This window comes from Felis catus, chromosome A3 (genome assembly GCF_018350175.1).
Source record: "Felis catus isolate Fca126 chromosome A3, F.catus_Fca126_mat1.0, whole genome shotgun sequence".
Lineage (NCBI taxonomy): Eukaryota > Metazoa > Chordata > Mammalia > Carnivora > Felidae > Felis > Felis catus.
This window is the reverse complement of record NC_058370.1, coordinates 3,365,167-3,935,679: the sequence shown is the minus strand read 5'-3', so window position 1 is coordinate 3,935,679 and position 570,513 is coordinate 3,365,167. Positions and strand designations below refer to the sequence as shown.

Genomic DNA, 570,513 nt, shown 5'->3' with positions numbered 1-570,513 from the left:
GCCTGGTCTTCATAAAAATGTCATTCTGTTCGGGCTGAAACACTCCCCAAAGACCCATCATCTGAACCCTGAACTCTGACACCGAGGGAAATGAAGTCAGCTCATGTGTGCAGCTCATAACGCAGCGCTGTTATTTTTAGAACACGTAGTCATGAAAACAGTAATACTTACAATAAAAGTAATAGATGCGATTAAAGTCTATCTTCAGAGATATAACAGGAGTCAAACTGTGTATGAGCATCGTATTTTAAAAGTCCAATTAAGAGCCTGCCTTTAAAGGGGGGTCGGAAAAGAAAGCCAGGGCAGAGCCCGTGCCGGCTCGGAATGCCGCGTCCGAAAGTCAGACTTTCATTAACTCTTGAGGCTCTTATCTTAGTGATCTACGGTGCTTTTTCCTTTAATGCCTTCCAGCCAGTTGGGCAACAACACTTTACTGAATGGGAGTCTGATGCGTGTTGAATGGTGGACTAGTGGCTTTTGAAAACGGCTTACCAAAGTCCAAGGCCAGCAACATTCTCCAGATGAAATCGCCGAAGCGTCACACATCGTGCACGGCTTCCTTTAGGTGAGACAGGTCGCGTGCGAAGTGCTCGTTTAAGTCACGCGCACGCGCGCGCACACACACACACACACACACACACACACACACCGCTGCGCCACCGTGCCCCACAGCGAGGCTCCGGGCACTGAGCGAGCTTGCTGATGTGTCGGGATGGAGGTGAAGAAGCGAAAGGACGGTGTTCGAGTCCCACTCTGCCACCAGCCAGCCGTTCGATCTTGGCCACGACCCACGGTGCTTCTCTGAGACCCCATGTCTTCAGCTGTAAGACGGGGACGCCCGGCCCTGCTCTGCCTGCTTCCCGACTTGCGGAGGAATTCAGAGGGGGGATGTGGAAGCAGAGGGTAAAGTGTAAAGCAGATTGTGGAGTCCTGCTCCCGTGGGGGCCCCGGATTCCTTATCTGCACGATGCAGACAACAGTAACATCAGCCTCGGACGCTCATCGTATTCAGCGAACTGTTACGAGGTGCACAGAACAGCGCTTCTCATCATGACTATTAACGCGTGTGCTCTGTTGAAAAGGCAAGTGAAAAAGAGGTTGCCCTCTTCCCTCTGAGAGGGACCTGGCTTATGTCTATCAAGTCATGGGAGCTTTAGAGCTTCCTCCTGGGAGGCCCCTGAAATAAACCCTGAAGGACAACAAGGCCGTTAAAAATGGTTGTCAGCGCTGTAATTTTAAACACAACATGTAGCTCCCACAAATATGGGAACAAATGAATTTTAAATCTCGAATACACCGGTGGCTACCGTCTGTCTATGTACACAACGGAGAGACGCGCAGGGAGCTCCCGTTCCTTCATTCAGAAGCTTCGTTGGTCGAGCTCCTGCGGAGTGTGAAGTTTGTGCTAAACGCTGGGGGACATTGGGGAAGAGATACCCTGGTTCTTCACGGGGCCCACAGCTTGGCGAGGGAGAGGGACTGTGTGTCCAGAGAGGAATACGAGGGCTGGGGAAGACCGAGAGCTGGACGAGGGGTCGGCCATCGTGGACAAGCAAGGGACAGAGGCATGGCGACATGGTGGCGGGAGGGTGGAGGCAGCCAACGCCTGTGCATACCACGGTGTGGTGGCAGAGAGCGGTTGAGTTGGGGCAAACTCACGAGGAGCCTTGGAAACCATGCTAAGGACTTTGGCTTTCACGTAGAGGCAGCGGGCAGTCAACAGAGGCTCTAAAAGGAGCAGGGTGTGAGCTGATCTCCGCTGTTGAGTGCTCACCCCAGGTAGTGGGAACCCTGGACCAGAAGCGGTGGGGGGGGGGGGGGGTGGCGCAGACCAAGACAGGTGTCAGAGGTTTGGCACAAGACCGTTGGATTGGCTGCCCTTGACCCGGGTGAAACTCCTCCGTTGCCAGCACAGCGTCTCTCGCCCTTGGATGCCAGAACGCGGAAGGGCAATTCGGGGAAGGGGCGTCTCCTCGCCGTCGACGTTCCTGAGAACGTGCCGTGCTGGGAAATCCCAGGAGAGGCGTGATGTCCCCGGGATGAGATGCAGGAGGAAATGGCATTCTGTGCGGGACCAGCCTTGAGAGTCCTGGGAGGATCACTTCATCGCCCGAGACCGCGTGGCTCTGGCTCTGCGTAATAAACACCGCGCTACGCGATTCACGCCGAATAAACCCATTGGCAGGGGAGCATATGGAGGGATGCACAAAATCCCCCTGATAGGCGTCACTGGAAAGAAGGAACTGATACGGGGCAAGACCGCGTGAGCATCTTCGGCGACCCCGCGGTGGCCGGAACCCTGACACGCACCCCCCCCCCCCACCCAGGTAGCCTTGGGAAACGTCCCTTTTCCCCTCTGCCCCCCCCCCCCCCCCCCGTCCTCTTCCCACTGCTTCTACTTTAATTTAAAAAGCTGTTGATGGCCTGGCTCAAACATCTCCGTTTTTCTATTCCAACAGCCTTCTGGAAGTTTGGAAAATAGAAACCATTCCTCTGGGTATAAAGAACACACATTTCAAGAATGAGTAACCTGGCAAAGGGAAATTAAAAAGTTGGCTGTAGATAACACAGCTGTCAGGCACAAGTGTTTTATTATCGAGGTTCTTAAAACTAAGCGCTAAGTAAAGGTTTCTCCCACCACAATGTACCGGGGGGACCATTAGTCCGCTCTCAGATTCGGGCTTCCTGCGCTGCTCCCCAAACATCGCCTCCGACACCTGTGAAGCCTCATGTCTGATACTGTTTCTCTCTCGTCCTCCCCCCACCCCCTTTCTCCCTCTTTTTGAGCAAGCAAAGCCCAAACACAGACTTGCATTTGTACTCTGAAATAGCTAAGACTTAAAGTGTCAACAACGTCTGAAATAGAAAACAAATCAACTGCTTCCAAAGCGGCAACAGCAAGGAAGGTGCTGGTAGTTACAAGGGCCCCCATCGGTCACCGTTTTTGGGACGCCGACGCATTCAGATGGCGGGCGCGGGCCCCCGAGGGCCTGAGGGGGGCCAGGAGTCGCCCCACGATGTATGCTGCCAGTGGATAGAATGACACTTGGAAGTTGAGTGTTTTTCAAATTTCATAGGAAACGATGATTACTCTTGGCACGGAGACATTTGGATCTCCTTTCTCTCCCGAGGACACAGTTGTGCTCAGACCGAGCTGGAATAAACACGCAGCTGGGGAGGGAAGGAATGAATTTATGACTTTAGCTCCTATGTGAGGTGATGCACTTGCACGGGGGCAGTGAGCACTGGGTTCCTCAGGCGGGTGTGGGGTCTCACCCCCTGGTTGTCGAAAGGTTTTCAAAAGGCAGCGGAATGTGGACACAGAGGACCCCAGGTGGGGAAAGGCGCCGCTACTCACTGGCTTTGTTTGTCAGAGGGCACGAGTTTCCTCGCTTGTAGAATGGATGCATATGCTCACGCGTGGAGCGGTCACACGAGAGGACGTGGGTGCAGAGTGCTGGCGTCCTGTCCAGCCTGCCTGTCTATGCCCAGCTCTCCGTCCTCTCTTCCTTGTTTGTTCACTCACTCGTTCATTCACTCCCTCGCTCCCTCACTCACTTGCTGACCCACCCGTCCATCCATCGTGAGCCCCTATCACAGAGCAGGCGCCACGCTGACCCTGGACACAGAGCGGCGACCAAGCCAGAGAAGTCCTACCCGTGGGCTGCGCCCCCTCCTGGTGGTGCCGGGTGGGTCCGAGCGATCCCTCTACCAGGTGCTGTGCAGGGGTCTGGTGCATCATTGTAGGAGAAGAACACCCGTGGAAGCCCCTGTGAAGTTGGCCGTCCAGGGGGATGGAGGGCTGGCCGCCAAAGAATCACAAAAACAAATACAGAATGACAAGATCGGCGAGGGCAAGAGAGGGGCACGGTGCCAGGCCGGCACGTGGTCAGGGCGGTCTGGGCAGGCTGTCCCAAAGCAGTGATGTTGGCTTTCTGTCCTGGAAGCAGGGCCGCTGAAGACCAGAGGGAACATGCAAGGTCCTCTTCCAGCCCGTGTGGGACAGGCGGGCCCTGAAGCAGGGGAGCGAGAGGGAGGAGGTGAGGCGGAGGGTGGCCGGGGGGCGGGGTGGGGGGGCCTCGAGGGGCCAAGCCAGGTCTCCTGGGCCTGAGCGGGACCGACAGCCGGACAGCCGGCAGAGTTACTCAGGGAGGAGTCGCATCTGCCCGCACGATGTGGGCGGTCCAGTCCTCCTGGTCCATCTGGCTCCTCTTTCCGATCCTTCTCAACCTCCCTGGGTCGGGAAGGACCAAAGGACCTCCTTCTCGTATCATGTTGCACAGGTACCTTGTGAATAGAGATGTGTGTTCTTGCTTTCTTCTTGCTGCCCAGCTAGCACTGCACTACATTCTCTGTTCGTTCCGCTGACCCGCGGCAGAGTAACCTGGCTGTAAAGTAGTCTTGTGAACCATAAACGTTGCCACAACGTTTATGATTTGGACCTTATGTCTGTCCATCTCTAGGGAATGGGTTGAGTAGCGTATGGCGGGGTTTCTCAACCTCAGCACTACTGACGTTTGGGACTGAATAATTCTCTGGGGTAGGGCTGTGCTGCGTATCGTGGGATGTTCACCAGCACCCCTGGCCTCCACGTACTTGATGCCAGGAGGCCCCCTCCCCGGCTGTGACCACCAAACATGTCCCAGACATTGTCAAATATGCCCCTGGAAGGCAGAATTGGCCCCCCAGTTAAGAACCCCTGGATTCTAGTGCATGTATGCATACAGAAGCATGTATGCTTCTCCCACAGAAGGGAGAAGACCTTACTGATCTGAAGTCCAAGCAGGCCCAGAGAGAACCCCTCCCTCGAAGGCAGCAGCTCCGTGGGGAGAGCTCCCAGGCGGCCCCAGCGGGGTCCGGAGGTGAGGACTTGGGCTATCACCAGCGGGGGACAGAGGCGGAGGCCACTGCGGACGGCGTTCCCGTGCTGCTTGCCTCTGCAGCTGCAGTGGGAAGAAGCATCAAGAAAGGCTGATGACGTGAGGAGAAGGATCCAGAACACATGTGTTTCCTGTATGCATTTCAGATGTGCTAAGCAGAGCCTGCGGAGGCCCGCCGGGACCCCCAAGAGGCCGCTGTGCAGAGACCCTCTCGGCTGCCGCCTCATCCACCTTCTTGGGACCCAGGGTGTGGGCCCAGACTCCCGAGCGAGCACCCCTGGACAGATGTCAAGTCATTTAGAACCCCCGTCCTGAGAGTCATCTTGAGGCCTCCAGGATTTCGGTAAGGCCGGTTAATTCCAGTTGGCATGAAATTAGCAAGTTTTGCCTAAGAATGTTCATTTTTACAAGTGGTCCTCATCGGTTTTATTTACAAAAACGACGAGAGGCCCCAGGATAAGGACCAGATTAGCTGGCAGAGCAGTCCACGGTGGGAAAAAAAGTCCGTTTTTGTTAACATTGACTCGACGTACGCTTTTCCCCAAACCCAGACACGGGAGGAGCCACGCTAATGGCCGCCTGGCCCACTTTCCATCTCGTTCTTCTTAATGCATAAATGTGAAAAGAAAACACACCGCCCCGCTCCTATCTCCCCTGCCTGACTCATGGGCTTGAACACTGCTTATTGCTGGCTCAGCTGAAGCCGGGGGCCCGGACCTTGGCCTCCTTTAGAACACTGCCATGTAAACCAGGCGGCCTGAGCCGCGTTTTCTCACTTATGCTCCTTTTCTTCCAGAAAAATGAGGAAGGGGGTCCCTCCTAGGTCATAAAACAATGTGGCTTAAAAACTGAGAACATCTGGTCAGAACTGATGGTTTAATGGAAACTTCTCCAGGGGTTCTGGGCACGCCAGACCCCTCCAGGGCAGCGCGGGCATTAAGAGGCCCTCGTGGCCCAGCCGGGAGAGGCAGCCCAGGCCACATCTCCACGCAGGCCGTCAGACACACACTCCTCTTAACAGAACGAGGCACGCGGCTGGGCCGTAGCAATGCCACTCTGGACCTTAAGGCCCAACTGCCACACGGGCCCCAAAGAGTAGAGCGGTTGGGGTCCTTTGTCCTGGAGCCACAGAGACACGGGTGACGATGGTGTCTGTCTCGCTGACGGGGTGCCTGTGAGCTCAGGCAGGTGCTGGGCCATTTCTGCGATCGTATCCACCCCGCTGGGGTGGTCTGGGGGTTACAGGGTCAGGCTTTGCTACGTTGGGACGCAGCGTAGCTCCTTAGTTGCCCCCTACAAGCTGGGGACTCTAGTAGTGGTGGGTGGGTAGCACCTTGTGAGCTGTGCTGCAGTGTTCCCTCCCTCCGATAGCCTCTTCCTCTCCCCGAAACCCGTGGGAGCACAGAGGGAGCCTTCCCTGGGAAAGAGATTCCGGAAGGAGGAAGGCTCAGGGTCCATCAGGGTTCGGGCCCCCTTCCAAAGCTGTCTGCAGATGGAAACTTCGAGAGTCTTTGGACTGCAGGGAGAAATTTTTTTTCCATCAGCCGTTTTTTTTGGGGGCAGCTCATTTGTGAGGCAACAGCACCCCCTGTGGTCAGAAAGCAGTATTTCCTCTAGAACGTTCCCTGGGGTTTCAGAGCACCTGCATGCAAAGAGAAAGAGGGTGTATGGTGAGGGTGGACAAGGGCAGGGCTCGCCCAGGGCCTCCGCTGGCCCCTCCTATGTGTGCCAACACGATCCCTTTCAGCTCTGGTACCCAGCGGTCGTTCCTTCTGAACGCGGATGTTGGGGACGCGGAGGGTAGAGAAACCCACAACGCTCCCCACTCCTCCCCGACTCCCCTCCGTGGCCAGTTTCCTCGGGGCCAGCCCTCACTGAACACCATCCGGGTTTTATTTTTTCTGGTCTTTTGCAAGACCCAGGGGCTGACTGGAGCCCATCTCGCACCGACATCTCCCCCCACCCCCACCCCCCAAGCAGGGAAACCTGTGTGCGGCTTGGTTTGAAAAATTCCAGAAAGCCAGGCCCTCCTGGGGGCCCGTTTGTTTGTCGAAGACTCCCCCGCACGATGTCTGAAGGGAAGGGCGAGTTCTTCCCTCTCGTGGACCCCTGCCTCGCCACCCTCAGGAGACAGCAGAGCATTTCCAGGGGTTTCCTTGGATGGTCACTAAAGGAGGGCAGCAGAGAGGGGTGGCATGACCCCTGCGATCTTGGACAGGCCGGGTCACCGTGCTGGGACTCCTGCTTCTCTACTGGGCCCCCTGCCTCCGTCTCCCTGGGGCCCGGAGATGCCAGTCAGCCAGGAGAGCGGGGTGGCCGGTCCCGGGCTTGCTCCCCAGGTCTCGGCCCCGCGGCCCCCCAGGGCGGCTCAATGACCGTGCTGTTCCAACCCTGCTCCCTCAAGCTCCCTGCGATGCCCTCAGAGAACTGCTTGCCTCTCTGAGCACGATTAAGTGACACCTTGGGTAATTATCCCAGGGTGAGTGGCAAACGGAGTCTCCTGAAAGCCATAACCTGAATTTTGCGAGTGAACGTGCCGGCCACCCAGTCTCTCCTACGCCACACAGGCCCCGTTACACGTGCGTGATGATAGAGCTACGAATCACCCACCAGGGGAGCTGCCTCCGCTCCCCACGTCCAGGTCCAACGCTCACAACAACCCGAGGTAGGTGGTGGCATGGCCTCCGTTTCACAGTTTGGAAGTTCAGAGAGGACGGACCATTTGTCACAGTCACACGGCAACTAGGATTCGAACCCATGAAGCGGGTTCCGGGGCCCAGCTCTGAGCCTCTACGCTTTAGTGATGATAATCGCTTTCTCAATTAAGTGGCTCATTATGTTTCTAAACGACTATGTGAGAGGGTTTATGTGCGTGATCGTCCCGAATGACGGCTCCGAGAGGGTTATAGAATACCCATTTTGCAGATACAGAAACCGAGGCACAGGGAGGTCTACCCAGCTAGACAGGGCAGACACGGTTTCCAAACCAAAGGCTTGGCTGACCCTTGATCTTGTACTTAGCAACCCCTTGATTGCTCTCAGGGAGGAGCTCCTCTCAGACTCTCCATCCACGCGGCTCGGGTGGGGTTTACCCTCCCCCTCCCTGACCCGAGCGGTGAGCCCCTGGCTCAGCCCGGCCAAGTGGAGTCACGATAATTTGGTCAGCGACGGGCATGGCATGGGAAAGTGGTGTTCCGCTGGAGTCACAGCCTCAAATAGCTTTTCTGCGGGACTGAGAAGGAAGCCGAGGTCACCAGCCTTCCAGACGCCCCCCCGATGAGTCTCACCTCCGGGTATCCACGCCGTACGTAGTCCCCGCTCGCCTGGGTGAAGCTGACTGGTGCCACCAAGAGAGGATTGTAGAAATGAGCAAATGTGACTTCTGGGTCACCGAAGACATCGCAGCCCCCTCCTTGGTCACTAGCCCTGTGGCCGTGTTGTGAGGACACGCGAGCAGCTGCGTGGAGAGGTCCGCAGGGGAGGACGCTGCAGCCCCCTGCCCACAGCCACGGGGTGCGCCATCTTGGAAGCAACTCTTCCGGCCCTCAACCCCTCAGATGACACAGCCGGGCTGGAGTCTCGATTTTCACCTCGTGAGAGACCTCAAACCATGACACTATTTCTGAATTCCTGATCCACAAAAACTGTGTGAGATAACAGACGTGTATTGTTTTAGGCAGCTATGTGTTGGGGTAATTCGTTACATAGTGATAGGTAGTAAATATAGAAGCAAACTTGGGTGGCTCAGTCGGGTGAGTGTCCGACTTCGGCTCAGGTCACGGTCCTGCGGTTTGTGGGTTCGAGCCCCGCGTCAGGGCCTGTGCTGCCAGCTGGGAGCCTGGAGCCCGCTCCGGATTTTGGGTCCCCCTCTCTCTCTGCCCCTCCCCCGCTCGTGCTGTTTCTTACTCTCTCTCTCAAAAATATGTAAACATTAAACTATTTCTTTGTAACTATATAGAAGCAAACACAGAGGAGTGCAGCACTGAGAGAAGGAGGATGCCACATTCCTCGTAACATATTTGGACACCTAGATCCAGCCGTGCCTGAAGCTGGAACCACTGGCTTTCTCAGTTAACAAGCCAACCAATCCTCCTGTTGCTGAAGCCAGTGTGAGTTGGATCTCCTTGAAACCGAAGAGCCCTCATCAATACAGGGTCTTTAACAAAAATATATGTACCAAGAACCCCACTCTGGTCTTCTGGGCTAAGGGGCTGCCTGGGTCCATCTTTTTAAAAAGATTTTCTTTTTAAGCAGTCTCTATACCCAACACGGGGCTCAAACTCACAACCCCAAGGTCACGAGTCACATACTCTGCTGACGGAGCCGGCCGGGCACCCCTGCTTGGGCCTATCTTACGCGAAAGGAGAGAAACCGTCAACAGATACCCAGCAAGCCGGCCAGAGAGCTGTATCCTCCCCTCCATCACTGAAGAGCCTTGCCCACGCGCATGGCGCTGGTCTGTGCCAATGGGCTGTCACTCAGAGTCCTGGCTTCAGGGCCCATGTGGCTGGGGATGCAGAGGCGGGAGGGGGTCCTGGAGTCAGCCCTGCCCTTCAGGCCCCCGGGGACCCCCCAGAACCAGCTGGAGCAGAGAGAGTGAGGGGGCGTTTGTGACATCGCCAGATGAGACGATGACTAATGACCTTGCCAGGCCCTGGGGATGAGGCGCAGGCTCGGCACAGCAGATGTTCCGTGATTGCAGGAAGCCGAGGTGGGGGGGGGCTCAGGGCCGTGGCTCTGTACCTATGGGGGGGGGGGCCCAGCCTTGTTAAGTACGGAGCCCTCCACGCGGGAGCTGGAGAGCGAACAGGAAGAACCTTGCACGCACACGCCGTCCACAGAGGCTGCCATCTGCTTCCAGCTAATGACACAGATTTGCTCTGCTGTTCTTTTTTTCTAAACGCAACAAAAAGCCATCTTTTCTTTTTCTCTTAAATGAAGTTAATCGTTTTTTAAGTCGCCATATGTTGACTTCTGTTCGATTCCTTTGCAGCAGTTTGCGTAGAGCCCACGCTGGAGGGCCGGGTCCCCGAAGGGCCCGCGTTCACCCCCGAGGTGCATGTGTCTGCGGGAGGGGGCCCCAAAAGACGACAGAGGCGCTGTTCCCCGGAGACGGGGAAGGCGGGCCCGGTGGGCCGGGATCCGGGCTACCAGCCCGTGGGCCCCCCAGCTTGGCTGCACTTTGGGGTCCTGGGCGGTGTAGCCACCCGACGTTCTCTTGGTCCCCGTGTGGGCCCGGGAATCTGGATTGTGGAATCTCCCCAGGTGATTCTAACGAGCCACCGAGTTGGCACGCGGCTGAACTGCGTCCGAGAGTGCCGGGAGGATGAAGCCCTTACAAATTCTCTTGTCCCAATCATCGTAGTAGTAATTATTACTGTTATCTCAGCTGAGAAAATTGAGGCCCAGACAAGTCGGCTGGTCCAGTCGATCTGGGCCGAGCGCGGGGCTTCTGTGATTCCGCAGCCCCGGGCCAAGATGGCAGCTATTTCAACTTAGCCAAAGTCAGAAAATTGGTTTTATTTCAGTTCTAGGTCAAGCAGCAGGCAGCTTGTAGGCTTTGAAGAATTGGGAGGTGGGTTGAGAAGCTTTCTCCCAGCAGTGCGCCCCAACTCCAGATTCTGGAGAATTCAGGGGAGTCCCAGGGCAGCCAAGCACAGCTGGGGCCGGAAGTGCTCGCCGTAGTCGGGGTGGGGGGGACCCCTACCCTGGGCACAGCTGCAGAGTCATCCGCCCGGAGAGGGGGAGTGAGTTTTTCTGAGTCTTGAGGCCACTGGCAAGAGCCCGCATAGAGAGCAACCTTGAACTTGTGCAGGGGCAGGGGCAGGGCCACATGGGAGCTCCTGGTGGGTGGTGAGAGGGAGCCCCCCGATTCATGATTCGGTGGTGGGAGCTGATTTCTCCTCACGTACCCATCTTTCCACAGCTTCCCCTTAACACGTGTCACCTGCGCCTGTGGTTGGGCGGGAAGCTGGATCCCCTGGAGTGCTCGTTCAAAGGCGGGATGTGGGCCCCAGCCTCAGGTTGCTAATTTAGGAGACTCTGCATGCCTCCCGTGGTCCCAGGTGCTGCTGATGCTGCTGGTCCGGGGAGCTTCGAGAACTGCTGTGTTGACTGGCATTCACAACGGCCTCGTGAGAGAAGGAAGAGGAACTTGGAGCCCGGAGAGCACTGCCCGAGGCCACGCAGCTAGAAAATGGCAGACGCGGGACTGGAACCCAGGCCCAGCGGCTCCCGGAAGCCACGAACCACAGCCAGGTACCCTGCTTCTCATTCGAGGCTTCTTCTCAGACAGGTGTCTGAGAGGGGGCACTCAGGGCAGCCCCCGAGGGGAGGTCTCCGACCTGACTACAAATCCCTCGGGCAGCTTTGAGAGTTTTTTGATGCCCCCAGACCAATTCAGTCCAAAGCCCAGAGGAGGCACCAGGGTGGAACCAGGTCCCTAGGCTCCTGGGGATTTCACCGCACAGCCACGTCGGGGACCCTGGGCTTCAGGGGACCCCGGGCCACATCAGCAGCGAGGTTGGGCGGGAAGATGGGAGCACCACCCAGCAGATGGCTGTTCCTGTGATCAGCTCTCCCCTGCAGGGGGCCCTGGGGCAGGCCAGGTCCCACAGAGACCGAGTAACTAAGGAAAGTGACTTTCCAGTTGGTGACAATGTAAAATACCAAGTGCCCAGGTAGATTTGACTTTCATTTTTCCCCCCAATATATGAAGTTTATTGTCAAACTGGTTTCCATACAACACCCAGTGCTCATCCCAAAAGGTGCCTCCTCAATACCCATCACCCACCCCCCTCCCTCCCACCCCCCATCAACCTTCAGTTTGTTCTCAGTTTTTAAGAGTCTCTTATGCTTTGGCTCTCTCCCACTTTAACCTCCTTTTTTTTATTTTTTCCTTCCCCTCCCCCATGGGTTTCTGTTAAGTTTCTCAGGATCCACATAAGAGTGAAAACATACGGTATCTGTCTTTCTCTGTATGGCTTATTTCACTTGATCTGACTTTCAATTAACAGCACATACTTAGTTTTACTCTCCGTATGCCCCAAATATGGAGCATGTATTTTACACGTCACATGGGGGCACCCTGTATTTTTATTTGCTCCACGTGGTGGCTCTCCACAGGACCCTACTCAGAAGGGGGACCCCAGCCCAAGCGGGTAGCTCTGCCGGGGTCTCAGCCCCCAGCACAGCACTTGTGCTAAGTAGACACGTCCTCCCATCTGGGGACAGAAGTCAGGATGGAGGGAATGGAGGAGTGAATGGATGTGTATTCATTCATTTGGCTAAGCCCTCGGGGCAATGAAGTGTGGCAGGGAGGTTGACTCCCTCGCTCGAAAACCCAGGGGCTGCTCAGCAGGGCCAGGACGAGGGTGAGGTTTGCTGAGTCCCCAGGAGGCACCCGGTAGGCACTCACTCCTCAACCTCTGTGCCTGAGGTTTGCACCTCGCTGTTTCTGGCCCTGCTGGATAGATGCATTTATTTCCAGCTTTTGTTGAGGGGTGCAACCTTGGGTTTCTGTGGAAAGAAACTTTGGGGAGAGGGGAAGGAGATTCTGGGCACTGCGAGAGTGGAGACCCTCCCCTCCCCCCAGCCTCCAGCACAGAACATCTGGTCGACGTCTTGATTTCGGCCTCCAGAGCCCCTAAGAAGAGCCCACCTGGACTTCTGATCTCCAGAAACAGTAAAACAGTAAGGTTGCATTGTTTGAAGCTGCTACGTTTGTGGTGATTTGTTGCAGCGACCATTGAAAATGAATACGGGCTTCAAAACTCCCCAGCCAGGGAAGGTGTGTTTCTTGAAGGGCTCAGGAGAGTACACTGGGCCCCGTCAGATAATCCAGGATAACGCCCCTATTTTAAAGTCTAGAAGCTAAACACATCTGCAAAGTCCCTTCTGCCAAGTCACATAACGTTCACAGGTGCCAGAGAGGAGGGAATGGCTGTCTTTGGGGCCGTTGGGCTGACCGCAGACTCACAGAGCCCAGCGCAGGAATCTTAGTGCACAGGGCCGTCGGTGACTGTCTTCATGCCTACGCGCCCACCATCACCCAGAGCGGCACACAGAACATTCCGGGGCCCCAGCAGCCTCCCTGTGCCCTCCCCCACTCCTCCACTCCCCCATCCCCAAAGGTACCCATTTTCTTTTTTTTTTTTTTTTTTTAATGTTTATTCATTTTTTTGAGAGAGAGACAGACTGTGAGCGGGGGAGGGGCAGAGAGAGAGGGAGACACAGAATCGGAAGCAGGCTCCAGGCTCTGGGCTGTCAGCACAGAGCCCGATGTGGGACTTGAACTCATGAACCGTGAGATCATGACCTGAGCCAAGGTCGGATGCTTAACTGACTGAGCCACCTAGGCGCCCCTCATTCATATATTTTCTATGGTGTGGTTAACTATTCAAATCTTATGCCCTCTTATTATTATTTTAAAAAATGTTTATGTTTATTTATTTTTGAGAGAGAGAGAGAGAGAGAGAGAGAGCGAGCATGGGGGAGGGGCAGGGAGAGAGGGAGACACAGAAACCGAAGCAGGCTCCAGGCTCTGAGCTGTCAGCACAGAGCCTGATATGGGGCTCGAACTCCCGAACCACGAGATTATGACCTGAGCTGAAGTCGGTTGCTTCACCGACGGAGCCACCCAGGCGCCCCTAAAAGTACCCCTTTTCTGAACTACATTCGCTATTTCTGAAACTTTCTAAGAGGCATCATATACAGTATGTGTGTTTCTTTATCTCTGGTTTCTTCACTTAACATTACGTCTGTGAGATCACTTTGTTGTTGGTGCAACGTGATAATCCATCGCACGAACAAAGCCTGGTCTCGGCAGGCTACAGTCGGGGGACACTGGGGTGGTTGTGGGTTCGGGGCTCTTGTGAAGGCTGCCGACATGCCATTCCCTGTCACAAAGAGCTCGAGGTGGCTTCTACTGACACGTTACACGAGCCGTACCGCACACGTGTGTGTGAGTGGTGAATGGCCCAGCCGTTCGGAGCGCTTTTGTCTGATTGCTGGCATTCTAGTCTCTGTTTTGCTGGTCACTCACTGTGTGGCCTTGGGCTGTCGCATGGCTCTCTTGCCTCGGTTTCCTCTCTTTACACAGGATATTACCAGTCGCCACCTCAAGGTGTTCATAAGTCATAAGCGGATGATAAGTAGATAGTCGTAAGTACATGATAAATATTGGCTGTAATTGTTATAAACACGGCAGCATAACAGAATTGAAACTCCAGGGAGAATTGAAAACCGGGAAGAAAAACAAGAGTAAGGACATGGGGTGGGCCCACGAATGAGCCCTGTGCGTGGAATACCCACCCTGGGGTCCACACACGCCCAACAAGAGGGCAGGGAAGCCACGCCGCCAGCTCGCGGCCTCAGGGCCCAGGGAAGCTTGCTGGAGTCCAAGGTGGGGCGAGGTGGAGAAAAGTGGGCCCTCCGGAACCGTGGCCAAGCGCAAAGAGTTGAAGGGAAATACGGTCTTTGTTTTTATTTTAGTTCCAGTGTAATTAACATACAGCCTACAACATAGGGACTCAACAATCCTACACGTGAGTCCGTGCTCATCAGGGTTAGGTGCTTCTTCATCCCCGTCACCTGTTTCCCCCATGCTCCCACCCGCCTCCCCTCCGGGGCCCACCAGTGTGTTCTCTCTATTTAAGAGTCTGGTTTTTTATTTGTCTTTTTTTTTCTTTGCTCATTTGTCTTGTTTCTTAAATTCCACATATGAGTGAAATCCTGTGATATTTGTCTTTGAGTTATTTCACTTAGCGTAATACCCTCTAGATGCATCCATGTTGTTGCAAATGGCAGGATTTCATTATTTTTATGGCTGAGTAGTAGTCCAGTGTGTGTGTGTGTGTGTGTGTGTGTGTGTGTGTGTCCATTCATCTTTATCCATTCATCTATCGATGGACACTTGGGATTCTTGCATATCTTGGCTGTTGTAAACAATGCTGCTGTAAACATCGGGGTGCATGTATCTTTTAGAATCAGTGTGTTCGTATTCTTTGGGTAATGTTCCACAGCGGCCGCACCAGTCTGCATTCCTACCAACGGTGCACGAGGGTTCCTTTTTCTCCGCATCCTCACCGACACCTGTGGTTTCTCGGGTTTTGGGTTTCACCATTCTGACAGCTGTGAGGTGATCTCTCACGGTGGGTTTGATTTGCATTTCCCCGACTATGAGTGGTGTTGAGCATCTTTTCAATGTGTGTGTTGGCCATCCGGATGTCTCCTTTGGAGAAATGTCTGTTCGTGACTTCTGCCCATCTTTCAATTGGATTATTTGTTTTTTTCGGATGTTGAGTTGTAGAAGTTCTTTACATACTTTGGATACTAACCCTTTATCAGAGATGTCATTTGCGGATATCTTCCCCCGTTCAGGGGGTTGTCTTGTTGTTTTGTTGATTGTTTCCTTTGCTGTGCAGAAGGTTTTTATTTTGATGAAGTCCCAACAGTTTGTTTTTGCTTTTGTTTCCTTTCCCTCAGGAGACGTATCTAGAAAGATGTTGCTACAGCCGACATTAGAGAAATTACTATCTGTGCTCTCTCCTAGGATTTTTATGGTTTCAGGTCTCACGGTTAGCTCCTTAATCCATTTTGAGTTTATTTTTGTGTGTGTTGTAAGAAAGGGGCCCAGTTTCTTTCTTCTTCTGTGTGTGGCTATCCAGTGTTCCCAGCACCATTTCTTGAAGACACTATCTTTCCGCACTGTATATTCTTGCGTCCTTTATCGGACACTATCGGACCGCATAATCATGGGTTATCTCTGGGCTCTCTATTCTATTCCATCGACATTTTTGTGCCAGTACCATACTGTTTTGGTTACCGCAGCTTTGTAATACATCTTGAGATGTGGGGTTACGATACCTCCAGTTTTGTCCTTATTTTTCAAGCTTTCTTTGGCTCTTTGGGGTCTTTTGTGGTTCCATGCAAATTTTAGGATTATCTGTGTTAGTTCTGTGAAGAGTACTGTTGGTATTTTTATAGGGAGTGTTTTAAATATGATTTTTATTTCTAAGGTTTTTTAAATGTTTATTTTTGAGAGAGAGAGAGAGAGAGAGAGAGAGGGTGTGAACGGGGGAGGGACAGAGAGAGAGGGAGACACAATCCAAAGGATGCTCCAGGCTCCAAGCTGTCAGCACAGAGCCCAACGTGGGGCTCGAACCCACGAACCGCGAGATCGTGACCTGAGCTGAAGTCAGACACTTAACTGAGTCACCCAGCGCCCCTCATTTTTATTTTTAAACCAAAACGTACAAAGCTTGAAGGAGACTGAAAAATCACTTGCATTCCTAAGATAAAACAAGGAACCTCAGAAACCTCTAGCATTTGCTCACCAACCTTCACACTGGGGGGAAGTGGGCAATACCATGGGTTCCAAGATTCCCAAGGCCCCAAAGAAAAAAGCCCAAGAAGTGTCACTCAGGCCACTTTTCCTGATTTTGACTAAAGCTGCTATTGTCAGCTTTACTGTGTCAGGCTGCACAGGCTGTATGGGTCCCTGCTATGCTTCTCTTACTGATTTGCCTCCCTTCTGACCCCCAGCCTACTTGGTGGCACCACGCCCCCCAGAGAGCCCCCCAGAGAGCCCCCCAGAGACGCCGGCTTGTGCTTTGCCTCTCCCTGCACTCCCGTGCCTGTCCCAGGGGCGGGGGTGGGGGGCAGCGGGGAACGATGCGGGTGGGAAAGTGTCTCGCTGCTGCGGGGGCAGCTCCAGGATGCCCACCCGCACACATTGTACCCCCAGGGCCAGTGTAGGCTACAGAGACAGAGAAGGGAGCTGGGAAGGAGAGGGGGGTCGGAGTAGGGGCTTCAGATACCGGTCCGTGTCCTGACAGGTGTTAGGGTCACGCTGGGGTCTGGAAAGCACTGGGCAAGTGCACTCTGGGAAAGGAACGCTGTGGAGTGCGTGTGTGTGCGCGTGCGTGTGTGTGCGCGCGTGTGGAGTGTCCACGAGGACTTAGCAGCAGTGGCTGGAAGGAGGGCTCGGCCCCAGCACCGTGATGGTGGTGTTGGCTGCCCAGGAGGTGAGCAGGACCAGCCGTGGGATCTTGCATTAAGAGCCATCTCTTGGGGCCTCTGTCTCCTCTGTGAAGACAAACAGCCCCCTGCGGCGTTAGGAGGAGGGGGTGCGAGCCGGCGCCTGGCACATAAGAGGTACTCTCTAAATGGGAGCTAATTCTAATCAGACGGTCTTTGTCAGGTACGCGTGCACACTCTGCTTCTCTCAGAGAGAGCTCACGTGGGCCAGAGCAGCGGGCAGTGTGGCGTGGACGGGAGAGCGGAAGTGAACTCCAAGCTGGCCCAGGAGCAGGTCCAGCGGGGTGCATGGGCCACGTGTGGGGCTCCAAGACCCAGGGGTCCTGGCTCAGTGCATGGCTCTACGTGAAGACGAACCCGGGGCATCTTTTCAGCTAAATGCTCAAAAATGAGAAACACGGTTAACTTTTATATTTAACAAAATTGCACCGTATTAGAAAGCAAAAGATAAAATTCTCCTGAGTTTTAATAGATAGACAAAGCACACGAAATCCGAGGAGTGCAGGCACTGCCTCCCATCCCTGGGCGGCGACGGGCAGCACCCACAGCCCTGCAGGGCGCCCAGGGACCCTCCAGCCTGGGGAGTCTGGACTCAGGGCTACAACGTTCCCAGCAGCCGCTAGTGGGACACACGTTACTTCCGGTGCCCCTGGGACAAAAGTAAAGCCTTTGCTCAGGTGTGGTCCATACGGTTTCTTTCTTATTGTAAATAATTCTTCTCTTAGCTCTCCTTCCCTCAGTCTGACCGGTTTGGGTACCATTTCTGGCTGTTCGTCCCTGTCGAGACCCTGCTCTGTTACAGTACCCCACTTTCCAGAATACCGTGTCAGAGAATCAAGCAACCCCTGGGTGTACTCCCAGCCTAAACGTCGGCCTCCTGAGACCCATGCTCCAAGAGACTCTAGTTATGGCCCTTGAGGGAGCATGGCCCCCAGGTGGCCTTGTTTGGGGCAACTGGACACAGCAATTCCAGGCTTTGGGGGATTGAGACCCAGGTTGAGGGCAAAGGCTGATTTTCATTGGAAACAGCCAGAGCTCTTAGCAGATCCCCGCCTCCCCCGCCCTGCCCACGGAAAGGGTCCCTCTCGTCCCGTAAGTACCTTATGGGGACATTTTTGCCTTTGCTTCCTGTCCATCCTTCCTCTCCACTCACCCACACACCATTCAGATTACACCTGTTCTTACGCAGAAGCTCTTCCCAGCTCTACCTTTTAGATTCTACACCATGGAAACCATCCATTTAAAGTATAGAGTTCAGCGAATTTTAGCAGAGGTACACACGTGTGTGACCACAACATACAGATAATGAACATTTCCATCTCTTTCCAAACATCCGCTCCTGCCCCCTTTTGTCACTATAGATAATTTTGCATTTTCTTCATTTCCACATAAATGAACTCGTACAGCCATTTCCGCGCCTGGCTTCTTTCGTCGTGCAAATGTTTTTGAGAGCCATTCATGTTTTGAGTGTATCTGTAATTTGTTATTGCTGACTAGCATTCAATTGCATGGATGTGTAACTATCTATTCATCTGTGGAGGGACATTTGGGTTGTTTCCAAGTTTGGTCACCATGGATAAAGCTCCTGTGAGCGTTCGTATGCTTTCCGTTGACCTGGTGTTCATTTTTCTTAGGTGAACGCTTCCATTAGACCTCGTTTTTAAAATTAAAGATACATCAACTTTTTATTTATAGCCCATGTTTTTTTGTATCAGCTCTAAGGTCTCTGCTAAGATGGTAAAGATTTTCTCCTTTGGTTTTTTTTTTTTTTTTTAGACACATGGTAATATTGACTTTTATATTTAGGTTTCTGATCGACTTTGAGTTCATTTTTGTATTTTTATTGTATTTTATTTGAGAGAGAGAGTGTGTGTGTGAGTTGTGGGGGAGGAGCAAAGAGCGAGGAAAAGAGTGAATCCCAAATGGGCCCCGTGCCTAGTGTAGAGCCTGACGCGGGGTTCGATCTCACAACCCTGAGGTCATGACCTGAGCTGAGATCAAGAGTTAGATTCTTAACAGACTGAGCCACCCAGACACCCTCATTTTTGTATATATTATATGTTGACAGTATCAAGAATCCCCCCCCCCCATATGGATATTCAATTTTTCCAGCACCACTCTGAAAATTCTCCGTTGTCATGGCAGACGCTTGGTACCTTACTGAGAATCACTTGATCATCCACGGGAGGATCCATTGTTGAACTCACTCGTCTATTCCATCGACCTATTTGTCTGTCATAAAGCAACGCCATACTGTCTTGATGACTGCTTTACCAAAAGCCATAAGTCAGGCAGTATAAGCCCACCAGCTTTGTCTTTCTGTTTCGGAGTCATTTGGGCGATTCTAGGTCCTTCGTATGTCCATGTGCACTTCACGGCCAGATTGTTAAATTTACAAGAAAAAGCCTGCTGAGAGTTTGATTGCGGTCGCCCTAAATCTACAGACTAATACCAAGTCTCCCAATCGTGAATGGGATGTTTCTATTTGTTGCGGTCCTTTTTAGCGGCGCCCGGCAAGGTTTTGTAGTTGAGGATATATTGATCTTGAATCTGTGTGGTTAAATTTGTCACTGTTTCATGTGTTGTGATGGTATTTTACAATTTCCTTTTCCAGTTGTTTGCTAGTGTATGTAGAAACACAATTGGTCTTGTATATTGATCAAAGCAATCCCTCTCCAGATTCTAGTCACCCTTCTTTTGTAAAAATTAGCAAAGATGATAAAATTCATTTATTAGTTACTACAACGAATATGAAACTTTTAAAAATAGGGCTTTTTTTGATTCCTTGGAATTTGCTAACATTCATTATCATGTTATCTTTGTGGAATGGTTTTCAATTGTGAATTCAGTTTCTGTAAATTTTTTTTAATGTTTGTTTATTTTTTTGGAGAGAGAGAGAGACAGAGCACGAGCAGGGGAGGGGCAGAGAGAGAGAGGGAGACACAGAATTGGAAGCAGGTTTCAGGCTCTGAGCTGTCCGCACAGAGCCCGACGAGGGGCTCAAACCCACAGACTGTGAGGTCATGACCTGAACAGAAGTTGTACGCTTAACCGACTAAGCCACCCAGGCACCCCATAGTTTCTTGATTGATATAGACGTATTTAGTTTTCCTACTTCCTTTTAAGTCTGTTTTGGAACTTTTTGTCCTTCAAGGAATTCATTCATTTCATCTAATTTATGAAATGTATCTACATAATGCTATTTAGTATCAATGGTGTACCCTCTTTTTAACGCCTTTATTGAGTTATAATTCATATACAAAGAATGCACATCTCATGTGTATAGTTTGATGAGTTTGGATATATACAAATACCCATGATGCCATCCTCATAGCCAAGGCCATGGACACATCTATCCCCACAGTCAAGGTCGTGGACACATCCATCCCCACAGTCAAGGTCGTGGACACATCCATCCCTACAGTCAAGATCATGGACACGTCATCCCAAAGTCAAGGTCATGGACACATCCCTCCCCACAGTCAAGGTCATGGACATATCCACCACCTTCCAGAGTTTCCTCATGTCTCTTTGTTTTTTTGTGTTTTCTGTTTGTTTTTGGTGTATGAGAACACTGAGCATGAGATCTACCTTCCTAACACATTCACAAGGCACTTCAAAACAAAAAATGGTGCTTAAGTTAACTACTTTAAGCTACCTTCTCTAGCTTTGTACAAGGAATGGCTCAGCAGAGCCGGTGGTGAAATTTTTAGGAATTTTTTAAGCTGTTTGGTAACCATAGCCATTATTAAAAATAAAAAATTTCAGTCTTAAAATTAAAAAAATGATATAAGAAACCAAAGCAAATAATTATTCAAAAGCTCAAAAATCACTTCCTAATTTTTAAACTCCATTTTGCTATTATCTGTGTCCTTGGGGTCATTTATACCCATTGTGTCTGAGCAACAGAAATACCGAGCGCTGGCCTGCGTCTCTTCCCAGTCACCAGCCACTTCACGTCAGTACCTTAAAATCGTCTCTGATGGGAGTATTTACACCACAGAAGTCAGTCCTTCTTATATTGTTTTGTTGATTATCTAGACTTAATGAAGTGATAGAACCAGGTTAATAACGCAAATTAACCTTGAATTTGTCCCGTCTGTAGCTGTTCCATTGTGAAGGGCACAAAACCATCGAGGAAATATTCCTTCAGTATTTGAAAACGATTATCTAATTCAGCAAGGAAGGCACTCGCATCATTGTCAGATGACTGAAGTTTTGACACGTGTCTTTGTAATCTTACTTCCATCTTCCTAGTTAACATAAATGAAAATATCAACTCGCATTCAGGTCGGAACTGTAATTGTTTGTCAACGCTGGGAGCCGAATTCTATGCCAACTCCCATATCAGTCAAGTGCTCATTCATAGCCTGCTAATGCGATTCCATTGTTGGCAATAGAATTTCAAAAGTTGACAATGGATTTTGCAAGAAATACAATGTCGGCTGAAGTCACAGCTGTGACGAATTTACAATAGAGCGTTGTAACTTAGGATTTGTGGGTTGTTCCCTACATACCCTTTATGTCAGTAAGCTTTGTAACAAACACAAACATGTGCCTGTACCTGTGTGCATGTTTTGGTTTTCTGGAAAGCCAATCTTTAGGGGTTTGCTGGTGTGTAATTGCCCCTGCCCGCTCCAGAGCTGACAGGCACCCCATCCCCTTACGATGGCCCTAGACGGTGCAGAGACAGCTCTGAGGTCCGTGGGATCTGCAGAGGCTTGAGAAGCTGCCTGTGTTTCTCGGACCTGTGTTTGAATTTGTTTCTCAAATTCAAAGGATTAGGAAGTGCACACCTTGGGGGGCCCTTACTCAGTCAACTCCCCCCCGAAAACGCCCCAGTCTTGGGCAAACCATTTTCGTTGGTCATCTGTTAGGGTCCCATCCCTCCCTTGCCCCTGGCCAGCATCGTTACTGCATTACAGACTTCTTCCCCATGGGCCTGGACTCCGGCGCGGTCGATTTACCACCCAAACCTGGGTGATGCTTGTGTCCTTCCGCCCCGATATGGCCCCAAAGATTCATTTCAACCCAGCCGTGTGACCTTCTGAAAATTAATTAACCTTTTTGGACGATAATGGCTTCTATCAAATGAGAGTAATAAACCTTCATCTTTCCCATTGGTGTGGGATGGAGTGGGAGAGGTGTGTGAAACCCCTCACGAGGGGCCTGAAGGGCCCTCGATGGCGGGAGCTAGCGTTTTAATCAAATCCCCATTGTTAGGGGTTTACTCCTTTCCTTTCAAAGAGGGCCCCTTGGGCTCACAATGGCTCATAAGCTAGAGCGGCAGAACCAAGCCTATGGTTGGGAGCAGGGGAAAGAGGGGCTGCCCGGGGAATGAGCACAGGGCCGGGATGGCAGATGGGCCCGGGGTGGGTGCCCAGGCTGTGCCCAGGGGCACGGGCTCATGCTGGGCTAACTCCCAGGGGACCCCATCAGTGTGTTGGGGGTTATGTAAGGCTGTAGGACAAAGCCAGGGCATCTTTTCATTAGGAGTTTGATGTGATGGTCTTGATTTCAGCTCAGGTCGTGATGCCAGTGTTGTGGGATCGAGCCCTGTGTAGGGCTCCATGCTGAGCCTAGAGCCTACTTGAGATTCTCTCTCTCTGCCCCTCTCTTCCCCCTCATGCTCTCTTTCTCTCTCTCTCTAAAAGAAAAATTTTTGAGGGGCTCAGTCGGTGAAAAAACTGATTTCAGCTCATGTCCTGATCTCAAGGTTTGTGGGTTCGAGCCCCGCATTGGGCTCTGTGCTGACAGCTTAGAGCCTGGAGCCTGCTTCAGATTCTGTGTATCCCTCCCTCTCTCTGTTCCTCCCCCGCTCACACTCTGTCTCTTTCTCTGCCTCTCAGAAATAAACATTAAAAACATTAAAAAGAATTTGATGTGGAAAAAGTATATTTATGTTGAAAAATGCAACCTTGTGGACATGATACAAAGGGAAGTGAGCCAGCCACAGACACCGTAGGATCCTACTTGCAGAAGGTCCAGAGTCGTCGCATTCACAGAAATGGAAAGTCGTTGGTGGTTGCCAAGGACTCGTGACCTTATAAGAAGAGGAAAAGAGACACGGGCACCCAGGGAGAAGGCCGCGTGACCACAGAGACAGGGGTGAGGCAGCTGTAAGCCACCGAGCGCAGGCCACCTCCAGAAGGGGGGGAAGTGGCAAGGACAGGTCCAACCCACGGTCTCAGAAGGAGCGCAGCTCAGCCGTCGCCTTGGTTTCGGATTTCTGGCCTCCAGACAACCGGACCACACGTTCCTGTTGCGTTAAGCCGCCCAGGTCGTGGACCTTTCGATGCGCAGGAAACACAGACCTGAATCTTGGGGCTGGGACCCAGGTATTGGAGTTTAAAAGCCCTCCCTGCCCCCTTTCACGATTCCAACACGAGGCCAGAGCTAAGAGACGCTGCCCAGAGGAGACCCCAGGACCTCAGTGTGAGAGAGGAAAGCGTCCATCTCGTGACACTTCCGTGTTCTTTTCTTTAAATGTTTATTTTGAGACCGAGCGAGCAAGCAAGCTGGGGAAAGGGTGGAGAGAGAGGGAGAGAGAGAATCCCAAGCAGGCTCCGCACGGTCAGCACAGAGCCCAACGTGGGGCTTGAGCTCAGGAACTGTGAGATCGTGACCTGAGTTGAAACCAAGAGTCGGAGGCTTAACCGACTGAGTCCCCCGGGCGCCCCTGTCATTGTTATTTTCTCTGGTTCTCTGTCCTCTCTGCTCTCACCAGCTAGGGTAACAACCACCCAGTCTGCCCGGGACTGGAGCTTCCTGGTACATGACTTCCCCTGCAAAAGGCAGGAAAGCCCTAGGCACGTGGGCATGAGCTGGGCACCCTAGGACCGTCCTGTGCTCCCACCCCTGTCGCGTCTCCACCAGGCTGTAGATGGGGGTGACCAGCTGCCTGGTCTGTACCGGACCCCTAGTTTTGGCCTGAAAGTCCCTGCGAGCCTGGAGAGCCGGTCAACCTCGCTGCAAGGCCTGTGAGGTACATGGTTTTGTATATGACCTAGGGCTGCCCGCCGGCCCCAGGTTGTCAGCCCCGGCTGCACCTGACAGTCACCAGGAAGAGTCTGGAAACCCTGGTGCTTCGGCCACACATCCAGAGAGTCTGATGTAACCACTCCTGGGAAGAGCCAGGGCTGCTTATTCGGATTTTTATTCTTCTTGTGTCAGTTTTAATAATCTGGCTTAAAACAAATTGTCCATTATCAGAACGTTCAAGCTTCTGGGCACCAATTTCCTCATCATATTCTCTTATCTGTGCAGTGTCTATGGCCACAGTGTTCTCTTTTCGCTCCTGACGTGGGCTGCTGGCGGTCTCGGGCTCTTGCCCCCTGACTCGCGTCCTGATGCTTTGTTTTGTTGTGACTCAATGACCCAACGGGTTGTCCCCCCTCTGCTTTTCGCCGCTGGTAGCTCCAGGGATATGTTCGAGGGTAGATGATGTAAACTTTCGGGGCACGTGACCATAGAATATGGGCCATAATTTCTCCCTGAGACTCTTGTCTTGAGGATGTGACGCCGTGAACGGGATCGCCCAGCGCGGTGCCCGGAAGACCTTCCATAAAGGTAAGACGTCGCTGCTTGAAGCTGGCTGGAGATGGGGCACAGAGAAATGCAGAATATAGCAACAAGACAGAAATTAGGCACAGACGGCAAAGAAAGTCAGAAATGAGGCAAAGGGGGAAAAATGGAGAGTGCTGTCGACTGAAACCAGGAACGAGAACTGTCTACCGGCTAGGAGGGACTGCTGACTTATTTCTAAACTCATTCTTGTCAGCCTGGGCTTGGTCCCACAAGGAGCCCGGGGCTGCATGCCAAGGACCGGGCAAGGTGTGGATGATGTGACGCGTGTGAGAGCCTGGGACTCACTGACGGTGATACGCAGAGCCCATTCGGTCCAGGCAGGATCCCATGTATGTTATGTGGACTATGGCTTTTCATCCTAACCGTCCTGCTATTTGCAATGTGGGTAGACTGAGGCACAATAAGCAACCTCTCTCATGGCTTTCAAAGTAGAACACGTGGAAAGCACTCAGGGGAGTCGAGCCCCTGAGGCACATCTCCTAGATCAGAGTTCTTCATGCCTTGGTTTCACGGGGAACTTTATTTTGTGTGAAGTCTTTGATCAAACAAACAAATTTTCCATGTACGTGAATGCAGTTGTGTTGTGCCTGGAATACAGACTTTGAATGCATTTCGAAGAAATAACTAAAACGCGTGACTTGGTTTCTTCCCGTGTCGGGCCCCCATCCAGACCTCCGAGAGGGAACCTCCAGGTTTTCACGTGATGGCGGCTCCTGGGTCAGTCAAACCACCACTGTGAGGCATTTGACTGTGTCCTCTCTCCAACCCGAGAGGGGTTCAGGAGCCCAAAGCTGAGGTAAATTCGAAAGGTGGGGCAACCGGTGTGCCTGGGTGGCGCAATCGGTTAAGCGTCCGACTTCAGCCAGGTCATGATCTCGCGGTCCAGGAGTTCGAGCCCCGCGTCGGGCTCTGGGCTGATGGTTCAGAGCCTGGAGCCTGTTTCCGATTCTGTGTCTCCCTCTCTCTCTGCCCCTCCCCCGTTCATGCTCTGTCTCTCTCTGTCCCAAAAATAAATTTAAAAAAAAATGTTGAAAAAAAAATTAAAAAAAAAAAAAAAAGAAAGGTGGGGCGACCAAGAAAGTCGGCCGCAGATGGACGGCAGGGGGTGGACCGAGTGTCCCTCCCCTTACTGTCCAGACCTGCCCAAGGCAGGTGGCCACGTGCTGGGTTCTGAGCCTGTGGGTCACTTGGCCTCCAGGGGGGTGACGGAAAGCCTGAGGACAGACCTGGTACGTCTTTTAACTTGCAACTTGCAAGGTATTTTTGTAAATGCCACCATTTTATACCCAAAGAAACATGGCCATATTAGGCAGTAAACACGAAATTTCCATTAATTGTAAAGCTCAAGGGGGGAAATGAAGACAATTGAATGCGTTCATGCCCTCACCCCGTAACTTGGCAGGGGAGGTGGTGAGTTCTATTTGTTCGACTCCGGAGGGTTTTGATGGGAAAATCCGTGACGCTTCCTGCGATCTCTGGAGTAGCCTTTTCACTCATCACCTCCACCCCCGGGGCAGAGCAGTGACAGCTGACTGTTGTGGATGCTTTTGGATATTAGAATTATTGCTTGTTTTCTTCTTCTTCTTTTAATGTTTATTTTTGAGAGACAGAGAGAGACAGAGCGTGAGCAGGGGAGGGACAGAGAGAGAGGGAGACGCAGAATCGGAAGCAGGCTCCAGGCTCTGAGCTGTCAGTACAGAGCCCGACGCGGGGCTCGAACCCACGGACCGCGAGATCATGACCTGAGCCGAAGTCGGACGCTCAACCTTGACTGAGCCACCCAGGTGCCCTCACTTGTTTTCAAGTCACGTCGGGGCCCCTGCCCGCTTCCCGCCTCCCTCTGATGCTTCTGTGGGTCCTGGTTTCCTGGCGGGGGCCACCTCCCTACCAGAGTCCTGCAGCCTGACTGCGTGTCCCCCTCCCGTGGGATGGTCCTGAGAACGTGCTCAGCGACTCAAGTGGACAGAGGGGCCCGAGCATGGCTGTTTCACAGTCTCCGGCAGTCGTAACAACGCACAGCCCTTGTCCGGAGCGTGTGTGGGAGCTGTTGGCACACCCTTCCTCCTGGGCCAGACGCCCAGCACTGTGCTTCCCACTGAGCCCAGAAGGAAGCCCCTTGCCGTCCACACGGTGCCCCGGCCGCCAGCCGTCCCCATTCCCCCGTCGCCACCGCAGCAGCTGAACCGGCTGCCCGTCCAGACGGGGTCGTCCACGAAGGGCAGGACGGGGACCATTTCTGAGGTCCGAGGGCAGGGCCGTCTCCGCTTCCCACTTTCCCTCTCACATCCGCCCCTTCCTCTGGCCGCCTCCGGCCCAACGCCCGGCCCCGGTCACTGGACACCCAGCCCCGAACGTTGCCTCTGAATGACAACACGTTCTCTGCCTCCCTTGCAGACCCGCACGTTCACACGTGGGCCTCTCCTCCGCCTGGGCCCCGGCCTCGGGGTGGGGATGTCTCAGCCAATGGGCCAACCAGCCGTCCAGCTAACAGGCCTGGTGACCGCATGGTCCGGCTCGTGGCCCCATCCTTGACTCCTGTCATTCCTGCCTTAACTAACGGGCGGGCGCTCTGTCCCCACACCACCTTCTCCTCGGTGCGTCTCACACGGAGGCAGGTGCTACATTAGGGCCCACCTGCTGATCCAGGGTAACCTCCCCATCTAAGATCCTCAATTTCGCCGTATCCGCACAGATGCCTTGTCCACGTGAGGCTGCCCTCGTAGGCTCCCAGCATGAGGACGCGGGCATATTTGGAGGGGACGTTATTCAGCCGATCACAGAAATGTTAACGGATTTAATCCACACAAACACACCGAGTGATAAACTATCAATAGCCCCATTTTGCAGATAGAATAACGGAGGCATAGAAAGATCGGGTGACCCACTCAGGCCAGGCCACTGGCCCCAGAAGCCATGTCCTCGCCTGGCACCTGCCCCAGGGGAAGCCCATGGAGAGGCACCTGTATACCTCAAGCCCAAGAAACTTCACTTCCGAGTGAAAATCATCCTTAAAACCTTCAGGACAGATCTGAAGACCCCAGTGCTAAAAACCTCCACTTAAGAATATAACTTACTCAGGGCACCTGGGGGGCTCAGTCGGTTAGGCATCCTACTTTTGTTTTGGGCTCAGGTCATGACCTCGTGGTTCATGAGTTCAAGCCCCGAGTCAGGTTCTGCACTGACAATATGGAGCCTGCTTGGGGTTTTCGCTCTCTCCCTCTCTGGCCCTCCCTGACTTATGCTGTCTCTGTTGTCTCTCTCAAAATAAATAAATAAACTTAAAAAAAAAAAAAATACAGCGTACCAGGTTGTGAAAATGCATTCCTAGTGGATTTTTCAGGGTAATTTTGTTTTTATACTTGGAAAGAGAATTTACTTTGGGGGGGTTAATTAATTTTTTAATCTAATTTATTGTCAAGTTAGCTAACACACAGCATATACAGTGTGCCCTTGGTTTCAGGAGTAGATTGCCGTGATTCATGGCTTACCTACAACACCCAGTGCTCATCCCAGCAAGTGCCCTCCTCAGTGCCCATCCCCCATTTCCCCCTCTCCCCTTCCCCCCCATCAACCCTATTTATTCTCTGTATTTAAGAGTCTCTTACGGTTTGCCTCCCTCTCTGTTTGAAACTATTTTTTCCCCTTCCTTTCCCTCATGGTCTTCTGTTAAGTTTCTCAAGTTTCACATATGAGTGAGAGCATATGATATCTGTCTTTCTCTGCCTGACTTATTTCACTCAGCATAATACCCTCCAGTTCCATCCACGTTGCTACAAATGGCCGGATTTCATTCTTTGTCATTGCCAAGTAGTATTCCATTGTGTATATAAACCACATCTTCTTTATTCATTCGTCAGTTGATGGACATGTGGGCTCTTTCCATGATTTGGCTCTTGTTGAAAGCACGTATCCCTGATGGGAAGTTGTTTTTACTATGCGATGTGCTGGGACTTTCCCTCCGGGATACTTTGCACACTGCCGTGGGTCTGGAGACGTGTTGGTCTGCTGGGGCTGCCTCTGCCGAGCAGGTGGCTTAGGGCGATGGGAATGTATTGTTCACAGGCTGGAGTCCGGAAGTCTGAGGTCAAGGTACCTGCAGGGCCCTGGGGGAGAATCCGGTCCAGGCCTCCCTCCCAGCTTCTGGCGGCCTCAGGCGTGGATGGCCATCTTCCTTTACGTGGCGTTCTCCCCATATCTTCCCTCTTCCCGTCATGCTTCTCTGTCTCATGTCCAATTTTTTAAAGGACATTAATCTTAGCAGGGCCGCGGCCTCTACGGTGCTCAGCTCAGGACTGAGGGTCACCGTTTAGAGCAGGCCACAGAAGTCCGTGTCTGTGTCCTCCAGCCAAAGACCCCAGGAACATACCTGTCGTCGAACAATGTGGGTTTATTTCTCCTTGCAGTTGGGTGGCTAGTAAGAGGGTGATGATAGCTTGGTTACTGGCCTAGGACGGGGCTGGTGGGGGGGGGGGGGGGCGTGGCGGTCGGCACACGAGATGGGAATAATCACCCTCCAAGCCTCTGCCCCAAGTACGATGTGACTCGGGCTCAGAACCGGGAAGGATGAATGAATGATGTGGGGGCAGCTGCGTGACCGCTTGTGAATTAATTAGACTTCTGGCTACAATGTCCTCTGTCAAATGACAGTCGGCGTCTGCCTTGTAGGACCGAGCGGGAGAGAGTGTGAGGGGTGCCTCACGTAGGCCCTGGCACATACGGCCACCCTGTACGTGAGGGCTCCTACTTTATCAAATCACTGTGGCTGCCTGCTGGAGGGGCTCAGAGGGTCACGTACGTGGGAGCAGGACAGAGATGCGGGGTGAGTCAGGACACGAAGTGGACCAGGTGAGGTGTAGCCCAGCCACCTGCCTCCCGGGCCCGGGCACGGGGGCTGCGCGTGAGGCGGGGGGTGCCCAGCCTCTCAGGTGGGAGCTGCTCCCCCTCAGGGGCCCTTGTCCACGGGCTGGAACTAGGTGACGTCAGGGCCACACTGAGGCCCCTTATACCCTCCAATTAGAAGATTCAAAATCGGATCACTTTACTCAACACAAACACATCCGGCTTACAGAAGTGAGCGTGTGAAGTTTCCATGGATTCTGCACACGCTCTCACGGCCCCTGTGGTTTTGCTGAGTGGTTGTTCGTTCAAATCAGTCCCCAAATAAGGAGCTTTCATCCCAATTAGTTATGTGTCTCTTCGGTCTCGGAATCTGCAACCCGTAACCTCTTGCAATCTGTTCACACAATCAGGTCATTTGTCTGGAGAGTTTCCTACAACTTGGATTTTGCTGATGGCATCCCTGTGTGGTCTTTTAGCACACCCCTCTTCCTTTGTATTTCTTTCCTTTCTTTGAATTTTTTTTTTTTTATTTTAGAGAGCAAGAGCAAGCTGGGGAAGGACACAAAGGGGGAGAGAGAGAGAGAGAGAGAGAGAGAGAGAGAGAGAGAGAGAGAATCTCAGACAGGCTCCGTGCTCAGTGTGGAGCCCAACATGGGGCTTGATCCCACGACCCTGGGATCATGACCTGAGCCAAAACCAAGAGTTAGACGCTCAACCAACTGAGCCACCCAGGCGCCCTGTCCTCCGGATTTCTGCCCCTCCTATAAATTGATAGCTGGAGCTAGAGGCTTATTCGTCTCAGGCGATGCAGGGGACAAGAGTGTTTCCTAGGAGAACTTGTCTGCAGCCATCAGGGGCCCATGATGTCTGTCCCTCATTTTATGAGCCATTTACAACTATTGCCTGAATCCGTTGCCGTTAGGGGCTGCAACAGCATCATATTCCCAATCCATTGTTCCTTCTTCATTGATTACATGGAGCTGAAATACTCCATAAAGTCAGGTTTCCTTCACCAACCCTTCCGTCACCCCGTGGTGTAGTTTGTGTAGGAAGGACAAGAAAAGGGTTGATCTTATTTTCTCTTCTTTTAAACCAGTATTCAAAATATTGGTTGGCTTCCTAGCATCCTTAACACATGACCAATTAGGCTTTGCTTAGCCTTGTCATGATTTTGTAGATTTAAACATTGTGCGTATGCATTTTTAAGTTTATTTACTTATTTATTTTGAGAGAGAGAGAGAGAGAGAGAAGGAGGGGTGGGGGGAGACGGAAAGAGAGGGAGAGGGAGAATCCCAAGCAGGCTCTGTTGTGTCTGCACAGAGCCCGATGCAGGGCTCAAACCCACGAACCGTGAGATCATAACCTGAGCCGAAATCGAGAGTCAGACACGTCACCGACTGAGCCACCCAGCTGCTCCAACGTTGTTTGTATATTTTAATTCATTGCAATCATTAGTTCCAATTAGCCCATTTTTGGGTAGACCTCATTCAGGCTGGCGGCTGAACCTTTCTTATTTGTGCTTAGCACGCTCGGAGAGCGTAAGTATTCTGGGATCGTGTGCGACATGTCCTGCCCCAGACCTGGAATCACTTATTTCTCCAGGGAGTTCTGGCTGGTTTTCCAGGTCGGGGACGTAGAGACCACCATCTGCGGGCTGTGGGTGCCCAGCACTTCTGTCATGTCAAGGCCATTGTTTTCAAATCTCGTCAGTGGACAGAACTAGGAAATATGCATATTTTAAAGATAAAATGCAGGGCACGTGGGTGGCTCAGGCAGTTAAGTGTCGGACTTTAGTTCAGGTCATGATTTCGCAGTTTGTGGGTTCCATTCCCACATCGGGCTCCGTGCTGACAGCTCAGAGCCTGGAGCCTGCTTCCGATTCTGTGTCTCTCTCCCTCTCCGCCCCTCCCCTGCTTGTGCTCTGCCTCTCTCTCTCTCTCTCTCAAAAATAAAGAAACATTAAAAAAAATTTTTTTAAAGATAAAATGCATCCTGAGTCACAATGGTACTTTCAAATCAACTTCAGGCTTGCAGAAATTTCACTGACCTCATGGATCCTATATGTGTATCTTCTTTCTCCCAGCCTAAAATTCCTGCTCCCAATGTCAAAGTCACCACAACTGCTTTCTCCTACAGCAGACAGCAAACACTCTCAGAATAAAAATACATCACTACCAGCAAAATTCAGGTTACTAAAATCAGCGTAAGAATTGTTTCCAATACATTTTGTTTTTCTTTTTTGGTATCATATCCTAAGGATATACACTGTCAACTGTTTTAAAGTCAGCAACAAGAGTTCCTCTGTGTCACTGTTCTAACCAACTTGATATACAAAGAGGTTTCCTTGCTTCCTCTTCGTTGTGGGTAGTCAGGATTGATTTTTTAAAAAAGAATCATCCCTACTTAATTACATAATTTTAGTGTATAATTATATCATTCTACTGCTACTTACTAATTGTTCATTTTATGTAGGTGAAATTAATTTTGTATAATTATACAAAAATATTTGCCTGGCTCCAGAATCTTATCTACAGACAGGATTTTTCATAACAAGTCTAGCTCATACCCCTGTCTCCTCCATGCTGGTCCCTTCTCTTTCTATAAGTGGACTTACATTTTTAACACTTTCCTGCTCTTTAGTATATTCAAGCATACACACACATCTGTGCCCCCCTTTCTTGGGTAAATGGCAGCAGACTGTATACAATTTTCTCCACTTGCATTTTCAATGAATACTTCATCCTGGGAGCCCTCCAGAGCCATATGTGAAAACACTCCTTCATCGGCAGAATGATGCTCCGTCGCCCCACGCCGTATCCAACCAGGCCCCTCTTGGTGGACATTTGAATCGTTTCCAGATGTTTGACATTGCAAAAAGAGCTGCCACGATTAGCCTTATGCATATGCCTTCTTGTGTTTTCTGCCCATGAATCCTTACCATGAATTCCTGGAGGTCGGAATCCTGGGTTCGAGGGGAAATGCACGTACTGCTGTTTTCTTAAACCAAGAAACGTCAAATTCCCCTTCTCAGGGGCCCAACTGTTTTTTCTTCAGATCAGCAGCTAACAGGGATGCCTAGTTCACAGTCTTGCCAACAGAGAAGGTGTCAAACTTTTGGATCTGGGGCAAACTGACCAAAGGGAAGTACCATCTCGATGAATTTTAATCAGCACTTCTTTGGTGATAAGCAAAGCTCAGCATCGATTGATTGATTGCCATTTGCCTTTGCATTTTGGTGTGCTTTTCCTAACTCCCTTGTGCTGTGCGACCAGCCGCTGCCCCCCTCCCCTGCGTGGGCCCCACCCCACTCCACTCCAGCACAGACCCTGCCACACCGTTGTTGGAATGACTCCTATTCTGGATTTGGCTGATGGCTCCTTTGTGTGGCACTTAAAACTCTTCCTCTGTTTCTTGTAGTTCGTGCAAATCGATGTCTAATCCAGAAGTATCATTAGATTCATCTTCAGCGTATGAGGCAAGAATCTTTCACAGGCGAGCGCCGTGTGGCGCATGTTTCGTTGTCTCACTTTCGTGAAGGTGAACTTGAACAACAGTTGGCTCGAGCGTTGTCAGCTGGCTGAGCCAGTATGACGGTACCAGCGACGTTGCACGTCATGGTTTCAGCGTCCAGGAATAATCATTGCCTACATCCGCTGTCATTGGGGGATCAAAAAAGGTAATTTTTAAAAATCTGTCATTCCCCCTGCATTTCTTAGCTGGAGAAGTGTCGTAGAATCCGGGCCTGGAGTTCTCTCTCGTCCGGCAAGAGAGCAGACGCAGGATTAAAATGCGAGAGAGGCTAACGTCCAGGAGGAGACAAGAGCCCCGAGTAAGGGCCCTTGCTCCGTTTTTATTAGGATCAGAAGACTTACAAGCGTGATGGCCGTGCACAAAGAGCCAATGAAACCACGAACGTTAACTCATGGGTGTGAGAGAAAGGGGGTTTTGAAGATACGTGGTGTTAGGGGTTTGGGTCAATACAAAACAAAGTCCTGGCACCGGGCAGATGGTTGTTTACGGCAGGCGTGAGGCACCACATCTGTTTATCTTAGCTAGCTTGGGAGACAAGATGGAGACTGCTACCTCAGGGTCAACAAGGCACCTTTCTTTTGCTAATTAGCTCCTCTCTGGGCAACTTCGCCCTGCCAGGGCCCATAGCCCTATTTTCCTGTTTACCTATTTTGATCCTTCCTTCCTTTGAAAGCAGCTTTCTGCTATTGTAGTAAGTTGGGGGGCGCTTCTGCCCTGAATACCTGATCTTGTTCACCTCATCTTGGATGCTCTCATCCTGTGACTTCCTATTTCTTTACGCCTTGCTAACCCATCGTGCAAGCTCAGGGAATTCCTAAGCTTATTCCCCGCAGAGAAGACTCTTTCTTTCGCCACAGCCGGTAACTCTGGACTCGAGTCCACACGGGACAGTCGAGATAGTTTTTCGACCAGTTTTTCAGGATAATATGATGGAGTTGGTATTTAGATCTGCATGCGAGGGGTGCTCGTTTTTAAATATACTGGGTCGTATTCTTCTAAATATTTTTATTAAACAGAGAAAAATTATTTCAAAGAAAACTGATAAGTTTATGCTGGTATATATCTTTTTATTTGAGAGAGGAAGAGAATGTAAGCAGGGGGATGGGCAGAGGGAGAGGGAGGGAGAGAGAGAATCTTAAGCAGGCTTCACGTTCAGCGTGGAGTCCTACTCGGGGCTCAATCCCTTGACCCTTGGATCATGACCCGAGCTGAAGTCGGATGCTCAACCGACTGAGCCACCCAGGCGCCCCTCACAAATGTGTTTTTAAAGTCCACTGAACCAAGGATTTTCTCTATGTTATGACGCTACCAGTCTGATAGAATTTGGGTTTGCGTGTTTCCTTTTGTTTTAAAATTTTAGGGATTGCTTTTTTTCCTTTTAAACGAAATCTTTTGTAAATCATACAAAAACATTTACAGAATTGCAAACGCAAAATCACTTAAAGATGGCACCCAGAGAAGTGATGCGTCAGCCCTACGATTTCTGTTCCAGTGTTTTCCTCCCCAAACGGCCACCGAGTTTATTAGATTTCTGTCTGCATTTCCATTATTTCATTGTGGGTATACTTATACGTCCCTTTTGCATGCTGCTTTTGATATTTTTCCTCTGTTTCTCTGGGGAGAGTCCTGGAAGTAGAATGGGCAGCTCAGAGGGTGGCCTTCCAAGGAGTTGCCTCTTGGAAGCCAAAGCTCCCCGCTGCTGGGGACGAGCCGCCCCAGGGGCGGCGAGAGAGAGTGACTGTTTCTCCACAGCGTTACCGGCAGGGCGTGCTACAAACTTTTGGATTTTTTTCCGATTTGTTAAGTGATGATTACATCTTGATACGCTCTTAATTTGTATTTCTCATAAAAGAGGCACAGTATCTTTTCACGTGGTTAGGGAATATTTGTACTTATTTTTCTGTGACTCCTTCGTTTACGTCTTCAGCTTGTTTCTTAAACTTTGAGCTTTCCTTGACCTCTTCTCAGATTTTAGGACTCTTCCATATGTTCGAGATAGGAGTTTTTGAGGCCCATCCATGTTGGTATCTGTATTAATATTTTGTTCATTTTTTTATTGTTTGCATGTGCCAACAGTGTCTTTATCCATTCAGCAATCGCTGGAGATTTGGGTCTCTCCAATTGTGGTTACTGTGAATTATGCTGTATATGAATATGCTCCTGTATTGTGCGTAGATGACTGTGTCCTCGTTTCTCTGGGATAAACGCCCAGCAGTGGAGTTGCTGGGCCTGTGATCAACATACGCTTAACGGTACGAGGGGCTGCCGTCCAGTTTCCAGAGTGGCCTCACTGTTGACATTCTCCCCAGCAACATATTGGCTCAATTTTTTTTAATTTTAATTAATGCATAAACATTTTTAAAATTTCAGATTTTTGTATCAAACACCGTAAATCCCTCTACCTGTCTACTCTGCAGAAACCAAAAGCTCTTTGGAATCCTCCACATTTAAAAAAAGCCTTTTTTATGTTCATTTATTTTTGAGAGACAGAGAGCAAGCAGGGGAGGGGCAGAGAGAGAGGGAGACACAGAATCCACAGCAGGCTCCGGGCTATGAGCCGTCCGCACAGAGCCCGACACAGGGCTCAAACTCACAAACCACAAGATCATGGCCTGAGCCAAAGATGGGCGCTCAATGACTGAGCCACTCAGGCACCCCAGGATCCTCAACATTTGTTAAGAGTGCTAAGGAGTCACATGAGCAAACCGATTGAGAACTGCGGTTTCGGAGAAAAACGGTGGTTTCAGGGAAAAATGGAGGAAGTGGAAGGCGTCTTTTCTCCCAGCAGCCACAAGGGGGAGCTCCGATCCCCTGCTGCCGTGTTCTCGGACTTGAGCCCAGTTCACTTTCAATGGGAAGTTTCTCAGAGCCTCCCAGACCGTGTCTGAGGACATGAGGTTCCAAAACACTGATTTAGGAGAATGAAACTCAGGACTATGATGTCTCAGTCAGGTATCGGCACTGCAACGGCGGGTTTTGTCACCAGGCTGCTAAAGCCAGTTTTTGCTATTGTTGCTGATTTACATTTTTCCTTGCAAAAAAAAAAAAAAAAAAAAAGCCAACCCCTCCCCCCAAAAAACAACAAACAACAAACTTGCCATACGAGAACTTTCTCGGGAAGGGCCCCACGCTTTTCTCATCCCAAACACACCTGGCATTGTTATGCCCAGAATTCGTGATCCCCAAAGACCACTAGGGAGCCGAGTCCGATGCAAAAGCAAAGAGCCTTTATTCGAGCTAGCTCGAGCTCAATCCCCTACCTGCACCGACGCAGCGGTGAGATACCAGGGAAAGAGCGCGAGTTTCAAAAGGACAAAGGTTTTATTGGGGCCTGGGGGCAGTTGGTGAGGTAATGGCTATGGCCTCAGCCGATTGGCTGGGGAGGGGTCCTGGGGAAGGGTCCGGCAGGTGAGGGAGGGTTTACTCGAGGGGAGGAGGTGTGGTCAAGGTGAAGGACACAGAACAAGATGGAGTCAAGGGGAGGAGGTGTGGTCAAGGTGAAGGACACAGAACAAGATGGAGTCAAGGGGAAGAGATGTGGTCAAGGTGAAGGACACAGAACAAGATGGAGTCAAGGGGAAGAGGTGTGGTCAAGGTGAAGGACACAGAACAAGATGGAGTCGGCTGGCGTAGGCCCGCCCTTTCATTCCCCCCTTGTCATGTAGCTTACGGACCCAATCATGGGACCGGCTGCATTTATGGTGACAAGGAGAACAGAGTCTGGAGGTTTACACAAAGTTCTGGGAACCAAGTGTCCCTGGGATGGCTCTGGGAGGTCTGATTAAGTATTGTCCCCGAGCTGGTGTCTATGATCTGCCAGGTGATGTTTTGGGGGGCGTGGGGACTCCCGGCAGCATGAGCAATGACAAGCAGAGTTAACAGAGTTACCAATATTAGGTAGGTCGAATGCGCTGTAGCTTGAGCTTGAGCGGGTTGTGTTGGTCCCAACTGATGGCCCATCGCGTGACGAAGTCCTTCCGGATCGAGGAGGGGTCCGCTGGCTGAGCGTGGGTGTGATGGACCCAGGTCGCGATGCCGTCTACCTTGAGAGCGGTGGGGGTTGTCAACACCTCGATGTAGGGTCCCTTCCAGCGCGGCTCGAGAGTCTCTCGGTGGTGCCTCTTGACGTAGACCCAGTCTCCCGGCCTGTACTGATGAGGTGTCGGGATCGGGCCAGCCTCGTAGATGGCACGGAGGCGCGGCCAAATGTCCTCGTGCGCCCTCTGGAGCCCGCTCAAGGAAAGAAAAAGTTCTTGATCTTTAAACTCAGCAATAAGTTCAGCTCAAAGGCTGGGAATAACAGGGGGTGGCCTGCCAAACATGATCTCATAGGGAGTAAAACCCAGAGTGTAAGGAGTGTTTCTAACCCAATAAAGGGCGTACGGTAGGAGAGTACCCAGTCCCCGCCAGTCTCCATGGTTAATTTGGTAAGGGTCTCTTTTAGGGTTCTATTCATTCTTTCTACCTGTCCTGAGCTCTGGGGCCTATAAGCACAATGTAATTTCCAGTTTGCCCCCACCGCCTTGGCTACTGCCTGTGTTACCTGTGAGATAAAAGCTGGTCCATTGTCTGATCCTACCAGGGCAGGAAAACCATACCTGGGTAAGATGTCTTCTAGTAGCTTCTTAGCCACCGTCTGAGCCGTTTCATGCTTGGTTGGGTATGCCTCCACCCAGCCAGAGAAGGTGTCTGTAAATACTAAAAGATATTTAAAACCATACTTTCCTGGTTTGACTTCAATGAAGTCGACTTCCCATTGGGCTCCCGGTCTGGTGCCTCTGAGCCTGGTTCCTTTTTTTTATTTGATGTGGCTCTCGCGTTGGTGAGTTGGCAGGTCTTGCAGGCAGATACAACTTGCTCTATTTTGGTGTCCTGTTGGTGAATCCTCTCCCTGCATATCTGAGCCTTCTTCGCGGATGCCCGGTATCCTAAGGCCCCCAGGGTAGCCAGCAGGTCCTGGGTCCCTCGCTCACAGTCTTTGGCAGTGTCGGCAGCAATCAGGATGTCATCTACATACTGTAGAAGGGTGAGGCCACGGTGCTCCCTTCTGTACTCACCCAGGTCCTCGTGTAGTGCCTCGTCGAAGATGGTGGGTGAATTTTTGAATCCCTGAGGTAGCCGTGTCCAGGTGAGTTGTCCACTGTAGCCCTCCTCCGGATCATGCCACTCGAAGGCGAACAAGGGTTGGCTCTGGGGTGCCAGCGGCAGACTGAAGAAGGCGTCCTTTAAATCTAGTACAGTATACCAGACCCTGGAGGGCGCTAAGGAGCTCAAGAGAGTATATGGGTTGGGAACAGTTGGGTGTATGTCCACGACCCTCTTATTTACTTCCCGGAGGTCTTGTACCGGTTGGTAGTCATTTGTGTGAGGCTTTTTGACCGGCAGTAGGGGGGTGTTCCAGGCAGACTGGCAAGGAACTAGTACCCCTAGGCTTCGTAGTCTCCGGATGTGTGGCTGGATCCCCTTCCAGGCCTCCTGAGACATGGGGTATTGTTTGATCCTTACCGGACTCTCTCCTGGCTTGAGCTCTACCAGGACTGGGGTCCTATGAGCGGCTAGTCCCATCCCCCCTGTCTCTGCCCAAACCGAGGGGAATTCTTGTAGCCATCTGTCTATATTATCCTCTCTCGGGAGCGCCTCCTGGTGGAGGAGGTATTCATCCTCCAGTTTCATGGTCAGGACCTGGATGGGGTGGCCCTTGCCATCGGTGACCTGAGGCCCCCCTTGTCTGAAAGTTATCTGAGCTCCAATCTTGGTCAGTAAGTCCCGTCCTAACAGCGGGTAGGGGCATTCTGGTATTACCATAAAGGAGTGGGATACCCGGCCCGTTCCCAAATCTACTGTTCTTCGGGTAGTCCATGAATACTGGCTCATACCAGTTGCCCCTTGTACCCAGGACTTCTTGCTAGCTAGTTTTCCTTGTGGGGTGCGGAGGACCGAATGTTGTGCTCCGGTGTCGACAAGGAAGTCAATAGGGGTCCCCTCCACTTTAAGAGTTACCCTGGGTTCGGGGAGAGGGTCTGAACCCTGACTCCCCTAATCACTTAGTTCATCCAGCTCTAGGACTTTTACTCGATCAGTCTTGCTTCCCTTCCAGCCGGCCCATTTTGGACAATCTCGGGCCCAATGCCCTATCTCCTTGCAGTATGTGCACTGATCCTTCTGCAGCCTCTGCTTCCCCCCCTTGGTGGTGCTTTTACCTTTTCTTGCGTCATCTGCCAGCTGCTGGAGACGGCGGTCTCGTTCCTCGGGGAAGTCAGCAGTGGTAGCTAGCAGTATTCTGGCCAGGTCTCGAGTCTGCTTACTGCTGGCAGCCGCCATGGCGCGAGCCTGCTTGTCCTCAGGAGGCTCCCGGTTATTATATACCTTTTCGGCTACCACCAGTAAGTCCTGCAGACTTTTTTCTCCTAGTCTATCTATTTTCTGTAATTTTCTCCTAATGTCTATGGCCGATTGGTTTACAAAGGCCATGATAACAGCTGCCTTGCTTTCCAGAGCCTCTGGATCCATGGGGGTATAGGTACGGAATGCCTCCATGATCCTTTCTAAAAAGGCAGCCGGAGATTCATCTTTTCCCTGTTGTACATTTCCTACCTTGGCCAAATTGGTTGGCTTTCTAGCAGCCATTCGGAGACCCCCCATTAGAGTCTGGCGGTAGACCCGGAGCCTCTCCTTACCTTCTGCCGTGTTGAAATCCCACTGGGGCCGAGTTAAGGGGAAGGAGGCCTCTATCTGAGCCTGGTTGGTGGTGGGATTCCCGTCTGCGCCCGGAACTAGTTTTCGGGCCTCATTGAGGATTCTTTCTCTTTCTTCAGTCGTGAACAGGACCTGTAAAAGCTGCTGGCAATCGTCCCACGTGGGCTGATGGGTAAAAAGAACAGAGTCTAATAAATCAATAAGCCCTGCTGGTTTCTCAGAAAACTTAGGATTCTGAGCTTTCCAATTGTAGAGGTCACTAGTGGCGAAAGGCCAATAGTGATGGGGCTGATTCCCCTCCGCGTCTGGGGGTCCGGTGGCTCGCAGGGGCGGAATAGTGGAGTCAGCGGCAGAGGCGGATTGCTCCCTCTGAGCCCTTTGTCTGGTAAATGGCGGGCTTCCCCCTGGGGTGTTTCCGCCTCCCGCTCTCGGAACAGCATCTGCCTCCCCCGGAGGGGGAGGATGGTGTTCTTCCGGCATCCTAGAGGGGTTATACGGGGGAGGAAAAATTAATTCTTCTTCAGTACCCCCCTGTAGGACAGGGTAGAGGGGTGCTGAAGGCTGGGTAAGACGTTTCCTCTTCTCTGTCTCCTGCAAAGCAAGAATGGGTTTTGGCTCCGGAGGGAGCAGGGTTAGGAAGGGCTTAAGCCAAGAGGGTGGGTCTTCTACAAGGTCCTGCCAAGTGATAATGTAAGGGAGCTGATCAAGATGGCCCATCTTAGGCTGAGAGATGATACTCCTGACTCGGTGGATGGTAGGGAGGTCGAAGGTCCCCTCTGGTGGCCATCCGACATTGAAAGTTGGCCACTCGCTAGAACAAAAAAACTGCAACCGACTCTTTCGGACTTCCACACTGAGGTTGTTAGCTCTTCCCCTCACATCCTTAAAGTGATCAATCATAATACTTAGAGGAGTAGTCTGAGTCTGTCCCATAACGTCCGTCCAGTAAGTCCACAGAGCAAAACAGAGAAACACAAAAACAGACAAACAGAGGGCCCCTAGAAAGTCTTCCAACTCCATGGAAGCAAAACTGAGAGCTAGCTTAGACATTTGAGGGGATTCCATGTCCCTCCAAAACCGATGAGGGGATTCCACGTCCCTCCAAAACCGATGAGGGGATTCCACGTCCCTCCAAAGACGACGGCCTCACGCCGACCAGCGGGAGCGACCCGCCTCGTCTCAGACCTTTGAGGGGATTCCACGTCCCTCCAGAAGGGAGAATCGGAACGTCTTCCGAAACTCCCGGCCCGTGGTCCTCCAGTGCGTCCACCTAGACCGCGTCGGGCACTACCAGAATTCCAGAAATGAGCTCACACAGAAAAGACAGAACAAACAGACACTAACCGTGGCCAGTCAGGCTCTCCGGGTCGGGGGTCCCTCGGGGTCTTGGGGATCCCGGGCCGAGCCCCCAAATGTTATGCCCAGAATTCGTGATCCCCAAAGACCACTAGGGAGCCGAGTCCGATGCAAAAGCAAAGAGCCTTTATTCGAGCTAGCTCGAGCTCAATCCCCTACCTGCACCGACGCAGCGGTGAGATACCAGGGAAAGAGCGCGAGTTTCAAAAGGACAAAGGTTTTATTGGGGCCTGGGGGCAGTTGGTGAGGTAATGGCTATGGCCTCAGCCGATTGGCTGGGGAGGGGTCCTGGGGAAGGGTCCGGCAGGTGAGGGAGGGTTTACTCGAGGGGAGGAGGTGTGGTCAAGGTGAAGGACACAGAACAAGATGGAGTCAAGGGGAGGAGGTGTGGTCAAGGTGAAGGACACAGAACAAGATGGAGTCAAGGGGAAGAGATGTGGTCAAGGTGAAGGACACAGAACAAGATGGAGTCAAGGGGAAGAGGTGTGGTCAAGGTGAAGGACACAGAACAAGATGGAGTCGGCTGGCGTAGGCCCGCCCTTTCAGCATGTCCCCCCTGGGTCCGCAAATGCTCGTTTGAGACCGACCGAGTTACACGACTCCGTGACCGTGAGATCCAAGCAAACGGATTGCTCTAGAGAAAGCCCTCTTTTCCATATTTGATGACGACGGTTTCATTATGCTCTCGTCTACCTCCTGGGCCCTTGCACCACTGGTGGCTCGTAACTGTTCTCCCCGGTCCCTGAGAGCTGCAGGCGGTTACTCCGTGGGACCGAGTGGGTGCCCCAGGACGGGCCCGGGGTACCTGGGCTGCAGCTGTGCCGTCCCTCCATCCCCAGGTGGTGGACCCCAGGGCACACTGTACCCGGATCCGGTGCAGCCATGTGACTTCCCCGAACACCTGTGTCCTCCTGCAAACGGACGGCGTGGCCCCCACCTTCCGTGTGCCCGGCATCGGTGACGGGAGCCTGCACAGCACACGGGATCTTCCATAAATAGAAGCTAATTTAAAATCATATCACCGATGTCAGGTGTTGGCTCATGCCCCTTTCCTCTCACAGACCACTACGGGGGCTCAGAACAGCTCACCAACAAGAGAGCAGGACAGTGAGGAGAGGAGGGAATACAAACCAGGGTCAGGGCACGAAACAGACCTGGGCGAGGCTTGGGTCGCCCACCCGGTCCCGGGACTGGCTCCACGCGGTGACCCATGTGGGCTCCGAGCTCCTGGCTCTCAGTGTGATGGCTACTCACTAACCTGGGGGGTCTTCAGCCTGAGCCGGAAGTTATGTGAATCGGGGGTACAAGCCTGCAAGATTGTTTACCTTGAACATTTGAGAACGAAAAATTCCATTTTAATTCTTTTTTAAGAAAACATCCCCACGTAAGCAGTTAATTTGGAAGCACTGTGTAGCAATTGGTACGTAAAATTCTCTGGCTTTGAACCCTCCTCCGCCCCCTGGCCCAGCCCACGCCCTCTGCGGGGCACCTGGCGCATTTCTTCCACAAGATTCTGACCCAGGCTTGCAGGACTCAGCCGCTGTCTTCCCAGCCACCACTAGAGGGGATCGTGAACCTATCCCAGAGGGGCAGCGTCTCCAAGAGAAAGGCACAGGAGTATCAATATTCCTGTTCGTTCTGGAAAAGCCCAAGCCTCTTAGAAGTAAAGAGAATAGATGGGGCGCCTGGGTGGCTCAGTCCGTTAAGCGTCCGACTTCAGCTCAGGTCACGATCTCACGGTCCTTGAGTTCGAGCCCCGCGGGCTGATGGCTCAGAGCCTGGAGCCTGCTTCCGATTCTGTGTCTTCCTCTCTCTCTCTGCCCCTCCCCCATTCATGCTCTGTCTCTCTCAAAAATAAATAAACGTTAAAAAAAAAAAAGAAGTAAAGAGAATAGAATAATAAATCTCCACATGCCCTCCTCCAAGCCCCAGGATTGTCCAACATTTGGCCAATTTTATTATAAGCATCCCACCTATAAACCCCTGTTTTCTTAAAGTATCTTAAAGCAATAGCTCCTGGCACCGCCCCCCTTCACAAGGCACATCACCGAGCAGCCTCAAACCTCCCTACCTTCTCAGGGAGCTTCCCTAACCGCAGTGTTCCCTGCGATGGATTGGAGGTGGGTCTGAAATGAAACTTTGTGTTATCTTGCATCTAGACACCGAGAACTATGTTTACACCGCAGACCAGCTCTGCAGGGACAGCCCGGTGTGACTGAGGCAGGACCCTTGGGCTCAGGGTCAGCCGGGCTCAGAAACTCAGACGGTGTTTCTGCTGCTCGGTTCTGGCGTGTGTCCCTCTAGTGGTTGACAGGAGAATTGCACAGGCCCTCAACTTCACCTCTGCAGGGAGCAGTCCTGCTGGGCTCTGGAGGGAGGAGAGGGCCGGGCGGTGGGGTGCTGATGATGCAAGCGCCTTGGTTAATGGTGATGCCCCTCGTAGGCCCTTAAAAATCGTAGATCATTCGCCCTCTGCCTTCTCGATTCTCAGCTTTTGTGTTCACACCAAAGTGATCAATTCATCGGGAAAAAAAATCTGAGTAAAACAGATATCCTAGGAAAATGCATGATGTTTATACAAGGGCCTCCCTGAGGCCTGATGCGGGGCTGAGAGGCGCCCCAGTCTGAAGGGATAAATGGGGCAGGGGAGCCTGCGAGTGGGACGGGAGCCCTGCGCCCCTCCCTCCCTCCCGGCCTGTCTTTCTGATCTCTCTGCTCCAAAGGCCTCTTTTGCTGCTGCCTTTTCGGTGCCAGTGTGGCCCGTTTGAAGCTGGCGTCAGAGTCACATGGGCCATAAAATGGGAAAATCTGAGGAGGAAAGAGCTTCCGCGGGCTGAAGGCTTCCCACCATGTGCTGGACGCCGGGCCGGGTGAGCCGACATCCCATCATACCCACCGGACAGCAAAACCAGCCGGCGGGGGAGGGCGCCTGGCCTCCCGGTGGCAGTGGGTGCCCTGAGGGGCTCTAGCCGGCGCTCCCGGCCCCTCCACCCTCCCGCTCTGTCCCCGTCAGAAGTGCTCGCAAGCATCGGGGACAATGTTTGCTAAAGAGCATGGAGATTGCAGTGGCCAAGGACTTTAAGCCCCCCCCACTCCCGTCCCCACCGATGGCCTTCAGGAATTGTCATTCACGACCATTGCAAAACCCTGTGCCGCCCAAAACACTCAGCTAAGTTAGGTGTCGTCTCCCCCGCGCTTGGCTGCACATCGAGCTCACTGCTCCCACGGGGCTGTCACACTGTCACCACCATGGGTCACTCTGCTGGTGTGCCTGCTCTGTGTCTGGCACCTGTTGCTAGCCCAGGGCCCGTGCAGACACGTGCCCAGGAAGCACCGGGTGCCTAATGCTGAGCACTGAAGGGGGGAGCTGAGCACCGAAGGGGGGAGGTCAGCACCGAACGGGGGAGGTCAGCACCAAACGGGGGAGGATCAGCACTGAACGGGGGAGGTCAGCACCGAATGGGGGGGAGGTCAGCACAGAACGGGGGAGGTCAGCACCGAACGGGGGAGATCAGCACCGAACGGGAGAGGTCAGCACCGAACGGGGGAGGTCAGCACCGAACGGGGGAGGTCAGCACCGAACGGGGGAGGTCAGCACCGAATGGGGGGGAGGTCAGCACCGAATGGGGGGGAGGTCAGCACAGAACGGGGGAGGTCAACCCCGAACGGGGGAGGTCAGCACCGAATGGGGGAGATCAGCACCGAACGGGAGAGGTCAGCACCGAACGGGGGAGGTCAGCACCGAACAGGGGAGGTCAGCACCGAACGGGGGAGGTCAGCACCAAATGGGGGAGGTCAGCACTGAATGGGGGAGGTCAGCACCGAATGGGAGGGAGGTCAGCACCAGATGGGGGAGGTCAGCACGGAACGGGGGAGGTCAGCATCAAATGGGGGAGGTCAGCACCGAATGGGGGAGGTCAGCACTGAATGGGGGAGGTCAGCACGCAATGAGGGAGGTCAACACTGAACAGGGGAGGTCAGCACTGAACGGGGGAGGTCAACACAACACCAAATGGGGGGATCAGCACCGAATGGGGGAGGTCAGCACCGAATGGGGGAGGTCAGCACCAAATGGGGGAGGTCAGCACCGAACGGGGGAAGTCAACACCAAATGGGGGAGGTCAGCACCAAATGGGGGAGGTCAGCACCGAATGGGGGAGGTCAGCGTCAAATGGGGGAGGTCAGCACCGAACGGGGGAGGTCAGCACCGAACAGGGGAGGTCAGCACCGAACGGGGGAGGTCAGCACCGAACGGGGGAGGTCAGCACCGAATTGGGGAGGTCAGCACCGAACGGGGGAGGTCAGCACCGAACGGGGGAGGTCAGCACCGAATGGGGGAGGTCAGCACCGAACGGTGGAGGTCAGCGTCAAATGGGGGAGGTCAGCACCGAATGGGGGAGGTCAGCACCGAACGGGGGAGGTCAGCACCGAATGGGGGAGGTCAGCACCGAATGGGGGAGGTCAGCACCGAACGGTGGAGGTCAGCGTCAAATGGGGGAGGTCAGCACCGAATGGGGGAGGTCAGCACCGAACGGGAGAGGTCAGCACCGAATGGGGGAGGTCAGCACCGAACAGGGGAGGTCAGCACTGAACGGGGGAGGTCAACACCGAATGGGGGAGGTCAGCACCGAACGGGGGAGGTCAGCACCAAATTGGGGAGGTCAGCACTGAATGGGGGAGGTTAGCACAGAACGGGGGAGGTCAGCACCAAATGGGGGGGAGGTCAGCACTGAACGGGGGAGGTCAGCACCAAATGGGGGGGAGGTCAGCACCAAATGGGGGCGAGGTCAGCACCAAATGGGGGAGGTCAACACAACACCGAATGGGGGGGACCAGCACTGAATGGGGGAGGTCAGCACCGAATGGGGGAGGTCAGCACCCAATGAGGGAGGTCAACACTGAACAGGGGAGGTCAGCACTGAATGGGGGAGGTCAACACTGAACGGGGGGAATCAGCACTGAGCAGGGGAGGTCAGCAGCATTCAAGAGAGGCAGGAATGGCAGTGACAAGGCCTGAGACGTGGGTGGGTGACCGGGAGCACCTGAGGAAGTGAGCACAGTAGGTCGAGCAGGTGTGGGGCGTCTGTGCCACCAGAAGACCCGGGTACCCTCTCCCGGCTGCAGAGGGGGCATGAGGTTCCGGGAGTCTCCGATGGCAACATGGGTTTGCCCCACATCAGGGAACCCCGTCCGTGAAGGCCAGGAACCGCCGAGCCCAGCTGCCACCAGAGCAGGGCTACTCGAGGGGCAGGTGCACTCTGGAACCTTCTCCAGATTCCCAATGTAAAAATCATACCTTTCCCGAGAGGGCCGAGCTGTGGATAATTACTTTTATACTGAAACAGGAACAGAGATGTGGGGTAGATGGCACAATTCAAATGTTCTTAAAGAATAGACAAGGGAGGGGCCCCTGGGTGGCTCAGTCTGACTCTTGATTTTCAGCTTGGGTCACGATCTCACCGTTCATGAGTTCGAGCCCCATGTGGGGCTTTGTGCTGATAGCTCAGAGCCTCCTTGGGATTCTCTCTCTCTCTCTCTCTCTCTGCCCACTCACTCTCATTCTGTCTCAAAGTAAATAAATAAACATTAAAAAATAATATACAAGGGACACACCATAAATATTATTGCTTGCATTGTTAATATGTGGCTATCACACTGCATACACCATGTTTAACTGTCTCGTCCCTGCTGGGAGCCAATGAAAGGTCATCTCTCCTTACAGAAGCCTCAGCATAAATGTCAGAGGAATCCTTGCAGGGACGTCTCTCAACGACCACAGGAGACACCGGCTTCGCGGAGATGCACCTGTTTCTGCCACGCCGGCCCCCTTGCCTGGTGTGGGATTTCCTCTGAAGGAAGAGTTCTCCCTCAACCTGAAGAGAGCCCTCCGTCCCCCAAGTGAATGTGTGGCCCCAGACTGTGAAATCCCGGTGGAAAAATCCAAGGCCTTTTAGGAATATGTTCTCAACTGCAAATAACACTGAGTGAGGAGCTTTTTGTTTTGTTTTGTTTTAATAACTGGCGATAGATTTTTAAAAACTACTTTGGAAATGAAAACACAGAAATTTGAAAAATCCTCTGAGGACACTGAGACCTTCTGGACTACTTTTGCAACATCCGCAGACACCACATGAGACACCCTGCGCTTCAGAATCCACAGAAGTGATATAATAAAATCAGAACGGATTCCGGACGCCCTACGACCCGCTCTGACTTGGCACTCTGTATTATTTGTATTCGGGAGGTGGCATAGCCAGAGGTGAAGCCTCTAGGATCCGGGAGATTTCCGTGGGGCAGCTGCCCTGGGCTGTCGCTGCCTGAGAACATCAGGAAAAAGCAAGGAGGGTCTGGGAGACGCGCGGAGAGCTGTCGGGTGGCCAGGACGTTCGGGGCTAAGGTCTCCAAGCAAAGGGAAGAAAGAGCTGTGGGAGCCCACATTCTGCTCTCCCTTCAGGCGTCTGCTGACTCCTAACACGAGGGAGACACCGAGAACCCCAGGTCCCCGCAAAGAGGCAGTGAGGCCACCAGGGTTTCTGGAAATCCCACAGGCCTGGGGAGACGGCAGCTGGGATTCAGGAGTGCCAAGTCAGTGAGGTCTGCAGGGCCAGATCCGGAGAAAAGCCACAGGGAGTTGGCCACACGTTTATGACGTGGGGTCGGGAGGCAGAAAAATGAGACGGAAAGTCGCCAAAAAGCAAAGGGGAATCTTAGGCAGTGTATCGAGTTTTTTCTTTTTCTTGTTTTCTTTCATTTAAATTCAAGCCAGTTAACAGATAGTGTAGTATTGGTTTCAGAAGCAGAGCCCAGTGACTCGTCACTTGCATATGACGCCCAGTGCCCGTCCCAACACGAGCCCTCCTTCGTGCCCATCCCCCATCTAGCCCCATCATGGGGTTAGATGCTCCCCTCCAGCAACCCTCAGGTTGTTCTCTGTATTTAAGAGTCTCTTATGGTTTGCCTTCCTCTCTGTTTTTTATCTTTTTTTCCTTCCCTTCCCCTATGTTCGTCTATTTTGTTTCTTAAATTCCACATGTGTGTAATCATATGATATTTGTCTTTCTCTGACTGACTTATTTCGCTTAGCATAATACCCTCCAGTTCCGTCCACGTAGTTGCAAATGGCAAGATTTCATTCTTTTTGATTGCCGAGTAATATTCCATTGGGTGTCTATACCACATCTTCTTTATCCACTCATCAGTGGATGGACATTTGGGCTCTTTCCATAATCTGGCTACTGTTTATAGCACTGCTATAAACATCGGGGTGCATGTGCCCCTCCGTATGAGCATTTTTGTATCCTTTGGATAAATACCTAGTAGTGCAATTGCTGGGTTGTACAGTAGTGATTTTTAATGTGTAAAACAAATGGTCACAAACATAACGGCCTTCAAATGTGCAAGCACACGTGTGTCACACCACAGGGACAAAGATGCTCTGGTTGACCAAACCCTACCCAACTAGCTCTGACTTCTGGAATCCTTGTTCACCTCTGCGCTGTCCAATTTAACAAGAATCCTGCTAAGTCAGGATCTCCAGAGAAACAGAACCAAGAGATGATGATGATAGATAGATAGATAGATAGATAATAGAGAGATAGATAGATGAAAGATTGACAGATGATAGAAAGAGATAGATAGAAAGGCAGGCAGAAAGGAAGGGAGGGGGGAGGGGAGAGAGAGGGAGGGAGGAGAGAATTTATTATAGGATTGGCTCATGCAGTTATGTGGCTGAGAAGTCCAAGCATGTGCTGTCTGCACGCTGGAGACCCAGGAAAGTTGGTGATGTGATTCAGTGGCATAGATGGGCCGGGAATCTGAGGGTGGGGGGGCGATGCTGAGTCCCAGTCTGAGTCCAAATGCCCTAGAACCAGGAGCACAGATGTCCTAGGGCAGAAGACAGATGTCTCAGCTCAAGCAGAGAGAACAAATTCTCCCTTCCTCTGGTTTTTTGTTACATTCAAGCTCCCAGTGACTTGGATGGTGTCCACCTGCACTGGTGAGGGCATCTTCTTTTTTTTTTTTTTTTTTTAATTTTTTTTTAACGTTTATTTATTTTTGAGACAGCGAGAGACAGAGCATGAACGGGGGAGGGGCAGAGAGAGAGAGGGAGACACAGAATCAGAAGCAGGCTCCAGGCTCTGAGCCATCAGCCCAGAGCCCGACGCGGGGCTCGAACTTACGGACCGTGAGATCGTGACCTGAGCTGAAGTCGGACGCTTAACCGACTGCGCCACCCAGGCGCCCCGGTGAGGGCATCTTCTTAATTCAGTCTACTGATTCACATGCTAATCTCCGCTGGAAACACCATCATAGACACACCCCCAGAAATAATGTTTCGCCAGCTAAGCACCCCTTAGCCCAGTCAAGGTGACACAAAATTAATCACCGCACTTCCCCTGCTTGTCACCTGGGCACCCATATCCATCCCCTTAAACCAAACCTACTCTCCAAATAAAGACAAGAATGAGGTAATAATTTCTCCCAACATGATACAACCACCATCCTGCGTACATCAGAAATGCACTCATTCCTTCCGCAGAGGAGGAAGGCTAGTCCTTGAGTGACGTTTACTCTCCTCCTGATAAGTTATAACTCACATATACTATTATGGAAAATTAACGCTACATAATCACTTACATAAAGTGAATAAAGCTTACATTACATGATAAGGAAATACGAGAGGAAAGAAGGCAAGGATATTTGCCCGATACAGATCTGTATATACATAAAGGTATTCACGACAAAATGAGAGGAAATGCTCATGACAATTGCAGCCCTCACTTCCTACAACGGGTCACGTGGTCACAGCGGCGATTTAGAATCCGCTCCTCCCACTCCCCATTCAGTGCTCCCATTGCCCCAGCTGCTTGTGGTGCTTTCCTGGCAGGTGACCCAAACTCTCATTCCTGGAGAGTCTGAGCCATTAGTAGCCCTCCTGGATGTCCTGTATCCCAACATGGTCTTCCTCAGCTCCTCTGGGGAGTAGCAGTCCAAATTCCCCTCGGTAGTCAGGATCAATCACTGTAGCCAACACTGTAACTCCCTTCTTTGCCTGTTGATTCAGAGGCACGGGGAGCCCCAAGTGCCCAGGGAATGGTGCCATATTGGGGATTCAGTGTTGGTCTCTGCTGTGGGCAGATCGGAACTCAGCAGTGGCTGTCGCCTGGTCAGTCTTCATGAATGGAGTCAAAGAATGAGAAGAGCCACAGACTGTGGGAAAAATTTTCTCAAAAGACACATCTGATGAAGGACTACCACCAAGCCATACAGATAACTCTTAAAATTCAACCATAAGCTACCACCAAACCATGCAGAGAACTCTTAAAACTCAACCATAAGCTACCACCAAACCATGCAGAGAACTCTTAAAACTCAACCATAAGAAAACACACAACCTGGTTGAAGAATGGGCCAAGCATCCCAACCTCCCCAAAGAAGATATAGAGATGCAAATAGTCATATGAAAAGATGCTTCACGTCCTATTCATCGGGGAAATGGGAATTGAAACAACAACGAGATGCCACTACACACGTCTGAGAATGGCCACACAAAAACCTGCACACACATATTTTATGGTGGCTTTATTCATAATTGCCAAAACTCGGAAGCAACCAAGATGTCTCTTAGTAGCTGAGTAAATAAACTGTGCTGTCAGCACAGAGCCCAACGTGGCCCTCAAATTCATGAACCGTGAGATCATGACCTAAGCCGAAGTCTTAAGCTTAGCCTACTGAGCCACCAGGTGCCCCAATAATTAACATTTTCAATTTTTCTCCCATGCTTCTGACATATTATTAACATCTAAAATTGCCTTTTTATTTGTATCTGTTTTTAACAAATTTTGAATTCAATCTTAAATAAAGTTGCCTTTTTCCCCAAAGCCCTACAAGCTAAAGCTGAATGACTTCATATAAACTTTAGAGAAATCACCACAACGGATCATGTTTGGACAACTTTCACACCTACGGCAGTGTGGGGTTGAAACTTGTTTTTCAGAGAATTGTTTCCCCCAAAGCGGCTACTGTGTCTTTTCAGACCCCACTAACGAACCCACAGGCTGTCTCTGCAGAAGCTAGACTCAAGGTCACCTGATATAGTCTTAGCCTTTGAACAAGCAAGGCCGTGCATTCCTTACCCAAGATGACGAGCCCAAGACCCCATCCAGTTTATACCACCTCTTGGAGCATATGCCCATGACCCCTTCTCCTTGTCCTAAGGTCACCTCCTGGCATTAGGGGCTGAATTTTGCCTCATCCTGATGTTAAGTCTCCACCCCAAAGTGAACATGGGATGTATCTTACATAGGTATTTGCACAATGCTCAGGGTCCACCATTCCTCATCGATAGTCATGTCTCCCCACCCTTTACACCAATATGTAATCTCAACTCTTATGATTATAAAAAAAACTTGTTCTTTCCCCCTGTTGGGAGGTCCATCTCCTCATTTGGCTGCCTCTCGAATAAACTCTTTCCTTGCTGTGTACCTGATGTCCCAGTGATTGGCTTTTCTGTGCATCAGGCAGATAGCCTTGGGTTCCGTTACAAGAATATCAACTGCTATCACAAGAATCATTCAAACTACAGACCAGAAAATTTATCAAAATTGCCACTGCCATTTATCCTCTCTCTGCCATCAAAAGATGCTTTGAGATTGATATCTTCTAGGCTGACTGCCTTCTGGACTCCAGAATGGGCTTATAATTTGTTCTACAGGGGTTGTTTATCTTGGCTTCAAGTATAGTAAAAACATTTATAGCCACCACACTATTAGAGGGGCAAAATGGAATATATAACATACTTGATTAATTTTTTAAAGGCAAGAATGAAGAGAATAAATGGAGATAATAAATGTAGGGCAAAAGCAAAACCAATAGTAAGAGGATAAGAAATAAATCCAAAGAATTGTGAACTTTATGTAATATAAATGGATTAAATAATCCAATTAAAAGACAAAGATTTCCAGACTGGATAAAAAGAAACCACACATACTTGTTGCTGTTTTCAAGGTATGCTACCTAACCTAGGGCAGAGAAAATGTGAAGTGGACTGTTGGAAACGATAAATGGAAGAACTAACCAGAAGCAAGTTGGCTTATCTATACTGACACTAAGCTCCAGATGAAGTAGACTTTAAGTTAAGACACATTACTGGAGATAAAGAGAGTCATTTCACTATGATGAATGGGTTAACCCACCAGGAAGTTATAGAACAACATAAACGCATATGCACCTAATAATCTAGGTGAAAAATGCATAAAACAAAAAGCTCCTTCCAGTTTCCACAGGGAGATTATTCTCAAACTACCAATGTGGAGTGTTGGGAAGGGCTGGTGTCTATTTAAAATCATATTACACTGTGGCTACATAGAGAGTGTTGGTAAATATCCAACTTCACAGATGATGTAAAGTTCTTCCAGGTGGCAGAATGCATGCAAATTCCTCCATGCACTGTAAACCAATTAAAATATGGCAGATGAGCCTCAGTTACATATTTACATTTAGGGACCCAAACTCTGCATTCACAATAACTATGAGGAATCAGTTACAAAGGCAATAAAGAGCCATTGTATGTCATTCCCACAGACGTTGGCTTTATCACTGCTCCTAAACTAACACAGCTCACAGCATCTGGGTAAGCACCCAAATGGAGTCAATTTTGGAAACAAAGCAAAAATCATTATGACCTCATGCAAAGCCATTGTACAACCGAATCCTGAATTCTGTGGGTAGTTCCCCTCACTGTGTCCATGGGCAAGGAAGAGAAGGAAGACCGAGGAAAAGAGATGTATAACAATTGGGGGCTATTATGAAAGATCTTGAAAACAACTGGACTCGTACTGCAAGTTCTAAAGAGGTTAAGAGAATATGCTAGAATCTAAAACCACAGATGTTAGGCTGAGGAAAAGCCCGGATTTTTTCATTCAAGCTTGGTATAGGTGTTAGTTTTTTATTGCTGCCACAACAAATTAACACAAAATCGGTGGTTTAAAACAACACAAATCTATTACCTCACGGTTCTGTGGCAGGGGGGTCTGACACGGGTGTCGGACTCTAGGGGAGAAGTGATCTCCTCGCTCTCTCCCGTTGCTAGCTGCACCCCCTCCCCCTGCTTCTTCTGTCTTCAAAGCCAGCGCCCGCCAGCTCAGCCTCTGCAGAATGGAGGGCTTTGACCACAGACACATACTGCCTCACAGCTCTGGATGTGAGAAGTCCCAGATGTAGATATGGTCCGGTTGGTTTCTAGTGGTTTCTGGTATGTTCTCACACCCTGGCTGGAGACAGAGGCTCTCCTCTTGTCCCCGCGTGGTGGAGAGAGTGGGAGCCACAGTCCTATGGGATCGGGGCACCCCACCCGATGGCCGAGTCTGACCTTAATCGCCCCCTGAAGCCCCTAGATCCAGTTCCGGTCACACCAGGACCTAGGGCTTTAGCTTATGCATTTTGGGGACACACGATTCCATCCACAGCACAGGATGACACCCCCTCATGTCACAGCCCTCTGACCTCCTTGGCCTCCTCATTCCTCTTTTAAGGATCTTTGTGATTACGTCAGGCTCACCCTGGTAATCCGGGACGATCCCCCCATTCAAAGCTAGGCTGATGGGCCACCTTAATTCTGCAGCCTTCATTCCCCCTTGGCCGTGTAACCTACTGTCCTCACCAGTTTGGAGGACGAGAGCCTCTTTGGGAGGCCAGCGTCCTGGGACTCAGTACGCAGGTCACGAGACCCACCCAGAGGTCTGCACACAGCAGTTTTAGGACAATAAACAGATGTTCTTTATTGATGGTCACAAAAACACATCCTTACCATTTTCCAGCGTGTGGCTTGGCAATGTTAAGTCTGTGCACCTTGTTGTGTAGCAGACCCGAGAAACTGGAAGTCTGTCCCCACTGAACAGCTGCACCCCAGCCCCCCGCGGCCCTGCTGTGCTTTCGGAGTGGGAATGTTCTCGTCATGCGGCGGGGGGGGGGGGGGGGGGGGGAGGCACCCTGTTAGCCTAACGCCCTTGCGGTTCAGCCACGAAGCATAGCGGTTTCCTTCCTTCTTAGGCTGAATAACCTCCCACGGCACATCTACACATTTGCCTGCACGGCCACCCGTCGATGGATGTCTGGGCGGCTTCCAACTTTTGTCTGTTGTGAGTAACGCTGTTGTGAACGCGGGTGTGCGAATATCTCTCCGAGACCCTGTTCTCACTTCTTTTGGGTTTGTTCTCGGAAGTGGGGTTGCCGGATCGTGGTGATTATTGGGAGAGGCCATCTCGCTTGCCGACTTTCGACCCCCGCGCGGCTACGTGGAGATGGGGACAGGGCCCTGGAGCTCCTCCTCGCCGGGAGGCAGAGTCCTCATGTCCCCTGGTGCAGAGCATCTGTCCCCCTGTCAGGCCCCACGCGTGCTCCTCTGTTCTGCTGACGCGTGTGCGTCCCGTGGCACCTGGCCCAGCGCTGCTCCGTCTGTCCCCCGTGGGGAGGGCACGGGGTCCTTCTGGTGCAGCGCGAGAGGGGTGCGTGCAGGCCGATGGCCCCGTGTCTGCTCCTGGGAGGGACTCGGGGCCCCGGGGGCGTGATGCCCACTGCGGAAGCCGATCCCTCTGCCTCTTCTCCCACGAGGAAAGCCGTTCTGTCCAGCACCTCACGGTGCCGCGTCTGCCTTGGCCACTTTGCTACCGAGACGCGGCAGAGCAGGCAGAAGGGTTCAGGTGACAGAATGGATGCCACGTGCTGGCACCTTGGTGCGGTGAGTGACGTCACCAGTGCCACGCACCGAGGCGGGTGGGAGCACACGGGCTCCTCGGCCCCGCTGCCCCGGGGCGGTGCCGGCTCCCAGGGGTGATGGCTGACAAGGTGCTCCCTGGCCCCGGGGGTTCTGCCGCGGCATCCCGGGGGTCCCGGGCGGTGTCCGCGGGGACTCAGGCGCCTCATGAGAGACATCCCCGGTCCCGTTGCAACAGCCGGCCACACACAACGACAAGCTGAACGTGCCGGCCAGGTGGTGACGGACCCCTCGCCAGCCCTCGATTATCCGCGGGACAACCAGCGGCCTTAGTGTCACTGCCGGCACCTCCCGCTGTCAGGGAAGGTGGAAACTGCCGGGAGATGGGCCGGCTCGGGTGGAGGCTGTCAGCTGCACCCCTGCAGCCCCTCCAGACCCGCTTTTATTCCCATCTGGCTGAGCTTGGGCGCTTGGGGATCCTCCAGAGAGGCTGCTCGTCCTCCTGAGCCCACTGCTCCCGACGAGCCTGGCAAAGCACCTCTAAAACTGACCGGATCTGGGGCACCCGGGGGCTCAGTTAAGTGTCTGACTCTTTCTTTTTTTATGATTATTTTTGTAATGTTTATTTATTTTTGACACAGAGAGAGAGCGCATGAGCAGAGGAGAGGCAGAGAGAGAGGGAGAGAGAATTCAAAGCAGGCTCCAGGCTCCCAGCCGTCAGCACAGAGCCCGACGCGGGGCTTGAACCCACAAACTGCGAGATCATGACCTGAGCTGAAGTCGACTGAGCCACCCAGGCACTCCCTTTTTATTATTATTTTTTTTTTTAATTAATGTTTCTTTCTTTATTTTTGAGAGAGACACAGAGAGAATAAGTGTCTGACTCTTCATCTCAGCTCAGGTCCTGATCCCATGGTTCATGGGATCGAGCCCCGCATCTGTCAGTGCAGAGCCTGCTTGGGCTTCTCTCTCCTCCTCTCTCTCTGCCCCTCCTCTGCATGTGCTCTCACTCTCTCAAAATAAAGAAAAGTAAAATTAAAATAATAAAATAAAATAAAATAAAAATAAAAACTGACAGGATCTGTAAGAAAACGGCATCTGGGGGGCTCAGCGCCCACTGGAGCAGCCTCCCCACCAAGCTGGGGTCGGACGATGGTTCTGCAGAATTTGGTATGCTTTGCCTCTGTGTTCATCCCATGTGAGATCTGGGACATAGGCTGAAAAATTATTTCGTGTTTATCTGCAGCTCAAATTTGACTGACGGCTGTGTTTCGTCTACCACCCCTCCGTACTGATGTCCTTCCTCTCTGTTTCCTGCAGAAGGGCCAGGACTTGAGCTCTGAGAGCCTCCCGGTCACACAGCAGAGCACACACCCAAAGGGACCTTTAGGGACCGCAGGGCAGCACGGAGTTTTACCCACAGCGCTTGACCCACTACAGTTACATCCACCTGTTCATTTCTATTTGCATACAAAAAAATTATCCTTTAGCCAAATCAATAATGCTCGAGTGTGGCGTCGACTGGAAGATTTACGGGAGCTTTTAGAAACTGGCCAGCAACGTCCCTGGGGGGGTGGGGGGCTGCCCAGGGGATGGGGGTCTCTCAGCCTCCATCTTTAAAAATGATCGATGAAACATTGCAGTCTCAACGCTACGAATTGTCTACGGCCCCTGGAAGGAATTAGATGTGGGTGTCGTGAAATGTCCAGAGTCGGGACAGGCTTGCGTTCCTACGAGCAGTTTGCCCTCCCTTCTGGAGGCTGCAGGCCCGGGCTGGGCCCTGGCAAGACTGCCACGGGCTGGGGCCTTGGTTCCACCAGGTGACAAGAGACCCTCTTCCCTCCCCTGCTGAGTCCCCAGGCTCTGACCCTCCACTCCCCCATGCAGATGCATCTGACATCCAAACACCCCAGGCAGAGACGGAGAACAAGGCCTCACCTGCCGGGCCCTGACCTGGACCCGTGACAGGGTGGAGGGGGTTACGTGAGAACAGGGCTTTTGTATCATCACATCAGCAGAGAGAAAGAGGGCGCGTAGGGAGGGAGAGGCAGCCAGACCCGGAGGATTATAGAGCAAAATCAGATGTGCAGGGAGAGACAGAGACAGAGAGGGACATAGATCAAAATCCAGAGACACAGAGACACGGAGAGACAGAGAGTCTCTCACACAAGGTGGGCTGGTCCCACAGCCCAGCACATGCCTGCCCCACACCCACACCTAGGCCGTGGGCCGGCCTCCCTGCTTCTTCACTGGATCCGTTCTTGGCAATGGATGCCTTCCCTGTACCGATAGGCACGCCTCCTCCCCCCACCCCCCCCCCCCCGTAACCCTCCCCCCACCGGTACGCACCCCTCCTCGAGGCTGGATGAATCTTTGCATTTGGTTTCAGTAGTTTCAGCCCTGAGGCTGCAGGAAGTGAGGTTCTCCTTCGGGGCAGACCTGGAAGCTGTCGGTCACAGAATCGGTGCCCCCAGCCAGGGCCTCACCTGTCTCTCCCGCCACTTTGCCCAGTGACATTAACAGCGACCAACGAACCTCGCTCTATTCCCTCTGCTTTGCCCCCAAATGCTCAAAAGAACCACACACAGAGTCACTGAGCCTCCCTGCTTCTTAGAGGGCTTGGTGGGACCTTAGAGGGGTTGAGAGGTGCATTGGTATCCGACGCAGGTATTTTGTGCATCTCTGTAAACGCCTCAGGTCGTGACCTTCGTGTTCTTTACTTCAGGGAAAACAGCCCTTGGCGTCTTTAGATGGAATCAGACCAGAGAGCCAGTTCCAGAAACCCAGAGCCAATTCAGAAAGCTCGTCCTTAATATTCTGTTGCTTTAGAACAATTGCCAGTGCCCAAGTCTGTATGAGTCAAGGCTCCCCAGACAGACAGAACTGAGAGGGTGTGTGTGTGTGTGTGTGTGTGTGTATGGGGAGATTTATTACAGAAATTGGATCCACATAATTGCGGAGACCAAGAAGTCGTATGATCTGCTACTGGAGACCCAGGAAGGCCGGTGATGTAATTCGGTCCAAAGGCCTGATGACAGGGAGGGGGGGAACGATGGTAGAATCCCAGTTTGAGTCCCAAACCCCAAGAGCCAAGGACGCCGATGTCCAAGGACAGGACAAGATGGACGTCTCAGCTCAAGCACGGAGAACGAACTCATCTCCCTCCACCTTCTTGTTCTTTCCAGGACGTCAGCAGACGGTTCGATGCCCACCCTCACTGGTGATCTTTACAGAGTCCTCTGAGTCAAACCCTCATCTGTCCCCGAGACACCCTCGCAGACACACCCGGAAATCGTGTTCTACCTGGCATCTGGGCAGCCCATGACCCAGCCCAGGCGGGTCACACCAGGGAGACTTTATCACCCAAACGGGGATACTTCAAGAGGGAAAGGGAGCGCTGTTGATAATTCTTCCAGGACAACAAACACAGGAAGGTAAGTCCCATGTCAACTGGGGCGCGTGGTCACAGAGCCGACAACCGTCCCTGGTCCAAAGGCCGAGGTGCAGACCTCTGGCAAATCCAGCGGCAGAGGAGAGAGGGGAGGCTGGGGGCCCCAGTCGGTCACACTGGCCGCGCATGGCCCTCCTCCCTCCAGCGGACAGGTGTTCAGCAAGGGAGCGCCCCAGGCATACCTGTTGGTTTTACATTAACCCAAAGAGGGCAGAGCGCAAAACTCACATGCTTTTACAAGCAGAAAGAAGACATTTCAGACGCTGGGTCCTTGCTCTCTGTTGCTCCAGCTGCAGACCCTTCCCCCTCCCTCTCCTTCCTCTGCCAGAAATGTTGGGACTCTGCTCCCGCCTTCCTGCCGCCACTAGAGGGACACCTCAGTGCCCTGACCCACAGACTCCACCAAGAGGCAACTGGCTGTTGAGAAGGACGAAGGTTCCCCAGTCTAGTGCCTTCAGCATCAAGAGTGAGCCTGAAGGCGTCTTTGCCACCATGGGGCCTGGGAGGGGGAACCATCTGCCACCAGGTGGTCTCTTATGACAGGCGGGTTCAGCGAGGGGCCCAATCACAGAGGCCTGCAGGCCAGGCCAGAGGGGACGCAGAACATGCTCCCTAAACTGTGCGTGTTTCTGGCCGTGAAGGGCTGGGCTCTGGGGTGCCCTCTCCTCCCTGTGCCGCAGAGATCCAGCCTGGAGCGCACCTGTCCCTGCTGCGTGTCTCGGAGCCCCCGCAGCTGGAGGGGCCTCCCTGCAGACACTGAGAATTGCTGTGGGGCCTGGCTCTGAGCCCGGATGCAGGGCGTCCAAGGGAGCAAATCTTTAAGCTGGGGACACAGGCGGCGGTGGCAGATCCTTTTCTTCCCCTGCCCGCAGAGGGACCAGGCCCCTCCCTCTCAGCGTGGGAGGGGGAGGAGGCAGGAGACTTCCAGATGTTAGGAAGGGGAGGCCAGGGTGCAGCGGGGCGCAGACCCAGCAGGCGCAAAGCCCTGAGGACACGCATGCGCAGCAGAGGGACAGAAAGGGCGCACCCACGGGCTGGAGGACTTTCTAAGAAAGGGGCACTGGGGGGATAAGGAGAAACGGGTTCTAGGAAGCGCTGGGGGCACTCCAGACGCGTGTGAAGGGGCCTGGGGTGGAAATTGCCAAATTCCAAGTTTGGGGAGAAGCCTAGAAGGGGTGCCCCCCCAGTTTCCAGTTCCCCCCTAAATCTCAGCCTGGGGTATCTTGCTGTCAGGGTAAAGTAGGAGCAATCAGAGGGGAGGAAAGGGCCGGGTGGAGGGACGTGGGAAGGAGCTCCCAGACCACGTGAGCGGGGCAAGAGAGAGGCAGACTAGAGAGAGGGGTCCAGGGTGGGGGAGGGGAAGGCTGGAACAGAGACGGGGAGAGACAGAGAGGCAAGAGGAGAGAATCCGAGAGACCAAAGCTGAAGGAGACCCAGAGGTAGCAGCAAAGGGAAAGGGAGAGAGACAGACTAGGAAAGAGGAACAAAGGTATGGAAGGGTGGGTGGGTGGGCAGATGGGCGGGCAGATGGGTGCTGGAGTGGTTGGATGAATTCCAATGAGTGCCTTTCTCGCTGTAGCAGCTCCAGGGGCCTGACTGTTCACAAAGTCTGCTTCCGGGGGACCCCCCCCTCCTCCCCGCACCAATGGTAGACCTGGAGCCTGGTCCCACAATCCCAACGCCGTGCCTTTCTTGGTTCACTGTTCTTGCCGTAAAAGAGGTTCGTTTTTCCACCTGCCGGGGGTGTGGAGTGGAGGGGGGATTAACTGAATGCCTCTGAACATTGGCTGCGTCGTAGGCCCTCAGTCAGGTGGCTGCATGGAAAACTGTATTTTTAATTGAGATGTGGTTTTATGTACCCTAAATTCACCATGTGAAAGTGCACAACTCAGTAGTTTTTAGTATCCTCACAAGATCGTGCAGCCATTACCACTATCCAGTTCCAGAACATTTTTATCACCAAAGAAACCTCATACCCATTAGTGGCCACCCCCCTCTTCCCCGCTCCCCAGGCCCTGGCAGTCCCTATTCTGCCTCCTGTCTCTCTTCTGCTCATGTCTTTCTTTCTTTGTTATTTAGTGCTTATTTATTTTGAGAGAGAGAGACACACACACGTGGAGGGGCAGAGAGAGGGGAGGGGAGAGAGAATCCCAAGCGGGCTCCAAGCTGTCGGGGCAGACCCCTACTCAGGGCTCAGTCCCACAGAATGTAAGATCATGACCCGAGCCCAAGTCAGACGCTTAGCCGACTGAGCCCCTCTGCTCATTTGTTTGTGAATGGAACCACACACGCAGTGGCACTTTGGGTCTGGCTTCTTTGACTCTGCAGTGTTCTCAAGGTTCATCATGTAGCATAAGTATGTCCTTCCCTTTTACTGTCAACTCAGAGTCCATTATATGGATGCGTTACATTTTATTTATCCATTCATCGGTCCGTGGATATTTGGGTGGTTCCCACTTTTTGACCGTTGTGGTGGTGACGCTGCCGTGAAAAGCCATGGCAAGTTTTTTGGTGAGACGCGTTTCCACTTCCCTTGGGTATGAGCCCAGCTGTGGGCTTTTTGAGGAATTGCTAGACCGTTTTCCGAGGTGGCTGCACCATTTTGCATTATGAGGATTTGTTTTTTACTATTTATTGATATCCCTGCGATGCTCTGCAAAGGTCTTGAGGAAGCTTACCCTTATACCTAAAACAGCAGAAAATGGAAGAAGGAAGGAAATGTTGGTTATATATGGAAAGAAATATGGACACGTTGGCGAGAATGGCAAATGGAGTGGGTTTTAGCAAAGGGATCAGCTGCCTGCATGCTGCCCTGTGGGCTCTTCCCACCCCCACCCTCCCAGACATCAGATACTCCATCCAAGTCAGGCACCTTCATTGCCCCCACCGCCACACCACCTCCCCCGCCCGGCCTTACCCCACCCAACCCCCGTCTTGGGGAACCTTGGACAAGCTCTGCTGTACGCATCCTAGTGGCCACTAGAGGGCGCGCCCGCCATTCTCCGAGACGCACCTTCCTGGACGCACTTGGTTTGAGTTCCTCTGTTTCCAATGTCGCCAGCAGAGCTGATCTCTAGTGCTCACCCCAAAACTCCCCAGGGGGACAGTGACAGCCTCAGACTCTTAACCTCAGTTAGCACGTGGACAAACGAGAGGGCGGGTGAGAATCTAACAGCTGGAGGCAAAGCTCGCCCCAGAGCAGCCTGGCCTTGGAACCCATCTGTGGCCGCGCCGATGACCTTGAGCCTATGTGTCCATCCACCTCTAGAAGATGCTGAGAAGCAGGGCATGAAATGGGGCCCGGCACTGTTCTCGGAGAAGTCGTCTCCGGTTTGGTCACAGCGCTGGGCTCCTGGCCTCCCGGATGCACCTCCCTCCGGGACCACCCACCGGGCTGAGTGCCTGCCCCCCAGGAGTCAGTTCCACCGGGCCCTTTGGAGGGAAATTTTACGCGTGTGAAGAGACTGTGAAAGTCTCAGGGATTTTGACGATAAAAGACTTCCTGGAATTTGATCATTTCAGTCCTAGACCCCTGCAGAGTACTCACTGATTTTCTTCTGACTTGGCTTTGGAGGTTGAGAATGTCTGTCGTCAGCTTTCGGGAGGGAAGGCAGATTCTCAGGGGCCAGGCGACAAACACACACGCACACAGTTGCTCAGTGTATCCGCTTGAGATTGCATCGTCTTTGTCAGCCAAGCCCCACGCGGCGACTCTTTTTAAGGGGTGCTACTTCGCTCTTAAAAATTTACCAAGTAGGGGCGCCCGGGTGGCTCAGTCGGTTAAGCGTCCGACTTCAGCCCGGGTCACAATCTCACGGTCCGTGAGTTCGAGCCCCGCGTCGGGCTCTGGGCTGATGGCTCAGAGCCTGGAGCCTGCTTCCCATGCTGTGTCTCCCTCTCTCTCTGCCCCTCCCCCATTCATGCTCTGTCTCTCTCTGTCTCAAAAATAAATAAAATGTTAAAAAAAAAATTTACCAAGTAAAATCCATGTAATATAAAAGTAATCATTTTGCTTACTTCTACTTTTAGAACATTCGATTTTTTAATTTTTTAAAATTTTAATGTTTATTTATTTTTGAGAGAGAGAGAGAGAGACAGAGCACGAGCAGGGGAAGGGCAGAGGGAGAGAAAGATGCAGAATCCGAAGCAGGCTCCGAGCTGTCGGCCCAGAGCCCAACGTGGGGCTTGAACCTGTGAACCGTGAGATCATGACCTGAGCCGAAGTCGGAGGCTTAACTGACTGAGCCACGCAGGCGCCCCTATTTTTAGAACATTCTTTACTCAGTGTTCATCTTAAAAGAACACCTGTCACCAAAACTCCTTTGTATTTTCTGTTTTCTTTCAGTTGTATTGAGATACAATTGACCTACAGCCCTAAATAACTTTAAAGCACACAGCATAGTGACTTGACCTACATATATATTGTGAATTGATCACCGGAGTAAGTTTAGCATCCATTGTTTCACAGAGATACGGAGAAGAGACAGAAAATGTTTTTTCCCTGTGACGAGAACTTTTAGGATCTACTCTCTTAGCGAACCTTCAAATACGTCGTACAGCTGCATCAGCCTGGTCCTCACGTTGCGTATCACACGCCCAGGACTTACTTATCTTCAGGCTGGGTGCTCCCACCTTCGACCACCTTCCTCCAATCTCCCCACCCCCCACCCCCCGCCTCTGGTAACCACACATTTGATCCCTGTTTCAGGAGTCTGGCTTTTTGTCTTAGATCCACACATAAGTGAGATCACACGGTATTTATCTTTTCCAGCCTGACGCATTTCACTCAGCATGATGCCCTCAAGGTCCGTCCGTGTTGTCACAGATGACAGGATTTCCTTCTTTTCCGTGGCCGAAGAGTATTCGACTGTATACCCACCACACGTCCTGTATCCACTCATCCGTCGGTGGACGTTTAGTTTGCTTCCATGGTTTGGCTACTGTGGATAAGGCTGCTATGAACGTGGGGGGGACGCAGATACCTCCTTGACATTGTGATTTCTTTTCCTTCAGATACACGCTGCATATATATTCGGATACGTGCTAGATCATGTGGTGGTTCTCATCCACTCAGTGCTGGAGGCTGAAAGCCCTCCTCTGAGACTGGCAACCAGACAAGGCATCCAATGCAGCCTCACTGCCCCTATTCGACACGGTCCTGCAACTCCTCATCAGAGCAATCACGCAAGAAAAAATATAAAAGCACCAGCATTGGAAAGGAAGAAATAAGATTATCTCTGTTTGCAAGGGACATGGTTTTATGGGTAGAAAATCCTAAGGAGGCCACCCAAACTTGCGAGGTCGAACCAACTAAATCAGCAAAGCCGCAAACACAGAATTAACCATCTTTAAACGTGCAGTTCGGCAAATTACATACACTCGTAACCTCCTGCTGTCAACTCCGCCCTCCATCTCCAGAACTGTCTCATCCTCCCAAGTGGAAACTGTCTCCGTGAAACAGTAACTCCCTCTTCCCCCTCCCCCCAGCCCCTGGCATCCGCGCTTCTATTGTTGCCCTATGAGTCTGACCCTTCGGGGGACCTCACCGAAGCCGGACTCAGACAGTGTTTGCGAGGCTTCTGTTTTTACCTCTGTTGTGTTCTTGTTGCTTATTTCATATCACGTCCTCAAGGTTCCTCCTTGTTCTGGCAAGTTCAAAATGTCCTTCCTTTTTAAGGTGGGAAATTTCCCGCTGTTTGGCTAAACCACGTTTTTCTGATCTTCTTGTCTGTTGACGGAGGCCTGGGCTGCTTCTGCGTTTTAGCTGTTGTGACTAATGCTGCAACGGACGTGGGTGTGCAGGTATCTTTGAGACCCCCCCCCCTTCAAGTCTTTTCTCTCTCGATATATATCCAGAAGTACAAATGCTGGCTCAAAGGGTAATTGTATTTTTAAGTGGTTTGAGGAACCCGCATACTGTTTCCCACGAGTGTGACAATTTACACTTTATACAGTAGACTTACATTTTGCATTGTACGTTTTATGTTCGCCCCGACAGTGCACGAGGGTTCCAATTTCTCCACATCCTTGCCAGCACTTATTTTCTGGTTTTTGTTTTTGTTTGTATTTTCAAAATGCAGTGGGTGCGAGGTTGTATCCTCTTGTGGTTTTGGCTTGGATTTCCCTACTGATGAGTGACATCATGCATGGATTCTTTTGAGAAATGTCCGTTCAAGTCCCTTACCCATGTTTGAACCGGGTTGTTTGTTTTTCTACCATTGAGTTTTAGGGGTTCTTTAAATATTCTGGATATGAATCTCCTATCAGATATACGAGTTTCAGATATTTTCTCCACTTCTGTGGGTTGCCCATCAAACACCTTTGATTGTGATTATGCTAATTTGTCTGCCTCTTACTCTCTTTTTCCCACTGGGGCTCAAGGGAAAGGAAGTGGCAGGAAGGGTGGGATTGAAAATTCCAATCCTCCGGCACTTGGATGGCTTAGTCTGTTAAGTGTCAGACTCTATCCAGATCTTGGCTCAGGTCGTGATCGCACTGTGTGTGATTTCAAGCCCTGGGTCAGGCTCTGCACTGAGAGCTCAGAGCCTGCTTGGGATTCTCTCTCTTCCCCTCTCTCTGTCCTTCCCCTGTTGCACTCTCTCTCACTCTCAAAATAAATAAATAAACATTAAAAAAAAAAAAAAAAGAAAAATCCAACCCTCCATATGGCTGCCTTCAGGCACAGCTGGAACTAGGTGCTCAGACAATGCCAGCAGTCCCAATATACCTTCGTCTCTGGGACCCTTTCTCTTCCATGTTGCTTGAACTCTGAAGTATGTGATGACTTCCAGAATCCCAGCCCATCCTTGTCAAGGCCAGTGGATTAAAAGGGCTTGTCTCTCCTAGTCCAGTCAAAGTCCCAAGTGTGGTGCCTCCCTGGACCAACTTTCCTGAACCAACCACCGAGGCCAGCTGAATGGACTATGTTGACCCGTCAGACTGGGTCATGCGCCCGCCCCTGGCATCAGGGAGGAGTCTTGGCTCCACTGGTGTTGAGGAGGGTAGCTGCTCTGAGGAAATTAGAACTTCTGTTACCAGCAGAGGGGGACAGAGGCTGCAAAACAGATGTTCATGCTTGTAAGTGGGCCTGGGAAGGCAGTGACCAGGGCCAACACCTGTCCTCTAAAACCCTAGCCCGGGGCGGGGGGTGGGGGGGGGGCGGGCATGCAGGCAGGTGTGTGGGTACATGACGGCACCGTGATGGGGTGCACGCCCAGCAAGAAGGGGCACACAGTGCGTGGGAGTGGAAGGGTGCACAAGCAGGAACCAAATGCATGGGGAGGAGAAGCAAGGGAGGCTTCAGAGAAGAGGCAATACCTAAGCTGGGTCTTGAAGGATGAGTAGGAGTTCACCAGGCCACGCCCAGTGGACTGGGCAGAGAACAAAGGCACTGACACAGCAGCTGGGGATTTGAATCCAGGCTCCTTCCCATCCTAACGTCTTAGGACAAGTTACTTCGTCTCTCTGAGTCTCAGTTCTTTCCTCTAAAAAGGGGGGTGATCACAGGGGCTCCTTGCGGGAGCTGATGGAGAAGCACATGGGAGGAAGCCGGGGACGAAGTTCTCATCTGTACGGTGAAGATGATAACTGCCGCCTCCTGGAGCAGTTGTCCTAACAGTGGTAGGAATATGTGCTTAGCACTGGCGCCTAGCATTAGCTGCTAATTGTTGTTGCTATTGTTACAAAGTTCTGAAGATGAGGAGAGGTCAGGACAGGAGATGCCAGAGGCCAGCAGCCATGTACCCCGAGGAGGAAGAAGGTGGGTGGGATGGCCCACAGCACCCAAGGCCAGCCACGTGGCCCGGGTCAGTTCCTCCCTCTCTGCCGCCGGCACCTCTGCATGTGTGAAATGGACATGACTGCACCTGGTCATGGAGTTGCTAGGGTTTGACCGGGACGGCCCTGGGGGAGCTGCTCAGGGGAAAACACTGGGTGGTGGGGCTGGAGGGATGTTGTCCCCTTGCGGCTCTGAGGAGCTCTGCCTGTTCCACTGGGCCGGGGGGGGGGGGGGGGGGTCCGATGGTTGCAAGGACTTCTCCAGATGACTCTGGTGCTGAGGAGGGTCCTGAGCCCATCACAGACCGGAGACTCTGTGGCTTCAAAGGCAAAAGCAGCGACTGTGGGAGCCCTTTGAAGACCGGGGCGGGGGGGGGGTCGTGACCGGCGGGGGCTCTCAGGGGGCACTTCTAGTTCTTGAGCTAGATGGTGGCCTCAAGGGTGTCCCACATCCAGTATGCGTTAAACTGAACAGTCACGTTTCTTATTTTTCACGAAGGTAGACCATACGTACCACGGTGTGTGAGGGCAGCAATGACTTCTGCATCATTAGCAGGTGCGCGGAAGGCGGCCACGGCGTCTCCCGCCCTGGGGAGAGGGGCGCTGGCACAGGTCTACGCTCGCCGTCCTCTCATTTCCCCTGGGGTCGGGTCCATTTCACGCCGCAGCACGCCGGCGCTCAGAGGGTCCCACGGCGGCTCTAAGTCAGCAGCCTCCTCGCACGGTGATTAACTGGCGGCTCCGCCTCCCGCCCGCAGTCCCTTTAACGCTTCCAGGGCGCCCCCGGCCCTGAGGGCCCCCCCCTCCCCCGCCCCCGCCCCGGGCTGTGGCGCGGGGCGGGTCCCGGGAGATCAAGGTCAAGGCCGCGCCCCCAGGCGCCCCCCCGCCCGGCGGAGGGGCGTGCCCGCGCGGTGCCCCGCCCGCGCCCGGCCCCCGCAGCCCCGCCCCCGCGCGCACCCCCGCCCAGTCTCCCGCACCCCAGGGCTCTGCGCGGCGCTCGGCGGCCCCCGCGGACGCGGCCCGGAGCGGCCCTCCGGCGCGATGCGCGGCCGGGGCGGGGGGCGCGCCCGCTGGCCGGCGCCCGTGCGCTCGCTGCTGCGCGCCTTCGGGGCCCGGGACGCCGCCGCCGCCGCCCGAGGCCCCGCGCAAGGTAAGCGCGCGCCGCGGGGAGGGGGCGCGGAGCCGGGGGCCGCGCCGGGAGCCCGCGCCCTGCCCTCCGCCGCTGCGGGGCGGCCAGCATGCCCGCCGCGCCCCCCGGCCCAGAGGTGGGCGCCTCCTGGCTCGGGCTGTCCCTGCAGCCGAGGCGGGCGACCCCGTCCCCAAACAAGGGCTGTGGGCGCAGTGGTCCGACGCTGGCCTTGGGGTCTTGGGGTCCGCCGTCGGGGTTTGGAACCCACCTCGGCTGGCTGCGTGTCCTGCGCGCGTGGCATTCGCCTCCGTGGCCGCATCTGTAGAATGGGGGCGAGCCAATGCTGGAGTCTTGGGGCAGTAGTTGGGATCACGTGAGCAGCGCCCCCCACCCAGTAAGAGTTCCACACGTGTTCCATTGCTCCCCTCCCCCTCCCCAAGGAGGACAGCGGGGGGCGGGGGGGGCACCACCTGTGTCCGGCAGGAGAGGCCAGGGCCCCCGCAGGCAGACACCTGGTCCTGGAGCGGGTTCAGTTGAAGTTAAAGGGACAGGATCTCCGGAGAGGGGCTGAGGAAGCTGGAAAATGGTGAGGGCACCACCTGTCTGGGAAGAGGCTCTGGGACTGGGCTGGGGCTCAGCTGTCCAGGTGAGGAGGCCAGAGAGTGTGGCCCGACCGCAGTGGCCGTTGATACATTTGGTGATCAGAAGGCTGAACGCTGTTGGGGCAGAGGAGACTCAGGCCACTGTTTCCAGACTGGCCGCTTGGTGAGAAACTGGAAACATTTATTGGGGGCTCTCTGCCCCCTCCCCGCTCCCCCCCCCCCCATTTTTCGTTGTTGCAACTCTCCCCTAATTACTACTAGCATCCAGTGGGGAGGAGCCCGGGACCCTGCTAAATGTCCTATGATGCCCAGGACCCCACAAAAGAGAAAAAAGAATGATGTAGTACACAGTGTTAGTAGGGCAGAGGCTGGGAACTAAGATACACAGAGTCAGGGGGTCTAGGAGGGAACAACAGGGATTTGGGACCAGCAGGTGTCCCATGACAGCCTGCTTCGCCAAGCCCTCTTGGTGCCCTGAGGGTGAGAAGCCTGAGACTGAAGCTTTGGGGCACTTAGGTGTGGTTCATGGAGCATCTGGAGTCCTAGCTTGGGGTGGGGGGGAAGGGAGGGGCTGTTGAATCCATCCGGCCTGAATACCAAGCACCCACTACTCGTAGACCTTGTGTCGAGCCCTGGGGGTTCAGGCGGTGACCACCAGTGAGATGCCCCACCCAGGGCACTCGACCTCTAATAGGGACAGAAATTTCTGCACCCCGTGCCTGCACATAGGAGGTGCACAGTGCTGGCCTCCTCCCAGAAAGCAGCGTCCCCCGCCCCCACCTTTGGGTGCTGAGTTTACAGCAAGGTGTATATGGGGTTGGATTTTGAAAAAGGACAATTCAAATCCTGACCTCTGGCAGCTCGGCTGTGTATTCAGAGCTCTCACCATGTATGAGCTGCCTGTGGACATTACGAACTCATCCCAGTTGTTGGACGTGTTTTAAATAGTTCTGTGGCTTCCGTGTAGGCCTTGAAAGATGGCAGGGCTCAGCCTGTGCTAACCCACTTTCACCAGGGAGAAAGCCAACTGCTTAGGGAGCGGGTCAGCAAATGTTTGCTTATCACTGAAAATGGCTCAGGCGCTGCCCTAGATGCTGGGTCTGCAGCGGAGGGCAAGGTCAGCTTCCTGCCCTCAGGGAGCTTTTATTCTAGCTGGCGGGAGACAGATAACAGGCCGAGGAGCAAAGAAGACAGTACAAGAGAATCCCTGTGCAGAGAAGGGCTGAGAAGAAGGGCTGAGACCAAGGGCGGGTGACTGAGGATTGGGGCTGCCTGAGCCGGGCGGGCAGGGAAGATTCTTGGAAGAGGGATATTTGGCTGCGGGCTTGACTGGGGAGAAGCATGGAGCCCTGTGCCTGTGAGGAAGGGGGTGCGGGCATTGCTGGCAGGAGGAAAAGTGCCCTGAGATGGGGATTAGGGAATGGGGAACATGAGGGTCACCGGGGCTGCAGACCCATGGGCGAGGGGAGGGGAGGCAGGCAGGAGGACCCCGGACCCCCTCACGAGCTGTAGGGCCTTCCCAAGTGCAGCCTGAGGCCCTGGGGGAAACTGCCTCACCTGCTGTGTCTGGAAGTCACGGGGCTGTCCTGTGGCAGAAGGCTCTTGGTGGGGAGGGGAGACACCTGCTGTCCAGAGGACAGAGACGGGGGAGGTGAGCAGCATTGTGGCCTTGTGTGCTTGAAACTGAATCTGGCGTGAGTGGGGGGTGGTGGGGGCTCCGTTTCCGGCCCTCAAAGGCATTGAGGAGAGAGGCTGAGGGGGGAGAGGCTGGTGGGGGAGCCATCCCAGTTGGACGATGACGACGTGTGGTGTGGGCTGTGGAATATCTGTGTCTGGAGCTTGGGGCATGGGTTGGCCTGGAGCCCCCAGTCTGAGATTCATCAGGGTGGGGCTGGCACCTAAAGGAAGTCACCGGGGAGGTGGAAAGGGCCTGGGGCAGAAGGGGCTGAATTTCTGGGTTTCAGCATCGCATCAGATAGGACCCGGTCCAAATGCCAAATTTTGGTTTAGAGCAAGGGTCCAGGGAGCCAGGGTAGAGCCTGGCTGTGTGTCCACAGCTGTGCATTTTTTTTTTAATGTTTGTTTAATTGTTTATGAGAGAGAGAGAGAGAGAGAGGCAGAGAGGGAGACAGAGAATCCCAGGCAGGCTCTGCCCTGTCAATGCAGAGCCTGATTCAGGGCTCAGACTCACAAACCGTGAGATCGTGACTTGAGCCCAAAGCAAGAGTTGGACACATAACCGACTGAGCCACCCAGGCGCCCCCACAACTGTGTGTTCTGATGACCAAACCTTGGGACCTAAGGAGCCAGGAGCCGGAGGACTCCTCCCACTGCAGCTTGGAGCTCAGTTCCCCGAGGCTACCCCCTGGAGCCTGCTTTGGGTGTATCCTAATTCCCAACCTTAAAGGGATAATGTGCTATTTCTGTGGCCAGAGCCACTTTAATTTAGGAATGAATTAGCCACTCGTTCTTCCAGACTTCGAAGTCTGATTTGGAAGCACTGACTGGTAATGGGATATTTCTGCACCAAATGGGGTTCTGTTTTTTTGTTTGTTTTGTTTCGTTTTGAAGGCAAAGGCATGATCGATGAGACCTTGACACGCCCCAGCTGATGGTCCTTAAAAGTTGTGGCTTTAGGGGCTGGGAAAGGCAGCTGGGAATGTATGCCTTGTTTCCCTGGCTCAGCTCAGGACTCAGAGTTAGGGCTGGACCAGGCTCCCCCAAAGCAGTAACCCTGAAGACCGGGTTAGGGTGAGAGCTGCCCAATTCTGTTGAAGTCAGGATGACAGCCAGCTGTCCAGAGCAGGCCGTGGGGCTAGCTAGTGACTGGATCTCAGAAGCGAGAGGAGTGTTTGTCCGTGCAGGACATTGGAAGTCCACAGCTGGGTGGCTCAGTAGTCCAGGGCTTGGGCTGGGTCGCGTCGCCAGCCCTTGAACCTGTCAGGGTGGCCTGGGACCGGGCTGGAGCTGGATGGGGGAGGCCAGGTACGGAGTGCACAACTCTCCGTAGCCAGGCCCGAGACCCCCGGAAGAAATCAGGACGATGCCCGCAGGAGAAGGAGGGTTGGTGCCGGACAGCACAAACACCAGCGTGTTTCCAGCTGCCCCCCACCCCCCAGCAGTGCGGGACCCCACCCCTGTGCTCCCCTGACCTCCATGGGTGTGGAGCCCTCCCGCGGGCCCCGGCCCTCTCTCCTGGGACAGGCGTGTGCTTGGAGGCAAAGGCAGTTGTGACCTTCAGGCAGCAGAGGCCCTGCCAGGGTTCACCATCCAGCTTACGACTTCCCCTCTCCTGCTGTCACCTGCCCAAGGGGCCCAGGGCCCTTTTCCCTCTGCTTGTCTCTCGTCCCATGGGTATCTGCCACGCTGTTACTTTAAATGATAGCTGTCTGCTGATGAACTTGGCCGGAGGACCTCGTTGTTCACTCCATTTCTGGTTTTTTATTTAATGTTTATTTAGTTTTGAGAGAGAGAGAGACACAGAGCACGGGCAGGGGAGGGGCAGAGAGAGAGGGAGACAGAATCGAAAGCAGGCTCCAGGCTCTGAGCTGTCAGCACAGAGCCCAACACGGGGCTCGAACCCATGAACGACCTGAGCTGAACTTGGATGCTTAACCGACTGAGCCACCCAGGTGCCCCACTCCATTTCTGGTTTTTTTTTTTTTTTTTTTAATTTTTTTTAATGTTTATTTTTTTTTGAGAGAGAGAGAGTGCCAGCAGGGGAGGGGTAGAGAGAGAGGGAGACGCAGAATCCGAAGCAGGCTCCAGGCTCCACGCTGTCAGCACAGAGCCCGATGTGGGGCTCAAACCCACGAACTGTGAGATCATGACCTGAGCCGAAGTCGGATGCCCAACTGACTGAGCCACCCAGGCGCCCCTCCATTTCTGTCTTAAGGGCAAAGAGTGACCCTCAGGCTTTGGAACAGGTCTGGCCTATGGTTGGCACTCAGTGAATATTTGTTGGATGAAGCATACATAGTGTATCCTCCTGTGTAGGCAACAGGCTTCTCTGGGGGAAAATATAATTACACTGGTATTTCAAGACTGCCTTCTCCAAGGGAGGAGTGAAAACAGTACAGATAAGGAAGCACTGCTCTGTTTCTCCCTTACCCCCCAGAGGTAACCCCTCTATGACCATTTCCTGTGTTTCCCAGCAGACCGTCTTGACTTGTGTATGTGGGTCTCAGAAAACGAACACCATCGTTTCCTGTAAGTATTTTAAAGAAATGGCATCTGAAGACAGTACATCTTGTTCTGAAATGTATTGTTTTTGCTCACCAAGGTGTCTTGGAGATTTATCTGGGTTAATAGATTCTTTCTAATTGCTTTAGAATATTCCACTGCTGTTTCGGTCTTTCCGCTGCTGCTGGCCTCGGAGATCGTTCCCGGATCTTCTGTGTTTTAGGCGGGGCCACGGTGAGCGTCCCGTGTGCACACGCTTCTCTGTAGGGCACGTTTTAAGAAGTGGAGTTTCTGGGGCATAGAATGCACACATTTTACGTCGTGTTTGGTGTGGCTAAATTGTTTCCCAAAGGGGCTGTGTTGTTCCCAAAAGCAGGTGCCTGTGTCTGCAGCTATCTTGAACTGTTCAGATCCTCACGTTTTGTCAGTTCTACAGAAAAAGTGTGGAACTTCCTTGGTTTAATTAGTATTCCCTAGATTGTTAGGGTTTTTTTTTTTTTCTTTGCGCAAGAGAGAACACACATGCGCATAGGGGCACGGGGCACAGGGAGGGAGAGAGAGAAAATCTTAGGCAGGCTTCACGCTCAGTGGGGAGCCTGACTCAGGGCTTGATCCCATGACCCTGGGATCATGACCCGAGCTGAAACCAAGAGTTGAATGCTTAATGGGCTGAGCCACACAGGCGCCCTGAGAGAGGGCTTTTTTTTTTTTTTTTTAATGTCAGTCAACCATTTTGTCAATTTCTGTGAGTTACCTCTCAGTCTGTCTTGCCTGTCTTTTTATGGGGTTGTTAGTCTTTTTCTGATTGGTTTGTAAGAACCGTGTGTTGTTTCTAACCCTCTATTTGCTGAAGATACTTTTGCTGTCTCTGTGGCTCAGCTTTTAACTTTGTTTATAGTGCCTTTAGTGGAGCAGAAATTTTTAGGGTTTTTGTTTTTTCAGATATGATTGACATATAACATTATATTAGTTTCAGGGGTACAGCGTGGGGATTGGATACATGTAGACATTGCAGATCCTGTAAGTCTAGTGACCATGCGTCACCTCACATAGTGACAAGTGTTTTCTTGTGATGGGAACTTTTAACATCTACTTTCCTCTCCTTCTTTTAAAATTTTATTTATATTAGAGAGAGAGAGAGAGAGAGAGACAGAGCACGAGCAGGGGAGGGGCAGAGAGAGAGGGAGGCACAGAATCCAAAGCAGGCTCCAGGCTCCCAGCTATCAGCACGGAGCCCGACGCGGGGCTTGAACTCCTGAACCGTGAGATCATGGCCTGAGCCGAAGTCAGAAGCTTAACCCGCTCACTGAGCCGCCCAGGTGCCCCATCATCTACCTTCTTAGCAACTTTCAAATCTGCAGCCTGGTGCTGGTAACTACCCTCACTGCGCTGTATGTTACATCCCCAAGTTTTTAGTTTTGATGGAGTAAAACTTATCAAGCTGCTTCTTTAAGTCTTTGCTTTTTGTTTCTTAAGAAATCTCTTTCTGCCTCCAGCTTAGAGTGAATACCCTTCCTAGTTTATCTGGGATGGTCCTGGTTTTAGGACCAAAAGTCCTGTGTCCCTAGAATCCCTTGATTCCCTAGCCAGGGTGGCTGGTCATAAACGTGTTTCCTTTCAATGGCTGAATAGCTGTTTCCTTCACAGTTATGTTTCTAATTCCCTGTAATTTACTTTTGTGAAGAGTTTGAGGTGGAATCCAGATTTTTAATAGGGATTTCCAGAGTCAGAGAGTTTAATCCAGGGAGCTACTGACTCTGGTGAAAGTCTCCTACGTTAGCACAGGAGGAGAGGTGGTCTTGAGGGGTGGTGGGGGGCTTTGGACACAGATCACAAAGCAGATCATGTCTTCAGTATCACCAATGGAAGTGGGTTTTGGGCAAGAGTTCTCTGACTTCATATCGTATGTGACTTACCGATATGGTTACCTTTTGGTCGTGCGTTTAATAAATCCCTGTTACTGAGGACCAGCAACCCAAAGGGGCCAGCTGTTCAGAGAATCCCAGATGTGCCTCCTCGCTGCTTTTGAAGGCCCGGCCCCCCCCCCCCCCCCGGACGGAGACCCTCCCCACGTGCCCACCAAGATAAGCGTCCTTGAGACTTGACTCCTGGTAAACCCAGGGCACTGGGGTCCCTGGATCCCTCTTTTGTTTGAGCTCCGTTAAGGCAACCTGCTGCATCTGGGATTTCTACCAAAATTGTTGCAGGAAATTCAGTTTTAAGGGAACAGTAACAGCAACGGCGCATACCCCTCGCCTCAGACTGCTTTGAGCCGGACTGGGGGCCTGGCTGGGATTATATGATGGGGCCCGCGGGGCCCTGGCAGGCTCAGGTCTACACCACACGCTCTGCAGTTGTGGGGGGTGTGTGGGCCTTTGTAGGCCGGTGGCCTGGAGCACCTTGGAAGGTGTTGATTTTGTGTCGCTGCGGTATTTCCAGGGAAGGTGACTGGTTCCACCTGCCCCTGGGTACGCTCAAATACGTGTGTCTTCATGAGGCCTTCCTCCGGGCGGAATCCAGCCACCCTGGGTCCTCAGCGCTGGGACATCGGCTCTGAGTCTCCCCGTGTGGGCTGAAGCTGGGCCCCGGCGTGCGGGTGGCAGATGGCGGGAGATGGTCGGACGTCTCAGCCTCCACGATCCGCGTGAGCCAGTCCCTACAAGTCTCTTCGAATATGTCTACGGATCTCCTGTCCGTTCCGTTTCTCTGGAGGACGCTGACGCACGCAAATGGGCCGCTAGTTTGCTGGGAGTCACCCTAACAAAATACCGCAGACTGGGGGGCTCACACACCGGAAAATAGATTTCTTTTATTTATTTATTTATTTATTTATTTATTTATTTATTTATTTATTTATTTTTTAATTTTTTTTTTTCAACGTTTGTTTATTTTTGGGACAGAGAGAGACAGAGCATGAACGGGGGAGGGGCAGAGAGAGAGGGAGACACAGAATCGGAAACAGGCTCCAGGCTCCGAGCCATCAGCCCAGAGCCTGACGCGGGGCTCGAACTCACGGACCGCGAGATCGTGACCTGGCTGAAGTCGGACACTTAACCGACTGCGCCACCCAGGCGCCCCTAAGGAAAATAGATTTCTTAACGGTTCTGGAGGCTGGAGGTCCAAGATCAAGGTGTTGCAGGCTTGGTGTCTTTTGAGGCCTCTCTCCTTGGCTTGCACTTGGCCGCCTCCTCACGTGGCCTTTGTCCTCTGGGCATGCCCCTGGTGTCTCTCCACATGTCCAGATTTCCTCTGCTTCTCAGGACACCAGACAGACAGACTGGTGATCAGGCCCCGCCCCAAGGGCCTCATTGTAGCTTAATTACAGCCTTAAAGGTCCTGTCTCCAGAAATAGTCACGCGCTTAAGTCCATGAATTTTGCAGGGACACAGTTCAGACGGCCGGGGCTGTGGGCTTCAGATCCTTGCCACACGGGCTTTGCACGGGAACGTGGGTCCCCAGAGGCGGCGTCCCGAGAGAAACAGACTCACGTTCTGTCATCCTCGATGCTCTGGCCTTGGAAGTCCCCCAGATTCAGGGGTAGGTGCTGACGCCCATCCCCCAGTGGGGGAGGTGCACGTGAGGTGGCCGTGTTTGGAACTTACCATCTGCCACGCTGTCCAAACGACCCCTTCCTCTCGCTGCACCCGTCCTAACATACTGTCTTCAAAAATTAATTCTAGTTAGTTAGCATACAGTGCAATATTGATTTCAGGAGTCGAATTCAGTGACTCATAGCTTACATCCGACACTCAGTGCCCGTCCCAATGAGTGCCCTCCTCAGTGCCCACCCCCCATCTAACCCATCCCCCCACCCCCTTCCCCTCCAGCAACCCTCAGTTTGTTCTCTGTATTTAAGAGTCTCTTGTGGTTTGTTTCCCTCTCTTCTCTTTCCCCCCTTCCCATATGTGTATCTGTTTTATTTCTTAAATCACAAATGAGTGAAATCGTACGGTATTTGTCTTTCTCTGACTTACTTTGCTGAGCATAGTACATTCTAGCTCCATCCACGTTGCAGATGGCAAGATTTCATTCTTTTTGATGGCTGAGTAGTATTCCACCGTGTATATATAAACCACATCTTCTTTATCCATTCATCAGCCGAAGGACACTTGGGCTCTCTCCATATATTGTTGATAGTGCTGCTATAAACATCGGGGTGTATGTGCCCCTTCGAATTTGTGTTTTTGTGTCTTTTGGGTAGATACTAGGGTGGCTGTATTCTTAGTTTTCTGAGCAACCTCCACAGCAGCTGGTCCGGTTTGCGTTCCCACCAACAGTGCCCGAGGGTCCCCCTTTCTCCGCATCCTCGCCAGCACCTGTTGTTTCTTGTGTTGTGAATTTTAGCCATTCCGACGGGGAACACGCACCCTTCTTAAGTCCGGCACAGCCCTCACCCCTGTGTGTAACTGGGCGAGAAAGGGCTGACTGACCCAGCCTGTCTGCTTTCCTTTAAAGGCCTGCTTGCAAGGCTGGCCTTCAGCTGGCCCTGAACAGTCCCCACCGTCCTCTAACTGACCAGAGCGGCTCAACTGTCTGCACAGGCAACGCGGTCTGTGCCGAACCCCTGCTTTCCTTCTGGGGCTCTGGCAGGTAGGCAGAGGGGGCGTGTGGAGCCAGCCGCCAGTGCTGGCCCTGGGCGCTGGGTCTCTAAGGGGCCTCCCTGGGAGACAGCGGTTCACGGGTGTTGTCAGAACTTGTCGCTGGAGGAGGTGGGTGCGGTTGGTCAGCATGCCTCCGTGGGGAGAGGATTCTGGAAGCTTGTGCCCGGTCTCCCCTGGGCTTCACCCCGCATACCTTTTCCTCTGCGCATTGTGCTCTGTATCCTTTTACGGTAATAGGTCATGGCAGTGAGTGTGGCTGTATCTAAGCGTTCTCCTGGTGAACCCCACCCTGGAGGTGGTCTCGGAGACCCGTACTCTGTTTGCTGTCTTGTTAATGACCCGTCTTCCCCGCCCAGCGTCTGCCTGTTTTAGCAGTGACGTGCATAGCACGCAGAACGGTGCCTGGCGCATAGTAGGTGCGTTATAAATTCTGTGGCCCTACCGAGTACACGGGCAGCAGTCAGTGGTGGGAAACCTCTTCTTTCCTGGCCCCGTGGAGAGAGCCGTCCTCGAGTTTTCCTTCAGGTGGCATCTGTTTTGACACAGAGCCTCTGGCTTCTCCCCAGAGGGGACCCGTTTGGCCCACGAATCCCCAAATTCAGTAGCAATGAACCTTCACCGGTGGGAGGCAGGCTTACGGCCTCTTCATATGCATCACCGCGTGGCTCCCGTGTTCTCCTGAAAGCACATCGCATTCTTAGACTGTGTTGAATTATTTACGTACCATTTCTACAGGAAAACTTGCACTGGGGGTGTGTAGACCTACAGGGGCCCTACTCTCCGGGACGGTCCCCATGCCCTGTATATGAGTTACCTAATCAAAGCGTCCCTGCCTTTCCTCGTCGCACCCTGTGCACCCCGACCCATTCCTTCCGCCCCAGGCCTGGTCTCTCGGAAGGTGGACAGGTGTCCTGCTGGCTGAGGACTGTGCATCCATCACAGGTTTTCATGGTAGTTCTCTGCCGCTTCCCCAAAGAGCAAGAACTAAAAATAGGCTGCTTAGACAGGATAAGAACTGTATCTCCCGCTTGTGAGCGTCCAGAACCGCTGTGTGAGCTGGGCGGGATCCGTCGTCCGTGAATCTCTTTAACTGCTGGAATTCACGCTCACTCAGCTAATGAAGATGTCCGAGGCTTGCTGCAAATTTACATTCTATTTTTGTTTTAGTGACTTTGCTGTCTGTGCTTTTTTCCCGCTATAATCCACAAAAAATCACGGCAGATTTTTACCTCTCGGTTAAACATCAGGATGATAAAAAAAAAATAAGAAGAAATATCTCTCCTAAGTGTAGATTCAAGTGATGTCAACGTGGAGAATTATGGCCGCGGGTGAAACTGCAAAAGCTTCACCCTTAATGCTTGCACTGGGTTTTCGCGGGAGTCCCCAGAGCGTGGGACCAGAGGGAAGTCACCCTGAAGTCACCCTGCAGGGACAGCGGTCATCACGCCGGCCAGGGCCAGACTCCAGGCTGAGTGCTGACCTGGTTCATCTGTGTGGGAGCTGTGACCTCACGCCACAGAGGAGGAAAACAGGGTCTTGGGGGGACCGAGGAACTTGCCCAAGACCTCACCGCTGGTGGTGCTGCCCTTGAACCTGGGCAGTCGGCTTCGGCAAACTCTGGGTGCCCAGCCGTTTGCTAGCCCACTCTCGAAATTTACGCTCTCTTCCTTCTGTTCTGGAAGACAGGACTAGTTCTTAGTGCCTCATTCGGGAGTCCTTAACGGATGACCCACTTCCCGCTGCCCCTTGGAGGTGCCTGCTTTGGAAACGAGGAGGCTGGTGGCAGGAAAGAGCCGTGCTCCACACCGGGACGCTGTGTGCCCCGCAGGTGGGGTGTCACAGGGGTCCTCTATGCCTGTCCTCCTCTGTGGTGTATTCCCTTTGTCCGGGTCTCGAGTGGACCTCGGACGTGAACGTAAGTCTCTTCTGGGCATCGTGTCTGCAGGGTGGAGGGGTACAGCAGGGGAAGGAGCCTTGGGCTCAGGCGGGTGGCTGGTTCCCGCTCTACCCCTGACCTCGCGTGCGGGACCTCCCCCGCCCGAGCCTTGCTGTCCTGGTCAGTGCAGTGTGACACAGAGGCAGCGTCCTCAGCCACTCGGGAGGATGAAAGAGAAGATGTGTGTATTTGTTTTCTACGGCTGCTGAAACAAATCACCGTGAACTTCGCAGCCTAGAACAACACCTGTTTATTTTCACCACCTTTTGTGGGTCTGAGTCCGGTGGGCTCGACCGAGCCCCTACCCTGGGTCCCAACAGGGCAAAATCAGGTATCTGCAGGCGTGTGCTGGTTCCTGGAGCTCTGGGGGAGAATCTGCTTCCTGCTTATGCGGGTTCCTGGCAGATTTCACTTCCGTGGGTTGTAGGACCGAGGTCCCTGCTTTCTTGCTGGCTGTTGGCTTCTGGAGGCCTCTGCGTTGCTCCCCAGCTTGTGGCTCCTTGAGGCCAGCAGGCCGGGGTGGGGTGGGGGGGTGGTGGGCGAGACCCTCTCACAGACTCCACGTCCCTCTTCCCTCCCCTCTGCCCCTCTCTCTTCCTCTCCTGCCTTCCCCTCTGCTTTGAAGGGTTCCTGTGATTGCCCTGGGCCATCCGGATGATCCAGGATAATCTCCCTGTCTTCACGTCTGTCGATTGTAGCCCTGATTCCGTCTGCTAAAGCCTCCAGAGCAGTGCCTAGAGGAGTGTGTGATTGAGTAGCCAAGGGTCAGGAGCCCCGGGGGATTAGCATTCTGCCGTCCACACTCTGGGTAAGTGGATTAGCCCAGGGTCTGGCCCACAGTGAGCTGCTCAGTACGGATGGGTGAATGGGGTGAGGCGAGCATGTGGGACCAGGCTGCCCCAGCGGCACGAGTTTACGGGGTGTGGCGGCTGAGTCCTGCAGCGAGGAATCCTAACATGGAGACGAGACCTCCCTCTAACTTACAGAGCACACACATCGGTTATTAATGATCTGTTTTAATAGTAATGGCGCATAGGATTTTTTTCTTTTTTACAGTTTTAGCTGCAAGGTGCCTCTGAATAAGGAGTTGCCTGGATATGGTTACAGTGCATCTGGTTCTGCCCACCTCTCTTTAGTTCCCTGACCTCCAGCTTGGCTGCAGCGTCTCCATGCACCCCCTTTGTCCCCTGGCCCCTTCTTGCCTCCCTCCACTTCCGTCTTCCACCCGGTGGCCCCACAGCCTCTTGAGAGAAGGTAAATCCTGTCTGTCTCCTGTCTGGAGACCCTCCTGGATTTTCCATTCCTCCCAGGATAAAATCCATGCTTGACCCCACAGGCCATGAGGCCCTTTGTTCTGGGGCCTCTCCTGGACCCCCACCACTGCCTGCCACCTGGCCCTTTCTCAGCTGCTGAGAGTGCGCAGCCTCAGGGCCTTTGCACATGCCGGTGTCAGGAGCACCGTCCCCTCCCTCACCTCCCACCCCTGCCCCCTGCACAATGCCTGGCACTTACTATGTAATGACTAGCAAGGAAGCGAATCTGTGAATGAGCGAATCATTGGATCAGACCCAACCCGGGCCTTATGTTCTCAAGGGTGTTTCTCATAGACCAAGCCTGGTGGGTCTGTGTGGTCTTCAGGCCCCTGCCTTTCTAAGTGAAGGACCAGCTTCTTGTCTTCACCATGTGTTACAGGCGGTGGTGGGAGCAGGGGCCAGCCCCACTGGAGATCCCTGCACTCTTACCCTCTCCTGCTGACTGTCTCCTGGGGCCCACTGCCCTAAACCCCTGAGGCTCCGTTTCTTTCTTTCTTTCTTTCTTTCTTTCTTTCTTTCTTTCTTTCTTTCTTTCTTTCTTTCTTTCTTTCTTTCTATAAACCCAGTTAGGAGTTTATTTTTTATTTTTTAAATTTATTTTTGACAGAGACAGAGCATGAGTGGGGGAGGGGCAGAGAGAGAGGGAGACGCAGAATCGGAAGCAGGCTGCAGGCTCTGAGCGCTCAGCACAGAGCCCGACACGGGGCTCGAACTCCCAAATCGTGAGATCGTGACCTGAGCCGAAGTCAGACGCTCAACCGACTGAGCCACCCAGGCGCCCCTCTGAGGCTCCCTTTTATGCCGTGGTCTGAATGGACGCACGGGTCCCCTGAGGAGCCCTTGTAAAGAAGCAAGAGGGTCAGAACGCCCCAAAACTGCGTTGTGAATCACCAGGAGCGGTCTCTGTCGCACCCCAGAGGCTGGCTGACTCAAGTGTCCCCTGCTGAGGCAGAAACGAATGCTGACTCCCCACAGGCTGCCGAAATCCCTGGGGCTGGCACTACCATTCCAGACTGGAGCCTGCCGGGGGCTCCCGAATCTGGTTGCCTGAACAATGGCTCCCCCAAATACGGGGTCCCGTAGACCCACCAGCTTTACGGCACACGTCCGTTGTGACGAACGGCGGGTTCTGAGAGAGATCACGGCTTCTCTGAAAATACAGACGGAGCCAGCGTTATTGATGGGTTTGTACAAGTGGATTCTTGGGATTCTCACTGCAGCTACAGGACTTATGATGTATTTTTAAAGCACTGCCCATAAACCTAGTGCTATAGATTTTCTGTAATTTATAGATCAGGCTCGATGCCGTGTTTGAACTGTTACACTGTAAAGCACTTGGTCTGCTGTTGCTGCGACAGGCTGTTGGTGACATAAATCCGTGCTCTGGTTTCGGTCAATGAACCCGGCTCTGCCGTCTCCTGTGGGAAGACAAACATGTCTCTTTAGCATATAAATCTGGTAAACATATTAAAATGTACACATTCTGTTGGAGGAAGGATGGAGTGTTTGGGTGACAAAGACCATTCTTTAAACATGAATTACCTTTTCTTAAAAGGAAAAGGGTGAGACGGGCTGACAGCTCAGGCTACGGGCATGATCGCAGGACAGAAGTACAGACTCACCGTCTTCTTTAACGTTATAAATCCTGCAGACGTTCCACGATCTCCTGCTCCTGAAACAAATGAAAGCGTCTCTCGTGGGGGGTGTGGGGGACCCCCCTCTCCTAGCGGCAGCCGCTTCGGCAACGGAGGACGGAGCAGCCCAGAATCCCGTGTCCGTGCGTTCATGGTGATAGGAGCCTGTGGACGACGTATGGTGCCTGGGCGTATGTGTGTTGGCGTGAGTGATTCGGGCATCCTTGCATCATTCCGCAATGTAGCCACCTGCCTGGAAAGTAATAGAGTTCCAGGGATGTTAGAATACCTAGATTTCTTTCACTTTAAAAAAGCCGCCGTGTACCATTCCCCAGTTCGGACATGTCCTGGGTCAGCCATTCGGCTTCGAGAGACATTGGGTTGTTTTCAGTATAGGTGCCTCGTTCACACCTTCCTGTGTACTTGGGTCCCCGTAGAGAAGTTGACGGGGGATCTGGGTGGCTGGGGTGTGGCATTTTTCGTCCCGGCAGAGGCAGCCAGCCCCCTTGCCCCCAGCGTTTGCTGTCCCCCTTAGCAAGTCCGACACGGCCAGGAGGGGGGTCACGTTCTGTGTGTGCTTCTGCAAGCACATGGCTTCGTTGTAAGCTCGCGTTGCTGGTGGGTGATTGGGTGGGATGGGGGGGCATCAGGCATGGGCTAGTACAGTGGAAAGATGGTAGGGGTCCTTTCCTGTCCTGTTGCTGTCACTTGTTCGCTCTGGGACCCTTAGTAAGTCGCACACCCCCTTTGTGGTTTGTAAAAAAAAGGACAGTTATGCCAGCCTCACAGGATTGTGAAGCATGCATGTCAGGTTCTCGCGAAGCCGTATGGTTGCAAAAATGCTGTCGTTAAATCTTCCGTCATCAGCATCAGCACCAGGTCGGTGGCTTTCGGGGGATCCAGAAAGCAGGAAGTCCCTGCCTGTCCCTCCCAGGCTATGTTTGATGTGGTAACAGCCTGAGCTCCGGAGCGGAGGACCTGGGCTCAGATCCTGCCTCTGTTATCCGGGCCAAGTACTAAGCGCTTTGCATCCCACTTGCAAAATGGGGATGTGCTGGGATCTCCCCTATGTGGTCATTTTTAGCACCGGCCATGTTAATAATCATAAAGCCCTTAGACTGCTCTCTGGCACATACTGAGGGTATGAAGTAAGGGAACACCCAGTAGCAATGGCAGAAACTGTAGGATGTTTGCTTCCTCCACGAGAGATCTGGGGGGGAGGCGGTCCGAGGTCTCCGTCTGCAGTGGCGGGCGTTCCGCGGCACGTGTGGTCCTGCGGGGTCGCGGGTCGGCCGCTGCGGTGCAGACCCCACGGGACGCACCGAGGCAGGAAGCAGAAGCCCAGCTCTCAGCAGTGGCCACGACAACAAACGCCTTTTCTGTAAGTGGCCCCGGTTGTGTACCAGTATTTCCCGGAGGCCTCAGACGCCAGCCCCTGTGCGTTCATTAGCCGCAGAGAAGGGCCGCGCCCCCCAAACACACGCACCGAGGGAACTACGTCGGAGTCGGACGTACAGAGGAGGATGGGGGAAGAGGTCACCTGAGGTTTATGGCTTTGAGCTGACCACACACCCCTGACCCAGGTTAGCCAGAGCCCACGGCGGCTGGTGTCTCTTTCCTGCGGGGAGGGCTCTCTTCTCTCCCCTGGTTGTGCTTCCGGCCCCAGATCCATCACCACCAGCTTTTATGCCCTTCCCTGACCCACTGCGTGTACAAATTGTCTGGCACCGGAAGACACTTTGTGCTGATCGCCGCTGGCACGTGTAGATGCGTCCTGTGTGCTCGGCGCTGGGCCGAAAGCCCAGACCCTCAGGCGAGGCTGTCCGTTCCCTCACTTGGACACCGGGCACAGAGGGCCACACAGAGGGAGCAATCGAACCCTGTCTCACGCCCAGGTCTTCAGCTCCTGCCCAGAAGCGCTTCACTAGAGAGCCTGCGGGTGGACGGCACTCCGAGGAGGGCTGGGGGCATCACAGGAGGTCGGGGTCTCCCACAGCACGTTTTTCAGGCCAGCTCTGGCTGCCGGTGCCTTTCCGTATGGAGAGCACGGTTGGTGAAACAGAGTTTTGCTTGAAGAGAGTTTGCTTGTGTTTTACAAAGAGCCCTACCTGGCATCGCCTGAAGTACCACCCTGGGCAGCCTTACGGGTACGGCCGTAGGTAGAGACCCCATCAAGGACGTGGCCCAAGGGCAGAAGAAACCAAAGTGCAAGGCTGGGTCCCCAAGCCAGGTCCAGGAAGCTCCCAGGGTGACGGGTTGGACGCAGTTTCTGCAGAGACCAGCAGAGGGCGCGGCTCCCCTCCTCACCGCCAGGCTCTGCTGGGGAGAGGCTGTGTTCCTCTGGTCCCTCGGTCCCCTTGGCCCTCCAGTCCCCACCCTGGGGTTTGCCCTCTTGTCCCTCTTCTGTTTGTTCCCTAAGAGTTTGGACAGAGATGGCAGCTTGAGCAGGGATTTGCAAGAGATTGAGTTTGCTGGTGTAATTCTGTTCCTGTTCCAGTGTCTTTAACATCCAGCGTTACGTTAGTTTCAGGCGTAGATACAGTGATTGGACAATTCTGTACCACAGCCGGTGCTCCTCATGACAAGTATGCTCCTCCCTCCCCATCACCTGTTTCCCCCGCACCCCACCCACCTCCCCTCTGCTGACCATTAGTTCCTTCTCAGTAGTTAAGAGTCTGTTTCTTGGTTTGTCTCTTTTTTTTTTTCTTTTGATCGTTTGTTTCTTAAATTCCCCACGTGAGTGAAATCTTGCCATTTGCAATGACGGATGAATCTGTAGAGTCTTATGCTGAGCGAAATATGCCAGTCAGAGAGAGAGAGAATTCTGTTCCTGTTGACCTGGGCCACGGGGGAGGTGAGCCCTCTGCCCCGGGGTAGGGACCTCACACCCACGTGTGCATCCGTGAGTTGGTTCAACCAACACGTATTTGTTTCCTGGGCACCCACGGTGTGCCAGGCGCGTTCTCGGGTGAGCAGATTTGACAAAGGTCCTCGAACTCATGGCGCTGAAATCCTAGCAGCCCAGTTTCCAGGGCCATCAGCTCTCCGGCGGTCCTCGAACCACGAGGGACCTGGGGAAGAAGTTTGTGGGCTCTCGCAGAAGGAAACCACACCCCGGAATGACCGTCTAAGTGCCTGCAGCCTTGTGTTGGTGGCCGGCTGTAAGTCACGATCCCGCTGTTGTGCTCTCCGGGTGGCTTCTCAGCGTGTTTGGTCGTCGGGGAGTGAGGTCTGCAGAAGCGGAGCGGCCAGAGCTGAAGCCTTGACGGAGGGGGTCTTGTGAGACGCTTGGCTCAGCACTTGTCACTTGGTCCCTGGAGTGAGCGTCACAGGATGGCCGGGCAGGAGTGACCACCATGCTCCTTCTAAGATGAACTAAGATGCCGGAGCTCATGTCCTTTCATTGTCCCCACGTAAGGGGACAGACGGTATCCGGGAGTCCCGTGGGTATTCAGCCAAGGCTGTAGGCTCTTCCGATGTCGTGTCTAATGCAGTGTGTCCAAATGGGGTTCCTTGTCCTTCTGTCCCATCCTGCCCCTTCTGCGTCCCTCCCTGCCCAGGAAAGAGCATAATGCCCACCTCGTTGTCAGGATCAGACTTGACGTCCCTGCAGCCCCATAACCAGTTAGTCGCCAGAAAGCAACAATCTGGCCGTGACCTGTGGCTCCCCTCGTCCCATCCTTCCACAGCCCCTCCTTTGCCAACTCGCTGGGGCCAGTCGTGTAGCACGCTGGACCCAGACTCAGCGCCCTCAGGCCCGCCTGGATGGTTGCCGGTCTCCCGGTCCATCCCCGGGTGCTGAGGTCCCTTCTCCATCAGCAGCTGGGGGGATCTTCTGGGGACTCACTTCTGCCACCAGCCGCTTGTCACCGTCCTTGGAACAAAATCCAGACTCGGGAGGAGCCGCACGAAACACTGCATGCGTGGTCTGTGTCCCGCCCGTGTCTGCAGCCTGGCTCACGCCCTGGCCCCTCACAAGGCCTCCTGCGGGGACTTCAGAGCCCCATGCTGCTCCCTCCTCCCGGCCTCTGCCCAGACAGGTCCCTGGGCCTGCGTCCCGCTGCCTCCTGACTCGTCTGCTTCATCTGTACTGAGTCTTTAGCTTCAGGAAGAGCGTCGCTTTCTCAGCCCAGGCTCCTCCCTGCCCCGGCGAGGCACCCCCGGCGCGGGGCCCGTGGACATCAGCGGATTGACCTGACCTGTTGGTTGTTGTCCTGTGTTCTCGAGACCACGAGCTCCACGAAGCCGAGGACGTATCCTATTTTGTTCACTGCGGTGTTCTGGGAAAGTCATGTCTTTTGGCACAAAATAGACGTTGCCCTGCACACTGTGCGAGAATAGAACCAACTCTAGAGACGCGTGTGGGTGGGATTGCGCGGCGAGGGCTCCAGCCTGATTTGAAGCCCCGGGCAGGGACAGGAGGGGTTTTAAGTAGGATCCCACTCTGCAGACGTGAGAGGCGAACCCAGTCTGCCTTCACATCCAAAGCTCTGCCTGGGTCCCTTCGTGTGCTGTGTTGCTGTTTTTGTCGCGTTCTATTTTTTTAAGCAGCTTTATTGCAATACCGAACATGCCAAAAAGCTCACCGGTTTTTGAAATTTCCAGTTGTGAAACCCTCACCATAACCTAAATTTAGAACATGTGAAGTGTTTCTATCACCCCCAAAAGAAACGTCAAACTCCTTAGCAGCTCTTCCCTACCCCCGCCCCAAGCTTCCAGCCTGAGGCATCACTACTCTGCCTCTTTGTCTGGAGACGCGTCACATACATGGAATCATACAATACGTAGCCCATCGTGTCGGAATTCTGTTCTTTTTCCACTTGGGATACTGTTTCAGGGTCCATTCGTATTACAGCGGGTTCGGTATTTTATTCCTTTTCACGGCTGAATAATGTTACAGTGGATGGATATGCCACATTTTATGTATCCATATGTCAGTTGATGGATATTTGGGTTGTTTATCTGTTATGCAGCCTTGCCGGTTCCTGTAAGGCTTCCAGAGTGGGCTTACGGGGATCGTGCTGCAGGGAGGGATGGTTGGTAACTTTCACAAAGACCCCTTGAGGACATTCTCGAGGCTGGGACCTTGTGCCGACAGCTGCCCTCTGCCACCCGTGGGCGGGATCCTCCTGCCAGCCTGTCCTGCTCTGGGGCTGAATGCCTTGGAAGGCCAAGGTCTCCCCCGAAGGCATGTACCCAGCAGTCTAGTCTCTATTGACCGGTAGCAGGGGTCACATTTCTGTTTTTTTAATTTAAAGCTTTTTTTTTTTTTTTTAGCATGGAACGTTGCAAAGCCAGACAAAAATATAATGACAAGCTGCGTGTCTACCCAGCTCTGACAAATCACAATATTTTGCTAAAGCATATTTTTTAAGAAACTGAATCTTGGTTGTCAGTCTTGTCTTCTCCCTCTCTACTCCTGGAGCAAATGCCAAGCTGCTTCCTTTCATACGCTTTTTTTTTTTTTCAACTAAAATTTTTAAAAAGTTTATTTATTTTGAGAGAGAGAGAGAGAGAGAGCGAGCGAGCAGGGGCGGGGCAAAGAGAGAAGGAGAGAAATAGATTCCCCAGCAGGCTCCACACTGTCCGCGCAGAGCCCGACGCGGGGCCCGAACCCATGAACTGTGAGATCATGACCTGAGCCGAAAGCAAGAGCCGACGCTCACCCAACGAGCCACCCAGGTGCCCTCATAGGCTTTGAAGTCCTGCCCTTACGGTTTGGTAGGGCAGCTGGGTGGCACTGCAGTAAAGAGTGTCTGAAGGGGTCAGAAATTATTGTAGGCGGTGCACGGACAGACATTGGCTTCCGTAGAAAATTCTTTCCATTCTTTGTCCTTCTGGTAACATTAAGAACATCTCTGGGGCCCGAGTGTCTGAATGCCTCTCCTACCATTGCTCCTCCCCCTTTTCAGCGAAGCTGGAGTCCGCAGGGGACCTGGCTGTCACGGCCCAGTCGCCACCATAGTCCTTCCTGCGGACAACAGAGGGGCCACCTCTGTCGCTGTGGCGACGGTTTCCCTTAAAATGCATGTAAGTGCAAAGAGTTGATTTAAGGAAAAATCTGAAGTCAGTAGCAGCACAGGTTCTGAGCAGGCCAGTCCGAAAAGTGGGAGGGTGGACGGCACGTAGCTGGAACAGCCCTTTCTTCTCTTCTCCGGGACACGCCCCTGGGCTGCCATCCTCCCCGGCCCCGGGCTGGTCCATCTCTGCACCTGCTGCCGGCTGGACCAGCTACAGGCTTCCTCGTCTCCATGAGGGAGGAGCTGAAGGTGTGCCCGGTAGGGGTTTCGCAAGCCTGCCCCTGGGGCCAGGACTCAGCCCGGCTCTCCAGGGGGCTGCCTGAGGACCCACTCGTAGAGACCTTGGACCAGAAGCCCTGGCCCTGCCAGTCCTGGCTTCCTGGCAGGCCACTCACCCCTGTGACTTGCCCGCATGTCTAAGGTGGGGACAATAGTTGCTCTCACCTCCTCGGGCGTCGTGAGGAAGAGGCGATGCCTTGGAGTAAAGCGCTCAGCCCGGAGCTGGGCGCATCACCATCTGCACGTTTCTATGTGGATAAAAAGTATTTGGTAAGATGTCCTACCAGTTTCCTCTTTGTTTCATGGTAACATCAGGCGTAACTGTTTTGGGGGTCATCTCTTGGCTTATCGGTGACGGTTCTCAGCTCTACCCTCCCCTGCAATCCTGGAAGACCCATGGTGGGGGTGTTTCTGCATTTGTCCACTGTTGGACCCCTAACGCCGATGTGGTACCCAGCGTGCACTAGACTCTGGAATATTTGAATGATGAATGAATGAATGAATGAGTGAATGAATGTTTTCTCTGGAGGCACCTGCTGCTGACAGCCCAAAGCTGTGCGTGAAGTGAGTGTCCATGTTATTTCCCCACATCACCGTTCGGTTCTGTCCTTGGCTCTTTGTTGGGGTTCATCCAGCATTGCCAGTGTGCTCCCCCTACGCCCCAGCCCTGCTTTAGGTGCTGGCCAAATCCAGAGGAACAGCCCTCCAGAAGGTCCCCGTCCCTGTGCTGCTGTCACTGGCTGTGGAACCCCTCTGACCTCCTCCTCTGACCTCAGTTTCATCCCCTGGAGTGGGGAAGCCCCTGGAGCTGTCTAGGGGCTGAGACTGGACCTCTGCCCTGCAGCAAGTCTTGGGTGGGAACAGTGTCCCCCAGTCCCCCCTGTGGCCCTGCCATCCGGGCATCTGGTGAAATGCCCTCTCCTCTGGGCACCTTCCCAGACCTGGTGATGGGCCACACCCCATGCTTCTCTGTGCCTTTACTGGGCTTTCCTTTTTTTTCATTACCCTCATGCCTTAGAGGAGAGCTGGAGTCGCCCGCTCCCCCTCCCCCCCCCCCACTATCTGGGATTGGTGAGAATTGCTCATTAGCACTTTGGAGGACACCTCTGTAAGTGGGAGCCCTTGTGGGGGGGTGTCACCTCCATTGTCTGGCCCATCAACTCCATCAAGGCATCTGGGGGAAGCCTCCCGGAAGGCACCAGGTACCCCCTCCTGCCTGTCTCCTCCCAGGCAAGGGAGGCTGAGGGCCTGGAGGAAGCAGGGCTGGCAGGGGTAAAACTCCGGAGGGCACCCCCTCCACCCCCCCAGCCCACCATGGCGGGGAAGCAGGACCTACTGGCCTTCCATATCCCTAAGGGAGGGCGGGCTAGGGAAACCAGCTGCCTGGAGCTGCGGGGGAGATTAGGCCCTGCCTCCAAGGGAGGCACCCTCAGGGTCTCCTCCCCTCCTGCTGGGGAGGGGAGGAAGTAGGACTGGGAGCATTCTTGTTTCTAGAGCCCTGCTGGGGTGGGGGTGGGGGTGGGTGGGCAGTGCATAACTCAGGATCGGGGCCCCCACCTCCCCTGGGCAGGAGGCAGGCGGCAGGAGGCAGGCGCCCAGGTATTGAGACCCCTCCCCATCACCACGCTGGCTCTCAGCCCCTTCTCTCGTGACGTCATGCTCCTCTCGCGTGGCATGATGGGAGAATCCTAATGTTTTCCAACAGATGCTCCAAGAACAGCTTTCAGATTAAAGCAATTGCAAGAGCAAAGATTTTCCTTTTTTCCCCTTTTTTTCCGGGGGGGGTGGGGGGTGGGGTGGGGGGAGGGAGCGCCCCCAGAAATTCCTGGACATCACCCCCTGCCCCAAGCACGCAATAAACACTGACAAGAAAAAGTTTTTATTTCCTGGTTCAACTTTTTTTTTTCCCCTGGAATATAGACTGAAGAATGGGAATAAACACGAATAAATAGCAGAGCGAGGCCGCGCGCGCCGGGATGCGCCTGGCTGCAGCCGCCAGGCTATTGTCTAACCGCCCTGAAGCCAGCCTGGCGTTGTCCCCCCGCTCCTTCCCTCTCCCTGTCCCTTTTGATTTTCCTTTTTAAAAAGACGCCCCCTCCAGCCCCCTCGCCTGTGACCTTGGCCGCCTCGGATGCTCTGATTGCACGCGCCTTCCTCCAACTTGCCCCCGCGCCGGCCAGGCCCATGGCCGCGTCCGAGGACGGGAGCGGCTGCCTCGTGTCGCGGGGCCGCTCGCAGAGTGACCCCAGCGTCCTCACCGACTCCTCGGCCACCTCCTCCGCGGACGCCGGGGAAAACCCAGGTAACGGGGGCCGGGCGAGGGCGGCCGGGCAGGTGGGCAGGCCGGGGCCAGGTGGCGCTGGGCTCGTCCGCGGCGCCGCTCCGCGCCGCGCTCTGCAATCGGGGAGCCGCGCCAGGACCCGGGCGCTCGGGCGCCGCAGTTCGCGTCCCCGGGAACGCGGCCGGGGCGCCGCGGAGCCCTTTGTCCGGGCAAGAACCGAGCTCCCCGGGCAGAGCCGGGCGCCCCGCATCGGCCCTCCCTGCAGGCTTGGGGGGGCGCTGCCCGCCCCTCCGAGGGGCTTCCCTGCCTTGCGTGGCTGACCAGCTGGGGAAGGAGAGTCAGACCTGTGGCCGCCTCCGCCGGCGCCGGCTCGGGGCTCTGGCCCCCTCCCCGCGGCCCCAGCTCCCGCGGCCGGGGCTTGGGCGTCCCCCCCGGCCCGGCCCGGGCCGGGCAGCGCTCCCGCGGCCACCGCGCCGAGGGGCTTCCGCTGGGCGCCCGGCTCCGGCGGGGCCTGGCCGCCTCTCGGGACAGGTGTGCCCGGCGGAGCCGCGGGCGGGGAGATGAAGGGAGTGCGCCGGGCTGGAGCCCGCTTGCTTGCGTTCAATTATTCGGACTTTGCCCACTCCCCCGCCCCCGCCGCAGCCTCGATTGTTTAGGTGATAAATCCGGCCACAAAGGCGTCTATATGGCTTGATTGATTACTTTCCAGAGAGGAAGAAAGGCCTAATAAAGCAGGAGGGGGGTGGGCTGTGCGGGGCCTGTCGCCATGGAGACGCAGGAAGCAAAGTGATCATTAAAACCTTTCTCCACCAGAAGGCAATTTTCACTTCACAGAGAGAAGTCTGAGCTTCTGAAACGTAGGGTTCAAAAAAAGAATCGAGGCTGGTGTTTTGGTATCCAGCCACTGGACGCGATTTCCTATGGGAGAAGCACAGCGTCCCCTCACAGATTAGGTTTTGACGAGAAGTTGCCGTTGCCTTTGGCAGAAGACTTGTTTTCTCTGAACGCGCCCCCCCCCCCCCAGATGGGGACCCGGACACGTTAAATGGTGGGCATCAAAATCCAGATGATCCCTGGGGCTGGGGCGGAAGGCAGGCTTTGTGGGGAGGGATTCCTTCACTTGCCTGCAACGCATAGGAGCTTCGCTCTCTAACTACAGAGAAAGACCTCGTAAAGGCAGCTCTGTGGGCACCAGGGCCCAATTGGACATTTTAAACAATAAAGCCATGCAAGGCTTGTAAGATTTCTTTGTTAGGACTGTTGACACTGTGTCATTTGGTCAAACTAAGGTACCAGCCGAGGAAATCCCTTCGCTTCTACATTTGGGAGGGTAAGTTGATTTCCTCGGAGTTTCCAGCGGAGCCGGCCATGAGCAGACCCTTAAGGCTTTAATTAATCCTTTTATTAGGAATCGGGGATTAAGCCTTCGGCACTCCATGATGGATTGGTTCTCTCTGTGTCGGAGATGTACATCCATGACTGTTCCAATTATGGAAGTTGAGTGGCTCGTCACGAGAGAGTCCTTTCCAGCCTCTTTTGTCTCCCTGGCAGTAAAAGGAAGCAAACTTGAAACGGAAATTATGGAGGATTTAGCTTTTTGGCTGTCTGTGAGTTGATGCCTCCGTGGGTGGGAACAGAGGGCTCGGCAGGTGGCTGGTGCTGGCCCACCAGGGAGAGGTGGCAGGCTTGGATGATTAAATGTTGCCGTGGGAGGGCGAACGCTGGAGTTGGTCTCTGGTTCAGATGGTCAGAATGGGACCCCGAGAGCAGATGTCTGAGGCGAAAAGTCTAGAGCATGTACCGTTCTGTGAGCGGTGGAACCTTGCTGAAGATATCAGGCAATTAAGTATTTATGGATTGCGTTAAGCAGAGGAGTTCTGGCAGAAAGAGAATCAGGATCTTCGAGTTGGAAGCAGCCCGGGAGCTGGAAGCAGGCAGGGTGGACCAGGGGAGCATTTTCTATAGCTGCCTTGCCTGGTTGCCTTGGCAGGCGCTTGCATACCTCTTTTGATGGGGGACTCACTTCTTTATGGGGCAGTGCATGGTTCTCTTGGGGCAGATGTGTCTAAAAATTCTTCAGGTGGCTCATAGGAGTGTACAAGCCATCAGTCCTGATGGGGTCCTCTCATGGTGTGTGTCACTCGGGGTTTCAGAGAGTCTGCTCTTCGAGGGCAGTTACCACACCGTTCTGACTCGTTTCTTCACCGGGTTGAAAAGTCCCAGCCCTCATCTTGTCCTCCCTTCAGGACCTCTTCGTTTGTCTTCCTGCCGCTCTAAAGATCTACTCCTGAAAACCGAAGCCGGTGAACCAGCTGTGGAATAACCCAGTACAAAGTCAAGGAGAAGGGTCACCTCCTTTGGTCTAGATTTTGTATTTTTAGAAAACAGCCCAAGGTTGCACTTACTCTCCCTCCCCCCCCCGCCCTGCCCCAAATGCATTTTTTTTTTTTATTTTTTTTTTCAACGTTTATTTATTTTTGGGACAGAGAGAGACACAGCATGAACGGGGGAGGGGCAGAGAGAGAGGGAGACACAGAATCCGAAACAGGCTCCAGGCTCCGAGCCATCAGCCCAGAGCCCGACGCGGGGCTCGAACCCACGGACCGCGAGATCGTGACCTGGCTGAAGTCGGACGCTTAACCGACTGCGCCACCCAGGCGCCCCCCCAAATGCATTTTTAACGCATCACTATGCTCTTAGTAAAAACTCAGGAACATTCTCGGAAAGGTAAAATATCCTCTCTCTCTCTCTCTCCAGAGGTTACTTCTGCGAGGAGCGTAGAGAATCCTCTCTAGATCTTTCCTGAAGGGTTTTAAGAAAACACTGTATGTCATGTCTTTCAGCTTGTGTTTCTGCTGCACACTGGGTCTTGGGAGGTCTTGTCCGATGGAACGTTTTCATCTCCCTCTCTTCTAATAGGCACATAGTATACCAAGAATACATTTTTCATTGGACATTAGGCATTGGTGTTCTTTCCAAAGTTTACCCATCGGAGTCAACCTGGCTGCGGATGCCCAGGCAAAGCCTCCTCGTGCTTGTGTGTAAATTTCCCCTAGGGCGTGTCCCATCTGGTGGGATGCCAGGGCCACAGGGCACCCACATTTTCTTGTCGTGATATCGCACCCTGGAAAATGTGCCGACTGACATTCTTTCCAGAATCCCCGAGAGTGCCCTTCCTCTGCAGGCTTGCCAACATCTGAGGTCATCAATCTCCTTTTCCCCCCGCACGAAGAGTGACAAATGGTGGCTCATTGTGTTAATTTGTGGATCCTTGATCGCTGGTGAGCGCGAGCAGCTTTTTGTGGCCTTATTAGTGCATTAAATCTCTCAGTGGCCACGTCTGTGGCCACGGACTGTGTGGCGGGCATGAACGGCTTTCCCCGAGGGCCCATGCTTCCACTCTCTCCGCATCATTGCTGCGTTAACAATAATGTTGCATCTTCGCAAGACTCTTCTCTGTGAATCCCTGCTCGGTGCCCACAGGCACGGCCAGGCCTTCTCCCCCAGTTGAGCTGGAGACAAGGTGAGACAGCACCCCGTGACCTTTCATCCTTCCAAGGAGTTCCTACTCATGGGGAGTTTTGCTAGGCTTTTTTCTGCCCCCCGCACCGAGAAGGTGGTCTGTGACCTCCTCCCTGTCCTCCTCCTTCCCTCACTGTCCCTATCCTGTCCCCTCGCTGGCCTTGCCTGGTGCCCCTTCCTGACCCTCTCTTCCCTCGGATTCTGCTGCGTTTCGCTCTCCTGGCTCCCCGGTCAGCCGTCTCATCCTCCTCCTTGCAGCGGGCACACTGGGGGTTCCTGTAGGGCCCTCTGCTGACTTCTTTCTCCACTCCACACCCCTCCCCCTTTCCCAGATGCAGGACCAGAGTCCCCTGGGACTGCCGTTTGCACCCTTTCTGTGGGGCCTGGCTGTTTCCCTTTGTGAAGCTTCTGCTCCGGGGGCCAACCAGTGGGGGACCTGTGCTTTTGGGCAGGTTCCTCAGGCTTGACCCCCTTCACGTTGGTGCCTACTCACTCTCTGCGGTGGGGGCCGCCCTGGGCCCTTAAGATGCTAAGCGGCATCCCTGGCCTCTACCCGCTAGACACAGGAGCTCCCCACCCCCTAGTTGTGACAACCAAAAATGTCTTCAGACATCTCCTGGTGTCCCCTGGGGGCAACGTCTCCCCGGAGAGCTGCTGATGTGGACCGTTGTTTCCCAGTGTGTATCAGTCACCTGGAGTCCTGTTAAACCCAGCGTTTCTGCTTCGGCATGTCCGGGAGGGGCCCTGGTAACGTGCATTTCTAACAAGTGACAGGGTGGGGCTCAGGTGACCTCCCCTGGGGGACCGCTGAGTCCAGTGCTCAGCCATAGCCTCGGTCTCTGTGCTGACAACTTCTGCGTGTGTGTGTCCCCATCCACGTGTCTGTGCCCGTGTGTGTGACCACGTGGGCCCCGCCCTGTGTGACTCCTGAGCTCCAGCCCTCGGTGTCCCGCGGTCCCCTTCCCATCCTTCAGGTCTCGGGCTGATGTTGCCTCCTGTCCCTCCTTTCTGATTCGCTTGTGGCGCTCTTCACCTCCTGGGATCCCGGTGTGTGTCATCCATGAGGACTGTCCCCCTCTAGGCCCGGAGCCCCGCACAGAGCTCCCACGCAGGAGGCTCCAGTGAGCGTGTGTGGAACGCATGGGTGCAAGCACCAGACCGCAGGCGTAGCTGACGAGGCTTGGGGCTGGCCAGCTGGACCGGCCTCTGTGCAGATCAGCTCGGGCACAGCCAGAGGGTGGCTGGGAGACCAGCAACGGCTCCCTTCTGCAGTCCTACTTCTGCCTTATTGCCTGGAGGGGGAGAAGCCTTTCGGAGCGTCCTGTGCCCTCCCGAGCTGCGGGCTGCCACACACGGACACGTGCCAGGCCACACTCTCGCTGGGAGTCCCGCGCCGGCCCCTCGCTGGTTGCGTCCTCCGTGCTGCAGCGGGCCCCCTTCCCCTCCTCCCAGGAGGAGTGCTCTTGCTGCTTCCAGTTTCCCTGCCATCGGCCACCGGGAGCCCCTGCCGCCTTCTGGCCGGACTGCTCGGTACCGAGTCCTGGTTTTCTCTTCCCTCTGCCTGGTTCCGCCGTCGGTGGGACGGAGAGTTTTCCAAAGCGTAAATGTGGTCTGGTCTCTCCTTCGCCTCAGCCCTACGGCCTGGTGGCGACAGGGCAACGTGCCCCCTTTCTCCCTGGTGGTTCTGCCACGGTCCCCCCCCCGCCCCCCGCCTTGCTCCAGTGCCCTCCTCCCCGAGTCCTGAGTCCCAGGGGTCTCCCTCTGGCCCCTCGCAGTGTCTGCTTGGCCTAATTAGGAGCGAAACTACGCGGTAATAACCTTGCCAGCTTCTTCGGGCTTATTAAAACTAAAAGCTAGATGCGTTAAAAAAATATATGGGGTTTAAGAACTTAAGAGTTTTTGTCTGATGATGAAAGCACTGCACATTCCTTACCGGAAAAGGTTGGATGCTTCTGAAATTTCTGTTCCCCGGCCCTTCTCACTTGAGTGCAGCACAGAAGGCCACGACCGTGGACGGCTTTGTCGCTGGGGCCTTCCCAGGTGCCCGCACGAGGAGGTCAGCCGCCACAGTTTAGGGTCCCGGCTTTCCCCCTCCCCACCCTGCACCCCTTTTGATCACGTTAGCCAATTTCCCTGCTGTCTTGTCACTCTTTGAAATGATCTCACTGATGTATTTGACAGCCTAGTTTATTTTCTGTCTCTCCCTCAGTCACTAGCTACCTGTAGCAATTGAAATCTAAGTTAAATAAATGAAAACGAAAATTTCCTGGCCCCAGCTGCACCGACCACATTTCAAGAGCTCAGTAGCCACGTGTGGCTGGTGGCTGCCATACTGGAAAATGCGGATCTAGACCATCCCGTCCCCAGAACGTTGGGCCAGCACTGTTCTGAATGGGAAGCCCCCTGAGGGCAGGGCCTTGCCCATTATCCTCTTGGTTATGCCGCACTTGGCTGTTTCCCAGTGAATGTTTGTTGATGGCATTGAGTCCACCCGAGCTGGTCATGGTCCGGAGCTCTGCTTCTGGAGGGACCCTTGGCCTCCCTCAGTCTGATCTTCTCATGTTCCTAAGGGAGGACATCCAAACAGAGATCATTTCTTGTCCGCACAAGATTCATTTATTTCGACTCAGTGAGCTTCCCCAGAGAAGCTAAAATGTGCGATGTTGGGTCCTTGCTGGATGGCTGTCTTCCACGAAGACAGCAATGCCATCCAGACAGATACTTTGCCTGGAGCTGGACGGGTGGGTCCAGGTGTTGGCTTTGCCACACGCAAGCTCAGGGACTTTGGACAAGTCACCTCACCTGTCTGAACCTCCATTTCCTGTATGTCACATAGTGGTAGTTATTGTTCCTGACTCCCGGCGGGTGAGGCTTACTGAGCTGTTGTCTGTACCGGTGAATGCATTTTGAGACATTGCTCGTTGGTGCCTCAGCTCTGAGGAGACAAGCGTCTCCCGACATCCTCGGAGATGGTTCCGTCTTCGGTGGATAAGGTCAGGAGGCAGTGGACCCTGCGAGGAGGGCAGGAGGCAAAGGAGGGGCAGCTCCCGGGGCTGTTTGCAGCCCCTCCTATGACTGGGTCCACATCAGGGCCGAGCTGTCAGCCTCTCTGTGCTTCATTGTCTGCAGCTGTGACTGTGGGTCAGCCCGTACTGACCCGGCGGGGGCTGGTCAGGACCCGGAGCCCCACAGTGTCTCAGGAAATGGCGATCAGAAGGAGGAGGAAGGTTCTGGTTCAGGTTCAGGTTCTGGTCTCCCTGGGCGCTTGCAGTAGCTTGCTGTGTGGATGGGCTGGCTCTACCTGTCTCTTCCCACCCAGCCGTTGGCTCCAGACCTCACCTGCCCTTTCCCATAACCACTGTTTTCCTAGGGCCGTTTCTGCCTCCGTGGCTTCCTCCCTGTCCAGCCCCCGGGTCCCCTTCCTCAGACGCTGCTCCCCAGCTGCCCGCCAGCCCCCTCCCCAGACTGCGGTCCATCCAGAGTCCCCTTGCCTCCAGGTCGCTGCCTCTGGTCCTATAATTCTGGGACAGCATTTGGGTGGTCTCGGAAGGAGATGTGAATACGTATTCTGGGGGAGAGAATGGTTCATTTTTGTGAGTTTGCCTGGCAGGCTCTTTTGGGAAAAGGGCACCCAGGGCTACCACAACACCCCGTTTTAAGACCTATGCTGGAAATCCAGATTTTGATGTGAAATGTGATTTTTAAATGTTGTCAAGTTTATCAGTTAGGGATCGGTTTGGCTTCACGTAACAGGAAAGCCAAGTAGAGCCCCGGCTGGATTAGGATCGGAGTTTTGGTGTAGGGAAGCGCAGATAGCCCACCGGCTTCCTGGTCGCGGGTTGAGGGCTCTGTGATTTCCTGGTAGCAGCTGGTTACAGGGTGGTTGCACCTCTCGCAGTAGGTACACTTTCTGGGCAGGACGAAGGGGCTGGGGACAGGTTGAGGAGTGTCCGGCTGCTGAGTCTTGACCCTCCTTTCCTGGGAGCCGTACCCAGTGACGTCTGCTTACGCGTCATTGGCCAGAAGGGTTCAAATTGCCACCAGCAGCTGCAGGGGGCTGGGGAACACGGGGCTTTGGGTGGTTGGTTTTGTTTGTTTTAGGTGCATGGCTACCCTTAACAAGAACCGGTGAAGAAGGGGGTAAGAAGAGTGGCTGCGGGTCATCAGCTGCGGTCCCTGCCAGGGCAGCCTAGAAACAAACAAAGCCCCAAGCCAAACCACGCACATCTGGGGATGCATGTGGCCCGCAGGCTGCCCTTTGAAAATTACATAGAAGGCATCTCGGGAAGGCTGAAGCAATTATTAGGTTTCATGACATTTCTTTACCGAGAAATTAAAGGTTGGGAGTAAGATGTGTGATCTAAGCCTGAACATTATGTCCATCCAAATTTTATTTGATAATATTTGTTCGGGGTACAAGACTGACAAGGTCACTGGCCTTCACGGAGCTGACAGTCTGGTGAATTATTGATAGCTGGAGTGAAAATGTGCTCGTCGTCAACTCTGTTTTCTACACGGGGCCATCACACTTGTGTTTCACTTTCCTCTAAACCCTGGAGGAAGCACCAGAGGGCTGGGGAGGCTGAGGACCCCACCCTGGGGGCACACTTGGCGGGAGGGAGGGAGGTGGTGGAAGCTTGAATCCTGTGAGTTTGATGCCCCACCCACACACCTGCCACGCCCACTGCCTGCCTGACCCACCCCTGTCCGCTGGGCTCACTCCCTGCCCCACCCACGCAGTCCCCCCCACTCACCCTGCCCCCCTCACCCCTGTCCATCCCAGCCACTGCCTGCCCCGCCCACTGTGCCCTGCCCACCCTGCCTGAGCTGCCCACTCTCTGCCTGACCTGACCCACCCGTGTCCACTCCGCCCCTTCCCTGCTCCACCCACCCTGCCCCTCTCACCCCTGTCCATCCCAGCCACTGCCTGCCCCGCCCACCTGCCTGCCCCGCCCATTCTCTGCTGGCCTCTTCATACACCTTCCCTGAAGGGCCTCAGTCTTTGAGATGGAACAGGTGCCTCTGCTTCGTCCCTTTCCTGGCTCAGGCAATCCATCTGACAGATGTATATGTATCTGTAGTCACATAAACACACAGACAGACATACTCCTCCATTTCCAGTCCATTTAACCAGAATGGCCACCAGGACGAGATTTATTTATTGAAAGTCAGGCAAGGTGATGGCAGAGACTCAGCCGATGGCTGAGTCGTGGAAGGTTTTATCTTTAATGGGCTGGGGCGGTGTCCCTGTTTGTTAAAGCAAGTCATTGGATGGGCAGCTTGGCGTGTCCCTTATCCAGTGGGCACCGCATTAAGTACACTTTGACATTGATGAGTGGGCAGTCACAAAATGAATCTGCCAAGACCCCAGGGGAGGACGGGAGCTGTGGCTACATGGCTTAATAAATATATTTATTACACGTTGTATGCAGCTGTTTTAAGTGTAACACTTTGTTAAAGTCACAATCTTTCTCAATACTGTTACTGATGAGTTGTGTTATTACTTTATTTTGGGGGGCCGTTACTTCTTGGAAGTTTGTGTCTATGTGCAGAAAAATTTTTGCCGTGTTGTAATCACTAGCTCAGGGGATTTAAATAAAGTCAGAGAGATGTGCCAGAAATGATCTTTTTTGCTTCCCTTTGGCAGGAAAACATCGTCCCGGGCAGTGTTAATTCTGGGATGACTGTGTTTCTGCAGCCACATGAGTCAGGTTGTCGCTGACCTTGGCATGTTGGTCAGGGTCTTTTGTGCAAAGCTCCTGAGCGTGTGCGAGCATCAGGAGTGTCTCAGCACCTGGGCGCCGCTCTGCTGGGGTCGCCTGGCCCTGCCCCACGTTCTTTATTTTTTCACTGGACTGTAGGTATGACCGTGGAAGTGGGCTCTCCAGAGAGAGTGGTGGTGTGTGATCTTCCTTTAAATCAAATTTATTTACGTACAGAAGAAGACGGCCTCAAAACGTTATAAAGTAGCTGCGGTCATGCCCGGAAACACGAGGAGACACAGGCACGGCAGAGGTCACAAAGGGGGCGTAGGTTTCGGAGGAAGGGGGAGATGCTGTATGTTATCGTCCTGGGCTTGTGACCCTGGTTGGCATTTCTCCGTCTGCTGCCGTATCGAGCACTGCTGTGTGCAGGGGGGACGGCGTGGGGGGCGATGGAAACACGCACTGCCTGTCCTGGAGGCTCACGGTCTGGCTAGCGACGTAGCACGTCAACCAGTGCGGAGCGACAGGTTACCTGCGTAATAAGCCCAGACCCCTCACGTTTGTCTCCTTCTGTGCTGTTTCGAGTTCGTTCCCTCCCAGCGATCGGGGGTCTGCAGCACGGAGCGCTCACCGGCGAGCAGGTGTCTGCAGGGTGGCAGGTCCAGGATGGGCGCTGGATGCAGAGCCAGCACCTCTTTCCCGCACGCGCCGCATCCTCCGTGGGCCCAGCAGTGGTGTTTCGTGGCAGGTGGAGACGCACGGGGGGCCTCTTCGGTCTCGCGCCTTCACTTCCGGCTCCGTCTGTGAGGACAGGCACGTGGGCGGCGTGCTGAGCAAGGGATGTACCCTCGGCCCCCGGTGGGCGGAGCGGGCGGGGCACACGTGGACGCAGGAGGGGTGGGGAGTGGGGACCGTAGCGCAGACCCCACGGTGGGCTCGCTTCCCCTCGTAGACCGCCAGCGCCCAGCGACGACGGGCTCGGCCGGCTCGATGTCACCATCCCCTGGCGCGTCTGACATGGCGGGGCTGACATGGGGACGCTGGCCGACAAGGTGTGGGGGGAACTGGCGGGTCCGTGGGCTCTGGCGTCAGGCGGCCTGGGTCCACGTGCCTCCTTACGTCTCTCGGCCTCGGTTTCCCCGTCTGTAAAATGAAGATCGCTTGTAGTGCTGCCTACAGTGAAGGGTGGCCGTGGGGACCCGGTGGGTTGGTTTCTGTAAGGCGTTGAGCAGGGTGCCCGTCACTATGGACAGGCTTCCCCTCAAGGCGTCTTGGTGGCCCCTGAGCATTTTGGCCAGGGACACTGGGGAGCCCTGGTCCTTTGCAGCACTGAGGCTCTGACACCCACGTGTCCCGCTGGTGCCCTCATGACGTTGCAGGAAGAGTCCCTCCTGGCCTGAGGTCACCACCGCCTGGCGAAATCAGCCGTTCCTTCCCGCCTTCTCACCCTGGCCCCTGCTCGTCCCTGGGGCTGGTTCACAGGGTCACTGGTATGGGAGGGACACTCCTCCGGAGGCCCTGTGCACATCTTCCTAGTTGGGGAGCTGAGCTGGGGGAGTCAGGATGTAACAGGGCCAGGTCAAAAGGCAAGGTCGCAGGCTGGGTCACAGCCACAGCTGGGGTGCCGGGCTGAGAGCCCCGGGGCTGATGCTCAGTGCTGGCCTTGGGCTCAGGAGGGGGCATGTGGACAGAGGGGACCCTCCTGTCCCTCTTTCCCCCCCCCCCGCCCCCCCACCCTCATGGGTAGCTGGTTCTGCCTCAATAGGAAGCAATGAAAGACTTAGGGATAATTTACTATTTTGTCTCCTTTTTTAGTGGGATTTAATATCTCCAACATGGAACAAACGAGGGGCCTGGCCTGGTGCTTCGGTCCATCCGGGCAGCCCCTCTGGTGGGGGCACAGGCCCTCTCCCGTTAGTGTTCCCCGGCAATCTCGTCTTTTCCTTAAGGTCATTACTGCAGACACTGGTGGCATCTTCGCGTGACAACTTGCCTCTGATGTCTCTTTGTGCCTTCTGTCTGTTAGGACTGGTGTTACCCGCCGTTGTGTTCTCCGCTCCAGGACAGTCCTGCCCGGAGTAGGCGTTCAGGGAACGTGGCTTTTATCTTGAGTGTATGGTAATGACACCCATGTCACCAATGGTGTGGCTGCCATTCGCGGGTAGCCACGCGCAGAGGTGAAATTGAGGGGCAAACGTCCTCCACATAGCAGCAACAAAAGGCCATGACGGCTTTGGGGTGTCGGGGTGAATGGTCTTGCCCCTTCCGGAAATCCCCAGAGCAGATGACCGAGTGTGAAGGGCGGCCGCTCAGAGCGCGACTTATCGGTGGTGCGCGTTGCTACAAAGAAGCCTACAGATTTGTTAATAATTAGTCTCTGTGTGCTTTTTAAAATTAACTAACGACAGTTTATTCCAGGGGGATATTAGCACAGAGCAGCTGTTCTCTCAGGAAAATGCAGGTTCCAATCAGTCGTTTTGTTTGTGGTTCGTTTTTCTGACCCTGGGCGGAGCCGCTCTTGGCTCTTGCTTGGTGAGCCCGTTAGCCAGGGGGCAGAGGTCGTTTCTCCCACGGGCACCCAGGAGCCCAGCCACCAAACATTTCACGGGGTGGGACATCGCTGGTGGCGGAGAGGCTGTTGGGTGGCTCCTTTCCCCAGCCCAGGCTGTCACTGGAGAGGACAGGCACAGAACACGTGCGTGACAACACCGGGTGGCTCGTTGCAAGTGGGTGCTCCCCTCCACGTCCCCTCCGTCCTCCCTCCCATCCAACAAACCAGGTGCTCTCTCTTAGGCCAGGTGTGATGGCAGCATGGGGACGGCGTGGACAGCCGAGGCGGAGGCACCTCCCCATGCCCCTGGGGTAGTCTAGCGGGGGCCTCGAGCTGGGACTGGAATATCCCATAGGCGAATACTAGTCACGCCGAGGTGAGATTGCCCTGGTGCTATGAGGGGGCCTGCAGGCTGGGGCGGCTCAGGGAAGGTGTCACTTGAGTCGAGAACTGAAAAGTGGGTATGAGTGATGGGAAAGGCAAGGTTTCCTGGGTGGAGAAAATGGCCCGTGCAAAGGCCCAGAGGTAGGATGCTCAACGGGTAAAGTGAGCCAGTGGCTGGAGGAGGGGGGGGTGCATGTCACCATGTGTGTGCGTGTGTGTACCCGCGTGCAAGGGAGGGGGAGGTGGTGGAGAGCTCCAGGCGTCCAGCCTGCTTTTCTTGTGCTTGCGGACCCCTGTGAGGGTTTTTGTAGGTGAGGGACCTGGCCGCACGTGGATGGGACTTCTCTGGGGAAGGAAGCCTGGAATCAGGCCTCACTGCAAGGATTGGGAGGGCCACCTCCGCGTCGTCCCTGTCCCCCTTGGGAAGCTTGGGGACTGTCTCAGCATCGGGGCTGGGACCGTGGTCAGGGCACATGCCACCTGTCCTCCCCCCCGACCCAGTCTCTCTGGACTGCGGTGAGGGGTCTGTGAGCCCATATTCACCCCCGTCTTCCCTCTGTGGGTGCTCCAGAAACCCTTCCCGTGTCCCTCATGGTGGCTTTTCTCCCACGTGCCCGTGCACAGGATGCTGAGCACAGGCTCCGGCGGGTGCCTGTACTGTGCCAAGCGGGAGGAAGGGAGCAGGCCCCGGGGACAGAGGAATGGGGTCTCCTCCACAGAGTCTCTGGGGGTTTAAGTCAGGCTTCCTCCTCCCCCTTCTCTCCCTCCCTGCCTCCCTTTCTTTGTTTTCCTCCTTCCTTCAGCCTTCCTTCCTTGTCCCCTCCCCCTCCTCTCTGCACTCCCTGCTCCGCACTCCTCCCTGTTCTCTGTGCTCCTCCCTCCTGCTTGTGCTCCCCCTTCTTGCCTGTGCTCCTCCCTCTCCCTCATCTGTGCTCCTCCCTCCTTCGAGTGCTCCTCCTTCCTGCCTGCGCTCCTCCCTCCTCCTTGTAGTCCTCCCTCCTTGTGCTCCTCCCGCCTCCCTGTGCTCCTCCCTATGCTCTTTCCTCCTCTCCATGCTCCTCCCTCCTCCCTGTGCTCCTCCCTCCTCCCTGTGCTCCTCCCGCCTCCCCGCGCTCCTCCTTCTTGCCTGTGTTCCTCCCTCCTCCTTGTGATCTTCCCTCCTCCTGCTCCTCCCTATGCTCTTTCCTCCTCTCTGTGCTCCTCCCTCCTCCCCGTGCTTCTCCCTCCACCCTTCCTGAGAGGCAGAGGCAGCAGTGGGGGAGGTCACACAGAGACTCACCAGCAGCCCTTTCAAGGTCAACCTGCCACCTGTCTTTCAACGTTCACGTAGTTGTTTGTCCTTGCTTTGTCAAAAGTCATTGGAGGAGTCCTAGCACGCGTGTGAGCACATGCGTGTGTATTTGTGTACGTGTGTGTGCACACGTCCATGCACTGCTGTAACCTCTCATGGTTTTCGAAGGCCCGGGTGGGAAAGGAGCTGGGCCAGGCCCCACGTCTGTCCTTCCTGCAGACAGCTGGAGCCAGCGGCCGGTGCCCAGGAGGTGGCCTTCCAGGCAGGCTCGGACCCCCGCCCTGCCGGTTGCCGCTGGCTGGCCTCCGCACGTGCCTTCATCAGGCAGTGCCTCAGTTTCGTGCTCCGCGGAATGGACACAGTGGCGGTCCCACCTCCTGGAGTGGTATCGAGGCTCGGATGAGGCGGGCGGCCTCGGGCCAGTAGGTCAGCTGTGAGTGGCCTCCAGGCGCGTGCCCCGTGGATGTCAGCAGGTGGAGGCGAAAGCGAGCCCCCCCGCCCCCCCACTGGGGTAGCAGCCTTCTCCTGGTGCCCACTGGGCGGCGAGGCTGGTGACAGGCCGCCCCGGCTGGGGAGGGTGCTGCTCGGTGCCTGCCGGGCCCAGGTGCCGCGGCACGGGTCACCGTGTCACTGGGCACGGAAAGGCCTCGCACGCTTCTCGCCTCTCCAGCGGCAGGACAGGCGGGGTCGGAGCCGTCTTGTGCGCTGAGCGGGGCGCGGGTCCCACGGGGAGCAGGGTGTGCACAGCCAGAGCCAGCTCCGGTCAGGCTGTCCCTGCATCCCTGGACACGTGTGCCCCTCCTGAAAGCCGCGGCTGATATGCAATCCCAGTGTTGCATTTATTTTGAGGAGGGCTTCTGCGTGTGTTCTTTTTTTTTTTTTTTAATTTTTTTAAATTTTTAACGTTTACTTATTATTGAGAGACAGAGAGGCACAGAGTGTGAGCAGGGGAGGGGACAGAGAGAGGGGGAGACGCAGAATCCGAGACAGGCTCCAGGCTCTGAGCTGTCAGCACAGAGCCCGACGCGGGGCTTGAACTCACGGACCGTGAGATCGTGACCTGAGCCGAAGTCGGACGCTTAGCTGGCTGAGCCACCCGGGTGCCCCTTCCGCGTGTGTTCTAATTTTTATCAACTTGGATCACAAAAATCTTCAGCAAACTCTCAGAACCACGTGTGAGGTGTAAACCTTGAAAAGTAATCCACACCCCCCCTTGGAAATATAGGCAGAGGAGGAAAAGTAAATGTTTCCCCTGGGAGGTGGCAGGTACCGTTCTTTTTAGAAAATAAGCAGGTTTTTAAAACTGGAAAAGTCGTACCTGCACATGTTGAGAAAAATCCGTGCCGGCCCGAGACAGGATGGGGGAGGGTCGGCGGCGCCCTGGGCTGTGGTCTGTTCTTCTCTTCTCTGCGGTCTGTTTCTCCTCTCCGGGCCTCGGGTTCCCCACCTGTAAAATGGGAACGCTGTAGCCGTAGCCACACCTGGTGGCTGAGTCGGTGAGTCTGTCGGGTGTCTGTCGCACTCTGTGCCTTCAGGTGGCATTGGCTCTCTCTCCTTGTACTGAAAATGGGGTCTCGGCCTGTGTCCCAGAGACTCAGCCACGCTGAGTTTTTCTGTGTGCTTCCAGAAAATTTCTCTGCATTATTTTCTTGCTCTCTTTTCCCCCTTCTCCACCTTGCTTTTTCCTCTCGACACTGTGTCTTGCGAGATATAGGTGTGAAATGTGAAAGATGAGTAGGAACGAACCAGCATTCGAAGGGGACTGTTCCAGGCAGAGGGAACAGCATGTGTGGTGGCCCCGTGGCAGAAGGGGCATCCTATGTGAGTGCGGGCCAGACTGCTGGTGCATGGAGGTGGGTGGAAAGACCTCACTGAGGATTTTGGTCTTCATTCTGTTAGCCACGTGGAGCCATTGAAGGTTGTGTGAGAGGGTGACCGGTTGGTCCGAGGTTGGGAAGGGTCACGCTGCCCCTGCTTTGGGGGTAAATGGGCTGAGTGTGTGTGGGGGGGAGGTTGTTGCCTGAGAGAGAAGATGCCTGAGGCAGGGCAGAAAATGACAGGGACGCCTGGACGGGTGACCTGTGCTGTCGCATGGGGGAGACTGAGGCGAGCCTGGGGTGGGGAGGAGAAGAGCTCGACTCTAGGAGGCAGGCCAGGGCAGATGCCAAGAAGGAACGGGCAGTATAAGCTGGGCACCTGGGCTGCAGAGAGGTAGGACCCACGGACATACGAGTTCGAGGCTCTGTGCTTCCCTTGCACAGTCGGGGTGTGGGACTCTGGGAGTGACTTTAAATGTCGCCCGGACTCTTTCCTGTGTAGTGTCACACGGGGGGGGACGCTGACCAGCCGGCCAGCCTTCTGTCCACCCACGGTGCACGCAGAGTGCTGGCTGCTGAGGACAGTCCAGCACATTCCCTGTCCTCATGGAGCTGGGCTGAGTGGCCTGTGCTGGCCACCCAGGTGGCTTGTGTCACAGTCAGAATACGAAGTCCAGGAAGGGTGGGTCAGTGGGGGGGATGCTGGGTTAGATCATGTGGCTTCGAGTCCTGAGTCTGTGTGACCTCTGGTGAGTTACTTGCCCTCTCTGGGCCCTCCTCCACCTGCAAAAGGGGACAACAGTGTGATTCACTTTGTTTCCAAAGGTGGCCACAGCCATTACCTCCGACCCCACCCTCCCCTTTGCCATGTCTCCCATCAGGCGGGGTGCTCCTGCCCCCTTGGGTCCCCTGTCACTTGCTTTGACCTATAGGACACAGCAGAAGTGACACAGTGTGACTTGTGGGCCTAGAACTTAGGGCCCCTTGTGGCCTCTACCGAAGCCCTCTTGACTGCCATGTAGAGTCGTCTGGGCCATCCTGCCAGAGGGGAACTGAGGTGGCCCCGTGACACCCATGCTTGCGAGTGGAGCCTTCCCCGAGGACCCCAGCCCAGGCCGGGCCTCCAGCTGAACACCGCTACGCGAATGAGCCCAGCCCCCCCCCCCCCACACCCCCCCACGTCGAGCAGATGAGCCCCTGCCCCTGTTTCTGGCCCACAGCAAGTGAACAGTGAAATCCTAAAATAGGCCCCTGGGTGGTGGGGTGGTTTGTTACGTGCCCGTCGTAGATAGCCGGCACAAACTCTCACTGGTATCTTTGCGTAGCCTGGCATGATTTCCCCCGGTGAGTTACAGGGCGGTCCTTTGTTTCAAGCTGCCGGGCAGGTGCCGACTTTTAAATAAGGTTTCTCTGTCTCTGCCGGCCTCTGGGTCGGCCCTGAATTTGGAGGGTGCACCTGTTACGTCTCTGTGTGCACCTGGCCTGTGTTGACGGCGATGAAGCTTTCTATCCTGAGAGCCAGCAGCTCGGGGATCTTAGTGCTGGGAAGAGGCCGGCCCGTCGGAGGGCCACAGGGCCGGGCTGGATTTTGAAGGGCATTCAACGCAGGTATTCTGAGCCAGGAATGTTCTTTGTGGTCCCCTATGGGGAGCTTAAAAATGAAATCAATCTGAACTTTCTCCCTGGAATTTGTGATGACCAGCTGTTAACAAGTATTTACTGGGCACCCGTTCTGTCCCTGTCACTGTTTTGGGTGCTGGGGATATAGCAGTAAAGACTATGTTGTCCTCCCTTCACAGAATGAATCATCTAGTGGGATGAGAGGAAACAGATTGGAAAGAAATAGATGCACGGTGCGACACTGGGCAGTTAAAAATGCCCCCAAGCCAGGCTGGAGAAGAGTGGCAGGGAGGAAAGGCCAGCTATTTGACGTAGCATGGCCAGAGAGACAAGGCAGAAATGAGGGAATTAGTCATGTAAATGCCTTGGAGAATAGCCCTCCAGGCAGAGCAATAGCAAGTGCAAAGGTCCTGAGGTAGGTGTGTGCTTGGGCTGCAGTGGGGGACTCAGACCAAATGGAGTAGAGTAGAAGGTCACGTAGTCAGAGCTCGTGGTGGGTGGGGGTGCGCTGCTTGTGGCAAACGTCTCTGTACCTGCGTCCTGTTCCCTAGGGCCACCTCTGCCTCTGTTGTGGTTCCAACTCCAGAACCCTCCAGGCTTGCACCAGCCCCGCAAGTGCCGTGGTTGCTGGTGGCCGTCATGTTGGTGGCTTGATATCGGCCACCGTGGGAGTATTTACCCCGTTGACACTGGCAGGTGCTAAGTACGCACTCCCCCACCCCCTCGGTCGTGGTCAAAACTCACCAGCACCCAGTGCCGGGTCACACCTCAGGCCTGCACTGGGTGCCCGGGGCCTTCTCCCCAGGAGCGGAAGTGTGGCCAGAGCAACCGGGGGAGGGGGTGCCTCAGGGCCACCCGTCAGCTGATGGGACAGGGCGTGTCTCCTGGCCTCCCGTCCTTCAGGGGGGCGGTTCCTGGAGCTCGTGCAGAATACCCCCCCTCCCCGCGTCTACAGCAGTGACCTCGAGATTCCACCCGAATGGATCGTCCTGCTCCCCGACTCCCACTTTCTCAGACCATCTTCCAAGCAGACTGTCTACTCCAAAGCCGCCTCCCGCTCTGCTTCCGGGGAAATCAGAGCCAGACGGTGGGGGAGCCAGATGTGGTGAAACGTGGCCAATTTGGAATGTGGTGTTTTGGAAGGGATGACCCTGAGGGCTTTGGTCTGAGCACCTGGAAGAAGGAGGTCGTCCTGGGCAGCGGCGGGGGGCGCGGAGTGAGCAGGTTGGCAGTCTGGGCAAATCCGTGTGCCCTTCGGTTCTAGACAGTCCTCTGATCCAACGGCCTATCAGATGCCTGAGTAGAAACAGTGCGGAGTTGGGAGCGGCGTAGACGCTCGCCTGGGGTGAGACAGCATTGAGCGGTCGGGACCCTGGCATCTGACACTCAGCTGCGCCCTCCCCTCCGTCCCTCCTCCCCCCCTCCCTTCCGGGCATCTGCTTTCTTATATCTGCATATCACCCGTCTGTGTGTCTGTCATGCTCCCCTCCATCCGTCCATCGCTCGCTTCCCTCCGACCCTTCTTTAGCACTTCCGCCCAGCTGGAGCCTCGCCCCTGCTTGCATGCCCCCAGTGACAGGCAAGTCCCTACTTCTTAAGGATCCTGCTTGGAGGTTTCCAACTCCTGTGACCACTCGAGCGCACTGTCCTCTGGGCACTGCACTTCTCTCCCGTTTCCTCGCCCCAAGATTTATTTACACTCTCCACTTGCCAGGAGAGAGGCACTTGGGAGTTCAGAGCCGTGCGTCCCCTGGCAGGGCAGCCCTCGCCGTGCTGGGGAAGAATGGGGCCAGTCACTGGGGGGGGGGGGCACCCCCCACCTCAGCTGCAGCTTTAGCTTCCCTCCTCTTGGCTCTCCAGGCAAAGGCAGCTTTGTGCTCCTCGTGGACAAGGCCCGCCATTGAGGCAGGCTGGGGGACACTGTGCAGGAGTGAATGATGGCTAGAAACTAAAATTAGGCATTTCACAGAGAGCGAGCCCTGCGCCCGGGCTCCGCGGCGGGCTTCTGCGTGCCTGCGCGTGAATGAGCCCTTTGCTCTCGGCCGCGGCTCTGAGCTGAGCAGGCTCCTCTTGATCCCGGGGAGAAAGCCGGTGCTGTTCCCTCCTGGGGCTCTGTGTGACAAAATGAACAAAAACACAAAGAAATGCAAAGCGGCCAGAGGATTGGTTCATTTTCTCCGGGCTACCCGTGGGCCTCCGGACCTGCCTGTGGGGGAGACGAGTGTTCTGGAAGGTTCCAACGAGTGTTCTGGAAGCTTCCCCCCAGTGCATTTTCAGATGGGCCGAGAGGAGGCTGGCTCCGAGGAGGACCCGCGGGCATGTTAATAAGACCAAGGGAAGCGGCAGCCGCGTGCTGCTGGAAAGACGCAGGGGTTGGCCTGTTACCTTTTGTGTTACGTCTTCCAAGCTTTTCATTTTGGCGTAATTTTAAACTCCCACGGAAGTTACCGAAAAGCAGTAACGCCTTAGCTCGCGTAGGACACCGAATGGACACCGGGAGACTGGCCGTGTGCTGTAACCAGACCTGAGGCCGCAGCCAGTGTCACCAGGCTTTCCTTGCACATTTTTGGTGTGAGTTGTGTGAAATGTTGGTGCATTTGCAGATTAACCCCCATCAGGTGCGTCCCAGAGACTGAAAGCATTTGGCTCCTAGGTCGGCCTTGGTGCCTCGGGGCTGATGCTGGCGCTGGGCGGTGGTGGGGGCGGGGGGCAGGCAACCTCCTCTCCCCGCCAGGCCCCTGCTCCCCTGGTTCCCACCGGCGCTCAGGACCCCTGCCCCCTTCTGCACCGGCTGCTGGAGGAGGCTGACTTTTCCTCTGTGTCGCCGCCCTCCTGGGGCCGTGGTGGTTCCCAGGGTGGCTGTGACAGGGCACTACGCCCTGGCAGCCTACGGAACAGAAACTTGATCTCTCGCGGGTCTGGAGACCGGAAGTCCGAGATCAAGGGGGGCGGAGGGCCGGTTCTTGAGCGCGGCGAGGGCGCGTCCTGTCCAGGCCTCTGTCCCGCATCTCCCCCCCACCCCCCACATCTCTGGACATCGCCTTCCCTCTGTGCACATCTGTCTCTGCGTGCGGGTGGGGTGGTTGGGGCCCACCCATTAAGTGAGGTTAGGAGGACCTCATTCCGACTGGATCACCTCTGTAAAGACCCCATCTCCAGATAAGGCCAGAGACCGGGGATCTGGGTGGGGGCGGGGTGGTACTTCAGCATAGGGAGTCCAGAGAATTTAAAGGGGACAGTTCAACCCATAAGAGCAGCCCTCACTCCCTTCCGTCCGAGGGGAGAAGGCAGCCCATCTCTGTCCACACCATCTCTGCTAGGACCCGTTGCGTCCCAGGCTTCCTTTCTCCTTCCTCCTCTGGGTGCAGACGCGCTCAGGGATGCCTCGCTTTGGCAGAAGTGACCCACGAACCCCGCCATCACCTGCGCCTTCACAGCACTTCCGCCCGAAGCCGGACCCGCCAGGGTTCAGTCACAAGTGTCAAACAGTCCAATTTCCAACTGGCTTGCCCTGGGAAGGGAATTTGCTGGTTCAAGTGGGAAACGAGCCTGGCTTCGTGTTCCCGGACTTCAAGCGCAGCGGGAGCCAAGTGTTCAAGGCTTGGCATTGGGAATCTTTCTCTCCCTCACTCCTCCCTGCTTTCCTCTGTGTTGGATTCCTGTCTTCTGGAAGGCGTCTCCATAGGATGGCTCTTGGCAGTTCCAGACTCACTGCTTACGGCTTCGCGGTCTCTGCGGAGAGGGGGTCCCCCAGCAAGGTGGGCAAAGCGCTTGGGGCTGGTGCTGATTCAACTTGCCTGGGTCACGTGTGCAGTCCCGACCAGTCGTTGATGGGAGGGCAGGGGAGTTCGATGGGCCCACTGGGTTGCGTGCCTGCCTTCTAGCACCCGAGGTGGGGCAGGTGCGTTGAAGTCCACGCGCTGAGAAGGGGCGGGGTGGTCCTCAGGAAACCGCGACGCTGCAGGATGCAGGGAGAGTGGGGATGTGGCGGCCACTCGGCCGATAGTGGGGTGAGCCTCCAAGGACAGGCACCCAGGACAACTCCTGGGCTCTCTTCTTCTATTGTCTGTCTCTCGCTCTCAAAGGTCGAGTGTTTTGTGCCACCGCCCTGTTCTTTTCTTTCCAGCGATCTTTTCACGTCTGTAACTCTTACTTGTTCCCACATCTCCCTCTCCCTCCTGATCATGAGCTCCAGGAAGGAAGAGATCCCGTCTGAGTGGTTCCCCCGCCTCGGCCAGCACCTGGACAGCGACTAATATGTTCCGGAATGGCTGTGTTGCCTGGGACAAGTTTCTTGACCTCTCTGGCCTTGCGTTTCTTACCTGTGGTAATGGTTCTCACCTCACTGGCTGGTGGTGACAATGTCACGAGACACCCTTTGGGAAAGCGTTTAGGGCTCGGCACTTGGGAAGAGCTGAGCAGACCCGTCCTGCTCTGGCGTGACCGTGACGGGGGTGGGGCGTGGCGGTGAGGTTCAGGGGGCAACTGCCTGGGTTCAAATGCAGCTTCACCACTTACTGGCTGGGTGAGCTGGGGCAGGTTGGCTCATCGTTCTGTGCCTCCGTTTTCTCATCTGTAAAGTGAGAGGAGGGATAACATCAGCCTATGGGGATTACCTATTTCTAAGCCCTTTCAACCGTGTCTGGCTCCGAACAGCCCATGGACGTGTTAGGTATTGTTGTCCTTGGCGTTGGTTACTGTCAGACCACAAGGCAGATGGCACTGCTCTGGAGTGAGCCACCTCGAAGCAAGTGCAAAACGTCCTTCAGGAAACGAACGAAGTGCCTGGGATCTGGATTCCGTGACTGTAGGTCATGCTGTGTGCTTTATCATTGATCCTAAGGACTCGGCTGTCACCCTCCCGGTCAGCCACATCCCTGTTCACGTAAACACGCTTCATCCTTCAGCCAGAGCAATGTTTCCTTCCTGAGCACATGTCCTGCCTCTGTGCTCTTTGCCAAGAGAGGCCTCATGGGCTGTGAGCTACACGCGGGCCCCAAACAGACCCCTGAGCCTTCAGGCCGCTGCCGGGAGCTCTGGAGGTACACCTGCGACAGGCACCTTCTGTCCCACATCAGGACGTGGGGCCAAATGAACACAGTTTCTTCGTCTCTGGAACGGGAGATTAGTTCTTGTGGTTCTGGGGGAGCTCTTCAAAAAAGAAAAAGAGAAAAAAAGACAACCCCCTCCAGCCCCTAACGGTCCTCTCAGTAATCCCAGTGGGTGACCCTGGATGAGCATCCCACTCTGGAAGACGGGTGCCTCGGACTTCTGTTCACACCTGTGACTGATGGGAAGTCATCTGGAGGAAGCGTCCCAGCTCCTGATAACAGCGGTGATCGCACCCGTGGGTGTGGCTCTGGACCCAGCCGTCCATGCGGCCCGAGGAGAGAAGAAATGGCCACGCAGGATTGAAGACCCCTCAGCGGTGATCTGTGTGCCGGTTCCCTATGAGAAGGTTCCAGTGGCCGCCCATTTGCCAGTCGGCCCGTTAGGGTCCTGATCCGGGAGTCTGTACGTGATTTTAGGAGGTGATGACCTATTCTGTGAAGAGTGTGTATGTTTGTCTAATCTTTTTATTGGAAAAAATACCGTGTTTCCATGAAAGGACTGCCAAATTTCCCTTTCATTCTTTCCCCCCCGCTTTTTTTTAAATATGAAATTTATTGTCAGATTGGTTTCCATGCAACACCCAGGGCTCATCCCAACAGGTGCCCTCCTCGATGCCCATCAGCCACCCTCCCCTCCCTCCTCCCCCATCAACCCTCAGTTTATTCTCAGTTTAAAAAAAAAAAAAGAGAGAGGGAGGGAGCCAAACCATAAGAGACTCTTTCCCTTTTATTCTTTTTTTTTTTTAATTTTTTTTTTTCAACGTTTATTTATTTTTGGGACAGAGAGAGACAGAGCATGAACGGGGGAGGGGCAGAGAGAGAGGGAGACACAGAATCGGAAACAGGCTCCAGGCTCCGAGCTGTCAGCCCAGAGCCCGACGCGGGGCTCGAACTCACGGACCGTGAGATCGTGACCTGGCTGAAGTCGGACGCTTAACCGACTGCGCCACCCAGGCGCCCCTCCCTTTTATTCTTAAGAAAACATTAAGAATATGTGAATTACAGGCCAGGTGGTTTTATTATGGCAAAATCCTTGAGAGCGGTGGCCGAGTTGATGAAATCTGGGAGGTGTGTGGTACAAAGGTCCAAAGCCCCTGTCTGGGCAGACATACTGTTGAAGGTTCTGGGGGCACCGGGACACGGTCCCGGCACGCATTCAGGGAGCTTGCAGGGTGGAGGAGGGACGGGATGGCATGGGAGGTGTGGACCCTGAGGCAGGAACTTGATAAGCCTGCCGCAGAAGCTCCTTGGCATTGGGGGGATTCGGGGAGGAAGGTTGTGCTCACGGGTAGGTGGGGGTGTGGAGGCATTTGGCAACAGGCTCATGATGGACCAGAGATGGGTGTGTGGGGATTCTGGAGGTGAAGTGACCGCCACGGTGCAGGCTGGGAGACTGTCATCCTTGAATGGAAGTCAAGGTGTGGGCTTCTGGGAGCCAGTGGAGTGGTGTAGCCCCCCAACCCCAGGAGAGAATCACTTCTCTGAGAAGCAGGGCCTTGAGCTAAGAATCCTGGGCAAGCGCCCATGCTCGTGGGGCCCCCTCGTGGCAGAATTAGCGAGAAGAGGTCCTAGGTAGTCGGGTCCTGTGCTTCCCAGACTTCCGTGTGCGCTCGGATGCCCTGGAGATCCTGCTACAACGTGGGTTCTGACTCGTCAGCTCCGGGGTGCGGCCTGGGACTCTGCATTTCCAGCAGGCATCCAGCCAGCCCCCGACCCCCATGGAAGCTTGCTGACCCCCGGCCCCAGTGACACAGGTTTGCTCCACTCACTCCGCGAGCCCAGAGTCCTGGGAGCGCTGGGGTGGGCGGGAGGGGACGGGAGCACTTTGTCAGGAGGTAAGCCTTTGTCAGTCGTGAAGCGTGACTCAGCCGAGAGGGAAGGGTGGGCACAGGTTGCCGGCTGTATACTTTTGGCCGAATGGGGATGTTTTAAAACAAAAAGACAACAATGAAGAAAAATTGGAACCTCCAGCCCTGACCAAACAGGGTTTCCCTAAAAGGAATGGAAGTGCCAGTCCGAAGAGCAGGAAGGCTGTCCCCACCAGTGGAGGGCCGTGTTTTAAAGTCCACGCAGCCAGCCCCAGGGGCGCCCTGCTGCGTCGTCCTGTCTGGGGGTCTCGGGAAGCGTCCCCACAGGCTGGCGTGGATGGACAGGCCGCGGGTGGGGGCTGTAGCTGTGAGACGGGGGGGGGGGGGGACTTCCGTGGTCCTCGGTGTGAGGGGTGCTCCCGGAAGGCCCCGGGTGGCACCTTTGGGGCCGCTCTGACCCGTCCTGGGAGGAAAGCCTGGGCCGGGTGAGACCAAGAGCCAGAGGGCCCTTCCTTCCGTGCTGCCCTCCGCTGAGGTCACTGTCCGTGTGCTGCACTCAGAGGAGGGAAGGGCCCTCGCCCCGACCCCAGCGCCCGTGTAAGTGGCAGGGCCAGAGTCCCAGTGCTAGGCCTGTCCTCTGACACTGAGCTCTCTGTCCTCCCGAGTACTTCTACGGGCCCCGCAGAGGGAGACCTGTCTTCCCCATCGGCCTTCAGGGTGTCTGCCCCGCTGAAGGTTCCTGAGCTTTCTCTGGGATTCTCATACCGGAGTGTCTGAAAGAGTGAGAGAGCTGACGGGGGTGTGACAGGAGGCATCTGTCGTGGCCTCTGCCGTTGGAAGGACCTTACGACTCCCGACGACTAAGCAGGTGCTGGGGGTTCAGGCTTTCTTCACGAAAGTCGGGTTTTGCTTGGACACTTTTATCTTGTCTGGGTCCGCGTGTCACGGAGGGCTCTGTAAGTCACTGGAAAGGGCATACTCGGGAGGTGCTAATGACATATTTAATTTTAATAATGAGACACTCATGCTCACCGGTTATTACCTCCTGTGGCTTTCTGCTCTGACTCTTTGAACGGCGTAAGAGTTCGCGGTTAATGGATAATGCGATGAATTATTTAGAGCGCGGAGACAGGAGGTTCTTATAAAACCAAAGACTTTGTCAACAGAGGAACTAATCGGTTCCGGACTTTAATTATTATTGTGAATTTCCTGAACAGTATTTTATCTACGATCACCCAACTGCATAAAGTTACCAGAGAATGTCTCATGTCTCTGGCTTTTCTTTACTAGGTTTACCTGTCGGTGTTCTTTTTATCGTGTAGCTCTTCAGCTCGAAGCTTTTGGCCTTCATTTTAGTGCCTGTGAAATACAGACAATAGATTCAGACGTCGTGAAGCCTTTGGAAGGCTTGACCACACAGAGCGATATTTTAATTCCCCCAGAGCGAGAAATGCAATCCCGAGGCTCGGCCCTCTCCCGACGGCTTGTGTTCTGTGCAAGTGACAAAGGACAAGTCCTTTGTTACAAGTACAGCGGCCTCTAGGGTCAGGGTGGCCTGGGTGAGGCTCCCAGCCCCTCCCTGCAGGTGGGTTGACTACTCACATCTCTGGCTCAGGTTCTGCCTTTGTACAATGGGGACGCCATAGCAGCATCAGGCTGGGGGGGCTCCCGCCAAGGGTAACTGGGAAAATGCAGGTGTGGCCCGGCACAGGGTGCGCAGGGTGCGCAGGGTGATGGGTTAAGAGCGTCAGCTATTGTGGTGACGGTAATACTCGCTAGAGCAAACATCAGCAAACTGTGTCCCCGTGGGCCCCCCCCCTTTGTGTTTGCAAATAAAGTTTTATTAGAACACAGCCGCACACACTCGTTTACGCCCTATGGCCGTTTGCACGCGACTGTGGCCTAATCGAGTCATCATGCGGAGATGTCTTAATTACATTTTATTTCGTTTTAGTTAATTAACATTGAGAGTGTAAGAGATCCCTTTGGTAGTGCTTGCGCTCCGGGCACGCGGTGAAATGCTCCTTCTCCCGTGTCAGAGTGTCAGACAGGTGGCACTCTGGGCGGCCCCTTCTGGAGTCCCGGGTGGAGGGCGCTGGCTTTGGCTAACACAAGGAGGGAAGGGAGGCTGCCTGCTTTGTTAGTTACAAAAAATAAAGCCTTTTGTGACATATTTGCTAAAGGTAGAAAAGTGTGAAGGGAAAAATTGAGACATCTAACCCCTTGCTTTAGAGAGAAAGCCACGTAAACGTTTTGGTCTGTACGTTGGCGAGATCGGGCGTGCTCAGGGTGGCGTGGCCGTAGGCTGGCCTGTGCATTTGGTGTCACTTTCATATGTTTGTGTGCCTGTGGAAGAGGGGGTGAAAACGTCCCCGTGGGTGACGACATCGTCACCCACTTTGCCCACGGGTCAGGTGCACACGTGAAGCCCCGTGGAGTCATGACCCACGTCTGCAAGGGTCCCGGTGGGGTGGTCCCTGCTCGGGCTGGTCACAGTCAGGGGCTCTGTACGCAGTGCAGTGATCTGTTCGAAAGCGTCTTTGTGGTTTCGTTTTTCGTGTTTATATGGAGTTGCCATGTGCCTGCCTGAGGGATTTTTATCAATTTTTGTTGCTGTAAAAGGTGTTAGAAGCTTCTGCTCCTCCCACGTAAGTTAGCGCTCAATCGTGCCCACCTTCCTGACCTTTGTCAGTTTGGCAGTGAGAAATTACCCATCTTTTTTTTTTTTTTTTTTTTCAACGTTTTTATTTATTTTTGGGACAGAGAGAGACAGAGCATGAACGGGGGAGGGGCAGAGAGAGAGGGAGACGCAGAATCGGAAACAGGCTCCAGGCTCCGAGCCATCAGCCCAGAGCCCGACGCGGGGCTCGAACTCCCGGACCGCGAGATCGTGACCTGGCTGAAGTCGGACGCTTAACCGACTGCGCCATCCAGGCGCCCCAGAAATTATCCATCTTGTATCTGCATTGCTTTGGCTTTGAATTAGATGTGTCCCCAGAAATCAGTGCTGGGAAATATCTCTGGTCATTTCTCTTGCTCCTTGTAATCTCTGGGTTGGGTCAGTGGTTATGAACCAGTTACTGAATCTTTGGGTAGTTTGGTGGGGGCGTGGGCTGGGTGTGCAGGTAGCCGACTTTTATAGTAGCTCGGATTTTTTTTTCTTTTTTTAGTAGGCTTCATGCCCAGCGTTAGGGGCCCAGGAGCCCCAGCAGCTCGTATTTAACGAGGGCTTTACTCTGCTGCTGGCAGCTTTTAGCTCCCCCATTCCTGATGAGGCAGGCATTATTATCCCCATTTTATGGATGAGACTGTGAGAACTCCCTCAAGCCTTTGGCGACTCAGCCACAGTCTGGATGGAAACAGATTGCCACCGGGGCTCACACACCTCCAGCCCCCAGTGGGAGGCGCGGTGGGGAGGGGGGAAGGTGGGGGAGATGCCGCAGGGCAGACCCAGCGGGGGCAGGGCTCACTTACTGGCTCTCCACCGGACGAAGTGAGGTGGCCTCTCTCAGAGCCTTAGTTTCCCAGCTCCAAAAAGGGCTACCAGGATGTTTACCTTGTGGGATCGTTTTAAGGATGGTTTTGTCTTAAGGAGAAGCGAGTAAGGGCCCTGGTTCCGTCCCTGGCACCCCATCCGTGATAAATGGTGGCTGTTATCTCTGTTATCAGCAACGATTATTGGCACGACGATGTGTGCTAGTGAAGATGATGACTAGGAAGCATCTAGAACTTTGTAGCTCCCTGGGTATTAGCTAGTATTTATTTTGTTAATATGTCGCATGGTGTGTTTCCACATTCTGTAACATAATTAACAGTGAAAACTCTGCCCGCCCAAGGTTACTTACTTAGAAAGCTCTTGATGGCCCTAGGTAGTCTCGCAAATCCAGATCTCTGATCCACAGCGGCCACAGTCCACTGTGGCCGGTAGCATTTTAGATCAATTGAAGCAAGAATGTCACCGTGCTTCCAAAGCAGCCCGCTCTCCCAGCCTCAGTGGTGGCTGTCGCTGTCCTCCCTGGCCTGTCACACCTTTGCAGGCTGGTGGATATGTTTCTGCGTGTGGGATCTAATGATGAGAAACCTAGTGCCTGTCGGAGGTGGGACCCGGGCCTTCCAGAACTGGTGCTTCTGGGTCCCCGGTATTGTCCCGCAGCACCTGACTGGCTGTGTCCAGGGGTGGCTCCGGACTTTTCTGCTGCAGGCTAGCTCCCTCTCGGTGTGGACCGATGGCCTGGTCTGTGGGCGCCTCCTCGAGTGACGCTCATTTTCAATGCAGGGGCGCCTTCCACCTTCCCCTGGGGTTATGGAGTTGGCCATGACAGCTGCCACTTGTCCGAGTTTACTGCTGGTGAAAAGTCTATGGATTAAACTCTCCCTGGAAATTTGGGTCCATGACATATACATCTCCCCTGGGAGAGACATCTTCTTAAAGGCGACAGCCTCATCATTGACACCTGACTGTCCCTGTCCTCATCCCAGCCAACCATTATGCTCAACTTGAACAGATTGGAAATGAGCCTTAAAACCAACGGACATGCCACATGGAAAAAAAGAAAAAAGGAAGAAAACATCAAGCAACAGGGAAAAAAGTCATTCTTTGGCAGAGCTGTCCCCCTTATTGCGGTTGGCTTGGATGCATTTTCTTTTCGTGCAGACGTTGCTGGAAGGTAGGGTCAGTGATGGGTCCATGACGGCAGCTAAATCTTCACTGCTCTTACCTGCCAGGTACCACACTTACCTTGCTGAAGTCCCACTGCCATTATCCTTATTTGGAATGTGAGGAAACTGAGGCCCAGGGAAGGGAGGCTGTGTATCCATAGAGCCAGGATCTGAGTCCTGGCCGTCTTGCCTCAGACCCCAAGGTCTAGGTTAGATGTCGCCTGGGTTCCTAGACACCTGGTGGGGTGGAGTCCTCTGGTATGAGCCCTGTTAGCCTTTGGAAAGTGCCTTTGTAGCACTCACCAAAGCCGTGCTGTACCTGATTTTTGAGCGCTTGGTAGTCAGAAGTCTGTCGTAGAGGCCGAGCCATAGACTCGTGAAGATGGGGGCAGTGCCCAGCCTGTTCTCCACCCTAGAGCCTTTGCAGTGCTACACACATAGTTGGTCTTAGTAACAGCTGGATGGATGAATGAAGGGATGGATGGACAGATGATGGGTAGATGATGGATGGATGGATGGATGGATGGATGGACGGACGGATGAATGATGGATGATGGATGGATGAGTGGATGGTGGGTGGAAGGACTGATGGACACTGATGGAAGGAGGGGCAGCTGCAAGGACAGATGTTTAAAGAAGCAGACATATTGTCTGGGGGGGATCTCCCCAGACAAATTAGGGGGATTCCCCTCAGGGTCTCCCAATTCTGTTGCCCTCAGCTTCTGGAGAAAGAAACACTTGGAGGAAGAGCTTTGCAGGTATGTCTTTTCCTTCCTCTTGGCCGAGACACCCTCACAGCAGTGCCCTGGTCACAGTCAGGAGAAGGTTCTACGGGCCACACAAAACTCCGAGGGGAGAGCAGCCATATTTCAGGCCTCCGGCCGACTCGAATCTCTGATTTCGAACCTCATCCTCCCCCTTCCTGCCTCGGGCCTTTTCTGGGCTGGCTGATTGAAACGAGAATATTCGCACAGGTGACTTTGAAGTATCTTTGGAGGCAGCCACAAAGACGACTGGCACTAGAAAGACTTCTGTTTGAGGAACAGCCCCACCGCTTAGCCACTGTGTGGTTGGGGCCAGTCACCTCACCTCTCTGCACCTCAGTTGCCGCATCAGAATGCCAGCCTGTGGGTCCGCTAAGGAGGGAAGGGGCACACATACACGCGGAGAAAAGTCGGAGCAAAATTGGCGTCTAGGAGGTGTGAATTGCCTTTAGCTCCCTCCCCTTGTTTCCTTCTCCCCTTGTTTCCTTCTCAGAAAACTCTCGGAAGAGATGTACCGTGCTGGAATTAACTTTCTAGAATTCTCGTCTCTTCTGTCCCCCATGTTCTCCATTCGAATGCAACAGAAAGGACTCGCCAGGCCTGGGCTGGCGGAGCCTTCTTGGGTCCAGCACTGGCCCTGGTTGAGGGCCTCCTGTGGAAGAGGGCAAAGCGGGTGTCCTCGGTCCTGTGCACACGGGTTTGAGTCCATGGTGTGTGCAGTGGGAGAGGGGAGCGAGGCAGGTGGGTCGATAGTGTGGGTCTCGATTCAGACCCGCCTGGGTCAGCCACTCAGCGGCTGAGCAATCTCGGCAGAGGCCTTACCTCCTCCGGTGCCAGCCTTGGAGGGTGAGGAGGGCCAGGCTCAGGGAGGGTAGGAAGCCTGAGCACATCGTACGAGTCAGTCCCAGAGACTTCCCCGGAGAATGTGGGCTGGGCTCAGAGCACAAGCAGATGATGCCGATATCCCGGGGCCAGGCGGGCAACCCCAGGCGTGGGGAGACGCTGCAGCCGGCCCCAGCGCCGGGTGGGGAGACCCCGGGAGCAGGGAGGACCGCAGCCCCCCAGCACCCCTGCCCTGCCTGCTGTGGTGATCACATGGGAATCCGAGCTCAAGGTTGCCAGGCTCGTGGCTGTTAAGAGAACTTGATCGTCTAGATTTTCATAGGAAATGTCTTGACTCTTTAAAAATGTTTGCTGTCGGTTCACGTTTTTTAAAAACGGGGTGCACGCCCAACAGCCTAGTTCTTGACCTGGCCCTGTAGAAGGCAGAGATGAGAATAGAGGTGAGAAGTCAAATGACAGAAGGAAACGGAAAATAGGAGTGGCCTCAGCGATGAGTCCATCAGTCCGCGGGAGCGAAGGCAGCAATACGTTTTGTTTCTAGTGAGAGATCACACGGCACACTGGCTTGGAGTCCTGGAGAGACGATCTTGTGGACTGTTAGCTTGCACCTCGGAGAAATGTGGTGCAACCTTGGATGAGCAGCTTGCAAATGTGACGAGCTGTATGGAGAAGAGGGACAGGTACATCTGTCGTGGCAAAAGCGTCATAAATGTGTCTTTGGAAATTCAGCCCTTGACTTCCAAGTTATAAAAATGTGCCAAAAAGGGACCGGCAGGGCAGGGACACATGATCGAGCATATGGCACTATTGTTACCCGCCCCCCTTCTTTTCCTCCTCCCTCTGTTTCTGTCTCTCTTTGTCTTTCTTTCAGTGGATGGATGGATAGACAGAGGCATGCACACACGTAGATATCTGTAGATGTGTGTGTATATATGTATACAATACGCAATTATCTCGTATTATACGAGGTATGACTCACAGCCTTGAGGGAGCGATTACCTCTGACCTGGTGGTTTCTAACGTCTCTTTATGTACAAATAAATTATGCAGCATTGAGGCCCTAGTCCTGTCTTATTAAGTACTCTTCTGTTAGTCTGTTTAAAGTCAATTAAACTTCATGGAATCCCAGTTCCTCCTGCGAAAATCAGGTCCCTGTCACTTAGGAAACCCAAGCAGATGACGGATGGCAATTCTAGCTCTCAGGGAGACTGTGACACCTTCCCTGAGGACGAACCCCCTGGGTCTGGGGGGTCTGGTTGTCCTGTGATGGGCAGGGGGCGTAGGGCTGCTGTGCCTGGCTGTCTGTGGGGAGCCAGTCTCTGGAAACATGGGGTCTGGATCAAAGGGAAAAAAACTGAGACACAGGCAAGCATGTCACCCCAGATTCTTCTCTCCCTGGCTTCCCGGACTTGTGGGAGTGTTGGGTTATCTCAGTGTTCACTTCCTGGCTTCCTGCTCTAATGTCTGTCTATACCTTTCTTTTAGACTTTTTTTTTTTCTGATCACAAAGGCGATTATATTCATTATTGAAAATTCAGAAAACACAGAAAAATACTGAGAAGGAAATAAAAACCCTTCATAAGCTCCCCACCCCACCCGGAGATAACTCTTACAGCTACTTTTTTGTGTTTCCTTCCTTTTTTGTGTTTTCTACGTAACTTTTTTTTTTTAAACTGTGTTGGGATTACTCAGTGTATTCTTTATTAAGAGCATATCATAAGCAGTGCTGTGTCTCCACATACTTGAAACCACGGTCTGTGGGGCGCCTGGGTGGCTCAGTCGGTTAAGCGTCCGACCTCAGCTCAGGTCACGATCTCGCGGTCCGTGAGTTCGAGCCCCGCGTCAGGCTCTGGGCTGATGGCTCAGAGCCTGGAGCCTGCTTCTGATTCTGTGTCTCCCTCTCTCTCTGCCCCTCCCCCGTTCATGCTCTGTCTCTCTCTGTCTCAAAAATAAATAAAACATTTAAAAAAATTAAAAAAAAAAAAAAGAAACCACGGTCTGTGGTGGTTTTGTGATGCTCCCGATATGCATGTGCCAAAATTTATTTATTTATTCATTGCCCATCCCCTTTCACTGGAGGCTTGGTCTGGCTTGACCCTGTTGTTTGCTCTTTGTTTCTTGCTATAATAAATAACTCCGTGGTGGACTTCAGACTGGGTGTCATTTTGGGTACATCTTTGATGATTTCTTTAGGCTGGAAGCACGGTTCCTGAGTCAAAATAAAAGGATGAAGGCTGGAGGCATTTAGATGCCCTCCTGCTGAAGGTGGGGTGTTTGTGGAGAGAAAGTCTATCTAGCTGAACCAAATAGCCTCAAGTAGAAATTTAATTCTACCCCTGAAAGTTGGGGATGAGTGATGGGGTGGGGGTGGGGGGCGCATCTTGGCACAGCGCCCCAGCACACGGTGTGCACGAGATGAATGTGACTCCTTTCTTCATTTATAGTGATTTTCTCCATCTCTGAGAATTCAGCTTATAACTGATTTCTTCGTCGCTTTAAATGGGTGTTATCCCACAAAGCACTGGGGGAAATTCACACACACACACACACACACACACACACACACACACACACACAGAGCAATCTGTTTTTATTATTTTCAGAATCATGCTTTGCACTCTTCCGAATTTTGCTAACTTTTGTCTATCTCTTGAGTTCTGCATGAAACTGTGTCCTACTCCAAAAGGAAGGTGGACATCTGCCTCGATCTTCACAGGGTAATTAGACGCTAAAATTAGAAGGGGAACGGTGCATGTTAAAGATGCACGTAAGTAAAATCCCGGCGGGAGAACTCGTCTTTCTTGGTGACGCGTGCTCGCCGACCCCGGGGAGCACGCACACACGTGCGTGGGTGCTGCTGAGGCGGTCCCTTCACTTGGTCTAAAAGGATTCACTTGCACATGAAGAGGAGGAGCGGTGTGCACCCTTCCAGTCACATCTTCGTAGTCACGGTTTGCAGATCCGCGAGGGCAGCCCTGAGGGGGCATGCAGTCGCACGCGGTGTTGCTCTGTGCACCTGTCAGAGAATATTCGTGGCTGCGCTGGAGGAAGCAGGTAGATCAGACACCCTGGGGCTTGAGCAGCTTTTCTTCCAATGACATCAGTCGACCCAGAACGTTCTGTAGGAGTGCCTCCATCCACCCTGCAAACATTTAGCGCGTGACTACTAAAGGTCATGGATGCAAGGTGGGGCTTGAGGTCTAGTGGGGCAGAAGAGGCTCCTTTGACGAGTCAAGGCTCCTCAGATGCCTACTGTGTGCTGGCACAGAGTTAGGGGCCGGCGCCCTGATGGGCAAAAGGGACACGGCATCCTCCTTCCTTCTCAGAACTGCCATCCGATGGAGGAGGCAGAGGGAGCCAGGCGTGCTGTGTATCTGGACACATACTGTGTGTGCTGTGTTTTGAGGTGAAAACCGTTTTGAATTAACTTCTGCTGTTGTGATAGCAAAGGACGTCAAGAATGTGGAATTCAGACGCTAAAAATCCCAAAGGGCGGGACTGCGTCTCCTTTGTTCCCAGGCTGGACTCCAGGGTCCGGCCCAGAGCTGGTACCACGTAGCACTGGTGCATGTCGGATGGGCGGATGTGCGTGTTGACTCTGGGAGGCACAGCTCGTCCCGTGCTGCGGTGTGGCCTGGGCACGTGGGGGTGGGGCTTCGGGCAGAGGCACATTTGTCTAGGTGTCCCCAGAGCGGATCACAGCCAGGCTGTCCCCACACCCTCTCGGGAGCTCTCCTGAGGGTTCCCAGCCTGTCCCTTCCCTTTTACTGCCTCTGCACCTGCGCCCCCTACTCATATCACCCACCCCACCGGGCCGGTACTGATGTGCTGGGAGGTCTTTACCAGGGCTGGGCTCCCCTCCATGTGCCCAGATAAGAGGTGCTCAGTATTTTCAGAACCAACGCCCGTCCTGTTGTAGATTCAAGAGGGAAGGAGGGAGGAGGGGGGAGGGAAGCAAGGAGGAAAGACCTTCCATCAGATCTTAGTGCCCCAGGCTCCTTCTCATCATTTATGTCTCCACTCCAGACGACTCTCTGTGGCCACTGTCACTCAGACGCTGTCCCCTCCGATCACCACCATCACTATCCTTTCTCGTCCCGCTGTGTTTTCTCCTGAGCACACTTTGCACCGTCTAGAAATATATTATTTATGCACGATTGACTGCCGCTTCTATTAATTATATATAAGATACAAGCATTTGTACATGTGATATATATTCGTGTGTGCACACGTCCCTGTCTGCACTACCCGAATATAATTTAAAATGAAGACAGTCTTCTCCGCCACCCGACGCCTAGCATGCTGAAGGCTTAGACAGAACTTGAATGAGTGAATGAAGGAGTCCCCTTTCCCTCCCCTGGGCCATGGAGCCCTGGACCCTTGGCCACCGCCAGCCAGCTCTAGCGCTTGGGCTCGGCGAGGAGGACCCGCCGTCCGGAGCTCACTAGCTGATGTGACTCCAGGATCTTAGCGCCCCCAATTCCTGAGAAGGCCCCGTGGCTCGTGTCTCCGACAGAAACCCTGACCCAGAGGCAACGTCAGGCTTGGGTCCCTTTCCACCGTTTTGCCCCTCTCTTCCCCTCGCCCACCAATCCCTGTATCCCTTTGACAAACAGGCCCAGCAGTTCCAGAAGGAAAGGGGTGTTAGCGCACGCTTCCCTGTGTGGACACGCACACCCTGTAGAAAGTCGTCTCCTGCAACGTGCACATTTAGGAATGTTTCCTGGTTTCCTGGATGTCCTAAGCATTGGGGTCCCCGAATCCAGGTCTCGGTCCCACCGCCGATGTGCTTATGGCCCTCGGTGGCCTTTCTTGGCCCAGTTTCCTCGTTTGTGGGATCCGGGGCTGGGATTATTCCATTTCTCCGTTTCCTTCCGGCTCAGAAACGTTCCACGTGCTTCTGGTCCGTGTAGACGGCTGGGGTCAGAACACTTGCAGGCAAGGTGCCTCCCCTTTGGAAGGTACGTCGTCTTACCAGACCAGATTCTTTTAGTTGTCAGTGGCTTTAGTTGCCCTTGAGAAACTCAACCAACCACCCTGGCTTCACCGTAAAAGGCATTGAGTGACCTACAGACAGAGTTAGCGTGGGGGCAGTTTGGCCTCACGCCCCCCGATGCAGAGGATATGAGCACACCAACATTTGCTGTCCCTCCGTCTCGTGTCGCGATTCTCTGTGTTCACCTGTTCTTGGGCCAGCTCTTCCTCCTCTGGGGACCGTCATAGGCCAACTGATGAAAAGAGGAGAATTTCCGTTTCCTACTAGTTAAGAACAAAACTCTAGGAAATTGTCTTACTGGCCTGGAGATGGGCAGCCTCTACGAAGCCATACGGACCGAAGGGCAAGGGGTGGGTCCCCCAAGGGAAATCCAGGGACCGCCACCAGCAAAGGGCGTAATGGCTGTTGGGTAGCGGGGAGAAAGCCCGTTTCCGTGTCTAAAAATCTCTCCTCTAAAATTTCCCAATGATTGCTTAACAGGAGAGAGGATGGCTTGACTCTCGTTATCCCAGGGTGGGGGTGCAGGGAAGCAGTTGGAAGGCCTGACCTTTGGGGGCTGGTGATACCATTTATTTTCCCATCTGGTAACAGGCTCGCACTGACCTTGCTGCTTAACGTGGGCCCCGTCCTTTCCTTAGCTCACCAACATCCATCACTGTCATGTCCTCTGGGCGCTAATTAAAGAGGACATGTTGGATTAGTAAAATGATAGATTGGGTGGATGTGAGTCAGTGTTGGGGCGAGTGAGAGAGAGAAGCTCACTCTTAGAGAAAAACCCCTGAGCAGTGCAGACAGCCTGCTTCAGGCGGTGACTCTGTAACCACCTCCTCCAAGAGACTTGCTTGAGTTAGGGACCCCTCACCTCCTCTGTCTGGAGACACCTGTGTGGAGATGATGAGCCACGAAGTGTGGACATGGAAACTTCATTCTCCTGGCTCTGTCCAACGCCGTGTTGTCGACTCAGGAGTGTGATAAGGAACCAAACGTCTTTCCCCCAGAGCTTATGTGCTGGGTAATGGATTACTGAGTTGAGTTAGTTTCTGAGTTTTCTTTCTATGACTTGGCCTCACATTAAAAAAAAAACAAAAACAAAAAACAAAAACGAATGAGAGCAAAATTTTATGGCAACTATGTGGAAAAGCAAATAGCAAATAACCCATCTATGAAATTGTTACAAGAAAAGTTATTATGGTAATAGTTAGAACACAACAACTCTATTTAATGCTTGATGGTTATAGGGAGATTCCAACCAAGATCTAGAAATGTCCTTTTCTTAAAAGATTTTTCGAGGCACACACCTTAATGTGCTTCCTACCATACATAGTCCCATGTCTTAAGGAGGTAAATTCCATAGAGTGACCCACCTGCAGAAGCCCCATGCTTGCTGGCTTTTCTTTTTGTTCTGTTAGGTTGTTGTTGTTGTTGTTTTGATGTATAGTTGGCATATAATATATTAGCTTTGGGCGTACAATATAGCAATTGACTCGACAATTACATACATTATGAACTCACACAGGAAGTGCAGTCACCATTTGTCACCATACAAAATGATTACGGCATTACTATTTTCCCTATGCTGTACTTTTTGTCCCCTTGACTTATTTATTTGATATTAGAAGTTTGTACCTCTTAACCCCCTTCACCCATTACGCCCATTCCCCCCCCCCCACCCATGATTTCTTTCTTCCAGTGCGGTATGGATTTTGTGTTGTAAATTAGGGTCTGCATTATACAGGATGGATTTTTTGGTAATGCAATGGATATGTGGGGATTTGTTGAGTTTCTGTGTATTTTCTTTTTTTTTAAATTTTTTTTTTCAACGTTTATTTATTTTTGGGACAGAGAGAGACAGAGCATGAACGGGGGAGGGGCAGAGAGAGAGGGAGACACAGAATCGGAAACAGGCTCCAGGCTCTGAGCCATCAGCCCAGAGCCTGACGCGGGGCTCGAACTCCCGGACTGCGAGATCGTGACCCGGGCTGAAGTCGGACGCTTAACCGACGGCGCCACCCAGGCGCCCCTCTGTGTATTTTCATTTGGGTTTAAAGAACTTCTCTGTACCTCAACCTATTAAAAAAAAAAAAGGATCATCCTGTTAGAATCCCCGTCAGGAATGCTTTTTCCTGTTAGGAGCTCAGATGCCGGTACAGACTGGTTATTTTGAAGACTTTTTGCCAGTTCACGACTCAGTAATATTCAGTGCTGTGGTTCCTATAGTAGAAAGTACCGCTGATAAATTAGAGCGCCTTCCGTATTAGATACAAATTGTCCCATAAGTACTCGCTTAATGTTTACCTTCACATGTTAAAAATAAGAAGAAAGACTTCACACTGTGGCGTTCCACATCATCTTTGTTTGCAGTGGGGACATACTTCTGTAAATTAGCTTTTGTCTGACTCACTTGAGTTATATTAGAGGTTGTATAGCACAGTAGATAATTGATAAGTTTCCAGTTTTTTCATTGTTAAAAGTGAAGTGGTATTTTCCTATGTACGTCCCCCCCTTGAAGGTCAAAGGGTAAATCTGGCCCATCGGTCAAAATATCGATGAATAATTTATAGACGTGCACGTATTTAATTTTTATGGGTATACAAATAGATAAAAAAGGGACCTGGGAAGGATTTCCTTTTGGCAAATGAGCATAAAGCAAATCAAACTATAAAGAGTGAAATACTAAGGATGCCTGGGTGGCTCAGTTGGTTAAGCGTCTGACTTCGGCTCAGGTCATGATCTCACAGTTCGTGAGTTCGAGCCCCGCATCGGGCTCTGTGCTGATGGCTCAGAGCCTGGAGCCTGCTTCCGATTCTGTGTCTCCCTCTCTCTCTGCCCCTCCCCTGCCCACCCCCCCCGTCTCTCAAAAATAAATATTAAAAAAAAAAAAAAAGAATGAAATACTAGGCTCTGGGTACAGAATAATAATCATGATACAAAATGTGAGAGTTTTTTGTTCGTATTTTCTAAGACAGAGTTCTTAGAAATCTGTTTCTGCTGTGAAACAGAAAACAAAGAAATACTTAAACATCAGGAGAACAATCAATTAAAAAACAAATCAGGGGGATTTCCAAATGGATCTGCATGCTTTTATGCTTACATTTTCTCTAAAATTAATAAAGTATATGCCTTATGTATCTGCACATATCTAAGATAAGCTCTAATGATGCTAAGTTCTTAGCGATGAGAATAAATATGAAAAGCTGTCTCTTTTGCATTATGCCTATTGTTCCTGTGGGGATAAAAATTAATTTTAAAAAGCCAACTGAAAGTAAGTTTTGCCATTAAAGAAAGATACTGTTGTTTTAAAACGCTACCTCATTCAATGCAAATTAAAACAAGATACAATTTCCCCTCATCCGACTGGCAAAAGTAAAAACATGTAACGATGGGAAATGTTGGCGAAATTTGGAGAGACAGCTGTACGCACTGCGGATGTTAGCCTGAGTGGATACGACCACTTTGGAGAGCAAGCGATACGCCATGTCTCCTTGATTTCACGGTACTACCCCAGCCATGCCCTGGGCCTTTGCCTCGGAGAAAGTGACATCCCTGAGTCGCAGGAGAGTTATCCAGGGATGTTTCCCGCAGAATGGATGCAGTAGCAAAACATGGGAGGGGCCATAGCAGAGGAATGGGCGATCGTGGCAGAAAGGACCCACACCTCTGTGACTACCGTCATAGCCTCTGCAGTGGTGGCCGGGTCCGCGGTGTGATTGGGCTCCCGGGGTTACTTCAGGGGCCTAAATTCCACCTGCGGTGTTTGCTTCTTCTAATGAAAAGAAACCCTCTTTTAAGCACTTACGTCAAGATGTGAATCTTCGCTAATTCTGGCTACTGGACACACACATGCATGTTTATTTTCTGTGCTGGTGTCTTTTTAAAAGCCATCGACACATTCAGATTGCATTTTTTAAAGTAGTGGGATGTTTTTTAAGTTTAGTTATTTATTTTGAGAGAGAGAGAGAGAGAGAGAGAGAGAGAGAGAGAGAGAGAGAGAGAGAAGGCTCGAGGAGGGGCACGGAGAGGGGGAGAGAGAGAATCTCAAGCAGGCTCCACACGGTCAGCACAGAGCCCAACTTGTAGCTTGACCTCACGAACCATGAGATCGTGACTCGAGCCGAGACATAACCGACTGAGCCACCCAGGTGCCCCTGTAGTGGAATTTTTTTTTTTTTATAGCAGAAACTAGAGTAAACCAAGCCACTGAAGTTATGTAGTAAATTATGAACTATTGTCTCTAGTTTGGTTGCCAGAATATCCTGCCAGTGTGTATTAACTGATAAAAAAGAGAAACGTTGGAATCCGAAAAACTAAAATACCACGTTATATTGTCTTTACAAACTAGCCATATAAACCGTATGGAAGGAAATTTGGCTGTATTTAGCAGGATGACATAGACAGTTATCCTTTGAACCATTAATCCCACTTCTAGGAATCTATCCCAGAATATCTTGGCAAAAAATAGCACATATGCAAGGCTTTTCATTTTGTCATTATTTGTTACAGCAAAATGTTGGAAACAACCCACATCTTAGCAAATAGTGGACTGGTTGGCCAAGCAATGTATATCCACATGGATATTGGGAGTCAGAGTATTGGGTGGCTCTCAAGAGAAGTGAGGATTGCTTTATACTAGAAAGGAGGGAGGCTCAGGGTCCTTGAGTGGAGAAGAATCAAGGTATAGAAGAGTGTTTATAGAATACTACCTTTTGCGTAAGAGGGAGATGCGTGTGGACGTGTGGATGTACATGCGTGTGCGCACGTGGGTGTGCCTAGAGTCTCTGAAAGAATCCCTGGGGGCATAAAGCAACAACTACGAACCGTGGCTGCGTGTAGGGGAGGAAGCCCACGGTATGAAGAGCACAAAACAGAACTGAGGCCTCTGTGAGTGTCCTTTGTGGTATAACTTGGAGCTTTGAAGCGTGTAAATAGGTTACATATTCAAAAAATTCCAGTTGGAAGGTACGTAATCATTGAGCCTAACTGTGTATCAAGTCGGTGGCTCAACCTCAGACACAGGTATTTCTTCGAGTGACGTTAACACGCGATATTTTAACCGCCCATCCCTGGTGAGTTACAGCTTAAAGATACACATGCACGCGGGGCGCCTGGGTGGCTCAGTCGGCTGAGCGTCCGACTTCGGCTCAGGCGGTGATCTCGTTGTTCGTGGGTTCGAGCCCCGCGTCGGGCTCTGTGCTGATGGCTCGGAGCCTGGAGCCCGCTTCGGATCCTGGGTCTCCGTCTCTCTCTGCCCCTCCCCCACTCGTGCTCTGTCTCTCCCTCTGTCAAAAATAAATAAACGTTAAAAAAAAGATACACATGCACGTGTACATGGAAAGAAACCATAAGCACCATTCATTGGCCTCATTAGCAATAATGTTGATATTGTGACTTTGAAATGATTATAGGAATAGTGTTAGAGGAAGCAAATGAGCGACGTGTTAATGCTGGGAATCGAGAGCCTTGGCGTGATAGCACAGGGATGAGGTAGAGTGTTGTTCGAAGTTGCCTAAAGTCCTATAATCTTAACTTTGAATTGAAATTCCGTCCTTTGCTCTTCAAACTATCTATGTCATATAGTCCGCATGCTGAAGGTGCCTGGAAGCAGGGATGACCCTACGGCAGGTGGAGACCTCCTCCTGCCCAGCATTTGCTCACTAAGTACCGTTTCCATGGAAAGGAAGCAGAGCTCCTGGGCCAGATGATTGCTTCCAAGTCTGGGGTTCTTTGTTACACCAGAAAGCAAGAAAGCTATCAAAAATTAAGGGGATTATGTCAGAAGACTGTAGGAATTAGAATGAAGGAGTCGAGATATTTGCAGATCAAACAAAATGTTGACTCAAATTTATTGAAACATTTAAAAAAAAATGCATGCCTTCGGATTGATACTTCAAAAAATACTTGGTCAGCATTGGATGTTGTGAGGGCACCAGCTGCTTATGCTGCCGGCCACCAGAGAAGGGGAAAGTGTCACACTTTGCCGCCTCCTTGTTTGGCTTACATTTCAGGGTAACCAAGTAGCAGGTGATGGAAAGTTTGCCTTTAGAGAAAAATTCTAATCAAGACCTGCAGCAGGAAAGATACAATTTGAAAACTACCATTTGACACCTCGAGTGAAATAACAGGTCCAGGCAATTGTCATCGCCGAGTGTTGACATCATCATGGGCACATACGCGGGCAGTTGCATCATGGATGCATCTTGCAGGTGTAACTTGCATCAACTGATCTCATCTCACCCCTCTACAAGTACGACAGTCGCACATGACACGCCTCCCGATACAATTAGAAATACACGTCACCATCTGGACAGGGCTCTTGCCTAGAAAAATGAACCCTGAATATCATCCGGCTTCTAGATCTTACTACCAGCTTGCAGGAAAAATGGGGGCTGAAGGAACATGTTGGCACGTTAACCACCTTCTGAAGGAAGATGGGGAGGAGCTCCGTCACTTCAGAAATTTTGCTAGCTTCTTCCTCCACCCGATTCCACCTTTGCGCACAGAAACAATTATTTTCCGTAGATCTCGCCAGAGATTATCACATAAACGGAGCATCCAGGGTGCATCTGTGCCTGTCTCTGGCTTCCTTCTCTAGACATAATGTTCTAGAAATTCTTCCATATTGTGTGTGTGTTTATATATATAATTGGTTTGTTCCTTTTTTATTGTTGAGTAGTACTTCCTTACATAAATATCCCCTAATTTGTCTATTCTTCTGTTGATGGACATTTGTGTTGTTTCCGGTTTCTGGCTGATGTACATAAAGCCGTGTGTGAACATTCTTGTACAATTCTTTTTATGGATATATGTTTTTATCTCTCTTGGGTAAGTTTTCAAGAAGTGAAATTGCTATATCACGGAGTAGGTATAGGATTGACATTGTAAGGAACTTAAAATAGTTCTGAGTGATGTGGATTCTAGTTGCTTCGCACCCTTTCCAGAAGTGGGTGTTTGTCATTTTAATTTTGCCTTTTGGGTTAATAGGAAATGGCACCCATTACGATTTTTTTTAATTTATTTTTTTACCAAACAGCTTTATTGAGATTCACATACCATGCGATTCACGCATTGAAAACGATGTGGGTTTTTTGTATCATCGCGCAGTTGATCGTTTGTGACTTTCTAGGAGTTTGTCTGTTTCACCCAAGTTGTCTGGTTTATTGATACGCGATTATTCAGTGTTCTCTTCTCATTCTTTTTATTCCTGCATTGTTGGTAGTGAAGGCTACTCTTACAGTCCTTATTTTAGTCATTTGAGTCTTCTCTCTTTTTTTAGTTTTTCTTCATCAGTCCGGTTACGGATTTGTAAACCTTTTTTGATGCTTCGAACATCCAAGTCTTGGTTTCACTGATTTTTCCTGTTGTTTTCTGTTCTTTATTTCACTGGTTTCTGCTCAAATCTTTATCCATTCCTTCCTTCCTAGGTTTAGTTTACTCTTCTTTTTTCTACTGTCTTCAGCTAGAGCATTAGGTTATTATTTTGAGATTTTTCTCCTCTTCTAATATAGGCATTTTGTAGCAGTAAACTTCCCTTCATGCTGTGTCCCATGCATTTTGGTCTGCTGTTTCCTCGTTTTTATTCACTTCCAAGTACTTTCTGATTCCCCCTGTGGTTTCTTCCTTGATTCGCGGGTTACTTGGGAGCATGTCTTTTCATTTCCACGTTTTTGTGAATTCTTCAAATTTCTCTTCAGGATTTCTAACTTAATTCCATGTGATCAGAAGTCATGCTTTTTATAATTTACATCCCTTTAAGTTGACTGAGGCTTGTTTTATGACTTAGCTCACAGCCTGTCCTAGAGAATGTTCTGTGTGCGCTTGAGAACGGTGTGTGTTCTGCGGCTGCCGGGTGAACGTGATCCATGGATGTCTGTCAAGTCGTAGATGGCACAGTTGGTCTGTCGTGATGCTTAGTTCTTCTGTTCCTTCTGAACCGCTTCCTGCTTATTCTGTTCATGACTGAAAGTGGGCTATTGACCTCTCCAACTATTATTATTAAGTTGTATATTTCCCCTTGAACTTCATTAATTTGTACTTCATGTATTCGGGCTATCGATCATTAGGTACGTATGCCTGTAATTATTATACATTCCTGATGGATTGACCCCATTTATAAAATGACTCTCTTTGTCTCTACTAACATTGTTTTAAAGTTACTTTACCTGATATTAGTGTAATGTCTCCAGCTTTTTAGTGGATGCTGTTTGCACGATACATCTTTTTTTCCATCCTTTTCTGTTCAACCTGTTGTATCTCTGAATCTAAAGTGTGTTCTTGTGGACAGTGTGTGGCGAGATCTGATTTCTTATCGCCTGGCAATCTCTACCTCGAGTTGTTGAATCCGTTCGCATCTAGTGTTACGGACACCGTGGATTCGCATCGGCCGTTTTACGCTTCGTTTTCTACATCTCGTATCTCTTTTGTTCTCCCGTTCCTCCTTTGCTGCTTTATTTTGCATTAGTGAATACTTTTTCGGGTAACATTTTTAGTTCCTTGATGGCTTTTCAAACTTATTTTCTTAGTGGTTGCTCTAGGGTCTACTGTATTCAGGGTAACTTTTCAGAACACTTCAGATTTATACTAACTTAATTTCAGTCAGATAGAGACACGTTACTCTTGTATAGCTCTGTTCCTTTCTACCCGTGTTATAATGATTATACATATTACATGTTATAACTCCTGTGATACATTGTTATGTAATTATTACATCATATGTATTTATGTCTTTTAAAGAAGCTAAGAGAATATGATTTGTTATATTAACTTTTCTGTTTACTCTTTCTTGTTTTCTTCATTGTTCCTGTGGATTCAAGTTACCATCTGGTGTGATTTCCTTACCCCCATGCAGCTTTGTTTCCACACACTTCCTTTGTGTTATTATTGTCAAACACATTACATTGCTGTGAGTTGCAGCCCCAATAAGAGTGTGTGTGTGTGTGTGTGTGTGCGCGCGTGTGTGATTTTTTGTGGCCGTTTTTTTAAATCAGTTAACAGAAGAAAGCAGAAGAAATATGCATTCATGCTGTCTTTTGTAAATTTTGTTTATGTTTATTTATTTTGGAGAGAGAGGGAGAGACAGAGCATGAGCAGGGGAGGGGCAGAGGGAGAGGGAGACACAGAATCCGAAGCAGGCTCCAGGCTCTGAGCTGTCAGCACAGAGCCCGACGCGGGGCTCGAACCCACAAACTGTTAGATCATGACCTGAGCTGAAGTCAGATGCTCAACCCACTGAGCCATCCAGGTGCCCCTATCGTAGTTATTTTAAAGTCCCTATCTGATTATTTATTTTTAATTTTTTTTAATGTTTTTATTTACTTTTGAGAGACAGAGACAGAGCACCAGTGGAGGAGGGGCAGAGAGAGAGAGGGAGACAGAATCCGAAGCAGGCTCCAGGCTCCGAGCTGTCAGCACAGAGCCCGACGCGGGGCTCGAACTCACGGACCGTGAGATCGTGACCTGAGCCGAAGTCCGATGCCCAACCCACTGAGCCCCCCAGGCGCCCCATCTGATTCTTTCAACGGCTCAACTATTTTAGGGTCTTCTTCTGTTGCCTGTTCCCTCTCATGATCACAGATTACATTTTCTTCCTCACACATCTTATTTTTTTACCACACGTCAGACATTTTGTATCAATAACACTATATTCCTCTCCTTTCGGGCTGTCGGAGTTGGAGCCCTGAGTCAAGCTTGTTCGTAGTCGAGCTGAGTCTGGGCTTTCCCGTAGCTTTATTTAGATTTGGTTCAGCACCGTCTGGGAGTTTCCCGCAGCTCTGCTCGGGCTCTGTGTGCAGGTCCTCTAGTTCTTTTCCTCCGAGCCACCAGCCTTCTTCTGACCTTGTCACAGACCAGGTAGCAGACGTGGTCTGTGGGGGGCACAGCGTGTCCTTGCTCTCCAGTCCCACCGGGAGCCCTCCGTGGCCTTCTCTGCTACTTCCCGACGTTGGAGACTCTAGCTGTCCCACGCTTGGTGCCTTGGTGGGGTTTCCTGCCCCACGCTTGCCTCTGCCCCCAGCCTTCAATGGCTGATGCCTGGCGTTTCCAGGATGGGTTTCTCCTGACTTTCTTCCCTCACTTTCAGGGGACTGCCTCCTTTCACTGCGGGGAGACACCACACATCTGAGGGGGTCTTTCAGTTTTCTTGCTTTACCTGTGGGAAAGAGTTTCCTGTGGGTGAAAACTCACTCAGGGGCCGGGCTGTTTCATGTTCTGATGTTATGTGGCCGTCAGAAATTCACTGAGATATCGTTCTCTGCTTCCTCCTGTCCTGTCACCGTTCTCTCAGGGGTGGGAGCAGTCGGCTGCCAAACCCCTAAAAAATATCGTCTATCACTCATTGCCATTCTCTGGATTTCATACTCATGTTAGTCATACGTAAACACTGCATCGACACAGAAAGGACATCGTTCTCTTAGAGAGCCAGAAAGTGAAGTGTTTTAGGAAACATCTCTAATTTAGTCAATAAAAAAAAAAAAAAAGAATGCAACCAGAAATGCTACAATAGTCATTGCTTTGCCCGAGAAAATTAGAGAGAAGGGATTCGGGGAATCATGACTTCATCTCCGGAGGATACTTTTTATTTGCCTTAAGATGTCCTTTACTTTTCCAAAATCTGATGGACGAGGACGAGAAGGTGGTGGCCTCAGGGTCTGTTTGACCTTGTCTCTTCACACTGGGATTCTCGTTTTCCCAGTATCAAATTCCAGAATTTTCAAGCAGACAGTGGATTGTCCAGATTTTTCCAAAGCCTCTTATGCCCTGGTCGTGAGGGAAAGTTGGGCTCGGGGCCAAGGACACAATGGGCTGAAGTCCTCACCCAGGTGCCGTGACTTTGCTCGGAATTAAGCACGTTTGAGCGAGAGAAATTGGTCATTTCCAGCTGGGCTGCTGTCTTGTTGCCGTGCGAGGTGTGTGATTCCAAAGTCATCCCCTGTGTAAGGACAAGGGCAAGTGGTCGGTTCCATTGCAACGCTCCCTGGGCAATTGCCAGCATCGTTGTTTTAGGATTTGACTCTTCGGCCCCCACGCCGGCAGCCTGAGTCAGTGAATGTGTTTGGCCAGATCTTCTGAACTGTGTTGGAAACGTGTCCGGCTTGGCTTTCCATAGGGTGTTCTTTCTGCCGCCATAGGAGCCCGTACATGTTATTTCCTATGCTTGCGGCCTCGGCTCCCTGAGACTTCGGGCTGGCGGTGCAGTGACAGACCTGCCTCTCGGTGGGAGTTTACGGGATGTCTAATCAGATGGAAATCTGACCTGTGTGCATGACTGGCTTCCGCAGTGAGATGGGGCAAGGACCAAATCTGCCTTGGCTTCCCTCTTCAAGGGAAGAGGGGACCAAGAGCGGCACCCGGCTTGCTGTGGGCCCGTCGCCTTCTGGGTGGATTGCCTCGCGTTGGATTGTTTTTTCTTGACCCCTTCAAAAGGGAATCATGGTGGCATATCATACTCAGTGCTGCGTGGGACACCATTTGGAGACATAACCTTGTACTCCAGGGGCTTTCTTTGTGCATCTGTGGTCATTCATTCATTCATTCATTCTCTCAGCCCCTATCTGTTGTACCCCTAGATCCGTTAGACTCTGTGCAAGGTCTAGCCCCTAGGGTCATGGGAGGTAAATAGGAGAGCTTGCAGCCTAGAAGAGAGAGAGAGAGTGAACAGGCAATTACACAGGGGGATGTATGAAGAAGCCCAGGATACGGTGGGGCCCCCAGCAGGGAGACTTGACCGAGTCTGGGGTGGGGTGGGGACAGAGGCGGTCTCCCCAGGAAGCAGCCTTTCCTCTGAGACCCCCCCCCCCCCAGGAGAAGCAACATTCCCCAGGTGAGGAGTGACAGGTGAGACAGGGATCAGGACAGCGGTGAGGCGGGAGAGCTGGAGGCCCTGCGGGGCCGGGGGAGGGGGGTTGAGCTGGATGTCTCATTCCGAGGTTCTGGGTAGACATGACTTTGGGGGACTGCTGGAGGAGGGGCTGTTAAGGAAGGCTCCGGCTTTCTGGCTGAGTGGCTGGACACGTAGCATAGACAGAGAGCAGCACAGAGACGGCAGGGCCACCGGGCCACGTGGGTGCGGGCAAATGACCAGGCGGACGGAGAGTCTCCCTTCACCTCGGGCTGACCTTTTGTTTTGTTTATCCTACGCCGAAACCCGCTCGGCTCACCCGCACTCAGTAAAGGCGTCCGTAAACTGATGCGTAGACCTAAGCTCAATTCAGTGAAGGTTGTACGCTTTCGATAGTGTGACGGCCACCGAGAGCCACCCCGTGCCAGGTTCCAGGCTGTGCGGTAGGGAGGGCCCGGCCCTGGGGCCCGGCCCACCTGCCTGCAGTGCCGACCAGCCCTGCCTCTCTCTAGCTGTGTGGACCTGAGCTCCTCTGAGCTCAACCTGCTTCCTTTGTGCGGTGGGGACAGAAACAGTTGGGGACGGGGCCATGGCAGGGACCATATAATGCTGGAAAGTGCCAAGCAGAGAACCAGCCTGGTCTCTGTTTTGTTTTTACTTTTCATGGAGGCATTAGGTATGAAGGTTATATTTTGTATTTTACCAAATGCCTGAACGGGAGGGTGTCTGTGATCATATGATGCTCGTTCGAACTCCCGTCTCGCTATTTAGCATCACTTATCGACAAGTGCTTGTTTTCTTGTGATTCTTCTTCCTTTCCTGAACACTCAGGAGAGAAAAAAATGAAACTTGTTTGTAGATTCTTATCTATTAAGGGTATACTTTATTTAGTAGCCTGGGGAAATGGTGCTTGAGGGATAAGTAGTAAGCACACGAATAAGAAAAGCAATCAGGGGCTCCTGGGTGCCTCAGTCAGTTGAGTGTCCAACTTGAGCTCAGGTCATGGTCTTGCGGTCTGTGAGTTCGAGCCCCACATCGGGCTCTGTGCTGACACCTCGGAGCCTGGAGCCTATTTCAGATTCTGTGTCTCCCTCTCTCTCTGCCCCTCCCCCGCTCACGCTCTGTCTCTCTGTCAAAAATAAATAAACATTAAAAAAAAAAAAAAAAGAAAAACAATCAGCTTCCCCTATGGGGAGAGGGCAAGGAAGTGAAAAAAATCCACAAAAGGAGCAGTGACAAAGAACGTTTAATTTTGGTTGATCTGAGAGGTCCAGTTGTTAGCCGGCTTCCTTCCGCAACCCACCTGCATGGACCCTGACCTTGATCCTTACATCACGCAGAATGGCTGTTCCTCCAGAGGTAAACTCCCCCAGCCAGCTGCCTTGCCCTCCGTCTCCTTATGACCCTGCCCTCGGCCCTCCTCCTCCCTCTCATGTTGTAGGCCTTTCCTGGCCCAGTGTCCTCACTGAGCTAGTCCGGATCCTAGGACCAGACAGCCTTGCTCTCCATTGGACCTCCGCCTTGACCCGCAGCCTTCATCCTCAACCTCCAAACGTCCCTCCTGTGGTTCAGGGAGCCGGCTTCTTGTTGATGGCAGAAATCACATTGACCGTGCTTTTATCCATTCCCCAGCCAAGGCCCAAGGGCTGCTTACCTATCTTGTACGTCCCATCCCGGGATTGCAAAGCTGCTAAGACCTTGGTTCAGGTCTTAGCTCCAGCCCTCACTGGAAGTACCACACGTCCTCTGCCAACCACGTGGATGCCACCTTCCCCCCGTCAGGTCCCAGAATCTGACCCTGTCTGTGAAGCCTCTGCCCGGATTCGTGAGAGGAGAGCGAATGTCCTGCTAACCTAACCTCCGTCTGGACGTGGGTTCTCCCGGCCCCCTTCGCGTTCTCTGCCCTTGCGTGTGCATCACGCGCTGGTTCTCTCCTCAGCCCTGAGACTGCAGTACGCTCCCTTTGCACCCGGCTCCCTTTGTTTCATTTGGTAATGAAATAAAAGGATTTATTTCACGGGGTCTAAGTTGCAGTTTCGTTTCCAAAATGCAGACGTAGGCAGTGTTTCAGTACTCACTCCAGTAGAAGTTACTTAACCGGCACTCCTCCTGTTGGATATTTGCAGTGCTTCGGAATCTTCGGTGTGATTACTAATAAAACGGTAAAGGCTTCGTGCATGTGGTGTTCTCCGTATTTAGGATTTCTTCTTCTTCAAGATAGATTCTGAGACACAGATTTGAGAAGTTAAATGTTCTATGCCTCTTGAAAAATAATGTGGAATTGCCATCCCGTAGGGATGTGCTGACTTACAGTGTCCTCAGCAATGCACAAAGGGGTTTGATTTCACTGCACCCCATGAGGACTGGAAAATGGGATAGAAAATCATCTGGGAACGAGTAGAGAGCCTGAAGGTTCTCAGTGCCCAGCTCAAGTCAAATAAAAAGAATTTGTCGTGGAGCACGGTAGTGCGATTTTTCTCCAGCCGTTTTTAAACTATGTGCTTGGGAGCAGAAATGAGAAAAAGCAGATGGCAGGGGCAGCAAGGCTGTGGCAGGGGGGTATCGAGCCTCAGGTGCTGGTCGGACACGCTGCCCGTGGGGGATCACGTTGCGCTGGATGGAAGTAGCCCCGGGGAGGAGCTGGCTGAGGGGCTGAATGCAGGAGAGAGAGCCCACATGGCCCCCAGGGCTCCGTGAACGGAAGGGCGGGAGGTCTGGGGGGAGTTGAGACACAGGGGCTTCAGGTTTTCAGCTGGGGGAAAGATCTGGGGGAAGCCCTGTCCATGTTGGTCATGGTGGTTGGAGGTGGGTTGGTGTGATGGACTCATGATTCCAGGGACCGGACTGGACATTGGAGCTGCCTGGGTGACGGTCGGGAGGAGCCAGAGGACAGTGGCTGGGCTCCCGTGGCCCTGGGGGCATGGCCAGGACAGGCTGATGGCAGAGATGGGAACTAGAACTGCAGGTCCTGAGCTTCGGGGGTGGGTGGGGGTGTTGAACAAAGATGGTGGGGATGTGGGGTGATATAGGCAGAGGATCACCAAGATGAATCCAGTCCGCTGTGGCTCCAGCACCAGGGCCTGAGGGAGGGGGAGGAGGACCTTCACGGGGGGGGGGGGGGGGGGGGAGAAGGAAATTGGTTGCAGCTGGCATGCAGAGGTAGAGACCATGGAGCTGCTACGGGGGTGTCTGTGACCTCAGCCTGGCGCCTCAACCTCTCTGAGCCTCTGGAAAATGAGGACACAGACTGTCTCCCGTGGGGCTGCAGGGAGAGCTCTCGGTAGGCACTTGCACGGAGGAGGTGTTCTGTAAAAGCCAATGAAGACACCATGGGCAGCTCTGAGATTTACCAGCGTTCCACGTCTCAGACATTTGGTTATTTTTTTTAGCAACTGAAGGTGGGGTTAATTACTGATCACCTGGGGATGGAGAGTAATTAGGGCTGCTTTCCTTGTTGCCTAATTTATACTCAGGATGTAGCTTCCACATTGAGAGCATCTGACCCATGGATGAGCTGCCTGGAAAATTTTCTTGTAATGTTTTGTTTTGGTAACAGCTTTATTGAAATGTAGTCTACCCATCATACAATTGACCCATTGAGAGCATCCTGTTTGGTAGCTTCCGGAATTCACAGACATGTGCAACCATCAGCATGATCAGTCTTAGAACGACCCCTTCCACCCGGGAAAAGGAACCCCGGCCCATTAGGACTAGCTACCCCCCTCCAGCCCCGCCCCCAGCCCCGCCCTCGCCCCACTGCCGCTCCGCCCCCCCCTCAGCCCCGCCCCTTGATGCCTCCCCGCCCTGGCTGCCGCTCCCACTCCCCGCCCCAGCCCCGCCCCTGGATGCCGCCCCGCCCCCGCCCTGGCTGCCGCTCCTCCCCCTCCCCGCCCCAGCCCCGCCCCTGGATGCCGCCCCGCCCCCATCCCCGCCCTCGCCCCACTGCCGCTCCGCCCCCTCCCCGCCCCTGGATGTCGCCCCGCCCCCATCCTCGTCCCCGCCCAGGCTGCCGCCCCGCCCCCCAGCCCCGCCCCTGCCCCCCAGTGCCACCTGGCTGCTTTCTGTCTCTGCAGATCACCTTCCCTGCAAGTTTCGTGTCAGTGGCTTCATGCGATATTGGCCATTGTGACTGGCTCCTTATGTTTGGCCGAATGACTCTGAGGCTCATCCACGCTGTAGTGTGTGTCAGAGCTTCGTTCTTTCGTGGCGAATAACGGTCCACGGTATGGATGGACCACGTTTTGTTCATTCATTCATTCATCAGCTGACGGATGTTTGAGTTGTTCCTCTTCACTTTTTCAACCTGAAAACCTTTCACAGCGTTCTCGTTTTGCCACCTGTCTCCGTTGTAAGGTCCATCTCTGTGTCCGCCCAACAGATTCATACTGAGCACCTAGTATGTTCTGAGTGCTCTGTGAGGCACTATGAGATAGAGGAGCCCCTTGGCGTCACGGGAGGCCACGCTCTAATGACCCGTGTGCAAACAGCTAGGTGATATGTCGGGGGGGTGAGTGCTGGGCGGCGAATCAAGCCGGGGGCAGATGAGGGAGGTGCCCGGGTCTGTTTCTCATGTGCTTGTCAGGGAAGGCCCCCTCTAAGGAGGGGTGTGAGCAAAGCGTGATCCCGCCGGTCTGGGTCAAGTTCGGAGATGCGTGGGTTATGATGAGCCTTCAGAGGGCTGGAGGTTGGGGCGAATTTTGAGGCCAAAGGCTCTTTTTACTTCCTGTGAAAAGCCTCATGTTTGGTCTAGCACCCCATACCCTCAACACTCTGGAGTCGAAAGAGCAGCCATGTAGGGGCACCTGGGTGGCTCAGTCGGTTAAGCGTCCGACTTCGGCTCAGGTCATGATCTCACAGTTTGTGAGTTTGAGCCCCGCATCGGGCTCTGTGCTGATAGCTCAGGGCCTCGATCCCTCTTTGGATTCTGTGTCTCTGTCTCTCTCTCTCTCTGCCTCTCCCTTGCTCACGCCCTCTCTCAAAAATTAATAAACATTACAAATTCTTTTTTAAAGAGCAACAATGTAGACACAGCTTCTGCAATGCTTCCATGATTTCTCTGCATTGGGCCTTCTCAGGAGAGTGGGGTGAGAATAGGCACTTGCCATGTCTCCGTCCTGGAAGGCTGGCGGTCACCATACCGACCTTCAACCACACAGGGCACCTTGTCCCTATAGCCTACAGCGCACGCCATCTTCCACTGTAATTAGTTGCTTATAGGTCTGTAGCCCGGGATGGTCTTGTGGTTTCTATCTCCAGAATATCTCCCAAATATGCCTGGGTATTCCCACCCTCACTGCCACCACCCTGGCCTGGCTTACCGGCTCCTTGTGCCTGGACAGGTCCCGTGGCCTCCCCCACTTTTCTTCCTGCTTCTTTGCAATCTCGCGTGTTTGCTCCCAGCTAGAGGTGTGCTGTGTGCACTCGTGTGGCCTTGCTTTCTGAGTGACCTTGAGGGGCTGCCCCACTACCCGTCGGCTCCTCCCCTGCTCCAGGGGGAGAGAACATTTGGTCCATGAAGTGCCACGTGGTTCTCCTTCTGCTTATTCTGAGCTTTCTCCTTCTTTTAGCTTTACTTCCCAGCATGGGAAATCATGGGAGCCAACTGGAAGAGATTTCCAGAATATCTGGCCTTCCTTAAATGGCCTCTTTGGCCCAGGCAAGTGGGAGCCGTGGCCATCCATATGCCTCGTGATCAGGGCTGAGGCGTAGCATCTTGCTGGGCAAACCTCCCCTCTCCTGGCCAGGGAAAGTCAAATGTGGGATCACAGTTTCCCCCAAGCTATCATGCTTTCTCGTCTCTCTCCCTTAAGTCTGGGTTGGAAGTCATCAAGTCTACAAGCAGCCCAGGGAGGTGGCTTGGCTCTGTTCTTCTCTAAATCTGGTGGAAAGGAAGGGAGAAACCTAAGGTTCAAAATAGGAAGCCCGTGGGCCAAGGTTAGCCTGTTGACTTCGTTGATTTGATGTGTGTGTGTGTGTGTGTGTTTTAATTGAATGAACATTTAAAAGTTGAGGGATTTCCAGTATATAGAAATCCATTACATTTCTATACACTAATAATGAAGTAGCAGGAAGAGAAATTAAGAAAACAATCCCATTTACAAAATATAACAAGTTTTGCAAACAAATATTGTTAACCAAAAGTAATAAAGTACCTAGGAATAAACTTAACCAAGGAGGTGAGAACACCCGTACTCTGAAAATATAAAACACTGATGAAAGAAATCGGAGATGACACAAACAAATGGAAAAATATTCCCTGCTCATGGGTTGTAAGAACAAATATTGTTAAAATGTCCACATTACCCAAAGCAGTCTACAGACTTAATCCTTATCAAAATACCAACAGCATTTTTCACAGAACTAGAACACATAATCCCAAAACTCGTATGGATCCAGAAAAGACCCCAAGTAGCCAAAGGAATCTTGAAAAAGAACTCTCAAAATAAATAAACGTGAAAAAAAAAAAGAGAGAGAAATATTTGTTTTAAAAAAAGAGAGACGAACAAAGCGAGAGGCATCACAATCCCAGATTTCAAGATATACTACAAAGCTGTAGTGGTCAAAACAGTATGGCACTGGCACAAAAATAGACACATAGATCAATGGAACAGAATAGAAAGCCCAGAAATAAACCTGTGATTAATTATATGGTCAATTAATCTACGACAAAGGAGACAAGAACGTGCAATGGGTGAGTCTCTTCAACAAACGGTTCTGGGAAAACGGGGCAGCTACATGCAAACGAATGAAACTGGACCACTTTCTTACACCAGACACAAAAATAAACTCCAAATGGATTAAGGACCTAAATGTGAAACCCGAAACCATAAAAATCCTAGAAGAGAGCACAGGCATGAATTTCTCTGACATCAGCGATAGCAACGTTTTTCTAGATGTGTCTCCTCAGGCAAGGGAAACAAAAACAAAAATAAAACAGCTCATCAAAATAAAAACTGCACAGTGAAAGGAACCCCGTCAACAAAACTAAAAGACAACCTCCTCAGTGGGAGAAGATATTTGCAAATGACGTCTCTGATAAAGGGTTGGCGTCCAAAATATATGAAGAAGTTATATAACTCAATCCCAAGAAACCTCGAATAATCCAATTAAAAACGGGTGGACGACATGAACAGACATTTCTCCAAAGACACCCAGGTGGTCCACAGACACACGGAAAGATGCCCAATAGCACTCATCATCAAGGAAATACAAATCACGGCCGCAGTGAGATACCACCCGACACCTGTCAGGATGGCTAAAATCAGGACCCCGAGAAACAACAGGTGTTGGCGGCAATGTGGAGAAAAGGGAACCCTCGTGCATGGTTGATGGGAATGCAAACTGGTGCAGCCACCGTGGAAAACAGGATGGAGGTTCTTCAACAAAGTAAAAATGGTAATTCTGTGTGATCAAGTAATTCCGCTACTGGGTATTTATCCAAAGAATACGAAAACAACTAATTGGAAAAGATCAACCCCTCCCTATGTTTACTGCAGCATTATTTACAATAGCCGAATTATAGAAACAGTCCATGTGTCCACTGAATGGATGAATGGATAAAGAAGATGTGGTGTGCATGTGTGTGTGTGTGTGTGTGTGTGTGTGTGTGTGTGTAGATAGATAGATAGATAGATAGATAGATTGACAGATAGATAGGCAGACAGACAGATAGATAGGTATAGGAATATTATTCAGATATAAAAAGAATGAAATCTTGCCATTTGCAACAACATGGATGATCGAGAGACTATAATGCTAAGCGAAATAGATCAGAGAGAGACAAATACCATGTAATTGCACTCATGTGGAATTTAAGAAGCAAAACAAATGAACAAAGAAAAGAGAGAGACAACCAACAAGCAGGCTTTTAACTGTAGAGAACACACTGAAGGTCACCAGAGGGGCGGTGGGCGGGGGATGGGGGGAGTAGGTGATGGGGATTAGGCAGCGGACCTGTGATGAGCACAGGGTGTTGTGTGGAAATGCTGACTCACCCTATTGTACACCTGAAACTAACACAACACTATGTTAACTCGATGGGGATTAAAATTAAAAAGAGGGAAGGAAGGAAAAGTTAAAAGAAACCCTCGGGGCTTCCGGCAGGGCTGGGCTGCCAGACCACACGTTTCACGAAGACAAGGTTTCTGTCTGTTTTGTTCACTGCTTTGTTTTCTTTGCCTCACATCATGCCTGGAGGTGCTGGTCAGTGAACACGAACGGAAAACCAGCTGAGTGGTGGCTGCCCGCTCTGATCAAGACCCACCCCGTCCAGTTTGGCAAAGTCCCTGCCACCTGTATGGAGAACCCACCCCCGGCCACCTCCCCTTCCCCGTGTACCCAGCCCGGCCTCTCGGGAACAGCCCTGTGCCTCTGATTCTACAGTGTGGTCCATCCAGACCACAGCTCCCCGTGCTTCCTGAAATTCCACCTGAGCAAGCCTGGATGCCGAGGCTGTGGGCGCAGCCTTCGTGAGCGACCACGTTCCGGAGAGGGGTCAGGCGGACGGCATTTGTTGCTGTTTGCCAGGCAGTGCCCGCGGAGTGAAGTGGCTTTGTTGCAGGAGCAGAAAGATGAGATGTGTTCAGAGATGCTCCTGTTGTCATTCAGCGTCCAGGGAGAGTAAGTCTCAGACCCCAGCTGGAGGCAAAGGGCCACACACACCCGCTTCCTAACACCCTGGTGTTCTAACCTCTAGAGCCGGGCTTCTCCACTGGGAGCGGCTTTGGCAACGTCTGGAGGCGTTTGGGGTTGTCACAACTGGGAGGGACGTTCTGTTGGCATTGAGGAGGCAGAGACTAGGATTTCAATAACCTTGGAGCTCTTGGGCGTCTTTCTGAGACAACCCTAATCCGTTTGTCTTCTCCTGATTTATGTGTTGGAGTGGCAGGAATGTGCTCAGACTGGGTTCCAGGACCGCCTCCACCTGCTGCCTTGCTGAGCCTCTTTGGGTCTCAGTTTCCCCATCTGTAGAACGGGGATAGAATCCTTCCCTCCATGGCTTCTTGTGAGGATTCAGCAGACCTGATGTTGGGAGTCCCTGGCAGAGAGACGGGCTCCTGAAATACAGATGGGAGGAATCCGATAATGGCTCATCATCATGAAAGCCAGCCCCAGCGGTGCTGAAGGCCTCCCGGGAGCCTGGTACCGTGCTGAGCGGTTTCTGTGGTTAACCTCGTGTGGCCCAGTGACCGGGCTGGGGAAGACGTCCTTGGGTTCTCTTGTACCTGCTCATGGCCATTTCTGGGGCTCAGCGTGAGGCAAAGGCTCAGTTGGTTCGGGGGCTCCTGGGGAGGAAAGGCATCTGAGATGGTGCCCCCAAATTCTCCCCACGAGGGGCCTCGGGCTCAGGACTTGCTCCAGGCTTTGTTTGGTGCTCCCCTGGAACCGGCTCTGAACTGGGACGGTGACTCAAGTGCCCTGGGTGCTGGCGCCCTTGAGCCACAGAGGGTCACATCTGGGCCCAGAGTCAGACAGAGGTAGTTTCTGTCGCCCTCCCCAGCCACCTCCTAATGAGTGGCCTTGGGCAGCTCCCTCTACCTCTCTGGGCCTCAGTTTCCCCTCTGGACGTGCTGGCCCTTGGGACCGTCGTAAGTGGGGGTGAGGCCGCAGCACAGTGCCTGGCAGAGAGACCCCCACGTTGCCAAAGGCCTGGCAGCCCAGCCATGCCTCTAGAGCTACCTCGAACTGGGGTCCAGGGGACGTGACCTGTTTAAACTTCCATCCTCTGCTCTCACCTGACGCTCCCCTCTGCTGTCCTCACACTGAAAAGGGCAGAAATGGGCCACCAACCTCAGCACTAAGTGTGTACCCCGCTCCCCCCAGCTCCCAGGCGGGGGAGCATAGAGGTGTCATTAGCAAGCCAAGGCATCTTTTCTGAAAGGCAGAAGAAACCTATCATTGGCTGCTGGAATTAGAGGTTCCCAGAGAGACCCCAAGTGTGCAATGGCTTGTGAAAAATGTTCAGGAATAGTGTGCTTACCCCAGGGACTGTTCTGGGGGGGACCTGGCTCTCCTCTGAGCCCTGCCCTCGGGTTGGCTCTCCTCCCGCTTCTAGTCCTCCTCCCGCTTCTAGTCCCCCTCCCCCTCCCTCCTACGTCTCCTTCCCCTCCCCCAGCTCCTGGCGCCCTGCACACCTTATTACAGCTCATGTCACCCAGCCTGTGGAGGGCTGTGCCCTTGTACAGCTGGGCGAGCAGAAGGGCAGACCGGGGTGTGATCCCCACTGCAGTGTGCGGAGGCCGAGCCCAGCCCCTCTCCTGAGCGGGAAGGGTCTGAGCCCCTCCGGGGCCCCTGTGAAGCTGACTCTTACACTGAGAGCTCCATTAGCCAGCTCCTGGCCCGGGCTCAGTTCTTTATGGCCGTGTTACCCGCTTTGCAGATGAGAACGCTGAGGCTCAGACAGATGAACTCCCAAGTTCCCGCACGAAGTCATCAAGTTCCTGATTCAGACCCACAGCTGCCTTTCTGCAGCACAGAGGTTCTCAACAGGGCACCTCTGGCCCCAGGGGGCATCGTCTGGAGACGCTTTGGTTGCCACCCTGGAGGGGTGCTTCTGGCATCTAGTGGGGAGAGACTGGGGAGTCTGCCCAACATCCTATGACGGTGCGTAGAACGGCCCGTAAGAGAGAGATGTGTGGCCCCAGTCGGCAGCAGTGTGAAGCTCAGAAACCCTGCTCTGGACCCCTCCTCACCGGGCACCTGCCTTCAGCGTCTTTGTCCTGAGGCCGCAGCGCAGGATTCCTTTCTCCGCTGTGGTCCCTGGGGCTCCAGGCAATCTCCCTGGTCTGAGACTGCAGCAGCCAGATCACCACTGTGCATGGCCGAGGTGCCCTCTCCCCAAGGTCAGCGAGGCAGTGCTGGGGCAGGGGGAGGAGAAGGGAGAGCACCCCCATCGTGAATGGCCAGGAGAGGCTGCTGGCACGGTGGGTTTTATGGGTGGGATTTCAGACCTGGGTCCTGGCGATTCCTGTCAGCTGCTGGCCCGAGCGATGTCCTGACAGTGCTGTGTGACAAATCCCAGGCACCGAGCAGAGCAGGGGGCTTGGTGGGGGCTTGAGCCTGGTGCTTGGTCCACAGAGCTGGCTCTTTGGCCCTGGGCGGCCCTCCTCACCCCCACCCCAAGCCTGTACTCCTGCAACATCTATATTTAAAAATGTTTACAGATAATAATGGTGTTCAGCCCCAAAAGGCAGACAGGAGCTTCCTGACAATTGCAGTGTTGTGCCGGGTTGGGGGTTGGTTCTGCGGGAGCTAAGCTAGTCCTGAGTGCTGGGGGAGGGGACACTTTGCCAAGCGTTACCTCCAAGGGAGGTTTGGGGAGACGGGATCCGGGAGCCTGCAGGGAGACAGAGTTTCCCGGGAGGATGAGGACCGTAATTCACAACACTTTGCCCCTGAGGTGAGCCGAATTCCCCCAGACGCTGCTTGGGGTGCAGTGGAGGGGAGAAGTGGGCATCTTCTGGGGGGAGGCCTCTTGAAAGCAAAGGCTTTGTAGACATTAACAGCAGCAAGACCGGCCAGAGAAGAAATGGCACCGTTTGCCCCCTTGAATCCAATGGCCACGTGTGGAGTCCGGGCTTGGAGCTGGGTGCTGCCCGCCTCCTGGCGGATGGGTCTTTTTCACGCCTCTGGTGCGTCAGGCCGGCGTTTGCCAGCAGCCCAGGACCAGCCACAGAGCCCGGCTCTTTCGTGCCCACGTGAATGTTATTTTGACCCTAGTACCTCTGGGCTAAAAATAAAAATTCCACCTGGATGCGTTTTCATCTCCAGCCTGTAAGGAAATTTCCAGGAAATAATAGATTGTCCTCGATGTACGTTTTGACAGCACAGGGTTCTGTTCTAAGGCCAGGTTTTGAACAAATTTAAAGTACGGAAGGTTTCCGACAGTAGAGATTTTCAACCTTCATTCCGTGTTTGGAATAAACACTGCTCTAGTGGAGTCTTTGTCCCTGGAGAATCTCCATCCCGGAATCCTGCCTGGGAGGGGGGAGGTGGGGAGGAGCACACATTTCGCTTTCCTGTGATTTTTGCACTTAGTTATTTATTTAATGTTTATTTATTTTTGAGAGAGAGTGAGAGAGGCAGAGTGTGAGCAGGGGAGGGGCAGAGAGAGAGGGAGACACAGAATATGAAGCAGGCTCCAGGCTCCGAGCTGTCCGCACAGAGCCCGATGCGGGGCTCGAACTCACAAACCGTGAGATCATGACCTGAGCTGAAGCCGGACGCTTAACTGACTGAGCCACCCAGGTGCCCCTGATGTTTGCATTTAAGTATCCGTCTGCGGGTTTTGGGTTCTAAAAAATGGTTCACAAGTGAGGTTGGATATCAGGAGCTGGGGCCAAAGAAGGAGATGGGGAAGCGAATCCGAGTGTTAATATGGGTCACGTGAGGTTCCTGGAGGCCAAATCGGTCCCCCATGGCGCCCGGCTCTGCTTCTAAGCTGCAAGTTTTTGGACTCGGAGGGAAGTGGTGATCCTGGATCCCAAGGACTTCAGGAGAGGGCAGTTGTCTGCACATCAACCCCCTCTCCCCCCTCCCTCCCCCCCCCACCGAATGCTGGCTTTCCTCTGGGGTGGGGAGAGGGCGGGGAGGAGAGATGGGAATTTAGCACTTGTGCTGCGCGGTGCCCTTGGGATGTTGCTCCGCCAAGATGAATTGCAGAATTCTGCGCGTGCATAATGATGGTAACCACTTCCAAAGTCTAAGAATAACCAGTCATAAAAAAACACCATGCTTGAAGTTCATTCAGAAATAATCAAGGGTGCACCGTTTGATTAAGGAGAGGAGCAGGGGAACGTTGCCCTGGCACCATCTCCGTTGTCACTTCGGGGTGACTCTCGGCAGAAGCCAACACCGCCAGGGAGGCGTTCTGCACGTCGGCTGCTGTTTAATTTCCCGGCTTTTACCAGGCGGACTAAAATAAGCCTGTGTGAAAATGCACCGTTTCTGTAACCACCCGTCATCTCCCCTCCCTGAGCCACACCTATCGGGGGAGTCTGGCAGTTGGCACCCCCGTCTGCAGGCAAGAGATGGAGACCTTGTTTCTCTATTTTTGTTCCATAGTGACTCTTTAGCTGCGGAGCGGCTGACCTGCCTTGTTGACCCGCAACCCGTGTCTCACAGCGTTTTTCATCGGTTTTAATCACATCGTTGTTACAATAACGCAATAGCTTTGCTTCGTGGGGTGACTGTTCATATCGTGTGCGCTCAGAACATTCTATTTTTAAAACTATAAAGTATCCTTCTCAGGAGCAACCTGCTCGTTCCTGCCTCCCTCGGAGCCCTACGTTTTGCACCCCAGCGGTGTGGTGGGCATGAGGGCACCTGACTTGGGGACAGAGCGGCCTCTCCTGCCTGGAGCCTCTGGGGGCCTGAGGAGTGGCCCGGCGCTGTTTCTGTCGGAGCCCTGAGAGCTCAGCCTCGTGGTGCTATTTTTAGCTCCCTTTCTTCCTGGCTTCTTGACATAATCTGACATGTCACAGCTGAATCCCATCTTTTTTACAGAGGTTCCCGTGTTCCCGAAATCTGTGTTTTGTGGGGCAGAAAAAGTCTTTGCCTGAGCTCAGTGAACTGCCTTACTCAGGCGGGAAGTGGAGATGTTGCCGATTAACGTCAAAAGGGACAAACAAAATAAAACCTGGCCGTTTATTTCTGTGCTGATTTCACTGGCCAGGAGCACCTGAGGGGAGGCCCATTCTTCCAGCTGCTAGCCCAGAGGACAGAGAGCCGCGGCCCTCAGGGTGTGAGACCCTGCCTGTGAATCGGAGGGGGGTGAGGGGTGGGGGTGGGGGTGGGGGGTTTGTCACACCATGAGTGCAGGCCCCACCTGCAGAGTTTCTGGCTGTGCGAGCCTGGGGTGGGTGTGAGGATTTGCATTTCTAGCGTGTTCCAAGTTGATGCTGCTGGCCAGGCTCTGCTCGGAATCACTGATGCAGATCACGGTGCAGAGTCAGTAAATATTTAGGGGCTGGAGGATGCCTACGCCTGGAGAGCCCATGTAAGAAATGTTCAGACAGAAGAGCTGGAGATTTCTGCTGGTTGCGTATCCTGTCCATGTGGTTGGAGATGAACGTGATTGGGAAATAAATCAAAGTTTCGATAAAAACTTTATTTACTAAGGGAGCTGGGATTCGGGGAGCGACGGAGGAATTCTTAGTGGCGTTAGATGCCATCATATTAGGGGGCGCCTGGGTGGCTCAGTCGGTTAAGCGTCTGACTCTCGATTTCGACTCAGGTCATGATCTCGCAGTTCGTGAGCTCGAGCTCCAGTCGGGCTCTGCGTTGACAGCATGGAGCCTGCTTGGGGTTCCGTCTCTCCTTCTCTCTCTGCCCCTCCCCTGTGCACATGCGTGCCGTCTCTCAAAATAAATGAGCGTTAAAAAAGAGACGTCATCATATTACTTTAGGGGGACGAACTGTTTAGAGGTGGAGTACCTCTGCTTTAGCGTCCTTGGCTCCGCCGTGCCCATGACCTGTAACAGGTGCACGTATGGTAACATATGAAGTACATGTAGCAAAATACTAATCGCTCAACCTGGCCTGTTTGTTATGCTATTCTTAATTCTTTTCTGCAAGTTCCAAGATCATATTAACGTGTTAACAATAATAGGGCTTAGGACTCAGATTTGCTCTGCTGTGTATGCGTGAAATGGATTAAGTCAAGATAACGTGTTTAGAGTTCAGTTGCTGTGGGTGCTGTGGACGCATGGGTGGCGCCCTCGCAGCTCTGACCTGCTGTGGGTCACTGGGTCAGTTAGCCCTTGGGATGTGACCGTGCACCGGGCTGACGTCTGCTTGCGGTTGTCTTTCTCAAACTGGTATAAAGTTCTCTCCCGGAGCTGGGGTTAAACATGTGCCAATTCTGGGGACGTCTGGGTGACTCGGTTGATTTTGGCTCAGGTCACGATCTCATGGTTCGTGGGTTCGAGCCCTGCATTGAGCTCCGTGCTGGCAGCATGGAACCTGCTTGGGATTCTCTCTCTCTCTCTCTCTCTCTCTCTCTCTCTCTCTCTCTGCCTCTCTCTCTCTTTCTCTCTCTCCCTCTGCCCCAACCCCACTTGCACTCTCTCTCTCTCAAAAAAAAAAAAAAAAACTTAAAAAAATATCTTAGAAAAAAAATGTGCCAATTCTTACCCAACTTGTATAATTCCCTATTTCAGTTGTTTCCCTGGGAATTAACCCTCCCAGTCGTTAACAGAAGAATTCCTTAAATGCACAGCCTGAGGCACCAGGAAGAGAACCTTCCAGAACCTGCCTGGGGACAAGGACCTGGACAGAATGAGTACCAGCTAGAGTTACCGCCCCAGGAAGCTGGCTGGAGTCAAGACTGCAGGGCTCCCATTTAGCAGAAAGGCCCCCCTGGGTGTGTGTGAGACGGCCGCCAGGGGCCCAGGGTGTCACTGTCACCAGGCGACTTATGAAGAAGCTCTCATGCCTCCCTCCCTCCTGCCTCCTTCTGTCCTCAAGTCTTCCCTTCTTTTTCCCACCTGGCTTCTTTCTGACACAAGCAAATGGCACAGTAGGAATCTGGTGGTGTTGAACTTCGCGGTCGGAAATAAAGCGTATGGTCCGTTCCTTCCCAGCAGTGCGTGGCGGGGCAGTAGGCCCTTCTCCCCTCGTCCTCCCCGGGGCCTGGGAGGCAGGTCCTGCCACTGCCACCATCTTACAGACGGGCAAAGTGAGGCTGAGGCGTTCAACTTGCTCTTAATCCCAGTCTGGAGCCCAGTGACTCCAAGCCCAGTCTCTTCCCCTGCGGCCGTGAAGGGAGGGGGACGGGCTGGGGAGTCTTCTAGTCTGTTCCCTCCACTGAGCCTCTCCGGGCTGAGCACTCAGCGTCTGAGCTTGGGGACAGACCCGTGGGCATCCGCCTCTCAGTGGGGAGTTCCCAACTGAGTCTGTGAGTTCCCAGCTCACTGCCCCTTGCTTCACATCATGTGTCCCATGGGCTGTCGATGCCTCCTGGCCCCCGCGGCACGGCTGTGATCCAGGACTTGCGTGAGTGCGTGTGCGGGGTGGGGGTGGGGGGGGGCTGGATCTGCTCAGAGGAAGTTTCATCAGGGGCGAGTTGTCGTGTTTCCCGGGGTTGTGGGCTGCTGCCTGGTTTTGTAAATAAAGTTTTATTGGAACACAACCATATCCATTATGTATTTTTTATGACTGGATTGTTGCAGAGAAAGTCTGCCGACCCCTGAATTTTCCTATAGGGTATCTGTCTAGGTGGAGATTACACACACAGACACACACAGACACACACAGACACAGACACACACACACACACACACGCACACACACAAAGGAAATGCAAAGTGTTAATGGAAGAGTCTGGATATTGTGTATATGACTGTTCGTTGTACTTATTTTCCTACTTTTCTGTATGCTTGAAAATTTCGTAGGTAGTTTGACCACCCCAGGATCTCTAAAGGAATGCCACAAGGCTCCCTTCTAGGTCCTGACCCGTCAACATTTGCCTTAACAGCTTGACAGGTTAGTCAACTGATTAGTTGATTGACGATAGAAACCGACGAGAGCATTAATAGTCTGGCCGACGTACTCCGGAGTCAGACATGTACTTTGATAGACGGCCTGGGCGGCCGAGCCAACGGGAAGGAGTTTAATGCTGAGGAGCGTGAGGTCCGCACTGAGGTTCACCAAGCTCACTGCCAGGCCCTGCAAGGAGTAGCCTTGGGTGGGAATCAGGCCTGTTCCCTGGGCTGGACCCGAGTCTTTCAGAGTGTTCCAGCACCCTCTGGCAGCTGGGACACCACTGAGCAAAGCAGACAGGACTGCCGACCCCCCGGGGCCTGCATCCCGGTGGGAGAGACAAACAATAACCAGTACCCACAGCCAGTAGAGAGTCATCCGCATGCTGGGAATGAGTGTTGGGCGGGAACGCACAGGAGAAGTGGGCAGGTGCGGGAATCGTAAGCGCAGCGGGCGGTGGACCGTTGGGTGTTGAATAGGGTGTCAGGGTCCCCGAGGAGGTGACGCTTGAGCCAGGACTGGAAGGCAGTGAGGAAGGAGCCTGTGGTTGGGGCTGGAGGGGCCCTAGGGGGAAAGGAGCTGCCAGTGTGAAGACCACAGCGGGGTCTGCCAGAGGGTCCGGGAACAGCTAGGAGCCGTGGTGGCGGGAGAGAGCCAGGGAGGTGGGGGAGGGGCATACCACCAGGGTCGGAGCCCTGGGAGGGTTTGAAACTCAGAGCCTCACCGTCCGACTCAGGATGAAGGGACCAGGGCCACCGCTCGGGAGCAGGCAAGTGCAGAAGCAAGGGGCCGACCAGTTAGCGGTCGCTGGTGCGGGCCAGGTGAGAGCTGGCGACCGGTCGCTGGGAGGGTGGCCTGTGCGGGTACAGGTGTGAGGTGGGGCCACTGTGACTGGTCGCCGTAGGGAAGGGAAAGGAAAGAAGGGATGGGTGAACCGAGGATGCCCCCCCCACCCCCGCAGGATTTGCTCTGCGTGCCAGGGGGACAGAGCTCCCCGCCTGTCCTGTAGGGAGGTGTGCGGAGAGAGGTGGGGTCTGGGTGCAGGTGCACAGGGCTGGCGCTCTGCACCCCGAGACTCAGGGGGACGAGGGCTGAATACATGCCTGCGAGCCCTCTCCCGCCTGTGTCTTAGCGTAGTTTGGTGAATATTGTCTTTTAATTCAAGTTTATTTTTACCTAAACTCATTTTAAAAGGCAATCTTTTGTTAAGACTTCAAGCGGCAGACCGGGATCACTTGCATGACTGTAAAGCAGCATTTAGTTCAAAGTAGACGTGACCTCCCGCCAAGGTTAAAACACCGAGAGCTACGAATGTCGGCAGGTGTCAGAATCATGGTAGCACCAGCTAAGGCTGTTTCCGTGTTCTCTGCAAGGTTAGAGGGAAATTGAAAAGGGATGAACTTCTGTGGCCCTGTGTGCTAGGTCCCTGAACCCCCTAAAATCGCCTCATCACCCGCAGGTCTATGCCCAGACCTTGGGGAGGTGCTGGGGAGTGTACAGGGTCAGGGAGCTTGGGGTCCAGCCTGACCCTCTGCCAGAAGTTGGGTTCACTTCAGGACCCTGTGTTTTCCCAAGTACTTAGGCAAACCGGCATTTGCAAGAACACTGCGGGGGCTGTGGTTATTTATTCTAGAACAGACTTGGGGGATGACAGCCTTGGAAAGAAAGGGTGGGATTTGTCCCGTGTGGTTCCGGAGGGTGGCCCCGGGACCTGCGGGGAGGAGCAGGCAGCCAGCTTTCCGTGGCCTCTGAGCACACACTTCCTCTCTGAGAATTCTCACTGGAGTTTGTGCTTTTAAATGAATGCGTCCTGACTCGTCTTCTTCTTCTGGGGAGTTTCTTTCTCCTGTCTGTTTATCGTGGTCTCTTTTGCACGTGACAGGCTTTCCTCAAGTGCCTCGTCAGCCATGGCTGACCTTTTCTGCTGGAGAAGAAAGCGGTAGGGAGCTGGGTACACACGCCACAGGCGTGTGCCCGGGGGCAGGTTCGCTTCAGGGCATCCTGGCCCGGCGCTGGCCTGGGGACAGGCACAGGTGGCCCAGTATGGTGTGCCTGGCTATGGGAGCCGGCCGTGTTAAGCACCGCCCACCGACGGCTGGGGTGAGAGAGGAAGCTCACCGTCACCAGGAGTACGTAAACAGGATCCCGTCCCTCCTGCGATGGAAGGGGTCTAGGGGGCCTCTGGGGTCCTTCCTGCCGTCCATTTGTACATATTGTCCCTGCGACATCTCCCGAGGGAGCCGCCGGGCTTCCGACACCCCTCTGGGCTCGGGGCTGCCGGCGACTCTGGGCGGTGCTGGTTGTGGTCCCGTCACACCCGGCCCTGCTCGTGCATCTGGGGGACTCACCGAAATGTGGAATGAATGGAAGGGAGAGCGAAAGAATCTGCCACTGAGGGCGAAGGGCCCCCGGGCCCAGCCTGGCCCCCACGTCTTTGCTGCAAGGTCCCTTCTGCCCTTCCCTAGCCCCCCGGATCCCGCCTGTGCGTCCCCCTGCTTTGTGAAATCTTGACTGCCCACCTCCGCCTCCTCCCCCAGCTCGTGGTGAGCTTTCTGGTTTCTCCGCCGCCGGTTTCACGCGGCTGTTGGACAGCGTCACCAGCCTCGTGGCCGGCCTCCTGCGCCCTCTCCTGTCCTCTGTGGGCCCCCCTCCGCCCAGAGCCAGGAGCGGCTCTCAGAGTGCAAATCAGAGCTCATCCTGCCCCGCTTCCCACTGCCCTCGAGCGGAACGAATCCAGGCTTCCTTGCCGATGTCGCCTTCCATCCCTGTGGCGCGGCGGCCACGTGGCCGGGGGTCGGGGGCGTGGTCCTGGAGCCCCAGGCCGTGTGGGATGGAAGCCTGGCTTCCGGCTGCTTGCCTCGTGACTTTGCTCCTCATTTTCCTTACTGGTGACGGTGACGGGGAAATTAGCCACCTCACAGGTGGTTCTGAGGATGGGCGGGTCGAGGAGGCAGAGCCGGGCACCCCTCCTGGCACGCGGTCTGCTGTTTCTCTCCCCGCTGCCCACAGCGCTCCGGCCACTGTGACCTTTTCCATGCCCTTTGACCTTGTCAGCCTCTTTCCCTGGCTGCTCCTGTCTCTCCTTCACTAGGGACCCTTGTCCCTGGCTTGTCACCTGCTCAGCTCATTATTCTTTGGGCCTCGGGTTAAATGGCACCCCATTTAAAGTGGGCCCCCTGTCCCCGCTCTCTGCCACAATCCCTGATGCCTTTGCCGGCTGCTGTGTGATGTCTGCACCGACCAGGACGGGCCCGTCACGGGATGGGGGCCTTGCCTGCCGTGTCCACCGCTGGTCGTGCGTGGACTGGAGCCAGTGACTCTGGAGGGAGGAAGAAATGAAAGAACGGATGCCGGCACGAATGCAGACACGAGCGACGGTGTGAGGGCCGGGGACGTGGGCTGGGCCCCGTGCCCGCCTCTTCCGTACGAGGGCTGTTCCTCTGAATTCATGAGGTGCCGGCCTCAAGGGTAGGCACACCTCACGCCGCGTGGCGGCCGCCCTGCCAGGTTCAGTGAGACGGCACGGTGTCAGGAATCAGGCAGGAAGGCGTCGAGAAGGAGGGTCGGGATCCTGGCTGCCGCGCGTGACGCGGACTCCTGCCGCTCATCGGCCAGCTTGGTGTCGTCCCTCGTTAACTCGGTCCCCTTGTCCGCAAGAGGGAAGCAACGATCGGACCTGTCCCGAGGGCTGCTGGGTGGACTAAATGGGTCGGTGGTCCGTACAGGTCCGGGAGCAGGGTCAGTGCGGGGCAAATGGTAGCTGCTGTGTGGGTGGGGGCTGCTGTGATTATGGCAGCGGTGGTGGTGGTGGTGGTGGGAATGGCGGTGGTCCTGTTTTATAATAAAGTTCAGAAGGTGGGCTCGAGCAGATTTCCAGAAAGGACTCCGGGGCTGATGAGCGGAAAGCTGGGGCACAGCGGGTGCCGGCCGGGGAATGAATACGACCAGTCACGGTATCAGGTGAATTCCGACTCGTGAACTGACATTTCCCGAGGCTGATGGCAGGACCCCTGTTTCTTAGAAGGTGGACACAGCCCCAGCAGGAACCAGAGATTTCCCGCCAGCGCATCTCACGGCTCGGCGGGGTAGGACCTATTTAAAACTTTCCAGTCTGTTGTAAACTGATACTTTGTTTCCTGGGAAGAGAAGCCCTGTGGCACTTGACCCTTAAGGGAAGGGGGGAGGTGGGCATTGGTACCCGGGACAGAGCCTTGCCTGGTTGCCGTGGCGACACTCACTTTCCAGGTGGGTGGTGGTCCGGATGCCCTTTGAGCACCACTGTCTTCTGTGTAACTCAGGTGGGGCTTTGATGTCAGAATCCTGCGGTCAGATGGCTGTCCCCTTTGAATTCTCCTTCAGGCTTCTGGTTGTGAGTATCAAGGAGAAGCTTTTAGTGTGTGGCTGGTGTGTCTGACCCCAAATGCTAACTGATTTGCCGTTTCTACCAAGTGGAGAACAGCCCCAGGCATGGAGCCCTGGGAGGGTACGGCGCCCGAACAGAATTCCATTGACTTGTTTCCACTGTATTTATTTTGTGGCCGCTTAACATTTCTGGAAATGGATTCGGATTTCCTTTGTCAGAGCAGAGGTGCAAAGCTTCCTTAGTAGATAACTTTGGTTAGGTGCAAAAGCGAGAGGTCTTAAAATATAAAGTAAACCGTCTTGTAACTGAGTGGGCATATGTGACAGAAACCTCATGAAAGTGATAGGAGAAAGAATCTTGATAAGTTTTCAGAGAACCCTGGGGGGAGGTGGGGGGAGGGGAGTGGAAATAGATAGGATGGAAGTCTGAGGGTCACTTGGGGCTGGGTCCGCTCCTCCCCCAGCTCCCTGCACCTTCTTTGTGAGAAACCACAGGAAGACATTATTCTTGGTGCCAGGGAAGGCTGGTTTGCTTTATTTTGGGCGTGTGGAGAGTGTCGCAGCTGATCTTGTTTCTTTCTTCACCGGGGCTGCTAGGAAGCCCGGCATCTAACTTCAATTCAAACTTCCAGTCTCTGCACAGAATCCTCTATGTGTTTTGTATATTTAAACCATGGAATCATGGATTTTCTTTCCTTCATGTGTTTTATCTTTTTTTTTTTAAGTTTTATTTATTTTTAAGGGAGAGGGAGAGAGAGAGGGAGAGAGAGAGAGAGAGCGAGAGCGAGCACATTGGGTAGGAGTGGGGAGACAGAGAGAGACAGAGAGACAGAGAGAGAGAGAGGATCCCAAGCAGGCTTCGCATTGTTAGTGCAGAGCCTGATGCAGGGCTCAAACTCACGAACCGTGAGATCATGACCTGAGCTGAAGCCAGACGCTTAACCAACTGAGCCACCCAGGCGCCCCAATCGTTTTTTTAATTTTAAACTGGTATTTTTGTCAGGTAGCTTATGTCCTTTTTGGAACATGGTGGAGGTAATGGAAAAATGCCGACTATGCCGGTAAATAAGTAACGATGCAAGTCTTTTCTCACACTGGGGGGCAGCTGTGTTCCTGGGGATACTTGCAGGGGGTCAGGACCAGGGAGCCGGCAGAGCACTGGGATGTGAGCCCTTGTTCTCCGAGGCTTGGCCCGGGTGCCGTCACGCTGCTCCGAACACTCATTTCTGTTATTCGGTGGCGCTCCTATCTCGGGCCTCTATTTAAGATACAACACAAGATTTCTTCCAGGCGCACATTTGCATTCTGTGTGGGCTGAGGTGCCTGGCTCCGTTCTCTCTATATATACCCGCACCATCCCGTGGGTATTTTTAAATGCACGTCTTAAGAGCCAACTTCTTTGCAGGGTACAGGCTTATCATTGTGCCACGGGAGCTGCTGTGTGGGTTTGCGAGGGCTGAGGGCAAAGTCATTAACTTCTGGGTGGAGAACCGCCGTCCTTGCACGGGCCACGGCTCGGCCCCCGGTGCTCCTGTGCCGGGTGCCGGAAGGGCCAGGAGGCCCCGTGGACCGGGGGACAGGAGGGCGGCCAGGCAGGGAGGGTGAGTCAGACGCACTCCGGTGGCGGAGACGGACGGAGGCAGTGGGGGCTGGCCAAACTGTGGAGTGTGCCGTTTTACCGACGCTTACTGGGGAGAGTTTTCAGAGTTTGGAGGCGGTGCCCCACGGGCCCACCTAGAATTGGGGGGCACGCCAGGCTCCGTGCCCCGTGCCCTCTCATCCGATTGGCTTGTATCCTCGGGGGATTGGCGGGAGCCCATGCTTGGCAGGTGAGACAAGACAGAAAGCCCTGAGTTAGTCCAGCCTGGTCACTTGACACTGAGGGAAACTGAGGCGCTGGAAGGGTCCCGAGCTGCGGTCCCTTTTCCTTTTGCAGTGTTCCCAAGGGAAGGCACTGCTTTCTACCTGGCTGCTGCACCGGAAACCCGGGAGCCAGCCGGCCTCGGCCATTTCCCTCTCGCTCCGCATCACCCCCAGTAGCCCCGCGTCCTGCACTCTTCCCGAGAGCCTCTCCAATCCGCCTGCTTCTTGCCACCTCCGGCCACCAGTGGGGTCCAGGCCTCCTCGTGTCTCCTCTGGGGGAGACAGCTGCATCCTGACCCACCCCCTGCTTCCTCTGATAGGCCCATCTAATTGGGTTTCTGCTGGGTAATTGGAATGATCTTTTTAAACCTCAAATCTCATTATGCCAGTATTTCCAGCCTGTCTCCTATGTGCCCATCTTGCTCAGAATTCCCCGGGGACCGCGCATGACTTGTCAGATTGAAAACACCCAAGCCCCTCACCGGGCCCGTCTGGCCTGCCTGCTCCGGCCCCTCCCTGTACTTCTGGCCTCGTGATGGCACAGCAGTCCTTCCAACCTCAGGACCTTGGCACGTGCTATGACCGGCACCAGAGCTGTCAAGGTGTGAGCTCCCCCCCAGATGTGCAGACCTGGGACTTTGCCTCGCTGAGTGCTGCTCTCCCTTCCCATCCTCGTCCAAGAACAACTTCTTCACCAGGATCCATCACACCTCCTTGGTCCCTGGGGACACCCAGAACCTACCATCACTTCTGAGTTGGGGTGCCGTCTGGTTCTGTCACCCACTGGACTGTTGGCTCCGTGAGAGCCGAGCCCCCCTGCCTCACGCCCCGCGTCCCAGGTCTTTAGCTCCGCGTCTGTCAGGGTACGGTCATCCATGCAGAATGGATACGGCCCTTCAGTGTCGGGTGGAGGCCGTGTGCGTACGTCGAAGTGTGACGTCCCAGCGGGAGATGTCTTCTCTCTCCTCACTGTCCTCCTAGCAAACGTTCCTTCCCTGGGGTCGCCGAAGCATCGTGTTGAAATGGTTGTAGATTCGGGGTCCCCAGGCCAAGGGACCATCTTCCGTTCACTGTCCCCAGAGAGTGAATCCTAGAAGGATTCTAGATCCTAGAATCCTAGGATCCTTTTGGCTCCTGGAAGGGTCTCTGGTGCGGCTGCTAATCAATGTTTAACTAGTTCTTTCTGTCCGTCAGGCTCCCAAAGATTAGCCCTCAGACACCAGCGGCAACACTCGTGGGAGTCCAATAAAGTTAGTTTTATTGAACTTGCTGCAGCGTGGGAGGACTTAGCTTCCGGGGGCCTTGGCAGCCTCCCAGTGAGAAGGGCGGGGAGGGGCTGCTTGTGCGGTTTGGGGCATGAGCCGGATGATTCTAGAAGGAATGCAGGAAGCAAGGGCCAGCGCGGTGGGATGTTGTCAAGAAAGGGGGCCCTTCCACTGTGGGGTCCCGGTGGTGCAGAAGGGGGTAGCACAGGAGGGGTCAGGAGGTCACGGGGTCAGGAGGTCACGGGGTCAGGAGGTCATGGGTAAGAAGGCGGGACTCAGCCACTGAAGGGGTCGCTGCGGCCACCACGCGGTTTTCTGCATGTCCTGGCGGCAACATCTCTGGCCGCCGGGACGTCGTCTGGTTGTGGCAGGGGCCACTTTCTCCCCGCTCACTTCTCTACTGTTTGCTTGTTTTTTCTGTCTTCTGTTTCTGAATTCTCGTACATTAGGGAGTTTAGCCCTTTGTCTGAGATGCGAGCTGGAAGGACTTTTTGATGCTGGTGTTTCAACTGCTTATCCAGTTTTTGTCGTACAGAAAGTCTGGTTTTTATGTAGGTGAGTTTATCGAGATGTTCTTTCGTTTATGGCTTCGGGGTTTCGTATCATGGTTAGAGAGGCCTCCTCCACTCGGAGATTATTTTTTTAAATGTTTACCCTTCTTACGCTTTCATTTTTCCTGTGCTCACAGCTCCGAGAAATCTGGAATTCACTTTCGTGTAAAACGTGAGGGACAGAGCAAACCTACTTTTCTTCCCACGTGCCACCGATTGTCCTAACTCCACGCGCTGAGTGATCCCATTTCTCCCTGATTTTCGTCTTCGTTCTCTACAAAGATATTAAGTTCCCGCGTGAATTGAGGTCTGCGTTTGGACTTTTCATTTTGTCTCATTGACAACTATTCTCGCCACAAAACCACGTTGTTCTGATTAGCATTGTGTTTTTTTAAGTTTATTTATTTTCAGAGAGAGAGAGAGAGAAAGAGAGCGAGCGAGCCTGAGTGGGGGAGGGGCAGAGAGAGAGGGAGAGAATCCCAAGCAGGCTCCATGCTGGGCACGGAGCCCAACATGGGGCTCAAACCCATGAACTGCGAGACCATGACCTGAGCGGAAATCAAGAGTCAGATGCTTGACTGACTGAGCCACCCAGTCGCCCCTAATTATCACTGGATTGTATGTCTTCATAGCAGAGCGATCTGTTCCCCGTACTTTATTCCTCTTTCAGCTTTTTCCTGGTTTCTTGTTTATTTTATTTTTTTAACTTAAACTGTAGCTTATCTCCCATAGGTCTTTTGCATCTCTGATAAGCGTGGGAGTTTGGACGCACGGGACTTGCTGGGTTCGAACCCCTGGGAGGATGCTTGCACGGCCTTTGGTGTGGCTCTCCTTTGCTAGAGGGAGCACGGATTTCGCCGAAGCGATGCCGAGTGAGTGTTGATGATAAACCAGGGAGGCCCCACATTCGCCCCGGACCCCGCTCCCCAGCCTGAGCCTCCAGCTCCGAAGCTGGTCTTGCCCACTGCCAAGGAAGCGCTCAACCGGGAGGTGACCTGCGTCCTGCCTTTGATTAACATTTGCTCTGTTAGGTCAGGGCACCACCTTCTGCCGTGTTGATGTTAGAGGAGACCATGGAGCTAAGGAATTCAACCTTGATTTTCGTTTTGCTGTTCGCGTTCTGAGCAAAGCTGCGACGTAGCCAGCACCCCTTCTTTGTGTTAATGTCGGCAGCGAGTTCTGTTAGAGGGCTTGGCTGCACTCTGCTTGTGGGAAAGATCTCCCAAGTGCCCAAGCAAGGGAGGGAGGGGTGTGAAATCGAGCCTGGGCCACAAAGGTCTGGCGGGCGTTTTACCCAGCGGGGCCACGGGACTGGAATCGTAATAAACAGAAGTGGGTGAGAGTCCAGAAGGTCACACATAGTTGGGCTCCAAAGGTGTCCTTGTTTGTGCCTTCGCTCAGCATCGGCTTATAAATAGCATCTGGCCAACTGCCCATGATGATCTTGACTGTCCCTTGCCGGAGGCCCGGACTGGTGGCTCGGTCGTGATTCTGTCGTGGGTGTCTGTGACCTCGAGGAGGGGGACGTCAGGCAATGGTGGATTCTGCTGATATTAGCAACTAACGTTTTTGGACAGCACGTCTGATACCGTTCTCTGCACTCTCCGTGAATTAACCCTTCAGTCTTCAAACAGCCCTTTGAAGCAGGTGCTGTTTTTATCTCCACGTTACCGATGGGGAAACTGAGCCCCAGAGGGGGGATGGCACAGCCACCTCCTGGCCACAGCTCCCTCCCCCCGCCATCTTTTACGTGAAGATAAAGACCACACCAGACGTAGCCCCACTTCCCAGAGGTGAACGCCGATGGCGTCTTGGGCGAGCTCCTTGTGTTTTTCCCTATTCCTGTGTGCAGATATAGGTTCTGTAAACAAAATGGAATCATGCTGTTGGCTGTATCTGTGGGTTAACCTCACATTATTCTGCGAACATTTTCACATGAATATCTTATTGACTGAGGATTTGGGGGTCACGTATTTTTCATTTTACCTCTTTTTTGAATGTTTATTTTTTTTATTTATTTTGAGAGAGGTAGTGGAGGGCAGAGAGGGAGAGAGAGAGAGGGGGAGAGAGAGAGAGAGGGAGAAAGAGAGAGAGGGAGAGAGAGAGAGAGAGAGAGAGAGAGAGAGAGAGAGAGAGAGAGAAAAATCCCAAGCAGGTCCCACACTGTCAGTGTAGTGCCTGACGTGGGATGTAATCTCACAGTGGTGAGATCATGACCCGAGTGGAAATCAAGAGTTGGACACTTAACCGACTGAGCCATCCAGGCACCCCTCATTTTGCCTCTTAAACTCCATGTCTTTCTAGAAAATGAGGATTTAACAGTATCTACCTCATAGAGGGTGTTTATTTTGCTTTGCTTTGGGGAGGCTTTTAGGAGCTGATGCCTTAGCCCTGTCCTGTAACCATCAACCATACACGTTCGACGGAGGTTTCGTTTATTTGGGATCAGAGCAGACAATGTGCTAGGTTCCAGGTATCCCCGCCCCCTCCAAAAGCTGGTGTTAGGCCACATCACTTTTATGAAAGACCCGCTCAGTACCTGTTTTTGCTAACTGCTAACCAGAAGTAATCCAAAGCAGATTTTCGTAAATGCATTCAGTGTTGGTTTTTCAGTGAACTGTCATAGTGGGAGCACACCCTAGGTTGCACGGGTAGCGCCCCCCCCCCACACCCTCCCCCCAGCTCCTTCCCCGGGAGCCACACTCAGAATCTCAGCATCCGACCGCCAGAGTCTAAACTGTGTCTGTGATCATCTGTGCCTCATCTCGATTTATTTTGTGCATCTCTTATTGAGTTGGGTGCTCAGATTTCAGAGAAGTCCAAGAGAGGTTCGTTTTGGGGTCTGGGAATGCTAAGAAAATTCTCCGTATAAATTCGTGGCGATTGCTTCTCTGCTTCATGTTCTTTCGGCTTCTGAAAGGTTTCCTGAGGAACATTCTACTTTCAGATAGCGGGGGAAACCTGTATTTGGAAGGTCCCATGTAGAGAGAGATGCTTTATATGCTTTGGTATGAGCACAAAATAAACTGGAATAGAGGTCAGAGCAGAGAGCACGTACGGATTCCCGAAGTGTTCAGAACCACGGTGACTGGCTGTAAATTACGGCCACGGTCCAGCGATGCTGCCTCTGTGACTGTAAACACAGCATCATTTAGCGGCAGACGGACAGCCAGCCTCTCCCAGGGCTTTCCCGAGAGCCTCTAGAAAGCGGCAACGGCAGAGTGGGATTGGAGTGATGGCCTGAACCGCCTCCCACGTACGCGGGTTGACCCCACAGAGGGTGTGACCTGTCCCTTCTTCCTAAGCGGCCAGGCGTGCTGGAGTCTGCTCTGGCAGGTACGTTTGGCTCCCCCGCTTGCTGGGATGCTCCGCCTGCCTCAGTGGGGCTTGTGCGTTCCGATGTGGGGCATCTGTATTCCAGCCCGCTCTGCCGAGGAGGCCGGAGCAGCTTGGTGAATACTAAGGAGGCTCGGCCATGCCAGGCGCCCTGGGCAGCTGCCCACGAAGAATGCAAGCCGGCGGCCTTGAAGAGGGGCCAGCCAGCAGTGGGCCCCTCGGGGTTGACAGGGCCCAGAGCGGCCTCTCAGCTTAACCCTGACCTGCTTTGGGGAGATCTTAAAGGCCGGTGAACTTGCTCCCACCTCATTCTTGCCCCAGTCAACACTGGGACACTAGAAGGTGTCAAGCTTTCCTGCTGGGTGGTCTCTGGCTGGACGAGTGGAGGGACACTGAACCTATCAGCAGCAGTCCAGAGAAGAGTGTTGGAGTGGAGCAGAGGGTGACGGGCTTCGTGCAGACGTCTGGGCAGAGAGGGGAGAGGCCTGGGGGTAGCTCACTGGTGATGTGACGCTGATCGCTCAGGAGCATGGTTTGCTTCGGTTCTACCAGGGCCCTGGGGGAGCAGTACGGCCCCACTTATCGGGCTGCCAGGCCGAGGCTCGGAGGGCTGAGGGGAGTTGCCCTAGGCTTGGACGGGAGCCCAGGAGCCTTCTCTAGAGCCTTCTCCTAAGGTGGCAGGCATGTGCATGTCCCAGCGGGCGCCTCCTTCCCTCCCTTCTCGGTGTGTGATAGCATCATATTTCACCGGTTGCTTCAGGGAGACTGAATTCCGATGCTCCACGGATTCACGTCGGGACTTTGTAGAAATAGGGAGAAGATACTTACTTTTCACGGCGGCCCCGACCTGCTTCTCCACCCCTGTCTTTGCACACATAGGCCCCTGATGGGACCACAGGAGACTTGCCTGCAGACTCACAGCCCTCTCTCAGCCACGGGACCACTGGTGAGTCACACCCCCTTCCGTGGCCTCACGCAGCAGCACTTGCCGTCAGTGACCCAGGAGGACCGGGGAAACAGTCGTGTATGATGTTCTAGGCAGTGCCCCAGCCAAGAAAGGAACAGAGACAATTAGAAGAAGACAGAAGAAGAAGGAAGGGGCAGGGCTTTGTTTCACCCAAGGGACTGAGAAAAAAATGTAAGCCTTTGACGATGTCAAGCGTTGGCAAAAATGCGGGGAAACAGCTCTCTTACGTCTCAGGTGCAGGTGGCGTGGTCATTTTGGAGTGGCGCTTCGGCAGAATCCAGTGAAATTAGAAATGTGCATGCCCCCCACGTCTATTTCTAGGCAAGGAGACGTGAGCAAGGAGGCCCGTGCCCGGGGGTCCTTACAGCGAGGGCACTGCAGGTAATAATAACTGAAAACAACCCACGTAGCCACACAGATCAAATGTGATGTGTTCTCACCCGGGATGCTGGGCAGTTAGTGAAAAGCAACGGACCAAATTTCTACGATAAGGTCAAGTTGCACGACAAAATGTACAGTGATAACATGTTTGTAAACCTGACCTCCCCGCCTCCCCCCAGGTCATATCAGACATATGTAAATAGGTGTGGGAAGGGGGCTAGGAGAGAAGGAGAAAGCGTGTGTGAGCAAGCATGCGTGCAAGGCAGGCGTGCACTTGAAGCGTTGGCCTGGAAAGGCATGGACCAAATCCACGTGGCCCATTCCTTCCGGGAGAGTCGAGAGGAGCAGGGGAGCGTTTTGGCTTTGCCAGCGGTTCCTTGCTGCATGTAGAACACATACGTGTGTCCACACACACACACACACACACACACACACACACCCCTGTGGTACCTCAACGTATATATTATATATATGTCATCACGCGCACATCAGTGCTGCCTCACCGCGTATACTATACGTGTTACATCGTCACCACACGCGCACACGAGCGCTGCCTCGCTGTGTGTATCATACGCGTACGTATATTTCAGCAGACATTAATTGCGTATCGTGCATGCAGTCCCCAGAACTGTCTGTGGTGACAGTTCTTCTAAGTTCTTGGCACACAAATAAATCCTCCGGTCGAGTTGATCTTTGATGACTTTTTTCTCTCCGTTTGATGAGAACTCAAGTTGCCATGCTCTGGGCCACCTAAGCCACGGAAGGCTGAACGCCCATCAGCAGTGCCTGGGATGTACGCTCGGAAACACGACTGCTTCCAGATGTCCCAGACCTCAGATTCCCAAGGCCGCAATAAGTCTGAAGGTCACGTCTGAGCTGTAAAAACTCGTGCAAGTTGCTTGAGTATTAAGTGGAAAGGGATGTTGCTTCTTATTTTTTAATGGGCTCAGAGGACTGCGTGAGCAGGGAAATATCCCACACCGAGTCGGGAAAGGTCAGATATGCAAGCCATTAGCCACTGTGCTTTTCTGCTGCCAGGCATGGAGAAGGGGCGTGGTTCGCAAGGAGACAGCACCGCGTCCTTATGTTAAGTCTTGGGCTGTGTCCAATGTGCCGTCCTCTAGAGTCAGGGCCAAGAGCTACAGGAAACATGTCCTGAACCAACAGCTTCAAAACCAGAAGTCACTGATTCCCAAGGAACGCATTGACCGCGCCCCCCCCCCCCCCCCCCCCCACATTATCCCTGTGACCTGTGAAGTCTTGATGTTCCTTTTTATGCTATTAGTTTTCTTGACTCTGGTCTCCTATGTGTATGGTTCCTTTCAAATCCCCACGGGGGCTGGCTCTTATCCTTGGTCTGGCAAATGGTTTTCTTTCTTTCTTGTTCCTCCTTACATTTATTTTTAAAATATTTGAATAGATAATACACACATACCGTCATCATCACCAGCATCCCCATCATCCCCATCATCACCATCACCATCACCATCATCAGTTATTTGACCGGGAAGCCCCTCCCTCCTCTTCTTCACCGGCTGCCCAGTTCTCCTCCCCCAAGGCCACCTCTGTTAAGAGCCTCCTCTTTGACTCCCTGAAGATATACTCAAGTCGTGCGGCATATAAGCACACACGTGCGTGTGTCCCTGCTTTCTGACACTCGTAATAGCATTCCGTACACCGTATTTGGTATCTTTTCTTACTCGGCCACATTCCCTGTAGATCATTCCGTATCGGTCCATGTCGGTCTGTCTCATTCTCTCTGTGTGCTGCCCCCTGTTCTCAGGAGGGCCCCTCGTCCTCCCCCAGGGCCCTCCCCAGCAGGATACTGAGGCTGCTTCCAAACAGTCGTCAATCAAGTCGGCTCTAGCACGAACACTCACCTGTGTCAGCATCTTTGTTCTCGGGTTCAGGTTTATTTGTGACCCGTGTTCTGGTGATTGTTGGCCGCTCGGTCAAGAAGTTTCATTTGGGTGGAATGGAAAATCCTGACCTGCGAAGACACCATACCAATTTATAACCACACGGAAATGGGCAGGGGCTCTGTTTCTTGTCACCAAGCCAGGCGAATTGAATATTCTAAAAGACGGGTCCACAAGAGGAGTGTTTAAAATAAGAAGTCGTTTTCAGTTGAAATTCAAGCCGCACTTACCGCTGAAAAGGAGGATGGCTTGCATTGGCTTCAACACCACGCAGTGGGCTGGGGGGGGGGGGGGGCAGGGGTCGAGGGGAGACCGTGTGCCTGTCTCTATACTTTTTTATAACAGAAATTTTCAAGTCAGGTGTGAAACAGTGTCACTGTCTGACCCACACAATACAAGTTTGGATGATAAGCTATCCTGGATTTTTAATTTTTCTGCCTGCCTTTAGGAAAAACTCGCCATGTGCCAGGCAGGCCGAGTGCCCTCCTTGATCATCTCATTTGCCCCTCCTGGCACCCCCCCCCCACCCCCTGAGTGGTGATAGTTTTGTTTTGGTTTTACAGAAGAGAAAACAGTGGTCTGAGAGACTAAGTATTAGGTGGCTGAACCAGGAGCCAGACATCTCACAAAGCGACAGGCTGCTGTGATCGGCCGTCCTTTGCCCGGCACCTGTCCCTGGTCACTGCCTGTCTGCCGGGCTCCGTGGACACTAGTCGCTCTGAGGGTCTAGTTAGTAGGCAGGGTCCAGTTGGTTGGAAAAGGCCAGGATGGACACCCTGCTCTGCAGCGGTCCAGCCTTCCTGCTGGTCCTCCCAGTGCTGCGCTGGGTCCCGCACCAGCACCTCCCGCTTCTTCTGTCCCTCTGTCCTTATGGCGGGCCAGGTCCACGCAGCTCAAATGACACCTCCTCTGAGAAGCCCTCCCTGACCCCCCTGTGGAAGGAATCTATACAGCCCAGGAATCCTTCACAGGATTCACAAAACACCCCTGTTTTGGTTTCCTTTGTTGCACTTTTCACTCCCCAAAATGATCCCGTCTGTTTGCTTGTCTATTATCCGTGTCCCCGCAGAGGGAGGGGCCCCTTCTGGCCCACCCCAGGCCCTTGAGTGGTGCCGGGGGGTGGGGAGCGGAGGCTGGAAGGATATCTGTGGGATGAGTAAATGGCGGTAATCAGTCCGACCGCTCCAGTGTCCCTCCAGTCGGTAGCCTGACCTCTACGCTGGTTGCGTTCATCCGCTAAGGAGGAGATGGGCAAGTGGTGTGGGTTGCGTCTCGGGGAGCTTTGGTGGGGAGCATGACAACTTTTCGTGCAGCTTCTGCTAGAGTTTTGTCCACATCCCCCTCCCTCCGGAACAGAAGGGCTAGAGCCCGCCGTGGTGTAGCATTCTAAACAAACATGTTGCAAGAATCAATTTCAAAGGGATGCTCCTAAAATGAGACTTCTCCCCTTTTCCTTCCCATCTTTTTGGCCTTTGAAAAAGTTTTATGTTGATTCTGCCATTCTCCGTTCCTGGCGTGCCGAGAAGCACCATAGATATGTTACTTTCAAACAGGTCCTGAAATTTACTGACATAATTTCCATTTTCTTGTTAATATTTGTGAGCATGGATGTGGCCCTTTTTTTGGGGGGGGGGTGGGGAATTGTCTATAGTTGGGGACAGTTTGAAGGTATTTTTGTGAGGACGTTGAGTCATTGGGGATCACTCGTTCCTGAGTCATGCATTTATTTTAAGCCGAAGTCTTTTGAAAGGTCATTTAGATTTTTCAAATATAGTAGGCAAATCATTGTCTCAAATTCTTTCTCCTCGCTCATTCTTGATGGTTACAAAGGAAATTATTGTCAGAGAAGGGAGGATTGAGACGGTGCACAGTCAGCCTTGGAAGAACATAGCTTTGCACACACACTGGTGACACCTATCTTTTCATGGGGGGAGGGGTTGTGTCCTAGGTTGGACGTGGTGAGGACTTTACCCAAGGTCTCATTGCTGATTATGAAAGCGACACATGTGCATGATGGAAATGTTTTCGGGTAAGTGTCAGAAAGAAAATTATTACCCACGTTTCACCAAATATCATGGACATTTTTGATATTTGCTGTGTGTGTGTGTGTGTGTGTGTGTGTGTGTGTGTGTGTGTGATCTTACAGATTGGACTACAGACTCCCACCAGGCAGCCCCCTTGTCTGTCTTGTCATTCTCTAGAATGTCTGTCTACCCCTGAGATGCCCACGGCCAGTTTGCTGGCTGAAATCAAGTTAAGTGTATATGGCTGTCCCATCTTTCAAAGCAAAATTTGGAGAGTTCTCTGTATTTAGTTTTGCATCCTGCTTGTGTTTCATTTAATGCCGGTGATTCCTTATTTTTAAGATTTCTTTGAAAACACGATTTTTAATAGGAGAATGCTTCATTGCATGAAAAGTCATGTTCGAAACCCCTTTCTACCTCAGTCTCCAAGACCACCTTCATTCACTGGCTTGACATCAGTCCTTAGAAGCAGAATTCTTGGCTTCAAGGGCCTGAACATTTTTAGGGCTTTTGTGCATTTTTGTTAAGTAACTTTCCAGAGAGAAGACGGCAAGGGTCACTGTCCTCAGCAAAGCGTCAAGTGGCTCCCCTGTTTATACCCCCTGAAAAGTGGCTTTGGGGGCACTCTCACGGGATGGATGGATTCCTGCTGTGTATTCTAAACATATTTGCGCTAGCGAGCAGAGTATTCGTTCTGCTGTGTTGTTGTTATTGTTAGTGTTTAATGGTGTGTTTTCGTAAGGTCGTTCCCACTGACAGGTCAGATGAATAGCGACTGATTATTTTCTCCTGGTTCTTTTCTGCATTCCTTCTCTTTATATTTGATCTTTAGCTCGTAGAAAATGCATCTAGGTGCGAAGGGTGTGAACCCCATCATTTAAACTCCCCGTTTTTGCCACTGAGGTGAAATGCATGTTTTATAATAGATCCACTTTTATTTATACTAAGTTCTTCGTCTGGACTTTTAATTTTCTTTTATTTGCCTGAGCCTGTCCTTTTAATGACTGTAGTTATATATTTTAATATACAACCTCCCTGATTACATATTTATATGCTATATACTAATTATAATTATATATTAATCAAAGTATATTCATTATGTTTTTTAGTATGAGACCTGTCCATTCTGTCAAACGTATCCTACACGAAGAATATTATGATTTATATCCCGTGAGATTACAATAGAATTGCGTGAGACTTTTTAAATCATTTTGGGGAATGACCATCTTTACCAAATTGAGGATCCTGTTCAGGAACCCGGTACATCTCTCTATTTTAAAAATCAATGTATTCTCAAGTTTAAATTTTATTGCTTCTTCCCGAGGAGTTCAATACTGTCTTAGGCCTTCTGTGTGTGTTCAATGCGGTAGGTCAGTTATTGCCAATGGGATTGTTAGTTCCCTGTTAAATTATCTGGGTGACTGTGGCTGACTAATTAGGGAAAAATACTGATTTGGATCCGTTCATTTTGTAGCGAGTTACCTTAGAAACTCTCTTAGTATTTAAAGTAGCTCGCCAGGTGGTTTGGCTCAGTCCTCTGAGTGTGGATGAGATCGACCAGCAGCCCACAGAGCCAGTACCAAAAGGGGTGAGCGCATCCCGTACATGTCCGGGGCCTGCCCGGGGATGGCCCTCGTGCAGGTGCAGGGAACAGCCCTCTGGCCGGCTTTAAGCTGTCCTTGCCCGCCTGCAGGCAGTGATCGCAGAATAAGTAAAGGTCAGCACTCGGTCGGGAAGTGGCCACGGGGGACTGGACCCCAGCTTTCTGATGGCTGGGCCCATCCTGCCTCCTCCTCCGGCCTTTTCAGGATGCCGTGCTCCTGTGCTGTGCTGGTTCCCTGTACTGGCGCCCGCTCTGACCCAGCGAAATCTCCTCCCTCACGCCTCTTCTGCCACCCTGTCTGCCAGGACAAGGCCCCTTCCTCCTTCCCCATCTTGCTCACCGCTGTGCATTCAGAACCGCCTCCTTCAGGAAGTCTTCCTGGACCTTGCCACGAAGCCGGTCTCCCCGGTCCCTGCTTCCACGAGGGCGCTTTCCTTTCTCCCCTGAGGCAGGGGCCTGGGGTCTTGTCCGCTGATGAGGCCCGGCCTATAGTGAGCAGTCTGCCCATCTAGCTGGCAGGTGTCAGGAGAATAGTGGGGTGCCGTAAGAGAATTTAGGAAGCCACCCGGGTCTCTTTGGTATCGGAGTCTGGGTCCCCCCACCCCAACAGTCAGGCCGCTGAAGGTGCCAGGCTGCAGCGTTTGGACGCCCGTGAAGGACAGTACAGTTCACTCGGGGGGTTCAGACTATGGGCTCATGTCCCGGGAAATGGAAAGAATCCGTGTGATAGGCTGACAACACCCTTCGGAAGCTAAGTGCCAACGAGGATACGGCGCAGAGAGGTTCCCAAACCGTGGCACGTTCTAGATCCGTCTGCGCCCTGTGCCTCTCCGGTCGGGCATGCAGACTTTCCTGGGGGCTTTTGCAAACATGGGAATAGTGACAAATGGCACTGTGCCCCCCCCCCCCCAGGTGGCTGGGCCCGACGGACGCTCGTCCTCGCCCCTCCCACAGCAGAGACCAGGCGTCTGTGGCTCCCAGAAGTCAGTGTCCCTCAGGCTCCTGCCTGGATCCCATTAGCGTTAATGGACGTTACGCATGGGCCTGGAAAGATAATGGACCCATTTCCCCAAGAGCTGTTAATTGGGAAAAGAAGTGTTTGTTCTGCTTTGCTCGTTCTAATCTTGCGATTTCGCGTCGCATGTGAGCACGCACGGTCACACGCGAGTGTGAAAGGCCGGACAACCAAGGGCCATCTGGCGTGCGAAACCCACGCCCGGCCGACAGAGGGGGCGCCGTCCCCAGCCCGGGTCCCTGGCTCCCTGAGTGCACGGCCCGTGGCCTTTGTCTCCTGGGCAGAAAACATCCGCACGTGCCCAGCTCCCCCAGACTGTCCGTGGGCCTTTTCCTCGGTGCTTCTCTTGGAGCATCTTATGTTTTCTTCCCAAACAGAATGCAGACTCTGTTTGTGTGTAGTAACAGGTGCAGGGGGAGCGTCGGTGAGAAAGGGCGGTGGGGGGTTCGCGGGACCAAACCGTCCAGGGTGGGGATCAGGCAGCTGCGTCCCGGGCACGGACCTTGGGGGCCGGAATCGGCTCTCGGGTCTTCTCTGCCTCCACCTGGTTTGGCTGCCCCCCGCCCCCCTCCGGCAGGCACTCCCCACGAGGGAGCAAAGAGCTGTCCAGAGCGGCGGGCTCGAATTCTCCGAGTTCAGCAGCCCTTACTTGGGAAGACAGATGTTGGTCTCTGCGGTTCTGTCAAAAGTCCTGGGGTTGATTCTCATCGGTCCGGGCCAGTCGCGTGCCGGCCCGGAGCCAGTCACTGTGGCCGGTGAGGCGAGACACTCTGAACGGATGCGCAGGCCCGAGCCATGTGTCTGTGCGGCTGGAGGGGGTGTAGGGGGTGCAGAGGGTGGGAGGGAGGGGCGTTAGGGTCAGCGGGGCTCGTGCTGCGGTTACAACACGAGCGTCTGAGGGGCTCACAGCCGTGACGTGTATCCCTCTCCGATCGTCCACGCGGATCGAGGGGCAGCAAAGGGGACTCTGCTCATCCGAGTGCTCTGGGGCCCAGCTTGACAGAGGCTCTACGTCAACGTGGGTCCCCATGACCACAGCGGCGGGAAACGTGGCCCGCGAAGCATCCGCCCAGAGTGGCACCCGAGATAACTTCCCCGCAGCGTCCGGTGAGAGCCAGTCACGTGTGCAGGCCGAGTTCAGCGAGATGGGGGCGTGGAGTTCTCTCCCAGGAGAGGCACAGGCATCTGCGAACGATGATGGAGTCCACTACAGGCTGCCCTGCTGGTCCCCAAATGCTTAGTTCCTGTCCCCGTCCCAACGGACATGACCTCAGAGTCCCAGCCGCTTGCCACAGCCCTGGGTCCAGGACCTTTGGGGGATGAATCCCCATCTTCCGCCGTGTTCGGATGGGGCTCTTGGTTCAGAGACAGGACAAGTTATCCGCCCCCCCGCCCCCCACTGTGGGTGCAGTGGACAGGGTGCTACAACTAAATACTTGAGAAGGGGACGGAAGGGAGGTCGGCACGGCTGCTGAGCTGTGGCTGCAGACGTGGTGACATTCCCCTCCCTGGGGGAAGGGAAGTTCCTCGGTCGGGCCCCGGTTTAGCCCTTGGGACGGGCTCCCAGGGCACGGTTCTTTTCTTTTTAATTTTTTTTTTAATGTTCATTTATTCTTGAGACACAGACAGAGCGTGAACGGGGGAGGGGCAGAGAGAGAGGGAGACACAGAATCCCAAACAGGCTCCAGGCTCCGAGCCGTCAGCACAGAGCCCGACTCGGGGCTCGAACCCACGAACCGTGAGATCATGACCTGAGCCAAAGTCAGACGCTTAACCAACTGAGCCCCCCAGGCGCCCCCCCCCCCAGGGCACAGTTCTTAACCCACCTAGCTGCCCCTCTTAGGATGCCCTCTTCTCTTATGGTTCTTATGTTAAGGAAGATGGTGAAGGACAGGGTTGTCCTGGCTACAAGCAGCCTGGAGGCTGAGGCCCAAGGATCGTTTCACGCGGCTCTCGGTAGCTGCTTTCGTCGTCTGCTGAGAGTTGGGGCAGGTATGAACCTCTCAAATCTTACCTGATGGGTTCTAGTTGGCCTCGTCTGCCAGCATCCGCGCCCTGTAATTCTGTTTGAGGTGTGCCCTCCCTGCGAGTCTGATTTGGGGTGCTCTGACGTTGTCAGGCTCCCACAAAACAGCCATAGCCACGGACCGTTTGCTGAGCAATTTTGGCCGTTGATAGTATTTACTAGACAGCAAATAAATCCGTTCGGGATTTTAATGGGGGGTGTGCCAGCAGATGGGGCGAGCCACCCTTCGTCACTCAAAGCCTTCTTGGGTTTGTGTTTGTGTTTGTGTTTTTCTTGTTGGTGCTCACGAAGCAGGGGGCTTTTCCCCATTTTGCAGATCTTTGAATTTCTGAATTCTCTCTCACTGCTGCTGAGCAGGGGGGGCATTTTCCCATATATTGGTTACATTGTTGAGGTTAGCATCCACTTGGGACTTGAGTTTCCTTAACACGTCTTTTTTGTTGTTGTTGTTACTGTTTATTTTTGAGAGAGAGAGAATGAGAGAGAGAGAGAGACAGCGAGGGAGGGGCAGAGAGAGAGGGAGACACAGAACCCGAAGCAGACTCCAGGCTCCGAGCTGTCAGCACAGAGCTCGACGAGGGGCTCGAACTCACGAACCGCGAGATCATGGCCCAAGCCGAAGTCGGACGCTTAATCGCCTGAGCCACCCAGGCGCCCCTCTCCTTAACATGCTCTAATGAGCAATTGGATGCTTCGTATCTCATGCCTCCCTTTGTCCCCGATGCATTTAGAAGCCAGTGGAAATTCTGGATGAGGTGGGGGGAGCTGGCATGCATGGGACACTGGGTTGTGGACACTGACTCAGCAGTGTCCCCTGAGTCAAGGTCCCGGAGCCCGCATGACTCTGCGTCTCTGAAGGGCAGGTTACGGGTACTCACAGTCACCGGGACCTCGTCTTGTTGGGGTCCTGTCACATGTATCGTACCGTCTGGTCCTCTGCGGAACCCACAGAGTTCTAATTTTCTCCACACTGGGTTTCAGGGAAGGCACTGGTAGGTGGCGAGGTCCAGGCGGATGATCAAGTCTTTCCGGCTTGGAGCTATTTCCTCTCTTTACTTTTTCAGGTTGGTTTCTGGAGAGATTTCTTTAAATCTTCCAGGGTTTACTGTCTGATTCAGTAGCTGTATCCTGTAATAAGCCCAGAGAACCCTATTTATTTGGGTATTGCGGACAAGAAAGGCACAGATAGAAGTGGCCCCATGGATTCACTGCGTTCTCTCGTTTTTGGTCCCAAGCTGGACGCTCCCAGGGTCTGAGTGGACCTCGGAAGGGATGAGTCTGTGAGGCAGCAGGTGGTGAACGTGAACACACACTTTTTACCCCCCACCCCCTCCACCCCCCGGGCTCCAGCTAGCCTCTTGATTCTTTTTCACTTCTGGCTCCTGGAAATACCTGACCCCTTGCAGTAGAGTCTTCTGTTCCACCGCCTTAACCAATGGCTGCATCAGTGACATCCTCGTTTCCAGTTCTGTCTTTTTCACACTCCACAGCCCTTAGCTCAGCATCCACGTCCCTTCAGGGTCTGCACACCCTCCCTTCCTTTCTTACCTCTCTTACCGTTTCTTCCCCTCAGCCCCCGAACCCACACCTGTCCTTCCTGCAACGCGGCTTTCCGGAGAGCCGTTCCCCACCCTCGAGGTCGAGGTCAAGGGCTGTACCTTCAGGAAGACTTCGAGAAGAACAGCGTTTGTCTGCATCTGAGAGCATCGCATGCTTATTATAGAATATTTACAAATAAAATGAAAATCACCTGAAGCCATATCACCCAGTGAATCACTGCAAATATTTACACATTTTACATTCATCCTCTTTAATGCAAGCGTACACAGAAAATATTTTATGATACCGATGCCATATTGTAGATCTAATTACATATCCTGCTTTTATTTAAAAAAAAATTTTTTTTAACATTTATTTATTTTTGAGACAGAGAGAGACAAAACATGAATGGGGGAGGGTCAGAGAGAGGGAAACACAGAATCTGAAACAGGCTCCAGGCTCTGAGCCGTCAGCACAGAGCCCGATGCGGGGCTCGAACTCACGGACTGCGAGATCGTGACCTGGCTGAAGTCGGCCGCTTAACCGACTGAGCCACCCAGGCACCCCATATCCTGCTTTTAAATACAGCTCTTGGACTATTTAGATTGTATACTTGTACATAAATGTTTGTCCGTATCTTCAGAAATATGATTATGCCCAAGGTATATAAACTATTTTAAAGCCTTTGGCACACATTGCCAAAGTGCCTCTCGGGAAGGTGGTGTTACTCTAGCCTCACATCTGTAAGGTATGTTTGTCTTGCCAAATCTTTCCAGACCCTGATGAGTTGATTTTTAAAGAATCAGCTACCAATTTGGCAAAAATGGGAAACAGTATGTAATTAGCTTCTTTGGGGTAACTTGTAGAACTGAATTTTCTTTAATTTTTTTTTTTTTTTTACTGTTTACTTATTTTTTTTTTTTTTTCAGAAGACTGTTTAAGTCTTCCATACACTTTCCAGGGGGAGTCTTTTGTTTTTCTTGTTGGTTTTAAAGAGGTCTTTGTATATTAAAGATTTTATGCTTTGTCATTTCTTGTGAATCTGTTCCAGAATTCATTTGACTGTTTTTCACGTGGATTTTGAATGAAAAGTTTAAAAATTCTTACATAATTTGGACGATCCACTCTTTCATTCTTTATTACTTACATACGTTTTTAAATGTTTATTTATTTTTGAGAGAGAGAGTGAGAGAGAGAGTGAGCAGGAGGTGCAGAGAGAGAAGGAGACAGAGGATCCAAGGCGGGCTCTGCGGGTGACAGCAGAGAGCCCGACGCGGGGCTCGAACTCACAGACTGCGGGATCGTGACTTGAGCCGAAGTCCGATGCTCCACCATCGGAGCCACCCAGGCCCCCCATGATTACTTCTCATTTTAAGTTCACAAAGTTCATCTTAATTCTGAACCCGTTTCATTTTTTTTCCAGACTTTCTACCATTGTACTTAAATGACTTAAACTGGAGTTTATCTTACTGTAACTATGCGGTGATGGTCCACTGTGACCTTCTCCCAAACGTCTGGTTAGGAGTCTGCCACGTGCCGTATCGTGGAGGTGTGCGAGGCTCCCCATCACTTTTTGAGGCCGCCTTCCCGGCGATGTATGCGAGCTGACTGGAGGTGGTCCAGGTGGCCACGTCCTGGGGTCTGGATTTGCAATGTGTCTCCAGGTCTGGGAAGGACCCCTGTTGTCATTCCTTTTCACCTCGGTCCCCTCTCGGAGGGACTTCCACATTCCGGGGGTTCTGCTGATTTTCTGCCGTGCTTTTGTTTCGTCAGCTGACGCCTTGAGAGCAGGGACTGTGTCTTCAGTCCCAGCGTGTCCCCCACCCCCAGCGCTGGCGGAATAGAACTCCGGGATACGTATTTGTCACATCACGTATGCAATTTCTTTCAGGTCATTTTCTGGTTTCCTTGTATTTTTCGGCAACCTGCAATTCAGGAAGCAAACGTATGCCGTTTTTATTATTAGGCTTTTGTCTCCAAGCGACAACCCCAGCTAATTGAACTCCCAGCGCTGTTAGTAATTACCAGACACTCAGTACATTAGTGATGGCTTTTTCCAGCAGTCGTTTATAGTCGCTCTGAAAAAATTATTTACTTTTGATTTCAAACCAAAACATTATCGTTTTAATTTTTTTTTTTATTTCCTTATTCGTATTCCAAACCGAAAGATCACGCTGGGATATGAAATGATGTTGAAACAGCCAGAAAGGAGACCTTGGGTGAGCGACACAAGGTGCGGCTTCCTTTTCTCACGTCAGGGTCTGGGTGTGAGTCCCTGTTTGAACCATGATGGATGCGGGGAGACCGAATGACCTTCGAGGCTCTTCTAAGCGCTCTTTGAACACATGCCATCTGGGGCATCTGTTCACATTCAGGGAGGTGGGCAGACGCCCGGAGAAAATTTAATCATTCCTGTGTTTGCTTGTGTTTCTGTTTTCATTTTAACGCTTACATAGATTTCTGGAGGTGTCCAGTCTTTTTTTTTGCACAGAATAGATCTTCAAAAGACGGGGTTTTTTTTTAACCTCAAAAAGTTTTAGAAGCCTTTTATTGACAGGTCACACTCACATAAAAGTGCAAAACTCTTAAGTGTGCAAACCACCTAGAGAACCACTGTCATGACGGAACAGCACAGATGAGATTTTCTGGGTTCCGTGCCTTACACAGGTGGAACCGTTATGATACACACTAGTTTGTATCGGAGCGCCCCCTGCTGTTGGATGTGGCGATAGGTCAGTCATTTCTTTGCTGTATAGTATTCCTGTGGGTCACTACTGTGTCCGCTCTACTGTCGATAACCTTCGCTTCTTTCCAGCATCTGGCTGCTATGGAGAGTGCCCCTCGGAACATTCTTTGTTTTTGTTTATTGGCTGGCTTCTTTTCCTTTTTTAGTTTATTTTGTGTGTGTGTGGATTTGCTAGGTCACATGGTCTGTATATGTTCGGCAGAAGGAGATCCTATCAAACAGGCTTCCAAAGTGGGTGAACCACTGTCCGCTCCAGCATCCCTCACCACCAGCAGCACAGGCGTCCGATGGTCCATCTCACCGCCCTTGATACAGTCGGCTATTTAAAACACTTAGCCGTTGTAGCGTGTGTATGGGAATACTACATTGTGGCTTAATTGGAATTTCCTTGGAAACTCGTAAGTTTGAGCATCTTTTCGTTTTCTTTAGGTTCTTCGTGTGTCTTCGTTTTGAAATGCCTTTCACATTCACTAATAGCGTGAAGAGAGCGGTACCAATCTGGAATAATTTCTAGGATTAAAAAAAATAAAGGTATATTCTAGATTGAGCATTTAAATGGAGATACAGATCTCAAATTTTTTCCCTTGACGTGACTTGCCTTTTCATTCGCCTAATGGTATTGTTTTTGATGAAAAGAAATATTTAATTTTAATGTGGGTCAATTTAAGTTTTTCGCCCTTGTATCTTGTTTGAGGAATATTAGCTCATCCCCAAGCCATGAAGGATTTCTGCTAGAAGTGTTATCGTTTTATCTCTGACATTTAGAATCAGAGCCGACTTTGGTTTGGTGTGAGGGAGGGATCAGGAATCCGCGTTCCCCTATGGCTGTCCCATAGATACAGCACTCTTCTTCCTGGAGAGGCAGATCTCTTTCCCACTGCACGGCTGTGTTCCCTTCCCCCGGGATCCCGCACCCTGTCGGTGTGGGTCTGTTTACGCCATTCCGTGTTCCGTCGGTCTCTTTGTCACTGTACAGCAGCACATTGTCACAGTAGTTGTGGATTTATAGTCGATTGGGATGTTCTGATAGTGTAAATCCTACCACTTTATTTATCTTCTTCGAGATTGCCTCGGCCATTCTGGGTCCTATGCATTTCTGTGTAAAATTATTAAATTGTGAATCAATTCTCTCTCGCTTTCTCTCTCTTACAAGCGCACACGCACACACGCAACACAATCTGTTGTGATTTTGACAGGGATTGCACTGACCCTGGGAACCAGTCTGGGAAGAAATGAGATCCTTAAAACATTCAGATTTTCGGTCTGTGAACACGGTGGGCCTCACTTAATATTGACATTATGTACTTTTTCTCTCAGTAACGCTTTCTCTGTAGATGCCTCATGCACATCTTTCACTAGGTTTATTCTGGTGTATTTTATATTTTGTGATGACTTTTAAATCTCATTATTTAAATATCATTTTCTGAATCTTCGGTTCTGGCATGGAGAAATATAATTTATTTTTGAAAAGGGACCTTCTCTGTAATAACCTTGCTAAATTAACTTATTCTAATTTTAGAGGCTCTTTTGGATTTTCTAAAAACATTACTCTGGGAAAAAAAAAGATAGCTTCATTTCTTCCTATCGTGTACTTAAACTTTTTGTTCCTATCATGCTGGTTAATGTCTCTTAGTGCAGTTTTAGACGAGGACACTTTTGTCTCATTCCCAATCTCAGAGGCAAAGTTTTTAATATTTCATCACTAGGTATGAGTTTGCAGCAGATACTTTATTCTTCATGACGTCAAGGAAGTTCCCTCCTATTCCTAATTTGCTGATGGTTTTTCAATTATGAATGCACGTGGAGTTTTATCAAATGCTATTTCTGTATTTATCGAAATGATCATGTGACTTTCCCCCTGTATTTGGGTAATGTGGTGATTTCCACGGATCGGTTTTCGAATGTTGAACGAATCCAGGGGAAAAGTCATATGGTCATTTCCGGAACGAGCCCAGCGGTGTGTGATGTCTTCCTGCCTCTGTCTCTGATTTCCCAGCTTTGTGTGTAGGATTTCTGTATGTATGTTCCCGAGAGAGACTGGCCTGCCCTTTCTGCTTCTAGGCATGCCTTTTTTCGAGTCTGGTATTAAGGCTGTGCTGGCCTCATAGAATAAGTTCTCTCTCTTTTTATTCTCTCTGAGGCTGATGTTATTTCTCCCCGAAGAGCGTGGAGGGATTCCCTGTCAATCCAACTGATGCTTCAACAGATACTTAACTATTTAGAAAAGGCGACATCCTTGTCAGATGGTTGCAAACTAAGAAAAATCAAAAAAGGTAGAGGCAGAGGTACGAGTCCAGATTCCCCTTAGTGAGAAGGGTTCGTTCAGCAAAAACACCGTGACCGTCTGAGCGCACCAGGCACTGATGGGTGTTAAGGGCGCGGTGGGAGCCAAACCAGAGGCCCTGTGCCTGGGAGTTTGCCTTTAGGACAAAGGAGTGTTTTCAACGTGAGGTTGAGAGTGCGTGTCCCTGCACCCAGCACCCCACATTCCACGCGTGCTGGCCCTGACCCCTTCTCCGGCTCCGCCCTGCTCCCTTCCTCCCGGGCTCCTCCGTGTTTCCAGGTCTCGGGTGCACTGCGCCCCACATGCCTCGGGGGCCCTTGACGATCTGCTCTGACCTTCACTCTTCCTCCGCGAGCCCTGCACATTCTTAAAGGTCACTTCTCCAGCGAGGGCTTCGCTCGCTGCTGTTTTAAACGTAGTAAACGCATAGAGAATTAGAGAAATGTAATAAGGCCCACGATTGCCATCGGAAAGATAGTTTGTTACCGGTCCCAAGAGAAGGGGACAGCCACACCATGCCACGGGAGGGAAGCCCTGGGGTCGGTCGGGAGGCCCAGGGAGCGAGGGGAAAGTGGGGACAAGAGCCTTTATTGTGTGTCCCGGAGAAGCAACCCAGTCCCAGTGAGCAGGTAGCATAATGCCAGTGGGCTCTGGGGCACGGGGGCCGCCCCTTGTTGTCTGGCACCTGGCCTTGGGGCGATTAGGGCAAGCGGGCGGTTGTCCAGAGAATGAGACCCCATGAGGAAGCGCACTGAGGGTTGGTTGGTTTGTATTTGCCAACCACGCTCGTGGGCAAGCTGTTCACGGACTCTAAGATTTGGCTAGTGTGGGGAAGGACAGTCCCTCCAGGGCCAGCAAGGCTCTGGATGTCAGAGCATCAGAATACGGAAAATAAAAGCCACGGCAATACGGCCACTGAGGCTAAATCTTCAGGCCACAGCCTCAGAGACGCATTCTCTTCCTGCCTAGCACTTTACAAACATGCAGTTTAATCGCGCAATTATTGTTTTTTAATGTTACCTGTTCTCACCAAATTGTGGCGCTCTCCAGGGACACAGACTGTCCTCGTTCTGCTTAGCAGTGAAGTCCTTGTGCCCCATGCACGGCCAGGCACACACTAGGTGCTCATTAAATGTGCACTTCTTCCCTTCCTTCCCAAAGGGTTGTGGAAGGACATTAGTAGGTAAAAAAACAAAGCAAACAAACACACAAAAGAAAAAAAATAACCAAAAACCAACCCTAAATGCAGATTAAGACCAAACCCAGCTTGGTCCCGGTGGGTCCCTGAGCCCGGCACACGTTGCCGTCAGCGTTGGTGGAATGAGTGAAGGAAAGGTAATTGACGTTTACTTCCCTCCAAGAGGAAGACAGAACAGTCATCACAGTGAGATTATTTTGGAAGTCACTTTGTTCTTACGCTCCTCTTGTTTCTGCCACAAACAGTACCTAGAGACAGTTAGTTTTTGTTTTCATGAAAAATTGAAAGAACCCTTGAGTGTTCATTCACTGTATCCTCTGGGGCAGGATTAATGATCTTAATAATGAAAACAGCCTGCTAACTTCGTAAAATTGAAACTTGTGGGGGCGCCTGGGGGGCTCAGTCGGTTAAGCCTCCAACTTCAGCTCAGGTCATGATCTCACAGTTCACGGGTTCGAGCCCCGCGTAGCGCTCTGTGCTGACAGCTCGGAGCCTGGAGCCTGTGTCTCCCACTCTGTCTTCCCCTCCCCCGCGTGCGCTCTGTCCCTCTCTTTCTCTCTCAAAAATAAACACTAAAAAATTTTTTTAAGCTGAAACTTGTGTGGTGATGGTTTTAGACCTGAGTGCAGCCTAAGACATAGTTCAGAGCGATCTGTGTGGCCTTTCCCAGTGCTCCCCCCGCCCCAACCTGTGCGGAACTAGAGCGTTTAGTTTACGTGTCAGTATCCAACCAGGATATTGACATGGTCGCAAGCCCCTGAATTTATCACGCTCAGTTAGCTTTTAATTCCCATTTGGGGTGCTGTGCAGATTGCTTTTTCTCATGTCATTGTTACAACGGCCCTGCAAGGGAGACAGTGTCACTGCTTGTGTCCTAGAGCCCGGGGCACTAAGGAGGTGAGGGCACTTGCCCCACCGGGCACATTGCACGCGGTGTTGCTGATTCACCCCAGGAAGCTCTTAACCGCGTTGATGTGAATGACAACACACGGCTCTGTCGCTCCTTACAGTTCGTTGAGGAAGAGAATGACATAAGTAACAAAAAGAATTTTTTTTTTGTCTGTGTTTTCAAGTGTTCTTCCAGAATCATACTTTCCGTAAGTCTCAAGTGTCAGAAAAACTGCAAAAATCCAGGGCGCCCGAGTCTTTGAAGGAACTCTGAATGGATGCATGCATCATCCATGTTCCTTTAATTCAGCGGTGGACCGAGTCCCATCCTCCATGCTGTGTCCTCGTGTCCTGGAATGGCTCTCCCGTCCAGGTCTGCAGATGTCCCGTGAGGCTCGGGAAAAGGTCCCAGGGGGTAAGAACTCTGGGTTTGTGATGTTCTCACAGGCTCTTAGCAGCCAGCTGGCTGACGCAGCCTAGCCGTTAGGTGGCCAAGAGCAAAAAGATTCCCCCTTTCCTGCCTTTCTTCCCAAGACTTTCTCCCTTGGAAGATTGGAAACGGCTTCCCCAAGGCCTGGGAGCCGGACATCTGTGGCAGTAAGTTCCCTCCTCCTCCGTGAGTGCCGCCCAAGGCCACCCGCTTGCTTTCCTGCTCGCCGTGTGGCTCTGGGTGACCTCAGGTCAAGGCAGTTGTTGCTGCCCAGACCGACCTTTCCCTCTAGGCCCATCGCAGAGCAGTGAAGCTGTGGGGGCTGTGCCTGTGACTGAGCTCCAGCAGGACCCAGCCCCGGGGCCAGCGGGGCCACCTGCCTGGGCCATGGGCCAGGCTGGCTCCCTGTGTGCATGTGCCTGAGGGCAGAGGAGCAGGGCGATCATTTGCAGCAGGAAGGCTCATCCCACAAACTTCGGTCTGGCCCCTATTGATGACGTAGGAGAACGCTCCCCGAACCATTGCGGTCATATTCCTATCTCTGTGTATTTCGTTCTAGAATGGGATCTGGTTTCATCTTGCGTTAGGCTGCTCTGTGTGAACCTACCATTTCTGTAAGGCAGTGACAGCTGAACATTGGCAGTTTCGAATGGTTCAATCCAATACAAGTTAAATTAAACTTTGAGGAGTAGGCCGATTAGCCCTTTGCGTGGCTCTGGGTTTTAAAAAGGACGTCTACGGATTTCAGCATATTTCTGTCATGTGTGGTGAGCAGTGGTTGGCCTACGTGTAGCCTGTTGTCACCAGAAAGCCCTAGACCTCCCCAAAAGACAGGGATTTAATCGTAAGGTCCTTTCCTTCCCTAGAGAAGAACCCATCGCATCTCATGAAAACTGAATGTGTCAAAGTGTATTGCATGAGGTTTTGTTTTTTTTTTCCCTACTAAATTAGTTTGTATCCCTCGGTAACGCAGATGAATAAATTAATCATGCCCCCCCGCCCCCACTGGGTTGTGGGGCCCACAGGCTGCCCTCAGTGTGAAATTCACTTTCTCTTGTCGCTGATCCTTCAAGGGAATTTTCTGCCTTTGACTTTTCTATCTGAGGTGATTTCAAGTTGGCCGGATTCTGTGGGGGTTTTAGCTGGACTTGGCACTTTTGCAGCAAGAGTAGGCCTTTTGCTCTCCTTCTTCCAGAGCAATGGTCAGATCAAACTGTGGTCCCCAACTGAGCCTCTGTTCTGGGGGGTTTGAACACTGTTGGGGAATTCGTTTGGCTTGCTGAAGCATGGGTTTTCATGGCTGGTTCCTCCCCTGGTTCTGTCATGGGCATGACCAATGTGGTGAGGGCCACAGGGCCACTGGAAAGGTCTGTGGCCTGAGCACCACCACGGGGCCACTGAAGAGGTCTGTGGCCTGAGCACAGCCATGGGGCCACTGGAGAAGTCTGTGGCCCGATCATAGCCACTGAGGGCCACTGGAGAGGTCTGTGGCCCAATCACGGCCACGGGGCCACTCGGAGAGGTCTGTGGCCTGAGCACCACCACGGGGCCACTGAAGAGGTCTGTGGCCCGAGCACAGCCATGGGGCCACTGGAGAGGTCTGTGGCCCGATCACGGCCACGGGGCCACTCGGAGAGGTCTGTGGCCTGAGCACCACCACGGGGCCACTGGAGAGGTCTGTGGTCCGGCCACGGGGCCACTGGAGATGTCTGTGGCTGGACCACAACCATGGGGCCAGCATAGGGTACAGCCAGCCCAAATGTCCTGGCTCTGAAGCCCTGGCTCTTTCCAGGTCGTTGAATGAGATAGTTGTGAGCTCCTTGAAAGCAGGCCCTGTGCTCATTTTGTTGGTGTCCCTGCGGCTCTGGCTCATCATAGGTGTGTGACGGGCACAGAGGAAGGCCGTTTGGTGCCGGGTGGCTTCTGGAGTGAGGAAGAGGCATCGCCACACTACCGTTGGAGGGCACTGTGTCCAAGAGCAAACAGCTCCTCCCAGGAGGCCCAAACTCCCCACTTTATTGGGTGAGCCCCGCCCCCAGCGGCCCCCACCCCAAACAGGGCTCCCGCAGGCCGGTACGGTGCACACATGCACATCAGTAGACGTTATAAGCACCCACGAGGAGGCCACAGGCTCACGTGGACAGGCCGGTGGAGCCTGAAACAGGCAGAGGCCACGGCCCCTTCCACAAGGTCTCTCCATTGCCATCCCCTTTGCTTCCTGAGGGCGGCGGCCGTGTCTTCAGGCCCCCAAGGACATACGGCTGAAAATCAAAAACTGAATCACAGCGCTGCTTTCCTGTGATTCCCTTGAAAACTGTGGGACTTTGCCCAGGACCTCTGTGGTGTCTTTATGCGTTCGGCAGGAGTTTATTGAGTGCCTGCCGTGTGCCAGAGACTGGGATGCAGGAAGGCCACCCAGGGAGCCCAGAGAGACCGAGGACGAGCTGGCGGGGGCGCTCGTGGTGGGGGTGTGACAGGTGGCCGCGTGCAGTCACCGTGCTGCACTCCCACTCGCGTGAGGTCGCGTAGCCCTCCCGGCGGCCGGTGGCATGCTGGCGTCATGCCCCCTGCGCACACGGAGGCCCGGAGAGGCCCAGGGACTTGGCCTCGCTTCGGCAGCTGACGAGAGCGCAGCCACGGGCCGTCCGTCTGGCTGTGGAGCCGAGCTCAGGGTGGGCCTGCGGCGGCCTTTCCTGGGGGGACTGAGCTTGTGCGGGGGGTCGGTGGGGGGGGCTCCGTCCTGACTGGTCGTGTGAGCAGCACCCACCCGTGTCTACGCCCGACAGAGGCACCGTGGCCAGAAATCCAGCGAAGCCAGAGATTCCCATGCTCCGTGAGACACGGTGGAGGGGAGCGGCGACGGGGGGCCGGGGCGCACAGAGCAGGGCCCCCAGCCCTGACCCTGGGAAGGTCTTTGGGGAGGAAGCGAGGTGTAAGCTGCGAGCCAGGATAGGAGCTGGCCAGGCTAAGATGCAGGGCGAAAGGGTTTTATTGGGAAGGCACCTGCAGGGTTCCTGAAGCAAAAGAAAAGAGGCGCTCAGGAACCAAGAAGTGGCCAGTCTGGTTGGGTGATCGGTGAGGAGGCCAAGAGCAGGCAAGGCCAGATCCCGGAGGGGGGATACTGTGGACCTCCTGGGCTCCCTCCCATCCAGAGGGCATCTGACCTTGAGCAGGGCGGTTACTGGTATCCAACAGAAACTTATGGAGTTCCTGCTGCCCTTGCTGTATCATGCTGGGTCCACAGAGTCCTTGCCTTCAAGAAGCTTCTGTGCCAATGTGAACGTAAACAGATACATGACACGTCAGAGAGCGACACGTGCCAAAGAAGGCGAAACAAAGTGACGTCTTCGAGTGAGCTGTGAAAGGTACTGGAAAGCCACATGGAGAAGGTGGGTGGGGAGGGGTGGCACGTGGGGACAGTTGAGATTTGGGGATGAGGAGTCAGCCCTGTGGCGATGTCGGGGGAATGCATTCCCGGCAGAGGGGATAGCTGGTGCAAAGGCCCTGAGGCAGAAGCCCACCGGGCATGCTCAGGGAACGCAGAGTACGGTCAGCGTGGCTGGAATGGATCAGATGGGGTGGAAACGGTACTGAGGGAAGCCAGAGTGTCCTCAAGGAGTTTGGGTGTGATCCCAAACTGAGCGGGGAGCCACTAGGGAGTTTAAGCAGGGGGTGGCGGGCCTGATTTGTAACTCTGACCATCACTGTGCTTCTGTGCAACCAGTGGCTTGTGGAACAGCAAGTGCGGAGGTTGGGTGGAGGGGGTTAGCTCTTGCTACAGAGGACGGTGAATGGGGGTTTCACGCTCCCAGGGTGTGCCGCCACCCCCAAAATGCAGACAAATGGAATCCCGTACCGTGTGGGCTTCCGTGACTTAGTATGTTTTCCCGGGGCTCAGGCATGTGCAGCAGGTGTGACGTTCCTTTATATGGCCGAGTAAGAGTCCCCTGTAGGGACAGACCGCGTTCTATCCGTTCGTCGGTTGTTGGAAGTTTGGGTTATTTCTTCCCACTCTCTGGCTACTGTGAGCCACGCTGCTGCAAATATTCACGTACGGGTTTTCGCGTGGACGTATATTTTTAGTTCTTCGGGGTAAACACCTGGGAGCGAAATTGTCAGATGGCGATGCTGTGTAACCGCTCGGGAACCTGCCCAACCGTCTCCCACGGCGGCTGCCCCGCCTTACGTTCCCGTCAGTGGTGTGTTGAGGGTGACACTTCCTCACATCCTCACCCACACTCGTGAGGGTCCTTGAGCATCTCTGACCCCCGCCGTCACACTCGTCCTCAAAGGTTGCCTGGCGATCTACAAACCAGGCACCTGGCGATAGCACCCACCAGCTCTCGGCTACATGAGAGGCGGCACATCCACAGGCTCCCGAGGGTCAGGACGCCTTCGGGGGCAGGGCCCTTGCATTCTCTCCTGCCCGTGTTCATTTCCACCCCCCGCTCCCGCCGGAAGGACTGGGGATCTCAGGCCTCACTTCATTTACTTAATGGATGAGGAAGGAAATGATTTCTGAGGCCGAATGATTTCTGAGACCAGAACAGTCCCCATGGACTCCGTTTCAACAATGCACTTAAACTTCCACTTGGGGATTCACTCATTAGGCTGGGAACTGTGACCAAGGACCTTTCAACGTATGATGTTTATAAAGGGAGTTTGAGAATGATGACTTTCAAAAAGGCATTTAAGCGGGAAGGATTGGGGTCATTTTGGGGTCCCCAGTGTGTTTGGAGCTTGTAAAAGCAGCTGGACGCGGGGCGCACTTTGTGCTACCCTGGTCTGGTCTCGGGGGCGGGTGAGCAGCAGAGATGTGCCGCAGTCTCCCTCACCCGGTGAGATGTGCAGCCCCGTGTTTGTGTCCAGGGCCGTCACCGGTGCTGTGTGATCCCAGGCCAGTCGCTCAGCCCTGCGGGGCTACGTTTGTCTCTCTGGCGCCTGGCTCCCGACGGAAATGCACGTAAGATCAACAGGCGGTGAAGATTTTTTCTGGAGCAAGGTGGGAATGTGGATGTTCCAAGCTGCCGTTTTCCAGGTGGCTTCGCACATTGTTTTTTTCTGAATTGGACGTGCTCACCCCAACTCATTCTCATCGAGTCAGATGTATTCTAGGGCGTTTGTCCAGACCTCCATCATCGCCCTCAGGAGCCTTTCTCCCTCCAAGCACTTACTTGGGCTGTCACAGTACAGCTGTGAATTCAATTCTTTGATGTCCCTGTGTCCGTGAGCCCGGGTAGACAGTGAGCCCAGGTAGGCTATGAGCCCAGTGAGGGCAGGCACCATGTCACCCCAGTTTTGCTTGTCAGTGTCACCCTAGCACGTGGCACAGAGCAGATGGGGGTCTTCGTTTGGCTTTATTGCAAGGCGACCCTGGGACGTGGGTCTGAGAGCAAGTAACTCCTAAGAAAGTGGTCCGAGGAGGGACCGAAAGGGGAAGTCACGTCGGGAAGAGGAAGAGGCCGAGTCGGGGTGGTCTCGGGCAGGGCTGTGCAGAGAGCCACTGCCCCCGATCCCACAGGGGACCCTGGAGCGCGAGCAGCTCCTCAGATTTGTCTCTAACGGAGGCGAGGGGACGGCGCTTGACTCGTGTCAAGTCACCGGCTCAGGCCAGCCAGGCCGTGTCGACCCCCAGCACTGCTCGCTCTTTCACAGGGACACTGGGGGGGCCCGAGGTCGTGGCCTCGGGACGGTGGGGACCCGGGGAGAGCCTGCCCTGGGCTCAGGACACACCCAGGGTCCTGCCCACGTCCTCCTGGTCGTGCTTGGATGAATGGGGCTGCCACCTAGTTCCGAATTTGCGGTTTCTGGGGTGCTCTGACGCGGGAGAAGGTCTGCGATGGTCGGCGGACGTGGAGTTTCGGATTCCCACGGCCGGAGCGCTTTGAAATTCGTGATCCTTCACAGTTTTTAATTTAGGGTCATTGCCAGGTTTGCGTGAGACTTTATGCTTTTATGGCTCTTTCACATCTGCGTGAGTCGCGGTCCTGACGCACGTGTGGGTTATCGTTTGGCACCCCGGCCTCCTTCCTTCTGGACCCCAGAGTCCTGATGCTGCGAAGGGCGGGGTTGACAGGCAGAGGTCAGGCCGGGAGGCGCGGCGGCATTAAGCGCACAGGGAGCCTGCTCGGCTTGGTGTTGACCTGCCGCGGCCGGAACAATCGCGCGCTTCGTTCTCCGGGACATCGGTTTCGTCAGCGCTGGGTCAGGCCACCGCTCGAGGTGCAGGTGCATGGAAGAATGGAGGGCTGTCTGCTCTTTGTTCTACTGGAAGCCACCGCTCTTTTTGGTGGGTTTTATGGCTCTGACTCTGGCTTTATGACACGACAGAGGGCTCCACTGGGTCAGGACATAGTGTCTGTTCAAACTGAGGTAAAATTACCTAAATTTAACACTTGAAATCCCGAAATTTAACATTTTGACTCCTTAAAGGGTATGCTGGTGTGGCCTGAAGTACATTCACATTGTGGCGCAACCCCTAATTCTAGAACTTTCTTGTCACCGAAACGGAAACTCTGCCCGTCAGCAGCCGCTCCCATCCTCCCACCCCTCCCCCGCCCGTGGCCCAGTCATGGCGACCACTAATCCACGTTTGTCCGTTCTGGCCTTTTCGTGTAAGTGGACAGACACGTCTTTGTGCCTGCTTCTCTCTCTCAGCATCACGTCCTGGGGGCCCATCCACGTCGTGGCTCGTGTCAGTGCGTCATTCTTTCGGGCGTGTGATACGGCGCAGCCGTGTGGGAAACGGGCTGGCCCGTGAAACAGGGCACAGGGGCGCCTGGGTGGCTCAGTCGGTTAAGCATCTGACTTCAGCTCAGGTCAGGATCTCCCAGTTCATGGGTTCGAGCCCCGCATTGGTCTGCACTGACAGTATGCAGCCTGCTTGGCGTTCTGTCTCCCTCCCTGCCCCACAGGCACTCTTTCTTTCTCTCTCTTCCAGAATAAAAAAAAAAAAAACACACACAAAACAAAACCTGGAACAGAAGACCAGAAATCCCCCTCCTAGGTGTATACCCCAAAAGCACTAGAAATAGGTCTTCAAGCGAGCACTGGTCCACGAGTATTCCCACAGCGCTATGGTGGACCGACAAGCAAAATATACAACGAGATAGTCCTTTTCTTTAGTGTTTATCGCATCAGGTGTTGTCACTTTGGTAGGAATCTTATTGCGTCCGGAGACAGTCCTCTCCTTGGCACAGGGCCGCCAGCCTCACTCTCCGTCACGGCGCCCCTTCCGCTCATCGGCTCCTTGCCTGATTCCTTCCAGAATGTCTCTCGGGAACCTGCTGGGGCCGAGCCTGCAAGGCCCGTCCCAGTGGGGAGAGTCTGAGGGAGAACACACCAGAGGAGCAGGGCCCACGGAGCCAAGGACAGAGGACACGCTGGCACTGGGAACCCAGGGGCAAGAAGAGGTGGCCTGCGGAGGAGGGAGGAGGGAGGAGGGAGGAGGGAGGGATGGGCCCCTCCAGGAGCTGCCAAGTGTGGGGCTGCGGGGGTGGGAAGAGCCCCCGGCGGCCGGAGCTGCTGGTGAGGGAGAGGCCAGGGCTGAGGAACAAAGTGGGATTTTATTCTGACGCCCGTGGAAGCCCCTGGAGCGGGTTAAGCAGGGTGAGGTGGGGGGAAGGGATCGTGGCATGACATGACCGGGGTCAGACGTTGTAGGCGACTGGGAGCCGCGAGGGGGGCCGGGCCCGGGGTGCAGGAGCAGAAGACAGTGCAGGTCAACGTCTAGTTGTCCGTTCTGCTGTTGCCACCCATTTCCCCTAGACCTTGGGTCTGGGAGGGCAGGGCCGGGTCTCGGGCCCAGAGCGGTGCTCCGGAAGGAGCACTTGAGTGTGAGTCCGTCAGTCCGGTGTGCAGTGAGGCGGGGGGTGGACAGAGCTGACTGCCACGTGAGAGCGGCTCCCAGGGGCCCCGCAGCGGTGGAGAGCAGTGACTGGGGCCAGGGTTAGCCCTGCGGCCATCAGCTGGGGCTGGCCCTGCCTGGGGGACCCCCGGGGGGCTGTCTCCCAGCAGCCAGAGACTCTGGGCATGCTCTGAGCAGGCAGGTGTCACCGGCTCTTGCCTATTCCCAGAAGGTGTGCATTGTGCAGACTTGCTGGGTCGCTGAGCCGTCTCGGCCCCGCTGTCACTTCTGTGATGGCACCAGGGGAGCCGGGGCCGGGACAGGGCCTGTGGTGAAGCTAGGAGCCAGGGGGACAGCAAAGTGCAGGTGCTCAGGCAGGGCGGCCTTTGCTCTCAGGGGAGGGTCTCGGGGGCAGCGTCACATCCACCCCTGAGGGGCCAGAAGGAGGCGGCGTGGGGCCAGAAAGTGTGGCTAAAAAGCATCAAGTTCAGAAAGAGCTCAACTTGGTAAAGCCTGAGAAACGTCTGATTGTGTAGGATTATAAACTTCAGCTACGCCTGCACTAGGACCCTGGGTAGGGACAGTTGGTTCTCAAATGCTTGCTGAGCCCTCACTGAACCCTCCTGAGCTCTATGTTTGGGCCTGAGCAGGGGGCGGTTACATGGGACACACTTGGTCCCTGCTCTCCTGGTCACATAGCCGAGAAGGACATTCAGTTCACGGATAGGCAAATCAAGAGCTAATTCTAAATTATACTGAAGTCTATGGTGAAAAACCCATAACAGGTGGGTACGGAGGATGGGACCGTGAGGTACGCGTAGGAGTTCATCAGGGAAGAGTGTTGCCTCCAGAAGGATTGGCATGGGGGCAGCCCTGTGTCAGGAGGAATTGAGCGGGAAGCAGAAGGGAGATAGTGGAGGGAAGCAGGGGGCGTGGGTGGAGAACAGCTTAAAGAAGCAGTCACCTGGGGGCGCCTGGGTGGCTCAAAGGACTCTCGATTTCGGCTCAGGTCATGACCTCACGGTTTCATGAATTCAAGCCCCGCCTCGGGCTCTGTGCTGACTGCGCGTGGAACCTGCTTGGGATTCTCTCTCTGTGCCCCTCCCCCGCTCTCTTTCTCACTCTCTAAATAAATAAATAAATAAATAAATAAATAAAAGTAGAAGGATTGGGGTCACAGTTGGGGTCTTGGGTTTCACCAGAAAAGTCACAGTGACATTAAGCAGGAAAGTAATGCGAGACCCTGCTGGGGGGGGGGGGGGGGGGGGGGGGGGGGGCGGGGGCTTAAGCGGATGCTGGGAAACCAGTCTGAGGCTAGAGTTGGAGGTGGGTAGTGACACTGGCTGGACCCTAGGGGTCAGCAGCGAGAGTGAAGGTAAGGGATCCTGAGCCAAAGCCATTCCTTCCCGCCTTCTTTCTCCTCCCGGGGTCCAGTGGGACTTTTCCCCGAAGACGTTTCCGAAGGGACCACCTAAGGCAGGGGTCAGCTCCCAGAGCACGTGTGCCTTCCACTGGTGTTTATAAATCAAGCTTGATTAAAGCGTCTCCGCGCCTATTATTTAGGTATCGTGGATGGCTCTCATGCAGCGGCCCGGTTAGTTGCCACAGAGATTGTCTGGCCCTTTACAGAAAGCATTGGCCCATCCCTGACCCGAGCGGCATGAACGTGGGACCCATTTTCAAGATGCAAATCTGTTGGCTCAGACTCTTCCCAGCCTTTACGTGTGTGTAATTCCTCTCAGAAATGCTAAAAGCACGCGTATTTCTAAAAATTAACATTTGTCCATAAGCTCTGACTGGCATGTAAGAGCCTCATGTCACACTTCAGCGTGGAAAGTCTGGGCTGGGGCTTGGGCTTTGAAGGCAGTGGGGAATATTACTTATCTCCGTTTATAGTGCGATGCTGACGTCTCTCGGTGCGCTGTTTTACGGTTTATCCTTTCTCTGAAATACGCGTTTTTCTCCCCTCTGTAGAAGAAGATCTTTAGGCGGCTGTCTTTAAAAGCAGCTTTTCGTCTTTGCAAAGCCCGTGGGCTTCTTGCTGAGCAATTTCTGCAGGAGTTTGCCGACGTGCAAGTGCAGACCAACCTACTAAGCGCGACGCCGACAACACCGGTGTCCGAGACGCCAAAGGTGGCTTCCGGGTCCCCCCTTTCACCGTCCCCAACGCCACGGCCCTCGTGGTCTAATTCCTCGTTGCAAACCCCACGCAGCCTTTTCAGACCCACCTGATTTGCAGATTTGAGCTGATTTTCACTTGGAGAACCGGCCATATGTCTGGCAGACGTCAGCGACCATTGGCAGGATCACGGGGTTGATGCTGAACAGATGGTTTCTCTCGTCCCGTGCGCTGGTTTTCCCACCAGACGTGCGAGGCAGAAAGAAACCACTTTGAGGAGGCCTTGGTTTCTGCACTGGCGTCGGGGCGTAGATGGTACCCACTGTCCCGTCTGTTTTCTCCTCACCATTGCTGTGCGGGGGCCCCGGGCAGCTACATGGCTCAGAGCCGTGGGAAGTTTCAAAGCCCAGCTTCTGCAAAGGTCTTAGAGAATCCCGTTATCTTTGGAACCCAGATATTAGGGATGAGACTTTTATATTCTAAAAATAAATTGTCGTGAACACTTCTTAGCAGGAATACATTAAAAAATTTTTTTAATGTTTCTTTTTGAGAGAGAAAGCGAGAGAGAGAGAGAGAGTGCATGAACGGGGGAGGGTCAGAGAGAGAGGGAGACACAGAATCCGAAGCAGGCTCCAGGCTCCGAGCCGTCGGCACAGAGCCCGACGCGGGGCTCGAACTCACAGACCGCGAGATCATGACCTGAGCCAAAGTCGGACGCTCAACCGACTGAGCCCCCCGGGCGCCCCCTGCAGGAATATGTTTAAACTGCTTCATCTCACGTCTCCTGCTCGAAGTCTGTTGCTGCCCCAGCCTGTGTGTGGTTATGGTTATGGCTGTCTGGGCAACGAGGTGTAAATAGGGGTTGCCTGATCTGTCTGTTTAGGAAGAGCTGGTGAAACGGCCGTATACGGTTGCCTACTGCAGGACTTCTCAGAGCGTTCACTGTGATCATTCGCGGCAGCCCTTCAGGGAGGGCTTCTAGTGTAGGCAGCGTTTTCCCATCGGTCTTTACCCACAGAACATCTCCCAAGCTAGGGTTCCATGGAACATGCTTTGGGAAACGCTGGTGTCGCCCCAGTGCGAGCTCTACATCCAAAAGCCTGGGCTCCTGTGCCAGCCCTGCCACTTACCGGCTGTGTGACTCCCCATACGTGGGTCCTGTCCCCTCAGCCTCCTCTTCCCAAATGGCAAATGGAGCTGGAAACGTAGCCCCTGCCTCCTGGGGTCGTTTGCTTGGAATGAACGTGCCAATGAATTTGGCGGCTGCCCTCGGCCTTCTAAACCGTGTTCTCCTACGACGAAGCGTCCGTTCGATCCGCAGGGTCCCGGGGCTCGTGTTCACTCCGACGCCTCGCCAGGGTCTCCTGTTGCCTTCCCTGTGTTTCTTGGGCGCCTCGGCTGACGGGCAGGGCCGAGAAAGCCTCCGTCTGTGTCAAGGGCCGCTCGTGGTGGCCGCCGGGGGAGCGGATGGGCCAGCCTGAAGCCTGGAAGTTGCTTAGGGATTGTAATTATCTCCTGCCGTCCAGGGGCGCAGAGGTGACTCCGGGTCGCTGTTAATAACCAGTGACCTGCATTTGGATTCCACCTCAGTTTTTCTACCGCAAGATCAATGTCTCTCATTCATTCATTTATTCACTCAGTCCATCATTCATTTACCCCACACACCGGGTGCCGTGCTGGGCGCCCGAGGAGGAGTGGGAGCCTGCTCTTGGGGTCCTCGTGGCCTTTACTGGTGAGGCCGCGGTTATCCGCACGGGGGCTGTAAGGGACCACAGGTTCTGATGGACAGGCTCGCAGAGCAGCAGGAAAATCCCGCAGAGGTCCTGGGATAGAGCCATCGGCCCTTAGAAGTTCTTCTCCCCTTTAAGTAAATTCACCCTTCTTCCTGCATCCCTGCCCTCTCCCTCCCCACCCCGGCGACCTGTCCCCGCCTCCACTCCCGGCCACGGTTACGTGGAGTGGACTCACGTAGGTGTTCGGCTCTGGGCCCTGGTTCTGTCCGTATTGATCAGTGCTCCCCAGATATCCTGCTCTAAGGTCGTCACTCAAGAATTTTCCAGGAATGGGGACAGTCAAACCACAGTCCTTGTACATCTGGGAGACTTAAAATCCATTTTGAAAATCTGGGTTTGGAGGTTCAGACGCGTCCTGGTGGTGGTTCAATTAAAACACCGAGAACTTCCTTCGTAGACAGCTGTCAGGACACATCTTTCGTGGCCTGGCCACAAGCCGTGGGTCTTTCGATGCTAAGTGCCACGGTTTTGCTCCACGCTGCTTTGATGCTTAGGTCTGCTCCAGCCCTGGCTTTCGCCCCTCATCCCCGACAGTGCCGTCTTCGCCCGCTCCGTGTGATCTAGCGAGGGGGTTAGGATGAGGGCTTTTGGAGCGGACTTCCTGACTTGTAAGCATCCTGTCACCTTAGCTGTGTGACCTGGGAAAGTTATCTCACACCTTTGTGCCTCCGGCTTCCTCGTTGTCACATATGGGGGATGAAAAGACTGACCTGCCTGCTGAGGTCTTTTTTTTTTTTTTTTTTTAAGTTTATTTATTTATTTGGAGAGAGAGAAACAGAGAGAATGAGAGAGCCCATGAGCAGGGGAGGGCAGAGGGAGAGGGAGAGAGAGAATCCTGAGCCGACTCCCCACTGTCAGCACAGAGCCCAGCATGGGACTCAAACTCACAAACTGCGAGATCACGACCTGAGCTGAAGTCAAGACTCAGACACTCAACCAGCTGAGCCACCCAAGCGCCTCCGCCTTCTAGGGTCTTGATGGGAACGAAAGGAGCTGATTCGTGTTCGGTGCTCAGGACGGGGCTTGTCGCACAACACAGCAAGTGCTCCGTAGATGTGCTGTTGCTGGAACAGACCTGGGTGTTCCTGATCCTTCCCTGTGCACCAATGCCCCAGGTGGAGGGCTCTCCCGGCTCTGATGAGGGCTCTCACTCAGCAACATCTCTGGATCCCTCCCTCCTTTCTGCGCCGGCCTGCGACCCTCATGCTGCCTGTCCCCTCTCAGAGAGCCTCCCTGCCTGCAGCCTGGCTCCCTGCAGCCGTCATCCACACGGCACTCGGTGAGGCCCCTTCACAGCGCTGGTCCTCTGTGCCTCCCCTGCCCTCCCCATTCCAGAAACCCCGAGCTCCAGGATGAAGGCTCTCAGATTTGAGTGCCCAGACCCACGCTGGCAAATTGGTAACACCAAGGACGACACAGTTTTATTCATTTATGTATGTTTTTAAATGTTTGTTTTTGAGAGAGAGAGAGCAAGCAGGGGAGGGGCAGAGAGGGGGGGGGGGGTAGACAGAGGACCTGAAGCGGGTTCCACACTGTCAGCCCAGAGCCTGACGCAGGGCTGGAACCCACCAACCGTGAGATCATGACCTGAGCCGAAGTGGGACGCTCAACCGACTGGGCCACCCAGGCGCCCCCGCGTCGTTTCTTATTCACTTATCAATATACTTTTAATTAAAAGAGTCCTCTCTTACCGTGAGGTTATTTTCTGCCTATTATTTATGGTCAGTGGTGGTGATAATACATGACAGTCTCGTGCAGGTGTATTTGCGTGTGTGTGCGTGTGTGTGTTGGTCGTTAATCGGCAGTGTAGGAAGTTGGCATCTCTGAGCACGTCCGTCTCCCACGTGGAAGTTTTACGGGGCTTCTGGACCTCCAAGATGAGGACGCCAGACCTTGCTTTTCTGCCTCATCTCCCATCGCCCAAATACCACGTCCTGTCGTGCTTTGATGGATTCGCACCCTTTATTCAGCTACTCAACCTCCAAGGCCGCAATCAAGTATCACCCGCCCCCCCCAGCAGCCTTCTCAGAGCCCGCCTCCCTCCATGCAGAGCAGCTCTGGCCCCGGGCGGGCCTCACCTGATGCCTGCTGCCTGAGTTTGGGAATGAATGAATGTATGAAGCAAGCAGAAAGCGGTCTTCCGATTTGGGCTGATAGAGAGGGCGCCTGTCTGTCTTCCCTGCGAGGCCAGCCACTCAGCTTGTGGGGGTCATCAGCGAGTGGGGTCCCCTCCGTGGTGTGTTTTGGGGAGAGGCCAAGTGCTAGAAGAGGGAGACAGGTCAGTCGATGGAAGATGGGGAAGCAGAAATGCCCGGGGTCACTAAGGAGTGGACTCTGGAGTCCGATGGACGGGGGTCGGATCCAGGCGCCAGAGTCACAGGCCAAGCAGGTGTTCGTTTGAGTACCTCCCGTGTAAAGATGCGAGGGGCCCACGGTGAACGAGACAGCCACAGCTCCTGTTCTCACGGACAGGACTTCGTTTGTCCAGGTGAGAAAGACAGATGGCAATTGTAAACAGTACGTCCCTGGAGGATGTCCGAGAGCTATCGGAGCGAGGGTGGAGGGGATGTCATGAAGGAAGGGGCTGGCCCTGGGCCAGGCATGAAAATGAACCCGTAAGCTCAGTCATGGTGGCCTTCCCGGCCTTGTCCTAGAGCGGTACCTCAACGTAGGTCTGTGGGATCCATCGGTGGGGGAGGGAGGCAGGGTTGGGGACCAGGAGAGGGCTGGAGTGTGGGGGGGCGGAGCCGTCTCGTGTCAGCAGGCCGGGCCACCTGCCCCATCCATCATTTGGGAACCCGGGACGCCTCCCGCCTGCCCTGTGGCTGCCAGTTTCACTTCCTCACGCAGATGTGGGGAAACATGTTTCATTAATTAACTGCTAATGCTTCACAGGTGGCAGAGGTGGCCCGGGAACAGCCCTGCTGTGTCATTCGGAGGCTGGAGGGATGTGCTAATGTGTCTGCACCCCCGGGAATGCCCCCGGTGGGGGAAGGGGGCTCCCCAGCAGCCCGAGAGAGACACTGGGTGAACTCACGGGCTGGAGGTAGAGGGAGGAGGGCAGGGGCGCCAACCGCCCTCCCCCCACCCCCCCGGGACACACACATGCGGGAACACAGCCACTCCTGCGTACACACGTGTCCCCGTGCACACCCACCCTTGGTGTGCCCAGGAGGACACACACCTGCCTCTTGCTCACACAGACCCCGGGCACACAGTCGGGGAGAGTGGTGCCCTCTCTGTCCTCGAGGTGCTTGTGATCCCTCGCTGGAGGGTACAGCGTCTGTTCTGACGTTTCTGTCCTTGCGCCTGGTCCTGGGCTGAGCCCCGCAGTGGGGGAGGCGGAGGAGGGAGGGGGTGCTGGGGGTGCAGCCCTCAGCCTTCTGGAGCCTGCTGCCCTGGGCTTTTGCTCCCCGATGACAGCAGGTCCCCGAGGCGTTGCTCAGACGAACGTGTCTGTCCTGGTCGAGCGAGGCGGATATTTGCTAAATGGACAAATCAGATCTTTTTTTTTTTTTAATATGAAATTTATTGTCAAATTGGCTTCCATACAACTCCCAGTGCTCATCGCAACAGGTGCCCTCCTCAGTGCCCAGCACCCACCTTCCCCTCCCCCCCACCCCCCATCAGCCCTCAGTTTATTCTGTTTTTAATGAGATGAAGATCCCTCAATGGCTCCCTGATGAATTTCGAGTCAAGTTCGAGCCCTTGGGGCCCCTGCCCTTTCTGTGCTCCAGGCCGTGCGTGAGGACCCTGTGTGTCAGAGGGGCGTTGGGAACCCCGGTACCTGCTCCAGCCGCTAGGGGCAGAGGTGGGGGGGCAGGGAGTCCAGGGACTCACACGATGATGGTGGGGAGGACGGAGAGGGTGGGGAGGAAGGCGATGGCGAAGAGGGAGACTCTGCCGCTCGGCCCACCTTCCATGGGTTCAAGCAAGCCACGTTCAAGCAAGCCGAGCCCCGGGCAGGGATTTGGGAAGTCCCGTGCCCTCGGTTCCCCAGCGAGGCCAGGGCAGGCGTGAGGGTGCAGGGAGGGGTGGTGCCAGCACGCCCTCCCCCGTTAGTGAGTGACAGAGCCAGCATGTGAACCCCAGATGCCTGGTTGTAGCACCTGCTTTCTTAACAACTGCACCCTACTGCCTCCCATAGCATGCTGCGTGCCGTGAATGTCGCCGCGCAGGGAGGACGACTGTGAATAGGGGGCGGAGATGAGTGGGTGGCCACCAGGAGCAGCTCTGGGGAGCTACACAGACGTGGTGATCAATCTGCACTTTGTGCTACAGGAGAAGGGGAAGGGCAGGGAGCGTGCGGAACGGCGATGTGATCAGTTGTATTTGTAAGGGTGGGGATCGCGGGGAGACCGGCTGGAAGGCCTTGTGGGGCATGCGGGGGAGCCGGCGGCGGCCGGTGGCCTGGACCAGGGTCACGGGTTCTACTTTGTGCTGCTCTGTTTTTGCTTTGGCTGCTAGGAAACTCGGAGCCGCGTGTGTGCCCTCCTCTGGATTTCCACACTCCTCGTGTGGGGCATGTGTGTTTCTGTGACGCCACCTTTTGTGGAGTGGTGACAATGGTCCATTGTCCCTCTGCACATCTCTGGGGATCTTCATTTTCACACCAGCCCAAGGCCTGGGGAGACCTGGCCAGTTCTCTTCCGCAGGACAGCGGCTCTCCTTGTGCCGTGTGGCTCTGACCCACACGCTTGAACCTGGCGCCCGTAGGCAGGAGAGGATGGTAAGACACAGTAAGCTGCTTCTGGGAGGAGAAGGGCCTGTCTGCATCCCGCGGCTGGAGCACGGTGCTGGGGAGATGGTGGGGGGGGATCCGCGACAGGTGCCCTGGGGCTTCCTTGGCTCCCCCCCCCCACCGGGCCCCTGCTGGGTGCCGGGTACTGGGGACAAGCTCGAGCAAGCTCGTCTCTCAACAAGACACCCCTAAGCTTGTTCTTCCACGCGGGTTGCTTTGTAGACCACCGGGGACAGTCTCCTGTATGTAGTTAGCGCTCAATTAATAACAGCCAGAGAGAGCGGCCGCACAACCTGGGTGGCTGGGACAGTCCTGCTTTGTGCCTTCTGTTGGTGTCTTACCCATTTGTGTCCTGCTCTGGGAGATAAATTCACACAGTCACCGTAGAGGCAGCTTCCAGATACGAGAGGGGTCCGGGCTCAGGCCCGCAAGGTCATGCCCGACCTCCGGCGTTTTCTCGCTCTGTGGGTCCACAAGATGACTCACTGCTCTGAGCCTCAGTGTGCTCATCTGTAAAATGGATATGATAGGAGTCCTGTATCTCATAGATTTACTGTGAGGGTAAAGTTAGTTGGTACCTGGCCAGGAACAAGCAGTGACTTTTACTCCAGGATAATTCTTTTGTTCCTCATATAATAGAAATTACTGTGAAAATTTCTACCAGAACTGGCATGGTCTTAGACACCAGAGTGTCTGTATGGTCTTAAAACGTAGTTAATATCATTCTACATGGATTGTAACATACTCTCAATCAACTGTGTGTTATATATGTTTACCTAAGTTTCCAGCCTCTGGGGCCACCCTGCATTTTCCTTTGAATGCTGGATGTCAGGGACGATCATTATCTTTATTTTACACGTGTGGAAACTGAGGCTCGGAGGGGCTGGGTGCCGTGAGCCCTGGCTGGCTGCTCCTAGCCCAGGTGGCTCGTCTCTGGGGCGTCTATCATCTGGGGCACCGGGCCAGGTCTGGCCCCTCTGGTGGCCTCTCACTGAGGACCCTCCCGATACCCCCTCACTCCAGCCCTGCTCATCCAGCATATTTGGGCCCCTCTGGGGCTTCTTTTTTTTTTTTTTTTTATTAAAAATTTTTTTTTCAACGTTTATTTATTTTTGGGACAGAGAGAGACAGAGCATGAACGGGGGAGGGGAAGAGAGAGAGGGAGACACAGAATCGGAAACAGGCTCCAGGCTCCGAGCCATCAGCCCAGAGCCTGACGCGGGGCTCGAACTCCCGGACCGCGAGATCGTGACCTGGCTGAAGTCGGACGCTTAACCGACTGCGCCACCCAGGCGCCCCCCCTCTGGGGCTTCTTACCTCTTTATAAACTCAGGCTCCCAGCCCCTGCTTGTGCATCGCAGTGAGGTGAATTAACCCACTGCCTGTGGGACTAAATGTGTTCTGGGTGGCACGTGTGTGTGCGTGTGTGTGTGCACGTGGGGTGTCCTGGCCGGGGTCTGGGCACCGGTGCCGGCAGCCATGCTGGGTGGGGAGCACTGGCGGGTCTGTGAACCCCCACCCGAGTGACACTGAGAGGTTAAAACTCAGCACACCCAGGGCCTCGTCACTGCCCTGTCCCAGGAGGGGTTTGGGGCATCTTGAGCTTTCCCCCCATCCTCCCGGGCGCCGGCTCGAGCTCTGGTCTGAGCTGTGCCCGTGGGACAGGGGTTCCGGGCGGGCAGTGGAGACAGCAGCCGTCTGGCTCACGTGACTCTGCACTTTGACCGTCTTGTCCGCTGCACTGTTTTCCGTTCTCACCGATCTTTTTCCTTAAACAATGAACACATCGCGAGCTACAGAGCGGCCTGTGGAGAAGCATGTGTCTTTCTCTTCCCGGGCCCCACAGTAGCAAGTGTCCCCCGTTGCTCCAGGGCCCCACGGACGTTTTCTCTGCCCCGGGCTTTGGAGAATCACCGGTGGCCCCGTGGGTGAGGGGAGCCACGCGGGATTGGTGATCACCCGGCCCCTCCTTGGTGTGCTCGCCTTGCAGATGAGATGGACCCAGCCCCCCCAGCGCGCTCCGAGTATCTGGTCTCAGGGACCCGAACCCCCCCCGTGAGGAGGAACAGCAAACTGGCCACCCTGGGCAGGATCTTCAAGCCCTGGAAATGGAGGAAGAAGAAAAACGAAAAACTGAAGCAGACCACATCCGGTGAGCATGGGGGACAGGGAGCCGGTGCCACTGTCCCCGAGCTTCTCGATGCTGACGTTGTCTCCCCCTCCCCCACGGGGGGGCGGGCTCCCACAGCAGGGGCGGCTCGGCCTTTGGGTCCCTTCCTTCCTCTGGCACAGGCCCCACCCACCCGGCTGGGGGCGGGGCCAGCACCGGGCACACCTGCAGCCCACTGCCCGCCCAGACCCACGGGGCACACGGGTGGATGGGACCTTGTTCATGCGCACCTGGGGGTCCCTGCGGGGCAGGGAGGCCAGCTGGTGACGGCAGTCCTTGCCGACCACACTGCAGTAGCACGCGCCCAGCCCCCACACCCGGACCCGCACTTCGGGGGCCTGCCGTCCCTAGGAGCCCCCCAGGTGATTCAGAGGGCCAGGACCCTCATCTCGGCCCCAATTCCCGCAGGCTCCTCCTCTTGCCGGAAGCCAGGGCCGCCGGCTCCAGGGCTCCTAAGCTCTTCCCGAGGAGGGTGCCCACAGGCAGTGCCCCCCCAACGCCCTCCCACCACCGGGTCCAGAAGCCCCCTTCCGTCACTCACCTGCGGCCCCATCCTTACATCCTGCCGGTCCCAGCTCTGTGGGAAGTTGGGTTGCGGCGGGTTGTACCGTTGCCCCTGCCCCCTCGAAATCCACCCCTGAAGCTACGGCCACGAGACAACCACGCGGACACATGTGGTGACAGCCATACAGCAGGCCGTGATAGCGAGCAGTGACCAACCAGACACTCAGAGCACCCCCGTCACCCACGTTACCGTGACCCCGCCCATCTCAGGGAGGGCAAGCCGGTCCCGCGGCCAAGGTCTGGTTCTCGAGTGAGAGGGTGTCCTTGGTGAAGGGGAGGGGGGCCGGTGCCGTGAGAAGCAAACCCCACGGGCCTCGCCGCTGAGCTGTGCACCTGTTAGCTACGGCTGGAAACAATTAGTGAGGGAGACGCGCATGTGGAATTAGTCTAGGCCTTGGGGACCAGCCTGGTAAGTGCCCGTCTCGGGCTGCTGTCTCTGACGGTCCCCAGGGCCCCTGTCTCCTTCCCAGCCCTGAAGCCGTGCGGCGTGCAGAGACAGGGCTACCCCAACAGGTCTTTCCCTCACACCTGTTACACGTTTTACAAATTTTTTTTAACCCCCTGAGAAGCTGATTGACCCGTTCTCCTTGTCCACAAGGGCAGCGCATCAGTGTTACTGCAGGAATCTCAAACACCTGTGAGCCAGGGACAGCGTAGACGGGGGACCCAGGCCCCGCGCACTTAGGGCTCTCCGCCCAGCGGGGAGTGGGGCGACAGACCAGTGAGCATGCGTGCAAGCATGCGAGACGTCACGGCTCCGGTGGGGCCCCAGGGGAGCTGAGCAGGTGCTGGGGAGGAGTGCGGAGGGGTGGGGTGGGTGGGCAGATCTGAGAAGGCTCGGGTGAGGAGGCACCGTTGAACTGAGATGTGATTGGCCCCTTGAGAAAAGCAGGGCAAAGCATTGCAGCAGAGGGAACAGTTCACTCCAAGGCACGGAGTTGGGGAAGGCACCAGGGCCCAGAGCAGGGTGGCCTCCGTGACCTGGGGAGCCCCTGATGCTCTCTGGGCCGTGGGATTGGAGGGTCGAGCCGTGCAGGCCCCCTCGGCACTGTGCTGCCACTGAGTGGCCTGGAGGTTCGTCAGGATGCTGTGGGGTCCCTGTAGATGCATGGAAGGTCTCCAGGTTAACACCTGCAGGATCCCCACCTGGAGGCCCTTTATCAGGCATCTGGCCATCTCAGGAGCAGGACTGCATTTCGTTTACTTATTCCAGACCATTCTTCCCCGCAAAGTGTGGGATGGTAGTTATTTCAGCTTTTCAAAAACGCCATTTCACAAGCACTATTGGTTAGCGTGAGAGGAAGTCAATCTGATGGTGATTTCAAGACACTAACGAAGCCGGCAGTGGTCTGGGCGGGGCGGGAGGGGCAGCGTCATGGGGACGGCTCCCAGAGGCTGCAGTTGGGGAAGTGGCCCCGAGCCGGCACCTGCTGTGGGGGGCTGGCTCGGTGATAGGGGCGGCCCCCTGAGACGGGACAGCAGACGCTCGCAGCTGCCTCTTTGGGGTGTTGGGAGGGCTCAGGAGTCAGAGCAGACAATGTCCTGTGTGTGAGCCGGGCCCCCGTGAGCGTGACCCGAGCTGGCTGGCTGATCACGCGGCTCTTTGGACCTCCACCCCCGTTCTGCGCACCCCTGTCTGTGAGGCTGGACAGCAGCCCCTCTACTCACACCTCCCAAAGTCAGAGTTCAGTGTCTCAGTTTCGTGCATACTTCTGGCCCCCGGACATTGGATTGGAAATTGGGCTAAAAAAGGAAATTATGCTCCCTTTGCCGGAAAACGTCTTCCTGCTGGTATGTTTGGCTTTTCCCTGTCCGTCTTCAGCTGTCGGTGTGAGCGCCCTGAGGGAGGCCGGCCCGGACATTCCAGCACAGCCTGGGCTTCCCAGACCCCTACCTCCCAGTCCCTCTGGTTCTGGGTCATTCCACGGCCCCAGGTGTAGACGCTTCTCATCCCTTCTGGGTCATTCCACGGCCCCAGGTGTAGATGCTTCTCATCCAGCTTCCCCAGCGCTGCCTCCAGGCAGAGGCCATGCCTGTCTGGCTCCCCCATGCCTTTACAACGTAGGTGCTCAGTTAATGCTTTATTAGTTCTAAGCATTTGAGCAGCTCTGTTATCCCTGCCGGCTGGCTCCCACTCGAGCCCTGGAGGGAGGGGGGCTGAATTGTTTCTGCTTCCCAGGGACACCCCGGCGCGTGCTCAGTAGATATTTTTGGCTAAGTGACTTCCTCGTCCTTACCTGTTTGTCCTCTGGTGCCAGTCTTTAAGCTCCGAGGGGAGAGGCCGGCTCCGGTCTGTGCTCCCCGCTGCAGCCCCCACCGGGCAGAACGCTGGTACACACGGGTGACCCATAGGCCCTCTGGGATCAGGCTTAGTAGCCAGCAATTTGCATCTTTCAAAGAAGGGGGTCCAAGGAATTGCATGGGGTCGTATTTGGAAATTGAGTTCTAACTGTAGGCAGATAGTTTTCTGGACAGATGAAGAAAAGAAGACCAGCAAGCAGAGTGAGCCCCCAGCCTCGCGAGTAGGGGTGAGTGGGAGCTGGCACCCTGGCCGGGCCCCGCCCCCGTCCTCCCTCCCTGTCTGGCAACTTCTCTGAAAGCTTTAAAGCCCGGGGTTTTCTCGGAGGAACTTCTGGGAAGGCAGTGGTCACAAAAGACCATGCTCTGACCAGAGCTCTAGAGCCACCAGGGTGTCTGGGAACATAACAGGACCCACAGAAAAGCGCCCCCGGGTATTGGGGGTGGAGGGAAGGTGCGGTCCTGGGCCGGTAAGTTGGGAAGCCTTTGGCGGAGGGTAGGCATGTGCAGGAGTCAGCGTAGGGAAGCGTTAGCCGAGGCGTTGCTTTGCAGATGAATCACAGAAATCGTTGCCTTGAACAGTGCGCTCAATGTGCTCCCCTCCGCCGTGCGTACGTGCAACGCTCATCAGGCTGTGTAGTAAGAAAGCTTGGAAGTCCCCAACGGCGCTCCCCGCCCGGTGGCCCCCAGCCCCGTGGTCTTGCCCGTGACTCACCGGCCTATTTGTATGTTGTGCAGCACTGGAGAAGAAGATGGCCGGCAGGCAAGGTCGGGAGGAGCTCATCAAGAAGGGTCTCCTGGAGATGATGGAGCGGGGTAAGTGGGGCCACCACGGTGGCAGGTGCTGGGCCAGGGCGCCCGGCAAAGGTCAAGGGCGGAACGGTGATCCGGGAAGCCGGGTATCGGGATACAGGGGCTGGACCCGAAGGAGGCCATTCACCGTCGGGTCCCTCTGTGAGGTTACGGGGCCACCTCTGCAAGCGGCCCGGAGCTAACGCCTGTGGGGCCACGTCCGGCGGCTTCCTGCCCTAGCTGGGCCCGGGCCAGGCCACTGCCGGGCCCTGGTTCCCCACGAAGTGGCAGGATTGGCTTTTGGTTTTTTCCTGTTGACGTCATTGTTCCCGATGCGGGCGAGTTGTTTTTACTCGCACGGCCGTCTAGTACCCTTGCTGGTCCTTGTGACGTGTGGACGGCTTTCTGGGTGCTGAGCGTCCTCACCCTCACCCCTTCACAGCACCCTCAGCCCCCCGGGAGCGCTCGGATGCTGCTCACACTGTGCCCTGGAGGCCTCGCCACGGTGACATCCGCGTGGCCACCTCTGCGTCTTTGAGAAACACCACCTGTTGTGGCTCGCGGGTCATTCGTAACGTTCGTGGCCTCCCCGCCTCGTCCTGCTCTCTGGGTGATGACGAGGCACGGGACTCAGGGCCCGACGCACACCTTTTGTGGGTCCTCCTCCTCTGGGACTCTGGTGTCCCCTCCACCTCACCGCCGCTGGGAGCTCTCTCTCGAGCTGGACCAAGCTCTTGCCTCCTGACTGAAGGGTCCTGGCCTCCCGGAGCCAGTTCCCAGAGGGTGTGAGGGCACATGGCGCCCCTACCCCCTTCCTGTCCTAGATCTCACTAGCGTGTTTGTCGTTTGGCCCAGGAATCAGGGCCTGGAAGGGACCCCGCGAAGCCAGGGCATCCGGATGTATACCAGGCTCCGCCCCCGTCCTGCCGGTCTGCTCTCAAACCCCCTGTGGTCTTTGTCCTCATGTCTCTTCTTCAGCTTCAAAGAGTGAAGTGTTTTTGGTTTTAATTTTATTTATTTATTTTGAGAGAGAGAGAGGGAGAGAGAGAATCCCAAGCAGGCTCTGTGCTGTCAGCTCAGAGCCCGATGCGGGGCTCGGTCCGACAAACCGAGAGATCATGACCTGAGCTGAGATCGAGAGTCGGACGCTGAACCGACCGAGCCACCCAGGTGCCCACAGAGTGAAGTATTTTGAGGACGCCGTCTTCCTGGGAAACCAACACAGCAGATGGCTCACGACTGATGATCTGACTTGCGTGTAAGAGGAGAGCTCGGTACCCAGTCCTTCAGGGTTCGGATGCCGAACGTTCCGACTCTCGGGTTTGGGGGGATGTCATTGCTGATAGGAACTTGGACTGTGTTAGTCTGGATGGGACAAAACAGCTCCAAATCCTGCATTTTGAGCATGTTTCCAGCCAACCTTCCTTTGGATCTTGGGGAAGGGGGATGGGAAATGAAAACAGACTTGAGGCCTGTGTATCATCTATCATAGAAAATACTATCGCTGGTGCATGAAAAGTAAGTGGACGGATTTGATTGCTGTCAGGAAAACAGAGGGGTGGGTGCAGAACCGAAGGGGAGTCTTCCAGAAGAGCAGTCTGCCTTATCCTCAGCTCTGAACCTTTGTTAAACGGTTTTGTCTGATGACTGATGGGCCATATGGAGCAGGCGGGGTCTGGCTTTGGCCCCCAGAGTGTCATCTGCCACCCCCCCCTTTAGATCACACTTTGTCTCGCCGAGTGATTATGAACCGGGAACCAGGTGGGTCCGACACACGGTCTCCTTCCTCAGGGGTTGAAACCGTGCTCATTAAGTGATGCCACAGGAGATGGTCCCACGATGCAGGATCACCACGGAGGGGGTAGGGTGAGCACCTGGAGAACAAGACCCCGGGACCCGACCTGGGCAGGGGGCCATGGGGTCATGTCTGCGGGGGATCCCAGGGCCCTGGGAGAGCAGGCTCGTTCTCAGAGCGAGCAGCGCTGTGCGTTAGCTTCGCCAGGCGCGCTCTTGGATTAAATGCCCTGGGGGCGGGACCCACGCGGCTGGACTTCACGGTACCTCCCCAGCTGCCTCTGGCTTTGGTGCCACCGAGGCTGAGAAACAGAGAGAGCGGGGAACTGGGACGTATCTTCCAGCCCTGGAGGGCCCGCGGTGGAAGGGAGAAGGTGGGTGAGGGGCAGGCAGGTAGGAAGCGTGGAGGGGGCCCTGGGTCTGACAGAGCCTTGTATCTTCCCTGCACCCCGCCCCCCCGGAAGCTACCGGGTGACAAAGGCACTTCCAAGTGGCCGCAGGAGCCCGGGGCAGCACAGGGGCACGGGCTGAGCGGGTCTGCGGTGAGCCTGCCCAGCGTGTCGCTGAGGCGGGCATGCTAGGGAAGCAGGGTGCCTCTGGGAGGCGGCCTGGGGCCGGGGGGAGGAGGGGGACGTGCTCGTGTCATGCACTTTCCTCCATGTGCTCCAGCTCCTGAGGCTGCAGGGACAGCAGGATCTAGGACGGTGCTTGGCATCAGGCTCCTGGGGCACCTCCTGCCCCACACTGGGGTTTGTGCCAAGCACTTGCTTAGAAAATGCCTTTTCCCACTGGGGGTGGGGTCAAGTCCTGGTCAGGCCGTGTGCGCCCGGATTTGTTCTGGTATTGGGATGGCCGGCTGGGTGCTGGGAATCCTTGGTGGGGGTGCCGAGTGCCCCCTTCCGGGTCTGGGCTCGGAGCTGAGCCTCCTCCCCTCCACTGGCCTCCGTGTAGCCTCGGTGTGGGGGTGAGCCCCCGCTCCGGGGTTCGGAGGAAGGACTCCGTGGCCAGCACCTGCTGCCAGCCAGGCTGCTTGTCTGCAGCCGGAGCACCTCCCTGTGGCCAAGTGGTACCCAGGGCTTCATGCCCAGCGGGCGCCTGGGTGGTGGGTGTGGGTGACAGTGACCAAGGGGCCCAGAGAGGCCGCCACGGGCTCGGGTCACAGACCCTGCAGAGCTGCCCCAGACCTCACCCGTGCCCTTCTTTGGCCAGGACAAAGCCACACACGTGCACGGTCTCCGTGTGTGTCACCTGGGGGTTTGCCCACCCCTAGAGCAGTCAGCAGCCTAATGATGTGAGCTGGTCCCCGGGAGGGGACTGCAGGGAAGAGCCCCGGGGTCCCCGGGAGATGAGCCCGTGTCCCTCCCGGGCGTGTGGTTTTATGAGGCCGTCTGACCCCCCACCCCCCTTGTTCCTGCAAGTCTGCTGATGTGCCGGGTGTGCGCGGGGAGGGGGCAGGTGACCCTTCCCTGCTTTGGCCAGGCTCCGCCGACTCCTGGGTGACTGGCGAGGGCCAGCAGCGTCCCAGCCCCTCCGCCGCGTCCTAGCCCACGGGACAGGAGCCTGCACATTTCCCCCCAGTGACTTTGCTCCGTCTTCCCGCGTGCGTCCACTCGGCATTTGCTTCAGTAACTGGAGGAATCTCCCGTTCCAGCACCGGGTGTAAAAAAGATACTTGTGTTCGGTGACCCGAGAGACGCGTGGTTTCCTTCCTCGGGGAGGGGGGGTTGGGCGGCGACGAGTCAGGTGCATCTGGCTGCTACGTGGCAGGAAGGCCGGGCGCGGTGCGTGTGTTTGCGGCACGTTCCTGTCGCCGTGGCCGCTCTGTGTGACACCGGTGGTCCACCGTGTGCCCCTCCACAGCCCCCGGGGGGAGGACGGACATTCGATGGAGGGCAGGCCGGGAGGGAGGGCTGGCTGAACGGTGAGGCACAGGGGACAAGCCACCCACATCTCCTCGCCACCCCCCCCAATGGCGTTTCTAGGCAACGGCCCTGCCAGCAGGGCTATTTTGGGAACTGCCAACTTTTCATTGAACGTGATTATGAACCGGGGCTCTGAGCGCAGCCCAGAAAGGTCCTACAAGTGCTCTGAGCGGGGACGCAGGGGAGGGCCCCTAAGTCCGCGTGTTCGGGGAGGATGAAGCCTTGGCTGAGCTGGCCACGGGCTGCAGGCCTCTGGGCCCCACACGGGCGAGTTCTGGTCACGTGATTGTCGTTGGTGATGACTAGGGGAGGGTCGTGGGTTCAAACAGTGGTCGTCCCTGGCTGCCAGCGGCCTGTCCTTTCGAAGGAGGGGTGTGCCTCTGTAAGCGGCGGGCGGCAGCCTCCCCTCGCGGAGGTGTGCGGTCTGGCCGAGACGGTGCTGTGTCCCCGGCAGGCAGGCCCCTCGGTGCCAGCTGTGCTCTGCGCCCTGCCACCGAGGACCAAGTAAGCTGGTGGCAGAGACCGTCACGACTGCATGTCGAGTCCGTGTAAATCAGCCCTGAGCGACGTCCGGGAAAGTGTAGTTTTGAGCTTTGTGACGTTCAGCTATGCCCACTGGGTCCGCGCCCTTGGCTGGCATCTGGGTCTTTGCCTGCGCCAGGGCGGGTTGGCAGACCATCGCTGCAAGTCTGCAGCAGGTCTGGTCCGGGAGCAGGTTTTGCAAGGCCCTCGGGCTGGGCACGGTTTTTAAACTTAAAGGGTTTTGTGAAAATTAAAAAAGAACGCAGTACCTGCCGTGTGGGCCACAAAGTCTAAAATACCAGCTGTCTCCTTTTTTGGAAGAGGCTTCTGGCTCCTCGTCTAGGACCTTTGGTCAGCTGACCTGGCTGCATAGCCGAGCCCTTCCCAGCCCCAAATCTCCAGACTTCCGGCTGGCCGGCCTCTCTGCCCTTCCCTGGGGAGAGGGCTGTGCAGCCGGGGGGGGGGGGGGGGTCTTGGTGGGCATCAGCTGCGACTCCCGTCCCTTTGGGGTCCCACGCCGGGCACCAGGCCCCAGTCCCGGGTGCGGCGAGGATCCTGCTGAGGGAGCCTGTCACCCTCACGTGGGCGCGCGGGCTCAGCCCAGGGGCCGGGCCCTCAGGCTTCCTTGTCAGGCCTCATCAAGGGCAGTAACGATAATTGCAAGCACATGTCGCGTGCCTGCTCTTGGCCAGGTGCGTGGTGTAGCGGAACTGATTTAATTCCCACGTGGAGGCCGTGAAGCAAGTAGCGATGTTGTTACCCCCGTCTCGGAGGCCGGGAAGCGGATGCCCAGAGGTGTCTGCCGTGGGATGGGAGGCATGGGTAGGGTGACCTACTTCTTGTCCAACTTTGGGGGTGAAAGGGACGTTGTTGGGGGACACGAGGGCAGCAGGTAGGGAGGGAGACAGGCGGAGGCGGAAGGGGCCTGACTCTGAGACCGACCCCCGCACCCCCCGCCACGGGGATGGGAAGCAGCTCTCCCGAGCCAGGCTGACCTCCCCGCCGTGCCGTCTCCCCACGGAGGGACGTGTGTGGGTCACACTGCTGCTCTGTGCCGTGGTGACCTCCCTGAACTGGCCGTGACACCTGAGGGGGCCGTGCAGGTGCCCCGTGCATGGGTCGGTGCTCTGTGTCTCAGAAGGGGTGATGGTTATCAGCTGGCTGTGTCCCAGCCCGGACCCGCCCTCTGGTGGCCATGCGACTGGGCCGGTTATGCACCTGGGCACAAAGCCCCCCCTTCATTTTCAGTCAAAGGCCACACCCTCCCAAGTTCCAGCAGCCGAGCCCCCAAGCAAGGGGAGACACTGGATCCTTGTTTCAGCCCTACTAGGAACCTGGGGTCATTTTTTGAAGCAATATTTTTAAGTTTATTTATTTATTTTGAGAGAGAGAAGGAGCATGAGTGGGAGAGCGGCAGACAGAGGGAGAGAGAGAATCCCAAGCAAGCTCAGCACTGTCAGCATGGAGCCCGACGTGGGGCTTGAACCCATGAACTACCAGATCATGACCTGAGCCAAAACCAAGAGTCGGATGCTTAACGGACTGAGCCACTCGGGCACCGTGAGCCTGGGGTTATTTTTTCCTGAGAAGGCCACCTGTCTAGACCGAGGGACTCCCCGCTCTGTGCCCCTAGTCCTGGGCTTGCGGTGCCTCGGAGTGTGAGCCCCCTGCCGGCAAGGACTGACTTGTTCATCCCCGCCTCCCTGGGTGGGCCCAGTCCCAGACTCACAGTGGGGGACTGAGAAGGTTTGCGTACCAGGGACCTGATTGTGGAATGGTGGGTGCAAACGTGGATTGGTTACCGGTAGCCGTGACAATGTCCTGTGGCAGATGCCTGCAGCACCTCAGGGCATACGGCAGCCAGGGTCTGTTGTCCCGTCTGGGTTGACCTCTGCTGCCAGGACAGGAGCAGCTCAGGTTTGCACCGTCTGCCTCTCGCCCCGGCCCGCTGGCCCCGCGTGTCCCAGCAGCGAGGGCAGCGGTGGCTTGACTGCAGGAGCCTGCGAGCACTTTTAAAGGCACAGCTGCGTCCAACCTGCGGATGCGCTGTTGGTCGAGCGAGCCGCAGGGCGGAGACCAGCGTGGGAGTGGGGGGCGTGCACTACGGAGGTGGGTGGAGGCTTTCCTAGGCTCCCATAGGCAGGCGGTGCACAGAGGCCCCGGGGACGGCGGGGGACAGGGGGGTGAGGCAGTGCTGGGACTCCCTTAAGAAGACCGGATGTGGAGGGGGACTCCGGGGGGTGGCGTGGGGAAGAACTGAAGGGGCACCACAGCAGGGCCTGGGATGGCACGTCTCCCAGGAAGGCACCCCGCGTGAGTGCAAGCGTGTCGGAAGGGAGGCGCGGGCTCCGCTGACCGCCGCGTTTCCTTACAGATGCTGAGAGCAAAGTGTGCAATCCTGACGGGGGCCCCCGAGCGGCACAGAGCGAACCGTCCACCCCCAAGCAGGAGATGCTGACTTCAGAAGAAGCCCAGCCAGGAAGCCCTTTGGCCACCGGGACAGACCAGCCTTCCCTGGACGCACCACTGCCCTCGGACTCCCATTCTGACGATGCAGGTACGGCTGTAACCGTGCGGGGCTGAGCCACTGCCGGGATGGCCGTTGGCTGGGTGGCAGCCGAGGTCCCTGGCCACGGCCTGGACAATAGCTCTGGTAGAATCCTGTCCTTGGAGGCACAGCCATGCTCTGGGCTCCGAGCCCTGCCATACTTTGCCGTGTGCAGTTTAAACTCTGCCGGGGCATTTTTCTCTGGCTCTTCCCGGGACAGTGTCTTGCCACTGGGAACGTCTGAGCAGGAAAATTCTCTCCAGGGGAGCGAGCCGGTGTCCGTACGGGCATCCTCGTTGACCCCAAGACAGGAGGGCGGGATGGGGTCGAGGGACCTTCCGAGTGGCCCAGATCCTCAGCAGGTGGCTGTGTCCTCCACAGAGCATGACCCCAGTGCCCGGCGCACAGCGCCCGGAGCCGTGTGGTGCATGTAGGGCGTCGGATGCCATGTTCCTCGTGCAGGGCTGTCCTCGCCACCTTGCCGAAGGGCGTGCTGCATGTGTTGCTTGAAACCTCTTTTCCCAGCTCTCTTAAGCGGGAAGAACAGTAGTTCTCATTCGGTGCCGTTTGAAGGTAGTGTGCACCGCTCTGAGCCTCCGTGGGGACGGCGGGGGCCGTGGCCGTGGTGGTTTTCACTGACTGGACCAGACGGGCCAGCTGTGGGTGAGGTGGGGAGGAAGGGAAGGCAGAGAGGAGGCAAAACACGAGCCCCCCGAAGGAGCCCGTGGTGCTTTGAAGCACCCGCATCTCCTCTGACCCATTAGCTTTTTTGCAGAAATACTCGGGGGGACCTCACCGTCAAGCTGGGAACTTCTCCCCTCGTAAAAATTACAAGCTATAAGTACGCCAGGCACAGGGTGGGGGTTGGAAGTTGAACCGTCTGCACAAGCGTGGCAGGTTGGAAATCCAGGCCGTGTGGACAGGCCTGCTGGGGCTTCTGTGGCTTTGGAGCCAGGTGGGCATCTGTTCTCTGCTGCCTTCTTCTGCCAAACAAGGCTCACACCGACGCTTTCCACTGGCCGCCCCGGCCGGCACTAGTGGGCACCTGCTGAGAGCCGTGCCCCGCCCTCCCTGGGGGTGGCTGTGCCTCCCCAGTCTTACCCCAGCTTGAAGATGTGATAGGAGTTTGCGGTCTGAAGAGCTGTGACCCTTGGGACAGTCCTGGCCTCTCCTACAGAGACCCTCTCAGCATATGCCTGTGCCCCGGTGGCCCCAAGCATCAGGCTTGCGTCAAAGTGGTGGTCGGCCTGACCCCGCCTGAGCCCTGCCCCTTGGCCGCCCAGCCTCCCGTGTGCTAGCCTGCTGCACCCAGCCCCCTACTGGCGCCTGGCACTTCTCCTTGGCAGGTTCCTTCTGCTGCTCAGCTCTGCCTGCTCCGTCGGCGCCCCTGCTAACCTCCGGCGCTCTCTTTCCCTGTGTGCTTGGTTTGGGGATGGGGTCTCGAGAGTACAGTTGGCTTGTTGAGGCCACAGATTCGTGTGAAGGACTTTCTCCTGGACGAGATGTGCTGTCGGGTCGGGGGTCCTAGTGGCGAATGTGTCCGGGTCTCGTCCTCCCAGAGTGATGGGGGAAGGCGGACAAACCTGCGGATCTCCTTGAGCTGAGTCCACGACAGCGGGCGTGCACACTGGGGCCCCTCCCTGAGTCTGGGGGCTGGGGCAGCCTAGCGATGAACAAGCATTGGCCAGGCAGAGAGTGAGGAAAAGAGCATCCCCGTTGGGAGAAGGACCTCTGCAAAGACAGAGCACAGGGTCCACAAACTTTTTCTGCACGGAGCCAGTTAACTACGGTTGCCTTTGTGGGTCAGAAGGTTCCCGGTGAAACCGCCCACCGCTTCTGAGTAGCCCAGAAGCAGCCACAGAAGATGTGCTGGGTGCCAGCAAAACTTATTTATGAAAGCAGCCCACAGGCTGGATTTGGGGGCTGTGGTTGGCCAGGGAGCAGGACAGACCAGGGGACTTGTGCAGAGCTAAAGGTCTGTACGTGTGGCCAGAGCCAGGGTAAGATAGAGAGGGGCTGAAGGCAGCTGGAGCCCTGGGGCACAGGACGGAGGTGGGGCCACAGAGGGTTTGTGCTGCGGGCGAAGCACCGGGCTGCAGGGCGGGCCAGGGCCCGGGGAGCGAGACCATTGTCCCTGGTCGGTGTGGGGCCCCAGAGATGCAGCCTCACCCCTCAGCTGGACTCTTCGTTCCTGCCCTCGGTGTGTGTCCTGTGCCCCCAGGGTGTGGGAGAGGAGTTTGCAGAGGTGGCTTGTGGCAAATAGCTAGAGAACGTTTTAACAGCGAAGTTTATTTCCATTAGCACAGGTGGAACGGGTTTCTCACTCCGGGTGCTGATTCGGGTTTTCTTCTAATAAACAAGTTGAAACGAAAAGTGTGAGTTCACGTGAAAGAGAACGTAGCAAACCAAAGTATAGGAACACAGAGAAAAGGCCCGATTTTCTGAAGGATGCCGGTTGTGTGCAGGATGCTGTTCTGAGCACATGCATTAGCTCGTTTTATGCTGGAAATGCCTCTGGGGTTTTATCACTAGTGTCGTTGCCTTTTCTGTCAAGGTGAAACGGAGGTACAGGGGTCTGTAGCTCGCCCAGGGGTGTAGAATTAGGGAATTCAGGGCAATGTGTTTGCTGGGCCAACCTGGGTCTGAGACATGCCTCAACTCCTCACTAAGCTGTGTGACTGTGAATAAGTCACTCAACCTCTCTGAGCCTGTGTCCTCAATTACACGTGAGGATAATGCCTCACCATAGCCCGGGGTTGCTGCATTTAGGTAATCCGCAGGAATCCCCAACTCTGTCCGGACACATCCTGAGCCCTCCGGAAGTGTCTGCTCCTGGTGATTGTTGTCGACGTCACTACAGAAAAGCAACTTTTGGGGAGCGAGGCATTAACACGCAGGATCCGGCTGCCTGCAGACGCCCCAGAGCCCCTGCCTCGTTCAGCACGTGTGTTTTGGGAGGCGTGTCCACCTGCGCTGTGCTATTGAGCGAGGCCACTGCCGCTGCCGGGAGCACCAGGTCTGTAGGGAGAAGCCTGGCCTTGAGCAGAGCCCTGCAGTGAGGGAGCGGATTACAGTCTAACAGGCTTTAAACTCCCCGCTTAAATCATTGCAAGTCAGCATTTAAAAATACGGCGCTTTCGCGAAAACCTTCCACGTTGGGGGCCCCCCTGGGCTGCTGTTGCCACGCAGCCAGGGTCACTGGGGGCTGCGAAGGGGCCACTCCCTTCAAGGGGCTCGCCTGTCCGCTCCTGCCCGGCCCCTTCTGGGAAGGTAAGGAGCCTGGTCCCTGTGCTGCTGCGGGGGCTGATCCGCTCTGGGCCTCGTTCTCACGTGGTGGATACGGTGGTCTCCCCGATCTGCGGTTTCAGTCACCTGCCGTGAGCCACTGGTCTGGACGCGGACGCCCCTCCTCCTGACACGTCGTCAGAAGGTCGACGGTAACCTAGTGTTCCCTCCCGGGCCTGCACCCTTCCCTCGGTTCACCTCCTCCCCTAGGCTTCTATCAGCTCCCATCACAAGAAGTGCGAGGTATCCCGAGAGAGAGCGAGAGACCACATGACCTTTATCACAGATTACAGTTGTTGTTACACTTGCGTTTCACGGGTTCTCGTTAACCTCTTACTGTGCCTAATCCGTAAATTGCACGTCATCCTTGGTGCGCGCGTAGAGGAAGAAACCTCGTACCTCCTGGGTTCGGCGCTCTGCATGCTTTTAGGCATCCGCGGGGGGCCTGGACCGTCTTCTCTGCAGATACGGGGGTGGGGCTGCTGTAGTGAAAGCATGAGGTGGCCGTGGGGGCACAATGGGACCCAGGTCTGCAGGGACTACGCAGAGCTGGAGGAGACCGGCTATTATCAGACTCTGTTCGGCCGTCGTCCTTGTCCCCGCGCCCTGCACCTCCACACCCGAGGGAGGCCTGTCCCTCTGTGCTGGGAACGATGTGTGGCAGACAAAGCTGCATTCTGGGCAGCCATGGTGTCTGGGGAGTGCTCAAGCCTGCACCTGGGGTCTCTTCTTGACCCCAGGAAGTTCATGGAAACGTCCAGGGGCCCAGAATGGGATCCCCTGGGGACTCGTGTGGTGTTCACGGTGTCCTGGAAGGTTAGCTGCTTTCTCTTAGAAAGCAGACGTCCTGCGAACTTTGCTGGGGGAGGGGGCGCGGGAGGGGCCACATGTCCATGTGCGTGGAGAAGCTCCTGGCGTCAGGGGACGTCACTCCTTGGCCAGGTGGTAACACCTGGGCTGGGGCTGTCACTTCCAAGTGTCACTAACTGCTGTGTGCGTTTGGAGGGGAGGGGTGGGGGTTATGTCCAGAATCACAGGTCTCTTAGGAAAAGGATGTTGTCAAAGATCCTGACCATTGTTTTTGGTTTTTGACCCTCACTTTGAGTTTGGTGATTTGGGTTTGAGTTGACTTTGGACCCTTGTATTTGGGGTGGTTTTGTTTTTCTGGTTTTATTTGGATGGTGGTATACCGGTGGCCTAACATTCCCTAAAAAGCCCAGAAAGATCTGTTTTAACTTTAAATGGGACAGGTGTCTGTCCCGTGTTTCTGTTGCCAGGCAGGGCTGTGCTCTGACATTCTCAAGAACGCACGAATTAAAAAAGGAAAGTGGCATTCAGTAAACCTGTACTATGGTCACTGTATTTTCTTAACAACCCTGTTTGTTCAGATGAGAAAGCAAAGGCCCAGAGAGATTGTTGCTTATCTAAGGCCAGGGAGCCCATAAGTGGCAAGCTGGGGTTTGATCCCCGGACATGCTTTTAACCATAATACTCTACAGGGCGCCTGGGAGGCTCGGTTGGCTAAGCACCCGACTCTTGATTTCGGCTCAGGTCATGATCTCACAGTCTGTGAGTTTGAGCCCCACATCGGGCTCTCTGCTGACGGCACAGAGTCTGCTTGGGATTCTCTCTCTCTCTGCCCCTCCCCTGCTTAGGCTGTCTCTCTCTCAACATAAAATAAACTTAAAAAAACAACAACACAATACTCTACAATCCAAACTAGAGGTGCTTCTGGAATGCTCTGGAATATGGGTTGTTTGTGAAGTAAGGAGGGGATGGTGAATGGCAGGCTATAGGTGAGACCCAGCTGCCACCTGTCTGGATGGCACACTCAGTGTGCTGGCTCTGTAAACCCAGACACCAAGCCGAGTCTGCCCCTCCCTGACTGGTGGGTGCACTTCAGCACTGCTCAGACCCTGGGCTCGTCCCGCCTGCATCTGGGACTCAGCCAGATGCCTTGCCCTTGGCCAGCTGTCCCAGTTGAGACATGCCAGGTGTTTGGGGCGCCATGAAACTACTCACAGCAGCTGTCCCCAGCCCACCGGGACCTTCCTGTCTCACCAGTCACTCTTGGTCTTGGAAGGTCGCCAGTGAGTGGTAACTGGGCTCAAAGCATGCCCACCGCCCGGGAGGTACTTCCCAGACCAAAGGGCAGGGTAGAGCCTTTTCTCTTGTTACATAAGCACCTACATAATATTCTCGAGTTGGCCTCTTGTCCTGCAAAGCCTAAAATATTTACTATCTGTCCCTGTACATGAAAAAGCTTATCAGCCCCTGCTCAGGAAGGTGAGTGGAGGCCACACGGAAGCGTGTCACTGGAACGTTTCCTAAAGTATGCTGGTAAGTCCTGGATGTGCACACTTGGTTGAGCTTTGGTTGTGTCTGTTCCTCAACTGAGCCCTACGTTGTGGTTTGTGCAGCGACATGGGAGCCTTGGCTTAGAGTTTGGTTGGTGAGAAGCGACCTCCGCTGGTCAGGGGAGCAAAGGAACAGTGCCCCCCCGCCCCCACCCCATGTCCCAGACAGGATCTCAAATGTGGGAAACCTGTGAAACTGACCTTGTCTTCTACACCTTTTTTCTGATATAGCATTAAGACTTTAATGGGTGTTCATGTCAAGATTCCAAACTGTAACGGTAGCTACACATTCACATGAGCTGCAGAGGACAGAGGCTAAAAGATCTCAGAGCCCCACTTTCTCAGCCTGCGGAGCCCCCGACAGGTCAGGGACATAGAGGTCAGTGTGTGACCGGCATGGATGAGTTTTGTGGGAAGATGTTGGAGGCGATTTTGGTGAGACCTGCCGGTGTGTTGAGTCCCAGGGCGCTCGGAGCAGAGGTGGGGGACCCGCATTCCACCTTGGGCTGGTGGGAAGAGGAGACCTCTGTGGGGCTGGAAGAAGCTTGCCCTGCGATCTCTGGTTGAGGGGTGGGGGCTGGGACCACTGACTCCCAGAAGTCCAGAGCTGTCCTCACCAGTACTCACTAGCTGCATGGCTATTTAGACTAATTAAAACTAAATGAAATAAAAAAAATCAGCTTCACACTGGCCACTTGTCAGTTGCTCATTGACCACCCATGGCTGGTGGCTACTGAAATGGACAGGGAGGAAACATTTCTAGCATCTCAGACGTTTCTGTTGGGCAGCACTGGGCATGCGTGCGTCCACTTCTGGCACAGGCAGGGAAGTTTTGCTGTTTGAACTGCCAGCCCTCTGGAGGTTGCTGCACCAACAGATACTCTGACCTGCAAAAAACCCTTTGTGGACAAAGTTTGCAAAACCCCTCGGGTAGAGAGTGGATTTGGGGCAGGAAGGGAAGGAGCCAGGAGGCCATTGCTGAGGTCCAGGTAGAGGCCAGGGAAGCTTGCATAGGGAGGACAAGTGAACGTTGCTGAGAAATATTTTGGAAGGAGAGCACACAGGATTTATGTGTGAATGACATATGGGAGGCAAGGTAGTGGGTGTCCAGTCTGGCTGCACGGCTGATGAGCTGTGCAGGAAGCCTGGTGGGGGTGGGGATCTGTCTGGCTGGGTGCCATGTCTGCGGCTCCTAGAAGGGTGCCCGAACCCCATAATTGTTGAAGGACCTTTGCAAGATGGGTTGATGGGTGAATGCATCTGAAGGAAGGGGAAGGCTGGAGAGGGCTTTCCCTTGGGAAATCAAGAGATGGGTTTGAGAATGTTTCATTTTGCCTTTCTGACCTCCAGATGGAGATGTCACAGTGGCTGATAATGTATGAGTCTGGAGCTAGGAGGGAAGGTCAGGGGTCGAGAGAGAGATGGGTTGGATTCTGAAGCCAGAGGACTGGATGGGAAAATTAGATGAGAGAATTGGAGCTGTGGACTGAGGAATGGGTCCTAGGCTGAAGGCTGAGGGCTGGGTCCTCCTGGGCAGCCCCGATGGAGCCTGCAGGGGGCTGAGCATGTGCAGACAGCGTGACAGGAGGGAACTGGGGAACAGGTGTCTGGGAGCCAAAGAGGAACGTGATGGAGACTGAGGACAACTGAGATCAAGCGGCCCTGCCCCGCCTGACGTAGGCATGGGGACCCTGACCTGGGCTGCCTAGTCTCCCAGTTAACCCATCTCTTGGCAGCCTGGCTAAGGGAACCTGTGGAGTCCAGATCATACATTGCTCACCTTGTCCAGACCCCCGGGACTCAGAGGAAGAAACTGTCCCGTCCATGTTTGCACACGGCAGGACCCAGGTTTGTGCCACAAGAGTGTCACGGCCATGGAGTTGGCCGCGGACAATAAAGGCACAGAAATGGTAATAACCTGGGATCCATGGGATGCACAGTGTCTGCTTCCAGAGTTTCCGTGGAAATTCTCCAAGGGCAGGTATCAGGCCAGCGCCGTGTTTTCAGTACCACGGCCAGCGCTCTGCCCCTTAGGGCCTCCAGAACCTTTCCCGAAGGATGGAGGAGCCCCAGGCGGTGACTGTGGGCCCAGCTCTGCCAAGCTGTTCTGGGGAGTGTTTGTATCTTCCTCCTCGGCCGGTTGTAAAAAATGAGACGAGGCCATGTGCAGCAGGCATCTTACACCAGGCTGGGCACCTGCTGTGAGAGGGCAGGGCGTGCTGGGGTCCCCACGTGGGGATGGGGCTGGGGGTCCACCTCTCTAGTATCAGGGAGGAAGGAAGGAAGATGGGGTTTCAGGGACAGTTGTGTTGGAGTCCGGCATCTAAGAACAGCACCCCCACCCCTGTCTGAAGGCCTCAGTTTCTCCTGGAGGTGAGGCCACACGGGAGTGGGGAGGTGAGGAGCTGGAGGCAGGTTTGAGGCCGTGACTGCAGGGTGGAGGCAGAGCTGAGGGCCCTGACTGTGGCAGTCCTGAGGTGGCCGCCACTGGGGTTTCTGTCTCACCATCTTCTGCAGCACTCAGCAGGGTGAGCCCAAATGAAAGGAAGGCAGAGGACTTGGGGGTGTGGGTGGGATGGGTGGTGCGTGATGGTCAGTAGGACTTGAGTCAGATGAAGGGAGAAGGGAAAAGACAGTGCTCGTGGATGGGGAGAAAGCAGAGGAGGGATGGACAGTCTTGGGGGGTGGTGCTCAAGGGGCAGCAGGAGGGAGAGGGGACAGGGGCGCTGGGCGGGCTGACCCTTCCTCTGAGCTGGACCTCCTTGCCTCCTGAACCACTCCCTGGGACCTACACGCACCAGGGGCCAGGGCTGCTGAAAACCACACATGTGAAGTCAATGGCTGCTGAATTTGAGGGTCTGCAGGTGCCAGACCCACACGACATTGTTCCCTCCTGTTTAAACCTTGCAGCAACCCTGGGAGGGACTCTGGTGTTTGTCAGATCTCCCATGTGGGGCAATGGAGACACTGGAGCTTGAGTCACTTCCCAGGATGACAGTGCAGGGGCCGACTGGAGCCTGGGTGTGTCTCATTCCCAAACTTCTGATCGTGACCAGCCCCAGGTCAGGTGGGGACAGGAGCTTTGGCGCCACCTGTTGACCGAGAAAAGGAACAGAATTACTCCTGCTCCTGAATTCTTTCCTCTTCTCCCTCCCCCCCTCCCCCAACAGTTCTATTGACTTCTAAACTCACAGGAAGTCAGGTCTGTACGTTGAGCGGCCCCTCTGTACCCTGCTCCTGTTACCAGTCCCACCCCACCCAAGCCACTTTACTGTCCTTGCTCATGTCCAACCCCATCAGAAGCAGCATGGCTTGTGAACTCTCTGTTTTGCCTTTGAACCCAGCCAAGATGCCGTCAGCATCCAGAGGTGAAGAAGCAGACGCCTCCGGCAGCCTCCCGCCTACCGCGGATGAACCCTCTCAAGCCTTAGCCGGGTCTGACTCCCTGGACAGCCCTCCCAGACCCCTGGAGAGATCCGTGGGCCAGCTCCCCAGCCCCCCGCTGTTGCCCACGCCACCACCCAAGGCAGGCTGCAAAACCACGAAAAATGTCACAGGTGGGTCCGCATGCATGCATCCTTCCATCCGTTCACCCATCCGTGCCTTCAACCAGTCTTGATGGGCTCCCGCTGCGGGCTGGTTCTCACCCTTTGCTTTTGCCATCCGGGCTCTAGGCAGTCCCAGGGGAGACGAACTGGAGGCAGGAGGCCTGGCTGCTCTTAGCAATGAGCTGTGGTTGTCAGGAGCAGACCCCTGGGCTCCCTTAAGCAAATGAGGCAGTCTATTGGCAGGAGTCCAAGGAGTCTTCCAGAACCTGAATGCAAAAGGTGTAGCCATCCCCCAGGAGGGGGACTTTGTATGTTCAGGTGTCTTCTCTGTCTCATGTTCTCTCGCCCTCCCCGCTCCTCCCCTTCCTTCCCCAGTCTCTCTCCACTTCTCCCTGATGGCTGTATCTCTTGTGGTCTCTGCTTGCTCTGTCTCATGACCTCGTTCCAGTGAGCTCCATCCTGAAAGGCAGAGAGAGGCAGGGATAAACACTGGACTGTAGGGTGGGGATCAGAGAGGGGAACACGGCTGGGCAGAGGCCCCCAAAGGCATCCGCTCCTATAGCTTTGGCCACACTGGCTGAATAGTCCCTGGAAATTGAGACATTTGCTTTCGGAGTTTGGGTATTTCTTGTCCCCTCACTGCTGAAAATAGGAGACGCTGCTGGTCTCAGGGAAAAAGCAGACCCTTCAGTACGAGGTGACTGTTTTGAAGAGTCGATCCTTACCTGCTGCCTGAAGGCGGCAGGCATGAAGACAACGTGGATGGTGGACCTGAGCGGTCTTGCTGTCCGTGAGCCCCTGACCACCACTCACAGTACCACTCCTTCCCTCTTGTTGGGCCACAAGGAGGCCCAGCTACACACCGCCCGTTCCTAACGCACGGGCCAGCACCTCGAAGAGACCGAGGCTCAGGGGCTCCAGCAACGTCTCCCAGGTCCCACGGCTAACGGAGACTGGAACCCAGTTCTGGGCCTGAGGCTGGTAACCCCCATACCGCCCTTACTGCTAAAACCTTCTTCCCCAGCATCACGCGGTCAGTGCCTATGCGTCTCTGTCCCTCCTTCAGGGCCGCTGTCCCTGACCTTACCCCATAGCAGCATGCGCCTGGCCTTGGGGCACTTACCACATGCTCTGCCTCACCCGGTGGGCTGAGTAATGTGCCCTTAAAACTCACGTCTACCTGGAAGCTCAGAACTGCGGTCTTCTTTGGAAGAGGGTCTTCGCAGACATGATTAGATCGGGATCAACATGAAATCGTCCTGGCGAGGGAGGGGCCCTAAATCCAATGAGCGTGTCCTTATAAGAGACACAAAAGCACCCACCAGACGACCTGGACGTAGAGACAGAGATTGGAGCGAGCTGTCTGCAAGTCACCCCATGCCGGCGGAGCTGGGGACGCCTGGCGTCTTTCTCTCTCCGCCGTCGGAAGGATCCAGCTGCTGACACCTTGATTCCAGACTTCTGGCCTCTACGACTACGAGAGGATAACGTCCTGTTGTTCTGAGCTACCCAGTTTGTGGGATTTTGTGACCACAACCCGGGACCCTACCACGTCCTAGTGCTGGCATACAGCAGGTGCTTAGCGAGTGCGCGCAACTGTGACTGAAGGAACAAGCGGACGATCTGAGCCCCACCTGCTTGTTCCTACCTCTCTGGGATGAGTCTAAGCCTATAGTCTTCCGGGGCCGTGGCCACACGGATAGGAGTCAAAGTTTCGAGGCAGGATCACACTGTTGCAACTTGTTGCTATCTTGTGAGAGTTTTCTTTTCCATCCGTTGAGACTTGAAACAATTGGAAATCCATCCCATCAGGCACTATCCACCATGTTTTATTCTGGCTCACATACAGTTTGTTCTGGACCCTCGATAACTCACAGACGTCCTGCCTCCTCTGTGCTTTGGACAGATCAGACCTAAGGCCGCACGGTGAGGTTCCTCTGCCGTGAGTCCTCTGTTTGTTTGCACAGCGGAAATTCTGGATTTCGAGGGCCTCGTGCTCTGGGACCCTCCCCTCCCTTTTGAGGAGCTCCAGAACATCGGGGGGATTAATCTGGGGAACTAGACTAGGAGCTGGAGGGCATGGGAGGGCGGTTTCAGCCTGGATCTCTTTTTGACAGCTGAGACCACCTTTTGGCCACTCTGTCTTATTTCCTCTGTTCTCTTTTTTCTTCTCTTTGGGGGGAAGTGTTTGCTTCAGCATATGGGCGCTAGGTGGCAGCAGAGGGGGAGAGAGGCCCCTTAGCTGGGCTTAACTGGGACCAGGGTGGGGGACAGCATACACAAGCTGAGTCCCCACGGGGGTCTTTGCCTGCAGGCCTCCTCACTGACCCTCCACCAGAGGTCAGGGCATTGTCTTCCCCCTCCCCCCAACCCGGACCCACTCACAGACTTGCTTTGCCGGGTCAGCATGGTGTCGAATTTTTTTTTTAATTTTTTTTTTCAACGTTTATTTATTTTTGGGACAGAGAGAGACAGAGCATGAACGGGGGAGGGGCAGAGAGAGAGGGAGACACAGAATCGGAAACAGGCTCCAGGCTCCGAGCCATCAGCCCAGAGCCCGACGCGGGGCTCGAACTCATGGACCGCGAGATCGTGACCTGGCTGAAGTCGGACGCTTAACCAACTGCGCCACCCAGGCGCCCCTCGAATTTTTTTTTAACGGGTTGCCAACATTTTAAACATTAAAATCTATTTAAGCATTAAATATTAACATGTGTAAAACATGTCAGTTTTACCCGGAATCCAGATTTCTGGCTTTTCTTGAAAAGTCTTCATATCTGGCCACCCCTGAGTCACAGCAGCCCCATTAAGGCGAGCAGGTGCTCTGGTATTTACCGAAACCCTCGCCCCTGTTCCTATGAATTGCGTGAGGTCCCTTGACTCACCTGCGTCTCACTTGCCTGGACCCCGGACCCGTGTGAGTTCACCCCCTCAGGACGAAGCTTTTCCCGTCCAGCTGGATGACGGTCGCTTCCACGTATGGGGGTCCCACGGCCTCTGCCAACCACACTTGGAATCCCGCCACCGAGTTCCAATCCCAGCCCCTGTCATACCCTGGAAGCACGACTTGGGGTTGGCTTCTGAGCCTCGGTTTCCTTGTCTGAGAAAGGGGAGTGCTAACTGGTGCCCTGGGCGGCTGGACGAGGCGGGCCAGGTACAGCGCTCAGCAGAGCAGGAAATGGGGGGCGCTCGTTCAGTGTATTCGTGATTGCCAGCGTGTGGCGACCCTGCGAGGGTCCTGGCTGAGGGAGCACAGACCAGCCACGCCACCTCAGTTTCCCCACCTGCACGCTGGGACCGGGGATGCCTTCCTAGCAGGTGTGGGCGAGGATTCCAGGCGGCAGAGCAACACCCGCCGGGGAGGCGGTCCCTGTGAGGAGCAGGGGCCGCCCCAGGAGGGGTGGAGGTTGGTGGGGGATGAGCTGGTGGAGGGTGGAGAATTGGGGACGGCCCTGGGGGCCACTCTCCGGTGGAGCCCGCCCCCCGCCCTGCCCGTGTCTGGCCACATTGTGAATGGCTGGCACCGTCTCATCCTTGGGCGTCAGCTCAGATGTCCCCTTCTGCCGAGAGGCCTCGCCTGACCTCCGTAGCCCGGCCCACGTGCTCCCGACCCCAGGTGCTCTCAGCCCCCCTGCCTGGCACAGCTCTTTCTCCAGTTGGCTTTCTGTCTGCCTTTCCTCTCTTGGCCCCACCTGGCCGGCCTAGAGGCCCATCGAGGGCAAGGCCTGGGCCGTGCGTGTTTCCTGGCCGTGCCCACCAAGACGGGTGTTTGTAAAGACCGCTAAATGATGTGTCCCGATGAGACCTACAGTCTTCCTTCTGTCTTCCTGTTAGTGACATCCACGTTCCAGGATTGCATCAGAAAGTCTTTGTTTTTTATGGAGGGGTCTCGATCTCTGTGTCTCTGTGTCTGTCTCTCTGTTTCTCTCTCTCTTCCTGCTGAGGCTAAGAAGGGGTTGGTCTGTTTGTATCAGTCTAGTGGGAGCCCGCCTCAGCCTCTCTGGGAACGAGTCTGTGTATGAAGATGTAACAGGTGCCAGGGAACCTGTCGGCCAGGGAACCGTCGGCCCATTTTACAGATAAGAAGGCTGAGCCTTCTCGAGTTTTGGGGACTTGCCTTGGAGGTCTTACAGCTGATAAGTAGCAGATTGAGACTGGAGGCCAGATCTGTGTAACGACCAAACCCACGCCTTCTGCTGCCCCCAGCGCCTGACGCCATGTGGGACTTGGAGTGCACATTCAGGGAGCATCTGTTAGAGGAGCAAGAGAAGCCTCACCTTCTCAGGCAGGGTTTGAGCAAGCCTATCCTGGGTCTTCAAAATCATTTCATACAAACGGATGTCTATTGCACATGTATTAAGTGCCAGGCCTGGGGATACAGCAGTAAGAAAGGTAGACTTGGGCCCTGCCCAGAGTCACAAAGTCGGGTGAGAAGGGCAGACCCAGTGAAGTCATTGATTCCAAGTGGGAGGAGAGGGGCGTCCGGTTTTCTGTGCCTGAGACCTTGCAGGGGGCTCGTTGGCACTGATGTCTGTGGAGCTCATCCCCCAGGCTTGGGGGCGGGGGGTCTCGTGGATGGAACCGGACAGAGGTGAGCCCTGTCTCTGGCTCTGGGGGCAGGGGACCTGGCACAACTTCTGGAACAGGGCGTCAAGGTCACCTGGCCGGGTGGTGGGGGGAGCTGTGTCCTCTGCCCTTGGGCTCATGTCTTTCTGCAGAGTCCCTCCTCCCTGCTCCCGGGGGCTCACGTTCCTCTCGGTCCCTCTCGTGTTCCAGGCCAGCCTGCGCTCTTCCAAGGCTCTGGCGGGAAAAACACTGACCCTCCCCTCCGAGGACAGCTTTCCACGCCCACGGGGTCTCCACATCTTGCCACTGTCCACCGGCCACTGCCCCCTAGCCGCGTCATTGAGGAGCTGCACAGGGCGCTGGCCACCAAGCATCGCCAGGACAGGTGAGCCGCCCTGGTAGGGAGACCTGTGTGCCCAGATTTCCATCCAGGCCAGTCTCGTGTCATGCGCCCGGACTGAGTTCCATGCACTGCTGTCACTGTCTTGAAACTCTTAAGGTTGGGACAAGAGCCCCGCCTTTTCCCTTTGCCCCGGGCTCTGGTCTTGGGTACCACACTCCAGGAGAGGACATTCGGGGGCTGGACACCGTGGGAGCCTGACCACAAAGCCCCTGCATTTCCCCGGGAGGATCCAGGTTAGGGAGTGCCGTGGAGGAGAAGTAGCCGTCCCGGCCTCTGCAGGCTTTGAGGTTTCGTTAGGCAAGAGTACAAGTAAGCCTGTTCCTGGAGCTTGCACGTTGAGTTTTCATTTCCTGTGTCTGTAGGCAGGCTGTGAAGGAGAAGTGGACGGAGGGCAAAGCAGACAGGGAATGGGACGCACGTGTGGTTTGGCAGAAACGCTGCACACGTCCGTTCTCGGGAAGTCCTGGCCCCATACTAAGCATGGCAGGCTTCATCATAGGCGTGCGTATGCTGTTCAGGACAGCCATGTGCCTGGACGCAAAGCCTGTGTGCCACCTGGGGCTGCGTGCCCTGTGCATTCAGATCAGAAGCTGGACGCTGCACGTACTTGGGGAATTTGCAATATTATCGGAAGCCCCCGAGTCGATAGGCTGGGTCCTCGGACGAAGCGGACAGCGTATAACCCAAACTGTCTTCCTCTTCAGTTTTCCAGGACGGGACAGTAAAGCGTCCCCGAAGAAGCGGGTGGACGTCCGCCTGTCGAGAACGTCCAGCGTGGAGCGGGGCAAGGAGAGGGAGGAGGCCTGGAGCTTTGACGGCGTCTCGGAGAGCAAGCGGACGGCAGCCAAGGGCTCGGAGGAGAACAAGGAGAACTTGATCGTGAATTCCGAACTCAAGGACGACCTGCTGGTGTATCAGGATGAAGAGGCTCTGAACGACTCCATCATCTCTGGTGAGGGGAGGGCGGGGTCGGCGGGGCCATGCTGACCAGGCGCTTCTGCCCCTGGCGCGGAGGAGGAGGGGTGGGGGCGAAGGAAGGGAGACACGCCTCCGAGGATGAGCAGGGGTGGGTGCGGACAGGCCCTGGGCTGGGAGTAGGAGACGCAGACCGAGCCTCTGTTATTTTGGTAACTGCGTATTGATTTTCGTGTTTTTGTAAACACATAAAAGAGGCTCAGCAAGTAGCTTTGAGAGCGTCGCTGCTTGGGAACACACGGCAGAAAGTCGTACAGGCGGTGCTCGGAGGTCCGGTGCTTGGAAATATAGTAAAAAATGCTACCAGGAAAGCGAAATGAGGTGGAAGGGGGAGGGGGAAGGGGATGGGGCCCAGCGGCCATCCCGGACGTGGCACACGTGTGACCACACCTGCTTGTGTGGGAACGCAGGTTCACAGGCCTTGAGATGACAGGCATCAGGTCTGTCCTCACAGCGTGCTCTGGAGCCAGAGTGACTGCTGTGTCTTACCCTGAGGACACAGGCTCAGGGAGGCAGCGCATCGCGGCCGCCCCGATGGGGCAGAGGATGTGCAGGCCGGGACCAGGAAGCTCAGGGAGGGTCACCTGCGGGCCCCGGGGGCCGTGCTGAGTGCCCGCTACTTGGAGGAGGGTCAGTATCACACAGTGGTACGCCTGGTCATAAGGAGTGAGAGAGCAGCTGATAGATGAATGGCTTTATATACTGTCTGCAAGGCCGTTGGGTCCCCTGAGGTCCGAGATATTGCTGTGTCGACTCCGTGTGTCCACCAGAGGGTCTCGTGGGCGTCTCCAGCCTTAGATCTCCAGGTCTGAGCTCTTGATCTTGGCCCCCAAACCTGGCCTGTTGCCCGTCCCTGAAAACAGCGCCTCTGCCCTCCCTGTGGCCCGGACCCACCCTGACACTCTCTTGAAGTGGCACCTGCCAAGCAGGCAGGTGGTCATGGGTCCTCTGGACTCCTCCTTGGAGCAGACCCCAGGTCTGGCCGTGTCCTCCCCGGGCCCTGTGTCCCTGCCTGTCCCTGTCACCCCTGGGTTCTTCCTCTCCCTGAACTCCCTTGGACGCGGCCACGGGCCCTCGCTGTTCTTCACACGCACCGGCCGTCTGCCGACCACAGCATCCTCCTGGCCTCTGCACGGGGGTTGTGTGTGTGTGGCTCCTCTGGGTTCAAAACCCCACCTCCTCCTGGAAGCTGGCCCTGGGTACACAAGTGAGCCTCTCCCCACCACAGCTCTGCCAGCCCCTCGCTCCACCTGACCTTCCCCGCGGCTCCGTGTCCCCTTGACTTGGCTTACGTGCCCCCCCTCCCAGAGCATAGACCCCATGAAGTCAAGGGCTTCGTCCAGTAGCTCGTGCTGTGTCTGCAGTCTGGGGATGCCAAGTGCACACTAGATGTCAGTGGAGCCAGGCCATCAGGGGGCTCAAGGGGAGGGTGCCTGTCACGTATTAACAGGTGCCAGCCTGGGGAGCCCTCGTCCTCAGCTGCGCTGTCGCATGGACAGTTAGCTGTTTCTCCCGGGGTTTCTCCTGGGGCATGGGCCAAACTTGCACCTCTTGTCACGTGTGCCTCAAAATGTGTCCTCAAGCGAGCAGCGCTTGACTGTGGTCTGACGGGAGCAGGGTGGGTAGAATTCACTCCAGAAACCCTGCCGTTGCTAACGCGCGCAGGCTTGCTGCCCAGCTGCCTGGGGAACGTGATGCGCGTACTGCATTTGCAGACCCTGAGCAGAGCAACCCTGTCCTCCGTCCCCTCCTCCGCGGGCACCCGTGTTCCCGCCTCATGGTCGAGGCCTCACGTTCAACCCCAAGAACATCCTGTTGTGGGCTGGGCTTGTTGCGTGCGCCATCAGGCATATCTGGAGACCCCGGTCTTCTGCAAATTCAGCCTCTGGGTGCTCATCTCCAGGAGAGTCCGGGGCTCCTGAAGCCTGGGAACCAGTCTGGAGAATGGGTTCTTTGCTTTTTCACATTCTTACGTGTGTCTGTAATTCCCTCAAAGTTATGAACCTCTCAGCCGAAGTACTTGGAGGGGGGGAAAAAAAACCTATTTCGGTTCTAGACAAAGCCTAGAAATGTTACTTTTAGGGAGAATGTTACCATAGGAAAGACCCATGAAAGTATTTTGCTTTGCTCGATAGGACAGCAGTGGCTGTTACTTGCTTCTCCCGGGTTCAAGCCCTGCGCCCAAGGCTGGTGGGTTATTTGTCAGTCCCTGTGGTGCTGAGGCAGAAAAACAGCAAAGCAGTAGATTCACCAATTATTGGCCACAAAAACCCCGCAATGTTACCTATCTATTTAGCGTACTGTTGACGGAACCTTGGAGGCATCGTCCCGTCTCACGTGAACAGTCAGGATGGGTCAACCCGAATTCTCTAATAAGGTGGCACCAGAGTTTCGTTTCCAGAGCTGGTGGCGACCCCACCCAAGGCAGGTTGCCTCGTGAATCAGCTGGGAGACGGAAAGACCGTCCTGCTTGGCTGAGCTGTAGAGAAAAACGTCTCTTGTCCTGAGTCTGACGGTTGGACTTGCGCGCAGGGCAACTTCATTGCCGTGGTCAGCACAGAAAGGGGCGCAACAGACCGTGTGTTTCTACCTCGTGCCTCCTTCCAGACCGCGGTGTGCACACAGGGGCACCCTCACAGCTGTGCGCAATCGGTGCTGGGTGAAAACGGGGCACCGAGAACATTCTCCGGTTTGTCCGAGGTGAATTCTTAAGATTTAATTTTTTAAGAGCAGCTTCAGGGTCACAAGAAAATTAGGAGAAAGTTACAGAGACTTCCATGTGCCTCCTCCAACCCCCCTCCCCCACCACCACCCCCGCCCCGCCTCCCCGTGACCAGCCTCACTCACCAGACTGGTACGTTCGTTACAACAGATAAACCGACGTTGACCCCTCGTCACCCTAAGTGTTCACTCCCGATGTCGTGCGCTCTGGGCATTTAGACAAATGTGCAGTGACTGGTGTCTGTCATGATACTGTCATTCAGAGAATTTTCGCTACTCCCCAAATCCCCTGTGTTCCACTCTCCCCACAGCTCCCTCCCCCGCAACCACTGATCGTTTTATCATCTCCATGGTTGAACCTTTCAAGAATGTCGTAGAGTTGGAATCCTGTGGTGTGTGGCTTCTTCAGGCTGGCTTCTTTCTCGTAGTACCGTGCATCCAAGTTTCCTCCGTGTCTCTTCATGGCTTGATAGCTCATTTCTTTTCAGTGCTAAGTAATATTCCATTGTCTGGGTGGGCCCCAGTTGACCCGCTCACCTACTGAAGGACATCTTGGTTCCTTCCAAGTTTGGGCAATTATGAATTAAGCCGCTATAAAAGTCCACGTGCGATTTTGTGTGTGTGGACATAAGCTTTCACCTCCTTTGGGTGAATACCCACGAGTGAGGTTGCTAGATCAGTATGGTAAGACTGTGTTTCGATTTGTAAGAACCCGCCAAACTGTGTTCCCAAGGCGCCTCGCCATGTTGCGTTGCATTGCCAGCAGCAATGAATGAGAGGTCCGGCTGCATCACGTCTTCACCACAGCATCGGGTGCCACCAGGGTTCCAGATCTGGGCCGCTCTAAGAGGTTGTCGTGCTGTCTCGTTGTTTTGACTTGTGTCTCCCTGATGACCGACGCTGCGGAGCAACTTTCCATACACTCACTTGCTCTCTGTGCATCTCCTTGGGTGAGGTGGCAAGGTTTGGGACCCGTCATTTCTTAATCGGGTTGTTTCTTTTCTTACTATTGGGTTTTAAGGGTTTCTTTATATTTTGGATGGCAGTCCTTTCTCAGATGAAACCTTTGAAAATATTTTCTCGGGGCGCCTGGGTGGCTCAGTCGGTTAAGCGTCCGACTTCAGCTCAGGTCACGATCTCGCGGTCCGCAAGTTCGAGCCCCGCGTCGGGCTCTGGGCTGATGGCTCAGAGCCTGGAGCCTACTTCCGATTCTGTGTCTCCCTCTCTCTCTGCCCCTCCCCCGTTCATGCTGTGTCTCTCTCTGTCTCAAAAATAAATAAATGTTAAAAAAAAAATTAAAAAAGAAAATATTTTCTCCCAGTCTGTGGCTTGTCTTATTCTCTTGACATTGTCTTTCATCAAGCACAAGTTTTTAATTTTAATGGAGTCTAGCTTGTCCATTAACTGTCATGGATCATGCGTTGGGCAGCGTATCTGAAAAGACCTCGTCATACTCAAGCTCACTTAGGTTTTCGCACATTATCCTCCAAGTTTTATACTTTGGAGTTCTACGTTTAGGTCTGTGATTCATTTAGTGAATGTCGCACGGTATGTATCGAGATTCATTTTTCTGCGTGGGCTGTCTAATTCTAGCTAATTTGCTATTTAAGATGAACATAGAATTCTAATGTTTCATTTAAATTTAACATATTTAATAGCTAACAATTTAAATAATTGTTCCTAATATGTTGTTGAGGATTTGTACACCTGTGTTCATGAGACGTCTTGGTCCATCGTGGTTTTTCTCTTGTAATATCTTTGTCTGGTTTTGGTTTTAGGGTAATGCTGGCCTCCTAGAATGAGTTAGCCTCCTGTCCTCTGCTTCTGTTCTCCGCAAGAGATTATAGGGAATTGGCATAATACCTTCTTTATAAGTCCAGTAGAATTCACCAGTGAACCCATCTCGGCCTGGCGCTCTCTGTTTGGAAGGTTATTAATTATTGACTCAATTTCTTTAATAAATATAGCCTGTGCAGGGGCACCTGGGTGGCTCAGTCGGTTAAGTGTCTGACTCTTGATGTCAGCTCAGGTCACGATCTCCCGGTTCGTGAGTTCAAGCCCCGCATCGGGCTGACAGCATAGAGCCTGCCTGAGATTCTGTCTCCTCCTCTGCACCTCCTCGGCTTGCTCTCTGTCTCTTTCTCAAAATAATTAAACATGAACTTTAAAAAAATAAAAATAAGCCTGTTCAGATCATCTATTTGTTCTTGTGATTTTGAACAGATTGTGTCTTTCCGGGAATTGGTCCGTTTCATGTAGGTCATGCAGTTAGTGGGGATGGAGCTGTCCATAGTATTTCTTTATTCTTTTAATGTCCAGGGGGTCCGTACAGCTACCCCTTATTTCATTTCTGATATTAGCAATTTTGTGGCCTCTGTCTTTTTTTCTTCGGTATCTTGGCTGGAGGCCAATCAATTTTATTGACCTTTTCAAGGAACCAGCTTTTGGTTTCATTGATTTTTCTCTATTGATTTGCTGTTTGACTCTCACTGGTTTCTGCTCTAATTCTTATTTCTATCCATCTGCTTACTCTGGATTTAATTTGCTCATCTTTTTCTAGTTTCCTAACGTGGACATTAGGGTATCGATTTTAGCTCTTTCTTCATTTCCAATCCATGCATTCAGTGCTATAAATTTTCCTCTAAGCGCTGCTTTTACTCCATCTGACAAATTTTGAAAAGCTGTGTTTTCATTTTCACTTAGTTCAAAATATTTTAAAATTACTCTTGACATTCCTTCTTTGGCCCATGCGTTGTTTCAAAGGGTGCTCTCAAACCTCCATGGGAACTGAGGTTTTCCGGTTGCCTTTCTGTAACCGATTACTGGTTTAACTGCGTTGTGGTCTGAGAGCAGACATTATAGGATTTGTATTCTTTTGTATTTGTTGAGGGTGTGTTTTATGGGCCAGAATGTGGTGTTGTCTTGGTGAATGTCCCTCATGAGCTGGAGAACAACGTATATCCTGTTCTTGTTGGGTGAGGTAGTCTATGGGTGTCACTTATACGCAGTTGGTCGACTGTGCTGTGGAGTTCAACCACGTCCTTGCTGATTTTCCGCTCCTGGATCTGCCGGCTTCCGAGAGGGGTGTTGGAGTCTCAGTTATGATCATATGTTCGTCTGTGCCTCCTTACGGTTCTGTTTTTTGTCTCACAAAGTTTGACATGCTGTTGTTGGGCGTGTAGTTGTTAAGAACTGTTACGTGTTGAGCATTGACCCCTTTTGGGGCGCCTGTGTGACTCAGTTGGTTAAGTGTCAGACTTCATTCCGCTCAGCTCATGATCTTGCAGTTCGTGAGTTCGAGCCCCAAGTCGGGCTCTGTGCTGACAGCTCGGAGCCTGGAGCCTGCTTCGGATTCTGTGTCTCCCTCTCTCTCTGCTCCTCCCCTACTCACTCTCTGTTTCTCTCTCTCTCTCTCTTAAAAATAAATAAACGTTAACAAATTTCAAAAAAAGAGTATTAAAAGAAATGACCCGTTTATCATATGGAATGCCCTTCCTATCCCTGACAGCCTTTCTTGCTTTGACGTCTGCTCTGTCTGAAACGCCTGCTTCCTCTAGGTTAGGGTTAGCATGGCATATTTCTCTCCATCCATTATTCTTAACCTCGATGTGTCTTTATATCCAAAGTAGTTTCTTTAGACAACATAGAGCCGGGTCTTATTTTTTGATCCACTCTAACAATCTCTGTCTTTTAATTGGAATATTTAGGCCATGACAGTCAAAGTGATAATTGATAAAGTTGGGTTAATATCTACCATACATGTTTCTGTTTTCTATTTATTGCCCTTGTTCTTTGTTCTTCTATACTACCTTTTGTGCTTTCATTTCATTGTAATTCCAGTATAGTTAACGCACAGTGTTACATGTTAGTTTCAGTGGTACAACATAGTGGTTCCACGCTTCCATGCATCACCCGGTGCTCATCACAAGTGCCCTCTGTGATTCCCATCACTTACTTCCCCCACCCCCCATCCACCTCCCCTCTGGTAACCGTCAGTTTGTTCTCTATTGTTAAGAGTCTGTTTCTTGGTTTGTCTCTTTTTTTCCTTTGTTCATGTATTTTGTTTCTTAAATTCCACCTATGAGGGAAATCATATGGTATTGGGCTTCCTCTGACTTATTTCACTTAGCATTATACCCTTTAGATCCATCCATATTGTTGCAAGTGGCAAGATTTCATTCTCTATGATGGCTGAAAAATAGTCATTGTGTGTGTATACACACGCATAAACACACACACACACCACATCATCTTTATCCATTCATCTATCAATGGACACTTGGGCTGCTTCCATCATTTGGCGATTGTCAGTAATGCTGCTATAAACGTATTGGTGCATTATCCTTTTGAATATGAGGTTTTTGTATTCTTTGGGTAAATGCCCAGTAGTGCAATTGCTGGGTCGTAGGGTAGTTCTATTTTTAATTTTTTGAGGAACCTCCATACTGCTTTCCGCAGAGGCTGCACCAGTTTGCATTCCCACCAAGAGTGCCCAAGGGTTCCTTTTTCTCTACATCCTCGCCAACAATTGCCACTTTTGTGTTTTTTTTATTTTAGCCATTCTGACAGTTACGAAGTGATATCTCATTGTCATTTTGATTTGCATTTCCCTGATGATGACTGGTATTGAGCATCTCTTCATGTGTCCATTTGCCATCTGTATTTTTTTTTTTTTTGGAGAAATATCTTGTCATGTGTTCTATCTATTTTTTTTTAATTGAATTGGTTGGCTTTTTTTTTTTTCAGTGTTGGGTTGTATAAGTATATAATACATTTTGGATACTAATCCTTTATATGTCATTTGCAAATATCTTCTCCCATTTGGTAGCATCTTTTACTTTTGTTGATTGTTTCCTTTGCTGTGCAGAAGGTTTTATTTTGATGAAGTTCCAATAGTTTATTTTTGCTTTTGTTTCCCTTGCCTCAGGAGACCTATCTCGTAAGAAGTTGCTATGGCTGATGTCAAAGAAGTTACTGCCTGTGTCCTTTTCTAGGATTTTTATGGTTTCAGTCTCACGTTTAGGTCTTTAATCCATTTTTTTTAATTTTTACTTTTTAACATTTGTTCATTTTTGAGAGACAGAGACAGAACATGAGTGGGGGAAGGGCAGAGAGGGAGACACTGAATCCGAAGAAGGCTCCAGGCGCTGAGCTGTCAGCACAGCTGGAACTCACGAACCATGAGACCATGACCTGAACTGAAGCTGGACGCTCAACCAACTGAGCCAGCCAGGTGCCCCATAGGTCTTTAATCCATTTTAAGTTCCTTTTTGTGTATGGTGTAGGAAAGTGGTCCGGTTTCATTCTTTTGCCTGTCGCTGCCCAATTTTCCCAGCATTCGAAGAGACTCTTTTTTTTGCATTGTATGTTCCTTCCTCCTACCATATAATCACGGGTTCATTTCCAGGTTTTCTATTCTGTTCTACTGATTCGTGTGTCTGTCTTTGTGCTAGTACCGTACTCCTTTGATTCCTACAGCTTTGTCACATATCTTGCAATCTGGAGTCGTGGTAACTCCAGCTTTGTTTTTCTTTTTCAAGATAGCTTTGGCGATTCGGAGTCTTGTGGTTCCATACACGTTTTAGGACCGTTTGTTCTAGTTCTGTGAAAAATCCTGCTGGCATTTGGATAGGGATTGCATTAAGTTTGTATTGCTTTGGGTAGTATGGACATATTAACACTACGTCTTCCGGTCCATGAGCATGGAATATGTTTCCATTTGTGTGATCCTCAATTTCTTTCATCAGTGCTTTATGGTTTTCAGAGCACAGGTCTTTCACCTCCTTGGTTAAGTTCATTTCTAGGTGCTTGGTTATCTTTGGTGCAACTGTAAATGGGATTGTTTTCTTAATACTTCTTTCTGCCGCTTCATTATCAGTGTATAGAAATTCAGTGGATTTCTCCACATTGATTTGTGTATCCTACAATCTTAACTGAATTCTCGTATCAGTTCTAGTAGGTTTTTTTGTAGAGTCTTTAGGGTTTCCTCTAAATAGTATCATGTTATCTGCAAGTAGTGAAAGTTTTCCTTCTTCCTTACCAACTTGGATGCTTTTTACTTTTGTTGTCTGATTGCTGTGGGTGGACTTCCAGTACTATGTTGAATGAAAGTGGTGAGAGTGGAACATCCTTGTCTTCTGACCTTAGGGACAAATCTCCCAGGTTCCCCCCATTGAGTATGATGTTCATTGTGGTTTTCCATATGAGGCCTTTATTACGTTGAGGTATGTTCCCTCAGGATGTTGTACTTTGTCAAATGCTTTTTCTGCATCTATTGAAATGATCATGTCATTTTTATCATTTATTGATGTGATGTACCCTATTTGTTGATTTGTGAATAGTGAACCACCGCTACAACCCTGGAATAAATCCTACTTGACGTAGTGAATGATTTTTTAAAGTATTGTTGGCTTCTGTTTGGTAATATTTTGTTGAGGATTTTTAGAATTATTTTAGTGTTTATTTATTTTTGAGAGAGAGAGGGACAGAGTGTAAGTGGGGAAGGGGCAGAGAAAGAGGAAGACACAGAATCTGAAGCATCCTCCAGGCTCTGAGCTGTCAGCACAGGGCCCGACGCAGGGCTCGAACCCACAAACTGTGAGATCATGACCTAAGTTGAAGTCGGACACTTAACCCACTGAGCCACCCAAGCGCCCCGAGAATTTTTACATCCATGTCCATCAGAGATGTTGGCCTATAGTGCCAATATCTCTTTTTTGGTAGTGTCTTTTTCTGGTTTTGGTATCAGGGTAATGCTGGCCTCGTAGAATGAATTTGGAAGTTTTCCTTCCTCTTCTATTTCTGGAATAGTTTGAGAAAAATAGGTATTAACTCTTCTTTAAACATTTGGAATTCACCTGTGAAGCCATCTGGTCCTGGACTTTTGTTTGTTGGGGGTTTTTTGATTACTGATTCAATTTCATTGCTGATAATTGGTCTGTTCAAATTTTCTTTTTCTTCCTGCTTCAGTTTTGGGAGCTTATATGCTTCTAGGAATTTATCCATTTCTTCTAGATTGTCCAACTTGAATATTCTCTTCTAGTCTTTTTTTTTTATGAGTCTCGTTAGACGTTTATCAATTTCACTGATCTTTTCATAGAACCAGCTCCTGGTTTCACTGATTGGTTCTATAGTGTGTGTGTGTGTGTGTGTGTGTGTGTGTGTGTGTGTGTGTGTGTGTTTTAATTTCTATATCATTTATTTCTGTTATAATCTTTATTATTTTTTTCCTTTTACTGGTTTGGGGTTTTGTTCTTCCTAGCTCTGATAGGTGTAAGATTATGTTGTTTGAGATTTTTGTTGCTTCTTGAGGTAGCCCTGTATTGCTATATACTTTCCTCTTAGAACAGCTTTTGCTCCATCCCAAAGATTTTGGAACATTGTGTTTTCATTTTCATTTGTCTCCATGTATTTTTTGATTTCCTCTTTGCTTTCTTGGTTGACCTATTTGTCACTTAGCAGCATGTTATTTAACCTTCCATGCATTTGTGCCCTTTCCAGAGTTTTTCTTGTGGTTGATTTCTAGTTTCATAGTGTTGTGGTCAGAAAAGATGTGTGGTATGACTTTGATCATTTTGAATTTATTGAGACTTTGTTGTGAATTTGTTTGGCCTAATATATGATCTATCTGGAGAACGACCCATGCGCACTTGAAAATAATGTGTATCCCATGGTTTTAGGATGGAATGTTCTGAATGTATCTGTTAAATCCAACTGATCCAGAGTGTTATTCAATGCCATTATTTCCTTATTGATTTTCTGTTTGGATTATCTGTCCATTTATGTCAGTGGGGTAGTAAAGTCCCATACTATTATTGTGTTACTATCAATTACTTCCTTTGTGTTTGTTATTAACTGTTTTATGTATCTGGGTGCTTCTATGCTGGGCGCATAAATATTTACAATTGTTATGTCTTCTTGTGTTGTTCCCTTTTTTTTTTAATTTCTTTTTAAATGTTTGTTTATTTTTGAGAGAGACAGAGCATAAGCGGGGGAGGAACAGAGAGAGAGGGAGACACAGAATCTGAAACAGGCTCCAGGCTCTGAGCTGTCAGCACAGAGCCTGACGAGGGGCTCGAACTCAGAAACCACACGAGATCACGATCTGAGCCGGAGCCTGATGCTCAACTGACTGAGAGTGAGCCACCCAGGCACCGCGCCCCCCCCCCCCCCCCCCCCGCCGCCATGTTGTTCTCTTTTTGATTAGATAGTGTCTGTCTCTTGTTACAGTCTTTGTTTTAAAGTCTGTTTTGTCTGATGTAAGTATTGCTATCCCAGCTTTCTTAACACATCCATTTGCATGATAAATGTTTCTCCATCTCTTTACTGGCAATATGCATATGTTTTAAGTCTGAAATGAGTGTCTTGTAGGCACCATATCCATGGGTCTTATTTATTTTTTTTAATCCATTCTGTCACTCAATATCTTTTGATTGGAGCATTTAGTTCATTTACATTCAATGTAATTATTGATAGGATGTATTTATTGCCATTTTGTTACTTGTTTTATCAGTGTTTTTATAGTTGTTCTCTGTTCCTTTCTTGCTGTCTTCTCTCGTGATTATTTTGCTCTCTTTAGTGATGTACTTGGATTCCTTTCTCTTTATTCTTTGCATATCAGTTACTGGTTTTTGATTTGCGGTTACCCTTAGGTTTGTATATAATATCTTATGCATATAGCAGTCTGTACTAAGCTGATGGTCACTTACATGTGTACCCATTCTTTACTCCTTTCCCTGCCGTGACTTAAGTATATGGTATCATACTTTACATCCTTTTATTTTATGAGTCCCTTGACTGATTTGTAGACATTTTTACTACTATTGTGCTTCCTACTTTACGTACTCTTACTTATGGTCTTTCTTTTCTACTCCAAGAGTCCCCTTTAACATTTCTCATAGGGCTGGCTTAGTAGTGATGAATTCCTTAAACCTTTGTTTTTTACTTTACCTCTCCTATTCTGAATGATAGCCTTGCTGGACATTCATGGCTGCAAATTATTCCCTTTCTGCATTTTTTAATGCTTATTTATTATTGAGAGAGAGAGAGAGAGAGCATGAGCATGGGAGGGGTAGAGACAGGAGGAGACCCAGAATCCGAAGCAGGCTCCAGGCTCTGACCCATCAGCACAGAGTCCAATGCGGGGCTTGAACTCACAGACCGTGAGATCATGACCTGAGCCAAAGTCAGATGCTTAACCGACTGAGTCACCCAGGTGCCCCCCCTTTCTGCATTTTGAATAGAGCATGCCACTCCCTTCTGGCCTGCAAAGTTTCTGCTGAAAAATCCGCTGTTAGCCTTGTGGAGTTTCCCCTTGTATGTAATTGTCTTCTTTTCTCTTGTTGCTTAAAAATTCTCTCTCATTACTTTTTGTCATTTTAATTGCTGTGTGTCTTGGCATAGTCCTCCTTGGGTTGAATTTTCGGGGGGATCTCTTTGCCTCCTAGATCCAGATGTCTGTTTCCTTCCCCAGAGTCTGGAAGTTTTCAGCTATTATTCCTCAAATAGATTTTCTGCCCCCTTTTCTCTCTCCTCTTCAGAAATCTCTGTAATGTGAATGTTATTATTACTGATAGTGTTCTTGAGTTTCCAGAGTCTGTTCTCATTTGGCATATTTTTTTTCTTTCACCTACTCAACTTGATTACTTTCCATTACTCTGTCTTCCAGGCCACTGAGTCATTCTTCTGCTTCCCTTAGCCTGTTATTTATTCCATCTAATGTATTTTTAATTTTATTTATTGTGTTCTTCATCTCTGATTGGTCCTTTTTTTAAAAAATCTCTTTGTTAAGGGTCTCATATCCTCTACTCTTTTCTCAAGGTCAGTGTGTATCTTGATGATCATTACTTTAAATAATCTATCAGGCGTATCCCTTATCTCCATTTTGCGTAGGTCTCTTGCTGTGGTTTTGTCTTGTTTTTTCATTTGGGAGAATTCCTCTGTGTCTTCATTTTGGCTAACTCCATTTCTCCTTTTAATGAGGTGCACATCGTCTCCTTCTCTTGAACGTTGTGGCCTTAGGAAGCAGAGGCCCAGGCCTTAGGAAGCACGGCCTGCAGTGCCGTGTCCCCTGTTCGCCAGAACCTGACGCTTCAGGGTGTCTCCCATGTGTGTTGCAGGCACCCTACTGTTGTGGCCCAGCCACTTTTTCCTTCAGTCCTGTTGTCTGCAATGATTCTCTTTGCATGTTGTGGGCGGTGTTCGGTCGCCATGTTGTTAGTGGGCCTGGGGCCTCCTTGAGCTTGACTTGAGTCAGATCAGGGGTTTGCCAGAGATGCAGTAGCATCTGTGTTGTCCCCCGAGATGCTTCCGTTAGTGGGCAGGGCCTGCAATCAGAACGGATGTCTGCCCACTGCTGGGGCTGCAGTCCGACCGGTGTCCCTCTTCCTGAGGACAGCAAGTGGCCCTGGTCCCTGTCGGGGGCTGTTTGCACACTGCTGAGCTTGTGGCACCCCTTTTGATGGGCTCCAGCCAGGAGCCTGTTGGAGGGGACGATCCACAAAGCAAGTGGGGTGAGATGTAGTGTTAGCAAGGTTTGCTTTGGTCCTCTGGAGGAGCGGACTTGCAGTACTGGGACTGAGGCAGGCCTGGCTAGAGGGGGCAGATCCGCTGAAGCATGGCAGGGGCAGGGCAGGGCTAAATAAGTTAGGAAGTGGGTGTTAGTGCTGTGCTGGTTCCCGCTGGTGGCCGTGTGTTTATGCTGGGGGATGGGGAAGGAGACAGCTCCTGGCAGCTCCTTGGCTCCTAGAGGAGTCTCCCTACAATCTCTGTCCTTCCAGAACATGCTCTGAAATGAGTAACACTCCCTCCATTGTGACCCAGGAGCTTTTCAAACTGCTGCTTCTACCTCTACAGTCCACTGTATCTCTGCAGACTGTTTGTGGTGCTCTTTAAGGGCTGGGACTCAGTTTCCTCTTGCCTGCTGATTTTCAAAATCCCAGGTTTTAAGTCCTGCTGGTTTTAAGAACTCAAGAAATCCGATCCTTCTGGTTTTCAAAGCCAAATATCATGGGGAATCGTCTTCCCTACACAGGCTCCCTGGCGTGATTGTCTGTTTCCCTTCTCCGCACTTGTGGGTTCCTCCCTCCCACATACAGTCCTGTGGTGCATTTAGTTCCTAGCTCCATTGATGCGGCCTCTTCTCCACATTTAGTGGTGGAGTTTGTTCTGCCAGAGTCTTCGGGCTTTCTGGATTACTTATGCCGACCCGAGTATTATCTAGTCGTATCCATGGGACAAGGTAAACTTAGCGTCCTCCTACTCTGCCATCTTCCCAGTGATCCTCACCTTTTGTGGGTTTTATTTTATTCGGCATTTGATATAATTTCATTGTCTCTCCTTTCTTTATGTATCATTTATACTTTTTTTTTCCTGGTTGTCCTTGAGTTTATAGATTGTATATAATACACATGTAAGCCAAGTTCACTTTTAAATAACGCCAGATGACTTCACAGGTAACATGAGTACCTCATAGTGATGAGATCATCCTGATTCATTCCTCTATCCTTTGTGTCATTGCTGTCATTCGTTTCATCACATATAAGCCCACATGTACACATAAGATATGCACAAGTGTACGAATATATTTTGTATGATATTTACATAAACGTAAGTAATTAAATACATTGTCTATCACTTTGAACAAGCTGTTATCTGTTAGATAGATTAAGGATAAGAAAAATAAAAGCTTTTCTTTCATCTTTACTTATTTCCTCTTTGATGCGCTCCCTTTATGCAGATCCAAGTTTCTACTCTACATTGTTTTCCTTCTCTAAAAAAAACCTTCTTTTAACATCTCTTGCAAGGCAGGTCAGCAGGCAACAAATTCCCTCCATTTTTTTGATCTTAGTAAGTGTGTGTTTCTCCATTTTTGAAGAATAATTTCTCAGGGTACAGAATTCTAGGATGGTGGGGTTTTTTCTCTAAACACGTTAAATATTTCATTTTGCTTTCTTCTTACTTGCGTGGCTTCTGGGGAGTTAGATGTAATTCTTTTCTTTGTGTTTCTGGAGATGTTTTTTCTTCTGGCTTCCTACAGAATGCTTTTTCTTTATTTTTGATTTTCTGTGGTTTGAGGATGTTATGCCAAAGTGTAGTTGTTGGGTTTTTTCTTTTTCTTTTTCTTCTTGGCTTGTATCCTGCTTGCCATTCTCTGAGATTCCTGGATCTGTGGTATGGTGTCTGACATTAATTTGAAGAAATTCTCTGACATTATCGTTTCAAGTATTTCTTCTGTTCTTTTCCTTCTGATATTCCCATTACGTGAATGCTACATCCTTCGTAGTTGTTCCTCAATCCTTCGACATTCTGTTCTCTCGTTCTCTTTTAGGGTTTTTTTTTTTCTCTGCTTTTCAGTTTTTAAAGTTTCGGTCGAGATGTCCTCAAGCTCAGTGATTATTTCCTTCGCTGGGTCCACTCTACTAATGAGCTCGTCAAAGGCGTTCTTCGTTTCTGTCACGGTGTTTGTGATCTCTAGAATTTCTTCTGGGTTCTTTCTTGGGATTTCCATCTCTGCTCTTGTTGTTCATCTGTTCTTGAAAACTGTCTACTTTTTCTGTCGTCGTCCTCAGCATGTTAATCAGGGTTGTTTTAAATTCCTGGTCTAACGATGCTAACATCCCTGCCGTGCCTGGTTTTGCTGTTCTGTCTCTCCAAATTGTGATTTTTGCCTTTCGGTATGCCTTGTAAGACTTTCCTGATATCTGGACGTGATGTCCTGGGTGGAAGGAACTGCCTTAAATTGGGCTTCAATAGTGTGGGGCTGAGGCAGGTGTCTGTAGCCTGTGACAGGGTCTCTCAGTATTTCAGGGAGCCATGCCTCTGGGCTGTGACCCTCACAAGTGTTTCTCAGTTTTATTCTCCACCTCAGGTGGGACAGGATGGCTCTTGGGGCTGGAGTTGGGGGTTTCCCTTCCACCAGGTCTGTTAGGCTCTGATGATACCCCAGCAGGTTAGACTGCAGTTAACTGGTTTCCCTGGAGGGAGACCTTGTGAAGGAGAACAGAGTGGTCTGGGGTATTTTGGAACGGTTGCTCCCCCCTCCCCTGCTGGAAGGAAGCAGAAGGGGATTCCTTTGCAGACATTCAGTGTGGGAACCTGGTCGAACTCCCGGTGGTAAAATGCACAGCGTCGCGGGGGCCTCTAGGACTGGATCTGTAGCTTTTAATCTCCGACTCGTCCACCTGAGCCCCCAGCAAGTCCCCAGTCATCGTTAGGGTTCCCCGCGCCCCCCCCCCCCGCATCTCCCCGCCCCTGGCGCTGGTTCCCGTGGAGGCTGATGCTGGGGAGTCTCTGCTCTGTGTTCACCCCTCTCCAGTCTTGGGGCAGAGACCTCCCCGCGTCTTCCTTCTCTTGTGGATCCAAGAGCAAGTAACAATTTCCAGTCTGTTCAGCTTTTTACTCAGTGTTAGAACAGGGTGGTGACTTCCGGGCTCCTTCTATGCAGACCTGGAAAGCAGATTTTCCTTGCTTGGAGGTGAATTCTACAAGCAACAGTTTTTACGCTGTTGCCACCCCAAGATTCACGTTTCAAACCGGCCAAGAAGTTTGCTTTTTCTCTTCTCTCCTGGCCTGAACTCAGGGACCCCATCTGTCTAGTTTGTGCCACTCTCCCTGCACCAGCCCAGTGGATGACACACACACACGACAGGTGCTCGGTGAGTGGGGGGAGGGGCAGCAAGGGGCAGAGGGGCTTCCCAGCAAGCAGGGCTGCGGGAGACGGGGTCACCGGTGTGGGAGGGCAGAGGGTCCCAGACCTTTGTCCGCGGCCTGACCCACGTGTCCTCTGGTGCACACGGTCTCTGCCCCGGATACTCACCGCAGCCAGCCTACAGAGACAGGACACACAGGTGCATCCTGGCCGTGGTCCGCGTTCTGATGGAGCGGGTCCCCCCACTTCACCCGTGTGGGGTGTCGTAGTCCAGGCTGCTGTGACGAGATACCGTAGGCTGAGGGGCCGAAGCAGCAGGACCTGTGTTTCTCACCCTTCTGGAGGCTGGGAGTCTGAGGTCAAGGTGTCAGCAGATGTAAAGTCCAGTGAGGGCCCACTTCCTGCTTAGCAGGTGGCCATCTTCTTGCTGTGTCCTCACATGCTGGAGGGACAGGGGGGAACAGTCTAGTGTCTTTTATTTTTAAGATTTTTTTTAATGCTTATTTTTGAGAGAGAGAGAGAGACAGAGAATTAGGGAAGGGGCAGAGAGAGAGGGAGAGACAGAATCTGAAGCAGGTTCCAGGCTCCGAGCTGTCAGCACAGAGCCCGACACGGGGCTCGAACTCACGAACTTTGAGATCCTGACCTGAGCTGAAGTCGGATGCTTAACCGACCGAGTCCCCCAGGTGCGCCTAGTGTCTCTTTTATAAGGAGCTGTACCCTCATGATCTAAGCACCTCCCAAAGGCCCCACTCCCTACACCATCACAAACATTCGATCTGAAGGATCGGGAATTTTGTGATTGACGGCTGTGTGTTCAGATGCGCCTTTGTCTCGGGGTTTACTGAGTGCACAGACAGATTTCTGCAATCACTCCACCTGTCTCAATGTATCCCTTTCTAGCTGCGTGACCTTGGTTAATTTCCTTAACCTCTCTGTGCCTCAGCTACACCATCTGTAAAGTGGGGTTGATGAGAGGGTTATTCTGACGGTTAAAAGGATCAGTTCACCCAGTGGAGTCCTGGCTCATCATGCTGGGTGAGTGGTGTTGCAGTAATAACCATCCGTGTTCCCGTCGTCGCCCGTTGAGCGGAGAGGAACAGGGGAGGGCCCGAGTGCCACTGTGCCCAGGATCTGAATGAATTTCGCTTCCGATTTTGTGGATATTCCATAGTTGATTTGTTCCTCGTCCCCTCAACCAGTTCGTTAGTTTAAAAAGAGTGTCAAAGTCCCTGCAGCCAAGCAGGCATGTCTGTTCTCCGTTGGGAAGTGAAATTGAACATTTGTGTCATCGGACGTGGTTGTAGTCTGGAACGAGGACACGGAGAATAGACAGTTGCCAGGTGGGCCCCTGGCGGGACAGGCCGAGGGCTGTTTGCACCGGGCAGAAAAGCCACAAGAAGGCCTCCGGTGGCACCTGTCCCTGGGGGGAGGACCCCCAGGCCGTAGCCTCCTTCACGGAGACGGCTGGGCCTCCCTGGTCAGGTTGCCGGGAGGCTGACGAGCCGTCACCTGTGACCGCCTGCAGGGCTCCCGTGGTGGCTGCCATCACGTGTCCTCCTTGCTCCTCCTCGCTTGAGAACAAGGAACGTTTGTCTGAGCCCCAGATCCTGATGCCCATGTACCTGTAACAGCAGGCGTCCTGGATCCCTTTATTTAACGTCCCTGACACATAGCAGGTGCCAACCAGGCACCAGATCTGCCCCAAACACGATGGCAGTGGGTGGGGCCTCTGGGGGGCGGGGAGAGGTGGAGGGAGGCATGGCCCATGGGCTTCGCTTAGGACGGGAGCAGTCCTGGGAGCAGCTTGTCCGCTTAGCTTGGCCCTTGTACTACCTGCCGGTGTGTGTCTTCCCCACTCCGAACCCCACGTTCACGTCTGCTTGTGTTCTAAGGGACCCACATCCTGCTGCCTGTGTCGCTGACCGTATCAGCAGCGAGCACTGACGAGCACTTATCGGGTCGTCAGTGAGGACAGTAACCACAGACAAGGGGTGACTGTTCCTGGCTGTACTGAGGCTGGTGAAGTAATCTGTGAGGCGTGAGTGCCCCGAATGCTATTCTGTGGGCAGTAAAGGTCAGAAGAGAAGCCCAAGGTGGCAGAGGGGGCGGTCTGCATGCACCCCTATGCCCTCGGACCCCCGAGCGACACAGGACAGCGTGCCGAGACCCAGGGACGGGAAGTCCGCACTCGTGCCCTTCGGTGTAGCCGCAAATGGACGTGACCTCCCGAAAGAGCGGTTGGAATTTTCAGTGCCCGCGCTCTCTCTTCTGGCAACTTGGCTTCCAGGAATTTATCCCCCGGTAACCCAGCCCTCACGCCTAATGGGTCATATGCACGAGCGTTTCACCGCCGTGGAACTGTCACATCGGGGGCCAGCTAGTCACCTGCTGGGGGGCGGGGGGGTCCTATGTGCTGTAGGATATTTAGCAGCGTCCCTGGCCTGTACAGCCTCGGAGCCAGAAGCAGCCCGCCCCCCAGTCGTGATGTCCAGAAATGTCTCCAGATGCTGGCGAATGTCCACAGAGGAGGGCGGCTACCTGTGGGGGAGAGACACCGGTGCATCTGGACGTCCCCTGTGTCCTCACTGCCATAGGAGCGCTGAAACCCTCCCACTGGGCATCAGTCAGGGACCAGTTCAACAGGTTTTCCCCCATATCTGCAGCGGACACAGGTACTTCACAGAATGTTCCAGCTCTGGAACACGAAGTGCATCCCAAGCGTGTTGTCAGGTGACAGAAAGGATTGGAAGATTGTTGTTTTGTTACCCGTGTAAAATAACCCCCCCCCCCCCACACACACACACAGCCATACTCTATATTATAAGGAAGAGTAAACCAGAGAAAGCAGGCATTTTCTTACCGAGTGTGTCAGCCAATTATGTTTTAGGCGAAATAGCTGCTGAAAGTTGGAAATATAAAAATGACGTGTACCTGTGCTTAACAAATCATTTCAACGTAAAGCAGGAAGGCCAAAAACCCTACACACACAAACGCGCGTTTCTTTGCCCCTCTTTGTCATGGGCCGGGGCCCCGTTGGGAGCCTTGGGACCGGAGCCCCGGGTCCCTGCAGAAAGCACGCCCACTGCGCGCCTTCTGTGGCGTCTAGTTCAAGTTCTAGAAGGCAGAGTAGGAGGTGAGGTGCTTCCCAAAGCAATGTGGGAGCTCACTCCTTCCCCATGTTGTTTCTTTCGGTTCTTTGAGTAGTAAAAACTACATTAGTCCTTGTTATCTTAAACGTTGTAGAAAGTGCCAAGGGAAGTAATCTTTGAAAGTGTTGGGGTGCCCGAGTTTCTCCTGGATCCGTAGAGGTTGCACCTACTTTGTACTTGTTACAAAGTTCAGGAGAACAGTGCTACTGTAGTTCTTCCCTGTTTGCTTCTTTCCTAAGCAGATCTGGAAAGAAACAGCTGTTTGCCAGGGTCCAGGACTAACCGGGAGGGCAGAGCCTCCCCCCTGCGAGCTCAGGGCCGGGGAGCGAGGGCAGCCGTGGCCACCTGGCCCAGCACAGGTGGGTGAGAGCATCTCCCGCAGGTGCCCAGGCCCGCAGAGGGAGGGCTTGTGTGTTTGCGTGTGTGTGAGAGAGACCGAGAGAGAGAGAATTCTGTGTGCGTCTGGATCCCTGTCCCCGGGCTTGAAGCACCACGTCTGGTCTGTTTCCTGTTTCAGGCAGTGTGGTGAGCGCATCTCTAGAAGGAAGTCCTGGAAGGAAATGCCAGGTCGATACGCCTGTGCCTTTTGCACGTCGACCGGGGGTGGGAAGCCTGGGTGAGGGCTGTGTGAACTCCCCTCTCCAGGCAGAGCAGGGAGCCCCCAGTCCCCCCACTGCCTTCAGCACCCTTTCCTGGGGAGGGAGGGGAGAGGAGGGCTGGGAAACCGCCCAATCGGAAGGGATTGAGGAAGTTGTTACAGTTTCTTACTGTTCTGCTTTTCAGAATGGGCCTGTTTGCTTTTATCATTTGCGAACAGACAAAGGCTGTTTTTGAAAAGGTCCCCTGCCTGCCTTGAGGACTCAGTCACACTGAGCAGGTGCCAACTGAGCCTGACAGAGCCCAAACCAGGGAGCAGACCCTAGGGCTAGGAGCAGGATGGGTGGGGGGCGGATGTCACGGGGTTGGCAGAGGAGTTTGCTGTGGGTTTGAAGAACGAAGAAGAACTTGCCAGGTGTGCAGTGTTTCTGAGACTCGGCAGAGGTGGGCACATTCTGGAAGCTGGTGGGGCTGCCTGGGGCCCAGGTGTGCGCATGAGGGAGGGTCTTACTCTCTATCACTTCTCCCAGTCCCCGGGGTAACCCGACAAGGCTAAGGACACCAGCCATGGGGTCACTAGCCAATATTGCTAATGGCAAAAAAAAAAAAAAAAAAAAAAAGGACCCTATTTGTCAAATTGCATCTGTTTTGGAAAGTCAGTAAATAAGCAGCAGCACCTCGACCCCAAGTGGAGTGACTCTTGAGGGGACCCTGGCAACTCACCCCAGGGAGCTGGGATTGGAGGAAGTGATCCCTGAGGGGCTGTGGGGCGGCTCTCACACCTGCCAGATCCTTCTCCCTCCCGAGCTGCATCACCTAGGGGGGTGGGGACAGTTCTGGGAGCTCTGTGACCTGCTACCAGCACTGGCCCCTTGAACTCCTTTGTCCTGAGCAGATGAGGGAGACACAGGGTCCGTGACGGTCTTGTGAATCCAGATGATAATTCGAACCGAGACAGGACCGCTGTGGTGGGCTGACAGGTGGTGACGGTCAGGGGCCAGGCTTCCCCCTGAGGATGGGGCACCTATCAGACACCGCTCAGTGGGAGCGTGACCAGATTGGCATTTGGAACCTACAGTGTAAAGAGAAGTTCATAAAGTTTTCTGATGGTGCACCCCAGTAGCAGAGGGCAAAACAGTCCACCCCGGATATATGTATGTTATTTGTAAACTATATGAGTGGTATGATGTGAGTATATTGTAAACGTCATAAAACGTACACAGAAATGGTAAGGAAGGGGCGCCTGGGGGGCTCAGTCGGTTGGGCGTCCGACTTCGGCTCAGGTTGTGACCTCGCGGTTCGTGGGTTCGAGCCCCGCGTCGGGCTCTGTGCTGACAGCTCGGAGCCTGGAGCCCGCTTCGGATTCCGTGTCTCCCTCTCTCTCTGCCCCTCCCCTGCTCACACTCTGTCTCTTCCCGCAGCCTGACCTACGGAATCCTGGGAGGGAGGCCCAGAAGCTGGCAGGTCCCTGAGCGCACAAGTGTGCGTGTTGGGGGAGGGCTGGGGGGTGACTGTGATGCACTTGATCCAGAGTTCATCCTTGATGTGAAATAGTGTAAGAACTAGAATTTTTTTTTTTAAGCTTTTACAAATGCTTTTGTTGTTTATTCAACAAGTACTATACGTCCCAGCTCTGGGCCAAGCGTTTTCAGGATAAACCAGACTGTCCCGGGGGCTCCTGGCTAAAGTTGAAAAGCTGCCTATCAGCAGAAAGGAAGGAGTCAGAGAAGGGGGAGTGTCTGGGTGGGAAATCCCTGGGCCCTGGGCGGGGCTTGGGTGGACTTGGGTGTGGGGAGAGGGGAGGGTGAGCACTTCCTGCTCTGGCAGAGCTGGAAGAAGGGGTGATGCCCTGCGGGCTCCAGGACCCTCTCCTGGGGGTCACGTTTAGTGAGAAGCAAAAGCTGAGAGGTAGTGTGTTCGTTGAATCCTGTTTTAAATGTAGCAGAGGGCGTGTGAAAAGCTGCTCGCGATGGATCCTGTGAAGTCACCTGTGCGGAGTTAGGACTCCCCTGTCCTCCCCAGGGGCCAGGCCCGTTCACAGAGCCTGAATGGCACCGGCCATTTCCCTCCCGTGGACACCAGGTGGCGCTGCAGATGGCAACTCGGGCAGGTGCTCTGGAGGCCAGGCCTTTGGGACAACCTGGGGGCCTCTGTGGTGGAGGGTCAGCTGTGGGTGAACCTTGCTGGGCACAGAGCAGCGCTGCGGGGGAGGGGCTCACAGACCCAGTGATGGCCCACAGCAGCCGAGCCGTACTTTCTCGGAGCCGTCACTTCCTGCCGGGTGGCTTGCCAAGCTGTCACCACCTGGTCCCCATGGCAGCCTCACGAGGGTATTGTCCCGTTTTGACGGAGGCAAAGAGGGGAAGGAAGGAGCCACTTGGGGCACCGCTCTCTCTCGTGTCTTGCTGGGAGCGTCACTCTGTCATCCATCGGCAAACTCCCGCTGTGCCGTGAGCAAGGAGGTACGGCCAGGCCCCGCCTACAGCCAGCCCACAGCAGGCGGGGGAGGGAGGACCCCCTCGATGCAATTTCAGGATTGAGGGATGAGTCCCGGGATGTGCACAAGCCAAGGACGTATGCGATTTCTCCTCCCTGAAGCCTCCACTCTCGGGCCGGCCTGTGCCCTAAAATGCTCTGACGCGCGTCCCATCCTGGAGGAAATGTGTCAAAACTGTGGACCCACTGGTCCTGACCCTGCTTCAGACAGGCGTCCAGGCTGTGTCAGGATGCGGGCAATGGGAGGAAGGTGGGAGAGGGGCCTCGCCCCCTGGTCCGGCGAGGGGGAGCCTGCAGAGGGAGGCTAACAGGGTATACCAGTTGGCTCGGGCTGCGGTAACGGGTTGCCAGAGACGGGGCGGCTTAGACATCACGTATTTCTCTCTTCACAGCTCTGGAGGCTGGAGGTCTGAGATGTGGTTTATGCTGAGGGCCCCCTCCTGGCTTGCAGATAGCCACCTCCTCACCGTGTCCTCCCGTGACCTTTCCTCTGTGTGCACAAGGGGAGGCCTGGAAACTTCTGTGTCTCCTCTAAGGACACCAGTCTGATCAGATCGGGGCCCCGCCTTTACACTCTCTTAACTTTAATCCCCTCCAGAGGCCCTGTCTGCTGACACAGGCACATATCCGGGCAGGGCTTCAGCCGTGAATTTTGAGGGGGGCTCCATTCAGTCCATAGCGCTGGGATGGGGGGGCGGGCAGGGGGCGCTAAGTCAGGAGAGGTTGGCCAGAGCGGGGGGGTGGGGGGAGGCCACTAGCTCAGAATTCAGGGGAGAGGAGGGGTCCCCTGCACTAGGAACTCACAAGAGGAGGAGACTTTGCCAGCTCATCATCAACCAGGGACCTCACAGTCCCTCAAGAGCATTTATTAAGCACCCTCTGCATGCGTGGTGAGCGAAGCCAAGTGCCACTGGGGGGGACACAAGTGAGCGTGTGCACCTGGGTGATCCTTGGGGCCACGTGGTCTTGTTTTCCTCACTCCCTCTTCATCCCCTCCTTCCGGTGAAACCCAAGTGGCACATGACCTTCCTGTTCGCTCATATGGGTTTCCAAGCATCATGCAGTCTAAGTCCCAAACTCCATTTGGTTCAGAAATCCAAATATCCTTCCCATGTGATGATCAAGGCTTCTAGGTGATTCCCTGTCTCGCCTGCCCCTCCCCCACAGCCCTCGTCCCCATCCCCCAGCGGGGGCTGGTCCACTGCAGCAGGCTGGCCCTGGGCTCTCAGCTGTCATTGGCCGCTCAGACCCCGGCGTGCATGGCCTCAGGGGTCACATTAGAGCCTCAGTTTCCCTCAGAAGGACGTGGTATCTCGCTTGGACAGTTAGAGAACCCGAGACCCTTCGGGGCCCAGACGAGGATGGAACTGCAGAGACATGGAAAGGATACAGGTCAGAGATGAGAGTTTTGGGGACCTGTTAGTCTCCTCTCCCTGCCGCCGTAACACATCGCCGTACTTGATGTTTTTGAATAAGAGGAATTTACTATCTCGCAATCCTGAGGGTCTCACTTGGTTAAAATCATAAGGTCGGCCGGCTCTGTCTCCTAAAGACACCAGGGGAAGATCTGCTTCCTTGCCCTTCCCAGCTTCTGATGCGGCCACGTTCCGGGTCTTGCGGTCCCGCCTCCCTCTTCAAAGCCAGCAGCGGCTAGTGGTGACTTTCTCACGTCTCGTCACTCTGATGCTGACTCTTCTGCTCCCTTCTTCCACCAAGAAGGACCCTGTTGATTACATTGGCTGCCGCTGCCTAATCCAGAGTTCTCTCCCCATCTAAGGGTCCTTTGTCACATCTGCAAAGTCGCTTTGCTGGGTAGCATCACGTATTCGTAGTTTCTGGGGTCAGGAAGTGGACAGCTAGATAAGGCAGGCACCCTCGAGCTCCTCGTTGTGACCGGCACCCGTGCTCCTCCCTGAGACCAGGCTTGGCCCTGGGGACGTGGAAATACGGGATCCACACGACTGCAGCACTAGCTCACGTGTGAAGCATACACCGGAAAACGTGTTCTTCCCGGGGAAGGTCGTCAGCCCAGGATGCCGGTCTCTGGGTTCCCCCATCAGGCTGAGAAATCTTAGGAAGTGCCGTCTCCTTTTGAACAGGATAGAGGAGAAGGAGGAGGAGGAAGTAGTTCTAGAAGGCAGGCTGCTCCACCGCGTGCTTTCTGGGAAGGCACGGCAGGAATTCAGGGGCCCCGTGGACGAGAGTGGCGGACTTCCTAACCTGCGGCCCCGAGGCGGGAGGAGAGGGGCATCCAGACAGCCCCCTCTGTGTGTGGTCCCCGTGCTCACCGGTCTCCAGACTGGCTCTGCGTGACCCTGGGGCCCCCCCCCCACCAGCTCCCTCCCTGCTTCCTTGGCTCTCTGCTCCCTTGGTTCCTGGATGTTGACGCTGGAGGTCAGGGGGTGCAGGGGGACCCAGCCCGGTCCACGGAGAGCCCTGGATGTTGACGCTGGAGGTCGAGGGGTGCAGGGGGACCCAGCCCAGTCCACGGAGAGCCCTGGATGTTGACGCTGGAGGTTGGGGGGTGCAGGGGGACCCAGCCCAGTCCACGGAAAGCCCTGGATGTTGACGCTGGAGGTCGGGGGGTGCAGGGGGACCCAGCCCAGTCCACGGAGAGCCTTGGATGAATACAACGGATGGTCTCTTGAAAGTCCAGAGAGACCGAGTCTTAGGAGCAGGGAGCGTGTCATGAAGGACCACGTTCAAAACGAAAATAGATTCGCAGCTGCTAGAAGTGTGTTCAGGGTCTTGAAGGGCAAGATGGAGGAACAGATGGAGAATCGTAGCAGAGAAGCAGAAACTATAAGGGAGCTGAATGCAAATTGTAGACAGAAAAGATACAGTGGCTGAAGTGGAAATTTCACAGCCAATTGAAAAGGGCCCCACAGTGTCAGCTTCTCGTGCGAGACAGGCTGGGGGGCCGTTCTCACGCAGGGGCTCGTGAACCAGGACCTGGGGCGGGCGGGGGACCCCTGGCATCCTCGTTTCTCTCCTGGCACCCAGCCCTCCTTGCTCCCCCTTTTCCGCCCCCTGCCACTCAAATGCCAACGCTTCCCGCACGCGAGCTCCTGCGGGCCGAGCCCGGCGGGCTCCGGGATGGCCGGTTCCGGCTGGGAAGCGGCTGCATTAGCGGCAGGAGGCGGTGCATCCTCAGAGCTCAGACTTGTGCATCCCCGTAATTACAGCCTTAGGATCAGTTCCAACGTGGGACTGATTGAGAAAAAGCTTTCTCATGGCTGGCTTGTCTGTCTGTCGCCGCGGAGCCTCTCAGCCATATGTTCGTATGTATCCACGGCCCCATTTATGTGTCGTCCTCCTTCCCAGGAAGGCACGGAGACGGTGGCTCTGGTGGCAGCAGCAGGCCAGGCAAGCAGGGCGGGTGGGGGGACGAAAACCTGTCAGAGATACAATCAGCCCCACTTTGGCTCAGGAATCCCCCTCCCAAGGACTAGGGGGATGGGAGCGTTGACCCCTGTGCTGGGGGGACAGAGGGAGGACAGTCCCTGCAGCTGTGGCCAGAGGACCAAAAGGAACACCTGTGTGTCCGTTCCGGGGGGTTACGTGACCGTCACTCTCTGGGATAGCTGGTGGCCCTTAAAGGCCAGGAGCCGGACTGAATCACCCTGATCTGGAACCGGAGCCCAATGTGTGAGCGAGGCAGGTGCGGTGTGATTCCACTGCTGTAAGACGGAAGAGCGAAGTCGGAGTAAGTGGTTGGTTGTAGAGAAGTAGGCGTGGAAGTAAGGCTCCTAGAACATAGTAGTGGTTTCTTCTGGAGGGGAGACGTGGACGGAAAGGGCGTCTTCTCCCTCCCTACCGCTGCTTTAGGCTTAAACTGTCTGCAGGTACCTGTTCTTTTTGGAGCTGAGGGAACAGACTTGTGGGACCCAGAAGGCAGCCAGCTGGCTCTCTGCTCTCCGCTGTGACCTGGGACATCTCCTGTGTCTGTGAGCCTCGTGGTCCCTCTGGTGCCTCCCCTCGTGGGTGGCTGGGGCCTGGTGGGCCCCCTCCGGCTCCGACAGTCGGGGCAAGCTCCCTGTAGGTGCAGGGTGGTCCCCTGAGGTCATCGGATGGGTGTTCTTTAAGTGTGTCGATGTCGTGAATTATCTGGATTGCTTTCCAAATGTTAAGCCACCTTGCACCCCTGTCAGTCATGGTATTGTTGTCGTTTTTACAAATCCTCGGATTTGATTCGCAAAAATTGTTTATAATTTTACACCCATGTTCATGGGGTTGTCAGTCTTTAATTTTTCTTTGATTCAAATATCTTTTCTGGTTTGAACATCACTGTGAATTCTAGTTTCGTAGCAGGGGTTTTAAAGTCCCCCCCTTCCTCCTCCGTCTTTCAACTTCCTGAAATAACTTACGCAGAATTGGATTACTTACTGCATGCTTCATTGTCAATGTATGCCTCTGGGCCTGCAGGTGTTTTTGTCTGGCAGGAGGGGGGAAGAGTTTTAACTACAAATTTTATTTCTTTAATAGATAAAGGTCTATTCTGGTTTTGTATTTTTTTTTTCTTGAGTGAGCCTTGGTAGATGGTATAGAATCAGATGGAGAGCCCACTCGTCTTCCTGATGTTGGTAATTTCTCGGTCTCCCTCTTTCTCTCCCCCCCCCCCCGCCCCCCATCAGTTTGGCTAAAGTTCTATCAATTCTGTTGCTCCTCTCAAAGAACCAGCTTTTGGTTTCAAGGATTTCCTTCATCGTGTTTGTATTTTCAGTTTTCACTGCTTTCTTTTTTTTAATTTTTTTTTTTTTAACATTTATTTTTGAAAGAGAGAGAGACAGAGTGTGAGTGGGTTAGGGGCAGAGAGAGAGGGAGACACAGAATCCGAAGCAGGCTCCAGGCTCCGAGCTGTTAGCACAGAGCCCGACGCGGGGCTTGAACCCATGAACTGTGAGATCATGACCTGGGCCAAAGTCGGACGCTTAACCGACTGGGCCACCCAGGAGCCCCCAGTTTTCACTGCTTTCTGCTCTGATCTTTATTATTCCTTCTGCTTCTTTGGGTTTAATTTGCTTGTCTCTCTCTAGTGTCTTAAGATGGAACATGAGGGCACTGATTTGAAGGCTTTCTTCTTTTTGGAGATAGGTATTCAATGATGTAAAATCTCCCCCAACACCATTTTGATATATTGTATTTTTTTTTTTTAATTTTTTTTCAACGTTTTTTATTTTTATTTTTGGGACAGAGAGAGACAGAGCATGAACGGGGGAGGGGCAGAGAGAGAGGGAGACACAGAATCGGAAACAGGCTCCAGGCTCCGAGCCATCAGCCCAGAGCCTGACGCGGGGCTCGAACTCAGGGACCGCGAGATCATGACCTGGCTGAAGTCGGACGCTTAACCGACTGGGCCACCCAGGAGCCCCCAGTTTTCACTGCTTTCTGCTCTGATCTTTATTATTCCTTCTGCTTCTTTGGGTTTAATTTGCTTGTCTCTCTCTAGTGTCTTAAGATGGAACATGAGGGCACTGATTTGAAGGCTTTCTTCTTTTTGGAGATAGGTATTCAATGATGTAAAATCTCCCCCAACACCATTTTGATATATTGTATTTTTTTTTTTTTTATTTTTTTTCAACGTTTTTTATTTTTATTTTTGGGACAGAGAGAGACAGAGCATGAACGGGGGAGGGGCAGAGAGAGAGGGAGACACAGAATCGGAAACAGGCTCCAGGCTCCGAGCCATCAGCCCAGAGCCTGACGCGGGGCTCAAACTCACGGACCGCGAGATCATGACCTGGCTGAAGTCGGACGCTTAACCAACTGCGCCACCCAGGCGCCCCTATATTGTATTTTTTATTTACTTCACAATACTTTCTAATTTCCCTTTTGATTTCTTCTTGGGACTATGGGTTAGTCAGAAGATTTTTTTTTATTTAGTTTCCAAAGATGGGGGTACTTTTCTAGAGAGCTTTTTGTCACCAATTCCCAGTTTTATTTCACTCTAATCAGAGAGTGTGTTTTCTGAGACTGGAGGGAGCACTTTCACACGTATGAGGACCTGCCTCTAAGCGTGCGTGTGGTTTTCTGGCAGCCGCCGTGCACACACGTGGGAAGAGAGCGTTTGTCCTGGGCAGGGTTTTTCTAAATGTCAAGCAGCTCCCGTGGCCGGTTAGTGGCTCTCGTGTCTTCCACTCCCTTCCACTTCGCCTTCCTTGTTCTATCACTTCCCCAGGAGAGGTCTTGAGATCTTCAACAGCGCCTTGAGGTTTCTCTGTTTCCGCTCTCAGTCTGTCAGGTGTTGCGTTTTGCTTTTGAACCTCTCAACAGGTTCACAAATCTTTAGCACTTGTCCGTCCTCCGGATGAAGCCGTCCCTTTATCACTCTGAGATCGTCCTTGATCCCTGAGAAGGTTCTTGGCTCAGAAATCTACCTTGCGTGATGTTCACGAGTGCCTTTGGCTTTCCTTCGATGGGTTCAGAGCTGTGCGTCTTTCCCCTCGTATCTGTTTGTGTCTTTATAGTCAAAGTATGTGTTTTGTGGGCAGCATAGGGTTGGGTCTTGCTTTGTTATCCATCGGAGAGTTTTTGCCTTCCAGGAGGGTATTCAGACTATTTGTGCTGAATGCAACTCTTAGGTTTAAATTGTTTTTTTAACTTTATTTATTTATTTTGAGAGCGAGAGAGAGAGAGCAAGCGAGGGAGGGGCAGAGAGAGAGAGAGAGAGAGAGAGAGAGAGAGAGAGAGAAATCCCAAGCAGGCTCCTCACTGTCAGTGCAGAGCCTGACATGGGGCTTGAACTCACAAACCATGAGCTCGTGACCTGAGCCGAAGTTTGAGGTGCCTGATAGGGACTGGGGGAGGGGGGTGGGGGACGTCCTGAAGGAAGCCTGGAAAGCAAGCCTGGAGTACAGGAGAGGAGGTGAGACCGCGTACGGAAATCCCGAGCCGTTAGCAGTCGGGCCTTAGTGTCTCATGGGACAGAGGAGGTCATGTGGGGAGCAGGTGTGGACAGAGGGTCCTGGGACACACGGACATGTAGAGGTGGGGAGACATCAAGGAGCCAGCAAAAGAGACTGAGGCGTGGCCATCAAGGTGGGAGGACAGCCGACCGGAGTGGTGGCTTATGGGGAAAGGGAAGGGAGCCTTTCACAAAGAAGGGAGTGCTGACCACCTCTGGGTCTCCAAAGGCACCCTCTGCCCCACTGGCGTAGGTAATGGGAGCTGACGAGACAGGGGCCTGGGGCACATTGGCAGTTCCATACCTGCTGGTGTGCCCATGAGCAGGTGCGTGCAAGGCTGCCCCCTGCCTGCTGAGCCGGGGCCCTCACAGTGCCACCCAGTGCTGTCCCGGCCACTGTGGCACCGGGGGACAGGCAGCATCACCCCACCCTACCTCCTCTGCCCCGCCTGTCTGCTGCACATTGGAAAGGCACCCCCAACGTTCACCGGAGTCGAACTAGATCTGGTACCATCAGACTTCTAATTTACTTAAGTTTTTGGCTTCTACGTTGATTTTTTTTTTTTTATTATTATTAGCTTTTGCCAATAAAGAACTCCATAGGGTGTTAGGCGGGACCGGTCCGAAGGTAGATGAGAGTCTTGCCCTTGGAAAGACAGTGTTGGTTCCCACAGATGCACCCAGGGAAAAGACATTTTGTGGCAGGTGAGCTCTGACCACATCCAGAAGCCAGCCTTGCCCGTGGGGACTTCGGGGGAGGCAACAGACAAGTCAGATGGTGGCAGTTCTCCGGGAGCGAGAAAACGAGTGTTTTCCCTCCGCTGACCGCCAGGCGGCCTGTCTCCGCCAAGATCTGCACACTCTTAGAGTTCAAGACCACCGCAGGGCTGGTGGGGAGGAGCATGTTACTGTAGACCGAGTGAGACCCTCTCACAGAGACTCAGCCTCCTCCTCTTGGATGAACTTGACCTGTGTGGCTGCGGCCATGGGTTATGTACAGAGTTCTGGAAAAGGTGACCCTGACCATTTTTTCCAGTTGTTGCTTTTATGGAGGAGACAGTTTCTCTACCATCTATCCTGATGTTGCTCAACAGTGTTCTTTCTCTTTAAATAATTGTCCATTTTCATTTAAGGAAATTATGATAAAAAAAAACACAATACCAAAAAGCAAAATTAGTACAGAAAATGAGGAATTCTTGACCTCCCTACGCCAATTATAATGTCATATGTACTTAAAATTTCGGCACCTACACATCTACAGACATGTTTCTGGGGATGGCACACACACGTCCATACACCCTGCTGTCGTCAGCAGCATCCTGTGAATGTCTTTCTGACACTCAGTGACCTACAGGCCACCATTGTCGATGGGTCTGCAGAGGCTCACGGTACATACGATGTGCCATCATCTGACAGGTGTCACCCTGGGCATCTTGGTTTATTTAATTTCTTGCTTTCATAAATGGCGCTGGACGAGCACCCTTGTATCTGGTTTTCTGTGCTTGGCCCACTTTTCTGTGTCAAAACAGGGAAACCGGTGCGTCTGGGGGCATCTGGGGAGGGAGGACTGCTTGCCTCCCACGGTCGGGACAGAAAGGTTTCCTGACCTCGGATCCTCAGCCTCACATCTTCTCCGAGTCAGACCGCTCTGGGATGTGTGCTCGTTCAGAGTGATTCTGGGGGCGCCTGGGTGGCCCAGTCAGTTGAGTGTCTGATTCTTGATTTCACCTCAGGTCACGATCTCACGGTTGGTGGGATCGAGCCCCACGTGGGGCTCTGCGCTGACAGGGTGGAGCCTGCTTGGGATTCTCTCTCTCCCTCTCTCTTTGCCCCTCCCCTGCTTGTGTTCTTTGTGTCTTTGTCTCTCTCTCAAAATAAATAAACATTAGGGGCGCCTGGGTGGCCCAGTTGGTTAAGCGTCCGACTCTGGCTCAGGTCATGATCTCACAGTTTGTGGGTTCAAGCCCCGTGTCGGGCTCTGTGCTGACAGCTCGGAGCCTGCTTGGGATTCTGTCTCCTTCTCTCTTTGCCCTTCTCCCACTTGCTCTCCCTATCTTTTGCAAAATAAATAATAAAAAAATACTAAAAGTAAATAAATAAATGAGCATTAAAACAATAACAAAAAACCCAAATTGACCCAATTGAAGGTTGGGTGGGAGTGCTGGCTGGATTCGTGGAAAGCCTCATTTGTAAGCTATTTGGAAATTTCCTTTGTTGACTTCTCAGTAACAAAACCTAGTAACCTCCTGACACGCTAGAGAAGACCTGATACCAGGCTCTGAGTTTTCGTCGTGGCCCTACTGTGTGCCCATGCCGTGCCCAGAGAGGCTGGGAGAACGGCTTGCTTGTTCCCGGCACCGGGACTTTATGTGGAGTGAATTCTCATTTCCATCTGGAAATCTCTGACGAAGGTTCTTTTTCTCAGTTAAGAACAAATACGATTAAAGTTTGTAATAAGCCCAAGACATTTGCCATGGGCTTAAAAAGACTTTCGTTATCAAAAGCTTAAAAGATTGAACCACACTCAGTGTGGTTTCATAGTTGAGCATACTCTGGGTCTCTGAAAATGGCAATCCCTCCTTGCTGCGTATTAGACCCTTGACATTCATGAAGGATTTGTCCCGAGACCTTTGAGATGCCCTTAATTCGTGAATGCCACCAAAGCTGTCAGTTGCCCCCGGGAACACACAGTAAAGACTAACCGAAAAATGCACGTGACTCCTTCAGGCTCTTTGTGATCCTATAAATGTAGGACTCTAGCCATTTATAAAGCTATTAAAACAAATTCAGGCTAGAGCCCTCGCTGGAATGGTTTGGGGAGTCATTATGTCCCTCTTTCTCTATAAAGCATAGCAAACGAGCTCATATTAGAAATTCAAACCTCAGCGGAGCCCCCAAGTTTTGTGTCTTACTTTGTCCCCAACTTCTGTGAAATGTCACGTTCTGAGACTCATTTCTGGCTTTGCACCCCCGTCTTCGACGCTAGGCGTCGGCTTTCTCGGGGAGCCATTTTTCTTTGCCTCCACCCAGGGGGTGTTGGGGGATGGTCTGAACCCCCGGGTTGAAATCCACGTCCTGGTAAAGCTGCAGAGCCGCCACCTGCAGTTACCTGCCAGGGGCGGGGGGCAGGGGGGTGTCTCATTCAGAAACTCACCGACTCCGCACATCACCGTTCCCTGGCACACCATCCTTCTCTGCCCGTGAACACGGCCAAGCCCACTTCTCTTAATTTAGACATCCCATCCTCTAAGATCTTACTCGCACCCGGATGTTGGCTGATCCCGGGCGTGTGTGGAAATAAAGATCAGCCTCAGCCTGGGGACCCGGAGTCAGCCCACCCTTTCCTTCGCTCCGTGTTCGCTGGTAACATGCTGCGTCAGCGCTGTTCCGGGGCCCGCGGAGGGCACACTGCTGTTGACCTCAAAGTCTGGTGAAGGAGACGATAAATTGACGGACGGGGAAGAGCTCAGATCCAGGGGGAGTTCACGGTGTGGTGTCATGGTGATTGGAGTCCCCGCGGGCCCCTTTGAGAAGGACGGAGGCTGGCTGTGGGGACAGGGCCGGCTGTGGACGGTCCAGCAGAGCCGGGTGGCCTGTGGGGGGCAGACCTGCTCCGACGGCCCCGGGGTGGGCTGCTCTCCGGACTGGGGAAGCGGGGAGAGTGGACCCTGAGGGGAAAGGGGAGGGGAGGGGACCGCCATGGGAAGTAACTGCAGGTTATGGCCCAGACTCAGAAGGAAGCCTGAGTGCCATTCATAGTCACCCTGGGGGAACAGGTGTCAGGCAGGACCGCCCCTGGAGGTCCTCCGTGATCGATCGCCCACCCGTGGAACGCATGACCCACAGGCGGTGACATCACTCTCTCCCGGTATCGCCCCCCTGCCCGTCCGAAGGCGCCACAAGCTGGCAGACACATCCCCGCTGCCCCGGTGCAGATTCCTTCGAGCAGCAGGGGGGCGGCTAGGTCGGCAAGCCAGCGCCCGACTAATACCCGTGTCCTTGTCCCTTCCCTCCCGTCCCTCCGGCGGCTCTCAGGAACGCTGCCGAGAAAATGCAAGAAGGAGCTCCTGGCGGTGAAGCTACGGAATCGGCCCAGCAAGCAGGAGTTGGAAGACCGGAACATTTTCCCCAGGAGGACTGACGAAGAGAGACAGGAAATCCGGCAGCAGATTGAGATGAAACTCTCCAAGTAAGTAGTGGCTTGTCGCCTCAGGCAGAGGCGGGGCCCCCCCTCGCAGCCCGCACCCCGCTGAGGCCCTGTCTTCCCTGCCCTGCGCCGTCTCAGGGCTCCCGGACGGGGCTCTGACCGCGACTTCTCGCCTCACCACCGTCCACGCTGGGGACCGGACAGTCCTTTGTCCTGGGGGCCGTCCTTGTCTTCACGCCTGACATCCTCCTGTGGCAGTCAGACCTGTCCCCGCACATCTCCACCTGCCTGTGGGGGGGGGGGGCACATCGCCCCCAGCAGAGAGCACCGGTCTGTAGAGGGCAAGCGAGCCCCCTGAAGGAGTGAAGGGGCCACGGCTGGGGGGGGGGGGCTGTGACAGCGTGGGCAGGACATGCCTTGTGGGCGTCCCGGACCTGGGGGAGAGGCTCTGTTTTGACCTCCACCAGGCCACCTTCCTGCAGGAATGTGCATCCCGTGTTGCCAGATCGCCTAAGTTTTTCAAGGAAAGCTGGAATCTATTGGGGGGACAGTGCGTGCACCAAGTTGAGCCCGTCTGCTGTCTGGCTGTGACCCAGAGCCACGAGTGAGCGCCCTCTGCTTTACAGCCCCCAGGCGTCCCCTAGGGCGGTCACTAGGGTTGGCTGTGTGATGGGCCCGGACAGCGTGGAGCTGTGGGTCTTTGTGGCTGGGATCTGCCGGGGTCCAGGGATGCGCCGTGGGACAGGATGCTTTGTTACCAGTAGGGGGACGGGCTGTGGCCGCGTGGTGGGCCCAGCATTGGAGGACTTTCTGGGTTGCTCCCCAAAAACCGGGGGCCAGAGCACACGGGGCAGTCCCACTCTCACCGGCGGCCCCTGCCACGAAGCGGGCCCAGAGCAGCTGAACATGAACCACAGGGCTTTTGTGGGAATCAGGCCCTTCGAGCCTTCTGGATCGTAGCCCCAGGATTGGGTGCGGGTGTCAGAAAGGACGTAGTAATGGGGCTCGGGCACACACCTGTTGCCATCTCCCTGACCTCCCTGCTGCACCTTCTGGAGTATGGCCTGGGCGGGGTGGGCTTGGAGGGACAGGGTCCCGGACTCCCTCAGCCTACCCGTTCCCCCTTTAACCCTCAGAAGCTGGTCCTGCAGAGCAGGAAGGGATGGCATCCCGATGGCGGACCAGCTGTCCCCGTGCCTCACCCTCGATTTGCCCTTGACTGGCGCTTCTCACTGACCCCTGCACCCAGGTCACCTGCAGGGACCACGGGAACATACAGGTTCCGATGAAGCAGGTCTGCAGCGGCCCTGGGGTTCCGTGTTTAGACAAGCCAGGGGACGCCAGTGCTGCTGGTCTGTGGGCCACCCTCAGCGTCTTCCAGCCTCGGTAGCCTTGACATTTGGGGCCGGGTGAGTTTGTGGTGGGGTGTCCTGGGCAGGCTAGGACGTTTAGCAGCAACACTGGCTTCCGCCCGGTGGGGGGGAGGGGTCACTCCTATCTTGCTCCCACCCACCCAACTGTGACAAGCAGAAATGCCTCGAGACATTGAGTGTCCCCTGGGGGACAGAATCGTCCCGGTCAAGAAGCACTGATCTGAAGGTCAACTTGGACTTCTTCTTCCGGGGGTCTTTCCTCTGCCTGAGGCACGGGGCTCTTTGGGTGGCTCAGCCCTTGTTCCGCTCTCCACCAGGGAGCGTGGGCCCCGGTGGGCCCATCTTCCGCTGAAATCCCTCACTGAATGTTGTCGGGGGGGAGGGCGGGGAATGTGCAGACCCCAGGTGCTAGGATTCTCTGTGCCTCGGTTTTCTCACCTGTAAAATGGGGTGATAACAGCTGCCAGGCCCATGGCAGAGGAGGGACCGGCTCAGCAGGGCACAGGACCCCCAAGCTGGGGTCCTAGACACTTGGAGTCACACACACAGACCTGGGTTCAAATTCCACTCTGCACTGATGTCCGGGGTGACCTTACCCCTGTCCGGGTCTTATTTTCTCATCTTTAAGGTGGGATGCTGACCTTCCAAGGTCATCGTCTGTTTCTGGGAGATCCCGTAAGGAAGGCGTGTTACACAGCACCTGCCCCTCGGCACGTTGGGCTGCTGACCTCTGCGAGCTGGGGCCTCTTCCTGCGTCATCTCCTTGTGGCCAACAGTGCCTGTGACACAGACTGCCGTCAAGGTGTCTGGTGGCTACTTGGGGCTCAGGAACCCCACGGGGAAGCTTCTTAAAATACAGATTGATGGGGCTCCTGGGGGGCTCAGTCGGTTGAGCCTCCGACTTGGGCTCGGGTCACGATCTCTCGGTCTTTGGGTTTCAGGCCCGCGTCGGGCTCTGTGCCGACGGCTCGGAGCCTGGAGCCTGTTCGGATTCTGTGTCTCCCTCTCTCTCTGCCCCTCCCCTGCTCGCACGCTGTCTCTCTCTCTCCGTCAAAAGTAAATAAACATGAAAAAATTAAAAAAAAAAAATACAGATTGGTGAGCCCCATCCAGACCTGAGACCGGAACATTCGAACAAGCTGCCTGGTAGGGGTGGGCTGAGGCAAGCCACCAGTGTGAGCCCGTATTAGCGGATCGAATGAGGCTGTGATGCCCCTCAAGCCCTTATCGTTGCATCTGGGTCACGCGTCAAAGACTTAATTTACTCGTGTGAGGGGCCCTGGGCAGCGGAGATCGCTCCTGTCAGCTCGCGCCTTCCTGCAGAGCCACGGCCTCAGACCTCTTCCTGTGTGGCTGAACCGCCCCCCCTCCCCCTGCCCCTGTGCTTGGTCCCCCTGCTTGGTGTGGGGCAGATGCCGGAGGAACACGTGCGGGAGGGAGCGGGGAGGGAAGCCGAGGAAGCAAACGCATGAACCCCTCGGGAGGGGTCCAGCTATCACAGACAGGGAGGAGGCCTGGGCCGGCGGAGGGGACCCCTGTGGACACAGGGCCCCAGACCAAGGTCTGCCCCTGCTGCCGGGGGGTGTCCCAGAGGCCCCCTGAGGAGAGGGGTCTGGACCAGCATTTCCGAGAGAGATGGCAGGTGTCGGGTGTGAGCGGTTGTCCGAGGTGCAGCTTGGGCCCGGCTGTGGGGCCCCGAGGCCTTTCCTCCTGGGTGTCACAAGGCCCCTTTCGGGATCGCGGCTGTAGTCACCATGCTGTGCCAGAGGCCTCTTGAGTGAGGGGGACCTGAGGGCACGGGCACAGCCACGTCCACGGCCACGTGGGGTGTCGCCATGCCTGGCCTCAGCTGTGCTGCAGGTGCCGTGGGCGGGCCGTGGGGTGTCCAGACCTCACCCCCGGCAGGCAGGGAGGTTCTTGTACCCCTCTGGGGAGCTGCTGGTACAGTGGAAAAAAATGTCAGACTGTGGGCCAGGGAGGCAGTGGGGACAGTCTCCACGTCCTGGGATGATTTGGGGACTTGGTGCCACCACCCGGGGACTTTGATGGCCGTTGCCTCAGCGGAGCCCCGACTGCCTGTGCCTGTGGGCCGGGCTCCCGGCCCCGCAGTGGGGCCGCAGGCTGCTGGGGTCCGGCTCCCGGGCGCCGGGGCTATAGTCCCAGCACTGACTGACCCCGGGCCGCCGTGGACATCTAGCTCCAGCGTTTCACATGAATGAGAGAGTCTGTGCTTCCCGAACGGCAGGCACCGTTGAGGGGGCTTCTCAGTCTGTGGCCCCCTGAGTGCCTGACGACCTTCAGTTTCCTTGCACTCACCCTGGCCTCGGCCTCATCAGTGATAGCCTTGAGTCCCGTGTTCTCGTTACGTGTTTTTTTCTTTTTTAAATAAAGGAGAAGAGAGTTCCTAACTCTTCACCTGGGTGGGGGTGGTTCTGAGCCTCAAATGAGAAGCCACAGGGAGGGGGGTGTGCGTCCTGAATAAAGTCTCCTGCAGGTGTGCTGGAATGATCTTTTTTTTCCCCCCCGTTTATGTATTTATTTTGAGAGGAGAAGGTGGGGGCAAAGGAGGGGCAGAGAGAGAGGGGAAGAGAGAGAATCCCAAGCAGGCTCCAAGCCGTCAATGCGGAGTCCAACATAGCACTCGATCTCACAAACCGTGAGATCATCACCTGGGCCGAAATGAAGAGTTGGCTGCTTAACCGGCTGAGCCACCCAGGTGCCCCTGGAATGGCCTGTCTTGACCCTCTCTCCGCCACATCTTTGCGGACTTCCCCTTTCCGTTGGTGCACCGGCCACATTCACGCAGTCATGCACCCAGCAGGTATTTGCCGAATAGCTGCGACGTGCCAGACACGCTGCTGGGTGTGAGGTGTCCTAGCAGACAAGACGGAGGTACTCTCGGCCCTGTGGGGCTTCCTGTACCTGAGTATGCTGCAGGCATGGCTGGATCCAGATGCTCCTACGGCATTGGTAAGAGTTGGTCTGCTTCTGTTTCTTGACTTGGTTGTGCTCCGTGTGGCTTCAGTCTCTGGCTATTCTGCTCCACATCCTGGTCCAGGAAGCTCCAGGCTTACCTCTGTATGGGAGCCCATTCCTGAAGCCATCACCTTGACCAAAGGGATGGAAGGCGCTCCCTGGACACGTTTAGATCCCATGCTCATCGCTGAACCGATCACCGTGGCCGAGGGAATATGTCATTAATCAAGCTTGGCTGGCGTAGCTGCTGGTTTCCTCAATGGGATGTGCACTTGCGTGAGGGTTGGTCTTCTGTTTCTCTTATTTCTGGTGAGATTGAACACGTTTTCAGTGTTTGTTGGCTCCTTGGTTGTTTCTTCTTCTCATGAACTTCACCGGCAGGTTCCTTTGTGTTAATGATTTTAGGAGTTTCCTTTGGAAATTGTGGCTTCGACTCCTTCCTCAGTTTGGTGAGTTACACAGCCGTTCTCTGGGGCTCGTGTTTTCATTTAGGTCATACTTTCCTGTGTGCAGAAGTATTTCATTGTAAGGTCGTTGGATTACCAATCGTACTTTTTTTTTTTTTTTCGACGTTTATTTATTTTTGGGACAGAGAGAGACAGACCATGAACGGGGGAGGGGCAGAGAGAGCGGGAGACACAGAATCAGAAACAGGCTCCAGGCTCTGAGCCATCAGCCCAGAGCCCGACGCGGGGCTCGAACTCCCGGACCGCGAGATCGTGACCTGGCTGAAGTCGGACGCTTAACCGACTGCGCCACCCAGGCGCCCCCCAATCGTACTCTTTAGGCGTCAGCGGGCTTTTCTGTCAGGGGCCAGCAAGTCAATGCTTCCCGCTTTGGGGACCCTACAGTGTCTGTTACAACAACACGACTCTGATACTGTAGCACTAATGTGGGCTTAGCCCATGTGGAATGAGTGCGTGTGGCGTTGTGCCGAGAAAACTGTATTTACAAATGTAGATAGCGGCCCGTGGGACAGAGTTTGCCGACCTCCGATACACTTTATGGTTCATGCTGTTTGTGTCATGTTTAAAAAAATCCCTCCCTACCCAGAGGAACAGAATAAATTTACTTTTTTTAAAAAAATGTTTATTTATTTTTTTGAGAGAGAGACAGAGAGAAAGGGGGAGACACAGAACCCGAAGCAGGCTCCAGGCTCCGAGCTGTCAGCGCAGGGCCCGACGCGGGGCTCGAACGCACACACCGCGAGATCGTGACCTGAGCCGAAGTCAATGCTTAACCGACAGCCCCCCAGGTGCCTCAAGAATAGAGTCACTTATTGCACTATTTTTGCACCTGCCTTCTAGTTCTGCCAAATGATAATGGTTTTCTATGTAATAAACAGACCAGGTTCTCTTTCAAAATAGAGTGTTACGTGAGTTGATCTAAAGGAAAAATAGTAAACAGTGGTGGTATATACGTGGTTCAAAACCAGGACAAAATCATCACGAGGACACTTGGTGTAAGAGAAGTCCAGGCCGCCCCCCCCCCCCGCCCCACCCCACCCCTGCCTGTGGGTGCAGGAGGGGAGGTGGGAGGAGGCGGGTGCCAGAAACCAGCCTGAGGGCCTGGAAGGCCCCCAGTTTCGAGGAACCCGAAACACATGTCCTGGACCGGGTTTCCTCCGTTACTCACTGAGTCTGTCGCGCATCTTAAACCTTGGACTAGAACGGAGGAGGTCCTGTGACTTTTGTCACCAGGTTTACAAACAGAAAAGCAACCCAGGACCCGGAGAGGGAGGCAGCTGAGAAGTCGCATCCGCATCCGGGAGGAGGGTCAGCTGCTGTCTCCCCACAGACACGGTTTAATTGGATCCCTTTGTCTTTGTTTTGCCTCCTTGCAGGGTCTTGCGCTATCACTTGCTGAATAATTCAGCCCTGGTTGCCATGGCAACGTGCCCTCCACCGAAGCAGCCTGAAGCGCGATGGGTGTTTTTGTTTTGTTTTATTTTCTTTAATTTCCAGACCTTTCATGGTTTCTCTTCCGGGCGCTCCCAGGGCCGTCGCGGGTGAAGTGGCCGCTGTCCCCGGCTCCCCGGCACAGGCACCTGCTGGGTGCCGGGTGTGGGGGGCTCCGCGAAGTGGGGGGCATCTCTCCAGACAGGAGCCCAGCTCACATCTGTGAGTGACCCTGTCAGTGACTCCGCCACATTTAAGGACCCCCAGCCCTCGCGTGTCACACAGTAGGCGTGTTCTGGAAATGATGCCCACGGGCGCAGACTGTCGTGCACACAGTGTAAGGGGAGCGACGGTTAAGGACGCCCGCGCGCTTTCAGTTTTAAGTGCTGGCCCCGGGCAGTAAGTGTCACTTACTTTCCCTCTTTTGATTCAATCTCGCAGGAACCCGGGAAGATGGGTCTTCTCTCCATTTTACAGAGGAGAAAACTAAGCCTTTCCAAGAAGTTAGGGGACTCGGGAGGCAGGGTAGGCGCCCTGGAACCACACCCGGGCTCAGGGGAGGCCTCCTGCCAAGGCGCCACCTCACCCGCTTCGGGCTTTGCACTGGTTAATGTTGGCTTGGCTCCCATCACCGTGAGTTCTGGCCTCCGGCCAACACGTCAGGCCTCTGGGTTCCCAGTCCTTCCTGCCTGTGTCCGGGAGGGGGGGCGCAGAGATGATGCAAAGTGTCCCCTGGTGCGGAGCAGTGGGGGTGAGTGAAGGTGTCCAGAAAGGGCCCCTTAGCCACACATAGGCTTTGGGGAACCGGGGCCAGGCGGGCTCGATCCCTGCCTCGCTGTCACAGCGGTGGGAGTCGGGCAAGGGCCACCTCTGGGTCTCCCTCCTGCCTGCATATGGAGACCGCGGCAGCACCCCTGGGGCTCCTGGGAAGGTTCTAGGTTAGTCCTTAAAAGAACGTAATAGTGTATCCCTGGCAGGAGGCGCTCAGGGAGACAGAGCTGCTGCTGGCAGGAGCTTGGCTGGGACACACCTGGGTTATTTGTCACCTGTCACCTCCATAGAGGAGGAGGCTACCCGGCGGGCCGCACTGAGGCTTGAGTGGAGGCCATAGAAGCCTCTACAGGTCGGGGAACAGCCCTACATCCTTGTTAATGATGATGTGATCATTGTTCTCGTCTGTTCTTATTTGTGACTGTCGTGTGACCCGCCTGGAGACAGAGGGGCCTGAGTGCTGCACGAACTTTCTATTAAGTGTCCCGTGGGGGCGGGGGGGGGGGGTGGTTCTCTGCTCTGGGGCTGTGTTGTGAGCAGCTGATTAAGGCTCAGTGATGTCCTTCGGGACTTGATCCTTAGCATGCCACCACCGGAGTTTAGTGCTCCTCGTCGTGTCCCTTTGTACATTTCGTTCTGCATCCGGAACAGGCTGCCACCACTCAGCCTCCATGGAAACAAGTTCGCAGGAAAAAAAGAGTGTCGTGCACAGCTGCCCCCACCCACCGTGGTGGCCTCGAAACCTGCAGAATTTTAGGGAAGACACTGGATGCTGTTTTGTTTTTTTTAATTTTTTTAATGTTTGTTTATTTTTGAGAGAGAGAGAGACAGAGCATGAGCAGGGGAGGGGTAGAGAGAGAGGGAGACAGAATCTGAAGCAGGCTCCAGGCTCCCAGCTGTCAACACAGAGCCCGACACGGGGCTCAAACCCGTGAACTGTGAGATCATGACCTGCGCTGAAGTTGGAGGCTTAACTGACTGAGCCCCCCAGGCGCCCCCCTTGGCTGGAGGCCTTTAAGGACAGGGGTGGAGGCTGGCACGGCTTTATGGGACCGGAGTATCAGCCTTGGTCCTGTTGTCCACTGAGGCCTCACAGGCAGCGGGGACCCCGTGCAGGGTCTCAGTTCTGTGGACACAGAATTTGGAAAACACAGAAATCTTTCTTTTTTGTGGGCTTATCAGGAAGGAAAAAATGGCTTTTAATTTCTGGAAAGGAAGCCACTCATTTGGGCAGAGTTGAAGCTTCATTGCAGGGGCGGGGGTTTATGATAGCAGCGGGGCACTGATAAACATTTGCCGATTGAGGACCCGTCGCTCTGTGCTCCCCCCACCCCCAACCTGCAGCGTGGGAACCTGGCTCATCCTGGGCGAGCAGCGTGGTTATTAATATGGTTGTTATTTATTTATTCAGCGTCTTTTCTGTACCAGCCTCCTGCTGAGTGCTTCATACACATTATCTCCTTGAAGCCTCACAGGGACTCTCTGGGGGTAGCTACTCCTAATGGTCCTATTTTTCAGATGAGGAGAAGTGCCTCAGAACAGCGCAGTCACCTGCCCCGGCACGCACAGCAGGAAACGTGGGCGGGTAGCTGGTCACCTGGTCACGTCAGCGTGCACATCTGATCACCAGGGGGCTTTGGGAGCACACAGATTCCCGGACCCTGCTCCAGACCTCCTTAGTAGGAATCTGTATTGCAACGGGCCCTTCCTCCCCAAGCGTCCCCACTGCCTGACGATGCTCTGTATCCCTGCCTCGGGACTCTTGGAAGACTGTTCTCTGAGGTTTCAGGATCACACTGTGCTGTGTTTCTGCACCACAGCTGCCTGGTGGTATCTTAAGGAGAATGCACACTTTGTAATCAGTTGCGTTTCCCTTTTTGCTTTGGCCGCCGGGACTCTCAGAGTCAAGTGCGCAGGTTCCCATGGCAATACTGTAAAAAAAAAATATTTTTTTATGGAGGCCCTCTTAGGGTGTATGAGATTTTACCATGTAGTGTCACGTCAGAAGTGTTTCCATACCGTGACACAGTACTCAGATGTTCATTTTTTAAAATTTACTTATTTTGAGAGAGAGAGCATGTGCATGTGTGAGCAGGAGAGGGGTAGAGAGAGTGGGGGAGAGAGAATCCCAAGCAGGCTCCTTGCTGACAGCACAGAGCCTGATGCGGGGCTCAAACTCATGAAGTGCGAGATCACGACCTGAGCCGAAACAAGAGTCCGATGCTTAACTGACTGAGCCACCCAGGCGCCCTACAAATACTCATCTTTAATAGTGTCTCGTATCCCAGGACCAGATAAGTCTGCCGGCTTCGCTCTTCCCTCCCAACAATCCACAGACTGGGGATCTTTGCTTTTAAGGTAGAACTACAAGGCTCATTTTCACACGTCAATGTCTTCCTCTTTATGGATTATTTTCATGAGCTACACTTCAAGAAACGGGAAGAAGAGAAGAAACATAAGAGCAGGAGGAGGAAAAGAACATTGAATTAGACTAGGTCATTGCTCCAGAATAAGGCCCACTTGTCAGCTGGAGCCCAACAGATCGGGTGGGGAAAAGCCTGGACCGCTGGGCTCAGGAGAAAGGGCGCAAAGCTTGTAAACAAATGCATGGGAAGCTCTCAGCTTCACTAGGAAATGCAGATGCAAAAATTCATGGTAACAAAGAGCCTTTCATCCTCAATTAAAATGACCATAAAACCAAAAAAATTTTTTTAAATGTTTATTTTTGAGACACAGAGAGATAAAGCATGGCCAGGGGTGAGGCAGAGAGAGAACGAGACACAGAATCCGAAGCAGGCTCCAGGCCCCGAGCCGTCAGCACAGAGCTCGATGTGGGGCTCGAACTCGTCAACCGCGAGATCATGACCTGAGCCGAAGTCAGAGGCTCAACCGTCTGAGCCACCCAGGCGCCCCCACAATAAAACTTTGAAATCGTACCTTTTACTATCCGTATTAATAGAAGTAATAATAATGAAACTATAGAACGCTACTCAGCCCTAGTGGGGTGGTGATTTATACACACACACCCCGCTGGCAGCCGTGTGGCCCAGAAATAACTGAGCAGGGCACGCGGAGAGCTCCGTGACAGTTGGCCCGTTGTAACCGAACATACCACTTCTGGGAGTTTATTTATTTATTTTTTTAAATTTTTTTTTTAACGTTTATTTATTTTTGAGACAGAGAGAGACAGAGCATGAACGGGGGAGGGGCAGAGAGAGAGGGAGACACAGAACTGGAAGCAGGCTCCAGCCTCTGAGCCGGCAGCCCAGAGCCTGACGCGGGGCTCGAACTCACGGACCGTGAGATCGTGACCTGAGCCGAAGTTGGACACTCAACCGACTGAGCCACCCAGGTGCCCCTCCACTTCTGGGAGTTTAAAGGAGGAGAAGAAGGATGCTGTGATGGTTACCCGTCACCTTCAGCAGGTTCTGCTCCCCTGGGGAGCGGGTGATGCAGACCATGGGCCGGTTGACTTTCCAGGTCTCCCCAGCCCCTTGGCTTTCGGGACCGTTGCTGAGACGTGAGCAACCGTGGCAGCTCCAGCCGACGCCCCGGGTGCTTTGGTGGGGCGACACTGTTCCGACCCGTCACGAGCATCAAGGCAAGGAGGTCAGCCCGATCTGAGCAGATGTTGGTGACTTGGGTCGGGTTACCCACTGCTACGTGGGGGTCTGGATCCAGCCCTGCCCCGGGGCAGGGACCCCACAGTCAGGCTGGTCCGCGTTGGACTGGGCTGTGCAGCCCTAGGTAGGTCGTTAAACCTCCGGCCTGTCGCCCTCACCGCCCGGGGGCCCTAACCGTACATCTGCGCAGGGGACACGGATTCAGGGTGTCCCCAGCGCATGTGGCCTGAGAGCCTGGTTGCTGTCTTCACACTTGCCCATTGTCTGCACACCTGCTGTGATTCAAAGCCTCACGGGGACAAGGCATCGCCACAGGTGTGGTCTCCTCCCTGCAGAGCATAGTGTGACAGCTGAGTCGGGAGAATCTCTGGCCTCCAGATGCAGGTGATGCAGGTCTGCGTTAGGTGCTGGGACAGAACGTGCTAACACGCAGACGTGGTGCCCACAGGAGCCCTCGCTCAGGCTGGCCGGGGGGAGAATCACCCTGGGCCAGCGGAGGGTGGGGGTGAGCTTGGTCTTGCTGGGCCTTTGTTTCTTTGTTGCACCTGAACCCTCGAAGCCCACGATTCTCACGTCCACAGAAGTGTCCTTTGGCAAATTTCAGATGTCATGACCACAGCAGCAGCATCCTGGACAGACTGGCCCCTGACTGCTGGTGGGGCGCTGAGCTGACCGCTTTCCAAGCCTGACCACAGTCCCAGGCAGAGCTTCTGGTAGGTGTCGTACTAATGAAGCTGTTAACAGCCATCTCGGCCGGGCTGAGTGGGCCTGCTCCAGTGTCAGCAGCCCTGGGACTTCACTCTGTGTCCCGTGTGGCCTGAGACGTTGTGCACGTGCCTCTGCATTGGTCCTTAGAACATCACGCCCGGTCCCACCTTGCAGCCGTCACTGAGCATGTGTGTGGACATCATGCCCCCAGACCAGGGCCTGGCCACGGCCAGCGAGGTATGTTGCCCTCATAATAAGTTATGCTGTGTCCTTACGAATTCTCAGAAAATTTGCAGTTGATCCGTGGTTGCTGAGGTTAGAAGGTGAGGGTTTAAATCACTTACAGGGGGAAGTTGGGACCGCAGGAAGACGGGCCTTGTCTTTCCAGCTACACCAAATGCCTTGGGACATGTGCGGGGCGCCTACCCCCGGGTACAGAAACGCCAGGTTCCTGCGGCGTGCAGAACCGCCTGGGGCCCCTAACTATGGCTGGGGCGCCTGGGTGGTTCAGTCGGGTAAGCGTCGGACTTCGCTCAGGTCATGATCTCCGGGTTTGTGAGTTTGAGCCCCGCGTCGGGCTCCGTGCTGTCAGCTCGGAGCCTGGAGTTTGTTTCAGATTCCGTGTCTCCCTCTCGCTGCCCCTCCCCCACTTGTGCTCTGTCTCTATCAAAAATAAATAAATGTAAAAAAAAAATTTTTTTTGAAAAGACACACTCAAAGGCAGATGTCTACACCAGCCACAGAGGCACAGGGCCTGGGAGGGAGAGGAGAAGGCAGGGATGGTTGAGGGTGTCAGAGCGTGGTTTGTTCCCAGCGCAGAGCTGAAGGATCGGTAGGTGTCCGTTAGCGTGCGGGCAGGAGTGTCACGTGTCCTAGGCTGCGAGCAGAAGTAAAAAAAAAAAGTACCAAATACTGAATGGGCGTGGCTGTGGGGAGCTTGGGGCGGGGCTGTAAGGGGTAGGGGGCGGGGCTGTGGCCAACGTGGGGTGGGGCTGTGCGGGGCATGACGGGCGCAAGGCCAGAGGGCCCAGCGGTGCCGGGTGTGGGCCTTCCGTGCTCCCGATCCACACGTGATTGCCTCTGCTCCTCCCGGCCCCAGCTTCTCACCTGGGAGGTTACCTGCTGTGACCACCACCCCCCCCTCCCCCGACTCCCCCATGACATCGTTCTGTGGTTTTTTCTTCATTGCAGTGCTGCCCGAAATTAGCTCTTATCTTGGTTTGCCTCTTCAGGGTCAGTCTTCCCACAGGACGCTGGATTCTGTCTCGTCACTGATGTGTCCCCGATGCATTCAGTAGGCGCTCGATAAGTTGGTGCTCAGTGGTGAACAGGGATGCCTGAAGGATCACAAGGAGGGACATGGCGGGATGAGGGGTGTCTTGAGAAAGACCACTCTGCTAACACGAGGGGGGCTGGGGAGCAGGATGGGGCAGTGCCTCTGGCCGGGGAGGTGGGCACTGTCATGTGGGCGATGGGGCTGGGGGTTTGGACTTGGGGGGGTACAGGACTGGGGTAGGCCGTGAGAGCTTGAGGAGCTCCCCTGCCGGGTGGGTTGGGATGCTCTACCCCGGGGGAGGGGACACAGGAAGGAGGAAGGGGGATGTGTGAGGGAGGTTCTGTGTCCGGGTTTGGGCAGAGAGTGGGGGGTGGTCCCTTTCACATTTAGCTGCAGTTAATCCGTGAGTGCGGGGGGCTTGCAGAAGGGGTGTGTGGTTGGGGCGCCTGGGTGACTCAGTCGGTTGAGTGTCCTACTCTTGACTTTGGCTCAGGTCATGATGTCACAGTTCGTGGGTTCAAGTCCCACGTCAGGTTCTGTGCCGATAGCATGGAGCCTGTTTGGGATTCTCTCTCCCTCCCCCATCTGCTCTCTGTCTCTGTCTCTCTCTCTCTCTCAAATAAATAAATAAATAAAAAAGGAGTGTGCAGACCACGTGGGAGGCTCTGCTGGCGGTTTTTGAACTGATGGACCAAGGGCACTGGGAGACAGGTGTGGTGTTTCACAGGGTGTTTCCTGTTAATGTCGGTTCATTTCCTACCACCTGTCGTCCCTCTGACTTCACACTCCTTTCACAGAGATCGAGTGGTCAGTGGCTTTTCAGTGGCCTCCAGGGACAGAACACGTCCCTGTGCTCAGGGTTGATAAGCCTCTCCATCTCCTGGAAATGGGGCAGCATTAAAAGCAATCAAAGGAAAACAGGATTTGGAATCCCCTTTTCTTTGTTCCAAGTGCTTTCGGGGCTCCAGCTCTTGGCCCTTGTTGAATAATTTGGGATTTGGGGTTGGGCATATTAGGAGCCGAGTGTTTCTGTTTGGATAAGATGGGCCGGGGGAAGGCTTCAGTCATCCTCAGATGCCGAGGAGCGTGGGGCCTGGGCTCTCCTGACCCATCAGGGGTGACCTGGGACTCAGAGCCAGGAGAGGTGTCGGTTTGAGGACCGCTCCAGAGTGGCAGCAGCCTTCCACGAGGAGAGCGTAGAATGCTCTCCGGCACCAGCTTGACTGCTTGGTGAGACTCCTCACAGGGTGAGCTCAGCTCCCTGATGCACGAGAGCACGTTCGTGGGCTCGGTCCCAGAAGCTGCCGGTGGGTCGGTTTCCAAAGGGGTTTTCAGAGAATGGCGGGAAGAAGGTGGATGAATAGAATCACAAAGAACTCATTGTGCCCAAGATAACTCACGAGCAAAAAATGAACAGCTGGGCATCTTCAAAAAGAAATGCAGCTGTGGTGTGGAGCATGAATTTGGACCCATCATGGGCTTTCCTTTTCACCGTGAATCCCCAATTTGCAAAATGGGGGATCATGCCCGTGATGATTAACCTTTGAGGTCATGGGTTTAAAATTTGATGAAAGCTTTATGCATAAAAAGGAAACACTTATGTTTAAAGTTTATAAACATTTCTGGAATTTTACTTTCGTAGCCACTGCCTGTCTGGCGCAGTCCACATGGGCTTGGGACCTTGTGACGTCATGGCAGCTAATCCCCAGGTGATAGATGTCACAAGCTGCATTTTGCATGTGAGGACACCAAGGCTCAAAGTTGTTAGTAGTCAGTGAGTGGTGAGTGAGGGCCTGAGCTTAGCCTGCCCAGCTGAGTCCTCTCCCTCAGCACCCACGGCCTGTAGCCCCATGACAGCACCCTGAAAGATGCCCACCAGCCATCCCTGGTTCAGAACCGCTGAATTGCTCATGATTCTCCACCGAGGCAGGGAAAGGGAGGACCCTACTTCTTCGATGCCTTGACCTCAGTGCCTACCATAGTGCCTGGAACATAACAGGCTCTCAGATGGCAGCTGTTGAGTGGATGGGTAGCTGGATGGCTAGATGAGGGATTTGGATAGTCACGTAGTTACATGGGTGGGTGGGTAGACAGAGAGATGGAGAGATGGCTGGACAGTTAAGTGGTTGCATAGTTATGTGGGTGGGTAGATGATGGATGGTTGGGGTGGATGGTTGGGGTGGATGGATGGTTGGGTACATGGATGGATGGTTGGGATGGACGGATGGTTGGGGTGGACGGATGGTTGGGGTGGACGGATGGTTGGGGTGGATGGATGGTTGGGGTGGATGGATGGTTGGGGTGGATGGATGGTTGGGGTGGATGGATGGTTGGGTACATGGATAGATGGTTGGGATGGATGGATGGTTGGGGTGGATGGATGGATGGTTGGGATGGATGGATGGTTGGGGTGGATGGGTGGTTGGGTGGATGGATGGTTGGGGTGGATGGGTGGTTGGGATGGATGGATGGTTGGGTGGATGGGTGGTTGTGTACATGGATGGTTGGGTGAATGGACATCAAGGTGGACCCGGCTCCGTGGATAGAATGCAAGTCAGTACAATTCAATTCCACAAAGTAAATATGTATTGAATGAATGATTTGCTTTAAGTAGTAGGGTCTTCAGGTAACTTGAAGCAATGATTCCTTTCACCAGCTTGATATATAACCAACATATTGCGAAGTGCATCTGTGAGTGGTGTGAACCTTCGGGTCCACAGAGGGCGTTCCTCAACGTGGAGTTTGGTTCTGTCCTGGGGGTGTGTCCTGGCCAGGGACTCACATCCTGTTGCACAGCCGCTCTGTGGCCAGCTGGCCAGGCCGGGCCTCACCTGGGCTGCAGGGCCTCAGGCCCTGTGGTGGGAGTACCCCAAGGTCCCCCCTCACCATCACCAGAAAGCTGGTGGACAGCAGGGCTGCTCCAAAAGCTTCCTGAGCATTTTCAGGAGGAAGTGGAGTTTCCCTGCAGGGACAAAGACTCACCTTAACCTGTGACTCTCCAGAGGGGGAGTCAGACTGTCTCCACAGCTGATTTCACGGAGTAGAAGTCACATCCCAGGGGCTCCGTAGGGACTTGGGCCAGGCCGGACCTGTGGCGGGCGGGAAGTGTGTGTCCTTGCCGAGGGGGCAGCCGCTGTCCAGCCAAGCGTGCGTGTCCCCTCTGGAACGCCAGACCAGTGCGGTGGGATCTCTCAAGAGAAACCGGAAACGTTTATGCGAAATTTCCGTCTGTTAAATGTTGGGAGTCTATTCAACATTTTAAAAACAGGAAAGTGTGGACCCCATGAAACACATTTGCGGGCCATATTTGGCCTGGGGGCCACCTATTTGCACCTCTGATACAAAGTCCCTTATTGGGGCACCTGGGTGGCGCAGTCGGTTAAGCGTCCGACTTCAGCCAGGTCACGATCTCGCGGTCCGTGGGTTCGAGCCCCGTGTCAGGCTCTGGGCTGATGGCTCAGAGCCTGGAGCCTGTTTCCGATTCTGTGTCTCCCTCTCTCTCTGCCCCTCCCCCGTTCATGCTCTGTCTCTCTCTGTCCCAAAAAAAAAAAAAAAAAAAAATTTAAAAAATAAAGTCCCTTATGTGCTCGTTTTATGAGAAGCTCATTCTTGTTCTGAGATTAGAGGATCAAAGAAAATTTTTTAAATGTTTGTTTATTTTTGAGAGAGAGAGACAGAACATGAATGGGGGAGGGGCAGAGAGAGCGAGAGCGAGCGAGAGAGACAGAATCCAAAGCAGGCTCCAGGCTCTGAGCTGTCAGCACAGGGCCCGACGCAGGGCTTGAACTTGTGAACCATGAGATCATGACCCGAGCCAAAGTCGGACACTTAACTGACCGAGGCCCCCAGGCGCCCCTGAGATTAGGGGATTTTTGACTGCGTAGGGAAATAATGCACCAGGATCTAAACTGGCTGTCAGCGGCAGAAGCATCAAAACCCCCAGGTGTAACCGCCGATGCCCCGTGCAAGGTCTATGGAATTCGCTTCTTCTGCAAAGAGCAGCGACTCAAAGACCTGGGGTCTGACCCTCGGCTCACCTCCATCGAGGGCAGCATCCCCTTGCGATGTGAAGGCATGAGCTGTGGCCAGAACTCCTTGGTTCCTGTCCCGGCCCTGTTTTCCAGCTGTGCGACCGCGGGCGGCCGCCCCCCTGACACGCGCCTCCCTTTGCTCTTCTGTAAAATGGGGGTGATGACAGAGGAGTCCGTCTCGCGGGACCGCAGAACGGATGCCGTAAGACGGGACCCCTAAAATGCTGACGAGTGCCTGGTGGGGAGGGAGCACCCAGGGAAAAACAGAGTTCCGTGAGAATGGGGGGTTGGCGTTTTGTCTCAACAGTTTATTGAGTTATAATCTCTGTACCGATCAACGCATGCTTTCCAAGTGTGCAATGCGGTGGTTTTTGTGTGTTCATAGTTGTGTGTTCCCCAGCCTCAACGTCAGACCATTTCCATTACCTCCCAGAAACAGCCCTGCCGTTAGCCCGCTCCCCAGGACTGTCCCTGCACCACGGGGGCACTGAATGCACAGAGATTATGGTCACAAGGCTGGAGGGTGGCTGCTTGTAAAGGCCCGGCCTGGACGTCACCAAGTGTTAGTGTCACGGTCTCCTTCAGCTTTGTCTTCACTGGACTCGATCTTTCTCACTGTCTTCATCATGGTCACTGACGTGTCCTGTCTGCCGCCTAGAAAGCACTTAGGGAACGTTGGCTCTCAGCCCCTTGGCGTCCAGGGGCTCCACCTTTCGGGGGACGGAAGTGCACATCTGAGGCCGGGTCAGGAGCCTCACGCTGACCCCTGCCTGCCGCGAAAGGGAGGCCGGGAAGCGGTGGGGCGGGGCCGGGACATCACAGACCCTGCGTGCCTGGCTCAGGTCACTTTCGCGGGCAGCGCCCCTGGCTGGATGATGCTCTCTGCTCCCCTCGGCTGGGGTGTGTGGGGCCAGCTCTCTGACTTGCTTCCCAGCCCCACCCCCGCCGGGGGCTCCGGCGCATTCCGGGCACTTTCCTTCTCTCTCTGTTTCGAAACTCAAGATGCGATGAGGTCAGGTCTACTCTGTCCTGCTAAACCCTCTCGGGTGCCATCCTGACAGCACCTGCCGGCCCCTCCCGCTGTGGTTAGGGACCTGCTGCCGGTATTACATGGCCCCCAAAGTCAGGAGAAATGCCTGCATCTATGAGGGCACTTTCTTGGGTCTGTTGCAAAAATGGAAAAGGAACTGGAGAGGCAGGGCTGTGAGCAGGCTCTGTGGGATGTTGACCCTCTGCCCTGGGCGGGGGGGGGGGGGGGGGGGGCGGAGGGTGTCGGGTGGTCCTGCCAGGCCTGGGGAGCAGGCAAGGCCGGTATGATCCAGTCAAAGCCGTGCCTGTAAAGCGTGGGACTTGACATTCTGCTTTTAGACCGAGATGCTGCGCTTCCAAATCGGGGAAAGTTGGGCCCCTCTGATCCTCAGGGAACATAACTATCAGTCTTAGTCTTTGGGAGGAGCTCATGGTCTGCAGGGGTCACGGGTGTGTGGGGCTCAGGGGTCCCTGCAGGCGGGGCCCAGGCTCCCTTGTTTGGACCACGGTGTGGTGAGCCCATGGCCTTGAGTCAGCCCCGGGGCCAGCTGCTTGTTGTTTTCCTGGGTTGCCTGGGAATCTGTCAAGGAAAGTACAGCAGGTTTTGTAAGCAAATGCAAAACGACTCCACCCCCCGCCCACCCTCCCCTCAGGATGAATAAAACACGAATCCCAAACCAGGAGAGCAGGTGGTCTGGTGGTTGAAAGGTCCCCTGGCTGGGACTTGCAGACTGAGCACAGGCGAATCACACTACTGGCCTGCGCCTGTGAAATGGGTGTGTAAGGCATTCACGGAGACTGCAAAACTCTGCCCTGCTTTGCCTAGAATCGGGTGGCTTGTAACATTCATTAACTTGTGTTACGTGCCGCGGACTGTGCTTTGCCTGTATTCACTGAAGCCCAAGACATAAGTACTTTGTCAGTTGTATTTTATGGCTAAGGGAATGGTGGCTCAGAGAGGGTAGGGAGATGTTCAGAGTGACACCAGTAGGATGCCGTGGAGCTAAGATCTGACCCAGGCAGGCTGGCTCTGAACACCGGGCCTGGAGGCTCTCTGCTTCGTGGAGTAATTGCAGACCATCAGGTCTGTCATGCTTGTTCCACGGTCACTTGTTCCACTGGCAACAGACCCAGCAGGAGACCAATAAGGGATTTATTGCAGGTGCTCAGTTATGCTCACACTGGCATTTATCCTCTGTGTTCTAAGATGGCTGCAGGAGCACCGGACATCATATTTAAGCCCCAGAGGTACACATATCCAAGCTGAAAAGGCTCCCAGAGGCTCCTCAGCACACTTTTAAAGGTTGGAACCCCTCCATGTGGTGATGTTGAGCTGAAAAAGAGGTTGTCTTCAGCAGAATCCGCTTTGTGATGCTTCATCGGAAGGGAGAATGGAGATTGGGCAGGAAACTAGCAGCCTGTGCTCCTGTGGGTGTTCAAGTTAATTTTGTTGTGTGGACAGACCGAAGAGAGGGGGGAAGGAACGAGCAAACAAACGGACGAGTGAATGAAAACAGTCTGCCTTAGGGACCAGCGGTTTCCAATGCGGTCTGGTCCAAGGAGTCTGCGAGGAGCCCCTGGGCTCAGGAGATTGACACCTGTTAGTTTATCGGCGCCCTGCGCACAGTCCAGCACCGGGCTGAGGCGATCTGGGGGGCTGGCGGGAAGCTGGGGTGACATGGACAGATACTGTCGTCCTTCCCCAGGGAGACCCCCTCCCACGACATCTCAGCTCAAGGACAGACGCTTCCTGACCGACCTCTGTGTGCCGCCCTCTGCGCTGAGCGCTGGGGACAGAGGAAGGGTGGAGGCACTGCCTTGGGGACGAGGGACAGCGGGGGAGGGAGGTGAGCCGAGCCGGTGTGTGACAGCTGCAGGGACACAGCGTGTGGTTGTGGGACACAGGAAGTGCCCCTCGCAGGCCAGGTGCAGGGGCGCTGCTGCGCGGGTCCTCCTGTGTCCCCCTCCCCTGCCCCGCGGTTACCAGCTTCCCCCGCTCTGGGCTGCGAGGGCCAGCCGCTCCACGCGGTCGTGACGAAGTTCCGTGTCCCGTAGAAGTCATCCGGCGCGTAGGGTGGTAGCGTCCCATCCAGGACGGCTTCGAGTGGAGCTCTCGTTTCAGTCCGCCTTGGTGTTCTGGTCTCAGGGATGGGCCCGTTTCCTGCGGCCCCGCCGGGCCCCTGCCCTGGGCCAGCCCCGCCTTCAGCCCCCAGGCCCACGAAGGAGACTGGACAGAGAGAGACGCGATGAACCAAAAAGCCGCTTAGAAGAAGAAAGGGACCGACACGATCTGGTGTTGCTCCAAATGCTTTACTGTCCCCTGAGTCACACAGGTGCACACTTACTTGGCCATCTTTCTGAGGCGGAGTCGAGAACGTTCCGCTGAGGAAGGACCGACATTGGAGTTCTTCTGTGACACAAGCGTGGGGCGCACCTTGTACGATTTCTAGGGTCGATTTCCCAGAGGAGCGCTGAGGATTCAGAGGTGCTTGGAAGGATCTGAGTGCAGGATCCTTCCTGAGTGTTTGATTCCGTCCCCATCTTCGCACTCTCTCCCACGCTAGCCAACAGCAGGATTTTTAGCATCCCGCCTTTGCTGACTCCACGCGTTCAACCCCGTTCTCCTGGAAATAACATTTTCCTTTTATACCCGTAGTAAGTCATTTAATCGATGTGCATAAAATTTGATTAAGTTACCTAATTATAAAACTAAGTACACCTGGCACATAGGTTTGGGGACAGAGGAGCCAGTTTCTGACGGGCACAGAGCTCGCTGTTGAGGACAGACGGCGATGGCAGGGGCTACGGGCTGAGTGTGGTCGTCGGGTCCTGGTTTTCCAGGATGCGGACGGTGATTCACCCGGAGTCGGGGAGTGGGGATACTGGACAGAGCCTCCCCCGTAGTACTGTCATCCTCAGATAGACAAGGACCCAGCAGGATCTGGGATTTATTGCAATAAAGGGATTTATTGCAATCCCTTATCTGCAAGAAAGGATTTTTTTTTTAATTTTTTTTCAACGTTTATTTATTTTTGGGACAGAGAGAGACAGAGCATGAACGGGGGAGGGGCAGAGAGAGAGGGAGACACAGAATCGGAAACAGGCTCCAGGCTCTGAGCCATCAGCCCAGAGCCCGACGCGGGGCTCGAACTCATGGACCGCGAGATCGTGACCTGGCTGAAGTCGGACGCTTAACCGACTGCGCCACCCAGGCGCCCCTCTGCAAGAAGGGATTTATTGCAGGTGCGGCCGTTGGCGAGGCAGGTCTGGAATCTGTGACACGGCTGTTGGGAAGGGCCGGAACCTTCAGGCATAGGCAGAGACCGCTCTCCACAGGCAGAATTGCTTCTTCACCAGCCTGAGCCCAGCTCCTAAAACCTTTCAACTGATTGGGCCAGGCCCACCCAGAGCACCTAGGACAGTCTCCCTTACGTAAAGTCACCTGATAGTGCACATCATTCGCATCTCCTAAGTACCTCCACCGCAGCACCTGGATGAGTGAACGAACACCTGGGCCTGTCACCCTGTCAGATGGACACCTCTGACTGTCACAGAGCCAAAGGCAGTGAGACGTTGGTGAGCAGGTGGGAGGTCGCGCAGCTGATCGGTGGAGAAGTTAGAATCCCGGCCGGGGCCGGGGCCGGGTCTGGAACCCAGATTCTTCAACCACAACGCGATTTTGTGTTTTTTTGCGTCTGCTTTTCTGTCCTTTCCGGAGTCCGGCTGGGCGACCCTTCCAAGAAGGGCCAGGTTAGACGCGGCCCGTGCTTTCCCATGTCTGCACAGGGTTGTTGCCGGCCGGCTGCTGTCTTTGTCCAGGCCCTAAGTGGGCATAAGGGCTCTCCCTGCATTTTGCTCTAATGCGTCTGTGCCCCTAAGGGCACTTCTGAACACATCAGCCTTGAACTGGGACCGTTGGGTCAAAGCATACGGGCATTTATAATCTTGGCACACGGCACCGGTGGTCCCACCAATGGGGGGCGACTCTTCGTCTACGCTCCGGCCAACACCGAATTTCCTCCCTTTTGGCTCTCCGCCCTTCTGCGGTAACCCAGCGACCGGTGGTCCCTCGGTGTTACTGCAGCAGGATGTGGGTGAGGGATGATGGATTTCCCCACAGCCCAGCGCCCCCCGGGGAGGCTTAGGGTGTCCCGGGACCCCTGGCTGAGTGGCTGGCACTGTGCCGGGTGCTGGGGATGTGGCAGCAGCCGCAGGAAATAAGGGGGAGGGAAGAGGCCAGATGGACGAAGCACCCCCCCCCCCGCCTCCCCCGGGAGTCTCGGGTCCCTAAAAGGCCACTCCACGCGTTGTCCTGGGTTTGCGCGCACGGCCTCCGTATCCCCAGCGTGTGCGGCAGGTGGGGGAGCCATGGGCGTGTCCTTTACAGGCTTGGCCAGTAGCTGACCCCGGGCCACCCCGCTGCTGTGTCAGAACCGGGCCTCGGGTTCCTGTCTCCTGGTATAGGAGACAGCCGTGGATGGGCCCAGTTCTCGGCACAGACAGTGAGGGATAGAACCAATGTGGGGTGACTGCGAGGATAAAGGGGGCTCAAGTTTGGGGGGCTGCTCTTCCCCAACGTGGAAGGCCCCTCCTCAGACCCTGCAGCCTGTCCCTGCTCTTTCTGTGGCCTGGTCTTAGGGTCATCCCCGAGAGAGGCCTCCCCGCCCCCCTCTCAGGCCGGCCCACAAGGCCCTGGGGTTCTGCTGCCCCAACAGCACTGCCGTGGGGCTCCCCAGCGCCGGCCTGCGTGTGGCAGGAGGAATCCCCGCTGAATGGCGGTGGAGACGCGCCGGGGGGGGGGGGGGGGAATCCCAGCCCAGGCGGGGACACAGCGTGGCTTGCTCACTGGAGGCTGGCGCAGCAGCGGGATCGGTGTTCCCGGGAAGGAGCGCGGGGAACAGCCCGGCGGCCCGTGGGCGTGGGGATGTCGGCTGTGCAGCTGTGCTTCTGTCTCTTGGAAGGAATCTGCACTCCATTCTCGCCTGACGCCCGGGTGACTTCAGTCATTCGTCAGGACCTCAGCCGTGGGTGTAGTGGGGGTTTGGGGCTCGGGCACAGAGGGGGCCGCTGGAGCACCTGCTTCTGACCCCTGCCCCCCCTCCCCCGCCCAGCCGGGCGTCCCTTTGCCGGTCCGGTTCCCTGCAGCCCGAGAGCAGTGCGGGGACAGTTCAGCGGCCGCCACAGCCCTGGGCCTGCTGTGTGCCGGGCACCAGGCAGCGGCCCCGGGGGGGCGGGTGTCACCATCCTCCTATTTTGGGGGGAGATGAAGGCCTGGGCACCTGCCCGCGTCACACAGTGGCCAGGTGGCAGCTCGGGACTGAAGGTCTGGAATGGCTTTTGGGCCGGGATGCGTGCCCTTCACCTTGATAGCAGATGCCGCATCCCGAGAACACTTTTCTAGGCAGGACTGAGTCAACCCGGATGTACCGTCAGGGGCTGAGAGTCTTGGAAGGGAAGCGGGGACGCTGGGGTGAGCCCTGGTGAAGGCAGGGACGTCACCACCTGGCAGAAGGTGCCCCAGGTGTGCAAGTCCTAGACCTAAGGTGACACGGGGCACGGGGGGCCATCGCAGGCGAGGGCAAGCTGGGCCGGGCCGAGAAGTGCAGGCTAAGCCCAGTGTGTGGCTGGGGCCCCGACGTGAAGCCACAGGGCAGGCGAGGAAAGGGAGGCCCGGGCTCAAGGGACTGAGCAGGTCGCGCAGTGAGACACGAGGGCTCGGGCTCTGAGCCCCGGCAGTGCCCCTTTCCGGTGCTCCTTCCCGGTGCTCCTTGCTCTGCAGGAAAGGAGCCACTGACTCGGTGAATCAGGCACACGGTGTGAGGGACGGCTTGGTGCCACGGAACACGGTTTCGGAGGCTCCCCTAGCTTCTCGTTAGCAGTTTCATGAGGACCTCGGTTTGGGGGTTCTGTGGTTTAGAAAAACCCTTGCTAGAAAGCAAGGGGTACTCAGAAGTGGGTGACGGCGTCTAGGGCCAGGGAGGGGCTGGGGGAGTCCCGGGCCTCGGGGACGGGCAGGGCCATGGCGGCCAAGTCTCCACGTCTGCCCAAGGGCCCGGTCGGCGGCTGGCCTCGAGGGGAGGCTGCAGGTGAAAAGACCTATAGGGAGCGGTGATGGTGACACTATGGTCGGGGGTCAGGGTGACCTGGAGTTTGCCACTCTTGTGACTCAGTTTCCCTGGAAGATCCCGTGGCTCAGTTTCCCTGCAGATGAGAGGTGGTGAGGTGAGCACAGGTCGCTGAGTCGGGGTTCCCGGGCACCGGGTGGGCACTATGACCGGACCCTCGCACGAATCCCCCACCAGCAGCCGGCCGGGTGGCCTGTGCACAGAACCGCCTGGAGCACGGCCTGGGGGTGGGCACGCAGGCGGCACCTGTACCCTCACCAGCCTCCCTCCCGGCCGCCGAGCGGGCTCTGGTCCCCATCGTGACCGACCCCTTCTCCTGGGGCCCTGGGCTCGGGGTCTGGGCAGGACCGCTGACCGGTCCGGAAGGAGGAGAGGCCTGGTGGCCACAGCTTTGGTCCCTCCAGGAGACGATGGCCGTTTTCCTGGAGTCGCCCGGGCGGGGAGGCTCAGAGCCTGCGAGCACTCAAGCCAGCCAGCCCAGCCCCTCGCCCACCAGGACCCCCAGTGCCCAGTGTCTGGAAGAAGAGGCCGTGTTGTCCCCGGCCTGGGACTGGAAGGTGCCCCTGCTCTGCTGGCTGGGGCCTGGGGTCCACACCCTGCCGTGTCTGGCCCCATGGCGGGCAGCCTGGTCTTCAGCTGGATCCTCCTTCCCGCGGGGCCACGGAGTCTGTGACTGGCACACACGGCAGGCCAGCCGGGGGGTGGCTGCAGCCTGTTTATCGTGTGACCTTTTATTGTTTAAAAGTGGAACGTCATGATGCCGTCCGAGGGGGGCTTTATGCACAGAAGAGCTCAGCCCTCACCCTGTGCTCCGCAACCCCGTTCCTTCTGGTCCCTGAGTTTTAGCACAAAGCACGCCGTCACCTGGTCCCTCTCCCCTTCCCAAGGCGTCGGGAGCTCGCCTCCGCGTGCCCCTAGTTGAGAGGGTCCCCCGGAGAGCAACCGTGGAGAAACGGGTGTCAAATGGCAGACCCACGGCCACAGCGATGCTCCCGTGTCCGATCCCAGGTCCTCCGGAATCGAGCTGGCGTGCGGAGAGGCCCGTCCGTGCGGAGTAGCTCCTGGGCGGCTAGATGCTCCCACGGGCTGCTCGCCAGGTGGCCCGTCCACTCCTGGCCTCAGCTCAGGTCTGCACCTGCTGTCTGGGCCTCCGAGCTGAGAAGTCACCCTCCCCCCAGGTGCGTCTGGGAGGCAGGAAGGGCGTCCTCGGGACAGGGAGCGGGTGGTGGTACCCAGGGCCCAGCTCGCTCTGGAGCCGGGCCCTGCAGGCAGGGCGAACGGACAGCCCAGGAGATGGGGGTGAGGCCACGGGGAGGCGAGCCGTGGGGTCTACCAGCCACCGGGGTGCCTGCTCTGCCTGGGGGTGGGGGGCACGCATCCAAGTAGCCGATTCCTGTGCATTTTCAAGGAAAGCCAGAAAATGGATTTTTAAAAGTGAAACGTCCAGTCGATTAATGTCACAGCTGCTTGCTGTATTTGGACATGAAGCACTGATGGGCCTGGGGGCCAGGCCGTCCCCCCACCCCGACGGGGTCAGGCAGAGGAGTGCCTGCCCACCTCGGACCCGCCTGGGCTCCAGGGCTCCCTGCCTCCGGCCGGGTGCTGGAGGAGGCTCCGGGCCGGTCCGGCTGCAGGCAGAGGTGGGAGGAGGTGCCCCGGGGTGGGGGGTGGGCAGGGCCAGCGTCACGGCCAGCCACGGCCCGTGTCCGAGCCGTGCCTCCCGTGTATGAGGGTGGGCGAGGCGGGACGGTGTTGCGGTCACGCCCTGAACCTCAGCGGCCTCGCCCAGCACGGCGTATGTCTCGCACACATGGCCCACCGTGGTCAGGGCGAGCCTCCGGGCAGTTGTCCTCTCACCGAGGCTGGCCCGTGCGGCTCAGGTTGGAGGCTCCACCGCCTGGGGCGAGGCCCAGGTTGCCGTGGAGGGGAAGGGAGCCTATGGAAGGTCCCGTGGCTTTTCTAGGGCTCAGCCCAGACACAGCCTCTGTCCTGCTCCCGGTCACGTCTCTGGACCGGCCATGCGGCCCTGCCTGGCTGCAGGGGGCTGGCGAATGCAGGGAGACCCCAGACCTTGGAGAGCAGTGGACATGTCCACGCTGCTGGCCCAGGTCGGCTTCCGGAGCCCACGGTCACGGGGCAGTGGGATGGGGCGGGGGCCGTGTGATGGGGTACCAGGAATCCGACCGAGGAGGGGGTGAGTGTCTGATGGAGGCGACTGAGCGAGTGATGGAGGGAGGCCTTGAGTGTCTGATGGCGGGAGGCCTGTGTGAGTGTCTGACGGAGGAAGGAGTGAGTGTCTGACAGGAGGCTGAGTGATGGAAGGAGGTCTGTGTGAGTGTCTGATGGGGGAGGGAGGGAGGGAGTGTTTGATGGAGGAGGGGCTGAGTGTCTGATGGAGGGAGGCCTGTGTGAGTGTCTGATGGAGGGAGGCGTGAGTGAGTGTCTGATGGAGGAAGGAGTGAGTGAGGGTCTGACTGGAGACTGAGGGAAGGAAGTCTATGTGAGTGTCTGATGGGGGAGGGATTGAGTGTCTGATGGAGGAAGGAGTCAGTGAAGGTCCGACAGGAGACTGAGTGATGGGAAGGAGGTCTGTGTGAGTGTCTGATGGGGGAGGGAGGGAGGGAGTGTCTGATGGAGGAAGGCCTGTGTGAGTGTCTGATGGAGGAAGGAATGAGTGTCCGATGGAGGAAGCAGTGAGTGAGTGAGTGATGGAGGAAGGAGCGAGTGAGTGTCCGACTGGAGACTGAGGGAAGGAGGTCTGTGTGAGTGTCTGATGGGGGAGGGATTGAGTGTCTGATGGCAGGAGCCCTGTGTGAGTGTCTGATGGAGGAAGGAGTGAGTGAGGGTCCGACAGGAGACTGAGTGAGGGAAGGAGGTCTGTGTGAGTGTCTGATGGGGGAGGGAGGGGTGAGTGTCTGAGGGAGAGAGGTCTGTGAGTATGTGATGGAGCGAGTGAGCGTCTGGTGGAGGAAGGGGTCAGTGAGTGTCTGATGGACGAGTGTTTCCTGGGGACCCTGGCCGGCACGGAGGCTGCTGGCAGGACAGAGATTGCAGCTCCTTGGCTGAGGCCGGGAGGGACCAGGTGAACTATACGGATGCCAGTAATAACAACACACCCCGTGTGTGTGCCAGCCCCCTTGCCTTCTGTGTTCTCACCCCTCAGTACCCCGTGGGTCACAGGGGCAGGTGGGGCCGGGGACAGGAGGCCCAGGCGGGAGAGGGCGTTAGCAGGTGGCAGAACTGAGGCTCCCCTTGAGACTCGGTGCCGGTTCTGGGGGGATGGAAACAGGACCGCCTCCCGCAGAGCCTGAGGAGCGGGGACAGTGCTGCTGCGTCCTTGATTCTCGTACGACCCACACGGGCGTCGCGGTCGGCCAGCTGCCCGCGTCCGCTCCCCGCCACGCACCCGTCCTCTCCGCCTGTCGTCTGCTCGGCGGTCTCGTCCCTGCTCCGCCGTTTGCCGTGTTCTCGGCACAGGGTCCGGTGCGGAGCAGAAGTTCACGGATCCATTCAGCGGACGGGCGGGCGGGCCCTGGGGACCAGGAGCACAAGCTGGTGCCGGGGGAGTGGGGGGCCCCCCCGAGGACGCAGACCCACAGGTGCGCACAGTTCCCCCGGGCGCCCCGCCCCTGGCCGGGTGCTCCGTTCAAGTCCCCAAGGCCCGTCCAGCACATCCCTGGGCCTGGCCCAGCGCTGGCATCCGCACCTCTCCTGTGTGCCCAGGTGGGGACCAGGCGGGGAGACGGGCGGGAGCCTCTCTCTACCCCGGCGTTTCTTTTCCTGGTGCTGCCCCACGCCCCAGCTTAGCGGGAAGAGTCTCCCCACACCCCAGCTTTCTCAGCGGGAAGAGTCAGAAATAGACCGTGGCTTCCCCAGCGGCCCCTGCGCACCACTCCTCCCGGCAGGGCTGTGTTTCCGGATCAGGAGAGGGAGCAGCCTCCAGGAGGAGCTGGGGAAACCCTTCGGGAGCTGGACCCCACCGCACCCCTCCCCGAGGCCTCGCCCCCCCCCCCCCAGGGCTGGGTCTGCGGGTCCTCCAAGAGCCCCTCGCGGCTGAGGCTCCCGAGTGAAGATGGTCCGGCCTCATCCCACCCCCCACCCCCCACCCCCAGGCTCTGCCGGAACACGCCTCAGAGGGAGAGGGGTCTCCGTGCGCTCCTTTGCCCCTCGGTCTCGCTGCTTTTGCCCACCTGTGCCGGGCCCCGGGGTCTACGTGGGCCGTCAGACCTGATCACGTTTGCCTCTCTGAGCCTTCGTGGTCGTCTCTGCCAAGTGGGCATAGTCCGGCCTCCTGCCGTCGGAAGGCACGTGGGACTGTTGTCGCTGCTGGACAGCGGAAGCCCCATCCTGCCCAGGCAGGAAGTGGACGGAATGGTGAGGCTTATGTGTTTAGTCTAACGGGTGTTAGACTAAATAACTTGGAGTAGCACCGCCCCTCCTCCAGGGTCAACATCTTCCGCACGTCTTGAACGTTTTACGGGGCCCTCGGCCACGTGTGGGTCCACAGCACCTGCCCTGAGCGTCTGAAGGGGGTCCTGGCCCCGGGAAGGCCTGCGTCTCCTGGTGCTTGGTTCCGCCCTGTCCTTTCTCAGACAGCAAACTGGAGGGGTCCAGAGAGTGCTTCTGAAGCCTGATCCAGTCTTGGCATCCCTTCACCCCCGCCCCACCCCTGCCTGCCTCAAACCGCCTTCTCGGACTCCTCACCGCAGACGCCAGGCTGTGCCCCACCCAGCTCCCTGCCCCACAGAGGCTCACACGCCTCCACTCAGTCTAAAGGGCACTTGCCGAATTCCTCCCGATCTCAGGACCTTTGCACCTGCTCTTTCCTCCCCTCTTCGCTTAGCAATCCCCACTTACACTTTGGCTCTCATCTCAGGGGTCACCTTCCAGGGAGCCGGCCCTGCCCAGATCAGCCCGCCTACACTCGGCTTTCATATCACTTTCGGTTCTTCCTCCTAGTACTGTGTGATGGCAGAGGGTCTGTCCCCCAAGGGAGCCTGCAGGCCCCGGGGGCAGGGCTGGGTCTCACTTCTCACCAGGGGCCAGGCATGTTATGAGTGTGCACAGAACATCTGATGAAGGCAGAAGTTCACGGTCTCATGAAGAGGGATCCCGGGTGCCCGCTGGCCTTCCTGGGTAGGGCTGGGTCTGGATTGGAACTCTGGACACGCAGCGCTGCCCCCAGGGGCACCTGTCCTCGGTGATTGGGCTCCTGCCTCCTGGAAAGAACCACACAGGGAAGGGGCTCGGGTCCTCTGCTCCAGCCCTGGGCTGACTCTGCGGGGGAGGGTCGGTTAGTGCCCACGACTGTACCCACGGAGTTGTGTCCACCCAAAGGGCTGTCCCCTGCTCGCTGAGAGGTACCCCGGGGGCCAGCTGTGTGCTCAGCCTGGTGACCTCTGGGAGGAGCCCTGCAGTGTGTGCAGGACCCGACCTGCCTCACCCCTCAGGCCAATGGCTTAGATTTCGGTGATGAGCTGTCCACCCTTTTTAGAGAACTAGGAATCAGATGAAATGCCTTTCTGGGAACTCATTCCATGACTGAGGACTCACAGGCTGGGTTTTCGTGAGAGATTACTATGTACCAAGCAGGCATTTAATACACACTCGGTGCATTGGCTCATTCTGTTCTCACACCTCTGGGAAAGTCTGTTTTGGTTGTCATTTTGGAAGAGCGGACGGTCCCCCAGCAAGAAAAGGCTCGGGGGCTGGGGGGACGTTGCCAGTGTAGATCTGAGATACTTTTCAGGTTTGAGGAAATCTTCAGCCTCAGCGCTCGGGTGTCCCTGTGGGCATCCTGGCTAAGCAGCCGGCAGTCACTAGGCACCAGGCTCTGCCCCCTGTAGATTCTCCATGGCTCTGCCAAAAGTTTCCTCTTCCATGAAGCCTGCCATGATCACTTCCCCCCCTCCCTCCCCACTGTCTTCAAGCCCAGTGTGTGAGCAGTTAGGGGACACTGAGGCTGGAGGGTGTGATCTTCCCAGGGCCGGCACCTCTTCAGGTGAGCCTCGGAGGAGATGGGTCTCCCCAAACTCCTCCTCCCCCTGCCTGGTCACTCATTTGTCACAGCCCCTTTTTATTTGCTCCGGGGCACTAGCGCTCTCTGCAATGGTTTTTGTTCTTTTTTTTTTTTTTTTTTTTACTGTTTGTCTGCCTTCCCCGTTTAGACTGTGAGATTTCCAGGACAGGGGAGGCTTGTTTGCCACTGTGTCTGGGGGCTGGAACTGCCTGGCACAGAGCAGATACTCCACAGTCCTTTGCTGACCAACGAATGGCATTTGGGAGGTTTCGGGGGGACGGTGAGGGAGCCCCGCCTGAGAGCCAGGTTTCCCTTCCCCGGGGCAGATGGGGAGCTGTTGGGGGGGAGGGGCGGGCTCGGTCCCCACCAGACATCAGGACAAGATGTCAAAGCAGCCGCCCCCGGAAGGGCGCACACAAAGCCCGCGCCTGTGGTGTTCCCAGGAGGCGGGAGCAGCTGAGCCCTGGGGACGCCCTCGGCTTTGTGCCGGGACAGGGAGTGTGAATAGGAGACCGATATTTCTGGAGGCAGCATCCTCTCTGGGGCAAAGTATCGTGGCCCCAGATTCTGGGCGCTCGCAGGCTCAGCCCTGTCGTCGCCCTGGGGTGGCGCGAGGGTCCGGAAGCGGGGCGGCTCCTGGCTGGGACCCAAGCACAGCGTCGCCGGAGTTCCAGGGAGAACCGGAGCTTGGCGCTCATTCCGGCTAATTATGACTCCCGCTCCTGACAAGCCTTTTATTTGCCGTACGTATTTGGTTTTCGCTGTACCGCCGACTCCTTCGACGCGAATCCCCCTGAAAGGCCGGTCCTGCGCCCCGTGGGTGGGGACGGCTGGGCAGGGGGAGGCCGCCGGGGGCCTCCGGGGGGTGCCCCTCCCCGGGCTGCGGCTGGCTCCGCGCGGCTCAGGAGGCGGCGCTCGCTGTCACTCCCCCTGCGCGGGCTGCTGGCGAGGCTGCTTGGGGCCGAAGCAGGTGCCACCGCTGCTCGGCTGGGCAGGAGGGGCCTCCTCCCTTCCGGGGGAGCGTCCCGCCGGCCGGCAGCGCTCTCAGGTCCCAAGGTGGCACGGGGGGTCGGCCCCGGAGCTCGGGGACAGGCGGTGACCCCCCTCCTGTGCGGGGATCCGACTCCAGCGCCAGCAAGAGGCGGCTGCCAGAGGTCCCCTCCCTCCCTCCAGCTTTTGGGTTCACCATCTTCGGGGGCGCGCCGGCCACCCCTGCCCCCGGCAGAGCCCGGGAGGAATCTGCAGCCGGCCACCATGGTGCAAAATGTAATTCTAGTGTTTTTCCGCAGACGGCTGAGCCAAAGACCTGCCGTGGAGGAACTGGAGAGAAGAAATATCTTGAAACGTGAGTAGCTGTGACCCCTGGCTCCTCTTGGGGGCGAGTCCGTGGCAGGTGCACCCAGCTCTGCAGGCTGTCGCTCCCCGTGGCCCTGTGAGGTCCCACCGGGCTGCGAAAGGAAACCCTAGAGGAAAGTTGATTTGCTCGGAAACATATCCTTTTAAAATTAAGAGGAAAAAAAAAAAAAAAAGCTTGCCTCCCAGCATAATTAAAGCTATTCCTGTTTTCAGGGTTATTTAATTAGCCCTGTAGATCTCAGGGAAATGGCTCGATTCTCTCTTTGCGTTGTGGGTTTCAAGCAGGTCTCCCTGGCACTTTGGGGTGGGAGTTCTGACGGCCGCAGAGGTCACGGGCAGGGTGTGGACAGTGTCAGAAAGTGTAGGGAGGGGAACGTGGCACCAGGGCGAGACAGGAGGGGAAAGGAAGCCCACACCTCCGAGGAGCGCAGTCATGGGAAGCCTGCCCTGGGGGTCACAACTCTGTCTCGGGGATCCCCTGCCCCCCCTCCCCCGCTCCACCCGCATGGGGGTCCCCAGGTGTGTGATCATCGGTGTCCACCAACTGCCTCGGCAGCAGAGGGAATGCTGTTCAGGCTCCTTAGAGTCCACGGTGGTTCTGGGCAGTCAAACCCCTTCGGAAGTGTTTCTCAGATGGCGTTTCTCAGATAGTTCACTGGTCCACAGACTTTAGTTTTCAAAACATTTTCTGCAAAAAAGTGTCTTCTTAGGGCCTGGATTCCTTAAAGTACTTTCATTGTTTTTCGTCTTGACATGATGCACACTACAGATATCCTCTGAGTTTGGTTTTTTATTCTGCGAACATCTTGTCACAAAGTTAGGGCAGTGCCCACGCTGACTCTGTGCCAGGAGACGGGCGGTGGACCCTCCTGACGGTCTGGGCTCCGAGTCCCTGCTGATCCCTGTCTCCTGTCCCCGCCTGGGCACCTTCACCTGCCAGGGGGTCCCCTCCTTCGTAGACGGTTGGAAATATTTCACCCTATGCCGAGGGATTGCACGTTTCTGTTGTCAAATTTAAGATAGGGGACCTAGTCTTCTGTGTTGTATCAACTTGGTCACGTCTGGGAATTTAAAGAACTTGTCATTGATTACCTGCCTAATCACACAGACAGATGAGAAAGTCAAGCTATTTAAGTTATCACGTATTTGAATTTTTTAAAAAGCTTATTTATATTGAGAGGGTGGGGGAGGGTCAGAGAGAGAGAATCCCAAGCAGGCTCCATGCCCTTGGCCCAAGGCCCGATGCGGGGCTCGGTCCCACAAACCACGATCATGACCTGAGCCAAAATCAAGAGTCAGATGTTTGAGCCACCCAGGTGCCCACCCCGCCCCCCAAGTATCTGGTTTGTTAAAAATCCCATCACTTATAAGGGTGCTAAGTCACAGGTGTCCTTAAAGCAGCTCGGAGCTGGTGACTCCGCTGAGCCGCCCTGGGAGGGGTCTGCTGCCACCACGGGGGGCGGGGGGCGGGGCTTCCCAGTAAGCTGAGGGGGCTCTGCCTCCGTGTGGACCTCTCCCCTGCTGCTGGGGACACCAGGTCCTCTGGCCAGTAAGCACCTCGGATCGTAGCAGTCTTCACAATGAAACGTCAGAGCCTTAAAAACAGAACCGGTGCTTGAATAGAGGGGGTGAGTGGCTACGTGGAACTTTCTGCACTCACCTTCTGTGAGAGGAAGGGAGAGATGGGCTTCCTCCGCCGTGGCCATGGCGATCCCTGCTTCGCCGTCGAGCCGGCCACAGTGCGGAAGCTTTTCAAGGCCCCTGAGTGGGAGTATCTGCGGATGTCACTGCTCGTTCATGGCGGGTGTCGGCTTTGTTTTGTTCTGGGGAGCTGAGAGTAGGGTGACCATATATGGTCCAGCACACAACATATAATCACAGGCCCCCGACACCGGCTCCAAACGTTCCTGCTACAGTGCATTTCCTACCCATGATCCCTTCTTAGCATGTTGCCACGTCGGATCTGCTCCCCTCCCAAGCGGCGAGCTCGTGACTGACTGCGATCGGGTCTCAGGGACACTTAGAGCTCGGCCTGGGTTGTTATTCCTGGATGAGACACGGTGGCCCCTTTCCAGGTGAAGGCACCAAACCTGATACGCCCGCGTTAGGCCCCCCGCTGTGGCCGCCCGGTGCTCGGGGCTTGTTGCTGTTCCACTTTACTCGTTACCACGGAGTCCTGTGGTTTGCACCGCTGTCCCATTTCCTTGGCAAAGAGGTAGAGCCGAAGGCTGCCTGGCTCCACGGGCCGGTTCTGGCCCCTGCCTTAGAAGCAGCAATGCATCTCTGATTATTTGTGGAAGACTCGAATGTGGCTGTCCAAGCCGCTGGCACTCTTTCCGGAACGTGTGGGTGTGGAGACCATGGTCATGGATCCCTTGTTGTATATAAGGCCCGGGGGGCTTTCTGGGTCTCGGAACAAAAGGCCCACAAAGCCATCGCTAGGTGGAGCTCAGAGACAACCCGGGGGCTCGGGCTTTGAGGAAGGCCTTGTTGGGGTCAGTGCCCAGTAGAGCACCTGGCGCAGAGGGGACCCTGCTGGGGAGGGGACCCCGCCTTCCAAGACCAGCGCTCCAAAGCACCGTGACCTTGGTGATGACGTCGCTGATGATGAAAAACAAAGGTCTGGTTTTCTGTCCCTGTCCCTGCACTGCTTGGACTTTGCCCGTGGCCTGTTTTTCAAGAAATCTGAAAAATTCGCTTCACATCACCCCTTAAATCCCTCACGGTTGGCCTTGAATGGATACTTTCACGATTTTTTTCTTGACCGTATCATCAGCTTCCTGATGAGCCCTTGCAGCTGTGATTTTCTTCTGGTTTATCACTTGGATTAAAAACCAAGAACATAACAGGGTTTCATTTCCTTTTCTAAAACATTCAAACAGGAGATAAATCTCCCTTTTCAAAAAGTTACTGAAATGTACAGTACATCCCGCACCCAGTCCCGCAAGTGCACACACGTGCAGAATGTCTTAAGTAAAGGCAGGCGATGTGGGGTTGCGTCACCTGCGGGCAGCGGCCTCCCTCCCCTCCCTCCCCTCCCTCCCAGCAGCCGGGTTTCTAGGAGTGAGTGCTGGCAGGTGAGCGTCCCTTCCCAGAATGGGTCCTGAGGCTTTCTTTAGCAACAGAGAGTGCCAGAAATAGGACATCCATTATCTCGTATCCCAGGGCAAAGCCTGCATTTTACACCGCAGCTCCCAATTCTCTATTTTTAGCTCCCAGGTGTAGGTACGAGGACAGCTTGAATGTTAATAGTAACAACTCAGCAGCAGAGCCGAGCTCCGTGAGGCACGGAGGCTCCTTTAAAAGGCACGGCGTGTAAAGTGTGCTAAGCGTGCTCGTTTCTGCCACGGGGAGTCGGCTGGGTTCGTGCTATGTTTAGATTTGAAACACACCCTGGAAGTATAAATTCCAGGCAAGCCCGTGTTGCCCAGAGTCTGGAGAGGTTGTTCCTTGTCGGATGTTGGCTGGCGAAAAGTCCGCATACCTCGGGAGGAGGAGTAGAGAACAGGAAGCAGGGACAGTTCTGTTAGTATCCGTGTATAATCATAGATGATATACGTGAGTAGAGCTGTTGTGCACACTCACTTGTCCTACTAAAACTGTGCATGCCGTCTATGTTCCTGGACGTAAAGAGATGAGATATTGGATGAGGGAAGAACTCCCTGTTTCTCCTGCAAATAAATGCACAGCCGAGGGGGGGCAGCGACCGATGACCCCAAGGAAGGGCAGGAGGGAGGCTGGGATGGGGGCAGAACAAACCCCCGCGCACGCGTCTCTGTGTGTCAGTGAGCCCACGGTCTGAGCCGTGGCTGGCGGAGTGGAGGAGAGCCAGCTGTGACGTGGAAAAAAGTGTCCCCCGCGAGGCGTCCTTGACATCCGCCTCAGCCACAAGAAAGTGGAGGCCGTGAGCTCACTTCTCCACCAAAAAGAAGAAAGTCTAAACCCATTTTTCTTTTTCTTTTTTTTTTTTTTTTTTTCTGTGTTAACCTTTCACAGAAAGGAACGATCAGACAGAGCAGGAAGAAAGAAGAGAAATCAAGCAGAGATTGACAAGAAAGGTACTGTGATTTAAGCGCCTTTCACGCCCTGAATCTCGAGGGACAGGCGCGCTGGAGAAGAGCCGCCTGGGCGGTGCTGGGGTGGGTGAGGCGGGGCGCCCCTGTGTCACTGGATGGCGTCTTCCTGGCCAGCAGCGGATTCACTCCCCAGCGCCCCTGCCACCCCTGCTGTGACCCTCCGTGCCCACGGGTGAGACCCTTACCGGGCACAGGAACAGCTCGTGTGGCGGGACAAGCCCGATGCCGTCACCACTTATGTCCAGGGATAAGTTTTTAAAGGCGTTTTTCTTCATCCCCCTGGATCTCTACGCGGTGCCTGAGAAGCGCACCCCTGGGTGCCAGCGTTCGGTTCCCTGTGATGCTCTTTGGCACGTTCAGTTTGTCGAGAAGCTCCTGATGGCAGAAACTTCTTATTGGCGTCCGGGCTGTGTATCAGGGATGCACACGGCCAGGGTGAAGTTGGCCCTGGCCAGCTTGGGTAACAGCTGCACAGTCCCATCTGGTTCGGGGTGCCGACCGTGTCTGAACTCGAGCGTCCTGGGGGCCCTCTGTGCTCCGTAGTGATGACGACGACGTCTTGACCCATGGGCTTCAGGTTCATCGAATATCCTTCCTGAGCTCGACTTGCGAGTCTGCTGTGGCAGCGTCCCCTCTGTCGGGGACTTTTTGTTAAGAGCTCCTCTAACGAGAGTGGAAGAGGCGGCTGCTGGAGTACAGCTTGCTCGCCATTCATTCGCCGCCCTTCCCCTGAGGCTGCGCGGTGTACAGGGTGCAGCCAGGCTCCTGGGAGTGACCCCTCTGAGGGAAGGTGCTGGGGGGCTGCAATTTAAGAGCGTGTAATCTGAGCCTTCACGTGGGAGACCGTAGGCATTAGGGTCATTCTACTTCACAGTCGCAGAGTTTCCCGCTTCCCTATAGAAACGTGTTTGTTCGGAGTTTCCTGAGAAAGCTGGTCTGGCAGGTGACAATAGCTAACTGTGACGATCTTGTATTTCAGCTTAATCAGAGACCCACAGTTGACGAGCTAAGAGACCGAAAGATTCTGATACGGTTCAGTGACTATGTGGAGGTGGCGAAAGCTCAGGATTATGACAGACGGGCAGACAAGCCGTGGACACGACTGTCAGCCGCCGACAAGGTACAGAGCAGACCTGTCTGCTGGTCGGGGTAGGGTGGGGTATGGCAGCACGTGACGAGGGCAGGCCACAACATGCCAGGGAGTTCGTGCCTGGATGGTGGTGTAGCGGGGTTCTCGCACAGAGAGTCCTGACACCCAGGCTCTTCCTTCCTGAGTTTATTCGTGCCGGCACCGCTCAGTTGGGTTCGTACCCGAAGAACTGAGTCCCGAACGCCACATGACATAGGGTTGTTTTTTTTAATGTTTATTTTTGAGAGAGAGAGAGAGAGACAGAAACAGAAACAGAGACAGAGTGAGCGGATGAGGTGCAGAGAGAGAGAGGGAGGGAGACACAGAATCCTGAAGCAGGCTCCGGGCTCCAAGCTGTCAGCACAGAGCCCGACACGGGGCTTGAACTCGCGAACCGCGAGATCGTGACCCAAGCCGAAGTCGGATGCTTAATCCGCTGAGCCACCCAGGTGCCCCCATGTGGCGTAGTTTTTTTATACATTTACTTCTTTGTCTCTCATATATGGTAACATACAAATATGCAGTCTGATTAAGGGGTCTCATGTTACAAGGTCGTGAGGGATGTTGTCACATACGTGAATAGCCAGGTTGCCCTGAGGTTTTTTTTTTTTTTTCCTTAGAGAGGGGACCCTACCAAAGTGGATGCCACCAGGTCTGGAAATTAAGCCTGTGCTTTGACCCCCGTTGTTGGTCTCACAAAGCCAATCTGGGGTCGCAGCTGTGTTTCCAACTAGGGGGCAATGTCTGCAGACGTTTCTGGCTATCCCAAGTGACAGGTGCTACTGGAGTGTAGCGGGTGGAACGCAGAGATGCCACTAAACGTCCCATAATGCACAGGATGGCCCCACAACAGGGAATTCTCCAATCCTGAATGTCAAGAGTATGGAAGTTGAGGAACTATGGTCTGGATGAACCAAAAGCAGGCAAGGCTGGAGGAAAAGAGGCAGGGGACAGAGGTTTAAACAGACTTAGCTACAGTCAGACAGAGAGGGGTGGAGTCAGCCGAGGCCCTCAGGAAAACCCTGGCAGTGAAGACACAGGAGGCTCTGGATGTGTCCAGGACTGGTCCGGGGTGAGGTCCCGGGAGCCTCCAGGGCAGTGTGACCTGAACGCTCTGGGTGCAGGACGAGAGCAAGGAAGCAGTGGGTCCCAGACACTAGGGGACAGAGCAGAGGGAATGAACGTTCACCCAACCCTCGCCCTGTCCTGGACTGAACCGGCCTGTCTGGCATTATTATTTCATTTAATCCTCAGAAAGTCCCCGTGAGAGATGTGTCATTATCACCCCTGTGGAGGTTCTATCGGACAGATGATTTGGACGGGCTCAGAGGGTATGTTCCTGTCCATGGTCCCATGCTGTGGATGGGCAGGACTGAAGCCTCATCCCCTCTGGCCGCTCATGATTTTACAGCTTTTAGGAAGAGCAAAATGATTTGCTCAGCCAGTGAGTTGGCCGAACGTGCTAATTGTTCCTTGTTCCCCGTGTGCGGACCGTGAATAAGTGAGGTGACATGTAAATGCACGCAGGTGTCACATCCCCTTGGCCAGGCGCAGCCAGCCGGCAGGCGGACCTGGCCTTGGCTCCCTGGGCGAGGGGAGAAGCGAGCACGTCTCTGGCAGCACCCGGGTTTGAGCGCGGGAGGAGTGCTCCCTGGGATCCCTGGCTCAGAGCCTCTCCCTGCCCCCAGCTGGCCCCTCAGGGTTTATGTGAGGGAGTGCACGGTCCCAGGGGGCAGGGGGAGGCTGGAAGAGCCCGAGGACCCGCCCTGAAACACAGCGATGCGCTCCCCACCCGCGTGTAGCCACGATACTGTTTTTCACGTGACACCAAGCCTGACCTCATGCTGAAATTAGAATGGCTTCTCAATGATCTAATTGCAGAATTCCAAATAAGTCCACCAAAAGCCCGACCTCCTTCATGAATTTGGTGTCCCTACTTCATGGAGTCCCCTAAGCACGTGCCGGGGCCACCTGTCACATGTGGTGGGCGTTGTCTTCCTTCTCCGACACAGCAAATCAATTCACTGACCTCTTCCCGGACACCAGCATCAGGGCCGTGCGCGTGCTAAGAGGCTGAATGCTGGGCCACAAGTGGTTTCTTTTTCGTTGTTTGAACTACATTACAAAACACCAGAACTCAACCAGGATTGCGAACTGTTGTTGAGCCGCAGCCAGGGTACTAATTTCCTATGTCGGCTTCTTCCTGTCCTGTTTTTACATTTCAGGCAGCCATTCGCAAAGAGCTCAATGAATACAAAAGTAACGAGATGGAGGTCCATGCATCAAGCAAGCATTTGACAAGGTCAGATTTCTAGATGTTCGTGTGGATTCCATGGGACTTACAACACGGTGTTCTTTAGAAAGAAAAGATAAAACGCCACAGAGATCTGTGTAATTAGGCAAACGGATCCCGTATTTCTGCCGAGAGCTGCGCTGAACAGACAGTGCGCCTCCTTCTTGGTCACGGCTCCTGTGGGCTTGGGGGAAGGTGGTGTGTAGAACATGGGTCCTGGGTTTATTTAAGTAGTTAATGTACGGTTGTTGTTTTTTTTTTTAACGTTCATTTATTTTTGCGAGAGACAGGGAGTGCGCGCACCAGTGAGTGAGCGAGCCATCCGGAGTGCGAGCAGGGGAGGGGCAGAGAGAGAGGGAGACACAGAATCCGAAGCAGGCTCCAAGCCCTGAGCTGTCAGCACAGAGCCCGACACGGGGCTCGAACCCACGAACCGCGAGATCATGACCTGAGCCCAAGTCGGACACTCCACCAACTGAGCCACCCAGGCGCCCCATGTTTTTACCTTTAGTGCCTTCCTCCTTAAGTTTATATTTTAGTTATGTTTTATAAGGTAAAAAAAAAAAAAAAAAAAAAGAAAAAAACTAAAACAGTAGGACTTTTTTTCTTAATATTTATTTATTTTTGAGAGAGAGAGAGAGAGAGACAGAGACAGAGCAGGAGCAGGGGAGGGGCAGAGAGAGGGAGACACAGAATCCAAAGCAGGCTCCAGGCTCTGAGCTGTCAGCACAGAGCCAGAGAAGGGGCTCAAACCCATGAACTGTGAGATCATGACCTGAGCTGAAGTCAGAGGCTTAACTTACTGAGCCACCCACGCACCCCTTAAGTTTATTTATTTTGAGAGAGAGAGAGAGAGAGAGAGAAAGCAGGGAGGGACAGAAAGAGGGAGACACAGAATCCGAAGCAGCCTCCAGGCTCCGAGCTGTCAGCACAGAGCCTGACGCAGGACTAGAACCCACAAGCTGTGAGATCATGACCTGAGCCAAAGTCAGATGCTTAACCAGCTGAGCCCCCCAGGTGCCCAGTAGTTAATGTACCTTTAAGAAAAGCCTCAAAGTAATGTGAGTAATCTGCCAGCACATTAGCTCTGCCTCCTGTGAAGGCCAGACGTCCCCACTATAGAACCCCACTCCTCGATACTGACAGGAGGCCGTGAAGTCACTCCCAGGTACTTGTTCCTGGCTTGAATTTCTGTTCACATCTTTAACACGAGCTGATGCTTCCCCATCACTCACATATTTGAGCACCTGCCGTGTGCCAAGTGCGTCTACAGGTGCTGAGAACGTAGCCCTGCATTAGCTAACAGAGGCCCCCTCTGCAGGGAACCTCTGTTCCGGTGGGAGTACACTGGCCATCATCCATACCCAAGACTTTCCACTTCAAGGTGACTGCGCTCCGTGTTCATGTTATCATAAAGATGCCATGGGGTGGCCTCTGGGTGACGCAGTGGCCCTGGCTCACTGGCTGCATGTTCGTTGCATGGCCATGAGTTGTAACGCCTGATGAAAGTCCTCCTGTTTAATCCTGATGAGTGTGGGTGTGCGGCTACCAGCCTTCACCCGAACCAGTTCTCGTATCACTTCTCCCTTGGCCTCAAGGCGCTCCGGCCCCAGATGCAAAGAGAATGGAAATCCTGGGTGTAGATACTTCCTTAAACTAAAATAGTGGGACTCCTTTCCTTTTCTGGTTGTCCCAAGGTGGCCCCCGCAGTTCTTTAAAACGTTCGGTCTGTAAGGTCAGTGCGGCTGTGGAGCAGAGGCAGGCGTGATGGAACTCTATCCCACAAGGCAGTTTTAGGACGAATATATTGAGGGAGGAAGTTGAGGTTGCAAAAGCAGGAGAAAATGATACAAATAAATAGTTTAAAAAACTTTAAGGTTTCCCTCCCCCCTGACTGGCATATGTTTGGCAGGAATAGATCGTCTTAGTTTTGATTATTCAAAACACTCAAAAATGTTTAGGAAATAAACCGTGCCCAGTAAAACCAAAGCTATTTTTAGTGATCGCCCTGTGTTGAAGAAAAAGGCTGTCAATTATGACATGGCCTTACGGATGTTAACATTTAATACGTTTTCTCATTACACATTATTAAGGGTTGTTTACCAAAGAGGTCTATTTTCTCTTGTAAGCCCTGAGTGCCTCTCTTAGATGATGGGATTTTAAGAGTTAACCCCAAACCTGGACATCAGGAAACAGTGATAAGGTGGTATGTACCACATGCTAGCACTTGGTATAAACTGTTAAAAGAACACCACCAGCCACATGAGATTTTCTTCAATGTGTTCAATGTCACCGCAAGCACGTTACCAGCTCTACCGGAATAAAACCAAACCACAGCTGTACTAGGACTCCCCATAGTTTGTTTCATCCGTCATTTCATTACTTCTACCGATGTAGCAAAGCCTTGGCCTTTTCTGTGCACACCAAGGGCTTGGCAGGCAGCCCTTCAAACGGAGTTTTAGGAAGTCTTGGAATTCAGCGTATAATTCCTTTGGGGGCCCAGCGTGGGCCTGGGAGTCGGGAGCCCTCTGGGCCCCCCGCTGCTTGACGCAGAGCACGTCCATCCTTGGGTCTTATAGGGTGGATGTCTGAGCAGCTTTTAAAAGTGGAAGGTTTTGGCCGTTTTCACTTAGAAGTGTATAGCCTTAAACTGTTTTCTCTTTTCGTAATTCCTAGATTCCACAGGCCATAGAGATTTTCTTCTGAGAAGAATTTTTGTTTAATTTTTGATACCAACACTGAACATTCGTCAGGGAACTTTCCTGAAGTTCAGCTCCAGACCCCCTGCTGTGTCAGCGCCAGGAGCAGGATCACGCGGGCAGGTGGTCTGGGCTGTGCTCACCTGTACGAGGAGAAACCAGGGGACGGCCTTCACTCTCTGGTGTCTGAGGGGTAGGAACTGTCGGACCAGTTGAGACCCAGAGTCGCTCTCCCAGAAGAAAACTGTCCTTTGCCTTTGAACCTTGTTTCGCAGCCCTGTGGTGAGACGGAGGGCGGGCGACGGGCAGGCGCCGGCACTCCTCCGGGCCCCCGACACGGGACGTGCGGCACAGTGACGTTCAGTATTCTGTTGGAAAGACATTTTTATTCTGATCACAGTTAATTTGAGAACTCTTTAAGTTCACGTTATACAAAATTATTTACTGTATTATACTTTTCTTTTTTTATATAATGTCTAACAAAAAAAATACAGCTGCAACATTTTGATTCCTGTTAATTTTGTTCTTTAATTAAATGACTACTTATTGCAGGCAATGAACCCGGGTTTTACGTTTTCTTGGAGGTGGGATGAGAGAGGTGTGTTAGATCGGAGATCTGTGATATAAGTCCAGTTTTCTTACTTTTGAGCCATCAAATCCAAACACGCAAAAGAGAATTCCAACTTTGTGTGCTTTTGTTTTGTAAATTCTGGTAGCGTGTGTGGTTTGTGCCTTGGGAAATCGAATTATCTTTGTCAAGTTACTTTGAGTTTACGTATCGTAGAGAAATGACCCTGGAAGTAAGTACCAGCTCGGCGGGAGAATTCTACCACGATGAAGATGAGATGAAGATGAGGCCCTCTTTAAGGGTAACTTCAGGTTTGCATTTGTAAACACTGTTGAAAACCGTTAGAAGAGACAAAGGTTGAGATGGAGTGGAGATTATAAAGAGGAAAGTTACCCCAGCACAAAGGTAAAAAGGAATGTTGGCACCAAGGGGGAAAATAAATACAAATTAACGTTCCCCGAAAGGTAGTTTTACTTGGCCTTTGGAGAAGTGTCCTCACAGAAGAGAGCCCGCCTGCCCACCCGAGAGCCTCCGGAGACATGGGGAGGCGGGAAGCCCAGGGCTCGGAGCACGCCTTGAGAAGCCTGCAGACCCTGTGGCTTAAATCCCAGCTCTGCGCTGTGCACCAAGATTCCGACTTTCTAGGAAGATCATTGCTCTCTCTGTCTCTGTCTCTCTCTCCCTCTCTCTCAACACATGGCTGTAACTTCTAAATGCGGGAACAGCACCCGACACGTTGTATGCATCCGGCGAATGTTACCTGCTCGTGGGCCCCCCAGGGAGCCCCGGAGCAGGTGCGTGTCCCCTATGACTTCCTCCTGCACACACGGCCTCACTGCTTCCCACGACCCCTCCTGCTCAACTGCTTTATGACCGAAGCGGGTAGGGTGCCCGTGGAAGCTGCTCGGCCCTCATGGCAGCGCTCTGTCCTAAGGGACAGGTGCTGGATCCTGGCTGCTGGCAAACACAGTGGTAGTTGGTCGAATTCGACTCTTTGAAAGCAATCGCTGTTGGTCGCAAACCTCCAGCTACCTCTTAACTTGCTGTGTCACCTCCTGCGAATCGGTTCACTTCTTGGAGCCTCAATTTCTTTGCCTGTGAGACGAGATGATATGTAAACATTTTCTAACCAGAAGCCTGGTTATGCTTTTGTGAGCATTTATGTGTATGTATATATATATATATATATATGGTGTATTTAGCATATACCTATATTTACTGTATTCATAAGCCATTATTTGTGGCCAGTCAACCTATTCTAAAGCACATACTAGCAGCTCTCTACTTTGTTTTATTCCGTTTAAAGTATTAGCTGGGGCCCAGATTGTGTAACACTATGATTTCCATCTCTTTCATATAGAAATATCCACCTACTTCCTATGAAATGAGGAACAGAGAGGGGTCCTTCTGTTCGAAACCATCCTGGCCCCCAAAGCAGAAGGGACCGGTCCTGTTTAGAAGATGGCTAAACTAGGCCTCTGGTTAGAGGTGGCTTGGCAGATGGGACACGTGTTCAGGTAGTTTTGCCCAAGTACGGTCAGTTCCGTAACTAATGGGTAAATTCAAAAGTTAAGATACAGGATACCCGATGGAGGGTTTGGTGTGGTTCAGGCTCGAGGGCTCTAAGATATCCTAAAACCAGAAGACATCTTCATTGTAATCAAAATTTTTAGCAACAGTATCTAACTTCTACGTTGTCTTAATCATAAACTGTTCCTTTAAATTGTATTTCTGAAGTTCACATCCTTATCCTAGAGGTCAAGAGATGAACTGAAACTGTGAATGGAGTGTGTCCACCCTGCACTAAGGAAGGCTCTGGTATGCCATCTCGGATGTCTCTTATCCTGTCTGGAGGAACAAAATGAAAAAGCAGTGTATAAATCTCACGGAATGGGTGATACACATGATGTGTATATAAACGCACGTGTTCTATAAATTTGAGGAGAAAGTGTACGTACTTAAGAGCCTTGAGACTTGGGAAAAACCACGTCTGCCTTCTTATTCAATAACAATCACATACAGTGTCTGAGTTATCACAGTTCTCCACAACTGGGAGGCATTAACGAGGTTTTTATGCATTGACTTCACAAATCATTTGTTCTAATTTTTACAAAATAAGATCAGCTATTAAAGTAACAACAGGAAGTCGTTAAAGAAATTCTGTTTTTAAGCAGTTGAACAGATTTAAAAACCATAATTGATTATTTTATGGGGGAAATTAAGTCACTTTTAGAAATACCAAGTTTTAACCCAATATAGGAGAAATAGTACATTATAGGTCTTTGTAAAAACTACATTTTTAAACATTAAAAGGGGCTTGGAAATTATACAACATGAATAATTTTTAGACAACTGAAATGTCTAAAGCCCCCTGAGCCCAAAACCCTAACATCAAGAAGTCCATCTTGTGGAAATATGTGGTAACTACAAGTCTAAATTCTGGGAGATGAAAATCCAAGTTTTTAGCTACATACCCACAGTTCTTTAATAGCTAATTCAAGTCCAGTAATGGATAATTCTATTGATAATATCATTAGTCTCACATGCTTCTAATCTCCACTTACCCAGGTTCTTTTCCAGAGATTTTTTTCAGTTTTTCGTGTGAAAGAAACCTCTGAGATGTTGATAAGAAACTGAACATGTTGACAGTCCAACAGAACATGTGAAAATATTTCTAAACAGTGAATTACCATAAATTAATTTTTCTGTGGACTTATTGATAGTGATCTCAGGAACAGATCACTAGCTCATATTTAGATGATGTTAGACTGAACAATGGAAAAGCTACTGGCTATCAGGTCCACTGCTTTATGAAAAACAGTCTTGTTTTATGTTTAGAATAATAACTTTTAAGTCTTTCATCTCAACTGTTAAATCTCCTTTAAAGAAGGTGAACAGGGAAATTCTAAAAATCACACTTTCTTGACAATAGGCAATGGGAGAGAAAGCTGGATGTGGCATAATGCTAATAATTCTTAGAAACATGCTATTATATATGCATTATTGCCTTCTAAATGCAGTTTATTCTTTTTCAAAGATACATATACTGAAAGTGTTATTTCAGCGCAGGTGTGTGCCCTGAGAGAATGGTCCATTCCCTGCCTTCCACCCAGAGAACCGGGTGACACTGGTGACCCCCGGTGTGGCACAGACGGTCTCGGGAACACCTCACACCTTGCTCTTAGGTTTGTTTGTTGCTACTATTTCCTAATGTGTTATTGTGATCAGAATTCTACTTCCGTTGTTTCCTCATGGGAGTTATGATTCCTTCTCTGCTTTCTTGAACTTTCCACTCGCTGTTAAAGAACTGAGTATGAGTTCGTGGACGGTAACCGTGAGTGGGTTACCGGCCAACAGGTGGTGTTGACAGCTGGGTGAAGAACTCCCTCCCACAGCTGGGAGCCTCACGCCTTGTGCGGAGGTTGGAGCCGAGTTCGTCACCGTGGACCTCCAGTTTACTGTGCAATGAAGCCCTGGACGGAACCCGCACAGTCGAGTACCGCTCAGAGGGTCTGCTCGCCTTCTGTGGTATCAGGATGTGGTGGCATCTGGGTCTCTCTCGTAACGTCTGTAGAGCCAAGGATTTACGTTTCTGCTTGGCTATACTAATGCTGCAAAATTTCTCTTTCTTCCACATGTTCTTCTGGAATAGTTACCACTTTATGGCTCGGTTTGGTTGAGGAAGTGCGATACACCTACACCAACATGGTGTTAAGTTGCAATCCAGGTAAGAAATATAAATTATTGGCTATAATGATCATTTATTTTTAACATGTTTGAAATAGGAGGACCAAGAAGTCGTACTTCTGTGTCAGTTAACTAACATTATCATTAGCCTCTGCTAATGCAAAATTGACTTAAATCACTATTTTTGTTAAATAGTAAGATAAATTAAGAAAGAAATTTATAATAAAGAAGAGCGCTGACCTTTAAAAGTTTTCTTCTACACTAGGGGTCTTGCAAACGACAGCCCACAGACCAAATCTGGCCTGCCTTTTTTTTTTTTTCTTTTAATGCCCTGCAGGCTAAAAATGGATCGTACATTTTTAAACAGTTACAACTTGACATATTTATACAAGACCTATATATATTCTCAAATGCCAGAGTCCTGCTCCATTAGGTCCAGGGGTTCCTGAAGGATGAACAGCATCGGCGAAAAAGTGAAAAAAAAAAAAAAATAGAACAAAAATAAAAATGAACACAGACCACAGCAGTGTGTTGAACTGGCCGCTTTATTGTGGCAAACGTGGCATATTTGTTAGCAATTTCCTTGTACTGTGCGTCATCTATGTTTTCTGGCATTACCTAATTCTAAAAATGTTCCTATGTATAATCACCCTTTAAGGAATAACATGGTAATTTTCTCATGACGTTCCCTCCTGCCCTTTGCTTATTAATTTCTTACATTATTTTCATTATCTACGTTTATCTATAATCTATAAAGCATTTGCCTTGCTGTTTTCATGAAAGGGCATTTATCTCTCAACACCTCAAGTGGAACAGTTACAGGGACGTGACCTCTTAGTTGTTTCCCTGAACCACTTGTGGCTTGAGGAACAAAAGTGTTCACCTCGGTCCAAGGTGCTAGAAGGGGGCCAAGAGGGCCTTAGGAACGCACGCCTTACACATTCTCAGAGAGACAATGCACCTAGGAACTAATGAACCATTCTGTACCTTAACCGACTAGGTTCAGTCATCATCTGGAATGCCTCCTGGGGGCCAAGTGGGCCTAGGGGTTGGAGTAACTTGTGCCCATAGATACACTCCTTTGGTGCCAGAGTGGGGCTTTCAAATCCATTTGTTCCTTCCTTGGCTGGGAAATGTATGAGGCTATCCTTCCTTTGGGTAGAGGAGTCTTTATAGGGGGTGGCAAGGGCTAAATGTAGGGCCGCACAGCCTCCTTGCGGAACCTTCTTTCTTTCCCAATGGTTCTTTTCCCGGGAGGCCTGTCGAGGGCAGTTCCCCAACACATAATTCCCCAGGTACTTTTGTTAAGGCCAGATTACATAGAAGCCGGAGTACCAGAAGCTTTGCTGTTGGCAGGCTGCCCTGCAGTCCCGATCCGTCCACCGCCCGGGGCCCTGCCATCAGGCCGGTTGGAGAGCTCGGCCTCCGGCACTCAAATTTTCCTATTGGTCCACAAAGCCTAAAACATTTCCTGTATGGTCTTTTAGATAATTTACCAACGGCTGCTCTAATTTTTCTTAAGTTTAAATATATAATAGAAAATGTTAAAAATCAACTACACAGAACAAAGCGAAACAGCTACATTGTTTCTAAATAAGCTTAAAATTGTTTAAACATGAAATCTGTCCCAAACATCAGTATTCATTGTAATCTCATACTGACAGTACTTGACTTGCATAAAATGCACATTTTATTAGGTGAATAGTAAAGGCCCTATTGATGTTAAGGCAGGCATTTCATTAGTGTGAAAACCCTCACCCCTCCAACTCCCTTGCATTTAAAATTAATGCTATTGCAGCATAAACCAAAATTATAGTATCTGAAGTTCAAGATAGCACAACAGACAAACCTCATTAAAAACATCTGATTCCTGGGGTGCCTGGGTGGCTCAGTCAGTTAAGTGCCTGCCTTTGATTCAGGCCATGATCTCCTGGTTCGTGGGTTCGAGCCCCCCATCAGGCTCCGTGCTGACAGCTGAGAGCCTGGAGCCTACTTCCGATTCTGTCTCCCTCTCTCTTTGCCCCCCACCCCCTTCTCTCTCAAAAATAAACACTAAAAAATAAACATCTGTATTCCTGGGGGGGGCGGGAGGGGATGTACTGAATTCTTTTCCTCTAGATGTTATTTTAGAATATTTCCATGGATATTTTGACCTGATGTGTTTTAAAACCTCCCCAAACTAAACATTACAAGCCCAGCCATAAAAAAAATATAACCTCTTCTTTGATAACATCTATGCACAATTGATACCCCTATACATTTCTTCCAAGGGGCCAAGCAGATGGAAGTCCCTAGGATTCTGCATCACTACCTTGAATTTCATTTTTAAGTAAAAGGAAAGGGTTGATCTCTCACTTATCTGTGTCTAGAGTGGAGCACAGTATGTGTCCTCTAACAGAGGCTCAAGTGGCTGATTGGCTAATATTTTGTTATCAATTTTAATGGGAATGCTGCAACTCCATAAAATTGGAGGGTCTGAGTTTTAGGTACATTGGCCCTCTCTGGTTTCAGTAAAGTCCTATCTAGAAATGCTACATTTGTTCACTTACTTGTTCACGTTGTTGCAAGCTGGCTTTTTAGGGCACTTTTTAGGTTCTGGAAATAGTGGTGTAAGTTACTGTTCACAAGTGAATAAGACAAGCTTCCTGTTCTTGTAGGATTTATAGGAGTGGGGTTATGGAAGGGAAGAAGAAAGAAATTTCTGGAGTGATATTAACATTAACAGGATTGTGAGGGAAGATCTCTCTGAAGAGGTCTCACTTACATGGGACCTGAAGGACAGCAAGTTCCCAGGAACAAAGACTCTAAGGTAGGAATGTGATTGTTCAAGGCACGTTGCTTGAAGTCTGAACGAGAGGAGTAGGAAATAAGGGTGAGGAAAGGGACAGAGGCCAGCTCACGTGGGGACTTTTAGGTCCCGCTATAAAGGTGGGCTGTAAAGTGCAAAGGACACCTCTGGAGAGGTCTTGTGGGTGGTGGTTTTTCATTTTTAAGTAAAGTGAGGTGAAATTCAGACGACCTAAAGCTAACCATGTTGAGTGCACTTTGGTGGCATTTAATACACTCACAAGCCCATACAACCGCCGCTTCTATCTAGTTCCAAAACATTTCCATCACGAAGAGGCTCTGTACCCTTGAAGCAGGTTCTCCTCAGCTTCCCCCTCCCCCAGCCCCTGGCAGCCACTCATCTGCTTTGTCTCCGTGGATTTACATATTCTGGAGATTGCATAATAGTCCAGTTCTATGGTGTAACCTCATGTTTATTTTTTCACTTAGCATAATGTTCTTGAAGCTCGTCTACACTGTAACATGAATCAGTATTTCTTCCTTTTGTGGCTGAGTAAATAGTCCATGTGTAGATACACTACATATGTTTATTCATTTAATGCCCACTTGGGTCGTGTCCACATTGGCCCTTGTGACTGGTACACATTCTTAGGTATTTAAATATGTCTTCAGTTCTTATGGTAGATACCAAAGGGTGAGATTGCTGAGTCATGGGATAATTCCACATTTAACTCTTGAGGAACCACCAAACTGGTTTTCACAGCGGCTGGTAGTAGTTTACTTCCCCAGAAACACGCAAGGGTTCCAATTCTCGCACAAGCTTGCCAACGCGCTTTCTGTTCCTTGACTCTAGCCATTCTGGTGTGCCATCTCGTTATGGTTTTGACTTGCAGTTTCCTAACAACTGATGATATTCTGTGCATGTTCGTGTGCTGGTTGGCCAGGTGTACATCTTCCCTGGAGAAATGGTCACGCAAGTCCTTCGCCCATGTTTTAATTGGGTCATTTGTTATTCTGTTGCTTAGTTGTAAGAATTCTTTATATAGTCTCAATATTAGATCCTAATCAGGTATGTGCAAGCATTTTCTCCCATTCTGTAGGCTGTCTTCTCACTCTTATTAAACTATTTTTGCACAAAGGTTTTCATTTTTTTTTTTAAGTCCCATTTGTTTTATGTTGCTGGTGCTTTTGGTGTCTTATCTAAGACTCCACTGCTAAATCCAAGGTCATGAAGACTTACTCCTATGTTTTTTCCTAAGAATTTTGGATCAGTTTATCTTTTATGTGTGTGTAAGGTCAGGGCACAACCTCACTGCTTGGCATGGGGCTAGCCAGCTGTCCTGAGCTATGTGTTAAAGATTGTTCGTTTCCCCACCAAATGGCTTAGCACTCTCGATGAAACTCGGTTGGCCACAGGCGAGCAGGCTTACCTCTGGACCACCGTTTCTATTCCACTGGCCTAGGTATCTTTCCCTATTGAGTCACTACACTATTTTGATTGATGTAGCTTTGTAGTTAAGTGTTAACATTACAATGTGTGAGTATTCCAACTGTATTATTTTTTTGAGGTTGTTTTGCTTTGTGGGGCCCCTTCCATTTCCATTTGATTTTTAGGATCAGCTTTTTTGTTTCTGCAAAAAGGCCATTGGGATTTTGACAGGGATTGCATTTAATCTGTAAATTACTTCAGAGGACTGCCATCTTGACAAAATATTAAGTTTTGCACTCGACCGCAAGATGTCTTTCCACTCACTCAGATCTTGAATTTCTACTGACATCTCATGGTTTCCATGTGCAAATCTTTTACCTCCTTCATTAAATGCGTTCCTTTTAATGTGCTGCTGAATCCAGCTTGCTGTTATTTTGTGGAGGATTTTTACCTTGCGTTCATAAAGTATACTGGTCTGTAGTTTTCTTGTGATGTCTTTGATTTTGGGAGCAAGGGAATGCTGGTCTCATAGAGTGAGTTAGGAACGTTCTCTCTTCTATCTTCTGGTGTTAATTCTTACTTAAATACTTGGTAGAATTCTTTGTTGATTACAGATTCAATCTCTTCACATGTTATAGGACTGTTCAGATTTTGTTTCTCCTGAAGTAAGTTTTGGTAGTTTGTGTTTCTAGGAATTCACCACTTTCACATGAATTATCTAATTTGTTGCCATGTGACTCTTTATAGTATTCTCATGATCCTGTTTCTTTAAGGTCAGTGGTAATGTCCCAAAATTTCATTCCTGATTTTAGAAATTTTAGTCTTCTGTGTATCTCAGTCTACTAATGGTTTACCAACTTTTGGTTTTGATTTTCTGTTGCTTTTCTATTCTGTGTTTTTTTCTTAAATCCCCAATATTTTATTATTTCCTTCCTTCTAACAGCTTTGGGTGTCACTCTTTCTCCTAGTTTTTTAAAGTTGGGTTACTGATTGGAGTTGTTTTTAACTTCTATAAATTTGCAGCTATAAACTTCCCTCTCAGTGATTTCACTGTCATAGAAGTTCCATGATGCTGCATTTCTGTTTGTCCCAAAGTATATTCTCATCTCCCTTTGATTTATTCTTTGACCCATTAGTTAAGAGGATGCAGTCACTGGAGTCTCAAGTAAGGAAGTGGCACGCTAGGATTTATGACTTAGCAAGAATGTATTGGCTGCAAAGTAAATAAAGTATTGTGGGAGCAAGTGTGAGTGCTGGAGAGCCACACAGGAGGCTGTGTGAGAAACAGTGACACTGTCAATAGTAGTGACAGTGCAAGTGACAGAAATTACACATTTGGAACATACTTGGGCAGTAAAATCCACAGGATTTGATCAACTAAGTGGCCACTTAGTTTCAGTTAAGGGAAAAAGAGAAATGAGAAATTCCTTCTAGGTTTTGGCTTGCATAGTCGGGTGGCTAAAAGCGACATTTACTGAGATGGAGAGACCATGTTTATTTTTCCTTTGGTGTTGAGAAGGAATGCCAAGGGAGAGAAATCAAGGGTTGAGACCTGAGATGCTTGTTAGAACTGTCAAAAACGAGTGTATATGAGATGCTGATGTACAAAGCAAGGGTCAGAACCTGGATACATCTGGAAGTCATCAACACAGAGATGATTATGTGGAACCAGATGCAGTTACCTAAGGAGGAAGTATAGATTGAGGAATGAGCCCCACATCCAGAGGTAAAGGGGAAGCCAGGGGCGAGACAAGGAATGGAAAATATGCCAGGCCACGTCTGGGTGACAAAGCACTAAGAAGCTGAGTTAAGAAGAAGAGAGAGATTAAACTTGGTAAAATCAATCACTGATGATTTTGATAAAAAGTCGTTTCGGGGAAATAGTAAGTAAAGCAGCTGGGCTGAGGGAAGGTGAAGCGCACACAAGAAGTGTACAAGCTGAGATAGTAACTGGGGAAAATTCTTTCCCTATGCTCTGTGTGGAGGTGAGTAGAGAATTACACGGGACGGGCAGCAGTCAGAGGGGAGCTTGGTGCTAAAGGCCTTGTTTTGTTTCGTGTGTGTGTTAGTAAGTGTGGGCCACACACCCTGCAGCGAGATGCCAGAGACGGTCAGATGCAGAGCACTGGTGGGGACGGTCCTTAAATGAAGAGGCACATGTGCCACTGGAACATGTGGGAAATTGGGAAATGCCGGTATTGACAGGTAACATGTCAGAATTCAGGGAGAAAGGACGGGCAAGTGGGAAGTGAGGCCCTCAGCTACATGGGGAAGAACTAAGGACAGAGGGAGGTACTGAGATGCAATGATACTCCGGAAAAGAGGCAAAGCCAATTAAAAGGGGCAAGTGAGGATTGTCAAGCAGCCATTTGAAATCTGCCTTCCTAAGTTTAAGCTTGATTATATATATGACTTGGCTCCAGTGACGTTCAGGTTGTGGAATGAGGGGTGTGAATTAGCGGATGCAGTGAGAGGAGAGAGTTCTTTTCGACTGAAGAGCCGAGAATAGGTAAGGAAGGAAAGACAGACAAGAAAGGGAACAGGCTTAGCGGAGCAGTGGTGGCGTGAACAGCCCAGGGCTACTCTAGACAGCAAGCTGGAGAGACGCGACAAAGGTCAGCGCGATAAGAAGGCTGGAAACGGAGATTCAGAGGGGGAGCAACTACTGGCACTGGCCAGGTCACAGCTCACACTCGGGCTGGCGTACACGTACAGTGAGTGTGGCCGCAGAGGAGGTGCGCAGGGAGGTGGGTCATCATGCGAGCAGCTCTCATGTCTCGCAGGGAAACACGGAGTTGCAATTCCTCCGAGTATTATTTACTGTTAGACAGCTGTCGCTGTCTCGTGCCATAAAATGCCGGCTACCCTATCAGTAATGGAATAAAGCTCAGACGGAAAGGGTTTTCCTCTGCTTGTCCAGACTGAGAAAAGCCACTTCTATCATGCTACTTCAATGCTGGTAGTAGTAAAATTCTCTGTTACCATTAAAATAGTGAGTGAGGCTGCTTAATTTCATACTCCAGATGTCTGATTGTACGAGGATGTTTTGTTTGATCTGATGTTCGTAAAATGGGGAAATGATTCACAACATTTTATTTATAATCCTTATCCAAGTGGCACAGCATTTATTTCAACTTTAATATATTAAGTGTATTTTTATATTCTAGTAAAATATTACAGTGAATAGAAGCTTAAAAAGCACTTGTCAAAAGAGCATGCTTAGGAGTTAAGGTATCTACCTGGAATTAAAATATTTAGAAAATACAGGAACTCTTATAGGCTGTTTAATGCCTTCTAATACAGGTGCCATAACTGAATAAATACACTCTCCAGCAGTGGGTCAGAAGTACCGACTCTCACTCCGGTAAGCATCTGAAATCAGAGGCTTCTCCCCCTTCTCAGCAGGGCCAAGTTTTTACTGCATGTAGTATACTCCGAACTAGTAATACCTTATATTTAGTCCAAACTGTATTCATTTAAAAGTACATTTTATATGGTAAGTTTTAGTTTATTAAAGAAACTAGTTTTGGGAGTATAGTTAACTCAGTAAGATTTGTCCAACATAAATAGTCCTACAGAAACAAGCAACATTCCTTTCACTATTTGGTTTTCCCAAAATTTTTCCCTAAAAAAAGAACAGTACTATACAGACAAAGGTCTTTTGAGGCTGGAGTCATGTTATAGTGTTTCTTTCTCATCCATAAGACAACAATTTCTTTGGATTTGGAGGCTCCTGCAAAAGTACTCTTGTCTGGGTGACGTCTGTTTTTCTCTCGGTAGAGCTACTGTGGGATTTCCTGGTATACACAAAAAGGGGTAAGTGGCTACAACTAATCGCTAACACCCAGACATCACACATGAACGTTTCTTTCATGAGCCATGAATAATGACATCAGTCCTCTGCGTACGTTGAGAAGCTCCTCTTCTTGCTATAGCCGGTGGGGGGAAAAAATCACACTTAGATTTTAAATGATCACTATAAAACCATCAAACGGAAAGAAAAAAGCTAGCTGTTATTAGGGATTCTTTTCAAAACCACCCCTTTCCTAAAGGTATTTTGTATCAGCGCTCATTCTATCTAGCCCCCCAGGATCTATTCCTAGGTGTCTCCGGAGTTCAGGGCTCAACACGGATATTCTAGGCGCTCAGTGCAGAGATCCGGTCTTTCAAAGCCCAAATTGCTGTTGACATTTCTTTCTAGACTGCTCCCCTCCAAACCGTCTTCGCCACAACAGTCGGCTGAGGTTCTATTAAGGGAGCAAGTACACCAGTGCTCTGTGTACAGGAAGTCTTCAAGTCTACATGGAAAATGTCTGCCATCGTTGAGAGCAGTGCCTTTGGACCCCTCCCCTCCCCGCCAAGGGTCTTTGCCCCCAGAATGCAGCTGCTGGGCTACTAGACCTTTGGATCAAAGTCCACTACTTTCATCCTGCAATCTAAGTTAATGGAGTCCTGCTGTCCAAGCAGACAGCGATTCTGGTAGCTCTGTCCTGGCACACCTTCTTCAGAAGGCACAGGCCTGCTGCCGGGTACAGAACAAAGAAGTTACTTTTAGCTCATGTAAACATTTCCAAACTGATACTCCCTTAGGAGGGACTCATTTAAGTCACCTCCATTAATATCGTACTCTAGACTTGCTCCCATTATTCCAGTTTAAAGAACTAAACCCACTGGGCTGAAAGCCTCTCTCCATCCCCACAGGAGAAAAGGCTGTGGAAGAAGTCACCGCTACAGGAGACGGAAGCACGTGAACCCCAGGGGGCAGCCGACCCACCGTGTCCTTCAGAAGCTGTTCCTGCAGCACCTTCATGTCCTCCTTCATCGAGCACATCTGTAAAGCAGTATTGCATCCATGACGTTTACCGTCAGATTTTCACAGCGAAACTGTATCGATTATAGGAGTGTAAAAAAGCTTGTACCTCAGATGTAAAAACAGCATCTTCGTAATCAGTGTTGTAGAAGACATTTTTGTCCAGTGACGCTTTCAAGTGGTGAAGCCTAGCAGAGGAAGTCACTTTTGAATTGCTAGAATATTGCAATTACGTTTATATTTAAAAATTGAAAGTGTATATAGGTCATAGTCATTAAGAATGCCACACCAACCTCTGCAGCTCACTTTTTTGATAGGCACTGTACTTCTGAAATATCTTCTCTCCCAATTCCTACATTTAAAAATACAAAAAATAAAACTTACAGAATTCCTATGTTCCTATTCCTAGTTTAAGTAAACTTGGCTAGATGCTCAGCATATTCTAGACGTCATACACTGTCTCAGGGTTTTCCCCATATTATCAAACGTACTCATCATAAGCTTCAGTCTATAAGTGTGTGTATATGAAACCTAAAACTATTGTTTTTAATGTTTAATGTTTATTTTTTGAGAGAGAGAGAGAGTGTGAATGGGAGACACAGAATCCGAAGCAGGCCTGCACAGAGCCCGGTGCGGGGCCCGAACTCATGCTCCATGAGATCATGACCTGAGCCAAAGTCAGACGCTTCACTGACTGAGCCACCCAGGTACCCCTAAAACAATTTTCTAAAGAACAAAATTAACAGAAGTTTTCCTGAGTGTGGCTCTTTAAAAAAATTCTTAAAAGCACAAACCACAAATTCCTTCTCCAAATCTTTTAAAGACTGTGAATCTTTTTCAAAATTCTCCAGCTCCTCTATGATGATGAATTGGAATTTATCGAGTTTTTTGATCCTATTAAGGAAACAAAATGAAAAAAAATTTTAAACTATAGCATTCAGAAGACTGCAAAAAAGGCTTTTAGTACAGACCTGTACTCCTGAATCTGATGGTTCATGTTGGTCAGATGTTGTTGAGCTGTTTTCCAAGACTGCTTTGCAAAATAATCCATCATTTTTTGGCGGATCTGAAAAACACATTTTTAACTTGAAAACTCTTCACAAAATAATAATTTAACCAAGACTGTTAATAACAAAGGCTTTACCATGCAAATGACTAAGAAAAACTCAGAAGTGAAAAGTGAAAAACTTGGTGATTTAAACTGAAGTGTTAATAAAAAAGCTCAGTCAGGGCAGTGTCTGGTTCCATCAAGAAAATTCTAAGGATTGAATTGATCATTGTTTCCATAAGGACACCACACTCTATTTATAAAAATGCTAGTGATTATAATTCTCTTCAGGAACAAAGCCCAAATTCACACTCAGAATGACTGTCTTCCACAAAAACATATATTTGCTTGATCTAGCCAGATGCAGAACAGAACAGATACACATAAATCAGGGCGGCTTCTCTGTTTATAGGTTGTCCTTTGATAATTAAAATATACAGAATCTTAGACGGAGGAAAAAGACAAGAGAGGGGCTGACGATAAAAGGTGTTTTCCACACGGGTTAACAGGAGGCGAAGACAAGTACTCCCAGCACAGGCATGTGAGATAAAGAGGTAGGTGGAGAAAACAAGAGTTAATTGTTTCAGAAAGTCTTCTGCAAACATCACCTCGCTGGAGCCTCAGTGGCTAAGGCTCCGCGAGCAGCGACCTGGTAAAGCAGCGCAAGAGGATTCCTCTGGCTTCCTCCTCGACTGCAGCAACCTTGCCAGCCGTCATCGCCGCGCAATGAAAACATGAGGCACGGAAAGAAAAGTGTTCAGACCGAAAGAAAAAGCACGGAAGGGTCAAAATGGTAAACTGAAAAGGAAAATAAAGAATCTGGGCAAAGAAAGACTATGGAAAATGCACAGACTTGAGAAGAGAAACCAGGCTTAGAAGACAAATCACTCCGATTCTCACCGGTCCGTGAGGAAAAGCGAGTTCCTAAACGGGCGTGTTGTTGCCAAAGGATCAAACGAGCTGCTAGTCTAGTAGACAGGTGGCATATTATTTTATTGGGTATAAAATTGTCATTTAAAGAATGGTAACTTACATGAAATTTCCTCCTAAATTCTGTATTGAGCTTCTCACACATCATCCCCACACCTGAAATTTCACTTTCCCAGCTCTCCGCAGGAAGAGACAAGTCATTTGTTGATAACGGAGATATACTTTCAGATACTAAAAAATGGAGACAATCAGCTGAAGATATGCATTATTACAAATTTAGCCTTACTTGTCATGAGGCTGAGGACAAAAATCTTATTTTCAGATTCTATGTGTGATCTAATAATATGACATAAAAGGTAGTTAAAAATATTTTCATTTCTAAAAAATCCTCTTGGCATGGGTATTGAGGCAAAAATGTTAACAGTGAAATGGAATGTTTTTTGGAATGGTTATTTTTTTAACTATTTCCATGTTAATAACAAATATTTAGTGACATACCAATATATCTGTAAATTTACATTCTAGTAAAACGTGGTCATCAGTAATAGAATTATAAAGAAGATTTAGGGCACAAAGACCCTTACTATATTATTCACATAAAGTGAACTTGGTGATAGGTGATAGAGCATCATCCTTATGAGACTTATCCAAAGTTCTCTTTACAAAGGGGATTGTGTGTGTGTGTGTGTGTGTGTATCATTTAAGATCTCAAAAACTATCTTCTACAATTAATTGCATTTTGACACAGGCATTTGATCTACCTACCTTTATAAGTGTGATTATCTGTGTCTTCAGTTCTCGATAGTTTTTTGGGAAGCAAGTATACTCTCCCTTCCTCCTCCTCTTCTACTACATCAGCATTACTTAGATTATCTTCTTCTATGTACATTCGTTTGCGACTAAAATGCTGTGTGGGGCCTTAGGAACAGTTAAAAAACAATAGCGCTACAATCTTGATCAAAAATAAACTAATAATTTTCTTGCTTTTATTAAAAAAGCCTTTCAGTTATTTATTTGCATTGTTTTAGGCAGCTGTACATTAAATTCTCTCCAGCTTATTTTCAATTTGACATTAGCTATATTGAATAAATGGTATGACTTAAAATGTAATTCCTTTAGAAAGTGAGATTGCATAGTAGTTCAACAATATTGTTTTTAAAGCAATGCTGTGACTACAAACCTGATACATGAGTAGAGTCACAAGGAATGTCGCACCGTATTTGCTCTCTTCCTTCACTAGACATAGATAGTGGAGATGTGGAATGATTTCCCTAAAACAGGTATTAGAAATTGGGGGAAAAAATTCTGTAAGTCCTCTTGGCTTCACCTTTGATCATCCTTCTCAAACCCTAAAGCAAGTCAATTTGCAAACATCCATTCTTTTTTCAGATACTTTTGTTTAGGTCCCTTCCCAGCCCTCCTCCGCCAAGCTGTAAAATTTTGCATTTACTGTTCTGTGTCTTACAGATTATTAAAAATATTTTGGTTGATGGGCTATGGACTGCGGTAGTGGCACGAAGTTCAACCGATTCCTAAATAATCGTGAAACCAGAAAGTCCCCATTACAAATACATGTCAGTGGCTCAGCAACTATATCTTCACTATTTGAGAACTTACAACTTCTCATCTCAAAAATTTCAACTTTTTTCCATGAGCTGCATACTTTAAACATCAGATTTTCAAGTAATAACCGTTGAAAAATATTAAAATATATTGATTATTTAGGGCCAGTAGTCTGATTCTTATAAGAACCATCTTAGTTTAAGTCTGATGGCTATAGTGTCCTTCAAACCTCTATTGCTCCTGTATGTGATCTTCTTTGTTACGTGCAAGTTCAACTTTGATATACTGTTTTTTCCCAAACTGTGTTTCCATCTGAATAGCTGGTGGAAAATTATGTGTTTCTTATGTAAGCACCACGGAACTTATTATTTTTTCTATGCACAACAGTATTATAAATTGGAGTATGCCTGGGCTATGAATGAACAAGACCTACAGAAACCCAAAGGAAATTAGAAAATTATTTAAGGCCCAAAACAAAACCACAACAATATTCAACCAAAACTACTTATGTTTCGAGGGAATAATTCATTTGCTGCTAAAACTCGACACCCATTTATAACAAAAAGGGAAAAAGTCCTTGGACAACTACATTAATTTGATAAGTATCTACCAAAAACGATGGGTGTGTCTGCTAGTATGGCATTTATTTAACATTTCCCTAAAGGTCACAGTCACCTTAACAATAAAAAACTTAAGTGTAAGGACAGGAATGGGAAATGCACAAGTTATCATGAGTAACTGTCTATATCCAGAATCCAAGAGAACCTAGGCAGGGAATTATGACAAAATTAGTGAAGGTAGGTGGAGATATAAAAATCCATAGTGTTTCTATACAAAGCAAAAACATTAAAAACCCAGAAAAAAATTTTAAGGTTTTTTTTTAGTATAGCAAAAAGAAAATCCATAAAATACAGGAATTAATTTTCTTTGTGGAAGATTTGGCATCATTTTTTGGCAATAACACCAAAATGTAGAAAGAAAAATATATGGGTGAGAAAGCACCCAGTATCAATACTAGGAAATGGCATTCTTCCCTCAAACAAAGTAATTCCAAAATTTACATGGATGATTCAAGGGCCAGGAAGATTTTAAGTAAAAGAATGAGAGGGGCGGGGTTGGTGAAACAGCCTGCGAGTGTTAAAGTCTATACCAACGACAGCAATGGGGCATTAGCACGGAGACAGACTGGCCAGTCACACGGAACACTGCCCAGCAGTTGGCCCTCCAGGTTGCCTAGGCTGTGCCCAGATTAGCATTACGAACGATGGACAAAGGAGGGCACTTCATGTATGATGCTGCACTAATGCCCGAAAAAGACTGAAAACCTACAAGTTAAAACTAAGATTTTTACAAGAAAGGAAAATATGACCATAGCTGAGGGATTTCTTGATCACAGAAAGACTCTGGTAAATTCCATTATAACAAGTTTTGCCATATGGAAATTTTTCATTTAAGTGAAATTATAGCTACTGGAAAAAGAATGTTTGCACTGCACATACATAAGCAATTTAGAATATCTAGACTATTTTAAGAACTACAAGTTTATAAAAAAAAAGTCAAACAATTAAAAATTAGCAAAAAAAGGCAATTCACAAAATGGCCAAAAACATGAAGTACTCACTGACGTTTTTAATCGGTAAAATGCAAATCAAAGTTATACACTACACATCAGATTGGTGATCACAAACAGAACATCTGGTAACAGTTAAAACCGTAGAGAAAACTGCCACTATCACAGAAGCTGACAGAACTAATTTATATAGCAAATTTCTAATATCTCAGAGTCAACAGTAAACGGGAAACAAATGGCCAATAAACATGTAACAATTAAAATTCCGACTAGCACAGCGTAGCCTGAAAGCAAAGTGGGCAGGGAATCCCCTACGTTTTGAGATTTGCAAGACGGGAGGGACACTGGAGGGACTAAAGGATTCAGGGACACGAAGGATGGTACGGCAAAGGACCGTGGGATGGTGACCTGGTGGAAAACTGGTGTTCTGCAACTGAGAGCCTTGCAAAGGTGCTTTGGGAGTTACCCACGAGGGGGGCTTAGACCTGTCTGCTTTACATGGCGTAGCTCCACTGTTATTTGTTTGGCACACTGGAGGTTTCATAAGAGATTCGGTTAGAAAAATATGCTCTGTGAAAACTACTAAACAGAACAAAAGGACCTTAAAATCCTGCAGAAATACAAATATTCGGTTCAAAGCGATAGGACAGAAGTTTGGTTTTATCAGAGGTCTCCTATCTGGGCTGTGGGTACACTGAACTCTCGTTAATTCCATGTCCGTATATGGAGGTCAACACACATCAAGAGAATAATGTATCTGGGTACTTACTACGTATCAGGTATCCCGCTTGTACAATCAGACTAATTTTTCACAACCCTACTGTACAGATGAGAAAAGTGAGGTGCAGCGGGCTTCATTAGCCTGGAAAATGTTACACGGCTACAAGGATTTAAGTGCAGTTCTGTCTCACTCAGAACTCTTTCAGCTATACCCACTTATACTATCTTGGCAATCAGTTCTATAACTGTATAGAGAGACCTATAGAGAACTATAAAATTCTCCAAATTAAGCCATCTATACAACCCAAGTCAAAAATGGGATGGCAGTGGGGTGGGTTTTAAACTGGTACCGAAGTATCCACAACTTAAAACTCTTCTCTGTAGGCATAGTATTTTAACCTCACTTTGACCATAATTGATTCCTATCTTTAATGTCTTTTTACAACACTTTGAACATACCTACACGTTAGGAAGAAATGGTACACGTAACAATACACAAGAGAAGAAGAATGAAGAATTTTCCACTGTATCACTAACTCTGTTCATCTTAGTATTCATTCATTCATGAACTATGTGGTTTTGATGCATAGACGAGTGAGCAGTGCCTCTGTCGAAGTGATCATTCCTTGAGAAGAGACACACTGGCTACTTCTCACGCCACCACACCCTTCCTCCTGGACAGCTAATTAGTCTGTCAATCTCACAGAGGCCGTTCTACTTACCAGTACGTTATTCCTGTCCCACAGACCAAACCCAGAACCCTAAGTTAGGTGGACAAGCAATGTGTACTTGATTAAAATTAGAGGGAAATGATTTCCCCACTTCAGATAGATCTGATAAAGGAGGAAAATAGCGTATATTCTTACCAACAAGAAGGATCGTGGAACTGGTGAGCAACGTTCTCGTGCACATACATTTTTGTCACTGTTTTTAGGTGACTTTATTGGACCTCCGACTCTATATTTACTGTTTAAAGATTCAGGTGATGAAGTTTTCAGATAAGGTGATATGGATTTTGTTATACAGTCATAATCCTGAGTAAAATCCTTCTCTGTTATTTTCTCTATACCTATATTGCCTCACAAAACACAGAGGACAGGTATTATCATTGATGTCTGCTTTGGAAATAGTAAGATGAAACTCTAAGACTATAATGATTTATCAAATCCTCATCTTCTTTGTATTTAAAAAGATAAACTTCTAATAAATCAACTTTAATTTATATTAAAATCATTTGATTTGTAAGGCTCAGAAAAATATTAATGGCTCCATTTAAGATGTAACTATAAGAACTTTCAAAAGCTCAAAAAAAATATCTATAGTATGAGCTGCACTGTAATGATCAACCTAAGCATTATCTTGAGTATTTTGACATCATAGCCAGAACTGTTATAAAGTCACAGAATTTTCTGGTTGGAGATGGCTTGGGAAATCATCTTATCTAAATCCTTCATATATAGGTGAGGAAATTCATGGCTGAAATAAGTCTTAGTATAAATGGACTCTTAGTTTTCAGATAAAATCAGGGCATGTGCGTCTGTTACAGTATGCGGTTATCTGAGATGTCAGTGGTCCTGGGCGCTAAGAAAATATTCTAGTAAAGAACAAAATAGCTACTTTGGAGGAAGTATATATTAACTTATGGATACTTGGAAATGCTTTAAAATATCCTTAAAAAGAACAGAAAAAAAGTGCAAACTTATAGTTACTATATTAGAAAAGTGTGTGTGTGTGTGTGTGTGTGTGTGTGTGTGTACCAGAGCTCCAAAGAATATGAATTTTTCTTTGTGAGTTATCCTTCAATAAAAGCAAACCTCAAAAATAATCCACTATGGGTCCACAGAATGACTAGGATATTCCTTGCAGACTTTTTTGTCAATGAAATGTAAAAGAGAAAAAGTAGAAATCCCCATCATTATTTTCACATTAAATATATCTGGGGATTAAAAACCTAAAAGTTGATTTAAGCTTTCACATTACAATTTGTAAATATGCACTAAATATTTTCCATATTGAACCATTTGGTCTTTAACGTCCTCCCGTGAAAAACTTGTGTCGTAGTGACACCGTTCCCATGTCTACTTAGCAAAGACTAAGTTACTAGCACTAACTAGTTCACAAAATGAAGTTTTGACTACCTATAATTTTGAGGCACATATTTAAGATTAATCTTCAAACTCTGTTTTCACAGTTATAATAGAAACTTGTTGAATATTTAAAAGAAAAAAATGATACTCACATCTCATGACTTCTATAGATGATGGGCTCCCAGATAAAGATACAGGAGATAAGCCAAGGCTATTATCTCTTACAGCATCTTTTAGTAGAGATGAATTTTTCCATTCTTTTGATATATCCTTCTGTGATTCGGCAGAGGCTTTCTTCTGTTTCTTTGGCAGCTTTATGGTTTTGCTTCTGGAATGGATATTTTCCTCCTAATTGTATTGATAAGTTTTAAATTATACTTGAATACAAGAAATTTATACTTGGGACACATAAAACAAATTATGCTGAAATATTAAATATCTTCTATTACTATACACGAGCACAACAGGGGCTTCAACATGGGTGCTGAAGGACTTTCTGCGTGTAGAAGGCATATGACAAATTCATAGGAAAATATACATGGACTATAATATCCTAAGAAATGCAAATAAAGCACTGTAAGGAGGTTATATCCAGTTTAGGGAAACTAGAAACAGTTCCTGGATTTCATGGTACTTGACGTGCTCGGGAGGTATAGAGAAGATGGTGAGGGGAGACCCCCCCCAACAGGGTGCAGGGACTGGAGCCGCACAGTCTCGTGTGGGAGTCCCAGGTTAGCCCATCTGGCTGTTTCAGCTCTGGGCATACACCGGAGAGCAGGGGAAATGAGCTTGCAAAGGTATTCTGCTGCACTGACCACATAGAGACTGTCAGCGTTTTTCTTTGAAGAGGGAGATGATGACAGGGAGCTTGGGAAGACTCATCTGACTATATGGAGAGTAAATTAAAGTAAGAAGTGATAGAAAATGCAGACGTGAGTTATGAAGTCCTTAAAGTCTTCCAAGTAAAGAATAACAAGGTTACAAACAAAGGGAGGTACGACTTTAATTATGTGCAATCAGTCAGAACAGTGTAATGATCAGACCTACCTTTAGTGCCAGACTCTTTGGGTTCAAACCTTTGTTTTACCACCTCCTAGCTGTGTGACCTTGGGCAAGTTCCTTCATCTCTCTGAGCCTCAATTTCTCATTTGTAAAATGAGATGTCAATAATAGTACTAGTCACCTATGGTACTTAAGAGATTTTAAGAAGTTAAATCTATAAAGTACTTAGAATAGCACCTGGCAAACTATAAGCACTATTTTTCTTTCTTTTTTTCTTTTTTCACTTTGTTAAAAAAGCTTTCAAGCACAGATGGCTGGGGATATGTCTGTAACATTAAGAGACAGAAAGAAGTCAAGGATAGACACAGGTGGGCAGTGTGTGGGAAGAACCTCAGATCTAGTATTTTTGCTTCCATTCAAGAGAAAGAGTCACAGCTTTCCAACAGTCTGCACTTTTTTGAAGTATAATTTGGAAAAATTCAAGCCCTTTTCTAATTCAAAAATGTTATCTTAAAGTTCTAATTTTACTAGAGTCAAACATCTGTTTTGTAACACTAATGCCAACTTATCACACATTTTAACATATTGCCTAAAGATCAATTTTTAGCATATAACATTTCTCATATAGAAGGTTCAATCTAAAAATGTGACAAATTCGACATTTTTGTAAAAATATATTCTCTATTTAGTATTTTAACAGGCTTTTTAGAAATTTTTAATCTGAATTATATCTATTTACTTACCTTTTCTAGCAATTTCTCTTTAAATGAATGTGAAAATTCTTGTTCACTCTCTGATTCTGAATTTGAGAGATCTTTGTAATTTTTTTTGGTTTTTGCCGCTCTTCGTGGAAGTCTGGTTCTCCCATCTGGAACGGTCTCCTCTACCTTTTTGGTGGTGTTTTTGTTGGGTGTCTTTAGGAGAAAAATTTTTGAATTAGTAGGTCAATATGTGAGATGTAAGAAATACAAGCTATTTGCTATAAACTTGGCCTTGTGAAAATACATAAAATATTTGTATTTTATAAAATTCCTGATTAATATTTTAAAAATACTGGATTTTATCCTTCCGTCCAAATAACTTCCCCATCACCTTTTTTATTCCTATCACTAAAGCTCTGCGGGGCCTGGTATATATATTACCTAACTTACATAAAAAAGAGAAAGAGAGGAAAAAAGAGAAACAGCTATAGGTATTATAATCACAAAATAAAATAGACCTAAAACAGGCCAACATGATTCAAAAAGGCAGAAAGTAAGAGTATGCATGCAAAGGCTAGAACAATTATGGAGAAACAAGTAACAACAAGGATAAAATTATAACATGAAAAATGAGGTTTTTTACATGCTAGGAGAAAAATAATTTTCAAGGGATGTTTGAACACCAACTTCTTGGTTTTACCATTTTAGATCTTGGTTGTCCCCTTTCCAACGATGGTCCTGCAATGCAAGAAAATAGTTACATTTTTCAAATAGATTAGAACTGGTATTAAAATTTATTAGAATATTTCTGCATAGAAGTTAAAATCATAACAAGAATACATATTTAAATTCATTCAAAAATTTGAATTTCGAGATGATTTGAGGCTAAACTGACATCGATAACTTTGTAGTGTTTGGTAGGTTATAAATGACCAATTTCTTTTCTCCTTTACACTATGAAACTTCTTCAACATGCGTGAGAATAGGGAATGTAAGTTATAAAGTGAACACCTATGCATCTATCAATTTAAAAGCTAGATTATGAATAATGATGTTATCTATTTATGTGTACTCTCTCTGAGGCTCAATATCCCCTCTGCCAAAAGGGAGTATTTTCATTATCCTGAATTGTTTCTCATTCATTTGGTCTTAAAAAAAATAAAGTTTTACTTCACAGATATGTATCCCTAAACAATATAATGAACTTTATAAAAGAGTATCCTCTCCTATGTAATATTCTACAGTGTGCTTTATTTTTCGCCCCTCATTGTTTCTAAGATTCATCCATATTTCCTGAGAGTAGCTTTAGTCCCTATTCCTTTTTTTGCCTTTCAGGCACAATCAACTTTCTGAATATTCTCTGAAGCCTAAGAAATGGGACTATCCAAGCCAAGGAAGCAATGAAGTTCTGGGAGAAAGGTCTTCCAATCCTGGCGATAGGCCAGTCCCTACATATGACTTGCAGACATGCAGCCGTTTAAACAAAACCATTCACTCAGAAGTCCAATTTTAAAACTCTGTACTGATTACAGTATTCTAACCTTGAATGTCTCAAGATGTTACAAATGAGTATAAACTCCCTGAGAGCATGTGACTTTTATCAGCTCCTGGCTGATACCACGCCGCTGCCCAGAGCAGGTGCAGTGCATCTTTCGGCCTCCTCTCACAGGTCCTGTCTGGGCTCTGGCCGCTCCCCCCGCCCCCCGCCCCCACTGCACTCCCCGCACCAGCACATGCTGCTGTCTCAGACTTCTCTCTCTGTCTCTCAATCTCTCTCTCTCTCTCTCTCTCTCTCTCGTATTAAGATGATTCTGCTGCTTCTCGTCTTGGCGGAGATGACAGGCCTCGTCTCTTTTCAAGATTCAGCCTCATTCACCAATACGTGCCAAGCTTCATTTCCAGGTTTTTGTTTTTACTTCTGTTTACGCCGTCATGCACCCCACCCCCCACATACACAGAGGCTACTATTGGTTATATTTATCCTGACATAAAGTAAAGGCTGGTTCTCTTAAATATCAACTTAAAAGGTCTTATTTTAAAAATGGAATATATAAAATCTCTGTGTTTTCATAAACAAGCTAGGAAAACGGTCCATAGTCTAGCCAAAAACCCATACCTCAAACTCTTATCCAACTGCTTTAAGAGATTCACTAGACAAAGCAAAAGCCATATGCTGGGAAGACATTCTGTGGAAGATTTAGGCAAAAATATTTCTGCAAGAAAATGGTTTTCCTTATAATATGTTTTTATATGCATTCCTAAAAAGTACATGTGTTAGCTGTGACAGGAAATGGCATGTACAAGATTTGATTTTTGCTTAGAGTGTTGGGTTCATGAGTATTTAATAACACACTATCCACAATGGCTAAACAATTGTATAACAGCAGGCCACGAGTGGACAAATGGTGAAGAGTATGCATGAACCAAAGAATATGACAATCATATTTTCTGTCTTTAAGATTCCAGTAAAAAAAAATAATTTCTACACAACCATATTACTAAAAATAAAACAAAAAACAAAACCACTGTAGTGTCGTGGTGTATTTACTCTTCTATTCATAAGACTACATAGTTATCAACACTAACAACGTACAAATATACTTGTCAGCCAACAAAGCATTTTAAGTAGTTGACATGGTAAAATCATTTCCAATATTTCTCTGAAGTCATTTCTTACTTGATTTGCCACTTTTCTGTTTCTTCACATTTTTATTTCTGCTATAGTCTATCAGCTGTGGTTTTGATTTTGGTTCCTTCAGCCAGCTAACATCGGTCTTGCTGTCATCACATCTGTATTCTGTGTCAGTATCACTAAAGAGATTTTTCTTTTTATGATTTGCTACAATCTATTAAAAAAAAAAGAATCCATATAATAGATGAAGAAACGTGTCTCATTATATACCATTAAAGGTAAGTTAAGCTAGGGGCGCCTGGGTGGCTCAGTTGGATCAGCATCCAACTTTGGCTCAGTTCATGATCTCACAGTTCGTGGACTTGAACCCCGCATTAGGCTCTGTGCTGACAGCTCAGAGCCTGGGGCCTGCTTCGGATTCTGTGTCTCTTTCTCTCTCGGCCCCTCACCCACCTGTGCTTGTCTGTCTTTCAAAAATAAATAAATGTAGGGGCACCTGGGTGGCTCAGTCGGTTAAGTGTCTGACTTTGGCTCAGGTCATGATCTCACGATCTGTGAGTTCAAGCCCCGCGTCGGGTTCTGTGCTGACAGCTCAGAGCCTGGAGCCCGTTTCAGATTCTGTGTCTCCCTCTCTCTCTCTGCCCTTCCCCTGTTCATGCTCTGTCTCTCTGTCTCAAAAATAAATAAACGTTAAAAAAAATAAAAATAAAAAATAAAGAAATGTAAAAAAATTTTTTTTTAAGTTAAGCTAAAAAACAAAAAAAACCAGAAACAACCCAAGCAACAGAAAAACTAACTTAATTTTTTAGCATACTAATGTACCTGGCATTAAGAACACATATCCAGACAAACAAATCACCCAGAAACCCAGATCAGAGATTGAGATTCCTATTTTGTTGTTGTTTGAAAGTTAAAACAGCTTACTTCCACACAGACACGAGCTGATGCCATCAAAGAAAGTAACTAAAGCTATCATATCTTCTGTTAGTAGATGACTTACAAATAGCTCTGAGACCATAACAGAGTCATAGTGGTCATATGAACAGTCTAATAGAGGGGGAAAAACCCAAATATTTTTGTTTTCTAGATCTGTGATCATCTCTGGCACAGGAAATTTTTGTTTAAGTATTTATCTTGAGAGAGAGGGTGTGCATACGCGGGGGGAGGAGTAGAGAGAGAATCCCAAGCAGGCTCTGTGCTGTCAGCGCGCAGAGCTTGATCTCAAACCGTGAGATCACGACCTGAGCCAAAACGAAGAGCTGGACACTCAACCGACTGAGCCACCCAGGTGCCCCAGAAAATTATTTTTTAAAATAAAGTTCTTAACGGACACATTAGGATATTGTAACTTACTTTTTTATCTTTTGTTTTGAGAGAAGATTCAAGTTCATCATGATTCCTCAAACCTATCCTTAAACAAAAAGATGCATTAATTTTAATTTAATTACTTTTTCCTTAAGGTAACATGCACCGTACAGCTAGACATGGGTCTTCAGCCCTACTCTTTCACTAGCTCACTGTATAATTCTGGCCAAGTCGCTCATCCTCTCTGACCTCGGTTCATTATAAAAATAACAAGGTTGGATGAAGGACTGAGTCCCTCCAGCTTCATCATCGGACATGCACAGCTAACATGACAAGTGCAGAGGACGCACATGTCAGTTTCAGGAGTAAAGGCCGAAGTGTCAGGAACGTCAGGGGGCAGTCCCACCAACAACGTTCCCCATCCTTCTTCTCAGTATGGTAGAGCCTCTCACACAAACTGGGAGGACATACTGAAGAAAAAGAACAGCTGAGAAACTTATTTTACTCTGATCCATCCGATTATAATAAAAACACCTACAATTTTATTGAATTATCCACACAGGCTTCTGTAGCTGCAGCTTGAAATTCCTGGATCTAGATTGTGAATAAACATTAAAAATTTTTTCTTAGTGTCAAAATAAGGTAAACATACGTTTTAAAAAATAAACATAAAAATTCTAGTTTCTATCACTTCCTATCGTAAGACGCATCAATTAAATTAAGCTTACTAAAATACTTTTATATATAAAAAGTTAATACTATAAAATATATTAAAAACAAAATAAGTAAGAGCGATGGTTTTAAAATGTCTTGTATCAAGAAGCAAAGTGATGTTCTTGAAGTAGTAGGGTGAGTCCCCACTCCCATGTCCTAATTACTCATTTTTCTCTACTTCAGTCCAAAAGGTTTTAAAGGAAACCAAATATACCTAAGTTGGTACAAAAGAAGCTTTAAAGTATTTAAACATACTTTAAAACATATCTACAAGAGAATGGAAACCAAAAAACATACACTGTAATAACAATATAGTGAATACAAAATAAATACTGAATAACCAATACAAAATACTGATTTCTAGCTTACTCCAAGTTTTATAATAGGCTCATCAGCGCCATTCAAGTTAAAATTGTAAACATCATTCCTGTAAAAATGAAGAGAAATATTAACTTCATTATATAATAAATATTCTTCGTATATGAAGAAAACTGCAAGATCTATGAAAAATTACTTACAGTGGGCATTCAGAAGTAACATTAACAAAAGCAGTCTTCAGTTGCCTATAACTTTTTTTCTGAACTTTTTCCTAAATACAAAAGAAGTTTATATACAACCATTGAAACTTGTACATTAGTATACTTGGCAAACAACATGCGCAATTGTATTTTTCATATATTTTCTACCTGTTTCTACTCCTATTTCCCATCTGTAGCTGTTGCCTTAATGTAAACTGAATAAAAGTATTAAACATCCATACTGTTATAAATTTTGAAGACTTAGGTATTAAATAAGAATATGACTGAAAGTAAATTAAATACAAACATAGAATCCTTACTTTTTAATATGCACTGCCATCACTGTACATAGGTAAATGACCTTTTCACTGGTTTCAAAACAAGCTGAACCTTAGTGATTCCAGAATCACAGAACAAACATGCTTCTTTTTTTTCTAGACTCGTTTGCTTTAAAGTCTTCAACAGAAAAACTTTGGGAGAGACTAAGGTTTATGGAAAATCACTACTAATATCACTAAATGATTGCTTACCGAAAAGAGATGCTCAGAAGTCTAATAAGTTGGAAATATTAAAACAAAACATTCATTTTAGTTGTTAACTATATTCAATTTTATTATGTACTTTGGCTATCTTGTATATAATTATGTGTATTATTCCAGAAAGTTTACCCCTTAATATATTACTCCTCTGATCGCTTATCTGAGTCATCCTTTCCAATATGATTTTTACCAGTGTTTAGATACATCTGTTAAACTCGTCTATTGCATGCTAGCGTGTGTAGATATTACAGAAGACGCAAAGATAAGCCAAGATATCAAAAGAGATACAAAAGTAAGCAGAAGGGTCACACAGGATACAAAGATGATTTAAACAGACACACACTAATAGAAGACACCAGAGAGAAAAAAGAACTGCAAGACTCAGTAAAATATCAAAAAATGGTACAAAGAAATCGGCGTGTAGATTCTGCCCATGTAGGGTTTGCAAGTTTTCAAAAAGAAGGCAGACTCTGAAGCAAGACTCGCAAGGAGAAATCAAGCTCTGATGAGCAGAAAAGAGTGTGAGAGCATCCCGACTCAGTTCGGTTTTTCATAAAGAGGGGAAGGAAAAGAGAATAGGCACTTAGGGAAAACACTTCGGGGAATCTCAAGTTATTATGCTTCAGCTAAAGGAGACATGTCTAGGGAACTAATACTAGGAAATAAAGACAGACTTTTAAAGGGACTAGAGAGACCGCCTAAGTCTGCACTCAGTAAGCAACAGGGACCAGAGAAGTCATCTGAACAGAAGGGCACAGCTGAAGTGTGTGCTTTAAAAAGAGAAAGAGTGGGGCGCCTGGGTGGCTCAGTCGGTTAAGCGGCCGACTTCAGCTCAGGTCATGATCTCTCGGTCTGTGAGTTCGAGCCCCGCGTCGGACTCTGTGCTGACAGCTCAGAGCCTGGAGCCTGTTTCAGATTCTGTGTCTCCCTCTCTCTGACCCTCCCCCGTTCATGCTCTGTCTCTCTCTGTCTCAAAAATAAGTAATAGTTTAAAAAAATTAAAAAAAAAAAAAGAGAGAAAGAGCTGGCACTGAACAGGATGGCGGACTGACAAGAGAAATACTAGAGGCAAAAAAATTACACAAATGCCACTGCAATAATCCAGGGATTAGAAATTAGAACCCAAACTAGGATAAAGGAGCTACATAAGGCGGCAGAGGGTGGTTTAAGAGGAACGTACAGAAGGTGAACCTCAAAACTTGAAATTAAATGGATAGAAAGTAATTGTGAGGAATAATTCAAAGGCAATTGGTATTTTAAGCCTGCATAAATAATTTTTTTTAACAGAGATACAGAGTTAAGAAAGATCTTGTCAGAAGAGATGAGATTAGCTAAGGAAAACAAATGAAAACAAAGATTTATTGAATCACAAGGCAGAAAGTGAAAATATCACACTCACACATGTAAAAGAAACATTTTGGGGGCACCTAGGTGGCTCGGTCAGTTAAGTGTCCAACTCTTGACTGCAGCTCAGGTCATGATCTCACAGTTGGTGAGATCAAGCCCTACACTGGGCTCTGCACTGCCAGTGCAGAGCCCGCTTGGGTTTCTCTCTCTCTGCCCCTTCTCTCTCGGTCTCTCTCTCTCTCTCTCTCAAAAGAAGTAAATAAATAACTTAAGAAAAAGGAACTTTTATTTTGAAAAGCAGAACAGAAAGGACTCTTTTGAGTACTTGTCACTAAACTTGCGGTTGTTTAACCCATTTATCAACATGCTGAAAACATGAACTCCATCCTACTGTGCTTCCATTTTATGTTTACAGTTATCAGAGTTTGGCTATACATTTGGTGTAGTGAAATAAATGAAACCTACCTTACTGAGCTGTAGATCAGATTTGTTTGAAAAACCACTATAAAAAAGATATTGTCAAAATGAAAAAAGCAATCATCAGTGGAATGTTCTTCGTAAAAGCCATGTTATATAAGGTAAAACATTTGGATTGCTAAGTTTACATTCGATACGCTGTAAATAACTGCAGTGTGACAAGACTAGTCTCATAATCCTGCAACCTCCCTCCTCGTAAACAGCAACCATGACTGCTAATTCTAAGATGAACCACGCATGCGGCAAAAGGTGCCAAGCAATTTGAAATGAATGGTTCTGCCGTGAGAGTGTTTCATGCCTTGTAATAAGGCCAGAATTAATTTAGACATGAATTAACCACCTACAACCTATAAAGAAACATTTTTTAATAAGAAAAGACCTAACTTTCAGAAAGACTGCGGACAAAAAATAACATATTTATTATATGAAAGCGACTCAGCTCAGCTCATTTCGATTTCCTATTCCGCTCAAGCAACATATGTACACGTGTTTAGTCTTACTCATTACTAGGCTCAATAAATAAAATCTGAAAATGTCTATAGCCTAAAGACTTATGAAAAGGTATGCTCTATCAATATGGTATTTTGATACTTTATAAAATATAATCACATACTACAATGACTAATTTCAAATTTAGTTCCCTTCCTGTATAATTAAAACAGCTACTATTTACAAAAGTAACTAGGTGTTTTCTACTAGAAAGTTATACTATTTGAACATGTTCAAAACTAATTTTCTTATAACTGTGAAATAATTTAGTTGGATCTGTCAAAAAATATTTATGTCTAAAATTTAAGTACATACCCATCAATCAAAGACTCTTTGAATTTTCTTGTAGACTTTATGTCATCCTTGGGTTTATATCTCTTATTGAGTTGGTTTATCAAGGATTCTGTTGCATCGGTAAATCCTTTCTCTTTTGACTTTTCCCTCTGAAACAATGTATAAGTTACTTTAAGACTCTACCAGTTAACCTTCAAAGGAAAATAAAGGCTGAAAGGAATGTTTAAGAAAAATCTGGTTTTATATATAACTACAAAGAGAAATAAAGCAGGTAAGAAATGATTTAGTAAGTTTGGGCTTTGTTAGGCATTAAATAACACAGGATAAAACTTAACACAGAGAACCATGCAGAGTGCTCTGTAGAGATCAAAAGAAAAGTTCCATCCATGTAAAAATAAATGGAACTAAAATACAACTGTGATAGCATTGCTGAAGGATACAAGGTTAATATACAAAAGTTGACTGCTTTCTTATAAACAAGTGATGAACAACTAGAATTTGAAATTACATTCCGTTTACATTAGTACTCCCCCCAAAATGAAATACTCAAGTATAAATCTAACAAAACACGTATGAGCTCTATATGAGAAAAACTATATGACGAATGAAGAAAATCAAAGACTCTAAATAAATGGAGAGAAACTTCAGGTTCACAGATAGGAAGGTTAATATTGTCAAGATGTCAGTTCTTCCCAACTGGATCTAGAGTTCATGTAATCCCAACAAAAATCCCATAAGTTATTTTGTGGATATCAACAAAATGATTCTACAATGTACACGGAGAAGCAAGAGACCCAGAATAGCCAATATAATGTTGAAGAACAAAGTTGTCAGACTGACACTACCCTACTTTAAGACTTGCTAAAATGATACAACAATCACTATAGTGTGGTATTGATGAAAGAACAAATAGAATAATAGAACAAAACAGAGAGCAAACAGAGAGCCCAGAAATAAGCCCTCATAGTCATCTGACCTTTGACAAAGGAGCAAAGGCAATGCAATGGAGAAAGGACAGTCTTTTCAGCAGACGGCAACGGAATAACTGGACATCCACACATCCACATGCAAAAAAACAAAACAAAACAAAACAAAACAAAACAAAACAAAACAAAAAAGACAACAGCAAAAAAAAACCCAACAAACCAGAATCCAGACAGACCTTACACCTTTCACAAAAATTAACTTAAAAGGGACCACAGGGGCGCCTGGGTGGCTCAGTCAGTTAAGCATCTGACTCTTGATTTTGGCTTAGGTCATCATCTCACAGTTGTGAGATCAAGCCCCACGTGGGGCTCTGCTCTGAGCGTGGTGTCTGCTTGGGATTCTCCGTCTCTCCCTCTGCCTCTCTCTCTCAAACTAAACAAACATTAAAAAAAAAAAAAAAAGGACCATATTATCTAAATGTAAAATGCAAGCTATAAAACTCCTAGAAGGTAACATAGAAGAAAATCTAGGTGATCTTGGGTTTGGCAATGCCTTTTTGTCTATAACACCAAAAGCACAATCCACAAAACACAAAGTTCGTAAGTAGAACGTCACTAAAATTAAAAACTTCCGTTCTGTAAAAGACACTGTTTAGAAAATGAAAAGATAAGCCATAAACAGAAAATATTTGTGTAACACATATCTGATAAAGGATTTGGACAGGCATACCACAACATACCATGGGTTTGGTTCTAGGTCACAGAGATAAAGCGACTAATGCATTAAAATGAGTCCAAGGAACTTGGTTTCCCAGCACATACAAAAGTTATGCTTACGCTATACTGCAGCCTATTAAATGCACAATACCATTATGTCTTAAAAAAACAAAGTACATACCTTAATTAAAAAATACTTTAATGCTAAAATATTCTAATCACCCGAGTCTTCAGCAAATGGTAATCTTTTTGCTGGTAGAGGGTTCTGCCTGATCACTGGTGGCTGCTGACTGAACAGGGCGGTGGCTGTTGAGGACTAGGGTGGCTGTGGCCATTTCTTTTTTTTTTTTTTTTTTAACATTTATTTATTTTTGAGACAGAGAGAGACAGAGCATGAACAGGGGAGGGGCAGAGAGAGAGGGGGACACAGAATCCAAAGCAGGCTCCAGGCTCTGAGCTGTCAGCACAGAGCCCGACACGGGGCTCGAACTCACGGACCGTGAGATCGTGACCTGAGCTGAAGTCGGACGCCCAACCGACCAAGCCACCCAGGCGCCCCTGCCATTTCTTAAAATAAGACAGCAATGAAGTTGGCTGCACTGACTGACTCTCCCTTTCATGGGCGATTTCCGTGTAGCATGCAACGCTGCTTCATGGTATTTTACTCACAGCAGAACTTCTTTCAAAAATTGAAGTCAATTTTCTCAAGCGATGCCTATGCTTTTCTCAGCTAAGTTTATGTAATATTCTACATTCTTTGTGGTCAATCTTCCCAGAATCTTCACCAGGAGTAGATTCCATCTCAAGAAACCACTTTCTTTGCTCCTCCATAAGAAGCAACTCCTCATCCATTCAATTTGACTGTGAGATTGCGGCCATTCAGTCCCCTCTTCAGGCTCCACTTCTAATTCCAGTTCTCCTGCTGTTTCCACCACATCCGTAGCTACTTAGGTACCTCCTTCCTCCACTCAAGTCCTGAATCCCCCAACGTTGTCCATGTAGATTGGAATCAACTCTTCCAAACTCCTGTCAATGTTGATAGTCTGACCTTTTTCCACGAATCATAAATGTTCTTAATGGTATCTCAAATGGTGAATCCTTTCCAGAGATTTTCAATTTAGTTTACCCAGATCCATCGCAGGAATCACTATCTACAGCAGCTGTAGCCATATGAAATGTATTTCTTAAACAGTAAGACTTGAAAGTAGAAATTACTCTTTGATCCACCAGCTACAGAATGGATGTTGTGTTAGCAGGCATAAAAACGTTAATTTTGTTGTGTATCTCCATCAAAGCTCCTGAGTGACCAGATATAATGTCAGAGAGAAATAATATTTTATTTTTTAAGTGTTTATTGAGAAAGAGAGAAAAAGAGAGGGAGAGGGAGAGGGAGAGGGAGAGGGAGAGGGGGAGAGAGAGAGAGAGAGAGAGAGGAAGAAGAAGAAGAGGAGGAGGAAGAGGAGGAAGAGGAGGAAGAGGAGGAAGAGGAGGAGGAGGAGGAGGAGGAGGAGGAGGAGGAGGAGGAGGAGGAGGAAGAAGAAGAAGAAGAAGAAGAAGAAGAAGAAGAAGAAGAAGAAGAAGAAGAAGAAGAAGAAGAAGAAGAAAGGCAGAGAGGGAGACAGAGAATCCCAGGCAGGCTCCACAGCTGTCAACACAGAGACCAATGTGGGGATCGAACTCACAAATGGCAAGATCATGACCTGAGCCCAAACCAAGAGTCACCCACTTAACTGAGCCACAAAAGTGCCCTGAGAAGTAATAATATTTTAAAAGGAATCATATTTTTCTGAGCAGGTCTCAACAGCAGGCTTACAACATTCAGCAAACTGTGCTATAAACAGATATGCTGTCACCCAGGCTTTGCTGTTCCATTTGTAAAGCACAGGCAGAAGGGATTTAGCATGATTCTTAAGGGTCCTAGGATTTTTTACATTAAATGAGCACTGACTTCAACTTCCTATCACCAGCTGCATCAGTTCCTAACAAAAGAGTCAGCCTGTCCTTTGAAGCTCTGATGCCAGACATTGACTTGTCTCTAGCTATCGAAGTCCCAAATGGTACCTTCTTCCAAGATAAGGCTATTTTGTCTACACTGAAAATCCACTGTTTAATGGAGCCAAACTTATTACTTATTTTATTCTGGCTGGATCTTCCAGAGAACTTGCCGCAGCTTCTACGTCAGCACTTGCTGCCTCACCTTGCCCTTTTAGGTTCTAGAGACAGCTTCTTCCCTTAAACTTCATGAACCAACCTCTGCCAGCTTCAACCTTTTCTTACCGCTCGCAGCCTTCATAAAATTGAAGGGAGTTAGGGCCTTGCTCTTAATTAGCCTTTGGCGGAAGAGAATTTGGCGGTTGGTTTGAGCTTCTATCCGGGCCACTAAACTAAAACCTTCTCCAGGTCAGCAGTAAAATGGTTTCACAAGAGGCTGAGCTTTTTGCTTATCTCAGCTTTCTGCTTGCCTTCCTCATTAAACTTAATCTTATTTTTAGCTTTCAACTTCAAGTGAGAGACTGAGAGACGTGTGCCTCTTCCTTTCACATGAACACGTAGAGACCATGGTAGGGTTATTAACTGGCCAAATTTCACTAATGGCTGTCTCCGGGAATAGGGAGGCCTGAGGGGAGGGAGAGAGACGAGGGAGTGGCCAGTGAGTGGAGCGGAGACGAACGCATTTGTCACGTCTGCCATCTTCTCTGGGTGTGGGGGTGTGGTTGGGTTGTGGCACTTCAATCACAATCGGAACAAAAAACACTGATCACAGATCACCATAACTCATACAATAATAATGAAAAACTTTGAAATATTATGAATATTACCAAAATGTGACAGAGACAAAAGTGAGCAAATGCTGTTAGAAAAACGGTGCCAATACACTTGCTCAATACAGGGTTGCCACAAACCTTCAGTTTGTAAAAAATGCAACATCTACAAAGTGCGATAAAGTTTGGCGTGCCTGTATCGAAATTATACAGACAACTATTGATACTCAACAGTAACAAAGAACTCACTTAAAAAATGAGTAAGAGATCTGAATACGTAATGCACCAAGGAAGACATACAGAGGGTAAATAAAAATATAAAAAGATGCTGAAAATCATAGATCATGAGAAAACTGCAAATTAAAACAAGATACTACTGAGCACATACAACAACAGCTAAAATCCAAAACGCTGACAACACCCAATACTGGCAAGGATGTAGACCAATAGGAACTCTTTCATCTGTTGCTTGGAATGCAAAAACGGTACAGCCACTTTTTCCACTTTGGGAAGACATGCGGTCTCTTACAAAACTAAACACACGATCTAGCAATTCTCCCAAATGAGTTGCAAGCTTACGTCCACCTAAAACCTGCACGTGAATGTTTACAGAAGCTTTATTTATTAAGTGTTAAACCACGGAAGCAACCAAGATGTCCTTTCACAGGTGAACAGATAAACAAATCTCGGTACACCATGCAATGGGATGTTACTCAGCAGCAAAAAGAAATCAGCCGTCAAGCCCTGAAAAGACACAGAGACACGTCATGGCATGTCGCTGAGTGAAAGAAGCCATCTGAAAAGACTGCATACTATATGGTTCCAATTCTATGACATTCTGGAAAAGGCAAAAGTACTACAGAGACAGCAACAAGATCAGTGATCGACACGAGTTTTAGGAGGGAGGCAGCACAGGGGAAGTGTAGGCAGGAAAATGATTACGTAGGATAATGTAACAGTAGGTACAGGCTGCTATTCATCTGTCAAAACACATAGAACATACAACACAATGAATGAACTCTAACCTCAACTACAGGCTTTAGTTAATAATAATGTAATGATGTTGGTACATAATTTGTAACCCATATACACACCGATGTAAGATGTCAATGACAGGAGAAACTGGGGTGTGGGTGAAGGGGCATATGGGAACTCTGTATACTTATACACCTGAGACTGCTCTAAAAAATCCCATTATTTTAGGGGCATCTGGCTGCCTCAGTTGGTAGAACGTGCAACTCTTGATCACGCAGTTGTGAGTTCAAGCCCCACACTGGGTGTAGCGATTACTTAAAAAAAAAAGTAAAAACGAACAATACTCTAAAAATGGAAGGACTACAAAGAATTATTATCTGCATAATTTTAGGTAATTTGGCTGAAAGAAAACTCCCTATAATAAAGACATGAGTTCTCTTGTCTTGACTTTAGTTTTACCTTTCTCAGGGAACCAGGCATACGTTTTGTTTTTAATTATGGTAAAATACAACATGAACATAAATACAAAATTTACTATTTTAACCATTTTTAAGTTTATGGGTTTGTTTTGTTTTTTAAAGTTTACTTGGGGGGTGGGGGGAGAGGCAGAGAGAGAGAGGACCCCAAGCAGGCCCTACGCTGTCAGACACGGGGCTCCACCTCACAAACCGCGAGATCATGACCCGATTCAAAATCAAGAGTCAGATGCTTAACCAACTGAGCCCCCCGGGCGCCCCCAAGTGTATGTTTTTATATGTAACAAAGATAGTAAGTATTACTTACTATCTCTTCTTGAGATTACTTTACTTGGCTTCGAAATGTAGCAAAAATGAACTTCCCATAAAATAGCGAGCGTGTGATTTAAGAACTTGCAGCATAATTAGAGCCAACCTGGGAAATCTGTACCATCGTGCTACAGAGGTTCTATTTCTCTGGATTAACCCAGTAAACAAGAAGCAGAATCGGATGCCTACCTTAAAAAGAGAGTCATCCATGTATGCGCGTGGCAGGAAGTCTTATAACACAGGGAGCACCACTGTGTGAGACTGAAGAGAACTTCCGAAGACAGAAAGTGGATTTTTAAAAATCAGAGCACAGCTTAAAAGACATGATCAGTTTCCATGCTCCCAGGAAAAAACGAGCAGCCGGCTTAGGGAAATTCTGTGGAATGATTCTAAACTGCAAAGAAAACAGCTGAAAATAAAAGCTCAGCACTCAGACAAAAAGAACCTACTTTCCCTGGGTCTGAAGGAACTAAATAGCTAAGACTAGAAAGAACAGCATACTAAGAAACGTGAAAAAGTGACCCAAAAGGATTTGGTCAAAGAAGAAAGTTGCCAAAGCAGGCAAAGTGAAATACAGATTAAAGACAAAATACAAAGGCCGGTTGAGACAAAGGAAATAATGTCTAATCATGAAAGAACAATCGGAAATTATCTCTTAAGTATCTCATTTGCATGTTGAGATGTCCCAACACATGAACATTTTACATCAGCTCTAGATATTTGGCTATCCAGGTATTAATACCACTCTGGATGATAAATGAAAATAGAAGCCTGTAAAACCTGGATCTTCTAAAGAGCAGTGAGGAACAGACCGTATTACTGGCAGTGGAAATGTATTCTAATTACAAAGTTTTCTTAATCTGCATCTTGACAGCAATGACAAGAAAAAGATTTCCTGTAACTGCTACAAAAAGTAAACTTTCAGCCTAAAGCATGGCGCCGCTCAAACTCCTACTAGAGATGTCCTACAGAGGATTCATCTCATGTAGGAGGTAAAGGCTCCAAAGGGGATGAGCAACAGGACAGAAGATCGACTCCTGCACTCCACCTACATCTTTTCTTGAAAAATCTTGCTAAACTTTGATGCAATAATTCAAGAAATGTAGATGCCACTGTGTGCAAAACTGCTAGGCCGTTCAGGATAACAACGGATAAGACACAATCTTTAAACTCTAAGAGGTTAAAGCGGGAGGAAAAAGAACACACAGAGACAACCAGTTTTTAAAACAAAGATAAGCACCCTGAGAGAGGCACAGACGGTTGTATACACATGCTCAGAGCACCTGCGGGGCAGAGTGAAGGAGAGCCAATGGGAGGAGACAAGGGGCTGCCGGGTGCTTTCTTGCTACACCCATTTACACACCTGCCCTGCGCCTGCAGGCACACTGGCTCGGTGGGGGTTGGTGCCAGGACGAGGTGAGGGAGTCGGGAGGTACTCACTCGCACACTGGAGACCTGAGTTAAAGAACGAGGTCTCGCGAATGTTAAATCTGCAGCCCTCAAGAAAGCGTCTTTCACTGTCTGTTATTAGGTAGGCATATTGTAAGTGTGCAGAAACCAAACACACTGAAAGCTCACCATTTGTTTTTGTTTCAGATCCCAGGAATTAAGTTCAGACGTTAATCTTTTCCCTGATCTTCTGTGACTTTTCACATTTTTTCTAGGAGAAGGGCTTTTATCACAAATAGCGGTATTCACGTCTTTTGACAGTATGTACTTCTTCCTATAGATCAGAGACTCCTCAACGGTCTTATTTAAGAGAACGGATTTGAAAGTAGTTTCAGATTCAATATGCCAATCACTCTGCTTGGTATTTTCAGTGTTTTTCAGCTCTGAACGTTTAGGATGATTTAGTTGTTGCTGACTGTCTCTTTTGCAAACTCCTACTTCCACTTTATCTATTTCGCTATGCTGCGTTGTTTTTTTCTTATGCGGCACCTTTTCTGTGTCTTCACAATTATCACCAGATGTTGAAGAGGATGATTTCTGTTTAGGAAGTTTTTTGACAATAATACCTAGTGGAAAAATAAAACATTTATCTTTATGAACTTAATAAACTGGTAACACATAAATTTGTTAACATCAAAGATATTTATTAGACATTTAAAGAAATGAGTATTTCCCTGAGCTACTGCTATATACAGAAAAAACGATGTTTCACCTTGATTGAATGTATCTCCCGATGAAGTACTTGCTCTTTTGTTGTTACATAGATTAATACTTGCTACAGGGGTCCAGCATGACCATTTGGAGTTCATTTTATTTCCACAGACGTTGTCCAACACACCAGATAACCTGGAAAATAAAATAGCCTGCTTAACGTATCATAAAACATTAGCCTAGGACTCTGACCTGAGACCTTGATTTTTTTTGTATCTAGTCAATGTTTATCGATGGTCATTTGTTAATAGTCAAGTATGAAAAGATTTTGGTAAGTCATGATGAAAGTTAAAATTTACTATATAACTGATGAGATTAAAAAATGTTATTACAAAAGGTCTATTATTGCCACTATTTGATATCTACTAATATGTCTCGTATCTTACATGTACTACTGTGCATTTAAACTAGGTTAAATTTCTTCACATTCATCCCTTATTCTTTTAAAAATCCCGTTCATTTGGAGTCAATATGAAAAAGAGTTCTGTGGCTGCTATGGAAAAGCAGACTATTCCCCATTGTGCACTCATAGTAATACATGTGATGATCAGAGCTACAGCCAAGACCACCTTCTAAGAATACATGGGCCTTTTAAATTTATTACATTAATCTAAAACAACATTCATATATGCTGACTTACTCGATGGTTTTTGATACTTACACAGGTTTATCTTTTTTTCCCACTGTCTGTGAATCAGGAACAGCATCCTGCAGTTTATCTAAATAAAACCAAAATTATGGCATTTTCAGTTTTGTATGCAGCTGGCAGGGTAAAATGGGAGCCGGTATACAATTTGATCAAGGTTCACGTATTAGGAAGGAGAGACTGATGTTCTTGGAAATAGAGACTGTAGAATATTTTCCTGTAACCTCTAAGTTTCTAAATGCATAAAGCCAAATGCATTCATTATGAATCTTTCTTTTTCAAATCAACAAAAGTCAGTGGAATTAAAGGAAAATATGAAAAGAATATTTTTATAAATATTATAAATATTATATATATAAATATATAAATTTTATAAATATATAAATATTATAATATTATTTAAAAAATAAAATATTTTTTTAAAGAGAAAGTAAAATTAAATTTAAGAAGTACTTACTAAAATTTTGGTTTAGGAATTCAGTGTCCTTGTTTTCCGTCTTCTCTACAGCTTTAGCAGTTTTGATATGCTATAAAACATAGGGGACATGTTAATGTTAATTTAAACAAGGTATTATATGAAAACAACCCTTAAAAGTCACCGTGTTAATGTTTAAAACCTTTAAAATAAATTTGCCTTGCTATTAAAAGTTGGATAGTACTTCTACTGTTTCATAAAGATGATGCCCATTCCAGAATATTGCTTATCCTAAAACACAAGAAAACCATTTTCACTGCAGACAAGGCAGAAGATTCTACAAATTTTCTGGACTCATCCAGGGCTAGTACAGTAATTCAGCTTCCATCTGTAGCCGACGCTTTCTAGAATCGCCACGGCACATCTACTGCTCTGCAGCTGCTCTCACAGCCTGCACCTATTCTGGTCTTTTCACTAACATGCCTAAAAGATTGGGAAGTTACGATACATTAAAGGATTTGGTAAAGTTGTGGCCATTGGGCAGGCGACTTCTTGCCTACACCAAGCTTCCTTCTTTCCATAGCCACAGATACACATGTACCCAGATCAAATAAAAACCTGCCATGACTATCAGAAAAACACACCCTACAGGCTGGGACATCGTGCCTCGTCCTGCCTGTCTCCCCTACTGAATCCGGCCAGTGGGTCTCTAAGTCTCGAGAGGAGCAGTGGGAACACGTGCTGGTGCGTTTGGTTGTCACGAGGACTGAAGGGCTCCCTGACGAAAAAGCACAGGCCTAGAACACTCAGGACCACGCCACACCACTGAATGAACGACAGTGCCCGGATTAAGGAACACTTAGCCTGGAAATCGGAACAACTCCTTCTGACTCTTAGTACCGTTTATCATCCTGCCACATACCATTTCATCTTTCTTAAACCCACCACCTATTCTTTTTTACTGCAGTAACAAGGCTGTTAAGCTTTGCTGGAGAAAATTACACATATTTCTGAACTAATACATGTGATAGAATTCAGCCTTAAATTTAGAAGGCCTTCACTTTGCCTCACACCTTTACTTACTCTTCCTTCTCTCCATTATCTCTTAGTAGCTATTTCCATCTTTACAGGTCTCTGAGTCTCTCCTGCAACATAATGCGATAGAAATTCACCAAGCTCACCTGACACTTCAGAGAAAACAGACCTGTTAGGTGCTCCTCATCTACAAACTTAACTTACCTGCATCTCTCATTACCTCCTACATCTCCCAGGAAATAACTTTCTTTTACCTATTCTCTTATCTGTTGTTCTTCAAGAGCATTTCCTGGTCTTCACCCACGCCTCCAGCTCTGGGGCTAGGCACCTGCCCCTCCCTTAGGTCCCTACTGCTTCCTTTATGTACAGTCTGAGAACATTTAGACAATATTATAATTATCTTATTCATCTATCTAATTTCCACAATAGACTTTGAGATACTTAAGGACAGAGTCCACTTGTATTTTACATTTCTAGCAGACACTAACTTGTATGATAAACTAAAGAATGATGGCAAGTCCATTTCTCCTCCCGAATACATAAACCAAAGTTATATTGAATGGATATTCCTAAATTTTATTGGTAGCAAAATAAATGAAAGTCATAAGGACTGACTTTCAAGAACAAGAAGTCATATACATATATATATATATGTGTGTATATATATATGTATATATATATATAGTAATATTTTCAACAAAGTGAGACACTACTTGCAAAAGAAATTAGCTCAATATGTATTTCTATAGTAACTTGATAAAATTAATTTTTTAAAATGTGGTCAAAGTAAAATTACTTTGTCTGTATTATCTCTGCTCTTTCTTTCTTCAGATGGTCTGGATGTAAGTGATTCCGCATTATCCACCCCACTTTCGGATGTTTTAGGAATATCAGGTTTTTCCGCAGAACTCATCATGTGCAGCGGTGGTTTAACTCTTCCTCTTCGTGGTGTTGCTAAAAAGGAGGACAAAGGACTGCCGTATTTGTAGGGTTTTAAACATGACATATTGCGGGGCACCTGTGTGGCGCAGTCGATTAAGCGTCCGACTCTTGGTCTCAGCTCAGATCATGATCTCACAGTTCATGAGTTTGAGCCCCATATTGGGCTCTGTGCTGATGGTGCAGAGCCTGCTTGGGATTCTGTTTCTCCTTCTCTCTGCCCCTACCCCGTGTGTACTCTCTCTCTCTCTCAAAATACAATTTTTAAAATTACATATGCTATTACTGAGGCACTTTTTAGATGAGGAATGTAAAAAAGGGAGGTGCTGGGAGGGGCCCAAGACTTCTGGTTTAGATGAATAAGTGGATACAGATGCCATTTACCAAGGTAAAAAAATGGACAAAAAACTAGCAGGGGGGGGTGGAAAAATCAATTTACTTGGGACCTGTTAAAATTGAGGAGCCTGTTGGATATTAGACAATTGCCCAGGAGGCAACTGGATTTTGGGAACAGAAGGTCACTATTAAATTGTCATAAGACTAATAATAAATATGACTGTTTTATAGCAGCTAGTACGTAGCATTATGTTTTCATTTTTATTCAGCTCTTAGTATGTACCAGCACTGTCTAAATGTTTCACCATATTCCTCATTGAATGAATGATTTTTATTTTGTCTTCTAAACAACTTGATGAGGTAGACACTTTAGCTCCACTTTAAGAAAAGAAAACTGGTTCTAAATTCACCCGGAGGATAATCTGTACAAAATACACACCTAGGAGCAGGGGAACAAGCCCAAGCAGCCCGAGGGACACAATGTTTTAGCTGCTATGTTATGGCTGACTCCCGCTTAAATTACAAGTTATTAATCTGGGTACTAATATTTTGAATAATGCTTATATGTTAATACCCGTCAGACCTTTCTTCGAAATTTGAAATCTCTTGGCAATTAGAAGACGTTTGTGGTTTGTATCTTAACAATTCCCATATCTCTAACTTATCCTCTGTGTAAATTAAAACCCCAGAATATCTCTGAATTAAAAAATGCCTGCTTTAAAGATAGAATAATGTCTGGGGCACCTGGGTGGCTCAATCGGTTAAGTGTCCGACTTCAGCTCAGGTCATGATCTCGTGGTTTGTGAGTTCAAGCTCCACATCAGGCTCACTGCTGTCACCCTGTCAGCGCAGAGCCCACTTCAGATCCTCTGTCCCCCTCTCTCTGCCCCTCCCCTGCTTGTGGTCTTTCAAAAATAAAATAAACACATTAAAAAAAAGTGTGTATAAATATATATATATATGCACAAAAATATGGACATATATATATAAATATGTATGTTAGAAATCTTTCAAGAATATAAAACTTACATGTGTTGATTAAAAGTATTGGGCTTCTCACAGTGTATCTATCTGCACCAGGAATAATCATTGATGCTTCAGACATTTTTCTTTTGCTAGGAGTAATTATCTGAAACCATGAGAAGCAGCCACAGTAAACACACATCCTCTTTTGAAATGAACTGTCCTACAATTTTATTCATAACCTTTACCTTGACTACACCCAAAAGACATATGGTATTTTATACATGACATCATATCGAGAAATTTCTGTTTTAGGCTGACTTGAGAGGCTCTATCCTAAATATTTGGTATTGAATAGGTAGCCCAAACAAGGAACGTTGTTTTAAAAAGTATTTACAGAGGGACACTGGGTGCCTCAGTCAGTTCAGCGTCCGACTCTTGATTTCTGCTCAGGTCGTGATCTCACGGTTTGTGAGTTCAAGCCCCATGTCAGGTTCTACACTGACAGCATAGAGCCTGCTTGGGATTCTCTCTCTCCCTCTCTCTCTCTGCCCCTCCCCTGCTCGCATGCTCTCTAAGAAATAATTTTTAAAAAGGAGTTATAGAGTATCCAGATATATGGAATACAGCACCTTTATATACCAGCTGAAAATATTTTACTGATACTGGGTGTATCTTACAACCAATGGCTCAGTTTCTTATTCTATTTCAGGGCATGATGTTTGGATACAGACTTAGGCGAATTTGTTCGTGAATGCCTTCATAATGTTCAGCATTCCTCAAAACTTTCACATATTTTAAAAAATTGTATTAATCATCTGTGGAGACCAAACTGACTTTGGAGTAAAGGCAGCTACAGGAATTCAGAGACTCAGCAGCACACGCACGAGCTAGTGGCTCTGATAAAGATGCACATTTTCTGACTTCATTCTAGAGTGACTGAACAGAAGGAGGCAAGCAGAGGCAAGGGCTGCAGGAACAGGAGTTTCAGGGGGCGTCATATAAAGGAGGAGATGATGAAAAACTGCAAAGAGGCAGAGGAGAACTGTGTTGTTGTTGTTGTTTTTTTTCAAAGGCACCTGCCCGAGACTAAAAAAAAAAATACTGCAGGTATTTTAATAGGTATGTAAATGGGGTGAGAAGGAAAGGTGGAAAGGAGAGGAAAAGGGGGAATTCTAAGATCAACCAGAAAACAAACTACTGAACCAATGGATTCTTGTGCAAAGAAGGATAGTTGCTAGCGGCATAGTGAATGGGACCTGGAAAGTTACTTATCCATATAAACGCTTCACAGTTAATTCTGAACGAAAACACAGTGGGTATTTCACAACGGTGCAATGTTTTTTAAAGAGATCTTTTCCAGAGTTTATGACTTACTGAGTTTAAGGTGGGGGTCCTAAGAATTTTATATAACTACTCAAGGTACAACTTGGATATAAAAGGCACAGCATTGCCAAGTAGTATTCCATTGTATATATAAACCACATCTTTATTCATTTGAAATCTGGCCATTTGCAGCAACGTGGATGGAACTGGAGGGTATTATGCTAAGTGAAATAAGTCAGTTAGAGAAAGACAGATATCATATGTTTTCACCCATATGTGGATCTTGAGAAACTTAACAGAAGACCATGGGGGAAAGGGAAAAAAAAGTTACAGAGAGGGAGGGAGGCAAACCGTAAGAGACTCTTGGATACTGAGAACACACTGAGGGTTGACGGGGGAGTGGGGGAGAGGGGAAAATGGGGGATGGGCATCGAGGAGGGCACCTGTTGGGATGAACACTGGGTGTTGTATGGAAACCAATTTGACTATAAATTATATTACATAAAAAAAACCAAAAGGCACAGCAAATGGCAAATGGCTTTTATAACTGAATTGTCTAAGGAAAACTGACATTTCACTTAATGAAGAAACAAGACTAACGGGAAAGGACAGCAACACCAACACGTCGAAGTGTATGGGGGAGCCTGTGAGAATTCCAGTTGTGTAAAGGTGAGAAGTTAGTAAAAATTGCAGCGGGAAAAGGTCCATGAAGAGAAGTGAAATTAATCATCAAGCCTTGCAAACATAAGGGCCAGGGGGAAATGGGGAAAAGTGAAAAAAAAGGACACACAACATGGATGAACGTAGAGGTGCAAAAATTAGTGCGACATAAAAAAGAGGCAGTAAAGCAACTGACCTTACTCATAAAGTGGTCTTTAGAGTAAAAGGAGACGTAGAAGGTCCCAGAATTGAGTCCAAGTTTAGATGCAGGAAGGTAAACACAGAGATCACAAAGTTTCTGAGCAGAAGAATGCTACCAGGATGCCGGTACTAAGAAAAGCATGGGACACCACAAGGGGTAGCTCACAGGATGAAGCAACCGTGTCCAAGAACAACGAGGGGGTGGCTGCATGAAGCCAGGTATGCGAAGATGAGCAACAGTGAAGGGCGTGAGGAGGAAAGGACTTGAGAGATGCTGTGAAAGGCCCACCGCTGGTACCTCGGTCCTAGGTGTGACAGGAGAGGAGGCTGGATTCAGGACGCCATCCAAACGCTAACGGTAGCCTTACTGAAGTATGCAGACAGATGCAAATTTGACACAAAAGATAAAAGAGTTTGAAGTTAGACTTTAGGAAAAGACTTGGAGGGACACACCAAGGGAAACATTAGAAGAGTGAGGCATCACTGTGGCACTCTGAAGAGAGGTCTGGTACGTTTCAAGTGTTTACACTGGGCACGTGAAGGAGCTCTGTAAGCGAGAAGGCACAGACGTATTCAGGAGGCTGAGCCACGCTTTTAGAGCGAATCTACATCCAGAATGTAGGGAGGGAAAGTACCTCCAACGTAGTGACAGAGTAGGGACACAATTAAAATGCTAGCAGAAATCGGAGCAGGAGAGGACAATAGGAAAGACAGGGCTGTTGGCCATGTCAAGTGTCACAGCGAGGGAAGAAGGTGGAGTGCTGGTTCTGTTGAGTGTGGCCTAGAAGGGAGTCTCCACGAGGAGGAGGAGGAGGAGGAGGAGGAGGAGGAGGAGGAGGAGGAAGAACTTAATACTTTGCTTTCTGTCCTTGTGTGAGTAAAGAGACACTGCATTATAGATTTGTGTTCTGCATAAGGCCAAAAGCAAATACAAAACAGAGGGGATAAATGTAAAAAGTGGTAGTTACTCTCTTACACTTACACATAAACAGAATTGCTAAAGCACAATGCTTTTGTTTGCATTTGTAAAAGGCAGGGGAAAATACTCTGAAATGTTATTGATGACGACCATTAATGTAAACTCTAGATACCTTTTTCTATAATTACATATAGCAATGATTTGATCTATGCTGTTTTATAAACAACTATTTTGACACCATATTTACCCCAAGCTGACTATTCTTTCTGCCCCCTTGATTGCTGTTTTTGATACATTTTGGAGGTTTAGTGAATTCCTTTTGGGAGTTAGGTTTTTCCTTCAAACTAATGATTTCCTCTTCCATGGGTGGGATTTGACTTTCTGGCACCAGAATCTGTTGGGGAGAATGTGGAAAAAAGTATTTCAAACTCCAAACCACACAAAGTTCTCAAAAATCACTGGATGTCTTAATCAAGCACCTACTCATCCCACACTTGCGTCAATTCTTTCTGTCTTCCATGTACTTAGTCCTACAGATTGACCCAACAAAAAAGCACCCACGTTTCAAATGTCAATAGACATAAAACCAACTTTGGCATTAGAGGCAGGACATATACTTCTAATTTTTAAAGTTATCAAAACTATTAATAACTATCTTCTGTACTAAAATAATAACATACTTTAAAAATCCCATACATCTTATTGGGGCACTCTCTATGCTGAGACAGGATATCTTTTAGATACTCACCCTCCAACATCATACTGTCCTATTACTTATGGTTCAGCTTAGCCCAGTGATAAAAATCAAGTAAGTCAGACACATACCTGTGATCCACTTGCATCAAAAATTATATGCACAGATGTTTTGGCAACGGAAATACCTTGTTTTCTGGTAAATTCCTAAAATTAATTCAAAGAGATGTCATTTTCTCTCAGTTCCTTCTATTTTAATGCAATTATCTCCTGTTTCCTTTCAAAACTGCTGTATTATCTCAAATCATTATTTTGTGTACATAAATACCCTTCTCAGAATACCATAATGTCTCTTCACTAATTAGTCTTCCTAGACTGCCATTTCGGTGAGGGTCCCTCAGAAACATAGTCTCTTTTTCTTTACCATAAATCTTTCCCACAGCTATAAACTGAATGTTTCCCCCCCAAATTCACATATTGAAACCTAATCCCCAAGAGATGGTATTAGGAGGTGGGGCCTTTGGGAGGTGAGTGGGTTATCAGGGCAGGGCCCTCATGAATGGGATCAGTGCCCTCATGAGACCCCAAAGAGCTCCTTCACCCCCTTCTGCCATGTGAGGACACGGCGAGAAGCTAGCCACTGTGAACCAGGAAGTGGGCCCTTACCAGAAAATAAGTCTGCTAGCACCTGATCTTGGACTTCTAGCCTCCAGAACTATGAGAAGTCAATGTGTGTCACTGAAACCACCAAGTATATGGTATTTTTGTTACCGCAGCCTGCACAGACTAAGACATGCATTACCCAAGCTTGTCAACAGGATATCTCCCTCAAACTTAACATGAATTGTCACCTTATGAACTCATGATGTCTTCCACAACTCTAGAAAGCACCTTATCTAAATTACACCCATCAATTTCCAAAGCCATTTCAAGCCCCGTCTCCAAAGCCTTTCCTTTAAGTCTCTTAACGAGCATTCTCTTCCCTCAACTTCTATACCCCATTTTCCCTATGCCACTCATTCACTTCTTCTGGGGTACAGTCTGTAATTCTCACAATGTTTACTATCGTAAAAACAGGGTTTTGTCTCAATTCACTTTTTAAACACCTAGCAGAAATTTTGTTAGATGTTTTGAGTACTGCAGCTTATTTTGTGATCTGAGATTCTAAACAGGTGTCTCAAGGATACAACTAACAATCTGATGGCTATTCCACATTACAAATTTTAAAAACTAAAATCTACATGTCATTTTAAGAATTCTAGGGAAAAAAAATCAATGAAACTTATAGCCCCAAATAACTAAAAGTTTCCAGAATTATGAAAATAAATATTTATTTAAAAGAATTTGATGAAAGTATGTATTAAAAAGAATTAAAACACTTACCCTGTATTTATTTGCACCCAAAATTTTTTGTGTCACACTAGCAATTTCCAATGATGCATCAAAATACAGAAGCAATTCTTTCCCTTCTCTTTTACTAATTTTTACTGTATTTTTCAAGGTTATGGTCAGTAGCTTCTTCGATTCTCTCACTGCACATAGACAAATCATACTGATTAGTTTACATTCATTTCTATGCTGCCACTCTATAGGTACAGTATAAATAAGAAAGTCATGCAGCATATTCAGTAAATCGAAATAATATTAACTTCTGGATCTAACAATATTTAATTAATTCTGGGACTATGCATCAATTCATTTTTCCGAGTCTTCTGATCGATGAGTTACAGACTAATAACTAATAAGCTAAAGCCGTAAATATGTTTTGGACACTCACAGGTTCTTAGTAAATATTTCTGGAACACATCTAAGGGAACTATTTGCTTAACTTAAAAGAGGCAAACAAAATAACTTCAGTTCCATACATAAATAAGTATATTTTTAGGCAAAAGCATCTATTCAAACATTTCTGTTAAAGCCAGTTGTTACAAACAAGTTGACAGTCAACAACGGTCAAAAAACTTGAGTGCCAGGAAACTGAAGGAGAATACGGTGCAATTCCTCATGAATTCACTGATCCGGTAAAAACAGTGCCAGTTTGTAAGAGGGATTTAGCTCCCTTCGGAATCACTTGGCATCCAATTCAAGTGCCTGTACTATGGACTACAGGCCACCAGGGTCCTGTCCTACTCTGCCAGTGCTCCTGTTGATTGGCAAGTCGTCACTCCTGCCCCCAGTGTACACTTTGGGGCAGGAGGAAAACGCCCTGATGGAAATGGAGCACACCACGTAGAAAAATTTCTCTACATCAGGGAAAGCTCTACTGGCTACTCCATGACCTAACCCATGGGATAACTGTCTCCATTGGCTATAAAATTCTGATTGCTATGAGGCTTACTCAAGCAGAATATGGGTTGTTTTTGCAACGATATGGTCATGAAAGCTTCCAGAGTAACATCTGTCATGGTAATAAGAATTATTAATTGCTTGAAGACAGTGGTGACAGTCTCTAATTTAAAGAGTGCGGTGGTTTTATTTTGGGAAAAAAAGTCATGTGTGTCAACAGGAACAGGTATTCAGACTTTAGAGATGAAAGTTTTGGTGACTTTGAAGACAATAATGTTTTGAATGCTGATGATGAATATTAGAAAATTTATAATCCTGATGTATATTTTTGCTGATTATTGTATCGCTCTGATCTGATTTTTTTCTGCAGCTTGCTATGAACTAGTAAATGAAACATTTACTTCGCTGCTTACATAACCATGGTATTAGAAATTACTTCCAATGTTGCTGAATGCTTTGTGCCTTTATGTGCAAAGTATCCTCCACATATATTGTAACTATATAAGAATTAGTTGATATTTGTTATCTTTTATTGTCAGCTTTGTTGAAACTTCTGGTATTTCCTTTGACTGCGTGGACTATGTCATGGCTTGTTTTTAATTAGTAATATTACTGAGATATCAGAAAAGTCATTTTATTGCTTGCTAAAGAATCCAAGTATTTACAGATAAACATATTTGGACCTTACGTTATCTACATACCCATAGGAGATTCCAATACACTATAGGTACATGAATATAATATGTTTTCTCCTGCAAAGGCATTTAAAAAATTTTTAAGATCGTCCATGGAGACTAAATAAAAATTCTTACATATTATATACAAAAGGGTCTAACTGCATGCACCCCATTGTGCTGCCTCCTCATCCCCTAGTCTGCAAGTATACTAACTGATCTCCAGGTTTTGCTTTTTTTTTTTGTTTTTTTTTGTTTTTTACTTCCATGGGTGCCATTCATGTAAAAATTCGGTCTTGCCTGCTCCATACAGGTTACATTAGATTACCACATTATTATGAAGGATATTAAAGGATACAAACAAACAGCCAGGTGGAGAGATAAGTAGCGTGAGGTCTGGAAGGGTCCGGAGACAGGAGCTCCTATCCCTGTGAATTTTAGGTTGTACCACCCTCCTGGCACAATGATACATTCTTATTCACCAATCAGGAAGCCCCCCCCCCCCCAAACACTTTTAATCCACATATAAAGAACTTAATTTTTTTTATAAAAGTATCCTCGTAAAATCAGGATGAGTTTTATATCGGAAAACCTTAAAAATCAACTTCAAGTTATGCTATTGAAACAATGAAAATAACTTTTTTTTGCCCAATTATGTGCAGCTACACTTGGCAAGATGCAAGACACAACCGCATTAAGAAGTGGCAGCAGTGATTGGCGTGAAAATAGAGGAGAGAGAAATTGAAAAGATTTTAAGAGACAGTAAAAAATGGATGTGGAAAAAGATGAGTTAAGGGAAGGAAACGATCAAGAGTGGCTTCTGTATGGGGCGGGGGGAGCTGGAAGGTTATCCTACCATTTGTCAAAACAGGAAATAAAGAAGGAGTTTGGCGGGATAGAATCATGAGTTTAGTTTTATTTTTATCAATTTTAAGTTTATTTAAATTCAAGTTAGTTAACACACAGTGTAGCGTTGGTTTCAGTGATTCATCACTTACATATAACACCAATTGGTCAACACAACAGTGCCCGCCTTAATGCCCATCCCCCATATAGCCCATCCGCTCACCTACTTCCCCTCCAGCAACCCTCAGTTTGTTCTCTGTATTTAAGAGCCTCTGGGGGCGCCTGGGTGGCTCAGTCGGTTAAGCGTCCGACTTCGGCTCAGGTCATGATCTCACGGTTCGTGGGTTCGAGCCCCGCGTCGGGCTCTGGGCTGACAGCTCAGAGCCTGGACCCCGCTTCAGATTCTGTGTCTTCCTCTGTCTGGCCCTCCACTGCTTGCACTCTGTCTCTTGCATTGTCTCAAAAATAAATAAACATTTAAAAAAAAAGAAAAAAAAAGAGCCTCTGGTGGCTTGCCCCCGTCTCTGTTTTTATCTTAGTTTTTCTTCCCTTCCCCTACATTCATCTGCTGCGTTTCTTAAATTCCACATATGAGTGAGTTAGGGTTAGGGTTATTTGTCTGACTTATTTTGTTTAGCATAATACATTCTAGTTCCATCCATGTTGTTGCAAATGGCAAGATTTCATTCTTTTTGATGCTGAGTAATATTCCATTGTGTGTGTGTGTGTGTGTGTGTGTGTGTGTACCACATTTTCTTTATCCATACATTGGTCAATGGACATGTGGGCTCTTTCCATAATTTGGCTATTGTTGACAGTGCTGCTATAAACATCAGGGTGCATGTGCCCCTTCAAATCAGCATTTTTGTATCCTTTGGATAAATACCTACTAGTGTATTCCTAGGTCTTAGGGTAGTTCTATTTTTAATTGAGTTTAGTTTTAGACGTGGGTTTAGATATTTTAGACATCTGCAAAAATATAAAGGTGGGATAGTTTATTGCTCACATCTCTATCTAGAGCTTAGTTAAGAAATTAGGAAAAAAGATTCAAAACTCAAAGTGTAGTCAACAGTGTCAAATGTAAGGGAAGGGTCAGTACGAGGACTGCAAGTGTGCAAACTGATACTAATAATAAAGTTTATTATTTGGACGTCTAAAATTCAGTGGAGTGGGACAGAAAACAGAATGTAGTAAGAGCAGGACTGAAAAGCAGGAGAAAAAAGATTTAGTAAAAACTCTCATAGTTGGCTATAAATGGAAAGAGTAAGAGGGCTGAAGGAAGACAGAGGATCCAAGTAGGTTTTTTGTTTTAAAATACAGTAACATATGTATTATAAAAATATGGGTACCATAAAAATATAAGATGTGAGGGGCACCTGGGTGGCTCAGTCCATTAAATGTGCAACTCTCGATCTTGGCTCAGGTCACGATCTTACTCATATTGCAAAGTTTCTGACACACACAAAAGCAAAACAACAACGACAGACAGACCAAAAACTTTTTTGTACAACTGACAGCAATGGCACAAAAGCCAGGAAAGCAAAAATGGAAGTATCCTGTTATGGAGTTCCCATGCTACACATAAGAGGGTATAGTATTACACACTATCAAGCTAAAGATGTATAAAATAAACCCCAAATCAACCACTGAAGGGGGTATAAAGCCAACAAAAGAGACATAATGAAATCACTGGAAAAATCAATTAATACAAAAGAAGAAAGAGAGAAAAACAAACATGGCAGAAGGAGTGGTAGGGAGAAAAAACAAGAGCTAGCTGGTAAATTTAAAGCGTATTCAAAATCACATCAAACACCGTAATTCAAAGGCAGACATTGTCAAATTGCATTTAAAAAACAATGCCTTTAGTATATGATGCCTACAAGTAACCCACATTAAATAGACAAAAATGAGTTAAAAATAAAGAAAGATATGCCATGCCATAATTAACCAACAGAAAGCTGGAGAAGGTATCTTAATATTAAAGTAGATTACAGAGCAAAGAATTTAACTACAGGAAGAACAGGGTCATTTCATAAAGATCAAGGGGTCAATTTAACAAGAAAAGATTCTACTACATGTTTATACAACTAATCGTAGAGAGTGAAAATACCTGAAGCAAAAAATGATAGAACTCAACAGGAAAAAAATCACAATTACAATGGTGACTTCCATACCCCCCTCTCAGTAACACAGGACAAGCGGATGAACAGGATATGTAAGACTCAAACAACACTGTCAACCCACCCTCCCACCCAACAATAGAATGCCCATTCCTTTCAAGTGCACACAGAAGATTTATCATTACAGACCACATGCTGGGTCATAAAATAAGTGTTGAGATTTTTAAAAGGATTCTCAAGTCATACAAAGTATGCCCTCTAATAACAATGAAATAGTTATCTCTGAAATCCCAAATACATGGACTCTACATAAAAAATTTCTAAATAAAACTATGGGTCAAAAAAGAAATCAAAAGAAAAATCTTAAAGAATCAGATTAATGAAAATGGAAATACAACATATGGTAATTTGCAGGATGCTGCTAGGAAGTACTCGGGGAGAATTTAAAGCTGTAAATTGTAAATGGCAGGACACCTGGTTGGCTCAGTTAGTCGGTTGAGCATCTGACTCTTGGTCTTGGCTCAGGTCATCTTCCCAGGGTCGTGAGATTGAGCCCTGTGTCTAGCTCCACATTGGGCCCCTGCATCAGGCTCTGCACTGAGCATGGAGCCTGCTTGGGATTCTCTCTCTCTCTCTTCCTCTGCCCCTCTCCCTTCCTCTCTAAAATAAAACATAAATAAAAATTTTAAAAGCATCTTCATAAAGTACAATACAATAAAGCTGAAACGGCTATACTAGAAGAATAAACAGTCTCAGATCAATGACTTCAGCTTCCACCCTGAGACACCAGAAACAGAAAGGCAAATTAAAACTAAAGTAAGCTGAAAATAAAGAAACAAGAAACATGAGAGCAGAGGTCAGCAAGATTGAAAACAGGAAAACAAAAGAGAAAAATCAATAAAACCAAGGGCTGGTTCTTTGACAATATCAATAAATCGATACTCTCCTTTCATCAGACTCATCAGGAAAAAAAGATACAAGTTATGAACACCAGAAGTGACAGAGAGGCCATCACTGTAGTCTACAGACAGTAAAGACAGGAAGGGGCCACAATAAACCACTTAACACCAATAAATCTGACAATATGGATGAAATGGAGAGATTACGAGACACAAATTATCAGTTTACTCAGGAAGAAATAGGTACCATGAAAAACCCCTTAGTTATTAAATAAACTGAATTTGTGGTTAAGAGCCTTCACAACAAAGAAAGGTGCAAATACTAGGAAGTAGTTAAGAAAGAAAGAATACCAATTTTACACACATTCTTGTAGAAAACTGAAAACTACGCAGTGCCTGGGTGGCTCAGTCGGTCAAGTGTCCAGCTCCGGATTTTGGCTCAGGCCATGATCTTGCAGTTCGTGAGCTCAAGCCCCATACCGGGCAGGCTCTGTGCCAGCAGCATGGAGCCTGCTTGGGATTCTCTCTCTCTCTCTCTCTCTCTCTCTCTCTCTCTCTCTCTCTCTCTCTCTGTCTCTCTCTGCTCCCCTCTGCTTGTGCCCACTCTCAAAATAAATAAACTTAAAAACAAAAAAGAAACCTGAAGACTATGGAAAACTTGCCAATTCATTCCGTGAGGCTAGTAACACTGCCTGCACTCTGCCACAGAAAGACACAGACCTAGCATACAGAACATCAAATTCCTGCCTGACTTCTGGGAATCAGTGCCAATGATACAGAAAAGGAGAATACGTACCGAAACCAAGTGGGGTTTATCCCTAGAATGCAAAGTTAGTCTAACATTGGAAAATCAATGTATTTCTATTAGGAACCTAACAAGAGAAACCATGTATTATATCAACACATGCAGGAAAAGCATTTCCCCAAACCCAACATTCTTTATTATCAAGGAGGGCTCTCAGCAGCTTAGGAATAAAAGAGAATTTCCTCAGTCTGATAGAGGGTACACGTGAAAAAGTGTCACCGTAAATAGGTCATAGTGAAAAAAATGCTTTCCCCTTAACATCAGAAGCTAGGTCAAGACACAGGCTCCCATCACTTCTACTCAACATGGTACTGAAGGTTCCCGGCAGCGTAATACGGCAAGGAGGGAAGACTGACCCCTACGGAGTGTCGTCAAGGATGTGGACAACTGGAACTCTCACACACTGGTGGTAAAAATGTAAAATGATAAAACTGCTTTGGACAAGTCTAAAAGTTTCTGAAAAAGGTAAACCTATACCTGTGCTTTTGATCACACTCCCTGGTATGTAGCCAGGAGAAATAAAAGCATATATATAATCACACATACATGAAGATAATTATACATGAATATTTTCAGTAGCATTTTACAATAGCTGGAAACAGGGAACACTCCAGATAGTCATCAACAGGGGAATGGGCGGAACAAACTGAAGTAAAACCATACACTGGAATACCATTCAGCAATAAAAAGGATTAAACTCTTGATACATGTGATGTGGCTAAATAAAAAAAAATACAAATGTATATACAAAATATGTCCTATGTAAATGTATATATTATGTGTAATATAGGTCATGTAAAATATGTAGAATATATACTTCTACATGTGTACTTTGTATATTATATATTACATAGACAGTATACATAAATACATCATATACTGATACAAGTATGTATGTATATACATATGCATTACTAAAAGAAAGTAGCCAGAAAAAATTGCTACATGCTGTATAATTCTATTTATAGAGACTGCAGAAAATGTAAACTTATCCAAGGTACAGAAAACATCAGTGACTTTCTGGGGACAGAGTAGGAGACGGGATGAAAGGATCAAAAGGAGCACAGGGGTGCCTGGGTGGCTCAGTGGGTTGAGTGTCTGACTCTTGATTTTGGCTCAGGTCACGATCCCAGGGTCACGGGATCAAGCCCTGTTTTGGGCTCCACACTGTGTGTAGAGCCTGCTTGAGATTCTCTCTTTCCCTCTGCCCTTCTCCCGTGCTCATGCTTTATTTCTCTCTCTAAAAATGAAAAATTAATAAATCTTTTTTTTTAACGTTTATTTATTTTTGAGGCAGAGAGAGACAGAGCGTGAATGGGGGAGGGTCAGAGAGAGAGGGAGACACAGAATTGGAAGCAGGCTCCAGGCTCTGAGCCATCAGCCCAGAGCCCGACGTGGGGCTCGAACTCACAGACCGCGAGATTGTGACCTGAGCTGAAGTCGGATGCTTAACCGACTGAGCCATCCAGGTGCCCCTAAAAATTAAAAAAAAAAGGAGCATGAAGAACATTTAGGGAGACTGGATATATTTACTAACTTGAATACCCTAATGGTTTCAATGTGTGTTTATACATGTGAAGACTCACCAGCTTCCTCAACCCGATGGAAGTTTATCTACAAAAACCTTCAGCTAACGTCATGCTTAATGGTCAAATACTCAACATTCTTCCTTAAGCAAAGATGATGAAGAAAGCAAAGATGACCACTTTTACCACTTGTATTCAATATTGTACTAGAAGTTCTAGCCATTGCAATAATGCAAAGGGAGGAATAAAGGAAGGGAGGGAGGGGAGAATAAAAGCAGGATAAAAAAAGAAAGGGAGGGAGGAATGGAGGAAGAGAGGAATAAAGGAAGTAAGTTAGTTAAGGAAGGGCCTTAGAGTCAGAAAGAAGTAAAACTCTATCTCTATCTGCAGATACCATGACCGACTACCTAGAATAACCTCAGGAATCCACATTACAACCACTGCAACTAAATAGTGACTTTGGCAAGACTGTAGGATACGAGGCAAGTATTGCAAAATCAGTTATATTTTTATATACTAATAGAAAATATTTGGAAAATGAAATTAAAGATTCATCCCATTTACAATCATATAAGGTAAGATTGAAGACTCAGGAATAAGTTCATCAAGGGGTGTGTAAGATTTCTACACTGAAAACTACAAAGCACTGTGGAGCGAAATTAAAGACCTGAATAAATGTAAAGATATACCACGTTTGTGGACTGAAATACGTACTATTGTCACAATGTTGCCTCTCTCCCTCTCAAACTACAATCGCAATCATACATCCAGCAGGCTTTTTGTAGCAAGTAGTAGGTCAACTCTAAAAGTTATATGGAAATACAAAAGATCTAGAATTTCCTGAAAAAAAAAGAACCCACAATTTTAGAAGACTTGTACTACCCAATTTCAAGACTAACTAAAAATCTACAGTAATTAAAACAGTGTGGGACTGGCATAGTGAACGGAAAATAGATCTGTGGGATGGAGTACGGCTTTAAGAAATAAGATGTGAACTTCTATCAGTCATCTGACTTTCAAGAAGGGAATCAATGACATCCAGTGGGGAAAGGAAAGCCTTTTCATCAAATAGGCCTAGAAGTAACTGCATGTCCATAGAAAAATAAAAATGAACCTCAACTCCTGTATCATACCAGAACCAAATATTAATTTGTAATGGATCATAATCCTAAACATAAAAGCTAAAACCACGAAGTTCTGACAGAAAAACAAAAGTTCTTTATGATTTGGTAGTAGGCAAAAGTTACATAAAGCTATAAGCACAAATGAAAAAAGTGATAAAGTGGACTGTAAACTTAAAGACTTCTGCTCATTAAAGACACCATTAACAAACTTAAAAAGCAAGACACAGATGGGGAGAGAATACACATATGTATCTATCAAAGGATTGGTATGCACAATATTTGTAAGAATCCAAAAACTTAATATAAAAAAAGACAGCCCAGTAAAAAAAAGGACAAAATATTTAAACAGATACGTCACAAAGGAATATATATGAATGACAACCAAGCATATGTAAAAGCGCTCGAAGTCCGGAATTGTGATGCCTACAGCTTTGGTTTTCTTTTTCCACATCACTTTGGGTATTTGGGGTCTTTTGCGATTTCATCCAAATTTTAGAATTGTTTGTTGCGGCTCTGTGAAGAATGCTGGTAATATTTTGATAGGGATTTCACTGAATGTGTAGATTGCTTTGGGTAGTACTGACATTTTAACAATAATAGTTCTTCCAATCCATGAGCATGGAATGTTTTTCCATTTCTTTGTGTCTTCTTCAATTTCTTTCACAAGCTTTCTATAGTTTTCAGCATACAGATCTTTTAGCTCTTCAACTAGGTTTACTCCTACGTGTTTTATGGGTTTTGGGGCAACTGTAAATGGGACTGATTCCTAGATTTGTCTTTCTGCTGTTTCATAAGTGGTATATAGAAATACAACTGATTTCTTTCTGCACATTGATCTCATATCCTGCTACTCTGCTGAATTCATGTATCAGTATCAGCAGTTTCTTGGTGGAGGCTTTTGGGTTTTCCATGTAGAGTATCAGACTTCAAGCTATACTACAAGACTGTAATCAAGATACTATGGTACTGGCACAAAAACAGACACATAGATCAACGGAAGAGAATAGAGAACCCAGAAATGGACCCACCAAGGTACGGCTAACTAATCTTTGACAAATCAGGAAAGAGTATCCAATGGAAAAAGACAGTCTCTTCAGCAAGTGGTACTGGGAAAACTGGACAGCGACATGCAGAAGAATGAACCTGGACCACTTTCTTACACCACACACAAAAATAAACTCAAAATGGATAAAAAACCTAAATGTAAGACAGGAAACCATCAAAATTCTAGAGGAGAAAACAAACAACAAACTCTTTGACCTTAGCTACAGCAACTTCTTACTAGACACGTCTCTGGAGGCAAGGGAAACAAAAGCAAAAACGAACTACTGGGACCTCATCAAGATAAAAAGCTTCTGCACAGTAAAGGAAACAACAAAACTAAAAGGCAAGTGACAGAATGGGAGAAGATATTTGAAAATGATGTATCAAAGGCTTAGCATCCAAAATGTATAAAGGACTTCTCAAGCTCAACACCCAAAAAACAAATATTCCAGTGAAGAAATGAGCAAAATACATGAATAGACACTTTTCCAAAGAAGACATACAGATCGCTAACAGACACATGAAAAAAGACTCAACATCACTCATCATCAGGGAAATACAAATCAAAACCACAATGAGATACCACCTCACACCTTTCAGAATGGCTAAAATTAACAACTCAGGCAACAACAGATGTTGGCGAGAGAACACCCCAAAGTGTTCAAAAAGGAAACCCTTTTGCATTGCTGGTGGGAATGCAAACTATTGCAGCCACTCTGGAAAACAGTATGGAGGTTCCTCAAAAAATTGAAAATAGAGCTACCCTACAACCCAGCAGTTGCACTACTAGGTATTTATCCAAAGGATACAAAAATGCTGATTCAAAGGGGCACATGCACCCCAACGTTTACAGCAACACTACTGACAATAGCCAAATTATGGAAAGAGCCTGCATGTCCATCAACTGATTAATGGATAAAGGAAATGTGATGTTTATGTGTGTGTGTGTGTGTGTGTGTGTGTGTGTGTGTGTGTTATTATGTGTGTGTGTGTATACGTGTGCGCAAACACACACAGTGGAATACGACTCAGATCAAAAAGATTGAAATCCTGCCATTTGCAACAACATGGATGGAACTGGAGGGTATTACATTAAGCTAAATAAGTCAGTCAAAGAAAGACAAATATCATATGATTTCACACATGTGGAATTTAAGAAACACAACAGATGAACACAGGGGAAGGGAAGGAAAGATAAAATAAAAACAGGGAGGCAAACCATAAGAGACTCCTAAATACCAAGAACAAACTGAGTGTTGCTGGAGAGGTGTTGGACTAAATGGGTGATGGTCATTAAAGATGAGCACTGGGTGTTATACTTAAGTGATGAATCACTAATTTCTACTCCTGAAACCATTATTACACTATAGGTTTACTAACTTGGATTTGAATTAAAAAAATAATAAAAGTGCTTAGCATTTCTGGTCACCAGTTATTTGCAATTAATGACAATCATGACTGGGGTGCCTAGGTGGCTCAGTCGGTTGAGCGTCCAACTCGGCTTATGGTTCATGAGTTTGAGCCCCGCGTCGGGCTCTGTGCTGACAGCTCAGAGCCTGGAGCCTGCTTTGGATTTTGTGTCTCCCTCTCTCTGTGCCCCTCCCAGCTCATGTTCTGTCTCTCTCTCTCTGTCTCAAAAATAAACAATCATTAAAAAAGTTTTTTTAATTAAAAACAAAAGACTATCATGACATACCACTACATCCCCACTGAAATGACTAAAATATATCTTGATATGTGAATCTGTAGTGGGGCCAGTCTTACAAGTTGTAGGACTTTGTCCAGCAATGTTATACAACGCCAGTCATAAAAGTGCAGGAACCAGATGTCTGGATCTAATCATACTAACAGAATGAAAAGGCAAGAGCCTTGAATATATTGACAATAAAGTGACTGATCATGGGTTTTAGACTAGATAACAAAAATAAGTTCCAAAAGGAGTTAGGAAATTGGGGGTGAGGGAAATGTGGGTTCAGGGAATTCTGTTATTAATGTGAATACAAGAAACTGTTGACTTTGTTTTCATGAGTATTTTTTTACCCCAGAGAGCATATAACTGCCATGTGATAAGAATCAAGTAGAAAATAAGCTTAATACCTTCAATGCTGTATATTTGTACTCTTTCCTCAGGCACAGTCACTGCTTCCCACTGATGATCCTTAAATTTAAAAACAGGTTTGACCATAAATAAATAATTTACCCCTGCTTTACACCCTCTTTAAACACCAGTTTTTAAGTTATACAATCAAGTTTATTTTTTATTAAGTACCACTAAGTAACCAGTTGATACAACCTATTTCTTGCTCCATCAATTGATTGTGTAATAAATACATTACAGGCCACATTTAATCTGCTTGTTCACTTTTAAAACAAAATTTGATGGTGTAATTTCCTGGTTTTCTATTCTTGACCACAAAAAAAAAAAAAAAAAAGAGCAACTACCCTTAATATATATTGGAGAATATCCTTTTTAAGAATGTTACCAAATCCTGTTATTTTGCCTTTGAAATACTGTGCAAAATCATGCACATTCATCAATTCCCACTCATTGACTGTCCTTAGATTCGAACACGGAATGCATATGAATAATAGCTGAAATATTTCCCCCTTCTCCCTTCCCAGTGCTTTTGCTGAAAATTTGCATAACGGGGTAACACTGATTTCACACATGCACAAAAGCTACAGGAAAAATTAGATTCCGCTGCTAAGAGATGGGATCCGAAAACCTCCCACTAATCTGGTGAGGAAAACAGACCCAGTCCTTTTGTGGTTCGGGACAATTCATTCTAGGGAATTCACCTGAACGCTCCATCTGTTTGCTAACTGCCTCCACTTCTCGGCCTGGATTGAAACCGGTGCACAGGCTGAGGGCCCCACCGCTGCTACCGCTACTGCAACCACCTCTCTGGCTACGGTGCTGGCTGCCCCATATACCACAAAACCTCAGGGCCGGGAGGAAAGGGTCGGTCTTGTCTTTTCTGCCCGACACTCCGAGCAGTTTCAGGTCTCTCTGGGTATAAAAAAACTTGCTCCCGTGAGGCATATGCAGCTGGCCATTTTCAGGTTCTAACTCCAAATGATGCTTCCTGCTTTACTGCCTTCCTTTTTAAGAAATTTTTATCTTAGGGACATTTTCATATTGGTTAAAAGTACAAGTCCTCGTATAACAAAACCAACTGTGCCCTCGCCGAGCCTCCACAGGCCCCGGTACGCTACGCACATCTTGCTTCACCTTCACTGCCTACCCTCCCTCTATCGTATGCTCTTCCTCTTGACCTTGGTTTTTATTTGTGGTTTTTTTTTTTTTTTTTTTTAACGTTTATTTATTATTGAGAGACAGAGAGACACAGAGCATGAGCAGGAGAGGAGCCGAGAGGTGGAGAGACACAGAACCCGAAGCAGGCTCCAGGCTCTGAGCTGTCAGCACAGAGCCCGACGCGGGGCTCAAACCCACGAACTGCGAGACCGTGACCCGAGCCGAAGTCGGACGCTCAACAGACTGAGCCACCCAGGCACCACGACCTTGGGTTTTATTTAATCTATCATCCTGGCCATCGGTTTGGAAAAGCTCTTCTTCTTAAAGTAAAACAAAGTACCTCACGAAAACCCTCCTTTGAATCCAATCTCACTTTAGCGACTACTGTGCCTTCCCCTGACTTGGCGTCCTGACTTCTTGCACAGACATGCAAACATTCCAGGAATGCGCAAACCGCATGGCTTCCATAGAACTGCTGTCTCACGGATCACCAGTTCTGATGTCAGTTAACACTTGATTTGACACTGTTCACCATTTCCACCCTCATAAAAAACACCCTTCTCTTCACTTTCATAACATGACACCCTTCCAGTTTGTTCTCTTTTGGCTGATTCTGTAAGTGTCCTTCGGGCTAGCATTCCTTCTACCTATGCTGCGTATATCTGTGGTTCCCAGTTCTGTCATTACATCCCATGATCGTGTTTATCATCTATACATAGATGGCTTCTAAATCTCCACTGTGCACACTTCCCTCACTTGAACTTCAGATCAGTATATCCAACTGCCTAGCAGACATCTTTGCTGAATGTCCCACAAGGATCTCCATGTCAAACATGCAAAACTGAACTCCCCCTATTTCTCCTACAGAACGCATCCTCCTGTGACACAGCTCTATCCACCCACTCAAGCTTTATTAATCCTTCTTTCTCTTTTTGCCAGAGAAAAATCAGGTCTGCTCAATTCTATCTCTTTTCAAGTCTTCCTGGAATCCATTCATTTCCATCCATCTCTACTGTCACTTTCCAAGATCACACCAGCATGACTTCTCACCAGCATTACCACAGGTCTCCTGCCACTGGTCTTGCCCCTTTTTAATCTGTTCTCCCCCCCAGAAGAATCTTTAACAAGAAGGTGAGCCTCAGTGCCTGGCATAAATCTTGCACATAGTTATTTCTTACTTAATGTTCCTTGAATTGATGTCACTTCCTACTTGTAACCCTTCTTTGGCTCCACACTGCTTTATTTCTTTCCAATCTCCTTTCCACTCTATGTACTAACCATACCATAAATCTTTCAGTTCTGTGAGTTTTGTATTCACTCATTCTTGCAATAAATTTGAGTCCTTGATTAGCTATAAATAAGAAGACACAAGTCCTTGATTTCATAAATCTTATACTCTGTTGGGGGAAAACAAACAACAAACAAAATGATTTTAAGCAACAATTACTACTGTAAGGGAAATAAAACAAGACAATGTGATATAATGTGGTTGGGAGGCAACTTTAGACATTAGATTGAGTTACCAGAGAATATCTCCATAAAGAAGCAACATTTGTACTGAAACCGAAATGGGAAGAAACTAAGATGCAAAGATCTGGCACCTTCTAGGCAGAAGAACCAGCAAGCAGAGAGATCCGAAATGGGCATGATCTTTGTTAAAGACATAGAAAAAAAAAAAAAAAATGAATGTGGCTGGAACATAGTAAGCATAGAGAATGGTCTTGAGATGTCAGAGAAACAGCCAGGGGCCAGATCATAAAGACCCTCATATACAATGTTAAAGAGACAAAAGATGGGTTTTAAGCAGCCACTCTACAGAGTATGGATTCTAAGAAAGTCAGAGAGAATACAGGGAGAACGTACTATTGCTACAGAAATCTAGAAAGGAGGGGATTCTGAATATGTGTTTTGGAAGAAGAATCTCCCTACATTTCTAGATCAGTATCTGGAACACAGCAGGATTTAACACTTATAAATGCATTTTATACTATCCCTACCATGTATCATACTATAATTGCTTATTTTCTTGTTGGAATCATCCATAACATCAAACTGAGTAAAGGTAGGGACTATATCAATCCTATTCTATCTTCTTCCAAAATGAAATCCCATTCCTAAAAATCCAGTTAAAAATATTCCTACAAACCGTAAAAGAATAATTACACTAATGAAAACTGTCAGTGACCCTGAGAAGCAGTGCTAGTATCTGGAACTCAATTTTAATTAAGTATTCTATGAAGATACTCTAACATAAAAAGAAATAATGTGGAAATCTTCAGGAGCATTTTGTTAAGGTCTATCCATAGTTTACCTGGAACAAAAAGCAGTATTTTACAAGAGCAGACTAAAATGACTAAATCCTCATTAAAGTATCCGCAACCACATCTGATTAGTAAATGCGGATCAACTCTTAGTTGGATGTTTACGAAGTGACTATATGGTTAGGACTAGAAGCTTGCCTACGGACCAAATATTAAGGATAGCTATTTGGAAACAATGACTCAAGAATTCTGCTCAGGTTAAAAAGAAGTCAGTAGAAAATATACCATCTGGCTGGAAAGTTTAAACATAGCTATTAATATAGCACATAAAGAAGTAAATCTCTTCCAAATACCACCATAAGAATCAATCCCTCTCTATTTTCAAACAGAAGATTTTAGAAGGTGTAAGACCACTCGTCATTACCTGTTAATATTTTTAAGTGAGTGCCTCTGTATTTGAGTAACTGGTGTCTTTTCTAAATTTCACTCCTGTTCATATGAATGTTAAATGTTATATCATTAACATGTAATTTATTTCTGAAAAGCTCAGATTGAAAAACTAGTATTAAAATTTAGCATTTTCTGTTGCAATAAAACATCAGAAATAATTTTCATTTCTAATTAACTGCTAAAGGGTTACCATGCTCATCAAAACTATGGGGCTAATACTAAAATCTATTAAAATAGCTAGAAAAATAAACATACAAAAAAAATCCACATTCTTAAATTAAGAAATTGTAGACGTACATAAACAAACATATAAAATGGTAGATGGAATAAAGCTTACGTCATTATCTCCAGCAATGTAGAATGATACAGCCTGGCTCCCAAGATTAAAATCTATCCAAAATTCCTCAAGTTTTTCATCTGAAGGTATTTTCAACTAATAAAACAAATATATAAAACTGTTATAGACTATGATTTTAAAAACAACAACAGAAAATGAGGCCTATGTTATGTTCATGGTTCAGTTTTGTTTGTGTGTTTGTTTTTAAGAAAAGAGAAAGGTGAGGAAGATAAAGGGCAGACAAGTAGAGCATTTAAACCAATTTAGAAACAATCAAAAGAAATGCTTCTTTAATATTTTACACAGAAATGAGCTCTAAGAAATCACAAATATTCCAAGTGTAAATAAAGGTTAACAATATCAGTCTGAATATATTAATGAATGATAAATCAATTAGTGGGCTTGATTAAGGGAAAGAAAGAAAATCCGAAGCACAGACTTTTATTTAAGTTATCCTTGGCTATAAACATATCACTTCAGAAAACACACACACACACAGAATACTAGACTAGACTAGCTGTATCTGTGATCAAATTATGACTATTTTTAATGTTCTTGTCAATTTATAAGCTGTAATTGACTTGACCCTGGTATCAAAATTCATCCAATAACTAAAACATGTTAAATTCAAAACTCACCTCATGTTTATCAAGAAATGCTGATAAACAAGGAAATGTAAAGACCCTGAAATAAAAAAGTAGTTTGCACTAAAGATTAATAGGCCTTCACAGTGTAATCTTGACCAGCCATAGAGAGCATATCTAGGATCAGAAGGAAATCAGGAAGTAGGCATAACGACTGAAATCAAATCATCTTTTCTTTCTTATTACTTTTTTTTAAATGTTTACTTATTTTTGAGAGAGACAAATAGAACATGAGTGGCAGAGGGGCAGAGAGAGGGAGACACAGAATCCAAGGCAGGCTCCAGGCTCTGAGCTGTCAGCACAGAGCACAACGTAAGGCTTGAAGCCACAAGAGGCAAGACCATGACCCTGAGCAGAAGGCAGACGCCCAACCCTTATCCTTCTTCATTACATTTTAAAATAAGAGTTTAATGGAAATTTGTTTCTGTGTATTATTTTGAGGATACTACTCAACCTTCCATTCTGACTCGAGTGAGTGTACCAATTTACTTTTCATGCCATCGACTCAGAGTAGAAATTCCTAATTTAGCAGATACTTTCAGTACAGTGGAAGCTCCCATAGGATTTACGTGGGAAAAGAAGAGTAGAAATAAATAATACTGCTGATAAAAATGACCTAGGGGGCGCCTTAGTGTGTTTAAGTGTCCAACTCTTGATTTCAGCTCAGGTCATGATCTCACAGTTAGTGAGTCCAAGCCCCACATCGGGCTCCACACTGACAACGTGGAGCCTGCTTGGGATTCTTTCTCTCCCCCTTTCTCCACCCCTCCCCCACAAAAGCTCACATGGTCGCTCTCAAAAAAATAAATAAATAAATAAACTTAAAAAAAAAAAAAGACTGAATTCACAGAACGCTTTCTTGGGCAGATAATATTATGAGCACTTAGCATATGATCATCTAACTTAATTTTCACAACAAACGTACGAGGTAGGCGTTAGTATAATTTTACAGCTAAGGAACTGAGACAAGTAAGTTTAGTACTTTGCCCAACAATAGAATAGGAAGAGGAGAACTATAATTCAAATCCAAATAGCATGAGTCCTGCACTTAACCCTCAGCCTGTCTTTTGTTTCCTAAAGTAAATGTGAACTCACACATCCAATAAATGTATCCTGAGCATCTAAAATACAGTGCAAGACACTGAACTCCAAATACTATTCTTTTGTTACTAACAAAAGTGGTAATTATGATAATTACCTTTCATTCGTGCCCATTCCCGAGATTAGATAACCTCAGAAAGGTTAGCCTTAGTGTATGTTAATTATAAAAAGATGTATTTGTTTGTCGTATATTTTTATTACAGTACGTGGAGAAAGGAGGTAGCTCAAGTAAATTTATACCTAGATTTTTATAATAATGCAAATGGAATTCTAAATTATAGTAAATCAATTTCAAACACTCAAAGTTATTAATATTAACTAAAAATGCATGTTTCCTCTAAAAAGTACGAAGTAAAACAAGACCAGTGGAAGATTATTTCAGCCTGCCAATGTAGTACCTTATTACACAGTGTTACAATAGGATATTGTTTTAAGTATCTCTGTGCATTTTCCATTCCAACACAACAAATAAATTTTAAAGGTTCAACACTGTGTACTCCCTCTTGAGCTCTAGTTCTTTGTCAGTAAATGGTTGAATGCTGTATTATGCTTACCTTCTCTTGTCGCCAAGCATGCCATTTACAAGGTTGAGAAATACTCTGCAATCCTAATTTTAAAAAAAAGAGAGACTTTTAAAAAGCAGAGTGATTTTTAAAAACTGTTGTTAATTTGATATTTTTTTATACTACTCACTGTTTCAAATTCAGAGTCTTTAATTCCTTTAAATGCATTAGCAATAAAATCCATTGAAAACCACTGACATGAAAGTTCCTGTCTTTGTTTTTCTGAAGTCATTCTACATAGTGCTTCTACGATACCTACTTGTAAATCATAATCTTGAAAAAAATCGTTAATATGTTATTTGAAATTGTGAAAAAGAAGCTCACACGTCATCATTTATAAGGTATTAGAACAAGCAGGAGAAAGAAAGAAAACGTTAGTGTAATTCACTCTTTTTTTTGCCATTTTCTTTATAAGAATTAGATCTATCCCATCATCGCAAAAATGAACACAGTCCAAATAATAAGTTTACCAGCAGAAAAAAGGAGTAAAACTTTTCCCCAAAACAGGATATTTAAAAGAAACTCCTAAATATTCAAAGGCTCTGCCATTCCATTATTAGAGTTGTGAATTGCAAAATAACTCATAAAATAATCTATAAATCACAGAATCTTTTACTTTTGTACTATGTTTATAGTTATTCCAAAGTACTTTAACCAGTGGTCTGTTCTATATGTAAATCACTACACATCAAAATGTTCTCCTATGAAACTTACAAAAGAAAATTTGAGTTCTTCTAATAAACACATTGTTTAAAAACAAACTTATTAGTCCCCAAAATATTAAAACTCCCAATTCCAAATATAAAACACTATTTGAGGAATTTCTTAGGAAAAGTAATTCAAATCTATTAGAAAATTAAATTATTATTCATAAATCTGCAACAGGCATAAATTATATTTAACAACTCCTATTATCATGCTTAATTATTATTTTAGCCCCATAGATACAGATCATTTCTTATTAGTAATTAAAAATTGCTCAATTGTACAGAGTTTATAATTTACTCACATAATCTCACTACATTAAAATGTTAATGTTATTTTGACTAAGAAGATATTATATTCTATTAATAAATCTTGAATAATTTCAAATATGAACATTTGAAAAAAACATACTTACCTCCAGCATCTAAAATCCTTTCTCCCATACTACTCCTGTAAACCAAAATAACAGATCATATACTAAACTAGTATCAATTAAATAGAAAACCCATGTATTTGGGGGGGGGAAATTTTCACTAAAATGTACAATTGGCTAGTATCACAGATCTCTGCAGGACATATAGCCATAAATTATATTACAAATCTAAAACAGCTTATCAGTTTTAATTATTAATGCAACTCATGGTTGCCTATAGCCTTGTAAAATATCCTTTAAATTATTGACTTGAGCCACTAATGAAAGCAATATAATACAAATTATTACATGAGAATAAACATTTCTTGGTCAGAGAGTATTGTTCTGGCGTCTTGAGGCATTTTGTCAAGCATAACATTCATTTTTTTTACAGCCTAGAAAAGAAAAAAAGATAATCCATTAACTTTATATATTCAGTTATATAAATATATACATGTGTATATTTAAGTATTTAAAGAAATATTTTAGGTATACAAACTTAGGAGCCTATTTAGCACAGCATTTTATGCAGGGAATAGAGAAGGGTGGAGGAAAGAATATAAACTAAAACAGTGAATACAAAAACACATGACAAGGATATCAAAAATAAAATATACCATGATACCTACACTTATCAAAAACAGAATATACCATGAGTCCAGTTCTACTCTTTGCAATAAGACATAGGTTTTCTATTACTCTATTTTAAGAACTAAAGAAGCAAAAGTATGATTTGTTCTTACGGTTACCTATACGTACACACATACATATAATAATACAGGTTATTTTTAAGATTTAAATACTGAGAACTCCTAATATCTGGATGGTTGAACTTATTTTCATCTGAGCTATGTGTACATAAACCCAGATGGCTATGACTATGCAATAAGTATTTAGGTAACATTTATTCATCATTTCAGGCAATAAATTAAGACAGCAGAAATACAATACATAATTAATTAAATACCAAGATAAAATGATTATTCAATTTGATGAATTGCTACTATATTTTCTTCACTTTCTCATTTTTGGGGTTTAAAAGAAAATCTAACAAATGACTTTACCTCTTGCTGAATACAAATATTCACTCTTGAATCAATAACCAGGACACAGATTTGAGGTATAAAATTTTCCACTATTTGCCTTTTACCTGAAAGTGTTAAATCATTAATAAATGTATATTTTAAACCATTTTAACTGACAGTCTTTTCTTATCTGAGTTAATGAAAGAATGCACTAGTTCAGACATGGCCACTGTCTAGATGGGCATCAGAAAACATGAAATCCAATCCTACCCCTTCTATGAACTAGCTACGTGGCTCCGAAGAAACACCATTCAACAGAATGACTCATCTTGATGGCAAAGGAAAAACCCCAGATTCAGCTTCTCCTTTTGGGCACCTCAGGCAGTACTGACTTATAGTTCAAGAGTTGAAATTTCTATAGTGAAGTTCTTATGAAAACAGGCCTCATTAATTTAGTCATACAGTAAAACCTTGGATTAAAAGTAACTTGTTCTGCGAGTATTCCACAAGACAAGCAAACATCTCTAGTAAATTTTAACTTGATCAATGAGCAAGGTCACGCAATACGAGTAGTACGTGATGCCGAATGTCACCTGATCACAACCAGCCAATGGGTCTTCTCTCTCTCTCTCTCTCTCTCTGAAGGATCATGGGTGACCATCTCCCACGCTCACGTGCTCAGTTTCAGGACGTGGTATTTGGCAGAAATCAGTGATTATTCAGGACATTGGAAGGTGCCCACAATTGGTGCTAGTGTATTTTTTGTCACTTTGAAGCACCTAAGGACAGTCCGTTGCTTTTCCAGGCAAGAGTGAGCTTAGGAACGCTTTGCTTCATTCTAGGTCAGGCTGCCTACAGATATAGATCCTTTCCTCTGCTGCCATATTGCCAGTGTACAGTATATGGCAAGAGTTTATTAATACTGTAGTCAACATCTGGGCGAGCGTATACAATGGCTCCCAGCAGAAAAAGGCTGAAAAGAAAGGTGGTTAGAAGAAGAGAGGATTATGGTGGAAGTTAAGAAGGAAACCATCGAGAAGTACGAACGAGGTATGCAGTGGCCAAAACTGCAGATTTTCTAAGAAGTCTACGTCTGCATCTCGTCTGTAGAGGAGGAGGAGAAGAGGAAGAGGAGAAAAGGCGGAGGAATCCCTCACCTCAAATGAAATTAGGGAGATGTGTAAAATGTGGAAAAAAGTACAAGATTTTGTAGAAAATCTCCACCCGAATAAGGCTGTAGCAGTGCAAGCGATGAATCTGTTTAACGACAACGCAATGTCACACTTCTGCAAAATCCTCTAAAGGAGGCAAAAGTAAGTGTCATTGGATAGGTTCCTCGATTAAGTTGCACAAAAAGAAAAAGATTCCATAGATAGCAGTGATTCAGTCAGTGATAGCGAAAGCTGTCCTACACAATTACCTTCCTCTCTCTTGTCTCCTTCATCCACACCACGAAAGTTTTCAAAGGTAAATGCAGGTTCATTTGTGTATTTTTCTTTATATTTTGTATTTTATAATTTTGTACTATATTACAATATCATAATCATTTTTATATGAATATTTTTGGGTTGTGGAACAAATCATCTGAGTTTCCATTTCTAACGGGGAAATTCACTTCGATATACAAGTGCTTTGAATTACAAGCATGTTTTCGGACTGAGTTATTCTCGTAAACCAAGGTTTTACTGTATACTGTAAATTCCATAATGGCCATAAACTCTTGTCGATATAAAGATCTAAATATTTGAGCTTTTTCTAAAAGTTAACCCTATTCTCAAAAGAGCAGGCTTTATCAATACTAAATATATTCAGAGGAATTTGCCACATGCTATTTTATAATGCAAAGACAAAAAATAATTTTAAATAATGGCAATACTGCAACAGAAAATATACAAATTTCCAAAGTGACTACATTGAAGGAAAAAAAAAATCATTCAATGAGATAAAAAGATATAATGATTGGGGCTCCTGGGTGGCTCAGTCGGTTAAGCGGCCGACTTCGGCTCAGGTCATGATCTCACAGTTCGTGGGTTCGCGCCCCGCATCAGGCTCTGTGCTGACAGCTCAGAGCCTGGAGCCTGTTTCGGATTCTGTGTCTCCCTCTCTCTGACCCTCCCCCGTTCATGCTCTGTCTCTGTCTCAAAAATTAATAAATGTTAAAAAAAAAAAATTTAAAAAAAAAGATATAATGATTTACTTAAAATTTTTTTGATTATTTCATACTCACTGGTGCCTTAGGATGGTTTTCTTCCCTAAAAACTTAAGAATTTAGACTAGACTGTTAAATCAACTGCAAAGCAATCAATGAAAAGGTAGCATCAACTACCATTGAAATAAATAGCAATTGAGCTTTTCAAAGGTTTTGGTTTTGAAGGCAAATTGTTCCTTTATTTACAAACAATTCACCAGCCTCAATGACTAATCCTAGGTAATTCTTCCTCAACCAACAGAGATAAAATAATTTGGACTGATTGCTTGGCACAAAAAAAGGGCTACTCACAAGTGAGGATGAGTTGTAATGTGTTCTCTATTTTGAAAATTTTGTCCCATTAGATCAAGAGTTGGCAAATTATGGCCCACAAACCAAATCCACCCCACTGCCCATTTTGTATGGCTGTATTACTCATCAGCAGGTGACTCTGTGGAAATATTTGATTCAATCATGTTTCACTGAACGAGCAGTAGCAAAGTGAATTTCATTCTACTCTCATGAACTTAGCCAACATCAGTTACCACTGAATGGTTTCTGTAATTAATTAGCATGGGCTGCAGAGTTGATGTTTCTTAATGAATCTGACACAAAATTACAAGGCAAAATCATGCTGATATGACAAACTTATACTTCACTGAAGTCATTTCAATGAAACTAAGGTTATCTGAATCACAAGTTATGCTAAACTGTTTTATACATTTCCCAGGCTGTCAAAAATTAAAACAAGGAGTGACATCTCCATTCTCACACAAATTTACAGGAGTACATTTTTTCCAAACTCCAGCTACAGGTTGAGCAGCATTTTTGGACACTGACAAAGTGCAAAGGACATTCCCATATTTCAAAACCCATTTAAATGTGCAATTGAGGGGCGTCTACCTAACCTTCAGTTGACAGTCATTCATCTGCATGCAATGACATTCTAAAAAGCAAATATTAAGAAAGGAATCTAATCTTCTACAAATGCTTTCCAAGTGATGAACACACTCAATTAAAAATCATGCTCATGAACTGATATTTGGTATTATCTACATGAAGAGACAGTTTCTAATGCAATATACATAAAATCTCATTACAGATAAGCATAAAAAATGAACATTTGCAATGAATTCTGATAACAGCAAACACTAACTCTGAACCGTAATTAAGTGAAATGTCATCCCCTCAAGAGTACTATTCTCATTAGTTGACCTATTACAGAAACATTGTACTCAATTTTATAATATTTTCAATTGTATAAATAAAACATCTGTGGATATTTGTTTTCTTGTTATATAAGTGGCTATATAATATTCTCACTTTCTTTTTCTTGGTCCTAATATAAAGCTTATAATGTTTACTACCTGTCCCTTTACAGAACAAGGTTGTTGATCCCCAAATTAACTAGTAGGTTCCTAATATTAGCACAATACTATGAGGATTGCAAAATTATACTAAAACTCTAATAGGAAATTATTGTTTTAATAGAAGTAAAATGCTTATTATACCTTCATCACTGATGTCATGTATGACCTGAAAAAAAAAGTGAATATTTAGTTTGTAATTTACTATCTTATAAGCCATTAAAAATAGTATTAAAATAACAGATCACATTGGAACTCACCATGTAATTATTTAACTTTTATTTATTAACTAATTATATTAATCAGGATAAGTGCTTTAAACAATCTGAATAGAGTAATTAAATCAAGTCACTAGCCAATTTGTTAGTGACTTTTAGGCTCAGAACATATAGAACACAAATTGTTTTTTAAGTAAACAGACTTGTAAGATTAGTTAATCGATGTGATTTTTACCATCAAAAGATCAAGTAAGTCTTCTATCATATTTATAGCTGCCTCATCTTTTGAATTTCCTCGACTGAGAATAATCTCCTTGGATTTTTCAAACCAGGCAACCATGTAAAAAAAGAAATGTGCATATTAATTACTTTGAATTCAATTTTAGTAATTTTAAGAATGTACTTATCTTTGCATAAACAGTAAACCTAGGAATAAAGAAACATCGAAAATAAAAATTCCAGTATTATATGAAAATAAGTTTATGTTTTTAAACATCTTTCTTGTTTTCATTTTTTGGCATCTCACCATATTTTTCCATTGTTTAGATGGGAATAGATGAACTAATTCTAATTCTAGGTAGACCACCTTTCTTTTCCCCTTCAAATACCTAGTTCAGGTACATTCATTAACAGATAAAAATAAATTATCATCATATATTAGATTATTTTGGCATTATCACTATTTGAAAAGTTTTAGTATTATTTTATTGAATTTTTAAAAATTTTTGTAACATTTTATTCATTTTTGAGAGACAGAAAGAGACAGAATGTGAGCAGAGGAGGGGCAGAGATAGAGAGGGAGACACAGAATCCAGAGCAGGCTCCAGGCTCTGAGCTGTCAGCACAGAGCCCGACGCGGGGCTCGAACTCATGCACTGTGAGATCACGACCTGAGCCAAAATCAGATGCTTAACCAACTGAGCCACCCAGGCACCTGTTAATGAATTTGTTTTAATGAATTATTTTATTTTAATGAATTCAGATATTTGAGTAGATATTACATCCCAGGTACTGTTCTCAGTGTTAGGTACACAGAAATGAACAACACAAATAAAAATCAATATCCCACATTCTAGCATGGGAAGTAGAAAATAATATAAAAAGAAAAACAAATAATGCTAGATAGTAAACAGATAAAATAAAGCATGCAAAGGCCTGAGGGAGTCTTGTGATCTCAAATTCACATGATTATCAAGGAGCCTATGTACAGAATGTCCTTTTGATCTTCATCTTTGTAACACGTAGCACAGGTTATAGAAACATTTATTTTATCTAAAAGTTTTTATAAAGTTCTCAAATTTCTTTTTCAACTGTTTGAGCTGTTAATTTTATTAAACGACACACCTTTAATCATACTCCCTCACATCAACATCACACATTTCGTACTTATCTTCTGGACTAGTCCTTGTCTTATCATAGTTAAAAGTCCGGCTTGCCCCAATATACTGATATTTTTACCACATCTTCCAAAAGAAACAAAAATGGTTGAAACAGTTTGGATGTCCTTTTTATTAAGCTCCTGAAACAAAAGGATACATGTAAACATCTGTAAACACAAAACAGTACAGAATTGGCATTGTGCTAGGAGCTTTATAATCCTCACAAATCCTGTAAGTCTGCCATTATCATAATGTCCATATTGCAAAGTACAAAAGTGTGGTTTAGGAGAGCACTAGGGTGGCCTAAAGCCACCCAGCCAGTGAGTGACAAACTCAGTATAAAAATGCAGATTTGCATAAATTCCTGCAACTTTAGACTATGATGCAATGCATCAGTTACCTTCCATTCTACAAAGCTCTATGTACGTAACTAATGGATAAAAGAAATTTTTACTCAATTTTTAGATTCATGATAACAAATCTCCTACTGGGGGAGACTGTCAATACTCACTTTTTCTCATGTATAAAAATACCTTACATATGATAAATCAAGTCCAAGGTTGTAGATAATTTTTGTTTATTTGTTTTATTTTTGAAAACACCAAGCTCTGGCCCATAACATGAAGAATATGCTGATGGCTTTTTAAAAAGTTGCTCAAACTTCAAACAGGTAGACTATTTTTCCCCAGTTTAGGTAACAGTTAATAATTTTGGGATCACTATGTAAACATAGCTTTGTGTACGTTGTATTTAGAAAACAGCAGACCGATATGTTATTTGGGATTCCTCAGGCTTTTTTTTTGGTTTTTAATGAGCACTTACTGGGGCACCTGGGTGGCTCAGTCGGTTAAGTGTCTGACTTTGACTCAAGTCATGATCTCGTGGATCATGAGTTCAAGCCCCACATCGGGCTCTGTGCTGACAGCTCGGAGCCTGGAACCTGCTTCGGATTCTGTGTCTCCCTCTCTCTCTGCCCCTCTCCTGCCCATGCATGCTCTCTCTCTCTCTCTCAATAATAAATATTTTAAAAAATGAGCACTTATTTATAGAACTATAACCGAATTTGCCAAAGCCTTTTTATTCATTTTTTCCAATGGAATATTTCTTCCTAGAAAGTAGAGAGCTATCTAATAATTTCAATAATCATTCAAAGAAAAGGAGTACTTACCCTGCATACAAGGTCATCCAACTTGTGTAAAAATTGCTTGCTGCATTTAATCTTTACATCTTCACAAACGCCAATTTGTAAAAGTGTTTTTAAAGGTTTGAAATCATTTTTTCTTAAAGCATCATCAATGCATTTTTCCAACTGCTAGAGAAATATAGTTAATGACACACATATTGAATCAAAACCAAAATTATCACCTTATGCAGTCTAGTCTTCACATGAAAATTCTCAACAGATCTTATGTCAATTCACTTTATTAAAAAAACACCTGTACACTATTAAGTTTGAAGTAACAGAGATCAAGTTTCTTTGATAATAGCCAAGATTCTATATAAAATATATATATTCTAGTAATTTTCCATTTCACATCCTTTAAAGTCATCAGTACGATGAATTAAAAAAAAAAAAAAAAAAAAAGACCCCAGGGCACCTGGGTGGCTCAGTCAGTTAAGAGTCGGACTTCAGTTCAGGTCATGATCTCACAGTTTATGAGTCTGAGCTCCATGTCGGGCTCTGTGCTGACAGCTTGGGAGTCTGGAGCCTGCTCTGGATTCTGTGTCTCCCTCTCTCTCTGCCCCTCCCCCGCTCACACACTCACTCTCCCTCTTTCTCTCTCTCTCACCCCCCCCACTCAAAAAATAAACATTAAAAAAGTTTAGGATGCGCCCGGGTGGCTCAGTCAGTTGAGCGTCCGACTTCGGCTCTCAGGTCATGATCTTGCTGTCTGTGAGTTCAAGTCCCGCATTGGGCTCTGTGCTGACAGCTCGGAGCCTGGAGCCTGTTTCAGATTCTGTGTCTCCCTCTCTCTCTCTGTCCCTCCCCCACTCATGCTCCGTCTCTCTGTCAAAAATAAACATTAAAAAAAATTTTTTTAAGTTTAAAACAAAGACCCTATTAATAAAAGAAGTGAAATAAACTATATAGTAACTAATACTTAACACCATGGAGAAAACCCTAACACACCCGACTATAAATTTCTTAATGAGGTTTAGTTTTTTAAAAATGCGTAAAGACAGACAAAAGCACTGTTTGGAAACCACAAGTCAATACAATTTAAGAATTCACTTAGTATCCTGTGCATTTTTTAACTTTTACAGAATCCACCATCCTTACTACTAAAGCATAAACCACTAATAAGGAATTTTTATACTACAATCTAAACCCCAGATTTGGTCGTAAACTACATACACATTAAATACATATATTAAAACTTTTTACCTAAATGATAGTATCTTACAATTTTAAATCCTAACATAAAAATACCCAGGCACTGGCTATATATGCATCACTGTGTAATTCTTGTCAATGTAAAAGGTATATGTAAATAACCAGCATCTTTCATACCTCACAAAGTTATAGTAGCTTTTGAAAACAAATTTATCAAAAAAAATGAAAGAATACATTTCATTTAAATTATTCTACTCTGGAGGGGCACCTGGGTGGCTCAATCAGTTAAGCATCCAACTTCAGCTCAGGTCATGATCTCACAGTTCATATGGGTTAAAGCCCTTCGTCGGGCTCTATGCTGACTGACAGCTCCGAGCCTGGAGCCCGCTTCAGATTCTGTGCCTCCCTCTCTCTCTCTGCCCCTCCCCAGCTTGCGCTTGCTCTCCCTCTCTCTCAAAAATAAATAATATTAGGGGCGCCTGGGTGGCGCAGTCGGTTAAGCGTCCGACTTCAGCCAGGTCACGATCTCACGGTCCGTGAGTTCGAGCCCCGCGTCAGGCTCTGGGCTGATAGCTCGGAGCCTGGAGCCTGTTTCCGATTCTGTGTCTCCCTCTCTCTCTGCCCCTCCCCCGTTCATGCTCTGTCTCTCTCTGTCCCAAAAATAAATAAAAAAAAAAAAACGAAAAAAAAAAAAAATAAATAAATAAATAATATTAAAAAAAAATTTTTAGTTAAAAAATGTTAAACTATTCTACTCTTGACCATTTCATAAAAAGAAGTAGGTTTTGTCTTTCCTAAAAATATAGCACTTAACACTTGTAAATAAACCAAAATGATTTTAGGAATTAAAATATTTCCTTTTGGTTTAGGACTACATACCTGGAGATCTGGTCTTATTGGCATTTTGATGTAATTTTAAAACAGCAAGACAAAACAAACACCTATAAAACAAAATATATGCTTTCAATACCTTATAATCTATTCTATATATGTTTATTTACAGTTCAAAAATCTTAACACACATAAATAAGCTTATATTGGGGCGCCTGGGTGGCGCAGTCAGTTAAGCGTCCGACTTCAGCCAGGTCACGATCTCGCGGTCCGGGAGTTCGAGCCCCGCGTCGGGCTCTGGGCTGATGGCTCAGAGCCTGGAGCCTGTTTCCGATTCTGTGTCTCCCTCTCTCTCTGCCCCTCCCCTGTTCATGCTCTGTCTCTCTGTGTCCCAAAAATAAATAAACGTTGAAAAAAAAAATTAAAAAAAAAATAAGCTTATACCAAAGGCAATAAATAATTTCTTCAAGTTCCTCACCATCTAAACATGCAATTACACATTTGAATTTGACTAAAGGAGTTTCTGGAAGAAAGCCTGAAGATCATTTATTCAAGCCTTCTCTTTTTGTAGATTACTTAAATAAATGTCCAAAGTCTTGCCGAAAAGTCACAAAACTAGTTAGTGAAAGAATACAAACCTGGACTCTCATGAGCAATTCCTGCTGTATGTGTTTCAACTTTGGGAACAAGAGGAAAACGAATCTTTAATTAATGTGTAAATGAAATTCAGTCTAGTAACCTAATACTCTTATAAGAAGGGGGGAATATCCCAGTACGTTACCAAAGAACAGGATATAAGAGAATAGACAAATACAGAATGAAGGGAATGAGGAAAAGAAAACCTAAGAACATTGTCCCTTCAAAGAAGAATGGAAAACAGGAATCAATCGGGTTACCCTGATTGATTCACAAAAGCATCTAACATTTTCAAATGTAATTTCGATGTCAGCTCTATAAAGGAAAAGAAATACCATCTTTCCTAGACATTATAAGTGGAACAATTTAAAAATAATCTGTACTTAAAGAGCTCTGTAACAGAAACACCAGGAAATCCACCATAGAGAGGCAATTAATTAATCCAAGGTGAATACAGGACCATGTATTCCTAAGAGAACGAGTGGCATTAGTCACAGTCTACTTTCTTGCACACGCTAGTAGAGAAATGTAAGCACCAACAAGGGCACACATATCAGGCACGGAAAAGGCATGAGTAAAAAATCTCTTATAATTTCAAATTAACTCTAGGGGGAAATATCTGATCCTCAGAGAAACATTCGCTCCATGTTTATTAGGAGCCAAGTCTAATGATGTTTTTGCAGCACTGTGGTAAGTGGCAACAATTCAAAAGTACCCAGATAGGCATTGGGAATGGGAGGGAGAGTGAAGAATGAATAAATAAAATGTGGTATATGATAATCAATTTTGTAAACGCAACAGATGAACCAGAATTTTAGATATCTGCAGTCAATTTTAAGTTAAATTAAAAAACAATGTTGCCAAATGATACATACTGTGTAATGGCATTTATGTAAAAAAAAGAAACACCGTCTTATGTATGATTATATCTCTAGGTGTAAGTATACACATATTTGCACATATGTTTGTGTGTATTTGTGTGTGTGGTAGGGGGAGATAGAGAAGGAGAGAGGTAGGGGGGAGAGAACGAGAAAGGGAGAGAGGTGGAGGGAGAGAGAGATAGATACCTGTACCATTTCAGGACAGTTGGAAAGTTAGCTTACTGGTGAGGAAGAGTAGTGAGTTCCACAGAAATGTAACTTGCTATTTGTCAGAGGCAGGCCTTACTTGTAATTTATGCTTACGTGACTTTTTAAAAGTACAATAAATTCTTGCCAAAATATAGGTAAGTGGAATCCAAAACATGGGAGATGTAAAATGTGGGTGGGGTTATAGTGAGGGGACAAAAATGACCAAGGCCAGCCTCGATAGTTAAGCAGGTGGGAAGTCTAGCTGGCTCCATCCAAACCTGTTCAGGGGCCAGCTGTGATTTTGTCCCCCCTGGTTGTGCTTGTCTGCTCTGGCCTCTATTGTATACTAAAGGGGCAATTCTAGGTCTGTGGCTAGCTGGGAATTCCAATACACCGGCAAGGATTCCAAGATCTCTAAGTAGCTGGAAGTCATTTTGTCACTCTGCCTAACTCAGAGAGATATGACCCAGAAAATATTGGAAATGCAGGGACTCACTGTTTGCTTCCCCAATTCCAAAGAAGGGGTTTATCGATTTTCTATTTGGCTTAACTCTTTAATTCTCCCCAGGCCATCACAGAAGATAGAAATTTAGGTTGGTCCTGTTAGAGAAAGTTTTACTATACACTTACAAGATTTTAGTACACCCCCCCCCCCCACAGACTTGCTTCATATATAGAAAATAGTGGGGGAAAGACATGAAAAATATTATCTCAAACACAGGAGTAAAAAATAAGTACTGAAGGTCAACAACCAAATGGGGGTTAATGAGGAACAGCACTGGCTAGAGACCCTTAAGTATCCATTACTGCCACTATTATCATTAGCCTAAAGCTTAGGGGGGTGGCTCTCTGTATAAGGGACTATTCCTTGGGTAATATGATCCAGACTATCACAAGGAAATGAAATGATAAAATGTATACAAGAAAAAATTGATATATGAAGGAGAGATGTAGACATTCCAGTATCTATTCAATAAGAATGCCAAAAATTATCTTAAAAAGACAGTGGGGGTGGTAACAGAATAACAGGCAAGAATTTCCCCAAAATAAACATACACATCCATGAATTTAAGGAGTCCACTGAATCCCAAAGAAGACAAATTTTGAAAAGTACATCTATAAACATTGTGAGGATATTTCTGAATAATAAAAGAAAAAATCTTAAGTCACAAGAGCAAAAACAAAAGCATGCAAAAGAATATGATACCCTGTTTTCATAATACAATAAATTTAGACATCTGCTACAAAGATAGCTTTAAACTTCCCATCTATTTAGAAACTAAAATATGTGCATGTGAATAGTCCTCATGATATAAAAACAGAGAAATGAATAAGTATTTAGTGAATGAGAAAATGTGTATATACAAAAAATTGTAAGATGCAACCAAAGCAATATTTAAAGTGAAATTCATAGACTTGGGCCAGTCTACTGAAAAGTGACAAACAGTAGTAGCCTAAAGTAACAGGGTCACAGGGCCTCCAGATGGTAAAGTTATTAAACACTTTACAGTAACTATAAGTACTGTGTACATAAGGATTATTTAAAAAGACTGGGAACTTTGGCAGAGAACTAGAAACTGGGGTGGGGAGTAAGGAAGGCCACAGAAAATGTGAACAAGAACCACATAATTCTAGAAACAAAAAAATAGTCAATAACAAAATTATTTAGAACAAAATAGAAACACACAGATGAATGAAAATTACAGAAATGGGAGCCATATCAGAAAAAAATATCTACAAAGAAACAAAGATACACAAAAATATGGGGAGGGAGACTAGAAGACAGAACAACACAGAGGGTAAATAATAAAGCCCTATGTATCTGTAAATGAAATCCCTGGGAGATAGTGAATGGGGCAGAGACAACAGCTAAAAAATGATGACTGAGAATTTCCCGAAACCAATAAAAGACATCACTATTGATTCAAAAAGCCCTATGAACCCCAGAAGAAAAAGCAAAACTATACCCAAGTGTACCACAGAAGACTGCTAACAATCAAATACAAAAACATTAAAAGCTGCCAGAGACTAAAAAAAGACAGCTTACTTTTAAGTAGCCTGATAAGACTGATAGCCGACCAACAGAAACCATGAAAGCCAGAAGGCTTAGAACAGTATCTTCTTTAAAGTGCCTAGGAGGCGTCTGGGTGGCTCAGTCAGTTGAGCATCTGACTTCAGCTCAGATCGTGATCTCGCAATTTGTGGGTTCGAGTCCCCCACGTTGGACTAGCTGCTATCAGCGAAGAGCCCACTTCAGATCCTCTGAACCCCTCTCTCGGCCCTTCCCCCATTCATTCACACTCTCTCAAAAAAAAAAAAAAATTTAAAGTGTCTAAAGATCAGACTTAACCTACACATTAGACCAGATGGACCGAACAGATTCATACAGAACATTTCTTCCAACAGCAGCAGGATACACATTCTTCTCAAGTGCACATGGAACATTCTCCAGCATAAGTCATATGTTAGGCCACAAAACAAGTCTTACGAAATTTTTAAAAATGTAAATCATATCAAGCATATTTTCCAACCACAATGATATGAAACTAAAAATCAATTACAAGAGGGGCACCTGGGTGGCTCAGTCAGTTGAGCATCCGACTTCAACTTAGGTCAGGATCTTGTGGTTCGTGGGTTCAAGCCCCGCGTCAGGCTCTGTGCTAACAGCTTGGAGCCTGGAGCCTGGAGCCTGCTTTGGATTCTGTGTCTCCCTCTGTCTCTCCCTGTCTCTCTCTCTCTCGCGCTCTCTCAAAAATAAACATTTAAAAAAGTCAATTATGAGAAGAAAACCAAAAAAAAAAAAAAAACCAAACCCACAATTATGTGGAGATGCTTCCGAACATGTTTCTGAACAGCCAACAAAATCAAAGGAGAAATTTAAAAAAAAATACCTTGAGACAAATGAAATGAAAAAACAACAAAACAAAAATTATGGAACACAGCAAAAACAATTATTAAAAATATTTCTTTATTTTGAGATGAGGGAGAGGGCAGTGAGAGGGAGAGAGAGAATCTCAAGTAGGCTCTAAACCTGACCTGGGGCTCAATCCCACAACCCTGGTATCATGACCCGAGTCAAAATCAAGAATCGACTGAGCCACCCAGGTGCCCCATTTTTAAAAATGTTTGCAAAAACAGTTTTAAAAGATAAGGTTACACTGAAAAACACTTACAGTAAAAGAAAAAAAGATCTTAAATAAACAACTTAAACTTACACCTCAAAGAACTAGAAAAAGGAGAAAAAACTAAGCCCAAAGATAGTAGAAGGAAAGAAATAACAAAGATCAGCGTGGAAATGAAGGACACAGAGACTTAAAACACAATAGATCAATGACAATAAGAGCTGGATTTTTGAAAAGATAAACATAATAGACAAACCTTTAGCTAGAGTTCCCAAGGGGAAAAAAAGAGGACTCAAGTAAAATTATAAATGAAAGATACATTACAATTGATATCACAGAAATATAAAAAAATCATAAGACACATTAACAATTACATGTCAATAAACTGGACAACCTAGAAGAAATGAAACCTAGAAGAAACATACAATCTAGAAAAATACAAGACTGAACTGTGAAGAAATTCAAAATCTCAACAGATCAATCACTAGTAAGGAGACTGAATCCGTAAGTAAAAACCTCCCAACAGGGGGGCCTGGGTGGCTCAGTCAGTTGAGTGTCAGACTCCAGCTCAGGTCATGATCTTGTGGTTTGTGGGTTTGAGCCCCTCTTTGGGCTCTGTGCTGACAGCTCAGAGCTTGGAGCCTGTTTCGGATTCTGTGTCTTCCTCTCTCTCTGCCCATCCCCCACTCATGTTCTATCTCTCAAAAATAAACAAAATGTTAAAAAAAAAAATTGAGGAAAAAAAACAAAAACAAAACAACTCCCAACAAAGGAAAGTCCAGGGCAAGAGGCTTCACTGGCAAATTCTACCAAACATTTAGAGAAGAACTAACACCAATCCTTCTCAACCTCTTCCCAAAAACAGAAGAGGAAGGTACACTTCCAATTATGAGTTAGCATTCTCTTGATACCAAAGCCAGACAATGACACTACAAGAAATTACAAAGTACTGAAAGAAGAAACTACAAACACAAATTCTACAGCCAGCAAAAATACTATTCAAAATTAAAGGGAAGAGGTTTAGAGGAAACATACGTCAACATAATAAAGACTCCTACATGGAAAATGCACAGCTAACCTCATACTCAATGGTGAAAAACTGAGAGCTTTTCCCTTAATGTCAGGAACAAGACAAGGATGTCCACTCACACCACTTTTATTCAACACAGTACTGGAAGTCCTAGCCACAGCAATCAGACAAGAAAAAGAATAAAAGGCATTCAAATTGGCAAAGAAGAAGTAAAACTCTCATTATTTGCATATGACACGGTAGTACATATAGAACACTCTGAAGACTCAACCTAAAACTACTAGAACTGATAAATGATTCAGTAAGGTCGCAGGATACAAATCAACATACAGAATTCTGTTGCATTTCTACACACTAATAACAAAGTAGCGGGAGAGAAATTTAGAAAACAATTCCATTTACAATTGCACCAAAAATAATAAACACCTAGGAATAAACTTAAACAAGGAGGTAAAAGACCTGTACTCTGAAAACTATAAAACACTGATGAAAGAAATTGAAGACAGACACAAATAAATGGAATGATACTGGGATAGGGAGAGCAAATATTATTAAAATGTCCTTACTATTCAAAGTCATCTCCAGATTTAATGCAATCCCTGTCAAAATACCAAGAACGCTCTTCACAGAACTAGAAAAAATAATCCTAAAATGTGATTGAACCACAAACACCCCAAATAGCCAAATCAATCTTGAAAAAGAAGAAAAACGGAGGTATCACAATCCCAGATTTCAAGGCATACTACAAAGCTGTAAAAGAGAAGTCAAAATTGTATGGTACTGGCACACAGACACGTGGATCAATAGAACAAAACAGAAAACCCAGAAATAGGGGTGCCTGGGTGGCTCAGTTGGTGGAATGTCCCACTATTGGTTTTGTTTGGCTCAGGTCATGATCTCACAGTAGTGAGATTAAGCCCCATGTCCCGCTTTGCACTGAGCATGGAGCCTGCTTGCAATTCTCTCTCCTTCTCTCTCTGCCCCTCCCCTGCTTGTGTGCACTCTGTCTCCCCACTAAAAAAAAAAAAAAAAAAAAAAAAAAAATTAATTAAAAAAAAAAGCTCAGAAATAAACCTACAATTAAATGGTCAATTAGTCTTTGACAAAGGAGGTAAGAATATGCAATGTGAAAAAGACCGTCTCTTCAACAAATGGTTCTGGGAAAACTGGGCAACTGCATGCAAAAGAATGAAACTGGACCACTTTCTTATACCATACGCAAATATAAATTCAAAAACGGATTAAAGATCTAAATGTGCAATATGAAACCATAAAAATACTAAAAAGAGCACAGGCAGTAATTTCCCTGAAATTAGCCATAGCAACATTTTTCCAGATAGGTCTCCTAAGCCATGGAAAACAAAATAAAAAATAAACTACTGGGGCCGCATGAAAATAAAAGGCCTGCACAGCAAAGAAAACAATCAACAAAACAAAAAGATAACCTACTGGACGGGGGAAAGGTATTTGCAAATGATATTATCTGATAAGGGGTTAGTATCCAAAATATATAAAGAACTTATACAACATCAAAAACACAATCCAGTCAAAAAATGAGAAGACATGAATATAGACATGTCTCCAAAGAAGACCTACAAGTCGCCAACAGACACATTGAAAAGATGCTCAACATCATTCATCTTTGGGAAATGCAAATCAAAACCACCATGAGATATAACCTTACACCTGTCAGAATGGTGAAAATCGACAACACAAGAAACGACAAGTTTTGGCAAGGATGTGGAGAAAAAGGAACCTTCCTGCAGTGTTGATCAGAATGCAAACTGGTGCAGCCAGTGTGGAAAACAGTTCCTCAAAAAAGTAAAAATCAGGGTGCCTGGATGGCTCAGTCAGTTGAACACCCAACTTTTGGTTTCAGCTCAGGTCATGATCCCAGGGTTGTGGGATTCAGCCCCACGTTAAGCTCCACGGTGAGCATGGAGCCTGTTTGCAATTCTTTTTTTCTCTTTCTCTCTCTCTCTCCATCCCTCTCCCCCATTCACCCACTCTCTCTCTCCCTTAAGAAAAAAGAAAGGAAGAAAGAAAGAGAAAATAGAACTACCATATGATCCAGTAATTCCAATGCTGGGTAATTACCCAGAGTACGAAAACACTAATTCGAAAAGATCTATGTACTCCTATGTTTACCGCAGGATTATTTATAGTAGGAAAATTATGGAAAAAGCCCAAGTGACCATGGATAGATGAACAGATACAGAAGATGTGGTATATATACACATGTATGTATGTGTGTACGTATATAGGTACATACATATGTATGTAGCGGAATATTACTCAGCCATAAAAAAAATGAAATCTTGCCACTTGCAACAATATGGATGGATCTAGAGGGTATAATGCTAAGTGATGTAAGTCAGAGAAAGACCAATACCATATGATTTCAGTCATATATGGAATTTAAGGAACAAAACAAACAAAGGAAAAAAGAGACAAAAAACAGACTCTTAAATATGGAGAACAAACTAGTGGTTACCAGAGGGAAGGAGAGTGGTGGGATGGGTGAAACAGGTAAAGGGGATCAAGAGTACACATATTGTGGTGAACACTGAGCAACATAGAGAATTGTTGAATCCCTATATTTTATGCCTGAAACCAACGCAACACTGCACATTAGTTATACTGGAATTTAAAAAAATTTTAAATAAGATAAAATATAAAATTAAAGGGAAGAATAATCTTTTTCAATGGTAAAACATATTACAAAGTCACAATTACCAAACAAAAAAACAACAGTGTTAAGAATAGGAAACAAATGGACCAATAAAACAAAACAGAATGCAAATGCACACCCCATGCATATATTGTAAGTTCATGTTTACATAACGCTTCATAAATCAGAGGGAAAAGGTAAACTAGTTGATAACTGGTATTAGGAAAACTGACTTACCACGTGAAAACAAATTAGACCTCTATCTCCCACCATTCACAAAAATAAAGTCTAGATGAATTAACTATCCAATGTAGTAAGTGTTTAAAAACTACTAGAAGGAATACATACAGGAGAATATCCCAATGACCTTGAAATACAGAGGTATCTAAGACACAAAAAGTATAAAGCATAAAAATAGGAGCTTTTTGTACATCATTGTCTCTCTCTTACACACACACACAATTTTATTAAGGAGCACACAGGAATCTCTATTCATTCAGAATCCAGTACTGGCCCAGCAAGTCCTAGAACCACAAACACATTAATTCTTGTAATTCACCACCTTCAGGCCCCAGAGAAACACTTTCCTTGCCTACGCCCTTGGAAGAAGGGGACTTTAGTTAATTACACTATTCTGTTTATTTTATATAGGTTAGAATCTTCTATTTTAAAAGTTTAAAGGCGTGGGGGGAGGCTAAAACAATGCTGAGAAGGTTGCAGGTTGTGCTGACACTGACACTTTTGTTTCTACTTTAGAATGGAGGTAGAATTTGAGAAACCTAAGCGCTCAAGTATAAGAAAAGACATTAATTCACTGTCAAATCCTTCTGTTAGCAGAACAAGAATACAGCTGATTCTTGCATGATGAAGAACTGATCCTTAACAGTGCCAAATGCCCATTTTCTTGCTTTTCTTTGCATTTCAACTTGTGGCTCTCCAAGTACCAGCAACTCAGTGCACAGCTGCGCATGGCGACTGAGGAACATCTTGTAGTTCTAAGCGATTCATAGTATTCTTTAATTTGTACACATGTAAATCTAGACATAAATTGCATGAGCATAATATGGATTCTATCATAGCAGAGGGCAAGTAAACACTAGAATGATGACTAAGTTTATGTTTATAAAAAATTTAGTAAGATTCAATTATTCAAAAATAATTTCAGCATTATTAAAAGAATTTTAAGATTAATGTTCATTAATAATTTGTATTTTATCTTAATCTTAAGAGAATTTTAATATTTCAAACATTTTTAAGGAAAAATATTTTTATACTATGTCATGCTCTTATGAAAATATTCTCAAATTAGATTTTTTGAAAGCAATTACATATTGTTTCAATCCTTAAATCATACTGTCCATAAAACACAAAAGTCTTGATTGTAACACATTGGTGATTTATCCAAAATTAAAAATTATGGCATATATGACTTCTGACTTACATAGATCGATATTTTATTACCTATCCAAAATTCACCAGTCAGTCACCAAAGATTCAGTTAATCTTTGATATTCTGCCAACATTCAATCATAAAAATAATAGCTTTACACATATTTGTCTATTTTATTGCGATGAAGGTATATCTGTAAAACTGAAGGCTAGAACATTTTATTTAACATTTGAAAACTTGGTTAAAAAGTTTAAATACTTAAAATATACTTTAGGGACATCAATTTGTACTCTTTTCCTAGGGCCAGCAACTTTGGGGGCAGGCATGCCTACGTCCTTATTGCTTTTCTGCCTCCACAAATAAAACAATTTGGATTTGAATCTAAAATGTACTTTACGAAGTACTCCTGAGACGTGAAATACAGCAAAAATCACTTACGGCCAAGAGGCTCAAAAATGCTAACAAGATGGTTTAGTTCCTAGACTACCTTCCTGCAAGATGTCAGCCAAGGAAAACTGATTAGTATCTACGCAGGTCGATTGAAAGTGAGAAAACTAAACAATCCGGTGACCCGTCCCTCCGTCGCAAGGCCGAATGCCTACTGGCCTCAAGAGAGCCAAAAACTGAGCACCGTTCGTTAAACAAGCCAGACATTTGCAGCTGAGCGATTAAGGCCGACTCTAGAAGGAAACAAAGGGGATACACTCAACTGCCAGAACCAGTGACCCCCTCCTAAAATATCCTTCCGAGGTACAACGCAACAGAACGGGAACACCAAGAGGACGTAAGAAAGCCGGCACAGAACACTTTTCACGGAGAGTGTGGGGCTGTGTGTCCAAGCAGGCTTTGAGCCCCGGTCCACTTAGGGGCAAGACAGAACCAGTGAGGTGAAGAATGCGAACCCGCAGGCGGATGAGGACGGAGGTTTGAGAAACGACCAGACAACCTGACAAACAGGAGGGGCGTGTACTTTCCCCGCAAAGCTGAACAGACACTTAGCAGCCTGGGATCAACACAAGGTCCCCTCCAGCATCGGCCCGACGGCTCACATTTACAAATGCAAAGAGGAGGCCGACCCCGCCCGAGGGACGGGAGGAAGGGGGGGGGTGCGCAACGGGGGACGGGGGCGGGGGCGACGGGATGGAGACCAGGGAGGACGGGGGAAGGGGGAGGAGGACGGGGGGGGGGTGCCGGAGACCGGGGATACGGGGTGGGGAACGGGGTAGAAGGGAGGACAGGGGATGGGGGTAGGGTCGGGGGTCTGGGAAACGAGAGGACGGGTGCGCGCGGGGGGCCGGGTGGGGGTGACGGGGTGGGCGGGCCGGGGGGGGGGGCTAAAGGACGGGAGAGGAGCGAGCACCACCTTTCTGAAACGTTAACCCCAACTGTGTCACCAAACCCCCGTGATGGTATTACCATGGAGGCCAGCACCCGCTCCCATTTTATCCGAGCAGGGCAGGCGGCGCTCAGGGAGAAGGCCGCACGGGGCACGGAAGGCCAGGGAGGGGAGCACGTTGGCCACCGTTAGCCGGCGCGCGGAAACGGCACCCGCAGCTGGAAGCGCTACCAGCCCAGCCCCGCACCCCAGCGGGGAGCGCGGACCACCCCGCCACACCCACGCCAGCGGCGGCCAGCACGCCCCCACCGGCGTCCCCCGACAGGCGGCACGCGGACCCGGCGGGGCCCCGCCCAGATCCTCCCGGCCCTCACCTGCCACACCCACGCCTGGGCTGCCGGCACGCCCCCACCGGCGTCCCTCGAGGGGCGCAGCGCGGACCCGACCCCGCCCAGCTCCTCCCGGCCCACTCGGCGATCTGCGCGAGGCCGGCCCGGCCGGGGTCCGCCTCGCGATCCCGCCACCGCGCCGCCCAAGTCGTTTTCACAACGGCTCCGCCTCAACCGTCGGGAGATGGCCGCCCCCCCCCGCCCCCGCCGCCAGAGGCCGGCCCGGTGCCGCGGTCCTTCTCCACACAGCCCCGCCCACCAGGGTGGCCCGCCGCGGCCCCCGGCTCAACCTGCGGCTGGAGAAGGCCCCCGCGTCGCGCCCACGGAGCCGCCGTTACCGTCGCCGCCCCGCCCCGCGTCTCAGGCCTCAGCACCTCACCTCAGGAGGCCGACGGAGAGCGGGAAGCGTCTGCCCAATCGGCGCCGCCTGCGTGCGGGACCCCGTCCTATCAGCGCGGCACGCAGGCCAGGCTCCGCCCCTCGTGCCCGTCAGCGACGCCGGGGTCGCCTGAGGCGGGGGAGGCGGGGGGGGGGGGGTCGCGACTCCTGGCCTTACTGGGTAGGTGGACTGTGGCGCCTAGGCCACGAGCCCTGCCCCGGCCCCGGCCCCTGCCCCGGCCTCGCGGACGCGCCCCAGGAGCCCTGACTTGCCTCTGCAGGATGCCGGTCGGCCCCAGGAGACTCCCTGGCTATCCACCACCACTCTGGACGTCGACGGCTGGACGGAGCCGCCGAGACCCGGGGTACCAGCCTAACCCGCGAGGGGGGCGAGGGTCCGACTCCCTGGAGGAACACACACTGTGGCCCGCGGACGACCGCAGAGGCAGGGCGGGCGGGTCCCCACTGACTCTCGCGTACTGCCCCTGCTGCTTGACTTTACGGGGCGGCCACCTGCTCCACCCGGCCACGCCCCCGGAGGTCACGCCCTGAAGACCACGCCCCCTGGCGCCCCGCCCCCGCCCCGCCCCCATCTTCATTTCCTAGAAGCAGGAGGTGCCAGGTTCTGCCGTCCTCATTAGCCAAACCCCAGACTTCTGAGGGGCACCAGGCCCAGGCCATCTAGGGGCGGTACTGGGCACAGTCATCGACAATATATTCCAGGCTTTTAGAACATTTCCGTTCGAAGTGTCAGTTTAAACGATAAGATCAATGGATGCTTGGTGTTTAAAAACATACATGGATACAGCAGACAAGCACTTCAAAATTTAAACTACTGATTTCTCATCTTGCCACTTCTTAGTAGAGAGAAAAAAATAATTGTCCTTTCTATTGTTTCATGTGTCTGGAAAGCAGAAGGATTGTTTAGTAATACCACATGGAAGATCAAAGCAGATCAACTTAATCTTACTTGAATTGTTTTTAAATGGGTTTTTAGAATGTGGTGTTAGGTGGAAAAACCTCATCAATCAATCACAATTGGACTTTCAGTTAAATTTAACAAGACTTATTGGGAACACCCCATCACAGGGCAGAGCAGGTGGATTCTGGTATAGGTTTGAATGCTGACTTTGCTCCTTACCAGCTGTGGGTCTTTCGAAGAATTAAGCCTCTCTGAGCTTCATTCTCATCAGCTAAGAAAATAGGGGCATTATCTCCCTGGTAATTTTCAGAGTCTAATGAAATCAAATACATGCAGTAGCTATCACTGTGGGCAAGCCAGTGAGAATGAGTGAGTGCACAATAAATGTCACAGTTTCCTTCCCCTACGTGCCAGGCTCTGCACCGGGTGAGGGAAGGCAGATACACACTCGTCACTCCATACACAGGATTCAGTAAGCACTGAAAGAACAGTAGAGTAACTATCCCATACCCTACATTCCCTTAGAGCTTTCTTCCTATGTTAGCATCGACCTGGCATAAAGATTGTATCTCACGGGGCGCCTGGGTGGCTCAGTCGGTTGGGCGACCGACTTCGGCTCAGGTCATGATCTCACGGCTTGTGAGTTCGCGCTCCGCATCAGACTCTGTGCGGACGGCTCGGAGCCTGGAGCCTGCTTCTGATGATGTGTCTCCTTCTCTCTCTGCCCCTCCCCCACTCATGCTCTGTCTCTCTCTGTCTCAGAAATAAACATTAAAAAAATTAAAAAAAAACCTGTATCTCAGTTTCTCAAAGACATACACAACTGTGCTGAAGCTGAGGTACAATCACAATTCTTTTTTGGTAAGGCCCTAAATTTGATAGTGCTTTAGGAAGGACAACACATATATGAAATGATTTAAACAAACAAGAAGTTTCTCAAGTCTTTTTTCTGTATTAGACCACAAGAAAAACACTCATCAGATAACAATGTATGCACATACTTTAATATTTAGGCTTGAGTGAAATCATCTTAAGTGACATTAAAATATGTTTGGGGAGACAACCCCACAATTGCACAATCCACTGCAAAATTTTAACATGTAAGCACTATAACTGTGTTAGGGTCTGAAAGTTCTCCTTCAGCTGAACTTTTATCAACTCCTGAATCAACTAGGCAGGTATATTTAAATTTTTAAATTTTTAAATGTTGATTTTTTTAAAGGCACGTTGAGGTTCTCTTAATATCGAAGACAAAACATTTACTTTATATTCTGTGACCAGAACCTTTTTGGCAAGTGACTGTCACATGGATAAGATTCTTACATGCCTTTACACAACAATACATTTGGCAGCTCTAACTCTTACACCTGAATACTCTGGACAATTGTCTTGCATTCTGGGCTGGGGCCAACGACACAGCAGCCAAGGCTCTCACAGGCTTGCTGACCTAATTGGACAGTTTATTAAACAGCAGGAAATGGAACCAGGCTTCTGTCTCTCTTGCATATCAATGTAGCGCACAGTGCTAATAGCCAAAGGTTGTTCAATTTAATTGCAATACCTTAAATCAAAATTCAGTGTTGTTATTATCAAAAGGTACCAAAGAACGCCATCCCTCTTCTTGGAATTTCAGAAACCCAGAAGTTGCAGTTATAAAAACAAGTTGGTTAAAAGGCAAAACACATCTTTTACATATTGATTTGATAAATGTCAGTAAGTATTCAAAAATTTAGAGTGAACTTACTGGTGACAGCTATCACAGATTCACCCCACCGGTTTCAGCTGTATCAGAACCAAACGTCACAAGCTGGAGACCCTGTTCATATTAGCTGGGTTTTCACACCCTCAGTGCTGGCATCTGCTGTCAGAAACCACCACTCAGCACCAAAAGAAATGATCAGCGCCTTGCTGGGTGTTTGAAGTCACTGTGGCATTCAGCAGGGGACAATGGCCTTGACTTCTTGGAGATTTAAAAAACAAAACAAAACAAAGAAGACAAAGCATTTAACAGTTTAAAAACTGGGGGGGGGGGGGGGGGGGGGGGGAAGCCCAGACGGATGTTAGAAACTCTATCTGAAGGCACAAGGATGTTAGAAACTCTATCCGAATAAAGTTGGCAGATAGCTGATAAAACTGGGCATATATAAATACAACTTAAAACGATTAAAAAGTATAAACGTTTGTGACTTTTTTCCTCTAGGGCTCTGGCTATTGATGAAAACACCTTCTAGTTCCACTTGGTAACCTGACTTCTGAAAGATGACTGCTGGGAATTTTCTGACACTTAAGCAGACATAAAAAAGAGTCACCTTAATCATCAAAAAGGTAATTGCAAAGGGCATTGTTGCCTGAAATTACTCTATAGAGCTGCCTGGAAATTGAAATAACTTAAGGCAGAATTTCTTAAAATGTTTAGGTAGTCTCAAACCTAAACAGAATGGCCTGATCACATGCAGATACAGAACTGTCAAACACGAAGAAGGGAAACTCACAGAGAGAGAAGAGAGACTCCAAGAGAAGGGGCTGTTCGGCTAGTTTAAAAGTTAAGCTTTTCCCTCTTCCTTGGCTCTTCCTTTCCTCTTCCACGGCCTAACCAGGGCAGCCTGAACTCCCAGGAATGGTTGTATGATGACTGATGAGGCATAAATTTCTTGCCTATTAATAGTTTCCCACTGTTAGAGGTCTACAGGCTTTGGCAAGCAAACCTAGTCTCAGGTTTTCCTTGTCCCAGGGCAGAAATGCCTCAAGGAACCACGGTGGGTGTCACACCATGCGTTCTGTTTACAATGGGCAGAAACACACCAGACTGACTTATTCTTTAGCTTGTTAAACCCAGAATGTTCCTGAGAAGGCATCCAGTAAGGGTAAAAATGTTCCAACATCACAATGATAATAAATAACGGCTACGTTTACAGAGACCCAATCAGGACACATGCACAAGCCACAGGCCTTTCCAAAAAACAAACCAACTGACCCCACGTGGACCGTCTCCGGAGGGGCCAACACTGCCATGCATCTCCCCCCCACCCCAGCACCCTCCCCCCACCCCGGGCGTGACACTACTCGGCCTTCTGGCCACCTGAGGCTACTTTTTGAGACCTAGCGACACAGGCAGTTCAAGTAGAAGATGGGAAGGGCCACTTCCCAGGGACCCTGCAGCGGGAAAGGAGGTCAGAAGACTCAGGCGGAGGGCGGCGTGTGAGGAAGCGTCGCCGCCTGGCCCGGATGCCCAGCGCGGGAACCACTGGGGGGCGGCCTTAGACGGGACTCGCTCAGATGAAGTGGATCCAGCTCTCTTCGCACTCCCCGCGAGGCATGTGCAGCGCGTGGTTGCGGCACGTGAGGCTGTAGTCTCGGCCGTGGTTGTTGTCCCAGTACTCGGCGCCGGCCACTCGGTAGCGGAGCGCGAAGTGCACGCGCGAGCCGAGCTCCAGAAGGAAGGGAGGCACCGGGAAGCCGAAGGCGAACACATCCTCTGTGCCCGCTGCGCCCGCGGGCCCGCGCCACCTGGCCACCGCCTCGTGCGCGCTGCGCCAGTCTGAGAAGGTGTAGCGCACCGCCACCTGCTTCTCGAAGGCCACGTTGCGCACGCGCACCGTGCCGCTGATGCCCAGGTCCGAGCAGGTGACGCGCTCCAGGCAGACGAGCTGCCGCCCCAGGCGCTCGCCGAAGTCCGCGGCCTCGACGGGCGGCGGGAAGTCGGGCACCAGGCACTGCAGGGTGAACTCCAGGTCCTGGCTGCTGCAGCACAGGTCCGAGTTGATGGCGAGGCGCGACAGCACGTGCAGCGGCACCGACGGGTCTTCGCCCGCGTTGAACACCTTGACCTGCGCCAGCTCCAGGCCCAGCGCGTCGGCGAAGCGCACGCGGAGCTGCCGGCTGCAGCCCGGCCGGCAGGCGGCTCCCGGCGCGCCCCCGGCCTTCTGGCGGCGCTCGGGCGAGCTGGGCAGCGAGCGCGCCCGCCGCAGGATGATGGGCCGAAGCGGGGGGTCGCAGCCGGACGGCTCCGGAGGTGGCGGCGGCGCGCGGCCCGGGCTCCCGGGGGGCCTGCAGGGCCGTGGCTCCCGGGCCGTGGCGCCGTCCAGGTCTGAGAGGCAGCTGAGGCTCCGCGGGGCGGGCTTCCGGGGCCCCGGGACCGGCGTCGCCGGGCCGAGACCTCCGGACATGGCCCGGCCAGCCGTCGGGCTACGGGGAGGGGGAAACGAGGGGCGGCCTCCGGACCCCGCGCCCCCTACCTCGGGGTCCCCGCCGGGCCGGAACGGCAGCGTGCAGGGAGCGTCTGGGGCGGGCTGCGCTCTCCCCTCGCCCGCCACCGCGCCCCCCGAGTCCTGGCGCGGGTCTTCCGCCTCCGGCAGCGAGAAAGGAGCTCGTCTGCAGACACAGGAGTGCTTTTTCTCCAGGGGAGAGGAGGTTTTTCCGGGCGCCCCCGGGAGCGCGGGGTGGCGCCTCCCTTTGGCCGCCTCGGAGCTTCTCGGGGGCGGGGGTGGGGGGGTAGGCTGCGTCCGTGGAGCCGCCCCTCCCGCCTTCCCCGCCCGCTGCGTTACTTACATGGCTGCAACTTGTCGGGGCGCAACTTCCCGGCGAGCCTGCGCCCCGCCCCTCGTGACGCCGCCGCGCGCCCGCCCCGCCGGTGGGGCGCAGCCCCGGAGCCCGCCGTGCCGCGCGCCGCCGCCTCCCCGGCCCTGCCGCAGCGCGCCGCAGTCCGACCTCCGCGCCCGGCGCCGGGAAGGCCGGCGGACGGCCTCGTCACGTGTCCTCGGCGACCGCGGAACAGGTCTGATCCATTTCTGTCTGCGTCTGCCCGGCCCCTGCGCCTATCGACCGCAGATCTGTGTCTGCACAAGCGGAGGACGAGGAAGATGCATGCGGCGGGCCCTTGGATTTCTGGGTTACTGGGGGTGGGGTGGGGGGGGTGAACGCAAAATGTGGCCTCCCCGGGAGCTGGTCCCCGGGCCAATTTGAAGTCCCTGGGCTAGCCAGCTCTTTGGACGTGTGCACTGCAATGCAACCTGGAACCCCGTCCAGATCCAGGGAGCCTCGCTGCGTAGAGGACAGGCGACCTGACCACACATCACCCACAATGCTTTGCCGCCCAGACGGCCGGCCGGCCAGTTCCCTGGAGGGTGGGGAGGGGCGGTGCTGCCTCTGTCCGTCTCCTGGCGCCTAGCCTGAGAGGAAGATGTGGGAAGGCGAGTTAATGCCCTGTGATGAATTATGCAGCTGCCCTTAGTCAGCCGCTGGCGCTTGGGAAGCAGTTTTGTAGCCAGTCTCAGACTTGTAGCTTTGTTCCAATGCAAGCCTGAACCATCGGGGAACCCGGGAGCTTGCTTTCTGCATCTTAGGACCCTACAAGCGTTCCTTTCCTGTGTCACTCAGTAACGTGCCCAGAAAACGCTGCCGCTTATGGTGCAGGGCATGCCAGGTGCAATGAAGCGGAGGGAAAAGGTGAAAGTGCACGTTCCCGACAGCAGTTTGGGGCCAGGCGTTGTGGAGGGGCCCTTTTCGCTGTCCAGAGGGAGAAAGCAGAAGGAAAACCAAACTATTGAAGGAAGGCTGGTAAAGGGAAGAACCTTTTCTACATCTCAGATGAACCCAGCCTGTTGGTTGTGATAGAAGTCATTAACTGTGAGAGCCTGAAAAGGCACACATACTTACGAAAAGTAATACAGCAGAATTTCAGGAGGACAAAAGAGTCTTCTATAATCCCACCTTTTTTCTGTTTTACAGAGGCAGGGGATATTATGAAAGACAATATTCACTTTGAAATCAGGGCACTTTTTGTAGGCCACCCACTGAAAATCAGGGAAAGCGGCGTTCTCCATGTGAGTCAACAGAGACAGCATTACGTGCACAGAGATAGCATTATGTGATAGGTATTACTAGATTGACAATCTTTTACTGGATTGATGTGATCGAAAAGGCAGGAGGATTAAAGGGGAGCTTCCCTAATAGTTTTAGTTCTATGAGAGCAGGGATACGTGCATTTTCTAGGCTCTCCTGTAATTGTTGAATGAATGAAAGTGGACCTGGGAGATTGGAGTAATACCTGACCTTAATTAGCCCTGCAAATTTCCTGAAGGTGTTATTTCCAAGGAGACTCTGTGTGTATGTGAGGAGAGGGAGAAGGATTCCATTGGCAGCATTTATAGTGGTCTGCTTTGGTATCTAATATCCACCGTGAAAAATAAACAAGCAAAAAAGATGAAACTATAAACAGAAGGCAATACCCCCCCACCAACCTTTCAATACTATGCAAATATTTCAAAAGAAACAAGTGAAAACCAGCCCAGTACTGGTGGCAGAGCCGTTTGCAATCCATACTTACCTACCGTGTTCTGTTACTTCTAGTTCCGGTGGCCTGGAGGAGTCCTTTCCAAATATAGGAGGAATAAAGAAGTCACTTCCCCAGCTGTCATCATCTGCCAACAGATTGAGCAAGAATATTTCAAGCACTACAGAAAAGGTGATGTAAATTTTGAGGGGAAATCTTACTTAGATTTGTTTTGCTGTTTTGTTTGGTGTGTGTGTGTGTGTGTGTGTGTTCATGGTATTTATTACTGCATGTCTGTTTTTTAGACAGTCCATCAAACCCTAGATGATGATCAGCCGTGTGATTTTTTCAAGAAAGGGAATCGGGTGAATCAGTGTCATCAGAAAAGCAGGTAAATAATTTTAATTGCTTTCTCTTGCAAATGGCACGTTATATCAGTTCTCCAGACCGAATATGTGTGGCTGGAAAAAAAGTAATGTCTGTGGATGCGAAATATGTACTTATGTTTTTGACCCATCAGAAATGAGTGGGCAAAGTGGTTTTAAACAGTACCAGTTAGTAAAAATTCCAGAGGCCATAATTCTGCCACTGTTAGCAGAATCTATAATTTTAGGTAAGCCCCTTAATCATCCTTCTATGCGTGCTTCCTTTTTTATAAAACGGATATGGATAATAACTTTTATTGATATACACTGACAGAGTAAACAGAAGTTATAACGGTTTTGGTTATGAGTTCTAAGTAATGACAATTTCTTTATTCATTTTTCCAATATATATTAAGCACGTGTTAGCTGTTACACATGATTCAACACCCTCCATATTTATTAAAAAAAGTAACACATTTTCAAACAATTGCTTAGTGTGGCAGAAACCACTGGACAGGTGACCTCTGAGCTTTCCAGAAGGCCTGTTTACCGCCCGTTTTCTTTTACCCTACCTGACTTAATGTTCCTGAGAAGCATTATGAATCCTAGTGAGATGCTGTGTGTTGGGTAAAAAGAAAAGGAAGTATTTTCCACTCTGATATGAGATCCTGCCTGGGAATAAATCACCTCCGGGGGAATTGCAGCCGTGCTGGTAATGCACACAGAATCCGTCATTCCCATTTCCTGCCATTCACAAGGGAGCATGAATCCTATGTTTTTCATTCATATGGTGTTTTAAGGCACCATATGATTTTTTCTCTCTCATTTTAAATATGGTTTTTCTGAGTGCACTTCCTATTTGAAAACACATGAATAAGCTTTCGATGTGAGGTACAGGTTATATATGCTACACTCTTTCATGTTAAGATTTTATTTATTTATTATTGGGCCCACTGGGTGGCTCGGTCAGTCGAGCGGCGGACTTCAGCTCAGGTCAGGGATCTTACAGTTTGTGAGTTCGAGCCCTACATCGGGCTCTCGGGCTCTCTGCTGTCAGCACACAGTCTGCTATGAATCCTGTCCCTCTTCCTCGCTGACCCTCCCCTACTCACTTTCTCTGGCTCTCGAAAATAACTAAAAACATTTCTTAAAAAGATTTTATTATTTATTCATTTTAAGAGAGAGGGTGAAAGGGGGGAGAGGAGCAAAGGGAGAGAGAGAGAGAGAGAGAGAGAGAGAGAGAGAGAGAATCTCCAGCAGACTCCACGCTGCAGGGCTCAGTCCCACGACCCTGGGATCATGACCTGAGCTGAAATCAAGAGCGGGTTGCTCAACTGCCTGAGCCACCCAGGTGCCCCTTTCATGTTAAGATTTTAGGTGGTTCAGGCTCAGAATCACCACCAATCAGTGACTAAGTTCTCTACAACTTGCATTTTACACCTTGTTTACTTTTCATTGAAAATAGGCTTGTCAAAGAAAGCTGTGGCTTTTACTTGTCAGTGTTGTTAAACACTGTTCATCATTAACAGAACAGATTGAGAGTTTACAACAGATTTTCTCCAATCTGGTGGGGTTTTTTTGTTTGTTTGTTTGTTTGTTTGTTTTGGAATATACACGACTGGTCTAAAATTACACGCACTTTAAGAACTGTCAGTGTTTTTCCTAAAGGGATCTGGTATCAGACAAAATCCATGCATCCACTCTGGGCACCTGTGTCCTGTCACGTTTCTTGAGTGGCGTCCTGTGTGCCCAGTTGCTCTGTTAGCACCACCGGCTGGGCAGGGGCCGTGCGGGCCTTCCTGGGGACAACCGAAATGCCACTGGCGGGTGCCTGTTGTCTGTTTAATCACCGGCAGGCCAGGTCTTGTCCAATGAACTAAGAATTACAGTTTTATCTCTCACAGCAATATGAATGCTGGCCCATCTTGGAATAAAGCACAACGTTCAAAAAACTCTTCAGGAAAAAGGCAGAGTAAATCCCAGGCACCCCAGGTGTCCCCCCATCTGCCCGTGGACAGACTCAGAGAAAGCGTTGCCCCGGAAGGCAAACCCAAAAGGAGCCCCCTGGACCCCAGGTGTCGGGGCGCCTCGGGGAACGAGCTGTTTCTCGACCTTCAGTGCATGAAAATCATGAAGGAGGGTGCAGACGAGGACGAGGACAGCGCCAGTGACTTGTCGGACTCGGAGAGAGTCCCGGTGCCGCCTTCCGCGCTAGCGCCCCCGGAGCTGCACCTGCGAGCGGAGGAGATCGATGCCGCCGACCCGGACCCGGACCCGGACCCGGACCCGCGGGGCACGCAGACCACCTACCGCTACGCGGACTTCCTCCCGGCCCCGTTCAGCTCCTGGGACCTCCGCGACCTGGCCGTGCCACCGGGCGCCGAGCCCAGGCCAGCGGCTCAGGGCGGCGCTGCGGGGCTGCTCGCCAGGTACATCGACAGGCTGCTCCAGCTCGAGTGGCTGCAGATGCAGACCGTGCAGGGTGAGAAGGGGAAGGGCGCCAAGGCCAGGCCTCCCACCGCCCCCGGCGTGGCGGGGGCTCTGAAAAGCCCAGGCAGAAGCAAGCTGGTGGTCAGCGCTCCCGCCAGGCCTCACCAAGAGGGGGCTCCCAAGCCAGGCGCTTCCCGAAGGAGAGACCTGCACCTCGAGGAAGCCCGTCCATCCTATTACGCCTTTGACACCCCCCGCAAAGCTGTCCACGCGGCGCGGAGCGGCGGACCAAGTTCGCAGAAGCCAGCCTTGGAGGGCAGGACAGAGGAGCAGAAAAAGAAATGGAGTAAGAGCCCCAGGCCGCAGCGCCGGGACCTGCCCTGCAGTGACAGCGGCCCCCGCGCGGACAGCGGCGGTGGCGGTGCTTCGGCGCAGGCGGTGACCACCCCGGACTCCTGCGGGGCCCCCAGAGCGCAAGCTCACGGGAACCTGAAGAAGAAGGGCAGTGCCAGCACCTGCTCTCAGGCCACCATATCCAGTGAGAAGAAATTCAAAACCAATGGAGTAAAGCAAAGCACATACAGATTCAAATAATAACTGAAATAACGAATTGCGAAGACCCGCGGATACCTAAACATGAGAGCTCTTGCACAAGTCACGATACGGTGCATTTTAGGACATTTTATGATGACTGACATGTACGTCGTTGACTGGCCCTTTAAGTGCATCCCCACCCTTACCCCAGCCACACTGGGCTTATTTCCAAACAAAGGTGTCTTTCAATAAGCCTTTCTTTGTCTTGACTGTCTTAAGCAAGTGAGAGCCCTTTTGAGGAAAATTTAACCAAGATCTGTGCCATATGAAGAAGATGACAGGGAAAGAGAGGTCTGAACTGGAAGCAGCAGCCAGCCCACAACACACGGCAGGCGGTAACGTTCGGCTCCCCACTTGCACTGCGCCTGCGTGTAGAAAGTAGCGCGTACGTACTGCTTTGAACCCCCGTGGGATCTGAAACGTTTGAGATCGAGTTCTTGGTGTCCTCCTCATGAGCTGTCCAAGCAGAAGTTGTGTCCACTTCAGCCCGAGGAGAAGCTTCAGCTCTTTCTCAAGTTTGGGAGCATCTCTTTTGAGCAAAGTTATGTATCCCTAAGCTGCTTTTGCTCTTTCTAGACCGTGGAATCTAGCCCTTTCACAGTTGTTGTTTTTCCTTTAAAGTATTTTAAATGTCGAGGTGCTGGGGAAGTCCGCCTTTGGAGTCTTTGTATTTGCGGTTAAAGTGGTGCCAAGACTTTGTCCGGCTGTAAGTTAGCGGGTCTCGGCAGGACCGCTGCTGTTTGGTGGGAGATAAACGTGAACTTTATGGCACCCTAGTGTTTCTGTATGCACGTGCGTACATGCAGTGCATGTATGGCTTCTGGAAGAAGGTGCACAGAAAAACCACCTTTTTAGAGTTTGTACCTGAAAGGCCTACCATCAGACACACACAGAGCCACATGTGACTGTCACAGTCATTCCATTACTGATTTGGATATCCTGCTGTCTGTAGTCCATATAAGGATCTGTTTTACTTTGCAAGAGCAGGATTTTACCACCTTGCTTCGGGGCAGAGGAGTGAGGACACATTTCAGGATGGAGAGGGGCAATTGGATAGGAATGATAGGGATTACTGAGTGTCTTCTTAACATCCTTAGCTGGTCCCTGGCTCCCTGGCTCTCCTAGATCCTGGATGCTGCTTATTTAACTGTCCTTAAGTGATGCCTGCTTGTCCATACACTTGTGCTGTGACACAAGTCACATACGGATTCAATTCTGTTGCTACTGCGAATATCTTTAAAACCTTCGGTTGACTGCTGGATATCCAGTATGTTTTGACGACTGTAGCTGATTTTATGTCTTTAAATGATCACTCTCTTTGTTTTCATACACATGGGTTTCAATTTTTTCACCTTCGGGGCAAACTGAAAACTTGGCTCTTTTCATTTGAAAATGCATACCGGCCTGCAGGCTCCGTGGACCCTGCCATCCAAGCGCCATCTAAGATGCTTTAAGTTAATAGCCTAAGGACAAGATGCATTTGTAAATAAAATAATCATGGGCAGAAGTTCAATATTAAGGTGCCATTTTAAAATCTGACTTTGATAACGTTAAACAACACACACACATTTTCAAGGTCATTTTTTTCTTCCAAGAGTTTATGTCTAGAGTTTTACAGATTCCCTGTTAGAGTCTATCTTTCACAGCACCCTATGGGAGAAAGCATGCTCTTCACACGAAGATCTTGTACCTTTGGATGTGAACAAAGACGTGCATCCAGCGGGCATCCCTTCCCGAGTTCTCGGTGACGCTGTCACTTCCACACCCGGTGTCTGTGTCGTAACTTGAAAACAGCGCTGATCTTACTTCACCTTTCTGTGCTTCCTGAGTGGCACCCCGTGTATCCTGCACCCTACCTGCTGCTCGTGAGTGCACACGGACTGGTCCTTTATACACGGCTGGTACTGCACCTCGTGCACAATCCTTTCTCTACTCAGATTTTTACACAGCTCTTGATAACATTTCAGGGCCGATAAATCTCTGTAAGCACGTTATACACACATATATATACTCCCTGTTACCGATACTACGGGGTTTAGGCTGCGTCGCTGCCTTCTCTGGTAATGCTCCCTTTGGGTATTCTTGGACACCCCCCAGGGTGAGGCTGTCGGGCTTCTTTGCCTCGCGTGTGTCGGAGCCAGCATGATTAAGAAATTTACAGGTGGCACCTGAGATGTTCCATTTGTTCCTTGCTCTTTGACTTGAAGTCAGTTGCCTAATTTGGGGAATACTTATAATGTCACCTGTTGAGACCATTTTAAAAGCCTGTGAAAGTGACTTTGCCTGTTTACTTTTTTGCCTCAGGTTGATGCTTTATTTTAACCAGTATTCTTGCAACGGGATCGGGGCTCCTGATGAACCGCATAGGTTCACTGCAGAACGTAAGCACAATTTGAATTCTGTGATTTCTGGTACACCTCCCCAGCACAGCCTCCTTTTGTAAACGCCGCAGACAGGAGCGTGGCCATTTTCACGCAGATGGCCCTGGCAAGTGGAAGTCGGGACCTCCTCTGGCTGGTCCGGTCGCAGCCACCGAGTGTCCTGCTGGTCTGGGGACATGAGTCGTTCATTCAGCATTCAGAGAAGTGCCTCTCATTTCTGGGGAATTGTTTACATCCATGTTATGCTTCAACCAATTAAAATGATGCAAGGTAAAAAAAAATGTAGAGAATGTAAGCAGAATTAATTGCTTCCAGCTCAGAACCAGTGGAAAATGTAAAAACATACAAAAACAAACTGCAAAAATATATCAGTATTAGTACAGTTGTTTAGATTGAGACTACTTCTCAAATCTTCAATGGCTCGATCGGCCAAAGGTTCGTAAGTGACTGGGCACTTACGAGGGCAGGGTGGGTGCCCCGTGCCAGCAAAGATCGGGGGACGTGGTTGATCTCATGGCAGCTACGGGCTCAAGGGAGGAAGGTTTGGAGTGGTTCTTAAGCTATTAGGTTAGTTTCCGGAGAAACGGAAGAATCTTTACCTTTCATGCTTTAAATATTGCCTAAGTCCTCTTTATGCTCACCTACTTGAGTGGTTAAAAATATAAAACTCTAGGTAGGTGGTAGTGGATTTCATGGTAACAGAGAAGCAGTATTTATTTATTATGTATTCACGTGCACGTACAGAGCTCCGTTTCAAGTGGCCTGACTCTGTGGGGCATGTTTGTTATTTGCCGTTATGATTATCGTATGCTTGGTTTTGTACATAATAATACAGAGCGCGTGCAAGTTTTTATGAGTCTGGATTTCTTTCCTTGAGATCAATTAAACAGTAGGAGATGTCGTCTGCCTTTTTTGGATATGGTTTTGTTTCGCTTTTCGTGCAGTTCTCTTCCCGTTTGTCTCTTTTCTCCCGGATCACCTCACAGAACCACAGGGGAGGGGACTCTGCCCCCATCCTTTCTTAATACTGAGCAACGTATGTGACAACATGACTGGATGCACCTGAGAACCACTGCCGGTGTGTTTGAGTCCCTCTTCCTCTTATACCCCCAGAAAGTGCTGAACGCTTAGGGAACCGGGATGGAAATTCAGTAAAAGCAAAATGGCATGTGACAGAAGGGGCTCACATTTAGCTTGCACGTCTAGGACTGAGCGCCTGCTGTCCCAAGGAGGGCACCTGGGTGTCGCAGACATTCCGAAAGGCCCTTTGCTCCTTCATCTAAACTCTTTGCTCCTTCTTCTAAATTCATATCTGGCAAGGAGGTGCATTCTTTTGAGTCTACCGAATAGTGGTATTTAGAAAAAAAATTTTTAACATTTATTTTTGAGACATAGAGACAGAGTGTGAGCAGGGGAGGGGCAGAGAGAGGGGGAGACACAGAATCCGAAGCAAGTTCCAGGCTCCAAGCTGTCAGCACAGAGCCTGACATGGGGCTTGAACTCATGACCTGAGCCAAAGTCAGATGCTTCAACTAAGCCGCCCAGTCACCCCCAAATCGTGGTGGTTTAAAAAATAATTTTGGGGGTGTTAAGAATTCAACTGAGGGGCGCCTGGGTGGCGCAGTCGGTTAAGCGTCTGACCTCAGCCAGGTCACGATCTCGCAGTCCGTGAGTTTGAGCCCCGCGTCAGGCTCTGGGCTGACGGCTCAGAGCCTGGAGCCTGTTTCCGATGCTGTGTCTCCCTCTCTCTCTGCCCCTCCCCCATTCATGCTCTGTCTCTCTCTGTCCCAAAAATAAATAAATGTTGAAAAAAAAATTAAAAAAAAAATTCAACTGAGAAAATTTTATCAATCTTACTGGCTTTATTTAATGATGCATGAGTCAGGCAGCATCCCATCCAGCAGATGGAAAGGAGCCCCAAGGTACGTCCAAAAGGGAAGGACTTTTATAGGCAGAAGGGAGTGGGCACGAGGAAATTGTACAAGGTCACTTTGACTTCTGGGGTGGCCAAGGTCTTACCAGGCGGATGGCCTCACTAGTGCTGATCACATGACTCCTGACTATCTGGTTTAAGATCCTGCTCTGGGAGAGGCAAGACTGTGAGTAAAGCCGGGTTCAGTGACGGGCCGGTTGGCTTGTTATCCAGGGGTTTAAAAATAAGTTTTTGGTAGTTTGAAAATTAACCACGTTGGAAGTTTTAAGTCATAAATTTGTACATAAGATAGTAGATTGTTTTTGGATGGTGCTGTGTTATTATCCACAAGGTAGCAACTTAACCTCTAGACCTAACCTAAAACAACCTCAGTCTGCCGTCTCCCTGTTTGATTGCTTTAACACCTTAAAACAACTATATCAAGTGTAGAATAATGCTCAGTGAAATAACATGGATGAATAATTTGTAAAAATCTTCCTAGAGACCCTGTTTCCAAAAATAGGCCTCAAATAGCCCTGTCCTCGGCGGTTTGATATGTAAGGAATTAACTCTGATAACGCTGGGAAAATGTAAGTGGGATTTTAAATTTTTTTTTTTCAATGTTTATTTATTTTTGGCACAGAGAGAGACAGAGCATGAATGGGCGAGGGGCAGAGAGAGAGGGAGACACAGGATCGGAAACAGGCTCCAGGCTCTGAGCCATCAGCCCAGAGCCCGACGCGGGGCTCGAACTCACGGACCGCGAGATCGTGACCTGGCTGAAGTCGGACGCTTAACCGACTGCACCACCCAGGCGCCCCGTAAGTGGGATTTTAAAAATGGAATAGTCATGAATACAGTTGTCCTCGTGTGAGTGATACTTTAGAGGAAACCAGTGTACGTTTCTCTGTACATTACATTCAACCAGAGCTGTCTCATGCCGCGCTACCCAAGCTTGTGAGCCCCACCTCAGACCTGCTGCACATGAAGGAGTTCAGCACACGCCACCCCAAAACGTGACACTCTGGCGAACTGACTGCCTTGAGCCAAAGGCACTTGAGAAACAGCAACTCAAAGGAAAACACTCTTCCCTTCTTTTTCTTCAAAGCAGGAGATGAAATTCCTATATGAAAGACATCCTCCCTGCGCCAGAAAGGAAGTAATGTGCTTCTCATCGGGGATGAGAGGCTGAGGCCAAGAGGACTCTACACGCATTTTGTTTGTTAAAATGACCCTTATCTGGGGCGCCTGGGTGGCTCAGTCAGCTGAGCATCTGACTTCGGCTCAGGTCGTGATCTCACGTTTCTTGGGTTTGAGCCCCACGTCGGGCTCTGTGCGACGACTCAGAGCCTGGAGCCTGCTTCATGGATTATGTATCTCTCTGGCTCTCCCCCACTTGCCCTCAGTCTCTCTGTCTTTCTCGCTCCCTCCTCTTCCTTAGTCTCCCCACATGGCTCCCTCTGTCCAACCTGATACCAAAGCAGGTAACCGTGGCCATTTCTTTGGGTCTTTGTTCCTTAGGAAGTCTGCATCATGGAAAACTTGTATTCCAGAATTTGCATGCTTTTGTCCCGCTGATCTGTCTTCTGTCAACTTAATTCTCAGGACCAGCCAAACAGAACCCTAAGAGGGTACAAGGGGAGCCGTGTTTGCAGCCCCAAAATACACCTCTTTGACATAAGGATGATTTTAGGCTCCTTGTATTTGAGAAACAACGTAGACATAGGAAAACCTCTGAGAACTGAGAAGTTACCCTTTTGTAAGAGACACGTGGGGGAGATCTCCATCTGTAAGGGTGCCTCCCTTTTGTACCAGGAAGAGGATGAGGAAATCTCTAGAAACACTTATCAACTCTTATCTCGTTAAGGCCTGGACTTACATCTGCAAAACAGCCATGGCCATTTATTGTACTTTTCCTAGTAACCTCATATAAGCGCCCCCCCATCCCCACCCCTCGTATCTTTTGTTTTTTGGTGGAGGTGGCATTGAAGGTGACAACGCGAGGCATTTCAAGGACTCTCCATTTCCTGGGTCTCTCCCATGTATGCAGGAGGCATACGTGTTATTAAACTTCTGTTTGTGTTCCTCTGTTAATCTGTCCGCGTCCAGAGGTCTCTGTCAAGAACCTCGATGGGTAGAAGTAAACTAATTTTTCGTCTCCTGTGAAGGTAAGGGTAACATTTTACCTCCCCAACAGAATCAAAGTCTGCATCAAAGATGCATCAAAGATCCTTGGCAGGTAATGTTTGACAAAACTCACATTCGTGGCACTTAAACGTCTGCAAGTTTGAGGGGCGCCTGGGTGGCTCAGTTGGTTAAGCGTCTGAGTTCAGCTCAGGTCGTGATCTCACGGTCCGTGAACTCGTGTCCAGCTGTGTGCAGCCTGCTTCGGATTCTGTGTCTCCCTCTCTCTCTCTCCCCCTCCCCAGCTCATTCTCTGTCTCTCTCTCCTTCAAAAATAAACATTAAAAAAAAAAAAAAGTCTGAAACGACTGTTTTGACCACACGCCCCTGGCCAGACCCCCTGCACTCTGGCCACGCTAACAAGTGTGTCTGCTTATCTGTATCCTATTTTCTCCGGAGCTTACAAGCCCTCTGCTATCTCTTTGCCCAAGAACAGGTCATTAAGTGGCTTGATTTATGGCCTCTGATAACCTGTGGGGCAAGCGAGTGCCAAGGAACTGAGGTTTCTCAGAACATGTCCACCTTGAACATACTTTGACTTTGAGGCACTTCCACTTTTATTTATTTATTTTAAAGAGTGTGAACATTTTATTTTTATTTAGAGAGAGAGAGAGAGAGCAGGGGAGGGCAGAAAGGGCAGAGAGAGAGAGAGAATCCCAAGCAGGCTCTGCACTGTCAGCACGGAGCCCGATGCGGGGCTCGGACTCACGGACTGAGATCATGACCTGAGCTGAAGTCAACAGACGCTCAACCGACTAAGCCACCCAGGTGCCCCTACACTTCTGCTTTTAAACTCAGGAGCGAGAACCTCACCGTGCCCTCAGCTCGCCTTCCCACTGCCTTCATCATGCTGGCCACGTTTACAAGACTCACTGCCACCTGTCACCAAGCTTTTCCTCCGAAACCCTGTCTGGCAACATTCCCACCCCAGCACGGTAAGGAGAAGGAAAGGGAAGGCTTTGCTTTTGTCCCACGTTGCTCAGTTTTCTAAATACTGGAATGAAATGCTTTTTACTTGTAGGTCTCACACAATAAATGAGCTGAGTGGTCTCCCAAGTTTAGTTGAAGATGTTCTAATTAAAGGAAGTATGTCTTTTTCCCTCAGCAGGACAGTTTTGATGTGGGAGGAGATTAAATAGCCCCAAAGTTCTCTCTTCTTTCCCGAAAAAGCATAAAAATATTTATATACATAAATCACTGAAAAAAAAGCTCAGTGCGTCTGCTATCAATATAATTAGTATAAAACATACTTGCAGAAAGCGAGAAGCACTTCAATCTGTTGTATTTGGCAGCGTTTCTAAGCACCCCCACCCTTTCATCTCCAATTACTAGTTGAACAAATAGGGGCAAGAAATTTCTCCAAGGAAATGTTCTGGCCAGCTCTTGGTGGCTGACAAAATACGAAAACGTGAGGACCACGCTTTCTCTTCAGCCAGCCTACGTGACTACGAAAGCATCAACACAGGACAGACAAAAATGTCTGGGTCCCTTACAGCAAATCAGGAAATACAAATGACGAGTAATTTTATTCTCACGTGAAGTCTACCCTTCACTCCCACACATGGCAGGTATCGGGGTACAGTGTTAGATACACAGTATTAGACTGTAGGCTCAGAGTACGCTTAGTCATAAGTTGCATTTTTCAATGCGGGAGTCAAATTCGCTTTTCTGATATTTTCCCCCCAACATCGTGTTATAAAAATCTTCAAACATACAGAGAAGGCGAAAGACCCGTACAGCGAACACCTAATGCTCACTGTGTAGATGCCACAGCTCACAGCTCGTTCCCTGCCTTGTGCCCCCACCCCGCCCCGCACCCACCCGCCTGCCTCCTCCGAGCACCTGCCGCCCTCCAGTTTCCACCTGCCTCTGGTCGCTCGCCGGTGCACCCGAGTCACTGTTCTGTGTTTTGGTGAGCGGTGGCCATTCTTTGTGGCAGGCCTGGGCTGGGGAACCGGTTCCCATGACTGGGGACACAGCCTTTCCCTTGGGTTTTTGTTACTGTTCTATTTCGTTCCTTAACTCTACTTGAGACTATTCCAAGACTCGTGACTTTGGAGAAACAGGACCTTGAATTGAGAATCCTTTGACGGGAAAATAAATTTTATATGAGGGGACATACATGGAGAAGTACCAACCAAGGCAAAGCCTAACCAGGAGCCATGTAATTTGTTCTGAATCTGAGTTTTACCTATTTATTTTTGAGAGAGAGAGAGAGAGAGAGAGAGAGAGAGAGAGAGAGAGGGAATCCCAAGCAGATTCCACACTCAGAGAGGAGCCCGACTCGAGGCTTGATCCCAGGACTCTGGGATCATGACCTGAGCCGAAATCAAGAGTCAGATGCTCAACCGACTGAGCCCCCCAGGTGCCCCTGAATCTGACTTTAAAGCAGGCTGTTTGACTCCCTCAGCTCCTGTGGGCACTCTTCCCCAGGCTCCTCAGTGTGGGGGCATCTGCCTCCCGGTTAGCAGGTGAGCGGTCGGGGGTGGGGGTGGGGGCTCGGCCTGCTCTTCTCCAACCTCCCCTCCGGCAGAGAGAGGAGGGCCTCCTCCACTCCCTCCCTCTCCTAGGCGCTGCATCCTCCAGCACAGACAGGGGACACTGAGGCAGAAGCAGCCGTGTTTCCTCTTTCACAGACCTCCCTCCACACTTTCGCCGAGGCTGGTTCGCCTCTGGGCAGAAGGCGTCCACACGTCACACACCAGGCCCGGCTCCACCTGTCCGCACAGCAGCCCCCTCAGGGGGCAGGAAGAAGGCTCCCGTCCCACTGTTTTCCTCCGTTGACATTTACTTGACCGCGTGGGAGAGTCCGCCTCCTGGCACGCCAGATGGGGAGCATTTTCCCGTGCCCTCTCTAGGGCCCGATGTCAGCCACACTTCTGGTCTCCTCAGCCGGACACAGGGCCTGGTCAACCACACCCCCGTCCGAGCAGAGCCGGGATGGGCGCCAGGCCCTCGGCCTTACCGTCACCCCCGCCCATTCCCAGTGACTCCACTCACTGGGAAAACCCCACCCACTGATTTCCAGAGATGGAAAGAAAGCTTCCCATCCCTCCCCGGTTGAGGCAAGCGGAAGGCAGCCGACCCCCTGCCCCGTGACCCCTCATATCCACAGGACCAGTCCTGCCTTCATCTTTTAGAGTCCTGAAGCGTCTGGTCTTAGTTGTTGGGGGTCTCTTTTTAGGATGTAGCGAATGTAACACTTCCTTGTCTGCAGTTCGGGGTCCTACTCACCAGTTCCTGGGCAAGTACACAGCTTCCGTGCCACGTGCTTCTCTCTGCAAAGACGGAGAAGGGATACGTTTAAGTTGCCGTCGCTAAGTACCCTGAAAATGAAGGCTGGCGGGTGCGGGAACCCTAACTGACATGGATAATTCAAGATGAAATTAATCCTTAGCAGCACTCGTGGTGTGCTTATCATTATAATGAGTGCGGAGGGGTGCCTGGGTGCCTCAGTCGTTTAAGCGGCCCACTTTGGCCCAGGTCATGATCTCGAGGTTCGTGGGTTCGAGCCCCGAGTCAGGCTCTGTGCTGACAGCTCGGAACCTGCTTCTGGGGCTCCTGGATGGCTCAGTCGGCTAAGCGTCTGACTTTGGCTCATGTCATGATCTCACGGAACCTGCTTCAGATCCTCTGTCCCTCTCTCTCTCTGCCCACCCCTCCCCCAAATGAATATTTAAAATATTTTTTTAAAATGCTGAGAACTTGTGCTGGGTTGGGCACTCCTTGAACACCCCAAGGTGAGACCGTGAAGTCCAGGTAATTCGCTGTGGCTCACTCCTTCCTTTTCGCCCTCCCGCACCATTTATTTATCTTTCGACCACATTTCATTCAACTGTGTACGTGGTGGATCCGGGAGCTGCCACCTTGTGGCTTCGAAGCATTAGTGCACTTGTGAGGGCACGGGAACCCTGGACAGTCTTCTCTGCAATCAGATGCTCACAAGGAAAGGGAACAGACACCTTCTAGTTCTGACTCACGGGGGACGTGTGGCAGGCGAAGCCCAGCGTCTCTCAACCCAAATGAGAGAAGGGATGCCTTATGGGAAACTGGCATCTTGCTCAGTTATTTTTAAATGTTTGAGGATGCTGAAAATGTGGCTGTTTCTAATACAGTAAAATACCCATTTCTTTCAACTGAAAACAAATGTGAAAGTAGAATCCATCATAAGCATTCCCCAGCCCCTCCCCAGATACCTGGAGGTCAGCACACTGTCTTTCCGGCTCTATATTATCTCCCTCAGCATTATTCCAGCAAAGGGGTGCCCAGCTTGCAACTTCTGTTTCTCCCCCAAATGTTCCACATGGTTTAGCTTACCCGGTCTAGAAATTCTGAATTAGGGATTCTAACGTAAGCAAAATTTCAGTAGAACAAACGGAATAAAAATACCCACTTTGAAAATAAGCATGAAGTCGTAAATTCGATAATTATTATTCTGTTTCTGTTTATGCACGGGAGGTATTTACAGACCTTCAAATTGCATTTGTTACTGTGTTTAATAATAAGCTACTAATTTGGATTAAGGTAACAAACTACTCACTGTATAATGCTCAGCAGCATCTCACAGAACCATGAATGGGCGGGAAGAAAGGCTACCTTCTCCACTCGCTAAAGAACGGTTCGCTATTTTAAAGGTGTTGGGGTACCAAGCTACTAGTACCCACAGTACTAGTGATCGGGTGAACGGAGCTCCGAGTTCATCTAAAACTCAATCATTGCAACCTGAAGTGCGGATTGGGTAGAACCCTTGCCTGCGCTTTTTTTCTGGTAGTTTAGTGCAAAACCCCCCAGGTTGGCACAGAGCCCCTGCCCGCAGGGCGCCTCTCTTTATCTCTTCCTCCTCCAATCCTAAAGTCACAGAGTCAGCTAAGCCTAGCAGAGACTTCGGTAGAAAAGGTCCGCACGCCGCGGAGCCCGGAGACACGATTGGGATAAATGAAGATGGTTGGTGCTTCGGAAAGTGGACGGTGTCTGCGTTTTTCTCCCCACCTCACAAGGTTATTCTTTCTTGGAGTCCCTTGGCACTGCTTCTGTTTCAAAGCACAGGCGCTGTAGGAAACGGTCGTTGAAATATCCTGCTTCAGAAAGAGGTCACGGGACATTCCATTTGGGACTAAAGTCAAACAAACCAACCACAGGTGCCGGTGTCATGTTCCTCGAGCTGATCTAATCCCCGGGGGTCGGGCCCCAGCCGGCCTTCTGTGCCCGTGACCCAGCAGGCAACTATGTGTGTGAGGCAGGGCAGTTTTATTCCCCTCCACTCCCTTCCCGGGAACTGGACTGTCATCATGAGGTTAAAGCTTAAGGCTCAGCCCAGCCGCTCGCCGTGATAAATAGAGGAGGAGCGAGAGGAGATGAGGGTTTCTGGGACAAAGTGCCCCCAGAGCGGTCGGAGGACCAGGCTGAGGAGGAAGTGATCGGGGATCAGAGGCTCGGGGGGGGACCTGCGGTCGCCTGCGTGCACCCCCACTCGGACATGGGCTCCGGGACCCGCCCCTCGCTGCCACTTCTTCCAGTGCTGCTGCTGGTTCTGCTGCTGCAGGTGAGCTGGGCAGGTGCTGGGAACCCGGGCCGGGATCCACGCGCAGTGGGACTGAAGGCACGGCTCAAGTTGGCCGTGCCCCTGCTGCGGTGACAGGCTGGGAGAGGGGCCGAGGAGAGCTCTCTGGCCAAGCCCTGCGAGGAGGGCAGGTGTCGGGGGAGCCCGGGGTCTGCGCACCCGTAGGGGGGCGTCGGCAGCAGGGCTCCCGAATGTGTACAAGGGAGGGGTTGGCTTAGGGTCACAACCTGTTCGGGGCAGTGGTGGAGATGGGCTAAGGTGTGACTTCATCTTAAAACTGGTTTCAATAGTACACAGCAGTTTTATTTAGATTTGTGTTGACCCAAGCTTCCTAAGGGCACTTCTACTCACGCCTCGTATAAGGCTGAGAAAATCTCAGCTGTGTGTGTTGCGGACAATCTGAGCAGACGAGGAGGGTGGGAGGGCGTAATCCCCCCTGCCCCCCACCGCTTGCCCCCTAGCACCAGTGGAAATACAAACAGTGGACTCAAGGTTAGAAAGCACAGGGGCTTGTTGGATTTGCACTTACCCTGGGAGACTCACCGTTGGGTATGCTTGTCGTTACCCCCTGCTCCGTGGCTTTCTGCCACAGAGAGGGACAGCCGCGAGACTCTGCCACGGAGTTTTCCCCTAGGAGCCGGCCGCGGGCCAGCTGTACGTCTGGATCGGGCTGCCTGAGGACCTCGGTCCTCACCTTGGCTCGAGGTGGACTCTTTTAGGTTGCTGCAGAACTCCCGAGGCCTGGGAACCTCTCCTAGAGGTTCGGACTGAGCTGATCTGGGGGGTGGCCAGGCCCTTATGGCTTTAACTTGATCTTCTTAAGCCTCGTCTTCTTTACCTGCAAACGGGGCTAATAGTTGCTCTCCCCTGTCCTGGCGGTCACAAGAGTGAATGAGGAGATGGGCTTGGCTGGCGTGCCCGCATGTCTGTGTCCCTCCGGTTTTCTGGCGACGGGGAAACGGTTGCTAACACGCATCCAGCGCCCGCTCTGCTGCTATGTACTGGATACCTGCTCTGGGCCGAGTGAACAAGGTGGGGGGTGGGGGGGGTGGACGGAAACCCCGTGTGTGGTGCCCACTCCAGTGCAGCTGGCTCCTGACGCGAGCACTATGTTTGGCACCAGGGGCGCGGAAGTTGGAGGATTTTCTTGGTTCCTCGTTGCCACATCCAGTTGTGAATGTTCTTAATCAAACAGCACTCCTTTTACCTCCAGGAGACTTTGTTGAATCCCGTTCAGAGCCGGTTTTAATCATCAAACCCTGTCTCCGTCTTTCCCTTGCCCCTGCCCTTGCCCCTGACCGGTCTCATCAGAAAACAGAGGTGCGTTTTCGTCTCCTGACCGAGCCCAAGCAAGTTAGTTCGCGTCCAGGGGCGTGTTGAGTCGGGGTGGGCAGCGGCGATTGGACTGTGGGTAGTAATCCAGTGTTTGTTGGAAGCAGCTTTCTGCTGATTCCAGGGGATCGAGACAGACAAAAAGAATGTGCTGCAGTAGGAACCAGGGGGGGTTAGCAATCTCCATTCTGGACCCTTAACGGGGCAAAGAGCTTTCTGCCCATCGGGTGCTCAGTCATCGGCCATCGGCCATTAGTAACCCAATTCCTTCCCGTTCCCCCCCTTGTCCCCCCGCCCCCCGGGTTGGCTTACAACCATCCCTGACCTCCAAAACAGGTACCCACTGCCCCTCTCTGATCTCCAAATGCAAAGTCAGTACGCGCACTGCTGGAGCACCGCTGTCTCCAACGGTTTTCTCGTGAACCCCCACATCCTCGCTGTCTGGGGGGCATAAAGCAGAGGACGACGTTGTGAGCCTCCGGCAGGTTTTCACCTTTGCTCCAGACTCAGCGACAAGCCTCGGAGGGGAGTCCTGCCCCCTTCTCTTAGGTAATTTCTGGTCCCAAGGACTCGGGAGTGTTCAGGCCTGGACTGTGGCCAGCTCCCCAGATCACAGAGGACGGAGGGACTGAGAGAATGAAATTGGACGTGAGCAAAGTCTGTCATGTCGTGGTTGCTGGTTTTTAATCTGGGAAATTCTACACCGAGTTTTCTTTCAAAAATTGTCAGCATCACTGGTCTGCCCGATTAATTTGCTAAGCCCTTCATTCAAGATGAACAGTCAGTGGGTTGTAGAAGGTGAGGGACAGGGTGGCAGGGCTGAAGCTGGGCGCTCAAAGGGACAGAGCAGGCTGGACAGAGCGCTGGGAAGCCAGTGACGTGGTGAAGTCTGCACTTTTAAAGATCACCTGCGCTTCTGTGTAGATGATGCGCTTGGGAAGCGTGTCAATCTCCTAGGCCTGCCGTGGCAAAGTGCCCCAAACGGGAAGGCTTCAAGCCACAGAAGGGTCCAGCATGGCACCACGGGTAGTCCCCACACTGTAGCGCATACCTGAAAGTCGTTAAGGGAGTGAATCTTCCAAGTTCTCAGAACAAGGAAAACAATTCCGTAACTACGTGTGGTGACGGATGTTAACGAGACTCATTGTGGTGATCATTTTGCAGTCCGTACAAATATCAAATCATTCTGTTGTACACCTGCAGCTAATACGGTGGTGTTTGCCAATTATACCTCTATTAAAAAAAATTCTCTTGGGGCACCTGGGTGGCGCAGTCGGTTAAGCGTCCGACTTCAGCCAGGTCACGATCTCACGCTCCGTGAGTTCGAGCCCCGCGTCGGGCTCTGGGCTGATGGCTCAGAGCCTGGAGCCTGTTTCTGATTCTGTGTCTCCCTCTCTCTCTGCCCCTCCCCCGTTCATGCTCTGTCTCTTTCTGTCCCAAAAATAAATAAAAAAACGTTGAAAAAAAAATTAAAAAAAAATTCTCCTTGAATGCAAATTCGCAACGAAAAATGGAATATATTCAGGGCGCCTCGGGGGTCAGTCAGTTAAATGTCCGACTCTCAATTTTGGCTCGGGTCCTGATCTCACGGTTTGTGGGATCGAGCCCATGTCCGGCTCTGTGCTGACAATGAAGAGTCTCTCTCCCTTTCTCTCTGCCCCTGCCCTGCTCATATTCTCTCTCTCTCTCTCTCTCTCTCTCTCTCTCTCTCTCTCAAAATAAAGAAATAAACATTAACAAAATAAATATTTTCGGGAAGGAATTATTTCCATGCAGGCTTCTTAGTTTTTTAGTAGCCTCGTGCAGACACAAAGCCTCTGTATACCCAGATCATTTCCCACCAGTGATGCCACAGGTACTCATGCAGGCCAGCCTGAACAGTCCTGGTTCCACGTCCCCAGGCCCAGCACTGCCTGTCATATGATTTGTGCGTGGCCCTTGCAGCCAAATGCCTGCCTGCCACACAGCATTAGGTGGCCACTGCAGCCAGAGACAGCAGCCTCTAAGAAGTTTTCTCCCCCCGCATTCTACAAGCATTATGTAAATCTCTTTTCAATGCTTTTTAAAAAAAGTTTATTTATTTATTTTGAGAGAGACAGAGACAGTGTGAGTAGAGGAGGGGCAGAGAGGGAGGAAGAGAATCCCAAGCAGGCCCCACACTGTCAGCACAGAGCCCGACGCGGGGCTCAAACTCACAAACGGGGAGGTCATAACCTGAGCTGAAGTCAGACGCTGAACTGACTGAGCCACCCAGGCGCCCACCGTTTTATATTTTTGCAAATCTCTTGTCCTAAAAGAAGACGGCCAGATTCTCCTCTCTGAGTCTGCAGTCTATTGTAAATGTTGTTTAGTTAAAAGAATGAAGAAATTCTGGCCTCGCACAGGTACGCACATGGAAAGGGAGGAATATTTGAATAGCCTTCAGTGGATCATTGTGGATATCCTTCTTTGATATTACACCAAAACTTGACAAAGTGGTATTTTTTAACAACTGCTTCTCATGTGGAATCTGAACACATGTTAATAAACTTGCCCTCCTCCGTTACGTTAAAACCATGTCTCTCTTGCCTTTTGGCAAGAGCATGATTTTGGAGGTCATGCATTAATCATTAGGAAATCCTTTGGGCTCATTGAGTTATGCAGATCTTCCAAATGTTGACATATTTCATTCTACAAAATCAGAAAATCACATTCATTAATAGCTCTACTGACCTCATCAGAAAATTCTTCTAAGTATCAGGAAGCTGTCAAGCCCATTGTAGCAGACAGAAGTTTTCCAAAATTCTAATTTTTGCTTGAAAGCTTATGTTTGTTTTATCATTGGCAACATGACACCATCCACTGTTTTCCTTGAAGTGATCGGTTGGCTTGTTTACTATCAAAGAGCTGTCCATCGAGGGCCCGATCCTGGACAACACGGTCTGTCAGTCATTCTTTCAAGTAAAATGCTCTTCTATAAAAAAGTGGCCCGTTCACCTGGTACCTCCGACGATCACACACACACTTTCTTAATTTTTCTTTTTATTTTTTTTAAACTTTTTTTTTTAACATTTATTTATTTTTGAGACAGAGAGAGACAGAGCATGAACGGGGGAGGGTCAGAGAGAGAGAGGGAGACACAGAATCTGAAACAGGCTCCAGGCTCTGAGCAGTCAGCACAGAGCCCGAAGCAGGGCTCGAACTCACCGCGAGATCGTGACCTGAGCTGAAGTCAGACGCTTAACCGACTGAGCCACCCAGGCGCCCCCTAATTTTTCTTTTTAATGTTTATTTGTTTTTGAGAGAGAGAGAAAGAGAGAGAGAGAGAACGCAGCGGGGGGGGGGGGGAGGGCAGAGAGAGAGAGAGGGAGACACAGAATCGGAAGCAGGCTCCAGGCTCCAAGCTGTCATCACAGAGTCTGATATGGGGCTCAAATCCACGGACCACAAGATCATGACCTGAGCTGTAGTCGGACACTTAACCGACTGAGCCACCCAGACGCCCCTCACCAATTCATTCTTTTTTTTTTTCCACGTTTTATTTATTTTTGGGACAGAGAGAGACAGAGCATGAATGAGGGAGGGGCAGGGAGAGAGGGAGACACAGAATCGGAAAAAGGCTCCAGGCTCTGAGCCATCAGCCCAGAGCCTGACGCGGGGCTCGAACTCACGGACCGCGAGATCGTGACCTGGCTGAAGTCGGATGCTTAACCGACTGCGCCGCCCAGGCGCCCCTCACCAATTCATTCTTAAATGCAACAGGCTTCTACCTTCTTCCTTTTTCTTCCTGCACACGCGTACCGATGAAGATACTGTGGGTGATGCTGGTGCCCTTGGCTTCCTCGGTGCCGAGGCCCCAGTGATTTGTCCCATCGGTGCAAACGTCATACAGTAAAACAGGCAAATGATAGCCTAGAGTCATTAGGGAAGTGTGTGGCCCTGTGGGCTCTGATGGCGATGAGGAGGGGAAGGGTTGACGCTAGGCAGGGAGAGACCAGGGGCTCTCGGGGAGGCTGACCGGAGCTGCAAGTGGGAGGCAGAAGAAACAGCGAGGTTTGGAGTTAAAAAAAGGATAAACATATGCCAGACCTGCCTGGGCCAGGTGCCATGCATGGAGCCTCACAACCATTCAGATCAGGTCCCAATAGAAGGTCAGTGACAAAAGTCCTCGGAGGCTCCCCAGTCAGAACCCCTCTCACTCTTGAGAGCTTTGTACCTTCCCTCAATTAGCTCTGACGCTTCGCTCACTCTCTCTTGTCCGCGAGATTCATTCTTTGACTCCGTGAGACAAGGCCCAGCATCTCCCCCACCTCCTGTAACAGGGTCAGGGACCCTGGTGTACCGCACTTTCAAAACTGCCACTCTGGAGGAAACTTCTCTATGCACATGGCTGTTTACTACCACGGCATTTTTGGTTTTTTCTTGTTGTTTTTGGTAATAACAAACAACCGAAAAAGTCTAAATGACCATCCCCAGAAGAATGAGTAAATAAATTGTCTCTGTTCAGGCAATGACACGGTATATGGTAGTGACAGTGAGTGAATTAGGGCCATACATGTCAACACACACATGCTTGTTCAGTGTTGGTCCCGACATCCTCTACAGGGTCTGTCTTATTTCAACAACCTCACTGCACGTGTGTGGGTTTTATTTTTATTTTGTGTGTGTGTGTGGGGGGGGAGAGTTTGTTGAGATGTAAGTTATAAATAAATAATTCTCAGTTGTAAATCATTATATAAACAAAAAGTACCAAGTTCTATTATCTTATTATTATAAGATAGAGTCTAAAATTAAGGGGCGGGGGAGAAAAAAAAAAAAACAGGAGAAAAGGCCCAGTTGGATCTCTCCGATTAACGTTTGGTATTTACGTGTGACATACCAAGACATCTGTGCTCATCCGAAATAGACAGGGTGATCTCCCAAGTTACAATTTTAGACGTCCCAGTATCAGTGATACTCTGTGTAAATCCTTTTGCATGGTTCCCCTACGGTTGCAGAGGAAACGTGGTCATTCTGAACTGAGATGACAAGAGAAAGAAATTATACTTATCAAAATGAAATAAAGTCCCTTTTCTTCCTCTTCTCATTCCAGAAGACTAGTGTGACTTCAGGCATGTCCTGATAAGTGTATCCCCTACTAATTCATGCCATTTTTATTTTTAAGGTCAACAGCGTCGACAGCTTCCGACAAGAAAATGATGATCTCCCTCAGCAAACAAAGGTGGGGTTCGGAGGTCACTTTCTTCCTAAGCCACGTGAGACCACACTTCACTCAGGGACTCCGTTGCAATGTTAAGGTTTTTAGTTCCCGGTCGATATTCAGTTTGCAGAAAATAAATTAGTAACTACATGTGGCCTTTTGGAATCTTCAGGGATTGCCAGAGAATTGCAGAAGGTGCTTTTATGTCTGCTAGAATAGGAACAATCTGTGAACATCAGAAATCAGCCATCCAGTGCCAGCCCAGAGCTTTACCCACACCATTTTCTTCTTTATGCAATTAGAATATATTGAACTTAACATTCTCCGGTATGTGAGCTTTGGACAGTCCAGGGATGCAGCCACACCCCCCAATCACCTTGTGCCACCTTATGAATATCTTCTTCCTGTCTTGTGATCAACTCATTTTCTAATTGAATACAGTTGACCTTTGAACAACATGGGTTTAAAGTGCATGGGTCTATTTACATGCAGATTTTTTTTACAGGACAGTACTGTAAATGTATTTTCTCTTTCTTATAATTTTCTTAATGACATTGTCTTCACTATGTACAGCATATAATACACAAAACATACAAAATATGTGTTCATCGACTGTTCATGTAATCAGTAAGGCTTCTCTGGTCAATGGTAGGGTTGTTAGTGAAGTTTTGCGGGGGGGGGTGTCAATAGTTACATGTGGATTTTTGGCTGCCCCAGGGGGCAGCACCCTAATCCCCACATTGTTCAAAGATCAACTGTAATTTTTTAAAAAGCTTACATGTTTGTGGACAAAAAAATTAATACGGCTAGAAAGCAGCTTCGCTTATAATAAATAGATGGTTAAATTCCATCTGTGGTGTTTTGCCTGACAAGTCTCTGAGCCTGATACCTGAGTCTGAGTCTCTCTCTCTTCCTGTCTTTGTTAAAAGGGAGGGTAAGAGACGAAGTGCCAGCCCAGAGCTCTATCCACACTATCAGCACCGAATGGAGATGTTCTCATCAACTCTTTCCTTTTGTTATATATAATTTATTGTCAAGGTGGCTAACATACAGTGTGTTCAGTGTGCTCTTGGTTTTGGGGGTAGATTCCCACGATTCATCGCTTATATACAACACCCAGCTCATCCCAACAAGTGCCCTCCTCAATGCCCATCACCCACTTCCCCCCACTGCGCCCCCCATCAACCCTCAGTTTGTTCATCAACTATTTCCAAAAGACGGAAAGACAAATGGGGGAAATAACCTTCTCGTTCATTCAGCGACTGTTTGCGTGTCTGCCGTGGGACAGGGGTTGGCACATAGTAGGCAACGGTCTTCAATGTTATGTCTGCATAGCCCTTAAGACGATCTCACGATCCACGTAAAATCATTGGGTGGCCCATGCCCCGCCGTCTAGGAACGACTCTGCAGCTGTGAGCAGAACAGGCACTTTTAACTCCTAAGCATCGGACGGAGGCTGTTGTGAGGACAAGGGAGATAATGCAAATGTAGTGCCTGCCACCTCGCCATCACCTCCTTATTGCCGTCATTGTAATTTCAGGGAGAGAGCCACCGGCCCCTACGGCGATCCAAGAGGAGATGGGTTATTACCACCCTGGAACTGGAGGAGGAAGATCCAGGCCCCTTTCCCAAACTTGTTGGTGAGGTAAGGAAGGCCCCCACCATCCTCTGATTGGCAGGCGGGTTAAGTCTTGAAAGGCTGTGTGCTAGGGGGGCCAGGTCAGTGATGGGAGGAACACCGGACTGGGTTCTAGAACCCACTGTGCCTCTACCTAATGGGGCGACTTCAGGCGAGTCCCTTCACATGAGTGGGTGCTGAGAACGTCAGTCACATCTGGCAGCAGGCTGGTTAATTCCAGCCCACAGGCCTGCTGTATTCGGCCCAGGCAAAGTCTTTGGTTAAAAAAAAAAAAAAAAAAAAAAAAAAAAAAAAAAAAAAAAAGTATTCTTTAAAAATAAGGGGATTGTGGTTACGGGAGGTGGGAAGTGGGGACAAAAGGGAGATTAGAAAATAAATAAATAGAAAGTAAAAAGGTGGCTGCCAGGGCTGGCGGGAGGAGGTCATACAGACTCGCTGTCTAATGGGGACAGGGTGTCAGTCTGGTCACATGAAAAGCACTGTGGACACAGATGGTGGTGGCGGCCTCCCAACCGGGAGCGCTTAGTACCGCCGGCATGCACACTCTGAGGTGATTAAGACTGTGAATTGTATGTTATGTGTATTTTACCATAATAAAAACAATGGGAAAAAATAGGAAGATTGTATTAGAAATTGTGTAATTTTAGAGGTGTTTTGAAAATTGGAAAATCTGACCACACGGAGCAACAACGAGGTGGGGCTCGTGTTACCCCCAGTCCCCACCGCTCCCTGCCGCCTCCCGCACTCTGAGGCCTAGCGCCAGCCCACGTGCCAAAGCGGTCACCTGACGGTGTCGCAATGCCGGAACGTTTCCGCCTGGCCCATGTCATTCCCTCCCGTGACAGTCCTGACCTGATGCACCTGTGCATTATGCACTGAGTCACTAAGTCCCTACAGCTCTGACATCCTATGGTTTCTCGAGAAACAAATGAAAACAATTTGTATTTTTTGCAGTGTTCATAAAGATAGTAGATGCTATATATATAAAAAAAACATACAGAAAGTTTTCAGGGCTCAGTGGTTAAAACTGTATCGTCATAAGAGTCAGGGGAACACAGTGGGCTCCTATTCCCGAGGTACCGTATCCCTAGTTAGATACACTCGCTGCTCCCTGTCTGCCCAGTACAGGCCATGATGGCACCTCCATTATGGGGTTGTTTTAAAGATTAAATAGGCCAGGGCAAGTGAGGCGTATAGTGACCTGGCTCACTCTATGGCCTTTCGAAATGTTAGGTTTATGAGTATTTCTCCTCTCTCCCTGAAGGGATCACCAATGTTAACACATCGTTACGTATTCTTCCAGATTCTTCTCCATAGCCTCACTAATGTGAGTCTGTATTGACAAATGGGATTGCCATACGTATATTGTTCTGCAAGTCGCCTTTCTGGTTCAACAGTAAGGCACAGCCCCCTCCCTGGGGCAGGGCGTGTAAATCCTGAAAGATTGGGGGGCCCGTGCCCTGTGAAGGGGGTACCGTTCTAGGGTTCTTTCCCTGGGGAGGGACATGTGTGTTGTTCAGTCAGGTGCTTGTCTCAGAACCCAGGCTGCGATGCACCTGCTTGGGCCCCTAGCGTGGGACGGGCTGGACCCGAGGCTTCTGGGCCCCAACGCGCCTGGCATCTTAGCCTTGATATTCAGTGCGCCTTGTGATTTATTCTCATTTTCTTTTCTTCCCCCCCTTTTTTTTTGGCCTTTTCAGCTGTTCAATGATATGTCTCAGAACATGTCATTAATGTATTTGATCCGTGGTCCCGGTGTGGATGAGTATCCAGAGATTGGGCTGTTCTCTATAGAAGATCACAAGAACGGACAAGTGTACGTTCACCGCCCCGTGGATCGAGAGACAACGCCATCTTTCACGGTACCTAAAACTTGATATATTTTAAGCTTGGGTTTATTGTGAAGCTGCTGTGGGAATATTGTATCAGCTAGGCATTAGCGAAGCTGTCCACACGTCACGTCCTGGGAGACCGTATATTATACACCACGGTGAGCTTTAAAAGTATGCCTGGGCAGAGAGGTTGACTTTGTAATGTTCTTTTAAAGTTCTGGACTCAGAGGATTCATGGGAGCTGCTACGGATCTTCCTTCCAATGACTGGATTCCCAGCACGATCAGGATATCCGAAAGCACTTGGAGATAGGGCTATAGGATGTTTACAAAGTGGGCTAATCTGATTTTTGGTGAGTCGCCGTTGAAATATGTGGGCAGGAGCTACAGGCAGAGTCCACAGTTATCTAACGACTGATGGATGAACAGTTGTAGACCTGGGGACAGTTTCTCATCGTGAGCCCGCGTGTTTCTTATGATCTCATAACCCCAACACCATGGTCTACTATGAATCTGAAATCCAGGCTCTAAGCCAGGAAAGGAAATTGTAAAGTAAAATGCCCAAACCACATGGTGTGTGTTACTTTACCGGCCTCACCTCGCGGGGATAGTAGGACATTTTCGCCTTTGTTATGTTGTGACTTCTGCTGGACACTGAGCTTATCTGCACATTAACTCCTTCAGGGTGGGAAAGAACATCGAAAGACGTAATTTAAATACCTTGTCTCCAATGACCTCAAACCATTTATATACATAATGGAATATTTGCCCTTAACTCATTGATAGGTTCTGAGTCTCTAATTTTTAAACAGGCAGAAATTCTCCCCAAACTCCAAAAGTCCTGCACAGAAGACTTTCCGGGTCTTCACTATTCATAGAAATCCTTGCCCCATCTAGGGAACGTGCAGTGTCTGTTAAAAAGAAGCAACATAGAGTGGTCACAGGGGGACCGTGGGGCAGCACCGTTAAATCTGGAATGAGCAAACAGGTCACCGAGGGATCTTGGGAAAATGCAGATTTTGTTTCCGCAAGTCAGCGTGGAGCATAGACTCTGTGTCTCCAAGAAGCTCCCAGGAGAGGGAAGCTTGGTCCACGGCTTCTACCCGCTGAGCCCGGTGGGGGCGGGGGGTGGGGCGGCTCCCACAAATAGTGGGCGCGACTCCGTGCAGGGAGGAAACAAAACATTTAGTGCGTGTTCTTGGTCTTGCTGTTGTGATTTGGTTGCTGTTGTTTGCCTTTAACGTCTTTACTGACCTATCGAGGGTTGGGTTTCACAAGGTTTAACGTGGGACTTCGAGCCGGCAGCAGATGATGCAGAAGCCAAATCCGTAAGAGTGTTTCCTGACACGTGAGGCCCAGATGGAATAGTTTGGCACGTCACAGGGAGGTCCCAGGGAACAATTCGAGCAAACGGGGAAGACGTGGGGACCTGAGCGGTGTCCCCCTGGGTCCTGCTCTATCAGGATTTCTGGGCCCTGTGCTTGGACCTGCCCGGCCAGATGGAGACCCAGCCCGCGCTCCGCCTGATCCCCCAATGCACTATCACGGCCGTCCTTTCACACTGAGTTCTGTGATCGCCTGTTAGCTGGCCCCTCATTTGACTGTGAACTTGCATGAGGGAAGACTCAGGGTGGGGATTTGGAGGCGTGCCCCCACCCCGTGGCTCCCTGTCTCACGCCCTTGGTTCACGGTCTCCTTGATACTTTTCATCGCCTGAAGCGCATACCTGACACGTGTGTGGTTCTCTGTGGGTGGCCATTCTCCCCACTGGAGGCATATTCTAAGAGGAGGGAGTGTCCTTTCCAGTGCCACTACCCCCCGGGTCAGGAGTCGGGCTCTGCACTTGGTAGGTTTTCATTTAACTATGTTGGATGAATGAATGAGCACAGAGGCATGTAGTCTCTGCTTCGAGGGTGTTGTGGGTTGAGCTGTGTCTTCCAAAGAGAGGGGTTCGTGTCCTCCCCGTGGTACCTGTGAATATGACCTTATTTGGATATAGGGTCTTTGCAGATGTCATCAAGTTAAGACGAGGTCATACTGGATCAGGGCGTATCCTGATCCAGTGACTGGCCTCCTTATAAGGGGAGGGGAATTTGGACACCAAGAAGGACACAGGGGAGAAGCAGGAGACAGAGCCTGGGGTGATGCACCTGCAGGCCAAGGACACCGGGCTTGGCGGCAGCCACCCGAAGCTGGGGGAGAGACCCGGGACAGAATTTCCCTAAGAGCCTCCCATGGAGGGAGCCATGCCTGCTGCCCCCGGGTGTGGTTCTGGTCTCCAGAAGGGCGAGAGAACACACTTTGTTGTAAGGCGCCTGGTTTGGGGTAAGTTGTTGCAGCGGATGTAGGAGACTGGCACGCAGGGGTTAACCTACTCGTTAGGGAGCCACAAGACAGGCCAATGAGAAGTGTTCCCAGCCGCAAAGAGTGGGACAAGCAAGTGTCACCGAAACACCACACAAGCCGGGCCTTCCAGGTCCACCACCTACTTCTGGGTCTTGGCTGTCCCCAAAGCTGGGGCGTGTTAGGCACGCAGTCAGCCCGAGGGGGTGGCAAAGCCCCATTCCCGGCAGTGCTGCTGTGTTCTTGGGGGGCAGCGAGGGGTCACTGGAACCAGCCAGAGCATTTAGAAACCTGTGACTGGGAGCTGAGGGGAGGTTGAGGGGCTCTCTTCTTGTTAATTCCGTAAACATACAAGAGGGCGGTAACTGCGGCTGAGAATTGCTGGAAGATTTAAGACACAGCTGGAAAGGGGGGAAAAACCAGATATTTTCTATATAGGAATCTCATCCGTTTATATCAAAATATGCATAATCCCATAGGCTGCAGGTACACTCAAGAAAATCATTCTTTTATTTCCTTGAAATAGTCATTTGTGGGTCTCGATCTCCACGCACCCATCTTTGCCTATTTAGAGCCCCTGCACGTAAGTGATTTTGTTTTGTGTGTTCGGCGTTTAAGGTATTTCCGCGTGCTCACCAGTGACTAGAGTACGCATCTTGCACGTGCCATTTAAACAGCCATGTGCCCCTCCGTCACGTCACTGCTCTATGGTGTGTCATCCAAGATCTAAATCTTAAGGCCATAACAAAAGGCTGAAAACCCTTCCCAAGTGCAGAAAATATCCATGACGCTTCCTCTCTCCATTGCAGCTCTGAGGCGCCAGAAACTCTTAGCATCTTGTCAAAGAATAAACAGTTATTTTGCCTCTCGGGCATCTTACAGAACTCACTGTCTCAGAAGTCGCTTTTAGGATGATACACGGAACATAAAATAATAAACATAAAACAAACACGCGGTTCTTAGTTTTAAGTGGAAGGGTTACAGGTGGCGCCGTCTCGGAGCCAGAAGTCCGCATGATTCGGCAGCCAGCACAGTCATAAATTCTGGAAGAGCATGTGGAAATGGTGTGTGAGAAAGCCAATTTGCTTGCTCAAAAATTTAAAAATGTATGTTGGATTCCCCGGGGCGGACTGGTTCAGTAGTCTTGTAGGGGAGAGGAGACAGCTAAGCAGGAGAGCCCACGCCCAGGCCGCTTTGCAGGACACCTGGCGGGGCCACCATGGTGGATGCCGATGAGGAAGCAACGTGTCTGCAGAAAAGACGCCCAGGGAGGTACGTGCCTCGGAGACCTCGTGGGCTCCGGGAAAGGGGTGGAGAGATCATTGCCCGATGCTGTCAAAGTGCTGAGACCCCTGTCTGGTGAAGCTGCCTGCTCTGGGCCCTGGGGGAGCCACGGAGGGGAGTGGTGAAGACCTGGCTGGTGGTGTAGTCTAGTCTACACCTTCTCGGAATGAACCTGGGCCGAGCTGACAGTGGACAGCCGCAGAACCTCTCGGCGTCGCAGAGTGGAGCGCTGGGGATGCCTCCCTCTAGGGCTTCTCTGAGGTAGAAAGGAGGTGATCTGTGTAAGAGCTCAGCCCCAGGCCTCCCTGAAGCTGCTTCTTCAAGAATAAACCCCGTGCTTGCTCGGCGTCCCCGAGCCGGGCTCCGCACCTACAACCGGCCAACCCTTGAGAAACCAATGTTCCCATAGCAGACGGTCGTCCGCTTTGAGAGGTCCTCCGGGCAATGTCCCCCTTCCCACTCCTTTTCCTGGGACTCTGAACTTCTCTCTCACCGCTGATTCCTCCCCCACAATCGATCAGCTTTCAACAGATCAAATCACTGTTTATCCTAGAGCAACAGAGATGCAGCAGCAAGTCTCATTAGACTTAGTTTAAAATATATACATATATGACAGGTGTATGTTATATATATTTTTATATCTATCTGTATCTGTATCTATACCTATATCTATATCTATCTATATATGGTGCTCGCTTTCGCAGCACACAGTCTAAAATTGGAACGACGCAGAGAAGGTTAGCGTGGCCCCTGTGTGAGGATGGAGGATGGCACGCATATTTGTGAAGTGTTCCATATTTAGAAACATATAAATACATAATATATATGGTTGCCCACTTTTTATTTTATACGTAGGGGCTTTTTAAAATCAGTAGACCTTTTTTTTTTTAGAGTGAGCGGTTTCAGGTTTACAGCAAAGTAGAGTGGGAAGTACAGAGCGCCTGTCTGCCCTTCATGCCCTCCCCACCCCACCCAGCTTCCTCTCTTATTAACATCTTGCATGGGTGCTGAGTTTACGACAGGGGATGAGCCAATATGATACGTTGTTATCAACGAAGCCTCTAGTTCACGTTAGGCCTCACTTTCGGTGTTGCACCTTCTGTGGGTTTGGACAAATGTGTAGTGACACGTATCCACCGTTACAGTATCGTACGGAGTATTTTCACTGCCCTAAAATTCCCCAGTGCTCCCCATATCCATCCATCCCTCCTTCCTGGGCCCTCGGCAACCTCTGATCCTTTTGCGATCTCCATACTCTGCCTTTTCCAGAACGTCGCATAGCTGGGATTACACAGTGGAGAGCCTGTTCAGATTGGCTCCTCTCACTTAGCAATGGCCACCGAAGATTCCTCCATACTCCATGCTTTTTTAGTGCTGAGTAATATTCCGTTGTCTGCATGGACCACAGTCTGTTTATCCAATCACCTAGTGAAGGCCATCTTGGTTGCTTCGATGTTTGAGGTCTATGATTAAGCTGCTATAGACATCTGTGTGCAGGTTTTGGGGTGGTCATAAATTTTCAACTCTTTTGCATAAATGCCAAGGAACATGATTGCTGGTTTGCACAGTAAGAGGATGTTTAGTTTTGTAAGAAACCACCAAAGGAATGAAAAATTCTTTGCCACCTGTACGTCTTCTCTGGAGAAAACGGGTCTGTTCAAAACGTTGCCTGTTTTTAACCTTTGAAATTCGATTTTAGCAAGGTCGCAGGAAATAAAGTTAATATATAAAAATCAATTATATTTCTGTATCCCGGCGATGAATAGTTGGAAATCAATATTTTAAAAACCATATCATTTATAATATCACCAAAACAGACGAAGTGCTTAGGTATTCATCTAAAATCTGTGCAGTATATGTTTCCTCAAAACTATAAAACACTGATGAAGGAAATCAAGGGAGGTCTAACTGAATGAAGAGATAGACTGAGTTTATGGATTGAAAGATGGAGTATTAAGGGGGTAATTCTTTCCAGATGTATCTGTAACCTCTGCACAAGACTGATCAGAAGACTAGCAGAACTCTTCATACATATCAACAAGCTGTGCCAAGATTTACATGGGGAGGCAAACCACTTTTGGTTCTCTTGGCTCTGTTTTGCTATTTTGAACTTTATCGATATATCTTTATCATTTCCTTCTTTCTGTTTGAGTTTAATTTCCAAGGTTCTTAAGAAACCAAAGGGAGAGAAGCCCAAAGTATCAATCCGAGATCTTTTGAAAGCAAAGACTTCCTGCTGCCTGTTTGGGGTGATGCACCCTCCTTATTCAAGCACGAAAGTAACAGCCGTAGCCTTTTGAGAACCCACCGCAGGTCAACAGCGGTGCCAATTACTTTCAACGCTCCTTTTCCCCAAAACTTTTAAGTGTCTGCTCTCCGCGACATTTCAGCAATACTGGTGAGCGTATGTACTTTTCATGACCGTGCTGACAACGGCCGAGGCTTCTATGCAATCTGGCCACGTCTACCCGGGTAGAGAGACTGAGATTAGAACCTAATTGTAACTCATGGTGTACTTTTCCAGTCAGTGCCCGGGTTTGTCCCACAATCTTTGTGCCAGCCCTGTGCTCGGTCCCTGGGGTCACATGGCGAAGGACAGCGACATGATCCCTACCCTCAGAAACTTCCCGGCAAGTTCAGGAGCGGAGGCAAAACATACGAGCACGCGAACAGTGATTTGAGCAGCAGCATCCAGAAAATGATCCTGCCAGGTTAATACAGTTCTCTGCTTTCTAGGTTTACTTTGATGTTCTGGATCGCCTATCAGGAAGAGTCATGGACAGTTCCCTGATTTTCAACATTAGGATCGGTGATGTGAACGATCACGCACCCCAGTTCCCTCAGAAGGAATTTAACATCAGCGTGAAGGAGAACCACGCTGCAGGTGTGTGCGGTGGGGCGTCCTCTCTGCTCTGCTCCATAAAGGTTTTTCCTGCTTTGATTCTGAGGGGGTGCTTGATCCTCAGGGAGACGGGTTACTGTTCACATCCTGAAGGTTGCAGGCCCTGGATTCCAGCGAAATGCTTGGAGGTTTGTAAGCCTCATTTCGTATGGGCAATAAAATGATATGGAAATCGTGTCTGTCGGAAAAGCCGATAGGTAAAGACCAGTCTAAAATAAGCCAGGGGCGCCTGGGTGGCTCAGTCGGTTGAGCGGCCGACTTCGGCTCAGGTCACGATCTCGCGGCCCGTGAGTTCGAGCCTCGCGTCGGGCTCTGTGCTGACGGCTCGGAGCCTGGAACCTGCTTCGGATTCTGTGTCTCCCTCTCTCTCTGGCCCTCCCCTGCTCATGCGCTCTCTCTCTGTCTCAAAAATAAGTAAACTTTAAAAAAATTAAAAATAAAACAAAATAAGCCAAATGCAACGGGGGAGAATGCCGAGCTGAACGGCGGGCTCCCGGATCGTCTCCGTATTTTCTCGCCTGTAAACTGGCAATGAGATGCCATCCAAAGTTTCTGAGCTACAGATTCCGTGAGTCTTTAACTCCAAACCACTCATACTAGAGCGTGCATCTATTTTAATAACAGAAGAGCATGATTTACGGCACAAAATCGTCTTTAGAGAACTCAGAAAATTCCAAGAAATTAAGACTGAAATAGAAAGCATATTTAATACTTCTAATTAGAGATAAGTATCATTAATGTTTTCGTTTATATTCTTTTCAGTATTTTTCTTTGCATTTTATTTTTTTTTATTTTTTTTTTCAACGTTTGTTTATTTTTGGGACAGAGAGAGACAGACCATGAACGGGGGAGGGGCAGAGAGAGAGGGAGACACAGAATCGGAAACAGGCTCCAGGCTCTGAGCCATCAGCCCAGAGCCCGACGCGGGGCTCGAACTCGCGGACCGCGAGATCGTGACCTGGCTGAAGTCGGACGCTTAACCGACTGCGCCACCCAGGCGCCCCTCTTTGCATTTTATATATGTGTGCATGTAAACACACTGTATGTTATGTTTACCTATGTGTATATATTCCCGGATTTTTATATATAAGCACAAATGCATATATGTATATATACATACATTTTTCATCTTTATCATAGTGCAAAATGTAAATGGGTGTATATTAAATATTTACAAATGTACGGGTGTATTTTTTTTTACGTGGGTAGATTTATGAATTTTCTCTTCTAAAAGTGCAATTCTGGGGCGCCTGGGTGGCGCAGTCGGTTAAGCGTCCGACTTCAGCCAGGTCACGATCTCACGGTCCGTGAGTTCGAGCCCCGCGTCGGGCTCTGGGCTGACGGCTCGGAGCCTGGAGCCTGCTTCCGATTCTGTGTCTCCCTCTCTCTCTGCCCCTCCCCCGTTCATGCTCTGTCTCTCTCTGTCCCAAAAATAAATAAAAAACGTTGAAAAAAAAAATTAAAAGTGCAATTCTGCTGTTTGTAAACTGTGTTCTCCTACAGCATCCTATTGTGTAATACTTTATTTCGTGGATGTGTTTTTACAGTAACTAACCTCGTATTGTTAGACATGTATGTTTTGTCCCCACTTCATGTTATTTTCACAAAATATGCTTCCGCGAATGTTTTTGAGCTAAATCTGCATCCCATTCAAGCGTCGTTTACTTGGCATAAATGCAGAGAACCACGGCACACAACATTTAAGTATTCTGCTCCAGTCACCTCCCAGCACATCCCAGGGGGCCTGGCTGCTGTCCGTCTTTGATTACTGAGTGCTTGCTTGTGTCGATAGGTTTCCTGTCCACGTGTTCCTCCCTTTTGTCTACTTCCTGTTGGCGTGCCTGTCGTTTTTCTCCTTGATTTTAACCTTCTTATTCTATATGAAGAATGTTTATGTCTGCCCTATATATGTTTTCCTGGCTTAGCATTTCTTTTTAAGTTTTGTCTGCAGTTTTTTTTTGTTTTTGCCACACATTTAAAAATCTGTCTGATCTATCAATTCAGACCTTCCTGTCTCCTGTGCTTGCAATCGTGATGAGAAAGTTCTTATGACTATTTAAATATTCCTCTTTATTTTTTATAGTATGTCTGTAGTTTGATTTTATAAATATTTAATCCATTCTGGTGTATGCCTCAATGCCATTTAGCAAAAGGATCGTCATTCTACTGGGTCGATAGGCTGCCTTTGGTCAATAGTAACCGTTAAAACAATTCTTTCCAGGTCAACCTATTTTCCGGATGTTAACAGTTGATTTGGATCAAGAAAATACTCCAAATTCTGAAGTCCTTTATTTCCTTATTTCTCAAACGCCAATACTGAAAGAAAGTGGCTTCCATATCGACCGTATCAGTGGAGAAATACAACTCTCAGGATGCTTAGATTATGAGGTTATGTGGATTTTATTATTTTAAAAAAATGAAATGTGTTCTCTATCTCTGAGCCCCAGACTTAGGATTTATGTTTGCAGCAGAAAACCCTCTGTGGCTAGGCTTGCTATTGAGATCGTTAGAATGGATTATTTTTTTTTCTAATTTTTTTTTTTACATTTATTTATTTTTGAGAGACAGAGAGAGACAGAGTGTGAGCAGGGGAAGGGCAAAGAGAGAGGGAGACACGGAATTGGAAGCAGGCTCCAGGCTCCAAGCGGTCAGCACAGAGCTCGACGTGGAGCTTGAACTCACGAACCATGAGATCATGACCTGAGCCGAAGTCGGATGCTTCACCGACTGAGCCACCCAAACGCCCCTATAGTGGATTGTTTTTTTAATCTTTCCCTTTGCTGCATTTGAAGGGCTTGACTGTTCATTTCCTCCCCACACAGACGGCTCCTCGGTTTACACTGCTAGTCAGTGCGAGGGATTTTGGAGAACCACCACTGTCATCCACGGCCACGGTTCACATCAACGTGGAAGAAGGCAACAACCACATGCCCACGTTTACCCAGGAGAACGTAAGGCACCCAGGCTTGCCCCGAATGCCCAGTCCGTACAGAAACAGCCTCAAGTGCTAGGCTCAGTGTTGCTGAGGGGATTGGCCATATCCCCAAAGATACATGTCATTCTCCAAAATAACTTAAACTAGAAAGAAGACTCCAGCCATGCTGATACAGAATCCCTCAATAATAGACTGGGGAGCTTTCTTTTATTTTTTATTTTTTATTTTTTTTACTATTTTGGGCTAGATCCTGTGCTCAGAACTTTTACATACATGCTTTCATTTTCAATTGCGGGGACTAGCACGCGATTCCCATTTGACAGATGAGGACACTGAGACAGAGAAGATAGAGAATCCGTGCTCACTGTCCACGAGATTTCTCAATTCCACACTGTTGACGTGGGATGGCAAATTCGTTGTTGTAGGGTCAGGGGAGGCCGCCCAGTGCACTGCCCAATGCTTAGTAGCATCTCCGACCTCTACCCACTAGATGCCAATGGATCTCCCAATTGTGACACCCAAACATGTCTGCAGACATTGCCCAATATTCCCCGGGCAGGGGGGGCAAGTTCGTGAGAATCTAGACCTGAGCGTTTAACCAACATCCAGAGCTCTAGAATAGGGAAGATGAGCAGGTGGGTTCTGGCTTTGCCTTTCTCAGCTCATCTGATTTATAGACTGACATGGGATTTCACATGCTACACATCCCCATGCTTGAAGAAAGCACTGGAACCCACTGTTCCAGACCATTTGGAAATGCCACGCCATTTGAGATCTGCAAGATTGCTAAAAACACTCAGGAGCTGTCCCTTATTTTGTATTTTGTGCTCTTCTATATGAATTTTTCTGAGAAAAATATCCACTTTACTTCTTTCTCCTGACCCCTCTCAGTGAGAACTTTCTGGAAGACCTAGCGAGATCCCCAACCCAGCACCCCTCCCTCCCACCCCCCAACCCAACACACCCACCCACACCCACACACACACACACACACACACACACACACACACTCTTAATCATCAGCTCCCTGGGGATGGAGTTTTGCCAATCCCGTTCACATCACCTAAGATAGAACCTGGCACATCATAACCTTTGTTGAATAAATAAATGCTACAAACAATTATTTGAGAAAGTATTATTAAAAAAAATTTTTTTTAATTGTCTAGACAAGAGGAGCCCGGCCTGCTCAGTCAGTAGAACGTAAGACTCTTGATCTTGGGGTTGTACGTTCAAGCCCCATGTTGGGTGTAGAGATTACTTAAAAATAAAATCTTTGAAAGGAAATAGAATAGGCCAAAGCTGAAATGTTTTCAGATGAAAACACCTCAGCAAACAGTATAGAATAACTGAAAAAAAATGCTTACTATGTTTCAACCTTATTTCAAAATCTTTCTCTGGTTTAGTAAGAAGCTCTGCTCTGAAGTAAGGGTGGGGAAAATGCACCCAGTTTCGATATACTTGTCAAAGAGAAATTATCTTGTCACCTGAGTATTGACTAACAAGTTCGAGATCTACGTGTGTTAGAAAAATGATTGCCTTAATCTAAGTAACCGTAAGAGTTCCATCTTAGGAGAAGAGCTAGGATTTTTTTTTTTTTTTTTTTTTTTTGCAGCACAAACTAGGATGTGTATTACTATTTTAAATATTCTTAGAAAAATAGTGCATTGAGTTGGATTTAAGAGTACTTTCAAAGTCATTCAGCTGTCAGGGCGTCTGGGTGGTTCAGTCGGTTGAGCGTCCGACTTTGGCTCAGATCATGATCTCACCGTTGGTGGGTTCAAGCCCTGCTTCAGGCTCTGTGCCGACTTGGAGCCTGGAGCCCGCTTTGGATTCTGTGTCTCCCTCTCTCTGTGCCCCTCCCCACCAGCACTCTGTCTCCGTCTCTCTCTCTCTCTCTCTCTCTCTCAAAAATAAATAAAAAAAAAAAAAAAAAAAAAAAAGCCATTCAGCTGTAGACACAAGTCACCGGGGAAAGGGACAGAGGAAGGACCTGGGTGTGCTGGGTCAGGCAGAGTTTCAAATCACTTGAGATTAAGTTCAATAGCAAGAGAAATAAATACCCATGTTAAATCAAACTCAATGCACTATTTTCCTAAGAATCTTTAATATCCATGTCGTTGTTGTGCATTTCTTTCCTTGCTTTCTCTTTCTTGCTTTTGCCTCCGTGACACGGAAATGACGATGGCCGCTCCCAGTATAAGATTCAGATTTCTGAAGGCCGCGCCAGCTGGGGCGTGTTGCGTCTCCTGGTCCAAGATGCTGACTTACCATTTACCTCAGCTTGGAGGGTAAAGTTTAACATATCGCAAGGCGACGAAGAAGGACGTTTTGACATTCTGACTGACCCCGAGACCAATGAAGGCATTTTAAATGTTATCAAGGTAAAGCCATCAGGGGATGTGCACCTACCAGTGGCCGCGGGAGTCCCGATAGCGAGATGCCATGTGCCGAGCACATGAGGTGTGGCATGTCGTGTGTCCCCGTGGCGCCCAGTGAGGACGGCAGGCTGTGTCATGACCCCCTGCTGCCGTGGGCCCTCGGCCCTTTGGACTTCGTGGCTCCTCTCGCCAAAATATTATCAATACTACAAGTTAGTTTTTTGAGACGGTGTTAAGCACTTCAACATTTAATTTTCTTATTGTTTGAGACAAAATTTAATAGATCTATATGGGCCCTAAAACGTTTTTTTTTTTTTCTGATATGCTAAAAATATTTAAAACATTTTCTCTAATCCTGGGAGTCTGTTTTTTTTTTTTTTTCTTCTGAGTTGAAAAGACATTAGAACATTTGCACGGACCCCTGAAAGTATCGTGGGCCCCTGGCACTTTGCTGCTGTGCCTAATGAGGAGCTGGCCCTGCAGGAAAGTATATTATCTTCTCATTTGACTGATGAGGAAACCAAAGCCCAGAGAGGTCGGGTTGTTTCACAAAGTCTCACAGCTGGAGTAGGGGTTCCGACTGAGGCAGTCTGACTTTATTGCTTTTAGTCTTACTCTCACCTAGAGCCTGGAGTGACCAGTGCCTCTGGGTCCGGGCAGGTGAGTCAGCCTGGGGGTCAGGTTCACAGACAGCCCTGAGTCGGTAGGTCTGGGCGGGGGGGCCTGAGCTTCTGTCTATCGGAGGCACAAGCTCCCGGGTGATGCCCCTGGGACCCTCCCACCTTGTGAATAGCGGGGCTCTGGGGGACTCTATCTCAGACGCCTGGGATTGAATATTTCAAATACTCATGGCTTTTCAATCCTTTTAAGGCAGTGAGTGCCCTGAGTAACAGCGATCATTAGTATCTGTATTTCCTTAAGCTCCCCCCCCCTTTTTATAGCAGAGTTGCCACATTAATGTTTCATTAGGTTATGGTTTTTGTTGCATTTTTCATTCCCCTCTGATGGATGGTGGCTCTTTTCAACCAGGAGAGGGGGAGGAAAAAAAAAAAAAAGAACTCCATAAATGACTTGGAAATGAGCTGGCAACTGTCTTTTGATCACTACCAGAGGCAGAGTAAATAATAAATGAAGCGCAAAAGCCACACGCTCGGGGTGTGCGTGATAGTGGGCACGGAACTTTCTCCGGCCAGAGAAGCAGCAGCAGGTGCTAATGGGATCCTCTCTCTGGGACTTGCAGCCCTTGGATTATGAAACTCACCCCGTGTGGCGCCTTGTCATCACGGTGGAGAACGAGGAGACCCTCTTCTCCTGTGAGGGGGGCCGGCTCCGGGAGCCCAGGAAGGCAGCGGCGAGCGCCACTGTGAGCGTGCAGGTGACCGACGTCAACGACCCCCCGGCCTTTCACCCCAGGAGCTTTGTCGTCAGTGAAGTCGATGGCGCCGGGCCTGGAATTCAATTGGGAATATTTAACGCTACAGATCCGGACAGAGCCGCCGGCCGGATAAGGTGAGAAGAGAGGGCCGGGAAGAGTGGTCGTTTAAACAGAATTAGTCACACCGAGGGCGCTGCCGTTGGGCAGCTGGTGAGGTCGACTCAAGACGCCCGGAGGCCCGCTGGCCCGGGTTCAATGCCACCTTCCTTCCATAGCTTTCTCTGTGCCCCCCTCCCCAGGTGGGGTTCACCTGCTCATTTTCCTTTGCACTTAGCATACATCGCTTTCATACGGGTTTTCTTGTATTAAAATAATTTGTTGTGCATTTCGATCTCCCTTTTTACTAAAGGTTGTAAACTGGCAACAGAAGGGGTTGTTTTTTTAAATTGTGGTAAAATATATCTAACACAAAGTTTACCATTTCAACCATTTTTTTGTTTGGTTATTATTTATTTATTGAGAGAGAGAGAGAGAGAGAGAGAGAGAGAGAGAGGTGGGGAGGGGCAGAGAGAGAGGGAGAGAGAATTCCAAGCAGCGCGGAGCCCCATGCAGGGCTCAATCCCATAAAGTGTGAGATCGTGACCTGAGCTGAAACCAAGAGTCAGAACCTTAACCAACTGAGCCACCCAGGAGGCCTCTTTTTTTCTTTTTAAAGTTTACGTATTTATTTTTGAGAGAGAGAGAGAGAGAGAGGGATTCCTAAGCAGGCTCCACACTGTCAGCGTAAGTATGACTTGGGGCTCAAACTCATGAACTGTGAGCTCATGACCTGAGCCAAAATCAGGGGAGTTAGATGCTTAACCGACTGAGCCACCTAGGTGTCCCCCATTTTAACCATTTTTAAGTTCACTGACATTAAATACATTCACACTGTTGTGCAACTGTCCCCGCTGTCCGTTCCCAGAACATGTTGATCTTATAAAACTGAGACTCTGTCCCCATGAAACAAGAACCTCCCTCCCCCCCTCTCTGCCCCCCTCCCAGACACTGGCGACCAGCACGCTACTTTCCATCTCTACGGGTTTGACTGTTCTAGGAACCTCACAGAAGTGGAATCATACAGTGTTTGTCTCCTGGCAGCTCATGTCGCTGACCATACTGTCCTCCAGGTGCGTCCACCCGGTAGCGTGTTCCGGACCTTCCTTCCTTTTCAAGGCCGAGTAATATTCCCTTGTCTGCATAGACTACACTGTGCTCATCCGTTCATCTGTGGGTGTGCACTTGAGTTGCTCAGTGTTTTGCTTTTACAAAGAAAGTTGCCAGAATCCCTAGGAAGATGGCGGCGTCAGAAGTAGCAGGAATCTGCCTCCCCACCGACAAGGGCGCTAGAAGAATCTGTCTCATGTACCTGTTTTGGAACTCTGGATTCTGTTGAAGGGCTGCAACGCCCAGGGAAAGGCTTGGGTGGTAAACCGAGGTTAATTTTGGTCAATTATAGCTCTTAGCACGTGTTCCTGGAACAGCCAAGTGTACAACTTGCAAGAGCCAGAGTGGGCACAAAAACCTCTGGCCTCCAAATGTCAGGGATGCGTGCTTTGCTCACTGATTGCTGCTTTCAGTCCCAGAGGTACAGACGAAGAGGCAGGTGGCCATTGTTTCTGGTCCCCCACCCTCATTGCTACAAATCCCTTCCCCCCTTCAGGGGATTTGAAGGTCCGATGCCTTTATTTCCCCCTCTTCATTTTTTGCCTTTTCCTGTTTCAGGAGCCAGACATTAAAGGCCAGGAGAGTCCACATGAAGCACAGATAGGAGGAAAGTTAGAAAGGGACCACGCACACCCAAGGAAAGTCTCAGGGAAAAGGCGTGAGAGGGCCTGAGGTTGAGAGGCTGGGCCTCAGCACAGAGACAGCCTATGATAGTCAGACAAACAAATGAAAATAAAGTAAAATAAAAACAGTAAGGAAAGTCAGAAAACCCTGGGAAGGGCAGAATTTGATTTCCAGAATCGTCACATTATTAGATGCAAATGTCCGGTGCTCGAGGAAAAAAAAAATCACAAGGCACATAAACAAACAGGAAACTAAGGCCCATTCAAAGGGAAGAAAATAGATCAACAGAAACTGTTCCCGAAAAATACCTGATGGCAGATGGGTGGGACAAAGACTTCAAAACCGCTATCTTAAAAACGCTCCAGAGATAAGGAAGCTGTGGAGGAAGTCCAAAGACGATGTGTAAACAAGACGGAAATGTCAACAAGGACACAGAAAACATAACAGGAAACGAGAAAGGTGATGAGGGACTTACTGTAAGAATTACTTTACACATTTACAGATTCTACTCTTTAATCAGAAGACAGAGATCGACAGCATGTATAAAAACATATGGTCCAGGGGCGCCTGGGTGGCTCAGTCGGTTGAATCAAGAGTCGGACTCTTGATTTCGGCTCAGGTCATGATCCCAGGGTTGTGGGATCAAGCCCCAAGTTGGGCTCTCTGCTGCCAGCATGGAGACTGCTTGGGATTCTCTCTCTCACTCTCTCTCTGCCCCTCCCCCACTTGCACATGCTATCATGCTCATGCACTCTCTCTCTCTCTCTCTCAAAATAAATAAATCACTTAAAAAAAAAAAACATGTGGTCCCACTAGATGCCATCTATAAGAAACTCACATGAAGATCCAAATACACGAACAGGTCACCTGATACCATACACAAAAATTAACTCAAAATGGATCAGGACCTAAATGTAAGACCAAGATCAATAAACACTCTTAGAGGAAGCATAGGAGAAAAGCTTCATGACCTTGATTTGGGAATGATTTTTTGGATGTGACACCAAAAACACAGATAACAAAGGAAAAAAAGAGTCAGATTGGACTTCAGGAAAATCAGAACATCCTGTGCACTAAAAGACACTATTCATGGAGTAAAAAACTGGCCACAGGATGGGAGGAAGTCCTTGCAAGTCCTGTATCTGATAAGGGATTAACATCCAGAATATACAGAGAACTCCTATAACTCAGCAACAGAAAAACAAGAACAAGCAAGTCCCAAAGCGGACAGGACTTGAACAGACATTTCTCCAGAAAAGATCTACAAATGGCCAGTCGGCACGTGAAAAGATACGCAACATCGCCAATCATGTGAGCAGTGCGATTCAGAACCACAACGAGACCCCAGCCCACGCCCATTAGGATGACTTCTATCAAAAAGCCAGAAAACAAGTGTTGGCGAAGATGTGGAGAAATTGGAGCCTTTGTGCACAGTTGGTGACAATAGAAGTCGGTGCAGCCACTGCACAAAACAGGACGGTGGTTTTTCAAAAAATTCAAAGTAGAACACCATGTGACCCATAATTCCACTTCTGGCTATATGCTCCCAGAATTCAAAGCAGGACCTCGAAAAGATATTTGTACACCCACACTCAAAGCTCCATTATTCACTATAGCTAAAATGCCAAGGAAGCCCAAGTGCTCACTGACGGGTCAGTGGAGAAGCAAAACGGGGTATATATATATAATGGGATGTTATTCAGCCTTAAAAAGGAAGAAAATTCTGTAATATGCCACAACATGGATGAATGAATTTGTCGACCTTACGCTCTGTGAAATATGCCAGACACAAAAGGACAAATTCTATTTGAGCTCACTTACAATTTCCCACATTACTTGCGATAGAATCTGTGTCTGCCGTGATATATTTTGATTTGCCTTTTGATGTAACTTTTTACTCTTTAAAATCGTGTGTGTTTCCTTCTACAAGGTATAAACTGGTTCGTGACCCGGCAAGTTGGGTCACAGTAGATGAACTCTCAGGAACAGTCACCACCAGGAAGCAAATTGACCGAGAATCTCCTTACGTAAATGATAGCTTTTACATAATCATTGCTCACGCTATTGACGATGGTAAGTGTTGACCCAAAATTAGGCGGGAAGGTGTGTTTCCTGGCTTCCTGAGGGAAAATAATTCTAGTGACAGTCTTTCAGCCCAACCTGGAAAACTGTAAATCTTTTTATCATTACGCAGGTACTGGCACCTATTTTTTTTTTTAATGTTTATTTATTTTTGAGAGAGAGACAGAGTGTAAGCAGGGGAGGGGAAGAGAGAGAGGGAGGCACAGAATTGGAAGCAGGCTCCGGGCTCCGAGCTGTCAGCACAGAGCCTGATGTGGGGCTCCAACTCATGAACCGTGAGATCATCACCTGAGCTGAAGTCGGACGCTTAACCAACTGAGCCACCCAGGCGCACCCTCCTTTTTTTTTTTTTTTTTTTTAATACTGGCAACTATTTTTGATGATAATGTTTGAAATGGCAGACTAGAGGCAAATGCCATGGGAAGAGGGGCAGTATTCCTTCAGAAGATGATTGAGTCGATGAGGAAGCCACCATCGGACCCAGTGTCTGTTCCATCTAGACATAAAGCAGCTCTTTAGCTCTTTCTCAAAGCCGGTGGTGGGTGATAAATACTTAGCACAGTGTCTCTGTACTGGGAATGGCTTATAAGCTCTGACAAGTGTGACCGTATGGGACAAATTTGTCATAAACCTGGCCGGGCAGTTCTGTGAGCGTGTTACAACACTACTGTCTCTGATCTCCCATGGCTGAACTTTTAAGCCTGCTGAAACCAGGGTGCCTGGGTGGCTCAGTCGGTTGAGCGTCCGACTTCAGCTCAGTCATGATCTCACACTCTGTGAGTTCGAGCCCCGTGTCAGGCTCTGTGCTGATAGCTCAGAGCCTGGAGCCTGCTCAGGATTCCGTGTCTCCCTCCCTCCCTCTCTGCCCCCCCCCCCTGATCATGCTCTCTCTCTGTCTCAAAAATAAATAAAAGCATTAAAAAAAATTTTAAAAAACCTGCAGAAACCAAAGTTGAATAAATCACAACTTTCAAATAACTTTAGTTAATTGCCTTGAAGGAAATCTGTGAATTCAAACCCAGGTTTTAAGGGAAATGTAGGTGTATATCCCATTTGCACAATTAATGAGTAGAATGTTGGTTAGGTTAGGAAGATATTAAATCTGTGTGCCCAATCGTTTTTTTTTTTTTTTAATTCATTTTGAGTGGGAGGGGGTGTGGAAAGAGAATCCCAAGCAGGCTCCCCACTGTCAGTGCAGAGCCTCATGTGGGGCTCGATCCCACGAACCGTGAGATCATGGACTGAGATCGGGAGACAGATGCTTAACTGACTGAGCCCCTCCCCCGCCCCCGGGCATCCCCCAATCAGTCTTAAGTGAGGAGAAAGAAAGGGGGTCCATCTTCCAGGGATCTGAAGAAATGATGTAGTGGGTCCAGAGTACCCATTATCTGGTGTCCCCTGGTGGCTGACACTATAAAACTGTAGTGACAACCAGGATTCTGATGTGGACTCGGCCAAGATACAGACCATTTCCGTCACCACCTCACACCGTTTCACTCCTGTCCCACCCCCTTCTTGATGCCTGGCATGATCGACACCCAGAAAAACGAATGATTCTATCCCACCTGGTTCTACAAATGATTTTGGGTGGCAAGCGTTTTGTTCACGTACCCTTCCCAGAGATTCCAAATTTTCCAAAAAGCAGGAAGACAGGTCAAACACCTACTGTAAAGCTTACGACTTTGAAAGGGAAATGGAGTCAGTCTTTCTGTGGATCGGCTCTCTTCCCCGGAGGGCGGCAGGGCTCATTTTCCACGGATTTGTGTGAGTGGAAAAGGTTCTTTCATTAATGAGCAACCCTGTCTGGAATCCCTGTGTTCCAAGGCCTCCCACCGCAGACCGGGACGGGGACCCTGATGCTTTTCCTGTCCGACATCAATGACAACGCCCCCGCTCTCCATCCGCATTCTCGATACATGGAGGTCTGTGAGTCTGCGGCGAACGAGACGCTCCTCCTGGAAGCGGAGGATGGAGATCTGGAGCCCTTCGCAGACCCGTTCACGTTTGAATTGGACAAGTTGTGGGGAAATGCAGAAGACACATGGAAATTGGGGGAAAGTCGGGGTGAGTATCTGTTCTGGCCAAGGACAAAGGATTGAAGGCAACCTGACTCTTACAGACACAGGCAAAAAAGGAATTTATTGGCTTATGTAACTGAGAAAGATGCCAGGTAAGCCTGTGTTCCAGCAGAACTGGGTCTAGGTGCTCAAGGGACATCCCTGGACAATGTCTGTCCTTACTATGGCTCTGCCTTTCTCCGGGTTTCTTCTTTTGCATGCAGGCTCTCCTCTGGGGTGGCAGGGTGGCTTCCGGGAGTCCCTAGGACCCATCCTAGCACCTGGCAAGAAGACGTATGTCACTGTGTGACCTGGGTCGCCTGCTGGGAGTTGGGAAGGGCAGGTATGTGGACTGGCTGGTTCCGAGTCCACGCAGAACCATGCTGGGATCTGGGCTTTACACCTCCTGACCCACCTGGGCTGAGGGTTCCGGAGGTGCGGCTCTCCCAAAGGAAAACGGGGGTGCTGTTACCGGGAGGAACCACTGGCATCCATTGTCAACATTCTCTTTTGAGCTTCTAGCAGCGTATCTGCAGAATGGCGCATGTCTTTTAGTTGCCACTGTGAGCTCATGTTTATGGTTCCCAGACCCAGAGTGTGTAGGGAAACACTGAACTTTTTCCCACAAGAGCTCTGGCCTTTGCCCTTGGCTTCCGGGAGTTGCTCTCTAGGCCCTTGGGACGTCCTGCCTGAAAGGAGTGTTTCTGCTTACCTGGGGTCTTGTGCCAATCGGATAGGAACACTGGGATTTAGGGTGGACGCTATGGGTCCTGTGGGCATCCGGCCATCTCCAAAAATGCTGGGGCCGGAGGTCAGCCGTACGGGTGGCCGGCCAGGTTTACATGACTGAGTCTTGAGAAAGATTCTGGACACAAGGCTCAGTGAACTTTCCTGGTTGGCCTTGCTCCAAGAATGTTGTCACTTACCTACGCGGGAAGTCACACTGTCCTGACAGATACAGAAAGTGACACCGTCCTGACTCCACGGATACTTCTCTGGACTCTGCCCTATGTGCTTCCTGCCCTGACTGATTTTAATCGCTATCCGCTTGCTGTGATAAACCATAACTATGAGCACACAGCCTTCAGTGAGTTCTATGGGTCCTTGGAGAAAATGTTCAAACCTGAGCCTGGTTGAGAAGCTGCGAACTTGTAGCAGGTGTCACAAGTGGGGGTGGTCTTGGTGACTGTTCCCTCTCACTTCCAAGTTGGCTAACTTTTGTACAGAGCCTTGGCGCATGGTAGGCAGTTAGTAAATACCTGCTGAGCAGATAAGCAAACGAACGAGTGAGTTGCACGCAAGGTCCGTTTCCTTTTGCAGGTCGGTCAGTTGAACTTTGGATGTTGAGAAGCCTCCCGCCTGGGAATTACTCAGTGCCACTTTTCATCAGAGACAAACAGGGACTTTCCCGGAAGCAGACTGTCCACGTGAGGGTCTGTTCCTGCCCTGATGGAGTCACATGTGCGGAGCCGTCGGTCACAGGAGCTGGGCTCCTCGTGGGGGCCCTGGTCCCTCCCTTTGCAGCGTTCGTGGCTCTAGCAGGTCAGTGGTCTGCGGAACTGTCCTCGGGATGCGGCTCCTCTCCCCGGCCTGTCAGCCGGCAGTGTGGAGTCCTCCCTCCGGGGCGGGGAGCGGAAGATGGCAGAGATCAGTGGGATGCCTTGAGAATGACCCCTAGGCTCATCGGAGTCACGGACTCAGATCAGACTTTCCCGACCTGGTCGGACAGGCTGCCTGTCTGGCGAGAGCAGCTTCTATTCAGCCGGCGGCTGTTGATAGCAACGGAGCCCGTAGACGAACGCTGTGCTTTGCAGTAACGCCGGGGGCCACAGTGTACAGATATCTAGGCTCCTGGGCTGGGAGGAGGCTGACGAGGACGATATTATCGATCGCATGGTATGAATCGATTCAACCAATAGTGATCTGGCACCTGCTCGGGCCCCACGCTGCACTAGTCCTACAGCTACAGAGACGATCGCGGCCCACTTTGGCCGTGTCCACTCATGGCCGAGTCGCAAGTTATCAGAACCAGAGCCCGTCAGAACCCCCGTCCGACTCATTGTCCTGCCTGGTCTCATTGTAGTGGCTCTGCTGTTCCTGCTGCGGTGCTATCGTGGCTCCGAAGCCACGGGGCACGGACGGCCTGTCCCACGTGACCAAGGCCAGCAGACGCTGATCATGTATAACGATGAGAGCAAAGCCATCTCGACCCAGGTAACGGGGCCTCACGCGTCGTGTTTCATGCTGGTGATGTCCGCAATTCACAGGCACACCTTCCCATTCATCGTGCCTTCTCTCATCTCTTCAAACTCACGCATGTTTGAGTGGAAAATGGGCAAAAAAAAAAAAAAAAAAAAAAAAATCCCGTGAAAATTGTCCAGCTCAACTACACCGATTTCTTGCGTTAGGTCGGTCATTGTCAACTAGGGGCAATTCAGCCCCCCCGGGGGACGCGTGGCGATGTCCGGAGACGATTCTGATGGTCGTAACGGGTTGGGCTGGGGAGACGTGTTTTTGGCTTCCAGGGGGTGGAGGGAGGCCAGGGCGGCTCCCGAATGTCCTCCAGTGCACAGGGCAGGGAGGGGGCTGGCCGAGGTGCCAGCCGCGCTGAGGTGCAGAAGCCTTGCTTAGAGGCAGACGGTGTCTGCCGCGTGGAGCTTCTCTAGATGGAGAGTGTGTGAGGCTCACCCGTGAACCGCCTGGGGCAGGGGTGAGGCACAACCCGGCCCTCTGCCCTCTCCCGGCCGAGGCTGGGCACCGAGCTCACCAGCCTGGCAGGGACTTCTCATTCGCTTCGTCACAGCGAGCGCGCCATTCACCCTCACGTCCTCACCTGCGCACCAGGGATGGCAAAGTCCACCTTAGAGACCGGCTGTGGATCAAGCAAGACCTGCCCGTGGAAGCTTCTCACCCTCCCCAAGGCACAAGGCGATCGGCAGGTGACTGTTGGGTTTGCAAAGCTGCCGCCGCCGCCGCTGACCTTGCTGGGTGTCGTCACAGCAGCCCTGGGCTGGGGTCGGCCGGGCAGCGCAAGGAAGGCGCTGCGAGCTCTCCTGCCTCACTTCACCTGGAAGTGGTGGTTGATCTAAAAACCGAAAGCCAAGAAACGCGCGGAGGGAACACCACCCTTCCTGCGCGGGGGCCACGGGACGCCCCATCTTGCTCTCGTCTCGGATCTCCACCCACAACTTTCTCCTGGGACAAGAGACTTGTCGCGCCAAGTGAGACGTTTTTGGGAAAAGACAGTCCCATTCACTTTGGCCACGTGCTTGAGTAAACAGGGAGATGTTCTCAGAAGTGATGGGTGGTTGGATTAGCTGGAGGTGACCCTGACCCCTCGGCTTCTTCTCACATTTGCTCTTCCTTCCTGGCGTGAGGGAAAGGGAAGCGACCGCCTTGGGCCATGATGTGGGTGCACCTGCCTGTGCGCCCACAAAGGACTGCTCTGAGCCCTCCCGGGGTGGGTTCGAGAAGGCAGGAGGTATGGTACAAACTCTCCAGTACACACAGCAGGGCCCAACCCCGGGGACCCCGAGAACGTCGCCGTGAGCCTTGGAAGAGAATGAGCTTTGGACTCTGAGGCCCCATCAAAACAGTCTTTTTCACCATCATTTCCTGTGAGACACAGAACAAGAAACTCTGCCTCCTGACCAGCAGTTCCGAAGCCATTGTCTGGATTTACGGGATAGGTGTATTTTCTAGAGTCGGGACGTTTCCTGTGAGGGTGTTGATCCGTGTTTGGGATGTTACTCCTTGCTCTCTGCCTTTATTTCTGCCGTCTGTAATTTCAACCCCGTCATATTTCTTTCCGTGTGCCCACAGGGAAGGCCAGATGTCAGGGATCAGATGTCAGTCCGGTTGCTAAACACAGCGGGGGCGGAGGCCGAGCTCGGTGCTCAGGTAAGCACGGCCCATCGGCTGCTTGGGTTTAGATGGAGGGTGGCTCTGTGGAGGGTTCCCGTGGCAGGGAGCCCCCAGCCCACATCCCTCACGCCCCTCTGCGAGCCCGCTCCGTGCCTGCCTGCCCCCTGCCTCACCCGCAAAGCCCTGTGACTCCACTCAGCCTAACAGGTCAGCAGCATCCGGTGACCCCACGCCCAGATTTCAGCCTCAGCGGTGCCACCTTCACGACCTTCTGCCACACGCACATGCCACCCGTGCCGGTGTCCTTTTTACAATATTTCTTTCTCTCAGTGGATTTCTGTCCGGATAAAGCACGTTTCTTTAAACAGGAAATCCTATATTTCAATGGTAAACAAAAAACTAGTTTTACCTGTACCAAGAGCCGAGAAGTGGAAAGTAGATAGAATTGAACTAGAACCCCGTAACTCTGGGTAGAAAACGCCACCTGCCAAAGGCTCAGGTCTCTGAAGAAGGCAGAGACGGGAGAGCCACGCTGTCACCGGGTGGAGACCCCCCCCCCCGCCCCCGATGCCATCAGGAGTGTGGATGAGGAGTCGGAGGGGGAAACATCGTCTCACCCTGCAACTCAACGTCATTTAAACCCGTGTTCCCAAACCGGCCAAATCTTCCCTTCTCTACGTGATAGATGATCCCACTTCAAAGACAGCGAGTTAATCCGGGCTGCCATAAATTATTGAGCAGGTGCTTGGCTGGGGGTGAGCAGGGGCCGGTCCACGGGCGTCCCGCCCACCAATCCATGCCCCTGGGGGAGGACGACTGCCCCTTCTCTCTTGCACACCTTGCACACCGATACCGTGCGAGCTGCGTCGGGGGGCCTGTCAGCTTCCAGAGGCCAGAAGCATTGAGCGTGTCCTAGGCATGCACCCTGCAGGCCCCACCCGCTGACTCTTTCCCAGAACCCCCGGGGGAGGGTGATCGAGGCCTGCCGCTTCTGCTTCTCCATGTGCCTCTGGGTTCCTTCCACCCAGAAAGTGAAAGTCCTGCAAATAGTAACTTCCCCTGTGGTGACGGGTTAAATACAGTGCCATTCACACACCTTCCCTCAGTCAAGGTGTCACGTATGATTTATTGGGTAACCTGATAGGTTAAAATCTGCCGCAAAGCATGAGCTTTGTTAAAGCCACCATTAAGATCCACTCCCTGCTTTATTCTCTTGGAAATTTTGTTTCACCATCGAAGGGCCTAACAGAATAACAGACACCCAAAGCGGAAATTGCCGACAGCCCCACCCTTGAATCCAGTTTCATTGGTCTGTGTCACTGGCTAGGTCTTGTGCACGCACACCCTTGGTTTTTGGGCATCTGCAGCACTACGGATGGAATGTTCCAGTCCCCGCCTACAGTCATGGTGGGCCACCTGCTCTGTCCCCAGCTCTGCTCTTGCATTTTTCCACCTTTCTCTCCCCTTCCACCCCCCTTCTCCTCACACTAGCTTCTATCTGCACATGAGCATAGTGCGAGGGAAAGGTGCGGAAGGACGCACACGCGCGCTCTGCTTGCAGCTGGAGGGAAATGCGTTGTCTTCCGAGTAAATCAACATCCGCCTCCCCCGCCCCCCAGGATGCACACGACGTGCTCGCACCTGCGTCAAGAACAGCAGAGCAGGAATACTTTGTCTTGGGGACTTCAGTGCATCACAGAAGCTCACCGCCTGTTGCGGTAAGAACTCCTAATGTTTGACAGTTGGCTCCCTCGAGAGGCAGCCCTTGTAGAAGATTCTGTGTTGCCGGTAGAACAAACACAATGAAAACCTTCTCATTTACCTAACGAGCTATGGTTATTGTTGGCTGTTAAGAGTTGTGGTTTGATAGTTTTGATCAAATATGAGGCTTCTTTTTAGAACACCCACAAAGAAATACATTTTCTTGTGTCCATCCAAGGGTACCTGAGATAACCCATAAGATTACAAACATGTGGCTTTGGCCCCAATCACATTTCAGCCCTCCTGCTGACTGAGCCCTGACATCCTCCTGCATCGTGTCTTCATGCCTTCTATGTACAAATTCTAGAACTATTGCTTTAATTTTTGGAATGATTTTTCTTGGGGGGGGGGGAGCCCGGCTGGCTCAGTCAGTGGAGCACGTGACTCTTGATCTTAGGGTTGTGAGTTCAATCCCCATGTTGGGCGAGGGGCCTTAAAAAGTGGTTTTTCTGAAATCAAGTGGCTTGGAAGAAATTGTAAAAATAGGCCAGAGAGATTCTGTGTACACTCTCACTCAGCTTCCCCCAAAGATAACACAACCATAACATTTTATCAAAACCAGAAAACTGACTTTGGTACAGCACTATTGTTTTTAAATTTGTATTTAATGTTTATTTTTGAGAGAGAGAGAGAGCGAGCAGGCACAACTGGGGGAGGGGCAGAGAGCGAGGGAGAGAGAGAATCCCAAGCAGGCTCCACACTGTCTGCGCAGAGTCCGATGTGGGGCTTGAACTCAGGAACCATGAGATCATGACCTGAGCTGAAATCAAGAGTCAGATGCTTAACCAACTGAGCCACCCACGTGCCCCGGTACAACACTACTAATACGGGTCTCAAATAGAGACCTTATTTGGACTTCACCAGCATAACTAGGTACGACTTTAACCAAAAATGTACAGTTTTGACGACAACTAAAAGAGGTATTCAAGGTCCAAAAAGCCACAATTTCTATGATGGAAAACTTCTGTAAAAGAATTCATGATCTCTATCATTTCATTCTCTTTTCTCAGGCTGTGTTTGAGCTAAGATAAAAACGTGCTGTTCTTTTTTGCACAAAGATGATGCCGTGGACCCATCCTTGAGTGGGCTTGTGTATTTGTGAACGTGCCCCTCTAACCCTGGAAGGGCTGGCTTCGTGGGCCTGGACCTGGTCGGTCACACGGGGCCCTGTGCTCACAAGGGCCCCGTGCCTGGTTTAAAGCCCTGTTGTCACCACCTTGAAAGTCTTACTGTTTGGACAAGGGGCCCACGTTTTCATTTTGCAGCGGGCCCTGCAAAAAGTGTAGCCGGTTCTGGGTCCCAGGGATGAATGTGCCTCATACGCAGATGTTGAGCCTACGCCCATGGCGCAAAGCGAGCCTTCCTTGGGCCTTCCTAGACCAAAGATGGGCCTTGAAAATCTCACGTTTTCATCCTCCATCTCCACAAAGCACCATGTAGCTGGCTTGTGGATTTTTGCTATGGACAACAACATTGCCATCACTTGAATTGTTATACCTGTAGTACAAAAGTTAGAAGCAATGTGATTGCAAGAATGTCTCGTTACACGTTTGCATCCTTGGAAAATTAATATGAAGCCAATAGACGTTCCATCCGTGTTACTTTTCCTTTACTGATTTATGTATTTTTCATCCTTTTTAAAATTAAGGGTTGTGACATGCCTTTTGAGCCAAGAGGCACGAGGAACAAATATTCTACTCCCGTAAGTACAGATGGATGTGTCACCAGGGAGAGGGTTCCCTTACCTTGCTAACAGCTGTGGAAAGCCCTGAAAATTGGAAATTTGAGAAATCCTGCCCAACACCCAAATGAACGAAAAGGAGGCGTGAGTGTGGAGAATGAATTCGAAATAAGTAAAAAAACCACACATCTAGACTTGGAAGCATAGAGTTTTTCAGTCCCTGGCAAATTCCTTTTGCTGCCGAGTTGCTAAGAACTTGGCCAAGGCCCGAATATTCTTTTCCAATCCTCTTCACAGGCTTACAGAAGTTTTGAGCGAAGAGGGCCCCAGAGGCCCTCTGGTTCGTTTTGTTCCTAGACCTTACTAGCAGCAAAATTCTTCTGTTCACCTAAGATCCTGGGAAGAATGCCATTATAAGTAAAACAGATAAGGGAGGCTTCTTATTAATACCCACTTCGAGTATACGGACACTCACAACGTAGCCCCATTGCCAGAGCAGTCAGTGGAAGCAGTGGTTCTGCTGAAAAACCAAAAATACAAGCGCGACGTTGTGGGTGAAGAATGCAAAATCATGTTATCCCAGCACCTGATTCATTGCCCCACAATGTTGTAAATTGGTTGTTAAAATATCAAGAAAATCTGAATTGACGCCAACAGGCAGTTTCAAATATTAAGTTTTTAGGTAGATCGACGTATAATATCAATATCTCCTTTGATTAAGCAAACAGGAGATGAAAATTTCATCCAAGTTCATGAAAGCAAATTGTGACACTTTTGCTTTTATGAACATGTTGGGGGAGGACTCAATTAAAAAGACGTAAACGATTTTCCATTATATTATAAAAATAGCATTCAATAATATGTTCAAATAATGTGCACATAGTTAAAATGAAATTCAAGCACTCTCGCTGGAGTGTCCTGGGGGAGTCGTGGCCCCGGGGACACAGGCTGAAGCCAGTGACTCAGTGCGAGGCCGGGAAGCTGTCCTGTTGGTGAGGGCGGGGGCGCATGCTGTCTGCGCTAGGGCAGAATGGCCCCGAGTCTCGCTGGAGACGGAGAAGGACCAGTGTCCGACCAGTGAGCGCCTGGTGAAGGGCCCGGGTGGCAGGAGAGGTCTCTATCTCCAGGAGCCAAACCTGGCACAGCATCCCCAGCCAGCGCCCTCGTCGGGGCCGCGGGTCCTCAGCACTGTTTGTAGCCGTCCACACTTGCTCTCTGACTAAGTGAGTTTAGTTCAGGTCAGTCGGTGTGATGTGGCAGGTAGGCAGATATGTGTGTAGATGGGTGTGTGTGTGTGTATACATGTGTGTGTGTTACACATGAACTTGTACAACTTATATCCTATGTGGACATGTGAGGTTTTATATGTACATGAGATTGTCCCAGACTTTCCCATTTTTCACACGCTTCTCTGGACCGTCACAAGTACCCCTGCACTCAGGGATGGCCGGGAGTCACGTCAGTGTCTTAAAACACAAATCGTATGGAATTGCGTCCAGTTTAAAACTTCCCGACGGCCTCCCGCCGCACTTGGGAAACAGCCCGCAGCCTTGTGGCCCAGGGTCCTCTGGGATGTTCCGCTCACCCCTGGCCTCCACCTGCCGCTCGGGCTCCAGTCTCTCCGTGCTCTCCCTGGACTGCGGGCCTCTGCGGGGCCTTCCACCCGGAAGGCCCTCCTCCTCGGTGGCCCTGGTGTTCCTTCCTCCCGCTCCCCCTCCTCCCGAGAGGCCTCCCTGGCCCCGGCTGGGCGGGGTCCCCCTCACCGCTGCTCCCCAGCGCCTCACTCTTGTTCCTCTTCACCCTCAGGTGCTCCCCTGCACCTGTGTGAGCACGGGAGCGAGGCCGCCTTGCTCTCGTGCCCCAGGCGCCTTGCCTGCCTGGCCCCGAGCGGCCCCGACTCCCACGATTCGGTTGTGCAAGCTGTGGGCTTAGCGCGCTTCCCCACCGCGGCGCCCCAGCCGTTGCCAGGCCCAAAGCCCCAGACCCGCAGACACTTGCCAAGTGAGTGAAGGGTGCCCGCCCACCACTGAGAGCCAGGACCAGCTCTTCCAGAATCATCTGCTCACTGAACGGAGTTTGCGAACCTACCTAAAGCCTGCTGGCTGGTCCTGCCGGGGCTCCCTTCCCCAGCCCCCCAGAGCCGCTGCATTGAAAGGTCCAGCATCGGCACCTGCCGGGCCTCCCCTCTCTCCCAACGCTCAAATAGGGGACGTGTGTGCCCACAGTCCTTGGCCTGCCAGTCCCTGGGGTGGCCCTCCGGCTGGGAGGTGGCCCTGTCCCTGCCGGGCAGCGGAGGCCAGGAAGGTGAAGGGCCCCCCTCACTGGTGTTGGGGTTCTGCTGGTTGGCTTCACAGGTGTACCGGGATGCCGTGGTGCCCAGACGATGCCCGGAAGCGAGCGCGGGGACGATGGCGGAGACCCTGAGCCAGGTGGGAAAGGCTTCCTTTTGTCAGTGTGGCCTCCGCTTCTGCCTCTGACTCCAGGTCCCCGGACCCTGTTTGGTGAAGCCGAGGGATGCTCCCCTGGCCATGAGGATGGGTGGCAGGCAGGGCGGCGCCACTGTGGCTTGAGGAACCAGACCTTGGCGCTCCACAGTCACCGCCTGGGGCCTGCCCTGTGTCAGGTCCCTCTGGGGCCCGGCCAGTCCCTGGGGTGGGAGCTCCGCACCTCGGTGAGGCCCCGAGGCCACAGGGAGCGTGGTCCCTCCCTAGCCCAGCGGACGGACAAAACCACAAATACTTTATGTCTCCAAGTCTGGAAGTGAAGGCACACGGTCCCGGCGCCTTTGGGAGGGGGCCGAGTGTCCCGCACGGTCCTGGCTGCGTCCCGAGGCATCATCGGCCCCGCTGCGGGCGGGGAGGACAGGGAATGGGCCACCCAGACCGCAGCGTCTGCCCATCTCCCTGTGGGGACAGGGCCGCGTCACGCCTGACACGTGGTGGCCAAGGATGGAGGACAGAGCGGGTGACAGGTGCTCAGACCCAAGGCTGGACTGGGGGCCGCCGAGGGCCCCTCTCCTTTGACCACCCCCAGCTTTGAGCAACGTCCAGGGGGCCCCCCATCCGCCCGCCTGCAGGGAGACCCGAGCGAGCGGCTCACTGCACACCCGGCGGATAGAGTCACCGGCACCTGGGGATGGTCACGTGGCATCTGGCAGCCCCCAGTGGCACACAGCTGTACCCAGGGGGCCGTGGGGACGGGCCAAAGGTGCCCGCCCGCTGGGTCCAGCCCGGGTCGTCCTCCATCCTCCAGGCAGGAAGGCGGCCTGTGTGGGGTACGAGCCCGGAGCGCTGTGCTCGGTGGAATCGGTGGAGGAAGACAGCAGATTAAAGGCCTGGTTCCTTCCCCGATGAGCCTCCTACCTTAGCTGGGGCTTGATGATGAGCTGTTGATCTTGCGGGGCCTCTGAAATCGCTGCATCAGGGCCCAGGGGCCGCTGCCGCGTCGTCGGCCTCGGGGGTTTTGAGCCTGCACGGCGCACGGCGCGGACCCCGCTGCGGGTTGTCATTCATGATCCCTCCAGCGCCCCTGGGGGGACGTGAGGGGACTGGTGAGGCCTCGGCAGAGCCTGTGCACGTCGCCGGCTGGAGGCGCTTCCTTTCCTCCCCCGCCCCCCCGCCCCCCGGGGTGATGGCCAGACGGTGACCACAGTCCCCGAGCGAGCGGACGCGGGCAGGGGCCTACCTGTGGGCGCCCGTGGACACGGGGCTGAGACGCTGCGTCTCCCGCTGAACACAGAGCCTGGGAGGGGCTCCCGTGGGCCCCAGGAAGCGGGGAGCTTGGGGACAGGGATGGTGTCCAGGACCCCTCCATTCCTCTTTCCGGCCTTCTCCCGCCTCCCGCCTCCTCCTCGGGCTCTGGGCCCTCTGGTTCTGAGCGTCCCCGTGCCCTCTGTGAGCTCGCCCTCTCAGGATCTGCCGCTAAACCCGCTCCCACCTGGGCTGACGTGGCTCAGGTCCAGACGGCACCCTCCCCGAGGTGCTGGAAAGGAAGCAGGTGGGAGTCTGTCCGGCAAACATTCAGTGAGTCTCTCGGGCCAGGACAAGCCAGAGAAGTCTTCGCAGAGAGAGGCCTTGGGCCCTGAAGGATGAGTGGGAGTTTGCTCAGTGGAGGCTGGCAGGTGGGGGTGGGGCAGCAGGAGCCAGGAGGGGGGGCATCGGGGTGCGGGTGGCGAGGCTCACCCAAGGGGTCAAGGCGTGGGGGGGGGAGCCAGGACGCGCAGACCGCGGGCTCACCACGGTTCCCTCCAGGAGAGCAGCTGGGGAGCGGGAGGGTGGTCTCCTTCCCCTCGGCTGCCGTTTCTGCGTCTGTAGAAACTTCTGAGACAGCCGGGGACAAAGAACAGCGCGCCATTAACACTGCACTGGGGCAGTCCCCCCCCCCTTCCCCTCCCCAACCCCCCCGGCCCCCCGTGGACCCTGGAGAAAACGGACGGCGTGTGAAAGAACCTGGCACTTACCTTCTGTTCCCCTGGCTTTTCTCCAGAAGCTCTGTGGCGTTGACGCCCTAGCAGGTGACACTGGTCACCGGCCTCACATCTACGCGGAGGAGGGAGAGTGCGAAGGAGCGGAAAGCCTCAGTTCTCTTGCCTGCTCGGAACCGGACTCGGGCTTCAAAGGCTGCTCCGCTTGAAGAAATGTATGCTGAGTCTGGTGGTCCTGCCTAAAATAGCCCATTGTGGACAACTGGGATAGTTCGTGGAGGGTGTGCAAGGGAGTTCACCTGCTATGCTAGTCAAGGGACTTTTCTTCTCCCCAACCCTCCTCCTAGTCCTCAACTAAGGGTAAACTGTGAGGCTGGATTCTGATATTTTCAGACCAGGCGTCTTGAGCCAAAGCAAAACAACAGGTTATGCTTTTTTATAAATGTGACTTGTCAGATTTTTTTTTTTTTTAAGAGAGGCTCCCTCCTTCTGTTAACAGCCCAGCTCTGAGGGGAAATGAAACGATAATTTATAGATTAGCCAGCAATTTTGTGACAACAGGTTAATACTGGGGGAAAATGTAAACTAGATAGTTTTTAGTGATTATTTATTTCTATAAGTATGATTCTGCTTCAGTTTAAGTAAAAAAAGTAGATAAATAGGGAAATGTTTTTGGAATATTTGTGAGCAGTATTTTTAGTGATGGTCAAAAAACAAATACTGGTTCCTTTGCACTTCTTGAGTAAAGAAATATGTTATCGTAAGACAAAGGATTATGGTTATCACTTTATAAGCTGTACATACTTTAAAGCATGAATAGGTATAATTTAACTTGTATTTATTACATATGAAAGAATTTACATACATATGTAACAGAATTTAGTAGCCATGGAACGAATACATTCCAATTAGATTTTATCTTTAAGCAAAACTCAAACTTGGGACACGTGGGTGCCTCATTCGGTTGAGTGCCTGACTCTGATTTTGGCTCAGGTCATGATCCCAGAGTCGTGGGATCGAGCTCCGAGTTGGGCTTTGTGCTAAGTATGGAGCCTGCTTAAGCTTCTCTCTCCCTCTCCCTGCCCCTACCCCTCGTGCCCTATTGCTCCCTCTCTTAAAATAAATAAAATAAACTTAAAAAAAAAAAAGAAATATTACAAAAAACCCCAAACTGAGTTTTCACTTGTCTACTTACTGCTAGTTTAAGTGTGTGTGTGTGAGTGTGTGTGTGGGGGAGGGCAGTTTCTTTTAAAATTCTTTTAAAAAATGTAAATAGTAGGACATTTGCCCTATAAAGAGTTCTCTTGTCTGGGTAACAGATGTATGTGTGGCACAGAAGTGAATGCATGTTCCTCACACGAGGAAGCCCCCGCTGGACCGATCGTTGGACCACCTTATTCTGGACTCAAAATGAGGGAGATTTAAATATGTCTTGTTTAAGCTGCAGCTCTTTCGGATTTTCTGCCACTCCTGGGCAAATCTAATGTTAACTGATACAAAAGAAAGGACGAAGCAGGGCACCTGGGTGGCTCAGTTGGTTGAGTGCCCGACTTCGGCTCAGGTCATGATCTCGCGGTTTGTGAGTTCGAGCCCCGCATCGGGCTCTGTGCCGACAGCTCGGAGCCTGGAGCCGGCTTCGGATTCTGTGTCTCCCTCTCTCTCTGCCCCTACCCTGCTCACGCTCTGTCTGTCTCTCTCTCTCAAAAATAAGTAAAGATTAAAAAAAAAAAAAGCAAAACAAGACAAAAAACAACAACAACAACAAAAGAAAGGACCAAGAGAAGCGAACCGCCAAGCAGTAGAGTAACAGTAGTATGATGATGTTGATAGTAACAGAATAAAAACAAGATAGTTTTCTTGTGTGAGTAATTTTGCTCAGCAAAAGGCTAGTGCTATCAGGACACCTTAATAAATACATTGGCTATCTAAAAGCCCAGGGCCAAAATTAAAAAAAAAAGTATATAATTGATGGGCACCATCTTTTGCCGTGCCCTCTCGCGCCCCGGGAAGAATCAGGAGAAACACGTTGGCTGTGGAATCAGTGAAGTATTACATTAAGCAGTTTCAGCTGACTCAGGGTTACAACTTCCCCTTCTTTCTGAAGAACTATTTCCTTCAAAGAAATCTCAAGGGTCTGTACGTGGTTACTTCCCTCATCACCTAGGGCTCCGGGTAACTGAAGAGGAAGAAAAACCATCTCGGAAACACTGGGACATCGACGTGGCACCTGAGTGTGTACGATAGCTGTGCGAATGCTTCACTGATTCAGGAGAGAGTCCAGGACATTTTCTGGGTAATTAGGGATAAAAGTAACTTTTTAGAAAACTACGCCTTTTGAGACTGAATTGTTGCCAGGATCAGTAGGTGGTCATTAGACCTTCCTGGATCTGAGGCAACGGCCAGAAAACCAGGGCAGTGGGGCAGACATGGTGCACCATCTGCCTTTGTAAATAAAGTTTTATTAGCACACAGTTCTGTTCTTGCAGTGTCTGTGTATCATCTATGACTGCTTTTGTGCTGTCACGGTAGAGCTGTACGCCCACGAAGCCAAACATATTTAACGTGTGCCAACCCTTGGTGAAGGCATTTTTTAGTGGAAACTCCGTATCGTATCAAACATTTGCATTTTGTGTTTTAAATTTTTTTTCAGTTTATTTTCTTATTTTGAGAGAAAGAGAGAGGATGTGCAAGCAGGGAGGGGGCAGAGAGAGAGAATCCCAAGTGGGCTCTGCACTGTCTGCACAGAGCCCAACGCAGGGGCTCGATCTCGCGGACCCTGAGATCATGACCTGAGCCAAAATCAAGAGTCAGATGCTTAACCGGCTGAGCCACCCAGGCGCGTAAGGCGGATACGCACCCGTATCACACATTTGAAGATGTGTCCACAGCCTGTGTTAAAAACAGACACACTGCCATACAAATTCTGAAAGGTTTTAAGTAAGTTTGTTTTTGGCTACAGGCAGCTTGCTTCCTTTACTACTGGTTATGAAATCTTGGCAGCTGCGTATACTTGTGAATTCTTGCATTATGAGAGACTCTGCGACTAATTGTTTTCAAAAGTAATAAAATACCGATGAAAAATTCATGAATGCTGAACTTAACAATTAATGAGAACAAAGTATTATATTTTGTAGATGCTTAATTAGACATTTAATTTTAATTTTGCTGCTCCCTCAGTGTGTTTTGAAGGCAATATTTTTTCAGATCTTGACCATTTTCATAGGTCTCGAGCGTGGGGGGCGTGGTGTCCAGCAGAGATGATGTTTGTGCGACACATACGAGGCATACAGCCTCTCCCTTTCGGATGCCGGTCTGTATTATGTATGATCACTTTCCCCGACTGACATGATTCATGGATGTTCTCACCACAAGGTTTTTCTCAAGTCTGTGTACATGACTTAAAAAGTTTCTGCGGCACCTGGCTGGCTTAGTCAGGTAAGCGTCTGACTTCGGCTCAGGTCACGATGTCACGGTTCGTGGGTTCGAGCCCCACGTTGGGCTCTGCGCTGACAGCTCAGAGCCTGGAGCCTGCTTCGGATACTCTCTCTCTCTCTCTCTGCCCCTCCCTGGCTCCAACTCTGTCTCTCTCTCAAAAATGAATAAACATTTAAAAAAATTTTAAAAAATAAGAAGTTTCTGTTAGAAACACTGGCATCAGGAGGTTTTGGTGAAAATGCTGAATTTACATATATCCGTGAACTAAATCAAAATCTTATTAATAGCAATGAAGAAGGCAATAGAAACAGAAATAGTAAATATTTTCAGGGAAAATGTGATTTTATTAAGAACATTAGCCTCTAAATGACTTAGTAGTCCAAGACTAGCTGCAGTCTGGGAAGGTAAATATTTTGCATTTTGTCAATGTTGGTTTTCTATTTGCATTAATAGTCTCGTTGGTTTTATGGGTGCTTCTCATCGGAGGTGTTTGTTTCGGTCACTTCTGTGATTCACTGAGCACCGAAGCCCTCCTAGCTGTTAAAATCTCCCCAACAGAAACAGTAGCCCGGAGACTCTCACTTTATGTCCCCGTGAAGTAGGTGTAGCAAAAGCATCCTCAAGAATGATGCGTGGGCAGAAGACTGCACACCTTGTCTGGTCATTGTCTCTTCTGCAAGGTGCATGTCAGAGGCATAAATCTGTCCTGAAGGAGGAGGAGGCTAGAGAATTCTAGAGCTAGAATAGGAGAGACACTGATACTGAACTTTTCCACATAAGCAGAGCCTAATTGCCCCCAAATCCATCACCTCTCATTCCTCAACAGAAACTTGACTTTTCTGCCATCCACAATGGAAGTGACCCTTCCATCCTCCCTTGAGCCAGGTATGACCACGCGACTAAGTTCTGGCCAACGGAAGGCAACTTCCTGGAAGTGTCCCTGATGAGGGCAGATGTGTCTGTCTGTTCCCACTCTTCTTCTTCGACTGGGTTGGAATGAGGATTTGATGGCTGGCGCTGAGGCAGCCATCCTGGGCATCACCATTAGCGCTGATATATGGCACGCCAGCAAGATAGAAGACGGGTAGGTTCCTGCCGCCATGGAGTCCCACTGGACCATCCATGGACCACCTTACTGTGGACTCAGAATGCGGGAGATTAAAAAGTCCCGTTGAAGCCACTGCTCCTTTGGATTTTCCGGGCAAATCTAATCTTAACTGATAGAAAAAAAAGGACCAAGAGAGGTGAGCTGTGAGTAGCAGAACAGAGACATGTGGCACTGACTCCGTGGATGTTGGCAGGTGTCGGGGACTCAAACACTGTGGGCCAGAGGCCTGGCGACAGCGTGGAGAAATGATGCAGTTGCTAACAGCTGTCCCCTACTGTTTTTTGAAAAGCGGCCCGTGTTCTGAGCTCGGATCGAGGGAGGGAATGACAGGAGAGAGCCATACCGCAGAAGCGTGGTAGCTGCTGCTTGCTGCCGTTAGCAAAGCTTTATGAGAGAGCGGCCGGGGTAGGCGTGGGAAGAGGGGACGCCCTGTGATGATGGAGATGCTCCCTGCCTGCAGCCTGCCACTGAAAGTGACCGAGAGCTTGGTAATTTGGAGCCTTGCAGGGTTGAAAAAGCAACTGCGAGGCTCTCCCACGGCATCTGGAACTGGGATGGTTTTCCACAAAGCAGCACACTTAGCAGAAAAGAAAACCGAGCCCCGTCCCACTGACGTGTGAAGTTCGCAGCAAAGCCCGTGGCCCCCAGAGGCTCGGGGTGGCCAGGACATCGCGCCAGGAGACAGGGGGGGCCGCGTGCAGGCCAGTGAGTGAAGACGGCTGGACACTTCAGCCTTGACGGCTAGAGCTGATGGGCAACTGATAGATCAGAGGTCCACACGTTCTGGAACAAACACTCTGCCAAAGAAACCACAGCCTGGTCTGCAAGAGCCCGGGACTGTCCAGCCCCACAGCAATCCCTGGAGCCACCACCACAGAGACGCCAGGACGACACGCCCTCTGATGCCCACATGGGGCAGGGGGGCAGAGACACACCTGGCGAGGACCCCGGCGGGGGGCCGTGGCGTCCTGGCTGTTCCTCCCGCTCGGATTGGCGCACGTGGATGGACCAGGGGAGGTTGTGCTTCTCAGTCTTTGCTCCAGAGGGGGGTTTTTCGTGCCGGCGTCTCCTTCCCACTCACCCGCCTTATGCTGGGTGGACTGGGAGCCGGGGACTGCCTGGTTCGTAGCTTGTCGAACCGTTTCTGGTGGGGAGGTTTTCCGCGTTATCCTTGGGACCCTGCGTTTTGAGGCAGATGCGGGGACCGGCTGGGGCTTTGCCGCTGTGTCCGGGGGTGCGGCGGGGGTGGGTCGTGGGTGCAGCAGAAGGGCGAGCGCCGATATCTGGGTGGCTGCAGGGTGGGCGGTGGCCGAGACTGCTACCCAGCCCACAACCCCGTGCCTTCTTCCTTCTCCTAAGAAATAAGGTCCCTGAGTTTTAGCCAGAGCATGGCTTCCTCAAATGCAAACATCTCCCGGACTTGCCTGACCTGGATGCGACCAGGTAACCGAGTTCTGCAATGTACGTGTAGAGCTTTACCCACCGTGCAGCACGTGTTGGGAGGAGCCTAGACCCTTACACCGGCAGCCACGAGGGGCCAGATCAGCGCACTTTTACCGGAGAGGAAAATAAACGCAGCCCACTGTTTACTTGGGGGGGGGCTGTCTGTCACTTACAGCCAAGCAGAATAGTAAGCCACCTAAATTATATGACCTGAGAAACGAAGCTATAAATAGAAAAAAACCCTTGTGTGCGTACTAATGTGCGTTATGCTTTAGAGAAGTTACCTTTGTTAGTTCGCCTTATCCACCGAAGAGATATTTTTTCCTTACGTTCAAACGCATTTTTGTACGATTAATGTTTTGCAGTTATAACATGCTGCATTTTTCCTTAATATGTTTCTACAATTCTTTTTAAAAATGTCTGTTACAGGGGCGCCTGGGTCGGTTAAGCGTCCGACTCTGGATTTCGGCTCGGGTCACGATCTCACGGTTGGTGGGTTCGAGCCCCGTGTCGGGCTCTGCACTGGCACTGTGGAGCCTGCTTGGGATTCTGTCTCTCCCTCTCTCTCTCAAAAATAAGTAAATAAACACACACAAAAATGTCTGTCACTATCCCGTGGCAGATCCTTTAAAATATAAGGACACATAGTGCACAGGTTACATAGTATCTTTCTGGCACTGGATTAGATTTTTGGAAACTGCCAAAAGTCATTCGGGACCTTGCTGGGTGAGCAGGTGAGTGATGGGGGTCAGTGATTCTGTTTAGAGCTGGGAGTAGGGGTGAAGGTGGCCAGACCGGGAAGGAGCTGGGTCCGGGGAAGTTCTCAAGGGGACCCGTCAGATGTTTGAGCCGTGGGCTCCCTGGGCAGCCGCGCCGGGTGGGCTCACCGTGCCCAGCTGGCCCTCTGAGGTCCCGATGTGCCCTATTTTAAGACCAGGAGCTTCATTCTACAGTTTGTGCCTTGAGACGTTCGGTCGGGCCCCCTGGATCCCAAATGGGCACGCTTACCTGGTGGGGTGGTGTTACCAGGGTCTCTTGCTTTAACCAAGAGGAAATTTCTCAAGGCTGCTATGTCATGCGGTTGGAGACATCAAAATCCACACATGAATCTGAACCCACGAAGGAGGCCCCCACTGGGCACCGGGCGGTGAGCAGGTCCTAGGTTCTCAGAACCATATCGTTGGGGCCACTGTTCCCTTTCCAGACACTGCAGTGTCCGTGTTAACTAACCGGTGACCTGACTGAGGGGAAAGAAAGGAGAATGATTTTGTTGTTAGGGTTATTCACGTTACATTAATGAGCCACCTCCAACGGTCCACACGCGCCAGTCTCTGGGGGAAAAAACCCAGTTTGGCGAAGTTTTCAGTTGGGATCTACTGAGAGCTCCAGGGTTTTTTTTTGTTTTTGTTTTTGTTCTTTAATTTTTAAATCAAAAAAAATTTTTTTTTTTGCTTTTTAATGTTTATTTTTGAGAGAGAGAGAGAGAGGGAGAGAGAGTGCGCACGTGAGCAGGGGAGGGGCAAAGAGTGAGGGAGACACAGAATCCAAAGCAGGCTCCAGGCTCCCAGCCATCAGCACAGAGCCCGACTTGGGCCTCAAACTCACAAACTGAGATCATGACCTGAGCTGAAGTCAGAGAGGCTTAACCGACTGAGCCACCCAGGTGCCTGTCCAGGGCTGTTTTTACCAGCCTGTTCACAGGTCAGTGGTTCCAACGGGAGCGGCTGTGCCTCCAGGGACACCAGGCAATGTCTACAGACACTTCTGGTCGTTACAACCCAGGGGGTGGGTGTGCAGGCACAGGCAAGGTGGATGCTGGGGTGCTGCCGAACCTCTGCAGGGCACAGGACACCCACCACAGAGAACCACCCGGTTCATAGACCCCCACGGACCCCCTCTGAAATACTGTTCCGATGCCAAGAAGCTAATGACCTCAGTTTAATCCAAACAACAAAGGGCTCTGGATGGGCGGGGGTGGGGGGAGGAAACAGCCAGCAGCGGACTGAACCCTGCGCCCAGGGCACTCACCCTGGGCCAGGCCGCCGCTCTCCCCCCTGGCCTGGCCTGTCAACCAGTTCCTCTCGGTTGACAGTGTCCCCTTATGGAAGCACTCTTGAGCTCCCAGGGGGCTGGGAGTAGAACAAAGATAATTAGACGGGAGCGGCTCGCCCCTGATCCAGACAAACCCGGAGCAGACGACCTCACAGGTGGAATGCTTTCAGCCCAGCTCAATCAACTCCTAGCACTCAGCGCTCTGTTTAGCAGGAGGTGGGCCTGGAAACTTCCGTGTTAGCAGAGCCCAGTGCCAGGCCCAAGGCCACAAGCAGACCCGTGGCCCAAAGCGGGGGCTCAGCTCAGGAACCTGCGGGGCTCTCCCTTGCTGGGGACGTCCCAGGTCAGGGCCTCAGACTCTATTTGTAAAGTGTCATAGATTCAAGAGCCTCAGTTTCCAGGGACATCAGGATGATCCAGAATCGACTGCGGCAGAGGAACGTTGGCGGGTTGCTACGGCAGGGCTCTAGCTGTCTGTCCGTCTGTGACTGCGGCGACTTCTGGGAAAGCCCATGCGCACTCCAGGCGTGGATCCGGAATGGTCTAAGCCCCTCAGCTAGCCCCTCCCCTTGCCCACCATGATTGGCTCAGAGATGAGTACATCACTGGGTCTGAGCCAATGAGGGTCAGGCCCAGGAGTTGGAAGCCGGCTGTGTCTTAAACGCAGGGACTGTGGAAGCCGCTTTGCAGGGACTGTGGGGGCACCAGTTGTGGGCAGCGTGGAGGGTTGCTGAGATGAGCGAAGGGCAGGGGCTGCGGCAGGATACTGATGAGGAGACGGTGAAGTCAAGAGTGACCTAGCTTCCAGCCAAGCACCCCCTTTCCAGAAGGTTCTTTATGACCGTAAAGGTTTGAGTCAGTGTATTTGTGCATGTAATAGATTTCTCCTCCTTAAAAAGATTCAATTATAGATTCAAGCATCTGAAATTCAATACTCAAGGATTAATTGAATTAAATTATTTGTAAAAACTTCTCCAGGTTCTTTGCATGAAAGGAGTGTAATATTCATGAAATTCTGTTTGTAATTTCCAGTAGTTGATACGATTCAGCTGCATTTTTTTTGAGCAGCTTTATGGGGCATGGAAGGTTCTTTGTAGGAAAGGCGGAAAAGAGTGGGCAAAGGATGCCGGGAGAGGGCTGCCCTCGCTTTGGGCTTTGCCCTCTGTTTCTCAGGAACCACGTGGTGACCACTGTCTTTGTATCTTCACTTTCTGATTTGATGTTTGAAGCTTTTATCCTCCTATTTTGGAAGCCTCTTGACTTAATGTATCGTGTGATTTGCAAATGAAGACCCCAATAGGAGCTGTCTGCTTTCTTAGCTTTAAGAGCCTTGGTGACCCTGAGTGTAAGACCTGCCTCCTTCCGAAAGTCAGTTTTTAATATGGAACAAAACTGAGTTGTTCCTCCAGGGGCCAAGCAGGCTAAGAATCATAATAATAATAATAATAATAATGTAACCGTATTATGATTCAATACCTATAATTATTCAAATGCCACCATGAAGGCCTGGGCTTTGCAATGGATGATGGAAGTTGGAGAAGTTAGCCCTGAATTAATATTAGTCAAGGAAGTTAACGTGAGAAGCTTTCACCAAGAAAGCCACTAATTCTCTTAACTAATAAGGGTTTGTTCCTCGTGCAGAGATAGTCCAGTAACTGCACGAAGCGGACCCCGAGTTCGCTGTGGCCAGGAATAGATGAAGAGGGCACGGTGACTCTTAAGTTCTGCTGATCAGAACTGGCCCCACGGCCACAATCTGCTTTCACGGGAGGCTGGCAGGTGGAGAGGGGCACGTGGGTAATAAAGCCCTAGATGGATGTCTGCCGTTGAGCCTGTTAGAAGTGCAACCAGAGATTCTGATTTCGAGGGTAGAATTGTGGAGAACTGAATGTGGCCCTTACCCAAGAACCGTGCCTCAGCCCCGGGGTTCCACAGATTATCAAAACACAGCTATGAAGATGCACGTGGGCGTCCGCTCCATCATTTCCCCCCTGGGTGCCCTTCATTAAGTCTAGTCCACACTTGGAGCCTCCGCGGCTTTGTCTGTGAAAGGAGGAAAACATCGATGCATCTCTTACAGGGTTTCCGAGAAGTCGTCAGCACTGCGGTCCCCCTCACCGTCGCCATTGTCACCAAGGCCACCAGGGTCAGCAGCAGCAATGTCAACAAACCTGGCTCTGTCGTGTCCTAAACCGATTAACCGTCATCTGTGCATCACAGTCCGTGGAATGGTCTCTGCTAGGCGCCACCTGCACGGCCCGGGCTCCCCAGAGAGGCTGACTCCACGTTTAAGCAGTGGTGCTTGAGGAGTGGGGGGAGCGGGATACTGTGCCCGGGCCTGGGGACTCTGTGGAGCCATCTGTAGGTTCTCTATGGCCATTCTGCGGCAGAGCACTGTCCCTGGGAAAGAGGTCGGCTACGGGGCTTCCAAACAACCACATGGAGAGCTTGTCCCAGTACGGTTTCTGGGCTTGGCTTGGGACATTGGGCTGCGGTCTGAAAACCTATATTTTTAATAAGATTTTCAGTGACTCTTAAATAAGCTACGCATTATTGGTTAAGCTCAGCCTTGTATACAGACTGCATTCGTGCATGCACGCATCAAGTATTTATTGAGCACTTAACCGCGTGCTGTACCACGTTGGGTATTTTGGCCGCTGTATCTGATTCTCCCGTTCTGTCACCACCCCATCCTGTACCTGAGGACCACGGAGCTTGGGGATAGCACACGAGTGACCTGCCCCAGGCCACAGCTGGGAAGCGGGTGGACGGGCGTGTGTCCATTCTTGGAGGCTGGGTGGTGAGGGGCTGGGAAAGGTCTCCCTGGAGGTCAAGTCAGTTATCTAGGAGGACAAGGGGTGTGTGTGTGTGTCTGAGACACAGAGAGAGAGGGAGGAGGGAGAAGGAGAGAGGGAGGGACAGAGCATGGCAGAAGACAGGACACGTGCAGAGGCCTGGCAGTAAACAGCGTCTCCTCTGCAAGCCGGGGCCTGCCGTGTCCTGACACTCCTGAAGTGTGACGTTCTCTCGGCCGGTTTCGTCACTGCTTATCAAAGTCCCACAGAAGAGTTTTTCTCCGTCTTCTACAAATTTTAATAGAACTTCCTTTAAGGCATGTTAGAGAGACAGTAAGTGGTATGTCAAACCCACGAGGTCGCACTCACGGTATTTCTTAGGATGCGGGTCGAGAAAATGAATCCGTGTAAACGACATCACAGAGCACGAGAGGAATTGCAAACACGGCGAAGACCGCAAGCCCAGGGGAGCTGGAGATTGGGGAACCCTGGGCCAGAGCGTGTCCGTCTGTCCCAGCCTAGGAGCCCCACTCTTCAAGTCTGTCTGCGCGTGTCCGGAAAGCGGTGCTGTTCCCAGCGGGGCAACCGTGGCCCTCTGCCGCTTTGAGCCGGGAAAGATAATGCACTACAGATACCAGCAACCACAGGGCCAGATTCTGTCCTCGGGCCGGTCGGGAAGAGCTGTGCTCTCTGGGGGAAGGGTCATGCAAGTTCTAAATTAGCCTTGGGAACCGGTCCAGCCCAGAGCAGGGGCCCGCGGTTCAGGAATGTTCTCTGGCCCTGCCCTCGGAGTCCCTGCTCACAGCCTCAGAGCTGTGGCCGCCACAGAGAGTGGCTAAAAATACCTTGGTTACGGGCCTAGAAAATTACTTTTAGAAAATTGCTTTCCAGAGGCAGCCTCGGGGAAGAGCCGAGGGTAACACGGGCCCCAGGCAGGCCGCCCGGCCGCAAAGGTCAGCCAGCCCTTCGGAGGCCTGCGGATCTGAGCCTCAGCCAGGTGCTTCTTCGGGCTCGGGCTCCAGTGAAATCCCACTTTTGGCTCCTTCGCTTACGAGGTCTTCAGAGCCGGAGACCTCCCTGCCTTTACCGCCTTAACCGCAAGCGTGGGCTGGGTGTGCGGGAACGGAGGCAGGGCTTGAACCCGCCAGCACTTGAGAAATGTTCCCGCAGCGCCGCTGGGCCCGCCCGGCTTCAAATCACCGCAGAAGCCGGTGCCATCAGGCTCTCCTGCGTGGGTTCCGAGGAGGGACGGGTGTGGGCGGGACGCGGATCACTTCTTTGGGGAAGGGGACTGTGGGCGGAGGTCGTGCCCAACTTCCTCCTCGGCAGCCTGGCACTGGGGGGTGGGCTGATCCATGCCAAAGCGATGAGCAAGGAGGGCACCTGACTCTGATAAACCACACAGACAGTTGCGCCTGTCCTGTCCCCCGTCCACCCGCAGGGTCCTGTGTCCTCAAGGGCCTGTCAGTTGTGGGGGCCAGGACTGGGTCAAGCATCTCTTGAACAGTGCTATTCACGGCCGCTGCTGTCACTGAGCACTTAGCATGCGCCGGGCACCGTGCACCGTGCACCGTCTCGTGTAATCTTTACGGCAAGTGCACCCGTCAGGGCTGCCACTGCCCCTGTTCTGCTCACGAGGACACAGGGGTGCAGGGCTAGGTGGGGTGCTTAGGCTAACCCAGCGGGTCAGGGGAGAGCAGGGATTTGATCCCGGATTCCTCGGCCACTCCACTCACCTGCCTGGGCTCACCCCCCGGGGCTGTGCACAGAGGTAGCCCTCGTTCAGTAGACTGAGTGTTCACGGCTCTCTGGGCCATGATTAAAAAGGCCGGGTCATGATCCTGGGATGGGTTATTTTTGAGGTAGGATTTGGCCAGGATCCTGTGGCTGAAATAGCAGCTGCACTTGGATCCCCGTGGGGTGCCATCCAGGGCTCCTGGTGCCCTTTGTCCTGGAGCAGAAACCGCTCTCACCAACTGGAGCAGCAGTTCTCAAAGTGGGGTGCACTGGACCGGCAGCCTCAGCATCCCCGGAAGCTTGTGGGAGGGCACGTTCTCGGGCGCAGCCCCAGATCTGCAGAATCAGAGGCTGGGGGTGGAGACCAGCACTCTGTCTTAGGAAGCTCCCCTGAGGGTCTGGATGCTCGGGAAGCTGAGAACCACGGCCCAGGGAGATGACAGGTCCCCCTCGTGTCCTTTCCCACTGCCCCTGAGAATGGCTGTTCCCACAGTCAGGGTCGAAGCGGGGGTCAGCGAGGGCTGAGTCATTCCTCACGGGAAGGGTGGGGCTGGGGCCCCGGGTGAGGTCCCTGTGTGTGCGACCAAGCCATACGCCAGGAAGTGACTCTCGAGGAAGATGCTCAGCTGCTTCTGACCTCTAGTCGCTCCGTCCTAGACGACCAGGGCACCCTCCATTCCCTGGAGTGCCCCCAACAGTGCCGATAGATGGGTCTCCCAGAGCTCTCAACACCTGCCTACCTGTCCTACCTCGTAGAGGAACTAGGCAGGTAGCAAGGTTTGGGAACTGCAGACCGATTCCTTCTACCCCCGACAGTTCTCTCTGACACGGTCCCAGTGCCTGAAATGCTGCCGTTATTCGTGCCACAGTGGAGCATCTTTGCAGGAGTCATTAACACTTTAGTGTGAAATAGATTTTTCAGCAGTATTTCTAAGTCACGGGTGCTGAGAGTAAAGTCTGGTGGGTTTGGAAGTTGTATGAAAGGCTGATGGGGGTCCTGAGCGTCACGGTAAAGACTCAAGACAGAGGGGAACGCCAGCAACTAAGAGGAGGTGTAATCAGGACGTGGCCAAACTTGAACAGTTTGAAAGAAGAATCTGTGAAAAGGTGACTTCCTTCCCGTCCAACATCCCAGTCCCTTGGTCCTCCTTCCCAGAAGTGATTATGACTCATTGTCTTTGTGAATAGGTGTGTAGATAGATTTTTTTATATTTTCATTATGTGCCAACCGCACCACACCTCAATTTGTTCACCTAACCGCCCACCTCAAGGATTGTGTCTTATCAACATGGGCATCTTTATCCAACTTTTTAGAAGTTTCACACCACTCCTTTGTGCGATTATATTGGAATTTACATAAGTGCCTTCCTGCTGAGAATATTCAGGTGATTTCCAGCCTCCCGCTACAACAAACAATACCGCCGAGAGCGTTCCGATTCACGTTCCCTTACGCACATGTACAGATGTACCGTTCAGGTAAAATCCTCAAAGTGAGATGCCTACACCAAGGGGAATATACAGTTTAAATTTTAATACCTATTGGCAAATTGTCCTCCAACACTCCACCAATACTGTTTCTCATCAATTTTTAATCTTTACGAGTCTAAGTAAATTTTTTTTAAATGTTTGTAATTGCACTTTTCATTTCCATGTCTTTCGTTACAAATGCAGTGAGTTGAGCATATGAAAGTGCTTATGAGCCACTGATTTTCCTATGAACTGCCTGCTTTTTTCTCCTTACCCCTCGTTCTAACGAGTTGGTGGTCCTTTTTGTTTATTTGTAAGAGCTCTTTATATGTGAGGTTCCCATCTCTGTCAGTCACAAGTGTGACAAATATTTTCCCAAGGTGTCATTCGCTGGTATCTTTTTCCACATGGAAATTTAAAACCTCATGTGGCCAAATATATCAATCAGTCTTTTCCTTTATGGCTTTAGGAGGACATTGATTTCCGAGTGGGGACAAAAGGGGATGAGGAGAAACCTCTCCAGCTGCCTGCCCTTGAGCAAACGGAACTTGGTCTCAGAACACATCACCCCGACTGGCCGCATGCTTCACCTGTATGTGATTGATGTTCCACGCTATAGACTGAATGTCTGTGTTGCTCCCAAATTCACATGTTGAATCCTATTTCCCGGTGTGATAGTAGCTGCACGTTGGGGCCTCTGAGAGGCAATTAGGTCACAAGAGTGGTGGCTCATGGATGGGATTACTTCCCTTATAAAAGAGGTCCCAGAGAACCCCTGGCTCCTTCCACCATTCGAGGACGAGTGAGAGGGTGGCCAACTCCGAACCAGGAAGGGACTTTTTTTTTTACCAGACACTGACTTTGCTGGTGCTTTGATGCTGGACTTCCCGGCCTCCAGAACCATAGAAATAGGGGCGCCTGGATGGCTCTGTCGGTTAAGCTACCAACTTTGGTTCAGGTCATGATCTTGCAGTCCATGAGTTCGAGCCCCGCCTCGGGCTCTGTGCTGACAGCTCGGAGTCTGGAGCTGCTTCGGATTCTGTGTCTCCCTCTCTCTCTGCCCCTCCCCTGCTCACGCTCTGTCTCTCTCTCTCTGTCTCTCTCACTCAAAAATATATAAACATTAAAAAAAAAAACTGTGGAAATAAATCTCTGTTGTTTATAAGCCACCCCGTCTGCGGTATTTTGTTAGAGCAGCCGGAGAGACTGAGACGGCCCGTCTCTTATCCTCGGTCACCGTCACCTTCTGTTTCCTTCTTCACATTGTGAAGGATGTGAGCATCACCTCCCCAGAGCGTGTCCCCACTGCCATGTTCCTTCCCGCCTCCTGAAATGTCTCCCTGCTTCCAGGACCTCTGACTCAGCGGGTACTAACATCCCCACCACACTCTCTCTCTGTATCAGAAACCTTCAGTGGCTCCCCAGTGCCTATGGGTTTCCATGCAGTGGTCTTCAAATCCTGATCCTGATCTCTACCTCCAGCCAGAAATTCCAGCAACTCCCAGTTATGTTGTTACCCCAGACACCTCCCCGGCTGCCCCCAGGCCTTTGTTCATGCTGTTCCCTCCTCCTGGATCCTTGTCACCCTTCCTATCAGTGGAACTCTCTGGCCTCCGCGGCCATCGCTATCGCCCTTGTCCATGGTCTCCTCTTCCTCCCCAGGCTGCCTGTGGGCTCTGATCCTCCGGGCCCTCTCCTCATGGCAGGCACTTTGCTGTATCTTCCTGATGGGCAATGGTGCTCTGTTGTCCTGGGGTTCCTATTCGTTGACCCGGCAATGATGACCATCCTTGATGTGGGGCTCCATCTGGCTCTCTGGCCAGAGCAGGACATTCTTGCACTCAGGGGGCCAAGGTCTAAAGGCCAAAGACAGCAAATACACGCAGATGTGCAAGCTTGTGTGTGGGAGTGCCGTGTGCAGGTGGAGGGTTGACGCTGAGCAGGGACTGAGGGATTCATGGGAGCCAGGAGGGGCCAGGAGCCCCCTAGGCAGGGAAGCAGCAGTGGAGCTTGGGTCTGAAAGGGCTACACTGGTTCAAGGGACCAGGAGGGGAGGGAAGGCTGGACGGCACGGGCCAGAGGAGAGTGGGTGGAGAGGTTGGTGGGGGCTGATTTCTCAGGGCAGGAATTGGGGGCTTATTCTTAGGGTATGAAAAACCACTTGAAGGTTTTAGGTAGAGAAGCGACAGTACGATTTAGGTTTTATAGGCCCAGAGTTTCAGACGTGACCTATAGGGCCCTGAATGATCCCTCCCTAGCTGCTTCCTCAGGACTTGTTTGAAGGTCATTGCGCAGCTGCTCGTAATTCCCAGCATAGGAAAGGCTGTCCTCCCTCCATGACTTTGTGCTGTGTCTGCTGAGTACCACATCTTTCTCTCCGGTTCTCTCCTGGGTTATTCACTCACTCACTTGTCCACCTGTCCGTCCATCCACCCATCCATCCACCCCCCCATCTGGCTGCCCATTCATCCACCCACCCACACACTCACCTATGCACCTGCCCATCCATCCACCCATCCATTTACCCACCCATCTGTCCGTTTGTCCATTCACCCACCACCCATGCACCCATCCAACTGTCCATTCACCCAGGCACCCACCCACTCACCCATCCACCCACTCACCTACACACCCACCCACCCATCTGTCCATCCATCTGCCCAGCCATCTACCCACCTATCCATCTATCCATCCATCCATCCATCCATCCACACATCCATCCATCCTTCTAGCCATCCCTCCATTCATCCATCCCTCTATCCATTGACCTCTTGCTCTGTGCCAGGTCCTGTGCTGGATCTTGCAGGGCACTTTTCCCCAGCTCCTCACTTTCCCATAAGGGGGACCACTACTAATTTGGAACTACTAGCCTCTTGCCCACACCTTGCCTGCACCTCTCCATGGACTGTCTGTGGCTGCAGTCAACCTGTATTTCCTATTCCCTGAATGCCTGGGGTCCCAGACATTCTCTGTTCTCTCCTCTCCACCCAGGAGGCAGCAAGCCGGGACAAACAGAGCCTGGTTTTGCCTAGGGTGCGCCGCCCAGGGTCTAGTTGGCAGATTGTATTGTGCACAGGGCGGCCTGGTGAACCTGCTGGGCGGCACCCCACGGCAGCCCCCCACCTCGTGGACATAAAGCTGACACAGTGTTCCCCACCTGCCTGCCTCCCCCAGGCCTCTTTCTCCCTCAGTTAATTCTAAACCCTGGCGATTCTTAGTAACCCGCTAAAACCCCAACACAGGGTATCCAGGACATCGGGGGGCAGGGGGCAGAAACAATGATCTCTGTTCTACTGGAACAGAGACACTTGAGAGAAAGATGAGAATTAATCAAGCAATCTCTCTCTCTCCAACCCCTCCCCCACCACACACACACACACACACACACACACACAACCACAGCTATGGTCCTTGCTACAGAAGGGAGTTTGTGATGACTGGAGAGTGTCACAGGGGGTTTGGCCTCATCTGGGGGCCGGTGCTGCTGAGGGAGCAGTGACCAGGAGGCAGCACCACAGGCTGAGTGGCCCGGCAGGAGGCTCCGTGAGGCTGGGGCACAGGCTGAGGACGTCCACAGCGATCCTGCCTCCCCCGACCTTGCCTTTCAGAGGATCTGAGGCTGAACCAGAACAAAGGCGGGCATGTCCCCCGATGTAGCCTGTGACACAACGGGCAGTCTTTTCCTTTGGAACCAACGTAATTTGCTCTCGAGCAAACAACCGGAGAAGTGGGAGCTGGGATCCCCAGGGGTGGTGAGCGGTGTCGCCCAGGCTGGGCTGGTGTTTCGGGACAGGTCCTGAGCGAAGGGTGACTGAGCTGCAGCCACCGAAAGCACGCTTCCGCCCAGAAGGTGACCCACGCGGGGAAGGCGATTCCGCGGGGCTAGGCGGCTGCGAGGGAGCCCCCCGGGGCGCAGGAGGACATTTGGGGACTCTACTGTGCCTGGGGTTCTGTCTTCTCAGCAGCTCGAGTGCACGAGAGAGCTGAGATCACAGCTACGTGTTAGCCTCTGCTTCAGATTTTGTTTGCACGGTGAAGACAGTCGAAATAATGCACATTTCAGCTTTGGATGAAATACCCAGCGACTCAGGATCTGCGTTCGTTTGCAAAGTTTACTCGCCCAATGAATCACGCCTTCGCGGCGATGCCATTAACGAATAATTCAAGGCTGGTAACCTTCAATCAACCGTGATTAAAGAACTTTTGCTGAACGGAGAGGGGATAACACATTTTCCCGAATGCCAGCGGCAAAATCTAATTACACCGTCATCCATCTTCACTTTGATCAAGTGCCCTTAACTAGTAATTCCAGGTGGGAGGATTTTAAATCAAGCATGGGGGCTGGCAGGATTGGGGCAAACGCTCAATTACCGTAAAGACTATTTTTTTTTTTTTCAAACCATCTTCAGATGGGCGATATTCACTTAGGTTCTAAAGTGCAGGTGATATTCCAAAGCCTCCCAGGGCACCTGACCCTGTATTCATTCGTGGAATGTGGGCAATTCACACCTGCTGTGTCAGGGTTCAACCTTGAAGCGCAAAGTTCAGGTGCTGCGCTCCTGGCTGGAAAAGCAAGTCCCCAGAGTGATGCTCAGCCCGTCTCTGCCCCGCCCTGCCTGGAATCCCGTATCCCGTATCCCGGCCACGCTGGGCTTTTCCTTGGCTGTGCCCTTCTCATCCTGCACGGCCTGGAACAGCACCCTGCTCCACTTCTCACACCAGCCCCTCGCGTGGCACTGGGGACATAATCCCCTTTCTGGCTTGTCTGCTCTCCCCTCTCACAAGCCCCCTGGGGACAAGGCCTCTTGGGGGGCCTCCACACATAACGCAGCACCTGGTATGGGGTCGGTGCTTCATCAGTGTGTGTCCTCGAAGCCACTGATGAGTGAATCAGCCCCTTGCTGATTCATACTAACGAGGGAAGGCTGAGGGCTAGACAGTAATGACAGACGGGACCTGAGCTCCCCTGTGCCAGAATCTCCGGGGGAGCGGGTTGAAATGCAGATGCCGGGGTCTCACCTCCAGGAGCTCATTCAGCAGGTCTGAGCTCGAACCCTGGGAATCTGCATTTAACAGATTTGCTAACCTCCGCCTCTCCCCTTTCTTCTTTGCCTTGGATAGACATGCCTATGGGCTTTGAGGGACAGGCGCTTTTCTGTCTAGATTGTGTTGAGTATTTTGGTGCTATGGGTCCGTGGTCTTTGGACAAATAATTAGTGGGCGGGGTAATGGGGAGCCCTAGAGGGTCTGGATGGCCAAGGGAGATCAACCTAAGTATTGTGATGGGACATCTGGGTGGCTCAGGTCATGATCTCACGGTTTTATGAGTTCGAGCCCTGCGTCAGGCTTTGCACTGAGAGTGCAGAGCCTGGTTGGGATTTTCTCTCTCTCTCTCTTTCTGCCCCTCCCCCACTCATGCTGTCTCCATCTCTCTCAAAATAAATTAACTTAAAATTTTTTTTAAAAGAAAGTGTGCAAACTGCAAATGCATTCAGCCATTCAGCATGTATTTGTTGAGTACCTACTATGTGTATGGGGCAGTGTCGGGTGCTGGGGCAAAGAGGCGAGCAGGGATGACCAGATCACAAGACCAGATGGCAGTCTGGTGGGTTCTGAATCTGATGGGAAGGGGAAGAGGCTGAAGCCCTTGACCCACCGTACGTGGGTGGTGGGGAGTGTTCACATCGCCAAGGCCTCTGTCTGAACTTGCTTCCCGCCCAGGACAGCATCAAGTCTGCAGCCGCTGGGCCACCTGGGACCACGGGCAAGGCCTTGCCAGAGGCGAACAGTCTGGTAGCAGTCCCCAACCCCCACGGTGCCAGCTGCGGCCTTTCTCACCGTGGCTTTGTGCGTGGGTTGGCATGGAAGTTCATGAGGGGTTTTCGTGGAACTGAGACCCCCTCAGACATGGGTGCCTTTCACGATGGGTGCAACTGCTGCCCGTTAGAACGAAGAGAGACCGTGGAGGTCTCACGTGGAGCTCGTGAGCCCTTTGACACCTGGCTCCTCAAAGTGTGGTCCCTGGTCCTGTGCACCTGGGCATCACCCAGGAGCTTGTTAGAAATGCAGAGTCGTGGGGGCGCCCGGGTGGCTCAGTCGGTTAAGTGCCCGACTTCAGCTCAGGTCATGATCTCATGGTTTGTGAGTTTGAGCCCTGCGTCGGTCTCTGTGCTGACAGCTCGGAGCCTGGAAACTGCTTTGGATTCTGTGTCTCCCTCTCTCCCTGTCCCTCCCCCACTTGTGCTCTGTCTCTCAAAAATGAATAAATAAATGTAAAAAAAAAAAGAAATGCAGAGTCGTGGGCCCATCGCACACCTATGGCACCCAACATCACACTCAATGGTGAAAAACTGAGCACTTTCCTCTGAGATCAGGAACGGTACTTCCGTACATTGACTTTGCAGGGAGATGGGAACGTGACCGCCACTTAGGGAAACCCATGCTCCTCCCCCTTCAGGGGCAGGGCCTGGCATGCTGTTGTTTAACCCCGAGAATTCTTGTCTTTTGAGCTTTCTCTTCCTGCAGGAGCAATCTGTTAATTTTGAGGCTATGACATACGTTTGGACAGCCACCCAGACACATCATCCCAGGTCAGAGGCATAATACACAAACGAGTTTAATCTCCACTTTAGGCACAGACTTCAAAGTTGTATTTGAAGAGCAGAAGGGAAAGGAAACAAACCACCCCTACTGATTTCTGAAGAGGCCCTATCAAACCCACGAGGTATTGACACCAAAAGGAAAGTGGTTTTAACATTTAGCTCATTTTGAGCATCTGCCAACGAGGACAATCTGGTGGATGACGGATTTGTGACCAAGATCGAGGGGATTAGCAGCTTCTTGGGCAGCCTCCCAGAAGAGAGGCCGGCCCGAGGTCATCTGGATCGCTCCCAACATGGAAGGGGACAGCCACAGCCCTTCGCTCAGAAAGAGAGAGTAGTAACAGGACCGGGAGAAATCCTGCTCAAAACTGCACGTAATCTATGTATTAGGTTGCATTAGGAAGCAGAAGGAAAATTCACTGCCTGATAAAATGGTCGTTTTGCCTAAGAGAACACTTTGTTGGGCCGATTTGTCGTGAGAGGCAACGGATGGGGCATTATCTGGAATGGGGACGTCTTGGCAGAGAGTCACATTAGTCTGCATAATGAGATAAATGTGAGCCTTCCATGTCCCAAGGCAAAATGGTTCTCACTCTCTGGGATGAACGCAGTCCCCACTGTAATTTCCACTTCCTGCACCTCTGAGCAGTGGCTCCTGAATTCAGTTCTTTTGGAGGGGCCCCACAGATAAATGGTTTGAAGCTGGGCATGGGGCACCGAGGAAGCAGGGTGGGGGCTCTAGGAGAATGAGATGCTATGTGGGTGCTATTGGTAGAGCAGGGGGATGTTGGGGAGAGAGCTGTTAGGGGTCTCTGGGCTGGGTCATGGGTGATGCACTGTGTGGATATCGTCTGATGCCTGTTTTTATTTATTTATTTATTTATTTATTTATTTATTTATTTATTTCAGCTCGGGGCTGTAATGTGCTTTCAGTGTATCCCTCCTGCTCCAAAACCATCAAGCTATTTTCTACCCACCAATGTCACTGAACCTGAGTAGGGTGGTGGGGAAAGAAGGAAAGAGGTCACGTCCATGTTTGGGGCAAAATGGAGTAGTGTGTGGACCCCAGCCACAACAGAGATGAGATACTAGGGGTCAGGGAGAAAAGCAGGAGGAGAGGAAGGGCACTGTTGGAAAATATAAGCCCTGTTCCACCCACCCCCTGCCCCCCATCTCTTAGAACCCTCAGTAATATTCTGGAGAGGACTCAATGCATGAGGGAAGTGTGTGATGTACAGGTGTGGGTTATTTTGTCCCGGGCAGTGAGGGACAGAGTGGCTCCAGGGGCTGGAGGGCTGCAGGGGAGGAGTTGCAGCAGCCAAAGGTTAGTCAGGGTCATGGCTGTGGTTTGCCCAGCAGTGAAACTAATGACCACAGAGGAATATGGGAATTCAATTACTTGAATGTATATCCTGGGTTTTCACTTTGAAGTTAAAGGCAATTCACAGCAAAAATCTTGTATACACAGCCCTGCCTCCATCACAAAAGGACATCATGAGAAGGATGGATGTTTGGGTGCCCATTTTAGAGGTGGGAATCTTGGGCTTCTGAAGAGGACCTTAGGAGTCAGAGATGGAACAGTGATGTAGGTTCAACCCAGCTCAACCAGCGGGTTGGAAGGGCCAAGACAGCACAGAGATAGGATATAGGAAATCATAGAATTTGAAGGTTGAAAGTATCCTTAAAAGCAAAAAGCAAAAAAAGAAAAAAAAAACAACAAAAACAAAACAGAACAAAAACTATGATGATGGAGGCAGTGGTGATGGTGGTAGTTATGATGAAGACTTGAAGGTTAAAAATGTCCTTAAAAGCAAAAACAAAAACGAAAACGAAAACAACTATGATGATGGTGGTGGTGGTGACGGTGAGATGTTGGTGGTAGTGGTGGTAATGATAATGATGGTGATGGTAGCACCACATTACCTTGAACACATTTAACGGCTGGCTCCTTACATTCCCTGCACCTGTTAGCTGGTCTCCACAGATCATCTCTGGACTCTCCACAAACCAATTTCCATGGGTTTTTCAACGTGGGCACCATTGACATTTGAGGCAGAGTTTAATTCGTTTCTTTCCTTAAGGAAAAATGGTCTGCTTGGTTCAACATATGATTCATTGTTCTGTCCAAACACAGTCGTACTTAATTGTCCTGGAACAACTCTTACTGCGTATGCCTATATGCAGGTACAAATCCACGAAGCTGGTTTATCTCACCGATTATTACTTGTTACCAAGTTCTGCACTCAAGATTTCCATGAACACTTTACCATCTTGCATATTTATCTTCCTTTTTTCCCCCCTGGCTTTATTGACATATTATGGGTGCTATCTGACATTGTGTAAATTTCAGGTGTACAGAAGAACGCCTTGTTGTGGGGGCCGTCCTGTGCATTTTAGGGTATTTAAGCGGTGTCCTTGGCCTCTACCCACTAGGTGCCGGTAGCGTCCCCCCAACTCCTGGTTATGACAACCAAGGATGTCTCTCAAAACTGTCAAATGTCCCCGGGGGCTGAAATCACCCCCTTTTGAGATCCCTGCAGAATCCCCCCCCATCTTTTCAGTCTGCCTATAAGATCCCCCCCCTCCCCCCGACAGGAGGACCTTTGACACTTCCCACTAATTGCTCCTGAGCTGCCAGGTCAACTGTAAGGCCGTTCAGTTCCCTATGTCCCCCACGTTGATCATGACGATGCTGAGCCACCGAGGATGTTTCAGTTGTGAGCAGCACATACCGCTCAGGCCACCACGAAGCGTGCGTGCTGCCGGAAGAGATATTCCCACTCTGGAAGGGTGAAGCTCTAACAAAGAGCACCCCGTCCTCCCCGCCTGATTTTATTCCTAAAGAGGTAAGACCTTAGCGCTCCAGAAGGGCTGACTTCTTGGATTAGCTAAATTTATGGCGTGTTCCTCCCAGCTGAGGCCTCCCCAGATTTGCCTCTTCAGAATAATTTTACAAATGTCTGTTTCCAATTTTCCGCGTTGCCTGTCTTTCCCCGAGGACCGGGGCCGTCTGTGCTGACCCACACGTCTCCAGCCCCGGGCACAGGGCCTCTTGTGCGGTGGGGCTCAGAGGGGATTTTTGCGGGTGAGGGACGAAGTGGGCAGAGTGGCTTAGGAACAAATCCATGCAGACTCGCAGGGCTGCGTCCGAGCCCCGGTTCCGCCTGACCGAACGGCCCTGGCAGACCCGGGGATCTGACCAGCCAGCGCCCCAGGGGGCTCAGGAACAGCACTACCCTGGGGCCCGCCCACGACCGTCCTATGTCAGCGCCTGATGCGTCTGCACCTCTGAAGGTGGAGAGGTTCCACACCTGCTGTCATTGTCTCATCAGCACCCCGGGATGAAAATGCCTACCTGGCAGGATTAAGATGAGGATTAATTTGGTGGAAAAAAATATTTCAAAGCACTTATCGTTCACTTTCAGAACTTTCCTCCTCCTCTCTCCGTGTTTCAGGTGGGGTTGTTATCGGATTGGCCCGAACCTGGTCAGCTCCCCTACCCTGCGCTTGGTCTGGGGATTAGCAAGTGACCCAAGTGAGCCAGGGAGGGTCTCTGGAGAGGGCTGATAGGGATGCTGGGTGTCTGTCCTTCCCCGGGTCCCTGGGCTTTGGGCTGATGGACCCGGGAGCGGGTGGTGGCCAGCCTTGCTCCATGGGGGCCCACCGGAGATGCAGACGGCAGCCGATTCCGGAGATGGAGAGAGGTCGCGTGCCGATCACGTTGCTTAGACTTCTGCATCCAGCTTTGCCTGAAGCCCACACACCTTTTGTTTTTCCATTCCAAGGTCATGAGTGCTGTAATTCTTGTTAATGCAGTTCAGTTTGGTTTTTGCCACTTCCAGTCAAAAGGGTCCTGACTGAAACATTATCTCTCTCTTTACTCCTCCCCTCCTCCTCTGGTTGGCTGCCTTCCTTCCCCTCCTTCCATGCTTCCTTCTCCCCCTGTGGAGTCCCCACTTTCCTCACTTGCTCGCCTGCACCCCAAATTTTCCTCATCTTCCTGTCCATTGACTGTTTCGATGGCACCCTCATGTAATGGAGATACTCCTGGACATTTTTTGTTTTTCTAAAGTTTATTTTTTTATTCTGAGAGAGAGAGAGAGAGAGAGCACAGTGGGGGAGAGGCAGAGAGAAGGAGAGACAGAATCCCAAGCAGGCTCTGTGGGCACAGAGCCTGATGCAGGGCTCGAACTCACAAACCTTGAGACCGTGACCTGAGCTGAGACCAAGAGTCAGATCAACCAACTGAACCACCCAGGTGCTCCATTCCTGGACATTTAAAAGTTATAATCCAAAGCCCCTTTCAAGACTCCCAGGCACACAGCTTTCTTAGGACAGCGCTGGGCAGTGCCGTCGACATCCGGGGTCAGGAGGCTGATATCCTTCAGCCCCAGTCCAAGCCACACTTCGCTGGCTTCTGCCTCAGTCTTGTTTTCAGGTACCACGAGGACCAACCTGTGCGCACCCCCCGTCCGGCTGTGTTTTGACTGTGGTCTCCAGCTCCTGCTCGTGGCTGACGTGGCCGAGGGCTGCAGGACCTCACCGGCTGGGGTGGACCCTGCCACCGTGGAGACGGGGCAGAGAACTAGCACAGCCTGCTGTTGGGTCTCTGGGTCTGGCAGCCCAGGGCTCCAGTGAACAACCACAGGCAGAGGATGTTCTGTGCCCCCCGGGGTCTCCTGAGCAGCAGGCGGTCTCAGCCAGTGAGGAGTTTGTGAATATTGACAGGGCTGACGTATTGTTCACCTGAGGAGCAGGGATGAATAAGCCCAGTGATTTCCAGGATCTCAAACATGGGAAGCACGGCCTCGAGGGGCACAATTCATGGCTGGAGGGAAGACACAAATTGAGGGGTTTGGTTCCGACCCTCGACAGGGTTGTTTGCAAGCTCCGGGGAGAGCAGGTAATTGTCTCCAGGCACAGTGGCCTGGGTCCCCGGTGCAGTTGTCCCCACCGCGCTCACAGCCGATCTCTTCCAAAGGCGGCTGCTGGAAGTGAGTCGGCATAGCCGGCCTCCGCTCGCCACAGATGGCTAACAGGCCTCGTGATAATAGCGGCCACATCTCCGGTTTACGGTGCGCTCACCGTGGTCCTGCCATGTTACATCCGTGATCTCCGGCCTCCCCAGATTCAGTCGTTCAAATACCACCTTGCTATGTTGGGTAACACTTTTTTTTTTTATTTAAAATTTTTTTTTCAACGTTTATTTATTTTTGGGACAGAGAGAGACAGAGCATGAACGGGGGAGGGGCAGAGAGAGAGGGAGACACAGAATCGGAAACAGGCTCCAGGCTCCGAGCCATCAGCCCAGAGCCTGACGCGGGGCTCGAACTCACGGACCGCGAGATCGTGACCTGGCTGAAGTCGGACGCTTAACCGACTGCGCCACCCAGGCGCCCCATCACTTTTTCTTTTTTTTTAAACCCGACTAATTTTTTCCCTTACGTTAAATGTACCTGAAAAGTAAACGTCTCAAATCTCCTGTAAAGGGAAAACTAGCAGCCCTTGCTGTGAATGGGAGAAAACCATAAAAAGTCAGAGGTAAAAAATGGAGAGATGAGTGGTTTCCGGTCTGGCACGTAAGCAGCTGAAAGACGGCGCTGTGTCCTCACAAGTCAAAAACAGAGCAGACTGAAAAATCAATAGCTCTTTTTAGGCCCATCCGAGGAGTGAAGTTTCAGGAAAGTGCCTGCCCCACAAACTGGAGACGCCGACAGGCCCAAACAGAGAGACACAGCCTCCGCCAAGCAGAAACCCACGGTCAACAACTGCACAGCGGCCAGATCCAGGGCTGGGAACCCTGAACTTGAATTGCAAAATTGCCGGAGGCTCAGTGTGGACGAGCCTGAGAGAGAAAAACTCCAGGACAACCCGGTCGTCAGGGCCCTGATGCTTTTGTGAATCTTACCTACAGGAGCGTGACCAGGTTGTCACAGTGAATATCAGAAATATCCCTTGTTTCTGGCGGGGGAAGAGGAAGAAGAACCATTTTGAAATACACCGCGTTCTTTTACACGAGGTCTGCCCTCGGCAGGAACCAGTTAACCAGAGCCTAACGAGCTGGGGTTTACCAGAGCCTAGCTGACCTACGGGAAGGGAAACACCCAACTCCAGCCCACAGTAGCCATCCTGTCCCACCTAGAGGGAGAGAAAAAAGCCAGAGAAACCCTTGTGAAGTTCACAGTCTGGAGCTGAAGCTCATCAAAGACGGAGACCTAATCACAGGCTATAGGTTGCTTTCCTTCCCCACACCTGACAGCAGCATTACTAACAGCCTGTTCACTGCACTGTCTTCAACATCATGTCTGGCCATCAAGAAAAAACTGCAAGACATACTTGAAGGCAAAAAAACACAATTAGAGGAGACAGAGAAAGTATCAGAACAAGACTCAGATGTGGCAGGGATGTTGGAATTACAAAACCAGGAACTTAAAACAACACTGGTTAATGGACCAGGTAGATGGTGTGCAAGAACAGATGGGCAACGTGAGCAGAGATGGAAATTCTACGAAAGAACCCAGAAGAAATTCTAGAGACAAAACCCACTGTAACCGAAACGAAGAATGCCCTTGACAGACTTATGAGTAGAGTGGACACAGCGAAGGAGAGAACCTCCAAGCTGAGTGCATGTCAACAGAAACAGCCAAACTTAAAAGCAAAGAAAAAAAAAGATTAAAGAACCCCCCACAGGATACCCAAAGACTAAGGCACAACTGCAAATGCACGAAACAGGAATTCCAGAAGGAGAAGAGAGAAAGGAGCAGAAGAAATATTTGAAACCATAATGACTCAGAATTTCCCCCAAATGAGTGTCAGACAGAGAACCCCAGATCCAGAAAGCTCAAAGAACACAGAGCCGAATAAAGTGCTTTAAGAAGACAATATCTGGGCACACCGTTTCCAATTACAGAAAATCAAAGGTAAAGGAAAAATCCTGAACGAAGCCCAGGAGAAAACCACGATGCCTACATAGACGCAAAGGTAGAATTACATCCCGCTTGTTCTCAAAGCAACGCAAACAGGAGAGGGAAGGACTTGAAGTGTTGAGAGAAGAAAAATCAAAACGCCAACCTCAGACTCTGTGCCTCGTGAAATTATCCTTCAAAAGGGAAGGAGAAATAAAGGCTCCCTCAGTCACGCAAAAACTGAGGAAGCCTGTTGCCATAGCCCTGCCTTCCAGAGATGTGAAAAGAAGTTCTTTAGAAAGGGGGAAAGTAATACAGGTCAGAGACTCGGATCTGCGGAAAGGAAGGAAGAGCATGAAAGGAGGGACAAGCAAAGATAGAATAAAAACCTTCCTCTTTCTTATTCTTAATTGATCTAACTGACAACAGTTTCTTCAAAACCAGTAACAGCAACCCTGTGTTCAATCGTGTGTCTGTGCGCACTTGCGTGTCAGTGACAAGGACAGCAGCAACGACATGGGACAGGGGGCAGGGGTTAGATGCCTCTGCGGTATTGCTCTGCCCGGAGAAAGTGAACTTGCATTAGTTGTAAATGCGTATCGGAAATTCTAGAGAAGCTACTAAAAATAGTAAAACAAAGGGGTATATCTGATATGTTAAGAAAAGAGAGATGTGGAAGGATAGAAAATGTTTAATTAAAACCACCGAAGGCAGAAAGAGTACAAGACAAAAGCAGGCACCATGAACAAGAGTAACAAACAGGAAGCCGTTAAAATATGGTAGCTGTTACGCCAACTCCATCCGTAGTCACTTTAAATATCGATGGTCTAACTGGACCAGTTCGAAGACAGAGATGATCAGAGTGGATCAAGAAACCTGACCCAACTACATGTTGTCTACGAGACACATCACACATCTATCGAAACGGCCCAAATCCAGAACCCTGACGACACCAGATGCCGGCGCGGGTGTGGGGCCTTGGGAGCTCTTCATCCGTTGCTGGTGTGAGTGCAAAATGGCGCAGCCTCTTTGGAAGACAGTTTGGCAGTTTCTTCCCAAACTAAACATACTCCTGCCATTTGATCCAGCAACCACTCTCCGTGGTATTTACCCAAAGGAGTTGAACACTTATGTTCACGCAAACACCTGCACGTGATGTTCATAGCAGCTTTTTTCATAATCGCCCAGACTTGGAAGCGACCAGGATGTCCTTCGGCGGGTGATGGATAAAGCGCAGTCCATCCAAACAATGGAATAGTGTTCAGGGCTGAAAAGAAATGAGCCATCGAGCCATGAAAAGACATGCAGGAATCTTAAATGCTTACCACTAAGTGCAAGACGTGAAAGGAGCCAGTCTTGCTACATATTGTGTGTCAGTATGTATGACAACGATGTGACTTTCTGGAAAAGGCAAAACTATGGAGCCAGGAAAAGATCAGTGGTTGCCAGAAATTAGGGGGAGGGAGGGACGAATAGGCAGAGTACAGAGGATTTTTAGGGCAGAAACTACCCTGTAGGTACAGTCGTTGTAGGTACACGTGATTATATATCTGTCCAAGACCAGTGAAGGTACAACAGCAACGTGGCCCTAACGTAAACTCTGGACTTTGACGCGTCAATCTAGGATCGTCAGTCACAACAAGTGACCCTGGCTGGTGGGGGTGGTGATAACAGGGAGGCCGTGGGGTGGGGGGACAACAGGTATGTGGCAAATCTACTCAATTCCACCTTCCACTTGGTTTTGCTGTGAATATAAAACTGCTCTAAAAAATGAAGTCTACTTAAAAAAATATACATATAATATATAACTGAATGATGGTTGATAGCGTTGCCTGCCCGGGACTCCGAGCTGAGCCCTGCATCTGTTACAAGGGGACTTGGCGAGTGGTGGGGGTGCGGTAAAGACATGCAGATACCAAAGTGAGACTTACTTTTTTTTAATGTTTATTTTTGAGGAGGGGGGAGGGGCAGAGAGAGAGGGAGACACAGAATCTGAAGCAGGGTCCAGGCTCCGAGCTGTAAGCACAGAGCCCGACGCAAGGCTCGAACTCACCAACTGCGAGATCGTGACCTGAGCCGAAGTCGGACGCCCAACCAACTGAGCCACCCAGGTGCCCGGAGATTTTCTTGTTTTCTGTTGCCAGAGGCACAGAAGGGGGCTTCGCAAAAAGAGAGAGTCACTTGTTACCACGTCGCTGTTGTGGCCCCTCAGAAGGTCCCCTGCAGTGCTCAGAGCTGCATGCCCCACGTGCTGCTTTGTCTGTCTTGCTTCGCGTCTACCCCTCGACTTGGACACAGTGTCCATTTCAGAGATGAAGGACGTTCAGAGTGGAGGTCCTGTCCTGGAGTGCTGTGGGCTGACATCACACCGAGGGGGGACACTGAGGCCCACTGAGTGTCGGGCCCTTGCCGGGGCTCCCCTGGCAGGGAGCAGGAGCAGGGCTCCTGGTGCGGGGAGCACACTCACGAACCACTCCGGAGCATAGTTCACTGTTGTGTCAGCGATCAGTCGTGTGGTCTCTGCGTGGCTGGGTCCTCGAGAGCCCAGCAGCGGACGTGTCTCTGACCAGTGCAGCAGAAAGGGGTTTGGGGCCTGCGGGGTGCACAAGCTTTGGTGCAGCCGCTGGAGAAATGGGCCTAGAAAAGCAGGAGGAGGAGCCCCTGGTGGCAGGAGGAGTCAGAATATGGCCAACGGCCTTTTCTCCTGTCCTGGGGTCTGTCTGCTCGAGGGTGGGGACAAGCAGGTCTGATGGGCCTGCTCAGGTCACGCACCCGTGCCCTGGGAAGGTGGGCTCCCTGTTTGGATGGCAGGCAGCAGGACCTCCCGCAGTGCAGGAGGGGTGACTCCTTGCAAGGAAATCAGGGTGCTGTCATCAAAGACTCGGAGGCCCAAACTGCAGCAGGTTCCCACAGCACCCACTGGGGGTGCCAGCCCATGGCCAGGGGCCTGCCTTCCATCCCACCACAGTAAGAAGCCCTAGCCTAAAGGGCTCGCCCTGGCTCTCTCTGTACTGGCTCCAGGAGAGACATCCTGGATTGGGCATATCATCTCCGAGCAGGGGTGGGGGGCTCAGAAAGGTCTAGCCCAGCTCCCGGGGCTCTCTGTGGTCTCAGAGCCCCTCCAGGTTTGACACCTGCACACCTTCTACGCCCCCGAGGCCCAGTGCAGCCTCCACACTGGCGTGCCCCTCAGCAAATTCTCTTCGGGTGGCCTCCCCTCTCTGGTGCCCCCTCTCCCAGGGCAAGCCTAGCTCAAAACAACAAGACACAAGGGGAACCTCATCCCCACTGTTTAAAGAATGCATTAGCAGGGTGTGTGGGGGGCTCAGTCTGTTAAGCATCGGACTCTTGATTTTGGCTCAGGTCGTGATGTCACTGTTCATGGGTTTGAGTCCCACATCAGGTTCCGTGCTGACAGCATGGAGCCTGCCTGGGATTCTAACTCTCTCTCCCTCTCTCTCTGCCCCTCCCTCTCTGCCCCTCTCTGCCCCTCCCTCCCCCCTGTTCTCTCCCTCTCTCTCAAAACAAATAAACAAACTTAAAAAAATAATGCATTATTGTATCGTATCTTTTCCAATAATAGTTTTCATTAAATTAAACCCACAGCACATACATTCCTGGGAATGGCTGGTAGGTTAAATGTGGCAGAAATGTGCTGGAATTTCTTTAGAAATCAGCCTGTTGGCTTTTGAAGAGTGGCTGGTGATCAAGGGCACAGGCTATCGAGTTAGGCTGCGGGGGGGGGGGGGTTTAAACCCAGGCTCTGCCCCTTGTGGCTGTGTGACTTTGACCAAGAGACATCTCCTCCCTGGGCATCGGCTTCCCCATCTGAGTAATGCAGACAATACCGATTCCTACCATCTGGCTTGTTGTGAAGGTCAAATAAATTCACATAACATTCAACAAGCTTAGCTCCAAACATGGAGGTGCACGTGGGCCATTCCTGGAGCAGCAGAGACCTGGCCAGAAGCTCGCTGACTGAGGTCAGACTGTCATGTGTAGGCAGAAGGGCAAGACTGAAGCGGGAAACATGTCTTAGCGAAGCTGGTTATTTCTTTAAGACTAAGAGCAGGGATAAGCTGTCCTAACCTCCCCCACTCTCCTCGCTTTGTTTTTTTTCATCTGGCAAATAGAGGGTCTCCTTTGCACTCTATTTCCTAATACAGTAACCTCCGTCATCCTAAATGTAAACACACCGAGCCAGCACAGACAAGCACTTGCTTCCTGCACACTGCTTCTAGAAGAACAGAATGAGGGAGGGTCTCCAGGTGAGAGCAGCAAATGCTCCAGAAGGCAGAGCAGGGTTCGGCCCAAAGGCCCCTCAGGTTCAGTCCACTGGCTCCTGCCTCGTTAGACTGTTTTTCTGTTCATTCATTCACTGGTTTAGTGAGAGCCGTGTGGAAGTCAGGGAACTTGCCTTATGGAACTTACGTGAAGAGGAGGCAGGGTGGACCAGGAACCATGCAGTGTGTCGGTGCTGAGATGTGCCAATTTACTGAGGACTCTGGGAGGGGGCACAGAGAAGGCCCTGATTCCAGGAAGGCTTCCTCTGGGAGATGTGTACAGATAGAGAAATGAAGAACAAGGGAAAGATGTCAGCCCGGCAAAGGGCTAAGGGGTGTGCACAAAAGTCTGTAACAGCATGGAGTCAGAGAAGGCACAGTAACTATAAAATTGAAAGAATCATCTTTCCATGGCTGAAAACCAATTATTTGGGCATAATATGTCCCTGGGAAACCTCCGTTCGATCCAGCTCCCCAGGCCTGTCTAAAGGTAGCTGCCCCACAGCACCCCAAACTTCTCCAGCCCCAGCTCAGCTTCTCCGTGCCTTAATTTCCCTTGCACCATTGTCAGACCATTTGGAGATGCTCTTGGCCTTGTTCTCTTTCTGGTACCTTTGTCTGCTCTCCATCTGGGATGTGGAGATCTTGAGGACAGGACTCTATCTCATCCCTTCTCCACATGCCCCTCTTCATGACTGAGCTCAGAATAGGTCCAACAAGTGAGCAGCTGATGGCCAAACTCTTTGTGCATTAGAGGCATCAGACCAGAAACCTTGGCAATGTCTGCACTGTGGCTCGTGATCCAGAATTCAGGATATGCTCTTGTGCCAGTCTCCCTTTAACCTCAAGTGTGTTGGCTCTTGTGTCTGTTTGTCCCTTTACCCTTCTGTTTCACTCAGGCTGATGCTAGGCCATGCTGTGGTAGCACATTAACTGTAAATCATAATGGCTTAGCACACAGTCTACTTCTAACTCATGGAATGAGCACAACACGTGTATTCATACACGCAGGGAGACTCTATAGTCAGCTGGAGACACGGTCTGATGAAGGAGTCACCATCATGTAGCTGCACCAGCTGGGGCACGGGGGTCTCTCTGGTTGCCGTGACAAAGGAAGAGAGACCTGGAGCATCATTTCCCATCTTGACTCTTCCATGCTTTGCTTCATCAATTTTGCTTGCAGCCTATTAGGCAGAATAAGGCGTACGGTGCTAACCAAAATGGGGGCTGGGGAGGTGGGGGTGCAAATGGATATGTGGTGTGTGGTAAATGTCTTGGCCACAGCATCTCATTTCTCTGCTCAAACACTCCTTAAGACTCCCAATGCACATGCATTCTTTTTGTCTTTCTTGCATCCATTCCCTCCACTTTTGGTATTGGGCCATGGATATGCAGTTGGGTCTCCATCTACAATCCTGGGGAGGGTCCTGGCTATCAGGCTACTTTGAGATCCCCATGCCATGAAGTGGATGTTTAATCCTGTCAGCAAGGTATGGGTTTGACTTTCACCTTCGAAGGATATTTTGGCTAGGTATGGAATTCTAGGTTGGCGTTTGTTTCCTTCCAGGAGGTATTATTCTATTGTCTTCTGGCTTCCCTTGCTTTCCTTGAGTTCATCTGTACTTTTACTGTTGCCTCTTTGAAGGTAATAGGACTTTTCTTCTGGCTGTTTTTAAGATTTACTCTTGGTCTGTGGCTTTCAACAGTATTACTATTACTATCATGCCTTGGTTTTGTTTTTGTTGTATTTATCTTATATATATGGGATTCAAACTGATTCTTGAATTTACGGTTTGATGCATTTCATCAATTATAAACACCTCAGGTTTTATCTCTTCAAATATATCTTCTGCCTTTTTCCTCTTATACCGAAACTTTGATTACATTTATATTACTTTTCTGCCATGGCCCATATATCACTTACAATTTCTATTTTCTCCTTCTTTTTACCTTGATTCTTTAGTCTGGATAGCTCTTCTGACACATATTCCAGTTCACAAATTCCCTCTTTGGTTGTTAAGCTCATTTCTTGCACTTTTAAACTAATTTATTACACTTTTCAGTTCTGTAATTTCCATTTACTTCCTTTTTTACAGGTTCTAGTTCTATGATTGATCTTGTCTTTTAATTCTTTCCAGATATTGATCATATTATTTTAAAATATCTCCATTATTTGGATTTCCTGAGGATCTGATTTATTGTCTGCTTCCCCCAACCTCCCCCTTTTTTTTGGTCACAGTTTGGCCTTTAAAATGCCCGGTTATTTTTGATTGAGTGTTAGGCATTGTTAAATGAAAATTTCTTGAGTTCCTGTGCAGTTTTTTTGAATGATGTTATCTTCCTTCAGAAAGGAATCAATTATATTTTTGGCAAGCCGCTATCCCAGAGGAATGTACCTCACATGATTATGGTTTGATATAATTTGAAGCTGACTTTCATCTCTCTTGAGCATGACTGTTGTCCAGTCAACCCTTACCCTTAAGGTAAAGCCTGTCCAGGTCCCAGTCCCAAATTCAGGAGTATTTCTCAAAATTTCTTCTCAGCAGTCCTTGAATTTTAATGTTTGTCCCCTGGCCTTATGAGAATGTTGTAAACTCTATTCAACTTCTTAGCCTTTTAGTTGTTGATTTTGGAACTGGCAATTGCCTCTAGGGGAAATGAGATACCTGATGCTCAGTTCCCATCTCATGGTTTCTTTCTCTCCCAGATTCTGCCTCACATAGTCTCACTGCTTTCTTAACTCATTGATGCCTTCAGACAAATATTTTGAAATTTTTTGTCCAGATTTTCTTACACAGTAAACCTTGGATTTTGAGTAACTTGTTCTGCAAATGTTCCACATGATGAGTAAATGTTTCTAATAAATTTTAACTTGATAAATGAGCAATGTCTAGCAATAAGAGTAAGATATGCTACTGAATGTCACAGGATCACAACTGAGCCAATGATTCTCTCTCTCTCTCTCTCTCTGAAGGACTGTGGGTGATCAGCTCCCCTGCTTGGATGCTTGGTCTCAGGCAGGAATATGTTTGTCAGAAATCAGTGATTTTTCAGGATATCGGAAGGTGCCCACAACTGGCACTAGTGTATTTTTTGTCACTTCAAAGTACCTGTGGACAGTCAATTGTCTTTCCATATAAAATTTAAGCTTAGGAATGCTTTGCTTCATCCTAGGTCAGGCTGCCTGTGGCTCTAGACCCTTTCCTCTGCTGCCTTATTGCCAGTTACATTGAATACAGTATATGACAAGAGTTTATGAACACCATACTGTAGTCAACATCCATGTGAGTGTATACAATGGCCCCATGCAGAAAAAGATTCTATTGAGCCAATAGATGGCAGTGACTCCATTAGTGATACTGGAAGTTGTCCTATACAATAACCCTCCTCTCTCTTGTCTCTCACACAAGCCATGAAGGTTTTCAAAGGTAAGTGCAGGTTAACTTTATTTTTCTTTTATTTTGCATTTTATTTATTATTTTTTATTCTATATTGTATTGTAATCATTTTTATATGAATACTTTGGGGTTGTTGAATAAATCACGAGTTTACATTATTTCATATGGGGAAATCTGCTTTGCTATATAAGCGCTTTAGATTACAAGCATGCTTCTGGAACAAATTACGATTGCAAAGCAAGGTTTGACTGTATTGTAAGTAAGAGGATTGGTTCAAAGATCTTAGCCTGCTGGAAGGAGAACTCCACTCCTCCAAATTGTATACGTTAAAATTGGAATCAACTTAAACCCAACAATAAAATATTCATTGTAATACATCCATGTAAGTGGAATATACTATCATTAAAAATGTTGGGGCACCCGAGTGGCTCAGTTGGTTGAGCATCTGACTCTCGGTTTCAGCTCAGGTATGATCTCACAGTTCGTGGGTTCAAGCCCCGCATCGGGCTTTGCACCAACGATGCAGAGCCTGCGTGGGATTCTCTCTCCCTCTCTCTCTTCCCCTCCCCTGCTTGTGTGTGCTCATGTGCACTCTCTCACACAGAATAAATAAGTAAACATTAACAAAATTTTTAAAAATGGCAAAACTTCTTGTTACAATAGAATACTAACAATGATATTTTGAAGGAAAATCAGAATATACTTTTCAAACATTACCCTAGTTTTGTGAAAACAACAAAGTATCTATATGAGCATAGATAGATGATTAGAAACAAAGTAAAATACGCCCTGAGGATATATTACTTCTAGCTAAGCCAAAAACTTAGGAAAAATAATTAAATTTGCTTCAGGCATGCATCATTTGCTGGACCATTTCTTCAGTATCCGCCCCACCCCCGCCATATCCCAGCAGCACATGTGTCCTCAGGGAGTCCACTACTACTTGGTAAGTGTCCTTGATCATTTCATACCAATAATCTTTGTTTCTCTGATTTTTTTGTATCTGAATTTGGGGTGTTAGGGGGTTGGCTGTGTCTCCTGAAGCCGTCGTCTGCAGCCAAGGTGTCTTACCTACTTCTCATTGGTACCTGTTGAGGAATGTTTATGGAAAGGTCATTGTTTGCCAATCACCACACTCATTGTACCAGAGTATGAAGCGTCTGTGCTGGAAGGGAGCTTGGAGATCCTTTAAGTAAGTGAAACATTTTGCATAAGACACACACACACACACACACACACACACACACACACACACACCAGCTGGGCTGCTCTCCATGAAGAATGTCTGTGTGTGTGTGTAGGGGCGATTTCCACTCACCCTTGTGGTCTTCCACCTGCCCGGGGAAGGTCTGTGGACCCTACTGTTAGGTATAAAACACAGGTGCTTCCAGGCCCCTCTCTGTATAAGTGGGACCCTTAGTCCCCCACCAACCAGGCGAGGTAATGCATTCTCTCCTCAACGCGGGACACTTCTGTATTACCCCATGTCTCACAAGGAGCATCTGCGACTTATTTAATTTTTGCATCTGCCAGCAGAGTATAATCAACACAAGGGCAGGGACCCTGTTCATCCTGCTCACTACAGCCTCCCAGGACCATGTCCTGAGGCTAGCAAGTTACCAGTCTCTCTGCATCTGTTCCCTCACTTGTAAAATGGGGGCGAGTTAATGGGGGTACTTCGCAGGGTCTCACTAGAAGGCAAGAGTCACCATATGCAAAGTGGTTAGAACAGCAGCTGGTGTAGAGTAAGTGCTACCTGTCACCTGCTGATGCTGTTACTAGGGTCATAAGAGCGGGGTCTCTTGCCTTCTGCATCCAGGATGGGCACCCGTCATAAAAACTCTGGCTTCTGACTCTAAGAGCTTCAGTAAGCTGACAAGGAGCCGTACCCCTCTCCCCACGATGGGTCCCCGTACTCTTGCTGTCCTTAGCAGGCTGTCTCTGCAGACAGTGCCTCAGATGCTGACTCACTTCCCTCTTTTTGCCTCAGCGAGGCTGGTCACTGGGTTTCTCCATCATTTTCCGGGGTGTTAATTGAGCAGGAAAGCTTGGTTTCCTGTTCACTTCCTGCTGAGCCCCAGGCCCCTGCTGGACCTTGTGAAACCCCAGTGCATGGCCACACCCAGCAACGCAGACCATGCGCATAAGTCCACAGTGTCCAAGTCACCTGCCCTGGGAATGAAACACTGAGAGAAAGAGCATCGCCCCAGTGGGTCAAGCTAAACCCAGTTGTCATCATGGCCCCAGGGGCTAGAAACCTGCTTCGCAGCTGTTTGGCTAATGGTAAATGCTCACAACGCAGTGCAAAAGCCATTTAGCACCTTTAAAGAAATTAGAAATGGGTTTTTCACGTGTGGCGGTGCTGAAAATTGCGAATAATGACAGAATTATTAAGAACAGCCTTCCTGGCCTCGCGTTCCTAATTGCCTCTGGTCTGTAAAGCTGAAAAATAAGCACCGTAGAATCCAAATGTGCAGCAGTCTTGGAAGCCTAGGAGAATGGCTCCTGGTTCTTTTGTTTATTGGGTGTGAGAGTGCTGTCTGGGTGGAGAGGTGCTGTGGGGACGAGAGCAGAGAGCTGGGAGCCGGGGGCCCTGGTTCCTGCCTGGTTCCGCTCTCATCTCCCTAAGGAGGCAGTTTGAACTGATAAGGGCAAAAGGGGTCTGTGTGGTGACCTTCCAGGCCACCCCCCCCGCCCCGCCACCGGTGGCTCTGCAGGTGGCCAGCTTTGGTACAGGGGAGCCAAGTTGACTAGATTTCTTCCTGCAGGACTTCCCAGAGCCTTTAGTAGAGTTGCAATGATGGGTAACATTTATTAAGCACTCACCCGGAGCCATCCCAGGGCTGGAAGCTTTGCACCTGCCCTCACTTGTCTTTATCAGCAGGTGTAGAGGAGCTGCTGGGGTGTAGAGGTCACAAACAACTGCTTTTCCATTCCCAGGGCTTGTGAGCAGAAGCGTCGGTCTGCACTGTGGATCTGACCACAGAACCTGTGCTCTAGTCCTTACACTGCCTCTCTGTCCTGTCCAGAGACCCTTGCGTGCAACCCTGAAACCGTGAAGTCCAGCGCTGTCTTCCACATCATCTTCTCTGGGCCTCTGAATGCATGAGGGCGGGATTCCTCTCCTCCGTCCTCCACTCCCCAAGCCCCTCCCCCAACTGTACAACAGGGCCATTTGCTTGTGCAGTGGTAGAATTTGCCCGCAAGTGCCTCACTGCTTCGGTTCAAATCTTGGCTTTCTCACCTGGCTATGCAGCTTTGGGCAAGTTACTTAACCTCTCTGAGCCTTAACAGCCTCAGCAGTAAGTAGTGCTCCTTAATCATAGGTTTGATACTGTTAATAGAGTTAATAATATATGTAAAATGCAGAAAAGTCATGGGACTAGGGCCAGGCGACTTTCCCCACCCACCTGGGGCCCAGAGTCTGCCCTACTCAAGGGATGGGTCAGCCAGGCTCCTGGCTTTTGCCCAGAGAGAAATAAAGTTGGCGATGAATTACTTCTTCCCAGAAGGAACAAAAGCACCCGTGAGACTGGAAAATAAACCCCTCTTCTCTGGTGCACTTTAATGAGTGGCCAGCAGATGGCAGGAGCGAGCTAGGGACGGGGCCGGTGCCCCAACTGTGGGGCTGTAGCAGCAGCCCTGAAAATCCCGTGGAGTTTGGTGGTCGTATTAAGAGATCTACAGTGTGAGCGCTCTCCTTTATTTGAGGCTGGATTCCACACAGACTCGGCACTGGCTTTGTGGCTGGCACAGACCGAGGGCCCAGGGGCTCCCACCGCCAGCCTCATGCAGAGAGGACTGGCCACTCGTCTCTGCTCCCTGACCGCAGAGACCTTCCTGGCCGGTGCGCCAAGGCCTGGGGACGGGCGTGGTGACAGCGTGTCCCTGTCATGAAACTGGGGGTCGTTGATGGTAACTCACGTCCACAAGGCCAGTTCTGGGGATGTCATTTCGCAGGTATTTATGGAACGTGGACTGTATGCCTGCCCCCTTCCGGGGTTTGGGGACACAGGGTGAAGAAGCACACATTAGGTCCACGCCTGACAGGGAGCTCACGTTCCAGCGGGTGAGCAGTTAGGATGCTGTGGGACTGAGCCAGGTGCAGAAGGAAAACCAGATAGGGGAAGAGGCGGCCAGGGGGTTCCGAGGGACTTTACGGGGGGGGGGGGTCAGGGAAAGCTGGGCCTGGGAAGGGCAGTCCAGGCAGGGGGAGACCAGGGCAAACCCCGGGTGGGGGCTGGGCTTCCACTGTTTCAGACCTAGAAAGGAGGCCTGTGTGGCTGAGCTGAATGTGTGAGGGGGAGGGGAGGGGGCAGGGGTGTGGTCACCTGCCGGCAGGGTCGAGGTTGGGATGCTGCTCGGTAGAAAATGTGAGATTGCCCAGATGGCCGGATGCAGAGATTTCCATGGTTCAGCCTGACTGCCGAGCGACGTCACTGGGGTTGGGTTCCTGGGCTGCATAGACCCCCTAATTCTGCAGCCCCTCCTTCCAGGTGGATCCGCTCCCCAGGGCAGCTGGAAATGTCTTCAAGGCAACTGCGTCTCGCTGACATCATTTCTCCCGTGAGCACCGAGCTCCCATGGTCGGCTGGCCATCTCTCCCCTTGTATCTGGCTCCCTGCCCAGCCCCTTGGCATCCCCACCCACCAGGCCTAGCCAGGCCCCAGGCCCCCAGCCCCTTCAGGCCTAGCCAGGCCCCCTGAACCCCCAGCCCCCCAGGCCTAGCCAAGCCCCCCAGGCCTAACCAGGCCCCCCAGGGCCCCCAGACCCCCAGGCCTAGCCAGGCCCCCCAGCCCCCAGGCCTCCCGGTCCCCCAGGCCCCTTGCTGTTTCCTGGGGCCTTCCAGGGACACTCAGGGCAGGTGGAGCCTGTACACAAGCCTTTGTCCCTGCGTGTCCAGCCTGTCACGGTCCCCGCGGGGCGCACGTGAAAGCCGAGACATGTTGTTCACATCTGAGAAAACAGTTAAAGTGACAATTCCTTGCAGACTCAGGTTCAAATCCTTATTAAGCTGTTAAGTGAGAAGGGATTTCACGTCCTTCCAGCGGCCCCTGGTTCCACCGCCAGCGTCTGTTTGGTGCAGCTTCGTTCCTCAGCCAGCCTGCTCTTCACTATCTGCTCCTCCTGTGTCATCGGAGGCCACCTGGGAAGCCGCCAGAGGCTCCCTGGGGCCCCTGGTGAAACAGAAACCCACGCAGCAGGAGCTGAGGGCAGGGAGAGGCAGAACGAGGCCCCGGGGAGGGCAGGGTGGGGACCTGGAAATGGAATCGGCAGAGAGTGAGTGAGGAAATGCGATGGGACAAGTTCCTGAGTTTTAACCTAGATGTTTGTGAACCGTGTTCACCATTGACAGCAGGTGCCCAGGAAATCAGGTCCTGTGCAGGGGGGCTCAGGGGCCCTCAGCCTCCTCGAACTCTTGAACAGGAAGCTTCCTGGTGGCCCCTAAAGGTGAAGGCTGCTGCACAGGGTCAGTTTGCTGCCTGCCTCTGCCGGGCGCTGAGGGCTCTCTCCCGGATTCAACTCAGGTCCTGCTTTAACCTCTGCTTCATGGGAGCCATGTTCCTTGCGGAGTGGGAGACAGAATTCAAATCTGACTCTGTTAAAATCTGCATAGAAACACCCCCCTTCGCGAGCCCATGCAGTGAGGGCGAATCAGAGAGTAGGGATTTCACATGCTTGCGTTACACGAACCATCTTAGTGTATTGCCACTTGCTGTTCAAGAAGGGTTAGTGTTGGGGCACCTGGGTGGCTCACTTGAGCGTCCGACTTCAACTCAGGGCACGATCTTGAGGTTTGTGAGTTCGAGCCCCGCGTCGGGCTCTGTGACAGCTCAGAGCCCGGAGCCTGCTTTGGATCCTTTGTCTGCCCACCCCCTCTCTGCACCTCCAATGCTTTGCACTCTCTCAAAAATAATAATAAAAAGAATGGTGTAGTGTTATTTGGAACATCGGTTGGAGGGTTTGGGATAGGCGGGGAATGTGTTATCTTTTCTTCTCATTTGACAGAATGGGATCTGAGCTTCCAATGTCTGAAAATTTATTCTCCTCTAAGCCTTTCCAGGAACTGATAGTGTATGGATACTGGGAGGTTCTGAAAGGGTGGGCCTACGCCAGCGGACTCCATCTTGTTCTGTGTCCTTCACCTTGACCACACCTCCTCCCCTTGAGTAAACCCTCCCTCACCTGCCGGACCCTTCCCCAGGACCCCTCCCCAGCCAATCGGCTGAGGCCATAGCCATTACCTCACCAACTGCCCCCAGGCCCCAATAAAACCTTTGTCCTTTTGAAACTCGCTCTCTTTCCCTGGTATCTCACCGCTGCGTCGGTGCAGGTAGGGGATTGAGCTCGAGCTAGCTCGAATAAAGGCTCTTTGCTTTTGCATCGGACTCTGCTCCCTAGTGGTCTTTGGGGATCACGAATTCTGGGCATAACAGTTCCTGCCTTTTGCTTGCTCTCAGCTGCTGTGGACATCATTTTCACGTGATGGGGCAGGTCACGTAGGGAGCAAACAGGTGCCACCCAGCACCAGACTTGAGAGATCCCTGCCTTCTTCTGTCATTAACAGGAAAAAAATGTCCCAAAGAACCTGCTGGTTGAGTGGTTGGCGGAAATCCTCTCGTAGGGCTCCCTCTGTAGCTGTCAGGTAGGAGCCCCTCTGTGGGAGTGGGAGGGCACTTTGCAGCCCTTCTGCGGCAGGAGGCTGGTCATGACTGAGGCCCCCACCTAGGCAGAATGCAGGCTCCGCCCCTCATGGGGCCGGTCCTTCATGGGCTGAGCAGAGCTTGTAATCAATCAGCACCACGGCTGATTGATCTCCTCAAGCTCAGCCCGCCTTGCCAGGCACCCGGAGGCCCGATGGTCTACTGTGCCAACGTGCTGCTGGGGAGCCGGCTGCAGCTGGAATTTCTCTGCAGACTTTCTTGCAGTAAACCGGGGATCGCCTGGGCCCCGCCTGTCCATCACGGTGCGGGCCGGGCCGGGCCTGCCTGCTGGGCCTGGCAGCCGACGTGGCCCGAAAGCTCATCCTGTAGTCGCTCTACCCTGAGATGCGGCTTCCGGGCTGGCAGGATCCGTGCAAACAGAGGCTTCTCAGCTCCCTCCTCCTCGGTCCTCCTCTGGCATGCATCCCCACCGTCTGCCAGGGAGGGCCACTTGGTGATACTGTTAATTAAAACCATGGCACTCGGGGGCAGGAAGGAAGTTAAAAACTCCGAAGTCGCTTTCCCTAATAGAAATCTTATTTCGGAGGTGCTCACGGGGGTCAGGCCGACCAGGAAAACCTGTGCACCTCAAGTGAACTCAAATAGATTGACTTAATTTACTCAGCCAGGTGCCTGGAGGGACAGAGGCCTACCACTGGCAACGGCTGGGGGCGGTCCCCCTCACCTATGGCCCCAGATTCAGTCCTGGGGCAGGGGGATGGGAGCAGAGGGCCAGATCTTGGAAGACTCCAGAAGTGCTGACTAACTGCTTTGGCACTTGCTGACTCAGGAGTCTGTGAGCTCAGCCTGTCCGGCCATCTCTGCGTCCAGCTCTCTAGAGTGTGGCTATGGTCCACTGGAAGGTCGCTTCAACGTGGCGGCAGTGAGTGGGGAGTGGCCCTATCTGGAACCCGTGAGTCACACAGAGAATTCCCCCTTCTCCGTGTTTTCGGGCCCAAGCAGCTGCTCTGAGTGCCGACGGCTCTTTGGACCTGGCCGCATCTCAGGCCACACTGAACTGGCTCCTTTGAGAAGAGTTGGAGCGGTCTGAAAAGACCCAGAGGGAGGGGCGTGCTCTGAATCCGGGGCAGCGGCAGGCATCTTGGGTATGCAAGCCCAGGCCTTCGCCGAGGAGGGAGCCGGGCACTTGCTTCCGGGGAGCAAACTCGTTCTGGGCTCTCGGACCCATTTGTGAAATTACCTCTCCCCACAGGGCTGGAGGAGCACTGCCTCCGACACCAGCAGCTTAATTCCGGATCATGGCCCTAAGTCCATGGAAAACCAAATTTTATCCTTTCTTCTTCATTTGCCTGTTTAAAGCCCAAGGCGGTGGGGCTGGGATGGGGCAAGGGCCTGGAGTTGCTATGGAAACACCGCCTGGGCCTGCGGCTTGAGTGCAGACACTGGTCCCCTTGCCGGACGCGGCCGGGCTCGACTCCTTCACTTCTGAGCCCTGCGGCAGCATGGAGACCATGGAGCCTGGCCTGCCCTGCAGGAACCCAGGAGGGCGCCCGGGCACGCTGGCTTTCCCTGAAACTCACATACACCTCCTACAGGCTCCTTCCAGAAGGTTCTCCAAATCCTCTCCCAGTTCAGCTCCTTCTGTCTCCATGGCAACCAACACCCCATGACAAGTGGCCAGACCCATTACTGTCTTTGTTTCACTCCTGGCATCTTGAGCCACTGATAAGGAGGTGGGGGTCTCAGATGCCCGGAAGCCATTCCCTCCTGATTCTGCCAGACTTCGGAATCCATACGTGGCTGTCTTTCAGTGACCAGCATTAGCCCAGCACAAATGTCCCTGTTGTGTAATAAGGGATTTCTGGCCTTTGTCCCTGGCTTCTGGGAGAAAGCCTCTAAATCCTTGGAATTTCCTGGGTTGCAGGAGTAGCGATGTTATCCTTGCTGGGCCCCTGGGACCTTACCTGGGATTATGCTGAGGAGGTGACTCAGGATGGGGGCTGTCCTGCTGGAAAGACCAAGGGTGTGAACAGAAGGCCCACATGACATGGCATGAGACCCCCGGGGGTCGGGATGGAGGATGAATTCAGTCAATCTGTTTGTGTTGCGAGCCCTGGACGCCAAGGCACAGCTTCCCGGCTGGTGACGCTCAGCGATGTGCCAGAAGGGTCTGGGACCTTCCAGGCCTGGCCCTGTGGCTGGTCCTCACTTGTACCCCCTGTAATAACACTGTTCCTCAACACAGCACGTCCCTGAGTTACGGGAGTCCTCTGGCAAATGACTGCACCTGTGGGGCTGTGGGACCCCCCCCCCCCAAAACGCGTAGACAGATGGTCAGAAGTGCAGGTGGCCACTGGGCTGGCGGCTGAGGTGAGGGGTCCTCCGAGGACCCTCCCTAACCCGTGTCCGAGCTAACTGGGCTGCATCTGTTGGCACTCACCCCCGTGCCTCACTCAGAGCAGTCAGGGGAAGAGGGAAGGGGGGTGTCTTCCCATGTCTACACTTCCATTCAGTGGCTTCCTAACCTGGCTGCCCCCTGAGTCGTCTGAGGGCTTCTGGAAACGAGAGCTGCCTGGGCCCTGTCTGGAGCATGCCTGATTTGGCGAGCCCGTCACAGGAACCTGAAATGGGCGTGTTTAAAACCGCTGTGACAGGTGGTTCTGAGGCAGGGCCGTATTTGAGCATCATTTCCTCACGAAGCCAAGCACACGTTCCAAGCAGAGAACATCTGCTTGAAAGCGGGGAAGATGCAGGAGGCCATTTGCCGACATTCAAACAAAAGGGAACAAAGGGACGTTAAGACCTGTCTCCGGAAAGGCGAAGCTTGAAAGCCACATGTCTCCTGAAACGTGCTGTGATATGGCGGCCACTTGAGAGACTTCTTGCCTCTAATATGCTCTCCCCCGGCTCGCAGGGCCTTGAGTCTTTCTGCAGGGCCGAGACGCCGGTGTCCTCCGCTGGGATGCACACGTGCCGGGTCCCCGGGGCCCCGGAGCCGGGAGCCGTTCGCTGCCGCCACAGGGCCGGAACCTCGGCCCTGGGAGTAGGATCTCGTGGAGCCGCAAACGTGTGGAGGCAGGGAGGAGTGGGGCGGAAACGTCTGGAGAACTGATAGCACGTGAATAATTCACTCTGACAGCTTTCTCAGATCTGCCCTTTCTCTCCTCTCCCCGGCCACTGCCCTGAGTCCCGTCGTCTCCCGCCAGGGTGACAGTGACGGATTCTGCTCTCATTCGCTTGCTTCTGTGCAGCCCTCCCTCCTCCCAGCAGCCAGGGTGATCCTTTAAAAAGTTAATCACGTCATGTCTTTCCCTTGCTTCCGATCCTCCCATGGGGTCCCACCGCACTGTGAAAAATAGGAGTCCCTCTGATCTGTCCCCACCTGTCCCTCGGCCTCCCTTGGTCCACCCTTGTACCAATCGGCAGCCACATTGGCTTGCTTGCTGTTCCTCAAAGAGTTCCCAACTCTCTTCTACCTCAGGGCCTTGGCATAAGCTGGTCCCACTACCCTCAATGCTCTGCCCGCGGCCCCACACTTGCCATGGCTTGTTCTTTGAAATTCATGATCTCGCCTTAATTGTTAGCCTTCCAAAAGGCCTTCTTTCAGCAAAATACATAGGTAGGTTGCCCCTATTATTATGCAGGACATCACTCTATTCAAGCCCTTCACAGAACTGCTCACGCTTAACATACATTTACTTGCTGAGTTTTCCTGTCTCTTCTACTCGGCTGCTGAATGTTCCAGGCCATGCCTGGCCCAGAGTAGGGGCTCATTTTAGCTGGAGGGATTACTGCTAGCTGCACCTGAGCTGACCCTACAAACCTCAGTGGCTTATCTCAGAAAGGCTTATTTTTTTGATTATCTGACTCACCCCGTGTGGATGGGGTGGGGATTGCTGATCTCTACACTCCAGCTAAAGAAGGGCCTTGCCCCTTTGTAGCCTCCCCATCCAAACAGCGTAGCCCGTAGGGTTTGCCAAAGAGGAGGAGTCATGAGAGAAGTGAGGCTTGTGGCTTTTAACAGCCTGGAACCCACCCGTGTTGCCTCTGTTCATGGTCCATTTGCCCCAAACAGTCATGTGGCTCCACCGTACTGCAGGGGGCCTGGGAGACAGAGGCACATGGGGTGCTGTGTGAACACTGGTGGGGGACGGTGGGGTCGGTAGGGCAGACCTATACGGCCAGGAGCCCAGAGTGGGAGGGGCCGGAGGGACTGGAGGGGCTGAACCCTCCAGAACCCCACAGAAACAAGGTCTGTGGCTTCTGCTGGATGTTCCCTGTGTGTGAACTTCTAGAAACTAATGGCCACACTGAACAGCGGGCAAGGACTCAGGACAAATCCCCCATTTCCTCGGTATTAGCGTCGGCCCGGGTGATGGAGTAGCTGTGTTGGCTGCTGGCAGCATATATGTTAAGAGGTGGACAGAGACTCAGCGGCTATTACCAGGTCCCGCCTGCCTAATGCTCCATGAAGCGCCTTGGAAATAGGCCACCGTGGGAAATAAATGATCCGGTGGGCACAGGCGACCTCCAGCTGCCTCCACCGGTGCTCCCTTTCCCCGGAGGCCTCCCCCTCCCTCCTTGTGGGCTCCCAGGAAGTGGGTGGCAGAAACCAGCCTAGTGAGTTACCTCCTGCCTTCTCATGACTCCCACCCAGTCCTGTGCATCTCATGTTTAATTATGAGGCTGTGGATGGCACCGATATTAATTATAGCACTGAGGTCGTGTTACCTCGAGAAAGTCAGTGCACATGTAAGTTGACTTTCCCTGAGAAGGAAAATTATATTTTTCTTGATCTCAAAAAGAATGCCAGGGAAACATGCCGAATCACACCCGAGGGTTTTAAACGAATAAGCTTCAGTTTAAAAAATTAAAAACCTTCTTATCTGGAGAAGATCGGGAGAGTCCACGGGTACAATCTGGAGTTGCTCAGGAAACTCTGTGTTTCCCGGCGGTGGCCTGGGGAGCGCCCGGCGGCTTTCTCGCGGGGAGGGCCGCGCGGCGGCTTTTGGGCAGAACCGGCTTTGCTCACGCTGCAAAACCAAGAATAGGTCATGGCTGGGTTTCTATAAATGTGGAGCAAGAGCATTTCTTGGCAAGATTGATTCTTGGCTAAAAGCAGACATGCACATTCCACAGGGTGACACGGGGAGAGTCTGACACACTTTGGTCTGTAAGCAAAAACCAGGTTAATGTTGGTAATGACAACACCAGCAACAAGTAACGACCTTCATTGAGCATGTGTTACCGGCGAGGCCCTAGTCCACGTGCTGTGGGTGTGGGCTCGCCACCACCCGGTCTTCGCGGGAGTCCTGCCGGTCGCCACCCCCCCCGACTTTGACCCCATCACAGAGGAGGCTGGTTACAAGGATGGGAATGTGCCCGTGCTGGGTGCGCACGGCAGACGGCACTGCAAACGCGCCATTCGGATGTTGCCTCATGGTGTCTGCGGCCAACTCAGTGCTGCCGTTTTAACCTCTTATTGTGTGCTGAGCACTTGTGCGTGCGCACGTGCATGTGCCCAGGTGTGTGCACGCACGCGTGTGGAAAGAAACTGACCTGGGTGAGTTGGCATGCTGTCGGCACAGAGCCCGCCACGGGGCTCGATCTCACGAACCGTGAGATCACGATCTGAGTGGAAATCAGGAGTCAGACGCTTAACCAACTGAGCCAGCCAGGTGCCCCTGAACACGTTTAAAGCTTTAACAATGTTGGACAGCTGTGCCTGTAGAGAGAGGTGCACGCGGATCCCCAGGGTAATGAGTACGCAGGAGGCAAATGGATGTGAGCTGCGCTCAGGTAAAGCACTAACAGCCTTCACCTGGGCAGCCGCTGGGTGTCCCCCTCCAGTCGCACCCCTCACTAGAGCCTGTCACTTGCTGAGTCTTTTCTTACCTGCTGGCAGGAAGCGCCGTGTGCCATCACCATCGAAAAGGCAGAGACAAGCCAAGGGGACAGCGTGTCCGGCTCGGTGTGAGACACTTCCCGGGGACTCTCGCGTGGGCCTCTGCAGACAGCGCGATGCGGTCAGCGCCGGGACTCCCCCGACTCGGCAGATGAGGGCAGCGTGGCTCTGAAATGGCATCCAAGCACACATCAGCCCAGTCTCGAGTGAGAGGCCATCAGTCCCTCTCTATTCCTGACCTTCAGGCTTTCTTCCCGCTTCCTTTTTTTACTCCAAGTATCTCCCTTTCTTGCTGGGTGGAGGGAAGCTGAGACGCTCTTTGGCTATAGAACCAGGCCTCTGGGCAACTTTCCCGGTATTTTATTACTTCGACTTTACCTTCCCAAGAATCCCGGGGTCCCATGAAGAAGCCAGCTCAAATGGTAAATTATTTAACAGAAGGACGGACGGCTCTGCTGTGCTGAAACTAAGGATTTGGGATAGACAATGGGAAGCTATTAATAAAAGAAATTCCACCATTTTCCTCGTCCCGCGGTGGGAGAGCCGTGGAATCGACTCTGAGTGAAGGCATCAAGTGTAAGCTGCTAATTACTTCTTAATCATGCAGAATAAAAGCGACATCCCTTAAAATACACCAGGCAGCTAAACATAATCTTTGCTCTTGCCGGGTATCGTCGAAGGAATCCAGATGTTACTGTAATAACCGCTCCATAAACAAACACAAGACCCAGCTGTAGGAACTGACTCCTCAGCATTCGTGTGCCCCCAAAAGGCTCTTCCTGGGCTGAGGTCCTGATCGCTGCGCAGCGTCCCTCTGGGCAGCCCCTAATGCAGACACGCCCACTAAACCGGAAGGGAGCCCGGCACACAGCTTGCTGAATGGTAGGGACTAAAACCCAGGACCCACCTGAAACCTTTGTGGACTTCTCAGCAAATGAGGGGCAGCCTTGGGTCTCGGTGGGGGACTGGGTGCAGAGACGATGCCCTGAGCAGGTGGAAATAAGTTTGACTCAAACTCATTTATTTAAATGTTTTATTTATCTATTTTTAAGAGATAGTGTGAGCAGGGGAGGGGGAGAGAGAGAGAGAGAGAGATAGAGAGAGAGAGAGAGAGAGAGAGAGAGAGAGAGAGAATCCCAAGTAGGCTCCACACTGTCAGTGCAGAGCCAGATGCGGGGCTCAAAGTCACAAACTGTGGAACCGTGACCTGAGCCGAAATCAAGAGTCAAAAGCTTAAGTGACTGAGCCAACCAGGCACCCCTAACTCGAACATATTTAGATGCTACCATTTATTTTTGGTCCGTCAATATTAGTAACAGTGTAAGTAGCTGACGTCTTCTGGGGGCTCAGTGCATGCTCTCGCACTGGACCCCTCACAACTCTATGAGGAAGCTCCTTCTGTAACTGACTGAGATTCAGAAGTGAAGTCATTTCCCCAAGTCTCCGAACAAGTTGATGGTGGAGGTGGAATTGGGGGTATAGAAAATCTGGTTTGACTATTATTTTCCTTGTTCCTATTTGGTTCGAGCTGGCCTCTGATCTTTCAAAACTTTGGCTGAACTCATGGTTTTGTAAAATAAAGTCGGTTTTGAGATTCAACAAATAAGCGCATTTAAAAACGTTTATTCTTATTTTATCTTGCAAGTGACGACATGTTTATAAAATGATAAATGTTCACTTGCTATGAACATTTCGAACAACATTAGGGACCATCAGAATCCCATCCCTCAGTTGGATGCTTTGCTGAATATTCTCCTTGATATGTTCCATCCCAGACAGTCTTAAGGTGCAGGACACTTCAAAGAGGCTCCAGGAGAAAGGGGCTCTGGAGTCAGCATGTTGGGAAATCTTGGAGGGCATGAGGATTTCTGCAGTAAATAAACCCTTTGGCTTGATCCAATGTCATGTCTCCCAAACCAACTTGTCCACGGAGAGCCTTTCCCCACGATGTGGGTTTGCCTTCTCTCCAGAGATAGGACCCTGGGAAATGCTGGCCTCACAAGACTGCACTCAGCCTACAGGAATTGACAAGTCTGGGCTGTTTCCATGCGGGGCTCTGGAGGCTCAGGGGTGAAGGAGGCAGACTCCTCTCCCACGGTGCCCACCTCCTCGTGGCAGAGGCAGCACACAAGGGAACAAGAAAAGGAAGAAACGCATGGGTACTTTCAGGTGCTGACCGTGGCCACCAGGAAAATCAGAGGTCCGCACGGTGCCCATATCCGCCGAAAGCCTTCTCAAGGATAGGCGGCATGAGCTGAGGGAAGCATGACGGTCTGGGGGGAGATCTGGAGTGAAACCCTTTGGCCTCTATAAGTAACGATGAAGATGTGTGTATATAAGTCACATATTTGATATCATATTGGATTTTGACACTTGCCTTTCCTACTCAATTACAATGTCAAAGATAATGTTTCTAGTCCGTGAATGTACTTCCTGTTGTCATGTTTAACAACAGAGTGTCTACTTACCCAGTCACCTGCGGGTGGAAACTCCATGTTCTAGCGTGTTCAGGCTCGAAATTCCATAGACTGGTGGCCTGTATTTCCCACAGCTCTGGAGACGGAGGAGACCAAGAGCAGGTGCTGGCACATTGAGAGTCTGGTGAGAGCTCTCTTCCTGGTTCACGACATCTGTCTTCTTGCTGGGTCCTCTCAAGGCAGAAGGGGAAGGGGGACTCTGTGGGGTCCCTTCTGTAAGGATCACCGATCCCACTCATGGGGGCTCCACCCTTGTGACCTCATCTCCCCCACAGGCCCCGCACCTAACACCATCACGCCTGGCGATGGTGTTTCAACACATGAATTTGCGGGGGACACAAGTAATCAGTTTACAGCACTTGGGAAGTTTTCCTGTGGGTGCACCTTTCTCACTTCTGAAATAGCCTCCTTAGGATAAGTTCCTGGAAATAGGATTGTTGGGTCCAGAGGTGTGAGCATTGTATATTTTTATACAATACTGTCAGGCTTCCTTGGAAGCCAGATCCTACTTTTCACTCCCTTCAAGACCGTTCTCCCAAGTCTCTGCCATGACTGGTTCTCATCTATACCGTAGTTTGCCAATCTGATAGGTGAAAAATGGGATTTTTATTTTTTTAAATTATTTTTAATGTTTATTTATTTGACAGAGAGAGAGAGAGAGAGAGAGAGAGAGAGAGAACAGGGGAGGGGCAGAGAGAGAGGGAGACACAGAATCCAAAGCAGGCTCCAGGCTCTGAGCTGTCAGCACAGAGCCCGACGTGGGGCTCGAACCCACGAGATGTGAGATCATGACCTGAGCCGAAGTCAGATGCTTAATCAACTGAGACACCCAGGTGCCCCAGGAATTTTATTTTTATTTATTTGATGGATAATGACCTTGAACATGCCCATTAGTCTTTTGTATTTCTTCTTTAATGACATGCTGTTCAAGTCCTTTGCCAAATTTTCCATTGACATATTGATTTGTTTTCTCATTTTTAAGAGCTCTTTTGTACGTGGGGTATATTTGTGATAAATTTGTGATAAAAATTATGAAATTTTTGTTGTCTTTTGGTTTTGTTTCTGGTATTTTAAGCCACTTAGATGTTGTAAATTTTTATGTTGTTAACTTAAAATGTCTTATTTTGTGTTTCTGATCTTACAGTGTGTTTAGAATGGCCAATCCTACCTTATGATTATACAAATATTCTCTCATATTTTCTTCTAGCAGTTTTGGTTTCCGTTTTTCTTTGCCTTTAAACTCTTTGTCTTTTAGGAATTCACTTTGCAGTAAGGAATGAATTTGGGGTCCAGTTTTATGTTTCCCAAGTGGTTATTCAACTGTCTTCCCCTTTGTTAGAAATGACCACGGTCCCCTCTTTAAAACCCCTACATACTGGAGACTATAACTGTGATCTTGATTTCTGTTCTTTTGAGCTGTCTCACAATTCCTTGGCCAAACCACGCTGCTTTCCTTATCGTCACCATACGATACATTTTTAACATCTGGCAAGACAAGTCCCTCAATGCCACATTTTAAAGACTTCTCTTGGTTATTATAAGATAAACATCTTACAATTTATCTTACAAAACATCTTATAATACTTCCTGAGAAATTTTAGAATTATTTTTTTTCCAAGTTAAAATATATCCCACATTGGAATCATGTTGAATTTAAAAGGCTAATTTAGGAAAAAAAAGTATGTCTTTATTGTAATGTCTTCTTAGTCAATAAAACAAGATATGAATCTCCATTTACTGAAATATTTTAAATGATCTTCATTAGCAACTTAGTTTTTGCTTCGTATATGTCTTGCACATTTATTGTTAAATGTGTTTTAGGGCTTAGGTTCTATTGCAAATGATTTTCTAAATTATAGATTTCCTAACTTGTTATAATTTACATATGAGATTGAAAATTATACTGATTGTTCTATAACTGATCATACTACTCTGTTTTTATTATTTTAATAATTTTTCTATTATTTCAGGTTTTCCCAGAAGCATACCCTCATTAGTTACAAATTATGGTTGTTTTTGCCTCTTCTCATGATCATAACTGCTTTTATATTCTTGTCTGATTGCTTTGTTCAGTACTTCCAGAACAATGTTACTCAACCGTAGTGATAAAGGGCACTCAGAACTTTTTTTCAACACAAATGGAATGCCTCTAGTATTTTTCAATTATGGTAATTTTTTGGATTGAAATGTATGTTTTAAAAAATCTTTAGGAGGACGTATCCACCATTTCCATTCCAAGTTGGAGAAGTGGATTTTATGAAATATCTTTAATGGTTTTTAAGAAATGGTTGTATGTTTTTTTTTTCCCTTTGTCCTATTAATATGGTAAGGACATTTTTAAAAGATTCTTTTTTTTAATGTTTATTTATTTTTGAGAGAGACAGAGACAGAATGTGAGTGGGTTAGGGGGAGAGAGAGAGGGAGACACAGAATCCTAAGCAGGCTCCAGGCCCCAAGTTATCAGCACAGAGTCTGACGCGGAGCTCGAACTCACAAGCTGTGAGACCTGAGCTGAAGTCAGATGCTCAACCGACTGAGCCACCCAGGTGCCCCCATTTTTAAAAGTTTCCTAAGCTGAATAGTTCCTGGACTGTGTGCATCACTCATTGTCATGATGTATTATTTACTCCTTTTTGCTCACGCTTTATTCAAGCTTGTCGCAGAACTTTCTCTAAGTAGCTTTTCTGTGGTGTTCTACAATAGGCCCTGGCACTCAGGTGATGCTGGCTTCGTAAACACAGTCAAGTGAGTTTTGTCTTTCTCTATGTGCTGGAGTTGTTTAAATAGTGTAAGAATAATCGGTTCCTTGAAGGTTCGAGAAACTAAGACTCTGGCAAGCACTAACTCTTAACCCACTATTGACAGTGTAAATTCCTTCAACCACTTTGGACAGTAATTTGTTAATATCCAGTTAAGTCTAAAACATTTCTACCCTATAGCCCCACAACTGCGCATCGTATCTGTACCCTAGAGAAACACTCTTATATGCATAGAAATATGTACCAGGATTTCCACTGCAGCGTTGTTTTGGTTAACAAATTGGAAATGACCTAAATGCTTTTCGTTGGGGGACGGGATAAGGTAATGTATGCAAAGACTAATCTGTGGCAGTTGAAGCGACTGAATTAGATCTCCCCATATCGGGCTGGAAAATTCTAAAAAACAAAATACTGGAGGAGGGAGAAGAAAATGAAAAAAAAAAAAGTCCATTTTGATACAATCTGTGTAAAAATAACACTGGAAGCAATGCTATATATGATTTTTGGATGCACATACATTATCAAAAGGGAAGAATATTCATCACCTTCAAGAATCTGGGTTTGCACTGGCAGGGCGGGGAGGAAGAGGAACAGGAATGGTCACTCAAATGTCTTGGCTTCATTTTGTTCACTAAGTCCCAAAGGTCTGCTGTAAACACAGAAAAGCCATGACATTTATGAAGCTGAGCGGTGGGACATGAGTACTTGGTATATTAGCCACACGTTATGTACAGTCTTACAGCCTCTGTTGCCTTTATTCATTTTTTACGTGGTTTCTCAACGAAGGACTGAAAAGATTTTCCAGTGTCCTATTGTGTTTCTAGTCATTTTTCCTATTTATCCTCTTTTTAGAACTGGAGATTGACGCTGGATAGTGATGGCTGTTACTCTTTGGGTATTTTGAACTGGATAACACAAGGTTCGGCACACAGTAGGTGTTTAATAAATGTGAGACGACATCATCTTCGTCTTTCTCCTCATTGCCACTTTGGCGCTATACTCATCCCCCTCAATTCTCTGCGCTTCCTGCCTTGGTATGAAGCTTTGACAGTGGTTTGTGACCTTGGGGTGTGACCATTTCCATGAGAGTGGCACCCCAAGAGGCATGGACACCTGAGCTTGCCGGACCCTGTATACGTCACCTGCCCTCTCCATCCACTTGCAGTGCCGATCCCAGGTTACTCTACAGGGCCTGCCCCACCTGGTTAGAGACAATCAGGGGTGTGCCTTCTCCCCCATCCCCGCTCCCTCAGCTGGGCCCGCCCGTGGGAATGAGCCAGCCTATGGTGGCTTCTCTTTCACCCTGGCTGCCTGTGGTCCCCTCCCCGGACCTCACATTTTTCTTATGAGTTGAAGTGACACACGTTCCCTGGCGTCCTCTCACTGAGATCTCTTTCTGATCGTATCTGGGAGATTTATCTCCTAATTTCAGAGGAGGCCAAGTTTACTTGTCCATTTGTGGATTCCTTAGGTCAACGTTTCTCCACCGGGAGTGATTTTGCATTCTGGGGACATGTGTCAGTGTCTGGAGGCATTTCTGGTTGTCACACCCCGGCTTGGCAGGGTGAGAGCTGTGCTACCGGCATCTAGTGGGGAGACCAGAAGGCTGCTAAGCACCCTACAATGTGCAGAGAGGACAGTCCCACCCCAATCAAGAATTATCCCGCTCAGGTGTAATTGGTATCAGAGCTGAGCACCTCACTTTAGGCCCAGTCAAGGAGCCATTTTGTGCAGCCATTTTACCCAACTGGCTTGGCCTTGGAGAAAGGACACGCGCTCCCCCTTCAAGTCCATCTGACATCACTTAACACTCGCTCTAGGCGCGTGGTGTTGTCCTACTGCTGACTGGCCTTTCATCTGTCCTGTAACTGTTACTGTGTGCAGTACAAGATACTGACTTGAAGTCAGGAGATGGGATCGAAACTTTGCTAGGTCACCTCTGGTGTGCATTCACTCAACAAACATTTACAGAGCCCCCACCGTGCAGTGGATACAGAGCGTGACCGTGCGGGGGCATGCACGGTCCGGCAGGAACACGGGCAGTCAGCGGCACACGAATGAATAAACGAGGGCATGTTTGAGGACGACAGTGTGGGGCAGGAAAGAGGTGAGAGCATTGGGTGGTATCTAGGGAGAGGGTCTCTCCGTTTTGTTGGGCTGTAACAAATCACGGCAAACTTGGTGACTTAAAACACCAGAAACCTGCTCTCTCACAGTCCGGAGGCCTGAGGTCTGTAATTCAGGTGATGGCAGGGCTGTGCTCTTTCTGCGGGCCCTAGCGGGTCCTGCCTCACCTCTTCTGGACTCTGGTGGCTCCGGTGTCCCTGGCTTGTGGCTGTGCCATTGCAGCCACTGCCTGTCTTCACATGGCCTCTCCTCTGAGGCTGAGTCTCCTTCCCTTCCACCTCTTGTAAGGACGCTTGTCATCGAATCTGGGGCCTGGAAAACCCAGGATGATCTCATCTCAGGATCCTTAGCTTAATTACATCTGCAAGGACCAGACCTGTTTTTCCAAATAAGGTCCTGCTCACAGGTTCCAGAGATTAGGCTGTGGACCTGTCTTTCAAGAGGCTACTATGCAAACCCTTCAGAACTGCACAATTTTCCTGGGAGGCCCCCAGCTGATTTCCTTTTTTTTTGTTTTCCTTAACCACCAATGGGAGGTGCTAGCTTAGACCAGGCAGGATCCATCCACCTTCCTGCGCATCCTGGCACTCACACACACGAGTTCTAAAACCAAGACGAGGGGCGCCTGGGTGGCGCAGTCGGTTAAGCGTCCGACTTCAGCCAGGTCACGATCTCGCGGTCTGTGAGTTCGAGCCCCGCGTCAGGCTCTGGGCTGATGGCTCAGAGCCTGGAGCCTGTTTCCGATTCTGTGTCTCCCTCTCTCTCTGCCCCTCCCCCATTCATGCTCTGTCTCTCTCTGTCCCAAAAAAAAAATAAATAAATAAACGTTGAAAAAAAAAAAATTTAAAACCAAGACGATAAGCGGCAGGCTCTGACACACCAGAACCTTCTCCTCCCTGTTTTCCTACCAAATGTCACACTTCCTCCATGCTTTTCATTTATTTTCCTAAAACGGAGATTCTGAAACCTGAGTGTGCATCAGAGTCACCTGGGGCACTTGGGTGTCCGGTTCAGAGCCTGTATTTCAGACAAGATCCTGGTGACGCCGGTCCTGGCACCCCACTTTGAGAACCGCTGGGCTGACATGTTCCTCCTGCTTCTCAACTCCCCGATTCCCCTCAAGGCTCACTTTTGCCTGGAGCCTCGTGCAGGCTCCAACCCACAGGTCTTGCCTCCTTTCCTCTTCTATTGCATTTACTATAACCTTCCCTTGAGCCCCATTTGCAGAGCTTGTCTTATGGCCAAGGACGGTGCCTCAGTGTCTCCATTTTCCCATATCTAGCACAGACATCCATGTGGACAGCACTCAGGGGTGGTGCTGAATGAATGAGTGAAGGAGATTCATGCTCGGTCTTCCTCCTCCAAGGAACCCATGATGCTCTGAGAGCTTAGACTTCAGTGAGCTCCGAACTCGACACCGCCTGTGTGCACATGGGGGCCTGGCAATGTGACCCTGATTAAGCCATTTAACTTCCCTTGGCCTCCGTTTCCTCATCTGCAAAGGGGGCATAACAATGCTAATACACAACAAATACTAATGATACTAATCTTAGGAGTATCAGAAGTGATAAAAGCATGCATATAAAATGTTCACTGCATTTTTTAAGCGACTAGTAAACATTAATAAACCATAAGAGACTCTTAAATACTGAGAACAAACTGAGGGCTGATGGGGGTGAGAGGAGGGGAAAGTGGGTGATGGGCACTGAGGAGGGCACCTGTTGGGATGAGCAATGGGTGTTGTATGGAAACCAATTTGACAATAAATTATATTTAATTAAAAAATAAAGAAAATAATAATTATCACAATAGTATCATTCATGGCAGAGGGGTGCACCCGTGCTTTCTCTCGCCGGAACAAGGCAAGTCGGTTGTGAGTGCGTCCTCCTGCTCCAGCTGGGGGTACGCGCCTCGGCGGGCGCAAGGCTGAGAGTCAGAGGCTGGGTAAAGCCACCCGGGAAGCCTGGTGTGACGGCCTGGAGAACCAATTTCCCACATGGTGAGCAATTTCAGCTTCTGAGCACTATTGTCGGATGCAGTTCGATCACACGGCAGAATGAAAATGCTCGTAGATTTTAAGACGAGACGTCCAGACTTCAGCACACTCCTCGGGCAGAGACCCCGATCCCTGCAGGGCTGGTTCCCTCGCTGTCCTCCCGGGGCGCCTGGCGCAAAGCTGCCAGCAGGCCGGGGCTGCGGGCCTGGCAGAGGCGGGTGGATTGATGTTCTTCCCGCACCTCTCTCTTCCTTACACAAACGCTTTTGCAACCCCGTGCCCCGAGGCTGTGTTTCAGACAGGTGTAGGCCCTGGTGACACGGCAGACACCAGCAGCTGAGCCCCGGAGGAGGCGTGTTCGATTGCTCGAGGCCTGAACGGTCCGGCCCTCACCTTCCTGGCCTTTTGTGCCGGAACAGGCCAATCGGTTCCGTCAGCTCCTGCCGGTGGTGACTCGGTTTCACCAAACACTTGTGTGTCTGGGAGAGAGAGCTCGCCGCCTGCCTGGATGATACACGCCTCGTCCCTGCCCTGCTGCGCACGCTCCCCCAGTCACATCGGCCAACTTCATCTCGTTTCGTAGGAACAACACAGGGAGACAGAATGCGGTCCCCGCGGCCTGCGTCTCAGAGAGCATCTTGTCCCAGCTCGACAGCTGCACTGGCTCCACGTGGCCTTGGCCTTGCTGCGCCGTGTGGACTCCGGCATCTCCCTCTGTCTCCCCACCGCTCTGCCCATTCCCAGCGGGCGCCACCCGCCCAGCCTCCCTCCCTGCCACTGCCCTCTGACACGTGGGATGGTGGCAGGGGCCCCGGGAAGGGGCCACTTCCCAGGTTCATTCTCCAAAAGTGGTGGCTCCTCAGCACTTTGAAGGGCCAGCGTGATCATTTTAAGCATCTCAAGAAAGACTCCGGCTCAGGCTTTCCCGACCCTATTGACATTTGCGACTGGATCGTTCTCTTTTGTGGGGCTGCCCCCGGGCACCCCACGGTGTTCAGCAGCATCCCTGGACCCCACCCACTGGATGCTAGTGGCTCCCCACCCCATTAGACATGACAACAAGAAACGCCTGCAGACAAAGCCAAATGTCCCTGGAAATCAAAAATGCCCTGGGTGGAGACCCGTTCAGAGGCAGTGAGGTGCAGAGCAGGGCCGGACCGCCGGAGCGGATCAAAGACTCAGTGGTTGGCCAGAGAGAGGCCTCCAGAACGCCGGTGAAGGAGGCAGCCTTTTTAGGGCCTTGGTCACCCCCAGTCAGAGGCATCCACTCTGCCCAGGCCCTGCCCTCGGCTGCTCAGCACAGGACTCACCTCGGCCTCTGAGCTGCTGTCTCCTGCAGGCTCCTTCCTGAGCCGGCTTCTTGGATGTGGACCCAGACCATCTTTCTTCCCTGTGCTCTCTTGCCTCAACGGCTCGGCGCTCTTCTGGGCACCCGGAGGCCCCTGGCTCAGGGGTCAGAGGGGCTCCCTGAAAGGCAGGAGCCGGGCCTCGGGGAAAGTTTCTCTCCTCCACGGCTGGAGACTCCAGTATTATTTTCTTCTCTTCATGCTTTTGTTTCTTATGAGATATCCCACTAACGAGATAAAAACGTGTGAAGGTTTAGGCCGTCTTCCACAGTAAGTGGCACTCACGATTCGGGAGGCTGGCCAGGCGAGGGGCTTCTGATCAGGAAGACAATGGCCAGGTTTCTTTCCAGAATTATCATCTATAGATCAATGTAATCTGTCACACTTTATTCATCATGCCCTCAGGCCTCTATGTGCGCATGTAGAGTAGGTGCGTCTGTTTTACAAAATCCAGAACAAGAAAGGCTGACCCTCGCGGGCCGTGTGAGGACTCGGCGGACGGTCACCTGTGCACATGGCCCACTCATTATGCACTTACCTGCAAAGGGCATCAAGGCGTAATCGGCCCATTTGACTGCAGATTGCTCGGTCCTTTAAATATCTCCTCTGATGTGTTAAAATTAGCTTCTTCCTAAGCCACAAAAAGAGAAAGGCATGTCCTTTTTAAGCAAATGTGTGGAAAAAGCTCCGGTTGTCTGGAGCAGTTGAAAGTGGCCATCCATATCTGAAGCCAAGGGCGTGTGCCAGGTGACCTCGCCAGGCAGCATCCGACTTGAGATGTTAGAATTCTCCCCTTTTGATTGGGGAAAAAAAGACTTTCTTGACACTTCAGAGCGTTGGTAGCACAATGGAGTCGGGAAAGGAGGAAGGGGTGGAAGGAAGGGGGGGACCCGAGGTGCGGAGCAGGTGCGGAGTCTCTGGAGTCAGGCCGCCGACGTATAGTGGTTTGCTGCACACAGAAAAGAGTCTGTTGTTTTACTCAGCCCCCCGCCCCGTGAGGACAGGGGTGCCGGCTCTCCTACCGCATGGGGAGCTCACCTCGGCCCCTCACGTGCTTCCCTGCTCCTTCTCCATGCCCCTGCACAGGCACGCACAGCGCGGGGGCGTCTGCAGCTGCCCGAGGTCGTGAGGGGCGCGAGGGACGGAGCAGAGGTGTGAGCTCGCGTCTGCCCCAATCCAAGGTTAACCTCATTAAGCCATCCCGCTGCTAAGGTCAGGGAAAGAATCAATCTTGCCTGTTCTTCTTCCCTAATCGAACCAAAGTCCCCAAAGACCTAGAGAACACATTTGAGGCTGTACAAATAAAATTAAGCCCTTTGGGAATTCTCCTGGTCTTGAAGTCCTCCTGGTGATTTTGGCGGTGGAGGCGCCCACGGCTTCCACCTGCCCGCAGCTGGTCTGACCCCGGCAGCCTGACCGTGGCACGCTCGGACCGAGAAGCTCTGGGTGACGGTGGCCTCCAGAGCGGGGCCGGCAGGTGAGCCGAGGGAAGGGGAGGCCGCTGTCCCGGGGGTGCATGAATGGAAGGAAGCTCTGAGAAGGATCGCAAAGAGCACATACATATATTTTTTACTTCATTAGTATTTCCACAGTGAGCTCTATGCTCGAAGCAGAGAGCAGGGGAGTGAAGGAACTAACACCAATGTTTGGTCACACGCGTCACGGGGAAAGAACAGAGGAACAGGGGGCAAAGAGGTCGAGAACATTGGCCCGATAGCATGGGATCTGTCAATCCTTGGCCGTGAGACCTCACGCAGTCATGTCACCTTTCTAGCCTCAGTTTACCCGTCTGTAAAGTGTGGACAATGAGCAGCAGCAGCTTACCGGTGCGCCAGCCAGACTGCTGGAAACAGGTAAGGACGGGGCCCAGGACCGGGGGCTGGGCTGTCCACTCCTGCTCTGTTCCCTCCTTGCTGTGACTCTCGTCCGGTTTTTCCTGTACCCCTGAGCCTTAGCTTCCTCACCTGGAAAACAATAAAGGTAAAAATTAAGACGATGGGGGCAGAGGGAAGACCACCTCCTGGGTTTGGTGTGGAGACACAAGGATGATGGACGGAGGTTCCCCACCGCAAACGGCTGCAGGGTTGCAACAGCACGGGAGGTTCTCACATGTCCTACTCACTGCGCCCCGCACCAACCAGAGATGACTTAGCCTTCACCAGCCCGTGACTCCGCTCCACACAACTCGGGGGCCAGGGTCGAAGGATCAGGACGCCGAGGACGGCCAGCCTCCAGGCCGTCCTGTGTTCCGTAGAATGTGGGCTGTAGGTGACACACACGGGAAGCCAGTGCCACAGTGGCTGGAGAGGGGACATGAGGAGGGTGAGGCAGAGGAGGAGGAGAGCGAGAGAGGATCACCGTGGGGTGTTAGGAGGTATACTTGGGGGCTCGACAGGTGAGAAGTCTACAGGGTACGAACTAATTGGGGAAGAAAAGGCATTTGGAGAAGGGATGCTTTCGGAGAGAAGCAAGAAAAGCCTGCAATTTGTTCCTAATCATTTTTGGCTGTTGGGATGCGCTTCTTTGAATGTGATTCCAGCAGAGACTGGGCCACCTGGGCCACTGGTGTGTAGTAGGTCATCTTGCAAAGGTGTTCTGGAACATCCTTGGGAGGATGGCTATTTCACCATGAGGTAGGCAGTGTTTTATAGTTCACAGAGTGCTTTTGCAAGCATTTTCTCCTCTGAGTCTCTCCCAAGCACTATGAAAAAGGCACGGTGCGGATTTTATATGTGTGCGTCCTTACGGCTGTGCTTTACCCGACTGGCGTGAGAGTAGGATTCTGGGTCCCCTGTCATAAATGTTAAGCTTTGGCCATTCACTAAATGTCAAGTTTTACCAGCGAATCAATCATTTCATGTATTCACTGGTTTAAGGAATCACAAAAACATTCACCCTGCCCCAGGCACTGTGTTAGGCAGGCAAACGTGGTCAGAGCCTCTGGTGGAGCAAGAATTCATTGCGAGGACAGCTAGGAGGCGGGGGGAAGGAGGTGAACACGGTGGAAAACATCCAGTTGCCAAACAGAGCCTGGCTGGGGAAGCACAGAAGTCACAGAGAGCCACCCATTTAGCGGTCCTACTATTCTATGTTCCGTGTCTTAAGCCAGATGCCAACGGCACAGAGCCCAACGTATGGATCTGCAATAAATTGCAAATAATGACATTTTATAAGAACAGTTCACCAAAAGGCAATACTTTAAACCTAACTTTCCCCTGTGTGTCATTGATTTCTGAATTTTGAATGTTTTTATCCAGAGTCCGCGTGAGGCTATACCAGAGCCCAGAAATTCTGCGTTGCTCTGGTTTTCTAAAGATTAGTTATTGCACAAATAAATGGTAGCTGATGGCATGTGAACGGAGAAATCAGTGACATAATTTATTTAACTATCCCCTCATTTTGTTCAACAATATGATATGACATCCTACATCTAGATTCTTCTAGAACTCTCCAGAGCTATCTCCATTTTTTTTTTTTTAATGTTTACTTATTTTTGAAAGAGACAGAGACAGAATGCGAGTAGGTTAGGGGCAGAGAGAGGGAGACACAGAATCCAAAGCAGGCTCCAGGCTCTGAGTTGTCAGCACAGAGCCCGACGTGGGGCTCGAACTCATGAGCTGTGAGATCATGACCTGAGCCGAAGTCGGACGCTCAACCGACTGAGCCGCCCAGGCGCCCCCGAGCTATCTCCATTTTTAAAGCAGGAATAGTGAAGGCAGAGAATGACCAAATGATTTGTCTGTGGTTACCCTACTAATAAAGGGTCAAACTAGAATGAGAAGCCAGCTTTTCTGCATGGGGCTTATGCCTGTAAAATCACACATGGAGAATGTGGTGAAGGACTCTTACGTCCTAGAGTCTCAGGGCCTTTTCTCTTGAATCAAAGGCTTGTCTGTTACCCGGCGTTCATGCTGGGAGGGGTGTTTGTGCAGAGGGGCCCCGGAGGGCTACTACATTATGCAAACTTGATTATCCTGTCTGACATTATTGATGTCAGCAGCCATTGTGAAATGAAGTTTGGGAGATGGAGTGTGGAGGATCCCACTTGTAATTTTTAATAATCATCCTCCTTTGCCTCTTGGGGGGAGGCAGTGGGGGAGCCGCAGAGCTTCGGGGCTGTGGGTACTTTAATGGAATCTGTCCGTCACGATAAGGAAGTGGAGAAAGTCTCTTAGCACTGTGCGGGCTGGCTCGGGGCTTGAGCCATGGGGCTTCTGGTGAACAAGTTCCTCGAGAACCTCCGATGTTCTGCACCATAAAGGCAGACTGGGAAAGACTGCAACACCGGTTTTACTCACCTCTGAAATCCTGGCGCCCTTCATAGGACCTGGAACCTAGCAGGTGCTGCCACAGTGATGGTCATTTCCTAACTTAATAAAGAAACATTCGAGTAGAGTTTCAGCAGCTCACCCATTGTGTTGTTGGCCCCTTCAAGAAACTGTGCCATCCAAACTGCCTACTCAGTTTCTACCTTTGGGTGCCACATGACCAGAAAACGTCCCCTCAAGGATGCTTCATGTGAAGACCAAGGAATGACACCACCATTTCCCAATCTCCCAGTGCGGGTATGACACCCTGGCATCATTTCTGACTTCCATTTCCCTTTGCTCCACCTACCTGCTTATTCAGCAAGCATACCTCTTCTGTGTCCTCCCAAACTCTTAGATCTGCAGTCTTCTCTCCATATCCACCAGCGACTCCGGGGGACTTGCGGCCATCCTGTCCCACATTGGCAGCTCTAAGTGTCTCCTAATTGGTTCCCTGTCAACTGTTCTCCCTGTGGCAGCCAGGATGGCATCGTGCCAATGCCTACTTAAAACCCTCCATGGCCTTTTAGTCAAAGTTCAAGGTCCTCACATGGCCTAAGGCCCCTTCGAGGTCTGGTCCTCGCCAACTTCTTCACATCCATCCCCCACCCCGCTCTGCACCTGCCTAACCCAGGCTCCATGTTTCCTCCAGTTCTTCCAATGCGCACGCCTTCTTCACACAGCCTTCACCCACGCTGTGCCCTCTGCCCCTCTGCCATCCTTCCCTGTTCCCTCGTCTGGCCAATTCCTGCTTCTCTGCCTGGTCTCAGCTTGAAAGTGGGTCTTCAGTGAAGATTTCCCAGAAGAATAGGCAAAGCAGATGCTTATAAAGGCCTTGCTATGTGCCAGGTAGTCACCGAAGCACTTTGCACACGCTAGCTTCCTTAAGCCTCGCAATGACCCTATGACATAGCTAAAATGGTATCTGCAGTTTGCAGATGGGGAAACTGAGGTGCCAAGAGGTAAATGGACTCGTCCAAGGTCACAGACTAAGGATCGTCAGGATTCAAATGCAAGAGGCTTGCCCTCTTCAGCCTGTGGTCTGATTGCCAGACCACAGAGCCTCTCAGCCAAGACCATGGCTAACGATACACCTGCACCCCACGCACTGCGGAACTCACTTCCACCACGCCATAGTGCTCATTGGGTGCTAGTCCCCCCACCACAGCATCACGTGGGAAGGACCGTGCCTTCTTGCTCCCAGAAGCTCCTAGAGGAGGTCCCGCAGGGGAGTGCCCTGGCACTGTGGAGTGCTGTCCTCCAGTGACTGTACCAGTGACCACGGTGAGCGTGTTTATTCAGCTCTGCTTGCTTTCTCTCCTGTGGAGGCACCCCTCGGTCCAAGAGGATGCCTCCACAGTGAGTGCCTTCTCTCCCAGGGGATCCAGCCTCAGGACGCTGAGAGGGCCCAGGGTGCCAGGCAAGAGCTTGGCAGGAAGGGTGGTGGGGGGGGGGGGGTTGAGCCGGCTCAAGGGAACCTGGCTTCACAGGAGTTTTATTCAATAATTAATAGCAGTGGGCAAGGCAGATGTGACATTAGGAAAATTTAATTAGAACATGCAACTTATACATGTAATTGGATGCCTAGGGGTGATAATGCATTTTCACAACACTTCTAACCAAAAAAAAAAAAAAAAAAAAAAAGAAAGTAAAAGAAAAGAAAAAAGGTTTGTTTTGAGTCATGAAGTGGGATCAGCCGTGACCAGCTGCAGATGGTATGGACAGTGATTTCTGTCATCCTGAGGGTCACTTCTGTCACCCAGCATGGGACATGCACTGAGCAGGTGCTCATGATAACTGCTGACGTGGGCTTTGATGAGGAGATTGAATAAATCAGGCCACGCGTGGCTTTCAGGACTTCACCAGGTGATTGTGTGTCTGGTCCCAGAACACGCCTCTTCGTGTATGATGGCGGCTCAGTCGAAGCCTCAAAACAGTGTGGCAGCTACTCTTGGACCCATTTTACAGCCGAGGAGGCCGAGGTCCAGAGCCGTCTACTAACTTGACCAAGTTCACTCGATAAGAAGTGACAGAGTTGAGACTTGGACCTGGGTCTCCAGAGCCCCCACTGTGAATTGCTAAGTAAGCACTGGGGTGGGACGGTCGAGGCTCATCTCAGATCCCAGCTCAGTGCCCACTGGCTGTGGGGCTGGGACCGGGCAGCTCAGGGGCCAGCTGCACAAGGTTGACCCCTGAGAGGGTGAGAGTGAGGTGAACAAGGTGATGCCCGGTCTTGCCCACTGTCCTGCTTGCCTTACAACAGCCGGAGTTATGCTTTCTAAAATGTGTGAGGTCGTGAGACCCTTTTGCCCAAATGTTCTGACAGCCTCCACCTCACAGAATGAAACCTGACATCCATGCCTTGGCCTCTAAGACCCTGTGCGATCTGGCTTGGACCACACTGGCCAAGGCCACTCGCCCAACTGGAGTGGCGATCTGGCTCCTGCCTCAGGATCTTGGCACGTGTTGTTCCCTCTGTCTGGGATCTCACCCTCAGGTAGCCTCACGGCTGGTTCATTTCCCTTGGGCCCCAGTTCAAATGCCACCCCTTGGAAGAGCCTGTCCCTGGCACTGTATCTAAAATAACACCCCCAGCCCATCCCTGGCCTGTCCTGACTCCTTCGACCTGCATTCTTGTTCTGCATAACACTTCCTGCCATTGCTTTGCTGGTCTGTGGGAAGGAGGCCCCAGGGCGGACTGGCACCTCCCCTTGGTCACTGGTCTCCTTGTTTCTAGAACTAGCTCGTCCCAGGAGCTCAGGGAACCCATGTGGCATGAATGAAAACGGTCCTGAATCGTATCAGTGATTCTTAAAGTTCTTTTTCTAGAGGTTTTCATTATCAACTAAAGATTTATAGTTGCTGCATAGAATGTTGCTATTAATGATGTCGTGAAGAATTCTTTATTTATTTATTTATTTTTTTAACATTTATTTATTTTTGAGACAGAGAGAGCCAGAGCATGAACAGGGAGGGGCAGAGAGAGAGGGAGACACAGAATCGGAAACAGGCTCCAGGCTCCGAGCTGTCAGCACAGAGCCCGACGTGGGGCTCAAACTCACGGACTGTGAGATCATGACCTGAGCTGAAGTCGGACGCTCAACCGACCAAGCCACCCAGGCGCCCCAAGAATTCTGAAACTGTACAAAACCAGTGTGTGTTTATAACCTTTCTCCTGCTGTTAAAATAGTACTTTTTTAATAGAAACTACATTATTGTATAAAACTATTGTATAAAATCGCTTGTCATACTTTTTTTAATGTTTTCTTCTGTCTCACTTAAGGTTGGGTACATGTATATATTTAAAACTTTTTTTAATGTTTATTTATTTTTGAGAGGGGGGAGGGGCAGAGAGAGGGAGACACAGAATCGGAAGCAGGCTCCAGGCTCTGGGCTCTGAGCTGTCAGCACAGAGCCCGACGTGGGGCTCAAACCCATGAACCGTGAGATCATGACCTGAGCTGACGTTGGATGCTCAACTGACCGAGCCACCCAGGCGCCACATGTTCATGTTTTTGGCCTTTCGCATTTTGTTGTTTTCACTGTGGCCAGATGCCCGTGACACACGACTTGCCATTTCCACCATCTCTAGGTGCTGCCGGTGCTCACACCACTGTGTACGGTTGTGTTTCACATCCCACGATGCTCTTGCTGTCTGTTCAGCTGTTAGGGGGAGGTTTCCTCAGGAGAAAGGCTGAGGAGGAGCAGCGGCTGGGCGAGGCCTCTGCTGGGGAGGCTGCCTCCTTCCACATCTCCAGGTCCCAAAGGCTCAGTCCCCAGCTTGCTCTGGTTTAGTCTCTCACCTGCCCTCCTGTGGCGCCTGCCCAGATGGGAGCTCGTCCCCACAGAGGCCCAGCACGGACGTCTGGTTTGGCCACTGGAACGTGTCCGGTGACGGCAGGCTGATGGCATCTGCCCTCCACCTGCCGGTCACTCGCCAGGGGCCTCTGTGCAACCTAGTTGGGCACAGGGCACGGGTGGGCATCCGGCAGGGCAGCGGGGCTCCCCTCACGACACGCTGACCTCACCGTGCCCCTGGGTTCACCCGTCTCTCCTCAGCTCCCCTGCTTGGGATTTCATAGAAAAGCAGAAGAAAGAACCCCAGTCTTAGGAGATGCCGCAAATAAGCAGTGTCATGTTGTGGCAGAGACGAGGGAGGGAGAGATGGCATCTGGCAGGTGAAGGCTTCTCTGAGGCTCCTGGGGACCAGGAGGAGCAGAGAACTGAAGGGACAGCAGGGGTGAGGCCCTGGGGGTGTGTTTGTGATTCCAGGACTGAGCATGGAAGGAGGTGGCCAAGAGGAGGGAAAGGAGACCAGGCTCACAGTGCTGGGCCACCTACTGGAGAAGGTCACTCTGGCAGGTGACTGACACACGGTTCCTACCAGAGGATGGGCCAGAAGCCGACCAACAGGGTGGTGTGTTGGGGTCACGCAGGAGCCCCCATACTCCACAGGGCCCAGCAGCAGCTCGGGTGGTCAGCCTCCTGGGGGCAACTGGCTGCAGACATGGGTCAGTATCTGGTGCGGGTGCCCACTCAGGAGCCCCTCAGCCTCCCCGACAACCAGGGTGGGGACCCTGGACCCCTGCTGGCTGGGTGAACACAAACAGCAGGAAGTCCAACAGGGTCTAATCACAGAGATGGCAGCCATCCGGCCTCCTGCATATGGAGGTTCTGGAATCCAGGCTGTGGCCATTTCTCCTGTGTCACCCAGCGCCCACGGGAGGCCCCACCAAAGCAGAGATGAGGCCGGCTCTGTGTGTGTGCACGTGCATGCGCACGTGCGTGCGTGTAACACATCACTCACCCTGGTTCTCTCTCCGGGCCTGGCCACCCGACTAGGGGAGTCTGGGCCGCACCGGCCAAGACCACTTGCCCAACTGGAGTGGCAAATGTGTTCCTTGGTATAAATTCTGTTTGTCTTATTTCTCGGTTATTTTCCTAACATGCCAGTCTCCACTCTTCTGGCTTCATTACTTCTTCATGGTGTGTCTGGATCCACGAAGGGGCCTCCATTCAGCTCCACTGCTGCCATGTTTATTCCCAGCCCTTTTGAGATTCTTTCAAGATTTTATTTCCAAAACCTTCCAGCTGGCCACTTAAGGAAGGCTCCCCCAAGGCTCAGGATCCCAGCTCACTCTCCAGGTCCTCTGGCTGGCTGTCCCCAGAGTTAGCTGGCTTCAGAGCTTAGTGTCGGGGAAATACAGTCTGTCTGGGAGGGGGGGGGGCGGAGCCTGAGTTGTGTTAATAGGGTGTCAGTTGTTTAGAAAATCAACTGTTTCTTTGGGGTCTTGACCAGAACAGGATTTCCTGGAAAAACTGTGCTGTCTCCGTGCCTGTGGTCCCTGCAGTGAGGAACCGATGGGGCAGATGCACTGGGACTGCTCAGGTTTCCTGAGCCCTCTGTTGACATGGCCATGGGACCATGGAGTTTCCACTGCTCTACCTGCTAGTGATGAAAACAATTGTGGCCAGCAAGTCTCACCTGCTTGCCATCCCTGCTCTGCTTGCCATGGGGCTCTGAGGGGCCCTGGCTGTGGCTAGAGGGGGACAGGATAAATCTCTGAAGTCCTTCCCATGGCAGGCATCTCCACGCCAGCAGCAAAGTGTTATTTATGAAGCACTGTGCTGTTTCATCAACAAGATGTATCACTGAATTTGAAAACCTCTTTGCTATCATTCTTTCAATTATCTCAGGCAACGAGACAAGAGGGGGAGGCTCAGATGCCTAATGGGGACAAGCACAAAGTCATGGCGAGGGATGCCGGGGCTGACCATGTGCTCTGGGGGTGGGGTTGAAGCTGCTTCCCTCCCGAGTGGCACTTGGAAATGAGTTTCCCCAGAAACCTCTTTGTCCTAGACCAACATTGCCAGTTTCACTGATACCAGCTGTTGACTGGGATAAGGTAGTGTCGATCTCAGTAACTGCCTTTTGAGCATGAGCTTTGAAATTGCCCCGGCACCTTCTGACACGTGCTTGGGGTCTGTGTGTTGAGGAGGGGCTGAGCCCAGAGTTTCCCCCCAGTTTGCTCTGGGGACTCACCAGCCACATGCTGCTCTGTCGGGGTGGCCCCCAACCCTGCTCGCTCTTAGATCTGCTTCTCTCCACCTTCTGCTCCCCCCTGTGTCACAAAGAACCACCTTTCCCGCCAACTGGCCTCAGCCACTGGGAGGCACAGACGAAGAGAGGAAGGAGGGAGGGGAGAGAGAAGCCAGCTGGCTTCTGGGCTGTCTCACAGCTCACAGGCCTTGGGAGGTGCCTCCGCACCGGCTCTGGTTCCCAAGGGGCAGTCACCCCACCTTGTTCCCAGCTCCAGCCAGCGTACCCCTGCCATGATTCCGCCTCAGCCCTTGGCATTGGTGTCCTGATAAGGCCACCCCTGCCACTTCTTCTTTAGTCCTAGGATTATTGTGCCTGTGATGGAAAATCACAGGGGCCAGAGGGATGGGGAAACAAGCCAGAGACTAGGAAGGGCAGGGAGCGGCTCCCACCTCCAGCTGACCCTACCCAGAAGCCAGGATGCAAGCAGATCTAGGCTGGTTTCTGTTTCCCTAAACGGACCCTAACTAACCATCCACCTGGTAAGCACTTGGGCCCAGCCCATTAGCAATGATGACCCATTCAGAGAAGGGCACGTGATGTAATGAAGCCAATCCGAAGCAGTGAGACTTAATGCTGAGTCTTGCTTCAATTAAGGGCAAGCCGCCACATTCTTCCTCACCTGGTGCTATGACAATGGGGGCCAGGAGCTGCTGCAGAACAGCATCCCAATGGCGTCATCTGAGCCAGGCCAGATGGAGACAGAGCTCCTAAAGTCTGCTTAAAGCAGTAACTTCCTCTCTCAAACGTAAGCCAGTGTGAATTGGCCTTTATCGCTTACAACAGGAGTCTCTCCCTACACAAAGCGGGAGCCACACAGGCAACAGGATGAGGTGAGGAGGACACGAGATGGCATCAGTCAAAACTGGTCCTGTGCCCACATCGCCATGAATCTGTTAACTGACACTGAACAAGCCTCTCCCTCCTGGGGGCCTCAGCTCTCTCCCCAGTAAGCAGAGAGGTGAACTGTCTTTCCACCTCTTGTCTTTGAGAGTCAAGTGCCCTGCAGCGTGAGGAATACAGGAGTGGCTCAGTTGGTTGAGCATCCCACTCTTGATTTTGGCTCAGGTCATGATCTCAAGGTTTGTGGGTTCAAGCCCTGCATCGGGCTCTGCGCTGACGGCATGGAGCCTGCTTGGGATCCTCTCTCCCCCTCTCCCTTTGCCCCCCACCTCAAAATTAATAGATTAGCATTTAAGAAAGGAATATAAGAAAGCTCCAGATGTCATGATGCCCCACGCTCCACCACGTGGCTCTTCCCTCAGCCTCCCTCTTTACAAGGAAGCCACTCAGGAACCAGCTACATCTAGGGACGCATACCTTACAACAAACCAAATCCACTTAGGGTTGCTTTCCTTAGGGACAGCACAACTAGCATGTATCACAAGCCCGGGGTTGGAACGACGGGGAAATGTGCAAAAGGCTGCCAAAAAAGCCATTAGACTTGACTGGCATCAAAATCTGACAAAAGGCAGGCTCCAAAGAGAAGGGAAGAGGAAGTGGCCATAGCCTGCTAAAAGGCAGGGGACCGTTATTTTTAACAAGAATGCACTTACTTACCTCTAATATTTATTGTCCAATTATTATTTCCCATTTACTGTCTTGAGCACTTTATATACATGTTTTGACTCCTCACAACATCCAACAAGGTGCCTGGGGTACTATCCTTGTCCTCGGTTCAATAGATGAGAACACAAAGTCTCAGCTAGGGAACTTCCTCAAGACCACAGAGCGGTAGGCTGGGGGAGCCAGCGTATAAGCCCCAACACTGGAGCCCGTGTTCTCAACCACTGTACTATCCGTGGGGATTTTCACTGACTTGAAAAAGTTCTCCTCTGCCTGTGGTTGCAACATGAGATTTATCTGAACCTGTATATATTGATAATTCCGCTAGCACTTCCTGAGTCTTATCTGCAGATGTCAACGTTCCCTGCCAGTGCCCTTCCCCATGTCTACGCCTGCACCTGTTCTCTAGTCTCCAGGATCCTGCCTTCCCACTGTGTGGTCATTACCTGTTTGGGGGTCATTTGGGGTGGTGGATTCCTTGGTGGATTCTGCATTGGCAGAACCTGAGCAAGAGATCCATGGAGTCCTGGACAGCACGAGGTAGTGGGAAGAACATGGGATTTGGGCTTGGGTCTGAATCCTGGGTCTTGTCACTGGCTGAATCCCAAATGCTGGCTGATGAGAAGCATCAACTGGGCCTTCTGGCACAGTTTTAGGAAGGGGATCCAAAGAGGGGCTCTGCTGACTCTCCCAGTTCTGGAGGTAGGGACGCACACGAGTTTTGAGCTTCAAAGTCAGGCAGAGCCCAATTCATGCCTTGCCTCCCTGACTTATAGGCTGAGACCTCACTGGATCTCCCTCACTCAGATTCCACTGCAAGTTGGTCTCGCAGGACCGGTGGGGTCACATACCCGCAGCCCTCGGCACAGAGCCCGAGGTGACTTGAGTCCACGGATAGCTGTGGTTATTGTCGTTGTTACTACTGTCACTACCAACGGTTTGCTCCTCTGCAAATGCTCTTTTCTCCTGTTCCTTTACATCTGCTGCCTTTGGTCCACCAGATGCCCTTCAGCAAGTGCCATTCAAGGGTTCCCGAAGTTGCAGGCAGCCCTCATTCTCCTCGGTTCACTTTCAATTGCCTTTTAATGGGAGAGAGATAAAGTGAAATTACGGCCTTGGGTAGCTGCTTGCTTGGGAGGCTGGGAGCAGCCCAGCCCTTTGCATCATATACCATGGCTGCATTTACGGTCCCAAGAGCAAAGGGACAGATCGCAAATCAGATCATTTATTGCTGCTGCTAGCTCAGCGAGGAGAAAATTCCCGCAGGGAAAGGGGTAGGGGCTCGGGCTGGGAGTGTAGCCCTGTGGTCCCAGGGCTCCTGAGGACCAGACCGGGCATACCAGCAACACCAGCTTATGAGAGCAGTAAAGGAGGGCCCGCATTCTGTGAGTGTGCGTGCGCGCGTGTGCCTGCGCTTGGGTGCCGTATCTGTACACGGTCTGTGCATCAGTGTATGTGAGGTGGGGAGCTCTCTGACTGATGGTCTGTAGAAATAAGACACAGCTGGCAAAATAAACAAGGTGACAGAAAATATGCTAAGGTCCCCAAGCCTTCTACCTTGTCTGTGACCTTCCGAGCTCTTACGATAAGGTGCCAGCAGAAGCTGAGAGGCAAAAGCTTCCTCGGGTTTCCTTCAGACTGTGAACCAGGAGGCCCCTGGTTTCATTCCCTCTGGTGGGATCTGGGCATCAAGTCCCAGCTAGAGCTCAGAGCCTTCATAGACTGACCTGCTTTGTTCGTCAAACTCTTCCTGTTGCCCAGCACGGGGCTCAGGATGACGCACAGTGTGTTTGCAGGAGAATGTATTTACCGTGTGAGTTTTGTGAGCCACCAGTGAACTGACAAACTCAGAATTCAGAAATTGTAGGGGTTCCTTTACTGAGCCTGCCATGTCACAGCTGTCTTAGAGATGACATTTACGCACACTGAAAGCCCACCCAAAGTTGTAATTGTTGTTTTCCATCCTTGAACACATTTTTAGAAAACTCCAAAGAGAAGAATTGCTCGTTTACTCAGAACGTTTCCACTTCTGTCGCTTTTCTTTCATTCGTGATGCTGTGAGTTTCCTTCTGCTTAAAGAACTTCCTTCAACATTTCGTATAAGTGAAGGTGTGCTGGCAGTGAGTTCTCTTAGTTTTCCTTCCTCTGGGAATATCTTTATTTTGCCCTCGTTCCTGAAGGGTGTTTCCTCTGAATATACAATTCTGGGTTAAGAGTTCTTTCCTTTCAGTCCCTTATAAATGGCACGCCACTTTCTTCCACTATGGAAGAATCTGAGGTCATGCAGACCATCGTTCCTTCACAGAGAACAGATGCTATTTCAAGATTTTTTGTTTGTTTCTAGTTTCTAGTAGTTGGATTTCAATGTGTCTGAGTGTGGATTTCCCTGGGTTTATCCCATTTGGAGTTTGCTCAGCTTCTGAAATCTGTAAGTGTATAAAAATTTGCCAAATTTGGGAAATTTTCAGCCATTATTCTGTCAAATAATTTTCAGCCCTGCAGTCTTTCTCTCTCCTTCTGGGAACCTGAGCACCTATATGCAAGAGCTTTTGCTGTTGTCCCGTAGGACTCTGAAGCTCTTTTAATCTTTTAAAGGCATTTGTCTGTGTTGTTTGGAGTGGAGGATTTGTTTGTCTTCAAGTTCACTGATTTTTCCTTCTGTAATCTCTATTCTCATTTTGAGCACATCCATTGAGGTTTTATTCTGGTTATTGTATTTTTTTCAGTTCTAAAATTTCCATTTGGTTCTTCTTTACATGTTCTATTTGTTTTTATTTCTTTTCTTTTTCTAGTCACCGTAAACATGTTTGTGATTGCTTTTGCAGGGGGTGGATATTTCTGTGATAATTGCTTTAACGTCTTGGTCAAAAATTCCAACACATGTGCCATCTTGATTTTGGCATCCGTTGGTTATCTTTTCTCACGTGAGTTAAGGTTTTCCTGATTCTCCATATGCTGGGTCATTCTGGATTTTATCCTGGACACTTTGACCATTGTGTTGTGAGGCACTCAGTCTTGTTTATGGAGACTCATAGAGAATGTGGACATTCTTGGTTTGGCCAGCAACTGAACAGGTTGGGCTCAGGCCCTAAGTTCCAATCCAACTGGGGGCTGTAGTTCCAATCATTGGCTCACTTTTCAAAGTCTTTACATGCTTCTCAGAGATGTCCTATGTGTGTGATACCCAGAGACCAGTGACTAGTAGATATGTCGTCAAATTAGTTGGTACGTGGATTAGGACCTGGCCCTCCCGAGTGCAACTTGGATTCATAAGCATCTCTGTGGGGTTGCTTTCCTGTTTCCTCCCTCTCTGCCACCTCCCTGGTCCTGTCGGACTCCTTGGGGATCTTCTTTTCCACCCTCCATCCGGAACGCTGGGGTTTCAGTTTCCCCATTCCGCCATGCACTTCTGTGACTGTGCCCACCCCGGGTCCAGGTTGGGGGAGGACAAAGAGAGGTAAGTAAAGCAACAAGGATTCACCCCCTCTCAGACCTCTGGGGACCACAGTTCACTGACTGGGAGAATCTTTCCTCTCCGAATTTTGGCTTTTATGGTACCCTGTGTACCACTGCTGATTGCTTGGGGGCTGAGAGAATAAGGAAAACTTAAAAAAAAAAAGGAGTGGACTTCTGCACTCTTTCGGGGCTTTAGGAGTGAGTGCCCCTCTCAATCCTCAGGCCGGAATAACAGCATTCTCGCACACTCCTCTCTCTCTCTCTCTCTCTCTCTCTTTCTGTCCTGATGCCCACTTCCTGGTCAGGCTGTGAGGACAGCAGGCTGTGGGATTCTGAAGATGGTAAGCGCATGGCCAGTGCAGTGGTACTTCTCTACGATGACGGGTGTGTGTGATGTGTGTACAAGGGGACGTGGGCTTGGAATTCTGCCCCACCAACCCCCGGGGGAGCTCTGACAAGCCTCAGGCTGCAGTGACTGTTCAAAGGTGGAAAGCTGTCGCCTGTGCGTCCTGAGTGACAGCTGGGGCTGTGCTAGGCCACTGGGGAGACAAAGCTCTGTCTCCCTCCAGATGGTGCTCTGTGCTCACGTGGGGCCAGATCCCATAGCCTTTGTGTCCCCAGGCAGGCCAGCCTGTGGGTTACATGGGTGCCGGGCAAAGGTTAGAGCAGTCACCAGGAAGCCAAGGAGCTGGTCACACCGTGACCAAACCCTGCCCGTGCCCCCCGACACACAAGCCGACCAAACTGCTGGAAAGAATTCATCCTTCAGCTGTTTTTCTCACTCAAGTGTCCCTGGCCTGGCAGCCTGCTGTAAAACGTGTTTAATATTCCATTTGTGGGATGCACAAGCCCAAATCCACGCTCGCTGGGCTGCTTGTCAAGAGTACCTTGATGGGTATAACAAAGGAAGCAGAGGGAGCCACTAATCAGGGGCCCTATGCTGTCACTGGGCACAGAGCTGCTTGGCAGTCAGTGTCCTCACTCGGCTTCCCACACGGGGTTCCCCGTGCACTGCTCGGAGAACTCTGAAAGTCTAGCCTCTGGTTCTAGGTGGGCCTGGTGCAGGATCCCTCAAGTGTGGGCTCCTGTCTATCCTCCACTTAGAACTCATGGACAGGCCAAGGGGCAGCTGTCCGTGGAAAGCAGATCGAGGCACCTGCTTAGATGGACTGACTGTTAGCTTCCGCTAAAAAAATAAAATATTGACCTGTCACTGCTCTGAGACACCATCGCAAACCAGTTGTTGACATCTCTTGTGTTCACCCTGGAGAGTGTACAGGGCAGAGCAAGGGCCGTGGCACGCTTAATAATGGCTGTGCACTTACCACGCCACTCATGACACACGCAGTTCTAGAGCCGTGTCCGACCACTACAGCGTTCACAACAGATGCATGGCCACAGCTGTTGCCACCACGTTGCTGCTGTGGTTCGTATGGCACCTTGACCTCTGGAGAGAGGGGAAGGGGAAGAAACCTGTGGCCATGGACTGGGTCAGTTCCCTGAAGTGCGGCATGCAGGGTCGTCTTGGGGGTGGAGGGTCACAGACAGGGCGTGAGATGGCATCACATCATACATTGCCACTGTCCACGGTTCAGCTCTTTCTTGACCTGATGGCTTCACATAAGAGGTCTCTGCTGATGCCGGATGTCTTGAGTTCCACCACACTTCCCTCCTTGTTTCTGATGCAGACAGAGGGGGCCTCGGGGTGATGCTCCTGCAGGTAACTGGGCTGAAGAGTTAGCAACACTGGTGGGTTTCATTCCTTTTTAAGGTTACAACCAGTTAAGGAAAGTGGTATTAGTTTTCCATTTAGAGGAGTGAATGTTCTTTGGAATGTACAACTTACTTCCTTAAAAAGTTTTTTTTTTAATGTTCATTTTTGAGAGAGAGAGAGAGACAGAGAGAGAGGGAGACACAGAATCCGAAGCAGGCTCCAAGCTGTTAGTATAGAGCCCGACGCGGGGCTTGAATCCATGAACTGTGAGATCATGACCTGAGCCGAAGTTGGACACTTGACCGACTGAGCCTCCCAGGCGTCTCCTTACTTCCTTTCAATATATCATCTACTTGCTTATTTTTGGCCGGGTGAGACCCTAGGGTGCGTATTAAAAATCCTGCCTCACCTCCCAGCCCTGCCTCTTACCGCCCAGCTCCCGCCCACATTATGTCATCACTCCTACTTCTGCAAAGTCTTCCAAAGAGTTAATGAAACACCACCTGGGATCAGCATGCATTCTCCTCCGACATTCCACATACCGCCCTGTATCCTTTCTTTGCATACCGTACCCTGGTGGATCTCTCCTTATCTGTGAATTTCCCTATTCTCTGTGCTGCTGCACGAAATTCCATTTTTGTGGGGGTGCCTCAGTTCACTCATTCACTCCCAGCGGACGGACGGCGAAGTTGCTTCTGATTTTCTGGTATTAGGCACCGTGCAATTGGGAAGAACTTGGACTTCCATCAACCCATATACGTGTGAGCTACCTGGGAGTCAGCACTGCTAGGTATTGCTGGGTCAAAGAGAGTGTTCACTTGTAATTTTGATGGGCATTGCCTCCCAAAGGGCTATGGGTTTTTTTTTTTTTAATTGTTTTATTCGTTACAGGTTTATGGAGAAGATTTGGAGCTGAGTAGTACAGGTGATGTACAGATGGGGGTAAAGCTTGTGGTGCCGGTATGTTCGTTACTGTGTCTGGGAAGGATGAACAGAATCAGCTGGGGGGCAATGGGGGTGGGGAGCTTTGGCTGCTGTGTCAGGGGGGCTCTGGCCTGGTGGGAAGGGACCCAGGTGCCCAGGTAGAGGTGGCCAAGTTCCTAGGGGACTCCTGTTTCCTGCCTGTCCTGTCCCAGACTGGCTGCTGTGTTTTTCTTGGACTCCGACAGATTCCTCGTAATAAGTTCCTTTCTGGGCAACTTGGAGTGGCCTTCTTTCCTTCTACGTGAAACCACCTTGAGGCACGTGTCATGCCTGCCCAGGTGGAAGCGACCCGATAGGTAACGTTAGAAATACCGTTGCATCCGCTCATGTTCACGTTTCAAAACTTGGAACTCGGAGTTTGCCTTTGATCCCATTTTGAAAAGAAACCGGCGAAGCTCCTGTTTTTTATGGCTGCTTTTGTGCCCAGCTCCTAATGGTGAGTATTAAGAATTTCTTCTTAGAGTCAGAGGGGTGAAAAGGAATTTTTCATTCAAAAATGACAAAACAGATTTATGTTGGAAATAATGGGAGCTTTGTTGGTGCCCTGACACAGTATGTGAAAAAAGGGGGGACAGACATCTCTTTTATTGGCCAGATTGTACAAGTTCACGCTTGGGTCTCAAGAGAAGAGCAAGGTCTTTCTTCTCGTTGGCAAGTTGTTTTCAACAAAAGATTCAGAATGCCTTTTCTTTTTTCTTTCTTTCTTTCTTTTTTTTTTCTTTCTTTTTTTTTTTTTTAATAAAGGAAGGATATAGTTAGTTGACCAGGATTAGCTAGGGATTAAGGGCCGGTTGACTTTGCAATATTCCTACCTGCCTGCTGTGCATATTCTTGAATTAACAATGGTAAATAATCAAAAGGGTATTAAAATGTGAGTTGGGCCACAGAGGAACAGCCCAGTACTCATCTTTCTGTTGTACCAAGGTCCACTGGCCCTCACTGGAATTCTGTGGTTTTGAATTTATAACACCCAGGGGTCTGGGGGCTTCTGAAAGCAACACTTCCAGGCACACTGCAAATAGCCATGATGTGGGGTAATTTTCTTTAATGGTGAAGTTGATTAAGAATCCAGGTTCCATTTAATTGCTAGGCTTGTTCATGGCCAGCCACACAGTTATCGGCTGAGACACATTGACACCGCACAAAGGGCCGTCAGAGCGGCGAGGCCAGTGCCAGGACCGCCACAACCACCTGACAGAAGACGTAACCCACTGGGAAAGGGGCCTGACCACAGCCGCTCCTCACCTGCTCAGTTAAATTTAACTCAAAAGGCTGGGAGGACGGTTTGATTAATTCCGTATCTCAGTGGAAATCGAAGCATCTTAGAAGATCAAGGTTTCAGAACTCTCCTGGGGGAAAAGACATCAGCCACACGGCACAAAGGAAACCCTTCTGTTTGTCAGAGAAACACCTAATTGTGCCTTTTCCTCCTTGAAGAAGTTTATAAACATTTGCAAGTTGTCAGAAATAATTAGTCTAAAATTGTTTCATAAACCATGGGATGAAACAGTACGTGCCTTGTTGAGATCAAAGGGCTCCTGTTACCTCCTTGTTAATGCACTTGAGACTCTCCTGAAAGCGAGTCCCTGGAATCGGTGGTGGCTTCTGTTGGCTCTTGATGGTGGGGGAGGGGGCAGAAGGATTTTGATGCGGAGCATCAGAGAGGAAGGTGCAGGAGTAAAGCCATATGTGTCCACAGAGACTGGAGTGGGTCTTGAGCAGAAACACTGCTCGGGGCCAACAGGTGTAAAAGCCTTTTTCCCTGGGAACCTCAGGCCCTGCATTCCTTCCAGGATTGCAGCTGGTGAAGCCGGGATCTATGATCTTGACCTTGCAAGGTGGGAATCGGCGTGTCCACCTGCACGTCCACGGACGAAGTCAGAACAGGGGCTGGTGAGTTCATCTGACCGAGTCTCCGCCCCAGCACTGCCACCTCCATGGACAAGCCACGTCGTCCCTCTGCGTCTTAGTCCACTCATGTCTAGGGTGTGGATCAGAGACACACTGCCCTCCTGGGTGAGGTGGGTGGTGTTGCAGTCGACCGGTCGGTTTGGTGTCTAGCCCAGAATAAGCTCTGGGTGACAACAGCTCTCGAGCTCTTACTGGTATTCGGTATCAGTGTCCGAAGACAGCAGACATTTGCCGAGGGCTTCCTGTCCTTTGGTGTGTCCCAGGTGCTGGGGGAGGCCCTGGGGGCCAGCTCTGAGCAGAGGAGGAGACTTCCTCCTCTTCTGGGAAGTCAGAGGGGAGGCCAGCTCACTGCTCGCCTTCAGGGCTGCGTGGAGGTGTAGAGACGCAGGGGTGAGGCACTCAGTAGCCACACACACACATAAATGACATTTGCTTTTGGTGATCCATCTGTTCTTTTTGGTGACAGGGGTCTGTTACTATATGGATCAGAAGCTTGATGTCTGAAGACTCAAACTCTTCCCTATCCTTGGAGTTGCTTTTTCCTTCTCTCCACCACCCACCCATCTTCTGTGGATTTTATTTCCAGTTGCTGGTCCTGAAAGAACAATGTGGACACTCTGCAGTGGGCCGCTCTCCTGCCTGTCTCAGCCTGTGCCTGTCTTCTCATCTCCTGGCCGAGTCCCCTGATACAGGGACAGCCACCCAGGCAGAGCGTGACCGGCAGCAGCGAGAACACAGACGAAAGCCCAGCTCTTACCTGTGCAGACAGGGTGACGATACTGCCTGCGGATGTCATCTGACCCCTTTGAGGGGTTCCCCGAAGTTCAAACACAGGACTTTCTATTATGATGTTCCACAAACAGTCCCGGAAACCCTCCTGTTGTGTGAAATCATGCATTAAGAGACAAACAAAACAAAACAGCAATTAAAAGCAAAACAGGGCTATGGGTAAGAAAGGGTCAGGACGGATTTCTCCAAACCTATGGAATTTTGGAACCGAAGCACTCACAGAAAGATAGCAATGGCAATGAAAACACGAGCCCCATTCGATCTAGGATCATGGTCAGAGAATCCCTCAAGGCTTAAAACTCCCAGCGGGCACCTCCTTCTGTGAGATGGAGGTCTTGGAGGGTATTCACTCTGAACGGAGATGGTCTTAAAAATGAAAATTAAAAGCGAACGCAGGGTGTGCCTGAATATATTAGTCTGTTGTTCTGAGGCAGGGAGATGTGGCTGTGGCTTCTTGTGCACGTGCAAATTCTCCAGGTGGCCCGGCCAGCAGAGCGCCAAGTGGCTCTTGAAGCCACTAAGCAGCCACTGCTTGCATTAAAGGAAGGCATTTGTATAGATTTTAAGTGTTTTTTTTTTTTAATTGATAAGGCTTGCTTTTCAAGTGGGAGAAAGCTTGCCCCTGACTGCTTCAAGCCATTAATGTGCTTGGAGAAACCACGTGTGTGCACGGTGCCCCACGGTCCCTCCTTTCTAGCGTGGTGGAGTCCGCCCACGGGCCACCCCTCACCACAACCCAGGAGTCTTGCACATTGCGTCACTGGGGGTGCCGCGCAGAGGATGCTCACAGGGGCCCTGTGCTCCCGTGGAAACACTGCTGTCCCGCTTGAGATCCTCCAAGATCCCCTTGGAGTAAGGGCCCATGCTTTCATGTTGCACTAGTAACATCTGGAAAGTTCTGTGGCTGATCCTGCATGCTGGCTGGTGGGGTCACTGGGCCCTGTGTCTCATCACGCATCAAATGGAGTGTTGGAGGGTGTGTGTGTGGGGGACCTGCAAAGCCTGGTGTAGTCTTTAGCATGGAGCTGGCTGTATGGAAGTAGGGGGGCATTACAGAGGTTGCCCATCCTTGGGGACGGCAGTGCAACAGGGGTGCCAGGCCAGGGGAGCCAGGCCATCTCCCCCACCAACCCAAGCCGGTCTGTCCTCCTGACCCCGGGTGAGTCTGACTACTTTGTCTGCTCCCCCCGCAGAACCTCCCTCCCAGCCTCCATTGTGTGTGTTTTTTTTTAATTTTTTTCTTAATGTTTATTCACTTTTGAAAAACAGAGAGAGACAGAGAGCCAGCAGGGGAGGGGCAGAGAGAGAGAGGGAGACACAGAATGTGAAGCAGGCTCCAGGCTCTGAGCCGTCAGCACAGAGCCCGATGCGGGGCTTGAACCCACGGACTGCGAGATCATGACCTGAGCCGAAGTCGGACGCTCACCTGACTGAGCCCCCCAAGCGCCCTGCAGCCTCCACTGTCTTTGCTCAACAGCTTCTATGCCGCACCCCCCCCCCCAACAAATCAGTCCCTCTACCACCCACCACCGACGCTGTGGCTGGAGGGTCTCCTTGGTGCCAACACCATTGCGACTTCCTTGCTTTACTTCTAGTGCTTCATCTTTTCTTGAGAGAAGTGACCGAATGTTTACCACCGTCTGCAAGGCCTGGCCCCCTGCGCTTCCCCTCCAAGTGTCTGCCTCTCCTGCTAACTCGCCACGTTCAGACACACTGGGTGCCTTGCAGCTTCTCTGCTTCCTTTCCCTTTTCCCTCAAAGGCCTTCACATATGCGAGTGTCCCTGGCAGGTGGATACGCACCCTGGTGGACTCTTACCCCTTCTGGAAGCCTCTGTGGCCCCAGGAGCTACACCGGCCTGGCACACGTGGCCAAGATGCTCCGCGTCTCTCTCCAGCACTCCCAATGTCTGTCGTCCCCACGGGTCTCCAGGGGACACAACCATGACCGACATATTCAGCACCTCCACCTCCGTGTGGGGCACATAATAGCTGCTCAATAAATAGTCACTTCTTCATGGAGAAATAAAGGCTTGAGAGCTAGAAAGATAGGGCACCCACCGTGTCTTAGAAACATGCAACTCCCGTATCAATGGCACATTCGAAACAGATTATGATGATCATGTGAAGACAGGCCCCCAACTCAGGGGGGGTGGGTGAGACAGGAAATGAGCGTTAACGCTGGCACTGAATGTGAATCCTGCGCGCCCCGAATGGCCCTCACACGCACTCTTGAGCTTTCTGGAGTGGTCCTCACCCAGGACAGAATGTGCATGAGAAGCTGGGGTTAGCAGTGGTAGACAGGGTCGTACAGTGTCTCTTCAACATCAGCATCATAGGGCCACTTGGGGCCAAACACCTCAAGGCAGGTCACACTGTTGGGAGTTACGTGGCTTTTCTTTGGAATCTTCGAGATCTCACACCGTCTGCATTTCTATGTGTTTTGTCAAAGCGAAAGCCCCTCCGTTTCATCCCCCAAATTCTGCAGCAACTTACTTTCTCTGTGGATACATGCTAGCATCTTATTAACTTACTTTACAACAATGAGAGCAAACAAAACCATCTTTGTACACTTGCTTTTTGTACCTAACCAGTCGTGGCTGGCTTTCTAGGGAAGTACATCTCAGCCTCACTAACTTCTCTCTTCGTGGCAAACGACGAAACGGCCATAGTTTGATTAATCAGTCCCGTGTTGATGGAGATCTTGTCGTTTCCAATTTTTCACTATTACAAACCATGCTGCAGAGACCATTAAAAAAAAAAGTTCTTGCATAATTGGGTGATGGTTTCTGTAGGATAAATTCCTTCCTGGAAATAGAATCCAAGGGGCAAGTGGTGCGAACATTTTAAATATTAATTGACATTGCCAAATTGCCATCCACAGAAAGGCTGTGAAAAACGTATACTCTTAACAATCAGTGAGAACTTAGAGCAGAGAGGATGCTTTTGGGTGGAAGTGACAGAACACCCCACTTGAAATGGCGGAAACGGATAAAAACGAAAGGGCTTGTGTGAAGGGAAAGTCTGCTGGAGGGACGTCACAGGTGTTCTTGGAGTCTGGTTGTGTCCGGGTCCTGGCTCAGCCCTGCTGTCTGCCGTGCACGTGCCCTATTTTCAGGCTGGTCTCTCCCCGGTCCACAGCAGGGGAGAAGAACTTCTGGGCACAAGCCTGGGAATCGCTTAAGCCCAGGCCACCCGCTCTGATTTGGTTCACATGCTGCCCCCGAACCAATCGATAGGCTCCCCCCGAACCACTCGGTGTGGTTGGGGCAGTGTGACACAGTGGTGGCTTGGCACTGGGGCCACACGTTCTGGCCCCGTGGCCGCCCGTGGCCTCTGCTCACACTCAGCCGAGTGTGGCTTCACAGGTGTGCGGCTGGGGTCTGCGCTCACGGTCAGAAGGGTCCCGTGTGCAGTTTAATGCTCTGCTGTCACCATCTGGACATTCCTAACAATTGTTGAATAAGGAGCCCCATGTGCTTCCATTTGGCTTTGGGCTCTGCAAACCATGTAGCCAGTCAGAGATGGGAACTGGAGTGTTTCTAGGAAAAGGGGGAATACAGCCAAGTCAACAGCACACAAGGGTTCACTGCAGTGGCCTGTGCTAACTGATATGATTCAGGCTGACTTTCCCCTTGAACAGTTTTGTCACCTGCCGTCTCTAATCCCGTGCCCTGTATGTAAAATGATGCGACTGGGTGACGTGGTCTTCAATGGTGTTACTGCTCTGATGTTCTCCTCCTAATGAGGTCTGCCTCTGTGAGGCTGTGAAAATTCATCTGTACCTCGTACCAAGTTTATGGACATGATGGTATTTGCAAATATAAGTTGCCTCAACTGTACCGGTATTAAAAAGTGACTGAATTTAAAGAAAAAGAAAAACTTCCGTTACCAGAATGGAAAACTGAATTGTGACCACCTAGTTATGGGGAATTTCCAACAGGAAAATCCTAAGGTTTAGGGCAGTGCTTTTTAAAGATTCTTGAGGGGTGCCTGGGTGGCTCACTGGTTAGGCGTCCGACTCGATTTCAGCCTGGGTCATCATGTCACGGTTCAAGAGTTCCAGCCCCGTGTCAGGGTGTGTGCTGACAGAGCCTCCTTGGGATTCTCTCTCTCCCTCTCTCTCTGTCCCTCCCCGACTCACGCACGTGCTCATTCTCTAACTCTCTCAAAATAAATAAACATTAAAAAAGAAGATTCTTGTAAATGGGTAACAGCTTGGTGTAGTGGATTAGACATATTTTCTTAGTCTGCTTTCTTTTCTTTTTTTTTTAAACGTTTATTTTTTATTTTTTAATTTTTATTTATTTTTTTAAAAAGTTTATTTATTTTTGAGACAGAGAGAGACAGAGCATGAACAGGGGAGGAGCAGAGACAGAGGGAGACACAGAATCGGAAGCAGGCTCCAGGCTCTGGGCCATCAGCCCAGAGCCCGACGCGGGGCTCGAACCCACGGACTGTGAGATCGTGACCCGAGCTGAAGTTGGACGCTTAACCGACTGAGCCACCCAGGCGCCCCATGTTTATTTTTTATTTTTGAGACAGAGAGAGACAGAGCATGAACGGAGGAGGGGCAGAGAGAGAGGGAGACACAGAATCGGAAGCAGGCTCCAGGCTCTGAGCCATCAGCCCAGAGCCCGACGCGGGGCTGGAACTCACGGACGGCGAGATCGTGACCTGAGCCGAAGTCGGACGCTCAACCGACTGAGCCACCCAGGTGCCCCTCTGCTTTCTTTTTAAAAGTAACCCAGTAACAGGGGTGCCCGGCTGGCTCAGCTAGGAGAGCATGATACTCTTGTTCTTGGGGCTGTGAGTTCGAGCTCCATGTTGGGTGTAGAGATTACTTAAAAAATACAGTCTTAAAGAAATAAAAGTAACCTAATTATTGTTCTCTAATTGAGGAGAAAAGCAGACACTTAACTGGCATCTAAGTATTTCTAACGTGCTTCCTTTCCATCCTGATACATGGTCCCATCCATACAGATTTCAGCAAAAACTATATGGTCCAGCTTCCAAAAAAGCAATTGATATTTAATTTAGCTATCAATACATAAATACTCTGATAAAAAGTAAAAAAGAGAAGAAAGTGGAAGGATTCCAGGTAAGCTTAGAGTCCTTCCTGACCCACTCTCTGACCACTCATTCTCAGCCTTGCCCCCTTCTCAGATAAAACCACTGTCAGCACTTCTGCATCTCCTTCTAGAATGTTCTATGCATTTAGATAGCTATCATCTATCTGCACGTGGATACCCACAGAAAATATCGAAAACATTGTTTTGAGCTAAAGGGCATCATCATATTTGCTTGTTTTCAGTTTTTTAATGTTTATTTACTTATTTCGAGAGAAAGAGAGCGAGCGAGTGCACATGAGTCAGGGGAGAAGCAGAGAAGGAGGGAAAGAGAGAGAATCTCAAGCAGGCTCCCCCCCCCCCCCATCAGTGCAGAGCCCTATGCAGGGCTTGAACTTACAAACCGTGAGATCATGCCCTGAGCCGAAACCAAGAGCTGGACGTTTAACCGACTGAGCCTCCCAGGCGCCCCTCTTGTCACTTTTTCAAACTCAACATAGCTTGGTGGGTTTTCTGTGTAATCATATGCAGACCCACCAAGCCCTTTTAACAGCAAGCGTTGGTGCCACAGAAGTGTTCCACATCTTATACAGCCTCCCTGGGCCTTTCAGTTGATTTACGGTTTTCAGTATTTCACACAATCAGCATTGTGGACATCGCTGCACACAACTTTGATGACAATGTATCTGGTCAGCATGGATCCCCCAAAACTGTTAGGAGGCCATAGGATATGGCACTTTGGGGGTCCCTGCGAAGGGGGCTCTGAGACGGTTGAGTGGGGAGCGATCCATACCTCTGGGGTGCAGAGGCAGTGGGAGTGGACTGGATGGGGGGACCCTGGATGTGATGAAGTTGTACCAAGGCCCCAGTCACTCCCATGCTTGGGGGTAAGCCCTGGAGCAGAAACAGCTCTTCAGAGCTGTTCTGAGCTGGGGCCATGGGGCTGGGTGTTTGCACTCAGATCAATCGGTCGCTGAATGTGGGCTGCCCCAAGCGCTGGTCTTCAGCAATCCCAGGGGGGTTGAGGAGGCAGAGGCACCGGGGTGGGCACTCGGCTGGGGCCACCAGCCACACCCGGGGCAGCCTAGGGATGGAGAGAGAGGTGGGGTCATGACGCAGAGCCCCAAGGACCCTCGGGGGCCACACGTCCTAGAGGCAGCATGTGAGATGGCCTCTAGGGGTCACGGGCTTGGAGGTGGTCCAGCGAGAAGAGCATGCATCGCTTGATTTCAAAGGGAGGAGACGTTGTCAAGAGAACCCCAGGCCAAAGCCTTGGCCATCTTCAGCAAGGGCCACACCTGCATTTCTGTAGCCATCTCCAAGCACGGCCCTTTTTCACAACCGCTTAGACTCTGTTAGTTCTGCCGCCCAGACACGGGTGACTTAAGCACAGCTTTTTCTCCCTCAAGGCAAATGGCTTTTAAGGCGATGAGCCGGCTGGACACCATTGCTGATGCCTCTGGCAGAGCTGGCGAGACTCTAAGTGTGAATTGCCACCCATTAGCACATGCTGCTCTCGGCCACACATCAGTTGGATGAACTTGAATAAATTGGGGTTTGATAACTTATTTTTACACAATAAATTTTATTAAACATAAATGGGAATCATTAGCTGAAACACTTAATTAAAGCCATGGCCAAATTAGATACATGCTAAGGAGAGTCCTCCAGATTTATTGCCCGATGATCTATAGGCTTGCTCAGTAATATACTCCCGGAAACCTCCTTAATGAAGCTATTAAGTGCATAAATATCATATGTGCCAAATGGCGAAATTTAGTGATGATCTAACCCAATTTACTTGCTAAGTAAATAAACCATGTGGAAAGAAACCAGTAATTTATGCTGAGGACGACCACCGGACAAAAATCCTCACCTGCCTGAAAAAAGACCTTTTAAAAGAAGCAATTTATTTTACCTGGAGGCTAGGAAGTGAGGAACTTCTCCACACCAGCAAGCCATCATCAGCTTCTGAACTCGCCCCCCTCTATTTCTTGAACTTGCCTTCTTGCAAATGCAAAGCACACACCGTGGGCCACGGACGCAGCCGGGCTTTGATTCGCTGCACCACTTGGCATGGAGTCTGGCAGTGGCTCCTTCTCAGGAGCGCTCCTCTGCTCAGAGTTGGGTGGGCTCTTGGCTGACCTGGCACCGGGGTCTGGGAGGCCGGGGAGGGCTGCCGGTGTGCGCAGTGTGGAGCTGGGGCCTGGAAGGCACCCCGCCAGCCTTAGAACCTTGCTTATCTGACCCGTCACACCTTCACTGGCAGCGGGTGGATGGAGCTCAAGCCCCTCGTTCAGGAGCCCAGCTGAGGTGACTGCAAGGTAATGACCCGTGACTGTGGCCACAGAGGGCGCTACGAGACGGCCCTCCTTCCCTGTTACCCTCACCTGCTGCTCTCGCTTTTGCTGACTGCTCCAGCTCTGTCGGCGCCTTGAGCCTTCCTTTCCAGCACCCGAGTGCCCCCGGCCCCCCAGTAACCACATGGCTGCACGGCTGCTCCCTCCCTCCACGGAGACCCGTCTGCCAGCTCATCTTCTCTCCTCACCACCCCTGAAGAGGACGCCCAGGCCCGTCACCCCTCACCCTGCCTGGCATGGTCTCGTGTCCTGACACTTGTCACCTGTTGGTGACATACTTGATATGTATTCATTTACAGTCTCCCTTCCCACGACTGCAAATGCCACTGGAGCCAGGGGAGAGGGTGACCACTCGTTTTGTTCACTGTGGATCCCTAGCATCTGATTCAGTGTCCGGCACATGGTCGTACTCATCACACTGGTTTTCTCAATAAATGGATGAATGAATAACGACCAGCAGCCACGTAGAGCTCCCGCTGTGTGAGGACGCACACTCCACCTGCCTGGAAACAGCTAGCACCCCGCGGGGACCTGGCACAGGGGAAATGGGAGATCATAAGAGCTGATGGGTTCCTCCCGTGGGAAGTGCAGGGTCCGCAAGCAGTCCCAGGAAGCGAGCTGACGGTGGGGGGCGGGGGCTGGGCGGGAAGTCGAGTCCAGCGGGGACCAGCCAGGTGAACCGGTTGCCGAGTGACTGGCTAGTGATGCTGGAGCCTGGCGAGCCAGGGCCAGAGGCCTGGAACTGGAGGCACAGGTGTGCAGGTAGGGACAGCGGCCTTGGAAGGCGGGACTGCCCTGAGAATGTGTGTGGTGAACAGCGAGAGGCCACGGACAGAGAGGCAACATGCACAAGGGGCTGAGGAAGACGTGCCCTCCAGGAGGGGAGCAGCAGCTCCCAGAAGCAGGACAGAGTCCAGGAGGGCTGGGGCCCAGCTGCAAAGGCAGAGCCAGCCAAGGGCTCTGTCAACCGAGTCACCGTCGCTCTGTGGCCAAGAAGGGTCAGAAGCATGGCTATCAGCCTGAACCAGAGGCTGTCGTGGTGACTGGTGGGTCTGAGTCAAACTGCAGCAAAGAGAAGACAGCATTTAGGGGAGAATGGAGACTGAGGGGACACTCTTTCTGGACTGCTGGATCTGTAGCAGTAAATCCTATTTACCAAGGGGAATCTGAAGGTCAAGTTTGCTCAAGTCGACCCAGGTCTGCCTGCCTTCACAGAGTGGCTGTGGTCATTCTGACAGTGATTTCCCAAATATGTGGATGTGTTTGGAAGATGCTTTGTGGTGGCCCAGGGACATGGCACCAAGTGACACTCCCATAAGACAGGTGAGTACTGGCCTTTCCAACCATCGGTCCTGAGCACAGAAAGCAAAAGGACACCTGTAGGTGTGATGTTGTCTCGGGCGCCTCTCTTCCACTTGCCAATCTTCCTTCCGCACAAAGATAGCAGCCTTGCAGACAGAGCACCGGCTGGACGCATCACATCACTGGGTTCTGTGAACCGATCCCCCAGCTCATCTGGTATCGCAGGCAAAGGAGGTTCATGTTTCTTTGAGGTGGCGATGTCAAGTTTCTCCTAAGAATGCGTTAAGTTAAAAAAAAAAAGTGAGTCCATTAAAAAAAAAAAAACAGAAAGATGGGGCGCCTGGGTGGCGCAGTCGGTTAAGCATCCGACTACAGCCAGGTCACGATCTCGAGGTCCGTGAGTTCGAGCCCCGCGTCGGGCTCTGTGCTGACAGCTCAGAGCCTGGAGCCTGTTTCCGATTCTGTGTCTCCCTCTCTCTCTGCCCCTCGCCCATTCATGCTCTGTCTCTCTCTGTCCCAAAAATAAATAAACGTTGAAAAAAAAAAAACCAGAAAGCTAATTAATTAGGTAATGTTAACTAACAGACGGCCTAGAGAGAGGGCCAGGCTGGGGGTGGGGGGGAGGTGGTGCAGGGTGGGACACCATGGCCACAGCCACAGCATGCTACAAAGACGATCTGGCAGTGCCCTGAACCTGGGATCCAGAGAAAGAGAGTTTGTGACAGCGACCATGGATAGTCTAGTTAGCATTCTATCGGGTCCAATAGTGTCCTCTCTCCTCTCCCCCCAAGTCACGTCTACTGGGAACCTCAGGGTGCGACCTTATTTGGAAATAGGGTCTTTGCATCATGTGATGAGTTAAGACGAAGTTGCTGCTGGAGTAGGGTGAATCTTAGCCCAATGACGGGTGTCCTCGTCAGAGGGAGATCTGGATGCGTAGACAGGCAAGGGAAAAAGGTCACGTGACAACAAAAGGCAGAAGGTGCAGTGACGTGCCTGCCAGCCACACCATGCTCAAGATGGCCAGCTGCCCCTAGCAGCGGGAAGGACCTGCCCCCAGCGGCTTGGAGGAAGCACGGCGGGACTGCCGACACCTTGAATTCAGACCGGCGGCCTCCAGGTCTGTGAGAGATCCAATGTCTGTTGTTTTCAGCCACCGGGTTTGTGGTGCTTTGTTACAGCAGCTGCAACACACGTGTACAACCACTTACTGAAAACCGATCGATAGGTGAATTAACGATTAAGAAAAATGGCCTTCTGCAGCACACTGGTGAGCATTTTGACATCCCTAAGATTTCTTTCTCGCAAAGTGTTACTCTGGGTGAATCCTCCGGAAGCCATATGGTGAAAACACAAGATTCTGACCCAAGCCATGGGGTCTTCACAATATTAAGCATATTTTATCTTAAAAGAAAAAGAAAACTACGGACCTCTGCATGACAAGTAGGTTTTTGCCAATGTGTATTTTTATTTCCAATAAAGTTGACGGGATCGGGCAGTAGGACAGGTGGCCTGACTTGGAATAATGATCCTTCTGGATGTATTCTTGTCTTACTCTCATTTACAGCCTTCGAGGCATCAAAGCATATTTTCATAAAGCCGACCCTTCTATATGAAGGCAGATTTATCATTCAGATCCATCATTAATTTCCCAATGACGTTCTCGCTGGCCATAAAAAAGACGTAGAGCTCTTTACGAAAATTTTATTCCAGAGAAAATGGTCTTGGAACATGGTTCACACCGACCTCTTTTAACTTCTGGCTCTCTGTGTTGTGATTATTAAGTAATAATGTCGCTTCCTGCCGACATCACTCTTCCCTCTTTGTACTTCAGGAAGCAAGCGGTGCCTTTCGGAGTGGAGGACAAGTCAGCACTGAGTCACTGCCTCGTGCTCCTGGCTGGTCCCTGTGTGCCTGCTGAGATGGCGGTCTTACATCATCTTTTATGAGTACATCAACTTATTTGCAATTAAGTTTAGATTGTCTAATAAAATCTGGTGACATTTTAGCTTACAGTTTATGTCCCAGTAAAAGGCTCCAAATGTTATTGCCATAAGAATCCATGTGACAACTTGACATAAACCTTTTATTTCGGGCCGGACAGCTGACTGTGCGTTTAGAAATGGTAGGGCAGGGAGGTGGAGGGGACCAGAGGTCGTGACTGTTGGTGATCCCCGAGGCTTCGTTTTTACTGCCAAGTTCTCCATCTAGAACTCAGAACTCAGGAACAGGAGCCCTACCCTCCCTCCTTCTTTTCCCATCTAATGATCTATGCACGCATTTATTTTGCACTGTGGTAAGAGACGTAACATGAGCTCTACCCTCTGAACGCATCTTCCCGTGCGCAACACCCTGCCGTTAACTATGGGCACAACTTTGGAGACAAAGCGGACCTCTGGAATGCATTCGTCAGGCATGACTGAAACTTCATACCCACTGAGCAGAGACTCATCTCCCTCCTGCTCTAGTCCAGGACAACCACCATTCATTCCATCCTCTAATTCTATGAGCATGGCCATGTTAAAGTCCTCCTACGAGTGGAATCCTGCAGTGTTTGTCCGGCTCATTTCACTTAGCATAGGATCTTCCACGTCCCCCCGTGCAGTTGCAGGTGGCTCAATAACATTCCACCGCATGCACAAACCGCACTTTCTGTACCCGTTTGTCCACTGACAGACACGTGGGCTGTTTCACGTCTTGACGACCGAGAACAAGGCTTCAGTGAACATGGAGGGGCACCTGTCTCTTCAGATCCTGATTTCAGTTCTTTTGGATGAACACCCAGAAGTGGGATTCCCGGGTGGAAAGGGGTTGAGATGTCACTGGACATGAGCTTTGGGTCTGGGCAACAGCTGTGAGAGCTGAAGAAATCTCAGAGGGAGTCAGACACGCTGGCAGCATTGTTTCCGGTTCTCAGAAGGTCTCCGAACTCAGCTCAGGAAAGGTTGCTTTCGTAACAGTCACACAGGCACCACATAGACACCTCGCTCAGGGGTTCTCTGCTGGGAGCGATCCCCTTGCCCGGGGACGGCTGTCTGGAGACAGGTTCTGGTTGTCACATCTTGAAGGAGGGTAGCAGGCACCTCCTGGGTGGGAGCCAGAGACGCGGCCACCCATCCTGTGATGCGCAGGACAGCCCCACCACAGGGAAGGATCCAGCCCCGAATGGTGACAGTCACCACGGCTGAGAAGTGCTGATGCCACTGAACTTCCGCAGTGACAAAGCCCTGACTTTTCAAGGTCCTGCCTAAGGGTCCTTTGTCTTTCCACCCAAGTCATGTTTTTGCTCAGTCCTTGAAAATGATAAGCCTGCTGTACGAGAAATCACCGGGCAAGGTCACGGGGCCACCGGCTCCTGGGAAAGCACGTGGTGATTTTCGGAGAGGGGAAGTAGGAGAACAAAACAGGCAGCCAGGTGGGGGAAGGAGGAAAAAAGCCCCCACGATCTGCTTCAGTTTTCTGTTGAAAGAGAGGCACCTTCGAAGCAGTGACTTCATTTTCAAATAGGAGACACATCTTTTGAGGAAAAATCACCCAGTGCCTTTGGAGTAGCGTTCCAAAGGCCCTCAGGATTTATGAGCCCGAACTATGCTAATAGGTGCTCTGGATGAACCTCTAGGTCTGACGTGGATGGAGTGTGGAATATTCCATGACTCTTACATCTTAAAAGCTTACAGATTCCAGAAATGAAACCAGTTCATGCATAAAATATCCACTCCCAGAGCACGGTCATTTCCACGCTTGCCCTTGTGTGGGGATCTGGGTTATAAAGTACTGTGGTTAGACCCGAAAATCCTCAGCCGTGTGGAAACAGGCCCCTCTATTTATAGTTCTCCTCGCGATGATTTACAGCATAGGCATTAATCTCCATCCGAATCCTGAGCCCCCAAACGCCTAAGGAGATATGCTAAACCCTTTTCCCCGTGGCATTCTTCCAGACAGAATTTAAGAGACACTAGAGGGTGGCACATTTATACTGAGTTTGCAGTTTCCTAAACATGAAGAAGATGAACGGCTCTCAGTTAAGGAACACGGGTCAGATAGGAGCTTGAAATTGAATATTTGAGCTGACACAGGAGAGAAATACAGAGAGTGGCTCCATGAAGTTTCTGGCATCTCTAAGCTTCATGAGACCCTGTGATTAGAAACAGATTGAGGTCAGAAAGCATGGTCCTATTTGAATTAACGAAAAAGCCAAATTGCTCAGAGTGCTAGTTTCTGTGCCACATGTCTGGCTGCTAGGTCTGGAGGGGCTATGGTGGTGACCTCTTCCTCAGGGTGGAGGCATCACGTGGGTGCCGGCCCTCGCCTCCCCTCTCCTGTCTGCTTTGGTAACTTGAGATTCCAAATAGATTTTGGTAGAGAAAAACACAAAACGACTCTTATTAATTCAAAGAAGGAGGGTCTGTTCGTGAGAAGTTGGAGTGAACTATTTAAAAAGAGAAAATCAACTTGTTTACTCTTGGAGGCAGAGGAAGCTTGGAGAGTGGACCTTGTTGTCAAACAGATTTGGTCAGATCTAAATGCCCATTCACTAGTCTGCGACCTTAACCCTGCTGAGTCTCCAGAGCTCACTGGGGCTGCTGCAGGGAAGGGTCTGGAGAGCAGCCCTGAGTAAATGCACAGAGGAGGTGGGGGGATGGACGGCAAGTGAATGGAGGTCTTGGTCGCCCACCTTGGGTTCCTGTTGACCTTGTTAGGCCCTGAATCATTTAGACTTCTTGGGTAGCAAGCAACAGAAACAATCTCAGGCTCTTCAGAGCCACGAAGGAACTTACCAGATGGCTGTCGGATGGCTGGTATGTAGACAGAGTGGAGACAGATGCAGAAGAATTAGGCCCAGGAGCAGGAAGGAAACCAGGGAAGCCGCCTTCCAAGTGCAGAGCTGAGCTTTGGTGGGCATTACCGCTGGAGGCAAGTTGATGGCCTTGGTGTTTTCCTGACCCAAGTCCCTCCAGCTTTGGGTGACCAGCCCGTTCCTTACGGGAGGGTAAAGTGCACTAGTTGAGAGGCCCTAAGCCTCAGCATGGCGTGGGCAGTGATGTCCCCAAGTAAATCCAGGTGCCGGCAGCCAAAATGCTAAATGCCACAAGCCCCACATGGCCTGTGGTTCCTGCCCACCCTGTGGCTCAATGCTGCCCTCCTCTTACGGGCTTTTCACTGGAGTCGCCAACCTCTGCCAGCTGGATGAGGAGGGACTGTCAGTTCCGAGTCAGCTGCCCCAGCTTGTTTATCTGAAGTCAGGATTTTGCAGAAGCATTGGCTGCCACCACAAATATTCCTGTCACCAGGCAGGCAGGCAGCAAGTGGCATACACTACTGTCTTAGGGAGTTTTAGAACCTTTCTAATGATGCACTCCAAAACTTGGTCTTAGATCTCAAAAGTTTCCAAGTTACTTAAGAACCAGAGTCCCCAGAAATACCGTGGGCCAACGTTCATTCCCAACGCCCTTCGCAGGCAGGCCCTCTACGTGCGGGTTTGAATGAACGCTGAATAAATTATCAGCGTGTGTTAGCTCACGCAAATGCCCGGCTCCCCGTTTGTTCCCCTGTGTGCTGACATCTTTAGTATTCTGTGGGAAAACTCTGTAGATCTATTTCAAAAGTATCTTATTCTGTAACATTATATGAAGAAATCTAGGGGAAAAAAAATACAGGCATATTGGCTAATTAAGAAAAAAAAACCTGCAAAACTAAGAGAAACAAACAGCCTCTGAATTTCAGACTTATGAAATATTTATTCAGTGGCAAAGAAGACACGGAAGTCGGAAATGAACTTTGCAAAGTAATTACTTTTGATCCCAGCAAAATGCATTCAGAGGCCTTCAGGTAAACATCACCTTTGATAGGCAGGAGGTGAATTGTAAAGCAACATTATGCTTTTAAAGGAGACAAGGAGTGAATGAAAGTAAGTGGCTTGAAGGGCCTGTCGGAAAGCCTTCTGCGTGGATGATCGTCTTGGAAGGGGCGGTGGGGAGGTGACTAGGAGGGTAAGATATGACCAAACGGCAAATGAGCAAAGCCAGAGGCAGCCAAGCCCAGAAAGGAGCTTCCTCCTTCTTAAAGAAACGTAAAATAATGCACATGTATTTAAAAAGAGTGTTTGTGCCACTAATTTTGATAAAGATCTTTCAAATGACATTAAAATGGAAACACACTCAAAGCAGACACCTCCTGGGAAAATGTCACTAGTTATGTTACACTTGTCTTCCGTTTTGCTCCAATGCTCTTAGGAAAATAGCTTTATCTTCAGTTCTCCCAGACTTGAAGGATGCAGTTTCAGGGATAAAGGAGCATTTTTTTTTTCTTTTTTGGTTGTAAATAAATTCTCTAGGGAGAGCTTGCGCTGTGGGAGCACAGCGGCTTTTCCAAGGTGTTTACCCGGGTGCTGTTTCCAGGGGTGTGTGTTTGCCTGTGTTCTTTTCTCTTTAGAGTTTTACACCTCTGAGAGAGCAGACCAAGGTCCACTCCCAAGCTTACTGAGTGTTCAGAAGTAACAGCCTAACACCTCTGACCAAAGAACTCGTAAACGGCCCCAGTCCCAAGTTAATACATAGATGGCTGATTCCCCCTAAGACTCGGTGTTCCTGGGTCCACACAGACCCAGTTGGAGATGATCTGATGGCTTCAGACACAGAAAGCTTGTCTGAGGGCTATTCTCAAGCGGGTGTTTTAGGGAGGAAGACACACCCTGCCCGTTTCAGTCCCCAGACACGTCAGCGGTCAGTGCTACTGCAAACGCATTCCCCTCTTTCAAAGTTGTTGGGAGAGGTATTTTATAAATTCCTCATATGAAAAGAAAAGCAGAAAAATTTGAATGCGTCTCTTTGCTTTCATAAAAACCCTAAAACAGTTTCTTTTAACTCAAATGTCATTTCCGAAACCCTTCCCTTGAAATCTTGGGACACTATTTGGAAAGAAACAGCAAACCCCCTTCCTCTCCCTAGCTCATAAGAAGAAGGAAATTTCCGCCATATATTTGAAAGAAAAGGCTGGAATAGGTCTATCTTTTCCCTGCTGGATTACAGAACAGCAGAGAAAGGTGAGCAAAGATTCAGAATAGTAATAAAGGTCAAGTCATCCCCCCAAAGAAGGCTCACAACTAATCTCAGCCTTTGTAATTGGAAAAATTGTGCATTTTGAAGATGTGCTTTGGAAGATCTGGAAAACAAGCCAGAACTGTTATGCGTGGGGCTATCCAGTGAGGCTGGTCCTCACCGTCCTCGGAAGTGGGAGGGGCGACAGGGAACGCTTCGGGCTTGCAACAAATGTTTACCGAATGCCAATGTGAACCAGTCCTGGGAACAGGCTTTGTGCACAGGCTGAGTTACTAGGAAAACTGGGGAGGGAGGAGGGCCACAGGATGCGAAAGGTAGAGAGAAGCCAGGCCAGGGTTCCACGGAGGTGGCGTCAGCAGGGCCCTCCAGGGCCACCAGGAGGGGTTTCTCAGACTGAGGCTCACACGTATCCACGGTGGTTAGTCACTGTCTTAGGGACAGCCGTCAGGCATCTCCCAGCCAGTGCAGACAAGGGGATCCGGGAGCCTCTGGGCCCTCCCTGGAAACAGGCGCAGTAACAAGAGGCTAGAAGTAAAAGCGCACAGAAGCCAGAGGGAGTGGGGGCCTGGCTCAGAAATGGTGAAAGGGACGGGGGTGGGGCTGGGGGTCCGGGTGGAGCACCCAGTGTCCTGTGCAGCAGGCAATGCAAACTAAAAGCCACAGTGCAGAAGGCTGGGTGCGCTCTCTGAGGGCTCACAGGTTCTCAGCCACGTGTGTGAGGCCCCATCCTTCTCCCCCCGTCACAGATGAGCACACTGAGGCTAGAGAGGGGAAATCAGCCGCTAAAGGGCGCTGATGGCCAGCTGTGCAATGCCAGTTGGGCTCACACAAAATCCACCTGCCCTGCACCCACTCCCCTGCCTCTCCACTTCGGCCAAATGTCCTTCTAGCCATTTTGTTAGAAGAACCTTTTGGCCCAAACCGCTTCCTCCCTACGATTCAACAGCTCCGCTAGCTCAGCTCTGCTACTCTGTATGCTTTGTGGAATCCTGGTTTGTTTGTTTGAATACATTCTTTTCTTCTGCGAGCACGACAGGCAAAGGCCCCTCTCTCCCCCAGCAGATGCGCGGGTATCGCTAAGTGACAGTGAGAAGTAATTAGCACCCCAAGTCCCCACTGCCTGCAACCTGTCTTTGGCGGTTCTCGCGTTCCCTGTCAAACGGCTCTGAAGCCCATGGATAATTCATGGTTACATTCTGCATGCCGGCAGAGACTCTACTCTGGCTGCTGCTGGAGAAAGGAGCTCGGCTTACAGGGCGAGGTGGTTTTCCTTCTCCAAGAGGGTCTGACACACAGAAGTAACTGGCTGATGACCAGCTCCAACGGGTTCTTGGGAACGCACGGAGATGCCCGATAAACCGGCCCAAAGCAGCAGCCTGGGGACAGCTGAGTAGGTTCCGGGGCCCCTCGTTTCTCCCTTAAATGCTCTGCTGGTAGCTTTGAGGGTTTATTCATTAGCCCAGGGAGTCGTTATGGAGCCCCACCGGATGGATGCTGCCATCCTCAATAGTGGGCGGGCTGCTGAGGGCTTCCTTTGATTCTTGTCGCAGGGAGGTGCCCACGGAGGCAGCTCAGGCCTCAGCTTCCCAGGCACGCGGGTGGGGGCAGGCTGCTGAGGGGCCTGGGGGGCCGCAGAGTGAGGCAAGTTCCCTGAGCTTCCATGAGGGCATCCAGTGCGGCCAGGAGGGAGATTCCAGGAAGGCAGGACATGAGGAGGCCCGCAGGGGGAGCGGGCTCTGAGCTGACCTGGGCAATGCGCTGTCTCCTTGTATTTGATTTCTGGGATGGAGTCATTTCCTACTTTCAAAATTTTACTCTCTAACACACAGAGCACATACATCCGTCACAACAGGGTCTCAGACGGCAACTGGCCAAGCTCTCCTTGTGTCTGTGTGTGAGAGTGTGTGTGTGTGTGTGTGTGTGTGTGTGTGTGTGTAAGGGTATGCATATGCATGTTTGCATGAGCTGAGTGTGTGTGTGTCTGTCCGTCTGTGTGTGCATGATCAAGTGTGTATGTGTGCACCTGATCCTGTGCCTGTCCGTGTGTTCACACTTGCGTGTGTGAGCATGTGTGCTCAAATGTATACGTTTAAGTGTGTGCATATGTGCATACATGTGCCTTCACGTACACGTGACTGGGTATTTGAACGGCATGTATGTGTCTGTATGTATGCATGAGTGTGTACGTGTAAATGTATGAACATGTGCACACATGGTCGGGTGTGCAAGCGTGCTTTGCTGTGTGGGTGGCAGGTGTGTCTGTGTGAGCGTGTGTGCGTGTACACGCCTAGGTGTAGGCAGGCACGCACGCGTTGAAGGCTGAGAATGTCTCTTCTGCTCGCCCATGTCCACCCCTGCAAATCTTACTGGAACTTAAGGGCAGCATGCTCCTGGCATCACTCACTTCTCTTAACTCACTTTCTTCCACCTTCACAAGACCTGGTGACTTTGAGACTTTCCTACGTGTATGTCTGGTCTGGCCACCTCTTCCACAACTCCTGGGAGCCTTAGTGTCCTATATGATTTCCTCCCGCTCCCAGCCTCGACTGACAGATGCTAAGTCACAGAGTCTTGACTCTTCAGTGGACTTATTTTGGTTTTTAATTGAAGTATAACATACACACAGAAAAATAAATCATAAATGTACAACTTGGTAAGTTTTCACAAAGCAAACATACCCATGGGATTACACCCAAGTCTGGAGATAACACGCTGCCAGCCCCCTTGTGCCCCCTCCCAGGTACTAGTGCCCTCATCCCCAAAGATAACCTCCATTCAATGCTGAATGTGCCACATTAGTCTTGCCTTCTCTGAACTGTGTATAAAGGAAACCATACAGTAAGCTTGCTTTTTGTGTATGGCTTCTGTTTGTGAGATCCACCCTTCCATTGCTTGTAGTGGCATTTCCCCCTTGTAATCTCTGTATAGTATTCCTCCACATGCAAATACCAAACCAATATATCCATCTTACTCCTGACGGGCAATTGGACTGGTCCCAGACTTTGGCTATTTTGAACACTACTTCTACGTACGAATATCCTTACAAATCGCTTCTGGTGGATGCACATAATGCGTTTCCACTGGGTATCTACCCAAGGGTGGGATTCTGAGTTCCCTCTAGTCTTTGCTCAGACTCTAGCAGGAGCCTGAAACCAGGTTTGCCTTGATCTACCCCAGCCTGCATTCCCCACGCCGCAGAGCACATCTGTAGGAAGCCCAGCTCAGCTCCACTCAGCAACTCCCAAAGCGTCCCCCACTGGTGGCACAGAATAAACCTTCCAGATACTTCTTACGTGATACACTACAGAATACGCTCACACACTCCTCCTGTGGAGGCTCATGCCTCTGTGCTGTGACGCCACAGCCCTCTCCGTTCATCTACTCCCTTGAATGCAGACTGCCCTCCTGGCTTGTTGTGGCCCATGTATGTGAGAGTGCAGTGAGAGTGACTCCGAACTGAAGCCTCGAGAGGCCCCGATGCTTCACACCTCTTCCTGGGATGTGAAATGTCTAGAATGAAATGCCATGTGAAGAGAAGCCACGGCGTCCTGGCTAAACCCAGCTCTGGCCAAGCCCCCTAATCAGCCCAGGAGTCCCGAGTTTTCATGGGGTTATGACGCAGCAAGAGACTAACGGGTGGACCCCAGCTGCTGGCCTTCCCTGCTGGACAGGTCTTGCCCTCTCCCCTCAAGCTCTTGCCCTGCCTTCCAGTCTCACTCTAGTACCTGCCGACCCCTGTGGGTTTTGTCCTGGCTCTCCACCCTGATGTCATCTCTCCTTCACCAGAGCACTCAACACTGATCTTCACTTCTCTTAGGCCACTTGCCCGGCCTGGAATGCCACTGGCTGAGTGCCTACTTTTCCTCCAGAGCAGTCTTCTCCAGAATGGGACAGTCATCACCATCCACGGCACCACTGCTTCTGGTAACAAAGTTCTCTCTCTGTCCGGGCATCTTCTCATAGGTCTTGTCACGGTGCTTCCTAGACATCATCTCATTCACTGTGTCCTCCCTCTAAAGGAGGCGCATCACCCTCCGGTGGCTGAGAAGACAGAGAGACACAGCTCCAAGATGCAGTGGGACTGAACTCGGTCGGGGGTCAGCTCCACAGCTATGGCACTTCCTCTCGTGTCACTGCCTTGCTCTGCACGGCATCCGGCCGGATACATGCGAGACACTCAAAATACTGGCTGAGTATAAACGAATTGGAGTTATTGGACCCCTTAAGGGTAATGTGTTATCATGTCTGGGCACCTCCGGCAGGAAGTTATTTAAATCAACAAAGGACAACAAGAGTGGAAAACTATATGGTTTCCCAGTAAAACCTGCCTGGCATGCAACACACACTGCTTTGTTTCCTGATGAGCTGGGGGCTCGGAGCACTTCCCTGCTAGGGAGCACGGAGACGGTAGACCATGTTGCACACCACCCGTTTTTCAGCTCAGTCACCCCAGGAGGTTACTCTGGCGCCATCATTTTACACACATGGAAACCGAGGCTTGAGTGGTGACGCCATCCCACAGTCAATAACGGTAGGCGCCTGGCGTTCATCCTAGCTCTCCTTTGTGCTGTTTGCTTAGCAAATATTTATTGAGCCAATGCCACATGCTAAATTCAGACACAACGGGATCGACTCAACTCTCAACTCGGCTGGGACACCTTCATGCTCTCTGAGATGGACTCTCACGTTCTAGACATTCTTCAAGCTTGGCGTCACGGCATCCCCTGCTAAGCTGGGTTTTTGACTTCTAAGATCAGCCTCTCTGCAGGCACGCTGTCACCGTGTGAGGTAACACGTGGTTGGCTGCGGGTCATATAGGGCTTATTTCTTAGACTTCTAACTGTCAGTGGGGTTGGTACAATTTAAAGAGTTCCAAGTTTATTGTAAAGCTTTACCTAGATAAAAATTGAGTTGTTGTAACATATTCCCAATAGCTTCCTTCTCTGTCTTGCCACCTCTAGATAAATCTATTGTCTGAGTTTTCAGCAGTGAGTGACTGCCTCTTTCAGTTTTCAGTATTGTTTAACCACAACGAGTAGAAGGTAAATTATGTTGAAGTAATAATTCATAGTATGGTTGTTTTACCATTGGAAGGGTTTTATCTTCTTATTCTTTCTTAGATAAGCATCAATAAGGAAAAATGGGCAGTAAAACACTTCTCCTTAAGATTTTGCATGGCTGTATAACATGGGTCACATTCTCAATGAGCCTAAATAAAATTCCCTCCAGTTAATGTTCTTGCTCATTGGTTGTTATTTGGAAGAATAATGATGAGAATTTGAGAACTCTTTCAGATGGAACTTAAGAACCCACATTTAATATTTATGGTGTAGAAAGGCCTGCACTGGAAATTCCAAAGACAGAGTGTGGGGAAGGGAGAAACTGATTCTGGGCACTGCTCAACCTGCTATAAATCTAATTGGATGCTTTTCTTTTATTGCCCATTCCATCAGGATGCAGGTTGAACCTGGAATAACGTGAATGCTTTACCCCACTTGCTGACTTAAACAATACATTTCATTTATTTTAAATATTCTATAGTTCAGTGCATAGACTTGGTGCTTATTTATGTTGTTCATTATGTCTCTTACTACGCACTTTCTAGCTCAGTGCAAGAAGGCTGAACTCTGAAGTCATGGGTTCAAATGCTAGTTCAGTTCCCTAAAAGCCCGTCACATCACTGACCGCGGGATGCTTCAGTTTCTTCATCTGTCAGATGGGGATTACAACAGTGTTGCATTCACAGTGTCGCTGTAAGGACTGAATGAGATAATGCAAGGGACAGCCTGCACTGCGCCCAGCCCGAAGCGGGTCCTGAATCACCCTGCTGTCATTGTTGCTGTCGTGTGCTGCGCACGAGGGTGACCGATGAGTGCGGATGGACAAAAGTATTTGGAGAATTACGGCCTAGAGAAGTTGTGATTTGCAGAAGAACTCGAGGATGGGTGGCATTCCTTAGACAAGAGGGGTGGGGACTAAAGTCACTTCAGTCCCAAGCATGGCGTGGGCAACAGCAGGGCAGGGGAGGCATTAGCGGGTCTGTGCACATGCTCACATGCATTTCTCTCTTGAAGAGGGAGGCTCACTTGTCTAAATGTGTGTGCACGCTGTTTCCTGAGTCACGTGGCCCCGTTCTCCCTGCATTTTGAGTATGTCTTTCCATTCATCTGTGTTCTGGGCACAGGGCTCTGGCTGTGCACTGACTGCCGGTTCGGAGCGTGCACAGTGCCTGCCGTGTGCTGGCGGAGGGGTCCCTGGTGGTGCGCGGGGCAACCGTGGACGCAGATGCAGTGAGGGTCTTGCAGAGAGGAGGCAGGGCTCGATTCTGGGGACTGGGGGTGGCGGTAATTCTGCCGTCAGCACCTGCTTGTTATTCATAGTAGAAAGCGAAATTCTGCAGAAATAAGACAAATGTTCCATGCAACTGCACAAGTTTTCTTGTCAAATTAAAATCACAAATGGTGTAGCAGCAGCTTAAATATTTTCTGCTTCTTTGTGTCACCTTTAACAAAAAGAAGAAGAGAAAACGGTGGGCAGGAGATGAACAGGGGGCATCCTGGCACAGGTGAGGCTAGGTTTGTTGGCTTCACAACATCAACAGATTCTGTTCCTGTGCCATGTGGAGGGCCGCCAGGAGAGGTGTGACAGAGGGAGAGGCTGCTTCTGAAAACCGTCTGTCGCAGCTTCTGAGAGCATTCCGGCACGGTCTGCTTCGTTGCACCTTTAGAGAACGTGTGCCGACCAGCACCTGGCCCTGGGCCCATCCGGAATATCCACGGCCCGGGTCTGTGCAGAGCACACAGAAGCCGTGGGTTGTGTCCTGAGGCAGATGCCAGCCTCGCCTCCTGCAGGCGTCCGCCTGGGAGCAGGTATTCCAAGAGGAGAAGAACTTTCTGGAAACTGTCCCTCCCACTCCACTCAGGCCTGTGTATTCGGCACGCAGCGGTCAAGACACTTCAAGCAGGAAGGAACAGCTGCTGGAGTGGAGACGTCTGGAAGCTGCAGGGTGGGACAGCTGCCCCGAAACCAGGCAACGGAGGAAGCTGCTGGAATCTGCTGAGGAAGCCACTGCCGCAGCCTGTGCGGGAGGCCGACAGTGGGCAGGCCGGAGGGGGGTAGGGCTGGAACATTCAGGAAGGCCCTGCCTTTGCTGCTGCTGGTGCTGCAGAAGTACAGGCAGTGGCTTACCTCCTGCCTTCTGCATTTCCCATGAGCGCCCCTCAGAGGCAGAATCCAAACCAGGCTCCTGCTGGAAAGGGATTCCGGAAAAGGTAATTCCCAGGGTCTGGCCCCGAGATAATGTGGCCCCGTTGTTGCAGGGAATGGGTGGCGTGAACGACCACAGACCACAGCCGGCACAGTCCACTCGTGGCTACTCGGCGTCCACACCCACGTTCCACTGTGTTTAATTTCCAAGCGGCAAATCACAGAACCATCACCATATTTCTTCGTACGAAATGAGAAATGTTCTCCCCCATCCAGAAAAGAGACACGTTAGTCACATTGTTCAGTAAAAGTCACCCTTACATAGACTGTGGCCTAGAGTCTGAATTATTAGGTTCGCCATCATCAATATGCCTTCCATGAAGCAGCAGGGGATAGGGGGACCGGGGACCGAGACGGTGGTGAAGGAGATAAAATGTACGGAGTAAAGCAAACGGGAAAATATCTGTAGGTACTCGAGTCCTCACTTCTGCAACTGGTCACAAGGCCTCCTTGGTGTTTATACATTCCTTCCTTGCCACCTGCCAGTCTCTGTTACTGCTGTTCTCAGCCATCCCCCCAGCTAGTGTGCTTTTACTAAAGCCTCAATCCCAAGCGACTGCGCCCTCAGCCATCTGGCCTGTTTGGGGTTTGCTTCTGGAAGTCGTAAGAGGGGCCCCGGAGGGCCTGCACTTCAGGTGTCCTGTCCCTGCCCCGCCACGTTCCTCTAACAGAAGCACGCCTGGTGACCTTAGCCAGCACAGGAGGCCCTGCCCTTCACTCTGGAGGAAGGAGAGGCTCTCGATGGTCATGCTATAGCCTCAACCTCCAGCATTTCTCCCTTGGAAACCAAAACCTCTAAATCCACCAAAGGTTGCAGGGATGGGAGTTAAACACCCCGTGTGTGGGCTGTTGGGTGTGTTAGTGACAGAAGCCACCTCCTCCTTAGTTCCCAGGTCCATGTACGCCGGCTGGGGGGGCACAGCAGCACACCCCGGCCACTGGTCCAGAGCTTAAACCGCAGTCTTGTGCACACCGCACGCTGGCAAGGTGGCATCTCCCTCCAGCACCAAAACTGCCTCTTCAAAAAGCCATTCCCCATTCTGCCTGAGAAGAAGACTTACCACATAGCTACAGGAATTCAGTCCCTGTGGTGCTGGGGGGGGGGGGGGGAGGGGACCAGACAGAGCAATGGAAAAGAACAGAGGGCTCAATGGTTAGACCCACTCAAATACGCCCCACTGAGCTGTACAAAGGTGCGAAAGCAGTTCAGTGGAGGAGGGAGAGCCTTTCAGCCAACAGAGGTGGAGAGGTCGACACTCATGGGAACAAATGTTTCACCTCAACCTCACACCTGATTCTCAAATTCACTCACAATGGATCATGGATTTAACATAAAACTGAAACCACACAACATGTAGGGGAAAAAACCAGCACAAAATCTTTGGGGTCCAGGGCTAGGTGAATAGTTCTTACACTTGATGCCCAAAACACGAGCCACAAAGACAAAAAAAATACATCGGCCTCATCAAAATAAGAAACCTTTTGTTTTGCAAAAGTCCACGTGAAGAAGACGAAAAGGCAAGTTACAGACTAGAAGGAATACTTATGGACTATATATCTGATAAAGGATTAGTATCTAGGATATATAAAGAATTCTTACAACTGAACAGTAAAAATCCTTGAACAGTCTAATTAGAAAACAGACAAAAGACAGATTTCACAGAAAGGACATACAGATGGCAACTAAGCCGACAAAAAAATAGCCAACGTCATTAACCGTGATGAAAACGCAAATCCCAACCACAATGAGACACCACTACACACCTATCACAACAGCTAAAATTAAAAAAAAAAAAAGCGATAACACGAAACGCTGGCAAGGATGTGGAGAAACTGGGTCATTCGTGTCACTTGTGGGAACGTAAAATGGTACAGCCGTTCTGGAAAGCAGTTTCGCGGTTTCTCCTAAAACTCAATGTGTAATTACCATGCAACCTGATGACCGCTCTTGTGGGCATCTAGCCCAGAGAAAGGAAAACTTATGTTCACATAAAAACCTGTACGTGAATGTTCATTCATAAATAAAGCAGCTTTCTTCATAATAACCCCAAGCTGGAAACAACTCTTATGGCCTTTGGTGGGTTAGTGGTCAAGCAAACTGTGGGTCACCAAGCCAGGAGAGCCTACGGGTAAGCAGGAGGGATGGACCATGGATGTACACTTACTTGGATAAATACCAAGGGAATCGTGAGTGGAATACAGCCCATCCCCAAAGGCTATATACTTTTGTAGGTATGAGTCCATTTATATAGCATTTTTGGAATAATGAAGTTAAAGAAAGAGAGAAAAGATTAGTAGTTGCCAGGCATTAGTGAGGGGCTGGGGGTAAGACTTGGATTTGGCTATAAAAGAGAAGTCTGAGGGGGCGCCTGGGTGGCTCGGTCGGTTAAGCATCCAACTTCGTCTCAGGTCATGAACTCGCAGTTTGTGAGTTTGAGCCCCACATCAGGCTTTGTGCTGACAGCTCAGAGCCTGCAGCCTGGTTTGGATTCTGGGTCTCCCTCTCTCTCTGCCTCTCCCCTGCTCTTACTCTGTCTCTCTCTCTCTGTCTCTCTCAAAAATAAATAAACATTAACAAATATTTAAAAGAGTAGCCTGAGGATCCCTGGAATAGATCTACTGTCTATCCTGACTGTGGTGTGCTTACGTGAACCAGCAGGTGGGATAAAAGTGCATAGGGCTAAACGCAGGAACACACACACACACACAGACATACACGAGTACAAGTCAACTGCTAAAATCTGAACAAGACGGGTGAACTGTGTCAATGTGGGCTTCCTGGCTGTGACACTGCACTCTGGTTTTGCAAGACTTACCAGTGGAAGAAATGGATGAAGGCTACGGGGGGCCTGTCTGCATTATTTCTTACAAAAGCACGTAAATCTATCTCGAAATTAAAAACGAGAAAAAGGTGGTGAGGCAGCAGGAAAGAATGGTAAACTGCCAGAGTGGCTCCAGTGACTTGCTTCCTCTGCTCTACAATGAGGTTCTCGGGGAGAACCACTGTTTGAGTAGGTATCTGTCTGCTGTATGAATGGATGATCACGGCGCACTCACACCACCTCGCCCAGAGTCCGGCCGCCACTCTGAGGGCTGGTGTGCTGTACCTCGAGTGCTGTCTGAAGTGAATAAAAATATTTATAAAAGATTACGGGTAATTAATGTGTATCTGAGAAGTTACTGTGTGATAACTGTATATTCTGCTACTTAATGCTTTACCTTATTGTTCGATGTTGCACAGTAATTTTATCATGTTATGTGACAATTTTGTGATTACTATATGATAGTTTTCTATCCTGCTACCTTAATGCGTTAACTTATTGCTTACATGTCTTACTTGGAGTTTTTTAAAATGAAAAAACTTTTTATGAAAATAATAGTGTGGGGATGCCTGGGTGGCTCAGTCAGTTAAGCGTCCGACTCTGGCTCAGGTCATGATCTCACAGTCCATGAGTTTGAGCCCCACGTTGGGCTCTGTGCTGACAGCTTGGAGCCTGGGGCCTGCTTCAGATTCTCTGCCTCTTTCTCTCTCTACCTCTTCCCAGCTTGCACTCTGTCTCTCTGTCTCAAAAATAAATACACATTACAAAAATAAAAAGAAAATAATAGTGTGCCTGGTGGCAATACAAATTTATATGATTTTCCTGGGAGTTAATGTGACAACATAACTCAAAAACAGAACTACAAAAAATTAAAACAACACAACTGTAGTCCAGCCTCCAACTTTTATGAATTTATCCTAAGAAAATAACCTGACAAGTGCGAAAAGATGTCTGTGTAAAGTTATTAACTAAAGTATTGTTCAGAACAGTCAACCAACAGAAACAAGCAGAAAAAGACTGTTTAAGCCTCGGTGGGGTAGCATGATGTGAAGTAGTTGGAAAGGATACAGCCATTCAAAAACAATGCTGTGTTTCTACATTTACTACAGTGAGAAACTGTTTCACACAAATTAGGTTGACATCACTGGGTTTCACACTAGTGTGCTGCATGAATCCATACTTGCTTGTAAAATACCGAGGCTCTGTGTGTGCGTTTATGTAAGCTTACAAACGGGGCATCATCTGGGAGAAAAAAGACCCAAACCTTAACTGTGCTAATCTGTGTGGGAGATTTTGGCTAATGAGGCTTAAAAAAAAATTATCCCTTTGGGCATTTGTAATTATTTTCCGTAACGGTTACTTATATATGTAAAAATTATAAAGTCTCCTGAGTGATCACATTCTCAGAAATTTTATTTTATCATTTATAGTTTCCATTTTTAATAGATTTATTGCATGGAAAGATCTGCATAAAAACAGCACCATTTATTTCAGATCTGATTAAGAAAGACAGCTTAGTTCTGAGTACAGAATGAGCCATGATGCCAATACCTGGCAGAAAGTGTCAGGCCTGAGTGGTCAGGGGGGTGCCCTTGAAAAGACAGGGCTGGGGGTGTTCCTGAGAGCTGGACATTAACTAGGCCAAGAGGAAGGGCTTGACTGTGAGCTCTTTGAGGGGAGGGAGCACTCCTCCGTTCACTTCTGGGTCCCCTGTACCTGGCCAGCATCTGTCACTACAAAATATTTGTCGAGCAAAGAACCGACTTTGTTAACTGAGGCGAGAGTTTTGTCTGCCTGTCTTATGCTGGACATCGTTCTTTGCGCTGCAGAAGTGGCTATGGACTGGGGAGGGGTGGGGGGGGCACAGTCCTGGCTGCGAGTGGGGGCAGGTGGGGAATAAAGAGGTCAGCAGTAGGCGGAAGCATGTGACAATTATCAGAGTCATGAAACAGAATGTGGGGGCACGGTAGGAAAGGAGACAGTCACACTTAGCCTGCCCTGAGTCACAGCCAGGCCTGGGAGGGCTGGAAGCAGCCATTTGCTCGAGAAGAGCGAATTCTAGAGTGGTGAGACACAGAGGACACAGAAGGCCCCGACGGGAGGAGGGATGACGAATGCTGCAGGGTTTGGCAGTGTGGGCTTTGACGGACACATGGAGAGAGAGATGTTGTTCCAGGGGCTACAGGAGGCTATTGGAGGGTTTTTCAGAGAACTTTTAATTTTGGAAAGTTCTAGGTTTACAGAAGAGTGCCTTCATACTCCTTTCCCGGTTCTGCCCATAGTTAACATCCTGCAGTGCTATGGTAACTTGTCATAACTAAGAAACTGACATTGCCGTCAGTCTAACCGCACACTTCAACATCTTTGCATCAGTGTCCTTCTGATCCAGGGTCCCATCTAGGACCCCACATTGCACTCAGTTGCCATGTTGCCTGAGGCTCCTCTGGGCTGTGCCTGAGACTCTTCGTTGTGGTGACCTTGGCAGTTCTGGGGAGCAGTGCTGGTGTTTCGTGGGATTTGTCCGGTGATTTTCTCATGGTTAGACTGGGGTTATGAGTTTTGGGGGAGAAAACCTAAGAGGTGGAGTATACTATGAACATGACTTACCACTAATAAGGTGAAACTTGAAACTTGGTCAGGTGGTCAAAGAACGAGGGAGTTACAATGGGAACTGACGTCCTTTAAACCGTGACGTCCTTTAAAGAGGTCGCTTGGGCCAAAGGAACAGCTAACGTGAGTGGGGGACCTGCAGGAAGAGAGGAGAGGTGTGCTGTTGGTGTTCTGGGCAGCAGTGGTGGACCAGCTGGGCCTGAAGGGAGATTCGTGCAGACACGGGGCGGGGGGGGGTGAGGCTGTACAGGGGTCTGAATGCCAGGCTAGGAAGTCTGAGTTCTATCCCAGCAATTTCTAAATGCTGGCTTCAGAGCTCTGCCCTCAAATAGCACTGTACAGAGCATAGCAAAGACAATACAAAACCTAAAATGAATTCCCTGTGATGGACGGGAGACACCGAACCCGGTGGCACTGCCAAGGGCAAACCACTGGCAGAGCACAGCTATGGGCAAGGCGGGCGAGTGGGGGTGGGGGCCTGGGGAGTGGTCACACCTGACACGAGGGAGGCCCCTTCCTTCGTCCAGATGGGAAGGACCTGCGGTCGGGCCAGGTGGGCAGGGGTCTGCGTGTGTGCCTGCTGAGGGGGGGAGGGGCTTGGGGGGCACCAGCACTGGCAGGAATGAGCAGCTAGCCCGCCCTCCTCAGGCAGGAAGATATCAGGGTGCGGCCGAAGGCAAAGTGGGACAACAGCATTCCTGGTCTCCACTTCTCTTCCTCTGGACCTGGTCTCAGGGATAATCGGGGAGGACACTTGAGACCACGGAAGACACATAGGGGACCTAGCTTCATCTGGGCCTGGCCACTGGTGGCAGGGGTGTCCCTGAACTGAACTTGAGCAGCTGTCTCCCAGACCCACGTTTCTCCTTTGCTTGAGGGTTTTTGTGACATGGTAGACAGAGCAGGCTAATGACCACAAATGATTGCCCAAGAGGAAATCTCGTTTAATATTTAATACGCAATAACAACTGCTAGCTGTAGCCCTCCTTCTCCCCACAGGCCGCGCGGGGATTATTGCTTGGGAAGTTCCAACTTAGTAATGAGAACGTGAGAATCCTGGCCCCCTTTGAAGGACCCTTCATCCCAGAGACAGTTGCTTCTCTGGCAGGAATCCAGGCCCTACGACTCTAAGAGGAACGCCTTCCCCGGGGGCTTCCTCCCTGCTCCTGACCCTGCCCTCAGTCCTCTTCCAGAAGCTGTCCCGACCTTCCAGGATTTCATAGTACTTCACTCCACCTCACAAATCAAACGCTAAGCACCTGCTTTGAGCTATGACAAAATCGGTCAGACTTCAGCTCTTAAGGAACGCACTGTCTTACTCTGGTCCTCACATCATCTGAATCAGAGACTTTGGGGTCAGGGTCTGGCTCTCCCCCCTTAACACACAGTGTGACCCAGGAGCTTGGATGGATGGCTGTCCCCCATACTGAACTCTTAGCATGTAATTTAACCCTCTTTTCAGGGATCTAGAATGTGCCTTAATTTGCACATGTATTTCCTCTCTCTTTAGATTGCTCTGCCCGGTTTACAGTAGGCGCTGGTCTGTGTTTGCTGGATGGACGAATGCATGGATGGATGATTAAACCTTCCCAGGCAGGGTGGGCATCACTGGGGGTAAGAGGCTAGTGATGTGTAGATCCTCGAGGCCGATGCTCAATGAGGCATGCGGGTGTGTGGATCACGTGAATGGACATTGAGTCTCCGTGGCTCACATGAACGGAACCCTTGGTCTAGCACGTGGGGTGGGGTTTGTATCCGCGAGGACTGGCTCTCAGCAAAGTGACGAACAATGATGAGAACAATGCCCTGCTGGGTGGAAGTTTCCACAGCAGTCACTTTACATGTCTTACTCTCCATTGCCTCACACTCCAGGGGAGCAGACCCTACAGCCCATCGTACAGGTGCCGAGTGGAGACTCGGAGAGATCACACTTGTGGCTGTATCAGGACAACTACTAAAGACCCAGCGGCCAGAGGTCTGAATGTTAATAGAGGGACCTTAGCAGCCATGGCACTGAGCCTGGAGAGATCTGGGAGGCAGGCAATGCCGGTGCTCACAGTGGGGCAGACACCTTCTCCACGATGCATAAGCGTGGTCTGAGTGGTCTCAGTGCAGGGCTCCTGCCTGCTTCCCGGTGGACGTCGGGCAATGAAACAGCTAGACCCCGGCAACATCATCTCTCAGACCCTAGACTTTTCCAGGACCACATGACCTTTCTCTGTCCTTGTCCTGCTTCAAGTCAGGTCAACCATGCTGACTGAGCACCGCCGATGACTCATGTCTGTGAAGGAGACATGGCCATACCCTTGAGGAGCTCAGAGCCCAGGAACTGTCACTGTAACGGACTTCGCGGGGACAGAGTCATATGTACACGCCAGACATCGGCTGGCTTTGCTCTCATTAAGATAATTGCCCTGCACTGTGCTAGCAATTAGGCCCCTCGGTGTGTGTGGGCACGTATGCCCCAATTAGTTATGTCCTTTACCTAATACAATGTTAATATTTGATAGCAGTCCTAAAAAATTAAACTTAAATAATTAGATAAACCGAATTAAGATAGCATAATATTACCAATCAGAATAACGTGGCTTCATAACCCAGTGCGAAGTCATACGAATCTACCAGTTAGCACGTCAGAGGGTAAGACCACATTCTTTATTGCTTTGCCTTAAATAATTTAAAGCTTCTCTATCCATGGGGCGTCTGGATGGCTCAGCTGGTTGAGCGTCCGACTCTTGATTTCGGCTCAGGTCATGATCTCATGGTTTGTGGGTTCGAGCCCCACGTCAGGCTCTGCACTGACAATGTGGAGCCTGTTTGGGATTCTCTCCCTCTACCTACCTTTCCCCAAGCTCAAGCTGGTGCTCTCTCTCAAAATAAACTTAATTAAAAACAAAAAACAAAAAACAACAACTCCTCCTTCTGGAGGAGGCCAGGTGTCGGCTGAGGAGTCGATGGTCTTGAACATAACCTTTCCAGTGCCCCGAGGAAAGGTGAGACCAGGATTTGCTGAGTGCAGCACTCTATGGGAGAAGTTCTAAGGTGAGAAGAAAAGATTCTATCCTCCAGAGGGGCAAGCCCTGTCACCACACAACAGCAGCAACCGTGGGCCACAAGGACAGGCGCAAGTACATGTGGAACAGAGTGAACTCAGATGTCTCCAAACTGCTGAGGAGGGAAACAAAATAGCTAAATGAGGAGAATGAGATCACTCTCGCCAAGATTCACGTCTGAGGTTTTCCGATTAAATTCCCAAGAATTTCATTAAGTAGGTCAAAGTGCTAAGCATGAAACTTGGGTATGCTGCCACCAGGGGGCAGCATCCACTCATTTAAAAACACTTCGCTCAACACCTACTAAGTGCTGGGCATTCTGGGCAGACAGCAGGGCCCAGGGCAGAGGGAGGCCTTGGCAGCCTGTGTGGAGCTCACAGGCTGGTGCTTAGATCTTATAATCTGCGGGGAGAAACAATCTTAAATGACGCAATGTTAGTTAACAGAAAAGCTGCTTTATCTATCTCAAAGCTATAATTTTTACTACAATGGTCATGAAATACATGGAAGATAAATATTAAATAGTTCTCAAATGAGAAATAATATTATGTTTAGTTATAAAATGAAGTAGAGGTTTTCAAGTATCTTTAAGCTCTGCGCATCCAAAATTATGTGAGGAGGCCAAAACCATGAGTACCGAAAATAAAAAGCGCTTTTCTGTCTCAAGTGGAAATGGGCCGGGGCGGCCTTTCCACCTCGGGCCAGGCGTCCAGGGCTCCACAGAGAGCCGCCGGAGGAGCCCCAGCAGGGTGTTTCCCTGCCACTCAGCCCGGCGCCTGCACGGCTGTGTCACCAATCGGCCACATGCGCAAACTTCTGCCTCAGCATCCCCGGTGGACCCCTTTCCTGTAGTCAGACCCTCCCAGGCTCACCCCCAGATGAAGGACTTCAACGGGGTTAAGCTGTTGCTGGGGTGCACGGGCCCCCAAGGAAGCTGGCGGCTGCGGCTTCTGAAGTATGTCCCGTTCCGGTGCCCGTTTACCGCCTTCTGGTCAAGCAGTCCCCCTGAGCCATCAGCTCCCTCGGAAACCACTTTCAGCCCAAAGAAGGAAAATAAAGCCTCCTGGTGGCTAACGCTGCTGGCAATCAGAGGCCTGTGACTGTTGTTACCCCCTTCAACCAGAAGGAGGCAGTCTCCCATTTCCCTGCTCCCTGACAGTTCTGTAAGCCAGCCTTCCCCTGCTCTGAAAGTAGGGCGTTCCCGGAAACCTTTCCTAACCGAGCCCACGTGGTGGAGAGTGAAGCCATCAGCACGAATTTCCGTGGGAAAATTGTTCCCTCATAACCCCTCTTGGGCTTTTCTGATCCCTTAGAACACATCTTGCTAACAAGGTCACGAAGTGCGGCGAGAGGAAGCGCGGGCGCTCACAGCTCTGGAGTGGGTGCTGAGTGTGCTTCCGGGAAAGGGGTTGGGGGCGCCGCTCTCGAGGCTGGGGGTGCCGAGCGCTGGGGGTGCGCAGCTGCCTCGGTAGGGCTTGCTGCAAAGCCAACGCTGAAGGATATCTGTTTTTCACTTTTTTTTTTTTTTAAAGCAAAAGTCCTCTTTGGATTTCTTTCCGTTAGTGAAAACAGCCGCTGATGTAGGTCTCCTGTAAAAGTGGAGTGGTAGGGCGGGAGCTTGCAGAAAGCAGGAAGACGTGTATTACGTGTTGTAACATCTTCGAGCATTTGGAAAGGAGAACAAATGAACAATAAAAAGTCACAATCCACCATCTGAATGACAGCATTGTTATTTTGTTGTAATTCCTTCCAGTATTTTCCTGCAATGTTTATTATCGATTCGATATTTGCAATCATAGTCGGTAAAATTTTGAGTCGTGATTTTTAACTTATCTTAAAATTTTATTTGCAGGTGGCTGAATTTCCTCAGCAAAATTATTTTAATGGCCACTAACTACTGCGTGGTTAGCAGCAATTTACATAACCATTCTCTGTCCTCTGTATCACTTCCATTTGTTTAGAAATGAGCGCAGTGGAGAATGTCATCCCCCTTTTCTATTTAAAACAACATCCGTTAGGTCAGATTTCCACATGTCTGATCACTGGGCCCAATGGAACAAAAATTTATAATAGCTCTTCATGTGTATTGACTGACTCTATCCAAAAGCTTATTGTCCCCATTTGCTGGTTTACCAGATGCTTCCAGAAATATATGACAATGCTAATTTCATTATACCATTGCCAGCACTAGGTATTTCCACTAGAGGCATTTTAATGCAATATGCAAAAGGGACCTGCTGCCTGTGTTAACTCCATTTTTTGTGTGACAGTCAGGTGGAACATTCTCAGTCACCTGCAAAGACCCGTTAATAACACAAAGTGCTCCCCCCCCCCCAGCCCCCCTCCCAGAGTTTCTCATTCAGCAGGTGTGGGTGAGGACAGAGACTGTGCATTTCTCACATGTTCTCAGGGGACACTGATGCTACTGGCCCAGGGACAACTTGAGAACTGCTGCTTCTTTACATAGAAACTTGACCATTCGCCAGGTGTGCTGCTAACTACTTCTGCTGTCTCCATTTCCAGAGCAACCTTATCAAGGAACTGTGGACTTCTGAACTTCTGAGAGGAGGACTGAGGACAAGACAGGTTGACGACATACTTCAGCTGACGCGGCTGATGGGTGGCAGGGCTGGGTCTGGCCCGGCTCTGGTCTCTGGCTCTAAACCCGAGCTCTGGGCTGTTCATCCCCTGCGGACACCAAGCTGCTTTGCCTCAGCAGGAACCCCTGTCCTAGGTGATGACTGCGCCCGAGTCTGCCCTCACCCACCAGCCTTCCTCTCCACACACAGCGGAGGTGGTCTCTATCAGTGTTCCCAGTTTCTGTTTCCGGTCCCTTCTTGCTGTTATTGCATTAAACACGCATCTTCCACAGATCAGTAAGAAAAATACAAGACTTTAGTTTTCTTTCATTGACATTCTTCCTTTCTTCATGTAGATTCGTGTTTCTGACCTCTCCCATCATCCTTCTGCCTGGAGAACTTTTAACATTTCTTGCAGGGCAGGTCCATGGCAATGGATTCCCTCACATTTTATTCATCTGAGATGTTACTGCTCCTTTATTTCTGGAAGACAATTGTTCTGGATATAGAAAGTGTTTTTCTCTTACCTTAAATGTTTAATTTTCCTT

The 570,513-nt window shown here is 50.5% G+C and overlaps 6 protein-coding genes, 3 long non-coding RNA genes and 1 pseudogene across 22 annotated transcripts; 5 read left to right on the top strand and 5 right to left on the bottom strand.

Annotated features, from left to right (window-relative positions):
* Positions 1 to 5,737: 5,737 nt before the first annotated feature.
* On the bottom strand, positions 5,738 to 9,458 carry LOC109497883. The gene is made up of 3 exons (XR_002154303.3): positions 9,266 to 9,458; positions 8,168 to 8,524; positions 5,738 to 6,522 (listed from the first exon to the last, which is right to left on the bottom strand). It is a non-coding gene; the product is annotated as an uncharacterized LOC109497883 (long non-coding RNA).
* Positions 9,459 to 89,362: 79,904 nt separating this feature from the next.
* On the top strand, positions 89,363 to 303,469 carry PHACTR3 (phosphatase and actin regulator 3). 6 transcript variants are annotated; one of them, XM_003983301.6, is made up of 13 exons: positions 89,364 to 89,867; positions 202,113 to 202,274; positions 205,893 to 205,970; positions 212,559 to 212,741; positions 221,719 to 221,931; positions 226,699 to 226,873; positions 227,596 to 227,843; positions 261,420 to 261,573; positions 292,650 to 292,705; positions 296,713 to 296,774; positions 297,772 to 297,912; positions 300,147 to 300,223; positions 302,891 to 303,469. In XM_003983301.6, the coding sequence occupies exons 1-13, from the start codon at positions 89,750 to 89,752 to the stop codon at positions 302,904 to 302,906; spliced, it is 1,683 nt and encodes a 560-aa protein (XP_003983350.2). In that variant the 5' UTR covers positions 89,364 to 89,749; the 3' UTR covers positions 302,907 to 303,469. The 6 variants fall into 6 exon arrangements, with proteins under 6 accessions (XP_044909358.1, XP_044909359.1, XP_044909361.1 ...); XM_045053423.1 differs by lacking the exons at positions 300,147 to 300,223; positions 302,891 to 303,469 and adding an exon at positions 299,176 to 299,478 and having other exon boundaries at positions 89,363 to 89,867; XM_045053425.1 differs by lacking the exons at positions 89,364 to 89,867; positions 300,147 to 300,223; positions 302,891 to 303,469 and adding exons at positions 90,999 to 91,176; positions 299,176 to 299,469.
* Positions 303,470 to 314,479: 11,010 nt separating this feature from the next.
* Positions 314,480 to 393,414, bottom strand: SYCP2 (synaptonemal complex protein 2). Of its 8 annotated transcripts, none has more exons than XM_045053416.1 (43): positions 393,280 to 393,414; positions 381,033 to 381,094; positions 378,987 to 379,130; positions 377,830 to 377,958; positions 376,675 to 376,779; positions 376,366 to 376,390; positions 372,706 to 372,791; positions 371,951 to 372,036; positions 371,645 to 371,679; positions 370,655 to 370,797; positions 370,516 to 370,568; positions 368,855 to 368,900; positions 368,217 to 368,312; positions 364,010 to 364,070; positions 351,972 to 352,120; positions 350,721 to 350,795; positions 350,143 to 350,289; positions 346,856 to 346,955; positions 345,348 to 345,505; positions 343,559 to 343,628; positions 343,117 to 343,174; positions 342,457 to 342,590; positions 341,874 to 342,310; positions 334,152 to 334,279; positions 333,336 to 333,372; positions 330,985 to 331,055; positions 330,836 to 330,893; positions 330,291 to 330,346; positions 329,801 to 329,858; positions 328,493 to 328,661; positions 326,516 to 326,553; positions 325,858 to 326,028; positions 324,265 to 324,460; positions 322,892 to 323,103; positions 319,353 to 319,443; positions 318,938 to 319,090; positions 318,276 to 318,403; positions 317,166 to 317,260; positions 316,989 to 317,088; positions 316,488 to 316,546; positions 316,304 to 316,382; positions 316,159 to 316,215; positions 314,480 to 315,313 (listed from the first exon to the last, which is right to left on the bottom strand). In XM_045053416.1, exons 2-43 carry the CDS (start codon positions 381,054 to 381,056, stop codon positions 315,236 to 315,238), a joined length of 4,395 nt encoding a protein of 1,464 aa, XP_044909351.1. In that variant the 5' UTR covers positions 381,057 to 381,094; positions 393,280 to 393,414; the 3' UTR covers positions 314,480 to 315,235. The 8 variants fall into 8 exon arrangements, with proteins under 8 accessions (XP_044909351.1, XP_044909355.1, XP_044909354.1 ...); XM_045053420.1 differs by having other exon boundaries at positions 378,987 to 379,127; XM_045053419.1 differs by lacking the exon at positions 393,280 to 393,414 and adding an exon at positions 393,008 to 393,072.
* On the top strand, positions 392,321 to 393,741 carry LOC111559732 (basic proline-rich protein-like). The gene is made up of 3 exons (XM_045055068.1): positions 392,321 to 392,399; positions 392,492 to 393,116; positions 393,288 to 393,741. The coding sequence occupies exons 1-3, from the start codon at positions 392,321 to 392,323 to the stop codon at positions 393,556 to 393,558; spliced, it is 975 nt and encodes a 324-aa protein (XP_044911003.1). The 3' UTR covers positions 393,559 to 393,741.
* A 1,169-nt stretch (positions 393,742 to 394,910) lies between these two features.
* PPP1R3D (protein phosphatase 1 regulatory subunit 3D) lies at positions 394,911 to 398,503 on the bottom strand. Its single transcript, XM_003983339.5, has one exon. It carries the CDS (start codon positions 398,092 to 398,094, stop codon positions 397,201 to 397,203), a length of 894 nt encoding a protein of 297 aa, XP_003983388.2. The 5' UTR covers positions 398,095 to 398,503; the 3' UTR covers positions 394,911 to 397,200.
* A 54-nt stretch (positions 398,504 to 398,557) lies between these two features.
* FAM217B (family with sequence similarity 217 member B) lies at positions 398,558 to 406,869 on the top strand. The gene is made up of 4 exons (XM_011280778.4): positions 398,558 to 398,702; positions 400,277 to 400,391; positions 400,505 to 400,590; positions 402,469 to 406,869. The coding sequence occupies exon 4, from the start codon at positions 402,473 to 402,475 to the stop codon at positions 403,586 to 403,588; it is 1,116 nt and encodes a 371-aa protein (XP_011279080.3). The 5' UTR covers positions 398,558 to 398,702; positions 400,277 to 400,391; positions 400,505 to 400,590; positions 402,469 to 402,472; the 3' UTR covers positions 403,589 to 406,869.
* A 6,837-nt stretch (positions 406,870 to 413,706) lies between these two features.
* Positions 413,707 to 457,602, top strand: CDH26 (cadherin 26). Its single transcript, XM_006929597.4, has 18 exons — positions 413,707 to 415,607; positions 422,101 to 422,157; positions 423,677 to 423,781; positions 425,476 to 425,637; positions 431,970 to 432,117; positions 434,357 to 434,523; positions 434,958 to 435,086; positions 437,266 to 437,451; positions 438,689 to 438,957; positions 442,584 to 442,726; positions 444,560 to 444,799; positions 446,113 to 446,334; positions 446,876 to 447,006; positions 448,615 to 448,692; positions 450,276 to 450,374; positions 452,066 to 452,119; positions 454,453 to 454,527; positions 456,584 to 457,602. The coding sequence occupies exons 1-18, from the start codon at positions 415,542 to 415,544 to the stop codon at positions 456,728 to 456,730; spliced, it is 2,478 nt and encodes an 825-aa protein (XP_006929659.1). The 5' UTR covers positions 413,707 to 415,541; the 3' UTR covers positions 456,731 to 457,602.
* On the top strand, positions 429,922 to 430,035 carry LOC111559932 (annotated as a pseudogene).
* LOC123384247 lies at positions 454,918 to 456,698 on the bottom strand. Its single transcript, XR_006594997.1, has 4 exons — positions 456,558 to 456,698; positions 456,280 to 456,417; positions 456,035 to 456,178; positions 454,918 to 455,626 (listed from the first exon to the last, which is right to left on the bottom strand). It is a non-coding gene; the product is annotated as an uncharacterized LOC123384247 (long non-coding RNA).
* Positions 457,603 to 460,277: 2,675 nt separating the features above from the next.
* LOC109497877 lies at positions 460,278 to 465,198 on the bottom strand. Of its 2 annotated transcripts, none has more exons than XR_006594996.1 (4): positions 464,870 to 465,198; positions 463,516 to 463,748; positions 462,000 to 462,418; positions 460,278 to 461,861 (listed from the first exon to the last, which is right to left on the bottom strand). It is a non-coding gene; the product is annotated as an uncharacterized LOC109497877 (long non-coding RNA). The 2 variants fall into 2 exon arrangements; XR_002154298.3 differs by having other exon boundaries at positions 462,000 to 462,243.
* Between the last annotated feature and the right edge of the window lie 105,315 nt (positions 465,199 to 570,513).

Excerpts from the sequence above, each read along its gene's own strand:
- PPP1R3D (XM_003983339.5), bottom strand. The coding sequence starts at position 398,094 with ATGTCCGGAGGTCTCGGCCCGGCGACGCCGGTCCCGGGGCCCCGGAAG.
- LOC111559732 (XM_045055068.1), top strand. The coding sequence starts at position 392,321 with ATGGAGGCCAGCACCCGCTCCCATTTTATCCGAGCAGGGCAGGCGGCG. Across the intron at positions 392,400-392,491 it reads GGCCGCACGGGGCACGGAAG|CGGGGAGCGCGGACCACCCC; the intron begins GCCAGGGAGGGG and ends CCCGCACCCCAG. Across the intron at positions 393,117-393,287 it reads AGGCTCCGCCCCTCGTGCCC|GATGCCGGTCGGCCCCAGGA; the intron begins GTCAGCGACGCC and ends TTGCCTCTGCAG.
- PHACTR3 (XM_045053423.1), top strand. The coding sequence starts at position 89,750 with ATGGCCGCGTCCGAGGACGGGAGCGGCTGCCTCGTGTCGCGGGGCCGC. Across the intron at positions 89,868-202,112 it reads GGACGCCGGGGAAAACCCAG|ATGAGATGGACCCAGCCCCC; the intron begins GTAACGGGGGCC and ends CTCGCCTTGCAG. Across the intron at positions 202,275-205,892 it reads ACTGAAGCAGACCACATCCG|CACTGGAGAAGAAGATGGCC; the intron begins GTGAGCATGGGG and ends TATGTTGTGCAG.
- CDH26 (XM_006929597.4), top strand. The coding sequence starts at position 415,542 with ATGGGCTCCGGGACCCGCCCCTCGCTGCCACTTCTTCCAGTGCTGCTG. Across the intron at positions 446,335-446,875 it reads AGCGTTCGTGGCTCTAGCAG|TGGCTCTGCTGTTCCTGCTG; the intron begins GTCAGTGGTCTG and ends GTCTCATTGTAG. Across the intron at positions 448,693-450,275 it reads AGGCCGAGCTCGGTGCTCAG|GATGCACACGACGTGCTCGC; the intron begins GTAAGCACGGCC and ends CCCGCCCCCCAG.
- FAM217B (XM_011280778.4), top strand. The coding sequence starts at position 402,473 with ATGAATGCTGGCCCATCTTGGAATAAAGCACAACGTTCAAAAAACTCT.
- SYCP2 (XM_045053416.1), bottom strand. The coding sequence starts at position 381,056 with ATGCCAATAAGACCAGATCTCCAG. Across the intron at positions 370,798-371,644 it reads AAGGATTTTAGATGCTGGAG|ATTATGATTTACAAGTAGGT; the intron begins GTAAGTATGTTT and ends ATTTTTTTCAAG. Across the intron at positions 342,591-343,116 it reads GGAAAAAAAGATAAACCTGT|GTTATCTGGTGTGTTGGACA; the intron begins GTAAGTATCAAA and ends TTTATTTTCCAG.